The sequence below is a fragment of the Carassius auratus genome, unplaced genomic scaffold (assembly GCF_003368295.1).
Source record: "Carassius auratus strain Wakin unplaced genomic scaffold, ASM336829v1 scaf_tig00002576, whole genome shotgun sequence".
NCBI lineage: Eukaryota > Metazoa > Chordata > Actinopteri > Cypriniformes > Cyprinidae > Carassius > Carassius auratus.
The window spans coordinates 435,258-915,706 of record NW_020523459.1 but is presented as its reverse complement, the minus strand read 5'-3'; the positions used below and the strand labels follow the sequence as shown (position 1 = coordinate 915,706).

Genomic DNA, 480,449 nt, shown 5'->3' with positions numbered 1-480,449 from the left:
ATAACTTTATCCGGTCTAACTTCATACACCCACTCTAGTGCCATTAAAATAGCTATCATCTCTGCTGTATATACTGATGCACCATCTGTTATCCTTCCAGCCTTCCTCAACTCAAACTCTGGAACATAGAGAATGCAACCCCTGTCCTTCCAGTCTCTGTACTCTTTGACCCATCTGTATAAATTTGAAGAAACGTGTAGTATGATTTTTTTATATACTCATACACATATGTATTTAACCTAACTGCTTCATTCATTTCCCTTCTGTTTTCATGTAATTTTATGTCTATTTCCGGTTGATCTATCTTTCTCTTCCTCTGTCGTTCTGGTTGAAGGTTTTGATAATTGATAAATCATTAGTAACCAATACAGTCTATACACAGCAGTTTTTTTTAATTCCATCCATCCATCCATCATCTTCCGCTTATCCGGGGCCGGGTCGCGGGGGCAACAGTCTAAGCAGAGACGCCCAGACTTCCCTCTCCCTAGCCACTTCTTCCGGGGGGACCCCGAGGCGTTCCCAGGCCAGCCGGGAGACATAGTCCCTCCAGCGTGTCCTAGGTCTTCCCCGGGGCCTCCTCCCGGTGAGACGTGCCTGGAACACCTCCCTGGGAAGGCGTCCAGGAGGCATCCGAAATAGATGCCCGAGCCACCTCAGCTGGCTCCTCTCGATGTGGAGGAGCAACGGCTCTACTCTGAGCTCCTCCCGAGTGACCGAGCTTCTCACCCTATCTCTAAGGGAGCGCCCAGCCACCCGACGGAGAAAGCTCATTTCGGCCGCCTGTATCCGGGATCTTGTCCTTTCGGTCATGACCCACAGCTCATGACCATAGGTGAGAGTAGGAACGTAGATTGACCGGTAAATCGAGAGCTTTGCCTTACAGCTCAGCTCCTTCTTCACCACGACAGACCGGTACAGCGACCGCATTACTGCAGAAGCTGCACCGATCCGTCTGTCAATCTCACATTCCATCCTTCCCTCACTCGTGAACAAGACTCCAAGATACCTGAACTCCTCCACTTGAGGCAGGAACTCTCCACCAACCTGAAGTGGGCAATCCACCCTTTTCCGACTGAGAACCATGGCCTCGGACTTGGAGGTGCTGATTCTCATCCCAGCCAATTCACACTCGGCTGCAAACCGTCCCAATGCACACTGAAGGTCCTGGTCTGAGGATGCCAACACGACAACATCATCCGCAAAAAGCAGCGACGAAATCGTATGGTCCCCAAACCGGACACTCTCCGGCCCTTGGCTGCGCCTAGAAATTCTGTCCATAAAAATTATGAACAGAACCGGTGACAAAGGTTTTTTTTTAATTTTTTTAATTAATTAAATTTATGGCTAAAATGTAAGATTGAATTCTGATAGCATGTAATATATATCACTGAGATATTCTATAATTTTTTTTTTTTAAATCAAGTCGCTTCAGTTCAATAAGTGTTCAACCTGAAATATTATTCACAATATACAAACTATTCTTGTTCACATGTACCAAATTATACAGATTTTTACTTGCTAAAAACTTTTAACTCAGACCACAGAAGGCATGTGTATAAACCAAGATTTTCATCAAAGTTTTGATCATGTGGATAATTTAAAAGCCTTAAAACACACTTTTTTAGGGTTAATAAATACATTTCCACTACCTCTAATATGTTAAATGTGTATATATATAAACATACACACACACACACACATTCCCAAAGCATCAAGAGTTGGGCTCAATTTACAATGCATTTAAATGTTTTTAGAGTTCACCAGATGTGGGAGTCATTTACTGCAGCTCAGCTACAGATATTAAATCTAGCATCATAATAACAAACAGCTTTGAAACCCTCCCTCTGGATATTTCTATGAACACAACTAATTTATGAACTGATAACTTTTAACTGATAAATAGTCCTTCATGACATTTGAGAATTACATTGAACAGTAACACTTTAGAATAAGGTGCAATTAGTTATGGTTATTAATGCATTATTTAATATTAAATAAGAAGCAAAAAAAAAAAAAGTTACAGCACTTATTAATCATTTTTAAGATTAGTTAACCAAAATGGAGACCAATTCATTTACAGCGATATCGTTGACTTGATTGCAAATGATTGCACAGACACTATTTAAACTGAACAGATATACGACATCACTGAATTCAATGATGAACTGCCTTTAACTGTAATTTTGCTTTACTGACACACTGTTTTCCTAATGAATGTTGTTCAGTTGCTTTGACGCAATGTATTTTGTTTAAATACAGGTGTAAATAAAGGTGACTTGACTTGACTATGCAGCATGGGCACATTATGACTCAATGCTGCTCAATAGTGCCACACAGAAGTGATTTTTTAGCAGGCTAGCTGTCTATATAGCTCTGATCTCTGCCCACAGGTGGGGTGCTATTTCAGGCTCTGATTGTTGTCCCCATTGGTCTTCCAGAGTGGAGCTTTTAGCATAGCACTTAAACCTCTGAACTGAAGAAAATTCATTTTTAGAGCAACTTTCAGAGGTTGAAACAGTATTCATACATATTCATAAAATGCAGTCAGAATTGTACAGTAACTATGACATTTCTTATTTTTTATTTCCTGGTAAGAAATGCAATCCCTTGCATGACACAACAAACATCTCATGCAAGCATCTTCCTTCTAATGGTTCTGAATGCTTCTCAAAGCTGCTGGTTAAACCCCTTTAACATGAGTCTTCCAGTACTGAAGGTGTCACAGTCTGAAGGGTGCGAGAAATGCATGCTGGGTCTGAGCTCAAGTTACAGATGACAGTGCTGTCCTTCAGGCTGAGGAGGTTTCCAGCTCATCTTGGTGAACACTTGCTGAACTAATTATTTGAAAACATGAAAATGGACAATAATTATCTAAAAGTTCACAGAAATCTCCCCCAAAATGAAAATAATATGTTTATTGGCACTGCTGGCTGGTGAGGTAGAGAGATGCAATCAGTTCTGTTGCATCCTGTTCATAATGCGCCTGTGTTCTCAGTATTAATAGTCATTTTTAATTAAATGCATGAATGCTCTGGAGGGAGGCATCAAAACTGTTCATTTCAAAAGCATGCTGTTGTGTCAGAGAGCAATGAGCAAATAAACTTGTTTCCACTGACAGGTCTGTCACCACAGCAACAAGAACTGCCTTTATATATACATATATATGCTGTAATATTGTTATAGAATGACCCAATGAGGTATCTGGGTTATCACACGTCTCTATATGTGACCGTGATAAGTGGGTCAGAACTGACTGGACAAGCCACAGACTCTCAAGATAAAGCCATACTGCCTCCAACAGCCAACGGACAGCTTTCCATGTAAACAAGCTGATGTTTGTGTGAAAAATATGAATGAAAACAAACAAACCTGATGCAAGCGTCTATATACTGTATACAATGTGGATGACTGGAATACACTGTAATGGGAGAAGAATTCTAAATGCTGAAAAAAATTGATTTAATGGAAAGGTAAATACTGTAAAATTGTGTTTTTTGGCTTGCCAATGGAAAAAGTACATGATTTACAGTAAATATCTTTCTATAAAGCAATACCTGTATTTTTACTGTAGGTTATTGCATTATATCTATCTATATATATATATATATATATATATATATATATATATATATATATATATATATATATATATATATATATATAAATTCCTGCATGGTGCATAACATTCATTAAAAAAAATCTTTCTCGAGATTCTGCAATCAGGGCAGTTATCTGTTATATTTGATTTATAAAATAACTTTAACGCTGTGTTATTGTCTATGTTTATTTACTTATTATTATTAATTCATCAAGTGACTTAATTTAACACCTGTATTATTATGGTATCTGTGAATGGTGCAATGTTTAGTATAGCTCAAATAAAAGATGCAAATAATACTATTAGACATAACATTAGTAAAAACTAAAGACACAAATGTCGCCAGTAATGCATTAAAGATTGATTTAAACGTACATTTAACATGATATTTTAGAGTGCATGCAGGCTGCCATTAAAAATACATAAACGAATGAATAAGCACATTACTAAATAATAACTTACAGGTCATTCGTGTCGTTGACAGCTTGAAAATAACAATTATAGTGTTGAAATAATTTGGTGTAAAACCGCCTCAGACTCGGAGATAAGAAGACATATGTGGTGCAACAGCTGAGGCCGCAAGCCGGTGGCGCGTGTGGAATGCGGGAGATGGAGAGGGGCACGGATATTTTTAAGGGTAGCGCCCACTGACAACGAATGCGCTCATTGGACTTTCTGTCGCACGGGAAGACAGGACTAAACCTGTGCTTGTGGATTTATACTTGATTCTGGCATTATCAAAGTCACCGTGAACTGAGAACAAATCTTATGATTGAAGACAAAGGAAGAATTTCACTCTTAAGAAGGTAGGATATTTTTACGTTATCGTTTATGAAGTGTGAAGAATTTAATTAAGTCTCTGGGAGCAAAAATAAAAAAATAAAAAAAGGGCATGTCGACATGGATGAGGGCCTACCTCATGTCTTTACTTAACTCACTGAGAATACACTTTTATTTCATATTTTCATTAATGTTTATTTCATTAGATTACACTAATGTTGAAAGGGAAAATAAGCTAATAAATAGAAAAAAACAAGATTGAAAAACCTTAAGATCTTTATAAAAACTAGTGGAGAACATCATGAGAAATTGTAATAAATTATTGTTTAGCCCCAGGATAAAGAGATATATATTTATTTGTTGAATACATTATTAAATGACAACTCAAATAAATATTTGTGACACCTTTAGGGTGCCATTATTTTGAATGTTAGGGTTTCGCTAAATGTTTTTAAACATATATACTAAACATTTATCTTCAATGTCCAACAAAACTCTGAAATCAACCTTAAATGTGAAGATGAAGTTTAACTAATCAAGATAGTAAACATTGTGTCTACATGGATGGTTGTCTATGGAAAATGCTTAGTGTACATATTGCTAAAAATAAATACATCAATTGGAATGTGGTGGGAAACAATGCTGAAAAATGGCGACATTGTTTGCGGGGGCCATATTGTTTTCGTCATCTTCTAAAAGTGAAGTGTGAACAGTTGTGAGTTCTAGTCATCAGAGGAGCTCCAGTTGTGTGAGAGATATGTATGAATAGTAAAGAAGAGTGACTGTGCATTGAAATTTAGATGATTACAGATCACACATGTAGTGAGTCATGCCTAAAATCGTGTTTTCCTGTTCTGCATGGGTAAATGCTGCTGTTCTTCTGGGATTATTTTAGAAAAGATGTTAGATGTAGAATCTTTGAAATACAAAGAACTGCACATAGTGTACAACACATATTGTCACAAAAAATAAAATTTTTGCTAACTTTAGCTAAATTGATTGTACATTTGCACTGTAGAGACACAACACATGTAGTCATTTAGTCTGGGGTCTAATGTGTGCCATCTGGGTGATGACCTCTTCTTAGACTCATATCTCCAGGTAAAAATAGCCCCAATCACATGGCTGGACCCAGACTGGGAGTTAAAATTAGGGCCTGTATGTCCCACAAGGCTCCTGTTGGAGGTTCCCCACACATCTGTTCCTTTGTAGACCACCAACTAACAATATCAAGACTCATAGCTGACTTTAGTACCATTTATTTACCTTTTAGAGAAAACAAGTAACAGTCTTAGAGTCTTAGCTCTGTAACATAATAAACATTACAGTAGGTCAAAAGCAGTTCCTTTGCAATGGAATCTTGTGATCATGTCTTTTTCCCAATGTCAGTTTCATCTGATGTGTCTCGCAACAGGCTCTGTTACGGTGTATCTTAGAAACAACACCATGACTGATGTGATAATCATGGCGGACATGTCAACAGACATGACGCATATAAACAACACAAAAAACATGGACGAGATAGCTAATGATAATGATACAGAGAATACAATCAATGATGAAGACCATAAAGAAGAAACATGTGATGTGAGTATGTCTGAAGAAGTGGAGATGAAGAGGGTTGCAGATGAACCAAAGATAACCAAGTTACCTGAAAACAAAGAGCCCAAACAGGAGACAAAGACCACCGGCAGGACGAGAAAACGAGAGAGGGTTTCCAAAATGAATGAGGAAAACATCACCCAAGTGGAGAAAGATGAAGAGGTCGATGCATCACATGATATGACAAATATGTCAGATGTGGCACTAAAACAAGAGGTATGATTAGGCTACAACAATATTAAATACATAATAAAAAATATGTAAATTCCAAAAAATTACAATTAAATAAAAATTAATAAAAAATATAAATAACACACACACAAACACAAACACACACACACATATATAATTTATTCATGCTTTTAATTGTTATATATTTTCAATACATTTTACTAACAATCTCTCATACCTCTTATTCTCTTTGTTTTGAAGAAACTGCTTAAAACATCTAAGCCTGTACAGAGAAGTTATGTTCCCAAGTTGGGAAAAGAAGATGTGAAGAATAAGTTTGAGGCCATGCAGAAAGCTAGAGAAGAAAGAAGCCAAAAGAGAAGTCAGGAGGAGCAAAAGAAACGCAGAGAGCAGTACATTAAAGAGAGAGAGTATGTTCGCAGGAAGCAAATGGTCAGTAGAGAAACGTGCCTATCATCATCTTGTTTTGTTACTTCATCCACCGACTGCCCTGCCTCATCTCTCTGACACTAACAATGCATGGTAGGAGATTTTGAATTGAGGTTAATGAAGATACGGATTGCTGGTTCTGCAGAGTTTGCATAGGGTTTGGCATGCATCAATACCTGATTTCAGGATGTACACAAACCTTCTTATAAAAAGCCTTTAATCAGTAAAACACCCCAGTATCTGTAATGCCTGCTTGCTGCTTGGACACTCTACTTATCCCCTGCCTATGTCACGACTGATGGACCAATCAGCATCCGCCCCTGTAGGTCATATGTGCCTGTCTTAAAAGGATTAAGGTCTGCTTGGCTTGCTACGACCAGCATGGTTTCTGATCCTGGATAAAACAGCTAACCCCACAACAACTGTTGTATCCTCTTCAGATAAAGGAACTCCTCACCTCTAGTGATGAAGAGGAAGAGGTGAAGCCGACGAAGATAGAAAAAACATATGTTCCCAAAATTACAGGTAGGGTGAAATGAGAAAAACGGAGGGATATGGAATATTTGGTTTTAGGACTGATCCAATGTAATCGTTGTAACAGCATTTTAATCCCATTATAGATGCCAACTGTCAGCTTTCTGTCCATTCACAGGCAGTGTGAAGGGGAAGTTTGCAGAGATGGAGAAACAAAGGCAGGAGGAGGAGCGGAAAAGAACAGAAGAGGAGAGAAAGAAGCGCTCCGCACAGGAGGCCATAGAGAAGGCCAAGATTCAGAAAGAGCTGGCCAAGAAAGCCCAGGAGGTAAGTCAGTGTGTCATGATAACAGACTGTGGATACAGCAGGATGCTTTTAATGCGACTTTGGCAGGCGGCTGCTTTATCAGGTCTACTATTAGAAAATCTCCACCCAAAGTATCTGTAATCACTCAGGTAATCCTCTGATGCAATGTAAAGTACTATTTTAAAACCTAGCAATATATGGAAGTGTAATCAAATCAAGCAATCGATTTACAGTATAGAGCAATGCCACATCACAATAAAAAATTGCAGTGACAGGAAAGGTAAGACTCATAACCAACCAGTTAACATCAATTATTCATAAACTCAATTAAATATTTTTTATAATTTAATTATGTTTCTTTATTTTTATTGTTGAAATACTGTATATAAATATAAAATAAATTTGGATTCATAAAATGGCCGCTGTTCAAAATCACACAGATTTAAGATTTAAAGAAAAATACTTAACTTTACAAGAAGTTCTCATTTGTAGATTTTAACCAAGTGTTAATTTACATGAATTAGCAATGAGCAATGTCTTTTAACAGCATTTATTAATAAAGTTCATAAACTAATGTTACAGTACAAAGATCTTAAATATGTATTAATAAATGTTGAGATTAACATGAATTAATACTGTAGAAGTATTGTCCGTTGTTAGCTCATGTTAACTAATGTATTTATCTAATGTTAACATATGAAACCTTACTGTAAAGTGTTGTCATAATAAGTTTGTTCAGCAAGGCCAACTGATCAAAAGTGACAGCAAGTGGTAAGCAGAAGAGACATTTCAAAAATATATACAGTACAGACCAAAAGTTTGGAGACACCTTCTCATTCAAAGAGTTTTCTTTATTTTCATGACTATGAAAATTGTAGATTCACACTGAAGGCATCAAAACTATGAATTAACACATGTGGAATTATATACATAACAAAAAAGTGTGAAACAACTGAAAATATGTCATATTCTAGGTTCTTCAAAGTAGCCCCCTTTTGCTTTGATTACTGCTTTGCAAACTCTTGGCATTCTCTTGATGAGCTTCAAGAGGTAGTCACCTGAAATGGTCTTCCAACAGTCTTGAAGGAGTTCCCCGAGAGATGTTTAGCACTTGTTGGCCCTTTTGCCTTCTGTCTGCGCTCCAGCTCACCCCTAAACCATCTGGATTGGGTTCAGGTCCGGTGACTGTGGAGGCGCAGCACCCCATCACTCTCCTTCTTGGTCAAATAGCCCTTGATGCCTTCAGTGTGACTCTAACATTTTTATAGTCATGAAAATAAAGAAAACTCTTTGAATGAGAAGGTGTGTACAAACTTTTGGTCTGTACTGTATATTTTTCAAAATCCTACCAAAATTTAAAAGGTAGTGTACAGTATATTATACACTATTGTATATATAGAAATGTGTGCATTGATGCTCAAATAACCCACCGTCCACACTTACAGGAGCCAGAATTAACAAACATTTGTCATCCAACTGTTTCTCACACCACTTGTAGTCCATGCTCTATGACTGCATTAGCAATCCCATATCTCTGTCTAGTATGACACATATGAACGCAACTGTGTCAGAAGAATGTCCTCTGCTGTCAGGCCTTATCTGAAACCTGTCTGGATGCTTGTCCATGACTGCAGAAATGTTACACGTCAAAGCAGTAGAAATGAAAAAATTATTTGTTATGGCTTCAGGTTAGACCTAACATATGTGTCTGATTTTCAAAAATCTTAACAAAACAGGAAGACATTTGATAACACCTTTTGTAAGTCCAGTGATAAAACTGCTGTTTTATCTGTTTGGGTTACTTCCCCACATCTTCTTCATGACAGGAAGGTGATGACAGTCTGCTGGTACGAGTAGTGCCTGCAAAATCTCAAAAACAACCGGGAAAGATCAAGATGAACTTTGAGGACTTGGAGAAGAGCAGAGAAGAGGAACTAAAGAAGCGAACCGAGGAGGAAAAGAAGAAGAGATATGATGAAAACCGCCGGTCTTTCCGAGAGGCCAAGCGTTGTTCCATGACTGAACAGGTGAACAATCGGTTTTTAAAGATGAATGCTATCTGTACTAGAAAGAGTTTTGTTAACTTTGAAAAAAAATGTAACTAAAAAAGTTTCCTTCTTCAAAAAAGCTGGATGATAGAGAGTCTCCTCCCAAGCAGAAGGAGCAGGTGACCCCTGGTAAACTGCATCTGACCTTTGAAGAACAGGAGAAGGAGCGACAGGATCAGCAGAGAAAGCAGGCAGAGGAGGAGGCCCGACGCAGACTGGAGGAGGAAAGGAAAGCTTTCGAAGAGGCCAAGCTGGACATGGTGAGTATATTTTCCACAACCAGTAGATATATTGGTTTACACATACAAAATATAGAGTTTTTTTTTTACTATTCAGACACTTATAGTTTATCCAAAACTGAAAAGTTGCTGAAGATTTACTCACCTTCAGGTCATCCAACAAGTACTGTAAAAGTGTTTGTTCCTTTATCGTAAGAGATTTGGAGAAACCAATGGATCCTCTACATTGAATGGTGCCGTCAGAATGAGAGTCCAAACAGCTGATAAAAACATTACAATAATACATAAGTAATCCACATTACTTCATTACTTAAAGAGTTTTTACACTGGGGCCACTGTATATGTGTAACATGAATAATGATAAACTGTTTATCACAGGCCCAGGATGATGAGGATACTCAGGATGCAAAGGGAGAAAAGGAAGAATTCAGACCTGGTAAACTTCGACTCAGCTTTGAGGAGCTGGAAAGACAGAGGCTGGAAGAGGAACATAAGCGAGTGGAAGAAGAAAGGAAAAGACGTATCGAAGAAGAGAGAAAGGCCTTTGCTGAGGCCAGAAAAAGCATGGTCAGTTTGTGTGCTTGTGAAACAGCACCATGGTAATATATCATGTTTTTTATTTTTTATTTTATGCATACTATTGTAAGCATGATATTTTGACCGCATTTATCAGTGTTATTTTCTGATCAGGTCTACATAATATTTAATAGACACAAATTGCTCACTCTATTATTACAACAGATTATAGAAAACATGTACAGCATGTCTGGCTTGAAATATAACAGTTACAATCTAAAATCAGACAGTGATAAGGGTTTGCTGACTTGGCACATTTGGACATGTAAGTTGGAAACCAGATAAAACACTTTTTTCAGGCACTATTTTTCCCCAAACCTAATATATTGATTTGCAGGTTGTAAATAGTGATGATGACATCCTGCTGGCCATGATGAACTCAGATGCGGGCAAACCCGGGAAGTTGGCCATCAGCTTTGAGGATTTGGAAAGACAAAGACGAGAAGAAGAGCAGAAAAGGAAAGAGGAGGAAGCAAAGCGACGCCTGGAAGAGGAGAAAATGCTTTTTGCAGAAGCTCGCAAAATTTTGGTAGGACCATGGATGAGATAAAGCATAATGTAGTTGCACATGAACAGTCCGTTTGCATGCACTAATTTATGTTATATGTACCAAACAAATCAAAAGCAAAAGTCCATTAATGGGCTTCTATTTAACACTATATTCAGGAAACGATACAATCACTGCTTTGCTTACTAATAATGTATCTTAAATATACATTATGCTGCATGTTTATTATAATGCATTCTGCTAAATAAATGTATATCATCTGGGCCCAGCTGTTAAGTGGTGTCAATTTCAATACACCCACTTACTTATGGTCTCTAATTCAATTTAATTCAGTTTCAAATATGAACAAACCATAAGTGCAAATCTCCAGTGTGCTCAAATGATAAACCTGCTGCAATGCTCGTCTGTTTTGCTTTCCAAATTGTGTCTTTAAGAGCCCTGGACTGGATCAGGATAATTTAAATGGATATGGAGATAAGGAAGAACAAGACGAAATAAAATTTGCAGTAAACATAGTATATTGAGAATACTAAACATTCTTCGAAAACATGCATCAAAGGGAGATATGATGCATATCATTTATTTCAGTTTAGGTAATATTTCCCACTGAGTTCCACTTATAATATTGTATGTTTTTATAGTACAATAAACTAATTTTAATAAAAATAAAAATGTCAAAGAAAATTCCCTCTGATATGAACCTTTTAAATATCATAAATATTTTTGCTTCTTATTTCTGTGTCTTGTTTTTTATTTTTAGATTTTGTTTTTTACTGGTAAATAAAACAAGATTCAAATACTGTATGATCCTTTGCATTGTAGAAAATAGGAATATTCAGTTTTGAGTATTAGTACAGAACTGAATTAGGGGTATATGAGTTTTTTTTATTTTTACAGTATCAAATCACAAACTGTGTGATAATGTATAGTATTTTGCTTTTGGCAATAAGGGGTTTCACTGTTCTGTTGTTTTAACGGATGTTCTTCTATTAAAGGGTTGTGTCATTCAGAATTTAATTAAAACCAGACAGACATATCAGGGTTGAAAGATACTTAATTTTATTGAATGCACTATACTTATTAAAATTAATTTAGCTTCCTGTGGGACATGGATTAAATTCAAGTTCCAACTCATGAACAGAATTCAATTCTTGAGTTCTGAATTTTGCACAACCTTGTAGAGTAATATATAATTGTAGAGTAAATACATTTTATATACCTACAATTTAGAAATATATTCATAATATTTGATTACCTGTGAATTTACTTGTTTTGATTATCAATTCAGCATGTTCAGTTTTCATCTGCCGAACATAAGAAAATGAATAACAGCAAGTAACATGGAAAAACACTCTGTACCTACGTAAAATGTATAAAAGATATGTTCATATGTATTTAAATATCAGTCTCTGATGAGATGTCGGTCCCTTTCTTGTGACAGGTGCAGGATGATGAAAAAACTCTGGCGAGGACAGAGTCACAGGAAGCAATGCACCCAGGGAAACTAGAAATCAACTTTGAAGAGATGCTGAGAATGAAAGAGGAGGCAGAACGAAAGCGCAAGGAGGAGGCCAAACGTCTAAAAATGGAGATGGAGAAGAAAGAGTTTGAACAGTTGCGACAAGAGATGGGCGAGGTATGCAATGCCAATAAAATGATCATTTCATTCAAAATTTCAATACACTTCAATTATTTACATATGTTTTGTGTGTTTGATTCAGGATAAGATCAATGAAAGTTCTGAGGTGGTGAGCACTGAGTATGAGGAACTAACAAATCTGAAGCGAACCGGCTCCATCCAGGCCAAAACCCTAAAATCTAAGTTTGAGAAGATCAAGCAGCTCACAGAGGAAGAGATCCAGAAGAAGATCGATGAGGAACGAGCAAGAAGGAAAGAAATTGACGAGAAAATCAAGGAGAGAGAGGCAGAGCGCTGTCAGGAGGTAAAAGCTCGAGGGAATTTCTAATATTTTCATTCCAGCTAAAGAACTTTGAAATGAGGAATTTTGCTCATTTCTTACACACAGGATGAAGATGAGAACAATACAACTCCAGCTAAAGCAGAAGACGTCCCGTTCAGACAGAAAGTGGACATGCGTGCACGATTCGAACAAATGGCCAAGGCCAGAGAAGAGCAGCAGAAGAGGAAGATCGAAGAGCAGAAATTACAGAGGATGCAATTTGAACAACAGGAAATTGACGCTGCTCTCCAAAAAGTAAACCTCTCCTGGGCTGCTTTGTTTAAGAGCTAAAGGGTGGACCGTGCTCAACACTAATGCATGATAGAGCTGCATGGATGCGATTTCTGTTGTTTTGCTGATTTATCTGAGTGTGAAACACTTCATGTCTTGTTAGAAAAAGGAAGAAGAGGAAGAAGAAGAGGGTAGCATCATTAACGGCTCAGCCGCCTATGAGGATGAAGAGGACCACGCCAGGTCGGGCGCTCCATGGTTTAAAAAGCCCCTGAAGAACCAGTCGGTGGTTGACGCAGAGCCCGTGCGGTTCACTGTGAAGATAACAGGAGAACCCAAACCAGAGGTCACCTGGTGGTTTGAGGGTGAGCTGCTGCCGGACTCTGAAGATTACCAGTACATTGAGAGAGGCGAGACCTACTGCTTGTACTTGCCAGAAACGTTCCCTGAGGATGAAGGAGAGTACATGTGCAAAGCCGTTAACAGCCGAGGAACTGCTGCCAGCACCTGCATTCTCACCATTGAAAGTAAGCCGCCTTGCGTCTCCACTAACCACCCGCATGCTGAGATTTCTTATGGCGTCACTAACCTCAAACGGACTGCACGCTCTGCTTCCACACGGTTCTTCTTCTTGTTAATCTGTGTCTCTCTGTCTCCTTGTCTTTCTCTTTCCAGCTGAGGACTACTGATGCTCTCCTTCTCTGGAACTTTCCCAGACTTTTCTTTTTTTCTTTTATAAAAGTTCCATTCTGAAGGTAGGGCCAAAAACCGAGGAGGAAGGAGCGATGTTTATCTCTCTCTTTTTTTTTATTTTTCACCCTTCCTCCTGAAGATATGCTCAGTGATGAAGTACAGTCTGTTGTTTACATTAGATGCTGCACTCACGGTTAACAAAACAACAAACATAAATCCATATTTGGGATGAATTTGTGCCAAAACACAGATACTGTTCCCATGATCTTCTAGCATAAACACATAGCGTAGCTGAAAAGAAATCCAGTTTATTAAATACAGTTGAGTATGTTCAAAATATACCCACTATGTCACTGAGGAAGGATTTCATACTCATGTAATTGAATGAATGAGACGTTACTTGAGAGTTTGATTCACTATCTTTAAAGGGGCTGTGGTTGCATTTCCTTTTGTTAAATTCCAAAAAGCACCTCTGTTCAGACTCAGATTGTTTCCCCACATTGTGATCTGAGTATTTAAAGTTTTGAATAAAAATGTACACATAGAGCTTTAATAAGCCCAGATGTTTCTATGTTAAAGTGTAGAGAGGAAGTAAAATGTATGGACAGTGTATGTAGAGGTTAGCGAGGTGATTTTAGGTTTTTAGGCAGAATATTTATGTAATGTACAAAATTATAATAAAATTCATGAAAATGAATTGATGTTGTCTGTTTCATGAACTAACACCCTTATCTATATAATATAAATGGTACATGATTTTAATAAAAATAATAATATTAATTATATATGATTTCAAATAGAACAAAATTCATGACTGTTTGTAAATATGCTATTTTGTTTTTAGTTATTAGTTATTGCTGATTTAAATTTGAATGTTAGTATACTGAAAATGAATTCAAATTCAACAAACAACATGTAACATTTATAACTAGAAAAGCAATGTTTCTTAAGACATGTTAGCTTGAAAAAAAAAAAAGAATTATCAAAAATCTTTTTAAAAGCTTGAAGACACCAAATGACAGAACAGTAGACAAACCATAAAATAAAACCTTATGAAATGTGCTTGGCAAATAATTGTTTCTTTCTTATAACAGACCACTCTTATCAACCAGCTCAAATTGACATATTTGACTTTAAGTGAACAAACAAGACTTGTTTACTCATTGGAGACTTTTCTGCTAGACACTTTCAGTGTATTTTCATAAATTTGACCATATCTGACACAACTTTCCTTTTCAGAATACTACATCTTCTGATTAAGTAGATCACTTAGTAGACAGAGGCGTCTTAATGGTTTATAATTTTAAACTATTAATATAAAAGGCAGTCCTCTCCATACCTGCCACCTAAACAGAATACTCTCCTACCAGAATGCTGCAAAAGTGTATTTTGTACTTGTTTGTGCCAACACAAAGACGTCAAAACAATTTATTTATTTTTAAACTGTGACAGATAAAAGCGTCTGCTAAATGTAATGTAAATGTAAATGTAAATGTAATACATGTTGCATTCGCGGGGAGGCGCAGCTGTGTCATTAATCCACGCACAGCGCACGCTGTCAACAGCCGTCGGCTTGTAACTATAGCAACAAGGCAAAACACTAGACCACTAGTTAGCAAGCCTCACAGCAGCTGTTCTTACCTCATTTATCCCGCGGTTAACTCACAATACTTTTAAATACCGTGCTGAATATGCAGTAACTGCTTGTAGAGGAACAAATGACCTTCTGTTTATTTTATTTGGAAAACTTGTAAACATGGTTGGAAACCCATGCTAAATATCCTATAATTTACTAACGTTACCACTCAAAGCAGCTTTTTAAATTGATCTTTTAACATATTTACCTAGTAGGGTATGCATATAGTGTGTTTTAAAGGTAGATTTGTTCTGTAAATTTCCCTGTTCTCTTAGAAATTGCTCTGGTTGGATGATGAAATGTAACTTGCAGGGGCTGAAGAAACAAACCATAGCTTGCATGGATGAAGAGCTTCCCCGAACTAATTCAAGCATTAATAACAGATCAGATCTGCGCAGAATACTTCAACTTGAGGACCTTTACAAAAGGAATAACGTATCAAAGCGATCAACGTCTGTATTTAAAATATAAAGAATGTTGGAAAAAGTAGAGAGGTCATCAAAATGCATTTGCACTTAGGCTGAACATCCTTTGAAGTCAATGTTGGGGATGGTCGTTACGGACAGAATGAGAAGTGGCAAAACCAAAGGATGCCAACATGGTGACAATCAAACACATCCATTGGAACAAACCATATCCAGTTCTTCTATAAACATGACTGGGAATGTTAAGAGAGAGGAAGACGGTATGGATAATCTGTTGGGTGACAGTCCAAAGTATTTATTTATTTACAAAAATCCAGTGTATTTTTCTGTTTAAGACGTTTGAGATCTATTGACAGAAATAAACATTAAGCTTTTACATAGGTCATCTGAAATAAGTGTGTCACAACAAGTTATTGTGCCCTCCCAAACATCTTCTGAAATCATGCGCAAGAGCTTTGCTGTTCACCCTGAGAGTGAGAGAAGTGTGTACTGTTCCTTGTCTAGCAAGGATAGTCTCTTAACAGTGTCGAAAGAGGGATTTCCCTCTGAGAAAATGGTCCTTGACACTGACAGCCAGAAGAACAGAAGAAGCAAGATAAGACAAGGCATTATGGCAAATCCCATTGCCAGCTCCTCACAAGTGATGAATGTTGTTAATGAGCTTAAAATAAATACAATAAACATTTAAATACAGCATTAAGTGATTAATAACTTCAGCTATGCATTTAATTTATATACTTAGATTTTATTCTATTCCTTTTTGGCAGCATTGCATTGCATTTTCAAGGATATAATTTTCTTTAGGAAAGTAACAGGAGATGTCCAGCTCGAAAAGCACCTTCATCTGTTATAGCAACATTGGAGGATTGTAGAGAAGCAGCAAACTGGACAAATGGTGTCAGTACAACAAATACAAAGTCTATCCCATCAGCCCCTGTTGAATGGTAGACCAGCATGTTTTTGGGAAGTCGTGGCCTAATGGTTAGAGGGTTGGACTCCCAATCGAAGGGTTGTGGGTTCTAGTCTCGGGCTGGGCGGAATTGTGGGTGGGGGGGAGTGCATGTACAGTTCTCTCTCCACCTTCAATACCACGACTTAGGTGCCCTTGAGCAAGGCATCAAACCCCCAACTGCTCCCCGGGCGCCGCAGCAAAAATGGCTGCCCACTGCTCCGGGTGTGTGCTCACAGTGTGTGTGTGTGTGTGTGTGTTCACTGCTCTGTGTGTGTGCATTTCGGATGGGTTAAATGCAGAGCACAAATTCTGAGTGTGGGTCACCATACTTGGCTGAATGTCACTTCACTTTTTCACTTTCACTTCTAATTTCCATACAGGATTCATAGACTGTAGAGGACATGAGAGGACGTCAGACATCAAACATTGCCTGTAAGTTTGTTTGAATACATCCAGTACTTTACCTGTGTCTGGGAAACCTACTTTATTAAGTATAGACCTTCACTTGAAAAATGTATTTTCAAATATGTCAAAAGCTTTTTATTTATTCGGGAATAAAGCAGTTTATGTCAGTTCAAACTCGACAGGTGAAAGGTGGGAATCATTCTAGGGGCTCACAGGACCAGGGGAAATTACAGCAGTTTCTGAATTTTGCATTTAAATAGGTAAGGGTCCCAAACTGTTTACAAGTAGGGGGCCCAGAATTCCTATCCACAACCTTGAATTAAAGCATGAATTTAATATGAGTAAAATCCCTTAAACATAAAACAGTATGGCTCTTAGACTATGAAATTTGGGATGGTAAAAAGAGCCTGTTGATATTCTTTTCTCAGCTGCAATATGTCAAGTGTGTGACTATTAACTCTTATTGTTTCCTCGCCAGACAGAATTCGGCACCCGGCCCAAAGCTGGATGGACTCCATGTGTTGGAAATGGTTTTGGGTAGTGTACCTAAAATCTTCAACAGATTACATTTTGTATCCTAGCCAGTTCAGCTGCAGAATATGCTAGCAGCTGTTGTATTGCTTTAAAATAAATGAAGTGCTGTTCTTTCCTCATTCAATTTTGTGCATCTGTCCATTTCTAATATTTATTTTTTTAATCCTATCATTTTGAAATCAATTTTACTAAAACATGCTTTAAAACAATCTTTTATTTAAAATTATATTGTTTTTAAATGCCTCCAATGCTTTTTCAAATGTTACAGATGACAGAGAATGAGGTTTTAAAAGAATTATTCCCTGCAAAAGTACTGTTAAAACATCTGACTCTGATCATGACACTAACTCATTCACTTTGAAATGTTTTTTCCATCCTCACGGCTAAATTGCATCACTCCACACCAACATATCGCTCTGGAACTTACAATTTGATTCCATACTGCATACTGCATATACTGCAGCTAAAATTGCTAATATTTTTTCGTCTTACAAATAAAACTCATAAATGGTCATGTCTGAAGGTCCAGTGTAGTGTCCTTACTACTGACAAATGTATATCATTGATTGTGTTCTGTGTGTGTGTGTGTGTGTGTGTGTGTGTGTGTGTGTGTGTATCACAGTACTCAAACTATCCTCAGGGTGCCTCTGTTGTGTCATGAATACAATTTCAGTCAGCAAATGAAAGTAAAAGCGCATTGAAAATAATTGTAATCAGAATTGATTTGTTTGACAATGACAGTTACTCCACCCCAGGATACTCGACCCCAAAATTACAATTTTGTCATTAATCACTAACCCCCATGTTGTTCCAAACCCTTAAAAGCTTTGTTCATCTTCGTAACACAATTTAAGATATTTTGAATGAAAACCAGTAGGCTTGTGACTGTCCCATAGACTGCCAAGTAAATTACACTGTCAAGGTCCAGAAAAGTATGGAAGACATCGTCAGAATAGTACGCTCTTCTGTGTCAGCTGTGCTGCAGGGATGTGCTGTCTTCATTCAAATAAAAGCGTAAATACATGTAGAAAACGTATCTTTGTGGCTGACACTGAAGAGCGTATGCTGCTTGCGTTCAGCATATTTTCTCCAAAATAGTACTACGGTGATGCAGAGAGGAATTGTTGAATCAAGTCCTTATTTTTGTTTTCTTTGCGTACAAAAACTATTCTCGTCACTTCATAACATTACGGTTGAACCACCCCAGACTCCAACATAGTGTTGGCCCAGATCTGGTGCACATCTGGCCCATGTGAAATCCATGCGGGCCACATGTGTGCTGGATCTGGGCCAAACTGCTTGCTGTCTGGGACTGATGGCAGATGGACTATTCTGACGATGCATACTTTTCTGGACCTTAACAGTGCAATTTACTTGGCAGTCAATGGGACAGACACAAGTCTCCCAGTGTTCATCAAAAATATCTTAAATTGTGTGGTACGTGATTAATGAAAAAATTTCATCTTGGGGTGGAGTATCCCTTTAATGTTCACTTTCTTTTCTCTTCACTTTTTGATTTTTTTTGTGCTCAACTGCAACATAGCAGTGTTAATTATCTGTACAGACTGACATCTCAGACAACGGCCCTGATGTTATCATACGTCTCCTATCCGAGGCTCCCATTTTATAAGGGCCATCTGGTGTTTTATTTTTAGGGCCCTGATAATGGAACTATTTCCACCCACACATGGCGATGTCATAAATACGGAAAGTATTGGTCATTAACCCATCATGGGGATATATTACTTGATTGACATCATTTGAAAGCTGCAAGGAATCTAGTTAGCTGCTGTGCTGCTCTAACGTTGCTTCCTGTGGAGGACTTCATGAAAAATAGCTTACTTCCGTGTTGCAAAATAATATATCTTTAGTGTTAAGAGTTTGCTCCAATACTTGCTTTGTTGCCATTATGTCTTCATGGATGTAGAATACTGACGTCACCTGTCTCTTTTCATTCGTGCTTGAGTATCACAAGCCAACAGGCAGAAAGGAGTGGAGTGATGAAAGATTCCCGTGTGACGTGTCAGGCAGGATAAGACAGATTTGGAAACCTGACAAATAACACATGTCCTGAGGAGAAAAGCTTTTTTTCTGTTGTCATGTGCATACACTCTGGAATCAATAAAACCTGAGGCATCAAAAATAGTTTACATGCTAAGACCACTGAATAGCAACTAAGTGCTGAATTAATTAAGAGACAACATGTTTGTAAGATCTTCCACTTCACATGTCATGTCTGGGTGATATTGATTTGAATGTCCGCTAATTCATATTCATGTTTTGTATTTTTTCACAAATTGGTGTTAGTCATAAACTGGCAAACACAAAGCTTGGCCCTGCCCCCTCTGTGATGTATGAACCATAAATCATAAGACCACACAAACGATCAAGGGTTTTTCAGAAGGAGATGTGTGGGGTTTAAAAATATGGAATCTGCTATAAATAACAGCACAGGGCCCCTCTGGATCCTCTAATGGGATTAAAATGTTTACTTTGCAGAATGTTGCCTCAAAGGCAAAATTATGGAGTACGTCAAGTTTCATTTCAGTACAAGCATCCTTTCCTCATCCTTTTCCTAAAGAGATTAATTTTTATGTCAGACTGGTTTCTGTTATCATTATTAAGAGAGCAATAGTTATTAGACCACAAGAGTTAAGGCATACCTGTCAAGTATCCCGTTTTGGCCGGGAAAGTCACGTATTTTACCCTTCTTTCCCGCCGTCCTCCCGTATTAGTATTTTCCCGTAAGTCTCCCGTATTTTTTATTTTTTTTACCTGCGTTATTAATAAAATAATAATAATAAAAACATTCCCAATCTGAGCTCTGTCACTAGTCTCGCGATAACTCCCACCTGTAGTAGCCTGTCGCGAGGGGTGTGTGAGGTCAGATGACATGAGTTATAACGTGGGAAAAACAACAACAACAAAAGAAAAAACAGAGACGGATGATGGATGCTACAATAGAGAGTGAAGGCACACCTGCCAAAGAACCAAAACCCATGTGTAAATACCGTGATAAATGGGACAGCGAATTTACTTTTTTAAAGAATGCAAAGTCTGCAACAAATTGGTACAACAACTCACTAAAAGAGTAAAAGAAAAGTTATGTGAAATGAAAAGAAAAACTGTTAAAGAAAAGCAATATGAAATTAAAAGAATGTGTGGAATTAAAATAAAATGTAAATGTAAAGACAAGCAATGTTAAATTAACAGAAAATATGCAAATAAGCCTTTAAATAAATGCTCTTCATATATACCCTTTTGTGTTTTAATTTGGGCTATAACACCTGTCTTAAAATGTAAGGGATACTGGAGCTTTGTTGGGGTGGTGGGACTGCTCGCAATGGGCGCTGGAAAATTTCCCTTATTTTCAAATCCAAAACTTGACAGGTATGAGTTAAGGTGAGTTTTTGTTTTCTTTTTTTTCTTTTTTTCTTTTTGTATGTGTAACTGGCACAGAGATCTGTATATATTTCTGTTATAAATTCATGCCAGTTTGGGTTCATTCATAGTTTAAAAATATTTTAATAAAATGTATAAATGTGATATTCTAGAGAATGCGCTCCCTTGAAAATGTTTAAAGTTAGGGGTTTTTAAAGAAAGATTTACAACTGAAGTGTAAAAGGTCACATATCGAGGTTGAGTTGAGTGTAGGATCATGGCTTGGGTCTACTAACATGGATGCAGAGAAACAACAATACACTGTCTGAGCAGAATACCTTTACCTGCAGGGTCTAAGAGGGCACACATAGTAGTTTATCTTTAAATTTGTTGCATTTTGTGTATAATGTTGTTTTATATCACTTTACAAAATGTGATTTGTTAATAGTGATGTCATTGGATTTGTCGCAAATGTTCACTTGCATATCAGCAGATATTTGCATGAGAGACAAACAAAAAAAGGATTCTAAGGAATGCACATTTTGAATATTATGTGTTTTTATTTCTTGTAGTTTTATGGTGTCTGCTGAAAAGAGAGAGACAAATAAACATTGAAAAGACTGATACGTTGGAAAGATTTTTTTAATCCTTCTGTGCTAACTAAGGCTGGATTTATTTGATCAAATATATACAGTAAAAACAGTAGCTATTGTGAAATTGCATTACAATTTAAAATAAATGTTATATAAACTGTAAGTTATTTTTGTGATGGCAAAGCTGAATTTGCAGCAGTCATTACTCAACTGTCACAGGATCTTTCAGAAATGAATGAATTAATTCATTTATAATTTTTAAGAAACTGTGATGCACTTTTTTCAGGAGCCTTTAATGAATAGAGCACTTTATTAAGTACATATTGCTAGTTCAGGGTTGGACCCCCTTTTGCCTTCAGAACTGCCTTAATTCTTCGTGGCTTAGATTCAACAAGGTGTTGGAAACATTCCTCAGGGATTTTGGTCCATATTGAAATGATAGCATCACGCAGTTCCTGCAGATTTGTCAGCTGCACATCCATGATGCGAATCTTCTGTTCCACCACATCCCAAAGCTGCTCTGCTGGATTGAGATCTGGTGAATGTGGAGGCCATTTGAGTAAAGTGAACTCATTGTTACGTTCAAGAAACCAGTCTGAGATGATTTGAGCTTTGTGACATGGTGCATTATCTTGCTGGAAATTAGCCATTAGAAGATGGGTACACTGTAGTCATAAAGGGATGGACATGGTGAGCAACAATACTGGATATTTTCTCTTTTTGGACCATTCTCTGTAAACCCTATGCTGTGCGTGAAAATCCCAGTAGATCAGCAATTTTTGAAATCCTCAGACCAACCCATCTGGCAACAACAACCACTTAAATTCCCTTTCTTCCCCATTCTGAATCTCGGATTGAACTTAAGCAAGTCGTCTTCACCACATTCTAGATGCCTAGATGCGTTGAGTTGCTTCCTAGTGGTTGGCTGATTAGCAACTTGTGTTACCAAGCAACTGAACCGGTGCACCTAATAAAGTGGCCATTGAGTATACAGATCACCTATAAATCAACATTTCCTCTCAAACTAGCTTGCCCCAGCTAACTTTGTAAAAAACAATTGGGTCTGTTTTTCTATATAGATGTTGAATTTGAATACCAATGTAAAATAGAAAGTAGGCTAGTGACAGAAAATAAACACTAAAAATAAACATATTTAGTTTGACCTCCTGAACTTAATACTCAACATTTTCTGAAGGTTAAGCATAATTTTTCACTGACCATTTGCTGGAAAAGATAAAGGTACTTTTTTCATTTTAGGTCATATGTCGTTCATATGTCACACATTGAAAGAATGCGTGATTTAGAAGTATAGATTTAGGCTACTTTTACACCAAAACAAATCTGTGAAGTCAACAGGGCTGGGTCTGGCTTTTAATAGACACGTCCACATCATTCTCTGGTGAGTCACTGAGGAAGCGGTCAAGAATCATGACCCGGGAAACCATTGGACAAAGTCTCACCAATTCATCACTTCACAAATGGAGCCGGGGCTCTTCGGTTCAGTGATGAAGAATAAGGGAAAGACCTGCCTTTGTTAGAGTTATCTCTGGACAGCTTGCCGGCCGGTAACTGGAGGATTGTGTGTTTAGGTGTAATTGAGTTAAAACCCTCCCACATATCCTCCCTTGTGCATCTTCTGTCTCGTCCTTTAATCTCTGCTGTTTGTCTTTGTGATAACTGATATCCCGTTTCGATCACGATAGACTGTGTATGCCCACCCGATGAGAAGAAGGCTCTAATATAACGGCCCTGGTGGATACACATTATTTATAGCGTCAGAATCAAATTAGACTGTTTGTGAAAGCCCAATATACGTACCATTTTGACTCCACAATAATTTCAGTCTGAAGTGATGTATTGATGCTTACAGACAGAGTCTTAATTACAAAGCAAACCATCAATTAGCAGCTTATTTATTTATTATTTTTATAGTGGATGAATTGTTTGTTGCCAGACATTTAAAGTAACTATTTACAGACATTTAATAAGTAACTAGTCTGAGGATTTATATTCCTTATAAACCAGTAAAGCCAAGAACTATTTCATAGAAGGCTCTAAAAACCAGTCAAACCATGTCACACGTGATAACAATAATGAACTGTGAAGGAAAATGATTTCCTGGTATTACTTTCCTAGATTTTCACAGTGGAGCGAGAATCCCATTTTAATAGAAAGATGGTGGCCACAGCGACGTAAAATACATTCAAAATGGGTTTTGGTTTATTAAGAACACTTAAAAGGGGTCATATCATGAAGAATCAAACTAATCTTTTGAGATGTTTTGATCGCAGTTTGAAAACTTTCTTCTGAAATGAAAAAGACAATTTAATGATACTAATCTGCAAAAAAAAAAAAAAAAAAAGCAAAAAAGAAAAGAAAAAAGAAACTTTCTGGTGTCATATGAATTTGAACAATCACACTACATGTCAATCTGCTTTTAGATTGCACATGCAAAGCAGTGTTTACATACAGTAGGAGTCTTAAAGGCACAGCAACTAAAAAAAAGTAATATACAAATGTATCTGTTTACATCATTCTAGCGTCTGTGGATTTTTTTATTTATTAAAAACTCACAAAAATTTAAAATACATTATAAATTAACATTATGAATGGACCTCGAGGGACAGAAATAAGGCATGATATGACCATTTCAAACAAGCTTGGGGCTATATGAATGACAAATAATAAGCAAGATCCTATCATGGATTACCATACTAATTATTGTGATAAGTTTTCAGAGACATTCTGGCGTGAGAACTTGTAGCACTGTGAGTTCTGGCAAAGCTTTCAAGTGGCTGCTTTAATATGTTTATGTCACACTCCAAACAACAAACACAGCTCAGTTAAACAAGCTCATATTTCATGTTAGTGATCATCCATATCAAATCAGGTAAATATTTATTACAATGGAGATAAAGCCACAGTTTTAGTTGATCTCAAATCTATCTAATTTGCATTGTTTTAGCAAAACCAATAGAAGGGGAAGATAAAATGTTTGTCATTCCTATTACGAGAACAGGATCTCAGAGGATGAATAGTCTGTGTTTATTGGCTCAATTGAAAGGATCCACTCTTGTTTGTGTGCTTTTCTCTTAAGAATTTCTCAGACGTAATCTTTCTCCAGTGCTAAAAGACACACTGTAGTGATGATGTATCTGCAAAGTTGTCGAAACAAACAGATAAGTTACTCTAATCCAAGACAAAGTCAAGATAAGCAGCTTTCGAAATCCTGATAAACAATTACAGAAACTTATCTTTACTCTAAATAATAATAATAACAAACGTTAAAATAAAAATAAAGGTGCAAATCAAAACGCATGACAGCACATATAAATAAACATGTAAGCAATTAACAAGCATGTAAGCAATTAAGTCAAACAAGACATTTAAGGGTGACAGAGACTTGGTGCCAACCGTTGGGATATATGAATGTAATACTGTGAGAGATTTATGATCTTATGTTTTTCCCCTGATACAGAAGAAATGGCTTGTCAGCTGTTATGAGATTTGCTCAATTACTGGAATGGAGCATATTTCATAATAGCTGACGACCCATATTCCAATCAATCATCCAACAAAATCAGCTAAAGGGGGCCCAAATATGATGTTTTCATGCTCACATTATTTATTATCAGCCACAGCTATTATCAAACAGTTTTTTAGTTCACAAAAAGGAAAAACAAAAAACAGGAAATCAAATATTGTGCTTGAATGTTTTTATTCTTTCAAAGCATCAGTGCAATATTACCATTGTTGTCAAACAATGTGGTTTTGCAATTTGAAATAATTCTAAGTGCCAATGGTAGATATCATGGAAACGACAGCATGGTAAGAAACTTTCATATACACAATCTTTTTTCTTTCTTTTTTCTTTTTTAACTGTAAGGAATTAAATAAAGAATTTTGATTTGAAATAAAATATTTGGAAAAAATATATATTTAGGAGTTATTGTGGCTTAATGAGATATATTCAAATGTAATCAGGACAGAATATTTACATAGCATTTAAATAAATAATTGGCTGCAGATAATACTTTCTTTAAAACTCATATAAAAAGAACATTTTAAAACAAACATAAATTATGATAAAAAGCAACCTTTTTATTATTATTAAAGAAGATTTTGGATATGGAAATGACATAAATGGAACAATATCAGTTAATTGCAGTGATCTGAAGGCACTTCCTTGGAAATAATAATTTACTCCAGCATCTCCGGTGTTTTTCTTTTATATCCTCAGGACCTGTGACACATAGAGAATTTAACAGAAATGTGTTAATATTTAATCATATTAAATCTTCCTTTATATTTTAAATCAACACTTTAAGGAATTGGTTAAAGTTAGAAAAAAGGGAAGAGGACGACAGCATACGAAATTAAGTTCAAGCAACTCTGCCTGTCATACACAGAAACAATGAACTTCAGACTTGAATGACTTTCTCTCCACTTTAATGGAAATCACTTATTCACATCATAAAAGACAATTTAACCATTTCTAATTGATTCAAAGGAAAACCAGTCTGAGCAAGAGTAATCATAACCTAATAAAGCCACCATAATTCACCAGCCCCATCATTTGACATTCAGATTGGTAATGGATTCTTTCACCTTTCACTAACAGGTTCTTTCAATGTCTCATTCCAGCGTCACAGTTTGGTGGTGAACTATTTTGAACATGTTTCTCGGAATTAAATGAATAATGTTTGATTCTTTAACTCTGACTGAGCTCTGATTAGTTTAAAATATAACTATTTAGTCATTTTATTACACAATCTAATTTACAATTATTCAATTATCAGAAAATATTGCATTAAGCAATAGCAACTTGGCAAAATGGAAAAATAACGCAAGACAATAAAAGACTGCTACTGTAGATACAAGCTTGTGCACTTATTTTTATCAATTATACAGACATTATTTTACATCAATTACAGGCATTATTCCAATTTTAATTGCGAGAACATGGACTCTTGGAAGAGTCTGTTACATCACTTTGTGTATAATTACTTCAAAAGTGATTGGTTCCTAGTTGCATGTGTGTTCCAATGCAAATTTAGAAATGGAATTTAAATGTTACTATGTGGAAATTCTTTTCCACCGTGCATTAACTGCATGCCTCAGAATGTACCAGATGGCCATGATTAAACTGACATTATATCTTACTCAATATTTCTTCTAAGATTTCAGTTAAAGAAACATGCAAAACTTTCCCAAAAGTAACCAAGAGCAGGCTTGGCTATCGTGTTACAAATCTGGCAGTTGTCTTGTTTCAGATCATTATAATAAATACACACATACACATAAAAAAATATACACATAATAACAATATAACTACTCATATTTAAATGTGTTCATATATATGCACAAATATTATTATACAGTATACTATATAATTTTTTTATGATATTTTCTATTACTTTATTTATATATTTACTTTCATGGAAATTAAAGGTTTTAATGTTTAGAACAAAAGGTATTCCACATAAAAAGAATACAATTTCGCACAAATTGCGAAATAGTTAAAAACAGCTTTGTACTTACATGCGGTTTCTATGACTGTGTGCAAAGGGGACTCATAGCTAGTCTGGTTAGCAATCGTGCACATCTTTTATAATCTGTCGGGGACAAGAAAAAGAAAACAAAGGAATTTTCACTTTTTAGAACAGACACTGACACTCTCGCTTGAGTTGTGACATGAAGCAAACATCACCACTTTAAATGCACTGATGAAATTCAGTTTTAAGTGCAGCTCTCATGCCATCACGGGATGATGTATAGAGTATGAACATGGCTAAGGGTTAGATGGATCCCTGTAAATAGCTTAATCTCGGCCCCAGTAATGTACTTGATGGCCTAAAATGACTGTGTGGGTTCAAGCACCACATGCTTCCACCCTTAATGGTGTTTGTAAAGTCTGAACATCCCATTGCTGTCCTGTTCCAAGCACTGTTGCTGTCATTTTCTCTCAAGGTACTACCACGTTTCTCTCCCTCCAATTTAAAAGTCACAATGTCAAAGCAGAACTTAAACACTACAGAGTACCTTGAAAGTATAGCATGAAACAGCTTTGGATTCGCTTTTACCATACATGAAACCTTATCATGTTTACTGCAGTTTAGGGAGCATTTAAGTTATAAAAATGCTCTGGAAGACTGAAATTCTGATTTAGGTATGAAATATTATGCTTTTGCCATTCCCAGTGTACTCAAATACAACTGTCAGTTTAGCATGAACTTATTTACAAAGCTCAGTATATAAAAATAATATCTCATGCACTTTCTATAACTCTACTTGCAATAAGTCATAGACCTGCTTTGCTTCAGAAAATAAACATCCACACTATCTGAATTTCACAACTCTTCTTTCTCTACGGAAAACCACAGAAGAGGGTCGTGGAGCAAGCACACAAAACATCGCTGACCACTAACACACAAGTGTTTTTACTCAAGAAAAATTAAACAAAACACTTAAACGGCCAATGTCTAGAGGAAATAGGCATCAGTTGTGACCCAAAATATAAATCTGATCATCACTTTGGGAAACTATTGTCTTTTATTTTGTGAAATATCAAATGCAGTTCAGTTGAAGAAAAGGAGACTTGATTCGTTTCAACGTTTATGCTCTCTATACAGAGTAACATTCTAGCTAGGCCATTAGATAAGTGTTCTCCTGAACACTATGAAGTCCATGAGGACTAAGGGTGGAGAAGCATTTTTGTGGTGTAACGCTCTGTCAAAACTGTGTTGCTGTTTTTTTTTTAATTCAGAAAAATAGAAACATAGGCATCCTGTCTAAAGTCTCTACAAAATAAACAAGTACACACATAATATCATAATAACATTAATCTAATTTGAATCCGCAGGTAAACATTTTACGCCCAACCCTGTCACCTCTAAATGAAGATTCTGTCATCATTCTGTCATCTGTCAAGATATAAAAACTACAAATATTTAAAGAACATTGGGGTACAAACATGGACCCCATTTACTTTCATTGTATGAACAAAGAAACATGGACACATTTTTCAAAATATCTTCTTTTGTGTTCCACAGAAGAATTTGACATGACATGAGGGTAAATGAGTAAATGATGAACATTTTCATTTTTTGGTGAAATATTTCTTAGTTAAAGATATATGAATACGTACATGTTGGTCTGGAACAATCCTTTGTATTGTGGTAAATTCTATGGAAATGTGTCCTACATTCAGATGGAAACTTGACTGGTCCTGCTTGAAAAAAAAAGTTTCAATTGTGATACGGTTATAGGTTATACTGTAGATTCATTACTCTGGTGAATTAAATAGTTTAGCTTTTAATTTCAAAATGTCTGCTAAAGCATTATGCCTAATCTTACAACTGGGTACAAAGAAGATGGTAAAGTTAGCTGATTCACTTTTTTACTTGTGCAGAAACCCAGAAGAAAAATTAGCGCATGCTAACGCTTGACATACCATCAGGGCAGAGACTTAATGATTCGGATTCTGGCAAAGCTCTTAAAAAGTTGCATTGTTTGAGCTTCAGGATAACTAATCTTCACACTAATTATCGACGGATTCTGCAATGAATAATCATCTTAAATACACTTTTCCAACATTTGGCTGGAGAACAAAGTGTATTTCACAACCCAGAGGCGTCAACTACTACAGGCTTAACTTATTTGACTGGCTTTATGTTTTACAGGATGAAAACTACTATAATTAGAATGAAAACAGCGGATGTATGCAGAGTTGATACTGAATACTGCAAATAATATATGGCATACTACTTTTTAAAAATAGCAAGTGAAACATCATTTTAAACAGATTGCTACTTTTTGTCACATGAGCAGGCTACAATTGTCACATTACCTCATTAAATTACATGTTGCATGCGGGTCAATGAATGATGTCTGGTTATAATCTTGGATTTTTTGTAATCCAGTTTTGTCTAAAAATTGATTTTATTTTTGGCAGTCAAAATCAAGTCAATAAAGAGATATTACTTCTGTTTCATTCCTGACACCGTAAATGGAGGGTCATATTGAATGCCCTGTATTGTGGGATGCAATATTCAACGAAGTAAACATGGCAAATGTAGCAAGTCATAAGAAAAAGAAAGTCCATGCACTGTATACATATACTAGACCTCAACTGGAGAGCTGCTTGAAATATTTAATAAAGGTGAAACATATTGAAATTGGTTTTTGTTTACCTGTCAAATGTTCTATAAATTTGTCTTTCACGTTTATGTCTCTTGGGACAATCTCTGAAACAGACAAACAAAAAAAAAAAAAAAAAAACTGTGTTAATGTTTTTGCCTTATGTACCACACCAGCCTAATCAATAAAACGATTAAATATACCCTTTCATCGATACCAAACCAGAAATGTGTTCTTTTTAATTCATTTAATCTTAGATATTATTTCACAATTTTTAATTAAACCAAATTAAAATGTATACTGTGGGAAAACAAAGCAGACTAACCATAGCTTCCTCTCAAACTGAAGCAGTTTGAAACATAGAAGCTGTTATTGCATTTAGGTTGGTAGGATCGGAGACGTTTCATGGATGAAAACAGGAAAGAGAACTGTATTATTATAGAGAAATATGTCTCTGTCTGCATATATTATCAGATATTCCACTAATTTGTGACATCCAAATTAAAATGTTTTTCTTTTCATAAAAAATACGGAACTGTGTTACATTAATATAATGTACTGTGTATATATATGTACAAGTTCTTGTCATATAATTAGAATATCATCAAAAAGTTGATTTATTTCATATATATATATATATATATATATATATATATATATATATATATATAATTTTGATGTTTATAACTGACAACTAAGGAAAATCCCAAAATCAGTATCTCAGAAAATTAGAATATTGTGAAAAGGTTCAATATTGAAGACACCGGGTGCCACACTCTAATCAGCTAATTAACTCAAAACACCTGCAAAGCTAGTTCTGTAGGCTACACAATCATGGGGAAGACTGCTGACTTGACAGTTGTCCAAAAGACGACCTTTGACACCTTGCACAAGGAGGGCAAAACACAAAAGGTCATTGCAAAATAGGCTGGCTGTTCACAGAGCTCTGTGTCCAAGCACATTAATAGAGAGGTGAAGGGAAGGAAAAGATGTGATAGAAAATAGTGTACAAGCAATAGGGATAACCGCACCCTGGAGAGGATTGTGAAACAAAACCCATTCAAAAATGTGGGGGAGATTCACAAAGAGTGGACTGCAGCTGGAGTCAGTGCTTCAAGAACCTCTACGCACAGACGTATGCATGGGTTTCAGCTGAAAAAGTGACATGACATTCAGCCAAGTATGGTGACCCATATTCAGAATTCGTACTCTGCATTTAACCCATCCGAAGTTCACACACACAGCAGTGAACACACACACACACACTGGGCAGCCATTTAAGCTGCGGCGGCCGGGAAACAGTTGGGGGTTCAGTGCTTTGCTCAAGGGCACCTCAGTCATGGTATTGCTGGCCCAAGACTTGAACCCACAACCTTAGGGTTAGGAGTCTATACTCTCCAACCACTAGGCCACGACTAACCAGGCATTCCTTGTGTCAAGCCACTCTTGAACAACAGACAGCGTCAGAAGCATCTCACTTCAAAAAGGACTGGACTGCTGCTAAGTGGTCCAAAGTTATTTTAATTTAGCATTTCCTTTGGATATCAGGGTCCCAGAGTCTGGAAGAAGAGATGACACACAATCCACGTTGCTTGAGGTGCAGTGTAAAGTTTCCACAGTCAGTGATGGTTTGCGGTGCCATGTAATCTGCTGGTGTTGGTCCACTGTGTTTTCTGAGGTCCAAGGTCAACACAGCAGTATACCAGGAAGTTTTTGAGCAATTCATGCTTCCTGCTGCTGACCAACTTTATTAAGGAGATGCAGATTTCCTTTTCCAACAGGACTGCACCTGTATAAGTGTATATATATATATATATATATATATATATATATATATATATATATATATATATATATTTATTTATTTAATTAAATTTTTTTTTTTTGACAGCCTATTGCAATTTTAAAATCTGTTTTATACATATAACAAAACAAAACTTAAACTATTCAAGTATCCCCTTGGGTAAGTGTTTAAGAAGTAAAAAAAAAAACACAAAGTCTCTGCCAAGTGGCAACTATAAAATATGTTTGATATTCATCACAACTTCAACAGAAAATTATTGGCAGCATAAAACACTGAGATTTCTCTTTTGAGTTAATGGTGAGTATTAAAAAAAAAGAAACAAAGAGACAACTTCATAAAACTATTTAGTCTGGGAATGTTGATGTCATCAGCTTGCGTCCGGCATAGTCACTGAATGCACTGTCTAACACATGGCCTGAATCACTGTACAAGTCAGCTTACTTAGCTATCTATATAGAGACGTACCACTAACAACTTCTTGTAAATACTGTTAACAGTCTGTCAGATCTTAAACTCATAAATGCCTGCAGTGTACAAACATGCAACAACTTCTTGGGAAACTTCCCCTCGATGATGATATAACTGATTACAGTCATATGTGCCATATGTTTGACTGTGGTGACTACATGATTGACGTAAGAAAGACAGACAGCCATTTACAGCATAGATGTAAAATGCAATCCCAGAGTGATAATCCAGCACGCAGTAAATCTGCTAGAGGCTTGGGGTCCTTGCTAATTATGTACAATCTGTGGCCCGCCCGACCCTGGGACACCGTCCCCACGTGTAGACCATATCAGTTCCAGCCTATTGGAGTAAGGAGATTATTGCATGCAAAGTTGTAATGCCTATCAATGTCAGGTCCACAAATCCATGCAGCAGCTAATTTTAACCTGCCTCAGAATGAAGGATGACCAGGAATATTTTATGAATGATTTGCTCATTCATTCAGAAATGCTAAATTTCTGATGCCTACACTGATCCTTCAGCTGTGGGCAAATCTTTTCCATTTTTAATAAGAGAATCGAAGAGTTGATGCACAATCAACACCTATCAATTTAATTCCGGGTCTATATGCATGTCGTCACACCTGAGTCTTATATAAGATGACTAAATGCCTATACTAATGGGCTGTTCCATTCAGTAGGGTACAGTACAGTGTGTTGATTGTTTTGATTATATAAAGGTCCACGATCAACTCAGTTTTCAAAACATGCATGTTTAAACTGGATTATCTCTTTCATTGCAAAACTTTAAATGCATTAAACTCAGTCCAAGGTCATCCAGATCAGGAATAGCAGATGTTTATGGGTGTATTTTTTTCTTTTTTGGCACATGATTTCCATGTAACAACACACATCAATCCGTGTTTTTTTATTTTGTTATGGCTAAGACATTTAAATAGCAAATTTTGAATCAGCCCAACCAGAAAACTGTCAATGGCAGTAATGGGGGTTTCACAGCAGCAGTGAAGAAACCACGCAATAGCACAACAACTTTTTGTCAGTATTTGAGTATAATGAACTATCCCCAGTAGTAACAGAAATGCTAAACTACCTCTGAACACATCAAAACATTGGTCAGATTCTAGACAAGGAACATTCAGTAGTTGCTGTTAAAGAACACATATCTAGTTCAGCACAAATGTTAACATTAGGAAAATTACATTATTTATATGCACAAGTAATTTTCATTGGGTTCAGCGAAAGATATTTCAATGAAATGTATTTATACGTAAATATTCATATTCACATAATTCAGCTCTATTTGCTGTATTAACGTGACTCAGATTGACTCAAGACTCAATAACCATGTTAACCAGTACAGATGTAGATGTCTTGTCTATTAATGGTGTCTCAGAAAAGCAAGAAAGTAATGGACAATGGACTTTTGTTTAAAACAATCCATTCTTTTTAGAATATGAGAGGTAGAATATGACTGCACAACAAGTTTTAAGGTTCAACATATGCTAGGGGGCTAAGGAATATAGCATTATAACAGCAATTATAAATAATTAGAATTAAAAAGTACTAAAAATCATATTTCAAGTGTCACATGGACAAGTCTGCCTACCCTGTATATATAATGTGCAATTGGGAATCATTTCTACCCAGTGCTGGTTGTGTGTGTGTGTGTGTGTGTGTGTGGTCAGGTTTATTGACTTATTAATAAACCTGTTAAACAAGTTGTTACTCACAAAGTGCAGATCACCAGCACATACCATTACATGACAACCAGCGTCACGATTTCTCAAGCTTTTAAACTTGTCTATGAACAGTCCTTAGATCTCCACAGATGATTTCAGCATTATGTGATATGCCTAAGTATTAATTTCACTACCATTTGCAGATCAAAAGAGTCTCCCTTAATCCAATTTCATGTTTTTTTTTTTTTTTTACTTAACTTTTCAAAATTATCCAAAGGATACAGGTTACATTACTGTCTTTGCAAAGTGTATGTAAGAAAAAATATGAAAAGATATTCATGCAATAAGTGATTTAAACATTAAAAGTGCGGTTGATATGCAGGAAAAAAAAAATCCCACTACCATAACTACCATTGTATCATCACCTGATCTCAAATCAGCTTACCTATTGGTCTGCTGTTGTCCGACTTGGACAATTCTGCAGTCTTTTCACGAGAGGAAAACTTCACATTTTGAGATACAGAGAAGAGGCCACTGGTGACGCGCCTGGACGCGGGTTTGTCCCCGATCACTTGCATGATTAGATTAAGCAGAGTTTTCCTTTCCGACTCCTTTACCTCCATGCTGTCCATGCACTGGCTGGAGGTGATGAGCAGAAGAATCATACTCAACAACAAGTGCCATCTCTTCTCAGCTCGCATGGCTTTCCAGCCTGATACACGAACAAAACAAGCAAACACACTCATTACATCCTCGGACTAAAAGTTGACCGCGCGTAAATACGCAGATGTCAGAGCAGTGGCGCAGTTGTCCTGTGTTTATGCAGAACATATTACATCCAGATTCGAGTACGACCTAAAAGTCTCGACCTGTCTAAACTCCATACTTACTACAAATAAGGTAAAACTACATAAATAAATAAAAAAATTTGAATGAAATGACCTAAATCCAACTATCCTGCACTGTCTACATGTTTAAACTTTTCGAAATCATACAAATAATCAATTCACTTTACTGTAATGATTAAGTAGCTATGTACTCACATAAGCATGGCATAAATAGAAACTTACTAGATTATATATTGGTAGGTGTTTCTACCTCTAATGATGTGCACGCAAAGTTGTCAGAGAAAAATATATCTTCCAACAGTTCCTGCTTGTCTCGTGTCTTTCTTGAGAACATGAGTCTTGTTTTTATACGTCAAGTGCGGAGCTTCTTAAATGTAATACAATCGATTTCGGGTGGGTGGTAGACATCTTTCCCCTAGGGGTCCCCCCCCCCAACTCGTGGTCAGTTCCTTTGACATGCGCCCCTCCTTTCGTTTCAAATTCATCACAGAAGTTCAGATAAAAAGTGTCTCAAAAACTCCTCTCTGCGGTTTATTAAAAGACTCGTAGCTTGTAGAGGGCTGGACGCGTAAATGTTCTTGGAGATATCCATCGCGCCATGTCCCCCCCAAGGAAATGATGGGGAACCTCAAGTATCCATATATCCAAATATACCTGCTTAAACGTAGCTGAGCTGTGAAATGAACGCCTGGATGTTTTTGTTCATGACGGTCGGGTCTTGTGACTGCACTAAGCGCGCTATCCTGGTAAGCCCCGCTTGTTTCCACCTCCCAACTCAAGTTTGCACTTGGCTTTGTGCTGGTGTTACACGCTTAACGCACAAATTCCAGCAAAATTTGTTTTTTTATGTCATAACAAGCAAACACAGATCAATGGTCTGATTGGAATGTTATTGAGCATTTTAATATTTTATGAATTATCACATTATTTCAACCTTTTTTCATGCCTTGGGTAAAGCACTTGAACCTTGATTATTTCTTTAAGCTTCTTAATTTTTCTCTGCAGCAGGGTTTCCCCCCATGGGTCATGTCCTGGAAATCTGGCCTTCAAGTCCTTTTTTTTTTCTGGGGGGAAGCAAAATACTACATTAATTAAAACTTGTTATGAATTTAAATTCTGAAAATCTCTAAGAATAAAATTCTTTAAAACATTGATGGCAATATTTATATGATAATAATATTAATAGTAGTTATTTATTCTTAAACACAAATAAAAAAGTCGCCTACACATGAATACCAAACTTCACTTAAAAATAAATTAATAAATAATTGTAAGTTATAAAAAATAATTAGAAAATATTATGAATTTAAATTCTGAAATGGCAAAAAGAAAAAAAAGTACCCACACTGTAAAAAATTATTTAGCAGTTTAGTTGTTTCAATGAATTTTTTTATGTTGACACAACTTGCAGTTACTGAATTTGTTCATTCAACTAAAAATTTTAAGTTTTCAGTGTCTCAACTAGTTTAAAAGTTGACTGAACTAGGTTATTTGTCTTCATAACTTAAAAAAATTAGTTGACTCAATTCAATAGCAATATCACGTTCACAACATCACTAATCGCGAGATCTCGTCATTCTCGTGAATGCTGTTGAAGAGAGAAGAAGGTCGTCAGCCATTCTAGTCAGTTTCTCCTCAAAGTTTGGACATTTGACTAGAATACAACTTTGGTAAGTAAAATATTCGTATTTATTGGCTTAATGTGTAAAATTACATTTGTTGTCTCAGAAGAGTAAGTTGTTTAAAGAGTCGTATATTCTGTATGTAAGTTACTGTATGTAAATGTTCGTTTCGCGGCACTCTGAAGCCTCAGAATACAGGCGGTTCCACAGTATTCTCCTTATAAATATTAAAACAGATATTCTCCCATGCGGGACAGCGGAGCTGAACTTATGTGGAGAACGATAAAAAATACAGTCTGTATGTATTATTTGAGCCCAGGGCTGCGTTAGAGACCGTTCAAACAGAGCGCGAGAGCTCAACAGATCACTGTATGGATTAAGAACGGCGGGGAATTAAAAAAAAGGAACTGCTCTAAACCTGACAGCGTAAGACATCCGTCAGAATATACATCGATGAAAAATGAGGGGGAAAAAAGACGATTACTACTCGAACTGTGTCTTTTCTGCATGTTATAAGGGAAACGAATGAGCAGCACAGATGAGCACCTCCCTCAGAGTTCTTCTGGAGCGCGTAACTTAACTTAACGTTACATTTGATATCGCTGACATAAGCTTAGTTCTAATGATTTTTTTACAGTCTACGGTTCAGATGAAGTTCTGAAGGTAGCGTTACAAACTCTTCTTTCAGTTTTCTGAAGTAACTTTAGCCATTCAAGTGCCTCACCAGAACCTAGAACCCAGTGTAATGCTGCGTGAATATCTGTTTTTATACAGTCTATGGTGAGTAAATTGCATACGTTCAAATCTATATATTTTAGAATAAAAGTAATAATAGCATATCTTGTATAAATAGAGATACAATAACGATCGACACAAATGTGTTAAATTTCCTTTTATTGTGTTATAATTATGTGTTGTGTCATTTAAAAGCATCGTCTGGATGGTATAGTTTGTCTTTGGCATTTAATACAAACTTGTCAATACATTTGACTTTCTCTGTAAAGATTTATTTATATGTATGTTTATTATTTTACAGTGTTTTAACATGTTTTTGTATTTTTTATATTTATGATATTTTGGGATGACTGAAGATTCAGAGCAGAATTCAATAATCCTGTAGATGGACCGCAGCGAGTCCTTTTGCAGTTATCCATCAAAATGATATGCAGACATAATGGAAATGGCATTTACATTGTAGAGCTTGGACGAAGTTGTAAGTAAATGTATTTATTTATTTATAAATGCACATTTATCGGAGTCTATATGCTTTACGATTGTAAGGCCCTGTTTAATGCATCCCTTTGTTTTTATTAAAGCACACGGGCTCTGCGCAGGAATTCATCAAGGACATGACTGTTGGGATTACGCTTGTGGATGACCAATCTGAGCACCATTAGTCTGCAGTGATATGGTCCAGGTAATAGAAGAAGAAGAAACTGGGACTGGGACTAACAGAAATAAACTAATTCAGGTTCAAAACAACTTGAGGTTTAGTAAATGACAACTTTCTTTCTTTTTCTTTTTTGGGTGAACCCTTTACGAAAATGTAGATTGGAAAACAGCATTGGAAAACAGCTTCAAAATTTAGAGAACATAATTTGACATTATTTTCCCTTCAGTTTTATTCTGTGAATTTTCTATAATTGGTATTTAAAATGTCTTTATAAAGTGTTGAATTTATCTTCATAAAACCACCAGAAACCCTGTTTATGTTTTACTCATTCAAAGGCACCCTATGTGTATATGATTTTCTTCTTTCAGACGAATCTGATCTGAGTTGAATTGAAAATTGTCCTGGCTCTTCCAAGTTATTTAATGGCAGCAGACAGGTGTGTTTTTTTCTCAGCAGTTCAAAAATAGTCAAATAAAATGCACCCATCCATCAATAAAACGTGTCTCACATGGCTCTGGGGGGTGAATAAAGGCTTCCTGTAGCAAATCGATGCACTTTTTGTAAGAAAAATATCCATATTTTGTAAACTTTCTTTCTCTTCCACTGACTATCATACGTGCAAGCCTAATTTTGTGATTCTACTTTGTGATTGGCGTATTGTTGTCTCTCCTCCGCTCTTCCTGTTCGTCACTAATCATCGGTGCATGCATGACCCCTATGTCCTATTTTCATCCACCCGGAATGGCTCTCACAAAAGTGAGAGAAAAGTGTTTAAATATGTTTCGAATAACATTTTAAATATGTATATTTAAAAAAAAAAAAAACACATGGATTCGCTACAGGAGCCATCTCAGAGCCATCTGAGGTACTTTTTATTATGAATTGATGCACATTATTTGACTACTTTTGGACTGTTGAAAAAAACACCAGGGTGTCCGCGGGGTTTTAAAAAGTATTAAAAAGTGATAAATCAAAATAGTCAAATTTAAGGCCATTAAAAGTGTTAAATGTGGTCTCAGAGGTATTATTTTTTTCCAAATTAGGTATTATTCTTTCCAGACTATCAGGTGTCCTATTCTGATTGAAATTCTATCTGTGTTCGCGTTAGTTCGTTTATATGGGCTTTAGCATATCTGGGCACATAATCAAAGATCTTCCGTCTCCGTCTCAACGTATGTTTGATGCTGACGTCATATTCAGTGGTCGTTCGGCATCATCTCAGAACACTGCGAGCTCAACAGAAGTGGCTGGCTTACGTTTTATTTTAGACTTGCTTCAAGGCATATCTTCAACGACTGGACAACCATCGTCATCTTCATGGACAAATGCAAGTTTTCTAATAGCTGGGTTAACGACCCAGCGTTTAAGGACTGGCTCAGGCCTGTACAGGGAATAAAAGGCAGTAGTGTTGTCAAAAGACCCGGTACCTCGGTACCAAGTCGGTACTAAAAAAATTTAAATGTGACGGTACCAGGTTTCTTTAAGGACCGGTAGTACCGAGGTCCCGTTCAAACCCGGTTCTTGACGCATACAGCGCTATGATTTCCGCGAAGCAGAAAACGATCCAGTCATGACGCTTGCATTAATTTCAGCATCTGTTGTCTTCTCCTGTCAAAATAATGGAGTTCATTTAGAATTATTCATATTCATTCTAGAAAAAGCAGAAGACATACCGGTTTCTCCGGTAGTGGGCGGAGCTAATGCGCAAATAGCAATTTCAAAATGACAAATATGCATTCATTAGGCCTAAAAGAAAATTTTTACATAACGGCATTGTGCTAGAAATATTACTATTATTTAGTAAAACATATGTGATACTGCTACCACTGTTGAAAAAAATAAAAAACTTTATTTAAAAAAAAAAATAAATCTCAATATTTCTTCCATGTTTTAATTTTAATAGCAAATCTCCTTTATTTACCAAAAATAAAATGTGTTTAAATTTGATAAATTAAAAGACAAATTAAATTTGGGTGAAACTTGTTTACTGTTTTTCATAATTATATAACTTGTAGAAAAACTTTAAACACAATTCTAAATAAGTATAAAGAATGGCATTGGTTTTATTTTTAGTGCTAAAAAGTTATTTTTTTTTTTTTTTATTAGCAAATTTTTGTGTTTTGCTTTGGTACCGAAATTGGTACAGAGAACCGTGGATTTTCACTGGTATCGGTACCGAATACTGAAATTTTGGTACCGTGACAACACTAACAGGCAGGCTTATTCTTTGGTGTGTAAAAAAACATCAATGTCAACTGGATGGGAGCTAACGCACTTCGGTCGCATATGCAATCCACTAAACATAAAAATGGAATGTGTGCTCGGAGAGAGCAGTTAATTCTACCAATCTCAGCTGTCTGCGCGGCTGCACCTCCACCACCACCGCCACAAATTTGTGGCGCAGTTTGTGAATCCGCAACAGTTCTTAGAATCTGCAACAGTTCATAGAAGATGCCTGTTTGTAATGCATCAACTTGCAATGAATACCAGCCAATGTGCTGGAACTATCCATTTTCTCCATTGCACATTTTATGGTATTTGTTTTATTTTTATTTACTAAGTGAAATAAATGTGCAATATGCTGTCAACATCAGTCTCTAAATCTATTATTTTTTGTATGTTATATATGTCAAAATCTGTGTAAATAATAGAAAGGTCGCTGATTAACACTTGCAATTCAGTGTCGTGATGGTTTAAAAAAATATTCTGAAGGTAGTAAAAAAGGTATTAAAAAGTAGTAAATTTAACTTAAGGATTGCTGTATATACCCTGAACACCCACCTATTGCCATAAATATTTTTTTATATAATCCGACTGGATTTGTCTGAAAGAAGAAAGTCATACACACTTACGATGCCATGAGGGTGAGTAAAACATACATAGGTTAACCACCCCTTTCAGAGTCATGCTTTACTCTGAACATGCAGTGCAACAGACTATTATTTAAAAGGAATACATATTTACACCAATATATTTTCTGATCATTGTATAAATGGTGTGACAGATTAGACACTTAGAATTGGATTAAGAAAAAAACCTGAATGTTGTATTGGTTTGTCACATTTTATCTCATTCAGAAATCATGCAGAATACCAGTGAAGAAAATAATTTCCCCCCATTTTTAGCAAAGTTGGTTATGGGGGGTATTTTACACTTATCTTCCCATGGGATTTTAAACTTTTTGTGTTCAGCAGAACAAAGAAATTTGTGCAGGCTTTTTACAGTTTAATACAGGAAGTTATTTTGAATGTTTCTAAACGAAACCGTTGAGGAGCACCATTTACAGTTGACCTTTTTATTTTTGGTTAAATGTTTCAAAATATCTTCCACTTGAAGGTGAATTACACTTTGCATTAATTGGTAGCTGTGCTTTTAACAAAACACACAACTTTAATAGTGTATGTACATATGTGTGTTCATTTGTTTATAAATTTATTAAGTAATGTAATATTTTTTTCTTTTCCCAGCCATCCAGTGACATTTAAGGATGTTGAGAAAGAAATTGAAGAGGGCACTCTGATTGTAACTGAAGAACAGCAATGTGATGTGCTTCCCAAGGAATAACCAACATTGGTCTCACTTGGACATCCTGTCATCACTGACATCTCCCATGTCCCCATGGCATTTGGACTCCTAATGGGTCTGTATGCAGTGAACATCCACTACCTCCAGCGCATTAAATACTCCATTGAGGCTCTGCAAAGACTTGTGAAGATCAGCTGCTCCCACCATTTGTTCGCTACAGCGGCAGGAACCTGTAGGTGTGTGGGAGTGAATGTTCAGCGCTCTCTCCACCCTCAACACCACAAATAAGGTGTCCTTGAGCAAGGCACAACTTCTCCCCGGGCGCTGCAGCATAAATGGCTGCCCACAGCTCTGGGTGTGTGTTCACTGCTGTGTGTGTGCACTTTGGATGGGTTAAATGAAGAGCACAAATGTATGTCATGTCACTTTCACTTTTCAGTGTTCATGATGTGTCCATCGGCTCCACAGCACTCTTTCTTAAAAATAAAATTTATAAGGAAATTTAGGTTCTTTTGTGCCTTTCACTACATTTTAGAATGTACATTAAAGTTTATCATGTCATGACTTGGAATATGCATGTTCGCATGTAAACAAATGTTGTTTCACGTCTCATTTTCTTAAACAGTATGTACACATTTTCAGTATGTAGCATTATGATGGGGGACGAGTTTGGAAACTTTCAAGATCCTTCTGATTATTACACCTCTGTCTGGTCATGTTGTGCTATGAAATTTAGAATCTGACTGTTTAGATCTTTGTGCTTCCATGTGCATTCATTCCATTTATATCTTATTATACAGAAGTACAGTACACTCATTTTTTGTAACTAATTGTGATATTATATACATATATCTTGGTTTCTCATTTTGACCATGACTTGCATTATGGTGGGGGGAGTGCATGTGAACTTGTACAGGGTTAATATGCAGAGTTCAACCTTCTGATTTTCATATTGAGTTATGAAATTAAAAACAATCCCTGTGGTTTTGATCTGATGAATTGAAATGCAACTATTTGTTTCTCAATCCCATGCCAATGTTATTTATTATACATCACACTTTCAAGTGTTGGTTCAGATCTTTAGACATGTGTTTGTATTTTGCATTTTTTTGTTTTGTTTATCAATTATCAGTTGATGTGTTGACGGCAAATTGCTTGTTCAATTTAAATGTGAATGAAAGTGTTGCCTCTATCATTAAATAAATTACATAAAAAAAGTGTTTTGTCATCTTTATTTAAACATTTAAGGCAGTGGGGTAACATTTGTTTATGATTATTGATCGAAATAATAAAAAAAAAATTCCCTGTTGACACAACATGATTTAGTTGACTGGACTAGAAAATATTAGTCAAGTCAACTTAAAGAAATTTGTTACCTGGACTAACTCCACTCTAATTTGAAGTTGTTTCAACAAGTTTTTTTTTGTCAAGATAACAAAAAATTTTTAGGCAGCGGGGTAACAAAATATTTTTAGTTGACTCAACAAATTCTTTTTTACAGTGCACCTCTTAGAAGAAATAAAAAAGTCTGGGTGATGGACAATCTTAAATCGTTAAATTATAGTGGAGATAATTAAAGTGACAATAGTTTAAAGCTGTGATCTATCCATTCACCCTAGACTGATGGCATTAACAGTCTATCCATGGAATTCCCCTTCTCTGTTGAATCCATGTAAAAGTACAACGTGAAAGACAAAACAGTTTCACACAGCTCTTGTTGCTCACACTGAAACCTGCTTTTCATATGGGAATTTGAAGGACAACGCCTTTTTCCCTCTTAACAGCAAAATGCACTCTGGGTTCATACTGACATTAGAAACAGAAAAATAATCTTCAGATACTTAAAGGTCACATTTGCATGAGGACATTTAAAAGTATAGGCTACTTTACTTTTTAACTTTATATGGTCATGAGTCATGACATTGGAATACTGCATTTTCGACATTGCAAAGCTTAATCTCAGTATAGATATAGGCTAGGTTAAGTGTTCGCTGTCCTGATATGGACTTTAACCCATTACCTATGATTTATGATTATTGAAATTCTGTGATCTACTTACCACCATTGGATTGGTAAAAAAAGCCTCATTTGAACAGTTACAGACAAGCAATAAAGATGTTGTAGATGGCGACATCAAGCGGTCTGTTCTCAAACTACAAGTAGCCTATTGCCTTAACCCCACACATCTCCCGTACTAAACGTGCATAAAAAGCATTTTTACAGTTGTTAGAAGAAGCTACAGGCATTTCGGTTTTATCTTGTTACGGTTAATGTTTCAAACTTTTGTCTTACGTAACTGTCAACGGTAAAAAAATTACATTTACAATATATATATATATATTTTTACTTAACGAGTATAAATGTCCTCAGCATCATGTATACAGGAATGACGTCTGTCAGGTAAAACGTCTATGTAATTTAATCACCGGTCCCTAATTGCCTAATTTCTCTTCGACAGTGGATCTTATTCCGTCCTGCGTGTCCGTTACCGTTGAGACAAGTTGACAACAACTTTCAAGCAAGTTAGTAAGCCATGTAGGCTATCCCACTTTTTTGCGTCTCTGAGCAATGGACTGTGTTTACTTATTGAATGAATCACCTTTAATTTATTTATTGAATTAAATCAGTCGTTTGAATGAATCGGTTTAATCTCAGTGACTCACTCATTAACAGTCATTTGCTGTCATCTACTGGCGGTTTTAATTTCACATTTCGACTAATTTTTTTTCACGTTTTAAATTGTTTCAAATATCAGTATTTAACGTTTTATGTCCGAAACAAAACATTAGGCCTTTTTATGCATCTGTAACTGCAGTTTATGCATCCATGCCCCATCTGAGATAGCTACATAAACTGTGTAAATATGTCTAAATGATATTTCAGATGCAGATTCCAGAAATGTTTTCTTATGATTTTCTTAAAGACACTAACGGAAACGGATGAAGTGCTTCTTATTCTTATCCAAAAATATATGTACCCATATATGACTTTGGCAGACTTGCATGACTTTTGGCTTTTTTTCTGGTATGACTTTCAGACCACTGACTGAAGTAATTATGTGGACAAAGGCATGTATTTGATGGATGAGAGGTCAAGCAAGACCACATCCCCACAAAAATTAAACTGCCCTTTCCATAGTTCAAGGGACAGGACATATTTGGAGGCTGAAAGTTATGTGTGAAACTGCGAAATGCTTTTTTTTTTTTTTTTTTTTTTAAGATGAGAAATTATTATGATGTAAGTTTTAGCTGTAATGATAATTAATTAAATTTATTTAGATATAAAAAAAAATTTCAACAGATTTAATCAGGCAATCTGCCTGACATGGCTTCAATTATTGTTTTGTAATCATTCAAACAGTGACACATTATTTACATAAACACTATTTTACAGCAGTGTAATATATGGATAATATGGCTTTTGGAATGCAAACCTATCTGTCTATATCATTGTTAATGTAAGATGTAGAACAGGTTATAACAGCATTATATATATATATATATATATATTATATACATTATATATATATATATATATATATATATATATATATATATATATATATATATATATATATATATATATATATATAAATATTTTTTTTTGTGTGTGTTTGTTTGTTTTTTGCCCTGTGTTATTAAATTTGTATGGCACTGCTCTATTATGGACAACTTTATTGTACTATTTACATGATGGTTAAATGCAGTATTTTATTAATCAGTAATCTGAATTTAATGCAACTTTTACTTTTAATGTGTAAGCATTTTACTGGTTTTGGATTGTAGAGTTTATAAGAGGGGTACGGTAAATTTAGGGATTACTGTTGTGACTATAGTTTCACACAATGCATGTATGTTTTTTTTTTGTTTTTTTTTTGTCTGCAAACTGCCATGTATATTGATTTGTAAAACTTGTTGTTTTGTAGTTTAGCTCTATACAGAGATATTTGCTATTTTTAAACACAAATAAACCCAAGCAATGCGTTTTATGAACACTGTTTGAGGACCATAAAGACCGTCGAGGACAGTATGGTAGATGCACTTCTTCCTTTTGATCGATAGGTGGCGATCGTTTGCCCAAATGTGTCAAGATGCACGGAGGAATACAACCATCGAAGAGGAGATCAGCATCTGCCGTTGAATGTAGCATTCAGCTAACACTGTCCTGTAAATAAAGACCAGCGTATATATTTTATACACACAGACTGCCTGTATTTTTGTCAGGTAAGATTAAATGTTTCCTTTAATACACTTACAGTTCATTAGTGCAGTTCTAGAAGTACTATATGAGCTCAATACGACCCCGTCTCTCTTGTAACGTGTAAGCTCATTGATTCAAAGATTCGTGTTTATTAGCGCTTCGTTTATTAGCTAAGTTATTGATTATTAATTTATCTTCTAACGTTACTTGCGTTAACAGACCCAGAAGACAATTTTGAACATTTATCCCTGATTTATTGTCTGTGTTAGGGGGTTCTCAGATTTACTGTAGCAAGTAATTCATTCAGCATTTGTATAAGAGAGACTAACCTTATTTTCAAAAGCAAATCAACCACTTAATAATACATTTATATGAAAATGCACCTCTTTGCTTATCATTTTGTCTTAACTATAATTAGTCCCTCACCATGGCGACCGGTGCTGATGTGAGGGATATTCTGGAGCTGACAGGAGGAGACAATGATTCAGGACACATCAGCAAGAAGGACTTCATCAACTCAGACAAGGTGACCTGTCACAGATGAGAACCAACACCATTAGACTTTCTGTGACACGTGTTTTATCTTTGTATAATTGAGACAATTCTCATTCTGTTTGTTGTTGTAGAAAAAAGCCAAGAAAGCGACAGAGACACTAACCTTCAAAAGACCAGAAGGAATGCACAGAGAAGTTTATGCATTGCTATATTCAGATAAAAAGTAAGTTGGCAGTCTCTGTTCAGCCTTTTCACCTCACTGTTTTATTGTCCATATTATTACATTGTATTCGCATTGCCTTCTAAAAACTGATTCCCATGACTAATGACAGATTGTTTGAATGTATCATTTGTTGTTCTGTCAAAATTACAAAATTTATTAGAAAAAGTTGTACAACAAATACGTTTGTATGAGTTTATTATGAGATATTGTTATAGATGTTTAAATCCCAGCACTTATAAAAAAATATATATATATATATATATATATATATATATATATATATATATATATATATTATATATATACACTGATATTGTTAAACTGAAAATGACTGCACATCATTAAGTTTTAAATGGTTTTTCTTTTTGCAGTCGGGATGCCCCTCCCCTGTTACCGAGCGATACTACGCAAGGCTACCGGACAGTGAAAGCGAAACTGGGCTGTAAGAAAGTGAGACCCTGGAAGTGGATGCCATTTTCTAATCCAGCCAGAAAAGATGGAGCCGTCTTCCATCACTGGAGACGTGCAGCCGAGGAGGGAAAGGACTACCCATTTGCTCGCTTCAACAAGGTAGGAAAGAGAGGATGATATTGAAGAAAAGAGAAAAATTGCTTGTTATTGAAAAATTATTCCTGTTTCAAGACTGTGCAGGTGCCTGTGTACTCAGAGCAGGAGTATCAGATGTATCTTCATGACGATGGTTGGACGAAAGCTGAAACGGATCACCTGTTCGACTTGAGCAAACGTTTTGACCTGCGCTTTATTGTTGTGCACGATCGTTATGATCACCAACAGTACAGAGTAAATTCCTCTTTCATGATTCAGTTTTGTACTGAACATAAATAAAAAAATCCTCACTGATTTAATTGTTATTACTGTAGAAGCGCTCTGTGGAGGATCTTAAGGAGCGTTATTACAACATTTGTGGAAAACTGTCAAAAGTTCGGGCAGGAACAGGGCCAGAGCCGAAGATCTACATATTTGATGCTGGTCATGAGAGACGCAGGAAAGAGCAGCTCGAGAGACTTTTCAGCCGCACTCCAGAGCAGGTGAGATCTTTATCAGTCTGCATAATTATTGCAACAGTGATGCAGAAATGTAAAAATATTTTCCGTTGATTATGAAACTGTGGTGGGATTAGACTGTGGCGGGTGCCAGAGATTTGGTAATTAATGGGACACACTGCTAACTGCTTGATCCCATTTAGACAATGTTCTTCGTTTTCTTTTCTGCAGGTGGCTGAAGAGGAATACCTGATCCAGGAGCTGAGGAAGATTGAGACACGCAAGAAGGAGCGTGAAAAGAAGTCCCAGGACCTCCAGAAGCTTATTACAGCCGCTGACACAACGACAGAGATGCGCAGAGCTGAACGCAAAGCCACCAAGAAGAAGCTGCCGCAGAGACGAGAGACAGAAAGAACTGTAATTATCTCTTTATTTTCCCCTCAAACTGTCTAAATTAATTTTTTTACCTGTCTGTAAAAGTAATATTGGTTTGATGGGGGTGGGGGGGTTCGGCAGGCAACTATTTTCAATAGCAATCATCCTAGTTTTTTTTCACTTTCTTAAAAATCTGTAAACTTTTATACTTTCTACCACTTGCTCTTCTAATACCTACTCTTCTGTCCAATGGCAGGTTGTTCCTGAAACTGCAGGCATCAAATTCCCAGACTTCAAATCTGCTGGTGTTTCACTACGGAGTCAGAGAGTAAGATCAGCTTAACACGTTTCGACAAAACTGACCCCTGATTCATTTCTTAATATATGATCTCTGCAGAATATTATGATGCATCCTTCTTCACAGCAGGAGCCTGTGGCGTTTAACTTCTCTCTCATTAGCCAGGAGTTGATTGATTCACACAGTCATAGGTAGAGAAATCTACCCACAGGAAAGCATTCCTCTTAAAGAGTAATGAATGAAGGTTGCTCTATATAAAACACATTAAGCATGGTACTGTGGTAGTGTATGACTCAGATGTGGCTGGTCATCTGTTAGTCAGACTTGGGTGCATAAACATGTTTTGATCTGCCCTCTCTGAAGTGCATTTCAGGGGTATTATGAATGAAAGATGACCCCATTTTTAATCCATTGCTTCCCCTTTTCCCTACCATGTAGCCATCTGAGATTAAAGGTGTTAATGTTCCAGCTAGAGTTCCAACACCTCATAGATTAAGACACGAGTACACAAGTGCAACTTAAGTTTACTGAAAGTTTATTTGTACTTATAGATTTAGCTAACTAATGAATTTGTGTGTTTAGATGAAGCTGCCCAGCTCAGTTGGACAGAAGAAAATAAAAGCAATTGAACAGATCCTGACGGAGCAAGGAGTGGGTGAGTAGCATATTATAAGCATTCCTTCTCTCCTCTGACTTCCTACCTATCATATGATTCTGTAGCCATTTCTACTGAACAGTGATTTAGTGGTTCAATCTAAAAATGGTATTCATTCTAAATCACAAGCTCTTCATTTCAATTCTAATTGAAAATTCTAATGAAATTGATTAATTTAGGAACGTTTCAGTTATGTTATTTTCTTGTTTCTATGTGCATTTCTTGTATAAAAAGACAAGTTATTGTATTATAAAGTTATTTAAAAATTATAAATCACATTGAGTAGAGATATTGAGACTTTTAATGGGGTTTATTAATTATTATTTTTAATAAACATTAATTAAATTAAAAATGAAATATTTTTAAGAATAATGAATATTTTATGGACCGGCTCAAAACAGTTGTTCACTTGGGAAATGGATTGCTATGTTTGACCTTTGTTTGACTAAAAAGCACTTTTAAAAAAATAATAATTTGTGACTTCGATTACAGTGCTCATGATGTGCGCTATTGAATGCAGCCTTTTAGGACAAATCAATAGAAGCATACATTCATATAATATATATGTATATATTTGTAGTTTTATTTATATTTTTATTCCATTATTTTGAGTACAGTTCCTTTTTAGGGTTTAGTTCAGATTTTAAACTGTGACCTCTTTTGCCATGGTGTGAAAAACACTGGCATATAGAATAAAATAAATGATTGATCATGGAATTTTTAGAATCAGTATTGGGATTGTTGAAAGGACAACTTTTTTACCCAGCTATAGTGTTCTTCACATTAACTTTCTAAAATCGACAGAGTTCTTAACAAAAATTTAGCTTTGAACCATCTCATAATGTATCCCTTATCCTTTCCTTAGACCTCAACCCCATGCCCACAGAGGAGATTGTGCAGATGTTTAATGAACTCCGCAGCGATCTAGTCCTGGTTTATGAGTTGAAGCAGGCCTACAGTAACTGTGAGTACGAACAGCAGATGTTGCGCCACCGCTATGATGCTCTGCTAAGAGCAGGGGGCGCCGTCACACCACTGAGTGAGAGCAGTGGAGCGCCTGACAGTCAATCCTGGCCCAGCGTTGATGACATCAAAACCGAAGCCAAAGAGCAGATTATTGATGTGGTGGGAGCTCCACTCACTCCTAATTCGGTGAGTTTTCAGAGGGAAGTACCAAGCACCATCTGTAAATTGCAATGAATTAATAAATTATTGGCTTGATAATTTATATGATAGACCTGCTTTAGTGATAGACCTCAACAAGCATCATCATGCTATTTGATCTACTTTTAAACATTAAAAATATTTATTCAAATATTTGAAATTCAAATTCAGTTGTTTTCATATTTTTTTCATATGTATTTATTTTTTGGATTATACGTCATCTACTGATGTATTGATTCAAAGCGTAAATTATTGTACAAAATTATAAGTGTTTGTTTTTAAATGCCTGATGAATGTGATTTCTGGCATTTAAAACTCAAATCTTTCATGCAATTCCACTGGCATTAATATTTCAACATTGTTTCTTTTCTTTGCACAGCGCAAGCGTAGAGAATCTGCCTCAAGTTCCTCATCTATTAAGAAGGTGAAGAAACTGTGACATGAATGACTTTGTTAACTCAATTGGAAATTTTTTGGAAGAGGATAAGAGAGGTTTGTGGAGCTCTCTTAAGTGATTGCCTGCTTCAGGGTCAGACGGTGAGGTTGTGGTTGCAGGTCCTCTGTTATCTGCTCTTTTGATGACCGCTCTCTCTGTTAATGTGTTCAACACAATGACTACCCTCTCCATCCACCACCCTTCAATCCCACATGCTTCCCTCCTCTATAACCATTCTCAAGACCAAACCTGTACCATGACACAGACCACCCTTGACAACCTATTCCATTATTCCACCTCTTCTGTCCAGCCAGGCAGCCCAAACCCAGATAAAATGTAAATTGGCAGAAAGCTAATCAGCACATGGCAAGACAGAAGGAAGTAGACAGAAAAAAAGAAAAGTCTGCTTGTCTGTCTGAAATGAACGTATGCTGGACAGATGGTTTGAGTGAATCTGGATCTTGTTTGCTGAATTTATTAAAAAGTACGTTTGCTTTTTGGCTGCATCTCGAAACAGAAGGCTCTGGAAAAACGTTTAATTTTTTGTAGGTGTCCCTATCTAACTAGTGTCTTTAAATCTGCCATTCTGATTTGCTTGTTTTCAATTACAGTCCTGCATTTTCTCAGAAGAGCCGTGAACGGGGTGTCATGAATCTCAAATAGATGCTCTTCTATATTGAGTTCATTACCTGTAAAATGTCATTGTTTAATAAATGTTTTTTTTTCTCTCCCTAAATGTTTCCCTTTTAATTTGTGAAAGTGTAATGAAATTAAAACAATGAAAAAGAATATTCATATATTGTGACCTTGATTCTGTGTATAATATTACTGCTCTTTAGGTTATGGACTGGTTTAGATTAAATTTGAAAACACGTGTAGTAGTAAAAACTCTAAAAGCTAGTGTTAAAATGTTCTCCATCATCTGGCGGTGAAGCTGAAAGCGTTAACTAAACACACCCATGCGTTGATTTGCTCCGTCAGATTCGTGTATTACGCTCCGCATTTGTGAGTCGCTCTCATACAGTAGACTGTCGCTCTGCGCGTTTTAAATTAGCTGTCAAGTGCGTGAATCAAAAACGTGAACCGTGCGAGCTTTCCCGCCACTTCATGAATTCGGTGCGATAAAGACATCTCTAGTAAATCCATTACAGTATTGAACGTGACAGGAAACATTTATAATTTGCATGTCAACTCCGTAAACCCGTGATAAATTTAATTTATTCGAGACAGCAAACGCTGAGTCGATAGCATAACAGACCTTCTGAATGAAATGTTTCTTAAAGGTTTGCAATTAAAATTTATTTTATATGACAAATATATTTTAATTTAAAAGTTGTTTAACTTTAGTTCAAATGTATTTTATTAAAATAGATAAAAGTGAGTTAACAGGCCATCAACACCAAAGACTAAGTCTAACTTTTAAAGTTGTAACTTTTGTTTCAATTATTAAAATGGGTAAAAGTCCAAACCACAGCTATAACCATAACTTCAACTAAACATTTTATGGAATATGGAATATGGAAGTCCTCCGGTATTCCTATTATGCCAGAGAGGAACTTGCCTATGATTTTGACTTTGAAAAAGCCCCTCTCACCAAGAATGGTAAGCATAAATAACTATAAAGTCCCATATTGTAATATTTCCCTTTGAAAACAATATTAGTGTTCACACCACTGATGATAACTTTCTGTTTATCGTAAGTGTGTGCACTGCAGCAGTTCTGTCTTTTGACTGATGGCCGATCAGTGTTTATGTCTTTAATCACCTGGGAAAAAGTGTTCTGAACTAGATTCCAACTATGTCATTCCTTTTGTCATCATCTTAATACTTGTGGTGTGGACTGATTTATTCTCATAAAGTTTTCGTTGGGAGACACAATATAAATGTATACGCAATATCACACTGTTATTTTTAATGCACTAATTCTATACAGGGGAAGTCATTATAGACTTAAATTACTGACAAAATTCAGACAGTATATTTTCTTCAATAAATGAAAATAGCTTCTAAAGAAACCAAAGCATCAGGCTTTGTGGTTTACCAAGCAATGCACAGAAACAGAGTAAGTAATTTGATTCTGTAAGTTTTAACTATTTTGTAAGCTCTCTTAACATTGTTTTAAATATGAGGTAAGTGGTAGTGTCCACAAGAAAATAATCCTCTTTATATTTCTTGCCTGACTTTAGATAAACCAGCTTCCATGGTACCCGAGGAAAGCTAGCAGATGTGATCTGTTGAGAGGAAGGAAAGTGAAAAACAGTGGTAAAGTTGATTCTTGGTGTCTATATTTCATTTTGGGAATTGGCTCGTAAATCCCAACGTATGATCTATGGTGGCCATCCTTGGGGGGATCAGTAAGTGTGTAATTTCTCCCTTGACAGAACACAACCGAAAGATGATCCTTCTTTTCCCCTTTTTCTTCTTCTTCAATGTTTTTTTCATCACTTTGTGATGGCTCCATCTCATTACAGCAAATCCATTTATCAAACATGTTACTAAGCAAATCTCATTCCAAAATTTTGAATGGGCATTTGTATAATTCTCAGATGAGGATGAACTTCATGTGAACAGTCTAATTTCTTTCCTGTCATGCATTTCATGTTTTTTTTCTTTTCTTGAATGTGGGGTGAATGGCTTGCGTTCATGTTAATGTATCTTTGGGAGCCCAAACAGGGTCATTGCATTGCTACCCATGTGAAAATGTAAATGGCTGAGCATTCCTCGATCAGTGGGACACCAGATGTAAGGGGATGGAGAGGTAAAAGGCATCGAGCAGAACCCTGGTGGAGTGGTTTATTATCCCGACGAAGAAGTGATGGTGTGAAACGAGAGCTCTTTATCAGAGGCACTGAAGTAGAGAAAATCTTTTAAATCATGGCCTAAGAGGGGTGAAGGTTTTTTTTATCATAATTGAAGTCTTTCCAGGGCTAATTGTGGCTATACGTCATTGTCTGAGAGCACGAAGCAGATGGCGGTAGGGATATGATTGAGAAGAGTTAGTCAGGAAAAGACGACTTGAGATCTGTCATCGAGGGAGCAAGGCTTCTTACAGTTTTCATCACTATCAAAATGCATAGATCTTCATCACAGTCAGATGATGATAATGATCTGTAGTTGAACTTCATACATGTTCTGAAAGGGTAAAACTCACTAAAAAATCTTACATAAGTCAGACATAGGTGAGTTTTTCTCCAAGAAAGACAATGTAAATCTTTATTCAAGTCACAGTGGACTTTGCTGACTTTAGATTTGAGAAGCAATAGTGGACGTCTGCAAGGAAAGGTCAGTGTAGCACATTTCAGCTTCCTTTTACCTGTTAGATGAAGTTACTGTCCCAGTCGCCTGCTAGTAGTTACTGTGTGCTTATGGCCAGTTTTAACCACCCCAGTCTGCTTTGGAGCATCAATATCCATGCCCTTAAGACAGAAAAAAGTGTTATTAAATGGGGAGAGACTCTCTGGAGAAAACTTGTTATTCACTCAGTAGGACACCTTGGTAAGTATAGGGGAAACACAATTGGAGAACGACATTAAGTGTTTAGATAAGTTGATTTGTGGTTAGAGTTTTTGCAGCCCAACTGTTTTCAACATTGATTTGTTTCTTAAGCACCAAATCAGCATATTAGAATCATTTCTGAAGGATCATCTGACCCTGAAGGCTGGAGTAATGAATGCTGAAAATTCAGCTTTTCTATCACGGGAATAAATATATATATATTTGTTAAATATATTGAAACAGACAAAAAAATTGACACTGTAATATTTCACAGTATTACTGTTTTTAATGTATTTTTCAAATAAATTCAGCCTAATATTCATCAGATGTATTTAAATTGGCCATTTTCTCTATATACAATATTTAAAGGCTATTTAATTGTTTATGCTCAGTTAATCTTTAAAAACAGTAATTTTGTAACAGTTACTTTACATATAAACAAAATGAATATTTTTTTATGCTAAACATTATAACTTCTAAATTGTCTCATAGCACTGAAGACTCAGTTTAGGTTTTTTGCTTACAAAAATATTTTATCTGTAATTTTAATATTTGCCATTTATCAGTGATGGGTCATAAAAAAATAATTATCATTACATCCTTAACAAACATATGTAAACTAGAATCTTACCCTTTGGAAAGCATTAACAGGATAAAGGAAATGCTTTTGAAGTGACACTGAAAAGCTTTTACTCACACTGTTAAGTAAAACATTAAGTTCATTTAGAGAAAGCTGTTTCTGTCCCATCTAGCAGCCAAACCAAAGAAGCAGATGGCTGTAAGCAAGACGGAGAGTAGTTGACCAGCACTGCCTCAATTTTCAGACTGATGTTTTATTAGCTCCAGCAGCAGATGTCACAGTGGAGGAGCACTGAAGTGTGGTGAGAAGAAGTAAAGGTAATAATGACTCATGCTAGTTGCTATAACCTAGGCTGCTAATTTTAGGAACCATTATATTAATCCTAAAAATGCCTGAGGCAGGGTTACATATGCTATCAAAGCCTGTGGAAATTTAGTTGGTGGTAAAAACAGACTTTGCGTGTGTACTCTGAAAGAGGTTATCGCAGGGCTAAGCCCAGGGAAAGTGGCAGATTTAAAGGATTCAACCCCAAGATGCTGTTGATCGATCACGGATGACAGGCCTCTTCCTCTGCTGTCAATTTCAGCAAGAGATTAAACCCAAGAATAAACCTTGGACCATAAAATATACAAAAGACTTTGTTACCTCTTGTCAATACTTTGTCATATCTTTGAACCATCATTTGAATTTCACTTTTGAGTCCAGAGATATTAATAATTGCTTTTATATCTACAAACAGATTGTTGTTTACATGGCCTCGGGTGAGCGAGGCGGACTTATCAATTCACTAAAGGCACTAAAGTGTAATCTTCAGTCCTTCCCAGTGTAAATCAATACGTTCAGCTGGAATCCCGAGCAGAGGGGTTAATTACAACATAACAGATTATGTTTTGGAGAAACAAAACAAAACAAAAATATGAGACAAAAGTCAAAATTATGACATCATAATTATGAGATGAAACCATGACACAAAAATAAGGCAATTAAATGAAACACATTTTTAAATTATGGCTTTTTATCTCAAATGTCTTAATGGTAGCCTTTATATGTAATAATTATGATGTTTTATTTTGTAATGTCAATCTTAATCGTAATATTTTGACTGACTTTGAGGTATAATTAAAAAAAAAAACTCGTAACAGGGTTTCTACACATTTTCCATTTCAAAATTGCATACTTTTCCAGACTTTTCTGTAGAGTTTTCAGACCCTATTTCATAGTGAAAAACTCTCTGCTTTTATGATACATTTATTTTTTAGAAATTCTAAATTTTATGCTTTAGAAAACAGAATACAGCAATAGAAAACAATAGTTTTTCTTTTTTCCATGCTTTTCTAGACCTGGAAAATACTAAAATAAAATTGCATATTTTTTCAAGCTGTGTAGGAGCCCTGACATAATTATGACTTCTCTAATAATTTAGACTTATGACTTATGAATTTTTCTTATGTGGCATAAATGGGTTTCCATAGAAACCGCATTAGCAAGTCATCATCTTTATATTTTACCATTCACAGTCCATTATTAAGCTATTACAAAATAAACACAAAATAAGGATATCATTTGCAATTTTCAGATGTTTGAATATTTGACTTGGAGAGGAGAATTAATCTTTAAGAAATACTCATAAAGTCTTATTAAGACTGATACGGAATTAGTTTAATGATGTCTAATTGAGGGTGCAATCACTCATTTAATGCAAAAATCTCTTGTGGCACAGTGCATAGAAATGAGTCAATTACATATTCATTAGAGGTGCAGACTGACTGTAGGTGCAGCGTAAATTGCATGCCGTTTGTCTTGATAGCAATGTTAAAAAAGCTACTAATAAAAACTCTAAACTGCCTAAATACACAGATCTGAAAGCTGGGCATTTAGGATAGTTAACCTATATTTCTTCTGCAAAACATAATAATAATTAAAAAAAAACTTTTGTTGGACCCCATTGACTTTCATTGTATGGCAAAAAAAGTATGTTATTTTGTGTTTCACAGAAAAAAAATGGCTAAACGTTTGTAATGACATGAGAATGAGTAAATAACAGAATTGAAATTTTTTAATGAAATTTATTTCTAAAGGTACAATGTAAAACAAAATATTAATAATAATAAAATAATTAACAATAATAATGAATAAAGCAACTTTAATCTTCACATTATTGATTATGAAGAAGCCATTTCTTAAAATTTTACTTAAATTAATTGAACAATATGCATTCTTTAACTGATTGTGGTCTAGAAATCCACTGATGTGATGCTCTGAATTAAAAAAAACAACTTGACCAAATGAAGATTTCCTACGTGGAAGTATGCAGTCAGATCTGGCTGAACCTCTAGTTACTCTGATTTCAATAGATTTAAATTGAATAAAATCAGCCAGAGGAGGAGGTAAGCCATATACAGTATAATCTTATTAACTGCTTTAAGAAAGAAATTCTGCTTTATGTCAACACTATGTCCTTTAAAAAATAAAATAATAATAATAATAATTTGACATTTAATTTCAGATGACACTGATTGAGCCAGGATATGTCTTTTGCCATGACGTGTCAATTTATTTGCAACCTCTTCTGCATTTTTACCATGTGTGAAAATTATTGTATCATCAACATACACTATGATATTACATTGTTGACACACCACGGGTAAATCATTAATATACATGCTAAAGAGAATTGGGCCCAATATGGACCTTTGCGGAACGCCAGTTTAGACATAGAGAATTAAATGTATAATTATCAGTGTTTACTAATTGAGAACAGGAAGAAAGATAAGTTGTTTGTTCATAAATAAGGTTGTTGAATTAACCCTTTAATACACTTATAATTCTCTGGTGGGCAACAGGAGCTACAATACAAAATACTGTTTTGAAGAGTGTGATGTTTTGTGTGAGTTTAAAAGAGCTTTTAGGTCTCTTTCCCTTTCTCATTCTTTGTCACTTTTTTCTGTTTCTTTCTCACCGCCCCTCCCCTGCCTTTTCGCGCTGTCACCCTTTACGTTGTCCATCAGCAGCGCACACAATTACAGGCTCTGATTGCTATCAGCCAAGGTTGGGGGGCTTACAAATTAGGGGATAAATAGGATTTCCAACATGCTGGATGGCAAAGGCCAGGGAATGGTAATGAAAAACTATACATCACAATCAGCGTGACAATCCTATTCATACAACCAGGCATTACATTCCCTCTTCATAATAATAGCCAAATGACAGTCACGGCTGTAAGGCAGCAGCGAGACGCTCCCCATAAGCATCTCCCATCTGAGCAACATCTATGCCCAGGCTTTATTGTTATGCTGCGGTGTGATGCCATTTGCATGCTTTTTGAAAGAACTTGATTTATTTTTTCATTGTCATATCCCGTGAGTTTATGGTAGGGCTTCTTCTATGGTTTTGTGAACCCGGCTTCTGGCTTATTGAAATATAGCTGGATTTGAGCTGGATTTTTATGATTTAGAACTGGTAAAAAAAATCCTCTGTCACCTCAGGGGAGGAATATTGCCGTGTGGCCATTTTAAGTTAAAGTCTGTTGCATCTATAAACAATTTGAGTGCTTGTTTGTCTCAGAGGTGCATGTTTGCTTATGCTCTGAAACACACAAAGTATGACAAAACATAGGAAAAGTTTTTACACTGTTCTACACATCTCCTATGGTTTATTTTAAGCTTCAATTTGCATCGCAGAGTCCTAAAACTTGACCCACAGTGAGAGGAAAGTTAACCACTCTTGTTTCTCAGTCACTCAGGTTGAGGGACAAACATTCTCAAGTAGATGAAGACTCATTTACTTCCAAAATCAGTCACAGAGGATCCAATCTGTACAAAACATACGCACACAATCATTCTCGCACACAAAGGTTGTCAGACTGCTGTAGGACTGAATCCACAGACCCACTCAGACCACAATTACTTGTGCTATAATGAGAAACTCGAGTCTGCCCACTTCAGTATCAGACTGCCACTAGGAGGAGTTGGAGTCAATTAGAATGCATTGCACTGACAATGCAAACTCATTCACTTACAGTAGTCTGCCTATTGACAACCTATCATGGCATCCCTCAGAGAGGATGTTGCAGTAATTGGCTCTATTTTTATTTTTGGTAGTCAGTGGTCTATCACAAAATGTTTTCTGCTTAGGACATCTCTTCAGACTTGTGTAGTTTCTTTCAACTTGTGATTTGGTGAGGTTTTCTAGCCACTCTGAATCTGTTTAAATTGACTGCTTTACAGTTACATTAAAGTAACCTATGATGTATTACTACTGACTGTACTGTAGCTAGTTTTGACGAATACTGTTTTAATGGCATTCCAATTGTGTTTAGACCAGTGGTTCTTATCCTTTTTGTTTTCAAGACACCTCATTATATTTCTGGTACCTCTGCTGTTTTAAGAAATCTGCTGAAAAAAAAAGTAAGCGTTTACACTTTTTATTGCTAATTAATTCACTTGACAGTCATGTGAGTAATTATGGAGTCATTTGAGTCATTTTTTAATGATATTTTTACCATGTGAAAAGTTTTAGCTTGACATAACTAGAAAAATATACATGAGAACCCTGGTTCATAACTAAAAATGACAGTTTAGAGAACGAATAAAAATATGAGGCAGCTTGCATCTTGATTTGTGTCTGTTCTAGTTTATTTAAAAGCTTTTTGTCCTATTTTCAATCATTTTAAGCCATCTTTTGACCTTGGAAGTGTGCAGAGTTCCTCTTGGGTTCTGGTTCACCATTTTGAGAATTTAGGTTTATACTGGTTTATACAGCTGAATGTATGGTTTTCCTCTCTTGTTCTCCCTAACTAACCAAGTTTTCTACTTGAGTGATAAAAGATTTTCTGATTAGCTTTTTTTTTTTTTTGGAATCATCTGATTATAAGATGATAAAACAAATGCTCCTCTGGCTTCTTTAGCTTCTGGCAGCCTCAGGAGAGATCACTCACATTTAATCAAATTCTCAGAGAGATAAAGGGCACGTACACAAACAGCACAAATACCCACACGCTTATAATTTATCACCAAGGTGACAAGCAACCCGACAGCATCTTGATCAATACTGCCAAGAGTAATCGGTGATAGAACGACATAGGACAATGCTGCACTTCCCCTTGTGAGGCCATAATAGATTGGCTGAAGAATCTGATGCCACCAAGACACTGAAGAATCTGATGGCATGAGACACAGCGAGGTGACTGAGATAAAGGGAAGGTAGCAAACATGTCTCCAGCCTAGGTTTTTAATCTAAAAGCAGAGGGATTTCTTAAAAGCCATTATCACCACAATACATAAAACTGCTCATCTGACTATTTGGATGGTGTGTGTGTGTAAAATAGATTTGTTGTACTTATAAAAGCAATTCAAATTCTCATATTCAGATCAAAAATCCTATACATGTGTGTGTGTGTGTGTGTGTGTGTATTATATACAGTAGTCAACATTTGAAGTGGATCAAAAAAGTTAATGTTGTCCTAAGACAAGAAAGCTTTTTTGTTTTAGGGCAACTTTGACGAAAGGTATAGGTCCCCGACTAATTAATATCAATTTTAATGATTGTTTGGGTATTTTTAATACAAGAGTACAGTTGTCAGTCTTTTTTTTTTTACCGGTTCAGACCAGCATACTGTCAGTACATCTCAGCAAATCATTAATCTATCACCAGTGGGCAGAAAGAGTGCATGCCTGTGTGTAATGGACTGTGGGAAGGGCCAGAGATGTTGGCTTATAGTCTTCATCATATTGTCCCAACAGAGAACTGACTCATCCATCAGATCCCTTCCTGCTCATCTATCAAAAACCACCAACTTGCAACCACAAACACACACACCTGGCTTGTTTTAGACCACAGGAACCACTGAAGAACAGTGGGGATTGCTTAATGTCACGCTTGCTTTCACGCTCTCATTCATGTGTGGTGACATGGATTCAGTCGTTATAACTTGTTCAGCTCAAAACTGAAATTGGATGTAAACATACTCCCCCTAACTTGTGAGTTCAGGATGCAGCCAGTGGGATGTTCAAGGAAGTTTTACAGTGCTTTTGGACAGCATCACCTCGGCTGCCCTATGCAGCCAGAAATCGATCCACCAAAACAGTCCACTGAAGAGATGAGCGAACTGGCTAATTCACTATCGATCTGGACATGGGGCAATAATTCTCTCTCTTCAGTCGTTATGGAGTATCCGTTATGGTTCATTTCTCAAACCAGTTCAGAAAAAAAGACGTGTTGTATTCCACAAAGCAGCTCCTGCTCTTAAAGTGTCTTTTGCAATCCACTCTTCGATTCATAGCTGAGCTTTAGTAGTTATATGTACACTAAGATCAGTTTTTTCATTAAGAAATTAGTATTTTTATTTAGCATGGATGCATTATATAGATCAAAAGGGACAGTAATGACAATTATAATGTCACAAAATATATATATTTTTAATAAATGCTGTTCTTTTGAACTTTGATTTTGAAGAATTCTTTACAAAATATTGAAAAACACGTATTATGGTTTCCGTCAGATTTTAAGCAGCACAACTGTTCTCAACTATGATAATAATAATAATAACAAATGTTTCTTAAGCACTAAATCAGCATTAGAATAATATCTGAAGGATCATGTGACACTGAAGACAAGAGTGATGAAATGAAAATTCAACTTTGCTTTTTTTTTCTTTTTTATAGTGTGTGTGTGTATGTGCTTTAATACTTTATTCTTCATTTAAATAAGAGTTAACATACTGATAAACTTCTTTCTTTTAAGTTCCACTGAAGAAAGACTTTGGAATGACTTGAGGGTGAGTAAATAATGACAGTATTTTTTGTGTGAGCGATTTCTTTAGATACTTGTCTGTTCATGCTTGCCCTTTTCCACAATATGGATCAACAGAATCCTGTCATGGTAATATATGTTTTGCAGTTATAACAACATATGATCCACCCCAATGACCCTAACTGTGTGAGGTGATGACATCCTGTTTAAAGTAATTAGAACTGTGTCATGAATAAATGTGCAGTCATCCACAACACAGAGGTACACTCACCTCTGACACTTTACTGGCAGATGATTTCCGGACAGACCTCAACACATTGCTTAACATTCTAGAAGTGAGCATCAACATCATCTGCTGCTGGAGGCCCATTAAATGTGAAGGTAACATTTTCAGGGATTGTCTCCCTTGCCTCCTTTGGTCACAAAGGATTATTTAATCTCTCTGTCAACAGTGGTTTTACTACAGTACAGCTTATGATATTTGCTTTAGTCCTTTGAAAGTTTATGTTGGTGAAACAGGTAACGTGTAATATTCATTCTCAGCCTGTAAATATAAGCTCTCTCTTTCCTTCATCCCTCAGTCTGTGCCTGCATTCGTCTTTGCATCTCACCTCCGCCCTTCTTTCTCCAGTGTCACCTATATCAAAGTCTAATTGGATTTCTGTCACTAGGTAAATGCTTTGTGACCAGTTAGTGACAGGTGAGTCATCCCGCCGCGAGAATCCTGGAGACAATCACCGTCACCTGGACAGCACATAGCGGGACAGAGGCGTTAGAGCCAGAGGGAGGCCATGCTTGGAACTGACCTGACACCTCCATCAGGACAGTAAGAAACAGTTTGGAATGCCAGCGTGCCTGTAATAGACTATGTGGCTGACTGACTGGATTCATACTAACCACATCCCTACTCTTTTCCGTTGCCAATTAAATGGAGAAGATGTGATGCCTCGCTACCTCTCACAGCCCTCCCCCTCAACCGCCACCTAACTTGGGAACAGGATAACAAGAGGCACTGTGGTTCTCTCTGTTCTGGATTTCTTTCTGCCCGTTATGACTTGCATTACATCCACAGGGCAGAGGAACCATTTATTTTCCTTTTTCAACAAAAGCAGGAAAAAGGTGCCGAGGGGTTTAAATACAGTTCCTGTCAAATGTTAATATTTAAACAAATGGTTTAAATTAGATTTATTAGATTAGATTTAGTATGCTAAACTTAGCTGGATATAACATTTGTTTCATTAATGGCAAATCCAAAACAGCTGATATGCAATTTCACAGTATTGTTTAAAAGTAAAACTTTTAAAAGTTCATATTTGTAATTTTTTTTTATTAAATACTTCAATTTTTTTCAGAATTTATGTTACTTAGTAAAAAAAACACTACATGCTAAACCATATTTTTTCATGTACTGGTCCATTTAGAGATTTTGGGGTATAAGCTATGATTAAAAGAAATCTGCTTCTAAAAAACAAAGTGCACTTTACGTGCAGTTTTGTGTCTTCACAAAAATAACAGTTACAAATCATTAATTTAGAGAGAAAAGTCATATAATTTTATTTTATTAATACTATATGCTATATATTACTATAATTTTTAAATACATTATATATATATATATATATATATATATATATATTATTGTATTAGACTACTATACTAATAATGATTACTATACTGCAATACCACTGTACTTCTGGCCAAGCTAAACACAGCACAGTTCTAATAGTGCTGAAAAACATAACAACAATTTGGTAAGTGTGATTTCTTTAACTTTTTAATATGTAATATTAGTTGTGCAATGTTGCGTATTAATGAAGGTTTAAATGTCAGAATTATATTTGATGTTCTAAATTGAAATAAACTATTTTTTATTTGCTTCTACATGTATGCAGAGGATGAGCAGTTTGAAATATGGATACATGAATGTGTGCTTTTCAAGCCCTGGTTGTCTTGATACCTACTTCAAAGCCAAGGATTTTCATGATTTTCCCTCAAGAACAGCAGTATTACAGGTCAGTAAGGTTCCTGACAGTTCTCAGTTTTAACCCCCTCCCATCTCTGACTTTGCCTTAAGGCTTAGAGATTGCCTCCACTAATTCTTAGTGACGTGGGATGAGGCCACCCTTGCCAGGCATTGGCAAAGGCCGAGGGCCTCATCATGACAATGAAGTGATGTGTCACAGCAGCTTGTATGTGCTAACATGCAGATATCCTTAGTTCTGCGGTAATTAGGCAGGAATAGCTTTCCCTTTGGTGGTGCTGCTCCCACTCCCACTTAACATTTTACACAAGCCTGAAAAGAGCAGCAGACTGATGTCTGCTAAATTAGTCAAACAACAAAGAGAGGAAAGGTTAAAAATGGCTGTGCTGCATCGCATCATCAAGCTTTCTATGCATTCTATGGTTTCACTTATCAGAGTTGCCTGTCAAAGCTATTTGCACGCTGAGGAGATAATGCACACTGCATCGTTTTGTTCATGGCTGATGTAATCATATAATTTGCCTTGCCTTGTCATGTAATTCAGATATGTTGTGTCTGTTGGATTCAGATAATTTAGATCACCTCCTCTTTGCATAACCCATCTGATCTTCCTGCCTGCTGCAATACTGCTGGCCACCACTGACTCTCCTCTTTCCTTGTTTTGCTGATTACCTGCCACCTCTTGTCTGTAACAATATTGTCAGTAAAAAACAGGTGCGACACCAGGCAGGAAATCAAAGCTGAGAGGTCGCAAGCTGCAGTTCAGAGGCCTTTTCCACTTTGACACTTTTTCTCCTCAGAGCAGTGAGGAATTTAGGCAGAATGTAATTTAACACAGGCATTTGTGCTGTATAGATTACATATGACTGTAACTGGATACAATCTATAAAGTGATGATACAGATAATCCCTCTACTGTGCATTCGAGTATGTGTGTTTGCACTTGTAATTTAAGACAGTAGACTGGTTTTAAATTGTAGATTAGACCATGTTTTTTAAACTGGATTGTGAGAAAGGTTGTTTGGGGGTCAACAAAAAATGTGAAAAAACAAAAAACGCCAAATATAAAGCAACCTTTTGGCACTCTAGCAGTTAATAAACAGAACTGCATGCATCCCGTGGAAGAACATTCTAACCGGATCTACTTCTTCAAGTTTATGTCTATATGGTGATTCACGCAGGTATGTGTTACTCTGCAGCGGTGACGACCCAAACAGGCTGCAATAGTCCAAAAATAATCACTTATTGTAAATGTACCATAGTGATTTGAGATAAGACGAAAAGGTGGTTTGGTAGATGAATTTATGATGTACTCACTCATTATATACATTGCAAATTTTGAACACAGAAAGCGTTGCTTTAACATATTAAAGGATTTATTCACCCGAGAATTCGTCCATCTTAAACTCATCCTCGAAGCATCCTAGCCTATGTGTATATGACTTTCTACTAGAATAATCGAATCTGAGTTATATTTAAAATTGTCCATGTTCTTTCAAGGCTTTCAATAGGGGTAAGCGGGTGTTTGTTGTCAACAGACGTGAAAATAAAGTGCGAGCATCTGTAATAAAACGTCCCTCACACTGCTCTGGGGGTGAATAAAGCGAATCCATGCATTTTTGTAAGATAAATATCTAGATTTCAAATGTAATAATTTTTTTTCTAATATCTGCTGACTGTGGGATTTAGAAGACATGCAGGCGGAAGACGGAAGACAAAAGACGTGCAGGCAGATGACTTAGTACCATAGACAGTAAAAGAAATGGACACAGCGACCCCATTGGAACTCAATTGAGACAAATGAAGCCCAGTTTTAGTGTTTTTTAGCACTTCCGTTTCTGACGCGCAGACTCAAACGAAGCTTGACGACGTCAGCAACCTGTCTGACAGATGTAAATCTTCTAGTAGCTGTGCATGCAAACTGCCATCGTTAATCTTGCAGAGACGGCGAGCTTGAGCGGGGAGTTCTTTGGCGTGAGTGAGCAGGAGTAATTATTCTGATTAATTATTTTGTATAGTATTTTAAAATGTAACGCCAGTATGCCATATTAAGTTAATTGCCTGTGAGCTTCTCCTCCTGTCTGTACGGTAATGCGACAGAGAGCCGAGTGGTTATGACGCAATCGTTAGCCTATTTTTTACAAAAACTGTTTATACGGGGCCATAATGTAACATAGAAGGTAATGGAGCCCTTTATACATTGTCGTGTATCTTTAGAAATAAATAATGGACAAACAGAGTCTTTAAACGCCTCAGATGTAAAGTTATTCGCTGTCAAAGTGACGCCAAAATGAATGGGAGTCAATGGGAATGCTAACGCAAGTGAAGTTCTGCTACAAGATGGCAGCCCCCACCCGACTTCAACTTCCGGTCGAGTTCCTTGCCCCTTGCTTAGTACATCAGCGTTGTATGGTTAGTGACGAGCACTTTATTTCACATCTTTTTAACTGTTGACAACAAGCCCGCTTACTCCCACTGAAAGGCTTGGAAGAGCAAGGACAATATTTAATATTACTCCAATTGATTATTCTGAAAGAAGAAAGTCACATACATCTAGGATGCCTCGAGGGTGAGTAGAACATGGACAAATTTAATTTTTTGGGTGAACTAACCATTTAAAAATTCAACATATTACTTTTATTTTGTTTAATGTGAAAAGGTTAAGGTGATTTCATTTAAATTTAAAATGGATTGGAAATCACTGATGGAATTAATAAAGATTATTTTACCCTTTTAACATAAAAAATAATTTTTGTGGCAAATTACTAATAAATTAGCATTTCATTGTTTTTTTTTTGTTTTGTTTTTTTTTTTTACATATATACATCTAACAACTCTCTAATAGTAGAAAAAGATATGCTGTCAACTTAACTCAGTTAAATATTTTGGCTTGTCTTTGTTATCAAAATTACTATTTGTTTTTACATTCTAAATTAGTCTGCTTATGTGAAAATCTATTAAACCTTTATAATTTAGGAAGGGGGTTATTGCAAGGGGAGTATCTTATTTGGGGTCCTTGGCACCCCTGAGGTAAGAGGAAGAGGGGGCAAATTAAACTCCTTCATATGGAAGGTTAAGGAGACATGCATATTAATGACAGTGATGTGGCACATGATCAATGGCTTTTAATTGCTTTTCCTGGTTTGTGGAACAAAGTGCCATTAACTATTGATCTGCTAAAGAAAAGGCAACTCACGCGCCAGCACTGGGTGAAGCCTGCCATAATGGCCATCAGGAAGGTTACAATAAAGTGGCAGTGTTAACAAGCCATACATCAGTGTCAGTCCTGGAGGATGCTGTTGTCTTTTTATGCACACCTGGTAGACTGCCTGACTGCACACCGACTGCCACAGCAGGTGCTGCTGGGTGATAGAGAGAAATCCAAAATGATGTTTATTGCAGCAGCTTGGTATAGTGCACAACCGCTCACAACACCAGAGATTCACAATATGAAGATCCTGTATGATTATGAATATTATAAATCAAATACACCAAACAGCTTCTGTTTTTTGGAGGTAAAATTTTAGGAGGTTTGGAGGTTTTAGCCATAAGACTAATAATTTGATGTGAGCAAATAAACCAATTTTTTTTATAAACTTCTCACCCAGACTGCATTTATTTAATCAACAGTACAGTATGTATATATAAATATTACAATTTCAAATGAAGGTTTTTTATTTTAATAATTTATTCCTTTGATGGAAATCATGGCCATTACTCAGAAATCATTCTAATGTGCTAATTTGCTGCTCAAGAATAATTTCTTACCATTATCAGTATTGTGGACAGCACTTGTGCTGCCTAATATTTTTGTGGAAACCATGATATATATTTTTAAGGATTGAATAGAAAGTTAAAAAGAACAGAATTATTTTGTCACATTTTAAATTTTTACTGTCACTTACTGTCAATTTAATGTCTTTGCTGAATAAAAACATCAATATCTTTCAATCAAAAAAATGACTGACCTTAAACATTTGAATGGTAGTGTGTGATTCATGCTTTTAAATGGTAGTCTTCACGCTTAATTATTTGTTCCTGTTGTCCCATAGATATGATCACCAGTGCACTGCAGATAAGATCTGTTGTGGAGAAAAAATATAATACCACTACAAAATACAAATGTCTGCCCGTCTGTATGATTGAATCAGTAAACGCATTCACCCCCCCCCCCTGCTTTTTCTTTTTCCCTTCCTTGAAATAGGCTGTAATCAGAAGTAAGTCAAGCACGACAGAGAAACATTTAAGAGGAGTAATGAAAGGAGATTGGGGAGCCATTGAAGAATAACACCCAGGCTGCTTTGCTACTGTCAAATTGCATCAGACTCTTGGTAATAGATTCTCCAGCAGACACTCAATTTCATTCAAAGGGGAGCCCTCTTTATCCCGGTGCATCAAATATTTAAACACTTGTATTAGAAACCGTGTCAGTTCCTCAACTCTGAGCCTATAGGCCACTGATCCCCCCGCCACATCAGTTCTTTTTCACTTGATGTCACCTATTCATAAGGAGTTATCTCTTGCTCTGAAGCTGCATATATAGGCTTTCATTTCATTCCAAACACTTAAAATGGTATTAGCTCTTTTTTTTCTTCTCCTCGATATTAGTCTTTGTTGCTGCCTTGACTCTTCGATTTCTTGGTGAACGGCTTAAGGATCTCTGGAGAAAAGAAGATTGAGGAGTCAGGGTAGAAGAGAGAGAGATTGACTGTTTGACTGACGCTGTTCAGACTCAGTCTAGCTTGTCAAATCTTTGGACACAAAATGAATTGGCATATCTGCACCCTGAATAAAGATATCTTTCACAGAAGCCGATGCCACCGAATTGTGTCATGTGAACTTTTAGGGCAAGTGCTGGATGTTCTAAAGTGTCTTCGACCGAACATTTACAATTTCATGGATTCGAGTCTCAAGAAAGTTATTCATTGACTCTTAAATCACATCAGATTGAATCTCTTAACACCTGGAGCTTTCCCCCTCTCCTATTCATTAGATCCTACAAATTAGGAGAAGCTGCTAGCAGACCTTCGCCTCCTTTCCATCTGACTCTCTTTTGCCACTCCCTGTTCTCATTTCCTCTCCTCCTCCCCCATACCTCTCCATCTCATCTCCATCTCTCCCAGCTCTGTCTCCTCCACTGAGGCTCCCATTAGTTTAGTGACCAATGTTGTATGAAAGCCAGCAGTAATACTGTCCCAGTCCTCAGTCGACTGTGACAGCCGCGGTAATGCCGTCCCCTGGCTGAGTAGATGGAGCTCTTCCATTAATGCCTCTAACATGGTGACACCTAACCCAGCCTAATATTATGCTGACACATTGATTAGGGGCCGGTAATAGAGCCGGCGGAGGTCCTGGGCGACGGTAGACTAGCCGAGTGTGGCTTTAACAGAGCTAGAGCTTTCTCCACTGCCCCCGCACTCACACAGCCGGAATTGTTTAATTGGGACAGTGAGCGTAGCAGAGTAGAGAGAGGGCTTTCGAGTTTTAAAGGGAGGTAAACAGTTTTTGATATGACTTGACAGAGAGTGAATAAATAGGTAAAATTTGTCTTTTCATCACACAAAATGATCATGTCATCGAGTTTGGAACAACACGAGGATGAGTAAATGATGTATTTATTTTATTTTATTGTTTATTTGTTTGAGTGATTAAAAGAAATCTGATGTGCATTTTTTTATCATGCATAGTACATCTATAAACATCGTTCTCACTTTGTCAAAACATTAAAAGTGAAAGAGTTTTACGTATTTTTAAGTACTTTTGTCATGTTATTAGGTTTATTTTTTTATATATTTCAATTTTGCTTGCATTTATTTCAAGTAATTTAGTATTTCATTTCATTTCATTTGTTTGCCATGGGAACAGTTATTTTTATTTTTGTTTGTTTTGGTTGTTCTTCTAATATTTATATTTTATTTCGGCTTTATTTCAATGAAGAAAAAAACACACTTGAATACTTTGTTAACAGGATCATCACAGAATGGAACTTAAAAAATAATATGTTTTCAAACATGTTTTCCCTGCCTTTCACTGTCTTCAAATTCACTCTATTGTTTGAGCAAATGCTGCTACAGAATGTGAGACTGATCAGAATGCTCAAACAAGTATTTAACATTAAAATATTACATCACCTTTAAACTTTTATTTATTTATTTATTAGCTCTTCAATGACAAACTGTCCGTTCAAGTCACAGACAGAATTTTACACCGCACTAAAAATCTAAAAATAAAGCCCCAGGACACATCCACAAAAAACCTAAGGGATATTTGCATGTGATAAAAATCATTTGTATTCGATTTAAGAGTGCCGTCCTCGGGCGAGACAGTAAGGTGTTTCCATCACACAGGCTACACCTCATTGCCTGTGATTATTCAACTCTCGAAGAGCCCCCTCTGCCCCAACACTTTCAGCCCTAAAATATAATATCTCATATATGCATTATCCAGCCCCCACGGCAGCACGCTCATTACTAAGGATCATTCCAGAATTAGATTCTGTCCTTCCAATATTGGTTCCAAGAGCTGGTTCCATTGTACTGTAGTCAAAGGTTAAAATACCAATCACGATTGCTTCTCAACTGATGGAGTCAGACATTTTAATATTTCGCTTAGCTTGGTAATTGTGGAGGGACGTAATATCATTCTTTCTTCTTCTCTGTGTCCTAAAGGTAACATGTAGGAACGTCAGAGAACAGAAGTTCGGCCTGGTATGTCTGTAGGCCTTTTGAAGACATGAATACGGGTGAGGATAATGACTTTTCCTACACATTTCCCCCTACACTTTTGTTATAAAGCAATATTTGGTATGTATTTTTCCTTCCGGTAACAGTATCAACACAGTAGCCCAGTATAAGAAAGTTGGTAATGTTGTGTTCGGTGTTTCCACCTTGCATTGTTAGGTGTTTCTGTCTGTAGTGATGCAGGGGAGTTTGTTAGTCACTGCTAACACTGTGAGGAAGGGAGAAGACCGTTTGGAGTGTTTGTTGATTATTTTGGGAGTGTCATGTCAATGTCAGCCCTGTGGCGAGGAGAGACAGAGCTTACAGAGGGAGGCGGGGAGGAGGCGGCAGTGGGTTTAGGGGTCTCAGCCTGTCGTTGCCTTTCACTGTTACACACTTCACAGACTATACAGTCCTGTTAAGCCCCTTAAGCTCTGATTTGCTGCATGTCCTTGTCCATTTTAGAAACCTTTATGCATGTGAAATTATTTTAGCACAGAAAGAAAATAAACAGTTTTTCTGTTGCAATTCTTGTTTAGAAAATACTCTGATGTCAGATTTTACAACCATATTGTTTCCTTTCTGTTGTGGAGATGTGGTTGTGGGATACTCTGAGAGAAAGAGAATGCAATGTGAATTCGTAAACAGAGGTGCTGCTGGGACATCGAGGGGGCGAGAAAAGGGGAGTATCATATTTTAACCTTTTGTTTCCTGGTAGCAGGCGCCAAGACTCATGGGAGGAAGCAATCAATGATGGACATTATAATGCGTTTCGCTGTATTCCTTGTGACACTCAAGCCTTCTGCCTGTGCTGGGAGTTTTTTGGTTCACACGCTCTCAGATGGTGAGCAGCGCTAATCACTTTAACACTTACTACAGTTATTTATCCTGAGTCTGCCAACAATATCTTCCTTCTTTCTATCTTTCTTTCTCTCTTTCTCTCTCTCTCTATTTCTCTCTCTCTCTCTCTGTCTATATATATATATATATATATATATATATATATATATATATATATATATATATATATATATATATATATATGTAGAGAGAGAGAGAGAGAGAGAGAGAGAGAGAAAGAAAATAACATTTTATTTGCAACTCCTCCAAAACTAAATATATGCAAATTATATAAAGCTTTCTGCCAGTGCATGACAGTATATAATGCATCTATAGGCCACACGACAAAAGACGCTGCTCTCTTGCTTGTCCCGCAAACTTAAACAGCAATTAAACTCCAATTAGGTCAAATTAACTGATGTAATTTGATTCACCACTGAATAAATGAATCCCAAGAAGAAGAGTAAGACTCAATATTCAAAAATATGCCTTCTAGCATGCAAATGTATTCGTTTATTTTCATTTAAGGACTTGGATTATGAAGCAAGAGACTTAAAAGACTTTGATAATGATCTTGGAAGTCATTATTAGCGGGTCTGAAACCTCTATTAAACTGTGATTTAATTTATTCAAGCTAAAACCTTAGTTCTCTAGGAGAAAGTAACTTTATTTTATTTTCCTTCACTCTATACAAAGTTTGTCATTATGAGATACAATGGCCAAAGTAAATGTATGGGTTTATTTGTTTTATTTATGCTGCCCAAGTCAAACATGTTTACATTACCAATTTTCTTTTTTCATTATATTAATATTGGCCAGCTGACTGTAAGACTTCATTCAAATGATAAATTATTACATTGATCTTTTAACAAATTATTCAAAACAGATGTTGAAAAATTCTCAATTTATCATTCAACTGAACATTTAGGCTATTACAAGAGAAAAAAAGAAGCATTTATGCTGTCTTACATTCAATAAACCAAGTTTTGTGACGGTTTTATATCTGTGAAAGATGGCAGATGAAGTCAATTGAATGCCCTGCTAAAGGTGCTATATGGCGTTTAACCAGCAGATGGATACCAGTGGTAGTGTATTGAGTTCCTAATACACGTAAAAAAGGTAGGCCTATGTTTGAGGCATTGGAATTTTTTTTTATGTTCATTTATAAGACTCCGATAACTAGTCATTCACTAGAGAGGCGCCGGATGGATATTTACATTTGAGAAAATATCCAAGTTGGTCAGGGAGGTGAAAGATGATAAATTTAAAGTTAACAGTGCGGGACGGACTGAGAGGAGAGAGAGAGAGAGAGAGAGATAGAGAGAAGGAGCGCGCGCGTGGCGGTACAGTGAGCTACTCGCCAGCCTTAACAGAAGTGCGCGCGGATCGGATGTTGACACAACACGCGCATCTGTAATCTATATCACTAAACAGCTCAACTACTAAACCTCCGAGATTCTTTTCAAAACTATAAAAAAAATAAAATAAAACAATCTTCTAACGCGTCTTTTCGCGCTTTTTCTTTCAGTCATTGGCGAACTCCTCTGACTGGCATCAACCTGCGTTCGAGCTTGGATAAAACAACAGTTTGATTTCCGACTGAGATGATAAAGATGTTTGACTACTTTATTGTGAGTATTACAATGAGTCTTTGTTTTACTAGGCTATATATATATTACTAATATGGTATTTGCTGGAAAGTATGTTTTCGCAAGTCTTTCTTGTCGAGTTATGCGAGATTTTTAGTTTTATAAGGATCAGTTTCATTTTGTTGTCGTATGCTAAGCATTATGAGTTAACTTTTCTGGAATGCACTAAAACTTTGAGCGCAAGATGCATCACATGTATTACATATATATATGTAATATATAATATATATATATATTATATATAATAATAATAATAATATATATATATATATATATATATATATATATATATATATATATATATATATATATATATATATATATATATAGCAGCAACCGAATGGTAATATTTAGATCGAATTTAGTCTAAAGCAGATTTCAGATCCAGTAGATTCAGTAAGGCAGTATTTAGAAACTTTGTTCACCGTCTCACACCGCTATATTATAAAAACATTGACAGGCACAAATAATAAATTACTCCATATGTATAATTAATTAGTATTTGAATTAAGTTTCAAAGTTTTTTTTTATTATTTAGAATTTATTTATTATCATTGTTCAAATTATTACAAATAATAATAATTATGATGGGCTGTTGTTGGGCTTTTGTTGTTGTCTTTTATTATTTCCAAATTACCGAGACTGTATAAAAAATAGCTCGTTATTTAAATCAGTATATTCGATTTTAATATTCGATATTTAAATTATTATAAAAATGTCGAGTTACAGTTGTTATGGATTTAAAATTCTTAAGCTATTTAAAGTGGGATTTCCAAACACAAAATTAAGAGTAATATTAAACATACAGGCAGAGCTATTTAGAACAGCAGCTCCAGCACCATCCATGAGACAAGTAGTCTAAACAAGAATACATGAAACTTATCATTTTATGTAGAGATTTTTTATTTATTTATGAAAATGCATTTAACCAAGATAATTTATTTTGCATTAATTAGCTCAGCCTCAACCTTTTTTTTTCTTTAACATTAGGGCTATGTGCTTTTAAAGGATGGACTACTTCTGTTAATATCATAAACTCACACAAAATTATTCATCCTGCATGCACTGTTAGGCATTTCTTTAAGGACTTATTTGTGGTCTAATTAATAAATGTTTCTGTCTCAGTCATGTCTCATTTTTTTTTTTAATTTATGTATTTTTTTAAAGAAAGAAAATGACTGCAGGAACTATAGACTTTAAGGATGCCTGTTTACTTAAATAACTAATTTTCTTTTTCTTTTCTTTTCATTATTATTATAATTATTTATTTTTTATTTTTGCAAACAGGTATCAGTCAGGGTATGACTGATCTGTAAGGCTCAAGTCTATAAGCATTGAGTCAAGTGCTCTTCAGGCCTCTTCATCACATTAAATTGAATTTGAGTGGACACTTTATTTCTCAAATGGATCTCCATCGGACAGCCTTTAAGATGGAGAACTCCTCCTACATGCCCAGCCCGCTGACCTCCCCTGCCCTCATGGTCCTGGCATCAACAGCCGAGGCTGGACGAGATGCCTCTGTACCCTGCCAGCCCGGTCGACCGTTTGGAGTGCCAGTCACTTTGGAAAAGGACATGCACCTCCCGTTCCCCAGTGGCTCATACACCTTTGCCTCCATGTATCATCGACAAGGAGGATTTCCTTCTCAAGACTTTCCTACCCCTCTGCTCCACCTTCACCAACAGTTTGCTCCACCCAATCTGGACTGTTCACCTCTGGGTATGTTCAACCACAGAGCAGTGGGGGTCTTCCGGCCGTTCTCCTCCCCACCTGAGGAGTGTGATGCAGGGTCTTACCAGTCTGCCTTCTTCCCTGCAAAGCGCTTGAAGGGCTGTATGGAACCAGAAACATCACCCCACCTCCGCTATACAGATGTGGAGGGAAAAGATTTTGACTTTGGTGGTGCTCATGTCCCTACTGGTTCACCAAACACCCTGAAGGTAGCTGAGGATGATGGGAAGAAGCTCTTTGGTTTGTCTGGACTGTTGGCAGAGGGTTCATCTGGCCCAGAGGAGCACAAAGAACCAAGTAAGTATCTCAGATCACATCTTAGATTCTTTGCCAGTGGCTGATAATTAAAAACTGTAAATAGCTTTTGTTGGCCATTACCAATTATTGGCTGATACAATGCATGTGTGTGTATATATATATATATATAGAGAGAGAGAGAGAGAGAGAGAGAGAGAGTGAGAGAGAGATCAAAAACTCCCCCAAAACATTGGAAAAATATTCAATTATGAAAAATAATAAGTATTTAATATATAGATACAATATACAATACATTTTATATAATATGTAATAATTTTATATGATATATATATATATATATATATATATATATATATATATATATATATATATATATATATATATATATATATATATATATAAAATTAAATATTAACATTTTTAAATATAATTTTGTAGGATACTTTTGACTTTTTTATAGGACAGTAGTGCAGACAGGAAAGCAGACATGAGAGAGGAAAAGGGAGAATGGGATTGGGACTGCAGCCTAGAGCCCTTATATATCCTGAGAATGTGTAAAGCCCACTGCTTCACATCTCTAACATGTCTACTCTATTTTTTTTTAAATAGCCAAAGAGGAGACTAAGATCTATAACTATTTTACGCGTGACTTTCTGAAAACTAAGTTTTGTTTGTATGAGTTAAGTGTAACTTACAGCTCCTGATTTCCTTATATGAGTCCCATGGCACAGATAAATGCCAAAAGTAGGCCTAGTCCACCCAAGTAGCTATAACCGGAATAAGTACTGAATCACGAACAAATGATCTTGAGATGACAAAGGCGAAGGATTTGCAAATCTCGCAGCTCCAGACAACTTGTCAATGATAACGAGCAGGAGATGCTGCTCGGCAACCGCGTCTCTGAGTGCGACACCTCCAGCTCAATATCGCCCCCACGCCATCCATCCTGATTTGTTGACAAATGAGTGGGAGAGAGTGTCAGTCTGGGCTGTAAGGAGAACGTGGCTCCTTATTACCTTGCTCTATAATTGGCCACCGAGGCGAAGGACCCCATGTTCATGCAGCGTGGCGGGACGGGGAAAAGAGACGCTCAAGCTTAAATTGGTAGGACATAAGAACTTCACGTGGGGGCGGAGGGGTAGAACCTACAACATGAAAGACACGACAGAGGGGGCCGATGAACCTCGCTATATCAGAGATGAATGTCAATAGGAAAAATAATGACTGACTTTGACAGGTAGAAGAGATATTGTAGGGAAAAAGAGTCTTACATCAAGGTTCTTTTAGAAAAGTTTTCACCTCATCTAGAAGTGGGATACCAACATGCTCCTTTTTGAATGCAAGGATAGAGCACATATCCGTACTCCTCAGTACACCAAATTATACTTGGTTGTGTGTGTGAGAGAACTGTATATGTATGCATATTGGGTCATGTTGTCCTTTCAAAAAAATGTGTTATTAAAAATGTGCAGAGTTTAGATTTACTTGGTCTGATAACCGATATGCAACCTCTCACACATGCTGTTGTGTCATCAGAAAGAGATCTGTCATTTGTCTAATATCTGACCCTTTGGCCGTGACTCTAAGAACTGTGTTATTTCAGTGCTTGTCTCTCAAAAATGTTCAAAAGGACAGCGTATCCTCACAGCTGTTTAAACAGTTAGATCTTTTATATTCTTTTCCAAGGACAGATGTATTCACTGGGCCGAATCATGTTTATTTTCCTTAGGGAGGCATTTTATTTAATACTTTTTGTTAGGAGCTGATGAGAAAGAAAGAACAACAGTAAGTGTGGGTAAATGCCTGCCGCTGTCTGGGTCTAGGCAGTGTGTGCTTGGCATAAACTTTCTCAGACAGTGTACTTGTGAAATTTGCCAGTTCATAGAGCATTGTAAGACTCCCAATGCAAGTGACTTGCTTTTCGCTATGTCCCTATGCATATACTTCAGTGCATATAACTATATTCAGTGAAATATGTATATATGTATGTGTGTGTGTGTTTGTGATATACAGTACTGTATAAAGGTCATATAGGCACATTAGATGCTTTCCAAAAATCTTCAGTGTTGGTGGCAAACATCAGGTTTGCAGTATGGTGGTATGTTTAGGTTTAGTTTGGGATCATATATTGTATCAGTCAACAGCAGACTCTCAGCAGAAACCCTTAGCTTGACAGTGAGTTTGACGTTTATGCTATCAATTACAGGTACCAAGTTGAACATGTGTTGAAGTTATGTGTTAATCGGGTCCAGTGCCCTTTCTGCTAGACGTGTGATCAGAGAATGTGTAGAAATAGAAATTTTAATAGAGAAAATGGTCTTAATAAGTTGAGTGTTCCATTGTAATACAGGAGTGCCATTCCATAATATGTTCCGCTTTGGAGGGTTTTCCGTGGAAACGAAGCTGTCAGTGTTTGGAATTCTGATTCCAATTGGTTATTTGGACCATCCTGCCAGTTCATCTGGAGGGATTCAGTGATTCGCAGGCAGAATGACAGTTTTATCATTTAAGCTATTTGTTGTGTTTTCTCTCTGTGCCAGAGACCGCTGTAAGATGTCTGGTTTTTATTGATGTTGGAAATTACATAGATCACCTCATTCACAGAGAAAGACAGAGGCAAACAAAAGTCAGAAGATATAAAGCTTATCAGTGGGACAGTAACAGCTCCACTGACTGGTGCTTATTTATAATCCAAAAAACGCCTCTGTTTAGTGATGCTTATTAGTACAGATGAACCGGAATAATCAGCCAGCTAATCTACAGCCAAGGTGAAGGTGCACATCAGCTTACCCTGTTGGGTTTGACTTTATTGCCTTGGAGTGGTGAATTGTGGCGCTGAATTCTTTTGTTTTTGTATCATAGTAGATAAAGGAGGGTCAAATTATAAATCTACCGAGTCCCTAAAAATTGTTATCACTACTTTGCCTGCTATTCCCTGTATGTATGCCAAGAGAAGTTGATTTTTATCTCTATGGCAGTACAGCCCTTATGGAGCATAGTGATTGGGCAGCCTAATTAAGGGTGCCTGTAAGGGACAAAAAGAGCATACGTATGAGCTACAGCTGGCAGATGCTGTAAAATGTTGTTCATTGTGAGAGACGCAGATGGACTGTATTCAGCTGGCTGCCATAGAGATCATAAATCTGATTGTCCAGCAGCCTTAGTGTTGTATTTTTTTTTTAGTGTTGTAGGTTTGCAATGGTCATTTTGATATTTAGTTGTTAAATATAATATATGTGTAACATATATGATGATCTAAGTTCTGAAGTGGGGCAAAGTAAGTGACAAATTTATGGACAAGCAGGTTTAGCAAGAAAGTCAGATTTTGTATTAAGTTGTTTTTTGTATATAATATAATTTAATGTAATACATATGATGTATATAAGTGTGGAATTTATATATTTTTGCAGGTAAAAACATAAAAAAAAAAAAATCGTATTCTGTTTGATGTTGAATGAGGAAATTTGATATTTTGTCTCCCACTGCTGAAGCAGTTTACTCTCCTAATATTCTCTTAAGAAGGAGAGCTTTCATCCTGATCAGGGGTTTGATGTTCTTTTCTTGTTTTCTTCCTAATTCATCTTTTCAGGATGGAAGGAATGTGTATTAAGGGGTCTGTGTACCAACCATACTGTCTTCAAGCAAACTCCAGTCAGCCCGGCTCAGTTATTTCTTTGACTGTGTTTACTTTGTTTTCTGCTTAATTTGATAATTAAAATATTTAACACTATGGTTGTAACATACAGTTCAGTTTCAGAGTTTATGAATGCCTAATAGGTTTCAATTGCAATATTTTGAATATCAAACAGTAACCGGATTTTGTGCTGGTGTACAGTAATTCTGCTATGCTACTTAATTACATCAAAACTTTTGCTTTAGAATGGCGACTTAATAATGTGCTCCAGAAGCGTCTTAGACAGACAACTTAAAGCAAACCCTTTTAACCCTTTAGCATAAACCTTTTAACCCTTTAGCATTTTTGTTTTTGCTGTTGACTGCAGATCAGATGCATTAACATGCCTAACAAGGGGCCTATAGGCCCATTACTGGCAGGATCAGCATGCTTGTCGTCTGAGGGTTCACAGACTCTGGGGGCTCTCGTTAAAGCAGCGCTACTCCACCCAGGGCTTTTATGTGTTATTGGGAACGTGAGACAAATAAAATAAGCGCTTTAGCCCCAGGAGCTCAGTTGGAACTACAATAACAATTTCTCGCACCACATTAACAGATTTCTGCACCTTTCTGCTTTATTGAAGTAATCTTTTGCAGATCAATTACAGAATCTTCTTGAATTTTGATTTGGATTGTTTTTCTTTTTATTATTACATAATACGATTATTCATTGATACATTTTTAGAACTGCATATGTCATTATTCACTCAGAAAATCCCAGTTGAAGTTATTCAAGGACATTTTATAATTGTGGCCTTGGAAGTCGACATATCTTGTTTTATTTCCATCCATCTGTTTTTGAATGCAATGACATGACTAAATTAAAGTGTTAAAAAAACTGAAGAATAGAAAATCTTAATTAAATGCTGTTTAAGAGAAGTTTTGACTTATTTAGGCAATAGACGGCTCTGAAGAACATTGAAACCTGATTGACCAGCATTGTGTGTGCCAAAGCGGCCCTCTCTGATCTCACATCAAAGAGCGGCAGCAAGAAGACTGGAAGCACGTGGGGCATGCCAAGGTGGAGAGGGAGGGCGGCAAATGATTGCTGGCTCAGTACAAAACAGCACATCTCGAGTCCCATGAGCCCACAAATCAGTCAAGCAAATGCAGAGGGCAGAAAAGGCAGAACGTGGGTTTAAATACCATCACAGAGGGCCAACAGAGTCAAAGACAACAGACTGATGATGGCTTGAAATTTACTGCTCTGTCTACCTGTCTCACTCTTACTTACTGTCTCTACTTCTGCCTCATTCTGTGACTCTGTGCATATCTTAAATGTACAGTTTGTGTGCAGCCTTGCATTAAAGCAGAAAAACATGATTGTTTAAAAATGGCTATCAGATTTTAGATTTGTTAATGATTGTTTCGGTGTACAAAAGTCTTTAGAGAGCACCGATTTGGGCACAGTGTTGTTTCTGTGAATGACCCTTGAAACTCAGTCCACCTGTAGGGCCTCTGACATCTGGGGCTGTCATTAGTGACTGATGCTTGGCTGATGTTTGTAATAGTATCCAAATGGCTATTCAACCTTTTTACACAAGTCACACCAAACACACAGCTGGCTCAGCACAAACCACACTTAAACTGCATTTAAGAGGTTTTTCTACACAATATTGAAAAAACACGTGGCACTTTTTTGTATGTGTAATGAAGTAAATTGGTTTCACTAACTCCTGAGCTTTAAATTAAAAACATTATAAAATAATGCTGTTTTAATACAAAGTACTGAGGAGCTTCGTTTCTCATACAATAGAAGAAGGCACTTTTACAGTTCATATGGCTTGTGTTTTTCCAATTACTGTAATTGATCCCCCAAAAAGTAAAGATGATTTATTGGTACAACAATGGCTATTTGCTGCTCGATTGTTTTTCATATATATATATATATATATATATATATATATATATATATATATATATATATATATATATATATATATATATATATATATATATATATAATCAATTTTTTCTTTTTTTTAAATTTCTTTTTTCTTTTTTCTTTTTGTGAAACATGGGGAATTAGCATGCACAATTAAATATCAAGTACTTGTTAATATTCACTGTTAGATATATTTAATTGTGAATGCTACTTTTCCTTATTACCTTGTCCATTATAAAAGGCTCTCTTATACTGGAGTCTCAAAAAAATAAAAAATAAACAATTAATAACACTTAATTGTAGTCTTTAGCAAAGCTCAAAATGAATATCCATTTTTATGATGATGTGATACCTAAATTCACTTTTAACTTTTAAAACCTCTTTATTTATATTTTTACATCAGTGCCTTTCACAATTCAGTATTATCAATTGTCGGCTATGATTTCAAAGTCTTCCTTACATTAAATTTCATTGTTGACCCTTTTGCATCTTGAGATATGTGTGTATTTGCATGGAAGCATGAAAGACCCTGGGGAAAAGTAGTTTAAAAACTATTGGGGATTTGTGTCATAACCATAAATCAGTCCTTTGCTAATTGGTAAGAAAACAAGAGTCAAGCAGTATATAATGTTTTATGTGCCTCTTATGTTTTTTTTTTTTTTTTTTTTTTTACTACAGTACTAATGAGGGTTTGTGTCACAGAGTGGACATGTTCTTCTTCAGCTTCTGTTGTTAGAAATGCTCCTGATTTGCATGTGGCAATTAGTATGCTAATTAGCCCATGGGACCACACAAGTACTGTGTCATTAAAAGGTTCAATCTCATTATGACTCAACAATTCCCACGAGTTAGCGCATTCAAAAGGCCACGCATCACATCCTCTAGAGCATATCTGGTTTTTCCCGGCAAACTTTTCTTGCTTAAACATGTATTGTGTTGTGTTGATTTCTCTTAATCTGAAATGTATTTGAAAGTGTTGTTATGCTTTGTAGGCATTAGGGCAAGACCTTGTCCAAAACGAGGAGACTTTAACTTCATTAGCGGAAACTAAGCGGGCATTCGATAGTTGCATCCTGAGCAGATGACATGGAAGATGAAGTGAAGTGAAGTGACATTCAGCCAAGTATGGTGACTCATACTCAGAATTCATGCTCTGCATTTAACCCATCCGAAGTGCACACACAGAGCAGTGAACACACACGCACTCACACACACTTTGAACACACACCCGGAGCAGTGGGCATCCATTTATGCTGCGGCGCCCGGGGAGCAGTTGGGAGTTTGATGCCTTGCTCAAGGGCACCTCAGTCATGGTATTGAGGATGGAGAGAGCACTGTACATGCTCTCCCCCCACCCACAATTCCTGCCGGCCCGAGACTGGAACTCACAACCTTTCGATTGTGAGTCCGACTCTCTTACTATTAGGCCACGACTTCCCCAGATTGAACATTTAGCTGCTGATTTGATTGAACAAGAACAGAGACCTGTGGATCTATATCAGCTCAGCTGGCAGTGTCTGGTTGTTGCTTTGTGCAGACACAAGGTATTGGTTTGTGGGATTGCTGGGGTATTGATGGGGAAGGATGAGGTGAGCACACACATACACACCCAAAGAATGACTGGCTGGGCAAACGAGGAGCATCAGCTATTGTGTGTTAATTAAGGGCTGTGTGAAGGCTCTGTATGTTAGGTCATCGTTGGCTAGGTGAACAAGGCCATGACCTTAAATAGTGATATTCGTTGACTACTATTTAAAAAGGTAGACAGACAGCACACATTGTAAGTTGGAATTTGAATACATTACCTAAGATTAAAAGTACAATATAATGACACTTTCAAAGAATAAAGCACAACATAGGGCATGAATACCTTGAAAAATTAAGTCATTTTCATCAAAAGATCATTTATTCTTGAGAAAAGTTTGATTATCAAATTAAATATTACATGAGGTTATCTACATTAATCAACAAACATAATCTAAACTATATGCACAAAGTATGTAATATTAAAAATTAATAAAAAATACCATTATTTGAAGTTAATATATATATATATATATATATATATATATATATATATATATATATATATATATTACATTTGTTTCTCATTATAACTTATAATAATTCTTATAATCGCTTAAGCTTGATCAATTTAGTAGTAAAATCTAAAAAATTATTTTATTTGTTTTACTTCCTGTAATGCTATAGAAAATAGTGCTATAATAATTTGAATGAATGTTACTTTTTTTTGTAATGGGGAAAATAATGCAGTAACAAGCAAAATATGGAGCCAAAACTAAATATTATGCTTTTGATATTTATTTTATCAGAAATTATATTTCTGTTTTATTATGTTTATTCTTAGATACAGTAAAATATTTTTGTTAATAGCTTATAAGTAATATTTAATAATATATAAACTTTTAATATCTAATGACATAAGTATATATAAGATCTAGATATGTGTAGGATTTGAGCCTCTAATGTTTTAAAGTTGTGGCAAGCAAAACATTTACTGTCATCAGTAAAATGTGCCATAAAAATTACTTTATATTCTTTTTCACCATTGCTGCATATGTGACTTGTCAGTCTCTTGCATCTCTTGCATTTCAAACTTCATGATTTTACTGCCTCCAAGACAATGCAGTTTGGCAAAAAACCCTGATTTTGTCATGCCCCCCTCCTCGCACAGCATTACTACCCTCCACTCGTAAGCTGTCTAATTAGCCTTTAGCTACTTAATGAGCTGAACAATGCAGCGTTAGTGGAGCAACAAGCTCAGGGCATGGCAGTGGGTTGGGGTTAAGGATGTTTGGATGTTGTGCTGTCCTGGCTGCCTGGTGGCTGTGTTCCCATTGGTTGTTTGAATTATGCCTTGCTCTATGGCCTTTCTCAGAGTGAAGTTTTATAGGGTGACGGTTAGTTACTCTTGTTTGGGTTAAAATGGCAAAAGGAAGATTTGAACTGGCTTCCTATACAAACCACAAACATGTTTCAGTAAGGTCAAATTATTGCTATGACAAAAGTTTGTTAACCATTTTGTTTAGCAAAGCAGTTTCACATATCCAGACTTTTAAGAATTAGGTTTATTACACTTATCAGGTTATTCTGGCCATGTAAAGCGACCAACCACCACCATTAAAAATATATATGGTTCTGCTCATGATGCAATTGGTTGCAACTAACCCAGATGTTGCATATTAATTTATGCAATCTGATTGGAGCTTGTTGAAGAAGAGAGTGGGAGAGGAATGGATGGGTTTGTTGCATGTTGTTGCATCCGCAATGTATGTTATGTATATAATATTGCATTTGTCAGTCAATGTGCCTCTAGGATTAAAAACCCACCAAAGCCGTGATGACTTATAATGTATTTAGTAAACTGTCTGTTTGAGTTAAGAACCAAATTCCCAAGCATACATGGACGAATGCCGATTAAAACACAGATGCTGTTTCAGCCCATAATGGGCTTCTAGACTTTCAAGATGATGTCATGTTTTTCTGTGCTGCAGGAGCTTGTCTGTGTTAAACTCTCTTCAGACTGGGTGGCCTAGTCCTCCCACAGCTCCCACAGCAGGTGGAAACCAAGAATTGCTATTAAACGAAGGTCGGAAGACTGTCATTAATAACAAAGTGTTTGTGTTTTTTTCCCTATGTCATGAAAAAAGCTACATTTGATGGAATTATCCAATGTGAGGTTCTGGGAAGTTCAACACAGCAGTTGAAATGCTGTTAAAGGGATATTTCACCCAAAAAAGGAAATTCTGTATTTATTTACTCACCCTTCACGTTGTTCCAAACCTGTATGACTTTATTTCTTCTGTGGAACATGTAAGAAGTTATTTTGAGACATTTTTTCTTCCATACAATGTAAGTCAACAATTGGCTACCAACATTCTTCAAATATCTTCTTTTGTGTTCTGCAAAAGAAAGAAAGTCATACAGTTTTGGAACAGCATGAGGGTGAGTATGAGTTGTAAACAGTATTTCCAGAATTTCTCAAACATCCATTCTTAGTCTTATAAGCATAAATTGCTTTTCAGATTTATTTTGATCACATAATTTGTATTCCATTTACAATGAAGACTGCTTTGCTTCTTTCACATACTGTATGTTTGTTTTCAAATTTGTAAACATTTTTGCACCTTTGAAGGTTCAAAAAGTTGTTCCTTTGCAAATTTTCACCTCTGTGAAATGCAACCATACAACCATCATGTCCAATGTTAGATCTTCTCCCTGTCTGTGTGTGTTTGGCACTGGTAGAGACTCCATTTAGGCAGTTGTGTGCTTAGGCTGACTGTGTCTCGCTGGCTGACTCTGAACAAGCACAGGCCTGTTCTACCCTGGTGGCCAATAAAATGAGAAAATCAACCACTGTGCCACCATCCACAGACCAGCCAGATAGATACACTTGTCTCAGTTTGAGTGTGTGTCAACATGACTGTGTCGATCTAGAGATTTCATCCAACTGTTCAAAGAGTGATACAGGAAACCATTAAAGGGATAGTTCAAGCAAAATGAAAATTCCATCATCATTTACTCATCATGACTTTTGTCTTTTATGCAAGCTGCTCTTTTCCGTATAAAAAATGAATGGTGGATTGTTTTCAGGGCAAGATTTTCAGTGAATAACTTTAATTTCAAATCATCACATGACTTCAGAAAACTTTGAATATAGCAATTAAATATTTTTATGATGGTTTTTGGAGCTTGAAAGCCCCTGGTCACCAATCCACTTTTCATTTGATAAAAAAAGAGCAGTGTGAAGATCAACCATAAACGTAGGTCATACGGTTGTGGAATGACATGAGGGTTAGTAAATGATGACAAAATTTTCATTTTTCAGTGAACTATCCCTTTCATCAATTCCTAAATCCACTAATGGTGTTTGTTTTTTTTTAAGTTCTGCCATGCAGATAACTTGCAGGTGTGCTTAATCAGGGTAATCAATTTTGCTCTTTCATCATTGGGTTATTATTAATTTTCAGAGTGCTTCCGACAGCTTGCGAAAGCCCTGTTACTCTCTTTGAGGATCCTCTGATCACATCTTCCAAAAGCTGTCACAAAATCTGTATTATTCCAAAACAAGATCATCTTCAAAGCATCCCATGCTTTCTTTACCTTGTCAGGGTATCTGTATTTGACACAGCGAGAGCAAGGCTGTCTGATCTTATCAGCATGTATGTGGGAGTTGGTTGCGTTAGATTGAAATGGATTATTATGGTTTAATGGCCTCATTAGTTTGAGATGCTCACACCTGCTCCATAAGAATGTATTGAATGTGGGTGGGTGAGACTTATATTGAGGCAAAATAATGACAATCATATAGTTATTCTGTATTTTAAATAATAAGAGCATAGCTTAGGACTGTAGATATGAGATTGGTGACCAAACCATGGACAGCAGCAATACTCAAAAATGCTTAAAAATGGTTATTGAAGTCCTGTGTTAATATGGGTTTGTGTGGATTTAAGAATATTTGTGTATTTGGTTGTGTGTGTGTTTTACAGTGAGGCTTAGTGCAGTGTAGCCCCTCAAGCTCAAGGTTTATGAGGTGTTAGCTGCCACTTCATTGACTCCCGACTGGCCCATTACGCTTTGTGCAGACAGAACGTTATTCTCATGTGGAGAGTTGGGGTTTGGTCCCACACAAACACACACTTAAATATACACACATATATATACACAGTCAGAAGCATTCAGATTGAGTGTGTAAACATGAAATTTTGAAATACTGAGAAAGTATTTTATTTACAGACTAACAATGAATGAGTAATTTTATTTTATTGATCTAGGTTAGTGTTCATTTATAAGTATGCTTTTAAATAACTTTTTAAGTATGCTATAGTTTATTGTTAATTAATGTTTGTTTATAATCATGATACATTGTTCATTTATACCATTTGACGTAAAAATTCATAAGGAAACATATCTCTATATTTTCTGGGATTTTATCGATAACTCAGCAAAACTATATTTTGCTGAGTGTGTTGCACTGGAGGACTGCCATGGAAAGCTGACTATGTGTGATGGTCAATTCACAGCAGTGATATAAATGATTATTTTTCAACAAGTTTAAAATTATTTTTACCATTTCTGGGTATTTGTACCTTTTGTAAAGCCATTTATTCTAGAAGTGTTTCAAATTCTTACATTTAATTAATAAAGTCAATTAAAATAATAAGATATTTGGGGCTGTTAATAAACAAATAAAATTATCAACAAAATTCATGCAATGCAGAAGAAACACAGAAGCTGCAATTGAAGTGGCATTTAGATGCATAGACACACTGTTTAATGTACACTGTAAAAAAATGTCCTGTAAAATAACAGTAAAGAGCTGGCAGCAGAGACGCCAGCAGTATACCGTTATTTTTACGGTATTCATACGTAAAATTACTTTACGGTATTAGTCTGTAAACCAGAAAAACGGTATGTTTCTGTATTTCTATAATTTACAGTAAAGAGCTGGCAGCAAAGACGCCAGCAATATACCGTTATTTTTACGGTATTCATACGTAAAATTACTTTACGGTATTAGTCTGTAAACCAGAAAAACGGTATGTTTCTGTATTTCTATAATTTACAGTAAAGAGCTGGCAGCAAAGACGCCAGCAATATACCGTTATTTTTACGGTATTCATACGTAAAATTACTTTACGGTGGTAGTCTGTAAACCAGAAATACAGTATATTTCTGTAGTCACACTGTTAAATGATTTCACAGTCTAATAAAGTTAAAAAAAATGCAGTACATTTGTGTGATTTATTTGGAAACTAAAATAATATTGTTTAGATTGTTACTTTAACTTATCACAGTTTACTTTAGACAGGCACGTCTACTGGGCCTGTCTACAGTAAACTGTGAGAAGTTAAAGTAACAACCTAAACACTATTATTGTCATTTCCAAATAATCACAAAGATATGCTGAATTACATTAACTGTATTATAAATAACATAAATTTAGAAGTTTCCTAAAATATCAGTCTTCATTGATATTTAAAATATCAGTCTCCCAATGAACTCCAGGACTAAAGACAATTGCTTAAGAATTATTGTGAATATAATGCAAAATAAGCAATAAAACTTCTAAATCAAATACCTTTATTTAAAAGAGCAATGTCAATGTCAACATGAATACAAAAAAAAGTTTGTCAATTTAAAAGATTTATATTTGTAATCTGCAATATATACTTCCATAATAACATCTGAACATGTGCAGAATTGACAACATTTTGAAAACATACCTAAGAACATTTTGAAAATGCGCATTAAGGCCATTTTGAAACTATAACATTTTAGCAAGATGAATCAATAACAGCATCAATAAAAACATTTAGGGATGAAACCGTAAGGTAGGCAACTGTGTCACTGCAAGCTAGACTTGCAGGTTACCTCTTAAAATTGTCCTGTGAGGTAGGCTTGTGTTTTTACATCTCAGTTGTTGATCAAGGAGAGATGAACATCACTTTGGTAGTAGCTGTTCCTCTGTGCAGCATTATTCCAGTACTTCCACTGTCAAAAAACAACAAATATTCATAATAATAAATAAACTATACAATCAGGAATGTACAGCATACACTCCAAGCTAATGCTTATAAATTTAATAATACCAGTTCTCTTGTGGCTTAATGTGACAATGCCAGAGTGTCAAAACAAAGAGAGAAAGATTATAGAGCTCACCAATCTATATGAAGTTCCATTCAAAGTCAAGGAGATTCTTCAGTAGCGTGGCGACGTGTGTATTGACTGCAGAAGACTTCTTCTGGACGATTACACCTTTCTTCTTAGAGACAACCTTGCCCCTTTTGGCCTTTGTCCCTCTCTCTGGATTTATACCAATGAAGCGTCTGAAATCAAAATAGTCTAAGATCACAGTGCGGTTGCAACAAAATAATGTTTTTTGTACATGCAATTAAATGCAATAAATTGCATTGCATTGCACAAATAGAGTGGATTGAATGACATCAAATGGAACTATAATGAAGCCTATACCCTCTGTTTGTGTGAGTGTGTGTAGATGTGTGTGTGTGTGTGTGAAGATGTGTGTGTGTGTGTGTGTGTGTGTGTAGGTGTGTACTGAGACTTGAAATGTACAGTACTAATAACCATTTTATGCAAAAAAATACAAACACATTGATTTAATTGTATATATCCATATAATGATGACAGGGAATGAAGGGGGTTTACCTCTGAATGAATTCCAGAGTGCAGGCTGCCTCTTCTTGATACTGAAGGTTCAATATGTAGTAGATTGCAAAAATAGCAGCAAGTCCTGTTGCAAATGTTGGTGTGATGCCCTCAGAGATTACACGGCCCTCAAAGGTGATCATCCAACCCTTAATTGTGACTTGCCCTGTTGCACCTGAAACTTCAAGTCATAGCAACATGGGAATAATTGTTACCATGTGTAAGCATTTGTAAACTCAAGATGAATAGTCGATATGATATACAATGTGTCTATCAATTAATATAAATTAAATGTATATTACCAGGCAGTATCAGGCGAGGACTTGCAGGAAGACTGAGAGTTGTCTCAACGTCAGCTGCAGTGGCAGACACCTGAAGGGAACAAATACATTATCCTTACCATAATAAGATTTTGAAGAAGAATATTTAGCTAAAGAATAATAATTTGTAAACACTAGGATAGAGTAACCAAGAGGTGAATGAGGTAGGCTTCTGAAGTACCTACAATCAAACTGCTAAATAAATTTGGCATTCAAAATTTAAAGGGTAACAATTTAATTTTTACAGGTCTTGGGGAGTTCTACTGCAGACGTCTAAAACGTAGTATGAACCCTTTTGGGACTCTAGGGGGAACTGCACATTATATGATAAATTGCCTCCAGGGATGTCACTCAGTGGTCAGGTTGCATTGTGGATAATGTAGGCACCAGGTTATGAAAAGGAAGAAGAATGTGGAATAAAAAAGTTAATACTTGTGTTTCTGCTGTATTGATTTGATTATTTGCTTTTAAAACATTCAACAGTGTCATAGTAGGGCAAAGAAGACAAGTTAAATACTTGTTAAAACCTTGCACCTACTTTACCCATAATGCAATTTAGCAACTGTGTGACAACATGGAGGTAAATTATCAGCTTACACGCAGCTTGCTCTAAGCTACAAAATAATTTACACTTCTGTTTTCACATATGTAGTAGTACTCCCCAAAACTAGTACACACATTAGGCGTCTGGACACTGAAGACTGGTGGAGTCACCCTTTAAAACACAGGGTAAGAGAGAAAAAATAAAACTTACATCTGTAAGAAGGATCAGCCCAGTTATGTCCTCTCCAAAGTGTGCCATGAGCAGCTGAACAACACGAAGTGCCATCTCATTATCTTCACCATTAGAGAGGATATCTTTGACATTTTTGTTGGTAGGTTTTCCCCTGAAGTATTCTGTGATGGCTCTTCCACATTCCTGCATGCTGAGTTCCAAGCTACGAAGCACATTGATGTCTGTGAGCAACTCAAAATGGCCGTATATATACCTTGGCGTGAAAAGAAAAGGCCATTTGCTTTTCACATCTTCAATGTCAGGTGGTGGAATTGTATTTATATGGCGACGTTGTAGAGAGAATGTGAGCTCCATTAGATTTTTTACTTCTGCTCTTTCTGCTCCACCTGCTCCCTCCTGTTTATAAATCTCCTCCAGTCTCTGGCGGTGCTGTTCCACAGTTTCATCAGTTTCTTCTGGGGGCAGCTCTGGCTGAAATCGTGTACATCCGTATGTGTCAGTTGGACCCCTCTTGGCTGTAGAGGATCGGTGGAATGAGAAGCTTCCATCACGGTTCAAATTCTCAATGCGGTTTTTCAATTGAATCAAAAGTGATGTGTAACCTCCACACAGAAGTGACCCATCTGGTGCAATATCAGCAAAACTCTTTGGGTACTGCCTGATGATATTTCGAACCACAGTTAGGCATTGTGCGCGAGTGGGGTTAGCCTCATACCTTCTCATTTCATCTGCGAGTACTCGTACCATCTGACGTCGCTCCATTGGTTTAGGTCTCTTGCCATCTGCAATTGCAGAACGAATTTCCTGTGGCATTTGTTCCCAAGGGACCTGGAAAGTTTCTGGCCATGTTTTCAGTATCTGAGATGTGGAAGGTCTGTTGCTTGGTTCACTGTTTCTTGACTGGCTTGAACATGAAGAAATGGCTGATAGCTGTGATGAGCTAGAATTAGGCGGAGTGCATAATGTTGGTGATGACGACCCCGACACCGACCAATCACTACTCATTGGTGACGAAGTTGGAATGACTTGTAAATCCAATGTAACTTTCTCGGTTTCTAAAAAAAATATATTTATATTTAGGGCACATAACTAATAAGCTATCTCAGAGTCACTGCAGACATTTGGCCAAAAGTCTTCTAAACTCTCGTTATATATCTCGGCATATTTGAAAAGTTCAAAGGTGCATTATATAGTTTCAGAAAAAGAAATTCCACAACTGAATAAACAAGAGAATATAACAAGAAAATGTCACACTAGATTAACCATATATTACCTAATTTGAATGCATCCAGGAGTTTTCTGCACTGGATAACAGGTAACAGATCAGCAATGTCTTCCTGTTGTACATATTTTAAGTCTTCTTTTGATTCCAAGCCGGAGCTCTGAAGTTTCGATATTATTTGCCACTGAGTCTCTTCAGACAGGTTTGGCAAGGTCTTGCAGATTATCTCTTTGATTTCTTCACTCATGTTCGCCATCATTCTGGACTAGAGGGAAATAATGGTGAAAAATTATCAGTGGTGTGCCATGCACAGTGTACTCAGGCAAGGGATAGTAATCAAGCAGATTCTCCTGATTAATACAACAGTAGTTTCTCTGCATCAGTGTGAGGCTGTAAACACCCATGTCAGGAATACGCAGGGCATGATACTTTTCAGCTATAAAATATACTGTTGAATCCTTATGAACGAGAACCACTTTGATTTTTCCAGTAACAAGCCCCTCATCATCATGATCAATCACAATGATCATGTTCTTTCTGTATTTTGTCCCCTTCACAGTCACTTCATTGGCTATCAGAGTGTTTGTGGACTCAAAATTGTGATTTGCAACTGCTTCTATGATTACATCATTGTAGTCATCTGAGAAAAACTGTGTGCCCCTGTCTACTGAAACATCTGGAGGGAAGAAGGCACCTGCACTCAGAAAGGCCTGCAGAAGCTGATGTCTCTCTGCAAGAGTAGAACATGGATTCTTAAAGTTGCGCAATTTTCTCAAACACTGCTTAAAATATGTGTGTTTGCTCTCGAATCTTAAAGTCCATAGGCGAATAAGTGGCCCAAACTGGATAATGAGCTCAGGATAATGACTGACATAATGATGTTTGGGCTTAAGTGGTTTGTCAGGAAAGGTTTGAATTCGGCAAAGTAAATATTCATCAATCAGAACTCTTAGGTAGGCTATCTGGCCATTTGAAATTGCAGGTGCACAACTGAGATCCACGACTTCTCTAAGTTGCAAAACCAACTGCCAAACTTGGTTGTCACTTGGATTTTTTACTTTGTCTCCGATCAAAATAGGCAACATTCTTAGCAAACACCAATTCTGCACAGCATGTCCCCCAAGTTTTCCACCGTCTGGATTAACCTCACACGGTTTGTCATTAGCATCCCTACCGAGATACTTGAACTGATTTATTCGTTGATTCAACTCAAGATAGCTAAACATTTTATCCACCTTAACAAGATGGTTAATGTACAGTGCCAGATCAGAGGATACAATACCTTCAAAAAGATCATGGCCAAGACATGGAGGCAACCCTGGCTGACATACATGGAAGTATTTGAGTGTATTAAACGCGGAGTCAAATTTAACACCTCCACTAGATGTAGACTGTCCTTCACTGCTCTGAACATGACCACTATATGACTGCACTGTACGTTTTGTGCTCTGGATAAGAGGATCTGCATGGAATGCGTCTCTGCTGATATCACAATATCTGCAGAAGTGCAAACTCTTGCTGAAGTTCTCCACAAAGCCTCCTATGTTATGTGAGCCTAGGTTGTCACCTGCAATGGCACACAAAGTTCCCTTGTAAACATTTCCATCAGACAGGGTAACACCATTGAGCTCAAGATCTTTAAGGTCATTAACAAGAGTGCCCATAACCAAGTCTTGACCAAAATACTTAAAATCGTGTTCTTTACAGAGAAGAACAAGTTGCATTTGATCAGTGCTGGATCTGTTGTGTGGCATTAAATCTGCTAGAGTTAGATACACTGCAAGTATCTTATGTTTTTTCTTTCCAGATCCCAGTGGGTTTACCACTTCAAATGCATCCTGATAAAGGATCAAGCTCAGTGATGAACTCTCCGTCTGGAAGAGCACATTCTCAGACATATTTTTGCCATCCCACACATCCTTAAGAATATCCTTCAAACCAGTACTGGAGTGTACTTGCTTATATTGTTCCTGCACTGATTGGCAATGGAATAGAGAATCAATTGTCTGTTTAATAGGAACATACTGGACAAAACACTCTTTGCCTGCCTCATTCTGACCTAGACAGATCTGAACTGGCTCAACATAGTTGAAGCTGTTCTTGAAAACATTTTTTCTTTTCTGATCAGTTTTCAGTGGCCGAGTGTTGCAGGTCCTAAAAAGATCCTCAGTTTTCATGACTTCAATCACATTGTTTGTGTCTGCTTCAGAAATGCCAAGTGTAATCAACTTCTCGTTGAGTTTAAAAAGCAAATGTGACTGGCTTATATCATGTATTTCCTGAAAATCATCAATAATTGTTTGGATGACAGAGGATGGAAGCAAACACTTTGCTTGCAATTTCAAATAAAAAAGGGCTAAATTTTTAAAGAACTGTGATTCATCAGCAATTTCTGGGTAAATCTCTTGTTCATCAACTGCATCACCGGGAGGATCAATCTGCATATCAGACTGATCTTGTTCACTCACATAGGAAACACCAGGATTCACAATGGATTCAGCCAAATTTTCCTCAGCAACATTTTTATGTTTCCGACTCATGTGTGATGTGAATGTGGATAAAACTGTAAAGCTCTTGCTACAGTGTCTGTAAGGACACGCAACTTTTTTCCCCTCTCTAATGTGTGTTTTCAAATGAGAGTAAAATGCAGTCAAAGTCTCACACCTTGCACTGCAGATATCAACATGACATGTTAGTTCAACACCAGACAAAGTAGGCCTAACTACACGTTTATTATGTCTGTAAATGTGACACTTAAATGTTGAAAATTTTTGAAAAGTCTGACTGCAATCTGGCAAAACACACTTAAAGGTTAAATTAGGTGTATTTTTATGAATTCTCATGTGCCTTATGTATGTCACTATTGTAGCACAATTATGACAACATATCTGACAGGGGAACATTTTGTTATTGCCCGATGGTAATTTCTTATGGAAAATTTTCATCAACAAACATGCATTAGTATTGATTACGGCTGCTGGCTAATTTTTTGTGAAACCGTATCAGTCTTCATTCAGAAATGTTTAACCTTTACCGAGTTTCAATGTTAATATTGTGAAAAAAAACCCCACAGATGATGCAAAACGCTTTGACAAAGCCTATAGCCTACTCTAAAACAGTTGAGAAGTTGGCTGTGTGAGACACGCAGCGACAGATAAAAAAAAAAAAAAAAAAAAAAAATACATTCACAAAGAGTCCAGAAAGACAATATTTTCACACCAATTTGGCATTTAAATAAAAAAATTCAAATCCTTGACGATTCAACTGTCTTTAACCGATCTACAATTAGCTTAATTTTCTTGTTAACTGTTTGAAAAAACACCTTTAAAACCAAATAAAACTCACCAAAACCATCTTGGTTAGACGATGTACAAATAATCCTATGGTTTGGTTAAAATAATTCCTTAATCACTGGGCAAAATGTACCATTTGGCTAATTATTCCAGTATCCTAACGCTATTTTCCTGCTGCCTTCATCTGTCGATTAGCCGCTCTCTCGCTTGCCGGTTAACAAGTGTTGTTCCTCGGAAGCTTAAGTTCGGCTAACGTTAATGAAATTAAATAAAATACCACCCAAAAGTAATATTGTTTTGGCTTTTCAAATCTAAGCCCCACTGTCAAATGACGTTCAAATCCCTACCAATACAAGCTCCTATCAGTTTTATATCAAGCATTCTTGGCAATAAGAATAAAAATTGAATTACCGTTTAATTTGTAGATGTTTGATGTTTGTAGACGTTTAATTTGTAGATGAAAGACCGATGGATGTTGATGAAAAACACTCGACGATGTGTGCAGCGCGTCATCTAAATTGTGCGTCCTCTTCTGGAAAATCTCCTATCCAAATGATGGTTCCCATCCAGGAGTAAATGGCAAATTATTTCTGTATTTGTAAAGAAAATTTACCAAAAGCAGTAGCCTCAATTTAAAAAGATTAATGTTGAATCAAGCTTTTGACAGCGTGCTCCAAATTCCCCAGTCAACAGGCAGTTTCCAAAAAATACTGTATTGTCCTGTAATTTAAAACATCATCATACTGTTTTGGGCCTCTGTCTTGTTGCTCCAATTTAAGCAGCCCAGAATGCATTGTGAACTACAGTACTAAACTGTTTAACATGAAAACAGTATTTTATTGTTGAAAATCGGCTGTAAATTTACAGCAATTGCTTACAGTGTAAGGCATGAATGATTTAACCTGCAGTTACAAATGCATATAATGTTTTGATATTTTAATCTTAAAACGTTGAATACTGATATTTGGAATGATTTAAAATATAAAAAGTTACTTTAAAATGTGAAATTAATTAAATTTAATCAAATTAAATTTATTTGTAAAGTGCTTTTTACGATACAAATTATTACAAAGCAACTTTATTTAAAATTATGTTTCTACAATATTTAGTAGTAGCTTATAAGTGTCGACTGTCAGTTTATGTGCATATAACAGGATTTAAAAAAAAAAAATTTATAGGGGGAAAAATTAATGACGTAGTCAGTCAGACGAACATTATTAACAGCAAGTATTATTGGATGCAATCGCACTTGTAGCAATATTTGTTAGTTCTGTTTGTTGATTTGGGTTAGCATCATCTAGGGTCCTCTGAGGGGGTCAGCATCATCTCTTCTCAGGTGTTCTGGATCCAGACTGGAGCTTGTGTTAATCCTAGTTATGGGATGTAAATCCCGTGGCAAAGCAGAGAAACAAATAGAGACATCATAAGCGTAGCTGCTGTTCCAACAAAGTAAAATTAATTAGTTTAACCCAAGCTAAAGAATAAGAATGTGCATTTGATCAGATGCAACTGCAGTTACAATTTATGAGATGCATTTTTTGAATGCTTGGCGAAAGAGATGTGTTTTTAATCTAGATTTAAACAGAGAGAGTGTGTCTGAACCCTGAACATATTCAGGAAGGCTATTCCAGAGTTTGGGAGCCAAATGTGAAAGAGCTCTACCTCCTTTAGTGGACTTTGCTAACTTCCAAAAGGCCAGCGTTTTGTGACCTTAGGGAGCGTGATGAATTATAGTGTGGTATAATTATTGGTCATCAAATCTTTTACATTTTTAACACACTCTGTTAGCTTAGATAATTTAGAAGTTTCATCTGGTCTCGTTGGGATATATAGCTGAGTATCATCAGCATAACAGTGGAAACTAATCACGTATTTTCTAATAATATTACCAAATGGCAACATGTATATTGAAAATAGAAGGGGACCTAGGACGGATCATTGTGGCACTCCATATTTTACTGGTGATAAATGACTCCCCATTTAAATAAACAAAATGGTAGCGATCGGACAGGTAGGAGCTAAACCATCTCAAAACCTGCCCTTGAATTCCTGTATAGTTTTGTAATCGATCTATGAGTATGTCATGATCTATGGTGTTGAACGCAGCACTAAGATCAAGTAAGAAACTAGCAAATTAAAACTGCCAATAGGTGGCAGCACGTCACTGTTAATAAGTGAGTCATTGTGACTGAACTGAATCATTTAAATGGTTGATACATTCAGGAAGTAATTCATAAGTTCAATGAAGCACTGTCATATTTTTGCTGTGACTTTGTTCAAAATAATTTTTTTGTTTTGTTTTCTCATAAGTCCTCTTATAATCAATTAAGCTGTACATACGCTATATGAAAAGTAAATCTCTTAATTCGTACGTAAATCTGTTTGTTGCTCATGATAAGGGAATTCGTGAGTTTCAGTCTAATGTAGATTAATCTGAATGCCTCTGATTGGCTAGTGCATTCCTACACTCAACATAATCATGTGTGATTGATTATAATCAAAGCAACACTGCAAAAGCGTGTAAAAATAAAATGTGATGTTACATAAGCAGGTCTAACTTAAATACATCAAGTATTACATTTTTCTTGAAAAACCAGGGGGACACCTCAAATATATTTTCTTTGGGTGTTATGGGGGTCCCTTAATGCCCCCACCACCCAATTTGAACACTAAGTAAAAAAGTTTAACCTGTTAACCTCCACCCTGATGCTCGCGTCCTCAAAACCCCTCCACTCGCACTTGTCAATGTTTACAAATAGATTAAATGAAACGGGACAAATTTTATCTTGACAAACTAAATATCATTTTAAAGATCTAAGCCTCAAGCATCAACGACAGATCGCTGTTTTTCAATGGAAAGCTTATAAAGACTGTATGTGCTACATTTGTGTAAGCAGTACACATTAAAACATGAACAATGAAAACAAGCTACATACCAGATTCATCTTAATAACGAGTCATAAACACATCCACATCTGTAAATCCCAGTTTAGTTAGGAAGATAAGGGTCCACTGAACGACATCTGATGGAGCATGTTTAGTCCAATGAAGCAATAACGTTGTAATGTGGATCATAATTCCTTTGTTTACCCGTCAGCTAATGGAGGTGGAACTTATCGATCACCTTTTTTCTTTATTTGTTTTATATTTCAACTTTTTTCACATATGTGTGACTATGTTTTAGGTTGAATGTGAATGTATCTGCATGATAACCATCTGTCTGAGTGCAAATCAGTGCAAATCAGCTTGCTATTACTGTGTATTCACAGCTCTCACAGCTATAGATGAATGCCATCTATATGAATAGAGAGAGTGGATTATTGACTTTATGGTGCATTGGTATTATTACCATCTCTATAACTGGCCATCAGCACATCCGCACTTATTTGCATTGTAATTCACTTAATGTTTTTTTAGATCAAATAAATAAATAGAAATTCAGTGTAGTAAAAAAATTTCAAGGCACTTCAGTGTCTATAACTTTTAATATTTTTGAGGATTATCAAATCTGGTTGATAAAAAGTAAAGCCCAAAGGGTCTTCTTTCCAAAGACACCAAAAGTATGTGTGTAACAAACATAAGTAAGGAACTGTTACAATTTTAAGTTAGGTTGGGCACTTTCACCTGTAAATCCCATAATAGGGGTGCTGGCTAATAGGTTTTAAAGGAACACTCCACCGTTTTTTGAAATAGGGCTTATTCACATTATTTCCTACATTTAGATAGGTGGGCAAATGCATTTTTGTGTCAGTGCATGCATTGTTTTGGTTTGACTGGGTCGGCGTTAGCTTAGCTTAGCACAATGAATGGAATCCTTTGTTGCCAGCTAGCATGGCCTGAGTAAAAGTGATCAAAAAAATAAAAAAAAAACACCTAATTACTTCTTGTGGCCTGCGTATTCACAACGAGTACAAATAGCGATCCAGATTAACACTAGGCGATTTCCTAGGCAGATATTGACTTGGGACTATATTGTGGGGAAGCACAGAAGAAAGCACTGCTACTTCGGTGCAGAGATATCACGCAACACATGAAAACATCAACTCTATGTGAATACAGGTATAATATGGGTCGATCTATACATGCGTCATGATTAAAATAATCACTTACTCTGTGGACAGCTGTCCATTTGGTCTATTCGGCGTGGGGCGTTTTTTCCAGTTCACTTTGTCACACCGGAAAAAAAAATCGAGTACTGCAGAATGGATCAGCGCCGTGAAATCCTCTGTAGATGTGACACAACTTCGGGCATGCTCATCTTGATCTGACGTGTTGAGCCTGGTCATCAATGGCAAAAACATGTCCCACTCTCTACAGCAAAGACACTCTATTTCCGTCGGCATAGATTGGCATATTCCCCCACATTCACACCACCAGTTCATGTTGGCTCACGTCCTCAGGCTGTTGAGCGATCGCAACTAATACACGCGCATTTAAATTTCACTCACGGCTGGCTTGACGGTGTTTTTCTGAAGTGCGGCTGGCTTGACCGCAGTCTCCTACTGTCGTTCTATTTCCAAAGCACGCAGCTCGTCTTCTGTAAACTCTGGTTCAAATAGGTATGGTTCTGGTTCTTGACTGTCTGAGAAGTCACCCTCTTCGTCTCTCTCAAAATCAGCCATGTTCATCGCCATTCGTGTACTGTAAGGAAAATAGCCAGGCAGGCAGCTACTATTCACGCCGGTATGTTGACGGAAGTCGTGGGATTTCATGTGTTGCGTGATTCTCTGCCCCGAAGTAGCAGTGCTTCGCCTAAGCAGCAGTGCTTCGCCTGTGCTTCCCCATAATATAGTCCCAAGCCAATATCTGCCTAGGAAATCGCCTAGTGTTAATCTGGATCGCTATTCGTACTCGTTGTGAATACGCAGTCCACAAGAAGTAATTAGGTGGGTTTTTTTTATTTTTTTGATCACTTTTACTCAGGCCATGCTAGCTGGCAACAAAGGATTCCATTCATTGTGCTAAGCTAAGCTAACGCCGACCCAGTCAAACTAAAACAATGCATGCACTGACACAAAAATGCATTTGCCCACCTATCTAAATGTAGGAAATAATGTGAATAAGCCCTATTTCAAAAAACGGTGGAGTGTTCCTTTAACAACTTAAGAGCTTTAAAAACTTATGGCATTTCTAACTAGCACGGTAATAACGGCGTTGTTCTTGAAGCAGGTGAACTAGAGTTTCGCTATTAGTAGAGATGCTGCTGCCAAACTCTGCTGAGAGATGCACAGATCTCTCTCTCTCTCTCTCTCTCTCTCTCTCTCTCTCTCTCTCTCTCTCTCATAACTTCAGTAATAATTGCATTAGTCTGACGCTTTATGTTGTGGCCGCATCACCACCTTGAATAATTATTGTATAATAATTCAACGGCCCATTGTCAGTTTTTTCTTACTTAAATTAAATTGTTGTCCTGACAGTATTCCCTTTTTACAAAATGTAATTGTAATCTGATTACTTTCCTTTTAGATGTATTACGAATTAAAGTTCTTTGTAACCTTCTGATTATGTAACACCATTACATGTGTTCTGTAACTCTCCAACCATGTGCACAAAGAAGGTATGTGTATGTGTATACATAGACACTCATTCATTCACATTTCCACATTTGTTTACACACACACACACACAGGTGTAGTACAAATACTTTGTCTGTGTGGACCTCAGACAGGAGAGTCTCTCTTGTCCTCTGGTTTGCAGGTGTGCGTCTTCATTTTGGCCAGTTTCTCAGACTTGGTTTATTTGAAGTGTCTGCCTTCACAGCCATGTAACTCCTGCTGATGAGTTCTTGGGGAAACCATAAAAGCAGCATCCACCCATCAAATAATGGGAGTTTATCTCTGAGGGGAATGATGGTCTATGACCATCACACCACAGTTCGAGTCATGACACAGGGATGGGTGAGGGTTAATGGGTATCATTAGAATATCATGCTGACTGCATCACATTGTTGTGATGTGTACTGCATAACTGTTCCTCCAAAGGCTTGACCTTACACAATCTTGTTCATTTTCCCTGGTGTTAGTTTTTTTCACACTCTCTCACATAGCTCGTCACTACTATTGATCTCTGTTATTTAAGATTCCCTGAGTGCTCATCATTTAAGTCTGTTGAGAAGATCTAGAGAATAATTCCCACCCTTAATATCAGTTACTATCTCTTTTGAAGAGACACACTGAAGCCCAGTTTTCTGCTGACAACCTGGCCAAATCTACAGCATATTGCTTCAGATATATTGTGTTTATTTACAAGTAGATGCTCATTTTAAAATAAACATAAAAAAATCAAATATTTAAATTTAGCACTGCTTTGGGTGTCCGTAGTCCGCTCTCTTTCTCTTAAAGGATTGCATGCTTAAATCTACTTTTCTTGACGATTTAAATGCATTTTATTGATTTGCTGGAGAACGGTGGTTGCAGAGGTTTGTTAAAAGATCCTATCTATTTTCTATATGCATGTTATTGATTTTATTGTGAAAGATTCATACATGCCAGGGTTACAATATTACACTAAGACTAAAACAAACAAACAATAAATAAAAATAAAAATGTTCATTACTTGAAATAAAATAAATGCTAACTGAAGTAAAATAAAATAAAAACCTTAAACCTTATTAATTATATGTAATTGGCAAGTCAAATTGCCAAAAATAACTGAGAACACACCCTATGTTTTTTACCATATATTTTATATATTCTATACATTTTTTCTTATATAAAAAAGGTTTAATTTGGATGTCCTTCACAATATGGAGGAAAAGAGAAGACTTTAATTTCATTGCAAAAATGTTAAATTTGACGATATTTCATAAGAGATACACTTGAGTCTAAGTTCAATGAATCATTTGTATTTGTTGTCTTCCTGTAGAACTGAACCTGCTCTTCAATGTTTCTCCAGGGCTGAACTCTTTGACACTACACACAGTTAAAAGCAGCAATCGGCTCTCTGGAGTGATGAGTGCCACAGTTTTATCGGGTAGCTGTATACATGTCTATCCTTCATCTTTATGGGGACATTTATGATGGAGGGATTTCAAAGACATCGATCACTCTCCTTTGGATCTGAGACCATGATTTTTTTTCATGCTTTTTGCATGCCTTGTTGTTGTTTTACTAAAAGAATATGCATTGTTAGTAATATACTGGAGAAGATTTATATCGAAATCAAATATTCCCAGGTTCATTGTAGTATTTTCTAGCTTTTTTAGTGTAGCATAATTTTTTTTGGCGGGAGTTGTTTAAAAATATTCATTAACAAGACACTGATTGTCAAGTATGTGGAGGCGGGAACAGAAAAGAGTTCATTGACTTGACATTGACTTGACAGTAAGGATTTTAATGGAAGATATTTTCACTGTAATCTAATAGATCGCTTTATAATATCGAACATGCAAGTGCATGCCCCTTCACGTCTCTCATTCTCTCGCAATTTTAGCTGAGCTCTAGGACTTATCACAGTAATATTTCCACCCTGCCTCCCATTTCAGACATTGATTACACTCAATAACAGAAAATTTTGACTTTTTCCCACATGTACATGGTCCAGTGCCTGAGTGATTAAGTTGTTTCTAAGCCGATTAATGAAAGAAGGTCTGAATAAAAAAAATTCCTTTGAAAATGAAATAAATTACTTTCCACAGCAGATGTGTTGCTACATTGCCTATTAAGTTGCCTATTAAATAGCTTTTTTCAATGGCCCATTATTTTCCTCAATAAAAACACTCACTGGAGCTTGCATACTCCCTGCACTTCAGAAAGCATATTGAAGGAATGATGAAATCCCCTGTATAAAATGAAACATTTGATGTCTTAAACGCAAACCAGACGGGTTCAGGCTACTTGACAGGCTTCATGGCAGGTATGGAGTGGCCCAATTCTGTTTTATAACTGCCACTCTCCTCAGAAAGTCTGCCAGGGAACAAGCCCCCTGCCAATCGCCTGCCTCTCGCATGCCCTCGGATTACTGAAAGATCTGCCCATTGTGGAGTTATTGAAAATCATGGCAGAAACCATTAAGGGACCTCCCTTTACTTGATTTCAAATGTCACACTATTCTATTCTATTCTATTCTAGTTTTCAGTTTAAAATGCTTTACATGGATTACTGAACATTAGAAACTGATAAGTCTGCCTGAAATCTAAATTGTGACCTTTTGAAAAAGCCTTTGCAACCAGTACAGTTCACGTCAATCAATAACTGAGAGAGCAAGGTTCATCTGACCTCCAGTAATATGACTATTTACCCCTTTGCATGTGGCTGTGAAATACAAGCTTTTAGTATTGTATTTTTCAGGCTTGTGACATATTGTCGTAATGTGACAGAAAGCCAGGATGAAATGTGGCATTTTGGAAAGGTCAGTTCATGGCCCGTCTCACGATTCGTCTCCCATCATGACGTGGCAGTTGTCATATGTCATTCCCTTTATTTAAGCAGTTGAGTTTAACTAAATCTTGGTTTTAGGTTTTTTATGTATATTAATTAAGGCAGTGTATCCATGTTAAGGTTTAAAATAACCTTCTTCTTCTTTTTCACTATTTCTCATTAATTCCCCCGATGAGAGTCCCTTCAGCAAGAGAAGGGAAAAAAGACATGCTCGTGTCAGAATCAAATCAAATTGCTTTTATCATCTTGTTATTTGCTGATGTTATCAGTGGAGGTAATGTGGTTATAAATTCAATTTCCTCCATGGAATTTCATTGTTTACTGATGTTGGTTGCCTTTAGGCAGAGATGCAAGCAGTTAGTACTTGTCAGTGATTTTATTTGAGATGAACCGTAGATGAAATTTTAAAAAGAGGGGACTCAAAGTGGGGCCGACTGTCACTTTCTCAAGGGCGTGGCTCCAGTTGACGTTTACATGCAGGTCCATTATTCAGATCTATTTGTTTTCATCTGGCCACTTGTTAGCCTGTGATGGCCTCGCTATGAGACCGGTATTGCTACTCGATGTCTCGCTGTTGATGAGCTTCATTTATGAGACACATCTGCCTGGACTAGATGATTTTTATCATTGTAAAGAATTCTCTTTATTGCTCATTGAAGGTTTATAATAATAAAGAATGTCTTTTTTGTTTGTCCCTCTGTCACCTGTCTCTCCAGGTAAAGTGAAGGCCCTGTACGACACTCAGACGCCCACGTGTCCAATCTGTCATGCTGTGCTGCGGCCAGGAGAGCTGCAAGAACACATGGAGCAGGAAATGGAGCGTCTAATGCAGCTGCACAATAGGTACATGGTCCGAATCATTCTCAACACACATTTGAAGCAGCCTTTTAATTTTCATTCATTCATTCATTCATTCATTCATTCATTCATTCATTCATTCATTCATTCAAACCATATAGAAGTAAATGTATGTATTATATTTACAATAAAATGTTAAACATTTATTTATTTAATCTTGAGTACTTAAATTGAGAGTATCCCAATGATGACCCAATTTTTGTGGTTCTTGAATGTATTTTGTGGCCATAATCAAAAATCCTAATAAAAATCCAACAAAAACATTTATTTATTCATAAATAAATATTTCCAGTTATTATTTCTTCAAACTGCTGGGTTGAGGGCATGCTGGAGCATAATATATGCAAATACAATATATATTTATTGCATATATACACTGTTTTATTTACATGGTATTTATTTAAGTAAATAAATAAGTATTAGAGTATCATAATGCTGTCTTCTGTGAAAGTCTTTTACAGAGGAAATCTGTCTTGTTGCTGTAATGAACATAATACAATCCTTATAATGACTGAGACAATCAGTCCATCAACCTGCCTTAGTCTCTTTGCCTCGGCCGGAGCATGTAGACCGTAAAGTGCCACTGACAGTTAGCATGCTCTTCTGTCACTCTTACTTAAATCACATCTAGGCTCATGAAAATGCATCGCCGCCCATAGTAAAGACATCAAAACTGGAGACAAGAACAGGAGAGATGGAGGAAGGGCAGAATTAAAGCAGATTGATACTCTGAACACACATTTACACACACACACACGCGCGCACACACAAGTTCCCAGACACCTCCTCCCTGTATCCTGTCCTTTCCAAAGGCATATTAAATGCTTCCAGGTCTTGATGGCATATTTATCTACAGCCTCTGGGTATGTGCACCATGCCTCCACCCTTCTCCTTGTCATCATTGCAACATCACAAATTACAAGCTGTTATATTGTTCCTGACGTTTCACATCCAGTCAGGCTCAAGGCAGTCCCTGTGAATCTCACAGCAAGCTAATAACGCATTTCCCCAACGTTTGCTATCAGCTTCAGACGAGGCAGGGTTGCACATTAGCCACTTTGAACACATGAAAGATTTCTCCAATAAAGAAATTATAGCCATAATCTGCTTAGTGACAGAGCTGTGGACAGTAATTGTGTCAAATTGAACTCGGCCCCGGGGTGTGTTAGATCCTTCCTGCTTTACAGGACCTGAGTGGAGACAGCTTTTTATACATTATATTTATTTGACTGTGAAGAAAATGTAGTTTGAGAACATTATGTAACCTTATCCCTTGTTTCCAAGCATATTCTGGTTCAAGCTTTGTGTTTAAAATGAGGCTGAGGTTTATTGGTAATGGGATTGTGGTGATGAAATATGTGTTAATAACACTCTCTTCTGTTTACAGTCAGGTTCCCGCTCAAAAGGAGTGTCTTTCTGTTGGTGTGCCTAAGGTACATACTATCCACTATCCACACTTGTTATATACAATTTATCTATGTCTACAGGCAATAATAACCACTCTACCTCTCTCAGTCTCTGTTCTCATTGCATATAAAGAGAGAGGGTTCCTCCTCTGCCTCCTCTCCACGTCCCGGAGATGAGGCTGTGCACTCGGACAGGTACCAGGTGAGCACAAAATACATATTATATACATCTAGCTGCATTAGCTTGCATGTCTCTTGTGGAGCATATTAAACTTTTAACAATTACAGGTGGAATCACACAGAATTTGTGAATCCTCTCCTAAACTACATATCTCAGTATAGTGCTGCCATCTACTGGACGTTAATGTAATTAAAATATGTGTATTTATGTTCTTAAAGGCAGTGTGTGCTAAATATTAACATTGCAATTTCATTCTGATTTCTAATTATTGACAAATGTATTATTTAGTTTATAAGAAATAAAATAAAAAATATACATATTTATATATAATTTAAAATGTTTCTAAAAAAAAACCCCATAATTTTAACAATTTAATAGCGAGTGGAATAATAAAAACTAATAAAGTATATGTTGATCACATAATAGTTTTATAATTTATTTATAAAAATCACTTATTATTTTACAGATAATTCTGTCCTTAGAATATCACACTTTATATATATATATATATAAATATATATATATATATATATATATATATATATATATATATATATATATATATATATATATATATATTCCATAGTATAAATTGGTCTTTATATTTTATGTTTGCAGTGTATAGTCCCACCGATTTGCAAGTCATTAGCATCAAAACATTTCAACTGTGAAATAAAAATGTCAACATTCTAAGAACGAAAGGCCCATTCAAAAAAAAAAAAAAAAAATTGAAAAAGTGTAATAATGGGTTTTGAAGAGTCCCTTTTGTTCTTCTCTTTTTCATTTCAGACATTTTTGCGAGTACGAGCAAACAGGCAAACAAGACTCAGTGGTATGTTGTCAATGACTTTCAGTATCTCAAAATATTCTCCATGTACTGTATTTCTCAGTTTTTTCATTCAGTCATTTCCTATGGAGGGTCATAAGCATTCATTGAGAGCTTGGATCTGACCAAATTAACGAATCTCCTAATGATTAAAACAAACATGTGTTTTATTCCTTAAGACATTATTTGATCTTTGAAACTGATATTTAGTCATTATTATAAATAAGACAGTACTGGTATACTTTCCCTTACAGTTTGAACAGTCCCAGTTAAAGCCCCACCCTTGCCATTTGACCTAGCACCCTCACGAGCAGAGCAGATTATTAACCTTTAACCTTTTGATATGTTAACAGTTAAGGAGCTCTGCTGGTGCAGGTGCTACGCCAAACAGAAAGTGAAATCTGTTCATGATTGGCCTGACTGTGGATTCCCACATGTTTCCTCTTGCCCACTGTCTGGTAAGCTGTTCTCCACACATGGCACATAACAACCAACACTTAATTTTATTTAGTAAAATTAGGTATTTAAAGAGGATTTATCTAGAATACCTATCAGCAGTTACTTAAAATAATCTAAAAGGAGAAAATGACTCTAGAATCATTTTCTGCAGATGTAAGTGTTAAAAAAATAGTGAAAATATAGAATGAGAGAGTGAATTTTCTATAGTGTTTAATGTAATATTATGCCCTTGGCACAGAAATACACAGAGTATTGAATCTCCGTACTGTGAAATATTGGTACTCTATCATGTAACAGCTTCATCTCTGTTTTTATAGTCTAATTTGACTATATTATGAACTGATGCTCCTAAAGATTAATGTCCCGTAACATCATTAGGAGCTAAACTATGCTAAATTTTACTTCTTCTGTGTGTGTGTTCAAGAGAAGGAGATGCAGAGAATTCTGGAAATCTTTTATTTGTCTTAATTTTATAATACGATAAACATATCAGGCAAATTCCCATGCCATTTATTTATATTTTGCAGGACACAGAGGCCTTTCTGTCTTATCAGTTTATGTAAGCTTGAGATTGTATATATTTCCATCATTAAACTTCCACTGGAGAAAAATCGAATGCATTTATGCTGCATATGAATGAAATGTGAAAAGTTTTCAAACTTTTCAGCTGTTTTGTTTCATTGTTTCGTTGTTTTTCTTCTTTTTTATTTTTACAGCACGAACTGGGAAACTGAAAAGACGGAAAGCAGAGGAAGATCAGGTATGATGAAAATGCAGCTAATTTCTAATTGTGCATATGTTTAAAGGTTTCATTCAAAACAATGAACCGTCCTTCCCCTTTAGACTGTATCTTCTCTGGATCTGCTTTCACTGACAGATCACAGACCGTTTGAGATGTCTGTACTGACAAGCAGTATGAGATATGATGTATAAGACAGATAGATGTGGCAAGAAGGATCAGACAAACTATAAACCTGCATGTGAAATATTTGTTTCTTTTTATTTTCTGATCCTTTCAGCTGTGGGAAGGTAGCAAATTAAATTGTTGTCTTGAGGCGGATGCAGACATTTTCACCAGAGATACTGATATGTGTGTGTTTTCTACAGAGAGACAGTGTGTGTGTTGTTGATGATGGCTCTGTGCTGACAGCCGGGAGGGATTTCGAATGGGCCGAACAGAGAAGAGTACAGATGGTTTCTGTTCTCAGAGGCTTCAGCGGTACAAAACACAAACACTTCACATTAATTTAACTACACACCAAATACATCCATATAAATCAATCCATATTTACAGTATAAATTGTCAGATTGGACTCAGGTATCAGATTAAAAAAACAAATATCTTAAGAAATCGTAATGTGTAACAAAAAAGACATTTGAAAACAGTTGTTGTGTCCAAAAACCTACAAAACTGTCTACAGACAAATTCAGTGAAAAAAAAAGAAATGTTGAAAAATAAATAATTAATTGCAATACTGAAATGTATCTATGAACAGTAAGTTCAGCTAAAAACTGATTATTTAATCAAACTTCTAAGTATGCTACACTGAAAAAAGTGTAGTATTTACTTCAAAACTATTTTTATTCAGAAATTGCTAGTAAATTCCACAAAGAAATTAGTCAAGTAAAACATTTATTAAATTAAATTTGAAATTTGAAGTAGAAAGACTGAAACAAGACTATATATATTTATTATTTATATATATATATATATATATATATATAGCACGTCCTGATTTTGCCAAGTCCGATGTGTTCCTAGGTCAACATATTTTGTTGACCCTGGAACAACATTTTACTCCAAAAATATATTCTTAACCATATCCCTACACCTAAACCTAACCTTAACCATGAGTAATCCCTAAAATCAGAGGAAATGATAGATGAATGACACTGATGTACAAGCAACAAACACTGATTTTAAGCATAAACTTCACAAAATCTATAAACTGGTTCTTCAAATCTGATTGGTTAATCACAATGTTGTTCCAGGGTCAACAACGATGTTGTCCCAGGAACATGTCTCACTTGGTAAAATCAGGTTAGGCATATATGCATATATACATACTGTATACTGTATACTGTATACTGTATATATATATATATATATATATATATATATATATATATATATATACATACTGTATACTGTATATATATATATATATATATATATATATATATATATATATATATATATATATATATATATATATATATATATATACTGTGTATATATATATATATATATATATATATATATATATATATAGTTATATGTATAAATAATACATTTAACTATGTATTAGTTTTTATGTAAGCTTATAGCATTATGCTAAATATATTAATAGTCTATTAAAATCAAATGCAAAAGCCAAGTCTATTTGTAGAGTTAATGCCAATGCACACTGTTCCCAAATCAGTTGCTTATGAGCTTAACTGAATGCCTATGTATTATCTAAACAGCAAGCTCACTTAGTTTTGCAACAGAGCTTGTGTGTGTGTGTGTGTGTGTGTGTTTAAGAGAGAGAGAAAGAGAGTGATTAGTTCACAACAGACACGTGAGATAATGGTAATGATGTTAACCTCATGAGAAGGAGATTACTGTAAAAGCACAGGGGTCAAAAACAGAGACGGAGCCGATCACAAAGGACTCAGAGGTCATCCAGACCCCGTGTCCTTAAAAGCACTTTGATTTTATTAGCACTTTGCAGTTCATCAGTAGAGTGCATTTGTATCTCAACCTATTTTTTGAATTTCACACTCTCTATTCCTTTGGCACTCTTGTTCTGTAAAGCTTTTTTTCTTTTTGTCATTGAATGAATCCTCATGTCAAATGTCTTAAGGTTTGGTGAGCAGCACATTGAAAGAACATCAGGACAGTGATGCAGATCTGGATGTGGACGGTGATGATACTTTGGAATATGGAAAAGCACAGTATCCTTGTTTTTGCTGTCAGTCAGCACAGTTTATGGCATAGCAAGTATGTGCACTGATCTTTTGTTCTTTCATGAAAGCATTATTGATAGTAAGAAATGTTTCCTCAGCAAATGATCTCAGATACACAGAGGCAGATGTGATTCCCTGTTCAGGAAATGAACCCAGAGATGCAGAGGAGAGGCCGGCGTTAAGAGGAGCTGTTTTAAAGTATGCACACACAAAGCATATAAGTTTTATTATTAGGGCTAATACGCTACTTTATTAATACTGTTATTTTGTTTTGCTTTAAAAGTGATGACACAACTAGCAGGTTATCTCCAAACCAAACCAAGTTGGCAAACTCAGGTGAGCAAAAAGATTTTTAGAGATGTTAGTTTAGTAAATGTTTAATGTAGTTAGTTTATACACACACACACACACACACACAAACATCTACCAGTACAACAGTACACATATATGCTATACTGTGTATATTGTATGTATATACATACATAGTGCATGTGCTCTTTTGCATAAATCAAATTATTCATAATGCTGTACTATGTCTGCAGAAACTCCTACGACAAGCAATGGAGAGTTTGACAACAATAGAAGCACAACATCTCCTACAACCTGTAAGAACAGCGAGTTAGAGATGTAAGTATACCTTAATAGGATAAGTTACCCAAAAATCACCCTATAATTTACTCACCCTCAAGCCATTGTATGGGTATATGACTTTCTTCTTTCAGACAAATCAAATCGGAGTTATATAAAAAATGTCAGGGCTCTTTCAAGCTTTTTTATGGAAGTGAATGGGTGTTATTTTTCAATAGTCCAAAATACGTCAAATAAAGAGCAACCATCCATAATAAAAAGTGTCCCATTTTGTAATTTTTAAAATCAGAATACAAAGAAAGGATTTGTCCCTACTTCTGTTTGATTGTGACGTTAATGCACAATTTTTAATACATTAATACGTCATAAAACTTTTGCTCATTACAAAACTGACATTACAAAGCTATTGAAATGGCAATTTTTTAAATCAATCCTAATTGATATTTATTATATCCTAATCGAGCAGTGGTTTGTGATTTGTGCATGTATTCCAGACACTATTAGCTGTGATGCTCATATGTGAGATACATGTAGGTTAAGATTCAAGTGCCTCCACCCAATCTCCTTCGTCCTTCTCCTCTCCAACATCCATGTCATTTTCTTGGAAGAGATCTCTTCATGATCATGATACAGCTCTTCTTAAATCTTGTTGGGAAGTTTTAACCTTTTTTGTGCACTGGGAGATAGTTTAATGCATTACTAATCGTGCAACTGAGATCAAGTTTGCAGGGACACATGAGGAATTATATATGGCTGACCCATTCAATAAAAGTCACACAAATCAGTTCTTTCTCAGCGGGGCTACATTTTGGCAGGTCCACTGGAGTGTGTTTGACTTATGTTTTGGAATGAATCATTAATACGCATGATTGATCCATTTTTCAGTCAAGGAGTGTCCGACTGCAGAGAAACAATGAAATACTTTTTCTAAATGTAATTATTCTAAATGTATTATGTGATTTGTAGGTATTTACATGTCCACCCACAGATTAGGGAAGTTGCATCATCACTATCAAAATAACAAGCCTTCTCTCTCTCTCTCTATCACACACAAACAAAAATGTAAATGTTATTATGGGGCGGCAGTGGCTCAGTGGTTCATGTAGGTTGTCTACAAACCGGAAGGTTGGTGGTTCGATCCCCGGCTCCACCTGACCAAGTGTCGAGGTGTCCTTGAGCAAGACACCTAACCCCAGCTGCTCCCGACGAGCTGGATGGCGCCTTGTATGGCAGACACCGCCGTCGGTGTGTGAATGAGTGAGTGGATGGGTGAATGTGAGGCAAATTGTAAAGCGCTTTGGATGGCCATGTGGTCTGTTGAAAGCGCTATATAAATGCAGTCCATTTACCATTATATTATATTATATTATATTATATTATATTATATTATATTATATTATATTATATATTATATTATATAGATGATTGGCTAGCAAATTCTAACATTTCATATCATTTTAATATATTACTACTATATACTATATATATATCTATATATATCTATATGTGTGTGTGTGTGTGTGTTAAATATATCATACTATTATAATGAATATTTAAACATATAAGGTATGCACTTGTGTAGGATTTCTATTTTTCTGCGTATTTTTGTACCGGATCCGTCACCACTCTCCAATAGGTATTAAGCCTGAGGACAAGGGCAGTTATTTCATATTTCCATTAGACAGCTACAAAAGAAAACCCAGCATTCATTATTCTTATATTTGGAGGCTATTACATGAGGCATTTTTGATGGATCACTTAAACACCCCTGCTTTCATAGTTCAATTCCTGAGAGCTGATTAAATGGGGATGCCTTGGCCAGGATGTTCCTACCAGGGATTAGGGTGCTCTGAGCGAGTGTTATTTAATTGTGGTGAAGTGGAAACACTTGAGAGAGGAAGGGTTAGCGAGGCGAGAAGGAGGACTGTTCCTGACAAATGACAGTATGCTGTGGGGCTTGCCGCCCAGCCCTGTGTGGAGACACTACATTTACATTAACATTTAATCAATTTGCAGACGCTTTTATTCAAAGCGACTCACAAATGAAAACAATAGAAGCAATCAGACCAGCGAGAGAACAACAACAGTATGCAAGTGCCATGACTCAGTCTCAGTTAGTCTAGCGCAGTACACAGCTGTTTTTTTTTAATTAAGAATAGAAAAGAAAAGGTAAGTGCTAGTTTTAGTTGGTCAAGTGCTTAGCGAGAAAGATGCGTCTTTAGATGTTTTTTGAAATTGACTAAAGACTCAGCTGTTTGAATTGAGATTGGGACGTCATTCCACCGGCTGGGCACAGTCCAGGAAAACATCCGTGAGAGTAAAAGTAATAAAGCAATCACACTGATGCAATGTTTGCACACTGCAGTGACATGACTGTCGCTCACCTGCTGTAGGAAGGGCTGATACAAGGGGCCATCCTAGCTGTTTTTACCCACACTAAAAGTTTTTGGAATTGTATAATTACTACAAATGTCTTTTATTTTTGTCTTTTCTTTGATTATTTCTTGTGGCTACCCAAAAACATTTCACATCCATTTACTTGAACATAGATATATGCAGTCAGTGTATGCTCTTTGTTTTTAGTGTTCATTATGGCATCACAATAGCAATGCAGACTCTCATGTATTACAGTGTTGAATTTGCTTCTGAATCCACCTCAATTAATGATGCAATCTGTCTGATAACCATTCATGTGTAATTTAGAATTCATAACATGGTCTTCAGCGACAAACCCCTCAGTATGCAGTTACTCTCTAATCAATCTCTGATGGATTTGTTCTTTGTTTCATTTAGCTTATCGGAGGACCCCTCCCTCAGTACGCTGGAGGTCCTGAAAACACGGATCAGAGATCTGGAGAAGCAGCTCACACGAGGGGACAGGTTCAAGTGTCTTATCTGCATGGTAAGCTTGACCATGCATATTTATTCAAAAATGATTTTTAAAAACACAATGACACAATGCTGAATTTAAGCAGCATTTACTCTAGTCTTCGGTGTCACATGCTTCTTCAGAAATCATTACAATATGCTCATTTGGTGCTAAATAAGGGTGTCTTATTATTATCAATGATGAAAACAGAAAAATAAGTTTTTCTTATGCATGTAATTTTATTGTGTAAATATACTTTTTCAGGACTCCTACACAGTACCTCTGACCTCCATCCAGTGCTGGCATGTCCACTGTGAGGAATGCTGGCTTCGCACCTTGGTGAGATGAACATGTATCATACTGTACTTAACAAAAGTGACTTCAACAAGTGTAATCTTTATGTTATTTTTGACTGTTAAATGATCTTGATTGGTCCCTCATTCCTGCAGGGAGCTAAGAAACTGTGTCCACAGTGCAACACTATCACCTCACCCGGGGACCTGAGACGAGTGTATTTGTGAAGAGTTACAGCTGTGCTGTCATCTGCCTGTTTGCACTCTACACAAACGGATCACTTCTACTGAGGGGAACCTTTCTGGGCTGATGCAAAACTTAGAGGACGTCTTGCCTAACAGAGTCATTGCCCAAAAGGTTCTTTCAGAATGCAACCCAGTTACATGAAGACCACTGTGTTCATTTCTTAATGAGATGGTAAATTTTTAAAGTACAAATCTGCCGTAACAATATTGTAAGGACAGTAAAACTGATCACAAAATGCTTCTATGTATAAAATCTTGTTTTATAAAATATTAAGTTATTCTCATTGAGAAAGTTCTAAAGCAATCTGTCAAACAGTTTTGTGAATGTTTACACTGAAGAGTTCTTTTCTCATTTGGATCTAGCAGTGCTGATATCTGAAATGGCAACTTCTAAATCATTCATAAACTGTTTTGTGTAGAATGTGAAAATTTCATCCTTATGAAACTGTAATTTAATATTGAATGGGATTCTTTAAATATGGTTTAAGATAAATGATCATTTCAGCTGTTACACAGGTGGTATACCGTAGTGTAATTGTTTATATCATGATTTTTTTTTTTTGTTTCATTATCCCCTTATGCTTACCATGCGTAAAATCTCAAAGACAGGAGACTGAATATGATGCAAAATTACAAAGCCATTCTCACAAGGTTTGTAGATTCAAAAAAGTGATAATTTTATCAAACAGTTCACGCATAAATAAAAATAGGTTCATCAACAGATATTCTGAGTTGAAGTAGTTCCCTGTATATTTTGGACTTTTTTTTGCTCTTCTACTTCAACTTTTAAGATTCTGTGCAGATGTAATTGTCTACTTTCCTGTAATGAATGAATGAATGATTGACAGGTTATTGTATTGATATGTACTGTACAGCAGAGCTGCATCGAAGAACACGTGCTTCCCCTTCCTTAGCAGGTGGAATTGAATCTAAATGCAGGATATGGACGCTGAGGTTGATCTCTGCTTAGCCTTTACTCCTCTCCACTGCCAAGCAGAATAAAGGTCTGTTAACACTGAGTCACTCTATGACATTATGACTCAAGGAACTAAGCTCAGAACTAACAGAAAAGGAATTCAATTTCCTTTGTGGTATTTTAGCAATAGTTTTGTTACTCTAGTCAAGATCGTGAAGCACTTTTGATAGAACTAAAATAGAAAGAAACACAAAACCAGCTTTGTTTTATGATGATGCATTTTGTACAGACCCATCTGTTTTTCTTTGCTAAAAAAAAAATAAAAAAATCTAAAGTTGTTGTCTATCAAATGTCATTGTCAGCCTTAAAATAGTTTTCAGCACCAAGGCACCATCACCATGCTCCTAATGTGAAGCTGGACCCATTTGGAAGTGCATTTATGCATTTTACTGACATTTTATCTAAAGCTACAATACTTACATTGCATATATTTCATCAGTTAATGTACTGTATTCCCTGGGTATCAAACCTATGTCGCTGACATTACCTGTACCTCTATTGTTTGAGCTGAGAAAGTAGCAGGTACAGTACAATAAATAATCAGAATTTCCTCTTTCTTTTCAGTTTGTTTATTGCATCACAAGTATCTTTTAACACCACAGTTTGTTTCAGCCATTCTAACAGATGACTGTAATGAATGACCTGATAAAAGGATGTCTGAGGCTGATGTCCTGACATATCTCTAATTAGCAGCGCTATACAGACACTCGTCTGTGTGAATTTAGGTTAGCTTTGGATTAGCCTCGCCTTGTGTCTAATGTAAAAGGAAGGAACTGCTGTACTACTCTCAGTGTATTTTACTCCTAAATGTGACCAAAATTTTCATTTAGACTTCCAGCCCCAGCAACCCTAATTAAATAAAAAAATTTGGACAATTTGCAGGGGATATCTTAGCAGACCAAACTTTTTGGACACTCTATCGAGATTTTTAGAGACAAATTTGAAACTTTATTTGACAAAATTATTATTGTTTGATTCGGATCTGTGAATCTATTTGTTAATTTCTCAGAGCCTTTAAATAATTTTTTTTAAATAACATTTGTCTCCCAAATACATTTTTAAATAACATTTTTATCTGACTATGAATTGTATGATATTGTATGATAATTTAATATCAATAATATCATGTTAATAATTATTATTTAGCACATTGTATCTAAGTATTTTATATAGGTATCAGTACTCAATTTTGATAGTGAATTTTAGTTTAGTAAAACTCCATATTGCTTGAAAATATATGCATATACAGTTTTGTAGCATAGTTTGAGCGTTATTTATAATTGACAAAAAATATTATATTGTTAGAGTTTTGCCCTATTTAGATGATTTACAATGCATTTCAGGATAGACTGGGGCTAGTTGTCTCACATTTGAGTTATATGCTGTAGGTATATATATATAAACAGTATATAGTTATAGATATTTAGCTTATAGATATATATTTAGTTATATATTGAATTTTTTCAGGCTGGCAGTTAATATAGACACACAAGTCTAGACTACAAAAAGCCTTTGAACATTTTCACCAATATTTCTCAAGAAAAACAATTGATTATGGCTTTTCAAAATTTGATTATGATTAGTAACTACTTATCTCTGTCATAACAACAGATACACGCAGCCAGCAATTTGATTGGCTGAGTAAACGGAGGAGGTGGTAATTGTCACTGGCAGTAAGCTGTGTCATTGAGTTAGAAACACACACACACACACACACACACACACTCACTTCGCCATCTAACCTGCACAGACAAGGTAAGAGCCGTCTTTGATTTTTTTCTGGTGTTCAAAAATTATAGGTCAAATTTATGGCTTATTGTCATGTTGGAACTAGGCAAGACTGTCTCATGATAAGAAGGGTCTGTCATTAAACATAGATGAAATGTGATCAATCTAAAAAGAATAATGGACACATATCTGCACACATTACATTTTTTCCCTGATCAGATTGTTGGTCAAGTTGGTTGGTCTTGTCTCCAGCAGAGTCCCTAAAAATTAACCAAACATGATTCCAGAGAGACGTTGTAGAAAACATTAAGATAGGCATCAGGTCACTGGGCCTCTGTCATTTGGCTTACATGCTGGGTAATCCTCTTCACCGTCCTCACCTGACTTCATTAAGATATTTCCATGGCACTTTACATGAACACGTAAATCCTTAGCTGTCATGTAAATCATGTAAATGCTTTGCTAAATTGCATTAGTGAAAGAGACAGACTCTTCAATAAATTTAATTTATAAAACTTCACAGAATATTTTTTTTATATGTTCTGAGCCATTTAGATCAACACATTAAAGTTACTTTGACAAAAATAAATTTATAATAATAATAAAAAATAAATACAGTTTCTTAGTCAGGAAATAGGTGCCCTGTTCATTATTACAAGACCCGGTCCACAGACCTCAAAACAAAATCACTAATCACCCGGATCAGTGGATTAGTTCCTGAGCTTCTCTATTGGAGAGACGCAGGCATGCAACGGGCTCAAGTGTCTGTCCATGTCAGCTCCTCTATAGCTCTCTCTCTCTCTCTCTCTCTCTCTCTTTCAGCTGGACACCAAGACCAAAGCTTCCTACTTGACCTAATCCATGTTCAATATGGAAGGTTTATCAAGCTCTAAATCTCTCTTGAATTGTTATGGTTTTATGGTCTCGTCCTCATTGCAAGCAAACCTATATTTAATGTGTAGTCTAAAGATATGGGAAGCATTCCACCTGCTTTCTAAAAGTTGAAATGTTTTTTTATTTAGCTGTCCTAGCTGCATTTAATTACACTACCTTTTATTCAGAAAGGATGTATTAAATTGAACAAATGTGACATATTACAATTAATTAAGTACTGTTCTTGTGAACTTTTATTTATCAAAGAATCCTGAAAAAAAATCCATACAAATATTAATCAGCATAATTTATATTAAATTGTCAAAATATTTCAAAATATTACTGTTTTTACTGTACATGTAAAACATTTCCCAGCTACCTACAACCCTATTAGAACAGACCTGCAACTCATTAAAAAAAGGTGTTGCATTGGTTTGTGGATTTATTCACCAATAAACCTTAAACATCTCACATACACTTTAACAAAACAAATGCACCTGTTTTGATTGTCTCAGGGTAATGTCAGGACCCAGGCCTGTAGTTCTGAGTGGCCCATCAGGAGCTGGGAAAAGTACCCTGTTGAAGAGACTCATGAAAGAATATGAAGGGGTTTTTGGATTCAGCGTCTCCCGTATGTAGCATTCCAGACAAATACAAGACACAAGACAAGCAACCAAATGCCAGGAATGCTGTATGAATAGTTTGATCTCTTTCCTTCTGCAGACACCACCAGAAATCCTCGGCCAGGAGAGGAAAATGGAAAAGGTAGGGCAGAATGTCCCACTTCACAATAATTAAGAGGCTTGCTTTATCAGCAAAGCAAATGATCTTAGATATGAGTTTAGAAATATACTAAAAAACTAAGGTAAAAAAAAAGAAAACAAAACAAGCCATCTGAGCATTGAAAAAAGGTTTTTCCACCTCCTCCCATTATGTTTGAAAGCCCCTCCACCATACCTGTCCATAACTTTCTTCTTTGCTGCTTCTTACTCCCAAGTGAACTGTTTAGATTCATTTCAACACATTTCATAGGGGTAAATTTCTCTTTTTATTCCCCAATGTGCCTTTGTTGTTTTCTCTATAGGGCTGAATTGTCTCCCAATGCTTCTGGGGGCTACATTACTTCCTGTAGCAGACGTCCTGTCCTCTGAGACATCTAAAGGTGTAGATTTGGTTTCCATTATTGATGGTTGTTACTGATTATTGGCATATCTAATGTGACGAGAGAGTAATGGGGGTTACTTTCATCTTTCTAAAATGTAAAACATTGTACACAAATTAAATTTCAGGCCAAAATGATAAAGATATGATTGTGGACATCACATGTCCTCTCTGACATGAATGCCAGTGTGCACTTTGGAGTAAAAAGCCTTTGAAAATAGCCCCCCTGTGATCCCTAGGTTTTCCATGTGATGTGAACTCTTGCCATTACGTCCCCACCACAGCACAGATACTCAGAGAAGAAATCATTAATATCACAATTTATTTTGATGAACAATCTTATATAGCAGTTTCCTAAACAAGGGTCAAAATAAGCTTTAGGATGTCTGCACATTTTTACACAAATTCAAAACTAAAAACCAACAGTTGAAACAAACAAAAAAATAATCTATGGGAAAGAAATACAGGTTTATTTGAGACATTTAAGGTGGAACGGGAAATACTGCATCTAAACCAGCTTATTTAATTGCTTATTTAATTGTTTTGTAATCCTTATGATGTTTTCCCACAGACAAATGTTGTTATGCTAATGGGAGTCTCCATTGCAGTGCTGACATGGATGATGTCAGTGTTTGTCCTCCTGTAGTTGTAAATTGTTTGTCTTGTGTTGCCTGCAGAACCATTCCGTCCCTCTTTAGATCCCTTCTGATGTGCTGTTTGTGGAGTTAAACCGTCAGAATGGTATGAATCCAGCAACGCGCAGTGCCTTTACGAAAATGACTCTTTTTTTGTGAGATTATTAAAGTATTTTATGCGTGAACGCCGCTATTTTTGTATTTTAGAAGTTTAGAGTTTAGTTCACATATTTCGTATAATTTAGTTAGATCAACAATTTTAATTTCGTGCAGAGTTTCTGAAATAAACATTTGGCGCCCCCTGCTGAGCAGAAAGAATTTTGAAATGTCACAAAGTTAATAAAAAAATACAAATAAAAATGTAATAATAATTTAGTCATTCCTTAGTCATTGTCTTTCCTTTCCCTTTCTTTTTTTTTCTTTTTTAACAGATCTTGCTTTTGATATTTTCAAAATAATTCAACCCTTTCAAATAAACACCCTTTCAGGCCAATTGATGACAATAGCTTACAATGTTTCCTTGTTAACAGTCACAATTTGCTTGGTTTTATGATTCATTTTCATTTATTTCTGTCCCCAATCCAGATTACCACTTTGTCACCAGAGAGAAGATGCAAGATGGAATCGATAAGGGTGAATTCATTGAGAATGCAGAGTTTTCTGGGAACATGTATGGAACCAGGTACATTTTATTTGTAAATTGACATCTGGTTTCTGATTATCCCCTTAATTCAGCAGAGAGGTACTTCAATGCTATTTCTTTGTCTTCATGCCAATGCCCAACAGTAATCATTTTGAAATGGCTGAGATTGTCCATAAGTGTATAGCCTAGTCAATAACCAAAAAAAATATTAAATGTTATTGCTCATTAAATTCACTGTCACTTGCAGCAAATCATCCATAGAAGACGTTCAGGCACAAAATCTCATCTGCATCTTGGATGTTGACATACAAGGAGTGAAAAACATTAAAAAGACAGATCTGAACCCCATATATATCTCCATCCAACCTCCTTCAATGGAGTTACTGGTAAGTTAATAGAAACATTTTCAGTTTCATAGTTATATAGCTTTTAAATTGTGATAAAATACAGGAAGGTGGTTTATTTTCCTACAGGAAAAGCGTCTGAGAGACAGACAAACAGAGACCGAGGACAGTCTACAGAAGCGTCTGGAGGCAGCGAGGATTGACATGGAACTCAGTAAGTGATATTTACAGTAAATTGGTTGTGCTTGGGAGAAAACCTTTATTCCCTTGCCATTTTCTCCTCTGTAGGTAAGGAACCTGGGGTTTTTGATATGGTAATCATTAATGATGACCTGGAAGAAGCCTATGAGAAACTCAAAAGTGTTCTTATTGAGGTAAAACTATTTTATCTCTGTAAAAAGATTGCATAATTTTTATTAATTTCATAAATAAATAAATAATTTATTGTTATTGTAAATAAGTTATTGGGGTTTTTTTTTCAACAGGAAATTGAGAAAGTGCAAGATGCCAAGAATTAGGAAAGGATAAACAGCACTTTTGACCTTTTTGCCCGACAACACAAGACATGAAGCCTTTTTTCCCGCCTTGTACGGTGCAATCATGATGTTGGTTCTCATGTCAGACTCTATTCACTTAAATGGGTAATCAAGACGGGTGTTATGTTCAAAAGAGTGTGATATAGAGCTTTTCTCTGTGGGTGAGAGAAAATCTATGCATTTATGTAAAAAATATCTCAATCTCAGTTGAAGACTTATCTCTATTAACCCTTTCCAGCATGTTTGCACCTTGAATTATGAAGGGAGAAAACTGTAACAAAAACGCATTCAGTTAGCTATTATTGATGACAATAGCTTATCATCAGCATATTAGTTGAGAAATTATTGTTTTTAACATGTATGATCTTTGTAGAGAACTAAGCTATAGCCTAGGCTACAGCTCGTTTGATTCTCAGGTAGCCAGGTTTAAATGTATCCACCTGAATGGGATGCACCTTCATGTTGCTAAATTTGTGTCAAATATAAAATTGTCATTTTGGGTTAGCTTAAATAAAATAAAATGAAACTACAGCAACACAACAGTCATGCTTTTCTTCATTATCTTTTTTTTCTATATCTGTTTACTCTTTTAATGTTAAAGTGAAGTGAAATAAAGTTAATAATCTCCTAACTGATTCACACCAAACGCACACTGTAAGCGTCAGTAAAATGGCAACAAACCTGCGGAAGTGAGGATGAGAATCTTGCCTGTAAACAGTTTATTTAGAAACCAAAGCATATACATGATATATCATGTGTGATATGCCTTGAACATATCAAATATGATATAGATTGTAAAACTGTTAATGTTAAGTCAATAGGTTTCAGTTTTGAGTGAGCATTATAAAACAAATGGGAAACAACCACACAATTCGAGGAAAACAACACTTTGATACTGGCAAAGTAAGTCTACGTTCTCTCTAACGTTAATTTGAAAAACAGACAATATGAGATAAATGAGGTTTTTGTTGAAAATCTTCATTTATTGTCCGTTTTTATGTAAAAAAAAAAAAGTAACCAAGCTTATCTAAATAAACATTTAGAAATAATGTACATTTGTCTCTTTATGACACATTTTGATTGACAAAATGTTTTATATGTTGTGATTTCATACTGAATCTATTAAATATATCTAAAATCTTTGCTCTGGATCTATTAAGGACAGTCTCTGCTGGACAACACTAATATATTAGTACATTTAGTAACACACTATAGCTGATATTGTTAATTGTTTCCCACAGTCTGTGAAGTGCTTGAGTCTAGCAGTAAGGAGCAGGTGAATATCATTCAGGTGATGTGTTTCCTCCATGAGTGGGATCGGGGCAATAAGACAAGCACAGTCAAATGCTAAGTGACTTTCTGGCCATGAACACAGGAAAGAAATGTCCTGAACTGGAGCTTGAGTTTGCTCAAGTTACCAGCCTGTTTCTTGCTCGGCTCACTGCTTGGATAAGACTAATGTATTCACACATATGGTCATGCTTTATCTGTGCTCTAAAAAAAATTGATTCCTTCTAAATATCTGACTAAAACTTACAAAACTTAACTGAGAGATATCAGTCATGCCATGTATGCCTCCTTGCATGTTTTGGAACATGTCTAGACTTTCATCTGAGAGCAGTGGTGGTTTTCCTCTCTGCCAACAGCAGGTAAAATACCAAATGAATGCTGTGAATTAATGTTAGTACTAGATGTCAAGCACGCAAGGTCCTTGTGCAAATTAAACACTAGAAAATTCCGTAACAGAAACACTATCTATCCTAACATGGTTTCATTTTATTAATTTGTATGATCAGTCACCAGTACATGATTGAGCTTCTGGTGACGGGTGGAGTGCTTACACTGCTTGAGATTCTAGGACAAGACAAACTCAAAGATGGGGATAAAACTGAGGCTCTTTGTCTGCTCCAGATCATCGCCAATGCTAGCCAAAAATATAAAGAGCTTATCTGTGAAAGCTACGGTACTTACACAGCAAACTACCAATCAAGAAGTGAAACAGCTCCAGCTCATTTTTCAGTGATGTATTATGGAATGACAGTTTGCAACATTTCCATGAAATATTGTGAGGTTAAAACCTTGCATGATCTAACCTGGATCCATTTTGAAGGTTGGGAATTTTGACAGGCAAGCTCTGACAACTTTATATACACACATACAGTATATACTGGCTCATGAACTGATTTCAGCTCTCCCATCTGTTCTTTTCTGATTGACATGTGTGAAGGCCGTAGCTGAATGTTTGGCCAAATCTGAGACAGAGGGGACTCAGGAGACCGCCGCCGCCCTGCTACAATCTTTAGCCCATGAAAACCCCAAATACAAGAATCAGGTGTACAAGGGTCTTTTCGCCCTGCTGACCTGCACTTCACCAAGAGCACAGCAGCTTGTTTTACATATCCTAGTTATACTGTTTTGCTGGATGACAATAAGCATCAGAGGAATATTTAATTGTTTTAAAAAAATCTGTACCATTGTATATGAATTTAAGTTTGCATTAAAGTTACTTTTTTGTATCAAACATCAAGATTTTAAATTAATTTGTATGGGAAAAGTATATATTGTATGTGCCTGGTCAACATTTTATGTTTTGGCTGTTTTGCAGCTCACTTTAATTATCTTGTGATATGACAAATAGATTTAAAAAAAAGTACAAAATATTCCAGATAGTATCTCTAATAATATGAGCTCATGAAAACTGCATTCATAATAAATAATTATTTGAGGACTAGAAAAATGGTTTTTAAATAATTTTAAATAATATGTATGGGATGTCACACTGCATCAAATCTTTTTATAATTTGTATACATTTGTATAAATTCTACAAAGTATATAATTTTGTTTTGTCCAGCCCATCATAGCATATTGTAACCCTTATTGAATCTGCTGAGGTCCTGCATTTAGAAGTACAATAAGACGGCAAGTGTACATTTTGTTTACCCTACTGTGAATCCCACCGTTTCATTTCTACTTTTATTTTCACTTCCAGCCATAGAACTGATAACAGAGCTCATGCAATCAGAGGTTAGACTGGCTCTGCTCAGGGGTCTGGTGGCTTTTCTCAAACCAACTAAAGAGAAAAACACCAAACAAAAAATCCTGGAGGGTATGATCTTCTGCTCATCTTTTTTCAATTAAAACATGGCACAAAACTTGTGTAACATGCAAGGTATTTGTTGTTTGCAACTGAAACAGTGGTTCTCCAATAACAATACTGCTTTGCATTATGATCACGTTGCAGCGTGGAGACAACCTCCCAATTGTTACCTTTTGGGCTTTGTAATATAATTTAAAGCAGATGCAGATGAGATGAGAAACAAACATGGATTGTGGCTTGAATTTGCATCTTTCTCAGTTATTGATTTATCTGACATAAAAGTTATAAATAGTCCTGTGTTGTATTTCAAATTCAGCTGAAACAGTTTGATTGTTTTGTTAGATCCAAAATGACTGATTAACTTCCTGTGCTTCTCCAGCAAGCAGCTTCTGCAAAAACCATCAGGTACGTCAAACAATGGATACATTCAAGACATACAGCATGGAAAATATTATATAAGACATGCTGATCTGTGTGTTTATTATGTACGATATATTGACATGATGTTACAGCATTCTGGCACAGACAAGTGAGGAGATATCCAAAGAGCTGCTCTCTCTCAGAGTGATCCATCACTTACTTTATGCAATGGGGAACCAGGAACATGTAGATGCCCAGAGACAAGCCAGCCTGGCTTTGGAGGTACAATTAAAACCACCTCATACCCACACTCACTCGCTTATTCTTACATACTCTGATTCTGAATCATCCATAAATAAATGCAATACTGGGCAAGCAATAGACCAATGATAATCTGATATTAATGTATAATGTCTGTTTAGCATTTTGTGCGCATGTATCCAGTGGTGGAAGAGCATGTATGCAGAGCTATAGGCACCAGACTGTTTGAGTCTTTTATGGTAAGGTCTACTGTATATATACACATACATACTCTTGTGGGAAACATGGAAATAAAATGTTTCAAAAAGTGTATAAGATGAACATTTATCTTCTATGGTTGTCAAAGAATAATAAATAAATAAATAAATAAATAAAAAGTGGGGACTGTCATATTTTTTATTTCATTTATTTATTTTTCATGCCATTCTCAGTGTGGGTCTCATGTTACAGCAGAATCAAATTGCCACAGTGATAGACTACTAGATGGATGAAGGTAGGCGAGCTGTCTGACTCCTCACAGTACCTCTGGAATGCCACGTTTTATGCTGTTTCTGTGTCTTTATTTTTAGAGATGGCCGACTGTGGTAAAACTTGCTGCAGCGACACTGGAGGTGATAGTTAAAGCCATAGAAATAAACAGACAGAGACATAGTGAGCATCTGACAGCGGTGCATTATTGTCTCCCTGCAGGAAGTGAACCAAATGTGGCTGGGTCGTGGATCTGTAAGGTAGGTTTAAATAGACTGTTGTAATGCAGAAATAATTTAAGATTTATCCAAATTCTGCATTACTTAATATTTGCTTTCATATATTTATGTAATCTGCACATGCCTGCATAACATACATGTTGATTCCTGCATTAGGTGGTATCAGAACTGGATGGACAAATGCCAAAGACCACAGCAGGACTAATGAAACAGCTGCCTGGGGTTGGACATTACATCGCCAGGGTGATCAGTTCTATAGTTCTATAGGTAACTTTGTTTTGCTAAAACATTTGATTTGATGAGACATTTAGCATTACATTACTTGCTCACCAACGGCTCCTCTACAGTGAATGGGTGCAAACAGATGATAAAAACATCACAACAATCCACAAGTGATTCACACAACTCCATTCAAACTTGTGTCTTGTGAAGTGAAAAGCTGCTTTTTGCAACAACAACAACAAAAAAAATCCATCATGAATGCATTTTTAACTTCAAACTGTTGTCCATCCCCTGTTGTCCTCTCACATGTTAAACCATATATTTATTTAGAACTGGTGTGGACTTGTAAACAGTGCTTTATTTTCACATATTTTTCTCCTGATTCAGTCAAGATTGTTTTTTTTTTTTGTTTTTTTTTTTACTTGCAGCATACTTTAAATTTAAAAGCATTTAGCCAACCAGATACATTTAATTACATGGTCATATCAATTTAATTGTCGGTGCCCAGAATACCCTTCCATCTCTGATAGGAAGTCAAAATATATTTTTTAACAAACCTGGAATTTTTGCTAATACAACACGCATGTAGATAAAAATAATCTATAGCTTCGAAACATGAAGGTAAATTTATCCTTTGGTCTGTTTGTTTATATTTCAGATTAAAGTGTGTTGTAAAGTGTGTCGCAGTGGGACTGGGACTAGGTGCAGTCCAAAGTCTTTCTTCCAATAGACATGTGCACTTCTGCATAACAGCTGATAACATCCTATTTCCCAATTTACTCAAATAATTCAGAGTGAAGTTCAAAGTTCCTATGTGACTGACTGAACTCTTCCACACAGTGCACACTTCCACACTTTTCCTCAGGTAAGTTCACTGGTAAATTTATGTTGATTGCAAACATTTGTGAAAATGAAATAATGCCTATACGGATAATGGTATATGATATAAGGATAAGGTAATTGCAGTCAGCTAATAAAAACATCACATGCTTGTTAAATAATTTAGTGGGATGTCTTTTCATTCAAATTAAGTTGCATTAATTACAAGAAGAGTCTGTAGGGAGAAGGTATCACTCAAGGACAAGCTGATAATCTTCCTTAACAAGGTGCAACTCTTCGCATTTTCTGAATATAAGATCTTATGAACTTAAGAACACACAAACAAGGGATGTATTATTCTACCATAGAAAGGATACAAACACACACACACACACACACATATACAGAGAGAAAGAGAGAGAGAGTAATAACTTATTTGTACGTGTTTTCCCCTCTGTGCTTTCCTCTGAATGCTAGTCTAGTCTGTTTAATTATAAAGCATAGTCCTCAATGGAATCAGCATGGCAGAGAGTGGAATCACTGCACCACTGGATTCTGGAGAATGGGGGTATGATCCCTCACCCCCCAATATTTTATAAACTTGATTTATTTTACACCTTGTATTTTACTGTACTATCTACATGGGGTAGTATTTGAATGATATCAGTAAATAAAAATGTTACATTATAAAGTAATAATATAAGTGCACAGTTATGCAACCCCCTTGTGTTTTCTGTCATGGTATTTCAGATAAGCGGACGGACCCATGGCTTCTAATCTACTCTCCTGTACCGATCATCTGCATATTTTTGTGCTATCTTGGTATTATTTGGATTGGACCCAAGCTTATGAAACACAAGGAACCAATGAACATAAAAGCAGTGCTTATTGTGTACAACTTTGCCAGTGTCGGTTTGTCCATTTACATGTTCCATGAGGTACATTACGTATTTCATACATACATACACTAGTTAAGGGCAAATTATTTCAAGGTCTTTCATTAAAATATCCTAGTCATCAAATCTGAAATATAATTTTCTTTCCACAGTTCTTGGTCACATCTTGGCTGGCAAACTACAGTTATCTGTGTCAACCTGTGGACTACAGCCCCAGTCCACTAGGAATGAGGGTGATTACATCTTTCTCACTTTCTGTTTTGCTGCCTAGTGTGCTTTACTAATAATCAGTAATTCCTGTTTTCTAAATCACAATCAAATTACCTATTTTTACATTCCAATAAAGATGCATTTGTTTCCTAAATGTTACTGTACCTTTTTAGATGGCCAGTGTATGCTGGTGGTTCTTTTTCTCTAAAGTCATTGAGCTTTGTGATACAGTAAGTTTAACTCATTTAACAAACATGATTATTGCAGATATTTACACCCATTGTAGATATGCAGTTCAAATAAAGATGCCTTTTCAAATTCCTCATTAAGGTCTTTTTTATCCTAAGAAAAAAGAACAGCCAGCTCACTTTTCTACATGTGTATCATCATGGAACTATGATCTTCAACTGGTGGGCAGGAGTTAAATTTGTGGCGGGAGGTCAATGTAAGATAGAAACATTAAATAATTAATAATAGTAATATAAATTCATGCAAAAAAACACTGAACAAATAAACTTAAGAACTAAACTTTTTACCATTGTAGTCAGTTACTAATTCGTTTAGTAATTTAAAACCATAATACCCTCCAATGACTACAGTTAATATGCAGTTTCCTAGCCCTTTTTGATTTTTTTTATATTCTTTGATTTTTTTATACCCATTAAATTTAACTATTATTTATGCTTTTTTTTTTTTACTGAATATCACCTATTCCATTATTTTGTCTCTTTTTACCTGTTCATTCAGCATTTTTCATTGGGCTGCTGAACACCTTTGTTCATATAGTGATGTATTCTTACTATGGTTTGGCGGCCCTGGGGCCTCACATGCAGAAATATCTGTGGTGGAAGCGCTATCTCACCTCACTGCAGCTGGTAAGATGGCCAGTTGATACTTTGTAAAATATTTTTAAAAGGAATTTAAAAATGTAAACACAGAAGCATAACACATCAATGGGACTGTTGAAAAACTTGTCCTTACAGGTCCAGTTTGTCTTGATGACTATTCACACTGGATACAACCTCTTCACCGAGTGTGATTTTCCCGATTCCATGAATGCAGTTGTGTTCGCATACTGTGTCAGCCTCATTATACTTTTCAGCAACTTTTACTACCAGAGCTACATAACCAGGAAGAGCAAGAAGTCTTAACAGCATTGATCCACATGATGAGCAGGAGGACTTAACTGATAGACTAATAGCCTATGTCCATTCCTGTTCTCAATGTAGTCCTGCCTCAACTATATTTAGTCATCAAGACTGAAATTTTACCTCCTATCTAATTTGGTTTGTAAATGACTTATCCAATAAATATGTAACTTTTCTAATTATGAATTTTTGCATTTTGGAACATCAGCCGAAATAAATTGAACTATGAATAAAGTGTAATTTCATTTAAAGTAACTCTAAGATTGGACATTATCGTTTTGCATGGTTTAATAAAGCTTTGTACTGTCTTGTAAATTGTGTGTTTCTATTTACAATAGTGAAGTGCACTAGATGGCACTCTTTACGTATCTTGACTTCAGCTGCCTCAGAAGCAAATTCTCGCTATAATGAGGCGAAGGCACCCAGGAATGGGTAAGTATTTCGTAATAAACGCAATAACGCAGGCCTCTCTACAACATTTGCAATACTTTATTAACCCTATCGCAGTATGAACATAATACATAGCCTATTAAGTGTTTGATATGCGAATAAACAGGTTAGGACTGCAATGATTGCGTTACGTAGGTTACTGCTCATGTTTGAAAAAAGCTGTATTTAGTCTAGACCTGTTCAGGTTTTAGGTTTGTACTACAGACACAGGTGTCAAAATCACATATTAATTAACTGAACCATATATTCAAATCAAGCTGCGCAATATCAGCGACAGGTGCATTGCAGTTACTGTTCGTGCTCAGTTTATTTCCTGTTAATACAGCAGATATATATTTTTTACGTATTAAAAGTAATTACATTTGATGTAGGTGCATGTAATTTACCATTTCCGGTGAAATGTTAGTTCATTTGTTTGTGTGTTTCATATCTGTGATCTTAATGTAGGCTATGGATCACTGGCACTTAGGCTATGAGTAGAAACACAGGAGAGAAAGTATGAACTGGGACGCCCTTCTGCTAACATAAAGTTGCGAGTCTTTGGTTGACCAGCGTCTAAAAATAATCATCAGGATATGTACTAAGAGACGCAGGATACATTGCAAGTGGTTTAATATAATATGTTGTCAATTAAACTACATAAAGAATACACAGACATTTATAGAAATTAACATAAAATAAACCATTTATTTATTTATTTTACTTTTTATATCAGTTTTATACACGTGTGGGGAGGCAATAAGAAACGCCGCGCGCTGAGACTGGAAGGCGGGAACTTCGCCTGGGGCTGTGAGTGCACATCTCTGCTCATAATAACTCTTTTCTTCCTTTCTTTTTCTTTCTTTTGCTTCTTCTTCTGATCCTCCTCTTATTCCAGCTCCAAGAGCAATTTATTACATTTCTCACTGACCTAACACTTACACAATCTTATGCACGCGAGTCATTGCTATATCTGCATACTAAATTATTGACTTTTTAAACATGCAGACGTCCATTTAAATGCTAATCATTGTGGTCTACTGAAGGACTATCTGAGCAGTCAGTCAAAATTATTGTTGCAAACTTACAAATCAGTGAGTTTTGGTGCAATTTCAACTGCTCTAGCTTCCAAATTTCTTGCCAGCTAATATTTTTATTGGTTGTCAGGACACTGAGTCTGTGTGTCAGTGCATTTAGAAGTATTAAAACCATGAAATGCCTTTAGACTGCGATCATGGAAGTGGTGCCTGGAAATTTTCTCATAAATTTTGCGTGAAGTCTCTGATGTAACACATCACTGTAAAACAAAACAATTTGCTTGAACAGGGAAAACTCTTGAGCTGACCTGCTCTTAATTGTCTGTCTCATGGGTTGCAATGGACATATTTCAGTATTTATGCATGGCATACATCATGCATGTGAATTATTTCTTCTCTGTGAGCAAATCTAAACATGACACTGGTGAAATCCTACTCTGCATGTTCTCTGGGGCTTTTCTTTCATTTTTTTGGAAATAATTATAAGTACATGTCATTTTTCACTGTAACTCACTGGGTGCACTCGCAAAACCAGGATCATTGTTGTTGTGTACAATCCCTCCAACAATGAGCTTGTGAGAACCAAGACCCTGTTGAAGAACTGCATTGTTCTGGTGGACAGCTCACCATTCAGGCATTATGTCTATTATTAGAAATTGAGCCATCTCAGCCTCAGACTGTTCATGGACCCTTTGCTTACACATTGCGCACAAAATATAAAAGCTTTTCCAAAGCCAGAAGTTCCAATGTATCATCTTTACTTGGTTGCTACAAATGTAAGTTTTCTCAGAAGTATGTAATGGCATTTGGTGATTTATGTTGACATAAGTGACAGAAACACTGGCAATGCAACACAGTTGAGCAGTTCAGAATAAATCAAAATACTGCAGACGCCTGCAGCGATTTAATTGATGACAATGCAAACGCAGCTTTTGACTTCAAATTGTCAACATTAGATGTGTAGCAAGTTGGGAAGAGAAAAGTATTGATTGTGTCTTGGGTTTGTATGATGAACTTCCCAAAACTATTTTTCTTTGTGGTTGGGAACTATCGGTTGGGGTGTTTGTTGTGTGCATGGGACATTTATCAGTGTTGTGCGCTATGCGTTTGGAGTGCGTGAGTTACATCATCCTCAGTTTGTGGATGGACGCTGGCGAGGAAAGACGCACTTATTTTCTCTCGCTCTTTCTTAATGTTGTGTGTGATGTGGGAAGAGGTTGGCACAGCGAAAAATATTGATCAAATTGTCCCATATGTTTCCAGGGCGGGTCAATAAATTCAGCTGTTCTGAAGCCATCCTGTTGTCTACTGTGTGAAATTCGTTATGTGCAGAAAGGGATCTGCTACAGATGCACTTTGGGTTTGACATCTTAAGCAAGAATAAACCAATATTGTTTTCTAATTAAACTCTATTATTCAGTTTAGTTATTCAGTATCTGTGAGTTTTCCACACTTTGAGCCATTCACAATCATCTCCATTTTCCTAAACTTATCATTGGCAAGAGGTTGTTTTTTAACAGCATAAGTTAGAGGTGACACATTCCCATTAGTACATTCAATCCATGGTCCAAAGCAAATAAACTTATGTCTAAGTTTGTTTTTTTTTACTGAAAATGATAATTCAATAATTCAACTGAAATTGTGAAACTTGTGTATTAAATAAATTCAGTGCACACAGACTGAAGTAGTTTAAGGCCCAATCCCAATTCTACCCCTTAGCCCTTCCCCTTTCCCCTACCCCTCCGTTTCGCGGGTTCACATGAATGGGTAGGGGTGTCTCGATTCTCATTTGGTTGGAGGGGTAGGGGTAAGGGGAAGGGCCAGATAGCCCTTCAAAAGAAGATTTTTCAGGACCACACTTCAAACGAAGGGGGTATGAATTATCTCGGCAACAATGGCTGCTACAGTGAACAAAAATACTTTTTTTGGCATAAATAAACATTTTGATGAAAAGTAATCATTTGCTTTATGTTACATTCAATTGTGAGTTCATATTAACGGTCATGTTACTCAAAGAAATGTTTGCAAAAAATCGCTAATTTTTGTTAACGTCATATTATTACAGACTGCATGATAGTGCCACAGCATATGTCTGATCAGGGTGATAACTGCCATAGACTAATCCCGCCAATAATTAGAAATCGCTAAACCATTTTCTCAAATATTGCCTATTCGAGAGAGAGAGAGAGAGAGAAATGGAGGTTTTGTATATTTGCGTCTGTTCGTTTATCTTTTTAGAGTGACTTTACTTAAAAACAGCAATTGTGTCCTCTCGTCGCTGGAAAAATATAATGTAGCGATTCAGTATTTAAACTGTATTTAATAAAAGTCATGGGGCAGCATTGACAAGTTTATTTTCTCCTGGATGTGTGAGCTGCGTGATTTCCAATATGTGTGCGTGTCAGTAAGCAGCTCTTTAATACAGAACGAAAATTAATGGCTCTAATGCACACCAGTATATGTGTGTATTGTAAGAGCTAGACGACAAACTCTGATGACGTGTGACGTCATGGTAGTGGTGTCACAATCCTTAGGGGAATATCTTCTCCCCTAACCCTTGACACTCTGTTTTAAGGGAGAAGGGGAAGGGGTAGGCGGAGGGTTAGGGGAAGGGGAAGGGGTAAAAAATAGAATTGGGATTGGGCCTAAGTCTTTGGTTCTTTCAATTGTGATGATTTTGGCTCACAATCTTAACAAAAAACCACCTATTCACTATCTCAACAAATTAGAATGCTTCATAAGACCAATAAAAAAATAAAATAATTAAAAAACTGTTGGCATTCTGGAAAGTATGTTCATTTACTGTATATGTGCTCAATACATGGTAGGGACTCCTTTTGCTTTAATTACTGCCTCAATTCGGTGTGGCATGGAGGTGATCAGTTTGTGGCACTGCTGAGGTGGTATGGAAGCCCAGGTTTCTTTGACAATGGCCTTTAGCTCATCTGCATTGTTTGGTCTCTTGTTTCTCATTTTCCTCTTGACAATACCCTCTGGTGAGATTGCTGGCCAGTCAAGCACACCAACACCATGGTCATTTAACCAACTTTTAGTGCTTTTGGCAGTGTGGGCAGGTGCTAAATCCTGTTGGAAAATAAAATCAGCATCTTCCAAAAGCTGGTCAGCAGAAGGAAGCATGAAGTGCTCCAAAATTTCTTGGTAAACGGGTGCAGTGACTTTGGTTTGCAAAAAACACAATGGACCAATACCAGCAGATGACACTGCACCCCAAATCATCACAGACTGTGGAAACTTAACACTGGACTTCAAGCAACTTGGGCTATGAGCTTCTCCACCCTTCCTCCAGACTCTAGGACCTTGGATTTCAAATGAAATACAAAACTTGCTCTCATCTGAAAAGAGAACTTTGGAACACTGGGTAACAGTCCATTTCTTCTTCTCCTTAGCCCAGGTAAGATGCATCAGAAGGGGCTTAACAAGAGTAATACGACAACTGTAGCCAAATTCCTTGACACGTCTGTGTGTGATGGCTCTTTGATGGCTTGACCCCAGCCTCAGTCCATTCCTTGTGAAGTTCACTCAAATTCTTGAATCAATTTGGCTTGACAATCTTCATAAGGCTGCGGTTCTCTCGGTTGGTTGTGTATATTTTTCTTCCACACTTTTTCCTTCCACTCAGCTTTCTGTTAACATGCTAGGATAAAGCACTCAGTGAACAGCCAGCTTCTGTTGCAATGAATGTTTGTGGCTTACCCTCCTTGTGAAGGGTGTCAATGATTGTCTTCTGGACAACTGTCAGATCAGCAGTCTTTCCCCGTGATTGTGTAGCCTAGTGAACCAAATTGAGAGACCATTTTGAAGTCTCAGGAAACCTTGAATTATTCAAAGTTGAATTATAGAAATAAATGAACCTTTCCATGACATTCTAAATGATTGAGAAGCACCTGTATACCCCAGTAATATAAGACTGGATTTGTGTTTCAAGGTCACATATGTTATGACAGATTTTCTGAGATTAATGATCCTCATCCTCTCCAAAAGGGGGCAGACTCCCCTAACAATAGTCTACAAAAGTGTATTAAATTTAAGTTCCCTTTTGAACAGTCTCTCCCATTGCATTGCTGATGCTTATGTGTAAACTCCTGTTTACTCTGATACTGATGCCTAATTTGTTCATGTTCTTGTACCTTCCCCCCATTTAAGAGCACATTTTTGAGCAAATTTCCAGCAATGATTCAAATGTCATGCCGCAAGTGTGACTTGTGCAGGGAACCCCTGCATAATGTAAATGGGCAAGGTGAGTTTGTCGCCTGTCTGCGCAGTGTAAATGCAGATGGAATACGCTCACTGGGAGAGCATTAATCGCCCTTCTCCGCTTGCGGATCACCTTCTTTAATGAAGGAGGTCCTCCACGCTCTTCTCTCCCATTGACAAGGTCATGGCTAACATAGTGGTGCTGGAGTGCCACCTTTGGCAAAATCTGTCAGAGATCAGGGATGCTGATAAACTAAAACCACTTGCCATCCGGCTTCAGACTAGGAAAACTAGCCCCGGATCTGTAAAGTTAGTTTCTAAAAATCATAGAATAAGGCTACTCGCTTCAGTTCGTTGCAGACTGACTTGGTTCAGAGGTATCATTCAAACTTCGGTATGGGACAATGATGCACAAGTTCTCCGGTCCGAAGTTCAAAGCAAACAGTTGCTAGCAAACAGTGAGTTGGGCTTTTACAGCTGTTACTTCCTTAAGATGTCGGGCTCAGAATCATTCTTGGTCACAGGCATCTGATCCACTCCCTAATGAGACGGCTGTTCAGGATGTTGAGTTTGAAACATCCTTGTGCAAATATGCCCTGAGGACTGGTTTCTATCAGTGGATCTGAAAGACATTTATGTTTATATCCAGATAGCTCCCCATCACAGGACTGTTCAAAGGATTCATATTCAAGAGAGTGACCTATCAGTATACAGTCCTGCCATTCAGACTGTTTCTGACTCCACACACTTTTACAAGGTGAATAGACAAAGTTCTTTCCCCACTGAGATGGATGTAAATCAGCATTCTAAATTACCTTGACGATTGGCTGGTCTTAGCCAGATCAGAATGGGAACTCATCGCTCATGGGACAGTGCAGCTCAGTCACCTGGAGCAGATTGGGTTGAGAATCAATTGAGCCTAGAGCTCTTTGTCTCCCATGTGCTGTCTCACACTTGGCACATGGGATGTTTTTACCCTAGTTCCAATCAGCATCCCTTGGGGCTGACCTCCAGAAGGAAGATGGTATTAACAAATACCTCCAGCTCAGGTTGGGGAGCTCTGTATGAGTCCATGGAGATAATGGCTAAAAACCTTCCTATCAGCCTTGATAGGACCACATCCCGGTCCGTTAAGGCCACGTGACAGTGGTCTCAGGTCTCAGGTCATGCTCCCTTCACAGGTTGGCTCGACACCTCCTTTTATGGGCACAAGGCAAACACCTCTTGCTGAGAACAGGTCATGTGCCAGGCAGACTGAACCAAGGGGCTCCAGTAAAATAAAGACTATATCTCCAATGGTTCAAATGATCTGGTGTGTCTTTGGCCGGGCAGAGGAGGACCTCTTCGCCTTAGAAGAAAACTTTCAGTGCCCAATTTATTTTTGAAGGCCACAATTGACCCAACGCTCATCTGTTCGCCCCAGTTGCTCAGTAGTCTTGGTGGCCCCACTCTGGAGGAATCAAATGTGGCTCCTGAGTTGATCTAGCTGCTAATGGCAGCCCCTTGTCAGATACCACTAACCACTGAGGAAGAACTCCTGCAAGCGAAGGGCATGATTTGGCATCCCTGGCCAGAGCTGTGGAGCCTTCATATTTGGCCCCTCTATAGGAGCCTTGTAGCTCCCGCTAATACAATTTTAGAGGCTAGAGCTCAATCTACAAGACATCTTTACGCCCTTAAATGGTTAGTCTTCTCTTACTAGTGTGCAGCATGGAACCAGGACCCGTCATCATGCAATGTTTCTGAATCAGAGATTCTATAGCCCTCTGGGCTCTGTTAGATCCTCCCTTTGAGCAGCTGCAGTCCGCTGACTTGCAGCCCCTGTCGCTTAAGAGTGCCCTCCTCCTGGCTTTAGCATCAGTCAAGGGAGCGGGTGACCTGCAAGCACTGTCAGTCAGTGCTTCCTGTCCTGAGTCACAGCTTTGTACTAAAAGTGCTTTCCACTCCATTCAGAGCACAAGTCATCACCCACTTGTGGTCTTAGACTTTGTATGCTTCAGAGGCCTCTTTAAAGGTCTGCCGGTTTAGAAGTATCTCACTGGATAGTCAGTGCTATAGCCCTGGCTTACCCCTCAGCAGGCTTGCAGTGTTCTGCTGTAGGTGTGAGGAAAAAACTCCACCAGAGGAACAACTTCCTCCTGGGTTTGGTCCAGAGGGGTTTTTATTGGTGATATTTGTGCAGCCACTGGCTGGTCAACGCCGTCTACCTTCACTAGATTTTTTAAAACTAGAATGTCCCTTCCTTGCAGGTACGGATCTTGTAAACTTAATTTTACCTAATCTCCTTTGTAAGTGGAGAGGGTTATGTAATTTAGTCCTCAGCCTAAGTGGCTTGGGTATCATTATTGGCTCAGACCAACTGGAGCCCTCGGTACAGGGTGCTCTTCATTACAGTACAGAGCGTCTTCATTCTGCACTTGCTTATAGCATGGCACTATTGGATGCATTCCCCACTGGCGCAATGGGTGCTCCAGTTACTAACGTAACCTCGGTTCCCTGAGACAAGGGAGCGAGTTTTGCATATGCTGCTGTGCTATAAGGCCTCATGTAGATGACTGTCACTTCAGTCGAGAGATTCTGACACAGTGGGGCTCAGAGCCGACTTATATAGTTTTTTTTCCTGCTCAGTCAATTATATGGCTGAGATCAGTTCTAATAAACTTAAAAAAAGTAAAGTGAACATATGCAAATAATTAGCAAAATATCTAGCGATTTGATTCCCCAGTATAATTCAATGTGTTCAAACCAAATTTAATTATATTTGATTCTGAGTAACACCATATTTATTTAGTTAAACAGTCAACATATTTACCACATCTAAAATGCACAATGATGAGCATTAGACTGCAATATTCAAGACTCATTTATTTTCAGAGATTCAGAGATTGACATAATTATTAAAATTAAACAAACTGTACATTTTATACATACGATGAAAGTGTGGTAGATATTAAAGCCATCAACCATTACAAAATAAAGAACTATGTTTATCTGGGATGATGACAACCAAATTAAAAGCAATACAAACATTTGCAAACATTCACTGACAAAACACAGCAACACTAAATAATTGTTTCCAACACAACAGCCAACAAATCAGAAAAAGACCTCTGAGAGGGAAATGTGGAACTCATCACTGATGAGTTGTGGTGGTTATGAAGTTTCTATCAAACTGTTCCAAAGTCACAATTGGATCTGAGCTGACCAGCTGGATTTATTAAGACTAGTGATGTAGCGAAGACGACAAGGGAGTATCTCATGATACTTTGAACATATCTTTCAAAATACTGAGAAAAAACGCCACAATTTCATAACATCCCACAAATAAACACTCCACAACACAAACCCCTCATTATTTAACCTTGGTTGTCATGGAAAAGCAGCTTTTGGGCTAGTCAAGCAGATATTTCAGTCCAATGAAGTGATCCAACCATGCATTTTAGGGAAATAAAAAAAGGTGAATTTTGAGAAAAACTGTAAACTCTTTGACAGGCTAAAACTGCATAGATTAAAGAAAATAATTTAAGAAAGTGTTTGATCTGAAAGAAGACAATTGTGTTGATGGCCGACAAGGTAAGCTGGTCCTATGTCTCTGTGTACACTGATGACATTTGGCTCAAGCCGCGATCAAAGCCTCCCACCTGAAAGAAAACACTCTCCTCTGTGCCCGGTGAGAACTGGCAACCTGATCCTATGATGTCCGACACCAAGCTGAAACCTTTGCATTATGGAGAAAAGGAACATATGGAACAATACGTTACTTGTATTAATCTCTCAGAAAACATGGAAAAAAAATGTCCTGTTAGGCCACAAGTACCTTCAGGTAATAATTATGCTACTAATGTACCCCCTTTGGTGGGTAGATAAGGTGGTTGTCTCTTTAACGGTACTACCCAATTTTTGCTGATTTAAAATAAACTTATTTATTAACAAAAATAATGTGTAGGGTACTGAAACTGAAGACAAACTTGATGTGTAATATGGGATAGAAAAAAACTGACAAGATGACTACCAGCTAAATCAGCTTGCCTGTTTCTAACCATGTTGCTTATTACTGGTGATGTTGTCCTAAAATAAAGCTGACAATATCACTTGAACTTAATTTATATAGATTTAGATATTACTTGATAATTATTGGTTTTGTGTAGCTAAAGGTGTAGTAACATTTTCCGTTGTTCTTTGAATTTTCAAAGCTGAAATACATTCATTTTAAGTCTCACAATTTTGCGTGGGGCAAAAGTTGAAACAATGCTTTCTGAAGTCAGTTTATTTATTGGTTCTGCAGCTGATTCATTATTTAATTTTTTTTTATTTTTATAATAGACACTGTAAACATCATTTTAGTTATTTTCTTTTTTAGTGGCAATACACAAATTACATTTATTTTGGAAAAACGAATCAAGTCCTTATACAATGCTTTAGTCTTGCATAGCCAGACTTTCAAACTGACAGCAGAAGGTCTGTGAACCTTGGCTGCTTTGAATGGCAAGGACTACCCAAGAGGCCATATGACTGACAGATAAAGTGACCAATCACGTTTCGTCTTGTGCCACTTCAGGTTTAGGGGCGTGGAAATGTCCCCACAATAACAGATGTGTGTAAAACTCTTGGATGCATTCCAGATTCTATGCCGCAAACTTATTTCACATACTTTTGAAAATCCAGCATTTATTTTATCCTGATAAGCACTCATAATCACAGCTGTAAAGACGACGGCTTTCTTCTTACATGAGGGGTTTTGGTGTCGCGGCATATTTGTTTCAAGGTGGAACTTTAAATATCACGACAAATACATCTCCCAGAAATCCTGTAGAATTCAACCAATCTGAATGACAACTTTGAAACTCCCGAAGTGTTTCCAATTTTGTGTGCAGTATGCATCAGATCTTCAGCCAACGGTCCATGGGCATGACATCTGAGGCTGAGACTAACAATGCTTTTATGTCAAAAGCAGAGCTTTGCACCATCACCAGGACAAAGATTTCCCCATGCAGATTTCCCAAAGGTTTTAAGCTGGTCATACAAATTTGCAGTGTTGACCACCAGAAAGCTGCTCGGTTTGAAATTAACTTTTTGTGAGCTACATTACTAACAACCAACTGCCCAAGTTCATCAAAATCCATCAAAATTTCATTAATGTGACTGCAGTTTAAAGGTGTATATGTGTACCTGTGGAAGGGGTGCTGGTGGAACAGCTCATGTGGAAGCCGTTGTGTGGGTTTGTGTTGAAGCTGTGGGACTCTGCAGGTTGATGGCCTCCACTGATGGACTGGTCCATTCTGTAGCCGTCGCCAAAATGGAAACAGCTCTGAAAGTTGCCACGGTAATCTGTGCACACATACCCATACAAAGTAAAAACAACAGAACTCAAATGTCATTTAAATGTGGCTTTTTCCTATACGTTCAAAACTTAAAATAGCTCTTAAGCAAATCCTGTATTCCTGTATGCATTTCTATTTTTTTATTATTCCTTTGTTATCCCCTTGTTTGCTTCCAGGAGTGTTCAACAGGTAGTCTCTCTCAGATGGGGGTCTTAGATTTGAGGTGGTACACAGATATATCTGTGTCCTGACAAGGAAGTTCACAGCAGTTCTTTTGACAGACAGCTTAGCTGTTTTGGATTGGGGGATTTTAAAAGAAAAAAGTTTCCTCTTGTGGTTCCAGGCATCCCCTTCAGCCCACATGTTCTGGCTAATGCACAGAGCACTGCAGAGACTACACCAGTTTTCTCAATACTATCTGAATCTCTCTGACATGAAATTCTCATGTGCTGACATTAAACATATGTGTCATATGTGATATGGAAATTTCTAATAATAGTTAATAAATGTTAATAAAAATTAAATTAAAGTTAATAAAATTATTCATGGTCAAAAGTTTGCAGAAAAACCTGTAAAAAAAACAACAACTTCATCTACTTGTATATTCGAATAAAGTAAACATAAAAATCAAATTATATTGTTAGAAACATTTGGAGATGAACTCTTACTGGACTGAAGCAACTTAGCTTTACTTGATTATCCATACATCAGTTGTTTCAATTTAAAATGTGACTATCAAATATGATACATCAGAGGGACATTCATTGGTTCATCTCAATAGTCTGCTATATTTTTAAAGATCTAATTAATTTTTCTGCAACTTCAACAAATTGCAAATCTTTGCTCATTTTGGGCGTCTCAATATAACTGAAGTGTTTTTTCCCTCCTTGAGTTTGAGCTCCACATATCCTATATATCATAAATATGAACCATGAAACCTGATGTATCAAATATGATACTTTAGATTTTTTTTATAAACCTTTAATAAAATGTTCAATTAAATTTCACAAATAATTACAAAGAAATGGAAATTAACACACCGAATTAAGATTTTAAATGTAGAAAGACTGAAATAGTATTTTCTTGTAAAATGTAATCCAATATACGTCTATATTTACAGTGCCGTTATAAATCATTTTAAAGGAAGTGCTGGACTTTTAATGTGTGTTAAGACTGCCACACAATAAAATCAGAGCAAACAAACGCAGTTCTCATACCCTCACTTGAAGGCAGGCTGTGGAAGGTGGTGTAGGGTTTATGGTGAGTGTGAAGGTGTTGCTGGCTCGAAGAGGAGTTCTGTTGCTTCTCTAGTGTTGGTGGAGGAGACGTAGCGGCCTTCAGCAGATTGATCCCTGGAGACAGCAAAGCTCCAAACAACCTACAAGAGAGAAAGTAAGCATTAACTATTAAGATTAATGGGTGAAAGACAAACAAACAAAAAAACAAAAAACAATACAATTTCACATATATAATGTTTAGTCCTGTGAATATTACTTTATAGTAATTTTATTGACTTTACCCATTTTACCTTTAACCCTGAGAAAGATCTAGGTGGATTACCTCAGAAAAGGAGTCAACATTATTTATTTATGTTTTCATTTATTCTTTTATTTACTCTAACATGCTTTATCCTTTTCCAATTCTTGTTTTAATGGAAAACCATGAGCCTGGTTTTGATTGAGTACAAGCCCATTCTTCACTCCAGATGCCACTTATACATAACATGCCCCTGACTTACTGTACACTGTGATGGCTTTGGGGAAGTTATGATAGCTTGCTCATGCTTGCACACAATGGAACAAATAAAGGCTCTGTTAGTGCCATTAGATGCAGCTGTCACAAGCAAGTCTTCAAATATGAGACGTGGAGTGCCAACCCAATGGCCCTGTGAAGTCGTTCCTGCCCCCTAAGTCAAGTCTCTCTGCCTTTAGTGCACACATCAAAGAATCATATTCTAAATTTCAGAAATGAACAGAGAACAAAAACAAACTCAAAGAAATCGCCTGTTTAAACAGAAGTATGACAAACAGATGCTCATCATGATGTTGTTATGGAAAGAATATTGAGGACATACAGTATAATGTAATATATGAAGGGTCTGAGAAAAAATTAAATTAATGCACTTTACTGCCTGTTTGTTCTCCCTAATAATATATGAGAACAGTATTTATAAATATGTTCTTTTCTTACCTAAATACTAAAGTCCTTACAGAATAAATATTAGAGTTTTGTGGCTTTTTCCATGGCCCTTAAAGTTAAAACCCATTCACTGTATATGCTAGTCTACTCCTACTATACCGTCTTTTTATACGTTGCATTGCATATCACAGGGCGTAAACATAAAACCATGTCTGCATTTGTGATAAGAGAGTATGATACCTGATCCTAAAATTGTGGGTTTGAGTCTCGGGCTGGCAATTTTTGGGGAAATTACAAATAACAAGTGCTAGTCTACACTGCTCAAACCTCGTGTTTAAATCATCAGTGGCAAATCCTTTACATATGTAAACCTACTTACATATCATGAGTCAGAAGCGCCAGACTGTCCTTGCAAAGAGTGAGCAATGGCCAGCGGCTTGAGTGAGGAACAGCCGGCAACTAGAGCGATGAACAACCGGGGGCTTGATTGAGGAATGGGTGGCTACTAAAGCGAAGAACAACCGGGGGCTAGATTTAGGAACGGCCTGCGGCTTACGTGAGCAGCAGCTGGCGGCTAGAGTGAAGAACGGCCAGTGGATTTGACAAAGGAGCGGCCAGGGGTTGCGGCAACCACATGTGATGACCCTTGGCTCGACTCCAATTTGTCCACAGTGAAACCTGCTGTCAGACGATCCACAGCGCGAAGTTGATGTATTTCCTCAGCGACCAGCACAAATCAGTTCTAGGCATGACAAAGTAGATATCGTGCTCTTTTGGCGGCGGAAACAGAGAGAATAAAAGGTACGCCTTCTTTCTTTGCGTGAACATCTGGGCAGCGTTTTACAAATCTTCCCACATACAGTAATGACATAGAGATGTGGGGGAGTGTTTAAATGAGCCGTTTTTAGGGGGGTGTGGACAAGTCTTAACTTTTATAAAGAATCTCTCTCTGGATTTGAGACTTTAGTCTTTGCAGCTTTACAGATCTTCTTTATGCACCAAGAGCTTGTAACACTCCAAAGTGAAAGGAAAAATTTAAATCGCATCATATGACCCCTTTAACTAATAATGGCTATGTTAAAAGGAAATGCACAGACCTTTCGATTTGTCCCAGACAAACATAAAAAAATAACAATAATAAATAAATCAGTGATTATTAGGCCAGTGATATGGTCTCATGTGAGTGATTTTAAACATTTTATAAAAACACTGTTGCTATAATGAATAACACTTTAAACAAAGGAAAATGACTGAACTGAACAGACCTTTAACATTTAAACAGACACATTATAAATTTCATTTAAATTGCCTTTTGTACTATCATCCACAGAGTTAAGCCTAGCTAAGACATAATGTAAAATTTGGATTCCAATGAGCTCATAATTCTGTTTTATTAATGTTTCAGGCCTTGTGTGGGAGTGATATTTCCCATCATTCATTTGCGCAGAATCTGATAAGGACTTCCTTGGCTGTTACATCTGTTAGACCATTATGTCGTTTTCACTGTTAGCCAAATTCACATTCCAAGGAAAAGATATCTTTTTTTTTTTTTTTACTGTTCTCAGATGTAATCCCAATGAGTCATGGGGCTTTTCTCAGACAGCCATGTTTCACAAGGCATGCAGCATATACGTTTAGGAGTTTGAGTTAGCGGGCTAACTTGTGTTCGTATGCAGGAAAGCTGTTCGGATCTAGTCGCTGGCTGTGATCTGACGTGCGGCCATGTGTTTCTGGGGAGAGCTCGGCGGTTACAATCGCCCTGGGAGCTGCTGTCAGCACAAGCTCAGGAAACTCAGGAAGTTATACTGTTCATATTTTTACAAGCAGCATCTATGTGCAACTAAAGTGAATCACGCAATAATCATTAACAGCTGCAGCTCACTAAGGCTCTTGGAATGAGGGGAATCTGTCATATGAAAGATCAATCTCTCCCTTCAGTATTTACCTTCACTCATCATCTGCTTTTACCTTCTCAGGCTCTTTTTGTGACTATACAGCCTATCCTGTCATAAGAGCTTATTTGCCTACTAACCAATGGATCATCCAAAAGTTCATGTTCATCTAATCATCAAAAGTGATAGAAAAGCATTTGGTTAGCTCGAGTATGACACTTATGTCGAACTCAAGAGTGCCTCCCTGGATCTAAATAAGGAAGAAAATAAAATAAATACGATTGATTCTGGAAGACCTTTACATTGTTATTTAACATTAATGTTTTAAATAAATGCTGTTCTTTTGTACCTTTTAGTCATCAAAGAAACCTGAAAAAAGTATCAAGGTTTCCATAAAAAATATTAAGCAGCACAACTGTTTGATAATAAGAAAACAATGTAAATGAGCACAAAATCTGCATATTAGAATGATTTTTATAAGATCACATGACACAAATTCAGCTTTGCCATCACAGGAATAAATAACAAAGAAAATATTATATATTAATAATAACTGCCATTATTGGGTTAAATGAGAAAATATCAAGTAGATATTACAAAAAGTAGCTTTAGAAAGAAATATTTTATTTGATACAACATAAAATGTACTACACATAAACGTTTAGGCTACAATGGCCTAACATTAACTATGAAACATAAACAAAGATAATCGGAGGAATGATGTTCATATGATGAAAGTCATAACCAAATCAGCTTGGTTACCAACAGTCTTCTTTTTCTTAGTTACCAACATTCTTCATTATTTTCTTTTATGTTCCATAACAGAATCTAAGTTATGCAGGACTGAAATAACACGAGGGAGTAAATTATCACAGAACTTTTCTTATTGGGTGAACTATCACTTTATTATTATTATTATTATAAATTTGTATTATTTTTTCAATGAATAATTTTGTTGGCTAAATTTATCAAAAACAGAAGAAGCCTATTTAAAATACAACACAATACTGACTTCTTATTTACTGAACTGTTGTTTAAAATCACATTTGCACTCGTACTATTCGGATATAAATAGCCCTCGTGCGTTATCGTAGTTTTTCATATGATATAAATATAAGACAAAAAAATCTTACAGGGCCTTTTTTATTTTGCCCCAATATTTTACATTTTAAGGGCATATAAATGCATTTTATATCACACAGTGAATTTGTTACCCTGCATAATTTGTCAACAGTCAACTGTATAAAAATGTAAGATGATATATATATATATATATATATATATATATATATATGTATATGTGACGTGACATACAGCTAAGTATGGTGACCCATACTCAGAATTCTTGTTCTGCATTTAAGTGTACACACACTAGGCCACTAGGCCTATAGCTACCACTTTTTATGCATCAGTTTAGTGTACATAGCTTATTTAAAATTTTAATTATTTTCAGCACAAACATGCCAATTTCCTTGCAATTGAGATTTAAAATAAATTCCATAAATTTTAATTAAATACATTTTAAAGTAGATGTTTATTTGCATTTTTCATTGATTGCAGAGGCATTAATTCAACAAATTATAACTATATCCATTCAGAACCAACAAAATGGGGAATTATGTAATGCAAAACTTGTATTTAATGACCTAACCCTTAATAGTTTGCTTGTGAACAAAGTGTTTACAAATGGTATTTCTTCAAAGTAGCAGAATTAGTAATAAAGGCAAAGTGCTGAATGTGACTCCATGGGAACTTGTAATGAATATCCCAGAGCAGAGCATCGCTTAGTTGACATGAGTAAGTCCTTAGCACATCAGACATGATTCAGTGAATGTGACTCTTCTGTACATGATTCACTGTTCCATGTTAAAGAACATCTACGTCTGGCTCAGAAAGTCACCACCAAAAGGTTCAAAGAACTATGGTCTAAATGGGACAAACTGTAGCAACTTTGATCTAAAATAAATAAATGAAATAAATCACATTAATGTAAACAAACCAGCACTGGGGGTTTTAAGTTAGCTTTACACTCCTGACACACATTGAAAAGTTACATTTAGGATGATGGAATAAACTGTTATTTAATGCAGTCTGTGAGGTTCATGAAAAGCTCTGTCGTTTTCATACCCCTTAGTGTCACGTTCCAGTTTAATCCCTGTTGGAGGGGTCAAAGACCTTACAAATCATGCAAAAGAGGTGCCGTTTTCAGAAGTGAGGCAATCCTTATGCTCAAACAGACACAAATCCCCCAGGGGTTGGATGGAGACAAAATAGATCAAGATGGAGCTTTCCCCCCACATCCTTTTTTGAATGAAGATTCATGAAGATGAGTGCTCTGTTCCCTGTTTGTCTTGTTTAACCTATCAGGTTGTGCTCCTATGGGAGACAGTGTGTATGAGAGAGTGTGGAAATATGCCTGACACCTCACGATAAGCTCTTCTGATTGTAGAATGAAGTGACCACTGCCTTGCTATGGGTCAGTAGGAACCTTTCTAGTTCTGGTTAGCAAACTAAAGCCACTCGTGAGAGATCAGGCCCTTACTGATCTGAGCCTATTGCTTGTTTCTAAACACTCAAAGGCTAAAGTGCTCAAATGCTCATGTGCAGTCAAGCAGGGAAATTAGCTTAAGATACAATGTTTCACTGCAGCTACTGTTTAGATCAGGGAGTGATACTGAAACCTGCTGTCTACTCAGGGAACCATGGTTACATAGGTAACCTGAGACGTTCACTTTCAAAGGAACTTTGAACTGCATCCTCTAGGGGTCACTATGGGGCACATTATACCCATGCCACCATGCTAAGGTGAATGCATGTCGAAAACCATGGCGAGTACTAAGTACCAACTCTACCAAAGCTTTAAGGGAGTTGCCCCTGGGATGTTAGATGGCTGTCTGTGACATTTTCCTCTGTGGCTAAAGGCTACAGGCCTAGGTTACATACCCCAAAAACTTACCTGTTAGGGCCAGACTCCTGGGCCTGGGGTAGAGCTCAAGGCTTGGAATCAGGAATAGATTCCTTTAAGTGGATATGACCAAGAGCCTAGCATCATACAAAGTCTGCATGAGCTTGCTGAAGGAACTGTCTCAACAGATCCCTGGAAGCAACACCCTGTCAAGGTAGGTATCAAAAGGATACATAGGTTGTGCCGAAGGTGGAACTGGGGTTTTAACCAACCCTAGATAGGGCACGAAGCACGTAGCCCTCACCATATAGGATTTAAGAAAGAATGCAAAGTACTATCGTGCGAACTTACCACAGTGTGGATTTTAGAAAGTGTGAAGACTACATGTGCACACTTACCATAACAAGAATTTTAGAGATACCGTTCTAAATGTAAATGGTGTATCCCAAGAACAATTTATTTGAGAAGTCATCAACTCTATCTATTGTATAATGCTGGAATGGCTAGCAGTAAAATACCTAGCTGAGGTTGCAACACTCCCAGCACTCAGTAGAGGAGAGGGGCTCATCCTACAGCATGATTGTTAGAAATTTGAAGTTAAGCGTACTTCAAGCTTAGGGCCTATGAAGGGCCCGGTTCACCTGATGCTGCCGGTTCCAGATGCTCTGGGAAAACAGACAACTTAACTCTTATGTGAGAGGAGAACTTTAAATTCAGAAAATGAGTAGCATGCTCATAGGCAAGCCTTTGATAAAGGGAGGCACTGCTACTACCACGACCACAAAACTACCACGAGAACAGCCCACGGAGCGAGGAATCCAACTCCTCAGAAAGGGAGAGAATTCAAACACTCGAAAGAAGCACCATGCTCACAATAACCCTCAATGGTGAGGGGAGCGATGCTTCAAAAGTGTGTCAACAAAGACACACTGGTTAAGTGGAGCCCAAGGCAAGTACCAGGGTCTAAGCCAACTTCAACAGAGAAAAGGAACAAGGCTAATAATGCGTAACCCTTACCATACAGGATTTCAGAAAGTGCGCAAAGTGCTCAGCGTGGAGACTTACCACCATGTGGATTTCAGAAAGTGCACAAAGCTTAGCGTGTGCACTTACCATAGCATGGATTTAAGAGCTTCCCAGGCATCTGCTCACAGATGCCTGGAAGTACTGGGCCAAACTGGAGCGGCAGGCTCAAAAAATAACCCTCTGAGATGAGGGGAGGACTGCCTGAGACAGCATTCACAAGAAGTTTCTCGCAAATGCCACCTGAACTTCCCGCACGATGCCTCAGCAAGAGGGTATATCCTGGTGACCAGGAAGCCCCTCAGGGCAACCTAGCTATGGCGTACATGAACTCCTAAACGCTGTATACTTCAAACAAAACAGTCAATGAAGATGAAGAAGAGAATGACCTGTTCTCTCAGCACCTACTTATACTATAGTCAGACCGGTAGTGACATCAGGAGCTGTCACCGGCCAACATGTTTTTGGTGTTTTTTGAATGTATGCTTCAGACACAGGTCACAACGAGGCATTCCACACAGCGACCCCTAGAGGACGCAGTTTGAAGTTCAACTTGAAAGGGAACTGTAGTATTGTGTGATATTATAATTAACAGTTATATATTCTCAAATGTAATTTATAAGTCATGACAAAGCTGAATTTTCAGCCTCATTACTGCAGTCTTCAGTGTCACATGATCCTTCAGAAATCATTCTAATATGCTGATCTGATACTCAGTAATTAGCAAATATTAGTGGTGCTCAATTATTAATAATTGTTCTTATTATCAGTGTTGAAAACATGTTTATGCTGCCAATTTGCGTATTATATATTTTTTAAAGGATTCTTTGATGAATCGAAGTGGAAAAAAACATTTATTTGAAATAACATAAATTATTAGTAACATTATAAATGTATTTGGTGTCACTAATTAAATTTCGTTGTTTCTTTCTTTTTTTCTTTTTTTACCTAAAACTTACCTCAAACATTTGAATGGTAGTGTATCATGTTTTCACAAATACATTAAGCAGAAAAAATATATTTAACATTGATAATAATAAGAAATGTTAACGAAGCATAATAGAAGGATTTATAAAGGATCACGTAACACTGAAGAACAGAGTAATTCAGCTTGACAAAAAGTACTACTGTTTTTACTGTATTTTTTTCAAAAATAAATGCAGCTTTGCCGAACACAAAAGACATCTTACAAAACATGAAAAAAATTTGGGTGGGCCTAGGCTAACGAAAACGTCATTTTGATTCAAATTTCAGGCTAAAGAAATATTTACACACATTAACAATGCATTCTAAGTAGCCCTACATGTTTTTTCCCCCCTGGGAATCAGACCCACAACCTTGGTGCAATGCTCTACCAGTTGAGCAAACAGGAAGAGAAAAAGAACAAGAGAACTAGAAAGAGTTGCACAGCTCATTATTGTTTCGCTCATTGTTTACAAGCTCTTGAATTAGTTTCCATTCTCAAGATGTGGGTTAAATTGGTTAATTTACTTAACACTGCACATTTGCTTTCATTTAACTGTGATAAAGAACAGGAAAATCCCATTAAAATCTGATGCTTTAAAAGTACAGATCTATTTTCTCTCCTTTCCTCTTTCTCATTTCCAGCATCTCTGTTTGTCATACACACTTTGCGTCTTGATGACACATTGGATTTGCAGCTCTGGACTTGGCTGGTCCAAAGGGAAATCATGGTTTTTAATGGGTAACATGCTTATATTAGTCTTCATTGTATTCCTCCTCTGAGCATTCCAGAACGCTAAACGCAACTTGAAGACAGAGAGGAACAGAGGTGCACTTTTTGGGAACGCGGTCTTGCTTTAATTACACAGCACTGACACCTCAAAACTGAAACCAAGAGCATAGAGTTTGTTTATGTTGTGTTAGGGGGACAGTGGTTTAATCTAGATTTGCTGAATAAATACACACTGAAGCCAGAGCAAGAGAAGAGCGCAGCCACAAGCATCAAATACATCGTAGGGTGTGTGTTTTAGGAGCGTGTTACAATGCAAACAAACGTTCTGTGTGGACAAGGGAAAAATCTGCCGGTGGTGCTTTGCATGGGAAATAAATCCAGGCCCCTAAATCAATATGGTTCTTACATACAGTGAAAAACACATTAGACGAAACACATTACCAAAGAAACTCTCCTATTATAAGAAAAACCTGGAGCAATGCAATAGTAACAAGATCCTGGATGTGACTAGTTATTCTGAAGCATTTTGATGACATCAAGTCATGGGTAGGTGCTTTTCATAGTTATTAGGTTTTAAAATAAAAAAGGTCATTATTATTCAGGTGTATTTTTAGTGACCGTTTCTGCTGGTAACATAGTACCAGTAGGTGGCGACAAATAAGTGAGTCAATGAATTAATTCAGAAACACTGATTCAGAAATTAAACAAGTAACTGTCTTTATGAGTCAATAAATAATTCCCTCAAGCAATTAGTTAAAAATTTTAATTAAACATTTACTCAATGATTCATTCAAAATACAGATTTATTCAGAAATTGATCAAAACAGTGTCTGAATTCAGAAAAATAAAACATACTAGCATACTACTTACTATTTGTACTACATCTTCATATTGCATTAAATACTTATAGTATGCTAGTACACTATTCTGAATTCAGCCACTGATTCATTCCAGAAAGAAAAAAGTGTCCCAGTCTTTAAGAGCAAATCAATTGATTCACTCAAAAACACAGATTTATTCTTATTATTTATTTATTAAGTGAGTCAATTAATAATGTACTCTGTGATTAGTACTCAGATAGACTGAAACAAATAACAGTCTTTAAGAGTGAATCAATGAATCATTAACTTAACCGATTCCTACAAAAACAGTGGATGAATTCAGTATACTGCTTAGTATTTGTACTTTAAAAACAGTAGGAGTAGTATGCTGCCCTCAATTCTTTTCTTAAAGTCTTTATGAGTGAGTCAAATTCACTCAATTCAAAAGCAATGATTCATTCAGGATGAAAAAGTGACTACTGAGTGAATCATTAAAGACTTTTTAATTAGACTAAAATATAAGATTACATCATAATTTTTTTCTCACTTCGTCAGACATCTCAGATTGTTCACAGAGCATATTGCAGGATTGCCTTTTCCTCAAAGGATCCATGCAGTGTCAACTTGGGCAACTATATCTTTCAGAGATATACTGTAACAGCCTTTCTGTCACAGCTCACTCAGTGGAACAGATCCAATGTGTGTAACTATGACTACAGTGCTATCTGTTACTGTGATGGACTTCATCCATTCTTCATCCATTCTAAGATCATCTACATTGATCTTATCCAACTTGTGTGTATGTTAGAGCAACTGGGAGTAAATGTGACGCTTAGTGCGTTAGGAACTCACCCTTCTCGGGCGTTCTCGAGGACAGACAACGGGGAGAGATGGTGGGGGCTGCTGATGTCGTGGTCCAGGCGGGGCTGCCTGGGGGCCAGGTCAGGTCCAGAAGAGAGCAACTCAAGTGGGGCTCCATTGTGTGTTGTGCTGGAGCCGGCGTACAGGCCTGGAAGACAAACAAAACTAATGTGCAAAACATGCCTGATAAACCTCAAGGAGCCCTCAAGAACAGCACATTGACCAAATTAAATCCCCACAAAACAGCCCTTAATGGCAACAAGCGCTTGTTATGACAACACAAACTCACCAAGGCCCTTTTGGATGAAATTAAATGTTCCTGTTAGTTGCTGTTAGCAATTTACCGTAAGTGATTTATGTTGCTATGCTGAATGGATTTGATTGACTGTTGCAGTTTTGAATGTAACATCTTTGAAAGATCAGTTCAATTTTAAGGGAATGGCAGAACTGGTAAGTATAGACAGATCTACTTGAAGCTACTTGTATTGAAATGAAAGGAACAGTATCTTTAGCCAGGGACACATAACTTTGAAGCAAAAATCAGCAGATGTATCAACTTCATCCACAGTTTATAATGGAAATAACAGGGTAGATCAGCTCCAACTGCTCCAAATGTCATCCCACCATTAAAGCAAACCAGGCCAGAAGAAATTGATAGCTGCTTGTTCCGTAAAGGGGCTTCTACCGTCCCCAGGCTTCTTGTGCAGCCTGAGAGACTGACAGGCGGACACTCTTCCTGGTTGCTCCGGCTGTTAATGTGTTCCTCTGAATTTGCCCAGTAATTGTTTTCCCAGAAGCCCTCTGTAGGGACGACTGTGCACTGACAGTCGTCAGCGGTCCGTCCCAGCACCCCTCTTGTTTGTGCTCCTCTTCATCGGCTTTATGGTGAAAGTGGGGCCCATCTGACAGTTTTCTGAACTGGTTACAAACTTGATTCATTACCCGAAATCATCAATCAAAGTCTTTAAATGCTTTCTCCTTTAGCCCTAACATCTGCTACCAGACTGGGAAGCATTCAACATGTAATGGCCATGATTGCTTTAGTTGTTATCTGCTGGAGAGAGGGGAGGGGGTGCACCAGGAGGCAGAATCAGACTCTAAAGGCTGAGAGTGACTGTGTGAATTTCTAAATAATCAGTACATTAATTAATGCACACGTTTAATAATTAGTACAAGATTGAATTCAAATTATAAGCAACTTGTAAAAATGCTTTAAGCATTTTTTTTTCTGTCACGCAAATGCATTTATATTTCTGAAAAAGTTATATAGATAAATAGATGATAAGAAATTACTGTTGAAGAATCCATAACTAACCATATTACAATAAATAATTATGACATGATCAGCATATGTTCAAGCAGCCACAGAGACTGCACAGCATTGTATGGAGCAGCCAAATGCAAACGTCCACAAAGGCAGAACACAGGACTAGAATGCACTTTATACGTGCAAATTACACAGTGATAGAGGTACCCACTCTCCACTTTGCTTTTCTTTTTCTACTGGCCACAGAACAAAGCATAGGGAGAGGCAGAAACATCAGGAACATTAAATGCAGGCATCTTGGCCAGACCCAACCACTACTTCTCCTCTAAACAAGAACAAACAGCCACAGTAACATAACAGGTCCTTCAGGCTAAAGACATTTGCACACTGAAGCAACAACTTATCCTCTTTGAACCGAGCAAATGAGCGAGACCGTGTAAGCCAGGACATCTATTTTTCCATGGCACACGTTGGAGGCGATTTAGGCTGTTGCAGTGCGAAGTGTGTTTTGTACAAGGATGCTTTAATGATGGGGAGTTCTGCAACTGCCCTTCAAATTACTCTCACGCGGTCATTTAGAGTCTGTTCTACCTCTCTCCTGCCTGAATATTTGCTCTTAAAAGAATAGTTCAATTTCTGTCATCATTTAGGGCATTCACATTTGTGGTTCACTTCTCTTTGTTCCTTTGGTAGAGAACAAAAAATAAAATTATACATTTAGTTCTGGTTCGAATAGTGTTCATACGGTCATTTTTAGGATCGATCCTAAAGTTACAAAACTAAAACAAGGTGCTTTTTATATTTTCCAACATAACTTGCTGAACATTCAAAACAATCCTGTGTATAGGGTCAAATGCACTCATTGTATGTGCGTACATATGATGATACTTTTACCGGCTGAGAAATTGTGAAGAGCTTATGAAATGTGTCAAAACATGGAAGCATTCAAACTTATTCAAATAACCCGTAATAACAGAGCAATCGCACCAGGATTTGTTTTAAAGGAACCAAAGTTTCCAAGTGTGAACACATTACTCTCATATCATTCAAGACCTGTATAACTTATTTTCTTCCACAGTTAACTTTATTTTTAATTTTTTTGTGGAGATGAAAAATTTAGATTTTTCTGACATGAATTGCAATTTAAAATGTGATTTAAAATAAATAAATAAATAAATAAATAAATACATACATACATACATACATACATACATTATATATATATATATATATATATATATATATATATATATATATATATATATATATATATATATATATATATATATTGTGCTGTGAATGTTTGTAGATATGCAAAGCTTGTGATATAACAAAATGACAATACAAATTATTTAATATATTAACTTTGATATTTGATTTAGTAGCGATAATAATCATAATAACAATAATTATTGTTGTGGTTATTATTATTAAATAAAAATATTAAACAAAATAATATATATAAAAATAAATAATATAAAATAATAAATAATATAATGATATAAAAACAATATTTCACTGTAAAATGTAAATTATATTAAAGGAAATAATAAATGATAATAATAATAATAATATTAATGATGATTATTTTTATTTTTATTTATTTAATAATTTATTTGTATCATTTATTATTATACGTTTATGAAGATGGTTGATGGATGATTTATCAGTAAATAACGATTATCAGTAAATAAAAACTTACATTCCGTCTGTTGCTCGTATAAAATCTGGTTTCAGAAGACCAGAATGTAGTCACATGGATCACATTTATGATACTTTAATGATATCTTTTTTGAAGCCTGAATGCGTCAGTCCCCATTCATTTTAATTGCACAGATGAGAGAAAGCAACACAGTTTTCATAAAGTTTCCTTTTGCTTTCCATTAAAGAGATAAGGTTTGGGATGACATAAATGTTTGTAAATGATAACAGAATTTTCATTTTTCTAGGAATTCTAGGTTTTGCCTTTTCATGTAATCTCCTCTTCTGACAGTGTGTTCAGCATTATGATGAACAAGCAAAAGAGCAAGAAAAATTACTTACATGGAGTACCAAAATACTGTGGTTAAACTTATGCATAACAAACAAAATACAAAACATGCAAAACCTTAACCTCCCTCTCTAAATCAAAGACTTATGAGTCATAGCTGGGTATTTTAAGGTAAGGGTCCTCTAGCTCCAATTTACCGTGAATTGCATAACATTGGAAGTAGCATGGGAAAATTCACATCTAACGCAAATCGTGCACTGCAGCTGTTTGTGATATTATCATACCATATGGTCTTCATAACATTACAATCCCCTTTATTCTGTCATGTCCATTTGAGCTGTTAAATCGTAGCTTATTGGTTTTGGATCACATAAATGGTTCTGCAAGTGAACATACACTTCAACACATCTGGGTTTTGGTACATTCTAGGGTGGAGGGAACAATCCTCTACTCATCTCTACAAAACATCCCAGGATACATAAATTAGACAGCACATATACTCCTACAAAAACAAGCAGAAATGGATTCTATACACCAAGATCTATAGTCTCAGAATCATTTCTCTCAAGGTTTGGAAAACACCAGTTAATCACACAAGTTAAAGTATAAAATTACAGTCAACATAATCTTTGGAATCATTTATGCAATTATTTAAAAATTTCAGATAGTATTATTAGGATTATTTCAGTAATCCTGCATACTATACATACTTGCAAATGTATCAAAAACAGGTTTATTCACAGGCATATGTGATGAAGGTCATAGGACTGAAACATTGTGAGTGAATAAATCTGTTGAAAAAAAACAAAAAATTCAATTACCTATAGTGTGCGGGATTGATTCTTTTTGGTTTTGATGTTGGACCTGTTTTTGTTGATTGATATCTCCAATACGGTAGGAAATGAAATTAAGCAAAACAAAACCAGGCAGTTTAAACCGTGACAGAATGCACAAAATTAAGTGATAGAATGGTTTGTTAAAGACACAACTGTTCAATTAGTGTGTCCCAAAGCTTGCATTCTTTTCTTTTAAACAATGTACCTTTTCTTCACTAAAAGAGTACATACATTTCTTCACTAAAAGAGTACAGGGCATAGAATAAGTAGGTAAATTGGGAAGCAGCATTATACTGTAGTAACAAGCCACTTGACACATCATTGTGTTCATAGTACAAACAGAGCTTCACCCAAGTTTAATAATCATGGTAAGAGCAAAAATAAAAGTGAAGCTTGTTTAAGCGAGCGCCACAAATTACAATTATAATCCATGATTGAAACTAATCCATTCCTCTATTCCGTCCGATTACTTTTTATACCTCATCCACTTCACATTACTGTCAAAAGAAAGTGAATACAAAGGATAAATTAGCCGTACCTGTGAATATCTCCTGCCCAAGTGCTGGGGAACGGCCTTCCTTCCCATTCAGAGAGTGCTGAGAGGTGGCAGGGCAGTGGGGATGCTGGGAAGGGGCAGAGTCATGCAGATGCTGGATTGACAGACATTCGCTCAGAGCATCTGATTCTAAATGGGGGCAGGCCCTTAGCTGTCAATCAAAAAGATAACCAATAAAAAAACTATATATATATCTATTAGGGCTTTCAAATGATTAATTTTTTTTATCAAATTAATCAGTATTTTCAGTGGATTAATCCTAACCATTTTTTAGATAAATAAATATAGATAAATAACAGGACACAGATACATAATTTTCATGTATTGATTCATCAATATGTGGTTCTTTTTTTCTGAATTTCAAAAGTTTAACATTTACTTAGATCAAATTTACCTGAGCACTATATCAAACCATGCCATTTAAATACAGATAGTGTAAGAGTTTTAGGTGAACCAGTGGTTAAATATAGCCACATATCTATGAAATTATGCATAGAGAAACTCAAAAGAATGAACTCAGAAACAAAAACATGCGCCACCATCACATAAGCAGCACTCTGGGCACTCTTGTTTTTGGGAGGTGTTCATTTGCTCTGCCACAATACTTTAGGATCGATATTTTCACGTTCTGAAGGCTTCAAGTGCCAGTAAAACCAGCTGTAATTTTCGCTGCATTGCATGTAGGCGTCATGCGCATGCGCAGTGTGAAACACAGGACACTATAACAGGAAGAAGCTCCAGCGTATCAACTACCAAAGTCGTCTCTGTTTATCGAGCTTGGCATGAATGTATTTGAGAGTAACTGGGGTAAAACCTTAAGCTTCTTCGGTGTTTTCGTCGCTGTGCTCGCCACTGTTTTTTTACTATCTTAAGAAATCAGAGATCGACGAGACTTTCCTGACCTGAATAATTTGTCACACTGCGCATGCGTGAAATGCGTTAAATTTGACGTAATTAACAACAAACAACTAATTAGCGTCGTTAACGCGCTATTTTTTGACAGCCCCAATATATATATATATATATATATATATATATATATATATATATATATATATATTATATATATAGTTCTATGTTGAAAGAAGGAATGCACATAAAAGAAGAAATAAATAAAAACCTCTGTTACAGAGAGTTATGGCGTAAAAAAAAATAAAAATAAATGAGGGGAGTCAAAATGGGCTGGGCCCAAACAAAAGTCTTAAATAATAATAGAAAAAAAAAACATAAGTCTGTGGTGACATCCCACATCAGCCAGCAAAGGAAATGACAAGCTTGGAGAGGAACAATTTTTCACTGCAAACAGGAACCCTTGATTGGAAACATGAGTAGATGAGGGGAAAGACATACCCCACATACACATCCATCGCCCTGAGTACAGGTTGGGATGTCACGTTACCGGCTACAGAGATGTGAAGGGGTCTCTTTTGCGGGTGAGCATGCACGGCTGATTTTTCCCTTCATAAGGCAACAAAATCTGAGTTCTGGCAGTAATCATGCATTATATGCGTCATTTGTTTAGAGTTAGGGGAGTCATATGTGTTTTATGCCTGACTTTGAAAACTCAGATTGTAGCATGGAATTATGTTTAACTGGAAAATGATCTTCGGTCACATGAATTTGTGATGAGTGGACTGAATCTGGAGACGATTCATCACAATAAAAAATAGCCGAAATGAGCCATGACATGCAACTTGAATGTGTTATGTCATTTTAATTCCACTGCAATTAAGATTTTCATAAATAAAGCTCACAAACATGTGAATTAGATATAAAACAAACACGTTTTAACTACACGCAAACCGGCTGCAGTTCTGGGATATTACAAAAGAGCACAAACCGCACGTTTTTGAGTTGAGATCTTTGTGCAAAACTCCCAGCCATTCGTCAAAGGTTTTGGTGCTTTGCCGCAGCGTGCTATAACAGGCGTCGCTCGCGATAGATGGTGTGGGAGTGTTTGTTTGACATCGGCCCCCAACATCTGGCCACTGGGGTATAGCGCTGCACAGCTTATTAACAATAGTACACGCTCACATGTGTTTCTGCTTACAACGGCAAGCAAGAAGAACGCATCAGTCAGCTGTCATTTAGACTAGTGCAACAATGAGGCCATTCTGCTTATAATTACCCACTTTAATGAGGAATGCTCTCTTCACCATGTAGATGCTGAAATGTGGTCAGACTTGATCTATTGTTGGGGAAATGATTTTCAAAGAACCCTAAGTAGAACCAACTGCACCAAGCCATGAAAAAGACAAAACTGACCATGAAAAATATAGACTACAAATGTTTCTAAAGGCCAATGGCAAGACCCAAAGATCTAATTGTACTCTGATGTGTTGATGAGATGATTTGTAAAGATAATTTAAAAAAAGAGAGAGATTGATAGATATTATGTTTTTATCCTTACCTTCCTACGCACCTGCTGCTCTTTGGCGGAGTGGATCTTCACATGTTTGCGCAGGGAACTGGGGTCTGTGTAGCGTTTAGTGCAGCCTGGGATCTGACATGCATATGGTTTCTGAAATGGAAAATACACAATGAGTCTGAGAATCAAAATTATATGCAGTTCAGCCACAATGAGGACACAGAAACACACTTCTATGGACACAAAAACATGAATACATTACAACGACATTTATAATTGAGTGGCTATAATTATAGTTTATAAGAGACGTTAAATATGGTGCACAACATTTATGAACAGACATGGAAACTAAAAATACATCACATTTTAGACAAGCAACTATTTGGAACTACCAAATTAAATATTGTGTTAAAAAAAAAAAAGTCTATATATATATATATATATATATATATATATATATATATATATATATATATATATAGTCATTATTTCTGCTTCAAATTTCTAAATAGAAAACATAAAAATGTATTAAATGTCTACATTTCAAATCTGGGATTGAAAATTGTATATAAATCTTAAATCTTAAATCAAAAATTTACAAATAAATTGAATTTGAAAAGCTGAAAATAAACAAATTAATTAATTAAAAACAATTAAAAATCATTAAAATTTGTTATTTCTAGGTTACTAGCACAGGTGTCAAATATGCTAATTTGTTCTTTATTTAGATTTGTGTTAAATCAGACAACAACAACAACAAACTGTAATCATCCTTAAAATGTACACTTTCAAACTGCGTGTAAATGGACAAACACAAGTGCGATAACTGTTTATTTTGAGTGTTTATAAATATTCAAAGTTCAAGAGGAAAGACAGTATCCTACCTTTAAGCTGAGAGGACATAGGAAGAAGAAAAGAAGAATATAGATCATTTGGTAAATGTCAGACAGACATACAAGTACCGTACAAAAACTTCATGTACAGGTATTACAAACTACTGTGACAGTTTTATATTACTTTGTTTTTAATTTTTTTAAGTTACATTAAATTAAGTGTGGCCAAGTACGGTAACCTGTACACGGAATTTGTGCTCTGCATTTAATCCATCCAATTGCACACAATGCTTGAACCCACAACCTTCGGGCTACAAGTTTGATTCTCTAACCATTAGGCCCACGACTGCCCCACATTTTATAAGCGTTGAAGTGTTTAAATGTACATTTTAAGATATATATCAGTGTACCCATGATTCTCATTGGTAAACTTTACTGAAACATTCTCTCTGTCCAAAACATGTAGTGGTGATTTTCTCCCATGCATTTTACACTACTGTTTTTTTGTTTTTTTTTTTTTTTTAAAAAGAGGCAGTCATTAAAGTGAAAGTGGATAGGCTTCCTTTATTAGCTCTCTTTTCCTACCTTCCCTCACTCTCGAAATAACGCTGTTTTTACAACCCTCGGGCAACTCATCTCTGCGCATTTATTTGTTTTCACTGTGCAATTCCATATAATCCCCCTGCCATGTATACACACTGAAAACAGAAAACTAGAAAGCTTAAGAATGGCAAAAAGAAAAAAGGCAGTCAAGAATAAATATCATTACAGTCGGAGTGATTTTTTCACTGTATATGAGGCATGTGGGAAGGCTGTGACAGGACGCATAGGCAAGTAAATGTGCAACGCTGGGCATCTGGAGACGGGGGGTTAATTGGCCATGGCAGTGTGGAGGTAGCACAGCGCTGGAGCTGTACTGTGAGGTGATACAGCATGAGGTTCTGCCAGTTAGTGAGGAATTACTAACTCAAGTTTTCCCTGACTTTTATTTTTCCTCACATTGTTGGAGTGGGATGCAAGATGTGCCTGCCTCTCTCTCTATTTCTTTTTCTATCTCTCTCTGCCATGTGTCGTTGCTATCACAAACGGAGCATGGTGTTAAACAGCGTATGATATAATGAGTTTTCCCTCTTCAAACCATAGAGACATAACCTTATGCCTGTTTTGTGCGCGCAAAATTAACTTGGGTCAAAGAAAGTTAGCGAACAGCACATTTATGGGTTTGTTTGTAAGGTCCATTTGGTTGGGGACTTAAGTGATTCACTGTACTTGGGACTTTTGCTCTGAACTTGAAGGCCCTTTAATCACCCATGGTTTTAATTTTGTTAAAGGGAGGGAACAAAAGTTAAAATGTAGCCTGGAAAATCTTTAGAATAATAGTTGGCAACACTAAAAGCTACTAACTACCTATGTAAAGGGGCAATATCTTTTAAAAATACTAATTTTGAAATATCAAATTAGCAATACTATCTCTGCCAAAAAAAAGGAAATGAACAAAAATATACATATAATAATCCATAAATTATATATTTTTTAAATCCTGAAGAACAGCAGCATTTAACAAAAAAATCCGCTAAAACATATGTAAAATGCTATGCACAGACTCAGATTGTTTTATTATTATTTTTTGTTAATATAACTTGTCTAAAACTGATTCACTAGAATGAAATATTAACCATTAAGGATAACAAACCATTTGAACAAAAAAAAAAAATCGAAAACCTCTTAATATAAAAATGAAGACCTTTTAGGATTTAGGAACGCTATATATGAAGGCAATTTTTACTTTTCAATATGAAAGTGAGGACCTTTTCGGATTAACCGATTCACTAGAATGAATCAGAGTTTCCAATGCATATACAAGAAACCAATTGAGATGAACCAAATCACTAGAATAAACTTTTAATTATCAATAACTTTCAACACAACATATGAAAGTGAGAACCCTTTAAGATGAACTCATATATCATAAGAAAAACTCATAGATTATAATGTGTCAACTTTTCAATGCTACATAGAGAGAGAATGATTTAGGCAGATTAGAATGAATCAGACTACATAGTAGGACTGTTTAAGAGAAAAAGTCTCCCTAAAATGATTCACAGTTTTCCAATGAAAACTACTGCCACACTTAAATGTATCAAGCATTTAGTGAAACTAGACTATTAGTTTGTGTTTCCCCAACACTGCTAATTTCTATATTTAGTATGATGTTAGTAAAGAGCAATGTTTATTTTCAATGTGTGTTTTGAGGCACTTCCTTTGAGTTTCATGTAAGACATACATGTTAGGGTGGGCTGTATTAATGTACTCACAGTGTCCAGATGTGTGCGCTGGTGCTTTGCCCTGTCACTGGAGTTGCTGAATGCTTTCTGACAGCCCGGATGCTGGCACAGGTACGGTTTCTCTCCTGTGTGACTCCGCAGGTGAATCTTCAGATTCTCCAGCCGTGAGAACGCTTTGTCACACCCTTCAAACTGAGGGAAAGAGATGACAGCAGTAAACATCAACAAGTGCTTTACAGAAATGCCAGCTTTTTTGAAGGATGATGGTTTACTAGGCCTTGCCTTTGTTGATGAATGTGTACAAAGCTACCAGGTTAACATATGAATGTGGAAAAGCAATTCAGATTAGCTCTTCATGTCATTTTTCATGTCATCACTGGTCTGGCCAATCAGAATCAACAAGAAGTGCGGACCATAGACAGTCATTACAGGATGATCCTCTGCAATCTATCTCCAAGGCATCTGGGTAATGAGGCCCTGGATGTACTGATAATACATGCTGTCTTGTAATTTAAGGCCCTCATACATCCTATACAATCTCTTAGCTCCACCCCCAAAATGTCAACAGCCCTCCAATCAGGAGTCACGGATAGTACAGGGTGGCAGATTATGGAGATGTCAGAGAGCGTGAAACCTGACATGGCAGCTTTGCTCTCTATTGTCCACTGACCTCTAACTGAGGCCCCCTTCTATCACAGCTCCAGTTTCACTGAAGGAAAGAGCTTTCCATTCTTCTAATGGGCCCTCAGGACAACATTCGGGCTCTGGCCTCCTTCAATCACTCGCAAAAGGCTTTCTATTGAGGCTAGGCCATTTAATACGGGGCGAAACCTTAGACTGCCACAGTTGGGTTATATTGAGTGACCTGGAATATACAGTGTGTGTGTATTTGTGTGTGCAAAATTCTTATATGGTATATTAAAATAATGTGGAAACAAGAAAAAAACATCAGCCAGTTACACTTTTACAAACATTTATACACACAGACAAAACTTTGCATTTGCATCTTTGGTAGAAAAAGTCAACTTTGGTTCTGCATAAATAAAATATTGCACCATGCTTTGCTATGAGGCCCAGCTATTAATGCTATTAATATTAAAATAATAATAATAATAATAATTAAAATCCATAAATAAAAAATAATAATGTGTAAAACTATGATAACAGTTAAATAATCATAAACAATTAAAATATTTAGCGTTTGAAAGTTATAGTCTTTGTGAAAGTGAAAGTAAAAGTTTTAACGATAACACATAGTTTGCATCAAGGTTTTGTTTGTTTTTTCAAAAAGTTAATTTTCCCAAGGAGCTTTAATTTTGTCAAATTAGGTGTCAAATTAAGTGTGTAAATGTTATTTAATTGTTTGTATTTAGGATAAACATATTTAAAAATGAACTGTATTCTTATGATGGCAAAGCTGAATTTTCATCATTTATTACTCCAGTATTTAGTGTCACATGATCCTAATGATAAAGATACTAATATGGTGCTCAGGATTTCTTATTATGCTAAAATGCTGTTTAATATTTCTATGGAAACTGTGATAAATTTTTTAGGAGTCTTTGATGAACAGAAAGTTCAAAATGACATTTTTTTTAGCAGCATTATGAATTGAAAAATAATTGCATTCACTTTTGATTCATTTAATGTGTCCAAACTCAAAAGTGCCAAAAGTTCTTTAGTAAGAACATCCATAAATCAAACTTCTATAAACTTTTCTACTCAAACTTTTATAAAAGCAAATAAAAGTTATATATTACATAAAATAGAATTTATCTACAAAACAAAGTTTTATTGGAGTTCTTATGTCAAGTAGTTGAAGTTGAATTAACTGCATATTTTTCTGGGGAATATCAATCCAAATAGTAACTGGCCATGCACTTCTACACATTAATTTCATCAGCTCACACAATGAAGCAAAACAGTGGTTGAGACACATTTGCTTGGGGCTTTTGGACGTTCAAACCTCACAATGTCAATGTGCGCTTGTATTATTTCACAGCATGAAAACTGTCATGAACATACCCACAACACAGAATTTAATAAAGTCTCTGAAATCCAGACAAGCTTGAGATATATGCCCCATACTGACACCTAAAATATGTCTAGAAAAAAAGTTTTCAAAACAAACACTGCGATTATGTATGTCCTAAAATGTGTGTATTTATGTACAGGGGAAATAATCATTCTTTCACTGCTTTCTTTTACGCAAGACAAATTTCAGGCTAAATTGAATTTATGGGTCTGCAGAGAGAATCCTGCTAATCGTGTAAAGCCCGCCATTAAAATGAGGATCGGCTGCCAATGGAGCGAAGTGCAAAGCATTCTGGGATACCTTACAAACATAGCTATGCATTCTGTGATGCCATACAAACACAGCAATATGCCAGAGTTTAATCCACATGAATGGGAAGAATTTCTTTCTCACTTCTCATGTCTTTCATTGTCTCGCTGCTTTTGCATATCTCTGGCATTCTTTTCTAATTTTTCTAGAACACAACATTCTCTTGATAGCACAAAAATGCATGTATGTATGCCTGTATGTGCCAAGCACAGAACATTATTTTCCAAATAATTCTAATGCATCTGGTTTTACAGCTGACATCAACATCTATCAAACCATCCCCAAATGTTAACCAGAGAATTTATAGTTTCTGAGATACACACAGACATTTATCATAAAAAATCAAAGAGAAGAGTGAGACTCCAAACACAATGAATATACTGTACGTTGCATTTTTAAACCAACTGCTATAAACCAACCATAACAGCTCCCAAGTCTCCACTACCCTTTGGTTTTATTTGTAAAATCAGTTTAGCCCGCTAATCACATTAATTGCCATAAACTTGTTTAGCTTTGCCCTCTGAAGGCCTGTTTGAGGGTAAACAGAGTGATAACCATCGAAAGTGGATGATGGTTAGTCATTTGATGCCATCTTTCCGAAGCGGGCCTCTAGATCTGCTGTATACACACAGAGTGACAGTTCGGCTGATATTTTTGTCAGGGGCGCACAGCCAATCATGGATGATTGTGGGCCACGCAGACTGGTGAAGGCACCTCGACCCTAACCTGATGACTATATGGGAAATGAAGCATGATTGAGGCCAAAAATGTCCAACGAGGCATCAGGCAGCTAAAAGCTCTTAGTATACACAAGAACTCTGAAGGAAAAATAGTTCATTAATGCCTATAGAACACAATCCAGCCATTATGGCACATTTTCAAGTAAAAATAAAGCTACGTCTTATCGCTTGATGACGTCACCCTGAGCTCTGATAGAGAAAAAAGGATTGAGAGGAAGAGAAAATATGCTTATTATGGGAATTGCATTCGGGCCACATCCTTTCCCAAGGAGTCAAAGGTCTACTGCTGTTCCCTTTAACATTCAGAGGTGCTCCGAAACAAAAAAACATATTTCCCCATTACACTGTAACCACCAATCTCACCTTCCCTCAGGCATGCATTTTTTCTGGCAGTCAAATCTTTGAGCAACTAACAAGCATTAAATACATTATTACTCGTAATTAGTGGGCAGTAAGGCAAATTTTAATAAGCACCATAACATTTCTAACACCCTGACACGTTTTCTGTAATTTCTTTGTGACATCCAAATTGCCTCAGCAGTCAGCGCTCTCAGATATGCAGTACGGGGTCTGTCTGCAGGTTATGCCGATGTTCTGCGATCAGAACTTGTACAAAATCATTCTGGTTCCTGTTGGAGAATGAGAGGTGTTACGAGGTTTACCGCTGAGCGCCTGGAGTGACGGTGACCTGTAAAAGAGAAACCGCCGACACGTCTTTCAGCACGGAGAACAGCGGAGCTCAGATGGAGTGGCTAAAAACTACAGGCGAAAGCGAACATGTGCCTTTAATCTGCCTGTTTCCAAATGCCCCCTGGCAACCACAGCAAAGAGCAGAAAAACGCAAATGGATGAAATTATATCCATATGATTCAATGAGACAGCTAAGGGGAGACAGCTTTCTCATGCACTTCATCAGCGTACAAAATTAAACACAGCTTAGCTAAAACATTCGCATTACATAGTTTACACATATCATTTCCACATCCAAACGCCACTCGTTTTAGCAGTCAACTTCATCTGTTACTAATAGGAGGCCTAATATGAATCAAAGATCTGGTTAATTTTACTCTCTCGCTTTATTTATTTATTTATTTTTTAGAAAAACGTCGGAATGAAGCTGATGTGAATGCACATTCAATTATTCTCACGGATCTTTCATTTTTCTTTGTTGCTCTTTCGTCCATTACTTTCGAATTTCAAAACATTTGATTTATACCTGATGGGATGTCTACACAAATCCTCAGCTGACAAATGTTGTCCAGATGGGATCGAAGGCTTGGCCAATAAACCAGTGGAGGAAGTAGTCATGTAAATGACTGGCAAAATTGCTCCGAACAGCCTTTTTTGTTCTCATGCAACACTGGTTTAACCAGATTGAAACCCATGTAGACTGTAGATGGGACCTTCACAGGAAGCAACCTATGATGACTAAATTGGGCCTCTTGCATAGTCATTATGCACCCCCCACCCCACTCTGAGCAACGTTTTTGAGGGAAATTGAATTGAAGGTGTATTATGGATTCTGACCCCGTCTCTATGGAAGTCGGGCATTAGCAGTTTATGCTACATGTGGGAATCCTGAACAAGAACAAGCAGGAAACATATGGGTCTTCATGGGAGCACTTAACCCAGTGTCGTTCTGGGGCGCACCGTCAAAGTGTTACCAGCCAGGAGACATACTGTCCACCAAAACTAGCTCTTCTTTTGACCCAGGAATAGTTTCAGATTAAGACAGGTGAAGGTCCTCTTCCAGGAAAACTGTTGCTTCTACATGTTCCCTTCCTTTCTAAAAGCCTTTAACCTGTAACTCCAGCATGAACTTTCTCTGCTGCAGTAATCTGAATTTATGATTAGGTGGCATGCTTACTTAAACATCCTGAAAACAGATTAGTGTAGTAAAAGTAATCTATATACCTCTAAGCACCCTTCTGAAATGCATGGCCATGTTTCAGGCTTCATACCAAGACAATCCATTCTGATTTTGAAATAGTTGACATTGTACGGAATGGATTTTTTTTATTTTATGCCAGATTCTATTGAAACAATGTGAAGATGCTGGACCTTCTCTATGAGTGAACCTCATTTCAAACAAAACAGTTGAGCTAAAATGTCCCCCTCAGAACTGAGGCAGAACGTCACCTGTGACATGTTGCTGGTATATTAATTCAGTTTTAAATAATCACTGTAATTCATGAAATTACCATTTAAAAATTCAATGAATCAGATACAGGTCATCGTTCTGTTCATCAAAGAATCAAGAAAAAAAAACACTTTACATTAAGCAGCACCTGTGAGTTTCAACGGTGATAATAAGAAAGGTAAATCGATATATTAGAAACATTCTGAAAGATCGTGTGACACGGATAGCTGGAGTAAAGGATGCTGAAAAATCTACTTTCTCATCACAGATATAAATTACATTTTTTAAAATAATAATATAAAAAAGCTATTATACATTTAAATAATATTTTACATTGTACTGTTTTCATTGTAATTGTGTAAAAAGCATAAGTATCTTCTTTTGAAAACATTACAATTATTACTCACCCTAACATTTTGAACAATAGCTATATCTAATTGGATTCTGTTATTCAATTCGAATTGAACTAAATAGCCAAAATGCATAAATGTACACAGCATATTTGCTTTAGTGAAAATTATAATTTACAAAAACAGGCACACATTTTTACAATACATATTCATCAAATTCGGGGTAAGTTTGTCCTATTATAGTTGCAAGATGGGATCTTTTCAAATTTGTGCTATAAAAACTAAATTAGCAAAGGCTTCCATCTATTTCTCTTAATAATATATGCACATGCTATAGTCATAAATAGTATATACCACTGATCTATATCATAGACTTTAACTTAGTGTAAAATGTATTTAATCTGTGTATTTATTTTGTTAAAGCGAACACAGAGAAGCCAAACAGTGTTTTCGGTTTCTCTGTCCATACTGAGGAAGCTCTCGAAGCGCTGATAGACACCAAGCACAATCTATCACTCCATTAACCGGCCTCTCACTCTCTCTGTTCTAAGTATCTCTAATGGCTAATTAAAGAGTATCACAGTCACCCTTATGCCTTTACAATACCACGAGCCATCAATTATCTCACCGTTTCGTGCAACATGAACCAGGACACCGATATCAACATGATATATGCAGTCGGTTCATGCCTGCAGAAGGGCAAATCCAGCGTTTGACGCAGAGCGATCTCAGCGTCCATTAACGGCCATCAGTCCCCATCTACTCTCTGACACCTGCTAGTGTTCAGTTCCCAGCAGCGGTGGCACAACAAAGGGGGACCAAGACAGATACTTAGACTTTAATTGCTCAGAGACTTCCTCCTTAACTGGTCAGCGCGAGAAACCTGTCGCTTTTAATATAATGGAGTGTGAGTTTTCTTTTACATTCGATTTATGGATTGGAATTATGCTTGCAGAACTTTCTAAGTGACACAAATTCACACATGAGCTCTTTATATATATAAAAAAAAAAAAAAACTGTCTGTCAGGGTCATGCCATACTTCATCAGGTTCTGACATCATCTGAATTCTAGGCTAGATACCAAAAAAGCCCAAATTTCACAGCATGCCTCATTATATGACTATAGGACTATAAACTTTTCTGACCAACTGTCTTTCTCTTGCCTTTTCTTTCCACCCTCCACCCTGTTGGCATAACATAGAGTTGACACAGCTGGCTCTGTCTCATTCCCCTCTGTCTAAGCTACTCTATATCTCAACCTGACAACAAGAAAACATCCCAGAGTGGCTTGCACCTGCCAAATGAAACGCCTCTGTGTCAAAGGCTTCGTCAGATTCATGAACCAAACAAAACTATTCAACTAGACAGTAGGTGCACACGGCATGATAAGTGTTAAAAGTGTTTGGTTGATGCTGTAGAAGAGTCGAGTGACATCTAGCACAGTTGGATTGAGAAACAGAGCAATTACACTATCCAGAAATGTGATGAAATTCAACTACAGTAGAGAGAGCTTGCGTTGTTGCCTTTTGGGAGACTGACTGTTGCGTTTTCCCCTTCGAGGACTCTCTTGTTTTGTTATTTTCTGCTCAAAGGTGCAGCGAAAGGGCAATTTATCAGGTGTTATTTCAGCACGGAACACATTATTGATATTGATACGTCACTCCACATTAAATCTCATTGAATCACAGTGGAATATGAGACAGAGATTTTGCACTGAAAATAAATAATGAGTAATACGTACAAAGGCTAAGTCATTATGAAATGAAAATTTAACAGTGCAACAAAGGGGAAAAGAGGTTAAGAATATAAACTATTCTGAAATCACTAAAATAAAATATATATCCAATTGTCATTCAAACAACTCAAAATCAATAACTCAAATCAGGGGCAGTAATAAATTAATATTTATTAATCATACAGACCAAGTTATTATAAAAAAGAAAAAAGAAAAAAAAAAGATTAATTATTACAAACTTGTGAAAATAAAATATCTAAAATTCTATTTTACTTAAAATACCTCGCACAAAACCAAAAACTAGAAAAATTGAAATAGACCCGAATAACAAAGCCTCACTGTTCTGTGATATTCCACAGTAAACGTTTTCATATTTATGGAGTATTTGACTTGAAATTTCTCATTACACACTTGTTTACCTTAGCAGTAATATGAGTCTGGGGCTGGCACTCAATCCCCTCTTGGTATTTCCAAGTGAGACGGTATTACAGAGCAGTGTTTTTTCAATGTTAATATCCATTTTCCATCTTTGCATCAAATTGTGCATGCCCTAATCTAATTCTTGGTTTTTCTATGCTGAAATATGAATTTGGCTCATCCGTGTCACTTGTTCTGGTTGTATTTAAGCTTTGAAGAGGTTAATATCCAGTCTTCAGGGAGCCATAGAACGTGCTATTTTCGTAATTTTTCACTACTGTGGAAACATTATACATTATACAGAGATTTGGAGCATTTCTTTATGGTCACATTCAAGTCCATTAAGAAACTGAATCCTTTCTAGCTTCACAATACTGTCATTTTAAATTTCTAATTTAAGGGGTGAACAGATGAGACATGAGAATTGAGGTCCGATAGAATTTATCAGAAGGTAACATGATACCTTTAGTGAAGGAATGAAATCATTGTTTAAAAAAAAAAGTATTTGGCTGTTTTTCACTAAAATGAACAAAACAAGAGTTATATGTCTGTGCTATTGATCTTTGGGAATCCACATCAGTGATCTGCAGATAATAACAAGCAACATGTTATCTCGATGAAACTCTCAAGCACAAAGGAAGAAGGCACTTTCATATGGAAAGATTTCTGTCGGAGCAACGATTTTATATATATATATATTAGTGCTGTCAATCGATTAAAAAAAATAACTAATTAATCGCATATTTTTTTTAAATTAATCGCGATTAATCGCGATTAATCGCAATTAAAAGACTGAAACTTTTTGGATATGTAAATGTAAAATGTATATAATTAATGTAAACTCAAGACAAAGAAACTATTTAAATTCAAAATATGATTGTTTATTGGAATTTTTGTTTAACTTGTAACACAGATTTTCTCATGTAAACAACATACCTGCAATAAACCATCAATATCCTCCAAATTAACTGTTGGCTTGAAAGCCATATTTATTACAGAAATAAAAGCACAGGCATGTAAGTACCATTTGAATTTCAAAACAATCAATGCCAATAAAAAACAAAAATGATTTCTGTTATGTTGAATTCTAAGTGGACTGCAAAAAAATTCCAAAGTATAGTCATTGCCAGTGCTTTAAGTGGGCTGGTATGCACTCAGTACCGCCACTTCCAAATATAGCTCTTGAGCGTACCGTCACCTCTCCGTGCGCCCAGAACGTGCTTGTAGCGTACCGGTACGCTCATTTGGACATCTGTTTTAATAGAGGTTTTAATCTTTTACCTGCACTGCCGATTTTCAGAGCGCCCTTCACAATGCAAGCTTCCTAATTCATCCCACCCAGAGCAGAAACTACATTACCCATTCACCCTTAAGTTACACAAGTGAATAGCGCATGTGTCGCTTTTCCTACTGTTAAGTGTCAACAACTCAACGTGGCCGGAGAAGGTGTGTGAAACTCGTTGTGAGTTATACTAAAGCAAAATCTTGAGTATTTATTGTCTGATAAACATTAAAAACTGTCTGCGGAGGTTGAGTCGTCCTGCAGCCCCCGCTGGCTGTTCATTGGCTGCAGCATCTTTTTTCTAAGTTCTAAAAAAAATCCCGTAGACGGCAAGGCACAAATTTAGATATTCATTTATCTAATTAATCTATAGCCTATGCACAAAGACAATATGATCGTTTTGTCCCCTTTTTGTTTTAAAGCTTGATGAAGAGAGAGAGCGCAAGTTGCTGCAGCTGCAAGTGATGCACGCGTACAGGAGTGATTGACAGTTCGCGGCACTGTGTACAAAAAATACTCCGCTACACAATTATTTCCTTATTTTCGTTTAAGCTTATTAACGTTAGCGTTACAGAAAGGTCTGATTTACGCACTGTTACAGTCATTGTTTTTTTTTTTTTTTTTTTTTTTTTAAGCAATGACATTTGAGTTCATGATTTTAATGTTGCTGTTTCTTGTGGCAGATTGAAGAGTAATCCGGCAGAGTTTTATACTGAAACTTTCCGTCTAAAAGTCCTTCCTTGGTCTTATCCATATTTCTTTGCACGTTGAACACACATAGGCCACAACTGGAAATAAAAAAAACTGCAACCGCGTTAATTGCGTTATTTTTTTTTAACGCGTTAAATATTTCAAATTAATCGAATGCGTTAACGCGCTAATTTTGACAGCACTAATATATATATATATATATATATATATATATATATATATATATATATATATATATATATATATATATATATATATATATATTTATATAATTTCGAGTTTAATCTTCTAAAATGTAATGTATTTATTTGATGTTAAAGCTGAATATTCAGCAGTCATTACTCCAGTCTTCAGTGTCGCAAAATCATTCTAATATGCTGATTAGATGCTCAAGAAACATTTATTCCCTTGTTTTTATAGTTTTTAATGCTGAAAGCAGTAGTATTACTGCATAAATTATTATTATTATTATTTTTTTGGTTATTATAAATGTCTTTACTTTCATTTTTGAGCATGCCTGTGTCTGAGCCATACTTCCATACCAAAAGCTGACATAAATCTAGGGACAAGTGCTTTGAGGGAGCGTGGACAGCTCTTCTGGCGGGGAATAAATCGTTTCATGGGGAGAGCTCTACTGGCCAGTTGAATCCAGCTGTGAGTCAGCAGTAAGTGCACCACGTCCTGCCAGATCTCTATATTACACCCCACTTGAGAAACAGTGTCTTTCCAGAGCTCCACATTTTTACTGCACCCCCAAATCCACACACATAACCGAGGCTGTGGTTAAAGGTTTACGGGAACAGGTTTTTGGTGAAGATGTTGCTCAAGTTACATCAATCTGTGACAGCAGATGACAAATGAGACAGAACGCTATCACAGCCCATAAGTTTGTAAGAGAGAAGCTGTCACAAGCCTCCCACACTTAGTTTTGGGCTCTGTACAGACCACAGATGAGACGTGGTTTTGGGCTAAAGGGGCACCATGAAGTCTCCAGTTATGTGGCTGTGTATTAACTGGGTTGGTTTGGTTTTAAGAGATCCTTGGGATCCTAACCTGGCTCTCTGTGCTGCTAAGTCCCATGGCTCATCTGTCTCTCAACAAACCCATTCTGCAAACACTAGGATATTCAGTCTTAACTCAAAACTGTCCATGCTCTGTTTACATGCTGAGGTTTATGGTGAATGTTTGTGGAAAGGCTTGGTGCGTTGTAAATAGCGCCTTGACTACTGTTATTTATTCTAAGGAGAGTTTGGCAGATGGCACTTGGCATAAGCTCCGTGTCAACATGCTCTCTATAGTGACAATGAAGAAGATACTCTAAATTAAACTCATTTATGACTAGTCCTGTGTACATTAAGGCCATAAAGGGCCCACACTGAGACATTAAATCACAGCTATACAAATTTATTACCATATTTCTAATATGTAAATAGTGAAATAAAAGTGCTATAAAAACACTTTTAGCACTAAAAAATTCATAGTAAATTAATAAAACACATTTATTACCATACATGTGACCAAAATGTCCTTTTGAAAGGGATTTTCTGGATTCTAAGTTAAGCTCAGTTAGCAGCACTTGGGTGCTTTTAAATTTGGGCCTCGATTTTTTTAAAACTAGGCTCATTTACTTACATTGTATGTGCCTAAACTTTTTCTTTTTTGTTAATTTCTTTTTTCTTTTTCTTAAGGAAATTATACGTAGAAATGATTTGCTGTAACAAACATTATGCCACAAATGCTGAGTGAGCTTAAATTGTAAAATGGGAACCCATCAGTCAATGCATATCAATTTTAAAGAAAAATGTATGACCGAGGAGCATAAATCATTTGGCTAGCACTACTGAATGCCAAATATCTGAATTTAACTAGCAACACTTCACTTTACAACAGCTTAACATTTTCTTGGCACACTCTGCACCAGATTTTTTTAACGCCATCTGGCTGGATCATGTTAAACCAACTGATTTCCCACATGTTTGTGCTGCAGTGCTTATAAACAATTACAGAAAATACACAAAGAGGTTATAAGGGAATAATAAAAAAAAAATAGTGAAATCGAATAATAAAAGCAATATGGCACTACTATAAATTTATACTACTATACTGGAAAAAAGGACAATAGTACTAAATAACTTGAGTGTTTCCACAACTTTGTGCAGTAAATAAAACCAAAAAGTGCAATACATTTTCTTATGTATCTTATAAGCTAGAATCAGAGAATAATAAATTAAAGATCAGTCAACAATCCACCTTTTTATCTAGATACTAACAGGAGCAATTCTCACTCAGTCATTATTTGTGCATATATTATGTTAATGGAGAATGTTTCAAATTACCTTTCACAAATCTGCTGGAAAGTCCATTATAAGATGCCCAAGAAAGACAAACTTCTTTTTTCATAGTTAGGATGATGGGACTAAATTAAGCCCATTCACCCATGTCGAAAGCCATGCTTGTATGTAGTATAAGTACTGCATCAAGCAGGGTCTAATGCTCAGAAAGCCTAAGGAAGTTTTGACCATTAGCTGTATTTAGTCCCCTCTGTGTATTAGCAGATGATATGCCCCACTTACAGGGTCAATCTGATTAAGCACTTGGGTTCGGGACAGATGACACAATGTGGCCATCAGCCTCTTCTCACATTTCAGGTATACAATTAAATGTCAGGAAATTACTTGCTCAAAATATAGCATTTCAGACAAATCTAATTAGCACAAAACATGTATGGATATATCATCCTGGTAATGCACAGTTAAAGCCCTACAGCCATCAGGTGAATTGGAAGAAGTGAATGCATCCCATAAAAATAAAGTGTTTAGCAGGAAAAAAAAGAGCTACCAGATATTTGACAATGATTATAGGTTAAGTAGCTATTAAGAATGCTTAAGTGGCAGAATGTCAGACAGGAATAGAGAGAGGAGGAGGAGTGACTGGATTGCATTACTATACAGAATGACTGGAAACCTTTTATGGCTCGACAAGAACTTGGCCTGGTGTATTTGACAAGGAAAACAAGCACGATCCATCAATTCCCAGGCCTTTCATTCCATTGCCAAAACACTAGTCTCCTAACAAACCTCAGACATTTCATGCCAGCAGTTTCATCATGCTAATATATGTATCACATATGGTCTCCGTTGCTAGCTATTAGCATGACGGAGAGACAAACGAGTTGCAGATTGGATCTGACAGGAAGCAAAAAAAAAAGAACATTTGTTGATCGTGAAATTAAAGATATAATTCAACCTAAACTTTGATTCAATGAAACATTGAGAGTTGAAGGTTGCAAATTATGAGCCGTAATTGTAAAAACTATTTTGAACATTTGCATTCATCAGCAGTACCGTCTGGAAACTTGGATTCAAGTGAGATTTACGACATTCCCGAAAACTCATATGAAAAATGATCATGCTGGAATCATTCACTCCACCTTCTCATTAAATATCCCAAACAGAACAATCTCCCCGAGCCACTGTTTAAACCCAATTCACCCTGAAGGCAAAGCTTTGGCAAATGGAGTGGAAACAGAGAGTAAACGGTCCTTGAGTCCTACTGCTTCAGTGCAGGTAACTGTCGCTACCTGCTAGCATAATGGGGCTTAGAGAGCTGGCAGTTGCTAAGTGAAGTCGACAGGGCAGTAATGTCAGCAGCTCGTTCTAGTACATCCACATTAGTATCAATGCCACTTTCTGCCTTTACTGGGGCAGAACTCAGATGGCTCGGGTTTCGGCGCTGCATTCAAAGTAAAAAGTCAGCTCATGCACACGCCATGCGTTTTAATTAGCTAATGGCACTAGCCGTTTCATCTCCAGCATCTGTGTTGATTATTTACAAAAGCCTCCATTTACTCCAAAACAGGCCATTTTGTCAAAGGAGTTCTGAATGCCTGTCCAAAAATCTGCCTAATAAACCTTTATTTGCCGGTTTCACACTAGCAAAAAGGAAAAAGGAAATTCCCCGATCTCTGTTTTTTTCCAGCAGGTTGTGTAAGCTAATTGTTCTTCAAGTAAAGCTCTGTATGCTCAAACTTTAAAACGAATGCGTCCTAAGGGATTGCTCCGCATTTAAGTATGATAAAAAAATGGTGTGGTTTAGGAAGTAAATCCTAATATCTGTTAATAGTACAACATGTAATTTAAAAATTAAAATTAAAAGTTGTGTGGCAAATGTTTAATGACCATTTATCTGGTGATGGTGACGACGACAAAGATGAGAAATGCAAGCAAATGGGTGTGTACTGCTCAGAAACATTTACTGCTCCATTAAAAATCAAGTCACATATTCAAACTGCACTCTCTACAAATGCAATCTTGTAAACGGAATATTTCATAAATGAGAAATGTTAAAAAGTGGTATAAATTTATTAACAATAATAAATGAAAATATAAAAAATATGGCATGACATGTTGAAAAGGCTTCCAATACCTGATGAAATAAAACCATAGGTGAGGAAAATTGTTTATTTAATATTTTACGATTTACACAGACATTTTTGCATCAGACATATGTCTGAATGAATGTCAGCACAGTTGACTCAGGAAAAGCCAAAGTAGTAAAAATCTAAAAGGTCAGAGGAATTAATACAGAGCGTTATTAGGACTATGAGAACTCAGTGACCGTTTAGTACAGTAGTAAGCACACACTAACCACATAAAATACAGAACAGCACAGCCCATATTCTTAACCTGTCACAGCAGGCACCAAATCGACTGCTAGCACGCTAAACCAAAGCCAAGATATTAACGAAATAAGATTAAACCAATACATTCCAGAGGAAATTCAATAAAGAAACAAATCAGTAATGCTCATCAAACATGATCAGCTGGATAAGTAACAGGAGTATTATCAACAGATACGCTTTGATGAATATTTACATGAATTTCATGAGTTCTTGGGATAGGTGATCTGAAATACAAATCCAGAGTTGAAACCAGTACAGCATTGACGTACAAGAGCCCTGGGACAGTGTCGGGGCAGCAGTCGCTGGATAAATTTTTAATATTAATGCAGACAAGAAGGGCAAAAAAGCAATAAACTTAACCAACACTTGAATTAGGCATGAAACACAACAGGATATTGCAGTGAGATTATGTTGTTTCCCTTTAGATGCCTTCTCCCTCTGCTGTCCGACTACCACAAAACAGCCTGCGGCACTTTTTAATTGGAGAGGGTGAACCGAAAAGAGGCTCTCAAACTCCGCAAAGCAGTTTTAAGAGGCCTGCCCAGCTCAGTGATTGCAGATGTAGCTGTGTTTTTACGTGCCGGGGCATAAAACCATGTCTAGGTATGGACGGTGACAAAGCAGAGAGTCAGTACCCCAACCTACGTTTATGATAATGACTTTTTCCTGCCAAGGCACTGCATGATACAAATGAAATGCAGCACAGCTGGGAGAGAACACAAAGCAAGGGAGTGAGAGACAGAGAGTGGAATGAGAGAGTGTTATGTTTGGATGCAGGGGAATTGTGCCTCGTGCACTCTTTGAGGAATCTGCAGTTGGAAAGATAATAAAGGGATTAGCTGGGTTTTCTGAAGCATTTGCTTCTAAATCAAAACGTCTCATCGGTTTCCTCTGCACAAATAGCTTGAATACCACAATGTCTTTGTATATTGTGCAAAGGCCACATGCAACATGTTTCAGAAAAAAGCTCCTTCTTGCGGAGGTCACAGGAAGGCACTGATTCGGAGGAAAAAAATGAAAACACATCAGAACCTGAGCATACCGTACATTCTTTTTATTTCCTAAAAAAAATTATTTAAATGACAGTAATTAATATTTGAAGGCACTAGGGCTGTTACTTTTGTGAAAAAATCTTTTTTCGATTTTTAAGACATAAGTGTTCACTGAATCGATTGTAAAATCGATTTTCCATGTCTAAAAAAAATAGACGTTTCCTTTTTCAACGTGAAATAACGGACGAACGTAAAGAGAGTGCTGGAAACGCACAAGTCAGCAATATTTCTTATTTATTGGCCTGAAGTTTCGTGCAGAATAACAAACAGCAACAGGAGTGCAACATTCTCGAAAAAAAAAAAAAAAAAAAAAAAATATATATATATATATATATATATATATATATATATATATATATATATATATATATATGCAGAGGTGATGGCTGCCATAACAAAAGAAAAACATCACTGCAGGCTTCAACCCGGCTGCATTTATGATTTAGGCAATTCAAAAATCCCCAAGATTATTTTAAATAATGATTCAATCCATTTCAAACAACTGTTCAAAAAGAAGATGCGCTCCGACCGTGCTGATGTCCCAGGGACACTCAGGTACAGCTGCGCAAGGTGGGGGTATTACTGCCAATTTTCCACCACAAAAGCTGGTCGCTGTCAGCTTGGAATTGTCCTTTTCATAACTCAGAATCTACTGTAACTAGATGCGCGAATGAGGCGTCTACCGCACCGCGAGACCTCCAGACGCGCGTAAACGCATCTTTAAATTGACTTAACATTGAAATCATTCGCGCCAGATGCTATATTCGCGTTTGGTGTGAACGCAGAGAGGTCACTTTCGACGTCACTGGGTCTTATAGGCGTGTAAATTGCTGGTATTTTCTGTCTAGCTTTTGCAAGGCTTTCTGCACTACTGCATACTGCACTTTCAGAATTCTTTATTTTCTTTTTCTGCTTGTTTGTGAGTTTTGTTACATCTATATTTTTTATTGTTTAATTATTTTAAAATAAATAGTGTACATATTTGGTTAAAATCGATTCCCTATTTTAATTTTCAAAACTTTTTTGGGTTGGTCCGATCGATTGTGCAATCGATTTTCAAACTAAAATTGACAGCCCTAGAAGGCACTAAGTTGCAATTACTGAAACACAAAACACAAAAAATTATAATGTTAATGCAATTCTAGCCCAGGCCAATGGACTGCCTGAAAACAGAGACCGAACAGGAACATAGTTGACTCAGTGAGAGGCACTCACTACATCCAGAGACAATGTTCAGCTATTTACAACAATACATGGGTTTGTTCCGGTCTTAGCATCTGCTTAGCATCGTCACGAATAAAAATGAGTGTTTGTTTGTTCTGACAGGTTGTGACACCAGGGCTCTTGCAACATAGCTACTCTGGGCAGAGTTTTGAGAGTAAGAACAGAACTGTTGTACAAGTACAAGCAAGTGAGAAAAAGAGAGATTATGCTATTTAAAAACAAACGAAAAAACGATAATATTCAAATGCTTATATACAACAACAAAAATAATGAGTCACGAGAATTATTTCTAGAACAACTAAGTTTATGCTGCAGAGTGCGCAGCAATGCTGGAAATGAATGGATTTGAAGGAATTTACATGATCTAATTACATCTGTCAGTCCAGCTGCTGTCAGATCAGAGTAAACCAACATTTTCTCGAGAATAAACATAACTTGTCATTAATAACCTCAACCGAATTAATGCTACCCTTGTAACATACTCCCCATATTAGTGTGCAGCTGTCTCCTATTGACACGACTAAACAGATAATTTGGATACAAAAAGGTATCCCGAGATTTAGAGGAATAGGCTGACTTCAAAACAAGCTATTAAAGCATCTGTAAAATAAAAGGATTTTTGGACAGAATATTGTATGTGAAATTGAATATATTGGACAAGAAATACAACATTCTCGTGTTGAGCAATATTGGGGAATTTTGCTGATCATCTCCTCTGCGGCTCCATTCTTACAGACTACAACACTTTTTTCAAGTGTTTGCTTTGGATAAAGAGCCAATTCGCTTGATACTTGTGGGATGGCTAAATGTTTAAACCTCCTATTTAAAGGGATCAAGTGCACGAATTGTTTGGTTATGTTAAACAGATGTGTAGAGGGATTTTTTTTAGAACTCAATCATTTCATTTTTTTTTAAAAGGAAAAGACAGAAAGACAGACAGAGCGAAAGAGATCTTAAGAAAATAAACAGAGTTTGACCCTACACAAATTGTGGACTAATTGTGTATTTGGACTTACGCATTGGTGGGGCTGGGGCCATTTTTCCACTTGAGCTGTTAGAAAAGGCACTTTGACATTGATTAGTGTGTTGACTTGTGGAATCTGAGAGTTTTACCTGGATTTCTTGGGTTTCACCAAAACACTATTTGTACAGCTAGACTACAGGTCCAATTAAATACCCAAACCATCAGTGGAAAAGCAAGCAGTACTTTCAGTTTAAATCATAGTTTCTCATGCCATGTGATAGGGTTGTGGGAAAAAAAAATGCTGAGGAAAATAGGCATACATGTAGGTGGTTCCATGAAAGCGGTAAAAAAAAAAAAATGAAGCTTGGGGAGAACATCCAAATATATTCCTTGAATAAAACCGACATACAAGTTAAAAAATAATGGATTTGTAAAAAAAAACTTTTATGGGGCATTTTGAAAGATATTTGGTTTAATAAAGCCTAATGAAAGAGTTATTTTTTCCTCTGTTGATAATACATACTTAAAAATTGATTTTAAAACTGACCTGCTTAATTAAAAATAATTATACCGGCATTTGGTTTCTCACACTTTCCACTCAAATTAAAGTCAACAAGGATTCCAACAAAAACAATTCACTCCGAAATACTGCTTCTGCATTTTCAAGGCCATTTCAGCTGCCAGCTATAATCACCGCTATGAATTTCATTATGGGGAACCGCTGGAAACTGTGCACTTTTGACAGACAGCTAAAAAGGGTAGATACTCACCATGCATTTGTTAGGTTTCTCTCCAGAGTGAACCCTCATGTGGATGAGCAACTTGTAGCGAGCGTTGAAGGGTTTGTAGCGCCGGACACATCCAGCCCAAAAGCAGGTGAAGTCCTCGCCCTTGCGCTGGTCGATGTGGACCTTCTCAATATGCCTAACAAGCTCCTCCTGCTGCTCATATGCCGCGCTGCAATCAATCCATCGGCATACCTGCTTATCGCTAAATACATCCTCCCTATCACCCACCTGCTGTTCGACCAGGCCTGTGGGTTTGGGTTGTGCCAGCAGAGCTGAGGGTGGAGACTGCTGCTGGCTTTGAGGATTCAGTAGAGCTCCTGGTCCGGAGCCCATGTACTGGTGCAGGTGGTAGGGAGGGGGCATGGGTGGCCGTGGGGGGCCTGTTTGGTGATGATGATGGTGGTGGTGCTGGTGGGAATGCCCACCGCAGTGGCTTCCGCGGCTGGTCAGATGGTGATAGTGATGCTGAAAGAGCTCCTCCTCATTTGGAGAGAACTCATCCACCGGTTCCTGTTTCAGTGTTGGCGTACAGCTGTCCAGCACCATGCCAGGCTGTATGAGAAGTCCAAGCCTGTCGCAGCTACCCACGCCGGGCCCCAACTGCATGGAGCCTAAGTCCTCACAATGCTCCACCGACGACACCGTGGAGGAAGAGGATGAAGAGGAGAGAGGTAGGAGGCAGGACGAGGTGGAAGGTGAAGGCAGCTGAGGGCTGGGTGTGGGGAGAGGCTTGTGGGAGAACGTGGTGGAGGCAGGCGACGACGAATTGGTGCACAGGCCGATAACGCAGGACATCTGGGAGGAGCAGATGTTTGTGGCAATATCGATTCCCTCTGAGACTGACTGGGAGGCCACCGAGAGACAGCGTCTCTTCAGTCCGCTCGCATTCGGCCTTGCTGAGTGACGTGAGCTCGGGGACAAAGCCAGCGGGGAGGAGCCATCTTCATTATTAAATGGATATACAGTCACCGCCATTGCCGACAACGACAGAACTGTTGCTAAGTTACCTTCGCCACCGCCACTGCTGTCGCCACCACCACTGCTTGGACGGTCCAGTTCCCTGCGACCTGCACCCATCCCTCCTGAAAAGTCACCCAGGACTGAACCCAGCTTGTAGCCCTCCTGTTTGATGGGGTAAGACAGCAACGCATGACACCCATTGATGCCACCGGACAGAGACGACGAGCTGACATCCGTCTGAAAGCCAGCAGACCTGTGGGAGAATGAAACACACCCAGAGGAATATGAGGAGCATTTGGGCAGAATGGAGCAGAAAGAATATCTACGCTATTAGCAGCCTGGCCTGTTGAAAGATAAAGGCCAGGGCTTCTCAAAGTGCTGCCAATTCTGCACTGTCAGACACAACTGGAACAAACAAGCTCTGTGTTCTAGTTCTGGCAAACCTGTACTCTCAAACGTCTCTCTTAACACTGACAATGTTTGACCAGAAGCGGGCACGATTGGAAATTCATTTTTGCAAACCCTTACAGAATCTTATTTGGTTCTAATGTTTGGTTTGTGCTAATCCGAAGCTACTTGTTAAGTTCCACTCTCTCTCTCTCAGGAAACAGCCATTGGATGGGTTTCCACTATGGTCTATTTTAAACGCTGGTTATATCCACCACAAACGCTCCCAAGCAATTCAATGAATAAATGATGCAGGAAATTTGGCCTGAACTATAGTTATGAATGGGTATTTAAAAATAAGAAGAGAGAGAGATGAATACAGGCAGGCTGTCATACTCGACGTATGACAGGCTTTGATGACACAATAGGAGTTAACCGAAGCCTACATGTGAGCTAAATAGAAGTCACCTGGTGGTTGGTGAAATAATGGTGGGCCTCTAAACGCTCTGTTTACAATACTCCCCATTATAGTAGGAATATTTCCCCCCCTTGAATGGGATCATATTTCCCAGTGCGTCGCTGTGATCTTCCACATAATAATTCCTGTCAGTTTGCTCATTATGGATTTGAGCGCAAAGCTCCGGAATGATGTGAAAAGGGCCCTCTCTCCCAGCAGTCTATGAATGATTTTGTCTCAGTCCCCTTTTCACTTGGTGCGGGAAACCACTAATGCTAGTGCACTGGCTGAGCTGAAGCCTCAAGTTTGTCATGAGTCGCTCCATTCAGGCTCACCACTTCCTGTTTGGCTGAAGAAGTGACATTCAGCGACAGTATTAGGAGAGTTGGATGGCATGTTTGAGTGAAAGCACTTTGGATAGCATCCCTTGCTGAAACGATGGGTTTCAACTGTACTGTGGCTACACAGAAGCCAAAAGAAACCGACGGTAGTGTCTCTTCCTAGCTGTTTAAGAAACAAACACAGCCAAGAAGCGCCATCAGTACTGCAGTGTTTGACTAGCTTGGTTGACTTGTTCTGCACTACATTGAGCTATAAAACAACCAACATTATTTTCTTTGTAGATATGTGTTTAAATTCTTTATGTGATTAGCAGGACTAAAATTGCAATCTTAAATGCTTTACATGCATTTTACTAGATCCTAGAATTAAATTTTATATTTTGAACAATATGTTTAATAGGTATCCTTTTCTGTCATACACATGAACTGCTAATCTTGGACATCTCAGAGGACAAAAAGCAAAAATCAAAAGCAAATACTTGTTTGACTTTTCATTAATAATGGTACTAATCTACAATTTAGAAGGTAAGTATCGGAAAGATTCCGTTGCCTTTATTTGATCAAAAATAATTAAATATTTGAAAATGTGAAATACTTAAAAATAACTATTTTCTATTTTAATGTATTTTTAAATGTATTTTATTACAGTAATGGCAAAGCTGAATCTTCAGCAGCCATTAGTCTTCAGTATCACATGATCCTTCTGAAATCATTTTAATATGCTAAAACTATGATATTGGCCCTTTTTTCAGGATCCTTTGATGAAAAAAAAAGTTCAAAAGAACAGCATTTATTTGAAATAGAAATCTGTATCTTTACTGTCACTTTTGATCAATTTAATGCAGACTCACTTAATAAAAGTACTTATTTATTTAAATAAATAAATCTTACTGATCCCAAACTTTTGAACAATAGTGTACGTAAGTAGAAGGAAGTTGCTGGTTGTGATGTCACAAAATAAGAATGCTTCACTCATGCATGTTAATTAGACTATGCACAAGTTATAATAATTATTTAATAATAAATTATAATATATTAATAATATATTTAGTAATAATTAAAGATCTTTCACAGTTTTGTTTAGATCAGATTTGTAGTAGATTATTTGCTTATTTCCAAGTCAAAATATATTTAAACAACATTTTAAATAGCACATTCAGTTACTTTTTCAGACATAAAAGTAAGTTCTCAGGGAGCAACTCTTCTTGATCAGTCCAAGGGTTGTGCTGGGAGTCTTACCTGGCGTCTCGGTGGGGGCTTTCCTGCAGGTGAAGGTTCTTTGTGGGGTCTTCACAATGGCTATTGTGGTGGTACTGGGCTCCAGGCTGAACTGGCAGGTTCTGTCCACAGCGGAGCAAGGTTCCTTCTTCTGCTGTCAGCTCAGGAGTGCTCTCCTTCTCTGAACAGAATGAGATACATCCTCCATTCACTAAAACAGGTGGAAAATACAATAGATATATATTAGCATTTAAAGATTTTTAAACCATCTTTTAAACTAATTGCAGAACTTTCTGGAATACTATACTATACTATACTTGGCCAATATTTCTGACTCAAATCAATATTTCATGTTTATTTGGTAAGTGAGACACAGTCTCAGGAGAACTTTTAAACTAAGTGTAGCATATGTAATAAAAATAAAGATAAATATGGTTTCATAGTGTTTGAAAATATTTCCAGAAGGAAAGCGGACACTCTTTTTGAGTCCAGTGTGGGTGACCGCATCTTTCAAGTTTTTTACTAACTCGATTTCTGAAATGTAATTTGCTCACAATGATGACATTAATAATGCAACACCCAATGGAGTCGGCATCAAAACATGTGGTTAAAGCCAAACCAGAGACAAAGGATATTCTGTAAGATATTGTTTCCAAGTACACAAAATGAGAAGGTGACAAGTAATTGCGTTAAAGCAAAAAATAAATAAAAGAAAAAATTGTGAGGGAAACAAAGGGAATAGAGCGTTGAGAGGCAAGAAGAAATGAGGGAAAGAGAAAAAAACCATGGAGGAGAAGGCCACAAGACACGCAGGTCCTGTAAAGTACATGCTGGATCCACTCAACTCAATAAACAGAAGAAACATACTTTTTCACATACGTTCTAGTTTTCAAAAAACAATAATGGCTGTTTATTAAATCTTGGATCATTTTTTCTTGGCTTGGAAATATCACAGTTGGAATGTCAATCTGTGTTTGTGTATCAGTGCTCGCTGAGCTAAAGCCAGGGTTTTCTTGCTTCAAGATCTGAAAGGTTTGTCAATTACTTTGGAATACTTTGTTTCACACTAAAAATAATATTCTTTTAATTACTTCCTCCTTTCCTTGTGTCCCTTAGCATGTGTCCCTACTATGCTTTGAGCTAATTTTAAATAGAAATGATATGTATTAAACTTATTTTAGGCTTGTTTCCGTTGTATGACACTGATAATCGGTTTCACAAGACGTCTTCAAATGCCACAAAGTCAAGTAAACTATACTGCTGATGTGAGGTGCAGAGAGAATATAGACAGAAGCCACAGGAATTTTTGATACAAATCTGTTTTACAGATTTTCAGAAATTGCTTAATATCATATCTGGGATGCGATTCTTGCCATGAGAGGCAGCTTGTGAAAACAGATTTTCTGTTAGCCCTTTAGCTAAGACCCTTTAACCTACCCAAAGAGCTATTTAAGCAACTGTGAGGAACAGAAGACACAAATACACTTTTTCAAAATAACAATAGAACCTTCGATGCACTTTTGATTAAAGTGTAAGATTCAGATTTGAGTTTGTGTTAAAAGCTTTGTTCTATACAGAGAGAATTATGGGAGACATTTAAAGGTATGATCCTTTGCTACATTAAGAGAATTAGTTATGGCAAGGCTACATAAGAGAAGCTCCTCCATGTTTGGAAACTTGGACAGAATGTTAGATTGGATTTATATTGAATTTGCAATGGTTTTTCACTTTTGGGTATTGCACTTGGTTTTGGTCAGAAGGTAGGCGTCTGTGAAAGAACCAGTTGTGAAAGCTGGGACAAAGAGAAAAGGAGAGAAAAAAAGAAATAGAGAGATTTGATTGCTTAGGCAGTAATGGAACCCACAGCCTACTATCATCAGATGCATGACTGAATTTATATTTTCTTGTATTCTGAAGTATCGTTTAAGGGGTTTAATACACTTTTCTTTGATAAAGACAGTAGAAAGGAAATTATTGGGAGACCAGATTCAAAACTGCATCTGCCACAATAATAAATGTCCTTTTTCAAAAATGTTATACACACACACACACACACACACAGGTGCTTGTCATATAATTAGAATATCATTAAATGTTTATTTTTTCACTAATTCCATTCAAAAAGTGAAACTTGTATATTATATTCATTCATTACACACAGACAGATATATTTCAAATGTTTATTTTTTCTAATTTTCTGATGTTTATAACTGTCAAATATGGAAAATCCCAAATTCAGTATCTCAGAAAATTAGTATATTGTGAAAAGGTTCAATGTTGAAGACACCTGGTGCCACACTCTCATCAGCTAATTAACTCAAAACACCTGCAAAGCCTTTAAATGGTCTCTCAGTCTAGTTCTGTATAGGCTACACAATCATGGGGAAGACTGCTGACTTGACAGTTGTCCAAAAGACGACCATTGACACCTTGCACAAGGAGGGCAAGACACAAAAGGTCATGGCAAAAGAGGCTGGCTGTTCACAGAGCTCTGTGTCCAAGCACATTAATAGAGAGGTGAAGGGAAGGAAAAGATGTGGTAGAAAATAGTGTGCAAGCAATAGGGTTAACCGCACTCTGGAGAGGATTGTGAAACAAAACCTATTAAAAAATGTGGGGGAGATTCAGAAAGAGTGGACTGCAGCCGGAGTCAGTGCTTCAAGAACCACTACGCACAGATGTATGCAAGACATGGGTTTCAGCTGTCGCATTCCTTGTGTCAAGCCACTCTTGAACAACAGGCAGCATCAGAAGCGTCTTGCTTAAAAAAGAAGTGGAGAGATGCTGAGTGGTCCAAAGTTATGTTCTCTGATGAAAGTAAATGTTGCATTTCCTTTGGATATCAGGGTCCCAGAGTCTGAAGGAAGAGGGGAGAGGCACACAATATACGTTGCTTGATCTGTTGGTGTTGGTCCACTGCGTTTTCTGAGGTCCAAGGTCAACGCAGCTGTATACCAGGAAGTTTTAGAGCACTTCATGCTTCCTGCTGGTGACCAACTTTATGGAGATGCAGATTTCATTTTCCAACAGGACTTGGCACCTGCACACAGCATGAGAGGCTTATAGACAACTCTGTGAACGTCCTTGAGTTGCCCAGCCACAGCCTGAGTTTGAGCCCAATCAAATATTTCTGGAGAAACCTGAAAATGTCTGCCAACCCCCATCAAAACTTACAGAGCTTGAGAGATGAAGAGAATAATGGCAGATAATTGCCAAATGCAGATTTGCAAAGCTTGTCGCATCATGCCAAAGTATGAACACTTATGCAATGTACTAATTTCAGTTTTTGAATTATCATAAATTTACAGTTGTCAAAAATCTGCACTTTGTCATTATGGTGTATGGAGTGTAGATTGATGTGGAGGAAAAAAATGAAGGGGTATGAATATTTTTTATAGGCACTGTATATATATATATATATATATATATATATATATATATATATATATATATATATATATATATATATATATATATATATATATATATATATATTCACTAAGTAATAGTGCAAGAATAATCAAATATTCAAACTAAATAATCAAACTGAAAAGGTTGAGGAACGAAGAACACGTATGCCTGGAGGACAGACAGTTTCTCCATCGCTCTTAAAAGATCTCTGATCCTTGACCAAATGTATGTGAGGGGCAAAAGAGGGAGCAGGTTTGCAAGCATTCAGAAGCTATTAAGGAATGACAATCTTTGGTGTGAGATCACTGCTGTGTGGAGCCAATAACACCTGAGGGCAACGCAGAGCTCTGTGATGGAGACCAGACTGATATTCTGGCTTCATTCACAAAAACACTAGAATACAATCACAGAGAAGAACCGAACTGTGGTGAGAAAAACAAGTCTTTTCGACTCTGAGCAAATAACAAAGCTGTTTTATATGGCAAATGCTTCCATGCTATATCTAATACAGACTTATAAACTTATAAAAAGAACACATTTCCCATATATTTTGTTGTTAAGTCAAAGTCTCTGCTTCTAATCAAGCTCCACATTATTTGGTGCAAATTTACCGGTCATTTGGTTATATACTAATACAGTATGGGCACAATAAAAATGCAACTGGGGAAATTAATAACTTAATACATTTATTAAATTGTCACTTTGTCATGTTGATTATTTAGCATATTTTAAACACCTCAAACCGTGTTGTTTTATCAAGTAAAGGTAATAGAATATGATTGTCACACCTATAATGTCACAGGGCACCCAGCTGAAAAATAAATGTGCTAAATGTGTACTAAAATTTAGCATACTTTTGTGTACTTGTGGACACACTAATCATCATTATACTTCAAGTGTGTTCATGATTAGTTAACTTGAAGCATGCTATTTTGGAACAACTAATTTTGTACTAATTATATTTTAATTGTAATTAAATTGTAGAAAAGCTCAACATGAAGTGTATTTAGTGTACTTTTATGTGCTAAAGTGGAACAACTTAAAGTATATTTTGTATACTTTAAGCACTTGGCTGTATATACTTAATTGGTACCATTATAGTATACTTTGTCTTATTTAAAATTAATTGTTAGTGTTTTATAAATGTGAAAGTAAAGACATGTATAATGTCTGTTTTAAAACATTACTATTTCAAATAAATTCTGTTCTTTTAAACTCCTATTCATCAAATAATCCTGAACAAATGTATAATGGTTTCCAAATTAATTTTGTTTTCAGTAATATGATTGATAATAATAAGAAATGTTTCTTGAGCACCAAATCAGCATATTAGAATTTCTGAAGGCTCAATTGACACTGAAGACTGGAGTGCTTCAGATTTGCCATCACAGGAACAAATTACATTTTAAAATACATAAAAATAAAATATATATATTAAAATTATTGTTAAATTGTAATAACATTTCACAATATTACTGTTTTTAGTGTTTGTGTTTTTTTTGTTGTTGTTGATATTTTGTTTGATTAACAGTTTCATTACTAGCCCTCACATAATGTCAACAAGTTTGAATCATCAAGCTAAACCAGTTAAGAATCACTGTTTTACAGTAACATACAGAAGGAGACAACCCCCCTACCCCATAACCCCACCGCTGGACCATGGGGACTCCCTGCATCTGATCAGCAGATGGGCAGGCCATTATTAAATGTAATTGGTGGTAATCTTAGGTGATTTTTTTTTATTTCTTTCGGTGACACTTCATTTTCTACAATTCTCGCCTCCTGCCTTTCAAGTCACCTAAGTGCAGCATTAAGTGCTGGAGTGAGACCGAGCTTGTGCCAGCATTTAATGTTTTCAAGTCTTCGGAGATGCTGACAATGGAAAGCAGATGTCTGAAGATGCAGGAATACAACAGAACAAGACGGGGCTTCAGAGAGAGGATGGGAGAGAGCTGTGCATATGCGCATGTGTGCCAGTGCACATATGTGTGTATCAACTTTAATATACATCAAACATGTAAACCTAAAGAACAACAAGCTGCCAAAACCACAAGATATATGCGTCTGGAAATGTGCTGTGACATTTCTACTCAGGCCACTTTAGCACCATAAATCATAGCGTCCACACTTAAACAGTTAATAATGATCAGAACTCACTGACGCACAGTTCCTCTTACATTCACTGATCTTTTTCTGCCTTATTAACTCCTTATGGGACTAGCTAAGGTGGGCATAACTATTACTAGTGCTAATGCTTAAACATTGACATCTGTGATACCGCAAATCATGGAAAAGAAGATCTACTACTTTTCTAAGGAATCTAACAAAGTTTTACCTGGAGGACCATAAAAAAAAAAAAATAGACTTACATCTTATAACATAACGGCTAAGGGAACAACCCACATTGCAACCTCCAAAAACAATCTTTGAAAAATCAGTAAAAAAAAATCAGTAAAAAAAAAAAAAAAAAAAAAAAAAAAACAATAATACAATAAAATTGTCCATTTCAAAGCTAAATTTGACTTCCAAATGAAAAAAAAAAAAAAAACATTATTTAAATCAAAATAAATATTTTAGTTAACATTATTGCACCTTGACTTTCTATGTAGCTCCATGACTTCCATTCGATGTTCGTGCATGAACATGTTATCATGAACATGAAACATGGACAGATGAATTTTTCACAACAAAATTTATAATAAACATTTAGAAAATAGACAGGCTAGCTTTGTGTGTAAAATTTAACTGCAACTTGCGTGCTGTCAGAATGAGCATTTATATGACATATACGTAAATATTGACATATATGTATATACAGTATATGTGAATACAAGACACGAAACAGCTTTTCAAAAAAGCCTGGATCATGCTTTTTTTCTGTGTTTTCTATAAAAGTGTGTTTTGTAAATAGATGTAAATTAATCAACTATTACATTTGTTTTTTATTATTGATCTAATCGATTACTTGATTCCACCCTACCTAGAACATAGCAACACCCTACAACCACCTACAAATATATATTATAATGCCAAAGATCTTAACAAAGGCGTTCACATTTTCTTCAGAAATATTTAAAAATCTAGTTTCTGTTTGAGATTGTATTTCTCTGCTTCTCTTACTATCTTTTTGTTTTCCCTCAATGCTCGCCTCCATTTCTCTTTTTTTCTTTCAGATACTAGGTCAGCAGACTCCTGAGCAGTGGGCTTATACTGGATTCTCTTGCGCTCTTTAACACGACTGCAGTGTCCTGTGCAGATGTTGCATATTATGGATGAGGGCCTTTTCCATGTTAAAATCTCATATCTCATGTCTTTACTTGTGTCTCCACACAGACCCGGAACTTATGTGTTTGCTTAGTTATGAAGGTTTGATTGAAAACCTGAGGGTACAACAAAATGAAAAATAACAAAGTCTGGGGAAAGGTTCCCTAAAACAGGTGCCTGGCCAAGAAACGGCAGGGGGAAAAAAACTCGATTAAATTATGGAAAACTACTAAAAGTACATTTACTTGAAATACTGAAATAATTACTCATGTCATAATTCTCTGTGTAATAATGACATCTATAAAGTTACAATAAAATAAATCAGTAAAAACTATAAAACACTTACGGTTTTGGAACAACATGGACGTTGAGTAAATGATAAAAGTATTTTCATTTGTGGGTGAGTTAATCCTTTAAGGAACTTTACAGCACAGCAAAGATTTTCTCTTTTGCAATCACGTGAAGGGTTTTGATTTCAGTGCACAGACAAAATTAAGTTATAAATAATAAGCTCAAAGATCTGCTCTAACATTATATCTACACAGAGTTCATCAAACAAAAGAAGTAGAGCGTTTGCTCATGAGAAGGACAGATGCAGCTGGCCGCTGATTTCGTAATAACTTCGGCTTCTAAAACAGTCCGAACTGAGTGCAGACAACTGAACACAAACAAACACAAAACACTGCCTGCAATACTCCTACAGTTCAGCGACTAAACCACACACTTGGACAAGAAAACCTGATCAATCAAGGCTCACAGTGATTAAAGCATTACATGGCCATTTCTAAACTGTATCAACCATGCACAAACACACCTAGGCAAAAAAGTAAAATAAATAATGCTAATGACAATCTGTCCTGACTGTGATCAGACCAGTGACAAAATATTTGACATGCTTCCAGACATCATGATCGGTTGTTGATCTTCTTCCGTACCTTTACTGTAATTACTGGGTTCCACTTGGGCATGTCACCACCTGCTGGTGACTGGCTGTCACTGGAGGAGCCTCTGAGTCTGTCCTCTGTGGACTGACGTGGGTGGATCTGGACCACCATCGCTTCGGTTTCCAGTAAGCCGCGGGTGAGGCTGGTTCAGGGTGGTGCTGGAGAACCTGGCAGCTCTTTGGCCATACCCATTGTGCCAGGGATGGGGTTCATGTCTCCAGCTTTTGAGTTTGTACTGGATACACTCTCATCAGATCAAATAAAATACAACGCAGCTTCCTGCCACCTAACTGACTTTTAAAACTTTCCAAAGCACAAACATTCAGGTCACCTTTTTCGAAATCAATGTTTAATGAATCTGAAAATCAACAGTCATCTTCAATGCTGTCGTTATGATCATCAACAGTAAATTAACTAGTGGTTAACTTTGAAATGTGGGCTTGTTTTCAGAGCTAAAGACCTGTGGAAGAGGTTTAGAGTATGTTGAGACATTAGCTTCAATATGGAAGCTTGTTTCAGAGATAAAGAAATTTATTTTTAAATTTTTACTTTTTATCTCCTAATTCTGACTTTTTTCTTGCAACTCAGACTTGTGAGATATAAAGTCAGAATTGAGAGATATAAAGTCAGAATTGAGAGATATAAACTTGACTTTCTGAGAGAAAAACTCAAAATTCTGAGATATAGACTTGGAGTTGTGAAAAAAAAAGCCAGAATTGTAAGATAAAAAGTGCAGGTTACCTTTTCATTTTTTATTCTGTGGCATTTAAAAACAATTAATTGCAAGATGTAAACTCAGAATTCAAAAGCTCATAATTATGTAGATTCAGACTTCTGAGAAAAAAGTAAAATTTCAAGACATAAACTCATATTCACAAGAAAAAAGTCAGAAATCTCAGTGTATATCTTCTAATTATGTATTTATTTCTCAGAATTGTGAGATAAAAGTTTAAAACTTTTTTATGACATTTTCCGTAGAAGGAATAGGCTTCCATAATTCAAAGAGCAATCAGTCAACTAAAATGTTCTTCTATTGTTCTATTAAATTCTATTGCCTTAGAAGAATTAAATCATGTCATGTCCCCTTAAAAATAATGCACTGTGTGTAAAAACAGAACAAGAACAAACTTGTTTTACCAAAAACATCAGTAAGAAACGGGTTCACAAATAAAGTTCTTGTTTTACTGTCTACATACAGGATGAGGTTACCGGAAAGGATTTTACATCAGTGTGAAATACTGGGACTGATTACAAAGTATGTCAGTAGCACGGGGCTGTAGTACATTCCTGTGTCTTGTGCTGTAAAAACGAACAGCTTTAACATTAAGTCTCCAGGTTCCTCATCACAGACTGCTGTTCTGGCTTTTATGGGATTTTGACGGCTCTTTGGGGCTCTGTAAAAACACAAGAACTTTGGGACCTCGGAGGTCCTGCAATACTGCTGCAGTGAAACTCCACAGGTCGCATTACGTCATTTCTGTTTTGTGTGTGTGTGCATGTGTGCAACTTATGTTGAAATAAGTGTGCATGCGAATATTTAGTTATTCTAAGCTTTGAGACAACACAAACAGGCATGTTCGAACAGAAACAAGGCTTTTCTTCTCAACCAAAATGCTTTGGTTTCTCTTTTTCCACTGTGAAGTCATATTTAAATACTCTTGTATTCCTTGCAAAGATTATGTGAAATTAATTCCATTTGCAAAATATCTTTTCCCACTAAATCAGGCTGTCAAGGTTGTGACCTAATAAAAGTTCTCGCATAATCCTTATTATGAAAAGTGGGCCTTGTAATTAAAAGTGAAATGCAGTCTTGTACAGTATCCAACATTCTAAGCTCAAATTTCTGGACTGTATGAGTCAAGGCTAATATTTTCATTTGGAGCATTCCTAAAGTCTGACAGCTAATGGTCAGCACAGCATTTCCAATGAATACATGAGAAAGTGAGTTTTACTGTACACTCCCAGCCATCCTATTAGCTTGATTCATTTTAGCTGACCAGAAATAAAAGGCAAATTGTCAAAATCAACCAATAACAAATCAAACAATACAATGTAAATGGCTGTCCCGTCACTGTCTGGGGCCAAAAAGACACGCTCTGAACACAACTGTATTGGCCCACATTACCGAATATGGCGTTCACTTTAGGCTGCTTCCAATATTTACAAGCAAGCCTGAAACTGTGAGAGAATTCGATTGAATGCAGATGGCAGGAAGTTCCACTCGAATGACAGTGGCCAAATTCAACCGCAAAACATGAGAGGAACCTCACAAGCAAACATTGCACGTCCTCTTTCCAAATGCTAGTACACTTGTCTGAAGCTAAAAAAAGACTATTTTCATACATCGTTACATTCAAAAGAAACTCATAATTTTACTAAATAATTCTATTTCTAATAAATAATGTTCTTCCGAAATTTTTTAGCATGGTTTACAAGAATGATTACGAGTGGTAAGAATTGTTTGGGGAACCTCTTGACAGTTGCAGTTTAATGACAGAAGTGCTTGTTTATAAATCAAATACTGTTTGACAATGATTATATTGTTTCCTACGCAGCGTAGCCCTGCCCGAAATACTCGAAGGGATTCTTTCTTTATAGATTGTAAAACCAGATGGTTACGTGAGGAGCACAACAGCGAATCGCATTTCATTTCCTATTTTTTTTGTTATGGTTGTTTTAGTGGAGGAAGAAATAATGGAAGCTTTCTTTCAGAATAAGACGTTCAAAGCGGTCGGTGTAATTGGTCTGGCTTTGAAGTCTCTGGCAGGGATCAGGATCAAATCTTACTACCAGACTCACTCACCTAGTAGTCTTATTGATTAAGAAATCACTTGACCACTTCCACCATTTTTCTTTTTTTTGAGGAGTTTTGTTTTTAGGAACCATGAATTGCTTTGACAATGGAGGCAGAAAAGGAAAAGCTTTTATTTTTATTTGATTATTCACAATGTTTCATGTTTCCCGTTTCAAGATGAGATGACCAGTCCAAGCCGAAACAAGAACATAATCCCACTGATATCCCCAAACAAATATTATCTGCAAATTCACAGCAGATGACAGAGCTGGCTGTGCCCAGCAATGGTAAACTAACTTAGTCACTATTAAAGCTTTCGGTCTCAGTTAAGCATCATGGCCATGGCTAAGACTGTTTTGGGCTTTGAAGAACACAATAGAGTAATTCAACCCAGGGCGACTTCGCAAATAAATATAACTGTCAAAATTGAGTCCATGCTGACTTTTGATTCTTTCTAATATGAATATTGCATCAGAGAGAGCTCAAAATCAATAACCATGATTAAAAGAACCATAATTTTCCAGTTAAGGTCCATTTTGGTCAAAGGAATATTTAACTAACAAATGAAAATTCCGTCATCATTTTCTCACCCTTATGGCATTCTAAATCCACATGAATTTCTCTCATGGCTCACACAAGGAGAAAAATTTCGATACTTTTCTCTATGCAATTACAATGAAGTTTCAAGCTTCAAAAGTATGAAAGAAGCACTATTAAGGCATTCTAAAAGTGGTCTACTCTAGATGACTCTTGTGAAGCCAAACAGTAGCATGGGTGCATTTATTGGAGAAGTAGCAATGTCTGATTCCAGAAAGAATCATTCTAGAAAGCTGGGTCTTTTCGATGAATCAGTTGATTTGGTTCACAAAACAGGTCTGAATGATATGTTCATGAATCAGTTTTGAAGACTTCCCACTCAATGATTAAATAATCTGATCACATATTATCAATGAATAACAACTTACATTTATGTCACACAAAGTTATTATATACAGTATATACACAACCGTAACACTAAAAGTTGAAACACACAAAAAGATTGGGGTATGTAAGACTTTTTTTTATTATTAATACTTAAATTCAGAAAATGTAAATATATCAAATTAGATTTTTACATTGTAATGAAAAAAATGCTGCTCTTTTGAACTTTCTATTTATCAAAGAATCCTGACAGTTCACGGTTTCCACAAATATATTAATCAGCACAATATTGATAATAATAAGAAATATTTATTGAGCACCAGAACAGCATTTTAGAGTGATTGCTGAAGTATCATGTGACACTGAAGACTGGAATAAATTAAATATATATTTAAATAAAATAATAATAAAAAAAACACTTAATTTAAATTGTAAAAATATATCCAAACTTTATATATTTACTTTATTTTTCATCAAATAAATGATTATAAAAAATGGTTACAAAAAAACTTAAACAGTACTGTAAATGTACGAATATGGTGTTTAAATTATGCAGACAAATTCATATAGTATAATTAAACAGCTCAATGTTTAATATGTAAAAGAACTTAATAAATAAGAATGGTTTGGTTTGGGAGTTCAACATTAAAAATAAAAGCTCAAATAAATAACCTGGTGAGAGTGGCAGGATAAATTATGGGGATACAGGCACTCAGTTCTTTCCAAGACATTTCTGAGCAGTGTCCGATCCAGCAGGCCGCTGGACTCACATGTGTTGTACCCTGAGTATGTGCTGATGAACTCTGGCAGGGGATACATGGTTCAATTATATGCAGGCATAATCGATACAAATACTCATTTGTTACATTATCTGTTAAAATGTATTAATGAGCAATTATAGCAAAATGTAAAAAAAAAAAAAACTGCAATAATTGGTATAACAGGCAAAGGAGGGTTGTTTTGTGTTTGTGTGCTTTTTAAGTAATTGATCATTTAAATGGTATTGTTTTTATGATGTAGGATTATAGGATTAGGACGGCTGTAAATGTTTGCATATGTTGTGTGGTGATGTTGCAGTAGTTCTCTAATCCAAAACTAATCTCTCCTAAGGCAGACAATAAATACTACTATGACTTTGACTCAGGGGACCTAACACACACACACACACACACACACACACACATTTCATATTCTCAGAATACACAGGAATGTCTATGTTTTTCCATCACCCTCAATCTGCAGAGAGTTTCAAACCACACATATACCAGAACGAAAAACAATGCAACTCATTTTTGTTTTAGGGGGAAATCATCCTAAAAAACAAAACAAAGGATCACTCTAAACGAACCCTCTTTTATAGCTCCCCAACAACTCCTGTCCCGATCAGGCCCATGGTAACCCGAGAAGGGACAGATCAACAGACAATATACATCATCATACATCAAACAGGACCCTCACAATGCAGGAAAAGAGAAGGAAGGGCATCCGTCAGCAAAGGAGCCCCTGGTCAGGAATAACATGCCGACTGCTGGTTTGAGAAATGAGGACTGAAAAACCTAAAAAAAGGCAAAGCAGGAGCGCCATGCATAAAAAAAAAAAAAATCTGAGCACCATGGGGTGATTTTAATGGAAAAAAATGTAATCCAAGTCCAGCAATAGGGTTTTTAGGGGAACGTGGTAAAAAAGGTGGTACTTATGCATACAGCGTGTCATATCCAGCAGAGGACACAGGCCCACCGGCAGCCTGGTTCAAGAGCAAAACTATTCTCACGGTGCAAGCATTCAGTGGGTCACAGGCCCTGGTGTTTTTTCTGCTTGCGTGATAGCCATCTTTTACTTAACTACATGTTGTAAACAATGTAATTTCAACAAAACGTCTGAAGTTATGGCTCAACTAACAAGTTCTCGGTTCGATTCCTGATCCAGAGCTGCAGAGTTTGGCTAATGTATCATAAACAGCGCTTAAAAAGTCAGTCAGTTAGTGTTTTGGGGATCTAAGTTTCCTCTCAGGGCTGTAAGCATGACTAAACACCAGCATTTTCACACAACCTGGCATCAGCCATGCGTTTATGAACTATAAATCATATTCATTTTATCCCTGGACTTTTCCAAACCCATAAAGAGTTTGTTTGTCATTTCACTCTGAAAGAGTGTTGAAATGCAAATATTGGTTTCCGTTGCAAGTAAAAAAAAAACAGTTCGAAATTTGGGGCGAAATATGAATTCTTGCCATTTTACATCATCGCTTATACAAACATGTTAAAAATTGGTCCATGGTGGGTTCCTATGGTCTTTTTTTGTTTGTTCTAAAATGAGTGAGTTTTGGCTGGCAGAAGTGTACTTATCCTAATGATTTGCTAGACAATTATTGGACTTGGTTCCTGCTTTCAGAACTCTTGAGGCTTGTAGAAAGCTAGCATCTACAAACTGTACAAATGCAATTTGACGTGCAGCCAGCGTTCAACTCGCTATCGCCAGTCATTGGCAAGTCTAATAAGTCTTGATGACAGGCTACAAACCAAGATATTTTACAGTAGTTATTGTTGTTCATCCTATAGCTGACCACATATTGCCTTGGAGTGATTTGGTCTAGAAATATGTAATGTAGTGCCTTTATGTTCAGTCAATGTTGTGTACATAATTTGACTTTTAAAACTAACTTTTAAGGAATAAAAGAAAGCAAGCACTGAGATAATGATGAAAAAGGATGTAAAATGTCGAAGATGTACATTGAAAGCACACAAGTCTTTCTTTGCTGGCTGCCCTACATTTCTCTGCCATCAAATAATTGTCCAAGACAATCCTTCTATCTGTCACTGGAGTCACGTCAAAACTCTATGGAGTCAATTACACGACAAAGTGATCTGAAGATGTGGCTAACCCCATGTAAACAAAGAGAACATATGAAAATACAACTCAAAGTCCTTTTCAAGATGTGCGGTTGGCAGCGATCTGGTGAATTGGAATGAGAAACATGTTTAGAAATCTCAGTGTTTTCAAACGCAAAGGCGTTCAAGAAACAGAGGAGGAGGGCGTGGCAGAACCGAAAAAAAAAAGGCCTTCGAAATTAAGCCGCATTTCGCACTAACGTCATTTCTCTCCATATGCTTAACTAATAAGATGTTTGCAAAAACATGTTGTAACATTACAGAGATGGGATTTCTAGTTTAATGAGTGATTTGGTCTAAATACTAAAGTCAAGATCCACATGGACAAAAGTAATCAAGCTCTAATTGGTTAGTATGTCCATGTCATCCCCTTTAAATACACCATCTTTCTTCATTGACATACAATTAAAAGTAGTAGTTGAGTATAGCAACAGAAGATATTACATATAAAAATGCAATTTACAGAGCTACTAAAATGACATTCTGTAAATCTGAATTTTAGATTTCAATTCTAACATTTTTTACTGGTATATTTTACAGTTTTTAATTTAAATGTAGGTTAAATTTCATTGTTTTGTTTCATTGTTACCACATCACCATCATTTTATAATCTGAATATTTCACCTCTACAAAAAAAAAAAAAAAAAACAACTCCAGTTTAAAAATACAAACCAATAATATATGTCATAAAACTGTTTAAATCTGTTAAATACCACTTTACAATTCAAATTTCTAAAACTTAATTTTAAAACTATAATACAAGCCATAAATACGTTTTGTTAAAAGTCACATCACAAGAATTCAAATTACCAAAATTCATTAGCCATGATTGCTAATGGATAACTCTCTCCAGGTAATTCTCCTGGCATCATCTATTAACTTGGCTGAAAGGTCAATCACTGTAAAGGCTCACAGACTTGTTATGACAATACAATCCTCTAGGCAGTCCACTGTCTCCATTCAGTAACATCCTTGAAAATAAGTGTGCCGATTCTAAAGAGAAACCAGAGCCTCCAGATGAGCGCGAACATCTCCGGTAAGGCTCGTTCTCATTCGCAATGTAACCCTGCAGACAGAAGGTATGTGTTAGTCACTGTTTGATTCAGACATATTTTCAATGGAAGCTCATTGAGAAACAGGGGCTGTTTTGACTCGGGCATCTTTGAAAAAGCCTGGTCTTGGAGACTAGCAGCATTTGTAAAAGATTAGTGGGTTAGCTCTCATCTACTGTGCTCGGGTCAGGTAGAGTGCAGCAAGCAGACAGTTATAACGCGGATATCTCTCCATCTACAACAGGCAGGAACATTCCTTCAACATGAACGGCCCTGTAATCCAATTAAGCCCCAAAAAAGATGTGACCTTTGGGCTCGAAGGTTAGGTTTTCAGGTATCCCGAGGCAAGATTTTTGCAACGTAATGCAATTTCTTTATGTCGCAGATCTGAAAATCCCTTTTGATGAATCTTTCTGCCGCAAGTTCCTGAGCATTAAACTCACAAAATCGATCTTTCTGTCAGCGTACAGAGTGAATATGCTTCGTCATTGCGGCATCAAGCCCAGTTGGGGTGCGTTCGCAGTGTAACACAGCGAAAGCAGATCACTCTGCCTTAACCTATCGTTAGCCAAAAGAATAAATGCAAACCAACTGTGCGAGAACAATAAAATAATTTGTCAAGGGAAAAGGGTGAAGATAAATTCTGGGACTCATTTTCCAGCTGGCCTGAGAAGTAAAACTGCTGGCCAAGTCCACAGCACCTGGCTGTCAGGGCTTTCATAAGGCCTTACTTCATTTCAGTTTTTAAAAAGCAAAGCAGTTAGGTCATTCACAACACAAGCGCCTTTTACTGAGTTAGTCATCATTTGACTTTTTAGCGCAAGATTCAAGTAAACAGCAAAAAAAATAAAAAACAAGAAAGACTGGAAACACATAATGTGGCCCCAGCCAAAATTTCTCTCTCTCCATCCACTCTGAATATTCTTGTTGCAGACTGCAAGTGATCTATAACAACTGTTTCCTGTTGCCTCTGTCATCTTTTTTCTTTATATAGGAACCTTGTGAAGTCGGGCGTTGCTTTATGTGTAGATTTAGGAGAGCTAGCAAATCAGTTATATGGAGAAGCGTAGCTATGTGGACCGGCCCTGTTGTAAAGTGCGAACGTGGAGCCAAGAGAAGGCCGTAAATGTCAAGCGCTGCCTGGACAACCGAGTGACCTGGTTCTGATTAGGCTGAGATTGTTTTAGTTACCACTTTCTCCACGGAGATATTGAGCGCACAATCACATACACACACATCACATCCATTTCCATAAGTTCCAGCAATGTGTAACCTCCCACACATGTGTTAGTTCAATAAGAAACACACATGGATGAGACCTGAAGGTTACGTGGGACAGACACGCTCAAAACGCATTCCTCGCTCTGTCACTTACAAATGTGACCTGGAGGTCACCCGGCGTACTTCCCATTTTTCCAGTATTGGTGATGTTCCTGCCTTTGACAGCCAACGGTAGCGTCCCTTAGATATCTTAAAGTGTCTAACGTGATGATATAGTCAAGTTGATTAGCACCCAAATGCACGGAAGGGGTTTCTCATTCATTCTATAAGCACATGCCTGGTTGAAAGAAGAACCAGAGCAGTCTGCCATAATGGGATGTCTTATTTCTCATATTAATGGAACGTTTGACAGTGGAATTAATGCTATGTCAACACTAGAGAAGTATCTTAACATTTACGGGTACATTTGCTGCAGCATGATGAGTATGTTCTCTCTCTCACACACACACACACACGCACATAAAGGGGTGACTCTAGTGGGAAGTTTGGCACAAGCCAAATCCTGGAAAACTCATCTGTGAGACTGTGGTGAGGGCTTAAATGGTGAAATAGTGGGGGGAAATATTTGTGGTTGATGATAAGTCAGCAAACTCAGAGCAAATTGTAAAAAGCTGAAGTCAACATTCATTCTTCAAATTCCTCTCATCCTATTAAAGGGCCGGGACGCATTAGTCTTTCTCCTCTCATACTCTGCTTTCTCGTGAGCTATTAATTATCTATAACTCTTACAGTTTTTTTTTTGTTTTTTTTGTTTTTTTTGGGGGGGGGGGGTACTATTTGAGAAAAGGGAAGGGGATTTTAATAATAAGTTAATTAATTAAAAAAAGTTCTCCTGAAAGGTTTATCTACTTTTTAATGTCTTTTTAGAGGTATTTATCAAATGCAAGTCATAATAATGAAGATTTGCACGTACATATATGTATTAAATACATTAAGCAAAACAAAAACATTATAACAGTTTATTATTATTGATTATTATTATTATTATTATTATTAATAGTATCCTTAACAATACATTGTCAGCATATTTATCAGACTTATTATTTTCACAAAATCGGACTATTCTGGTTGCGCTGTATGTTTTTGAGCCATTAAAAACAAACACACATACTGTATGAGTTATTATTCTTGAATACACTGTGTAACCTTCCCCATGTATGGCTTTAAAAATTCAGACCTGGTGGTCACTGTAGTTATGTTGTGTTATTATTTATGAGCTGCAAGGCTTTCAGCTGTTCTAAGCTGTGGAACAACTGGGTACACTGTATGTTTTTGATCCAAGTGTAGGAACATACAAGTAAATATGGAAAATAATGCAAAATAAACTCCAGAGTATTTAAGCATCGATGTAACCATGCAGATGGTTAACAGAACCAAACCTTTTTCATTTACATCATTTTATCAATTTATTTATTTTAAAGTGAACGGTAATGAATAAGTTTGTAATAATTCTAAATGGTGTCTCCCAAATAACAGTTTTCTAAATTTATGAGTATTATTAAAATAAATACTCAATGAGGTGACCTCAAATTCACTTGCATAGATCCACAGCGCACACACTTGTCTGAGGATCAGAAAAAAAACTGCCTGTGTCGTGGGAAATTGTGTCCTCTTATCATATGCCGACATCTTTTTCTCCAAATATTAACCTGCCAAACTGCTGATTTCAATTTATGCTTTAAGTCTGAGTAAACACCCCAGAGCACTGCGTGGAGATGAGACGACAGAGTTTGTCTGACAGAGAAAAGTTTAATAATGTTCGGTGTTCTTTTAACCTTGCTCTGAGCATGTCTCCATCGGAGTAATCCAACAGCAGCTCGACGGAAACAGGAAGTAGGAATGCTCCAAGCTTACGGATTCGTGACTGTTCTAAAATGCTTGGAAAACAATTTTCAGCCCTGAAGGTCAGATGAATCCTATTGGACTGTCGCCAGGCGTGACAAAAATACAGTAAGTAACAGCACAAAATTATTACTTCCACTCCATTATGTCCATAATGTCTGGCATTCACAAAATACTAGCTTTGTTGAAGAAAATGAGGACATAAAGTGTATTTTAGTGGTATGTGCTCTCAGCATACTGTGCGTCTTGGAATATTTATTAATGTCTGCCAGTTCCTTTTTTTTTGGCCTTTGAACTACAAAAGGTCAAGTTTACTTGACACATGCTCAGCTGGGATGGTGGTGAAATGTTATTCCTGCAAGTTACTGTGGCTGTACGCAGAAGAACTTTACTAGACAAAAAGGCAATGAAAAACAATAAATACACAAAGGTTTTTTTTTTTATCATACTAGCATTCCTTTCTCAAACATCATTACACACAATTCACAAACAGTATAAATATCTAAAATTTACGGCCTTCAATGATTCTAAAGACGAATGGCTCCAACACATAATCCAGATATGTTCGTAAAAGTGAAGTGTTTTCATTCTAAACAATCTGTATTCAGGGGTCCATGTCAAGTTATTAGCCTACAGAAATCCCTGAGCGTACTGTATTATTACACTCGGTTAGTGCTGGATCACTAGAAGAACTCTTCCAGAACCCTGCGCTTTATTAACAACCAGCAATAAAGTGTATAAACTGCACTGTTAGACTTTATAATGTATTTCATAATCCTCAAGGGTAATTCCAGCCAATCAGATTGCAGACCGAATGGGCACTCCACCCCATGGCAGCTTTCTGGCACGATGACACCACTGAACAACAGAGAGGATATAACTGTGCCTACTGGAATGATTTCTGCTCTCCGCTAATGATGGAATAAATGTTTGTGCATTTTTTTTTTTGACCACATGGATGAAGCCAGCGCTCGATTAGACAGCTGATGTGCCCAGACTTGTAAATAAGAAAGTCTAAGGACTGGCAGAAAAGGCCTTATGAATCTGTCTACATTCAATTTGTCCGCTGTATAAATTAAAGGCGTTTTGTGGGACCATATTTAGTTTGTACCGAGAATCGGCTGTAATCTTTCTCGATTATAAAAGAATAATACTTATTCTAATAAAAGACCCACCAGGGAACTTGGCACTGGTTTGGGATCCATATTTATGTTCTATTAAACAGGCAAGTGAACTGGGAGGAGTTAAAAAAAACAGCTCTATTGGTACAAAGACCAGCGTGGTGTCGATCGCCATCCGTCACCTTTAACACTAAATCAACAGTGGATAGAAAGGGTCACGGACATCTAGTCATCTTGCAATGTCCCGCTTTGGGAAGCCAGGGCCCACGCATCCGCTTTAGGCCTTGCGATCAACACCGCCACAAAGAGGATTTTTCTTTGATGAAGCAAACGAGCACTGGGCCAAGAACAGCAAGTGCCACTGCTGAAATGTAAATCAAAAAACCACCCGCGTGCACGGTCACACGCGCTGAGAAGTCTGGAGACGCAGTTGCTGCCGTCTAAAAATGCATGAGTAATTCGGCCCATGTAGATGTGCGGTTAGCTGTGGCATGTCCCCCTGGCACAGGACTATAGCGAGTAGCCCCTTCATCTCAGTACGGAGTCAGGGAGACAGAGCGAGTAGGCAAAACAATCAGATCCATTTCGCATGAAGCAGGAATTCGACCCCTATATCAAAAAGCAAGAGGGAAAAAAGGCTGGAGAGTGTGGGCGCATTTTTATGAGTGATTCTCAAGACATGGTCCAAGCTAAAAATACATTTTATGATGACACATCGGAGCCAATTCTGTTTTTCCTCCGTTAAAGCCCAGGTCCAGAGCACATTTCCTCTTATATTCCAGCGATATTTCAACACTTATTCAATCCAGATCTTTTTTTTTTTTTTTACAGAATTATTGGTTTGAGGGTTGTATTGGCAGGGCGAGGTGACCTTCAAATGAAGGATGTTTCAGGCCGTTTCTTTTGCTGAGTATTACACATCCCACGAGCATAAATAAAACAAAACTGGACATGGCTATGACATCACAGGTGCCATAAATAGTCTAAATTGAAGTTATAATCCAACTAGCGATTAAGGTCGCCAACATCTGAATGTTGTACCTCAGGATTGATTAAGTATGTTGACATTTTATATATTATTTGAAAAACGACAATGGAATGATGCCTAACCATAATGATTGAACATCAGATGCTGTAATCTTCTAAAACCACAGGAGTATCCTTCATCAAACGCTACTCGATTATATTAGAAATGTTTTTCTGACTTTTTCCCGCAGATTATAAATAACTGACTGCATCGTTCTCTCAAAAATAAGCTTGTAAACTCCCAACCAAATTAAGCTGAATCAACAGTCAAGAAGGTCCTCTAGAGACCTGTTTGTGAGAAATGATTCAATGGCTTCCATTACAGCAAGCTGGCTCTCAAAGGCTTTGGTGACTGACACTGAAAAACGTTCACTTGTTAAAGGTTTGCTCAGTGATGTCATCGACCAGGATGAAATAGCACTGCAAATTGATCATGAGGACTTTGTGAATCAATGGAACAAGCTGCAAACATTACAGTTTCCCCACAACGTTAATTTATCCATGCCTTATTCTGATGTCATAGGAGTTCCCCAAAAGATGTGGGCCGCAGTTGAGGAGGATATGTGGGAGTAAGAGCACAACTGCATAGAGATCAAGTGTGTGTAAGTATGAGAGAGAAAGCCCAAAAACAAGGTAAAAAAAGAACAAGAAATGCTCAGGCGAGAGCAGATAATTATGCAGCCCACAACGGTTTACCAGTGATGCAACCACCGACGTAAACTTTTTTTTGTGCAATCAGCCACAGCAACTAAAACAAAGCAATCTTGTGGACAACACAAGTTTACAGGAAGCAATAAAGCTAGTTTTTGTATATAAAGCATCCACCGATAAATCACCTGAATGAGGGTTGTAATACTTTTTAACAGTCAATAATGGCAGCACCACACCACACATCCTGAGACATACTGTACTGTATATCAGCCAGGCAAGCACAGGAAACTTAATCAAGCTACAGGAATTCAACTTGTGAGTACAAATGCCACATTTAACAGAGTGACCAAATGGTGCTGAGTTTGTATATGTGTGTGGGGGTAGATGCATTGCCATAGAAACCTGAAACACTATACCAATGACTCCCTTAAGAGTCAATTACTCATTTTTTCATGAGCTGAATAAACACTTCGACGTGGGAGTTTGTCTGCCTATACTAAGAATTACCTTGTGTGTTTTTTTTAAAAAATAGTTCAGAATGTTTGATTAAATATCATTCAGCTCAGAAATTTGAAATCTGTTGATCCAGTTAAAAAGTATGTGACTATTTACCCATGCACTGCAAATCAGTGGTTGGCATCTCTAGGAGAAAGAAAGCCAAAGAACAATTTAATTAGGCCTGGTAGAGAGATTTTGTCCCATCGGTCAAGTGCTGAGTTCTTAGGATGTTCATCATGTACACATGTGATGCCTTGTCAACTCACTGGTTTGCATGGCCATAACGTTCTCCTGATCTTTCTGAATTGTACAGTACAATGTGAAACTTTATCTTGTATGATAACAAGGCAACAACACTTTGTCTAGATTAGTATATGTGGTCCGGGGGGGGGGGGGGGGGTGTACAGCTAATTAACCCTGTGACATCCCACCAAAACATTTAGCAAAAGCCCATTCCACTCCTTTCAAGTATGCAAATTAGGATGCTCAAATGAGCATATCCCAAACATCAGTGTTCCTTTCTGTCAAATGCATCTGAGAGACATTGAAATGATTCACTTTGGACAGGGGGCGAGTTGTGGACTCAATCTCATAAATGCTGAGACACATGCGAGAAACATTTGGTTTGAGTTTGTCAGGCAAATGTCATAATCAACCCTCTGACTCTCTTTTGTGACAAGGTATGATTACTAATACAAGTCAAATGTGTATAATCATAAACTGGAGTAAGCGGTTAGCTTTGCCAACCCCCACAATCCCACGCCGTTGTAGCATCATCTAAACAGGGTGACCACCCTAGTCCTATACCAGAGAGCCCTGTTTTTGAGGGATGCATGCTCAATTACAACTAACAGAACTTGCAATTAAGAGTGTCACATAAGCACGTACAGCCTATTGAAAAGCATAATCAATAGAGTGTGTTCCTTCCACAGTGGAAATAGCAATGGAAACTGCATTAGGATGCTTCTGTGACTAAATGGATGAGATTACTGAATCAATCTTTATGTTTTGCCTACAATGATCTCCCAATGAAATATCATGGCATTCTCCTTTACTCAGCCTCATGCTGTATGACTGTCGGTCTTTTATTATTAGAACACAGAGGAAGATGTTAGTAAGAATGACATTCTCAGTCACCATTCACTTTCAGGAAGCCTTTACGAAACAAAGATGCAATGACAGGCAACGGCGAGTGAAGCTCAATCCCTAACATATGTTTGTGTTCCACAGACGTAACAAAAAGTCAAGTTTGGAACAATATGAGGGTGAGAATGATAACAAAACATTTGTTTGTGGGTGAACTATACCATTAAGCAGGTAATAATGAATTAATGTAACCTACTTAACGCAATCAAGTATTTTGTCAAGACAAATCGTGCAAAATTAATGCAACTTTGATCAGAAAATTTACTTTTTATTTTTTCGCTTTTTTAAAGGTCTCATTATCCTCTACACATTTAGGCTAACTTAACTTTGCTAAAGACATGATAACTTATAACAATGAGAAGCTGTGTCGAACTGTCAAAATAATTCGGGACAGGACTTGCAGAGTTTTGCTGTTGGGCTTAGACGTTATTGTACTAAATCCATTATTATATGAATAATATTTCACCATATATTGATGTCAGTTTGAAACTGGCAGGCAAGGTTAAGAGCGTATAAACTTTCCCTGAAAGAACAAGATCAACTCTCTTACTAAATTTTCTTTGGCAAACGTAAAATTCTGTGTATGATTTTCAATGTATCTGGCTGCTATGCAAAAGATAATAATTAATAGCCCTACATCCATACAAATTGTATGTTATGTATAATAAATAGTATAATGTTATAATTATAGTATAATTTTAGTATAATGATATATATATATATTTTTTATTATTTATTATAAATTCTCATATATATATATATATATATATATATATATATATATATATATATATATATATATATATATATACCATTAAAGGTTTCCAAAAACTAATGGCTTTTGGCTCTGTTGTGCAGATTGACATTTAGCATCTGTGTTCAAGTAAAAGTTACAGAAACCGTTAGCAGGGATCATTTTAATCCATAAACCAGATTAAGACCTCAAAATCCCGAAAAAAATAAATAAATGTGAAAGTCATAAAATACACCTGTAATGACAAATGTCAGCAGCACATACCCTCTCCAGGTGACATGGTGAAACAGTGAAGTTTGGAGGTGTGATGCGCGTGGAGTTTGAGATCTTCAGATCCGCAGCGCATCTGTATCGAGGCGGGATTCGAGCCACAGCCGTCAGCAGGGACGCGTTTCGGGCAGATGTCTGTTTTACTGCTGAACATGGAGAGAGCGAGCTCGGTGAAATCTGTCTGATGACTGACCATCCCAATAAGCGCTGCAGATTTCTGCATCTGGACCTCTGACTTCCAAGTGTGCATGTCAGTCCCCATACAATAATAGTCCTTATCGTTTCTTGAACCTGTGGGATGAAGGATCACAGCATGAACTTGAACTTCATTTGAAGGAACAAACTCTTACAGCTCTCAGAGGACTCTGAAGCAGCATGGTAAACATATAACCCCAAAAAAAAAAAAAAAAATTATAAAACAGCAAAGCACACTGAACAATTGTTTTTAAATTTTGTAGATGTTTTATTTTTTAACAAAGCCTACCTATTTAAACCCTCCAAAGCAAGAAAGAGAGGAGATTTTGATTGAATGTTGATGACTCTCAACTTCTGCGTCCAACAAGCTGTTATATGTGTTCTTACCGACCGCATCCTCTCTCCTGTTTCAGCTGCAGTTTTATGAGTTTTCTATAACATCAATTCTGAAAACCAAAACACGCGTCCCTGCTTTGACTGACAGCTGAAAGTGCCAATCCATTGCTGAAAGGGGCGGGATCAATCGGGAACAAACTGGATGCATGTTTTGTGAATAGTGAAACTGATCTCGAGCCACTTCAAACTGGGAATGATAATTTGCATTCATACAACTAAAACAGTCCTGTACAACTTCCAAAGATAAAAAAGGTACATCAGAAATGAGATTCGTCATCACGCAGCACCAAATAATGACCTATAGTGCAACAGACAAAAACAAGATCATTAAGAGGACACAGATCAGTAATGAATATTTCATAGGCTAATTATCTGGGGGATGATGTAGCAGTGGCGTAAAAAATATAGCTTTTTTTTTTTTTTTTTATTACTTTCGGTTCAGATAATAAGACTCGCAACGGGAATTGAAATAAAAGTAGCGAGTAGTGAAAGGAAAAAAAATAGAAGAGGTTTGTTGTAAAACATATCAACAGTGACATCTTATGGACATCTTAAGAAACTAACATTAAAACGTCAGTCGAACTAATAATTATAAAGACCATTAATGGAACGTTTTGACATAGCCTAAAATATATATCAATAACAATATGTTATTTATTGGTTGGATTTTTATTTTTATTTTTTTGGTCCACTATGATCCGAATACAACAGCAATCCACCAATAAACAAGCACAGTTTGATTTCTACTATGGTGAATGTGTGCTCATGAATATTAATTAAGTTACGTGACGTTCCAGTAGAGCCAGCTGTTTTCGCTAGTCGCCTGGCGAATCAACAAATCCTTCTATGGTGAAAGCTTATGAATATTAATCATGAATATTAAGTTACAGGAAGGTTACCAAGCAACACCAACATGACCTAATTAATAATAATGAGCAAAACCTTTGCACTAGTTAGATTTGATCCTGGATTTTTGGCGTCATGTAATGTTGTCGAGGTTTGGAGGGCTGTTAGCTTTGCTACAACACAGGCAAAGTTTGATCTCGTTATCGTTCATGTAAGTTAACGTTACAGTTCGCACCACCACGTGTGAACTAATAAATTCTTCTCGCGATGGGGACCGCAGTGGGATATGCACTGAGAAAACTTTTTGTTTATCTATCAGCTGTTGCCATGATATTATTTGCGCTCGCGCAGATGACTCTTTTGAAACTATTGTCATTCGTTTCCCCGGGACTGATGAAGAAAATCCATCTTAAAATGGGAGAAAAGTTTACGATGACCCAAAATCCCAAATTCAAATACGAAGACTGGGGTCCGAGTTTCTTTTCTCTGGCGTTCATTAAAACCGTGCTCTCCGTGAATTGGTGCTCGCTGGGCCTGGAAGCGTTTGAGGGCCACGCGGCTCCAGACACAGCTGTATTCACCCTGGACGGACAGAAGTCGAGCATTCATCGTTTTCTTAAAGGTATTCGGTCTTTAAATAAGTAGTAGTAGTCGTTTTGTTGTTATTACTGGAACAATTAAACCAGTTGTACCAATCTCAAGGTTATATAATAATAAGGTATAATATTAATAATTGGAATAATTCGAGTGAATAGGGGTCCTAATAGTCTTTTCCAATAATATTTATTTTGTGTGTTTGTTTATACTATTAGATAAATTTTTTTTCTGATCAAGTATTGCATTAATAATTACTTTTTAAATCCAATATCAACTTTAACCAGTTAAACAATTCACTGATAGACATGAACCTGCTCTTTCAATTCCTTCACATAAATAGTATAAAACTGTATACATTATTCTTGAACTGACCAAAGTATTTAAAGCGAGGTTGCATTTAAAATCTGTCTTTATATTACATTAAAAGTAACTGTAATTAGATTACAGGAAAATTAAGAGTAATCTCTTACTTAAATTATATTTTATTACTTAATAATACTTTACATCCAACTCGGTTATTGATGCAGTCTTCTTCACAGGGAACCGTCCACTGGTTCTGAGTTTCGGAAGCTGCACATGACCTCCATTTCTCTACAAGCTTGATGAGTTCAAACAACTTGTCAAGGACTTCAGTGATGTGGCAGATTTCCTCGTGGTTTACCTTGCAGAGGCGCATGCGACTGGTAATGACAATTATATTTCAGTTAATTAGAAATTAAGGGCATCTGTGCTTTCAATATGGGTTGATGTTATCTGTGCTTTCAATATGGGTTGTTTTAGATGCTTGGGGCTTTGCAAACAACGTCGACATCAGAGTCCACAAAACTTTGGAGGAGAGACTGGCTGCAGCTCGGACCCTGGTCAAAGAAGATCCCCTCTGCCCTGTGGTAGTGGATGAGATGACCAACATCACTGCCAGCAAATACGGAGCCCTGCCTGAGCGCCTCTATGTCATTCAGACTGGGAAAGTTTTCTATCAGGTGAGCATTTTGCAATGTAGACAAACTGCACAGTGAACACTGTTCAGGAAATACTTCCAAAGTTTCATAACAGCTCTCGTGAGAGCAGTAGAGAGTTGCTAATGAAAGCTTTGGAGCATTTTAACCTTGGCCAGAGGCTTTTACACACACTCTTCCTCTTGCAGTAAGCAATTTCACATGTTTATAGAGGTGAAAGGTTTGGAACGAGTTGAACAGCATGAGGCAAAGAGTTTTATAGACACTTGGATCTGTTCTTTTACTTTTGTTGGAGTTTTGATTGACATTTTCTTGAATAGTCTAAATATATTCATCAGGAAGTCAACAGTATGGAAGGATTTTCACACACATTTTTATTCTTCCTAACAGGGTGGCATCGGACCTTGGGGGTACAACCCTGAAGAGGTTCGAAAAGTTCTGGAGAAAATTAAATAGAGAGAAAAATATATATATGTGTTCTATTCATGGTTGCATTTATATATTTGCACTTTTCTGAAATTCTAGAGCCTGAACAAATTTTATGAGTCCTTGTGTTTGCTTGTGACAGATACAGATGAAACCAGCTGGTCTCTGTACCTCGATGTTTTAAACACAAGGGGATGTAAAATAAGTAGGTGACAGTATCTTTAGCATACATTTTTTAATGGAATATATATGTACATTTTTTTTAATAAACATTTCATATATATTTTTTACTTCAATGTAAATGCATAATGATCATACAGTACCAGTGTTGTATTCAAAGACCGTATAAATATCCATCAGCAGAGATTGTGAAGGGCATCTGTGCTTTTAAGATTTCTTTCTGAACTTGTGACTGTAAATGATGTTACTAGGGTAAAACTATGTGAACTGTAAACTGATAATTCTGTCATTTGTTGAGCACAGATTTCACTAAATATACAGAGTTTTCAACAACTATTCAAATAAACAATAATATTTATCATATCTTATTCAGTGTGTGTCATTATATAAGTCATGGCAGCTTTACTTCATATTAATGGTGTGTGCTTGTCCTTCAGTGAAAAGCATATCTTGAACTGCTCTTTTGACCATGCTTGACCTGACAGATACTTCCAATAACCTCTGTTAAGCTGCACAGTTTGTATAACAAAGAAATGATAACAATGTAATTTTTTTGTCATTTTTAGTAACAATAAACCTGGTTCTCATTTGGACAATGCTAATCTAGACGCAAGTACAGAATCTGATGTCATCTACTATGGAATACACTTACATAATACATTACAAATGCATGTTTTTTTCATAACCCTTGCACATTATTTAAGAAAGAATTTGTTAAACTAGTAACAGATGGAGAGGTCAAATGAGAAGATGGGAGATCAAATCAAATGTAAAAGCAAAAGATGTGCTGGTTCTTGGACTTCTACCTGTTTTACCTTTAATTTACTTAGAATTTAATTGAAGTCTGAATTTAAGATATTCATGAATGATAAACAACTCAGTTTCTGTTCCTTAGCCTCAAGAACCTTAACCTTATGACTGCATTTGTACTTTGGACTCATGTTGTATTTGGCAGTGGGTTCCTCACAGAGTTGCAGACTCTATAGATTGATTCAAAGACATAGTCTTGACACCAGACTCTGCTTTCATTCATTTGAAAGAGCTGCTAGCTCTTAAACATTTTTCTTAAGGGTTTCTTAAAGGGTACAACTGGATTACTTAAGCAGCTAAATATGAATGTGAAGCATTTAATAGGCCTTAAAATGCCTTACAGGTGCTGGTCATACAATCAGAATATAATCAACAAGTTGATTTATTTCACTAATTCTATTCAAAAAGTAAAACTTGTATATTATATTCATTACACACAGACTGATATATTTCAAATGTTTATTTCTTTTAATTTTGATGTTTATAACTGACAGCTATGGAAAATCCCAAATTCAGTATCTCAGAAAATTAGAATATTGTGAAAAGGTTCAATATTGAAGACACCTGGTGCCACACTCTCATCAGCTAATTAACTCAAAACACCTGCAAAGCCTTTAAATGGTCTCTCAGTCTAGTTCTGTAGGCTACACAATCATGGGGAAAACTGCTGACTTGACAGTTGTCCAAAAGACGACCATTGACACCTTGCACAAGGAGGGCAAGACACAAAAGGTTATGGCAAAAGAGGCTGGCTGTTCAGAGCTCTGTGTCCAAGCAAATTCTAATTATATGACCAGCACCTGTAGTGTCACAGTTATATGCAGTGAATGATTTATTTACATCATTTTGTTATCATGACCTTTGATTTCCATCATAATTATGATGACAGTTCTGTCACAAGATCAAGCAGCCAAAAGAGTAGTCAACTTAAAACTTACCAAGTGTCCAGGAAATTACCGTATCACAAGTGGACAGAATTAGTTGTAGTTAGACTATAGCTAATAGTTAATCTTTCTGTAAATAAAAGATAGCAGAAAAAAAAAACAGCAAACCAGAGGAAACCCATTAGCCTAGATGGGGTGGGGGCTTCAAATATTTTTGGGGTCATTAGAGGGCCTTAGAGTCAAAACAGTTGAAAACATCTAGTCTAGTGCATTTACTTTGAAAAACAATGGAAAACATTTTCTGTGGGAACAGTCCCTAATACCACTTGAGAGTTTCTGAGAAAGAAAAAGACTCTTAAAGGGATAGTTCACCCAAAAATGAAAATTTGATTTTTTTTCTGCTTACCTCCAGGGCATCCGAGATGTAGGTGACTTTGTTTCTTCAGTAGAACACAAATTATGATTTTTAGCTTCAGCCGTTGCAGGCTCTCAGTCAAACAATGCATGGCAAATGGTAACAATCTATGACATAGAAAAAACATGCACAGACAAAACCAATTTAAACTCTGCGGCTCGTGATTATACATTGATGTGTAAAGACACAAAACGATCGGTCTGTGCAAGAAACTGTAAAAAAATTAAAATAAATCAAAAACTTTACATGAATTGTACCATGAGTAAAAACAGACAGAGGCTTGGGACAATTTGGGAACAACTTTATCTTACATCGAAACTGGTTCACTGATTTAAAGAGAATGATTTACATGGAATTCAAATGGCTGGATCTTGGCCCTCTGGAGAGATGCTACCCTAAAAGAAGTTGGGGAACATCAACAGCTTTACATCATTTTTCCAAAGTTAAAATCATTTCACATTGAGCTTTCCCTTTTCTCTTAAAAAGCGATTCACTGGAAACCAAAGGTAGGCTGAAACGCTGCTTTCCTGTTTGAATTGGTATGAATGACTGAAAAACAAGACGAAAATCCTCAAAGGAGCCAAATAATTTAGTAGTCAACATAGAAAAAAAGCCTATTCAGCCCACAGTTAAAAGTATGATGCACAAGCTAACAAGAGCAGTGCAAAACAGCTACTAAAATGTAAAACAATGACCAAATGTCTGTATAAATACAATAAGTTACCATTCTAACTGTAGAATGACTTTGATGTCGCTCAAATGAAACCAAATACAACAAATTCAAACACACTAGAGTCTGGCTTACAAAAGCAACATCCTTACAGGATGATACCTTTGAACCAACATCAAACCATTTCAGAGCTAAAACAAGTCACGTGGGAGGGAATTTTATATATATATATATATATATATATATATATATATAAAGAAAAACATGACATGGGAGTCTTTAACCATCACAAATTCATCATGTCAATGAAACCCAACAATGGCTGAACTTTTTGCAGGGAGACCCATCCAGACGTGTAATCCAGTCAGTCGCCTGAGGAGCTCTGAGAAGGTCTCATAGGTAGTATGTTTGTCAGGGTCAGCATCTGAGAGGATCAGCGAATCATTCAGTCTTTCACCAAAGATTGAGACAGCAGTTAAATTTCAGTAAAATAAGAGAACATGAAATCAGTGCAGAAAACAAACAAAGTCATCTTCATGACGGAACCCGTCAATGCAGTTATTCCTTAAAAGCAGCTGCTTATAATGCTTGAAGACAAAAATGACGGTGTACAAGTAAAATACAACTGCGAGTCTTTCCCCGTTCAGAAAAGACAGAATTCTCTCACCGCTTGACGCATTTCACTGGAGAAAAATAAAAACAGGTCATTGAAAGGCAATAAAATATTCACAGAATTCAAGGCCACGTATGAGAGTTCAGTGTCAAAAAGTCGGAGCAAGTTTCGTACGTGTAAACCATGCTGAAGTTTGACATGGATGTTGGATTTCGAGAAAGAGCGAACTGCGATTATTCCTCTTCGGCACAAAATGTACACACATCCAGCGATTAAGTCAGCAGTAATCATACTTTTCTTCTTGATGAGAGATGGCCTCTGAGGGGAGCAAGAAAACTAAAAATCCAGGAGCACTGAGTCACACGTAGATCTTCCGATCTGAGAGAGGAGAAAAGGTTTGCTAGCCATTAAAAACAAAACAAAAATAGAAAGTAACAACAAAAATCGTTCTGATATTGCATGAGACCACTTGTGAGGACGCAGGACAGTCCCACCCAATTCCATTTCCTGTACATGTACTCTGTCTATGTCATCGATGGCCAACTGTGAGTTTCCAGAATGGAGCAAACAGACTGGCATCAGACGCTCATGGTCATGGAAGGAGAATACTGCTGTAAAGACAGAAAGAAACAAACAAGTTAATACACTTGACAGGAAAAGCACAAACACACTTTACTCCAATTGAATGGTTGTGTTGCATTGTGCCATCACACCATTTTTACAGTAGGACAAAAAGAGAGCCGTGCATGGTAATGGCACATTGTTAAGCTACATAGCTCGCTAGCAGTTTCAAAACATCTCTTTGAAAAATTTTTTTGCTTAAAACTGAGATTTTAAGTGGATACATTTTAGTAGGCATTTTTTTATTTTGATTGAATAATTAAAAAAAAATAAAGTTTACCTTTCATGATTTAATTGTTCGCTCACAAACCCGTTTGGGAAACCCTGTTGTAATATATAACATAAATGGATGTAAAAGTTGATGAATCTTACATTCTCATTCTGGAAGGAGTGAAGGTAGCTGCCTCCTACATCTTCATCTCTAGGAGTCCCGGGAGGATTGCTCATGCCACTCATGTTGTTAGGAGAATTCTGATGATGAGATTTGAAAATTAGTTGGCAAGTTTTCATATAGGATGTGAAATAAGTAGTGGATAAGAGTGCTGCAGAGATGATGTATTTATTTATTGGCAACCTGTATGTTAGCGTCACCCTAGCCCCCCCCCCCCCCCCCCCCCCCCAAAAAAAATAATTTCAATAGCTTTTGGATTATTACAGAAAATAAGCTCTGTGTTTATATTCATGATTCTCTCTCTGATTCTTTTTTTTAATCTTTATTATGATAACCTTTACATATGAACACAACTTTGAAGCCTAAATACAATTGGCAATAGTAAAAAGCTAAAGTTAGGCTGTAAACAAACTATACCACAGCATGACTTCAAAGTAAATACCATAAGCTCTAAAATCTCTGTAGTACCATTTAGCCACTCATAAGCAACTGCTTTAAAATAAAAATAATAATAAGTGTGGTATTGCTGATGTGTTAATTGAATCAAACATGAAAATATCCTGTGTTTGTGTTATCCACAGATCTCATTTCAGGCATTTAACCAAAAACCCACTGACTTCAGGATGATGGAACCGGAAGTGCAAAAATGCTTACTCATTTCCATGTTTTTGGACCCATTCCTGCAGCACTGTATTAAATATTCTTGAAATACATCTAATTGTGACCACAACCAAATATAATGGTGGTGGTCTTGAAATACTATTAGAAAGATTATAATCACTTTTGGAAGTCCATCCAGGTCTCCTGAACCTATAAAGGCAGAAGATTAAAAAAATGTTTTCAAATAAATAGAAGTTTTTATTGTGTTAAATTTCAAATATAAATACATTAGCATTACCTCCGTTCATATGCATGGGGTCCATTCCTGCCATGGCCCCTAAGGGTCCCTCAGAACCTGGACCTATGGGAAACTGGACAAAATCAGCAGAATTAAAAAAAAAATGTTCTGACATCAGACAGTAATGATGAAAAAGGGTAACAAACACAGCCAAGGCCACTTCTGCTGCACTAATGTAATACACTAAGCACTTTCTGAATGGTGTGCCTCTGAGACATGAGTCAGCAGGCCTGTCTCTTACACTGTTGCGGCCTCCACCTCCTGAGTTGATCATGGTGTACAGGTTTTCACTGGAGTTGTTGGAGTCTGAGGGTGAGAGAGGTTTCATTAATGGGATGGAAATCTCTGCATGATCAGTTTAACAATCAATATTCTGCTTTAGGCAAAGCGTGGGGTAATTCTGACATCTATGGAAATCAGAGTTAAACCAAATCCAATAGAGAAGGTTCTGAAAGACTCTCAGCTGAATTACAGAGTGTTTTCCAAAGTGACTGTGGTAAACAGACCTGCTGGACTAGGAACAATTCCAGGTGTTCCTGGAGGCCCCCCTCCTTGTGGACCCTGGAGAAACCAATGGATTACAGCTTTAAAGTCATACTCCAAAGTCTTTATAAATTATTATTGTAATAAAATGTACAGTAGATTAGGAACTTTTTTCTTTTCTTTTTTTTTTTACCCCATAGGCACCAGGAGATGGTGATGAATATGGCATCTAAACCAAAACAAACGGAAATATGTTTGGGCATGTAGCATTTCATTATAGTAATGAATGTAATTATGGTTATAAAATACTTAAAATTAGTTAGAACAATTCAGTTAGACTCACATTGTTGGCATTTGGATTTGGCCATGGTGGTCTGCCATTTCCAGGGCCCCTATAAAACAAAATAATGTGTAAGAGAATTTAGTTTCCATGTAATCCGTCATTTACATCATTAACTACCGTTCCAAAATTTGGAGTTGGTAAGATTTTTTTTTTCTTTTTTGAAAGAAGTCTCTAATGCTCACAAGGGCTGCAATTATTGGACAATAATACAGTAAAAACAATAATATTATAAAATATTATTACAATTTAAAATATTACAACAGAAAAGGTGCTTTAAAGCATCATTACTCCAGTCTTCAGTGTCTCATGATCATTTGCTAATTTGGTGCTCAAGATACATTTTTTATTACTATCATCAATACAACAAAACAGTCATGCTGTTTATTATTTTGATAAATTTTTTAGGATTCTTTACTGAATAAAAAGTTCAAAAGAACAGCATTTATTGAAAAAAAAAAACTTCTGTAACATTATAAATGTCTTTACTGGCACTTCTGATCAATTTAGAGTGTCCTTGCTGATCAAAAATATGAATGTTATTGAAATATTACTGACCCCAAACATTTGAATGGTAATCTGTATTGCCACAAAAGGTCTTACATGTTCACTCCAGGCATGCCAGGACCCATTGAGTTGTGTGGTGGTCTCATCCCTCCTCCAAAACCCTGGGGGCCGGGGCCCATGGGACCCATTCCTCTAGGAACATTCATCCGCTGCATCGGTCCTTGAAATGGGGAAAGGAAAAGTCAAATCAGTTTAGGCTGTGTGCAGCTTTCTATTTGTTTGAAAACTTGATATATATACACTAATAACTCAGCTCACCCTGTAGTCTAGGATCCATGTTTGGTAGCATTGGCTGGGCGGCTGGAACACCACCGGGGGGCTGGAAAAGTGTCAAATTATTTATTTTATTATTATTATTATTATTATTTCATTGGACATTTTAATTAAAGCTATGAAGGCTGACATCAAGACCACGGTGATGAACTCACCTGATTTCCCATTCTGATGGGGGGTCGTGGTCCCCCACCAAAGCGAGGTGACATGAAAGGCTGCAACACAAATCAACCTGTCAGAAATCTGTAACACTCACATTATGTCTGAATCTAATGAAGTTGCAAAGAAGCCTGCAAGAACACGGGGGAACCACAGCTAAGCAGAGCAGGCTAACAGAAAGACAGCATGAGAAACAAAACACAGAGGGCAGAATCAGTCAAATGAAAGAGTCCGTGAATAGACAGGAGCCACTACCTGACCGTGGGGTCCCATCATGCTGTTAGGGGGAGGAGGAGCGTGAGGGGAGGCCTGGGAGCCGGGAGGGCCCTAAGAAAGTGAAGACACCACACGAGCGGAGAGCAGCAGTGAGGGAAAGGTAGCAAGTGATAAAGAGAGCAATGGAGAGACAAGAAAAAGAAAAAAGAGAGAGACGTTAGGCTATTTAAAGAGCTGGAAAGAGAACACCAGCACAGAACACACTGAGAATCAGAAGTGACTGGTGGTGAACAGCTAAACTCACACTGAAAGAGCAAAGCATTATGGGTAAATTAATCAAACAAATGAATCAACAGGTGAACAAAAAGGATCGGCAAGAGCACTATTTAACATTTATGAAGAATTCAAAGGAGCAACAGAATTTATATAGAGAAAGCCAACACTGGAGCCGACACGGAGTAGTGAAAGCGGTCCAATCATTTCCTGTTTTTAATTAAGGTTAGAAAAAAAAAACTAGGTATTGTAACGATTCACTCAACTTACGATGCAATATTTTATGATAATGGTTTCATGATACAATTTTTTATATATATACAAAATCACTTAGAAATAAGTAAGTGTCTTTACTATTTCTCAGACAAAAGGCTGCATCTTCTCTACGTGAGAATGCAACTGTACTGTCTGACAGTATAAAGTATGTTTTCCCAATATAATCATGTTGTATTAAATATTTATTTCTATACATTTAAAATATTAAAATGTAAAACTATATATACTAAACTAGCCAATAATAATAATAATAATAATAATAATAATAAATGTATAATACTGTCAAAAAATATAACGGTATATTACAAGTATAATAAATGCATTTCAATAAATTTAAATAGATGTAAATAAAAGAAAATCTATAAATAGAATGTTATATAAAATATGTAATTATCTCTAAATAGTAATATTTTTTAATAATAGCTATTTTTTTGTATGTATATATATATATATATATATATATTATTTTTTTTTATTTTTTTTTAGGGATAAAGCATGCATAAACTTAATATACACAAACTTAAAAGCAAAAACACAAAAACAATATTTAAAAAACATTTAAAAACTATATATACACATACATTTAATAATAATTGTTATAATAACAACAACAACAATAATAATAATAAATATTTATAACACTTAGTATAAAAATTAAAAAAATAAACAGCTTTTTTAAATCATGAGAAACATGTATTCAATGTGATTGGTAGTCTATCCAGTGTTTGGATCAGTGACATCTTAAAAATATCTCACAAGAGCTGAGGTTTAGAAAGGGGGTGATGATCTAACCTGGAAGAATCCAGGGGGCATGGGTCCACCAGGCATGCCATCTCCTGGTGGCATGTTCCCAAGAACAGGACTGGGGGCTGCTGCGGCACTCTGTGGGCACAGATCATTAAAAAAAAAAAACACACACATTAGATGGGGGAAAAACACTTGTATTTCTTAAGCACTGATTTTTCCCCCCCTAGGAAAACAGATTTATTCTGTAAGTACAAAATGCAGCTAAATGCATTCTAGCACTTATAAATATGTGCTCTAACAGCAAGCAATAAAGCCAACAGCATAGCCACAACTGACTGGTGTAAAATCCAATTTTAAGGTCTACAAAACCAAGAGGAAAAAAAATAGGTTTCAGAGTACAACTGGGATTTGATCATGCATATAATGGCAGTGGAAAAAAAACACAGTGTGGTCTGCTGCCTGTCACACTTCAGCCTGAGTTAACAGAGCAAGGCTTTTCAGAGAGCACTGTGAAATACCACAGGAAAGAGGTAAAAAAGAAAGAAGAGCAGCTGACCCTGATGAAGCAACACAGATCAGAACCAGCCAATGGGAATGGGAGTCGGACTGAGACTGATCCACAACAATGGAACAGCTACGCTTTTCATTCAGACTACTCAAGTTCCAAGGGCCAAGACGACTTTTTATTTTTTTAAATCAACACACACAAAAAAAAATCACATTCTTAATAATAGATATTTTCTGGACATATTCACATTCAGTGATGTTATACTTAACTAAAAAAAAAAGAAAGAAAAATAATTAAATAGTCTTCATTTATAAATTAAATATATTTATTACAAGAAAAAAAAAATATAAATGTATAAATAGAAGTTTAAGTGTCTAAATAGAAATATATATTTTAAAAAACTAAAAAAGTCAAACACACAAAAAAAATACTAAAACTTTTGCTAAAAGTAAAATAAAAACTGAAAATATTAAAGTAAAACCCAATTCAAAACATTAATAAATACTATAATAGTATATAATTGTAGTGCATGTTATTCTAAAGAAAACTAACGTTTGAAGTAAAAATCACTTGCTCCATTTCCAAAATGACTTTTCTGTTTTGGCTGATGTCACCAAGGCTGCCATTTCCTGTTTCAAAGGTTGGCAATCCAACAAAATGAAAGGACATTCTGAAACCGAACGCCTACTTTTCATGATCCAATCAACTCTCAATGTTTAAAATCAATTTTTGCTGAATGTCTTGTTTCACTCCGAAAATCATATTTTATCAGAAGTGAAATGGGTGGGAATATCATTTTATGTCGCCTTAGGATTAGCTCAAATAGTTAATATACCCAAGGAAAATCTTTTGAGGATGAGTTAAGCCTGCAGGGAAAACGTTCTGGTTGTGCTACCCTCATGACAGCCCTCCATCAGCAATCTAACAACATTATATCACTAAAATGAAATAACTAAACAGTCCTTCTCCGCACAGCTCCTCCATCCTGCACGCTCCAAGTTCGCTTCCATGCTCCTCGTTCCATCGGTCTCTTCCCTCCCTTTCAATCTGTCTACCGACAGACTCCATGACAGCCATCAATCACTCTCCATCCCCACCGCAGCCCGAGGGGGAGTGTTTCCCCTGACACAGCATGAAGACAACATGGCCACTGTTTAAAGAGGGCGCAGCCTCCTCCCCCACCCTCTGGAGAATAAAAGAGCACAGACCTGACGCCACGGTCCCGAACACAGCTGGGCACAAAAGGCAGGAGACTGCGGCGATCGCACAGTGACGTCAAAACATAATGCCCTGTAACACTCCTGAAGATCCAGCTACGCTGAACATGCAGCTAATATTCGAATGAAGGATAATGTTACATCTCTCCCCGTCCAGCAGCATCCTTTCAGATTAGGATGTCTAGACAGAGGAGCAAGGGTTTGATTTTTAGACTTGCTGCATATGACCTCCGACCTGTGGCCCCTTACTAAATCTTGCGGCTAGACAGCCATATATTATTGGTAGGAGGCTAAAGCTGGAGATTCTGGCCTAAGAGTCGCACATTCATTCCCATTTAAGTTGTTAGGAAAACTCATAAAACTGAGATTTAGAGATGCTACATTTGCGATTCAGTTTTAAAAAGTGCCACACAAAGATCAATAATAAGAGCTGTCCCGACTTCAATCTTTGGTCACGTAGACCTTGATTTCCAATCAGCCAGACATCACGTACATGACAAAGCCGATCATCCGAGACTCATACCATCTTTGACTAGAAGCGGTGAAGATTCCACGGAAAACCCTGCTGACATCATTGCTATTGTAGGGGTGATTACTACATCCTTCACATTTCCTTATTATAAAACACAGAGGCTCTTCTAGAGTCTGCAGGATTCTCAGGCACATGAATGCATTCGACATAGATTATGGAAACAGTCTGAGCTTTTCTGTACTCACATAGTCGTGGAAAGCCTTGGCCTCGCTTGAATGTTCGCACGTGTCTCTCCTCTCAGGAGCTGCACAGTAGAGGTCCCAAAAGACACTGGGGTAAAGAAAAAAGTGGTCAAATAAGCCCAATGCAGCCTAAAGTAATGGTTCTTGCAAAAATGATAGCATCATTTACTCATCCTCACATCATTTCAAACCACTACGACTTTTGCTTCAGTGGAATGAATAAAAGGAGATTTTGTTGGGAAGTTTTCGTGGCAACAACAATGAACCATATACAATGTGAGAGCTGTCTGTGGTTTCAGTCCGTTTCTTGCAACATATGGGTTCAAATAATCAAAAGAAAACAGTGCACAAATTTTATAATACTTTTGCATACTTTTTGAAGCATGAAAGCTTTAGTCCCCATTAACTGCATGTAAAAGAGTAAACAGTCATACAGGTTTGCAGTGACATGAAGCTGAGTAAATATTGACAGAATTTTCATTTATTCATCAACTACTCCTTTTAATATTATAAAAAGACTACCAGTAAATAAACTCAAAATACTCACCACCACCAGGAATGTAGGAACCCCGGAGGGTCTCCCAGTGTGATGTTCTTTTCCCATCGGATCTAAAATAAAACAGAAAATGATCAAATCTTTTTAAAAATACAGTCTATAGGTGCATAGGAAATACCTTTTCAGTTTTAATGTTTGCAACGGTCAAAAAATTGTGAAAGTATTCGGATTCTTACTTCTGACAGGAAAGTCTGTGCTGACTTCTGAGCACCAATGTGTAACAAATACTCATACACATACAAAGCTAACCTGCAATAAGACAGAGAGAATACAATATTAAGTTAATAAAGCAACAACTAATTACATAAAGGGCATAATATGATTGGGGAGGACAAATTCAAGAAATCAATATTGTGTCACACTCCTCTCTGATTTATCCTTAAACAGTATTTATAGTTCAAATGAATGCATTATCCAAAGAAAACAATCATTATATTAAACACAAAATTATTATAATTATCAATAATTTACATAATTAATTAATTCATTAATTTTTATTATTTATAAATCCCGCATTGAGCAAGGCTGCATCTCAAGAACATGCAAAATGCATAAAAACTAAACAAAAGACGGCACCCACTCCCCTCCAAGCCTGGCGTCTGAGGCGAAATGAAACAAGGAACACTGAAGCGCCCGTCCCGCATACAGAAACTATTTCAAATGGCTACATTGAATTTGGGTGATTTAAAAAGGCATGGTTTTTATTCTTGATCACATCATAATATACGGAGGCGAAAGCTCTGTGCCGTAGGGGGACCCCAGAATGGCGCACGGACGGGGACTTTCGATTCGGCGCTCTAATGAAGCCTATAGCAGCAGCATACGCTCCATATGCAGCCGTGCCTATACTGCCCTAACAATAGGCTACCTCCAACACAATAACACACGCACGACGGGCGATGTTCAAAAGACCTTACTTTTCCCGAGCTTGACCATCCGATGGCACGACGGAGCTTTTGCCTTTAGGAAACATGTTTTTATTTTGTGCACGGGAGAGTTGCCCGCGTTCGCTTTTCCTCTATTTTCGACAATTCATCTGTCACTGCTCCAGGTTCGACTGCACAAACTAAACACACTGACGCCTTCTCAACCAACCTTGACCACTGGGGCGTGAGGAGGGGGGGGTGGGTTGTTTTGTTTGATTGACAAGGCCAATTGACCAATGACAGGGCGCCATTTCTCTTGCGTGTGCATTGTAGTGACGTATGCCCGGTGACAAAATAGTTCCTTCCTCCAATTTCCTGTGATTCTTTAAAGATGGGTTGCATTAAGCGCTCCACATTAATTAGCCCTGTATTTGTTTACTGTGTTCCCTTTATGGGTTCCGTGCTATAATACAAAAACTTAATAAATTGCAACTCTTATATATTATTATGGTTTGGAAATGATTTAAATAGTCTTTATTAATTACAAATAATAATAATAATAATAATTGTAACTAAAACATACTATTAGGCATAGTTTCTTATTTATTTGCGTTTATATTTACCTCTAAAGTTATTTGTAAACAATGCACTTTTCATCAGCGAGAGTATCGCACTCTTTGCAATAAATTTAGAAATGGAATGAATTTAGATTTAGAAATGCTTTTAAAGTAATTACATAGGGTAAGAAAACATGTTTTTGCTATGGGTTGTTAAGGGTTTCTTAAGCAAATTCTTAAATTAACTAAAACCCTAAGCAGATTATTTTTTGTTACTTAATTATTATTATTTTTTCCACACTAATTCCATTAGCGCAGAGTTGACCTTGTGTAATGGAATCAGCCTACCTTAAAAAAAAACTTTCTGGGCGGCACTGGAAATTCATTGGGCTTATGGAAACAGTCGAGCGCAATGTGGACACTTTTGTTTGACTGGGAATATGAATTGTCTGTTTGTTTATTTATTTTCATATATCTTGCAAAGATACATCACGCAGACGTTGTTTCTTTCTTCGCACATCTATTCATGTAAGTTTGCTTATTACTTTCTTGCCTGCCCAAGCAGTATTTCAGTTCTGACGCACGTGACTCTTGGAATGTTACAGAATAACCTGCTGTGCAAACTTTAGAAACACCTCATCATCGGTTTTACATAAAAATCAGCAAAAAATCATAAACGTTATGTTCTTGTAAAATATCGTTGTACTGTCTTCTTTCCTTTATTAGAAAATATATATTAAGATGCATAACCAATAACTAACTTTTAACAACTTTACGTAGTCTTATAACTTCTTATAAAACCTGCACTGCAATTTATTACAATGAAAATTATATGAAGTAGAATGATGTCAGTCAACAACAAGTTACATTACTTCAACTCCTCGGGACAGGTCTGACACATGGCAGGGTTTTGAAGTGGAAATTAACAGGAGTTCAACAACACACTGATTATTTGATATGACTGGTTAAGCTTTTTATGCTTGTAAATTCAACCTGGAAACTAATGGAATGTGAACTGTAAATGTATTACTTTTTGTAGTTACTTGTCAATTAATAGGCAAATTGTTTGACTGAGCACAGGCTAATTTCATTTACAAACTGAAATTAATTAAGCGTTTTGATCGCAATGGCACGTCGTTTTTACAGACAAAAAAAGGCATTGTCTTGTATATAATCTGGCACCTAGAAAATAAACATTGCAAAACACACAGCTTGGGTGATCCATCCAGTAATTATTCTTGATGTTTTAAATGATCTCTCATAATTTTTTTTGATTTACATGAATTTTATCTCTTCTCATAGGCTGTGCAGCACAATTATTCCAAAATGGATTTTCTTAGATTATAAATCTGTTGCAAGCATTGCACTTTCAAGTAGACTTATTTTTGAAAACTGGATGTTTTTTAACTGAATTGGTGGATTAATCCCTTTTGAAAACAAGCAAAATGGACAGGCCATGTTTTGTCACTTTATAACATTCAATTGGAATCACATATGATAACATGTAAGGCTTAAAAAGCAATAAGATCATGACTTCATGTGCCATGACCTCACCATGAGTCTCTTGAAGATGACAGCGGTTACATGTCCTGATATGCACATTCGTATACAAGGCCACTTTATAAAAGAGGTTGTGACCTAAAAGCTACATTTCCTGACTTTTTGATTACCACCTTCTGATATATTTCAAGACTCCAATCCTAATCTTCACCAAATATGCACACAAATAAACATTTTAAAAAGTAGGTATGTTGCTCCAACAGAGCCCTAGTCATGGCGAATGAGCCGGGATCATGTGTCGCTGGAAGAGCCCTGCATGTTTATTCTGGAGAATGGAGAGATGTACAGGAACCCAACTGAAGTAAAGATGAGCCAGATAGTCCTTCCCTGCCATGCAAACTACTGTGGAGAACTAGTGCTGGGCAGCTCCTCAAGTGGACTGACTCCACCGCCTGCCTGTCTGGTCTATTTTGAATGAAACAAACATTTATTTATTTATTTATTCTCAAATTATCCATGCCAATGATCTAGTAAAAATATTTCAAGTTTAGTTAACACTATATAATAATCTTTCAAGGTGATTTAATTTCACTCTGAATCGTTGCTGTCACCTTCAGTATTCATGGAAACACCTCCATACCATATGCTTGTACTAAGTGTCATTAGACATCACAGATGGAGCAGTCTGTGCAGTTTGGGCTGTGATTTCCATCCTCTTACTGTGAATAAACAGAGTGACGGGCTGGTGAGAAAGTTAAATAGTTGGAATGATTGTTAATAGTATTTAACTGAAAAGAGGCAAAAGCATTTCAGCAGAGAATGTGGCTAAATCCACAACCAAAAAAATATCACATTTCTAAATTTTATGTCTGCTCTAGCTTGTGAGCTAATCTACTTTACCCCTACGAAACAAAAATATATGGGTATATAATAGAAAATATAATGCAATCTTTTCAATAATACATATATGGAATAATTACATATATGGAAAACTAGTACTTATATTTTTCATGTTTATTATTGACTTTCAAATTATATACATTGCAAAATTAAATTTTTTTTTTTTTTACATATTTTTCAATATATGAAAAGCAGCAAATATTCAATATATTTTAATACATTAAAAATAATGTATTATTTTGTATATTTTCAATATACATTAAATAATTTAATTTATTGACTGTTAATATTCAAGGAAACATATTTTCTGTGCATAAAGGTATACTGGAAACTTGGCATCGTGTACTGCAAATATTGGTGTCCCTTATGATAAATTGCTTGCAATCTTTCTCATTTGTAAGCTGCTTTGGATAAAACTTCTTCTAAATGAAATATGACTGATGATGTAACTCTTTGTCTCAGGTTGGGATTTTGGTGAGAGCTGTGAAGATCTCTTCAGCAACAGACAGTGGAAGGTCTGTCAAGGTTTTGCCACCTTTGTGGCCCGACGAATCAAAGCATGAAAGGCAAGAAATATCACTTCAAACTAAAAATTTTAGGCACAAGTTTTCTGTGAAATAGATCAAACATTCATCAGCACAGTGTCTGTTTGGGTTAGCACAGATACAGCTGAAGCAGGTGATTCCACGCATGCAGGCGGAGCAGATGGAGTACAGACTGATCCATGCAGAGATAATTAACGATCTTCTCAGCAGCTGCTCCTCTCAGATAGGTGAGCCGAAACACTGCTCACTCACTTTCTCCAGGTGTGCTTGTTTACTTGCAAGACTTTGAAGAGAGGTCTCAGGAACACTTGCCACATGAAACGAGTCATGAATCAGAAGCTGAGTTCTGATTAAAGGTGTCTTTCGGTTTGTTTGGTGTCTCTTCATAAACATGCCACCAACACTCATTTAAGAGTATATATGTATGTATGCAGCAAACCATCACCGTTCACAAAGGCTCACGTGGTTTGAAGTGTGTAGAATAAATAGACTAGAAAATATGCAGTAGCTCTGATAAGTGGTGCTCTATCAGTTTGTCAGTGAGTCAGAGTCTGGATTACCAGGATGTGGCGCCTGCGGAGCGGACTCGGGTAGAAAGTGTTGAGGTGGTGCTCCCGCCTCATGCCAATCACCAGGTCAGCACATTTGGTGGACAAATCATGGCCTGTTTGGAGAACGTAGCCACCATCACTGCCAGGTGTGCAGTCACTGTTCTATTACAGTCAAATCTTATGATAAAAAAAAGATATTTAAATAAATATGCAAGAAAATCATTGAAGTTTCGGTGCATTATACTCTATATGCTTTTTCTACTAGTCGTTTGTGTAATGCTCACCCAACTCTGCAGAGCATAGACATGTTCCACTTCACGGGCCGTCCCACATTGGAGAAAGGCTGGTGTTGAAGGCAATCTTAAACAATGCATTCAAGAAAAGGTACATCTACAGTATATCATGAAAAATTTGAGGACCACTGGGACAGCTATGGCTGTATATAGATTTACCATTCAAAATTTGGGGTCAAAAAATGTATCATATTCTCCACAAAAATTATAAGCTTTGATAATAACAACTGTTTCTTTAGCACCAATTCAGCATATTAGAATGATTTCTGAAGGATCATATGACACTAAAGACTGGAGTAATGGCTGAAAATTCAGCTTTGCAAAAAAAAAATATTCAAATAGATAAATGAGCATAAGATACCTCACCTACATTTTTTTTACAGTTATATATATTTACATTATAAAATCTATTTATTATATGTATTTTATTGTATTATAAAAGCTATGGATTAGTTCCACTATGTAGACTAAGGATTTAAAAACTACAATCTAGTATATACCTATATGATTACCAGTAAAAGCTATGGCTCCGTATCACTTACAACCATGAATCAAGGAAGCCTACCTTATCTTTGAACAACTTGAACAACTGTTATTTTATGTGTGCTATTCCAGCATGGAGGTGGGAGTGTGTGGAGAGCCCCTGCGACACATCACCACCGCCTTCATGACCTTTGAGGTCTTGAACAATGACAGGAAGCCATGCACGTCGCCAAGGATACGGCCTGAGCCTGGGGTGAGCGCTGTAAACTTCCTGCGGTCCCTCACATGGTGGAAGAGTTTAACTTGTTGATGGAGATGGTTAGAAGAGTTCCAGAGGGTGAAACAAAATGAATGCTGGAACTGAAGTGCTTGAGCTTTTAAAACTGTATCTTATTATTTAAATGAAAAATCTATCTTCTTTAGGATAGAAAAAGACACTTTCAGGAAGCCATAGCCAGAAAAGAAAATCCAACTTGACAGGTAGGATTCTGAAGATTTTGTCTATTATAACAGGTTATGTAATATTCTTATAATCATATGCCTAATTATAAGCTCTGGTTGTATGTCATATTCAAAGTTAACTTTACAACTATAAAAATTCCTGCATAGCAGAGCAGCATGGGACACTAGATCACACAATAATTAACACATGCCTTTGGTGTAAGAGACCCGGGTTCGAATCCACTGTGAGACACCAATGTGTCCCTGAGCAAGACACTTAACCCCTAGTTGCCCCAGAGGCGTGCAACCTCTGACATATATAACAATTGTAAGTTGCTTTTGAATAAATGTAAATGTACAGGAAGTACATAACATCCTGCAAACAAAGTGAAGTTCCTCTCTCGGTTCCCTGGGACCCCAGTAACCAGGTGTATTAACCTGTTCCAGTAGCTATAAATCTCATGAATTTGCTCAGCAACATGCCTTGTTGGATCATGTGAATATTCCATGTCTTGGCAGATGTTCCTCAGTTACAATAATGTTTCGGCACTGAAGATGTTGGCTGCCCGTAACAACTGGGTCTAAACCTTAGAGAAAAATAAGGTGGATAAGCTTGGCTAACTTAATTTTAAAGTTTCCATTTTGTTCTTTTGAGATTACATGGGTGACTTGAGTCAGAAATGCAGAAGCTTGAGAGAAATTTATGAGCTGAAACATTGTGCCCAGGTGAGTTTATACATACTTGAGGAGAACCAGATGTTGTGCTGTAAGGTGGAGACTCATGTGGCCGTGGCAGCCGAGCTGGTGTTTCTGTTACTGTCTGAGCTAAGACAAAGGAAGGCATGGAAGCAAAGGAAGCCACTACCAGTATGTCACATGCATTTTAAATAATAAAAAAGTAACTCTTGAATTTTATGAGTGACAGATGTTTAACAGTCATTTTTTCAATCATTTTTTTTCTATTTCAAATAAATGCTGTTCTTGTGAAATTTCTATTGATCAAAGAATAATAAAAAAAAATGTTTTAGAATTTCCACAAAAATATGAAAAAGTATATACAACTTTTTTCAACACTGATAATAACTGAAAAAGTTTCTTATGTTTCTTGAGCATGGCTGCTGGAAATGCAGTTTTACCATGACAATCACAATTAAAAAGAAAACTGTACTGAATTTATCAAATAAATGCAACCTTGGTGAACATATGGGACTTTTTTAAGAAAGCATTTTAAAAGTCCAATTACTATTTACAGACTTATTTTTAAATTAAAGTAATTTAATTAAAATCGATAAATGTAAATTTAACTGAAATGAAGTATCTTTTTAATTTATATCTTACAGGTTGTTTGTACATAAACTGAGTCACCACTGATATGCTACTTCTAAATATTATAGAAACATCAATTTTCTGTAAAGTTCCTTTGCAACAATTTGTATCGTAAAAATGTTATACAAATGAAATTGAACTGAATAAATTTAATTTAATTTAGTTTGCTACAATGGCTGTCAGATCAAAGTTATCAGCCATGTTTCAAATGACTTGATTTAACGTAGAGCACATTGATATTATACTTGACCGTAATAAATATGCCTTAATGCAGAGAGTGTGAAGTGATAACTGACTCAGATGAAGACTACGCCATCTACCATGTGTCACCCCCTCTGTGACTAAATGAGGCAAAGTCCAGGACTTTGTCCTCCTGGCCTCCAGGAGGCGCCCTTGTGATTCTGGGTAAACCTTAAACTCTTACAGAATCTCTATATTGTGTCTTTCCAAAGGGCAAAATAACAAGTTATTACATCTTTGTCACTTCTTGAGACCCTTATTTGATTGCCCTGCGTTCTGTGACCCTGCGAACCCTCCCACTGTAGACTACAACAGAGGAGAGGTGCTGTGTGCTGGGTTCAGTATCTGGGAGGAGGAAAACTCTTTCACTAAGGTAATAAATACACAGAGAGCCTAATGGACATTTATTCTGAATGAACAAATGAGTCAAAGTTCAAGAATTAACATAGCTTTAAACCTTGCAATCTCTTTAACTGAAATAATGTGTGGTACATTATAACTCATGTTTAGAAACTGCTTCGAGTGGTTCCTTGTGCTGTCAGGTGTTAAAGTACTGAAGGTTAAGTGTGTTGGCCTACATGCTTATGTATGCATTTCTCTCAGATTTCTTACTACAACCAGGCCACTCCTGGCATGCTACCCTAAATCTCCACTGACATCGCTGGGCTTTCCTCCAGTATTTAATGCACCTTCGGCTCATGTAGCACTTTCCTGAAGGAGAATAAAGACAGCCTGGCTTCCCTGCCCACCTCCGTATGAGAAAGCTGAATTCACCATTCTATGTTCTTCAGAAATTAATTTTGTTTCTAAAAAAAATTATTAGGGTCAAGATATATAGGGTTGAAACAGATATTCACATTTGAGTTTAGTATAAAAGATTTTAATTTTAGGTACGTAAAACTCTTCCATCTCAGAAAATAAAGGCACAAACCTGTCACTGCTAGCTGGAGATACAAAAGCTAAAAGGTACAGCTTTCTACCATATTTACCTCTAAATGGTACATATTAGTACCTTAAATGTAAATACCAGTACTTCAGAAGTACCGGTACATATTAGTACATAAAGTGTACATATTAGTCAATTTTGAAGGTCTATTGCCCCAGTGACAGTTTTATACTTTTTTGAATTTAGAAAAAGGCATTAGTATTGTTATCAGGGCAGTCTTTTTATTTACTTTAGTCTTTTTATGTAATATATAAATATATAGAGAACTGTTTTATGTAGCCTTGATTAATATTAATGTTATAATTTAATAAAGATAATACTTAAGATGCCACTCTACTGATGCCACTTCCAGAAGTCTAAGCTAGCATATTGCACTGTTGTCGTTCTCAGTGACTCAAAGTACAAAATAAAATGAATAAACTTCAAACAGGTGGCAAGGTCGATATGTGGTACTTCCTGGGACATACGCAATCATGTTTGCATAGATTTTCAGTCTAGTTAGTGACGAATGTTAAAGTCTACATTTTCATGTCAGGCCAGAAAAATGCATTGAATTTCACACTGCTGATTCGCAGAACAGGACTTTTTGAAATAAATACTGTTACATGCAGAAATTTAGTGTAGTTAATCTCTATTTATTGTCAAGCTAAATTTGCCTTGGCATTTAAACATCCTCCTGTTATACTAAGACTGTTGAGATGCAATGTCTCTGGCTTTCTCAAATGCTTGGTGGGCTCTTTCAATGACTTTGAAGGAAGTGAGGCTGATTTAGTCATGGCAACAACCAATCAGACACTGCCCTGAAGTAATAACAGGTGACTGCGAGTGTGAAAATGGCTGAGGGCCTCACTTTACAAGACCACAACATGTCACTCAGTGGCTCACTCTGGTGGACCAAAGCTTTTATTCCTAAAACATGAAAGGTTCCTTCTTCAGTTTCTTCATTACAGGGACCAACAGTCACAATGATATCTAGACACGCAAAACAGAAGCATTCAGTGAGTCAAATCAGTCTCTTAGAGAGCTAACTATAGATACAACTTCTTTTGTACCTTGGTCAAAAATTTGAAAATGGGCTTCAGATTTCAGACTGCAGTGAGGGGTGTATATATGCAGTGTTGGAATTAACAAAATTAAATAATCAAATTAATTTAACTAAACTTTTTAGATGAGTTTCGTTGACATAATAATGTTGATTATAACATTAACTGAATATTGTGTAGTAATAGTTAAATATTGTGTGTGTTCACTGCTGTGTGTGCACACATCACTTCACTTTCACTTTCACATCAGTCAAATATAGTACAGACTTGTTCAGGGTGGTCATCTGTGTCCTCTTTCATGGTTTTCTGAGACTGGGATTGTACCTGGTCGTCATTTTCTGTCCTCAAAGGCACGGAAATGAATGGTTTCCCAGATGCTATCTGTTTCTTTTTACTGCAAAGCCTGACAATGTAAAATTCCTCTGAAAACCAGTTTCTCAATCCACTGAACAAAATTCCCAAATAATATATTCATAATTTTTTTGTACTTTATAGTGAACAAAATAAGAATAAAAAAAAGTTGCATAGCAAATATCAAGATATAAAAAAATGCAGCATATTTACAGAAGATTTCTTCTACTAAAATGGCCTCGAATCCAGCACTGTATAATAAGTGTAGGGGAATAAAAGGCCTGAATCCTGTTTATTTTAGAGATTATTTTATATGTCACTTTCATCTCAGTCTTATGAATGCTGAAGATGAACATCAAAATAAAGGGTTTTTGTGCACTTAGACATGATAGTAAACACAACAAACAAAGTAGATCAGAATAAGTTATGAACACTAACCAACTTAGATGGGTTCACAAAAGTGTTGATTAATGGCTTTGAATCGAAAGGGAAGAGACAAGTGTTGTATGATTTTCTCATCAGAGATAACAAAGTTGTCCAAAGTCTTCAGTGACCATATGTTTGTTGACCATACAGTGTCTGTAGCTCTTCTTTAAACTGAGCGGGGTGTCATAGAGAGTTAAAGCAGTCAGGTTTAAACAGCCAGAAAGGCCTTTAATAGTGTTCCAGTTTGATGTGTTGTTGTCGTGTATAGTATTTTCTGTTCTTTCAGATGACTCCAACATGAACCATCAGGGAGCTGAACAATCTGAGCAGAAAGTGTCGGGTCTCGGGGCTAATCACCTGCCTTTTTTGTGTGTGTGTTTGGGTCTCTTGTCAGCTCACCGCGTCTACCTGTTCGAGTTTTCCCCGCCCTCCTTGTTTCAGTGTTGTGAACCCTAATTACTCACCACCTGTTTTCTATGTTCCTCTAATTGTATCCCCTTATCAGTCCCCGTGTTTCTCTGTCTATTGTCAGACTGTTGTTACTCGTACCAATAGCTCCGATCTTCTAGTTATTCTTGGCACTCACCTTTGTCGTGTCTTGTCCTCAGGCTCCAGTGTGTTTAGCTGTTTTCTCTGCCCCCTGTTCCCCAGCGCAGAGCTCTTGGAAGCTTCAGTGTCATCCCTCCGGTCTCAGTGGTCGTACAAATAACTGTGGAACGTTACTCATCGGTTTGATTCATCTGCTTCGACGATTCTCCCAGTCACTACGAGTAATCCTGTGAACGTGACTCATCTGATCTGCCTCCTCTGCTTTAAATAAAGCCTTGCGTAAACCCGCATCTGAATCCTGCCCATTTTCTCCTGACAGAACAGTCTGACCAGATCATGGATTCAGCGGGATCTGATCCACTCCGCTCGGCTCTCGTGCAGCAGGGAGTTTTGTTAGGACAGCATGCCACCCAGCTCAACACCACCGCGCAGGATGTGGACGCTCTCAGTGCCCGAGTCTCCGAGCTCCTCACACGGGTGGACGACCTTCAACGAGAGGCAACAAACCGGGGGTCCGTTCTTCACACCGGTATGGCCCACGAGTCCGAACCTCATGCCAACAATCCGCCGGTCTATGATGGCGATCCTAACGCCTGTCAAGCGTTTCTCTCCCAGTGCTCGCTGGTGTTTTCTCTGCAGCCCCGGCGTTACGCAAATGAGGAAGCCAAGGTAGCGTACGTCCTTACACTTCTTTCGGGCCGTGCCCGCGAATGGGGAATTGCCGTATGGAGATCGCGGGCTCCCTGTTGTGCTACCTTCACTGATTTTAGTCGAGAGATGGCAAAGTTATTTGATCGCTCAGCTCAGGGAGACGAGGCGGCGGCCCAGTTGTCGCGTTTGACTCAGGGGAGGAGCTCTGTCACGGATTACGCCATCCAGTTCCAGACTTTAGCGGCGGCGTGTGGCTGGAATGAGAGCGCGCTGCGCGCTCGTTTTCTTGAGGGGTTGGATTTTCAAATTTCTGATGAACTCGCGGCCATAGAGCTCCCGCGGGAATTGGATAATCTCATTAATCTCGCGCTCCGTATTGAGGGCCGTCTCAGCCGCCGCCGCAAACAACGGCAAGCGCCCGCCCCGTGGCGCCACCTAGAGTCCTCTTCAGCCAGTTCAGCCAGTTCTGCCGGCCGACAGCCCTCGGAGGAGGAGCCCATGCAGTTGGGTCGTTTACGGCTTACACCACAACAGAAGCAGGAGCGTCTGTCATCGGGGGCGTGTCTATACTGCGGCAGGGGAGGACACTTCGCCCTTCACTGTCCGTTAAAAGCCAGGGTCCACCAGTGAGGCGGAGAGTCCTGGTGGGCACGGTTCTTAATTCAAGCTCTCCCGCAGCACGGACTCAGCTGCCGTTCCAACTCTCTTTCCAGAGTCGGTCTCACACTGGGCTCGCCCTTGTGGATTCAGGGGCTGAGGGGAACTTCCTCGATGCTGCTTCTGCTCAACGTTGGAAAGTACCTCTTATTCCTCTGGTTAGTCCCGTATCAGCATGGTCTTTAGCTGGCCGTCCCCTCACCACCATCACTCACATCACCCCCAAGATAAGCCTTCATATTGCTGATAGCCATAGCGAGCTGATTGAACTGTTTATTATTGATTCCCCTAAGGCTCCTTTAATCCTGGGGCATCCGTGGTTACATAAACACAACCCACACATTGACTGGGTCAACAATGCCGTTTTAGCCTGGAGTCAGTCTTGTCACGTGTCATGTTTGGGTGCTGTTTTTCCTCCTGTCTCTGTGTCTTGTGTTCCTCAGGAGGATCCCTCTGACCTGTCCGGTGTCCCCGCGGAGTACCATGATCTTCGGGCGGTCTTCAGTAAGGCCCGGGCCACCTCGCTACCCCCGCATCGCCCCTACGACTGTGCCATTGATCTTCTCCCGGGCGCTTCTCCGCCTAAGGGTCGGTTATACTCCCTTTCGGGTCCTGAGAGAGAGGCCATGGACAAGTATATACGTGAGTCACTCCAAGCTGGGCTCATCCGCCATTCCTCCTCTCCCGCTGGTGCAGGTTTTTTCTTTGTTCAGAAGAAGGACGGCTCCCTGCGCCCCTGTATTGATTACAGAGGTTTGAATGACATTACTATTAAGAACAGGTACCCCCTACCTTTAATGTCTTCTGCTTTTGAATTATTACAGGGAGCTCGGGTCTTCACCAAGTTAGACCTGCGCAACGCCTACCACTTGGTGCGCATTCGGGAGGGGGATGAGTGGAAGACGGCATTTAACACCCCTTCGGGACACTACGAGTACTTGGTTCTTCCGTTTGGTCTTACCAATGCTCCAGCCGTTTTCCAGGGACTCGTCAATAGCGTGTTGGGTGACATGATCAATCAATTTGTCTTCGTGTATTTGGATGATATCTTGATTTTCTCCTCTTCTCTCCAATTACACACCCAGCATGTCAGACGGGTTCTCCAGCGGTTGTTAGAGAATCAGTTGTTTGTCAAGGCGGAGAAGTGCGAATTCCACGCTGAGTCTGTTACGTTCCTTGGCCACATTATTTCTACGGAGGGGATCAAGCCAGATCCCGCTAAGATTGAAGCTGTTGCCCAGTGGCCGGTTCCTGACTCCCGGAAGGCTCTGCAGCGATTCCTGGGTTTCGCCAACTTCTACCGGCGATTCATCAGAAATTTTGGTCAGATTGCTGCACCGCTCACAGCCCTAACTTCAACTAAGGTGTCCTTCAGATGGAACCGGGAAGCGCAGGTAGCCTTTGACATTTTAAAGTCCCGTTTTGTCTCTGCACCTGTTCTGTTGGTTCCAGATCCTGAGGCCCAGTTCATTGTTGAGGTTGATGCTTCGGACGTCGGGGTTGGCGCAGTTCTATCTCAGCGTTCCCTCCACGATGGGAAGCTCCACCCTTGTGCATTCTTCTCTCGTCGTCTCAGCCCTGCAGAACGTAACTATGACATCGGCAATAGAGAACTGTTGGCGGTACGATTGGCTTTGGGTGAGTGGCGTCACTGGTTGGAGGGGTCAGTGCAGCCCTTCTTGGTCTGGACGGATCACAAGAACCTGGAATACATCCGTTCAGCCAAGAGGCTGAGCTCGCGCCAGGCCCGTTGGGCACTCTTCTTTGCCAGGTTCAACTTCACCCTCTCGTACCGGCCGGGATCTAAGAACACCAAACCCGATGCCCTCTCTCGTCTGTTCGGTGCTCCGGGGGGGGAGGTTGCGGCCGAGGCCATCCTTCCTGAGGGGGTGGTGGTCGGGGCTCTTTCATGGGGTATCGAGCAGCGAGTTGAGGAGGCCGGTCGAGGGGTGCAAGTGCCAGGGGAGTGTCCGGCGGGCAGGTTGCCGGTGCCGGCTGCGCTGCGCTCTGAGGTCCTTGAGTGGGGTCACTCATCCAGGTTAGTCTGCCATCCAGGGATTCGGAGGACGTTGTCTGCCATCCGACAGCGTTTCTGGTGGCCTACTATGGCCGCAGATGTTAGACAGTTTGTGTTGGCCTGCCCCACATGTGCCCAAAGTAAGCCGGTCAATCGCCCTCCTGATGGTCTGCTAAACCCTCTCCCTATCCCTTCCCGCCCTTGGTCACACATTGCCCTTGATTTCGTCTCAGGGCTTCCTCCGTCGAAGGGTAACACTGTTGTTCTCACAGTGGTGGATCGCTTTTCCAAAGCGGTTCACTTCATCCCCCTGCCCAAGCTGCCCTCCGCCCGGGAGACCGCCCAACTGGTGGTGGACCACGTCTTCCGTCTCCATGGGTTTCCGGTGGATGTGGTTTCTGATAGGGGTCCCCAGTTTGTCTCCCGGTTCTGGAGGGAATTTTGTAGACAGATTGGGGCCTCTGCTAGTCTGTCTTCAGGTTTTCATCCCCAGACCAATGGGCAGTGTGAGCGGGCCAACCAGGATCTAGGAAGAATGCTCCGCTGTCTAGCGTCCAACAATCCGAGTTCCTGGTGCCAGCAGCTCTCCTGGGCAGAGTACGCTCATAACACGCTTCCGGTGGCCGCGTCAGGTATGTCCCCCTTTGAGTGTTCTGTTGGTTATAACCCACCTCTGTTCCCGTCACAGGAACCCGACGCAGCGGTTCCATCCGCCCTGGCTTTCGTCCAGCGCTGCCGTCGCACCTGGGAGAAAGTCAGGAGGATTCTGGTCCAAGCCTCTGGCCGAACCAAGACCGCAGCTGATCGTCGCCGGTCCTCTCCTCCTGCCTATGTGTGTGGTCAGCGGGTTTGGCTTTCTACCAAGGATCTGCCTCTCCGGGCGCCTTCTCGTAAGCTGGCACCCAGATTCATTGGGCCATTCCGCATCACCAAGGTGGTTAGTCCGGTGGCGATCAGGCTCAAGCTCCCTCCCACTTTTGGTCGGGTTCATCCGGTGTTTCATGTTTCCAGGGTCAAGCCGGTGTTCTCTTCCCCCCTTAATCCTGCTTGTAGTCGGCCCACCCCCCCGCCCCCTCGTCTTGTGGATGGATCTCCTACCTATACGGTTAAGAGATTACTCGATGAGCGGCGCCGCGGCAGGGGGTTTCAGTATCTTGTGGACTGGGAGGGGTATGGTCCAGAGGAGAGGTGCTGGGTGCCGTCCCGGGACATTCTGGACCGCTCGTTGATTGAGGACTTCCGGCGGCATCGAGGTAGGCCCCTTCCTAGAGCGTCAGGTGACGCTCCTGGGAGGGGGGGTACTGTCGGGTCTCGGGGCTAATCACCTGCCTTTTTTGTGTGTGTGTTTGGGTCTCTTGTCAGCTCACCGCGTCTACCTGTTCGAGTTTTCCCCGCCCTCCTTGTTTCAGTGTTGTGAACCCTAATTACTCACCACCTGTTTTCTATGTTCCTCTAATTGTATCCCCTTATCAGTCCCCGTGTTTCTCTGTCTATTGTCAGACTGTTGTTACTCGTACCAATAGCTCCGATCTTCTAGTTATTCTTGGCACTCACCTTTGTCGTGTCTTGTCCTCAGGCTCCAGTGTGTTTAGCTGTTTTCTCTGCCCCCTGTTCCCCAGCGCAGAGCTCTTGGAAGCTTCAGTGTCATCCCTCCGGTCTCAGTGGTCGTACAAATAACTGTGGAACGTTACTCATCGGTTTGATTCATCTGCTTCGACGATTCTCCCAGTCACTACGAGTAATCCTGTGAACGTGACTCATCTGATCTGCCTCCTCTGCTTTAAATAAAGCCTTGCGTAAACCCGCATCTGAATCCTGCCCATTTTCTCCTGACAGAAAGATGATTGTTATTGATTTGTTCTCCTTAAATAATCAGGGAAGCACATAAAAATAAAAAAATCCTGATTTCCTTTCAGCTCTAACTTCGCCAAGTGAGTACATTCTGTCAGATCTTCGTTCCTGTAATCTAATGGTAACGGCAAATAGCTGATCATTGTCGCACATAGTTCCGCACATGATGTCATTTGCAGATTCACTTTTTTGTTGCTGAGAATATTCACTGACATTGGTTGTTGCTCATGAGGGTTTCTATAATTATTACAAGAGAAACAGTTATTCATTTTCCATCCACAGGTAGAGAAGTTCAGTCTGATGAATTCTGGGATCTTGTGATCATTACTACAGTGGATGAGGACCAGAAGTATGTTTATGATCACTGAGAAACTGGAGAGGAAAGAACTGCCTCTTGGCATCAATTATAACATGTTTGCAGATCCTACAGGATGCAAGATTGGTGAGATATATATGTAAAAAAATATGTTGTAAAAACTATTTATTGTACGTTTTTAAGAACTGTTTCTTCATCTGACCATACAGGTAATGGTGGATCCACTTTATATTGACTACAGTGTCTACATGATAAATATGCCAAGTCACTGTCAGGATTCAAAGTCATCCTCATTCATGCAGCTACTATTTTATTCTATTTAATATTCATCAAACCTTGTTCATGCATTTGGTTGATTGTTAATAAGCCTTAATGTGCCATTCTAAAGTTTGGGGTCGGTAAGATTTTTACATGTTTTTTTTTAAAGAAATCTCATGCTTACCAAGATTGCATTTATTTGATTTCAAAATAATAATTATTTTGTTTGGATGTATTTTAGAATGTAATGTATATGTAATTTATTCCTGTGTTGTCAAAGATCAGTTTTCAGCATCATTACTCCAGTCTTCAGTGTCACACAATCCTTCAGAAATCACTTTGCCCCTGGGAAACCCTTTATATCAAAGGCTGGGTCATACTTGCAATCTATGTGGATTTCCTCTCACACACGAAGCCAGGAATGCTGGTTACCTGTGCTTGAGCTCTACAATGTTCCTGCCAAAGAGAAGCTGGTGTTTGATAAGTCAGGTTTAACTCCTCTCTCTCTGTTGGTTCTCTCTACGGATCTATCAGTGTGCAAAGTGACACCTCCATACACTCATTGGCTGTAAACCTGGATGGAAAAACAGGTTTTGTTACTGTGTTTTTTTAGTGTTCAAGATTATCCAAAGAAAAGTGTATCCAGTCCTGCTCATATTAAAGCATTGAGCTTGTTTGGGGTTAATCTGGAGGATTGTGTTGGACTGAAGGCACTGGATAGTGGAACCAATTTCACACTACTAAAAATGCCACACTAACCTCTTTACAAGAAACTCTGCAGAACAAGAACCCAGGGGAAATGTTGAAATTTAGGAAGAAACCGTATGAAGACATTCTCAGGGTGAAAAAGATAGAGACATACAGTTGAGTCTTGATGCAGCTGTTGTCTGAAGTGAGAAATCGACCGTGGCTTTACCCTGTAATAGGTACAGATCCTCAGAGAGGTCAGCTGTCATTGTTGTCACATGTTCCACACTGAAGCTGATGTATTTTTAGCAGTGGCTGTGATCCCTTATCGGACGGTTCCCTATTGTGCCAAAGCATTGTGTTACCACTTCGTGAGACTTTCCCTCCAGCTAACCGTGTACAAAAGTTTACACCAACCAGTCTGATGGGGAATTATAAATCAAGACCCACTCAAACATGTACAGGTAAACATTAAGCTTCTTCATTTGGCTGTTTGATTCATTCGGTTCATTGGTTCAGTTGATGTTGATAGAAATAGATTAAGACTTGTCCTAATCCTTGTTGACATATATACAGTATTTATTCACAGTGAGTAATGATTTTTCTCTATGTAAAATTGGATTGTTTGTGTCCACATTGTGGTCTTGATTCAATGTCGGTTTGCTTTAGATGAGTGGAAAAAGAAAGTAAGCGAGTCATATGCTGTTATAATTGAGAGACTGGAGGAAGACTTGAAAATTAAAGAGGAGGAGTTCAAGGAACTCAAGCATGTCTTCAGGTGAGACCGATTGAAACTAAGAGTTTTGTTAGCCTCTTTTGCAGTGTACTGTTATTGGTGTTTACAAATGTGGCCTAAGGTGGAGACTTTTGTGTTAATAACACTGCAGGAAAGAGTGAATGTGGAAATCTGTTTTATGTTGTCTTCTGCAGCTCAGATGAAGCATTTAATAAAGTGAATCTGAATTATCGTACAGAGGGTGGACTCTCCCTGCTGCATCTCTGCTGCATATGTGGAGGTAGAGCTAATGTTAAATGTTATTGACTATAATGCAATGATATGGTAATGACTCATTCCTATGTACTTATGTTGAATTATCATATCAATTTGTAATTATATTTACCTTACTTTGTAGGAACAAATTTCACACTGTTGATTTGCTTGATTCATTACCATCAGCTGTTATGGTACTTTAATTTAATTCAAGCTGATTTGCTTATTTTTTGTTTTAATTTTTTTTTGCTACCAGGGAATAAAGCTCACATCAGGACCCTCATGCTGAGAGGTCTGCGTCCATCCAGACTTACCCGGAATGGATTCACTGCACTGCACCTGGCTGCATTCAAGGTCAGTCAAGGGTTAATAATCCGAAATACTGTGTGCTATGAATTAATCATGATAAAAATGTTTAAACAACAAAATGTATGTAATAAGTGGTTCGTTTTGTTTTATGTGATATAGGGTAATGCTGAACTGGTCACTGCGCTGCTGCATGGTGGAGCAGATATCCAGCAGGTGGGGTACGGAGCCCTTACAGCATTACATATAGCTACAGTGGCCGCTCATCTTGAGGTGTGTGTTTGACCTGAAGATAAACTGTTTCAACCAGGTCATTCAGAAATTGTGATGGACTTCATATGAGCGCATTTTAAAGACATATTCAATAGGATTCCCCTACTTTTCTTCAAGGTTGTTGATATTCTCTTGCAACACGGGGCATATGTTAATGTTCAAGATGCAGTGTTCTTCACCCCTCTGCACATTGCAGCTTACTTTGGCCATGAGCAGGTCAGTCTTTTCTTCATATCATAAATGTCCAGGACTTCATGACAGCTACTTTTTTTGTGTGTGGAACAGGTCTGCAAGCTCCTGATGAAGTTTGAGGCTGATGTCAATGCAAGTGGAGAGGTGGGGGACAGACCGCTTCACCTGGCTGCAGCTAAAGGCTATCTGGGCATTGTCAAACTGCTGATGGGTGACGGCAGCAAAACTGACGGTGAGAGTTTTACTGAATCATCTAGTTGACATTTACTTGATTGTGAACGTTGATTATAATACTTTATAGGAATAGTTCATCCAAAAATGAAAATTTGCTGTGGATATATGCATCCTTAGGCCATCCAAGGTGTAGTGTGTGTTTTAATCTGAACAGATTTTGACAAATTTGCTTTGCATCCCATGCTCACCAATGGATCCTCTGCAGTGAATGGGTGCCATCAGAATGAGTCCAAACAGCTGATAAAAACATCACAGATAATCCACACAACTCCAGCCATTCAGTTAATTTCGTGTGAAGTTAAAAACTGCATGTTTGTAATAAACAAATCCATAATATGAATGTTTTTAACTTTAAACCATTGCTTCTAGTTTAAATATAAGTTCTCTATTGAAAGTATTTATACATTTCTTAAAAAGTAATGCTAAATCTGTTCTGATGTAGAAACAATCTTAACTACATCTCTGATGGCCTGAGGGTAAGTACATTTTCAGCAAGTTTACATTTTTGGGTGAACTATTCTTTTAAAGCTCTCCTAAATCTCTCCTGTTCAGTCAATGCTCAAGACAATGAGGACCATGTTCCCCTTCATTTCTGCTCTCGATTTGGACACCAAGAGGTTGTCCGTTTCCTTCTGCAGGGCACCTTCGACATACAGCCGCACTCTGTCAACATCTACGGTGACACACCTCTCCACCTGTGAGTTCACCTGAGAAGTTAATCACTCTCAACACAAGGTGGCAGTTAAACTCGGCAAATCACTAATGTGGAACTAAATGATCTGGAATCTGGAGAGCGGTTATAGTGATTGTGATTTGAGTCTCATATTCCCCATCAGAGCTTGCTACAATGGAAAGTTTGAAGTGGTGCAAGAGATTATTCAGTTGTCTGGCGCAGAGAGTCTGTCCAAGGAGAACATCTTCAGTGAGACAGCTTTTCACAGGTAACGTACCTCCTCACCACTTCCGTTTGTTACATTTATATTAATGTATGGGCATAAATAGAAATGTGTATTCTTCAATCAGATCGGGGTTAAGATACCTGCTGCTATTGTTATGCAGTAAATGAAGCTTTAATTGTATTCTGTAGTGCCTGCACCTACGGCAAGGACCTGGAAATGGTCAAGTATCTGCTCAGTCAGAATGCTGTGAGCATTAATCAGCAGGGGCGAGATGGACACACAGGTGAAAAAAAATGATGGCAAAAATTCTGAAATATTTCTGCTCTTATCATCTGTAACTTGACATTTCAATGTTCTAAGACAGACGTTATATGATTTATGATAGTCTGGTTGATTTTTGAAACAACAGGTCTGCATAGTGCCTGTTTCCATGGACACATCCGACTGGTTCAGTTTCTTTTGGACAACGGAGCAGATATGAATCTGGTGGCTTGTGACCCCAGCCGCTCCAGCGGGGAAAAGGATGAACAGACATGCTTAATGTGGGCCTATGAGAAAGGTTATCTTACAGTATATATCTATAGATCTATAAAGGTTATCCCTCTCATGTATTTAACACACACAGACACACACACACACACACACACACACATATATATATATATATATATATATATATATATATATACATATATTAATGTCTAAAATGACAGAAAAAAGGAATGTTATTCTTTACATTACATTTTCTAACTAAAAAAGTTAAACATAACTGAAAAAATGAGACTGACAAATATACATTTTACTACATACGTGTTATGATCATGTGTGGATGTTAATTTTAGGCCATGATGCCATTGTTACTCTGCTAAAACACTACAAGCGACCTCAGGATGATTCACCCTGCAATGAATACTCTCAACCAGGAGGGGGTATGACACACTCTCCACATGTAGCCTCACAGATTTGTGCTGTGTATGAGCTGGTTCGGTTGCTATTGTGAATTCTTGGAAAAGTTGATTTTGTTGTTGCGTGTGTTCCAGATGGATCCTATGTTTCTGTTCCTTCTCCCCTGGGAAAGATCAAAAGTATGACTAAAGGTAAAACACACACACATACACACAGTTAGCTGACTCCATGAATCACTCTTTTTATGTCCTGAAATACTGCTATCCACAGTCACCAAAAACTTCTGAGAGACAGTGAGTCAGAAACTGTCTCCAAACATCCTCCCACTGCGTCATTTCTATAGTTTAAGCCATTAAATTTGAATGGGTAAAGTTCGTAAACCATCTTTCGTGACTCATGGGCAAATGTCAACAACATAAGCTGAATGAAACATGATTAGAGTTTCATGCAATGATTGATGTGAAGGCATCAGACAACTCCTATTTACCCTCTTGTCTCCTTAGAGAAGGCCGACGTCCTTCTCCTGAGAGCAAGTCTTCCATCAAACTTCCATCTTCAACTTTCTGAACTGGAGTTTAATGAGATTATTGGATCAGGTATGTCAGTTTAATTATGAATATTAGCTCTCTCCCCGAGTCCCCATTAAATCCACTAAAGCACTGCAACCATAGGCTCCTTTGGAAAGGTCTACAAAGGAAGGTGCCGCAATAAAATAGTTGCTATTAAACGGTAAGAGCTTTTTTCTTGTTTTCCCTGATTGTCCACATCGTGTACTGTATACAAAGCAAACTGCCATGACTTTTTGTACTTTTCCACAGGTACCGCGCAAACACGTACTGCTCAAAGTCAGATACAGATATGTTCTGTCGGGAGGTGTCCATCCTGTGTCGTCTCAACCACCCTTGTGTGATCCAGTTCGTGGGGGCTTGTTTGGACGACCCCAGTCAGTTTGCCATAGTAACCCAATATGTGTCTGGAGGATCACTGTTCTCACTGTTGCACGAGCAGAAGAGGTGATTTTATAATACTATGTGTATGTATGGATACACTACTGTTCAAGAGAATATTTGAATCATTTTTCATTTATAATGTTACAAAAGATTTCTATTTCCAAAAAAATGATGTAATTTTGAAATGTATTCATCAAGCAGTCTTAAAAAAAATTCGGTTTTCACTAAAATATTAAGCAGCACAACTGTTTTCAACATTGATGATAAGAACCAAATGAGCATATTAGAATGATTTCTGAATGTAACTATAAGAGGAAGAAATCTGAAGCAATCTAGGATCTGTTTATAAGACCTGCATCAATACCATTAAGTGTTTGATTTCCACTTAGTGTTCTGTATGCAGTTTAAGGTGATCATCATCTCATTGATCTGTTTGATGATGGGTTTGTGCATTGATCGGTGGTGAGGAGGAGGCGTTCACTTAATGTTTTTACATCTAGAATCATCGATCTGCAGTCCAAGCTCATCATTGCCATCGATGTGGCCAAGGGCATGGAGTATCTGCACAATCTGACCCAACCAATCATTCATAGAGACCTCAACAGGTTAGTCCCCATCATCATCATCATCACACGATTCGTTCAATAATCATGGTGCTTCTCTGTCCGTTTGTTTAAACCATCCTATTCCATGATAATCAGTATATTTTTAGACTGTCAAGACTGGCAGCAGTGATTTTTAAACCTCATTTCAACGAATGATATCTTTTCAGTCATAATATTCTACTCTATGAAGATGGACACGCTGTGGTGGCTGATTTTGGAGGTAAAATATGTAACACACATACTAGGCACCTTGCACCAATTCTTACCTCACTCTTTCCTGCTTTATTTTGTTAGAGAAAAAAACAGTTATGTCTGGGGAAAAAAGCTGAAAGCTTTAGGCTTCAAGATGATCTTTGGATCATTGCAAACCTTGCTGATGTCAATCAACAGCTTCAGTGCTGTGATCATTAAAAGCAAAAGTGGGACAAACTAAATATTAAGACATTAAATTCATGTTTCAGATAGACTTTTCACCCAAATTATTGTGCTGATAATACAATTCGTTATAAAAAAAACTATTCGGTTCGTAAAAGTCACTTTTGATCTCCACAATTTATGTAATGAAAATGCTTCTGTATTGTTCTGCAGAATCTCGCTTCCTGTTGTCTGTGGATGAGGATAATATGACTAAACAACCTGGGGTAAATGCACTCTGTGTTCTTGATTAATTTATTTTGCATTAATAATCCTCAGCACATGCTGGCAGTTTTAATACTGCTTACACTGTGATTTTGGCTTTCTTGTACATCATGTTAAATACATCAGTTTGTGTCTTTGGGGGAGTATGTGTGCCTGTCCTTTGGGGTTAGTAGGCGTTTTGTAAGTCACACATTGTTTTGTGTTTGTCATTTTGTTCTCATAATGCCGTGCAGAACCTGCGTTGGATGGCCCCTGAGGTGTTTACCCAGTGTACACGCTATACGGTGAAAGCAGACATGTTCAGCTATGCTCTCTGCCTGTGGGAGCTACTCACGGGGGAGATTCCATTCGCACATCTCAAACCAGGTGCTGTACTGCTATACCTAATATTGACCCTTACTGCCTTTTAGACTGGGTTATAAGGTTTCATTTTCTCTGTATTTGGGACATTTTATGAGTTTTTCATCTTTATTTTCGAGTTGATTAACAAAATATTCATTATAAAATAAAATATTTGAAAGCATTTTAAAGTAGTTCACCTAAAATAACATTTACTTACCCTCAGGCCATCCAAGATATAGATGAGTTTGTTTTGTGATTCAAAGCATTACATCACTTGCTTACCAGTGGATCCTCTGCAGTGAATGGGTGCCGTCAGAATGAGAGTACAGACAGCTGACAAAAACATCACAATAATCCACACCGCTCCAGTCCATTAAATTAACTTTGTGTATCTAAAAGCTGTATGTTCATAAAAAACAAATTTAGCATTGAGAAGTTTTTAACTCGAAACCATTGCTTCAACTGGTGTTCACTGAAGCGTGACTAGATTATTGACTCGTATTTTGGCCAGAAGGGACGGTTTAGTTAAATCACCTTAATGATGGATGTTTATTATGAACATTCGAGTTTTCACTTCATAAGATTTTAATGGACTTTAGTCGGGTGGATTATTGTGATGCTTTTATCAGCTGTTTGGACTCTTATTCTGACGGCACCCATTCACTGCAGAGGATCCACTGGTGAGCAGTGCTGATGTAATGCAAAATTTCTCCAAATCTGTTCTGATGAAGAAATAAACTAATTTACATATTGGATAGCCTGAGGTTGAGTAAATTTTAGTTTTCTAGGTGAACTGCTCCATTAAAAAATATTAAAACAGATTAATATAAATATTAAAAATAAATGAAATTATTGTGCATAAGTGTATTCATATAATAATATATACATTTGAATGAACAAGGTCTCAATCTCAGCTCTGTGAACTCTTTACAGCTGCAGCTGCTGCAGATATGGCATATCATCATGTCCGCCCTCCTGTTGGATACTCCATTCCCAAACCCATCTCAGCGCTGCTGATGAGAGGCTGGAATGTGTGTCCAGAGGTGAGTGACCCACATCTAGCCAAAAACATGCTCCGAAAATAAGTCACACACAGTAGGTTTATCTTGAGATCAGCACATTTACTTTAAATTCATGTAAAATTGTTTTAAAAAAAGGACTAAGAAATTTAATTAGTTACTTTTTCACTGTTTATAACATTTAGTTAATATACCGTAACATTTAGTTTATTGCTTTCTAGGTAAAGAGGGGATAGAAAGCATTCTTTGTGGCCCTATTAAATCAATTCATGAACTACTTCTCTGTGCCACTGATAATCAGTCAGATTACCCAGAATGCCTTATCTCTGTAGCTCAGGACAATTTGTATTTTTGTTGATGAGCATCCAGTTGCTAGCCTACCGTGTCTCTCTACAACAAACCTATGCCAGGTGTTTTCTCATGTATAGCGTCTTTGTAATGTTCTCAGCGCTGGTCCCTCAGGTGCGGGGCTGAAACTGTGTCAAGCGTGCTTATTAGGAATCTGCCCTGGTACCAAGTGCAGCTTGACACTATTCTCTAGAACACAAAGCTTTTTGCTGAGAAACACATGAAAAGAGCCAGTATGCTAACAGCTTCTAGAGTGCGTTCATTTAGTGTTGCTTAAAAGAGATGAATAACATATTGTCAAACACTGTATTCAGTGATAATTTTCAGTTTCAAATAACTGCTTTATATTTAAATACTGTAGTCTATTCCTGTAATTTTAGCAGCCATTACTCCAGTCTTCAATGTCGAATGATCCTTCAGGAATCATTCCGATATGCTGATTTGATGCTCAAGAAACATTTCTTATTATCAACGTTGAAAACAGTTGTGCTGCTTAATATCTTTGTGGAAACGTTTATGTACATTTATTAGGATTCTTTTTAGAAAACACCAAAGAACAGCATTTCATTGTAGCACTTCACTTTTAATGAATTAAATATATGCTTGCTAAATATATATATTTATCATTTCAAAGGTGTATATATGGTCTTTGTAATTAAACTTTGTGTCTTTTTTTTGTCTCTTCTCTGATGAAGTACTGTGTTCTGGTCTTTTGACGTCCTTTACTCTAAATGATGCTTGGGCAGCAATCAGAGAGTCCTCTTCAGAGTAGCGGCTGATTGGAGCCAGAGATTATTTCCTCTACTTTAACCAAACCCCTCTGATGAAAATACCCTGTTTTTGACTCTCTCTGACAGGAAAGACCTGAGTTTTCGGAAGTGGTTGCCAAACTAGAGGAATGCCTGTGTAACGTGGAGGTAGGTTACATGCACATAAATTATATATCTACTATACATTTTATTCTATTGGTCCAGTACTTCATATTTCTATGTGTGTCCAGCTTATGTCGCCAGCCTCCAGTAACAGCAGTGGTTCTCTTTCACCCTCGTCCTCCACGGACTGCCTGGTAGCACGTGGCAGCCCTGGAAGAAGTCACGTAGCTGCCCTTCGCTCGCGCTTCGAGTTGGAATACGCCCTCAATGCCCGTGCCTATGCATTTTGGACCCAAAAGTACACACAAACACAAATCTATCACAAATCTATTCAAGAATGAGCCTATAATTTTGTTGGTGACTATGAGTTGTATTTGCTAAGAAGAGACCGCAACCAACTTATTGCCAAACTGCATTAGTTTGAAAACAAATATGAATTTAAATAGAAGCTAATACGTCATGCTCATGTTTTAATGGAGGAGTCAGGTCCCCTAGCTCTTTTGTTTGGTCAGTGCCATGCAGTCCAAACACAACACTTCTGTACAGTCTGAAGTGCTGTTGCTTGGAAACCGAGGCATGAAAACAAAAGAGAGACTGCAATGAAACTTGCATGACATTCACACTGAGAACCTTTGCTGGTGGTCACCTCTTAATTCTTTATGGGTGATGATGAATGCGTGTGTGTGGGGGAACATGGCAACTGTCAACATAAAAGTCAAAAAATTACTAGAAGGGACTCCTACTTTGGAGCCTTAGTTATAATCATTGCAATATGATGTTTTATGTAACCTAAACTAGCATTGTACACAGTTTGGTGGTATGAGCAATAAATCAGGCTAAAGTGACACTGTGAATAACTAAATAGAAAACGAATTCAATAGAGGATCATCGGAGCAGGACAAACCCAGCAAGGCCTCATTGAGCTGATATGACAACAACAAAGCAACAGAAGTGTATCCTATTTAGCATCATTAAAATTTCATATCGCAGAAGAATCGTGCTTGTTCTGTGGTCTTTAGTGTAAACCAATACTAATTGCATTACCGATTCAATCCTCTCTTTTATTTCAACAGCTCTGCTCGGAGGTCTTCACAGGGCTTGTCCCTGGATGAGCTGAGGAGGAACATGCAGTTCCCACCCATTGACAGAAATGGTTTGTGTCCAACTGGAAATTATTATCAAACATGTGATTCATCTGTTTATGTAACAGCTTCATGGGGGGCAACATTGTTTTTCAGTTTAATTGACATAAAATATGGCAACAATCATGTTGATATAATCCATGCAAATTTGGTTTGAAGTTAACATGACATTTTCCCAAACACGAGAGCACTGTGTGCGTGTAAGCATATGGTGCAACAAGTGGGTGGTTGTATTAAAGTGCGTGTCGGTTACTGTTTTCCTTGCTGTTCCCGCAGGGTATGTGTCAGATCCCATGAGCACCATGCGTTTCCATTCATGCAGCAGCAATGGAAGTTTTGAGGACAGCAACTAGAAGCAGAAGCTCTTTGAAGAACTTCGCACACAAACACACTTGCATACGTGACATATTCGAATTACCATAATTATGAGCTTTCGAATTTCAAACACTGTTCACATTGTTGTCAAAGTTATAATGTTTAAAGAGCTCTGGCTTCTTCCAACCTCACAATAAGTCATTTGGGAAACGAATGTTGTCATTGAAACAAATAATTTGGAGTCAGTGGGTGTGAATTTCTCCGAGTACAATATCAGGATAGTCAACTATGATAATTATAACATTAATAATAATAATAATAATAAAAATAATTATGATTATTAAGGTGAATGCACCATAAGTAGATCCATTAAGTGTAAAGACACATAAAACTCTATTTGGATGCGTTTTTCAGCCATTTTGTGTTGTTGTTTTTTTGTGTGTGTGTAACAATGAATAGTGTTACATTCATTATGCATACTACTTACTTTTATTGTTGTACAAGGTTTTTTATATTGTTTTGGTGTTTCAATTTCAAGTAAATATCTGGTAGATCAGAACAAAGAGTCTATTTCAATATTTTATTCTAATTTCTTTTTTTAGACAAATAAGCCAGCGAGTGAAAAAGGAACTTGTCAGGATCATGAATGATGTCACCTGACAAAACAGGCACTCTTAGAGGAATTTGGCTTTGCTTAGGGAATCGAAACAGTTCAAGTTTGATTTAACTCCCATGATCTGCATGATTATGACAAGGAAAAAGAAAGTGTCGGCAATGTATGTGAACTAATCCAGTGTAAGGTTGCCATTAAACTAGTGCTAAAAATCTGAGAGGGTTGTTCACGTCATTCATATCACACTGCATCTGCATATTAAAGTGTTCTGAATACTAATTAGGAACACAGAGGAAAGTGCAATCATTGAGGTTTTAGGTAAATTCTCTTAAGTCTGTAATGCACCACATAATTCTTTACAGTCTGGAGAAGCTGATGCTAGTAGCCAAAAGTCAGAGCCAGTCAGCAGATTTGAGTAGTCAGATTCCATAGAAAATCGTGTAGTGCATGATGTTCACAGACTCCAATTTTTTTGCTTCAGTCTATAATTCCATCCAGTTATAGGATATAAAGCATGTTTGATATTTTGAGCTGATTTTAGAACGCATATTGTTTTCATTTGTCATGCGTATCTTAGCAACAGCTTGCAAGTTTCTGTGTGAATTTGTTGTGATCAGAACAACTTTAAAGTCAGGGAGTGTACGATCCTCAGTTTTTCCTCAGTGACTATCACAAACTCAGTAAGTGTATGATGCCCAGTGTTTTAAAATCTGTTCACATTTTAAAAGTCAAATGTATTCCAGCCTTTAGTTTCTACTGCTATAGTGCAGCCTGACCAAGAGGAGGGCTCTGGATCATGAATAATTAAATTATTTGTGCCACGTGTCTCCTACGGTGTCTATTTTCAGTGGGCTGTTGATAGCTTCCCTACCAAGCACACAGGACTCACTATGAATCTCTGATGAGGAAAAGCAAGTGCCATTATTTTAAACCCATTAACATGAGCTAAGGCAGGGGTGTCCAATCCTGCATCTGGAAGGCCGATGTCTTACAGATTTTAGTTCAAACGTGCCCAAACACACCTGTCTGGAAGTTCTAGTAATCCTGAAGACCTTGATTAACTGGTTCAGATATGTTTAATAGGGGTAGGACCTAAACTCGGCAGGACAGGAGAAGGATTGGACACCCCTGGGTTAGCTGAAGGATTTACCATTGTATTAATAACTGTTCTCCGTGTGAGCAGTCGTTAAAATGGGATATCCTGTGGGCCCAAAAAGCCTTGAGTCGTCCAATGAGAAAGTGCTTAAAGTGTCTCTGCTGGTGAGAGTCTGTGTTAAATGGCCATCAATAACTTTTGTTTTCCTGTTTCCGTCCACGTTCCTGCTTCCATCTGACTGTCCAGAATGGAAGTCTACACTTGCAGTGTCGTCTTGGATCCTGTTTTCTGATTTATTGATGATTGTGAGGTCTGTAATTACTGTGAGTGTCGGACTCTGAGGCTCGATATATTCCGAACTTTCTAGGGTCTCTTTGTTACTTGCTTCTTCTGTTTGGAATAAATGTGTGGTTTCATCAGTCACTTCTTGTTGATTACTTCTTTCTGACTCTTTTGCATTCAGGTCGACATCTGTAGATACATCCTTCTGTTCAGATTCAGATGGTGTTTGCTCTTGATTGTCTTCAGATGTTGCTGATGTCTCAAGGTTTATGGCTTCATCTTTCATTGAAGTTTCCTGTCCAGAAGTGTCTTTTTGATTGGTGTGTTCATCATTACTCTGTCTTGACCAAGTAGTGACCAAGGAACCTCTAGTATCTCCAGCCTCCTGGACTATTTCATCTTTAGTTGAGGTATGTGTACTGTCTTTAGAGAAATCACTGTGAGCATCTGTTTCTATGGCCTCAACTTTAGTCTCTGTTTTCAAGCTTTCAACTACAGACTCTGCATTTTCATTGAGAATTTTCCTTACAGGAGTTGCAGTTTCGTCTCTACTCTTGAGTGTTTCATCAAGGCTCTCAATATCAGTACCATTTAGCCTCTCCTCTGTTTCTTCCACGATGAGACCCTCTTCATCAAGCGGCTCGATGAATGTCTGAAAATACCTTGATTCCTGGTGTATGTTAATCCAATTACTTACTAGATCCACCCCAACTGCTTTAGTTAAAGCTGTTGAATGATTGGCAAGATCCTCTGAATCAATGCTCAGAACTGGACCTTTAACCCCTTTTTTAACCTTATCTACAGGCTGTGATTTTAGTGAATGGGAAACAGATGAACCACCATCATTATTTTCAGAATTCCCTTTCTTTTCCTGAGGTTCCACTGGATCAGGATCCATTACTTTAGAAGCATCTCTACTTCTCAGTTCAGTGTCAGTACCTTTAAGTTCTGACTCACTTGGTTCTTGTGCTGTGGCATCTGCAGAGACAATGTAATTTTGTGTATCCTTATTGACCATCTCCTGGGTTATCTGAGAGCTTACATTTTCAATCAATGTTGTTGCAGATGTTTCCAATTCTTTATCAGCCTTTTCTTGGTCATCCTGTTTGTCTGCTTTTTGATTGTCACTGGTCTGGTCCTCATGTTCATTGCTCAATTTAGACTCTCTTTCTGAGGGAACAAGTTCAGTATCTGACTTGTTTTCAATCTCTTGCTCTTGGTCAACATCTTTTTCTATTTCTTTCATATTTTTATCAGTTTCTGGCATTTCATTATCATCTAAAACATCTTGAGCCCTATCGCCAGTTGTCTCACTCTCTGATTTTCCTTGCAATTCCTCTTGGAGATATTCTTCTACCTTCTCAGCCTCCTCATGACTGACATCTTGTCTTTCTCCTTTTTCAGTATCTATGTTACCATCCAGCAGGTCATTATTCACACCAGTAGGTTCATCTACTTCTTCCTTGGCACTGGCCTCTATGTCATCATTGGATGCCCCCCTTGAACCAATTTCATTTTGTTCTTCCCGTGAAACAGATTCCTCATTTTGTACCTCAAAGTTGAGTTCTAGTTCTTGGGCTGTATTTTCATCAGAAACTGCCTCTTCTTTCCCATTACCTGTATCTAATGTATTCTCACAAATTTTGTTCATATCTGTCACCTCTTTTTCTGGCTCTTCTACCAACTTTTCACCTGTTTCTAACTCATTCTCAACACAATTTTCATCTGTTCCCTCTACCATATCATCTATCTTCTTGTCCTCCACTTTTGCCTCTTCTTCCTCTATCTGAACCCCATTTTCCATTGTTTCATCTTTCACTTTTTTAGTTTCTCCTCCAATACCCTCCTCACTGTTTGGTTTCTCTTGCCCTTCTTCCTCTGCCTCAACAGTAAGTTTATTTATAATCTGTTCTCCATCTTCTGTTTTATTCTGTTCATCAGTCAGTCCATCATCCTCTATTTCATTACCCTGTGTCCTCACATATTGACCACCCTCTGAATCATTTTGTCTAATCCCAGCCTCACTAGACAGTTCTTCAGCTTCTCCTTCATTATGTTCATCATTCACACCATCTTTACCTTTTTCTGTACTGTCCTCATTTTCATCTTCTGCATTTAAATCATGGCCACCCTTATTTTCTTCCTCACTATCTTGGGTCTCTTCTTCCCCAGGTTTCATTGCCTCTTCTGTTCCCAGAGATTCAATTCTATCCTCAACCTCTAGCTTTTCAGTTGGTTCCTCCTCTGCCTTATCTTCACTAGATTTTTCTCCCTCTTCCACCTTACCAACAGAGCCCCCAACATCCACCTTGCCATCTGTCTCCTGTACCATTTCCCCAGTTGACCTATCATCCCCAGCTTCATCTACTAGGTCTTCTCTTTCATCTCTGTCCGTCTGTCCATCGCTCCTCCTCTCAATGTTCTGATCTGCGTCATCAGTGTCTCGCTGCCTCTCAGTGTCATCTGCACCTGTTTCTGTACCATTCTCTGTCTTAGACGCTGAACCCTCTCCCTCCATCTCTGGAATCTCAGTGTCCAGCGTTTCAGCATGTGTCTCTGTTTTTTGTACTAATGAATCTTGTACCTCTGCAATTGAATTGTCATCATCCGTAACTTTCTCCTGTGTCTCCTCCATTTCAGTTATCACTTCCTCTCTTTTATCTGGTTGTTCAACCTCATTTGTACTCTCACTATGTTCTTCCACCTGCTTTTCTTCCATGTCTAAACTTTCCGCTCCTTCCTTAGTTTCATCTATTTCTTGTTCATCTTCTGTGTGGAAATGAGGTTCCTGTGTATTTGTCTCTTCTGTAAGCTGACCCATCTCAACATGCACCCTTTCCTCACATGCAGCCTCCTGTGAGTTGGCTCCACTTTCATCTGGAATATCATCTTGTGTTTTTGATGGTTGAGGTAAAGTGATTTCAGCCATTTTGCCTACTGTAAAAGTGAGCATTTATAATTAAACCATTTCAGATTTATACATTTCTACATACATTTTTGTTTGAGCACTGCAGAAACTAATCTATTGTGTAAAAAAATGATCTTTACTACTGATATTTTAGAAACAATTGACAACAAGACAACAACGTTTTTTACCTTGGCCATCCTTTAGGGTCTTCACTGAAGCCCCTTCATCTTCTTCTGTGCTTGTATCACTAAACTCTGGCTCTGAACTACATTGAGATTGCTTCAAAATGGCCTCAGCCAACTTCTCCTGCATTGACTTGGCTGTTTATAGTCACAGGGAATGAGACATATGACATCCATAACAAAATGTTAATGTTATCTTGAAAGTGGATAAGCTAAATGAATAACAGTCACATAATTAATTTAATATTAAAAACATTTAGAATTGATTGAATCTAGAAGCATTGAAACAAAAATAATAGTGTAAATAAAACAGTTGCTCAAAAGTTTATTACCACAAGCACCGCAAACACTTTGACTGTGAACACCGCATGCAGCCAACAATCACTTTAATGTTTTCACACTGCACAGTTGCCAAAAAAGGATCCATAACCATATCTGATGAGAATACACATGAATTTCACACAACAACCAATTAAGCCAAACAGTGTGTTTAATTATGTGTAACAGAAAACAAATCAAAAATGGTTAGATGCACATTATGAATCATACACTGAAACCAGAAACATAACACAAAATCACAAATAGAAAACACTGCTCTCTATTCCCAACAATTAAATTATCAAATCCAACATGTAATGCATAATACATTTTATAGATTGTTTTGCAGTGCACTTGTCATATTTCAAAAATGTAACTCAAAAATGAGTCTAAACCTTGATTGGATTGTAAGAGTCAAGACAGTTGGGTTTATACTGAGCAGTATGCTTACGGAAACAAATAACATGCAATTAAAAACACATTTGATAGCACAAACCAATCAATACAAGGATGTTTGCAAGACCACCTAGAGTTAAATAAACTGCGCTCTCAGTGGCCTTGAAAATTACATAGAGAAGTGCGTAACATATGTTCTGCTTTTAACACAATCAGAACTCGAGTTATTATTGAAGTCTTGTACTTGCAAAAAAACATGTCATCATGCTCTCCTCGGGTACAGGTAAGAAAAATAATTAAGGTAGTAACAGGGTAATAAAAGATGCTTATTATTAAAGCTGAAATGTGCCATTTTTGTGCCAACACTAAAACATTTTTTAAAAACAGACGTCTCTGCTTATTAAGCTGGAATAGGAGAAAGTATCTTAACATCCAACAAAAGACACTTAAGCTTTAATTATAAATGCTGTGTGAAGTAACTAAACACTCTGTTTATCGTGCAGCAATCAAAGCTGAAAGTTTAAAATCAAATAGCAAAAAAAAATAAAGACCCTCCAGTTCTGATGTTGTAAAAGCCAACATGAGTAAACACATAAGGTTCGATCATGACAGGCACACAACACTAGTTTTCATGCAGACACTCACCTCTCTCTGGTTGATTTTCTTGTGGCTTATCTTCAGGTTTGGCATGCTCCCCAGATTGCTCATCTTCAGTTCCCTCTTTCTTGTCTGTGTCTTCTGACATTTCCAGGTCGCTCTTCTCCATGCCATCCCCTGGACTATCCTGTGTGCCAGAATCTTCCACTGCAGCTCGAGGTAATGTAACATCGCTGGACTCTGTGGCCTCTGTCTCCTCCGGCTGGTTCTCAGCTGTGGTGAGAACTTCCTCTGCATGTAAACTCTCCTCTGGAACATCCGCAGTGGAGATTTCTTTGGTGTCCTCCACAATTTCTCTTTCACTGTTGTCATTGTCACTGCTGGACAAACTGGATGTTCGACCAGATGAGACAGATGATGACCTTTTGACCTCTGAAAGAAGAAGACAATTAATCTGTAGGTGTTAGGTGTTTAACAATCTTGACATGTTGCTGAAAAGTGCGAAAAAGTAACACTTACTGGACATACTGGTGTCATCGCTGTCAGAGTTGCTTTTCTCTTCATTTATGTAATTTTCATCCCTGGTCTCAGTTTCTTTTTCTTCCCCAGTGGCAGCAGAAACTAGATTTTCCTCTGCTTCATCCCCATCTTCAACTGGTCCTTCATCATCTGCCTCAAAGTCTTCCTCATAGTCTATATGAGAGCATGATTAAGGTCAAAGCAATTAATCTAAAGATGCAATAGAAATGACTAAAATGACTTCTGTGTATTTAACATACACATCTTATCAGTATGTGTGCTATGGGATTCAAACCCATGACCTTGGTGCTGCTAGTGTCATACTCTACTAGTCAAACAACAGGAACACACAATTTCTAAAGTTACGTACAACAGCTGTTTTTTTTTATCTTGCATGTAATCACAAGTTCATTTTTTGTTGTGCTACGTTCTAATAGCCCTGCAGAAGCATCCTCTAGAGGTTGTGTTTTTGAAAACGGAAAACTGTTTGTACCATCTTTGGTCTTTTTCTGTCCTGTTGTTTCTCGATTAGGTTCTGTGTCCATTTCCTGAGGTGTGTCAAGCTCTGCATTAGACTGTGTCTCTATGTCCTCATCTACATCTGTGGCCTCCTTAGCAATAGGGGATTTAAAGGTTGGCAGCTCCTCTTTCACTCTTTTTTGAGGAGGGGTGGGTTTTTTGTCCAAGCCCATGGCAATAATACACCTGAAGAATTACATCATACAAAACCATAATGCATTTTGATTAGTGCTGGACCAGTTTGGGTTTTTTTCAATGGCCAAAGCCAATAATGATAAATAGGCAGTGTGGTGGTTTATATAATACTACCATCTGATCAGTAAGATTTGTAAAACGTTATCCTCGACAAGGCTGCATTTGGTCAAAAATAGAGTGAAAAACCATAATACTCTGAAATATTGGACATTTTTTTTTATATTTTAATACATTTTAAAATTAATTGTATTCCTTTTATATATATATATATATATACACACACATATATATATATATATATATATATATATATATATGATAATTATTTAAGAGGGTTAAAGTTGGAAAACCAAAATATTTATATAGCTGGGATATTTGTAGCTAGGTTTCTTTCTCTACAAAACTGCAAATATTTTGTTCATGGTTTTTACAATGTGCACAAAAATTTAATTGAAATGTACTGAATATATATTGAAATAGTTTTCATTACTTGTAGCATGGAGAGGCTCCCTCCACACCGCAAAATCCGAAGTGTCCGTGTCTGCCCCCCAGCCGAGAGCCTCTCCTGTGTTTAAACTCGCAGCAGGAGCTGAGCCGTTCCACTTGCAGGCCATTCAGGAAGAAAGTAAGACTGAAGGGAAATCCTTGGTGACGTCTTGACACAAATTGGAACATTTCTGCAAGTAAGGGTAAGCAAAGAAAGTTCGTTTTCAATTGCTTTGGATGAACGTGTCTTATAATCAACAAGGAGAATCACATAATATAATATATGCAGCACTGCCAGATAAGAGCCACTTATTATCAAAAAGCCCACGGATCAATAGTGTATCTCAATCCATGGTGTTCTTAAGATATGAATCACAAAGCACAGGTGTACAGAGACCTACACTGACCTCCCTCTCTCAGCTTCCCTTTGTAGACACACAGGTTCTCTCCGCCACAGTGCTGCTGAAAAACCTTCACTTCATCTCTAAGGTCCATCAGATCATGGGACAGGTGAACACTCTTCCCAAAGTACACCATGCTTACTAACACTTTACTCTGAGCTGATGTCCTCTGGAGAGAAGATGGCTACAGACACAGGAATAGCAGAATATATGTGAGTGAAGATTTATTTTAATGGCTTCCTCAACCTTCACATCCCTGATTACTCAGTAAATAACTTCAACATATACTGACCTCTGTAGCAGCTGTTGGTGCGGTAGTGGGTCTTAACGTTCGACCCCTGAGTGTGCCGTTCACTCTCGGCCCTCTTTCTTTCTTCTTTGTGAGGGGCGGCACGGGGGTCACGTAGTTGTTGATGACAGGAAGACGGTAGGGCGAGACAGTGCTAGAGAAGTCTGTCGTGGTCAAATGTTTCTTGGCGTCTCTGTCCAGCTTTAAAACAACCCAGATAGATAACATTTTTATTGCTGCAAGGCAATTATAGTTCATTAAAATGTAAAACTGAACTGAAATAAAATGTTACATTTAAAAAAAAAATAGTATTCCAGCTAGTTGCCACTTTAGCTTCAGGAACACACAAAAATATTAAATATTACTAGTAATATTTAAGTACAAATCTTAGTAATATTAGATATTTGAGTGTGATTTGTGCTTGGTCAGTGACCCGTGTCGAGGTGTTAGTATTAGGTGTAAGTATTAGGACCTCAGGATGGTCTCACTGTATAACTGAGGGGCTGATCGGTGTCATTGGAGGAGTCCTGGTCCCGGAGTCTGTGTCGAGGGGAGGTTCTCTTCAGAGAGGCCGTGGCACTATTGCTGTTCAGGGGCTTGAGTCGAACAGGCCTCTGCATCTTCCCTGGAGCCGTGTTTGGCCTGGAGGAACTCGGCTACAGCAGTAAGAGAATAACTCACTTACCAAATTTTAAATATAATGAATATGCATGCTTAAGACATGTCCTACTGATGTTACACTTGTGCATTATCGGAAAAGAGTTATATATAAACTATCTTTCATTGTATTGTTAATTGTTGTGTAATAAATGTAAATCTCCAGTAAATAAAAGTATTGTTGAAATAAATTACTAATCATTAAATTGAGAAATTCCAATTGCATTTATTATACAATATTAAAGTCAAGTCAAATCATCTTTAAAAAAAGTCAAAACTACTTACATTTTTAAGGAGATTTAAAAAAAGATATAGAGTAACCAAAGCAAACAATAAATCTCATGTGTCATCAATTTGCTGGAGCAGTAACTCTCCAGGCACCGTCAACAGGCAAACATCCATGATTGGAACAACCATAACACTTCATATCACCTTCTGCTAAACATGTCAGAGCCTGATGAGCAAACAATGATCTGAGTCTGCGATTTAGCAACCATTAAGACTAGCTGGGTAACTATCACATCACATCATTAGGAAAACAGTCATTTATAATACAGCACTGAAGGACATTTATTACGGAGGAGGTACCCACTAATTGTAATGTACAGTATGTAAACTGAAAGGAAATGGTTAGATCATAAAGCGATTTTACCCATTATACACTCACAGATTCTGTTGACTCAGAATGCTCTCCCTCCGGCCCAGAATGCCGTGCATGTGAGACCTTTGGCCTTGTGGGTGGCCGAGGTGACAGCATTAGCATTGGTTCGTCTTCATATCTCTTGGTCCGCTCAGCCTAACATAAAAAGCAAAACGTTGAATCACAAAATTACATTTATTATCATGTCAACAAGGCCAGTTTGAGTCTGAAAGGAGTTCTGTAAAAATGACAAACCTTCATTTTGTGGATTCGTTCCCTCCGTGCAAATTCCTCAAGTTTTCTCTTGATCTCAGTGTGATGAAGGCGCTGAATAAACAGTGGAAAAGTAAAATATCTCGATTTTTTTTTTCTTGCTTTAATTTAGTTTAGTATATATTAGGATAAATACATAGTATACAGACTAAAAATTACAAAATTATAATAATAAAATAAATACAAACTATATTGATATTAATTATTAATATTACTTTTGTTACCTTAAATATATTACACAAATTATATATATTTATGATATGTATGTATATGAAAAATATAAAACATTGCATAGATTATATATATTAGGGGTGGGAAGGTTCACTGAAAAACATTGTGCTGGGGCCGCGGTTCAATCTGACAGAGCATCTGTAATACAGGTGCATCTCAGTAAATTAGAGTGTCATGGAAAAGTTAATTTTAGAAATTCAACTAAAATTCTGAAACTTGTGTATTAAATATATTCAATGAACACAGACTGAAGTACTTGAAGTATTTGGTTCTTTTAATTGTGATGATTTTGGCTCACGTTTAACAAAAAACCCACCAATTTATTCAACAAATTATCTCAACAAATTAGAAAACTTCATGAGACCAATAAAAAAAAAAAAAAAAAAACATTTATAGTGAATTGATGGCCTTCTGGAAAGTATGTTCATTTACTGTACATGTACTTAATACTTGGTAGGGGCTCCTTTTGCTTTAATTACTGCCTCAATTAATCGTGGCATATATGTTGATCAGTTTGTGGCACTGCTGAGGTGGTATAGAAGTCCAGGTTTCTTTGACTGTGGCCTTCAGCTCATCTGCATTTTTTGGTCTCTTGTTTCTCATTTTCCTCTTGACACTAAGAGAATCGATGGGGTTCAGGTCTGGTAAGATTGCTGGCCAGTCGAGCACACCAACACAGCCTCAGTCCATTCCTTGTGAAGTTCACTCAAATTCTTGAATCAATTTTGCTTTACAATCCTCATAAGGCTGCGGTTCTCTCAGTTGGTTGTGCATCTTTTTCTTTCACACTTTTTCCTTCCACTCAACTTTCTGTTGACATGCTTGGATACAGCACTCTGTGAACAGCCAGCTTCTTTGGTAATGAATGTTTGTGGCTTACTCTCCTTGTGAAGGGTGTCAGTGATTGTCTTCTGGACAACTGTCAGATCAGCAGTCTTCCCCATGATTGTGTAGCCTAGTGAACCAAACTGAGAGACCATTTTGAAGTCTCCGGAAACCTTTGCAGGTGTTTCGAGTTGATTAGCTGACTGGCATGACACCATATTCTAATTTGTTGAGATCGTGAATTGGTGGGTTTTTGTTAAATGAGAGCCAAAATCATTACAATTAGCAGGACCAAAGACTTAAACTACTTTAGACTTGTGTGTAATGAATTTATTTAATACACAAGTTTAGGTTAGATTTACAAAAGGTTAGATTACTGATTGATTTAAACTAATTGTGATTATTTAAAGTTGTTATACATACTGCCTTTTATACTGTAAAGATCTGATTATGTGAGCAGAATATCTCATATCAGTGCGTTACTTTTTGACACTACAGTCTAGGATAATAGAGCTTCTACTAAAGCACATGTGTACTGTATAATGCTCTCACCTCCATGTCTAAGACCTTGTGAAAAATGGCCTGAGCTAGACACTCCCTCACATGTTTCTGATGCGCTCGCTGGATCAGCTTGTGCTTGTACTCCTTATCTGGAACAATCCGGCCGCTCCGAGTGATCTGAAGCACATGCACCTGCATTTAATGAACGATGCGTCTGATCTTGTATGACATAAAGTGTCTTTCCTTTTATCTTTAAACAAGTTATCTTAAGTGATATTTATGAGAATGCTAATTACATTCTATAACTTTTGATATAGCATTCATTGAGATTAACGTATGTTAGTTTGTCAATACTGAAACTTTTTAGAATGATCTAAACTCATAAGATCATTTTACAATCTAAAATGTGCACATACCAACCCAACTTTCTTTAGATGTCTTCGTATTCTTGCATTGTTGAAGTATCCAGTCAGGTGTTTGTCAGCTAAGCTATTGTAAGCTGAAATAAGACTACATGGACACAAATATTATCAACACTGTATTCCTAAACATTGATAATATCAATATGTTACACTGTTTGGAAAATCTGTCAGTATCTGTAATCCCGGTAGAAACCGGCCTGCTGTCAGGCACATTAAAACATTCATATATCTCATCCCAGGATTTATAATGTAAAGATGGGCAGAACAAGCTGATGGAATGATTCAGTGATCCTCAAGGCCACCAGTGCCAAGGATTTCAGCTTGAGGTGAACACTCTACATCTGTGTCAAGTGTAGTCTTGGAAAAGCTCGACTGTTTGTCTGCCTGGCTTTTTCCGATACAGATTTGATTTCCCTCAGCATTTGTAAAGAAGACAACACAACCTGTACACCAATCCTCAGGCCAAGTAGATACCATTACCGGTGTCTGGTTTCTATTAGAATTGAGTGTGAATGGATAGCACACTTAACCCACGGCCCCCCTTTGAATTCATGTCTCTCTCTAAAATTGCTCAAAAATAAAACCGCACATCTGTTTAAAACAGTCCAAACATATAGATGAATTCTAATTACACTTAAATATAATTCATTTTTGTCTTAATTATCAATTCAGAGTCAGACATATATTTAATATGTAATATAAGCATGGTCAACAAATAAACAACATTCCCTTTAAGTCATGCCTGAACAATATACTGTAGCTTGTCCATTAAGGAGTGGTTAATTTCTTCTGTTGTTTCATCTCCACAGTAACAAGAGCCTTTGGTCATATAGTGTAATGTCATATAAATAAAGCTGAAAAATATATAATTACTATGCATGTAGTTATTAATAAAATTATGTATAATGCAGCTAGCAGTCTAACACAGGACAATAGTTAGAGAGCATTTTACAGTTCATTTCAGTCAACACTGCAACTTGGTCTAGCTCAGTTACTCACCCTTGGTTCAGATGACTCATTTTGTCGCTGCGCAGTGATCTTTGATATGAATCAAGCAATCAAGCAATAACAGGAGAGCTTTCTTTAATCCAGAGGACATTAATACTAAGAGTGCATCTGTCTGCCCGGTTCTGAACACTCAACACCTTTGCTCGCGCGGAACTGATGACAGCCAGTGTTGCCATGGTGAATCACGTGACTATACCCTTAAAGAATCCGCATTCTTTGTGCTTTATTTAAAAGCTGCATTATAGCTCATATTAGTAAGTCTTAAAGTCAAATTTTTACATATACGTGATGTAAAAAAAAAAAAAAACAGGACTTATTTAAATGGAAAAGTTGAAAAAGTGAAAAAAATAATGTAATGTATTGTCTAACATATAATTTTTGCCAAATGTTATGGTTGTGAAGATTTATAAGGCCCAAAAATGAATTCGGTTTATTTCGTGAAGATTATTGTAGGTAAGGTTAAACTAAGCCATAAAGCTGTACATTAACGCCCTCTAGTGTTTTCACTGGGGATTATGTCCTAAAGGTGATGAAGGAATCATTTTTTTGTTGTTGTTTTTGTTTTGAAGGAACTTAAAAATAAAGTAGAGTATCTTGAGAAAAGATTAAGTAAATTAAGCTTTGAGCTTTTTCATGTGTTCCTTTTATTCATGTGTTCTTTTTATTTGCATGTTCTTTCTTATGTTCGTTTTTCGACTTGATTACACAAATACAATTTAAACTGAACTGAGCTGGATGATAAACTGCCTGCTTGCATTAATGACACACTATTATAATATTTAATGCCGTTCAGTTGTTTTGGTCACAATTGTATTGTTGTAATGTTTCCTTGTGGGGATATTTTTGATCCCCATATTTATAGATATAACCTTATAAATAGTTTGTACAGTATAAAAACCATTACCCGCTTATGTCCCCATAAGATCTGGAAACCCAACACGTGTACTCGTCTATCCCACATTAGGGGATATTCCACAAGGACAGTATGTCCCAACAAGAATGGTAAAAGCTGATTTTTTTGACATTGTGGAGACTAGATTGAGGTCCACAAGGGGGGAAAAAAATATAAAAAATACCAATTGATGTTTATCTGAAAGTTTAACAATGCAAAACTAAATTCTGTTAGGGTTTAGGGTTGGGTTAGGAGAGAGAAAATATTATTTGGTCTGTTTGTTTGTGTGTGTCTTTATTTTGACTATACTTGTGAGGACCAAATTTCATCACTTGTGAAATACTTTGACAACCCATGAGGCCATTTGACTGCTCCTCACTAATTAAAAAGGCTTATAAATTTGCCAAAACAAACGCTATGTCCTCACTTAGCGAAACGTATGTGTGTGTGATGCAACAGTGGGATTGTTGTGGTGTTTGGTTGTGCTGTGGGTGGCAGCAAGTGCAATCAGTGTAAAACTGAACATTTGTGCTGTGATTGTAGAGACCATCATTCCCCTGATTAGGGCATTTTTACAAAGCTCTCTGATTGGCCACACAGAGATCACAGCAGTCCTAAAGTGACCACAACACCCTTGACTCAAACATACGGTCTAAAGAAGGCCTCATCGGCACGAACAACGAGTATTTCCACTGGCACACTTTGTTCATAATATTAGTTAAACAATACTAACAAATAATACAAGTTAAACAAATATGTAAAAAAAAAAAAATCATAACAAACAGATAATCCTTAGCTAGTCCTACAAAATTAAATAAATAAATCAATATTGATGATAATAATAAAAAGATGCTTACTACTAATATTACTGTTGTTAGCTTAAAGCATTAACATAAAGAACATTCAAACAAAAGTTCGTCCTCTGTCCTATAAACTGAGTAGGTTTTGTGGCATGTAATTCAGAGGTTTTGACTCGCGTGCGTAATTATAGGGGGGCTACAATGGTCTTTCATGTATTCAGAGTTGTTCACAGTGTTAAAGAGATGGATTCTCATGCTAAACATGGCCAAAGTAAAATAAATAAATAAATAAATAAATAAGTAAATAAATAAATAAAATGGACGAATGACAGAAATTCTGTGCTGAAAATCTTACTTCCGGGATGGTACAAGTTTTGGCTTTTTTTTTTTTTTCAATCGTGGATCTAATGAGTAGACGATGGTGGAACTCCTTATATGAGCATTTCTCTCTGAAAAGCGCGCACACGTTGACCAGAGGAGAGCGAGCCCGCGCACATCAACGAGCTTCATCGGGAAATCGTCGGCAGCTCTGCATAGGATTTGTTCGAGGTCACAAATGTCCAACTTCAGGTTGAGGTAACATTAATTCTTAAATTATTATTATTTTTAATTAAACATAAGAAAAACAGTATTGTTAATAATATGTCAAAGTGAACTCTTGTTGCACTGAAGCAACTTGGGTTGCTTATCCATACGGTTTAAAAAAAAAAAAAATTTTAAAATGCATCAAAAATGATACATCAGTCTTTTGAGGAACGTTTCTTCTTACATCTCTCAATCATAGTTGAATTGCATTACATTATATGTTTTGCCCCCATAAAAACTGATTAAATATCATTTTACTAAGACATGATTGTGAGATATAGAGTGACTGATATTTTTGTGTTATATGTAAGTCCACTAAAAATATTTCACTGATTTTAATTACAAGTTATCAGTATGTCTTAATTTTGGGCCATACACATATCAGCAACTTCATTAACTGCATATTTTTTACTTAGTTTGGGGCCTCTGAATAAAATCTTTTTTTTATTATAATTTTTCTTTTTATTATGTGCTCCATATTCTGTATATCATACTATATCAGCCATAAAAGACTAATTTATTAATGATACTCCACAACAAACCCTACCTTTTGTATTGAGGAAAACAGTTCTGATAGAGCCATTTGTCCCACAAATCAACACATCGACCAATCAGCAGCAGCTAAACAATTTATAATTCAGTTGTACATGTGGTACCAGTGGTCATAACTTCATTTAAGATACCTAAATGTATTAATTTATGTTTCTATTTATTATGTGTTTTGTTCCCATCCCATGCGGTTTAACTAAAAATAAAATACTTCTTGTCACGCATCTATAAGAAATATTTTATTTCCGAATTTATCCTTGCATGCACTTAGATTACATCATAGTGTTATTAAGCTTTGCAAAATAGCACAATATATGTTTACAAAAATAATACAAATGTTTACCACACTGTTACATGCCGATGTTTAGACCGGTGTTAAACTCAAAATACAATTTAGATGAATTATGAATACTGAATAACAATCCAGCACATGCACTCACTGTATCAAGGTTCACATTCAAGTGTTCTTAACATAAAACAACACAAAAATGGAAATACACTCTTAATACGTAATAAAAGAAAAAGTAAATAATAAAGGCACATTTTTATAAAAATAATTACAACAACAACCGAATACTTCAAATTGATGCCAATGACATAACCATCAAAATATGAATCGAAATTAGTTCAGATAAAATAACTACCACTACTCTGTAGACATATTCATATCAAGGTGTTATTAAGATAAATTCAAGTCCATCCTTGGCAAAAATGAAGTGTGAATGGACACAAAGAAATCAAACTCTGAAGGAGTGCTAGAGAGCAACTGGCCTGATGAGAAATGCAGCTGGATGGATGAATAAGAGCAGTAATGAAAGAATAAATAGAGTTATAAGCTCTGCACAACAGAAAATGGTTCATATCAACATGCAGTTGAAGTTAAAAGAGCTGTCAAGCTGAAGTGCAATTACAAACAGCAACTTAGAAAAGTTGAGACAAATTCATTTAGTGAAAAACGAATAAATGTTACCGGTCATGTTCTCAATATGAGAGAAGTGGCAGTTTCACCCCAAATGGGTGTTAACAGAATGCAATGGTCATATAAAAGACAAGAATCAGTAAAAAAAAAAAAAAAAAAAGACTAAAATCTATAAAAAGCCATACAAAAGTAAGACATTTCCACACATCCATAAAGAGGAAATAACCTCAATTAATTTAGTTGCTTACTGTCAATTATATTTACCTGCATAATAAACAGAAAGCTGCAGATCAGTTTTGCTTAAATCAGTCATTTTGGAAGTCTCACCGATGTTAATGATCAGGAAACAGAATAACAAGAATCTGTTTTTAACTTGTCAGTGTCGTTTGTTTGGTTGTTACTTCTTCTGTTTTCTGCCTTTCTTTTTCTCATCTGGTCTCTTGCGGTTCCTCTTGTTTAGGATGTCACGCAGGCTGCTGGCCATGTAATACGGACGGGACACTGAGCCGTCATTCTTCTCCAGATCAAGCACTGGGAACAGGAGCACAATTTTTATTTACCTTTATTTAACCAAGAAATTAAGAACTCTTGAGATTTTAAAATCTCATTTACAAAAGGGTCCTGGCCAAGATAGGCAGCACAATTAGTTACACATAAAACAAAATACATTTGTTTACACACACTTTTTTTTTTTTACATTAATAATAAAGTTTTTTTTTAGCACCAAATCATGAATTCTGAAGGATTGTGTGAAAATTCAGCTTTGTCATCACAAGAATACATTTTAAAATCTATTAAAATAGAAAACAAATATTTTAAATTCTAATATTTCATAATTTTTTTTTTACAAAATAATGTTACATTTTGAATGGTATATGTATAATTTTAAGCTGAGAATGTGACAAACAATATTGATTAAATTTGTTAGCATTTAAAAAAAAAAAATCTGGAAAGAATCAAACCATTCATAATAGTTTGTTAAACTTTATTCTAGTGGAGAAAAAAAAACACTTATTTTTACAAAACTTTCCCCCATTAAAAGACAACTTTTACTGAACTTCACAGAGTAGACGCAGCATCAAACCGGTCTACAAAATTACAAAAATGGCTTTTATGTTCCTTTTAGAAACTGATCTTGAAAAACTTTCAGATTGATTGCAAAAAAACTAAACAAATGAGAGCAGCACTCTTCCTTTTAAACCAGGCACAGCTACTAAATAACTGCCATACGAACACCTGAAATTCATAGATTCTATCAAAACATGATTATAAGAGAATACACACTGTATCTATTAAGATTCCCCCATTACAATAGCATTTGCTATGACAAAGTTAATATTAAAATCATGTGGACTAAGAAATCAGTCAATCCTTCCACGTGCACATCAATGTACTTCATGAACCCATAAACCAAAAATGACATGAAAACAAAGGCTTGTATAGAAAGAGGAGGAGGATACTGCAAGATAAAGAGTAAATATCGAAAATAACTTGTTTTTATCAGTGTATTATCGTCAGAGTATTATCAGACCTTAATTCAATGACTTTACTCCAGAAGACAAAAAATGGTAAAGGCAAGGATGAACAGAATTATCAGCAAAAAGAAAAAGGAAAAAAAGCATAGGGAAAGAAATAGAGCAGGAGTCAGTCGGTATTAGCAGACAGTGCAGAGAGAAGATTGCTTCTATAAATGCTATCTGATTCCCAGAAGGCCTTGCTGTGCTGCCGGAGGGATGCAGCGAGCTACAGTACTAGTGCTGTTCTTCACATCCCACTGAGGTGACAGCTTCAGGACACAGCACACTTTTTTCCTGCATGACCAGTTTTGTCAAGTATCCTGTGTAGGCCTGGAGGCATGTAATAGGGTTTGGAAGGACTGCCATCGTTCCTTTCAAGATCTTCACCTGAAGGGTGTCCCGTCAAACCGGATGACGCAAGAATGGAAGAGAAGGAGGAAAGACAGAGTGTTGCCAGGAAAAGGGAACAAAGAAATAAGAAAGCAGAGTTAGTCAGCAGTCGAGAAGAGGCGAAAAGAATAAATATATAAAGATCACATCAGTATTTTAATTAGAGAACAGAAGTGATCAAAGTCATGTGCAGAAAAGAAGAGGAAAGGTAAAGACCAGTGGGTGTTTACAGTATTCACCAAGAACAAAATCAGCTGTTTCAGTAGAAAACATCGTCATGTTCAGTATTTATTACCAAACACACATATGCGAATAATGCAGATTTAAGAAGGAGTACTTACAGAAGCAGAGGAACAATGTATCTACACACATGGCATAGACGTTAAAGAACCCATGTGCAATCATATAGGATCCAAATATCACAGTCTGTGAATGGAAAAGAGATTAAAAGAGAAATTAAATTAGAATAAATAAGCTTTCCAACATACAAAAATCGATAAACAAACAAGCATAATTTCTAGAACATGAGGAAGCTGTAATGCTTGCACTCACCAGTAGAGGGACCCAATAATAATTTAAGGATGGCACCTCTTCCTGGATTACTGGTATTTGGCGGGTGAAGAAAAAGAAGGCAAGGACACCTGCAGAGACATATTCACAACATCAGCAAACAAAAAGAGCCAGGATGGCGAACAATGTGACATCGATCATTTTTGTGTTTAGAATTTGTGTGCATGTAGGCAGGTCTATGTGATGTCCTGTGTGTGTGGTTAAAGCACCCCGGACTCTATTAGTCTTAATGTTGCCCTGTCTGTATGTCACAGATGAAACGGTCGACTCACCCACGCTCCCTGAGATCAGCAGTTTCCCTAAGAACAGCAGGAAGTCAGTCACCTTGTCCAGAACAGCAACTCTAAAGAGAGAAAAATACACACAGAATACTAAATAGATGCTATATATAGTCATATTCCGTCTTGGAGCTGTTACATAAACTAGACGTTTTTATTATTTGTCCAAATATGAGTTGTGCTCAGAACACAAAAGAAAAACATCGAGACAACAAAATGTTTCTTTTATGGCATGGAGGAAACATCTGATGAAATTTGACGGTGATAAACCTAATAAAATGCACGATAAAAAAAAGTCACAATAACTGGAACAAATTCTTGAACAAGTGTGTGTGTGTGAGAGAGAGAGTCCTTGCAGTTCACACCTTGACAATGACATTATAAATGTGGCAGCTGTGCAGACTCTTACCTCATAACGTTCCTCATTAACAGGAAGAAAGCGTCTCGCGCTGAGGCACAGAAATTCTTCCCATATATTGAAATCTGAGGACGAGAATCAAAACGAATAATAAATCTCAATGCACTCCTCTTTTCTGTCAGTCCCTGTCTTGACAACTCAAGTCCCACTTTGGTTTTCATATTTAAACCAATGAAACAATTTAGCATCCACATTGAAAATGCATGTTGTTATATAACGGTTATGTTCATAATATAAAGTTATGAAATGCTTATACCTTGAAAAAGTGGAGTGACTCACCATAATGTAAGCATTCCTGTTCATAAACCTGATGAAGTGCTCTAGGCACCAGAAACAGCATTTTAGGCAGCACAGCAGGAAGCGGGTACATGCATTATGAGCACCTGCGACAAAGACCGATGGAAAAGCGACCATTCAAAACACAACCATTCAAAAGTTTGGGTCACTGTGACCATCACTGATAAGGAAACTTTGTAAAAGGCAAATGTGATTTATACCTTTCAGTTTGTGGTCGAGATACTCAAGAATAATCCGGATAAACTGTACAATGGACAGAATCAAAGCTCCAAACGCAAGAGAGCCTGTGTGATACCTACACATGAAACATAACATTGTAAAGTGATTACAGTGAACATTTAATTCCACTCACAGATGTAATCAATCATCTACAAGCTCCTAAGATCAGAAATGGCAACATACCTTAAAGCCCTGCCAAATGATGAACCCAGCGGGTAAGCTGGGATGTCTGCCGGCTTCCTCAAGGCCCAGTAATACGAGGCAAAAGCCCCGGCGAGGGTGCACTGACCAAGAGCGATGGTGAAATTCACCAGCCAGAGGAAGACCAGCAAATTGCAGAGCTGAAGAACAAAGATATAACGGTGGTACAAACTCTCCCCGCCGTAAAAAGCAAAGGTGCACTGGGAGCCCGGACACAGTGTAGTGACATTGGACTGACTGAAGGTCTGAAACACATCAAAGAGACACCAACATGACACAATTACTAAACTCAGAATGGACTTAATATTCAAATGTAGTACAATGAAAACCTGTACACTGTGTAAACAGGTTCCTGTATCTCGGATGATCACAGTTTACAGTAGGGTAAGTTCTTACCTCTGGGTCACAGGTGAGGTTGGTATACTTGCAGTTGGGTAGCGTTGACATTACTTTATATACTGCATCACCAGATGATGCCAGGAATCTGAAAGAAGTTGTGGTTAAGGAAAATACAATACAAGCTAGTGAAGTAAAGCTAAAGTGTGTCATTTCTGTGCTACCAAATGTAACTGTTAAAATAAAGACTGCTCCTCTTATGTGGAAGCTTGTTTCTAACCACAGAATGAAAAAAATGATTAATTGTGACTTAAGTCATTCAGACTTTTTACATTTTCACAAGTCAGAGTTTACATCTCTCAATTCAGTTTTTTTTTCTACCTCAGAATGAAAATTGCTATTTTTATCTCACAACTTTTCTCCTCAGAATTGCTCAAAATTCTGTTTAAAGATCTCACAATTCTGAGTTTGTATCTCGTAAATCACAGAACTGCAAGAAAAAAAGTCTTTGAGATATAAAGTCGGAATTGCATGCTAATCAAAATCTGAATTGTGAGATAGAAAGTCACAATTACCTACCTGTGGCAGAAACAAACTTCCATAAATTTAAAAGAATTCAACTTCATTCAGCATTCAAATTAAATTGAAATTTGGATACACAGCTGTAACAGCCCAGTATGCAATACAGAGAGCCAGAAGCAGGAAGGTGATGATGGGATAGAAAAGTGTTGTCATGATGCAGCCAATCGCCCTGTAAGGAAGAGAGAGAGAGATCACATTTAGAATACCACTTAACAGCTTTGGTCCAGGCGTTTTTCTATTATTTTCAAGCACTATCATTACAAAGAAAAAAACTGTGAAAAAGAAACTTACTTGCTGCCCTCCTTTAGCAGAGCGATGGCAATACGAACTCTGTTCCGCAGGAATATCAGCACTAAGATGACGATAGCTTCAATGACGGCCAAGGAGATCACTGCGGTAAAATATCAAGCTGTCAGTCACTTCCATCAAACCAAACTTTTCATATCCTTCATCAGTTTGACAGTGCAGGTGCATTACTTGGTTTGAGGAGTATTGTTTGATTTAAACGTCACTACAAACACTCATGTTCTGGAATAACCAAAGAAATCTCACTGAATATAAACCAGGTCTGTCTCAGCTGCAAATAAACCCGGAAGTCAGTCTGGAATCCAATGTCTGAGATGGTGATGTCAGAGTCTGGCTTCCCCTGGAGTGAACTGTACTCCCAGTAACAATGCCATATTCCTGTAAGTGACAGTCAGGACACAGAGGATGAACCCATAGTGCAGGGACATTCACAAACTCACTTAGCAGACACATCATTTAGTGTTAAAGCCATTTATGAGGTCAGGGTTGTATTTAAGTGAATATATACAGCCTGAGAGTTCATGAGAGAACCAGATTCTGCTGCTTTCTGACAATTAAAAGCAGGTTTTGCTAAAAAAATAAAATTACAGCTTAAGGATAGATCAGTATCCACTCTTTGTGATCCAGCTGCACCTAGTAGTAAGTAGTTGTGATTATTTGCAAATCGCCTTCACTCTTCCACAGGAGAGAGGGGTGGGGTGAGCAGAGCTCATTATCATTTAAAGAGACATGCACTGAAACGAGTCGCTGTGAACAGAGATGTCATTACCAACCATAGCCCACAGCTGCGATGACCCCGAAGATGACCATCCAGAAGAGAACGCCTGCAGTGAACCTCAGCAGCAAAATGAAGATCAGACTGACCAGCATACTAATCACCAGACCACTGAAAACAACCATAAACAACAGATCAGCCACACCATATCAATATGCTGCATTTCTTCAAGGTCAATAATTATGTTATACATACATTAGGATCCAAAACCATGAGCTGGCGTAATCCTCAAAGATCTTAATGCCCACTTCCTTTGCATCCAAAAGACTGGTGATGCCACTGTAAAAGAGTCAAAAAATTATACCGCTGATCAACTTTACTGACTGTACAGAGCAATTTATGGGGAGGTTTATCTCTTTCTCTAATAAACGTGCCACATACAGTGAGTCTATTCTTCATTCATCTAAGTAGCACACTACAGATGGTTATTAGGGGATCTACAGAGGTCAAGTCGATGTTTCACACAGGTGTTACCAGATGTTTAACACAAGTGTTAGAAAACATCAGATTTGCTCTATGGTCTTCCATTCATGAAAAAGCCATGTTTTCCAATCAGAGTGAATGTGAAGGGTTAAAGAACTTCAAGTTATTAAATCTACCACAACTGAAAATGATGCTGTGAGGGACAGAAGTGCAGTTAGTGTAATGTCGTTCTATCTAAAAGATCATTTTTTTCATGTAATTTTCATAATGTTTAAAAAAAATATTTAGTCCAGGAGAAATGTTTTGGAAAAACGGCTCCAGAATTTATTTCTATCCCACACTGTCTCGCTTTAATCAGGTCAAACTAAAAATTATTAGATTGTGAATTTTTAAATCTGAGGTAAGAGAAGTGATTGTATATACACTACCCTTTGATTAAATTTTTATTCAGCAAGGATGCATTAAATTTGTTTAGATATGACAGTAAAGACATTTATGTTACAAAATGTTACTATTTCAAATAAATGCTGTTCTTTTACACTTAAAAAAAATAAATAAAAAAACAAATAAATTAAGCGGCACAACTGTTTTCAATACTAATAATCAGAAATGTTTCTTGAGCAGATCTTTAGATCTTTAGAATGATTTCTGAAGGATCATGTGACACTGAAGACTGGGGTACTGAAAATTCTGATTTACAATTACAGGAATAAATACATTTGACTGTTTTTACTGTATTTTTGATCAATTAAATGCAGCCTAAGTGAGCATCAGAGACTTTCTTTAAAAAAAAAAAAGAAACACCTACAAAAGCATTTCAATGATGGTGTATTTAACAATTTATTTTATTACTTTAAGCTAGGTACATGAATATGTTATATAGTTGTGTGATTTTCTGTGATCTGTATGGATGTGAGGTAGTTTTGAAAAGGATAACAACAGTGTTGAGGAAGCTCTTTTGAAACTCAAAATTGTCAGGATATAAGATACTCAATTTACTAATTAGTAACTACAGTGAAGCAACTTTTTTAATTATACAAAATTATATACTAGCTATACTTTTGTATAATTGTAGTAAAGAGAAAAAAGTAAAACAGATGAATATTGCTACAAAGAAAAAAAGACCTTACGATGACATTACATCACATCTTCCTCACTTATGTTTGGCATTAAATTCTTAAAAAGCTCTTCTTTCAGCAGAGAGACATCTGAAAGGCAGAAGGATTTTGTCAATGACCTCAGTTCTGAAAAGTGGGAAAAAATATCCAAAGATGTGTTTTTTTCTGTTCTACAGAATGCAGGTGCAGAATGTGTGGTGAGGGAGGTTAGTTTGTAGATGAGCGAAGGACAAGGTCAAATTTCAAAGCTGACAAGAAATGGAGACCTTTTTGTTCCTTGCTGCATAGCTGTAACTTTGCTACGAAAAAAGAAGCATTGAAAATGTCACAAAAGACACACTTGAAACAAAAACCTTGGCTTTCTGCAATCAGGTAAACAGTTGCAAAAAGCATCTTGAGATTACAGCATAAAAGTGCCTGTTTTGTGAGTGAAACTCCAACAGTACAATTGGTTGGGTCCTGTTCATACAGGACACATTCATGCATTCAATAACAGCTAGATGGAAAAAGCCAAACTCATTTTAACTCATTTTAGCCTGCCAAAATAAGAAAATACCCAATGCGTCTAGATCAGTGCTTTTATTGGCAGCAGCAAACTCGCGCAAACATGCAGAGTTTGACTTATTTGCTTGAAAGACCAGATTCTCGCTGACCTTTTGAAAGACCAAATGTCATACCCAGATAAAACAGTCCTCTCTTGCCTGGATGGGAAGACAGTATATTTAAGAAGAAATGTTGGAAATAACTGTATTTTTTGTTTACCTGCTGTATTTATTAGGGTCAAATGCACATATTTTAATATCAAGATGCAAGACATTTCCATTCAAAAGTCAAAGGTCGGGCTTTTTTTTGGAAAGGAATTCATAGTTTTATTCAGCAAGGATACATGAAATTGATATATATATATATATATATATATAAATAGTTTCAAATAAATTCTGTTCCTTTGAACTTTCTATTCATCAAAGAATCCTTTTGAAAACATAAAATAAAATCTAACCAAGCCCTAACTTTTGAATGGTAGTGTACACCCCCTTCAAATCTGACTCATACAACTAAAACGGAAACCGAGAGCTCCGGCAGAAGAGCATTCATTAATTATTAATCATCTAATTAGGAAGAGCTGAGTGATTTTATGCAGAGCGAAATATATTTTTAGACCCGTATAGATGGGATAATGTTTATTCAGCTAGTTATTTGCTGCAAAATAAGCACTGACAAGGTGATCAGGACCCTGATGTAAAGCAAAAGGAGTTTATATTCCACGAGTAACCATCTGACTGTATATTATCCCACTTAAAACACCGCTACTTAACCAAATAAATATTTAATTAGACATGAAATATTAATTTAAGATCAAATTATGGAAGAAGACGAGACTGCAGAGTGATACGAGTGAAACTAACACGGATTAAATATTATATGCTGTATAATTATGTAGTAAATTATATAATTAAGGCCATTATATAATAATATTTGTCCACAGCGTGTGAAATTAAAGTTGATATTTATGAAACACTGCCGTATCTAAATTAATGTGTCAAACTCCATGGCTGTTTTGGCTTCCCTAACTAGTCTCCCTATTCATGTTACACTGAATGAAAGCAATTTTGAAGCCAAACAGACAGTGCAGCATCAATATAACATACTAAACTGGCTGGTAGAACACTTTTTTTAAGCTGTAGTGTTGTATGGGTGCTTAGTGCTAAGCCCTACTAAAAAGTGAACTTACTTTGCTGCATCTCTCAGATCCACGACACTTCTGATTTCACCGTGTCCATCTTTGAAGCTTGTTTGGTTGGCAACGGTTAATGTCCCATTTCTAGTGATGAAATCAGGAAAGCACCTCTGGAGAACTGATGGAATAGTAAAGAATAAAGATGTTTTTTTTTTAAAGTATTTATAAGCTGCTGAGGACATGGTTTGTCTCGTTTATTTCCAAAGCCTGAATTTTCTGAGGTGATAAGCAGCAGCTATCCAAGGGTTTCGTATCATTCTGTGCCTCCTCTGCAGATATGGAAAGGATGTAGTGACCTTCTCAGCCTTGGAAGAGACATTTTCTCTCTTTCATTATTCACAATGTTAACATCAAAACAGATATTCTGGCTTCAAAAAGACACAGTGGCATGAACTGAGAATCCCGATCTCTTGTTATACAGGTTTCATTTCATGTTTACATTCATTCATGTAATCTTTCATTCGTATTTTAATTTTAATGACAAATGGTTCTACTGTGAATTAATTTAGCCCACTTATACCCATATATGATTGGTTTTCTTTGTTTGGGAACAAGTTTAGAGATTCTTCTGAAATGGTGTAGATTTCTGAAATGTTTTGAACTGAAATGTGGCACCAATACATGCAATTGTAACGAACAATACAAGCAAAGAAAGCATCCATTTGACTACCTAGTCCTCACAAACTGATTCTCTAAAAAAAATAACTTACATGGTCTGCTTGGCACAATCATTGAGGGACAATCTTCATCCCGAAGGACCTGAGAAAATGCCTGCCAAATGAGAAAGAAGAAGAAAAAAAGATTCTCCAGCATGTCAGGCCTGGCTCAAACACAGTCATTTTGTGTGCTTCCAAATGTGCATGTGTAAAAATGACTGAAAATCCATAGACCATTGATGGTTTGCATTGGAACATTTACGTATTGAAGAAATGTAAGTGCCTATTGGAGCATACATGTGTGATGTATCAGCCTGCTAAGATGAACCATCGTCATTAAAAGTGCTGATGTAGTTGCACATAACAGCTAGAATAATCCTCTTGATATAAAACTTTCAACAGGGTTCCAACGCTCTTTTTAACTAATTAATTGATATGGATTTTTAAGTAGTTTATGATAGCTGGATACGGATTATTCAATTAATTATTAATATATGAATTCCTATCTAATTAATTATTAAATCAATTCAAACCTATTTATAAATAATTTATACTTATTTATGAGTCAGTTTGATAATGCATTGAAAACAACCATCTTAAAAAGATTTGCTTGCAAATAAGACATTCATTTATGACTTAAAAGTACAATTTCACATCGGTTTCAAGAATGCAGTGTGCATATGATCACTGAATTTAAACCGTTTTGGTTCTTGCTGATAGTCTTCAGTCTCCACACTGTACCTTATCAGGATTTTTGAAGTCCGGCTTGCAGAATTGCTTGTAGTATTCCCAGTAGCTTTTATTGCGTCTGTAGTGGAGTTGCATGTCGATGTAAGTGGCAAATCTGTCTGGGCACTTGGATACACACAGCTGGGGTGAACAAGAGAGAAAGAGAAGCATCAGTTGGGAAACAAGCCAGTGCTTAATACAAAGCGATGCAGCTTAGACAAAATGACAGATGGTTTGCAAATAGTGTCTGTATTACCTGAGTTGTAGGGCACTGAAGGTTGATGAGGACTGTAGGATTGGCACATTGCAGAATATTGAAGTAAAATAATATGGCTTTTTTTCTGTGGAGGAGAAAGAAGGCTTTTCAACCCATCTTTTAAATATCTTATACAATTATTAAAGTATAACAGCAGTAACACCTCAATTACTCTCGAGCACATACTCACGCATTAGGAGTACCCTGCTGTCCACAGAACTGCCCATGGCTATCTGTCGGGTAGACAACTTTCCGGGGATCCCCATGCATCCAAGCTTAAAAAACATAACAAACCATTCCATCTGAATCATCTATCTCAAATAAGTTTACCACAGTTGCAATTCAAGCGTCATGCATTTCAAATAGAATTTTTTATTTTTATTTTGCACCAGCAACCTCAGTATTTATGGCAATACTAAAACTACACCCAGACAGAAGCAAAGAGGACAAACACAAACAGATGCATGAAAAAACTAACTAAAAATGAAGTGAAACCTCTTTATTTATTTCTGAGCATTAGAGGCTCTTTGTGTAAGTGAATATTAGTGATTTGAGTCCACAGTGAATGGAACCCACTACAACTCTGTGGAGAAGGATTCTTCCCGGTGATTTTCGCCACTTAAGTCTGCATGGAAAAGTGAATTTGAGCTTCAGGGGTCACGGAATGTCACCTCAAGCCTAAATCGGTCACATGAGCTATCAGTGCACTTCAGAGGGCAACAGAAAAGCCAGTCGTATTAATTTAGCTTAGTTGGGATTAAAGCGATAAGAGCAGAGTGGAGTGAGATCAGCTTGACAAAGAAAAAGCACTGTGGAAGAAACAGCGAATGTTACACTTCACAGACCCAATATGTACAGTTTATATAATTACCATTTACTGTAAAGTAAAATGAAACGTTTTAAGCTGTACAATTTATTTCTGTCATGGCAAAGCTGAATTTTCAGCAGCCATTTCTCCGATCTTAGGTATAATATTATCTTCCAGAAATAATAAAAAAAAAAAAACTACATTTTGTTTTAAAATTAGATTTTGCATCACAAACTTTTGGGCGCCATATTGTGCTACCTATGATTGTTTTATATATATATATATATATATATATAAAAAACAATCATAGGCAGCACATTTCGAGCAAAGACAGATCCAACTGTTGGTAAGCTGCGAGTCTCCCAGAAATAGCACAAGAGAAGAGCCTGTGACAGTTTTAACCACAAATGATGCAACCGATCAAATGTCACAGTGAATGAATGGGTTTGTGTGAGTCCTCCTGCTTTTTTGAGAATGAATTAAATGACTGTCCTTATAAAAACAGCCGAATACGGTGAGAAAAGTGTAACTGAACATAACGACTGATGCTCCCCTACCGCTGCTATTTGGTTTAACAGCACTGGATTCATGAGCCGCATTATGCAACCCTCTCTGCTGAGGCACACATTAATGAGTGCAACTCACCCACTGTTCCCAGAACGATGTAACCGAGGATGATGATGACAAAGATCACACAGCAGAGCACATCTGTGCAGCCCCTGCAGTGGGAATGGGAGAAAACAGAATGGGAGTACCGGAATGAATAAATAACACTTTATTCAGATTCATAATAGCATTTCAGTTAAGTATATGAATAAGTAAACTAATGATACATTCTTAATCAAATGTTGTAATACATATTTTATAACCATTGTAATCTCTCAGTCTATAAACAAAATAACATTATTCACTAGTGTGTTAAAACAACACATGCATCTATACACAGAGCACATATAATGTATTTGTGATTGTTTTTCCCCTGCTGACTGTAACCCCATCAGAACTGACTTGTGACCCATTTTTGAGTGTCAACCTACTAGTTGAAAACAACTAAATAGCAGCTTTGCAAACAGAGAGAAGGAGGCTGAGGTCACAGCAGGGGCAACACAAAAGATTAACTGATGTGCTGCATCCTCATTCACACATTATCCATCCTAAATAGTATGCAAGTAATCAAGTAGTGCACAGGGTGGTTTTTGTTAACTAAATTAACAGGTTTTAATGGTAATTTAACCATTAAAACCTGTAATACACAAATGAAAATGAGAAACATTGCCTTGACAACTACCTGAAATAAAAGAGTTCAAGTAAAAAATGATAAAAACTGAAATAAGAAGAAGAATAAAAAGACAAACGATCAAATTTATTGAAACTAAAAATTAATTTATAATGAAACTATATAAAATGAAAATACAACAATAAAATCTAATTCAAAACATTAATAAATGCTATAATAGTATATAAATAATACTGGTAGTGCAACCTAAATTTTAATACACTAAACATAACAAAGATAGAAATTCCCAGATAATACACTCTATTAAAAAGTACCTGAATGCAAGGACAAATATACGAAAGTAGTTTTCAAAAAGAACTCGAAAGTTATGCAAGAGTGAACTTTAAACTAATGAGTTAGCTAGATGGTAACAATATGCTGGAAGGAGGTCTGACACTCCTCATACTACACATTCAAACACACACCTGCAGTGCAGAGTATATGCAATGCTAATTTGGACATAGCCATACAGTTGTTTTCAGTAGGGCAGTAAACCTCAGTTTTGTGTAGTTCTGTCTGCACTAATCCAAATCTGACAAACTCGCAGCATACAGCAGCTTTGAGTGGACAGCTAATGTGGATGACAGTAGAAATGAGTGACGTGTCTGATGTGTAAACTACAAACTCAAGAGCTACAAAGTCACAGTGTCATCTGTGACAGCGTTCCCTGAGCTATATTTAAATTCGGCTCAATGCAGACGGGGAGTGGGTGGTTGATTTGGGCCACTTTCACACAAAGGTGTGGATTTGATGTGATTCTGGGAGTCGGTGACATTTAATGCAATACAGCTTGGGTGATATTTTAGGAGATATAGTGTTAACTGAACAAATGGAGTGGCCAACTATGAATACAACCCCCCCATTTACATTTTATCATATAATTACTGAGCCACTAAGATAAAAAACTAGGTCAGCTTTGACACGGATTGTACCACACCTCATCACAGAAAACATAGCACAGTAAAGTACTGCATGCTGTGCTAACCCACCAGAGCTTAAGCCTTTTACATCAGTCAACCCTAATCAGCAGAAGCTGGGCCTTATAACTAAGCAGAGAAAACCCCCATTAGAAACACACTGGGTTGCACACTGTAATTGCCACTTTATATTAAGAGCAACAAAAATACATTGAATCCCATGGCTTGATGGCCAGCAATAGCAAAATTAGGATACCTCACAATTTGCTGAATCCTATTGAGTTTGACTGTTAATGAAGCAAAGCAACCCTAGAAATGTGAGCAACAGTTATTGATTTCCCTGCTCCTGTGAAAGCCGTGCTGTCCGCTAACACTGCTGAACTAACCACTCATCCACCAGCAGCTCCGGATCAGAGTGAGAAAAAGGCCAGCGGAGCGACAGGTCCATGAATTAAGTCAATGTTTTTATCAATAACAGACACATTCAAATTGGGACGAATCAAAAGACAATGCTTTGAAAGTGTGCATGTGTGTTTGTTTCTGACCTAGCTGTATTTGGGAGGCATTATTACCACTAAATATTGTCAGAAGTACACACACACACACACACACACACACACAAACACACACACACACACATACACACACACATACACACACAGTAGAAATTAACTGTAAAAAAAAAAAAAAGTTGCATTTTAGGGTTAGATGTGATGTTCGGTTGTAAGCTTAGTCTATTTTTGTAAGAACTGGCTTAATTTAAAACAAAAGGAAGTTCCCTTTTAGATATGCATGCATTTGCCATGTATAAAAATGTTAGCTGTTCTTATTTTTATATTTCTATTTCTTTGCCCATTGGAAAACAAATGTATAAATGTAATGTAAATGTTCATACAAATTATTCTTATAATTTACAATAATTAACAGAATTATACATTTTATAATTTATTTAATAATATTCATATGTATTTAAATAAATTCCAATATAAATGTATTTAAAATCAATTATTTATTATACATCTAGTTAAACACACAAGTATGTGTATGTACATATATATATATATATATATATAATTTTGTTTTTTTACATACACACACACGGAAGTAAAACAATCAAACAAAATACCAATAATAATAAAAATATATGAAAATGTGTACATAATGTGACATACGTGGCTTCAAATCAAATCCAAAAAGCATCAAAATGAAGCAAGATTTACTCTACCTATGGCGAACTGGTCCTCTGAATGTGGGGTCAAATTTGTGTGGCTCCCCTGTAATGCAAGAACAAAGTGTCAAAATCACATTTAAAAAGTGGAAAAATGCATATTGCAAAAATTCAAGACAAATCCCGCAAAATAATTTTAATATATTCTTGTAAGGAGCTATGCTGGGAGCAGATCCTCATAAACTGCTATGACCAGGTCAAAGAGCAAAAAAACCTAACTGATTTCAGAACAAGCTCAATATAAAACAATGGACAACAATGTCACCACCATGTTCATGTAAACAAAGCATTCGCTCAAGTAGGTCCAAACTGCCCAAACAATGCCTAAGGAGTGCAACTGAGCCATAAAGCAATGTACCTGCCCCAGTTCTAAACACATTGAATGATTTTGACATAAATATCACAGTGATATTTTAGATAAGTGATATTTCTCCTCGCCAAAGTATTTACAGTAAGTTCCTACCCAGTTCTGATTTGTAGTATCCTCCTTTTGGTCTGGTCATGTTCACTGTTCGTTATTAATCCATATCAATTAATAACGAAGACACTATGTGTTTATATAATGTTGCTGTGCGTGTCACTTCCTATGAGGGCTGAGGCGGTTTCTTCTTGCTGTTCTCCAATCAGTTAATCATTACACACAGAGCTGTGTTTGCGAGAGGAGGTGGAAGAGATATCAGGCTGGTGGGTGTTTGTGTCGCTTCCATCTGCCTCTCTCTCTCACTCACTATCCACTCTCTACTCCTCCTTCACTCATTCCTTATCCTCTTTCTCTCTCTTGCTCACTCACAGAGGAAACAGAACTGGTGTCTCGCGGCTCAGACTGGTAGCATCCACTTACACAGCAGACAAAATGAGACAACAGCACGGCGGCCACCTGCTCAAAGCAGACTCAGAAAGTGCGGTTTGTAAATCGCCAAACATACCATCACTTCTCATCTCAGTGGAATTCACATTCTGATGTTTTGCAAAGACAATTAATAGATAAAACCCTTACATTTAAATGGACAGACTCACTGTCCTGACAGAACAACTAGTTTTTCTTTCTAAAAACCACCAAATTGACTAGTTCTTCATTCAAAAATTCAATATTTCTGTTCATTTTCCTTATAGACTCTGGTGGGAGGAGGAGTCGACAGACACAGTGGGTGTGGTGTCAGGCCTCGGGTTAGCTTTCATTTAACAGAAAATAAAACATGAAATGTTAAAAATGTGAACAGAATGTTCGATGAAAAGTGTTCAAAATGAAGAGGGGATCTGGTGCCCTCATTGTGCAGAGGAATCGTGAAGGAAGGGTCCAGGGAGGGGGGGCAGAGTCCAGTGGCAGCACACACTCCCCTCTCAGGTCAGGGGAGCGAGGGGCGGCAGCTTCGGAATCATCACAGTGACCTATCTTTCCCTGGTCTGCAGCACTCAGGGGATTGATGGCCCGGCATCCTGGCATTCCATTCTGGATAGCAGGTGCCGTATGGACCTACACGCACAAGGGAAGAGTCCGGTCTCTCGAGGAGACTGGCGGTGACGAGGCTGCACTCACTTCAGGTGTGCCGCATCACCCACACAGACACTCCTGTCGGGAGCCTGGTGAAGGGTGGTGATGATAATTGGGGGGAGGCAGCTGATCCGTCATAAGACATAAACTAGTAATTATGATAACCAAGATCTGTTCTCCACCCAAGTGGGTGGGGCTTCACGCTCACTGTATTCCTTATCACTAAATAAACATTTCACAGTAATCAAACCACAGAAGCTCCTTCACATTCATACAACCATTTGCAAAAACATTCTGAACCCCTTGAACTTGGCTAAAGAGAATAAAGGAGGACTGCACAAAAGATTTTGAATGAGCTACAAAAAGCAGAAGTTAACGCTGTTCCTCCGTCTCTAGTATCATGATGATAAATAGCCATAAAAAATACAGGCAGGCATGAGAGAGAGAGATCCAAGAATAAGACACTGTGGCTATGTGAAAGAGGACAAACAGGTCAGGACATCTGGAAAATGCCCCTGAGGTATTATGGTAGAAACAACATCAGCATTGCCAGCTCGGTCCCATCTGAGTATTCATTTCAGAAAGCTGCTCATGAACACACTCTTTGTGGCCACTACATGCGTTTGATATATCTGTAAACTCCAAAACAACAAAGTGTCACTTAATTCACTCAAAAATGAACATTTGCTCAAATGTACTCACCCATAGCCATCCAAACAAACTCATCAACATCTTGAATGGCTTTTCTGGGTGAAACTATTCTTTTAAGAAGGGATAAATAAAGCTAATTTTAGATAAAGAGCTATCTTGTAATCATCCTCAGTAGTTATGAGAAGTGTTTGATTATTTTAACAAGAGAATAAGTGAAACTTTCTATGAAATGACAGCTCAAGCAGGGGGGTATTCCAGAAAGCAGGTTATGTGACATACCCGGGTATGTTTAAGAGTAAGTAAGCGGATAACCTCAACTTTCGGTTCCAAGTGAACATTACCAATCATTCCCAGGTAAACTAAATTATCACCACGGGCACAGACTCCTCAATGACACTCATTTCAACGCTGACACCTTCTTCAATCACAAACATCCTGCCTGATTTAGCATTCTTAGTGATTAAGATTGACATATGTAATCTTTACACTTTCAGTTTACACAGTGGAAATTCATACACAGTATGTTATACATACACACAAAGAAATTAATACTTTTTCTCAGCAAGGATGCATTCAACTGATCAAAAGTAATAGTAAGAATTTTTTTGTAACATTGTAAATGTCTTATTTCAATTAAATACTGTTATTTTGAAGGAACAAACAGCATTTTACAGGAACAAACAGTTATTTTACATTGCATTTCACAAGATTGAGTTTTTGATTAAATAAAGACAGCCTTGGTGAGCATAAAAAAACTCATTTCAAAAACATTAAAAAAATGACACTGAACTTTTAGAGTTGAGTATAAATACAGTACAAAAAAAAAATAACCCTTACTACCTCACGCTATTCAGGATATTTCTCCACAGCAAGTGCTGTTGAGTTCCAGTCAAAATCCTGTGAGATCCTCTTTTTGTAATCACATTTCCCAAAACATTAACTCTGAAAAGAGATTTATTCTGTTTTCCCCCTTATTTATTGCTGATATGAATGCATTAGAATTAATTGGCACAGAATGTGACTGTTATTCTTAAGAAAGCTCAAGCCAAATGTGTCAGCTTTTGGCTTCAGATATCAGGGTACAGTAATTCCTTCCTTGAGCTGCCTCTGGAAATCTCTTTTCCCTCTCTTTACCTCTTCTTCTCATCCTCTGCTTCCACTAAGGTGTTTTTTTTTATGCACACAAGAGTTCACACACTGAGAGCAGTGCGCTGCAGGCAAGCCTCTTTCATGGTTTCTCCATAAAGAACAGCCTGGGAAGGCGTGCAGGTGCAGACAGCATGGGTTTGGTCGAATGGAAAATGTGTGTGGTTACTTTTTCCTCTTCCTACCAGACCATGGAGTTCCCACCCCATGGTTTTAAGTCACAAACAAGTCCCTGACATATGCTGCATCTCAATCACGACCTCAAGAGAACTGGCTGGAAATCATTTCTTTTCACTGTCAGTTTTAAATTAATTAACAAAGCTTTCCGATCAATACACAAACAGATACATAAATATCCAAATAGACAGCTGTCTTGTGTAAAGATGAAAACAGAAATCTAGAAGAAACAGATGAGTGATTTTTTTTTTAGCAAATGTCATCAAATATGCAAAATTATATCACTGTATAATTTCAGCATTTGTATGTGATTTTATTAAATTTGTCAAATTAAACTAAATATAATATACATTGTTTATGACTTTCTTGCTGCCGCTGTACTTGGAAGTCAACAGAGATACTAAAGTGACTGAGTGACAGACAGCGAGACAAGCACGTAAACCGTCAGGGACCGATGGACAGACGGAGTGAAGAGAGTGAGAGACAGGCAGGAAACTCTCGCTCCCTTTAGACTTGTGTTTTGCTGACTCAAGCCAAAAAAGCTGTTAGAACTGGAATATGCTCAAATAAGAAGCTTGGAGTTTAAACTCTTGAGATTCACGTGGCTGCTTCATTACTTTGTCTAAGGAGCTGGTCTTCATTTATCACCACACTGGTCATTTAAATGACACCTGTTCCTTAATGACAACATAGACACTTTAGCTGTTTCTATCGTGCTAACTTATTGTGTGATAATAGTCACTTGATTCAGAAAAATTACACTTTACGTTTATTAGAGGCATTTCTGACACCACTATAAGTACTAAAGAGAAGGTGGAAGTTACATGGCCATTTGTTAACAAGGCAAAACGCAAAAAGTATATCAAAATCTGTCACACATTTAGACACCTTTATGTTGCTCAGGCCCTATCTCAATATATAAAACCCTGCCAGTGTCTGTTCAAATTGCATATCTCTCAAGGACACCAGGGGGACAGCACAGACATTGTCAGTGTGAGAGTGAATATGACTCCTGGATACTGTCTGAAAAGTGATTTGCATCAAGCTGTTTTTTTTTTAGGTGGCACCAATTGCAGTCCTGGCTCATTTCACTCCCAAGGCAAAAATGTAATTAATTAACAGAGCCATCACAAAAAATACACAAACTGATAAAAAGATTATCTAAAATAAATCAATTTTTGTCAAGCAAAAGTCAACTCACATTTATAAAATGCTTTATACATTGCAGATTGTTTCAAAGCAGCTTCACATTAATAAACAGGAATATGTTAATGTTGTAATATTCATTACAACAAGCGACTTCAATTTCAGATGTAAAGCAGACAATAGTGTCATTATTCAGCTCAATTTAGTTCAATGTTTTTTTCATTTCTGTTCAGTAACTGTGACTGTGTTGCAAAATTCATCAGTTATAAAATGAGTTCACAGTAACGAGATGAAACAGAACTGGAAAGCAGAAGTCCAGAACCAGACAAGGGGTTGATCTATATGCACCTTTGTAATATTAAATCTGTAAAATGATAATATAATTTCATAATGCTAACATTTTTGTGTAGTCTACTGTGTTTTCTGTATGATTATTATATAATTAATGATGATATTATTATTAGTTTATTTATGAGTTTATGTACGTGTTGCATTATATTTTATGCAACACTGCAGGCACTATGCAACTTTTTATGTATATATTTATTTATTTATTTTTGTATCCAATAAGCAGTCCTGGCTCATTTATGTTCCTGAGATAAAACATGACAAAAAAAGAAAGAAAAAAAAATTAACACAATTCCATTTGCTCTTACTCTCAAGTTGTTCTAATCCTGTGTGACTTTCTATCTTCTATAGAAAAAAAATAAATAAAAAATTCTGAAGACTGTGGTCATTCTTTCCATGCAATTACAATGAATGGGGACAGAAGCTTTCAAGGTTCAAAAAGGAAGCTTGATGATTTCACAAAATCACTATAAAATTATCAAAGAAGTGGTCTATTTATTAACACTATATTTCAAGTGTAACAAACTGAAATGAAAGTCAAATCGTAAAGCAAAAGATCTGCTGAAAGTGCGACTCAATTTGACTGACATGAACGATTTCTGCAACAACATTTTACCTACAATCAAAGACACACAAAGTTTTTTCTTTCCAAATCAGCTTGAATCAAAACCAGACAAGACACTCTGTGAAAGTTATTCATCAAGGGCCAGTGATGCTGTCCATTAGCTGAACCTATACAGCTTCCAAGTCGTTTACAAAGGCACTGGAAAAAAGAGATGACGCCCATTATGAGCCATTCATCCCATAGTGTGGCATTTGAGTAGAATCTGTCATTGTTAAAGTCCCAGGCGCACAGTAGAGAGCTCATTGTGAACTCTATGGTGGACTATAGTATGTGCCACTGAGAGCTGCTTTATACCACAGGCAATGGACATGAAAGAGAATCTTCTGTGTCAAACTCGTAAGAGATAAAGAGAGACTATCTGGTCCCCTAATGCACTGGTTGTTCTCTCTATTAGATACATCATTCCAGGCATCTTTAATGTACCTCCTGCAGCAAGCTCTGAAGCAGGAGTATAAATTGCTTTCTTTTCCTAAGGGAAGATCGTCCTGTTGGGGAACTGTTAATAAGATCCTTCCACGTCTGGAGGAAGGCTTTGTAAAATTTACATCCGCATCGCTTGAGAAGGATTTGTCATTTTGTTTTTAGACAACAAAATCAACAGCCACCAAAGAAGTGTGTTTTTGTGTGTCAGGGAGAGATAACCTTGTTCAACTTCCTAAAGAACCCATGCAGCATTAAGGGAACAGTGGATGCTGTTTGTTTCTCCGGGGCAGCTACGGAGTTGTGCAATTGTGTTTGTTTCCGGCATTTTTGTGACTAATGTTTTATAAACAAATTTTTTTTTTTAAGTTTTTGATCTTGTTTTATTTACGTCACGGCTTGCAGACAATTTCTACGCAAACGTTTTACGTGCTTGTGACTTTTTAGCTCCACCCACGGCATGCCTCAGAAAGAAGCATAAAGCTGTATCTTTTTTTCATGAATCTGATAAAACTAATGACTCTTCGAAGATATGAAATATAGGTACTCAAGATTAACTTGGCTGTACTGTGTAACTTGGCTTGCCTGTGTGTTATGCCCCCTTTAAATTTTAAGTGCATTTCTCACACAAAGCTATTGTACCACTTCAGAAGTCTTGGAAAATAATGTACAAGTCATGTGGATATATAAGATGACTTGTTATTTTTTTATTTCTACAAACTACATTTAACATTTTTACTGTAGCCTAACATTACATGAAATGTAAGGTTAAATCTATTACAGTTTTCCTTGTATATAGAACGGAGACACTGTTAAGCAAAGTTACCATTAACTACAGTCTTTACAGTAGCATTTTTACAGTTAAAATATTTGTTTACTGTTTTTCATCATTTTTGATAAATAACTGTATTTCAAGAAGAAAAAAGTCATACTAGTTTGGAACAACATGAGGGTGAGTAAACGACAGAATTTTTGGATGAACTATCCCTTTAAGAGAAAGGGATATAGTATTGGCACAGTGTTGTAGACAGATCCTAGTCTCTTTAATTTATTCTATTGAGTCTAGATCTCTTACTTTAATATTCCTTCTCTCTCAGCAGCAGTTCTGGATTGCATTTGAGATGCTAAATCTGACAGAACAGCCGACCCAAACATAGGCCAGGAACAGTTTCACCCCCATTCAGATGCACCACTCTCCCAGACATTTGAAACCTCACAGTTACACTTCAAATGAACTGCAATGACAGACAGCTTCCTTTGTAAATCATCTCAGTAAAGTACTCCCACTGCCAAGATAGCATCCAGACAAGAACAACAACAAAAACATAACAGAATGTTTCAAATCTGGAAAGGAACCAAATGCCAGATTGATGCTCTGACAAAAAAAAAAAAAAAACACAAGCTACTTCGAAACAACCATATGCTTCCACTTCATTTCCAACAGTTTTTTTCCCTTTGATTTGGGTATCGCTCCACAGACTATTTCCCAATTCCAGCTGACAATAGTTGTGGTTGACAAGTGGCTCATGGGAACTTAACAACACATGAGGCAAAGGCCAAAGAGCTTGACCCTGCCCGAGCGAGACAGAGAAACAGCTGCTCCCTGCACTATTTATTTGACAAAGAAAACTTTCTTTGACACTCGCAACAACACTGCCATGGTGAGCCATCTAGGCTGTAAAAATAGAGATTCAGATGCAGTGTATGACATGATAATAATTACAACTCTATTTAGATGGTTATGCTGAATGGCTGTGGGTGCGTAGGCGTACCAGATGCATCCCTTTGGCAGGATTTTGTGTTATAATTAGACAGATTGCCCCTGAAAAATATTGAGAGTAGTTGTGTTAAATGGCTAGAGGGGTCTGCTCCAGATCATAGGGGATTGTGAAAGACTGGTTTCCACTTTCTAGATCAATGTAAAAGGTCTCTGATGACTACGGAGGAATGTGAAGTAGACTGACTACAGACTGACTGCATTCCCAATGTTTGAAAAAGTTATCAACTTTCTGTTTCAGACTTACTTTTTAAAAAAAGATTTTACATTTGGTTTACATTTAACTGGCTTTTAATGATCTGTAATGTACAGTGGTTCTGGACTGTATACTTGACACTAGCCTATATCAATAATAACACATTTTTTATGAATATTTCTAATTCTATGATAAATAATTCAAGCATTTAAAGCAGCACAACAAGTGGTCATGTGATGGCAAAATGTCTGCTGTCATGAAGAAGAGTTGTATAAAACATTGTTCACACCAAGAACTATAACTATATCAATAAAGATTGAATAATTGTTTCAACAATATCATTGCAATCATTTTGAGAACTTTATCAGCTGATAAACGATAAAACATTGTCAACCAATCAGAATCTACATACCAACTATGTTTAAACTATTAAGACGCCAAAATAGAAAACAGTTATTCTAAGGTCTGTCTTCATAGGCTGGTCATGTACTGTAACGTTAACCTTTAACTGAGGACTTTACACAAGGCAAGCACACAAAAAAACCTCTCAGTATGAAACAGCTTGCGCAATAATCACCATTTATGATTTCGATTACTTCAATACGTGCACATAAATTGGACGCTTTACAATTAACTTCTAAGACGTAACAATTAAATAATGTAATAATGTAAATAATAATATAAATAATGTAATGTTAAGTAATGTTTTCCGAATTACAAAGACACATAATCCGAATCTGCGCCTAGTGTGCACTTAATCCAGTTTCGCAAAAACAAAGTAACTCAAATCAGGATGAAAACACATCAGTGGTGCTATCGTTTTGCATAGAGATGTATTAAATATTTACTGCGCGAGAAAACAGCCAAACACTTAATAATGAATCGAATTGACACCAGCAGCACCGCTGGGTCAGTTCCCTTTGTCAGTGGTCTTACTCCAAAAACTTGATTTTACGCGATTCACAAGCTGCTTACCATAGTATGAAGGGGGAATTGCACTTTTCCTTGCCATTGCACCTCCGACGAGCGGTCCTCGTGTGTCTTTTGTTTATATGATTGCATATGAAGCTGTGGACGTGAATAGTCTCTCGCGCTCATCCACATATACAACGCGAATCTGTGATTTGCTGGGCTCTGTGTTTGTTTACAGCGCCATCAGCAGTGAGATGCTGCGCACAAAGAGGGCGGTCTATTCTATGAGTGACGTCTCAAGTATCCAATCGCTGACTGCCATCAGTTCTCAAAAGCCAATCCAACTTCTGGAGGCGGGGCTTATCGTAGTACTTGTGGGAACAATAAAACAAATCTCACAGGAAGGCACAGGAAAAACACTTCAGTGAACACGAGAACCATGGAAATCAACCAAATACAGTCTGCCAGTGTTTTGAAATTCCATTGTGCTTCGACATTAAAATAGACTGTGAGTTTTTATACACAATGTGGCCTCGTGGAGACCACAATGATTGGCGACAATAGTACAATATTTTTATGTTAGCGATGAAGTTCAATGCAAGTATTTCAGTTTCTTTCTTACATTTTTTTTCTCCCTCAAGCCAACTCACCATCACGGAATGGGGAAGTTAAGCAACTGAAGTAATAAAACAGTATTAGTGTGCTGTAAATAGTTACATGACATTTATATTATACTTTCCACTATTCAAAAAAGTACATGTTTTTGTACAGTAAAAAAAAATACCATGGTATCGAAATGAATGTAATTAATTTACTGTTACTGCCAATGTTTGCATTTCACCACCTGATGGCAGCAATGTGTTGTTCTAGATGCCAATGTAAATTGACGAACGTGCCAGTGGTCTTCAATCCTCATGATCTGAAACAGGTGTTAAATAAGGAATACATAGGCTACAATATGCATAAAAAATAAATAAATAAACTGCATACATTTATTACAGATTTAGTATTTATATATTATTATTGTTATTATTTTAATTATTATTAGATTTATTGAAAAAATACAGTTCTCATCAAAATCCAGAATCTTTGTCTCATATCTGCAGGGGCGCCAGCATGTTCTCTGGGCCTCCTGAACAGCATCTTAATTCGGGCCCCTTCTGCACGTACCCCACAGTAAAAATCATGTTCCGAGCCCCATCTCCCTCATCAGGCCATTGGAATCATTCTAACCTTCCCCCGTTATGGCTCCCCTGCATCTCTGTCCCATGCTTAATAATGCAGAGTTCTCAAGTAAAATCCAACACATGCAAATGCAATGCATTCTTCCAAAAAAACTTTAGACCAGGCAATCAAAAACCTATTAAGACTGCAGTAACTGGTCTAATCAGCAATAATGATTCATTCAATTCCTTGCAAAATTAGGGGGCAGCTGCAACTTCTTGGTCCTGACATGATTCACTAATCAGGAACTATAATGGATATGGTCTCTCTCTCTCTCTCCCTCTCTCTCTCCCCCTCTCTCTCTCTCTTTGTAATCTGTAATATACCGTAATTGAGATATTTAGTATAAACTGTCTTTTATTTTGACCTTTTTTTGTGTTTTTAATGGGTCAGACAGTCTGACAGGTACAATTTATAATATATATGATGCATCAGGGTAAACATTTTATAGGTGAAGAGTAGTGTCCTGTCTGTTTCAAGTATCTTTTTTATGCTATTTTCTCAGATGTTTTAAGATTTTTCTCACAATTGTTCACATAGTATATCAAGTCACTCATTAAATTCTTTGCGCAATGGTTTTAAGTACAAATAAATCTGCTAATACATTACTATACACTAATCCCGAGTTGGTGTATGAATAGCTGAGGGAATTGTGTTGGAGTAACGGTGGCACTGCATCTCAGATTGTTGGCTAACTTTAAGCTTCTTAGCACGAGCTGCAGTAAAATGTGTATATACCAAAAAGCTCATGCTTCTGCACAGGCATTGCATGCTCACCTATGTTTTGATATTAAATGACTTGTGGTGGGACTCACTAGTTATTTTAACAGAAGGAATAAGATATCCCACTTGTTCTGGCTAATCAGGTAGTATACATGTTGTGCTGTGGGCTCATCTTCCTCAGTGATATTTTCATGAGCCATCAAACATCAAAAAACAAAAAGCAAGAACTTCTGAGCAGTGAACTCTAAGAATAAACACAGAGTGTTTTATGTTGACAGGCTTGAATAACTGGACGGAAGAAGCTTGGGATATCAGTGCCACTGCAGGCATAGCTTGCTCAAAGAAGAGCCAAATCTAAAACAACATTTCTTTACTTACCAAATTAAATATCCAAAAACCATTCGAATAAGCTTTGGTTATTTTGACACAAAATTGTATAAATATCAGCTTAGCCAGATAATATGTCTCTTAACAAGTTATGTAATGTTTTTGTAAGTGTTTTTGTTTTTTAAGATAAAAATAACAATGCTAAAATGCATTGTAACGTTGGAGCAGCTTTCTGTTGCTATTCCTTAAGTGAATGTGACAGGTGTTTGTGAGTGTGTTTTGCTTGCTATGACTGAATAATGTCACATGGTCCTTTAGAAAACATTCTATCAATTGCTGAACATACAGTAAAAAAATAAATAAAAAATAAAGTATTTATTTGAAATATATTTTTTATTTTATAAATGTCTTTCCTGTCACTGTTAATTGAAAAAAACAAAACAATTCTGGAATAAATAAATATAATTTGCTTATGCAAAAAAAGTATTACATAAAATTAGAGCCTCAGCCCTCTTGTTGTGATTCCCATTGGTTTGGAGAAGGCTTTTTTATTTCTTAAATGTTCAATTGCATTAAATCTCATTGTATTCCAGGCTAGTTTCGTAACCTAAAACATTAATCCCTTTTGAACAACAGTGAGATACTATAAAGACTAACCTGTGGGCAAATGAGTCAGATAAAATGACTGCTGTAATTTCATAATCCATAGAACGTAATTTAGTAATGGGCCATCTGGAATATTCCCATGTCTCTTTCATTCAGATTGATCTGAGAGCCTGATTACAAGTGAAGTAATTTTCCCCCCCAGAAGCTATTTTCAGGCCCACAGTATTACATGGTTTGGATAAACTTAGAGACATTTAAGCTTGGCTTCAAAACTTTGAGTCAATTCCTCAGGTAGGACAGACACCTGCTCCATGCTTTCTTTTTATTCTGTGTAATTTTAGGATTGCTCCATGTTAGAGACACTTCAGGCACCTGTGATGAATATATTAACATTCAGAAAGTGTGTCCCCTGCTTCTCCGTGTAATCAACACTGTCTTATGAGGAGACAGCTCATCTGTTCAGGGTCCCATGTAAAAGGTCAGACTCTTGTTGGGTTTTGGTTGGCTCCATCTACTTCAGGATCTTAAAATAGCTTGTTCACGGATATTCATAGGGACATTCCTGAACGTTTCTGGCTAGCTGTTGCGTAGTGCAGTGGAGTCAATGAAAGGTTGCAGATTTGAATCCATGAAATCAAAGGCCATGAACTGTCTACGCTGTGCTTAATATGATAGCATCACGCAGTTCCTGCAGGTTTGTCAGCTGCACATCCATGATGCTAATCTCCTGTTCCACCACATCCCAAAGATACTCCACTGAATTGAGATCTGGTGATTGTGGAGGCCATTTGAGTACAGTGAACTCAATGTTATGTTCAAGAATCCAATTTGAGATTATTTGAGCTTTGTTTTCCTGTGGAAGTAACCATCATAAGATATGTATACTGTGATCATAAATGGTTGGACATAGTCACTAAACAATACTACGAAGGCTGTGGCGTTTAAAAAATGCTCATCTGGCACTAAGAGGCCCAAAGTGTTCCAATTTTTGTGAGCCTCAGTTTCCTGGTCTTAGCTGATAGGAGAGGCGTCCTTTTATTGTGCTGTAAACCATCGGCTTTTAAAGTTTGTTGTGCTCTTCTGCATACCTCTGTTGTAACAAGTGGTCATTTGTGTTACTGCCTTTCTATCAGCTTGAACTAGTTTGGTTATTCTCCTCTGACCTCTGACATCAACAAGATATTTTCACCTAAAGAACTGGGGTGAAAATATCACTATTTTATTATTTGCTCTTTTTTGGACCATTCTCTGTAAACTCTAGAGATGATTGTGTGTGAAAATCCCAAAAGATCATCTATTTCTGAAATACTCAGACAAACCCGTATGGTGCCAGACAGCATACCACGTCCAAAGTCACTTACATCACCTTTGTTCCACATTCTGTTGCTTGGTTTGAACTTCAGCAGATCATCTTGACCATATCTACATGCCTAAATGCATTGAATTGCCGCCCTGTGTTTGGCTGATTAGATATTTGAGCTACACACACAATGGTTTCCATGTTTACGGGGAAATTCAATAGGTGTTATGGTTTTAATACTGTAGAAACTGTATTTTCTATCACTTTACCCTAACCCTACCCCTAAACCTGCCCTTCACACAAAACATTCAGCATTTTTAGATTTTCAAAAAAATGCAGAAAACAAAAAACTGTTTCCTTATGGGGACCAAAAAATGTCCCCACAAGTTCAGAATGTACTTGTATAACTTTATTTGTGGGGATGTTTGGTCTAAGGAATACCAGATACACACTCACACACACAACACATACAAATTATCAGTCAAAAGTTTTGAATACTTTGATTTAAAAAAAACAAAAGTATTGATAATTTATATTAATAATTTTGTTTGTATTATATATTTAACAATAATATACTTGGTACACATTTCTTGCTGTTTCTTTGCCTTCAGTGTCTACAGCTGTTTGGGATTTCAGATTATTAAATAAACTTCTGAACTACTTGTGATGTATTTTAAATGTGGTGAGAAGAGATAGTTAGATAGATGAGGGAGACGCTGTATATATATAAGCAGAGAGGCAGAAGATTTGATTTCTGCTATTTCAAGGCAGTAATGCCACCACTGTAATCTTTCTGCAAATTGATCTGTCCATCCACTGGAAGAGCAGCAGTTTGTGACTTCATCAGAGAAGAAGTACTATTTAATTCAAATAAGATTTAATTTAATGCCAAACGCATCACCAACTATCTTCCTGTCTCCACTGTCCCCAATACACACAGATTAGAATAAATCTCAGCCTCAAGGAGTGATTTAATCAAATATCCTGATGAGGCAGACAGGAGGGCAACTACAATCTAATTCCCATGTGTCTCCCATGACAACAAACACTGAATCAATTCCCAGATGCCTTCACCCTTTTCTAGTTTTCACACACGCTCAATGAAGGAAATTAGCGAGTTTCATCCTGGCTGCTTCAGATCATTGGCTTCTTTGGATTAATTTGTTTTCACAGACAAACAACCATACACAAGTCATTGTAAAATGATTCCTAGATGAAGTAAATAATGCGGAAAAATGACCAAATACTTGTTTGATTGAGTTGGATTCATGAGTTTATTTCCGCATTGATTTAAACACAGCTATTAATGAGAAAGTGAATTGTAAAATATCATTCTGTAACATAACTATCCTTCTTCAATCATCATGTGCACAGACGTGTAATTAATAATTATTTGGAATATATATATTTAACAAATCACACAGCAAGCACAAAGCAAGACATCCATAAATCATGAATGATTTCCCGGGAGAAGCTCTGCCACATTGCGTGCCATTTTTAGACGAGAAGATGGTATCTTTTACACCCTGCCATATGCTGGTGGATTGGGATATAGGCTTTGATTTCTAAGCTGAAGTCACTTCACATTACCAGACTGTCATTCTAAGTCACCTGCGTCACCCCTCATAAACCATGAAAATAATGGTGTCAGTGACCTCTGTGGCAGCAAATGAAGATCCATTAAGATGCATGTGGAATATCACAGTGACAGTGCATGATGGACTGAGAACTGACTGTTAGATTATCAAAATAATAATTCTGTTTTGGCATTTGGCACGGTACACTTTTATAAATCACAATCATTGTTTAATATGTCAATTACTGTGCCCCATAATAAGAAAAAACTGATGGATTATAATGGTTCCTCAAGTGACATCTCACTGTGGACCGAAGGGAAATGAATGTGAGTTTGATATATTGCATCCCAGAATTTCTCATCGATTAATGCACTGTAATACGTTCCTGAGGTTGAGTTTAAAAGCACATGCATCAAAAATATCTCTTTGAATACAGTTAATGAAAACTGACTGTGGGCGTTTTTTGAATGCTCCTGACCTTCAGGACAAAAGGTTTTAGTGTCAAGGTTTGCGATGACTATTACATACTCAGGATAGTACTTTAATTTATTATTTTATACCATTTTATTTGGTGAAAAAATACATATCTGAACTTAATGCTGTATGTTGCTTTATGATTTATGAGTCATATTAAAAATCATTCATGATCTGTCAGCCTGAACTCAATCAGAAATATCAAATGACTACTTATAAAATTATCAAATATAATCCGCTGCATACTGCTGATCATGAACATATATCATATATCAAGCGTACATCGTGGAGAATGGAAAACTGAATTACAATAATATCTTTACAGCACACATACAAATCATTAATTACTCTAGAAAAGTATTTTATTTATTTTCCTCTAAGTTCCTCTAAAAAGACAATTACATTTTGGCTGGAAATCCAAAATGAAATTAATTTAAATCAATGCCTTACAAAAATATACTGTAACGAGTTTGCAGTTAACAAGAAGATCCTATTTTGATATTGTTTTACATGGGAAACAATCAAGGGAGAGCTGTTATTTTATGTTAGCCAGCTGTCAAAATCAAATTTATATACACTGTAAATATACAAAGGAGGAAAATAACATTAGTAACTTGTGTAGGCGACAGCACTAAGCACATTCCCTTCAGACTCACACACACAACATCTATCAATCTCACATGTTGTACTACAACAACTCAAAATTCAACCCGCCCATTTTAATGAAAGTGACCTAACTCACATTTAGAGCTTTATAGCTACCGTTTTTGACTACCTAAACATTTTATAAATATAGCCAACTCCCATCTCGGGTTACAATATTTTCAAAAGATGTTAAATGATATGAATTAAATGTAAGGTGTTGAGAGTCGGCGTTCTTTAAGACCTCGCGCACGCGCAGCCGCGTCACCCGCGTGAGGACGGATGTCTGTAGACCTGACAGAGTTCAGTAGAGCTTCGGTGTGACTGTGAAGATGTGTGAGCGGATGTGCTGGGTTGAAGATGGGAAGAGTGAATTTGTAAAGTTGCTGTCGTTGAGGCTAAAGAACACGTCTGGACTAAACGGACAGACTTAAACTTCACAATATGAAGACGCGAACGGTAACGCTAACTCTCTGACATTATAGAGTAACTTTACAGACATTTACCATGGTACGTAGCTTCCGACACAGTGTCCGATTACTCCAGTTATTGTTTCTACAGCAAAACACGTAATCAGTGATGAAAACGAAATTTTCTGCAGACTTTCAGAATCTGTCTGCCTTTTTGTTGTTATTTTCTTTCTGATGACAGTTTTGTCAATGGCAAGTAGTACTAAGTATTAGCCTGATACCGATTTGTTTGAAACTGCAGTTGCCATGGTGTGATTCCAATCAAGACTATTTACTACAGATGTCTGCATGATTAATATATCAAATTTGGAGACATTTTTTTTCATGGATATGTTACCAAATTTAATATTGCTATGTATATAAATGAAATTCTATAATTCAATGCAATTTAATTTGAATACAAATTATATATATATTAATGTAAATTCCTGTTTGGGATGTAGGCTAATTTTATTTATTATTTTATAATTTTGTTTAATTTCATTTAAAATTAAAATTTAATTTAAAATTTTTTTTAAAAAAAATAAAATTTTTGATGCTACGGGTAATGGAAAACATATAATTTAACTTACTAAAATCTTGCAATAAAACTACACTTAAAAAAAAAAAGATTCTTGAAGCTAACACAACTTACCCTAACATTAGGCTTGCAAATTTCATGCATGTTTTTATTTTAAACATATATATTTTTTATTCACACTAGCTGCTCATTCAGTTCATTGAACGTATTTCATTGTGAAGCTATGTACTGTATCAACTCTTTTGTCCTATACTGTTGTACATTTTAATTCTCATTCATGCCTCAATGAGGCTTAATTTACTGATGCATCTGTCAGCGGAAGCATTGATAAAGGATAATCTGAGCATCCTCAATACAAGTTTCTTGTTCCTCTTGTTGCAGCGTCATGGGATCATATTGATTGGTGTTGTGAGCGTGCTTACAAGCTTATTGTTCCTGTACAACAGTAGTTTTACCGACACACCAGAAGACCAGATGCAGTCAGATGGACACCAGATTGATGTTCGACAACAGCAAACATCCCACTTAGAAGGTTACAGCAGCATCATTGATCATAAGGTGACTTAATTTCATTAGGTCTGTAAAATCCAATGAAGCACTAAAATTATTAATAATGATTAACAATGTTAAAATGTATTTTTACAACAAGTTTCCAGACATTCCTCTCATTAGGGCTTTTACATTTCATTTTTTTTGTGTGTGTGAAAGTTGAATGCTGAGCACCTTTGTCTGTTTGTATATATATATAATAAATGTTTCACAGACATCTGGAAAACACAGTAAATGTTTAAATGTTTACCTTAAAATCTGCCTTCTCAGACTGTATCTGACCAGTCTTGGGTCTCCTATAATGCTCACTCATGCATAAGTCTTATCAACTCCTCTTTGGTTGACTCAAGACATTTGGATCATTTTCCAATCCATGTATAACTTATAAATTAAGATCTCCTACATTTTTCATTAAACAGTTTTGATGCAGTTGTTCTTCTTAGTCATCAAATAATATCCTCAGCCAGATAAGCATTATTATATTGGCACTGGCATTATATGATATGCATTGCACTATGCATAATATTCAGGAGACTTGGCCATTTTTCTTTCTTTCTGTCATTATTTTTTTCTCTGTGTGTGTCTCCTGTCTCTCTGCAGTTTTTCATGATAAATCAGGTGCAGGCATTTTAAAGTCTTCCAGTGATGCCATAATTTGTTCCTTCACTCCTGATCAGATAAAGCTGGAAGCTGCAAGCATGTGTTGTCAAGCTTTGGCCTCATCTTGAGGCATTGTAATCACCAGAACTATCAAGGATGTAAATCTGTCTCTCGGTTCTCTCTGTTTTCTCTTTCCCTCCTTCACCTGTGCTCTATAATGTCACCAAAGATTTGGTTTAAAACTACAACTGTGCAGACATGTTGTTTACTCTCCATGGGTTGTTAAAAACTCACATATACTTATATGTATATACTAGTGTGCATAATGAGAGAATGCACACTGATTACCATAAGTACAGTATGTCAGGTAAACATGGATGATATATTTTTTGTCATTAAAGGGCTAGTTCACCTGAAAATGAAAGCTCTGCATTATTGTCTAACCCCAACAACAGGTATGGCTGTGGAATTTTGTTTGGCTGAGGAACAATTTTCAGTCAAAAGATTTTTTTTTTTGCTTTAACCCCTCCAAAGAAGAAGCACCTAAAAGCAGCGTTATTCATTATATTCAAAGGCGTCTTTTTTTTACGTCAACAGTAGTGCATATTGTAACAGTACATTTTGTAAAGAAAATCCTTGCTCTACAGACACTGTCACCATTCAGTTTCATTTCCTGGAAAAGAGCAGCTTGGACATTCTGCTATAACTAACCGTTTTTGTTTTCCACAATATATAAAAAATCACAATTGTTTTGAAAGAACCGATGGTCAGTAAATGATGATAGAACTCATATTTTTGGGTGAACTATACCTATATTATGGGTATGATAAAATATAAAGCATCTAAATATAAAACATCTAAGAGAGCTGTGTTCTTGTCAGTGAAAACTTTATCTATTTTTGACATCTTTGTCATATTTACATTTGACCCTGACAATACCTGTGCTCAAAAAAGCCTCTAGTATTCTTCTGAGTCGATCTCATTGTCATAAGGCATCTCTATCATACTTCTCACTGACAGAAACGGCTCTTAAGTCTACCAGTTCTCATTAGTCAAAAGAGCACTCCTTTCCGAGCTAATAAGAGCTCCAGGATTCAGAGCCAGATTTTAATGGATACTCTGTGGAAGTAATTTTGTAACAGTCATAAACTGAAGATTAGCTTGTATTAGTGCAAATGAACAGCCAGCGTGGAAGACTGCTAAATGAATTATGGCCTACAAGTCTTCATCAAAAATCACATCCATTTTCTAACCATCAGTGGAAGGAAATAGTTTTCCAATTTCATTTCACCCTGAAGAGTAGCTTGAAAACATTCAGAGGATATGTCCGATGCCAAAAGCTCATTATGAATGGTATGATGGCTATGATCCATTGTCAACCTACTTTTAGCAATGTAGTGTATGAATGAAGTCACCTTAAAATATATATATTTTTTAATATTTGTTTATATTGGTGGTTGTTGGGTATTACTGAGCTTTGTAAAATATTTAATTGCCATGCTCATATTACCTTTGCCGTCATCTAATGCTCAATTACATCTTTAAAAACTCTTCATAATTTAATATCGCAAAAAGTATTAGAAAAATATATGTTGTGAGACCCAAATTCACTTGTAGCATTTTTGATATTTTTATTTCATTTAAATTTAAGTAATTACTTTTATCTTGAATTTATATATATATATAAAAAAGTATAGAATTTATTACTGACTTTCGGTTATCAGCCACAGCATGAAAATAATTATAGGTTTATCTGTGTGGTCCAGAATTTAAAAAAATGGTGGTTCCTTATTAATGAAATATTTTCATATTGCTGCATCCTTGCTAAAGAAATAATGATGCAAACTTTCTAAAAATGCAGTTTAACCTCCATCAACTTCATATGCTCAATCAAATTTCCAAACTTTTTTTACAGGGAGCATGTTTTTCCATAAAGGATAATGGCCCAAATCTGTTTTTTACCCAGACATGTTCTCAGAAATAGAGAGGGACATTGCTTACAAAGCTCATCGGTCTGAAAAGCGAGGTGTGCTCTGATTGGCCGGCTATCTAGTGCATTGTGATTGGCTGAATACCTCAAATGTGTGAAAGAAAATGTATGCCCCTTATCATACTGTGATGCATGTCCCGGTCAGAAAACCAGCGTCACAAGACACAAAAAAACCCCATAAAAACCTCATGTAGACCCCCTTTAGACTCTTTTGAGGTCTATAGTTAAAATCAAAATGCAAGGGAAGTATTATAGTAACTTTTAATTAACCACTACTTATCTCTAGTTTTTAGTTAATAAATCATACTATTTGTAGAATTTTTTTTACAAAAATTCAGAAGCATATGAAACTAACTTGAATGAATTATAAACATGTACATGAAGTCTAAAACATCTCATCATCTCCATCCTCAGCCTCTTAGGATGCGTTGCAAAAGTTGTGCCTTAGTGACCAGCTCTGGTCACATGACCGGAAGTGGTCGAGGTGTGGAGATTGATAGCAGGGAGTGCGTCATCCGTATGAACGATGCCCCAACACGAGGCTACAAGAGTGACGTGGGCCGGCGAACCAGTCTGCGTGTGGTCGCACATTCCAGCATGCAACGTGTGCTGCGAAACCGACACGAGCTACTCGACTCCAGCCAGAACACCTTCTTTATCTTCTGGGGGCCAGGAAACTACATGCGACAAGACGGTAAAGGCCTTGTCTACAACAACCTGCGTCTGTTGAAGCAGATGATGCCTAAACTACAGGTGTACGTCATCTCAGGGTTAAAGATGCTGCATTTTGATGAGCTCTTTAAGAAGGAGACAGGGAAAGATAGGTAAGGATGGTAATGTTTCTTTGTGTTAGCTTACCTAATCTTTGTAACTGTAAGTTGGCTTTACTAATGTGCAGAGCACCAGAGCCTGCTGCAGGGCTGGTATCACAGGCCCACAGGGCATACGGCTTGGCATCAGTGTAGATTAAGGGTTAGTAGAGGATCAGTTCCAGCTGGGATGTACCCAATCATACACAAACTGCTTAGGGCAAAATGCTCACATGTTCTTAAACTTTTGAGTTTTTTTCTGTCTGTTTGAGGATCTTTTATCTCCTTTATCTCCTTGTATCGATTTTATCTCTATCCGTTTCCTGTTGCGAGTCATCTGAGCCATCCATTCGAACTAAAAACATTGTACATGAGATGCTGAAAATGTTTTTGTAAAAATCTTAACATGTATCCAAAGAGACTGCATGCATTGCATTTTATTTTTGTCTTAGGTAAGCCTTAATATATATCTTACTCCCACCATGCATTTATTTGATCAACGTTAATATCATGAAATATTATTACAATGTAAAGAAACCGTTTTCTATTGTAATTTATTTTTTAAATGTACAGGTTCAGATCATATAATTAGAATATCATCAAAAAGTTTATTTATTTCACTAATCCTATTCAAAAAGTGAAATTTTGTATTTCTTTTAATATTGATTATAATAACTGACAACTAAGGAAAATCCCAAATTCAGTATCTCAGAAAATTAGAATATTACTTAAGACCAATACAAAAAAAAATGATTTTTAGAAATCTTGGCCAACTGAAAAGTATGAACATGAGTTGGGGCTTAGTTGGGGGTCCTTTTGTCTGAATTACTGCAGTAATGTGGCGTGGCATGGAGTCGATCAGTCTGTGGCACTGCTCAGGTGTTATGAAAGCCCAGGTTGCTCTTATAGCAGTCTTCAGCTCTTCTGCATTCTTGGGTCTGGCATTTCCCATCTTCCTCTTCACAATACCCCATTTTCTATGTTGGTCAGCAGCAGGAAGCATGAAGTGCTCTAAAACTTCCTGGTATACAGCTGTGTTGACCTCAGAAAACACAGCGGACCAACACCAGCAGATGACATGGCACCTAGGGCTGTGCAAAAACTCAAATGCGATTTTCATGCGCATCTCGTCAGTAAAGGCGCTCCTGTGATTAGAAGTATATCTCCAGCACGTGCGTTCAGATCAGGGTTGCCAGTTTCAATTTTGAATGGAATTAGTGAAATCAACTTTTTGATGATATTCTAATTATATGACCAGCACCTGTAATTTATTCCTTTGATGGAAAGCTAGGGCAAAGAAGGGGAACCTTTGATCATCACAGCTACATGTCCTCTTTCTCTTCTGTGTTATTCAGAAAAAGATCCAATTCATGGCTCAGCACGGGTTGGTTTACCATGGCAATCGCTATGGAGATTTGTGACAGAATTGATGTCTATGGCATGATTCCTCCTGACTTCTGCAAGTGAGGCTTTCATTTCCATATTCACCATAATGCTTACATTATGCTGGTTTTTATACAATTTCAATTAGACATGTGATTGTTCTTCTCAGGTCTCCCAGCCCTGAGCCCTCAGTGCCATATCACTACTATGAGCCTGCGGGGCTGGATGAATGCAAAATGTATCTCTCCCACGAGCAGGGCCGGCATGGCAGCCATCATCGTTTCATTACAGAGAAACATGTCTTTGCCAACTGGGCACGTATGTTCAACATACACTTCTATCAACCTGACTGGAGACCAGCACTTGTTACAAAGAACAGCACAGACTCCTGAGGTTCAAACTTTGGGATGTTACCTGACTCAGAACTCAATGTCCTTTTGAGGACAAACGAACATTTTAACGGGAACACATTATGAATTAAAGTTTATGATGATGTTCTTTCTAGTGGCTTGAAACAGCAAGAACAGCATTCTACAACTTTCCAAAATCTTTACATGGAGAGTGTCAAACACGTTATGTTACAAATTTTCTTCTCTCAGTTTTATTTAAAGAGAACTATTTGCAATTTGTGCATTTTATTTTTCAAATTACACTTTTATAATAGGGCCTCATTAGATTTGTCCTAAGTATGTGTAAAAAGATGTTTATCTTTTAAATTAAGCTGTAAATATAGCTATATGCTAGTACTGTAAAGTTCTCAGTAGTTCTAGTCTTTACTCTAAATCAGAGGTTTCCAGACCATTTCAATAATTTATTTGTGAATCAAACACTGTTTGTTGTCCACTGCTATGGTCTAAGATACACTTGTGGTGCGCCATGTGAAACAAATATATACAAGTTATGTCCACCAACAAACTTTTTAATTACAGAACAAATATTTTTCATATCTGACCTAGTATGATGCTTCACCATTCTCACACTTTACCTGACCCACTTCTTTCCACTATTTGAAAAAATGCTGCAATGTTCAATGATGGCGTAGAAAAACCTTCTGAATATTAAATTATATCATAGACGTACTGTATGAAGCACTTAAAAGGGCATGGGAATGGAAAAAATAGATGTTCACTTGCAAAAGTTGTGTTAGTAAAATTTTTAAGATCAGATTCCCTGCAAATCCCAGCTAAGGGTATATAACTAGAGAAAATTAGAGTTCAGTTTTACAATTAAAGTGATATATTGTAGTAAATTCAAATTATTCAATAACAAATACCAGTTTACAATATCAAGCAGCATAGTGAACTGTTTTTGTACAGATAAAATAACTTAAAGTAGATGTTAGACATTCAAGTTACAAGGCCGCCATTGCTTTTACATAAAAAATAAGGAACATACAGATCTTAAAAGTATATCTTTCTAATTGTATTAACTCTTATAAGTCACAAAATGTTTCACAAACCATTTATACTGAAGGATCCCACCATATTTTTACTTTCTGAACATCAGGCACAATGCTGAAACATTCCCACATACCTAACTGCCAACTCAGACCATGACAGCATGACCTTTAGAGAGAGAGAGAGCTGTCTTTGTTTTTCTGCAATTCCACACGCCTCTTCCTTCAATTTCCATTACTAAGTTTGTGTGAGAGCATATCGACTTGCTGCCTGCAACAGCGCTGTTCATTTTAACTTTACAGCCAGAGGTTGGGACCAGTGTGGAATGTTAATGCTGTGTGACATTCTTTGTTCTTGCTCATGCTTATGGGAGCTGCTCTGGTCTAATAGGATATCATCATAGACTGTAGAAAAACAGTTTATCATGTTATGAGTTCTGCTTATTCTCAAGTGGCCGGGGAATGTGCCTAGCACTACAACAATGGTCCCTCAGGAAGTCTAGGGATATTAGAGGGCGATTGGAAATGAGACTGGCCTTTGATTCAGCTCTGATGGCTGATGCTGTATTCAGTCACTCGAGGCAACACCGTGATAATGGAAGACCTTGGATCAGACAGGAGGCCTGAATAAAATAAATGTGTGATTGTCGTTTTGTTTCAAATATAAAACCGGCCAAGTTTACTAATAAATGTCCTCTGTTTTACACAATATCTCAATACGTAAAGTATGCCGTATAATGTTTCAACAAAACATTACCACGGCTAAAATCAGTATGTCATAAGTATTTGAGTAAATTTCTGATATTTCTTGAATAAATTGTTGACTCAAGGTCACTTCTGCCATCTACTGGCACTGTTACTCCACCTTCCTTATTCAATTCTAGTTGTAACACATTTCTTGTCTATTAGGGCTGCAGTAACTTACAGCAGTTTCATTGCTGTTATATGGACTGTAATAATTTGATATTTACACGTCACTAATGCATTTAAATGCCACATATTTTGTTGTACCATCATAATTATTTTTGTACAGGAAATATTATAAGGGTTCGCGGTTGAGAAACTACCTATGACTGTAATCTTATTTACACTCTCTATTTTTTTTAATGATTTTTAAATTATGTGTCTTCTTGTTGTTCTTATTTTATGCATACAAACTTATATGATAGCCAGATAAATGTTCATTCAGAGTCCTAGTATAACTGGTTGAAATATGCATAAGTAAAATAAGGGTACGATAAATAATTTAGTGAATAAAAAGTAAATAAATCATTGTCGTTCAATGAGAGTAAACAAACGAACAACAAAAAACTTATAAATCGCAATAAACTCACTTAATTGGTTGCCTTGCGGAAGTGCGTCACATTGTTTACAACTCAAACGGATACGGTTTATATATGTAGGCGACAGCGTAGGAAGCCACAAATTCATCAGCGTGATAAAGAGATTTATAATCACAGTCACAGTGTATGGTTTACCTGCTTATGTTTTGTATTAATTCGTCGCGTGAGCAGCAACAAGGTATCTATTCATAACTGCAAATTCACATCACTGCAAAGTGCCAGCGCACCCTCTAGATAGGAAACATAGGTTAAGACATTTATTACAAAAAAAGTCTGATTTTGACGTATAAAGATCATAGTTGATCTTTGGTTACGGCAGAATTTCTAAACAAATGTAAAATACCACAGACCTTACGTATTTACAGCACAATAGATGCAATACCTATTGTGGACATTTAATACATAATTATTTTAATATTTATGCAAGCATTTTGCTAGACAATGTTTAAATGCAATATCAAATATAAGATAAAAATTTCACAAATCTAGTTAGTCAAGATAATGTATCTTAGAAAGGTTTCGTTGGCACTCTTGATGAAGTAACACTGTGTTCTGTGTCACAGGTTCATAGATTTAATTTTCAGTTTCATAGACAAGTATTTCATACAGAAACTGAGGCGCTGTCGTTCAGTTAGGTTATGACAATGTTGAGCAGTAAATCCAATGACGAGATTAAATGGTTGCTGGATGATTACGGAATAAAACACGGTCCTGTGGTCGGTAAGTTAACTTCTATGTGAATTAAAAGACACTGTAATGTGAATGCGATTTCTACAGCGTCACTTGGATAATATAGTTTTTTTTTTTTATACTTTAAATTAGTTTTTCATTTTGTATTTTTTCATATTCATTTAAATTTTATTTGACTTTTTTTGTATTTTTGTCATTTTTAATAGTTTTTTATTTGTTATATAGTTGCCTATATAGGCTTTATTAATTTTAGTTTTAGCTGTTTAGTAAATCAAGTTAAAATAAATGAAAATGAGAATTATTGCTTTGGCAACTACCTAAAATGTTTAAATAATTTATTTTAGTTAACATTTTATTTCAAGTAAGCTTTAGTTAATTATAATAACCCTGGATTGTTGCTTTTCTTTGTCTTTTTTTCTTCAGGATGTCTTTTTATGGTCTTGCATGTGATCTGTGTATATTCATTTCACCAGATTCCACTAGAGCCCTTTATGAGAAGAAGCTGAGAGAAGCCATGTCTAAGCACAGAAGATCCCAAGCTCAATCCGACAGGACATATTACAGTGAAGAGGGTAATGCTTACATGACGATCAACACAAAACACGAGCATCTGTCACAAATCACACCAGTGATCTGAATTGGTTACATCTTTGCTTTACAGAAGACGTCACTTATGTTCAGCATCACAGACCTGTGAGTACTAACAACACTTATTAAAATGAGTTTCAGACTTGTTTATATGCTGACTAATGATTAATTTGTGTTGCTTTAGCAACTATATGATGATGTGAGCAACAGGTAAGACATCCTGAATATTAAAGCAGTTTAAATCATGTTATGATAAAACAGTGAAACTAACAAGCTTTTTTTGGGGTTTATTAGAACGTGGTCTGATTATAGAGGGGTGGCCTACACAGATGAGTATGACAGCTTTTTTGTATACAATTCTACTGAAAGTGTGTCACCGTTAGGGGAATTATTTTTTATTATTAAATGTATTACTTTTTTCTTTTTTTGAAGGCCTGCTATATATAGGACTCAAGCTCCTTACCGTAATATGTCACAAGCAAGAAACCTGCCGCCAGAGCCTCATATCCAGAAAACACCTGAGAAGAGTTCAACGCGCCTGGTCCCAGTCTGGCTACAGATATTAGTGTTTCTCATCGTATCTGGTCTTCTGTACTTGGTTTATATAAATATTGAATCAGCAGAGCCTGTGAAAAGACTGACATAGCTCTTCCTTTAGTGATTAAACTGAATGTTACATTTCTAAAACAAGCAAATATTCAGCACAATAGATGTGATTTTTACATATCGCAGTGTATTTTAACTTCTTGAATCTTGGGTTATTTTGTGTGTGATGTTTTATCAAAGTAATAGCCCAAGACTAACTCTTCTGTGAATATAAAGGAAGTGGGTGCTACAGGATGCACCTGCTGGAAGATTATTTTTAAGATCAAGATACAACAATTGTCCATTGTTATGCTGCAGTACATTTTACAGTGCTGTATTTTTAGTAATTTCTTGAGCTCATAAAAGTTTGATATTACAACTTCCACTACCTACTAGAAAACTTTCAAGCCTTTTTGTATGAATTATATAAGCATATTTTAAAGGTTACAGTTACTGAATTTGGTCCCTTTCATCATTTTACAGTAGGTAATGATATCTCCATTTGTCTGGAAGTATCGCTCTTGGATTTGGGTCATCCTCAGAATTATGTTTGGATATTCTGGAGCCAGATTATATGAATGTCAGAATCAATTGTTTCTGGCGTTTTGTGATTTAAAAAAAACTATTTAGGTATACCTGAAAATGTCTTTTTTAATAACAATCAGTAAAAACACCATATGCATGTTAAAATTGTGATTTTTGTTTTAAATGGCAAAATAAAAGTCTACAAATTTTATTCCATGTAACAAAAACTGCAGTAAACACCCATTAATTCTCCACATTGCAAAACATGGAAGTGACAGTTGTTTTTCACACACCTTTTTTTTATTACAATTTGAGCATTTTGCTCATTTACTGTTGTTTTTATGGGTACAAAACATGTATAAATGTTTAAAACTAAACAAGCCTATATTGATTGCAAATCTGTCAGTCTCTACCTGAGACTCAGATTTAGAAACAAAACATTTAGCTTTTCCTTGTTAAAAATGGAGTGTACATACTGTACTGTCGTGTTTTCTTGACTAGACAATAGTTGTGCTGCTTATAATGTTCAGTGTATGCCTATAATCCACACTTGTATTACTATAACTGTCGTTGTTCCTGTTTGTAAATACAGTGATTATTATTTCCTGTGCTGTTTTAGAAAGGTTTTGGAGGATTTGTTCATTTTCTGCTTAAGCATCACATTAGATCTACTGTATTATGAGTTCAGAGAGCCCACTTTCATTTCAAACAGAACACAGAACAAACCATGTAAAAACAATGAAATAATACATTTATATTTATGTAGTGACCGATAGAGGTTGTTCTTACGTCGTCTCTCCCTTTTCCCACCTTTAACTAACCAAACATTATACACATACGATTTTTAAACAACTGCAGTAGAAAATAACAATAATAAACAAAACAATAAATGTTTCATTTTAAATTATAAAGCCCCTTACAGAATGCAAAGAAACAAGAAAAAAGCCCAAAACATTTCACAGTTTTACAGTCTATACCTGCAATGATATGATGGGTCAGACAAAGTACCTCTAAAAACTAAAAAGCCCTTTTGAACCCTGTTAGTGCAACAACTTGTGTTGTAATGCTACCTCTTCAAGTCTAGTGATTTCAGCATTTACTTAAAAAGAAAAAAAAATCTCCCCCAACCAATGACAATTCAAATGTGTTTCTCTGTAACTGACAGGGAACAGCAGAAAAGGTGGTTCTTCTGTGGTTCTTCAAACTTAGACGTTCCCTTTGGTCTGGACAGGCCACTGAAACCCCAACCTCAGGTGGACCAAGTGACTAGTTTCTAGTTTGCTGAAACAAAAACAAAAAAAAACACACAAAAATCCACACGCATGTTACTTTCTGATTGAGTGTCTGTGCTTTTTCTTCTCCTCAAGTAATGAGGAATAAAAACTAAAGTTTAAACTAGAGTTTTAATGCCTTTACACAAGCACTCGTCAACATCTGTGTCTACTGCGTCATTTCAGACTGTCAAACACTAGCATGGACTAGAATTGTCATCTTTTAGACAAAGAAATGTCTGCCAAAAAAATTAAAAGCGCAAGAGTAAGCTGTACATTGTATGTGCGTGTACAGTATATACAGTAATGTACTGTACTGCTGACAAAATTTGTGTCATGCGTGTAAGCATAAAACTGTTATACTTTGGGCTTTGTTCACGTGCTTGTTGGCACGACAGATACACAATGTATCACACCTTGTTGTGTTGTGCTAGATTATGAAAAGAAAAGAACAGTTCACATTACCTTCTTTTTGAACTCCCATTATTTGATTGTCAAGGCAATGTATGTGTTGTCAACACCTGTAATAAAAATATAACTTGTCAGAAAAAGAAAGACAAATACTTAAATATTTTTTGAAATCACATAGCTATACTTACAGGTCCTGCTCTCTCGCTCCAGTCCAGTGGGTTTACTCACTCTGTTGCAGTAAACTTTGGCAACAATCAGAATAGCACATGTCGCCAACACAAACGTCAAACCGGATACCAGTAAACTGATGACCACCGGGCTCATCACCGGATCCACTTCTACTTAGAAAAAAAAACAGCAAACCAAATTAAGGTCAAGTGCATAAATGTCCTTAAAGTTAAGTAAAACTGAAAAAGCGACAGGTCACAGATCTGCCACAGGATAAAAAAGGAAAATGTGACTTTTTAATCCCACAATGTTTTTTACCTTATCTCTCATAATTAGAACTTTTTACCCCTCATAAATCTGTTTGCATCTTGCAATCCTGACTTTTTTTTCAGAACTCTAAAATGTAATTGGGAATTTTATGTATTATGATTTGTGCCATAAAAAGTTTCTCTCCTCTTTTTTTTTATTCTGTGGTGTAAACAAGCTTCCATATGAGTGTAATGCATTATCAGTGAAAACAAAATACATTGATGAATATGAATCATTTAGAAAGTAGATGTAATAGAAAATAGAGGGCAAGCCGAGGCTGGCAGCACACAACTCACCTCGAATAGAGATGGGTAAAGGCTGACTCTCCCTCGAGGTAAATGTGCGTTCTCCAGTCTGGACCTTGTAAAGACAGCAGTAGTAGCCCTCATTATTGGACTGGGCATTGGGGAAGGTAAAAGTAACGGAGGGAGCGAGGGCTGGCAGAGAGTGCCGGACAGTCCCGTTGGGCCTGATGAGCCGCAGCTGAAAGGATCCTCCTGGATACTGAGGCTCAGTGAAGCAGGTGACGTTAAAACTGTGGCTCCGGGTGACCCATCCTAGCCCGGCCTCAGGAGACGTGTTGTACCAGATTTGGGGAGTGTGAATCTCCACTGAGAACAAGTAATAAAAGTTAGACTTGGACTTTAAGCTCTCGATTACCACTTTAGCACAAGATGTGACTTACAGACGGTGATGTTAATGAAGTTGCTGTGTGAAGAATATCCTGAGGGAGTGTTTCCCAGTTTGTTGCGTGTCCTGTAGAGACAGCTGTAGCTGCCCTGGTGAGTGATTTCCAGGTCTGACAGGACCAGATCCACCGTCATTTGCCTGGGATCAACTCTCTTGGTCACTAGCGGAATGTCCACACCTCTTTTGTACAGTTGGAAGTCAACGACGGACTGCCAGTATGGGGCAGTGCATTTAAAGTGAACGGACTCTCCGGCTGAGAAGGTGTAGAGGTGAGACTGAATTGACAAGGTTGGTGTTAGAAGTTTTCCTGGATGGAGAACAAAAATGATGAACAACTACAAACAAACACAGGTTACGTAAAACAAAATATAAATCTTTCAAACGCTCTCATACCTGTGCACTCCACTCCAGCATCTTCATTGTGTGTACACACGTCATCATTGGGGAAGCGTTCACACAGATCCAGGGCAAACTCGTCACCCGTGCATTTCACATTCCTCCACAGCACCTCTCCACCGGGCCGTCCGAAACGAGCGCCACCTGGAATGTCCAACACAAAGCCGCAGTCGAGCTCTCTACAAACCACTGCGGCATCCTCCAGATCCCAACCACGCCGGCACACAGTGCCCCACTGATGCCCATGCCGCACCTCCACTCTACCCGAGCACCGCTCACCCGGTTTCTCATTCACAAGTCTGGTGATCGGGTCGTCTGTGGAAATAATGGGAATAAACCAGTGTTGTTATCCTTAGCTGAAACAAAAAACAAAACAAAGACAAGTAATAATAATACAATTAAGAGAAATACTACAATTATTGAAGATGAAACTTAAAATACAAATTGAAATAATGAAAGAAAGCTAAATAGTAATATAAAACTAATAAAGCACATAAAAAAATGAAATTAAAACGTATGATTAAAAGTAAAACCAACTTCTAAATATCAATAAGAATGATCAATAGCTTAGAATAAAGCTTTTAAGACTTCCATCCACAGAATGTTTTGACAAAAAAAAGTACGTATTAGAGAAGTTGTTGCCTAGTGGTTAGCGAGTTTGACTCCTAACCCTAGGGTTGTGGGTTCGAGTCTCGGGCCAGCAGTACCACAACCTAGGTGCCCTCGAGCAAGGCACCGGACCCCCACTGCTCTGTGTGTGTGTTCACTGCTGTGTGTGTGCACTTTGAATGGGTTAAATGCAGAGCACAAATTCTTAGTATGGGTCACCATACTTGGCTGTTTGTCATGACACTTTCATATACATATGTGTTATATACGTTGTGTATTTCTTGAAGGGGACCATCACATTTGGGAATCCTTGAAATATAATAGTAGCCTTTGAAAACCCCAACTGTAGACAACAACATAGTCAAGTCAATAACTCACCAAAGGCATGAACATCTTCAACAGAAACAGTGCATCCTGTTAAAAATGACAATAGTTAAGGGTATGTTAAAATATTTACATATTCATTCCAAAATTAAGAAACATTTTGCATGTTTTTGGGCTTTTGATTATCTGTAATTATACATGTTTCAAATGTACTATGGTTGCAGTTTCTGACAATGTTCAGGTATCGCTTATATATTTTATAAGAGAAATATAGGAAAATTAATATACATATTACATTTCACTAACCAAGCATTACCAGGCCCAGAAGAATCCTCGACATTGTAGATTTCCCGTGTAAGGCCAGGGCTTTAGGATCATTTAATAACTAAATGTCAGCAATCCAAAAGCTGACGGTTCCAGTGAGAGGAGGACCAGGGGCAAGTTGATGCATATCACTTCAGTCTACTTGCTTACTAGCACTTCTGAATGCCTAAACTGTTCCTGTTCACGTCCATTTGATTTATACAAATACATTATCTATCATAACTCATGCTTAAAAGCATAATATTCGATAAATGCAAATAGCACATAACAATGTAGATACAATGTAGATAAAACTGTAGAATCGAACGGCTACTATGCTAGCATTGTTGTCCTAAGGTAAAGCCAGTTATTCGCAGAGCGAGAAATAACGTTGTATTTACAAAGCATTATCGAATAAATCTGTAGTTAGTAACGCTCTGTGAGCGGATGTTCCTCAACGTCATAATGCAGACTAGCGACGTCCGATTCGTGAATGAGTCAATCTTTTGAATCGGATCTTTTCATTAAAAAACTTTCCAAACAAACTGAAACAGAACGAAACAACTCACAAGGGCATTTGCAGTGAAAAGTAACTTTTTATTGTACGTCAAAAAAAATTACAAATACACACACGAGTTTGTTTTTAATAAATTATTACATTACAGATAACGTTTGAAAAAACTAAAAATAAAGTTATTCAGACTAGACTTAAATGAATGTTAAATGCAGATTCTATCTCGTTTCTACATGACTTATTCTCATGAGCTGAAACATGGCTAATGACACATTAAATTACATAAACAGCCTTATTAATAAACGTAATAAACAGCATGTATTGTAATGTAACTGGGACTACGTGATGACGTATACATCGGACGCACAAGACGTCTTTTTAACTGATTCTTTGAAATGAACTGTTCATATGAGTCGATTCGAAGAAATGAGTCAGACGTCCCATTACTCACATAAGAGGAAAAAAAGGCTTAGACATGGAAAAATAACACACATAGATACAATTTACTGACAATATAAATTTTTATATCACCCAGCTATGAGATCTACAGTATTACAATTTTATGAATCAAACTGACAGTTAAAATATAATAAATTAGTATTAGTTGGAACATTAGAACCCTAACGTTTACATAAGAAGGGTGGTGAACCGTTTTGATTAACGATACAGTGGTAAGAATTTAAGTGAATAAGCTTGTAGCGACATCATGCGAATCAACTGAGAATTACAACACTTACAGTTTTACCTTTAACTTTATTCTCCAAAACACTAAACCTCTGAAGGGTCGCGTCGAGTCTACATTTGACTAATAATATATTTTGTTACAGTATTTATTAAAATACTGTAATAAATATTTGTTCAAATTAGTTATTAAAAAATACAACTGTTTGTTCATTGTTTTCAGGTCCAGTTTTACAACAGATAGGCTACAATTTTTTTTACTTTGATAAATTATTAATAAATACTTGAAATTAACATGAAATAAGATGAATAAATGCTTAAGAAGTATATTTCATTATTAGTTCATGTTAACTACAGTACTTAACTAATGTTAACAAATTCAAACTTATTGTAAAGTGCACCTGATATTAAGACATTGACTTTTACATACAATACAGTGTTATAGAAAGCTACAGCATAAAGATTTACGAAAAATAAATAAATAAATAAACAGACATTCATAAATAAATAAAACCCCGCGCAATTATTTAATTGACACTTGCTTTAAGGTGGGAGTCAAACAAGACATGTTACTAGAGACTTTAACCCGAAAAGCAAGAGTTCAACAGCTCAAACAAGCTTGTTCCTTGTTGAGTTCACGTTCCCTATTCAAATCATGCAACTTCTAAATATTTTTCTTAATTTTAATTACATTAGATCCCAAATTCACATAGTTTAGACAATGAGGGGGTGACCCCACTATTGAAGCAGGTCATCACTAAGGATATTTCTCGTTTAATAATATTATTAACAATAAAATTAAATAATAAATATTAAAAATTAACTTTCTTAAGAAGTGCAGGAGTTCAGGAGTAGTTTTCAGCCCGGCCACGTGCATCATTCCGAGCACAACTGTTTCTTCCCTCACCGACCTACTTCAGATTAATTGGATAAGCATTCAGTCTCTACCGAGAGAGAAAACGAGAGCGAGACCTGCTGGACCCACACAATGCAAACCGTTATCCACCTGCAAACAACCCGTGCACGTTCTTCGCTGACGTCACGGCGGATGGACTAATACTATTATAATAGAACAACCGTCGCGCTGTTCTATCATGACGTTGTAAAGCGTACTTTGGAAAATGTCCTCGCGACAGCGCCTCATAAAATGCATGGAGTGTCCCACGGCAGCGTAGTCGAACAACAGGTGGATTCTGAGGCCAGTCCAGACCTGGAAGTAGCCATACTTCTGTGTCTCTCCGCCCCTATGAGTAACCACAGCAAAGACGCCGAAAAAGCCAGAGTACCGGAAAGAAGCTGAACGAAACGCTATCGATATGGATCATTTCAACGGTGACGTGACATTAGGAGCATTGCGGACAAGATGGGCCACTTACACGGTTCATTCGGAATTATGTCTCTGTACATCTGATATATTCTAACACACAGAGGCTGTTTATTTGTAGACTTTTGTAGTCATGCCTGTCAGTAACGGATCGATGATGGAGTTGCGCTCGGGATATGTGAAAGTAAAGGCGCATTACGGAGGGTGAGTGTTGGAAACTTTCACAGGGTTAATGTTTAAAGTTGGCCTGCTTTGCTGTGACGTCAAAGGTCGGAATATGCCTGGCGTTTGGCAGTTTAATGCAAACGCACTCCCACACCTGACAAACTTTGACATCTTGACTGTTTTAATACTTCTTCAACATAAGATCGATTTTTAAACAAGCATATTTTACATCTTAGAGACGTTGTCAGGTGAGGCAGTTTAAAACAATGCGGTTCACAATATCAGGCAAGCCGTAAAACATCCAGGCCTTTTTTTTGCCAATATGAAGTAATGAGTTAAATCCACTGATCTATTATAGAGATGTTTCATATATAGATCAGTGGTTAAATCTAAATTATTATATTCTTAATCTCTTAAATATTAGCTATTGAAAAATATTTTTAAAGGCAAGATCAGTTATAAAAATGTAAACGTTTTACATATAAAGAAATTATAAATATTCTTGAAAATAATAATAATAATTAAAAAAAGACTCCAAAGCTGTTTTATTTTGCTAGGAGCAGGTTGGCATTTCATGGGTGCCTCCATATTGACATCACATGACCAGCCATGAAATGCATTTGACCAAGATGCTGGTATGTTTTGATCAGCTAAAAGTAAACAATAACTTGCTGAGTGCTTCTTTAAATCTGAAATGTTGTAGGCTGAAGGTTGTGCTATTATTGCCATTTGTTGCTTAACACATCTCTCCTTTTTTATTGCATATAGTTGGCTGTAGCATATTTTTTTTTAAGGGGATTTTTATTAGTATTATAAAAGGCAAGTTTCAGTCTTCATAATTCATAAAAATAATCTAGTAGATTACTTATAATAATACCATAAACTTTGTTTTATTTTCCGATGCTACACATGACTTGAGTTGACTGGACTGGTTTGGACCTCTACTGTGTCTTCTGTCATTATGCATTTTAACAAAAACATTGAATTGTTTCCAATTGATGATCCTCTTCTGGCTTTAAAATCTAGGCTTTATATTTTGTTTAGACGTCCTTGGCTGAAAGTGGCCATGATGTAAGCAAGATAACACAAACATGCACCGTCTGCATACATCACCATGAGTCATTGTTATTAATCAAATCATCACTCAAAGACGAACAGCTTCAGTGCACAGCGGGTGATAAATAACGCCATACGCCCACCCTTTAGTCAACAATGTGAATGATATAGGTTCATTTCGAAACCTCTTTGTCTAAGTCGTAATAGCATTCATAAGGGGAAAGTTCACCCCAAAAATGAACATTTTGTCTTGATTTACTCACCCTCATGTTGTTCCAAACCTGTATGAATTTCTTACTTCTGCTGAAAGAAGATATTTTAAAGAATGTTGGTAACTTAATAGTTGCTGGCAGCCATTGAAAAAAAATACTGTGGTGGCTACCAGCAACTTTTTGGTTACCAACATTCTTCAAAATATCTTCTTTTGCCTTCAACAGATGAAAGATATTCATAAAGGTGAGTAAATTATGATATTATTTTTTTTGTTGGTGCATTTTTGGGTGAACTTTCCCTTTAAGGAATTCATTCAAAAATTACAAATCTTTCATTATTTATAAAAAATTCTATGACCCAAAAATATCAATTACCCACCCTCATTCATTTTTGGGTGAACTATCCCTTTAACCCTTATCTTGGTGACAACTGGTAGTAATATTAACTTTCACAAAATAAATTAAAGGAGAAGGTACCGAACAAATTTGGTCGTTTAGGTAATATTTATGCTATTTTACGTGGAGAAAAATGAAATCAGCTGCGTATGATTGTATTTTACTCTTTTGTTTGAAATATAGTATTTAACTTCATGACTTATTTGGGTGATCAAACAACAAGGAACATAGTTTCTTCACTTTATGTTATATTAATACTCATCTCTAGACTGGTTGTTTCAGGAAATTAATATTGTATAAGCATTTTGTAGATAGAAGCATGAGATAATGCACCATAACTAAATGTTTAACTGCTTAGATGTGCTTTACATATTACAGTATGTCCTGCATTTTCAGTGGGTGGAGATACAGTAGACTTTTGATTCAAGAGCACAATTATCTGATGGCATGCCAGTAAACCTGCTGTAGGAAGTGAAGAGTTCCTCAGTGTCTGTGGAAGTGTGAATTTCTCTCTTACATTAGTGTGTAAATGGTTCTCTGAATTTGGGTCAGGCTTTTCGGAGCGTTTTTTGAAAGCCTTGGTGATTCCCACTTCTAAAAATGTTTTAGAGGAAGTTAACACCAGGCGGGACAGAAATTTTGATGACAGGCTGCGAACCTGAGCCAAGTTATAAGCTACAACAATCGCACTTCTTCACAGAATCCAGGCATTGTTTATTTGAGCATAGGCCTCTAGGTTTCAGCCCAAGATGATTCTTTGTTGAGCAATCAAGAGATAGATTAGACTGTTTTAAATAGCTCATCTTAGAAGGAGGAATTACTGGATACCCAACATTGTTGACACTGTTAGTCACTGGAAGTGTCACATTTGGTAGCTTTGTACATTTTTAATTAGACAGATGTTTGTAATGCTGGTAAAAAGTGCTTTGAGGCTGTTTTACCATGCATAAAATGCCCCTATGGTGACTCACTGACAGCCCTATGCTATGCAAATGATAAAAAAGTGTCAGGGGAGAGGCTTGGACTGTTTTTGTTTTTAGCTGATCAGAAATACTTTTTGCTTGTCAATAATTGTGCATATGTGACCCTGGACCACAAAACCAGTTTTAAGTGTCATTTTTTTCAAAATTAAGATTTATGCGTCATCTGAAAGATGAACAAATAAGGTTTCCATTGATGTATGGTTTGTTAGGATAGGACAACATTTGGCAGAGATAAACTACTTTAATATCTGGAATCTGAGGGTGCAAAAAAATATAAATACTGAGAAAATCGCCTTTAAATGTGTCCAAATTAATTACTAGCAATGTTTAACTAATCAAACTAATCAAAAATTATATTTTGATATATTTACTGTAAATAGACGTAACTGGAAATTTACTAAATATCTTCATGGAACGTGATCTTTACTAAATATCCTAATAATTTTTAGCTTAAAAGAAAAATTTATAATTTTGACCCATACAATGTTTTTTTGGCCCTTGCTAAAAACATACCCCACAACTTAAGATTTTATGGTATTTTTACATAATTAACCATAAACAAACCATCAGTTTAATATCTTAGTAATACACTGAATCGTTAACTTTGAACAATGTCAGAAAAACTGTGTAAACACTTTACTCAACCATCAGCAGCCTGCCGTGCCAAGTGGGAATTGAACTTGGCAAGTATTTCTTATTTCCATTTCCACATCTGAACTATAGTCCAGGACTATAGATTTGATTTGATATAGCAACCACACAGACAGCACTGTAGATAAGGCTCACTGGTCATAAAACCACAAGTGAAACTTTATAATATTATCACAGTTCTCATGTTACCAATGACATTGTTTTTTTAATGCATTTAAGTGAGACGTCTGAATGCACTGAATGTTGTCTGAATTTGCTGGGAAGAAACATTAAATTCCTTGAATTCTGTGAATTTGAATTCTAAAATTTCAGTGCTAAGTTTAAACGACAGTAACATCATAACACAGGCTTAACATTATAAGCTTTTCTCTTCATGCAAATCTAGTCTGTGTGAATTTGAATATACTGTGTATCCAGTTCTGAACCTAATGACACCATTCCCTGTAGACAGGGCATTGTTTAAAATCTCTTGTGTGGGCTTTCTCAGGGGCTAGTTGTACTGTTTCAGGTGTCTTTTATGGTTGAGTCTGGTTACTCAATCAGAAATTAACAGGGTGTGTTCACGATAATTCAGCTTATGCATATGAGCTACAGCTGTTAAAAACCCAAAACTACCCCCCCCCCCCCAAAAAAAAAGGGTCAGGCCACATACTGTATGCACTGTAGTATCTGTTTACTGTGCAATTTATTTGATTAAACATAAACTACAAAACAATAATCTTGTGAAATATTATACAAATTTGAATGTTTTTTTTAATTGCCTTTTAAAATGAATGTTTTTTTTTTTTTTTTTATTAATAACCGTTACTCACGTCACATGCTTCTTTAGAAATTATTCTAATTTGGTGATACTCAGGAAATATTTCTTATTATTATGAAGATGTGCAGCTTAATATTTTTGTGTGAACCATGACGCGTTTTATTTAGGGACACATGATATTGGATTTTTGCCAATATCTGATATGCGAGTAATTTTCAACAAATTTTGGCCGATAGACGATGCCGATACAATATATAATTATTTTTAATTTTGGATAGTCTGTGGCAACAGCTAGAATCAAAGTTACTCCTCTTTTGTTTGCGTGAACATTTGGGCGGCGTTATGCAAGTTATCCCACATTGTGACATAGACATGTCGGGCGTGTTTAAACGAGGTATTTTAGGAAGGCGTGGATGAGTCTAAACTTTTTATAAAGAATATCACTATGGGTTTGTGACTTTAGTCTTCGCAACTATAGGGATCTTATCTATTCACAAACAGCTTGTAACACTCCAAAAATAATGGAAAATTACCCCTTTAATTAAAAGTAGGCCAACAGCGCCCCCTACGGAATTAAAGCTCCTTACTGAGCGGGCATTAGGACCCGGGGAGGCTGCTACTGTGCCCTATTACGGTTTACTCTATCATACACCAAAGGCTCACTTTGTGCTTTCACAGATTAAATGCAGCGAATCTAATCACCATTCAGGCAAAACTTTGCTTCAAGAATGACCCACAATGCTGATGTAATCTAATCGCTAACACACCTTGAGCACATGTGAGTTAATATATTCCTCTTATCGGCAAGACATATCGGCATAATTTTTCATTACAATGCCGATATTTACATTTAAAGTCATTATCATCAGCCAATTCCCATATTGGTCAGATAATATCATGAATCCCTAATTATATTCATTTTTTGGTGAATGAAAAGTTCAAAAGAACAACGTATATTTAAAATAGAAATCATCTTGTTACATTTATTTATCTTTAATGTCACTATTTGATTAATTTAATAAATAGTGTTAATTTCCAACTTCGTATTTTACGTTCATCATTATATTTGACATTCCTGTGTTTAGAAATGGCTGAATGTGGGGGTCTGTTGAGTACTATTAATTGTAACTTTTTGGATAGGGATGGGTCACAAAGGTCAATGTTTCATCCAAAAACAAACTTTCCAACAATTATTCTTATCCAATACACCATGATAGAACCATGCAGTACTATTTCTAAATGTTTCTTGCATAAATTATTATTATGCATCGTAAAAAGGTTTCGCTGCCTTTGTTAAATCAATACATTTGTTAAATTCCCTGATTATAATCTCCATTGCAAATTTTTTTCAGTATTTGGTTTGCTGAATCTCAGTATTTTCCTCAGAGGAGTTTATGTTGAAGTTGTGATGGCTGCAGGCTCACACCTTTGTCAAACGTTTAAGTTGCGATTTTTATGCTGTGACAAAGCAAAATGCCTAATGCATGTGCGATGACTGTGATCATTCACAAATCTAGACATATGATTAACTCTGAAATTCTTTATTTATCACCCCCCGCTCCTCTTTTATTCAGTGCAAATAACAGTATTTCCACACTTATGTTTTTTCTGTTTGTCTGGTATATTTCAGAACCACCCCTCTCTGCTTTAAAATGGAGTGAGAAATTAACACCTCTGAAATTACTTTATTTAACTGTTGGCATCCTCTGGGATGGTTAGCACTTATTAAAGGCAATCAGAAATGTTTCACATGGCTCGCTCTGGAATTTAATTTCCCTCCCTGCCTCTTCAGTTGCGTCAGTGCCGAGAGAGGCGCCATCCAAATGGCATCTGCTCAAGGGACTCCTAACATTTATCAGTTGATCAGGCTTTCAAGAGTAGTGCTGTAGGAGATCCTTTCACTTTCATATGGGCGCTGAGGATGGTGGGGGTCGGATGGAGCCATAAGGGCAGGGTGGCAGATGATGGACTCATGATGAAGATTCACCCGCTGAGGGGCAAGCTGCTACAGAGCTCATCTCCACAGAAAACACACACACAGTATATCTGACTTGTCATACATCACATTTTCCATATACAAAAGAACTGCGGGAGGTCTGTAGACAGATTTGATTTGTAAAACAGAAATTGTCTAAATGCTCTAAATAGTCAATGGTTTTAGATGACAGTACATTTTTCTTTAGCTTTTTATTAAGAAAAGTGTAAAAAGAAACATTGCAACTTAAAGCTCTTTGTATGATATATATATATATATATATATATATATATATATATATATATATATATATATAATTTGTGTACACACAGTTTTATTAGCATTTACTAAGGATGTAAAATGAAAGTAATAATACTAATATATATATATATATATATATATATATATATATATATATATAATTTGTGTACACACAGTTTTATTAGCATTTACTAAGGATGTAAAATGAAAGTAATAATACTAATAATAATAATATAATAATATATATATATATATATATATATATATATATATATATATATATAATTTGTGTACACACAGTTTTATTAGCATTTACTAAGGATGTAAAATGAAAGTAATAATACTAATAATAATAATATAATAATATATATATATATATATATATATATATATATATATATAATTTGTGTACACACAGTATTATTAGCATTTACTAAGGATGTAATACGACAGTAAGAATAATAAAATATTGTCTAAATTCTTTAAATAATCAACATTTCTTTTCATTTTCTTTTTCTTTAATAGGGTCAAAAAAGGTCAAAAGAAAAGAAATTGCACTTGAACCAAGATGTTTGTATAATTAGATAATGTAATATAGAAATATAAAGAAATAATATAATTTATAATAACTGATGACAGTTTATATAATTCATGATAAATCTGTTCGTTGTCACCGTAATTTAGCATTTAAAATAAAAGTAACAATAATGAAGATTAAAAAAATTAAGGTTATAGAGATATTTATGCGTTGTATTCACTGGCTTATTTTTTTTCTAAATGTGTTTTTTTTTTTCTTTAGCTTTTCAAAACAAAAAAACAATGCAATTGAGACGAGCTCTTTGTATGATTAGGTAAAAATGATTTATAACTGATGATAATCAATGTTGTTTTATGACTTTTTATAGAGGGTACTGTATATTCACTGGTTTATAGAACATTTTTGTAAATGTGAAGATTTTCTATAGGTTTTTATACTTTATTTATTTATTTATTTTAAATGTAGGCTTTAAAATATTTGTATGCTTGAAACAAACAGCGTTAAATGGTTTGATTGAGTGTAAAACATGAAACAACATTAAACAAATGTAGCCGCCTCTCTGTAATAGAGTATTTCAATCAAATCCAGGACAGGCCAAAGGCTGTTAACTGAGAAACTAGGTTAAGACTGGTTTATACTAATGTAATAATGTTTATAGTGTTATGAATGAAAGTTATCCTACTGTATTATTCAGGAGACAGTAGTTTTATTAGGGATGCACAATATACTGACAGATTATTAACATATATTTCCATTACAAAATGGTGTGGTTCCAGGATCAAGTCCTGATGCCCATGATGGCACTTTGAGGTCAGTGATGATTTAATCGTTTCTTAGTAATATGGTTGAACTTCTGTACACTGAAATACCCTTTCTGAACTGAACTGGACTGTGAGCACAGCACCCAAATCATGTTTTCTTCTACTTGGCTCTCTCTGAGGCAACACTTTTCTTGATGGAGTGTGAAATTGGGGCAGGGGCCAGACTAGGCAGCTGTGTGCTAGAGGTTTGAAAGAAAAGTCTCTTGTGTATCCAAACAGATGTGGCTTGTTTGGCTGTGGTGGGACTGTTTCAGGCCAGTGTTGCAAATTAAAGCTACAGAGCTCTTACATTTTGAATAAGAGATGCCTTCGCCATTCTTTTATTACGTTTTTGAGTTTTAGTATTTCAACCTAAATTTATTTATTTATTTTTGGTAGTTGCCAAGTCAACATTTCTCGTTTTCGTTTAACTTGTTATTTTATGTCAACTTTAATTCAATTACCGACAATTATTATTAAAATAGCAGCTCTGTTTCACTGATGGTAGGGATGGTCAAAACTAAATATTTTCCCCCCAAAATTTCCGACTAGTTAATGGCACTGCTGCTAAAAATACGTAAATCAAAAAAAGAAAAAATTTAGTTGACTTAACTAACTGACTAGTCAAGAATGTGTCTAAAATTTAGGCCTTGGTCTTTTATACTATAAAAGCATAAATCTGGTATCATTTGCCTGTAACCAAATTCATTCCAGTAAACAGAAAATAATTTTTAATTGTTCTCAGATCTGCATGAAGGTGCTTTTTTTGTTGTTGTTTTTGTAGGGACATGCTGATCTCTGACTTGGATTTGACTATGACATACACAGAGGTGTGTGAGGAGGTGAGAACGATGTGTGGGGTCCGAAAGGAGATGCCAATTACACTCAAGTGGATTGACGATGAAGGTAAATGACCTTTGAACTTTGGCTGCATTGAAGTCAGCAGAAAAGAGCAAGTTACAATGAATCGTTCACAGTAAGACCAGGAACCTGCATAAACAAGATTACATTTGATTTCAAAATATTTTAGTCACTTTTGGATATGAACGTCAGCTAAATCAGACACTTTAAAAAGTTTTGATAGCAGGGACCCCTAAATATGATGATTTCTCTTCAGCAAATGTAAAGAATTTATATTTGTATTATATTAGATTTATGATGTATATTTAAATTTAATAAATCTAAATTATTTATATTTAAACTTTTTTTTTTTAATCCTGGAGGTCTCCAACACAGTGTTGTTATTTTTAAGTAAAACTAAAACTGTTAAATTTAGTATTTATTTAGTATGTATTTATTTTCTTCATTTAAAATAAATATAAAATGAAAAACTTATTAGAAACTTAGAAAAGTTGCCTTTGCAAGTAACTGAAATAAGTTAAAGAGGTTTTAAAATTACTAAGACTAAAAGAGAAATAATCAATTATAAAATAAAAAAAATAATTAAATATAATACAAATTTTAACTTAACTTTTAAAAAAGAAAACTGAATATATAAAAAACTAATAAATTATATAGTATTTAAATAATACTAAAATAAATACTTTAGAATATAAATAATACTAAAAAACACTACCCAGGTCCCAGTTTGAATACTCCTGGGATAATGTCAACTATAAATGTTGAGTATATTTGTAATTTAGAGAGTAAAACTTTACTTTAACAGATGCAATATTGCCACCTATTTCCCCTTGATATTTTACAGTTTTTTTTTTTTTACGTTGCTGTTTCCCTTATCTTGTTTTTAGGTGACCCGTGTACCATCTCATCCCAGATGGAGCTGGAGGAAGCATTTCGGATCTACAACCGGAACGGATGCTCTGGACTCCTATTGCATGGTACTCATTCACTCAAAACATCTGAATCAACCTATTTCCCTCTTGTTTATTACATTTACAATTGTTCTAGTAGTAGAATGACTCTGTCTGTATTTTTATCCATCTATTTATAAATAACTGAATGCAGATTTAAACTACACAGCGGAAATCCACCAAACCACTCAAATTATCATGTGGTCACTACACAACTAAAGCACTTGATAAAAGTCAATTTTCTTTAGAAAATGGAGTATTTGCAATTAAGTGTATTTGCTGACCCTGACTACAGTAGATGAAACCACTGGACCGAGTCACACTCATTTCTCTTTGCCTTTCTTTCTTGGTCTAGTGTTCCCAAGCATTCCTGAAAAGCCTGGTATGCCGTGCCCAGGAGAGGACAGTGAGTCGAAAGTCTTCAAAGTCTTGCCATTTTCAACATTTTCATGTGCTCCTTGTTTAAAGTGGTCATTCAGTCTGCTACAGTCGCTCAATACAAGAAGCCGATTTAAAGTGATCTCTTACAAAAGTCTATCCCAGCAATAGTTTTGGTCTGTGCATTAACTTTTTACAGTTCACTGTTAAACAACTGTTTAACAATCTATATCAATACTGCGACTTTGTGATGTCATTTTGTACAAAATTAAGCTGGTCTCACTTTATATATGAGTTTGAAATAACATGAGCAACATTTTTTTTTGATGAGTTATTCCTTCAAGGTCTTGTAAAAGGGAAATAGATTCCATTTCATTGTTCTTAAGGTGAGATTTTATGGTGAAAAACAAGGCATCTCTCAGTGGGACTGTATAGCGCTCTGGTAACTGCACAGTAATCCTGTGTTAATGTGCACTTTTACTGCCCTGAAGGCCATACGGGACTAAACTGCTTAGTCAGGACCTTGTGCACAGTACGGCCGCTCCTTTCTGAAAGCCTTATGAATTCACGATCATGCTTGCCTATGGCACAGGCATGATAGATGCCGCCTGCATCATTCGTGTGTGTGAGACAGAGCTGTGTATTAATGGTTCCCTGGTGCATCTTGCATGTGTTTATATGCGTGTATGAGGAATGCTCCTAATATTTTGTGTAGTTATGGGTGTGTGTGATTTGCTTTGCATTACATACAGATGAAAGTACCTGGCATTTCTGTTCTTTGTCTGAATGATGCCTTCAGTACACTGTGAACATGTTCTTGTGTGGTTTGTACATGAGAAGTGTTGGTCTGACCCCTTTGATTGCTGTTCTGTAGGTACATAATGACTTGTAGCAGGCTGTTAACTTTTCTGTCTGCGTTTGTTTCTGTTCTGGTCCACCTTTTTTCTCTCCTTGTCAGCAGTCTGTGGGTGTTCTCTCAGAGGACGCAAGAGAGACCCTGAGACAGTGCCTATTTATAGAAGAACATAATTGACAGTATAAATAAAACAATGTATTGTGAGATAAAACTGTGTTTAAAGAACCTTTTTTCTAAAGTGACCAATTATCGCAATAAAACCAAAATCTCGATATGGTTTAATGTGATTATGAAGTCTCATAGGCTGCGATTTGATTGAATAAATATATGCACTGTGTTTCAGAGTGAAGCATGACGCTGTATTCTTTTCGCTCATGTTCCAGTATTTATTAGTGCGACTCGGTTTGCAGTAAATGCTGCTCTACATGGACTCATATCTGCAGGTGCTGCATGACTTCGTTTATAATGTTCATTTGGGAACATAACATGCACCAAAATGAGAAGCACTTATAAACCAGCTGTTGTCAGCATATTTACAAATGATAAAAATTAATTGAGTTTTAAAATATATATATGTATAATTATTTTTAGTCATATTGATATCCCAAGATCACAATTTTAAGGGCCCTACAAACAAGCACAGCAAACCTGGATCCTTTTTTAATTGCATTTATTATTATTATTATTATTATTATTATTATTATTATTATTATTATTATTATTGCAATTAGACTTTTCCCCCAAGAAAGTGGCTTTTAATAATGATGACCCACAGTTAGTAGTAACAAATAAAAATGACATTTTACTGTATTTGTATAGTTGTTATTTTTGAAACGATATAATAAAAAAAAAAGGAAAAAAAAAACACATCAACCTGATGTCTTGGTTTAAATAAGTAGTATGCTAATTTATACATACAACATGTTTTAGTAGTGGTTTCTTGTTGATGTAAGGTGTTTAACCCAGATGAACATCAAAAGGAACATGTATTTTTCAGACGTCCAGCACACACCACTGATGCGTGATGCAGCAGCGCTGGACAGGGATTGAAAGTGACTTTGTGATTTGACAGTGTAAAGACCTCAGGTTCAGCTGCCTACTGTTGTGTGGAATTGGTCTGGGCTTATTACTATGTAAGGTTAGTTATTCACATCATGCATGAAAGCTCAGTAACCTAGAGCTGCTATTGTACAGTGTTGAAGGGACAAAGAATTATAACCTTTTATTCAGCTATAATTTGCTTCACTGATCATGACTGCTTCCACAGAATCCAACTAAATCTTTTTAGGGCTTGTGACTGGGCATTTCAGTTACTATATATTCCAAGTCTTTTGAAGCCATATAGTAACCCCATTGACTTTAATTGTATGGACATAAAAAAAACATGAAAACATCAAAACAGTGTATGACTAAAAGAATGTGAAGTTTAAAAATGATGAGATGTAATTTTTGGGTGAACTGTTGTTTTAAAGTAGCAATTAATATTGCTCTGCAGCATTCCTTGTGTGCTGGTGGTTGTTGACAGTGTGAGAAAGACATATTTTCAGATAACTGAGCTCGATCTCTCTCTGCTGAGGTGTGTGGGAAGGGTCCCTGTCAGTTTAATCACTGATCTCAAAGTCTTCTCAGGGTTTTGGCAGCTGTCTCTTGAGTCCTTTGATTCTGTCAGTGGTTGCAAACACTCACTGTTTGTTTAACATCAAAAACTGGATTATTTCAGAGAGGTATAACTTACACTTTACATTTACTGACTAATCTACAAGTAACTGCACATTTATCCACACATTTTTTATTTATTTAAATAAGACCGTGAATAATATAATGAATAAAAAAAATTGAAAGGGCATATATTCTTTACTTTTGTAATTATTATTATTTATTAATTTCCTTGATTTTATATGCAAATGATCTCTGTTATGAGTGGCTAACTTCATCAGGACAGTGGAAATGACTGAATACATATATTCAAAAAATATCAAACTGATATTAGACATTTTCAATATTGTATATTGGCGGACACTGGACAGTTTTACATGTAGATTCCCTTATTTCTTTGTAAACTAGTGCTATTTTAATGTCAAAAATATCTTTAATCAAAAAATCTAAATTTTATAATATCTCAAAATGAATATCTATTTTTTTCCTACTGCACATTAAAAGGTTTTAATCCCTAACATTTTATTTTTAATTTATTTATATATGTGAGGTTTTTTTTTTATTTCAAGGAGACTTATATTTTTCAGTTTGCCAAATATATATAATTTGCCATTTTCTGAAGAAAGTGTTTGTTTGTCAAGTGGTTGCTAGGGTGTTGCTATGGTTGCTGAAGTGTTTTGGCTCATCACTGTGCTGTTGCTAGGGTGTTCTAGGTGGTTGCTTACGAAAACCCACTTCCAAGCCTTTATGTGACCACTGATAAGCAAACAGTCCCTGCCATTATCAGACACTCCATCCCCCGTTCTCCTCTTCCCCTCCTCCTCATTCACCACACACTAAGCTCTTTCACCATCCATGCCAATGCTTCGCTCCAGTCACCCTCTCGCTCCGCACCATGTTTTCCACAAAGCCCCTCAACTGTTTGCCACCGGCTCTCTGGGGACCCAGCTACACCCTGGCAAAAAGATGAGAGAGAGAGAGAGAGAGAGAGAGAGAGAGAGAGAGAACAGGCTGAGAGTGTGAAATAATTGAGAGGCGAAGAGTGCAGAGCAGAGCCAGGCACCAGAGCAAAATATCCGTCTGTGTTACAAGAACTTCCTCCTTTTGTCTGTGCCGCCCATTTCAATTAAGGCTTCCAGCAGAGTCGCCCGGTCCTGATAGAAACATCCCTCCATCCATCCGTTCATCATCGAGGACGCAGCCTATACAAGGACAGCCAGCTGTAACGACTGCACGCAGGGAGCGACAGAACTGCAGGGAGGGGGAGAAATAATTAAATAAGTCACAAGGAGAAGGAGAGATTGAGCGAACAGAGGAGACCGCGAGGGAGGAGGGGATGTAGCCAGAGCGTTGTTGGAGGCTGCCAGGGGAAATGTGCTGAAACGAGCAGAAAACAGGAAGATACCGGTGAGCACCGCACCATCGAGATCTCATCCATTTGTCCTCCCCATCTGACCGCCGCTGTCTTTGTGTGCAGATGTGATTGGCATTGAGCTTGCGGCATATGCCCTTGTGCATGCATATGTGTTTGATGCGTTCTGTTTATTTTCATCACACCTGCAGTGATTTGACGGCCAGTCTTCAATGCCATATTCGGGGTTTGAACCCGTTTGGCGAGTGCAGCAGCGTTGCGTGCGTGTGTGTGTGTGTGTGTGTGTGTGTGTGTGTGTGTGCGTTCTGCCTACCTGGCATGCTTTAGTCAAAGTTCCAGAGCGCAGCTAGAATCCTTTCATTTAGCTTTCACACACAAAAGAAGACACACACTCCCATACCTCTTGGTGCCGGAGACCCGATGCATCCTAAGAAGGCTGACGGTATGTGAACGGTATTGGAACATCTCAAGATCTCTGCTCATTGTGTGCATATTTTCTTGTCAGATATGTCACAAGAAATGGAGTTAGTTTTTGTGGCCACTAATGAAAGGAAATGTGCTGTTTTGACTGTTGACTCGGAACGGGTGGTAGTTATGTCATTATGAACGATCTCAGGCTGTCCCTCGTTTTCCGAAGAGGGTGGTTAAAATAGATGCTCATGCATTATTTAAGTCTGACTGAAATAATTAGTGGATTGTCAGTTATCCACCACCTCTTGGTCGCGGTGCACCCAAACACGAGGCTCTGCATGATCCTTCCCATGACTCCAGACACAAGGAGTCACATTCAAGGCTCTCGCGTTAGTTTGTTTCTGGGTAAATAACAAAGGGGATTTGTGCTATGCTGCAACGCCAAGATCCTGATACTTCTGCTTTATGACGTTAAAAGTTGATTTTCTACCTTAAGTTCCTGCAGACAAATCAGGGGTTGGATTGAGCCTGCTGTCAGATGCATAGTGGGCCCGTTTTGGGATCTTTGGCTCATTGGTCACTGTTTGGCGTGTTTTCAACCTGTCCTTGGTGTTTCAGACCATCAAATAAAGTAGCTGAAAGCAGTAGTTTAAGAGTCATTTGTGTGTAGAACATTGCCCGATGCTGCTGTTTTTAGCTGCAGTGTCTGTGTTGGGATGTCATATAATCCACCTGTTCCGGTATTGATTGGCAATAAATCTAAATATGGCCACTGCTGCACACCAGCGGCTGCTCGGGAGAGCCCTGATGTGATGTTAATACTTCTAGCAAATCTATGACGGATTACTGATAAGTTTAGTGACCTTTGTAGATGGTGGTTCAGTTCTGAGAAGGGATGTCAATAGTTCTGCAGAAGCCAGTCAGTTCAGATATGAAGCTGGCTGCATGTGTATTTAAGGTATTTGGCAAATTATTATGCATGTAACAAATGCGTGATGATTTGTTCTATGAATACTGATGCAGTTCTCCTTCACATTGCACAATTACAATTTTGACTTTCAGTCCCATTAGCTAGTTGCTGTGATATGTCATGTTTTTCAATGCTTGGCCTTGAATTTTTGGCTTTTAACTAGTAGCTCATTGGGGCTCAACCAGGGGGCCTCTGCTAAGGTTGAGTTTATTTAAAATGATTTAAATAATAATTAAATAAAAAAGACAAAACAAGCATTACAATAAAAATACAAAAATCCATATCCTTAATAATTATTCAGTGAATTATGAAAAGCTGGAAAAATCATGGGTGCCTTTGAACATTGTTTTGGACATTTGGGGGGCCATGGACTCAAAAAGGTTGAGAGCCAATGATATAGTTAGTTGACAGTAGACAGGAATAAAAAAAAGCTGGAATGGGATCATATGGGGGCTAAAGCCAGATATGAACTAGAGTCCCCTTGAACACATCAGCAGAAGTCCCTTTCCACACCCTTAGCTTTTCTCACTAGCTTAACCAAACTTCACCAGGAAGAACTTCATTCAGTCAGCAGTCTAAGCATCTATCTGGTCCCCTAGCAAGATCAGCAGCGAGCTAGCACTAACCAGCAGAAGCCAGTCTTGGAATTCATGCTGGCCTAAGGTGCTTGTCAGCGATGATGTATGCTTCCCAGATATATCTGGTTCTTCACCATATTTGTAAAGTCACTCTGGAGACCATCTTGAAGAGAGAAAGTCACTTCAATAGTGTAGGTGGATCCAGGCAGCTATAGGAAAGTGTCTAACAACTCCAAAAAAAGTTTCATTCTTTGCAAATGATCAGCAACGACAAATAGGAGCAAAGACAGCAGAGCTCACGTGATCCGTCTCCGTTGAGACCGTGTAGGCAAGACGGAGGAGATGTTCATGTGACTGTGAGCGATTTCACAGCCATAAAGGTTTTGTCTCAACCCACATATAGCAATAAATAAAAAATGATGTGTGGAAAACCGCATCAGAATCCGTGGGTATTGATCATGATTCATATGATGCATTATTTTCCACGCAGAATAAACTTTTTACCAGCAAGAAGCTGTTTCCCTGTCTAAATAAAAGACATTTTGCGTTCAGATTTTTTAAAGCTAGTATATGGCTAGTTTGGCAGGCCACTTGTAATCCGCCTACAGTACAAAGACCTCCAGCACTTGTTCATATAACAAGCAATGAATCAATAAATCCAAATGTGTGCTTTGTTGTCTGCCATTGCATGTGATGTATCACCGGTCACTGTCAAGTCTGCAGTTCTCAGTTTAACCTTCTCCTCAGAGTTTAATCGAGGGTAACTGCATTGGAGGTTTCTCACTTCATTCTGCTCTGTTGCGCTCGTGTTTTGTGGCTATTTTAGGAATTAGGTGTAAGAAGGTGCTAGCTTGTTATATTAGCTGTTGCCGGGTAAGGTTTATTGTCATGGTAATGGCTGTTATGAGGTAATAAACATGGTGGATCTTCTCAGGAAGATAGATTGCTGTAAAATGGAGAATGTAATGAAGTGTTGAAGACCCCTCCTCATCATTATTTCTCTCCCACACTTGTCATTCTTTCCTGCTCATTAACTGACTTTCTGACTTCACCCTCCTCTGGGCTGTTTTTATCCCCTCTTCTTCGTTCTGTCTAGCCTACTCTAACCATCTTACCAACTCAGCTCTTTCTGGTTTTTGCTCTTCTCTTCCTTCGCAATTATCGTTCCCTTTCTCCCACACTGGTCACTCTCTTCCGTTCATTATCTGTGCTGCTGTTCTCTACTCCTCCTTTTCACTCCTCCATCAGCCAGGATTGATTCCATCAGATGTCCTCTGCAGCGAGAAACCTTCCGTACTAAAACATCCATCCTGGAAATCTACACCGGATGTTCATAATTCAGCGATTAGTCATTTCTTGTAGATGCTCTTACAAAGTACACTTTTTTTGGGGATTGGTTTATGTTTAGGCTACTTCACTTTTTGTTAAGATTATTTTCCTTTTTAAAAGAATAATTACAATAAAAGTTAATTGTTCATTGAAAATGTATGTCATATTTTCAGAGTTTAACATTGATAATCTACATCAGGCATCTAAAAAATATGCAATGTGACCCTTATATAAGAAGAAGAAAAGCCTGAAAAAATGTATGCTTTAAAGAAAAAAATCTTTATTTTATTTTGCTGTTATTGGTTGTGTTCTTGTAATACTTAAAAAAAAAAAAAAAAAAAAAAAAAAAAAAAAAAAAAACATGATCAACCCCATACTTGAAGAAACATCCTTATTTAAACTCATATATTTGTTTCAACACAGTGCCAGAATTTCTCAATCCATTCGTTTATGCTTTACTTTTTTATATTTTTATGGTGTATATGTCTTAGGATGATGATGTCCCTGCTATTTAAAAAAAAAAAAAAAAAAAACCTTGCTTTAAAGATCATTACAAGGCGGATAAGCGAAATCCCAGATCTACACATGAAATCACCACCAGAAGCAGTCACGATAAGAAAACAGCTTTATCTGAGTTTACAAAGAGTCCAGTTCCCCTCTTTCCTCTCTCATGTGATTCTGCTCCTACAGTGAAGGACTGAAATGTGGATCATGCATCAGCAGTGCCCAGGGCCCTGAGCCTAGCTCAAACTCCCATCTTAAAATAGACATGCAGACATGTATTCATCCTATTAGTACTTCTCTTTGTGTATCCTCCTGTCCTCTGCTTCTTTCTATCTTCTCTCCCTCTTTTGTGGTCCAGAACAATGTTTGCTGGAGTCTTAAGTGGGTGCCAGTGCTTAGTGTTTTGTCCACACAATGACTGGCTCAGACCTCAGCCTTATCTACTGTCACTGAATCCAGGGACTTTATTTCTCTGTGCTGTATTTCCACTTTGATGCCATATTATGATACAGAAGTTATTAGACCATTTTGAATTCAAACATTCCCCAAGAACCACTGTACTTTAGAATTTGCATATACAAGGATGAATTGTGTATGTTTTGTTGCCTAAATTATATATCAAACATATAAGTATACATTAATTCATCACATATCAACAGTCTGTCAGACTTGCTAATAAATAGTTATAGTATCTGTTTAGTAAATAGCTCCATTTGGAAAGATTTTCTTTTTTCTCTGTGGCTATAATGATTTGCTTTCTCTGGTTTGTTTTGTGTTTTACAGCTCTCTGGAAATTGTTGCCATCCTTTATATATGCTTATTTTTGCATTCTGCCCGTCATTAAGAGCCATTTTCATTCAGTAAATCAATAATTCTGTCTGTTTAGGCAAAACATTGAATGGCTTCTGCTTGGTCTTAATGTCTTCATTTTGCAGGGCCAGCAAAACGAAATTCTAATACAATATAATGGTTATTTCTATAAAAACAAAAAATGGATGATGAACACAGGAACGTTTAAATATATATATATTCAATGTATTTTTTTTAAAATAACTCTTAACAAAAGTTATATAAAAAAGATTATAAATGATAGAAAATGTTAATTAATATTAAAAATTATAAATATAAGTTATAAATAAAAATACTCAAGATATATTCTCTAATAATCAATTTCTCAAACACATTTGTGAAATTTTAAAGATATTTTAAAAATCATATCTTTACTGGAAAACAGACAAAAAAATACTGATTAAGAATATGTTTCATGCAGTTATTGCACTTCATTATGTCCTTCATTTCACTGGGTTTGGAAGTGAGAAAAGAAAAGCTCTATGAATAAAAATAAAAATGTGTCTTGTTGTCTTTCTGATAAGCATATGCATCCAGCTGGTAAATGGAATGATTAGATCTGAGTGGTTTTGTAGCAGAGTAATCAGTCAAATATTATTTGCGTCTTTCTCCCAATCAATGAGATTTTCTCGTCACTCAACAGTTTATCAAGCTTTGCTTCCCTCACATCCATTTACAAATCATTGAGTTTTACTTTCACAGTCTAAAACCTAATCAGAACCACCTGAAGAGTTTGATGAGCACAGTTTGATGCTGTTATTTATCCTCAACTCTTTATTATACAGCAACAAAATCACAGTCTGATCCAGGGTGAGAGGATGCTCTAGCCAATTAATTACTCTATAATAAGCTCAATTATCCTATTCTGAGGTAGAGCTCTCATTAGCATGTCGTTTCTGTGCTTCCTTGACAAGTATTTAGGTTCTGTATAAGATGATGTCCTTCATCAGTATTTTTAGTTTGTTCTCTCTCTCTCTCTCTCTCTCTCTCATTCTCAATAGTCCAGTTTTTTGACAAAGGCTTCAGTTTTGACTTGAAGTTGGTATTGTATGCTGGCCGGGTACAAACTTTTTCTCAAGTAACTCTTAAAGGTAGTCTAGCTGATTTCGGAGAGGCTAGCATAAGCTTCCACCTTCCCTGGAAACCCCACTCCAAAGCCTTACCTCCTCCAAAATGCATTAACATGACAGGCAGACCAGATTCCAGACAAATTCCACAGATGATATAAATACATTTAGACCACTAAACTTAGTGATTGCCATAGGGATGTGAAAAGATTTCCAAGCAGCATAACAAAAAATGTGTTGGAACCAAATCACCTAGTGCATGATTATTATTTCCCTTTTAAATTTTGAGTTTGAATTACATAAACCTTACTGGCTGTCTCGGTTTGATTTAAGGCCCTTCAATACAATAAACGTGGATGAGATGTGGATGGTGGAAGATTCTTTTACTGTGTGGATTAAGTATCGCTCTTTCTCACTCTCAGGGTCCACAGCCCTCACTCTTTTCTCACATCCTCACTTCCTTCACTTTGCCTTCTTTTTTTTTTGTCTTACCCCTCCTTTACAATTTCACAGCCTGAGCAGAGACTGTCAGAGTGAAAGACAGCAGGTATTTATACCCCCCCCCCTCTCTGTGTGTATGTATGTGTATATATATATATATATATATATATATATATATAGCCAATGTGTGTATGTGTGTGTGTGTGTGTGTATATACATACAGCATAAAATATTGGACAGTTGTGGATTTTAGTTTAGTAGGTCATTGGAGTCATTGAAATTAAACAAAATCTTTCACCATCAAAAGTGACAGTACAGACATTTATAACGTTACAATAGATTTATATATAAAGAAATGCTATTCTGTTCAGATTTTGTTAGCTTCTGTTTTAATAAAAGCAGAATGAGATAAAAATGTACCCTATACAAACAAAAGAGAGGCACTTTGCAGATGAAATGTCTTGTTTGAACAAACAAAACCAAATTAAACCCTGCGGCTCGTGATGATACATCGATGTGTTAAGACACAGAACGATCAGTCTGTGCAAGAAACTGAACAGTATTTATATAGTTTTTTACCTCTGATTCATGCAATGTCCGAACTGTTCGAACTCTCCTTAACGCATCCTCCTGTGTGCGTTCTCAAGCAGGCGCGTGAAGCATCTTCTTCTTGCTTTATGGCGGATCGCAGACTTATAAGTGCATTACCGCCACCTATCTCTCAAGTGGTCAATTGACATTCCTAATTGAGATTCTAGATTGTCAATGGTCCTTTGGAGAGATAGGTGGTGGTAATGCAGTTATAAGTCTGCGATCTGCCATAAAGCAAGAAGAAGAAGCCACGATTCCTATCCACTTACTGTACATTATAACTTCAACTTCAACTTTGCTTAATTGTCATTCTTCCACATACACAGTATACAGAAGAACAAAATGTTTTTTTTCTGACAGACCAAGGAGCAAAGACACTGAAAAAACAATAGAATGCAACGGTTTAAGCTAAAATTCTTGGTTTGTGTTTTACTGAAGAAACAAAGTCACCTACATCTTGGATGCCCTCTGGGTAAACAGATAGACATACAATTTTCATTTTTGGGTGAGCTATCCCTTTAATTCATAAACCAGTCCATATAAGATTATTTGTAAGTAGCTTGAGTCAGCGTTCAGTGCGGCAATTTGTGTGTGTGCATGAAAGAGAAAGATAAAATGAATCTTCTTTATTAATAAGCACAGTTGTATTGTTTTAGATCGAATGAGTCATATTTATCAAACCCCATGCACATCAATTAGGCGATCTGTAAGTCTTAATGGCCCTCAGAGTAAGTTTTTTGATTCAGTTATTAAAGGATGGCACTAATCTCCCAGTGCACCATTGTGTTGGCTAAGCAGAAGCTGAGAGCTGCACTGTCATTCCAATGCATTACATGTGGGTGATTATGATATAATATGCCCCAAATAGATAGTGGAAAACTTGGGGTTAGTTTCAGGAAAGCTGGAGGCTTATTGTGTGGGAGGATTTGGACTCATATAGAAGTTTGAAAATGTTATCAAAATTGCTTATCACTTCTTTCCTCAAACATTTGTAAACCAAAGACAGGCGGCTCCTAGCATTTTGTTGATTTTGCAGTGAAGGGCACAGAGGTACGTTTTAGGGATCTGAATATCGGGTGTCGGAATCTGAATGCCTCGAACTGCCAGTCTTGTGACAATGCTTGAAAAATCAACAAGTGTTTTGCCACTTTTTTCTCCTTCACCCACCAGAGAGAAAAGGAGAGAAAGAGGTGACTTCACTTTTCCACCCACATCACACTCTCAGTGGTGCTCAGCTGTGAGGTTTGTTAACATGCGTCTTTCCTCATGCTCTGTTAAATGCCTGGAGCTCTTCTAAACCCAACACTCATTTCTCTAGAATGGGGCTTGTTTATATCTTGTTTTAGTTATTCATTTGAATGTTCTTGCAAGCTATTTTTATATACACTGTCGTTTTTAAGAAGTGTTAGATTAAAGTAGTGAAATCTTTCATTGATTGATTGAATGGCATTCAGTATCGGACTGCCAGCAATTATTAAAAAGGGAAGTGACATTCAGCCAAGTATGGTGACCCATACTCAGAATTTGTGCTCTGCATTTAACCCATCCGAAATGCACACACACAGAGCAGTGAACACACACACACACACTGTGAGCACACACCCGGAGCAGTGGGCAGCCATTTATGCTGCGGCGCCCGGGGAGCAGTTGGGGGTTCGATGCCTTGCTCAAGGGCACCTAAGTCATGGTATTGAAGGTGGAGAGAGAGCTATTCATGCACTATCCCCACCCACAATTCCGTCCGGCCCGAGACTAGAACTCACAACTCTTCGATTGGGAGTCCTACCCTCTAACCATTAGGCCACGACTTCCCCAAAAATAAAATTTTATGTTTCCTCATAAAATGTGCATATTGAATTGTAATTGGTCTCTATCAAAAATTGGGGAGTCTCTCTCTGTCAATGTCAATGAATGTCTCTCCAGCTCTTTTTATTTGAGTTTTCAACTTGCAAGCAGCAGAATTGTGCATTTAAAAATAATAAATTAATTTAGTGATCGTTATTCTAACAACAAGACATAAGATGCATTGATGAGAATGAGATTTCTTAAGAGTCAAGTTAGCTTTTTGAAAACATTTAAAAGGATTTTGTTTCAAAGATGTTTAGATGTTTGTCCTAGAAAACTAGACAATGTGCAGTGATCATTTTTGTTGTAATTAGTTTATGCAGCGATTATGATGATTCAGGGATTTTCAGCTACAGCCTACCGAGTGTCACACCCAAACTAATTCACCAGGGACTTTCAGCTTATTCTCCTCAGGCACAGCTTAACACTTCCTGTTGATGTCTGCTGGACTTAAAGGTACATTTTGTAAGATATTTGCAGTAAAATATCCCAAAACCACTAGGCTGGTGTTATATATTTTGTCCAGCTGATTACTAACAATATCTCTAATGCTTTCAACTACTTGTAAATCATGACAAAATTTTCATTCTAAACAGTGACACGGGGCAGTGCAGTAGACTGTCAATGACGTCAGTTACCCTTTGTGACCGCCTTTACTGATGTAGGAACCACATGACAACAGTGTTGTGGACAAATTGCGGACGTAGCTTCGTGACAAACTTCAACTAGAAAGAGATGCCGATCTCGCTTACAAACGTGGGGCATCACGTCTCTAGACCCGCAGGAGGATGCTTCCGATCCATAGTCTGATCCCGTCTTTACATTGACTTTGTATGTAATCTACTCTCGCAAATCGTTGAACTCGCGTTAAATCCATGATTTATCTTTCCGTCTGATTGATAGACGTCAGCGGTTGGGTAGAAGACAACAAATCCCATCATTCCACGCTCCTTCTTTGCGTCATCAAACCACGCGATTGTTATTGTTTTTGTAGTGCGCCCTCTGGTCCTACAACCTGCCACCTTTAAAATGATAGATAATCCTAAACTAATCATTATTTAAATAAAATCATAAAAATAGAATCGAGATGTGATTATACTGTAAAAAAGTCAAAGAAAAGATGATGGATGACGGTGCAATCTGTCTTTGTTTCCACTCTAGTGTCAACTTATGATTTGTTCAGTATAATAAAATCAGCTCCGTCTTCCAACCACTGGCAACACGCATCACTGCAGCCAATGATGTTTCTCCCTATGACACCTCTCAGCCAATAAGATTCCTGAGCTCATCAGCTCAGTCTAATGTGAAAGCTTTTATTCACTCATGTATTCATTTATTATTTAACACAAATCTGTCCTGAAAGTTCTACTGACCTCCTTTCTGGAGAATGCATTATTATTTCATTCCACATTGGTCGTCTGTTGACCTTTGTTGCAGAGTTTATTTGATCATAATCAGTTTATGAGCCTATAAATGAAAATGGACTGGATTGGGGGATAACTTTGCTCAGCTAGTATACTGCTAGATAATTTTAACTGCATGTATTTGTAAGACATTTATAGTTTTGCATGAACTGTGCCTACCATTTATAAATAATTCATTACTACACAGTTCAGCAGACTATGTGTACCAAGAACAAACCATGTCAACCTTGTTTAAGCTTAAGAAAGGCTATATGAGAAAGTAAACTTGTTAAGAAGCTCACACCTTCTAATGAGATTTATGATCTTCTATAAAGGTGTCTCTGTCATATAGTGTAGGTGGGTCATTGCTAATAAGCACAGCATGTACTGTCTGTGTGCCATATGTATGCTGTTGATGTATAGCATCTGTGTTTGCCATGTGTTTTCATGGTCTGGATAAGGTCATCAGGCTTAGAGCTGAAGCTTAGATCTTGGTTTTCCTGTAAGTTCCCAGAAACCTATCTTGGGTGCATCAAAGTAATTTATTTATAAAAAAATGTTTTTTTTTTCAGAAAGAAAAGCAATCAGAAAGAGCAAATAAAATATATAATAGTAATGTATTGTAATTATTAGTGCAAATACTTATTTTAAATAAGTATTATATTCAATACTTTTTCTAATTAATTGAATTCAGAGCCTGCTGTTTGTGCCCCTTCGTGTTTATGAACTAAACATTGACAGTTTTGATCTGCTTTCCACTATAGAGAAGATTTCCTATGGGGGAAGCTACTAGACTTCTGATTATTTGCCGTTGATTAATTTTTTGCCTTCATATTGATGTGGATGTCTTGGGATTGGTTCTGTAAGTGAATCTATTAGTCCCTTGTCCCTTTACACCACTGCTGACCTTGACTACACAATGTCTTATAGAGATGCTCTACAGCAAGCACACACACACACACACACACAGAGACATACAGTACAGTACACATACACCGGATTTTCATGTTTATTGGCTGTAAGGATTTTCAGACAAAGCTCTGTTGGTGAGTTGACCCTGAGGGGCTTAAAAGAGAAAAATAAGAGGCTCTGTGTGCTCTGGGTAAAGATAGAGAAAATGGAGGAAGGGTGTTTGTATATATGTGTTCATGTGATTGGATCTAGGGCTCTGATTGGCTGTCTCCAAACTGAGCTGCTTCATGCATGAAGGAGCCAGCTGTCATTGTCGTGAAATCTCTGATGGTTGGAGTATGCCGGCAGGAATGGGTGGAAAGGGATGCCTGGCGGGGGGTGTTCTGACTGATGCCGGGAGGAAGCCATCCATCCATCCATCCATCCATCCATCCATAATTTACTTATTTACAAAAGTATTGGATTTTTCTTGATAATAAAAGGTAATTATTGCTCAATATGACTTGGAACCCAAAATGTAACTCGGAAGAGCATGGATTTATGTTTTTTTTTTCTTTTGCCTCCATGTTCTTGAATTCCACCCACTCTCTGAAATGATGCATGGCATTATATATTGTGTGTAACTGGAAGACACTATGTTGTTATCAGAATGATGGGCAGCCCACTTTAGTTTTGGATAGGAAGGAGGAAAGAGTGTAAGGATTCTGAGAAGGGCGGTGAAATTGGCATGAGTGGAGGGTAACGGGGTAAATATGAGAGGGAAGTGGAGAATGTTTAGTAAAAGGGCAGAGCGCCTCAGTTATGATGTTGTCATTGTCTGAGTGTGTAAATGTGGATCGTTCGCCTGAAGAGCAGACGGTGCATTCATCACCGCTCAGAGCTACACACCACCATGAGCTCACGATCCATATTCAGTAGCTCTCAATGGAAATGTGCACATAAACAAAAGACTGATGAGCAATCATAGCAATATTTGACCCCCCCATGAGAAAGGAATGAATTGAATAGAATACATTTCCATTTAGTCAATTAGCAGACGCTTTTATACAAAGCAACAAATGAACAAGGAAAATCACTTGGGTCAGTTATAGATGTTTACTTTCCCTCTTAACGTTTTCTTTAGCCCCACCACTATGTAAATATGATAAATAGGAATTAACTTTTGTTTATATTTCATTAAATTCTTCACTGGAACCTCAAATCATTCTAGCAAATTTGACAACCTCGTATGTGTTAGCAAGACAGCTAATTAATAATGAAGAGAATAAAACAAATAGAATTGAGATGTGGTTTCAGGGGTAATGGATGTGGTCTAAAACATATCCAGGAGTAAATGCCCTGAGTCTGAATCCCAGCTTCTTTCTGCTCATTCTTTAGTCTCATGTGTGAGCAGGTTTATGTATTCCAGCATGTACACAAGAGAGGAATCGTGTTTATTGTGAAGTTTCAAGGACCCATGAGAAATGGGATTTTATATGACAATTCTGTGTCGTGTTGTAGGATTAGTATTGGATTTTTGTAGTTAAATGTTGTACAGCAAGAGCAACGACCCCACAACCTTCTGATCTTCCAGGAAAGGTTAGTAATTGTGGTGTTTTTAATCAGCTTACAGAATCTAGTGCGACATGCAGTACTTTAATTATTTTATGTTTATTTAAAATATTTTATCTGACTTTGTAAATCACAATTAAGACATTCGATCTCTTTACTGATGCAGAGAAATGTGATGTGAAGTTTTATCATCTAAAAGCAGTGATTTCTGATACAGCAGCATCCACAGAGAAACAAAAAGCCCTTTATCACATGATGAAATCCACAATCGTGATAGAAGCCATTGTTTATTCACATGACGATGCGCTGTATCTCTAGTCAAATTACAAATAAAGTATTCACAGCAGATGTTACCACACACCCTAGATAGGCTTTTTGCTCATTTAAATGTTGGACTTGAACACGTGTTTGAGAATCTATAAAACAGTTTGATCGATAATAATATTTGTGATTGCATACTGCTCTTTAAAGATCAGCATCAGTTAGCCCATAGATTAGTGTCCGCGGTTGGATTCGAAGGGGTTGCATAATATCTGTAGGATTACTGAATGGCTGACATTATCTTTCTCTACTTTATGTTGTGTTGAAATCTTAAATAAAAGTTAAGTGAGTGTGCAATGTGTTCGTAATATCTCATAATGCATTCCTTCATATTTTATAGTGCCCCAGTCTCTGGTGGGTGTTGCCCCTCAGTTAATCCTCTTTTTTTAAAGCACTGACACAAACTGTTCCACCACCCTTCCTCTTCACGTCCAGTCCCTCTCGTTAAATCAGTCTTTTAAAAGTGTGTCATCTTTCTCTCTTTGCCACAGATAAAAGCTCTTTTCTGTCAAAATCCAGTTCCTATATGATGATGTCATAACAGAAGTTGTTTAAAAACTCAGACAGTCAGGCTTTTCCCTGTTCTGTGACATCATCGCATCATTCCATTCCTCCTTTTTCCTCTGAGCTTATGCTCACTTACATAACCATTGATCCACAGATGGTACATCTGACCTGCTCCCTGTTAATGTGTTTGTGTGACCCTCTGAAACTGAATGGCTGGAAAACAGTTTTTTCTGAAGTACTCTGTAACATACAAAGGATGAAAGGCGAATGGTCATTGATGCACAGACCCAGACTAAGACCAAACATAGACCCCCTAAAAACAGTACCAGACCCACTAAGGCGTAATACCACAAACTAGATAAGACTAGGCCCTTTAAGACCCAGACCAAGATTAATGTTCCCTTGAGGCTTAGATCCCGACCAATATCTAACCTCAAGACCATGTTGAACAACTGTTAATTAAGGTTTTGTAGCCACCGCCATTTTTGATTTTATTTTTTTTAATAAAAATGATAATTTATTATATAATTTTATAATGTATAATAATTCATACTTTTAATATATTTTATAATTAAAATATATAAAAAAATAAATTGTATAAATTAGGTATAATTTTAAATAATTTTAAAATGTACATGTATAACTTTTTTTCATTTTAAATTTAAAACAGAATAATTTTACATTTATTATTTGATATTTATTAAAATTGTTTGTTTATTATGCACTTTCACAAACATATTTACTTTTTTATTTTTATTAATTTATTTTAGAGATAAATATTAAATGACCTTTATTAAGATGTCAAATATGCAGTTAATATAAATTACAGAAATACATTTATTTTGTATATATTATTATAACATATATTTTATTTGAAAGTTTCTTAGATGTACATTTTTTTACGCCTTTTTTCATTTATGAAAAGGTCTCTCTCCAATTTAACACAAGTTACCACATGTACATTTCTTTCTTTTTGCTTTCACGTTGAATCCGGCTGACTAGAATGAACCTAAATTGCTTCAGTAAGTTGTGTAAGATAACATAGTGTGGAATTCTTTCCTTCTGAGTGGTTGTTAGGCTGATTGGCTTGTTGTATGAGGATGGATGTCTTAGCAAAAGCTTTTAAAGTGACCACCTCCCCCCTCTTCAAACTGTTTAATTTGGTGGAGTGCCTAGGATAAAAGGAGAATATTTCAGTCATCTTGTATATGTGTGCATTTGTAAAAGGGTAGTTTGACCATCTGCTCATCTGCATCAAACATATTGAACACACACGTAATGTTTTCCTCATTTCCCCTGATGAATATTAATCTAAGGCTAAATATGCACAACACTACAAATGAACCAACTCATTTCTCATTTCTCAAATGAGAATCAGAGCTTGATTATTTGGAAAGCTACAAAGAAACAAAGTCCTGTTGTCTCTGGTTCTTAAATACTCATTAAAAATGGCCTGTTGAGTATAGTTCTCTTTCTTGTGTTAATGTATTTCCTATTGAAACTGGTTTGAGCCGGTCATATTGAGGGGTTTGTTCCACTTAAAAAAAAAAGCTAATAGGAATGAATCACGGTTTTCTATTTAAAAGTTAGTTTAAAAAAGGTGATTTTGGTTAACATTTAGTAGTACACTAGCATATAAGATGACCCCCAAAATAATAGCAATTGACTAGAAGTAAATAATTTGAATTTGGAATTTGAGTTTTTTATGTATTCTGCCTTGTGAATGATGTGAATGGCATTTTGCTTCACATTTTCTTCAATGCCAGCTCTGTCTAATTCGCTTCATTTTTACCAGCATGAAGCATTTGTCAAATGTCACGATTGGATTATGCAGACACATGTGTTTGATAAATACATCTGACAAGCTGCTCAGAATGATTGTGGTATCAGGATTCAGTGTGTGGTTGTACTCAGACAGGAAGTGTGGCTGTGAGAGAGAAAACATGGAAGACAGTGACACCATCATCATCTTTTGGAGTATTTGGACCATTTTGGATTCTTGATTGGATCTGTTCTAAATCTTACAGTATTAAAAGTACTAAAAGATGTTTCCATCCATGTGTTAATTTGTACAGCTCTTTTGGGCAGCATCTTACTGAAAAAATATTTGTAAACCAATTGTTATTATTTTATGTGATTACATTTTAAAATATATATTTTTTAAATGTTAAAGTTTTATTAATGCATATCATTAGACAACTTTGTGAAAGATAAACTTGTAACAAATCATAAAACACAGAACCTACAGAATTTTGAAAAAAAAAAAAATTACTAGAATTTGTTTTTTTTTTACCACTAGAGCACAGAATTTAGAAAAAAATGTAAAGGATTTTATGGAGCCCTAAATTAAAAGTTAGCTTAATCTGTAGAGTTTGATCATGAACAGACTAGGGCTGGCAATTGCTTAATTAATTTAATTAATCACATATTAATCACACATTAAATTTTGGCTGAGAAATTTCCCACAAAAGATAATTTAAAGATATTATTATGTCACATGAGAAATGCATTAAACACATATTATAGAAAGTAGATTTAGAAAGAATTTTTTCTTTTTAATTTGTTTTAATTATATTAATTTTGTTTAATCTGTTTTAATTAAAAAAAATGTTTTTTAATTTTTGGGTGAACTATCCCTATAATTAGTTTTTTTAAAAACAAATGTTCAGTTTTTTATTAGTATATAAATATAAAATCATTTTTAATGAAATTATACTCCAAATGAGAAACTAAAACTGCCTGTAGGTGGCAGTAAATGTCTTAATGAGTAAGTCATTGAGTCTTTCATTCATTTATTCATTTAATTCATTCAAATGGCTGATTCATTCAGGAATTAAGTTAATGGCTTTGTACCGAAAGGCACACTTCATGTTTACTTGCGGTCTTGTGGACTTGAAATGCCCATCACGAGACCGTAGACCATTCATCATTTTAGAGCTCGTACTGAGCTTGCACATTTTAGAGCTTGCATTCAAGCTCACACTGAGGCGGACTTCTACCTGACTGTCAAACCGCCATTACATCACAGAAGTGTGGACTCCGAGGAAGACCGTGAGGGTTTAGGGTGCGATTGTTGACAGGACCAATGGCTCTCTTTATGAGATTGAATCATTGGTTCATGTGATTTGTTCAAAATGTGTATTTATTTAGAAGTCTTGTGATAAATATCAGTATCATATGACTAGGAAAATATATTGTGAAAATTATTTTGCCCTTATCGCCCAGCCCTAACATATATGTTAAGTATGTATATGTATACATTTTAAATATGAATGTATTATATGTATATATTAAATTATATATAAAATATATTAATTTTATGTATTGTAATTGAAACACTTTTTTGAATTTATTGATTCAGCAGATATGCAAATCTAGTTTTTTTACATTTTAAAATGTTTTTATTTGTGGTGCCATATATTGTTTTGACATCTTACTGAATCTTTAAGAAACATTAGAGAAGGGATTTTGACTTGAATTGGTGCATAAATAAATTGCCAATTATTATATCTGATGTGCTGAGTAATTAATTATTCATTAGGCCACATGTTTGTACTGTGTTTTTTCCCTGGCCTTATTTTAAATGAGAGAAAAACATATTTGTAATAGCTGAGCTATTCAAACATGTTTGAATAGCTCAAATGCAAGTTTGTTTTAACCACAAGATTATGTTTGAGCTCATCTGGTCAGTGACTGATCCACACAGATGCAATTTAATTTTGGTGATGCATCACTGAGCCATAATGGAAAACCATTAGAGTTGTACAAACCTCCAGCTTCTGTCTGTCTACACACCAGTCACAGGACATTCCATTAACCCCTTTATTTACATGAAAACATGCATGCACGCTCACTCAGCACACACTGCTAAACCAAACTAGACAGACCGGAGAGGGTGATTCCATGTGGTGAAGCACATAATCAGAACTGAATTAGGGCCTAATGGCTGTGTATCGAGTTTGCCTTTAGGTTAAAGTTTATATTGTCCAGTTCTGCAGAGTTTTTTTTCCTAAGCCCTGCTAAGCTGGCAAATAATTTTGCTGTCAAATGGCAACACTGAAATGAATTGGCTCCAGCACATGAAGTACAGCTAGTGGCACTGGACATAATGTGCTCTTTCTCATTGCAGAAATTCCGGGCATAATTTTTAAATCTGCGTCAAACTCTTTCCATTTCTGTTTGTCATATTAAGTGTCTGACTCATACTAAAGGGCACGTCTTTTATAGATACTGTGCAATGCAATAATTGCTTCATTGAGCTGACATTGAAATGACAGGAAGTGGATGCAGGAATGTCGTGTGGTGAAGCTGAAGTCGGCTGTTTGAGTTGGAGCAGCGGTGGAGGTGAAAGTCCTCAGATAAGACGAGTTTCCTGAGTGAGGCTGGACTCTGATAAAGCCACCCATCCTGAGGAGAGAGAGATGGAGGATGGGAGGGATATTCTCATTGTTGTGGTATTTGGGAAATGCTTTCACAACATAACGTTCAAAGTATTGCTACATCAGCCAGTCAAGGAAAGAAACCAAGGCTTTGCGGGGGAAAGAAAGGACAGGTGAAAGATCGAGTTGTCAAATATTCAAGATTTATGGTTCCAAAGGTATCATCAGTGGAGAAAGTATGTTGAACTCTGATCTCTCATATGTGCATATGTGTGTATATGAGTATGCAAGGTAATAATATGTATTTGATGAAGCAAGGCCATATTTTATCATATTTGTTTTGTTTTTTAACCCCTAAAATTTGTTTCTTGCACCAAAAACAATAGGGATTTATTTGATAAAAATACAGTAAATAGCAATAAACTGTAACATTTTTAATGAGTGGTCTTGTTTTTTGTCTGCTGAATTTTCAGCAGCCATTAATCTAGTGTCACATGATCCTTCAAAAATCATTCTAATATGCTGATTTGATTTAATGCATCCTTGCATTCTGAATATAATTTCTTTAAAAAAAAAAAAAACTGACAGATTCCAAAGATTTGAAAGGTAAAGTGTATGTGTTCTTATCCTAATGTGCAAATTTAGCTGTTTTTATCATTATTATTATTATTATATATCCCTTTTAAATACATAAAATAGTCAACTAGTCACTGTTAAAGTTTCCAATTCCTATCAAAAGAATAAACTCTATTTGTAAATCTCTGAATCCTACATACAACTTCACCTGCATGATTTTCCATTCCTGACTCTCCTTGCTGCACAGGGTTTAATAATAGCACCAAGTCCCCTCAAGAGTCAGAGAACCAGGCCAATGCAGTCTGAAGAGTCAGCTCCGCCCTCTTGTGGCAGTTTTGTGATATAAAAAGTGTCTACAAGTGAGGGCATCAACCTGCAGGGGTCCTTGTGAAATAAACAGAGATAGAAAACAAGTGGCTCACTCCCCCCCGATTCATTTGAACAGCCAGTAGAGATAATCTGAGCACGCTCAGTGCCACTGTGCTTTTCTGATGTGTGCATGCAGGCAGAGGGAGACAGAGAGGTGTGTGATCGTCTTTTACTGAGCAGGAGTGGGAATGAGTCAGTGGGGACCAGAAACACGGGCTGAGCTCCAGTGACATGGCAGGAAGGATGGAAGAGGGACAGTGAAGAGGATCCAGGCATCACCAGCCCGTATAGGGATGCTGCTTACACTACTGTTCTATCTGCGAGTGAAAGGTACCGTTGTACGCCATATGCAGAGGCAGAGAGAGAAAAATAGGATGAGAAGATCAAATGGAAATAAGACCGAATGGCTGAAGAAAAGGGAAATAATTGCACTTCTGTTTTGTTTTATGTGATGGATTTTGTTCCTTAAAGGGATGGTTCACAGAAATATTGTATTTCTACCTTAAGTCATTTCTGTCAAACACAAAAGGAGATATTTAGCAGAATGTCCAAGCTGCTCCTTTGTCTTCAATGAAGTGATTGGTGACCATAACAGTTAATGGTCTCTATCCACTTTTATTGTACTGACATTCAAGTAAAAATCTTTCAGGATTGCAATGACATGAGGGTGAGTAAATGGACAGAAAATGCCATTTTTGTAAACTCTCCCTTTAATGGTTCTGTAATGGTTGTGTATATTGGATGAATGTTTTTTTTTTTTTTTATCTTGCCATCTCAGTCCTCTTTCCATGTCTCTCTCTCATTTGGCCCTTTATTTAACTGTCCTCTTTGCAGAGAGTTTTCAGTTAGCTCATAGTCTGCTCTCACTGATGTAACAGACCTTTAACAGCGACACGGTTTCTACATGACTGCAATATCACGTCTTTGTAATTTCAGGTCTTGGATCTTTCACTCAGGTTGACAGGATCTATTTAAGTTCAGTAGACTGTAGGTTTCCAGTTGAGTTTGCTTTTATTTATCACCAAATGTAATCTGAAAGCTGTATTGACATATAGTGACTTGTATCGTATTATGTGTCCTCCTTTGCACCATTTGGGAGTGAGTTCCTTTGCATTAAAATGTCTATTTATGGATTTGGTGTCTATTTTTAGTACATAGCTCAATAATAGTTCCTCACGGCACTGTGCACTGTCCGTTTTTGTTTCAAAGCAAAATGACACTGACAGATTGTTAGCGTGTACTGAACATGCATATTGTTTAGCATAGATTGCTAAGGGTTGTCTGCTCTAGTGGTTAAAGCTCATGGTTAGTAATTAGAAAACCATAAGCCATCACTTCTGGACTATTGACTACAGCACTTAGCCACAGTTTACTTGCCCATACAAATGGTGATGATGCAATGTTTGGGTGGTTGCCAGAGTTCTGCTTTGCTAAGGTGTTCAAGTGCTTGTGGTTTTAGTGTGTTTAGTTGGTAGGTATAGAGGTATAAAAAAAGATCTGAAAAGTAGGTGTTCTGTCTGTCAATGCACACGGTTGACGGAGGCACTCCTGTCTGCCGTTTTGTTCTTCATACAATGTACAAGAAAAAGAAAGCTCTTCAAATGTAATGATTGGCCTCTTTCCCCCAAATAATTGATTTTTGTGAACACAAAAGAAGATATTTTGATGAATGTTGGTAACCAACCAGTTTTGTGGGTAGCCATTGACTTCTATAGTATTTTTCCCTACTGTGAACCTCACATTTATACTCATTATGTAATACTAGACTTATGCCGTGCAATACAAGTACTAATGCAGTGCACGTGGCCACAGGCACATTTCTGGTGTCAAGGCCATATCTACAGTGATGACACAAAAGACTCACATTGAAAAAGACTCACTGACATTATAAATCTTTGAAGCTCTAAATGTATATATTTAAAAGTTTTAAAAACATCCAGAGGAGCCAAAAGCTCATTATTGATGAATAATATGTTTTTTGGTTTTTATACGTAAGGGAACAAGAAAGATTGGCTGGCCAGTGAAAGAAAGGCTCGAAATGAGGCGACTAAAATCAAAAGAGTTACCCGCAAGCTCTGCTCTTTCATCCTGGATAACTCTGATGAGCTTGAAGCAAAGGCTGCCACTCTGATGTCAATTTTTTAGGCTTCTTTATCATTAGAAATTTCACAAAGATTGTCTCCTAAGTTTGATATCCCCCCATAAGTTGAAATATAAGATAGGCAGTTATGAAGACTTTCTAGCCTGCATATCTTGGACTCCTGGCCGGTCTAACACACAAGATAACAGGCTACATATCTCCTACAGCGTTTCATAATGCATCACAAAAGTTCAAAGCAGTTTCAGGGAAAGAAAAGGACGAAAGATGAAGTTTCGTAGAAAGACAAGGTTGACAGATGAAAGGTGATATGATAGATAGAACTATGAGTGTGTCTTTGTGTTATACAGTATGTGCTTGCTTGAGGCTTTGCAGACACATTGTGACCTTAAATAGCTCAGAAACTGTGATTCATTCTTGACTGCTGAGTTTATTTGCACTGTGTGATTCAGTTGAAATATCAGCCTGAGACTAGAAGACCCATGAAATTGCTTGATGGGCACAGTTTGCTTTGTCATTTCCCGTTGAAATAGCAAGTTTGGGAGGGAAATATTGTCCCTTTTTAAAAATTGCTAATGGTATTTAGTTTATGCCACACCTATGATCCATTGCTTATTTTCTATCTGCTTGTTTTCTGTATTTATTCTATAATGTGTTGGTTGCTCACAGAGTTATATATGCTGTATTATGTTTATGCTAAAATGTTGTGTAGGTGCCAGTTGTCACAGTGTTCTTTAAGGTTTGACTCACTGATTGTCTACATTGAAGCTGTGTGTGTGTGTGTGTGTGTGTGTTCGGCTTTGGTCCAGCTAAACCCACAGACTCCATGTGAAATGTACAGATACGCTCCCATCCCACGCGAGAGCAGATCAGAAGGGGTTTACATCACAGCGAAATGTGGCAGCAGTCAAGGAGGAAGTGTATGAGTGAATATGTGTTGTGATCCGATTGTTGTGACGTTGTGGGAGACTTCAAAATGGCGTTAAAACAATACAGTGCTCTACAGGGATTAGAGGTGTGTGTGTGTGTGTGTGTATGTGCATTTGGGGTGCCACACACCAACTCCCAAAGTTATAAAATGTTGTTTAATCATGTAAATCTTTTGTATTAAAACATGGCTGATAAATTAACTTCCATTTAATATAAGAACAAGCTTCAAAGCAGCCCGTTCACAGTAATGTAATTTGCCTGGCAGCGGTTTATAAAACTCCACCCTGTCAATTAACACAATAACTTAATGTCAACTGCTTTATTTAGCATGTCCTCTCGGTAGGCTGCTGCTAACATACTCATTGTCATTTTCTCAGCAGCTATTGTCCCCCTTATATGCTAAAATATTATTTTTAAGGGCCGTGTCCTACGCTTTTAGCAATGTTTTCAGATTTTAATGGTACTGTAGCAAAATGTGTCTGTTCTCAAGTTATGGAAATTACCTCTGCCTTGAGTCGATAAATGGTTTGCATGTGAAATTAATAACAACTCTTAGTTATACAAGTCTGACAAACTGTGTTTGTCTTCCAAAGAGCAAGAAAACCCTGTTTTTCATGGTATGGCCACATTAGATTGTTTTTGTTCAGTCAAGTAAAGGTCATCTTAGGTCCTGATCTTTTCAGGAAGCTCTGAAGTGGTGGGTGTAACTGTTGCCAGATTTTGTTAAAAACTGACTTTACACGGTTGTTAGTGATTTAAAATTTGCTTCTGAATTTATTTGTCCATGGCATTTTTATGCAGAGGCCTGCCTCCAGGGTTGCAAACATTTTGTATTTGTTAAAAAAAATTAATGATGCCCTTATCACTGCAAAAATTACTTTTCTTTTGGTCTTGATTTTCAGTCAAAATCTAAAGATTCTAAAATCATGATGTTTATTAATTAATCAACTTTTATTCTTTTTTTTTTTTTTTACATTGGGAAATAGTTTTGAAATAGTTTTAAATCTGCATGACTTTATCTACTCAACACACACACGTAAATGTAAAAGTGTCTTTCAAATGCAACAAAAGTAAATGGAAAATATAAATGTGTATTAAAAAGATAGTTCACCCAAAAATGAAAATGCTGGCAACCAAACAGTTAGGGTTCCCAATGACTTTTGTATTTTTGTATTAAGTCAATAGAAATCAAAACTATTTGGTTACCAGCGTTTCCATTTTTAAGTGAACTATTGGTTGAATATACATTTATAATTTCCATTTACTTTTATTGCATTTGACAGACACTTGTACATTGCATGATTTACAATAATAGACAGCGGTTTACATTGCATTTGAAGTACACATTTACATTTGCTCGATTCTTCTTTCCAGTTCCAGTTTAACAGTTAACAGTTGATTAATTTATAATTTTACAGTAAATGTTTTATTCATTTATTTTGTTTTAAGGATGTTTCAATATTTTTAGTGGGAAAAAAAAAAAAATACTGCTGATTTGTACACTAAAGCCTCTCTGAGAAGAGTGATTCTGAATTGCTCAAGAACAGAAGAGTCAGTGTTTAGTGTTCATGTTCAGGTCTCAGTGGCCGAATATAAGGGGCCTTATAGAGAGAGCGCTGAAGTGTTCTGCTCCTGCTGCGTTCCATCCGTGCACTTCTGTCCCGGTCGTTCATTCTGCTCAAATCCCACTGCATGCTTTGATCCTACACACCCTCAGCACAGCAAAGGAAAGCCCCCTTTATCATCTTCCTGCCAGCCCAACCAACAATGCGTGGAAGTGAGTCAAACCTATTTTAACTGGTCCTGGTCTCTGAGCCTCCTGCCATTACATGCTCACCAGAAAAAGATCCTCGCAGAAGACGTTCAGTCCTGGCTGGTGCTTTCTGGGGTCAGGTGGCATGCCATGGCGGGCTTCTGCGTGTCTATCCAAGACTCGCACGGTGCAACTCTACCTCTCGTGCCGCTGTGTTCCATCGTTGTGGTTCCTCTGACCGGAGGAGGAGGCGGAGGAAGAATGCGGGGTGATGCAACACTGGTGTGCTCTGCGACTGTCGCAGGAGGTATTCACAGCGCTAATGTTAGCAGGGGGGGAAAGGGACATGAATTTAAAAAATTTGAAAACTGTTTTTAAAGGCTTTTTCCCTCTGTTGCAAAACTTAGTAAACTGTATGGCTGTCTAACTGAAATGAAACCTCAAGATTGTTTGATTTGAAATGATTTGGAATGTGCTACATATGCAGCAACTCTGAGCTAATCACATGGGAGATGATGTGATATAGTCTAATTTGGAACATCGTAAAATAATCTGCAGTAATTTGTTTTATTTTTCAGTTGAAATATCTTAAAATCTTTGAAACAAAATAAATTGACTTTAGAAGCAACAATGGGTAAGATATTAAAACTTGTTTGCAGAGAATATATCTTTAGTATGTGTGTTGTTTTTTTGTGTTCATGCACTGGCAGATTATTTCCTTTTATTTTTAACTTATCTCTGCTTCAGACAAGTTGCCACTGACAAAAATTGGCAGTGCAGTATGACTAAATGTATTTACAGGCAAGATGCAATTTTTTTTGCAAGTCTTAATATCTAATGCAGCATGCACAATGGTCTTCTTTAAAGGATTTTTACATATTTATGCTGAAGAAACTAATTAGATATACTAATTAAAAACTCTTGTTTTATATCACAAAATATGTGTATAATATTATATATATAAATATATGTCTAAACACAGGCACGCACACACACACACTCATCTCTATATACATATATACATGTGGTATATAAGTTGGTGACATTAAGAACAGCTTTTGCAACAGAAAAACATTTCCTCATTGTGGATTCAGCAGAGATCAACTTAAGAAAACAATCAATTAGATTTAGGTAATGTATTTAGCCACAAATGAAATGTTATTCTGTCTTCTTTTCATGTTGTTTATCTATGAACGTGAGATGGGTTCTGATGTGTAGATGAAGTTTGATTATTTCATAACTTCAGTTCTTAATCTCTTTTCATCGCCAGTAGCAGATATTCAATGCAATCCAGTTCAGACTTTCGGGCTCCAAAGCCATTGTTCAATTTAAGGTCAGCGTCCTGGATCACTGCCATGATACCTGCAGTCTTTTTATCTTAGCCTACCATTAATGCCACATTTGTCTCATATTTCATCAAGTGAAGTGTCTTGGAAAGTTCTCTGATGCATTATTGTCATTAGTGTTAAAGATGAACAGAAGAATTGTTAAGTTTGTTTTATTGCCCAATACAACAGTGGCATAATACTTTATTCTGAGATTTCTGCAAAAAAAAAAAAAAAAAAAAAAAAGCATAGTTGTATGCAAAAGTTTTCAGTGTTGAAAAAAGTTGTGTTTCTTAATATTTCGGTGTGCAAACCATGATAGTTTTTTTCTGGATTTTTTTTATTTTTTAATTAAGATTTAACAAAAAATTCAGAACAGCTTTTATTTAAACGGGTCACGGATGGTAATTTCACTTTTATATGTTGTTTGAACATAAATGTGTTGGCAGTGTGTGTACACATTTAACACATTGATGTAGACAAGAATGTGAAGTGAATGCGCCCCTGATCTGCCTAAATGCGCTTATGTTCGCGCAAATCATTCGTAATCCGTCTTCACTTACAGCAGAAGTGTATAAGGGTTTTTAATTAATCTTTACAATGGCTGTTCCTAATAATGTGCTAGTTAACAAGTTTCGCGGCTAAAGTAAACAATCTCTCAGAGCGTGCCTCGTCTCCCCACAGAAGAGAGGGGCGGAGTCAGCAGAGCTACAGTAATTAACATTTAAAGCAATATGCGAAAATCGGATTGATTTCTTTAGAGCTGTTTTTTACAAGGTAAAAATGGTGTTTTGCACTTCCATTAAGAAATTTTAAACAAAGTGTGTTATGGCCTTTTCATTAAGTCCCTAAAAAATCATATCAACTTGTGGAATCTGATGACCCCTTTAAAATAGATTTTTTGGTAATGCTGTTTGTAACACCTGTTCTACTCATACAGTCATAACTAGAGAACATACGATCTGTACAGCAGTCAGAGGATGCCTGTCATCTGTCTTCTGACATCACAAATGAAAGATGAATTTGTGTGATTGAGATAAAGGATGATCTGGCATGATTCCAGCTCTGATTAACAAGGTCAAATGAATATGTTAAGTGCACTGCGTGTGTGTCTGCGTTCACGGTGATTGATAACAACTGACTTCACGAGGTAGCGTTGTGTGATCACATCTCAGCTGTGCTAATTCAGTTCAGTGTGGAGAATGCCAGCCGTTGACTCTATTCCAGTCCTGCTTATACCCTCAGGTGCAGCATCGCCCTCCATCCACTGGAGCAAGGGCAGATTTATAATGACGGGTGTAGGTTCATGAGCGTGCTCTGACTGAGTCGCTGGTGTCAGCGGTTAAGTGTAGACGTTAAAGAGGATGGGGCAATTAAGGACAGCAGGGATGGCGAATGAGGGCACAGTTATGATGAGAGTTATATAGAAGTGTAATAGATCATATTGTATGTACAGTAAGTGCTGATGACTGTGATGAATGTTTTCACAGTGATGAGTTTTTCATACATTTAACTTCTGTAGTGTGTTGCATTTCTAGGTGAAATAGAATTTCAGTGGGAAATAATAATTTTATAAAGAGTATGCATATTCAATCCCTGGCCTTAAGTAAATTAAGTGATTCTAGAATAGATTTTTTATTTACTATTAATTAGCTACAAGCATAGGCTACAAAATATTTCATTCATGTTATATCATGTGAATAAATATGTGCATGGTAACTACAGGACTATGTCAAATCTATTTGTAGTTTTTTTCTCGATATTGGCTATTATCTTTTGTAACTGACTTTTATAATCGACATATCGATACTTGCAAGACATCATCGATATTCGACAATATTGTCATATCGCCCAGAAATAATGCTTGGATATATCTTAGTTTTACCCATCAGGGTTTGATTAGATTATGATATGTAGGCCAAGATGTTATTGGTCAATATTATTTGTCCTCACCAGTGTGATATTGTTTTCGTCTTTAGAAAATAAAAGCCATTTCCAAGGAGGAGGAATTTATAAATGTTACTGAACCCATCTCCCCCCCCCCCCCCAGTTTCCCATCACAAATGCCAAGCCAAATAAATAAGTCATCGTGCTATATGATCTGAACTTATGCACCTCTTTGCAAAAACTATTCACAAATAATGTTTTGTTCTGTGCCAATTCAACAAAACAAGATGACTTGGAAATCTTGGAATATCAAATTCAATATTTGTGGATAATATAGCATAATGTGAGATTTGCAAGCAATTTTTAAAAGGCTGGTCATTCTTGACCTAACTTAACAGAAATTTTCTTTGGCAAGCTGTTTTGAACTGCTGAAATGAACTCCAGAAAAACTTTTATGGCCTGCTTTTCTTCAAAAGGATGAATTTTCAATTTCACTGTAAGTGTATTGGCACCTTTAAAGTGGTCCATACGACTTGTGCACTATATTTATTTATAAGTTATCAGAAGTCATGCAATAGCTTGAGAAACTGAAACATTTGTGAAATATTATTTTCATGGCTGTTTTTCAAGCCAGGTAGAAGTGGTAAATGCACAGCTGAAGTGCTCATGTGATGTTGCTGGTTGTGGACATATACACAACAACATATTGTGGAGTACTCTTTCTCTCTGTGGTCAAATGTTAGGAATAATGACAAAAAAAAAAAAAGGTGCAGGGTAACTATGGCGACAGCACAGTGTGATTTCTGTAGGTCTCTCCATGTAGGGGTGAAGTTAATAAGATTAGAGATAGATCTTAACGATGATAACTCTAAAGACCATGGCTCTCTCTTTTTAATTAGTCCTTCACGTTCTCTCTCTTTCTCTCTCTCTCTCTCTATCTCTCTCTCTCTCTGTCATGCACACACACACACACACACACACACACACACGTTTGTTTTTGTGAAAAGTGGGGACATCCCATAGGCGTAATGGTTTTCATACTGTAGAAACTGTTTATTCTATGGCCCTACACCAACCCTACACCTAACCCTAACCCTAACAGGAAACTTTGTGCATTTTTACTTTCTCAAAAAAACTAATTCTGTATGATTTATAAGCGTTTTGAAAAATGGGGACATGGGTTATGTCCTCATAAGTCACCCTCTCCTTGTAATACCTGTGTCATACCCATGTCATTATACAGAGTTGTGTCCTGATATGTCACAAAACAAGAGCATGCATGCACTCACGCACGCACGCATGCACGCACGCGCACACACACACACACACACACACACACACACACACACACACACACACACACACACACACACACACTTACACACACACACACACACATTTAAAGCAAAGATATTGCTGTGTAATTGTGTGTTGTGACATCAACATAATCTGGTGTTCTGGCAAATAAATAAATACATGCAGAAAAACAACAGCTCTCCAGATTTGATAGTTTCATTACTCTGAAATAAAAAAATCAGTTCTTGTTGTCGTCCATATCACATGACACAAACACGTGTTAGCGCACACACACACATACACCTTTAAATGAATCTGTTACTTTCTAATCTGGCTAATACTAATACATTATTTAGTGTTTGTGTTATGCTGGAAAAACTCACTTCTGAAATTATGCATTTACAAAATTTTCTGTTTTGTTATATCAATAATTGAGCATATTGCAGAAAGCAGTTAATTATATATATATATATATATATATATATATATATATATATATATTAATATAAATAAAAATATTTGATTTTGATGACTTCTTTCCACTTTTGGTCAGTAAACTGTTTTGGTTCTGTACTGTTTTCCGTCGGCAATGCAGTCTATTCAGAAGAGTCGCCTAGTGTTTGTTTTTAATTATTTGATGCTCTCTTAAAGCCTGTGAAAGTTTAGCACAATCAAACACTTTCAGATTTGAGGAGATGTGCATAGATCCAACTTCTTTTTTTTTCTCTTGCAGATTGAGAAGAGAGAAAGAGCAGATATCCTTTGTGTTTTCTTCCCATCACATTCTACTGAGGAATTATTTTTGTATCTGGCTCTAGATGCTTTGCAAGTGACTTTCAAGGCAAACCTAGTTGATTTATGTGTTCCCTGAAACTGGAACGATGACCATGGTGTTGTTAGTGGCCAGTGTTAGTGGCCATGGGGAATTAAAAAAATGTGCAATATCTACAAACCAACCAAATTATAAGAGGCTGCTCCGATTTAATGGAGCTCAGAGCAGCATCTAGATTTAAAAGTAGAGCTTCTAGTTCTTATTTATGATGTTCCTCCTTTGATGCCTGTTTTTGCACTACACAGTGTTGTCAGTGATGCATTTTGTTGCACACCATTTGGCAAATCACTTTGTTGTTGTTGTAGATGTTGCTGGATGTTCAGTTTATTTTTGCATGTAGAGTGTTTGAGTGTCAACTCTCACGGCCGGATGTCTCGTCCACCAGAGCTGCTGGCATCTGCCACGCGTGACACAGGAAGCGAGTGTGTGTTGCCATGGTGATGATGGAAAAATTAAATTTGTGCCTGCCGCACCCTCAGCTAGACGATTGGTATCAGCTCCACTCAAGCAGGAAAAGAATTTAAAAGCAGTTCCTTCATGAGTGAATCACTCGAATGCATCATTGTGACTCAAAATCACTAACATGTCATGAAAGACGTTGCCAAATTTTCCAGTGCACGTCAGAGCCAAGCTTGCTTTTACAGTTGCTTTAGTTTTACAGGACATTATGAGGCAGTTTCTGACTCTGACAGTTGTGGGATTGAGAGGAGAGACTTCTGTGAGGTAGATTATAACAAATACACGTTTCATTTCAATCATTCAGTTTCTGAGCCAAGATGTTGGCTGGGCTTCAGACATAAACAGGTCGAAGAACAGGTGTTTCAGTGGCCATCTGGATGATTATGATTATGAGCTGTTTCCTGAGCAGCTGTTCTTGGGCTGCAGCAGCGCCGTGCTCTGTGAGGGGGATGATCGTGTGTAGTTCTGCTGAGGTCTGTCGCTGCTTTGTTGAAGGAGAGGAACATGGTGAATTATTTTGTTTGCTGCCAGAAGATAGAGTGTAAGGTAGAGACTGGCTGTTTTAAACATTTGTTGGAGAAAATCAGCAAAGACGTGTAAATTTAAATATGACATGTTATATATGTATGTGGCATTTTGTTTTACACTAATTAAGTCTATACTTATAATGGATTTCAGGAGAAAAAGTCATAATGTCTTCACACTATCAGTTAACTGGGGTTTTATTACGATGTACTGTACCATACAAAAAAATGGTCTCAGAAATTGAAATTAATTAAACTGATCATAAGTGATGTTAAAGACATAGTAGCCTATATAAAATATTGTTACATTTCAGTATTGTATTCGAAATAAATCCTGTTCTTTTGAAGATTCTGTTCAGCAAAGTATCCTGGAAAAATGGGTTATGGTTGTATGACATATATGAAGCAGTACAACTTCATTCAGTACCAAAAAAAAAAAACCTTAATAGATCACGTTTAGGGTTACTGTTATTTTGTTTCACAATATTACTGTATTTTTTGATCAAATAAATGCGAGTTATAGAAAATCTTACCAACCCCCAAATTATGAATGGTAATGATCATTGTTATGATTGAATGAATTTAGGCATATGAAAAGCAAATATGCTAAATATGAATTGATATATAGATACAGATAGACATTTTATTTTTTTTATTGCACCTATTACTAGGCATGTCAGTTCTTTATCCAATCTAGCTTAATATGCAGACAAATCTATAATTAAGTTATTAATTATAGGTTGATGTAGGTGTCAAAACTGTGGCTCTGTGACACTATCAAAAGTAACTCCAGTTGTTTAACCAGCCCGACAGACTCATTTTAATTCAACCAGTGATGTGATTTTTAGATGGGGCCATCTGTTTTAATGAGCAATGACAAGAATATAGTTCTTTAGGAAGAAGGTTCTGATTTTTCATCATCCTATGTTTCCATGTGTTCCACGACATGATCAGTAAGAAATAGTCAATTCGGAAAAATACTTCAATTTATCATATAATTTTAACAAGATTATAAAACCATGACAGTGGCTGTTTTCCCCCAGTTTGGTTTGATGTTAAAGTTTAAAACTCAGCTCCTCTCCTCATGCTGAACTGCTCTGTTGGGGCATCAGTTATTCCTCTGGAAGACCGTGAGTTTCAGCTTTATCATGTTCTGTTAATAAATCATTCATGTTGTGTAAGTTTGATGTTCGTGACAGTCTGAATGTGTGTATATGTGATGAGTATACTCCAAAGCTGCAAGTATATTGTTACTGGAATTAAATATTCAAGCTCTACTTTGTGCCACACATGAGTTTCTGAAGGCTTAATGCAGACTTTCATTTACTCTTTGCTTCGATCTCTCTCTTGTACACACAAGCCTTTGAATCTCCTCCTTTGCTCATTAGTGGCTGACACTTGAAAGTTTTGACAATATTTCAATATTTTATTGGTTTTACGTAACTGAGCTGCAGTTGAGGGAAGAAACATGAAACGGCAGCAGACACAGCAAATCTCCAGGGCTTGAGGATTATTCTCAGCCTCTCCCTTACGCTCGAAAAATATGATGGTCTGCCAACTTAACTGGAAGATAGTAACAGAGAGAGATAGGGGTATCTGACGAACCTGTGGGTCATCACCGAGGACAAAACGTGTTTTTCTTTCAAAGAATTTAAATATCATTGTTTCTTTAGTGATAAATACCATTGATTATTTGGTTCTTGTCCACATTATTGTCATTTGCAATAAGTTAATTTAGCTACTTTATGGGGTGATTCTATTCAGAAGTTGCAGTAGAAACTCACAATCGTTGTGTAGAATTGGTGCTACGCAACTAGAAAACAGAGAAAAAGTGCTGTGGTGGGAAAACTTCAAAACCCATATTGCACTACGCTCAATCAGAATAGAATATTTTAGATGAAAAGTGCAATCTGTAGCCGTGTAGCTGTCCAAAAAGATGATTTCATGGACTTCATCATCTGGAAGTGTAGCAACAAAACATCATTTACTCTCACAGTGTTCTGAAGCTGTATGACTTTTGTCTGTCAGGGTGGAGATTGTCTTGACTTCCATTGTGAAAAAAACATTATTCCTAATATCTATTTGGTTTTCTGCAGAAAGTCATACAGGTTTGGACCAACATGAGAAACTCTAGCACACTCTTTTGGACACCTGCCTAATTTTCAGATGCAGGCAGTATTTTGGTCAATCAGGTCAGCTCAGAAACCTCCCAAAAAGGTCATTTTTCATGTTTTCAAGGTGGTGAGACATAAAGATAAAACCTCAGTCAGCAGATCAAATTAGGTCAATGTATATGCTTGTCACTTCTTAAATGAGCCTGTATACATTTGACCGAAATAATGCTGTAGGGAATAACAGAACGATAAGAGAAAAGAAACAAGAGAGTGAGAAGCGGAGGGTGGGTCAGATGGAGACAGGGGAAGAGAGCAACAGAGAGGGAGGGATTGATACAGTAGCTTTCTTCTGTGGGACAGGTTTTCATCCAGAAAATCTGTCTACATTCAGGGTCAAGACCAGCCACACCTCTGTCCATCCCCCTTATTCGATCACTCGTCTTTGAATCCGCTTCCCTCTTTCCGTGTTGGGATTGATTTTTTTAATTCCTCGAGTCCTCATGCTGCTCCTATACAACTGTTTCCTCTCTCTCCTAGAATCAATCTACCGCCGTGGAGCTAGACGATGGAGGAAGCTGTACCGGGTGAACGGGCACCTCTTCCAGGCCAAGCGCTTTAACAGGGTGAGTTAAAGTCCTCTGGTCCTCTCCATCTTGAATGATGATATCTGACTGATATACTACATGTACTTAACCCACTTTGTTCAGTTGTATGGCTTGTTTACTGTATGTTGTGTATGGCAAAAAGCAGCCTTACGGGAAGTGTCCTAGTAAAGCAGACAAATGTATGCTGTCCTTTTGAACTTTATTCAAAATTGATAATAATAAGAAATGTTTCTTGAGCAGCGAATCAGCATACTAGAATGATTTCTGGAGGATATATATTGAAAATATACTGTATAAAAATATACAAGAACATTTATTTAAAAAAACAAGTTGTTTTAAATGTTAATATTTGCCAATTTAGCTTTATTTTTGATCAAATAAATTCAGCCTTGGTGAGCAAAAGAGACTTACTTAATACTTAATATATGGTAAATGTATTTCTATAGTCTAACCCTTCTCTTTAAATGAAATTTTTTGATAATGAATAAATGAGTGAGTGATTAAGTTGCTGTAGTAGCGGCTATTATTAGCTACATCATTAGCTGTTGTAGTGACTATTTTGATAAATATCTGCACATGTATGGTTGTTTTGTTTTATAGACTATTTTTAAGCAGCTGTAGTAGTAACTGTTAGCACGTTTAGTTGTAGTAGTGAATACCTATGTCTGTTACAGTAAATATACAGTATGTAACTGTTAGCATATTTAGCTTTAGTAGCAAGTGTTAGCATATTTAGCTGTAGTAATGACTGTTACAAAGACAGTGGTATGCTTGACCATTGGCTTTAGCCTCAGTTCTCCAACTTCAACCCAATCTAATGCTTGAATGAAAAACATCATTCTGACTATTAGAAAACTTGTAGACAGTCAAGGGAGAGATAGTTATGCAGTGATGCCCTGAACTTTAATCAGATCTCATCCCTGGAGGGATTATGTTAATGCAAACCTCTTCCTGCAGCAGTCTTCATTGTTTAACTGAGCAGAACATGTGCCAAGACAAAGAAGAACACCAAAACAACATAAGTGAGAGTGATAGAAGAGAGACAGGGTGGAACGGAGATAGCTGAGAGAGACGGAGAGGTACATTGTTCTTTTTGCCAGTGCTATTCTTGCAAAAGCTGAAAGTCTCTTTTCTTGGAGAAGTTTCTGTGCTTCTCAGCAGAGATAGAGGATAAGAAGAAAACAGAGAGGCATATGCTGAGCACAGTGCCCTCAGACAGCTCCCACTCACAGCAGGTGTGTGACACGTTAATGAGCGTAAATTAAATCTTCTCGCTTTATCAAGGTGATCGATGTACTGTATGACCACATTATGACCAACAGGGTAGAGATGCAGGATGACATCATCAAGCTAAGCAGAAACATGGCTCCAAAATCATATGAAATTATGTCTAGAGAGTCTCTTTGTTAAGATCAGATTTCTTGAATAGCTCTAATGCTCATGTCAGACTGCTGAGAGTGCAAAACTCTGCTTACCCCAGAAACCCATTTGAGTTTGGGATCGTAAAACACATTTAACCAAGCTAAAGGTGGCTTTTTAAAGACGCAGCGTGTAATTTCTGCACCATTAGTGGCATCAAACAGAATTACAAAAATATTGTACACAACAGCATACTAACATTTCACAACCCTCTGGCTGCATTATACTGTGCACAATGTGCACATTTTCTGTATGAACCGAATATATGGGAGATCTACACTACTGCATTTGTTAAAATACACATTGTACAGAATACTGTATCCCACAATGCAGTTCTGTCAGACCTTCCAGTGAGGTGCATCAATGTTTAATATCTGTTATTTAATATAATAATTTTACGGATTATTAGATTATTCAATTTAGGATTTTTTAAAATTTATATTTCAGGATATTATATATTATTTTTATAGTTATTGTGTGTTATTTATTAAATTTTTTGTTTTGTTTTTAAATATTTTAGTGTTATTTTTGATTATTCTTAAAGGGACACTAAGTAGGAATTACTCCCATCTAGTGGTGAAATTGTATTTTGCATTCAAACTAATTTTGCTCTCCAGCGCCTCGCTTTTTCAAATGCGCGTTGCATCTACGGTAGGCGATATGTACCAAAAAGCTTTGACGGGATGTCTTCTAATAGCACTTCGTCGAGTTTTCCTTCAGGTGAACAGGTGTGTTATTTCAAACAAACAGCAACATGACCATAAACAAACGAATGTTACAGTATGAATTACTGACTGTGGAAAACATGAAATATTGTAATTAGTAGTTATGTCTTCTTTATTCGTTATATTTTCTGAATAACGTGCATTGTTAGATATAAAAAAAATATTGTAATATAGATTGTAACACTGACTTACCTGTCGAGAAGAAAACTGGCCACTTCAGCGTCTCTTTTGAAATCTTTATCAAGCATTAGCTCTTTCCACCTAGAAAAAGCTTCCCCGACATTAACTCTTGTTTTCTGTAATCTATGGTCACGTTTCCTTTTACGTTCTATTTTTGACTGTTTTGGCGACGATGTTTTCTTGTCCTGTGGCGCGGCATATGTATGGTCCATAATAAGAATGCAATCCAGACTTTTAAACTTGCCGGTGCAGTTTCAAGCACCTCTCACTGCTCTGCACCTGCGTTTCTGGCTCTGACCGAAAACGCACTGTGGAAACGCGTTGGCTTAGTACTTTTTGTCCCTCTCTGCTATTATAGTTTTGCAAGATGGCGGAACTACATGGAAGCCTCCGTTGACCTACCCGTCCCATGTATATAAAGATAATAAATTCTTCATTTACAAGGATTAGTTTAAACATTGGCATAGGTATTTGTACACCATTGTGGGCATATTTATGAATAAAAATATTGATTTTAGATAATAAAATACCTAAAAAGTTACTTATTGTCCCTTTAATATTTGATAACTTATTTGATTGTTTGATATAGACATTTTTATAAATCTATCCATCCATCCATCTATCTATCTAAAGATAATTAGATGCCACTCACACATTGTATATTGAGCTGACAATAATGTAGCATACTACATTTTTATAAACTTTAATTTAGCATAAAACCTACTTGTTCACTTAAAATAAGTTAGTTATTTAGTACTTCCTGTGGCCACATCTCTCTTTCTGGGAACACATTCTGCCCTCCTGCTGCTTTTCCACTTTTCTCCTCTCGTTCTCCATAGAAACAAGGGATGGAACAGAAGTAGGTCATGTTTTTTCCTCCCTCTGTCCTTCCTTTAAGGATCTGACTCGTTCCCTCCCTCCCATCAGCACCTCTGGATCTGTTTCTCTCTGTGTTCTCAGCGCTCTGAGACAGACTGGGCATATACAATCACTGTAACAAAGCAATTTAAAGACAAAAAAATAATGCATCTGTACCTTTCAGGTCCCTTACTCACTGTTTCCATGGGATTTTCATCCATCATATGTGTGACATCCTTTCTGCTCTATTGAATCATCATGACATCAATCTAACAAACAAAACAAATGCATTTCAAAGCCTCTTGAGACGTCTAGAAATGTATTTTTCCTCTAATGTGGCAGAACGACACAAGGCGTGCTGTTAACTGAGAGTATTTCCGCCTGTCTGTGTTGTTTTTGATCACGTTTTGTGTCTGAAACTGAAAAGAGGAGCAGATTTTCTTTACATTTGAGTTCACAGAGATTAATTTATGATGTCATAAATAAGGAAATTGGCATCTGTTGCGGAGGCGATAGGTAGCAGGTGTGGCATCTGTGGTGTATCAGACAGACCGTTGGAGATTTAGAGTGTAATTAAACATCAGGCACCTGTAATATAAGATACAGCTGCTAAAACACAGAAAACTGCAATTCAGTGCTTACAGAAATGGAGATGTTTGATTGGGTTAGTTGTAAATCTGGGTAACTCTTGTAATTTATCTGCAGTGCTTTCTTGTGGTTTATCAGAGGAATTCACCTGATGTGTTCATTTCTGGATATTTAATGAAAGATGGATATCTAAAAGATTTGCTCAGGCTGTGAAGGACTGACCTGGTCTAAACTCTGAACTCTGAAAATGCTCACTCAAGAAATCAAAGTGGGGGTTTCATATGACTTACATTAAGTGATGGATATTGACATGCGCAAACTCTAGACAGTCATATCACTGTTTTAATGGTTAGTGTTTTAATAGTGTGTGTATGTGTGTGTGTCTGGTAATGCGCTGAGATCATTTCCAGGCACTTGAATCATCTCGGCTGTTCTGCGGACGCGGTCAATAAAAACCGAGCCCAGGTTTCTTTCATCTCTTAGCCGACTGACCTGTATTTTCAACACCACTGATAAAGATGATGAACATTTAACACAAAACCTTCATCTTCAGACACCAATGATGACAATTTAAAGGTGTCATAATCTAAATTTTTATGTAATTTTATTTTTATTCTCAATGATTTCTTGTTATTTATTATATTGTTAATATATGAAATTTAGTTTTACATGACAATTTTCTGCAATATATAAGTACATACAGTATCTATACTGCTGTAGCATACCAATATTAAATATTAATGTATACATTAATATATATCATAGATTAAAATACTGCTGTAGCATATATAAATAAATGTATAAATGTAAAAAATTGTGTACGCTTATTATTATAATTATTATATTACACAGTACAGCTGTTTTCAACATTGATAATAATTATAAATGTTTCTTGAGCACCAAATCAGCCTTTAACAATGATTTCTGAAGTATCGTGCAACACTGAAGATTAGTGTAATGGCTGCAGAATATGCATCTTTGCCATCACAGAAATACAAAATGTTTTTATTGCCTTTTTGCTCATATGAGACTCATTTTTTCTTTTTTAAACTTTTGCATTATCATAACAGTATCAAATGAATAGAAGACACAACATGCCTTTTGCAGCAGCAATGAAGATGCACGGCATTCTGGTGTTGCATGATAAATTGCAGTTTCACAAATTTCAGAACACAAAACTACACAGAATCAAGCTTGCACAGGTTAAAGGTCCCGTTTTTCACACTTTTTTGAAGCTTTTATTGTGTTTATAGTGAGCAATATAACGTGTTCATGTTTCGCGTGTAAAATAACATTTATTTAAAACAGTATTTTTCACACAATTCATCTATCTGTATACCGCTGTTTTCACTGTCATAAAAACGGGCTGATGACTTCCTTGTTCTATGCAACCTCTCCTTCAGAAATACGTAACGAGTTCTGATTGGGCCAGCGGTTCCTGTGTGGTGATTCGATAGCAGCTTAGATCACGCGGCCCTCCTGCAAACGTGATTGGACTAGAACACACGTGCTGGAGATATACTTATAATCACAGGAGCGTTTTTACTGACGAGATGCGCATTAAAATCGTATTCGATTTTTTTGCACAGCCCTAACATCTATTTAACAAAGCTAAACAGCGTTGCCCTTTGTGTAATAAGTTACAGAAACTGTTAAACGCACCAACTTAATAAAATACACTTACCGTTTGTGGTCCATAAATAAAGCCTTCTCCAGACAAAGAGGGAACTGCTCCATCTTTCAAGAATAATCTTTGTGCGAATCCAGCATTAAACTGATTGAGATTGAGAAAGCTGTCCTCAGCAAAATTTGCTGCACATAGTTTTACATATGGATTATAATTTTAACCATTGATCTCTAAGTACAGCGTCCCTGGGAAGCCCAAACAAAGATGATTGGACTCCGAGATGAAAATAACAGCGTTTCGACAACATGGCGACAAACACAAACACAGCTCTTCCTTCTTCTCCGTCGGAGGGCAACAAGACCACGCCCTCTTTTTTGTGAATTCATGTGGGCGGAGGTTAGTCCAAAAACTGTTTTAGTGACGTCATTACTGCAGGAACTAGAGGGATGTAGTCCAAAGGGGTCGTTCGTTGTAGGCGAATTCTGTTGAATAAAATATCTTCGCTTGGCATTGAACTTTGAGCTTTAGAATTTTACAGATATTATTTATACTCTAACAACAACATTACACACTAACTAAAGTTTAAAACATGGGATCATGAAGAATGGGATCTTTTAAAGTGTCTGCATTCATGTCCTTTCTTAAAATATATTTTGGACCTAACTGTCAAAAATACAGACAGCTACAGTGTTCAGTCTCTTCATTAGTTTAAGGCATGTTCTGTTTCATAGGACAGATTGTACTTGTTGCCTCCATTGCATTCTGTGTGCAGTCGTTTAAAGTCTCCTGACCAAAGTCCCTATTAAATGAACATCATGGAGCACAGCGTAAATGGAAATTTATTTCATCCAGCACTCAGAAATCCATCCCAGCCATATCATTTGCAAGGGCGAATCCTCATGATGAGTCTGATCTAGCGCTGCAGTGCTATAAGGGTGTCGTGAGGTGTTTGCCAAATCGTGAGAGAACAGAATGAAATCACACCCTTTTTTGGCATGCTTTCTCTCTATCCATTTTTTTTTTTACATTATTCCTGTTAAAGCAGTAACATGGTGTTCTCCTGTGTGAGCAAAAAGACTATTTTTACTTGCTTGTGCTTGTTTTCTGTCACAGTTTTCCAATTAAAATGTCTTTCGCAGCATTTTTCCTTCAACAGCCTTTAAGTTCTGCCAAGCATGCTTTCCTTTTCTTTCAAAGTTGAACTCAGGTGAATGAACACTGTTTGTCTGAGATCTGAGAGATCATATATCTAAGAATGTGATTAGTGTGTGTGTGATCAGATGCACTCTGATGCGAACGATCACTTCACAGATGATGTCACACTGAAGGGCCTCAGGTCCTTGTAATTATCATCAATATCCCAGTTATGGCTCAGGAGTGTGTGACTTTTAGAAGATGCTGAAGGAGATGGATGCCTTTGAATTAGACATCTTTTATTCTCTCTTTACAAAAAAGGCAGATTAGGAGGAGAGAAAGTGAAAAATACAGAGGCAGGCAAGGAAGTGTGTGTGTGTGTGTGTGGGTGAGTGGGTTTGCATGTGAAAGTGTCTGACCTAATCGTTTGATCCTCTTTTGCTGCTTTTCCCTGCTCTTCATAAAAAAGTGAGTTGCAAAAAGGAAACAGATTCTCTTTTGCCGGGTTAAAAGTTTTGCATGAGCTTTTTAAGTCTTGTCTCTGGTCATTTTCAACCACTGCCTGTTATAAATATGAAAGCAATATAATGATCACTTTTTGTGTTTTGAATTGTATTATGTATTTATTTTTGGATACATAGATATATGGATATTTGTGATTAAATTTAAATTCACTATTCTGCACATCATGTTTTTAATTTATTAATTGATCTGTCAATTTAACATGTTGTTTTAGTATAATTGATAAATGAATACAGACCACTTTTTGTCCATTCTCTCATTTATGCTTTACCGATCTGCCACAATAAGGTATTTAAATGATCTTCATTTGGAAATGTATTTATTTAGGGAATGTTTATATCTGTGATTAAATGCAGTTAATTCACTAAATTAGCCTGCACATCAAAAAAAAAAAAAAAATAATAATAATTTAATGCATCAGTTGAGCATATAGTGTAATGTGTCATTTTAGTATAATTAATTAATTAATTAATTAATAGGAAACAATACATTGACCACATTGTCTATTCACTCATATGCTTTACTCATCTATCACAACAATGCCTCTTGAGCAAATATTGATATTTGTGATTTAATTGCAATTAATTCACTAAATTAATCTGTCTATAATGATAAATGAATGTCGATACAGCCTTAATTCAAAACCAGCTTTATTGAAGGTAAAATTAAAAATGGTTAAAGGCTAGAAAAGATTGGTTCTCTTGTCTGAATTTGGGACATCACTCTATCCCACCCACTGATACTTCAGAAATTATGAGGTAAAATTAATAACAATCTTCTTTCTCTCTCTCTCTTTGAAGTCCAATTATAATTGTAGGCAAGGGCTTTTGTACCATCAGTCATAGTTTGTTTGGAAAGACTATTTTCCACCCTTTCTCTGACATTAGGATTTAAACAGGCTATTTTTCCTTCCTAATACATGTAAATCACTTCTGTTTTGATTTGCTAACCTCTTTGCATATTAAAGAGATTAAACAGTAACAACACCCACACAAAGGCACTCATTACCATATAAGCTGGATATGTTGATCATAAGTTAATGGTCTTATGGTTGTGGCATTATGATGAATTCTAAATATGTTTGTGCCGCTTAGTTTCCAATACAGATGCCCAGAAAGGCAAGATAGCAAAAGGTATCTTTCTGAGTCTTGATTTTACATTGTTTTTTCCACCTGCAACAATTACAACAACACAGACAAAGGCTTATTTAGATGTTTCTACGGTGGCCGAGAGAGGTCAATGCGCTAAAAAACCCCCACAAAAAAACAAAAAACAACTTTAAATAGATTTAAAAAAAACACACGTTCTAATTAAGGAAACATCTTCATCAATTTGACAACACAGGTGCTGTAAATTCTCACAACACAACCAAATACAGAAATGCGCTGAAAAGAAAGAAACGCACTACAAATTCTCACAACACAAACAAAAAGACACGTGCTTCCCTTAAACATTTCTGATGTGGTCTTTGCATATTTGCATTTGTGTTGTCAAATTGATGAAGATGTTTTCTTAATTTGTGGGTGTTTTTCATTTGCAGCTTGTTGAGTCCTCTCGGCCACTGTATGTTTCAGTTGCTGCACTGATGTATCAGGGGCAGTAGGACTCAATGTTTTTAGAGAATAGAGGGTCTTGATTTACTTTTCCATGTTATTGCTGCTGTATCTGGGATACATGGGGCACACGCTTGGCCCGAAGGCCGCATTCGCTCAGCTGTGCATAATGTTTGCTATTTGTTGGGGACAATTGGTTGAGTTTAAAGTTTAATCCACTCTCTTGAATGGAAGCCTGATATGTGTAGACTTGATGTGTTTTAAATGGGTGCAGAAACACATTGTTTCTCTGGCATTACATTTGCCTAGCAGCGCTGGCTCAATATGTAAAAAAAAAAAAAGACCAGGGGGTGGAAGCTGTGCTGGGATTCAGATGCGAGAGTGGGAGAGATGAAGAAAAGGACCGTTTATGTATGAAAGATTGAACACATTTCTAAGAATAATCATTGCATATCTTCAGGTGTCTCCATGATGTGTTTCTTTGATCATTTCCTGTTGATGGATGATCTAATAATCGTCCTTGAGTAGGTTTTTGAGATTTGTTGGTTGGACATTTTCACTTCCTAAAGAAACACACGATGATTTTAGTACTAGTTCAACAAAATAAATTCTAAAATAATTATTAATGTAGCCATTAAGGAACCAGAATTTTTTTTATTCTTCACTATTTACATCACTAGTCATAAGGAACATGTTTATTTCTTTTCCAGCTTCAGGCTTTAGATAATATGTGTGCTACTTAGGAGCCCTGATTTCTCGGTGTTTAACCCCAGTTACATAAATTGAGCACCTGATGGAAAGCGGTGAGAAAATGTAGGTCATTCATCAGGGCTGAAGGCTTCAGCGATACAGAGAAATCACTGCAGCAGGTGAACATCTCCTTAGATGGTGAGAAAGTGCTGTCTAAAAACTCACCAGCAGCACAGGGATCATGACATGCTCACAGAGCTGTGAAATAGAGTCAGGGAACACGGAGGAAATGTCTAGCACTGACAAGAAGAGCACCTTGTATCCAGAAAGGCCTTCTCTGAGGGTTTGTTGAAGGTCTGTTAAACAGATGATGCTTAGCTATCTGCTATGGCAGAGAGGGGAAGCTGTCAGAGGAAGTGCATGTCTCTAATGAAAGGTTTGCATGTTTTAATAGGATTATGCTACATGATGCACTGAAGTCCTGCTGTTAGAGAGCCCCCTGGTGGACAGCTTGACAGAAGACTTTTGCTTGGTTTGTAATGTGATCATTTTGCATCTTTCTTGGTCTTGCCAATGTCCTCCTGTGCTGTGTTTATTGTGTTGATGATCCCACAGTTCTGAATAGTATTCTTTTCTATATTTCTATCATGCATTCATGTAGTCCTTTTTGCTGTGAACAGATGGAGAACCTCACAGCAAACTGAGCTAAAGATATTTTCATTTGTTTATGACTCACAGGGCGTGTGTGTGAGCAGGTGTGTGTCTGTTTGTTTGAAACCTTAATGCTGGTTACAGAAGAGTCTTCTGATTATGCATGGATTTTAAACAACATTTAGCATTAGCTAGGCCTTAAGTATGCACAGGTGCAAAGTGTGTGTTAGTTGTACAAGGACAGCTTGCAATTTTAGCAATACATGTAATTTAAATATAATATAGTACAGAATTATGCATGATACTTATCCTGCCAATGAGATGGAAAAAAGTCAATATTTTATTTACAGTTAAGTGCTTTATTCATTCAAAAGTTGGTAAGACTTTTCAAATGTTTTTGAAATGTTAATGTTTAAGTGTCTTATGCTCACCAAGGCTGCATTTATTTTATATATATATATATATATATATATATATATATATATATATAATTTTTTTTGATTATTTAATGTGTTTAATTAGAAGTTTTATACTGGTGTGAGAATGCATTACCCAGCCGATGTGTGCTATCTGCTCATGTGATATCTGTAGGACATCCCTTTTTTCTTTCTTTCATAGTTTGCTTAAGTTTATTGATTTACTCATTCATTGTAAAATGTTTCATATATAAAGCTAGTCTTACTTCAGTAATCATGTCTGTGTGTGTCTCTCAGAAAGCGTACTGTGGCCACTGCAGCGAGAGGATATGGGGACTGGGGCGTCAGGGCTACAAGTGTATCAACTGCAAGCTACTGGTCCATAAACGCTGTCACAAGCTCGTCCCACTGACCTGTCAAAGGCATATGGTGAGTCTTTCAGTCAGCTCTAAAAAGATTCATTTTCTGTCTGATGGGACTGAGAGTCTTAATTCAGTCAGGAAAACATGCAAAAACTGAAAAGTGAATTATTTATATATATATATATATATATATATATATATATATATATATATATATATATATATATATATATATATATATATATATATATATATATATAAAGCATAATTTATTTTGTATTTGCCATTTCTTTCAGATAAACACACCCACTGCTATTAAAAACCTCATTGGAGTTGTAATATTTTTTGTTGTTGTTGTTTTTGTAGCTGTTGTAATCCTCTTCTCACTTCTCAAGAGTGTTGTTGGAGTTTCTAAGTGTTTCAAAGATCGACGTTGTGGAATTTGTCAGATGATAACACGGTCTTGTCAGTACTGAACTGAACTGATTCCAAACCTACACACAATGTTGAAACCACAGACTGAAAACTGTCACATAGAACACTACCTTCTGCTAGAAACTGTTTCTCTAGTAGGTTCATATGTCAGAAATTCAATCTGAAACTCAGCAGTGCACTTCTGGTTTATTTAAATGACAGAAGACATCAGACCTCAGATTTCCTACGTCAGGTTTTCTTCTAATAGATTCCAAAGCTGTTGAGCTTTATTCACTCATTATCCAGTCATTCGCCTGACTACCTCCTTTCATTGTTTCATCTCACTTTCTCACAAGTGTTTGTCTTCATTTTGTAGTTACACATTTGTGGTCTTGACTAAGAATACTTCGATATTACTGAGTCCCATGTCTTCAGAGAGGCACACATTATACACATTAAATAAAAGTTTAGTATTATGATATTAAAAGTAAAATATTGTTGAATAAAAAAATCATTTAAATAAATAATAAGAAAATATAAAATACAGTTTTTTTGTGTGGTGCTTGAGGAGATTGCCCAGAAAAGCGCTATATAAATGTAAAGAATTATTATTAATAATTCTTATTGTTAAATTAATATATTAATATTCTGTTAATAGAAATTGTAATTTTATTGTACTTAACTATATATTATATTAATTTATAACTATAATAATGATTAAATATTTTCATAATGTGTTTGTTAAAATGTATCATACTATTATTATTTTTAATAATAACTAATAATTATTATAGGTAATTATTATTATTATACATCTGTTTCTGGTCAAGAAAGTTTGAAAAGCATCATAAATATTTTAAAATAGGACATTTTGTAAGATGGTGTATTCAGTGTAAAATACTGTAGATTAGAACATTAAAACATTTTAACCATTGAGATGTAACTGGATTGTGTAAAGCAAACAGTGATATCGTTGGTTAACAAACATGTCCCCTGTGGTGTTAGTTATGTTAACAGATAAGAACAGTCATTTTAAAGGTAGAGAAAGTTATTACATTTAGATTTTTGAAAATTGATCCTGCACAATGGACCTTTATTAAGAAAGTAAATCGGGTCAGTTTTGATATCATGTTTGGATAAGTGAAAATTTCATTTAGGGCCCCCGAAGAGGAGAAGGGAAAAAACCATTGAAAAATAGCCTGCCTGTATCCATGATCTGTGTTTTTCTGCAGGATCCAGTCATGCCATCGCAGGAGCCGTTGGTAGACGATGATAAAAGTGGAGAGGAAGTGGAGCTCCCCCCTGAGGACCCTGAGGAAACAGACGCAAGTAGGTCTCCATCCTCGCTGTGTGTGTTTAAATGCTGTTTTTGTATATGTATTGGGGTCATTCTGTCCTCTGTTTGTCAGAGGGCACTGCTGACTGTGGTAGGATACTGTAGTACGTCAGGTGTGAGTAATGTCCCAGCCGAGAGAGAAAGAGAGCGAAAGACATGCTTATCCTTCTTCGACAGTGCCGTCTGTGGCGCCCCCTACTGAGATCTGATAGCATTACACGTTATACACACTGATTTGCTAAAGCGTCTTGTTCTTTGAATAGATTATTTTTAATGATCAAGTTGAACCAGTTTCAAAGTGTTTATAAATCACTCGATTGTAAGGGAAAACTAAGAACTTAGATGGTTAAACTGTGGTTGGTGACATTCCAGAACAATACACAACAAAATTTTGGATTGTATATTGTTTAAACATTTTAACTACATAAATAAAGTGTTAAATTACTTCTGGGAATATTTCTTAGTGATGCTCCAAACTAATTAATGTATTGAATGTTTTTCAATGCTATCCTCGTCTAATATACAAATAAATATATTAGCAATAATGAAATTATTAAAAATAATAATAGTATGATTGCTGGACAATCAAATACATTGTCATAATCTGCAGTAGTGCAGTTATTCACTCACAGGTTGATATATCCTATGTGACTTTACTGGTGCTTGTTTGATGTTGACTGTGTCTATGTAATCTGTTTATGTTTTTAATGTGTATGTATGCAATGTTTTTTACAGTTTTATAATAACAACCTGCCAGGGACTCCAGATGAAAATTAGTCTGTACGGCTATATCTGGCTCATTTACATTTGGACATTGTCCTTATGTTTATTAATGTGCATTGTCCCTTTTAAATAAATAAACAAACAAACAAACAAATAATAATATAAAGTAATATAATTCTATAATAATAATAATAATAGTATTACTGCTGTAAATTATAATTTCTCTGTCATGCATATAATATATATATATATATATATATATATATATATATATATATATATATATATATATATATATATATATATTTTTTTTTTTTTTTTTGTTTACTGTTGGATTAAAATGAGCCATCTAAATTGAGGAATATTTTTTTGTTAATGTTAAAATACTTTTTCTTATCCACTTCTAATATATATATATATATATATATATATATATATATATATATATATATATATATATATATATATATATATGCTATATTTAATATTATTGCTATATATTGCATAATTATTTCTAGGTGATTATCAGTTTTTTTTTTTTTTTTTGACTTAAATTGAAATAAAGCACCTAAATAAACCAGTTCACTACAATCAATTAGACAATCCAACTACTGTTACACGTGACAGGAAATAATTTTTTCAGTGTTAAAATACTTTCTCCTATGCTCTCTCCTAATATGTAGATAATACATATTATTAATAATAATAAAAAACTCTCTTTCTCTGTCTCTCAGTTCCAGTCCCTTTTTTAGCACACAACCGGAAAGTAGAGAAAGCTGAAGATGACGCAGAGGTAAGATGCAGATCATAACAGGTATATAACGTTTACGGGCGTCTCATTCAATAATAATAGAGTACAAATGCTCTCATTCACATTCTTCATTTCCATATAGTTTGTACTGAAAGTCAGGAACACATCTTTTTGAGTGTGTTTGATAGAAATTGTGTAATAGTTATATAATATTGTGTAATATTTTTCCACTGTGTGCACACAGGACCTGAAGGCAGTGGTGGATGGTATCGAGGGGATTCAGATCTCTCAGGGTCTCGGCCTGGGGGACTTTGACCTGATCCGGGTGATTGGGAGGGGCAGTTACGCCAAGGTGCTGCTGGTCCGACTCAAGAAGAACGAACAGATTTACGCCATGAAGGTGGTGAAGAAAGAGCTGGTCCATGATGATGAGGTAACAGACTGTTGTCATGGTGATGATACCTGAGGGTGGGGCTGCTTCAGTATCATCACAATTATGCTTCATAGGTTTAACTGAATCCTGTCTAGGCAATTTTTTCTTTTTGTCGAATTGCAAAAAGGAGATTACATTTTTTTTCCATTTTTTTGTTTGTGTGGCCTGTGTTGCACCTCACACTGATCTGTGAAAATACAGAAAGTGCACTATAGTCACCTGTAGATGGTGCTGTGGGATTGTGCTCCGTTTAAACGGCCAAGTCCTCCCACCATCACTAGCTTTCAGTTCATCTTCAGGAGTTTCACAAGCTCATTCATACTAAAGATTAAGACACTGGTCAATGTTTAGAAAACTGTTATAATACCTGTGCATTACATATTTTCTAATTTCTCTTGTGTCCCCATAACATTTTTAGGAGCCAGATGAACCTTATGATCATTTGTATTAATGTTATCCTGAGCATGGGATCAAAGAAAAACAACAACCATCAGGAAAAGAAAAACAGCTACAGATAATAGTAGAAATAAATGTATACTTTTCATTTTGGAATAATAGATCATTGAAAGATGGAGTTTAAAGCAGAGTGCACAACTAGTTTTCAGGGAGCCTTTTTAAAAATCGTCATAAGAGATAAATTACTCACTTTATTTTAAAAACCATCCACATTCAAACAGTCAGAGAAAAGATATGTCTTTTTTGTATATTTAGGTTGTTGCTAATTAATTTCACCTGGAAAAAAAACCCTGAAAGAACTAAACGTTTTATATTGTTGTAATATTTTACAAACTTTATATTTATCAAAGAATCCTGAAATCCTTTGTGGATACTGTGCTATGATATACACCATAACTATTGGTCAAAAAAAGTTTTATTTATTTATTTTAAATAGGATTATAATAAGCAATTATGCACCTCATATGCATCGAGAGAGAGATTCGAGCATGAATAATCTGCAGACTATTAAAGTGGATAAAAATTAAAATGTTGGAAAACTAAAAAATGCTGACTAGTCACAGCACCTAAAATTTACATCATCCGTTTATAGATTCATATTAATTTTAGCTTTAAATCCTGATGATGATAAAAAAAATGCCCATGTTATTTGACTACTAAAGTCAGGTTTATTCTAAAATAAAAATAACCATAAAAACACTTTAGTTTTTTTTTTAAGGAAAAGAAACTTTAAATTAAACAAAATAACATATAAAAGAAATGTAATTTTATTTCAATTAATTATTTATTTAGTTTAACTTGATGCACTAAAATAACTACAACTAAAATGACATTAAAAATAAAAATATATAAACATTTTAAAATAAATAAAAAATACAAAAACTTTTAAATGAGTAAACTGGATAGTATAAAAGTAAAAATGTATTATAATTAATAATAGTATCTCAACAATAGTAAAATGAAACATTCTGTTTTATTACAAATACTAGAAACATACTAATTTAGAAGTTACAGGTCAGCAGGTTACTGTTTTTAGACAAATCGTTCAGATATTCTATTTGGGGGGAGGGCAACTAGGAAAGAAAAAAAACAGAGAAAAATGAAAGAAAAAAGAAAATTATATACATACATACATGCATACATACCCGTATTTTCCGGACTATAAATCGCACTTTTTTTCATAGTTTGGCTGGTCCTGCGACTTATAGTCAGGTGCGACTTATTTATCAAAATTAATTTGACATGAACCGAGAGAAATGAACTAAGAGACATGAACCAGTAGAAAACATTACCATCTCCAGTTGCGATAGGGTGCTCTATGCTGCTCAGTGCTCCTGTAGTCTACACTGAAGACATAGAGCGCCCTCTCGCGGCTGGAGATGGTAATGTTTTCTCTTGCTTCTAAATAAATGCAACTTATAGTCCAGTGTGACTTATATATGTTTTTTTCCTTGTCATGACGTATTTTTGGACTGATGGGACTTATACTCAGGTGTATATCATCCTATTCTCTTCATGTCCTTATGCTGAGACTGCTTGTCTGTAATGTGCTTTCCAGGAAATTAAATTGCTCTAAATTTGGAAATCAGGCTTTGTGTGTGTGGGCCAGGTTTTGCAAGCATCATGGAGTTGAATGTCTCATGAGGAAAACAGCTCAGTAAACATGCTAATTAATATCTAAAAATCTATAAAGGTTTCTGTAAGTGTCAAGTTTAAGGTCAGGCGACAGCAAACATCATTAGCTGGGTTTAAAAACAATATTCGCCGAAGAAAAGCTTCCAGACATGACAGAAAAACAAATGTGTTTGTTTGGGCTCAGATCTCTCATTTCACCCTTAGCCTCTAAAAAGATGTTCACTGTCATTTTTCAGCATGTAGGGGTTGTTGGGTAACAGACGTTCTCTAGAATTCTTTGATCTGATTATAAGAGTTGCTTAATGTTAAAGTGTTGAAAGAACAAAAAAGTACTTGACTTTATCAACACATCTCCGGGCCGTGTCTTCACACCCAGAGACATTCTCAATACAGATGTTTTGTAACATCCTGTCTGGACGGTTTTGTGAAATTATAGAGTCAGCTTGCTTCTGACAAATAAAAAATGGGTGTTGGGTGTTTATTTGAAAGATACCGTACATTCTATACATTTATTGACTGATCTTGTGATTCATTTACATGTCTGTTTCTCTTTTTCCTGTTTCTTTCTGCACTGTTCATGAAGAAGAGAAAGGTGCTTTTCTTATTTAAAAAAAAAAATTCTGAGATTTGACTCCTTAAAGTGACAGCATGCAATAGTGCCAAGTGTTTTCCACTGTTAAATGATCAATAGATCAGGGTTTTCTCAGAAAACACAGGCTTGTTTTTTTCTTTGTCCTACAGTAGTCCCCCAGTAGAGGCGATGAACATCATTTCCTCTCCTCTAGTTCTTAGAAAGCAGTGAAACATCTTGCTGTCATGATCCTTTGCAGTTCTTTATTCATAAGTCAAACATGTCTCTCTCTGTCTTTTTTACTGTAGGATATTGACTGGGTCCAGACAGAAAAACACGTGTTTGAACAAGCATCAACCAATCCATTCTTGGTGGGACTTCACTCTTGCTTCCAGACAGAGAGCCGGTGAGAGGAGAATGTATTTGATTTTGCAAACCACCCTTCTGTTGTACAGTCAAGATAAGAAACCTCAGACACAAGAAAACAACCATAGAAGTCTGATTTAGCTGAAACTCTAGCTCTTCATATGCACAATATCACTATTTTCTGCTGTTTTTCTTAACCAAAGATGTTATCAGTTCTTAAAGGGACAGTTCACCCAAAAATGAAAATTACCCTATGGTGCTATCTGGCACTCAAGCCATCCTAGGTGTATATGACTTTCCAATTTCAGATTAATACAATCGGAGTTATATAAAAAAATGTCCTGGCTCTTCCAAGCTTTATTACGGCAGTTAATGCAGGGGTGGCGGGGGTTGGGCAGATTTTGCGCCGAAATAAAGTGAACTATCAATTTAACATTAGTGATGAATAGCTTGCAACATGCAACTAGTTGTATAACTACTGGAAATTTAAGAGAGCCACTTTGAGTTATGGAACAGGATTTTCAATATCTTTCATGAATTAATGAAATCTGATCGAATTTAATGAATGTCTCCTGCTCTACGTTCAGGCTGTTTCTAGTGATCGAGTATGTGAATGGAGGAGATCTCATGTTCCATATGCAGAGGCAGCGGAAGCTTCCGGAAGAACATGCCAGGTATTTGATTATTTGTTTGTTATTTTTAATATAGTGGGTTGTTTAGATTAGACATCATTTTTTTGTGAGCTAGGTTGGATTACTGCGTAACCAATAGATGGATTAAATGTGTGAAAAAAAGAGAAAAGGAACAAAGAGAAGTTGTTTTTTGGTCAAAATTGATTCGACAATACAGTAGTATATTTAATATATTTAACATGTATTTTATTCCAGTGAATTCCATTTATTTTATTATTATCAGTGTTGAAAATATTTATGTTAAATATAACATAAATATAACATAAATTGTTCACTGCCACTTTTTTGAATTACTACATCCTTCCTGAATAAAAGTATACATTTCTTTCAATTAAGGTAGTGTATAGTGAAGTGAAGTGATGTGTGGGCAAATACGCCCATACTCGAAATTTGTGCTCTGCATTTAACCCATCCAAGTGCACACACACAGCAGTGAACACACACCATGAACACACACCCGGAGCAGTGGTTAGCCATATTGCTGCGCTGCCTACCGACAATTCCTTCCAGACCTGAGACTTGAACAAACAACCTTCAGGTTACTAGTCCGACTCTCTAACCATTAGGCCATGACTGCCATTTATTTAATTTGTTTTCATGTGCTTCATATAATTCTGTTTACTTGAATTTCTAATATATTTTCTTAAGCCTTATTTAAAGCTAATGGCATTTGCTCTGCCAGCATCGCAGATATCAGTCTTCAAAAAACACGACTCATCTGTGTAGTTTTATTAACTTGAAATTGTCCATCGTAATGTTTAAATCAAACCCAGGCCTTTGGTTTGAATGCAGTTTCTATTAGGCTATAAAAATGTGTCGATGAGGCAGACTGGTCTGTTAGATGTTGAATCCTGTTACAATGACTGATCATAGCACTGCTGTAATGCCCCTTTCACACGTCTGATAAACTGAGATCAAACAAGGTCTAATTAGGTGAGTCAAGCACACTCCGACAAGCCCTATCAATATGCGTCCTGCACACCACACATATGCAAATGCACATGCTAATTATGGGTAATGTGCCTAAATATTCATGAGTTGCTCCAAAAGGTCTCATGAGCCCTTGCTGCGCACCGACATCAGGTGAACACTGCCAGACGTGAAACCTGATCGGAAATGTCATAGCTCATTTTTCCTACTTTGAACACCTTCTTTCTTTTCATCTTTGTTTTTTCTAACTTTAGACAGGCAAGCGCTGACAGTTAGTGGCACAGTACCTGCTTTTCAGCTTTTCAGCATATTGACAATTGCTTGGTTTCCTTGTTTGTTGCACTGTGCCATTGTGAAATATCATTGGTGGACACACTTAATTTACTGGGTGTTATTGGGTTTGTCACGCCATTCCACTGTTTTTGCTAATGCACAATGCCAAATTGAAACAAATTGCTTGTAACTAGACACGTCACATCGCTATTGGTTAGGCAGGTTATTATAGAGTAACTGTTATACAGTTAAATGCTTGATTCTGATTGGTCGATGCATGGTTTCAGGTGTCTTGAGATAAACTACAGTTTTGTTTATTTTTTATTCTGCAAGCGTATACACTATTAAACTGATAAAAGGTGACATTAAAGACATTAATAATGTTATAAAAAGTTTTCAGATATTCTGTTTAGCAAAAAATCTTGAAAAAAAAACTAACTGAGTAATTTTCACAAAAACAAAGCAGCACAACTGTTTGTAAAATTAAGCATTTCTTGAGCACCAATTCAGCAAATTAGAATGATTTCTGAAAGATCATGTGACACTGAAGACTGAAGTAATGGCTTGCTATCAATTCAGCTTTGACATCACAAGAATAAACTGAAATATATTACAATATTAAAAAGTTGTTTCACAATATTACAGTGTGAATATTATATGTGTTTTTTTAATCATATAAATAGAGGCCTGTGGTGTTATATTTCATATGTATTCCTGTTTCTTGCAGATTTTATGCTGCTGAAATTTGCATCGCTCTTAATTTTCTGCATGAGAAGGGAATTATTTACCGGGATTTAAAACTGGACAATGTACTATTGGACCAGGATGGCCATATCAAAATTACAGACTATGGCATGTGCAAGGTAAAACCTAATTGCTAATCACTAAGTGCATAACTATGTTATAAAAATAGTGATAGAAGTTAATATCTCTGAATATGTAAAAACATACTGTAAACGGTAGTTTTTTATTTGTTTCAGGAGGGAATCAGACCAGGTGACACCACCAGCACATTCTGTGGGACACCCAACTACATCGCCCCAGAGATCCTGAGGGGAGAGGATTACGGTGAGTGTGACTGCATGAATCCATTCATGTACTTGCTATCAGTACTGCATAATCCTGAGTAACACAGAGCCCACTGTTTAATAGAATTATCTTTTAGTAACTAAAGTAAAAACAAGTTATTTAAAATTATTTAAAACTATTAATTAAAAATTAAATGTATTTTATTGTGTTTTTTTAAGAACTGTCGAGTGGATCACACTGATACAGATTGGACTCACTATTTTTTCTGCATCTTTTGCTCTCTCTCTCTCTCTCTCTCGCTCAGGCTTCAGTGTAGACTGGTGGGCCCTGGGCGTGCTTATGTTTGAAATGATGGCAGGCCGATCTCCTTTCGACATCATCACTGACAATCCTGATATGAACACAGAGGAATATCTCTTCCAGGGTGAGTTCCTGTGAATTCAACTTAAACTATGTATTATGTATTAAGTTCCTAATGAAGTTACTGTCCACTTAAGGGTTATACTCAGTTGCCAAAGCCAATTTTGACTTGCTATTGCCACTTGTCCGGTGTTTATTTTTAACCTACTCAAAGTTTTTATTGTGATGCAGTCCTGGCTGCTTTATATTAATATCTTCATCTTTTTCTACTGTGTCAGCTTCAACTTTTAGATTATAGTATGTTTAATTGTGGTTGGTGGTTATTATTCTGGTCAATTTTACCTTGTGATGGCATACCATATCACTTATCAAAAGCTTTATGTTTACGAAATTATGTACTTGGCACAATTTTATTACCAGTGTATTTTGATTTCTATCGTTTAATTTAAAATCTTTTTTCATCTCTTGACAAAATTCTGTCAAGAATTCTCGCAATATACAAGCCTAATATTTTCCACCCCTTCTCTTACATGTCTTTCTTAAATACTCTTCACAAATGAAAACTTTTCAGCTTTACCTCTTATTTGTTGGCTCAAGGTTAAAAAACACGAATGCAATTTGTTATCCATTTTTCTGTGCAGTCATGCAAGTTTGATTTCATTCTATGACTGAACTGAAAAACTGAATATATTGAACATGATTTCATTAGAATAATGTTTATCTCTGTATATTTAATGAAAACTGACAGATGATTTTAAATAATTAGGACATGCTTGCATTATAATTATTTAAAATGAATGAAACGTTTCCTTAAAATTAAATTTATTCATTATTCACTTGACTATTCGTGGTTTTAAAGCAGTGACATTATCGCTTAGATATGTGCTCTTATTTGAGGTACAGTGGGTTAATATGATCTGTTGTGGCTGTATCACTCTTGATATGGTGTATGAAATTTGATTTTATGATCTAGACTGGTTATGGTCCCCAGTTACTTTTATTACTTTTCACACACGTTTCTTATACCAAAACATGACAGGTACACAATCATTCAAAAGTTTGGGGAAAGAAGTCCCTTTTGTTTTCCCAGGATGCTTTTATTTGATCAAAAGTACAGTAAACGCTACTGTATATTTGTGGAGTATATATATATATATATGTGTGTGTATTTAAGGTTGTGAGCCCTTCTTGGCATTTGTGTCATTCCTTTATGAGACATTCTTTCATCCCCTCTTTCCTCACCACCCATCCCTCTCCAGAGCAGAGACTGTGTGGTCATCTGCTTCTCTGTCTGTTCTGTGGTGCTCCAGCCGAGAGGCCAGCGTGCTCCTGGATCACTCTCATTCATACAGACACACATGACATGAACCTGGATCTCTCTCTTTAACCGGAACTCCGTTCCCCCCATCCAAACCTCAGTTCGTCCATATGCTGCAGTGCCATTCCGGTCCAACCTCCCCCCGGCCCTACATGGCCTCCCCCTGCCGGCGCTCCGCCGCCCACCCAGGAGCAGGGCAGATGCTGCCACCGCCGAGCCAACGCTTTAGCCGCTTTCGGGCCGCCATCCAAACCGCGTCACAGCAGCAGGACAGAGCCCCAGCAAGACCTAAATCCCCTTAGCTTTTCATTGGAAAAAGAAAACGAACAGGGGGATGTGGCATTCAGAAAGGGGAAAGATAAATGCTCGTCAGCACTTCATCTTTGAGAGAGATGAAATTTAACAGGCTTTACTTCTGGACGGTTGCCCGAGATACGCAGCTGTAAAAGAAATCCAAAAATGCATGGATGAGACATATTAAAAAGACACGCTTTTTACATTTTGGGGTGTGCTTAAATCCACTTAACGCCGCAACAGAATGTTATGAATTTACAGAAATAAACGCGGAGTGGGGAGGAATCTTTTGAGTCTTTGATTGAATTCTAAAGGGTTTATTCAGGCGTCTGTAGTGTGTGGGTGTACGAGCAAGAGATTTTGTGCTTGCGGGTTAAAGTCTGTCTCTCTCTAACACCGTCGCTCAATACGACGGCCAAACTCTGCAAGAATGACTCACACACTTTTATCTTCTACCTTTCTCTTTCAGTAATTTTGGAGAAGCCGATACGGATTCCCAGGTCACTGTCTGTTAAGGCTGCGAGTGTTTTGAAAGGCTTTCTGAATAAGGTGAGAACAAAGTGGACGTGGTATGTGAACGAAGAGTGCCATACAGCTGTCATGTTTTTGCAAAACACAAGGACAGAAGAAAAAGAGGGAAAAACTCTAGGCAAAAAAGAAAACTTAGGAAACAAAGAGTTAAATAGTAAAAAAAATATTGTATAAACTAGTATTGCTGTATTTCAAGTAGGATTTAATGTAGCAACCCCAAGGTTAAGGTACTTTATGGTGCATATTAAAAGATTTCTGGAAATATATTTCAAAACAGTTCTACTATCTTGAAGGTCATGCTTCTGTTGAAGCCATACTGTAAGTCAGTTTGGTTTCTTAAAAAAAAAAAGAAAAACTTTTTTTTTACATGCAGAATTCGATAAATGACTACCCACAACCCTGAAATGAAATGCAACTATCAAATTAGTCAATGTTACCATGGAAACATTACTGTTATTTTCACAGCAGTGAGTATTTGGAGGCTAGTGGCAGGTGAAATTAATTTTCTTTGTATTTTTGTATTTTTAGTTAAAAATGTAACATTATTTTTTAAAGCAAAAATGAATTTTATATATATATATATATTATTGCCATATAATAAAATCAGTAGTTGTATATTTTGATAAGCAAACCCAGACTGATTCAATTACAACATACATAATACTTAATGAGTAGTTCATTCTTTTTCCTCTGAAACTTTGATCACTGTTGCGCTCCATTACACAAAAAAGATGGATGAGAAACAAATATGCTCTGAGGAAGGAAAAAATGTCATAATACATGCACATTGCACACTGGTTTATGAATGAGGGTCTTAACTCTACACAAATGTGCACACAGTTTGCCTCTGACTGAACAAATACATGTGCTATAATAAGGAGGGTCATCATCTTCCAGATGAAACCAATATCTTGAGGGTGTGCATGCTTCTTTGAGGGCCCGTCTGCGTGTTGTCTTGATTAAATCGGTGAATAATGAAGTGTATTCCTTTAATCGTCTAGATAAATTGCTTTTATTGAAGCTCTGGTGTTCCTCAGACTCAACAGCAGGCTGTAATCAGTGTTATCAGCCGTCTTAGCCTGATTCATTGGGATTAAATGAGCGTAGATCTGCTCAGCCAGTCGCTCTCGGACCCCTGAATCCTCGTCTAATGTCTCAGAGCACAAGAGAACATCAACAACACATGCAATAGTGAATGTGTTTTGGGTTAAGCTCCATTCTCGAGAAATAAAGAGTACATGAATTGAAGTAGTTTCAGGTTTTTGAAGTTCTCTACACCAGATCTGGCTTTTGTTAGGAGTGTTATTAATAGAGTATGTGTTCTCTTCAGGACCCCAAAGAGAGGCTGGGATGCCAAGTTCAGACCGGATTCACAGACATCAAGTCTCATACGTTCTTCAGAAGCATAGACTGGGACCAGGTAGGCAAAAATGGTTTTCTGACAAACATGGCACTTTTTAATATATGGAAACCAAGAAGGTCTATAACACAGCCCTGAACCTTGAAAACTAATATTATCTTATTATTTAAATATCAATAAAAACTTTCCATCAGATAGTTGTTGTTTTTTTTTTTTTTTTTTACAAAATAAGAATAACGATTTTTCAAATGATTTATGTATCAGCTGTAGAGCACCTATCCAAATAAATCAGTGGAATGTTTTGGTTTTCATGTCAATTCTAAGAATACAAAATGTCTTCAGAATTATCTATACATTCGAAAATCGGTTGTTAATCGAACAAATGGTCTGGCTCAAAGGAGATAATCATGTTTTGTGGCAGTTTTTCTGGCGATTAAAGTATAATATCTAATAAATGGTTCACAGAAGCAAAATAATATTTAGTTGCTTGGCTGAATCTGATACATTTAAACTTATTTCTTTTTTTTTTTCAAATGTAGGATCAGTCTTTTCATGGCAAGGCATTTTTTCTTTAAAATAAAAGTCATTTTTAAAGAGATTCAAGATTATCTGGTCTAAAGTATTGACCCAAACCCAGCTTTTAAGAGAAGTTACTCTGAACAAGAGGAGAAAATACCATTGACTATTTTAGTCAAGTTTAGCAAGGATTGTCTAAGCAGCTCTTTCAAAGTTTATGAAGTACACTTTGGGTAGAGTGAATGTAGTGTGTGGCTATTGATAGTAGGGTGTTATCCTTTGTACCAGCAGCAGAAATGAAAGAGAATATCAAATGAGATTCAGCCTTTGCTGAAGCGGCACAAGGTTTAAGGGGGGATGTTAATTGGTCTGGTATAAATGATGCACACAATGCTGAAACATGAAAATCAGTGAGTGAGCATACAATATTCAGGAGCTGCAGAAATGTGTGTGTGTGTAATGGATGTATTAGTCTGTTTAAGAGAACTTTGGATGCAGAGTAGAGAGAGACAGACACGTAGAGAGAGTGATAAAGAGAGAATGATGAAAATGGGAATAAGTTTAGTAAATGGACAGGTGGTCAGGTTGTCAGTTATAGTCTCGCACAGAATCTGCACCTTTTGAATTCTGAAGAGATGTTTGGAGATTTCCATAGAATTGAAACTCGTATCATTCATAGAAATATTATGTTATTTAAAAATTAAGGTAAAATTTTAATTTAGTAATTATTTAATATAGGCAGAATTTATTTAATGTGTGTGTGTGTGTGTGTGTGTGTGTGTGTGTGTATATATATATATATATATATATATATATATATATATATATATATATATATATATATATATATATATATATATATTTATTTAAAAATAATTTGTTTATTTATTTTCTCATCAACATGATGTTAAAATTGCTTCATTTTCTTAATGCATGTGCATGTTATTCAAAAAAAAAAAATTCTCAGAAATGTCAGGTTACAGAAGTACAATGGGAACACTGTTTCATGTTGATTTTCAGGTTGTTGAGGATGTAAAATAGGGGATTTGGGGATTTTAACTTCCTAAACAAGACTTGGACCCTTGAATATGCATCAACAGTGGTTTCAAGTAGTTCAGATGCCACAAAAGTTGATCAAACAAAAACACTTATCACTTTATTATAGATTATAGTTTATTTTTAGATTATATATCAGATGTTTCACAAAATCTTTCGTTTTTGTTTAAAAAAACCTATAACAATTGGCCTGAAATGGAAATGAACCATATCTATTTTCTAAATGCAGATTATTGACGAATGATTCAACGATTCATACATATACTGTATATAACGTGAAAGAAAATTTCTGACATACTATACAATATGCAAGAAAAGTTATGTCCCAAAAAAATTTTTGATTTTGAAAACAGCATGCAGATTCAAAACTGCAGAGACAGCAAATTAGCTCTTTTTTCATGATGTCATCTCATACTTGCCTCTGAGGCTCTATAATTTTACTGTACATCTTCACATAACTAAGCCAGGCGCTGTGCTGTGATCTGTCACGTTTAATTAGCTGTAATTGCAGTTAGCTTTGGTTTGTTGTGTCCACTGTGTATTTCCTGATGTGCATTCAGAAGGTCAGCATGGTGTAAAGGAAATTAAATGCTCAAGAGTTCTGTCACTAATGCACTATGCTTCAGTTGCTGGGATTTTCCGCCACTTTACTAGCTCAGTGGATGAGTTTGGACACACAGACTTTCTCTCTCTCTCACACACATACACACGTAGCGTTGTATATGTTGAATCAACCCCCTGAGCGCTTCTAATGAATGGCGTTGTGCTACACTTGTTGGTAATAGCTCATGAATGAATGAAGACATTGATTTGATGCTCAACTGAAATCACGTCTAAACTATTACTGCGTCTACCCTGCTATGTTTCAAGTAGATATTTTCACTGCAGGTCTTCTGTAAGAGTTTCTTTGCAGCATTTTATTTCTTTCAGCTTGATCTTTTCAGTATAAGCTATAATTGCATTTCAAAAATATTTATTACGATGATTGATTGTAAAAGTGTGTCTGGCACCTGCCTGTGATGAGTGAACATTTGTCTTTCAGCTTTACCAGATGTCGAAGGAGTTTCTTTAACACAGCAATACACATATACGGGTGTTTCTTTTACTATACTTTAAAAACAAACAAACAAACAAAACACACATGCAGTTTGTCCACTTGCAATGTTCTGCAGTGGATGCATGTATATCACAGGAAAATTAATGTCAGTTTTCAAGTTTGTTTTATTTGTAAAGCACATTTAAAAACAGCAAGCATGGCTGACCGAAGTGCTGAATAAACAAAGACATAGAACACATGGCAACCCACAGATTCATATCATAAACTCACAATAAATTAAAAGCCAAAGAAGAGAAATAGGTTTTAAGAGATAATTTAAAAACATTTAAAGAATGTGGCGATCTGATATAGGCTGGAAGGCTGTTCCACAGCTTAGGGCCAGCAACCGCAAAGGCTCTAATCCCCCGTATGTTTTAACCGTGATCTGGGGACAGAGGGAGTGTTTGATCACCAGACCTCAGATTTCATGTAGGATTGTATGGATAAATTTGATCAGATAGATTACTTATAGATTTAAAAACATAGAGAAGAATTTTGAACTCAATTCTAAGATGCACAGGTAACCAATGCAACAATATCAAAATTGGAATAACATGATCAAATTTACGTTGTCTTTTGAGGAATTTAGCAGCGGCATTTTGTACGAATTGGAGACGAGCGATGGAGGATTTTGAAATGCCAAGATAAAGAGAGTTGCAGTAGTCCAAGCGCGATGTAATGAGCCGAATGGAGAGCTATCTCTAAAGTTTTAACAGAGAGAAAATATAAAATTTTGGAGAGAAGGTGTGGCTGAAAATAAAACAAACAGGAACTAATAACCACATTATTTGTTTATCAAATTTGAGACTCTGATCCCAGAAAACACCTAGGTTCTTAATACATTTTCAGAGAACCACGTTTTCACTTCATCCGGTCATTCAAATGAGATTCCAGAGCAGCACGTTTATTTTGTTTCAAAGGTTTATACATTTGGGTATCATCTGCATAGCAGTGAAATGATACTCCATGCTTTCTGAAAATAGAGAAGGAAGCAAATACAAGGAAAAAATTATGGGTGCGAGAATAGAACCCTGCGGCACTCCACAGTAAAGTTTAGCAGCCAATGAAGAAAAATTACCTAATCTGACAATGACAACTTCTATTTGTTAAATATGATTAGAACCAGCTAAGAACAGTTCCTTGGATGCCCACAAAGTATTCTAGTCGAGATAAAATAATTTTATGATCAACTGTATCAAAAGCTGAGGTTAAGTCTTACAGAATTAGGATAACAGAGTCACCAGAGTCAGTCGCCAACAAAGTGTCATTAAGGACCTGTAATAAAGCAGACTTTGTGCTATGCAGAGGCTTAAAATCAGACTGAAAATATTCAAAAATATGATTTGCACTAAGGAAAGACTGTAGCTGAATAAACACCGTTTTCTCCAGTGCTTTAGTAATAAATGGAAGATTTGAGATAATTATTTAAATTATTAGAATCAAGAGAAGGTTTCTTAAGAAGAGGTGTAACAATAGCTTCTTTGAGGCTATCAGGTATAGTTCCTGAAACTAAACATTCAGATTTAGTTTCAGATTCAGAATTATTCAGAAAAGACACCAAACTAGGCCCAACTGAGTCAAAAATTTGTTTTAAAATAAGTGGAAGTGGATATCACTATTTTATTTTAATAACATAGCTAATTAATTTGTCTTGCTAAGGATAATAATAGCTAACAAAACTTGAGTAGAACTATTAATGCTATTGAATATAGAATATAGAATATATATATTTTTATGATTTTCATATTTTAAGATTAAAAGATTGTTAATAAATCATATACAAATAATTTTATATTTATTATAAATTTCAAACTATTTTTATATACAACTATATATATATATATATATATATATACACACACAAAAAAGGTATTTAAGCTACTTTTCAAAGGATAATGGAAAGTTTCCAATGTGGAAATAAGAAGAACATAAAAAAGCCATAGATTTAAGATTAGTGCAGTGAGAGAAACTTTAGTGCTCCTTTAGGGACTGAGATTTAGACAAGTGAGAGACAGAGGGGGTGAAAGAGTGGGAGAGCGACGCTGATTTTGACAGTGCAAGGCAGATTGCAAAAGATAGAGTGAGAACGGCTTGAATGAGGAGCGGAAAATGATTTTAGACAGTGAAAGACAAAGTGGGAGAGAGTGAGAAAAGGAGAGATAAATGAATGAGAAGAGTAAGGTGCACTGAGATGGTGAGAGACAAAGTGATAGAGAGCGAGCTGAATGAGAAAGCAGGAGGTAAACTGAGCGAGTGGGAGAGAGACAGAATGGTGCGGCTGGTGTAAAAGCTTTACTCTGCTCAGACAGATCCTCTTCCCACCGTCTGCAGTGTGGGCCCTGGAGGGGAGACGCAGCACAACTCTCTCTGTGACGGCAGCATGTAAAGACAGATTTAGCAGGGGAGGCTGCACAGAAGTCCACCTCTGAGACCAGTATTAAGACACAAAAGCCTAGTTTTGGACCTGGTGTATGTAGATCCTCAAGTGGTGAGAAATTGGTAACAATGTTCTCTGTAATTTTTATTCAAATTAAGTTGGCTTGAAAAAGAAATCCTATTTAACTGAATACTATTTAAACTTCTTCTTGAATCTTATGGTGTATTTAAGCTGTCTATTGCTATAGAAAACAACTCCCTCCTGAAAGAAAGTGCTAAAATCAGCCTAAGCTGATTGGCTGCTTTGGCTGGTCTCCCAAGCTGGTTTTAAAGTGGTTTTGGACACTTTTTTTAGCAGGTCAGGCTGTTCTTTGCTGGTTTTCAGCCTTTTTTTTTTTTTTGTTAATCAAATCAACTGGTTTAAACTGGATTAGCATAGAAGCATGCTAAAAAAATGCTAGTAACTTGTTAATCATGTTAACAACATGTAAACACCGTGATAATAACATGCTAATCATGCTAGAAGTATTTTAGCAACTTGCTAAACATGTTAGAAACATGCTAGTAACATGCTTACAACATGCTTACTTACAGCATGATTGTAATTTGCTAATCATGTTAGTAACATGCTAACAACTTGCTAATAATGTTAACATCCAGTAACATGCTAATCATTCTAGAATTATCATAACAGCATGTTTGTAACTTACTAATCATGCTAGAAACATGCTGGTAACTTGTTAATAATGTTAACATGCTAGTAACTTGCTTATCATGCTAGAATCATCATAACAGTACTCATTTCATAATCATGCTAGAAACGTTAGCAATTTGTTAAACATGTTAGAAACTTGCTATCAAAATGTTAGTTACATGCTAATCATGCTAGCAACATGCTAGTAACTGGATAATCATGTTAACACCATGATAGTAGCATGGTAATCATGCTAGTAACATTCTAGCAATTTGTTAAACATGTTCGCATCATGCTAGTAACTTGCTAATTATGCTAGAAACATGCTAACAACTTGCTTATAATGTTAACATGCTAGGAACATGCTAATCATTCTAGAATAATGCTTACAAATTGCTAATAATGTTAACATGCTAGTAACTTGCTAGTCATGCTAGGAACAGCTTAGCAACCACCCCAGTTACGCTAGCAATGTTTTATACCTATCTGTTTTTCTGATAGACTGTATTGCCTGGAAGAAACATTTCACAAAGATTTCAGATTATTATACAGTACTAAAAATATAATTTGTTATTAAAAATGTTTGAAATTAGAAAAATGTTAAATGTTCTCAGAATTTTGGACTTGCAAAAACTAGTTTATCAAACAACACAGCTGCATTGGAATGCTTTTCGTAACCAGATGTTGTAGTTACAACATCTGCCAGTCTGGCAAACTGGACTTTGCTAACTTTCTGAATTGTGAGCACTTGAAAACACTTCACTCAGGCATCATAAGTCAAGTTTACAACTGTCCTGAAATAAGTTTCACTCCTCACAGTGGGAATCGGTGGGTCCTCAGCTCACGTCCACATGCAGAGTACAGTTAGCTTGTGTCTTAATCAAGTGGAAAAAAGAAAATACTAAAGACGTCATGGGCTATTTGAGATTGCGTGAGAATATGCTTTAGACCTCATAGAATCTGGATCAGTGTGTGCAATGGAGCAATTGTGATTATATAAGCAGAGAATTACTGCATCTAGATCCTCTTGTGATTGTTTATGTACATACTTTTTCTTACACAAAATTGTGTATATATATATATATATATATATATATATATATATATATATATATATATATATATATATATATATATATATATAATTATTATTATTAATTTAAAACATAATTTCAGATTCCACATTATAATTCATAAATTCAATGTAATGCATAAAGTCATAAATTATGGATTAAATCACTTGTAACATTAATACTATATATATATATATATATATATATATATATATATATATATATATATATAAAACAATTAATTTCTAACATTTTAGAAAATGTTATAGATTTATACAGTATTAAGAAATGAAAAGTAGCACATTAAACGTACAATTTTGAAGTAGAGAAACTGAAATCATATTGTCTTGTCAAACATATTGCAGAAATGTTTGTTTTATTTACAACTTAAACAAAAATTACAGTGTAGCTAATCCCATTGTTTGTGGATTTCCTGTTTTTTAGCCATAACTGCAGTGAAAAATCAATGTTTTTTCTCATGTTTTTGGAAAGAGGCAATTGTAAATCAGAGTCATTGTTTAATCTTAAAAGCATTTTATTCAAACAGGTTCAATTAAATCAATCATTGTAATTCAAATCTGGTTTTCTTTTTTAAGTGGAGAATAAAAAGAAACAAGCTTTTCTCTTTCATTCTAGAACACAGTCAGAACAGCCATGACACACTGTCATGGGGATCAGAAAATGAATGTGCATGCGTGTGGGATTTTTATTTCAGCCAGCTTTGCCACCGCTGTTGTTTGAATGTATTAATAATAATTATCCAATTCTGTGACAGTAGATATCTGTGGTTAAGTTTTCTTTGGCTCTCCACTGGAAACACTCTTGTTCTGAAAGGGATAGTTCACCCAGAAATGTAATTTGTAATTACTATATAACCTCATATTGTTCCAAACATGCTTTTTTGTTGTTTTTTGTCTTCTACTAACACAATTGTTTGTATGTATGTATGCAGTTTTGAATGAATGAAATGGTCAAATATATTATTTTGCGTTTCTGTAAAAAAAAAAAAAAAAAAAGAATCTCCGTACAGATCACAGATACATAAACATAGATCTGGAAAAAGATGAACGTGACACAATTGAAATGACAAAATTACAATTTTTAGGTGAATTATGCCTTTTTAGAGACATTGGCCTTGTTATTGAATGGTTATTAATATTTGAGTCTGTTGTCCTGATCCAGAATCAGGACAGATTAGCATTTACATTACAAATCCAATATGGTCACATGCAAAATGTGTCTGCAATCAGATCACAGTGCATCCTGGGTGCATTTCCTGTGATAATTTTCTGTCCGATTATGATGCAATCACCAATAACACATTAATGCCAGGTGTAAAGGGAGTCATAGCGTCCCATTGCAATCAGCACTGTGACATCCTAGTGGATTACCAGTGAGTTTACAATCATTTTGTCACAGAGAGGATGATGCCGGACCCTGACAGAGAGACTGAGAGAACGTTAGGAAGCGAGAACTAGTGAAGGAGCTATGTGGGAATAATCCACTCCAACAAATCAGTGGGAAGAGCCTCTGTGCATCTGCATGGCTGTGCATGTTTAATTGGTTTTCTGCTACAGAGACGAACGTTAGCATGTTCCGTCAGGCAGGTTGCAGCCAACTGCACCACGCCTGACTCTCTGGAGTCAATGGCCTCGGGAATAATAAACACACACACGGCAGCTGGGTTTTCCCTTGTATGCCATCTTTACCTCTCTATTATGTCTCTCTCCACTATGCTTATGTGTGGATTGCAGAGAAATGGCAAAACCAAAGGCAGGGCGTTTTGCTCCTAAGCTGATTTGGTGCTCACTGAACATTTCTTATTGTTATCGAAAACAATTAAGTTTTGCACAATAACCACTCTTTTCTTTAATAAATTTAAACTCTATTTCCTGCGTTTTGAGAGAACAACACGAGACATTAAGCTGGACTCATGAATTCAACTAAATAGAGAGAGTGAGTAGTGAAAGGAGAGATGAGAGGCCATCTGTTCCAGTTTGTGCAGATCGGCGTGGAGTGGAACACAGCAGGATCATGTCCTCGAAAAACAGAGAGAATATCAGAGAGGCAAAAAGAGTCCAAATATGAAAACAAACCTTAACTGACCCACAGTGTTGACATCCACAGAATATGTCCATTCTAACAAGTGCTTATAATCAAACCTTCATAATCTCTTTCTTTCTTCTTTCTGCCCTCCATTAATTCTCTTCTTGTCCCTCTCTAGTTTAGTGTCTTATTCTCTGTTATTAAAAACACTTCAGAACTCACACAAATGGAAGTGTCCCTCACACAAGGGCCATTCACCCTCTTTCAGTTCATAATAGAATATTATTAGTGGCCTTGAGTGAAAATCAAAAATGCCTTGCGGTTTTTGTCTGTTTTTTTTTTTTTTTTTCTTTACTTGAAAGTGGATGTCACACTGACTCAAGCATTTATGAAATTTCATAAACATTGGTACGTATGATTTGGTCCATTTATGGAATTTATGTCATATGAACTTCCTACCTAGATTTTATCAAAATTATGCTTCCTTCCAAGATGGAATCAAAACAAATGTTGACTAAAAATTGTTGACAAATGTTGACTAAAAAAGCTGGTGTTTCATTCCATACCAAAAGTATCAGTAAAAACTTTAAATGTGCTCGTTTACCCAGTATTTTTGAATAAAATATTTTTTTGCTTATGAACCACTACTTTTCCACTAGGAAACTTCCTCAATTCATTTTGTGCTACACAGGAAGTTGCAGTGACATTCGTAAATGGTCATGCTTCGAGTTCACTGGGGTAGAATCTGTTGAAATCCATTGTATTTTAATCACCTGCATGGACTGCTGTTTGTGTTGCTGCCTATAGAGTGGCCCAAATCAGTCACTTCTGAGGTTTTAGTTTGGGTAGAACACTGACTTCAAAGGTTCTTGCTCTAGTACCTTGAGCAAATTTTGGTAACACTATTCCAATTTTCTCTAAAAACAGAGGTCCTAAAAGATGTTTTCACAGTGATGCTATGGAAAAAACATTATTGGTTCCCCTGAGAACTTTTCAGTGAATGGTTCAGGTTTTTTCTCTTAATGTGAAGAACATTTTAATAATCTAAAGAGAGTTTCTCCACTTTTTGTGGAATGGAAAGGTTCCACGGATGTTTAAGGTTCTTCATAGAGCCATAGTAAAGCTAACTAAAGCCACTAAAGAATCTTTGCTTCTAATGCGACTTTCACACTAGCACTTTTGGAGTGCACCTAGATTTATCTGACATTACAGTTTGTTTCATTTTGAGAATATGAATGCTGTTTTCTGAATTTGGATGCACATCCGTAAACTTTACCTGAGTCTTTACCTGAGAATTTAAATCTCATTTCTGCTGGGAAAGATTGACTGCCGCGTTCTTTTGATCCTTCGAATTACAGTCGTGACAGATAAATGTTTTGTTCTGTGTTGGTACTTTGGATTTTCAAAATCTGAAGTACAAAAAATGAAGCAAGAAAGCATCCATTCATTTCTGCACTGTAGTTACCTAGCAACAGGAGTAAACAGCTGCCACTCTGATCGAATGTACTGTGGTGTGTTTGGAACCAAAGACTATCGTGTGAACACAATCCAGCAGGGGCAGGGAAGGGGGGTTCATTCCAATGTGAGTTCGGACCGAGCAATCGAACCAAGTGTAAAAGCACCCTTAAACTTGGAGACGCACTACATGACTAGCTGAAACATTCTTAGACTGAACTCAACACACTTAAAGACCGTTTCCATCAGCTAGAGCAGATTCTAGTCTTTGACAGACAGAGAGGAGCACAGACCTAATAACTGACTCAGTCCACTACATGACATTAAATGACTGCTGGACAAATTCTGCCGAACCAAAAAAAAAAAAAAAAACTGAAAAAACAAATCTAATGATAGTTGACCTGTGCTAGATCTTGTACCAAAACGAACAGGGCTGGCAGTATTTTTTCATATATTTATAAGCATACAGCTAGCAGTATTTATTTGTGCAATTTGTGTAGAAAAACAAAAACAAAACAAAATGCAGTATCCAATTATATTATCTACCCGTGCTTCTGCAGCCGTTCCCGCCCCATCAAAGACAACACTGAGGACAGTAGTGCGAGTATTGAAACATTAAAGGTTTGTTTTACTCTTCTTAGTTTGTGCTTAACATAACAGCAAACATTAGCTTTCCTGAGATGTTGGTGTTTCTAATAAATGTAACAGCATGTCTTACAGTAAATATATATTTTTTTTCATGAAGTCTGTTTTTGTTCTCTTTGGGATTATTGTCCGAGTAGACACATTTCTTTTCAGATATGATTATTTTCCTTAATTATAACATTTCTAGCGCTGTTTTTAAACTTTTAGTCAAGCAATAATATATAGGCTATTTGTTATCTCATGTATGTCTAAAATCAGGGATTAAAAATGAATTGGTTCTGAGTAAAAACGGTTGGCTATTATTTTGTTGTTACAATTCCCAACACACCAGTTAGAATGACATAAAAAATGACTTTTGCCATTTGTGTATTTCAATTACATTAAGTGTTCGTGCTCCCATTGTTATTTAATGACGCTGTCAACAAAAGAGCTGCATAGAAATTCAAGGCAACGTAATTTCCTTATCCATCTGACACAAAACTAGTATAAATAATTAAACTTTATATATAAAACAATTACATTTTGTGTCATATTTGTGATTTTTTTTTAAAGAAAAGAAAAAAAAAGAAAATATAATTTAAAAAATGAAAAAAATTAAAAAGCTATTTGTTATGTTTGTATATTCATTATGAAGAAAGGCCTATTTGTTATGAAGTTGATTTAAATATTCTTCAAAACTAATTTTAAGAAAACGTTAAAAGTTACCTATAGACAGGCCTAGTCCTATAGGGTATATCAGTTTTCAGTGTATCAGTATATCAGTGAGCGCATCTCCACTGCTCAGCCACATATGCAATCGCTGGCGTCAGCCGCAAATATTAAACATGTTTAAACAAAAAATATTTGTGAAAATGACAAATTTCTTGAAATTCTATGATTATAATCTTTATTTAGACATCACACACTATGCAAGTTTTTCTACCGATTGCAAACAGTGACTGAGCCCAACTGGAACAGACCTGGTCCAACTGAGCACAAATTGCATTCATAATCATCCAGACAGTCGTGTAGTGTGTTCTCAGCTTAACACTGTTGTTGAACTCTGCAATATAGACAATATAGCCAACAAGGTTTTGGGAAAAAAGCTTTAAAAAGAACATAGAAGGTAATCAAAGTAGGCTTTTCTGATCAGGAGCCTTGATATTGTAATGTTGAAGTGGATTTTGTTTGTAATCAATCATTTTCTCCCTTTTCTCCTCTAGCTGGAACAGAAGCAGGTGACGCCACCGTTCAAACCTCAGATCACAGACGACTACGGTTTAGACAACTTTGACACGCAGTTCACCAACGAACCCGTGCAGCTAACACCAGACGATGAGTAAGTATAGAATGAATGTTATGCTTGGCCGAAGGGCGTTTCATTACCACAAATGATCATTAAAGGTCTCTGACAGAAGAATCCCTCCACCTGTTTTCCAATGACATGTCCAGTTGCTAAAAAAACTGCTTATAATACTCGTGTTTGGTCAGATGTGTCTAGACCTGAATTATAACAAATAAAAAAGGCCTCTCCTAGACCGTAACATCTTCCAAATGTTTAAATGAAAATTAAAGTCAGTCGTCACTTCTGAGGAATCCATCTTGAGAGCGGTTATGTAATAATTTAACAACTTCAAAGTTACATGACTGCACCAGCAGAAGATTTTGCTATTTAATAAACAGGGTTTCCACTCAGTTTGATTCTCCTGGTCAGGATGGTGAAGTTTATGTCTAAGATTCCCCTTCAGAAGTGAGGGCGAGGTGAAGTGAAATGGTTTACCCATCTGGAGGCTATCGAGAGGTAGTGATGTCATATGGAAACATCCCCTCTGGAGTTTCTGATTGCTTTACAGTATGAGGTGCACAGAAAAGGGCCACATTGAAAAGGAGGACAAAGAATAGCTCTTAAACGGCTAAAACCTGATGCCAAGAGGCATTAAAAACCAGAGATTCATGTGGAAACTGGCTTTAATCAGTATGAAGTGAGTTTCTAGAGGGGCTTTTATGCTTTCAAGTCTTTTCTTCAGTCACTCATTCATAAACTCAGTCCTTTTGAATACTGCGGTGATTAAAACAAGTGCTAAAATAAGAGAAAGGCTAGTCAACTCAATGCAAAAAATGTGCATTTATTCGATGGTGGAGGATTGTAGGTTGACTTATGGAATGTCGAAGTACATTTGAGCCAGTTGTTGAGGTCTCACCCCATTATTCTCAAGAGATTCTTCAGACATTCCTGCCATTCTCCATGGAGGACAATCACACCAGGCTTTGAGACACATTGTTCTGTAGAGGTGTATTTCTCTCGAGAGGGACTCCAGTCTTCACAATGACTTTTATATCTGGCTGAATTTGTTATTCTGATTTAATCCATAGAGACAGGCAGTCCTTAAGCTTCTAAAAGGGATTCCTGATTTCAGTCTACATTTAAATGGAGCTCGAAAAATGCATCTCCGAAAGAGGGCGGGATCTTTGATTAACAATGTGATTTGGTACCATGACTGAAATGCACCCTGTTATCGCCGAAATCTGAGGGCTGTGCATTCAAAATGTGCAATGCTTAGTAGGGTTATGCAAAAGTTAGCAGAAATAGATACCTTTCAATTCTTGAGTGTGAGCTGAATTGCTCACAACACGGGCAATTCAATCGAGTTTGGAAAGACAGATTGGATTGGAGAAACCATCCATAATTTTATGATTCTATCCATCCATCCATCCATCCATCCATCATTCTATCATTTCATCTATCCGTCATATTCATCTATCATTCTATCATTTCATCCATCCATCCATCCATCCATCCATCCATCCATCCATCCATCCATCCATCCATCCATCTATCTATCTATCTATCTATCTATCTATCTATCTATCTATCTATCTATCTATCTATCTATCTATCTATCTATCTATCTATCTATCTATCTATCTATCCAGCCATCATTCTATCATTCCATCTGTCCATCTAGCCATCCATCCATCCATCTATCGTTCTGTCATTGCATTTATCCATCCATCCATCCATCCATCCATCCATCCATCATTTTTTCATTTCATCTATCCATCCATCCATTGTTCTATCTATCTATCTATCTATCTATCTATCTATCTATCTATCTATCTATCTATCTATCTATCTATCTATCTATCTATCTATCTATCTATCAGCCATCCATAATTCTATCATTCCAATTATCCATCTAGACATCCATCCATCCACCATCCATCGTTCTGTCATTGCATTCATCCATCCATTTATCCATCCATCCATCCCTCCATCCATCATTCTGTCATTGCATTTATCCATCCATCCATTAATTTATCCATCCATTCAACCAATTCATTTCAATTCTTCCTTGGATTCAAATTCAAATTTGATGCAGTTCTCAATCTCATCCTGTTTACTACCTCAATTTGAATCAGGCATTCAGTTCCGAATGAAGTCCTTCTGTATCTTGAAGTGATTTGATATTTTAACTCTCCATGAGAAGCCCAAGATGCACTTCATTGAACTGTTGAGTATACAATCAATTGCAGAATACAAGTTGATTGAAGTCAATTTGTCGGTAAACCTGTCACTCATAATTAGCAGAACGCATGTGGCCCGCAGTCAGATGAACTGACAGACAGTAATCTATAGAGCCACGGCGGGTTTTTAGCTCAATACAACATTTTCCAAGCAGGCTTCAAAGGAACGCAGCAGCCAGACACTTCAAAAGCAGAGCAAGCTCTGGAAAAGCCTGACGTCCCACACGGTGGAGGAGAGGAGGAGGGGGAGGAAGTGATGGAAGCCTTTTTTGTTTGATGGATCTGGCAGACGAAAAAAGAGGGTGGGGGGTGAAATCCTTCCTTGTAAGAGATTTAGTCTTCTGGATTAAAGGAAAGCGCGTCCAGAGTGGGATGTGTCTCAGAGCGAAGCGGACAAAGGATGAACTGAAATCCATTGCGACTAGAGACACGATTCCCTTTAACATGCTGACACAAACGGCTTATAAAGGAACTTGGATTCCCAATGCACTATTATCTAGCTACCAAAATTTACACAAAGTACACTAATGTTTAACAGTTTGAGTTCAGTAAGGTCATTCAAAAACATTTTTAATGTCACAAAATATTTCAGTTTCAAATAATTCTACTGTTTTTAACTGTACATTTCTTCTAAGAATCCTAAAAAAGCACTGATATTTTCAACATTGATATATATATATATATATATATATATATATATAGGAATAAATTACATTTTAAAATATATTCAAATAAATAAGTAATTTTAAATTGTAGTAATATTTCAGAATATTACTGTTTTTGATCAATCTTACCAACCCCAAAATTTTCCTAGTGTGTATTTTTAATTGCCCCTAATAAGTGATTTATCTACTCATGCCTTTCATTTAAAGTCATTTCCTTTCATACATATTTGCATATATCAGAATAATCATATGTTTTTAGACAGGTTGTGTGAAAGCAAATGTCGCTAGTGTCATGGAGTATGGAGTTCGAAGTCTTGAAAATGAAACAATAGTACCAAAGCTTGCGTGCTTTCTTTCAAACAAGTTCCACCTTGAAATTCTTTTCTAAAGAAACATTTGTGCAGTAAAGAAGCTTGTTTATTTTGGTCAGTGCCCAGGATGTCCATCTTTCTGTGTTTCTTCCTCTTTGGCATCACACATTTCCCCCCTGCACTCCCTTTGAAACCTGAGCCTGATATTACGGCATACAGGTGTCATTCATGTTATTTTAGGTTTCACTCTTGCTGGGGGCATTTCAACCTCACACACACCCTCATAGAGTCAAGTGGCCCTCTGGGGACTTAATTCAAACAGACACAGCTCAAACACAATTCGGCACTGATCCCGGATCTGGTGAAATATCAGTTCTTACAGAGCATGTTATAGAGGAGAATTGTCCTCCACGGACCGTGTTTGACAGTATGTGATAAACGAGTTTTGAATCGGTTCAACATTACGCCATAGAGGAGGAGGACCATTACAGCAGTGTGGTATCCTCAACAGGCTGGTAAAATAGATCAATGGATTCCTGAGGTTCTGAAGAGCAACAGGTCTGATTTCAGCAAGAATATTACTATCTCTTTAGACATGTAAAGGATCACTGCCGTTGTGAGAAAAAATAAAAATTATTAAAAAAAGCCAAGAGAAGAAAAACGCCACTGATTCTGTCTGCCCACTGCTGTTGTTAGAGCCCTTTTTGTGTTTATCCAGCCCCCCGATGCAGATGAGGAAAGGTTGTTGTTTCTGATGAGCCGGCTGCATTTACAGATGTGCTCATAAGTTTGCATATTCCCCTGCAGAACAAAAAAAGTTCAGCACTTCCCTGAAGAAGTAACATACCTGATATGTTCAAACGTTTATTGTTCAAAAGTTTGGAGACCGTACGATTTGTTTAATGTTTCTGTTCACCAATGCTGCATGTATTTAATCAAACAGTAATATTGTGAAATATTATTACAGTTTAAAATAACTGTTTTCTATTTTAATACATTTTAGCCATTACTTCAGTCTTCACTGTCACATGATCTTTCAGAAATCATTCTAATACGATGATTTAGTGCTTAAGAAACATTTCTTATTATCAGTGTTGAAAACAGTTGTGCTGCTTAATATTGTTGGGGAAACTGTGATGCCTTTTTTTCAGGATTCCTTGATTCTATTTTGAAACGGAAATATGTTGTAACATTATAAATATCATTACTGTCACTTTAAAATCTCTCTGGGACTGACTCCAAATTTTCAAATGTTATCATATATTTCCCAAGAAAACACGTATTCTGCATATTTACTTTTGTAGACAAATGTCTGAATTATCCCTAGTCTGCAAAGTACTAAATGAAAATCTGTATTTAATTACTCTGGAAATAGGTCAAATTGAGCACATATTCAAGATACTCTCCTTGACCATGTTTGAAACTTTCTGTTCTTGTGTTATTGCCTCCTTAGGTTAAATTTCTATATTCCGCACTTGAATAAAAGTGTCAGCTAAATATACATGTAAAAGATGTGATGCCACTAGCAATGCCTATTAGAAACTGCAAACTACATTCACTTTTCCCTTAATTTCTGCTTTAAGCCATATTGCGGGACATGCCATGTACAGTTGAATTGTAGCTCTTCCATTAATAATGTTGGTTTCTCTCCTCAGGGATGTGATAAAGAGAATAGACCAGTCTGAGTTTGAGGGATTCGAGTACATTAATCCTCTGCTGCTCTCCACTGAAGAAACCGTATGAGGGAAGAACAATACGGCTGATGTTTCTCTGCCTGCGGCTCCACAAGACTACTACAGCTGAGTTTAGCTCAGACTGTGTTCACAGATTTGATCTTCTCCTTAAAACTGTGTTCAAGACAAAAAGCAACACTAAGACTTCACGTTTCAGGCCCTCCTTAAGTTATTTTGGGGTTACACTGGAAGAAGAAATAACTGGGGAAACGATTCTCTTAAATTTCAACTGTTGATTGTCTTCCTGCTTCCCAGCATCCTCTTTAATTTTCACGCCCATGCGTCCGTGTGCACTGTTAACTTGGACTCAAGTTAGTTCCTTCAATGTGTGCCTGCATCCATCAGAGACTACATTTCCCACCAACCCTTGCTAAATATGACAGTTCTAACTTAATGTGCACTTTTATTTTGTTTTGAGTTTTATTTTTATTTTTTGATTCTCTTAAATCTTGTATGAGGCTTGTCCTCAAGCGAAACAAGAATGTATAATTTTTAAAGGTAAAAAAGAAAAAGAAAAAAAAGGTTGTATTATAGTGTAGGTAGCCAAACAAAGAATTTATGATGCCTTCTATGATGCAATGTGGCACATTTTAATTCATGATCATGATGGTTTCATCCACAGTGGGTAGCTGTGCTTCAAGCCACAGGCTTTTAACCACCCATGTTGGTTTTAAATGGGAGATAAAATGTGTTTTTTGAAGAAGTGCCTCAAAGATCCGAAATTCACCATGCTCCAAACTGCTCTGAACTCCACATTAGATTGGAGTTGATTCCCAATGCACCATCCACTGAGAAAGTGGGCTACAGGTGTTATTATATATATATAACACAGACACACTAATACAAATGTTGAAAACAAAACATGAAGATTGGACACTGAATGATCACAAAGCCCAAATACATTTGAAAAGCAGTAATATTACCAAACTCGGCTCATTGGGAAAAAAATATTCAAAAATGTATCTACATTTTACTGCAGTTTCCAGCTGAAATGAACACTACTGGCACTAAGATCTTTTATTTCTTTTTACACAAATTATTAGGGGGCCGATTATTGATTAATAAATGCTTATTTTTGCACAGTTCCTTATGACCTCAAAACCCTTTGATAGAGCATGATTTGTAATACATTTTGATATTTGCATCACATCACCGACATGTATTTTTTCCCTTATAGTAAACTTGCTCTGTAGCTCACCCGGTACAGCACTCCACTTGCGATTGGAAGCACTCGGGTTTGAGTCCCGCAAAACCAAAGTTAGGATAAAAGACCTCAAAGACTTGTAGAAGCAAGCTAAAATCGTTCATGTTTGCGTTTGTTAACACTTCAATTAAGATTAACATCGGTATATTGTTTTCAAAAGCGATAGAGCATTAACATCACTGGAAATTTCATTTCTGAACTGCCGCAGCATGCACACAGCAATCATCAACATGATAAAACATTGCCAGATTCATGTCCATCCGTCTCCGATAAAACAGAATGTGGCTTAAATGCCACTTACTGGACATTTCAAATTTAAAGTGAAACAATAAAACATTCAAAAAACAATGAAATTTTGCATAAATATCGCCACAGGCGTGTTTATTTCCCATTGAGCCTGGGTTTAATATTACAGTTGAGTTCATTACAGCCATACTATATTACTCAAACGGCTGCTTCTCATGCTGATAAGAGTTTTTTTTTTCTTGTTGTACTCATGTGATCTGTCAATAACGTGCTGTTGAGATGTTGTGAGAGAACGTGAGAGAACACAAACAAGGGGTTTGTACATCATGTCGCTGGTGTTATTTGGTGGTAAAATTGTGCAACAGTGTTGTGACTGAATCTCAGATGACCTAAACACATGGTAGAACTGTCTTTGCAGTACTCAAACCAAATACTCAAATTCAACCCATTTTACCCACCTATTTTATCATTCAGTGACAGGCTGTGTTCGGAATGGAGTTTTAACATACTATAGTAGTAGTATATACTGTATTCTATCTACTATTTTATTAATAGGAGGAGAAATGATAATCAATATTCCACAAGAAACACTTTTCAGACATTAATAAGCTGCACTGTCACGTTAACTTGTGATGTTGCATACAAGCAACTGATAATAATGACTATTTTGCATTTTAAAATCAATCAGTCAGGCAAGATAATGAGCCAAAAAAAAAAAAAGATGGAAATGAAAGGTCAGATTGTGTGTAATGCATTATGGGATATGTTATTCTGCACTGTGTGTGTCTTGGCAAATGTAGTAAGTCATCTGGGTATCCCATGCATACTGTGCACAGAATACATTCTCCAGAGATCGTGAGAGAAGCTTGTTAGTATTCTATTACAAACATAGCCGTACACTCCTACACACTTTAAAACACAACTAGACGATTATGTCCATTTAGATTCCAGGCCACACAAAAAAGCTCTTAAAAATGAATTTCAATTGCCATTAAAGAATAAAAACAGCCAATCACAGGCTAGCTTGACTGATTAATCCCCCACAGTGATAAGGTATTGTGTTATTGAGCAACTAGATATGTTGTTTATCTTCCATTGCATTTAATCTCCCAGGTTTTTTTTATTTTTATGATTTTTGTTATAACCCTCCCTTCCTGCAGCCTGAAGACGACACACTCGGGAACGCTTTGATGAAATCAGACCTGTATGAAGAATTGCTGCCATGTTAACAGGATTAATTAGCTGCTTTTGTGTCAGACTGTAGTGAGATTAGCAGACAGACTAAGAACAAAGAATGGCCTGGGAGATAACAAGCATGACAAACTAATGATACCGAGGCAGAGAGTAAAGCCAGATTTCCCCTCCATGTTTTCAGCTCTCTAATGAAAAGATGGTGCAAAAAACAGGCACACAATTTGTTTGAACACTACAATTTATGAATGATATTGGATTGTTTGTAATGGGAATTTTATTTGAATGCAACCTGCCAATCAAGCGGCATTCCAGTATAGTTTGACAAGACCATTGCTTGTGCAAATTTTCAGGTTTTTAACATAAATATGGTCCTACATGATATTATTTAGCTCTAAATTTGCATAATTTTTTTTATTACCGTAAACCAATGATTATTTTTACAAAAACAGGTACTATGGTATATTACAAGTGACAAAGTAATAAACCATCTTCACCCAACCAACAACTTAATCTTCCACCAGCTTGACCTAATGTACAGAATCCACACAAAACGGTGTCAGATTTATTGTTGTCCTTTGTTTGGGTTTTATTCATGTTTATATTTTAACTGAAATGAGTTTGGCATAATTGCAATTATATATGATATAATTTAACCCTTAAAATGTTCTCTCTCACACACAAATACACACAAAAAAGAAATAAATCTGTTTCTGCATCATTAAAAGAGATATCTAAATCCGGTGTCCCAACCTTAGAGGCCAAGACTGCAATAAAATACAAGTTCCTGTCCCTGAAAACATTTTAAGCAAGACATTTCCATGATTTATCAACTTGCCAAATACAAATTCTGTCACAAGTTTTTTTTTTCTGCTTTTTTTTTTCTCCGGTTCTTTCCTTAAGCAAATGAGGCTCTACAGGGGAATACTTTTATATTTGAAGTGTTTGTTTTATAAATTTCTGTAAATGAAAGCTCTAGCAGAGTTCCTGTCGACTGAGGGTGGGAGAGAGAGATGTGAACATGTCTTTGGTTTTACGAAGTTAAGTCTTAAGCATCTTAGATAACAGCTGTAAATCAGTAAATGTTCATTGTAATGACTCCACATTTCCTGTCTCATGATTTCTGGCAATGAAAAAAAAAAAAAAAAAAAACACTGGTCTTTGAGAGAGCATGTCCAATGCTGTCTTTATTGCACAATGTATATTTATCAATTACATTTAATAAGAAATACTTAAAGAATAGTTCACCCAAAAATGAAAATTTGCTGAAACTGTACTTAACTTCAGGCCATCCAAGATTTAGATGAGTTTGTTTCTTCATCTCAACAGGTTTGGAGAAATTTAGCATTACATCACTTGCTTACCAATGGAGTGAATGGGTGCCGTCAGGATTAGAGTCCAAACAGCTGATAAAAACATCAAAATAATCCACAAGTAATGGGAGTAATCCATAAATTGTGTTTGTAATAAAAAAAATGTTTTTAATTTAAAACGGCTGCTTCTTTTCACTAGAGGAAGTGTTATTGTGGATTATGGACTGGTATTTTGGCCAGAAGTGATGGTTTAAAGTTAAAAATAGTGTTGATTTTGGTGGCCTGTTTTGATTTTAGTTTTAGTCTAGTCTTTGTGTGAAGCTGTCATTTTAGCTTTTATTGGTTTTAGTCACGTTCATACTCTTTTTAGTCTAGTGAAGTTTGTCAACTAAAAGTCGTCGTTTTAGTCGACGAAAACTGATTACATTTAGTCAATGAAAATTTTATTTTAGTCTCTTTTTAGTAATGCAATTTTATTTATAACACAGTCAATATAGTATAAGTACCTAGTAGTATAGATTTAAAAAAAAAACTATTCGCCAAACGCATTTCAAATAAGCTTATTTTATTATAATATTGTTACCTTATAGACTCAAGAAAACATCCATTCCAGACACAAAAGATGCTCTGATTTGAATTTACAACATTTATTTTACCAACCAAACATGTTAGAAGTACACATCTTGTCCCGTTTTCGCCACGTGATAAAGGTTAGATATTTAGTCATAATTTTCAACACTGTAATGATGGTTTTGTTCCTTACAAACACACAGCTTTTCACTTTACAAGACATAAATTGATGGACTGGAGTTTTGTGGATTACATGTGGTTTATTGTGATGTTTTAATCAGCTGTTTGGACTCTCATTCTGACGGCACCCATTCACTGTAGAGGATCCATTGGTGAGCTAGAGATGTAATGCTAAATTTCTCCAAATCTGTTCTGATGAAGAAAAAAACTTGGGCCTGGGAGTGAGTAAAATTTCAGCAAATCGTTGATTTTGGGGAAACTATTCCTTTAGCAGGTTTTCTGGTTGCAGTAATCAAAACGCTAAGGTAATACTTTGCAAGCACAGGAAAACACAGGTACCTAACAGAATTTCCCTCTAATCACCAAATAATATCCTTATGAATCTCTGATTAACATTGTGCAAGATGTCCATCGCAATCCATTTGGGTAAACCTGAAAAAACAACCAAACTCATAAATGTTTTTAACAATAGTGAACAGTACAAACACACACACATAATCCAACACACAATAACAGAAGAAAAATCATCGCTGGCTCCAGTAATATGTGGTTTGTGCATGCAAACACAAGGGTGCTACAGCAAGGCCATTTCTCTCTTGCACAATGAGCAGTTTTGGAAACAAAATCAGATTTTTGAGTCATGATAATTGATCCCTCACCGTCTCTCAAAAAACAATTTGGGAATAATGGATGTTGATGTAAGTTTTGGACTGTAGAGAAGCTGTTTACAATGTAGCTGATCCCCTGATATCATTCAAAAAGAAACACTTTAATAATTTATGCTTCTCCTATCAGATTTTCTCTCGGTATCCAACAATTCTTCCCATGTATTGCCTAAAAACATCACTGTTAGGATTCATGCGCTTTTTTTCCTAAGACTGAAGATCTTTTCACTAATGTCACTAATGAATAGTTGATTGCTTTTTGTAGTGTTTTGTAGTCATGTATAAAGCAAACTACTAATGAATAACTCCATTATAGTAATTGACTTATGTATGCAGACAAGAAAAAAAAACCCCACTGAGGAACAGTTTGTTGCAAAAAGCTGCTGGCTAACAAGCACACATAAACTGCGAGGTCACCATGTCTCGAATTTGACATTCCAGTGACCGTTTACAGTACGACTCCACATGACAGATCCTTCCTCCTCACCAAACGCCACTCATTTCCAGTCGCATTCTTTTGTTTGTATTCCCTTTCCTCTTTAATCCTTTTTCCAACCCAGGCGGCTTGATGCTTCCCAGCAGCAAACCTCAAAACCATTCCGCGAATCTCTGCGTGCCAACCCACCCCGATCCCCTTCATCAAGATTTCCATCGCTTCATCACCAGTCTCGCCCTCGGCTCATATCGACGCCCTCAGAAACCCGTTCTCTATATCTGCCTCTTTCTCTATCTGTCCTATCCTAGACAAGAGTGTTCATTGTGTCTCTCTCACGAGGCCGTCTGTGTTCTGCTGTGCTCTGCAGTCTGGCCAATGTACACATGGCGGGCAGAGAGCGGGCAGCGGCGCACGCCAGCCCTGCACTCGCAACAAAGTGCTGCCTTGTTCTGCGAGGTTCAGTGCTGCCCACCACGCCGAAGGAGTGCTGCTCTCAGACCTCGCAAGAATCTGGTGACTTTTTGACCCGTTCTGATGAATAACTGTCCTTCTTAGTGTTTCTCTTCCTACTCTTTAAGTATACTCACAGTATGCCATGTTTTAACATAGTGTTTCCTCTTTCTGAGAAGTGCTCCAAAGTCCACAGGCAGAAAAGTTCATAAACAGCCTTTTTGGAGAGCTGGCATTGGTTAAAGGTGACAGCAAGGTCAAAATGACACATATAAAAGCCTGTAAAGCAGTGCTATGTGAATATATAACAGTTACATTGACTTTAAGATAAAAATTCTTGCTTAAAAATTATTTTAATCTACAAGCAAACTTCAAAAACACTTTACAATCAAATACAATTAAATTTACAAACTTAAAATGTATTCATTTAATTTTTACAGCAATTATTAATATAGGTCCATATATTATTAATAAATGTTTACTTCTGCATATACTAACTAATACATTTTTAAAAATTCGGGTTGTATAAATTAACACTCGACAATAAGTTTTCAGCTTTAAAATAAAAATATGTATTTTTATATATATGAACACTGACAAAGACTATTAAATGTTTAAAAATATTGCTGACTGTTATTTCATGTTACCAAATTAACATTAACCTGTTAACTGTCACTCACATTTTTGAAGATAGACTTGAATGTGCATGATACAAACCTACATTTTTATAATTCATGACTGAAAACATTTTGTAACATGATTTTGATGTGCCATTTACATGGTAATGCAATGTCTGATTTTAAAATGGGTTTTAAAGGATGAATTTTGAGATTTTATGTTTTCAAGTGATATATAACTTCTGATGATTTCTAAAATGTGATAGAGAAAAGGCAACGAGGAAGTATTTTTTTTTTAAACAAAGGTCAAAACTCCCTTTGTAATGTAGATTTCTGAGGGTGCACTCTTGTCATAAATTAATCTATTACTTTTCCTACATAATTTCTAACAACGGGACGGGGTGACATTTAACAGGTTAATGTATTATGAATAAACATGAATTAACAATGAACATTCAAAAAATAATTACTGGAATTTGTACATTTATAAAATAACATGATACTAGATTATACTGTGAATGGAGATTATCTGCAGAGTGTGAACAATGATTTCTGTGTACATTATATTCGGATTATATGAATAAATCAACAATACAAATATTCCATGTAGTCTCTCAATTAAAAAGAGCTATACAGCATGTGTTATGCATGTCACATTGCAAGACGTCAACTTTGCCTGATTTGGATCAAAAGTAATTCCACTTACAATGGGAATATTCTTAAAAAAACTCGTAATTCTCAAAACACAGATTCATCTGTAGATAACGTCTGTACATCCAAAGACTGGTTTGTCAAAGTATCAGGGAATTTCCATCAGAAGCAATCACTTGTACTACCACTTATTGCTCAAGTCCCAGAATTCAGTGTTATTTGTGTTGTGTAATACTTTGCATACTTCAGACTACAGTACAACAACAATAACAGCTGCTAAACGTTGCTATGTTCATCAATCAAAATGAAGAATCAAGTGTTCATAAAGCATCACATAAATATAAATCCCGTCTGAACTGGATCCTCTGCTCTACATCTGCAGGGATGACATCACATCCAGGGGTGAATGTTATATAACCGTGGCTGTGATATCCATCTCGCAGCGCTCCACCAGCACCCAAGGCGCAAACACTCAAATCCACTTCATTTAGGGAAAACAAAATGTATTTCTCCATCAAATGACTAATTTGATTTTGGACATTTGAAAGAGGTGATAGAATACATGATACTGTCCACCAACACTTCATCTCACAGCTTAGTGAACCTGTTTTGCCAAGATGTTCATGAGAGTGAGCGCATGTATGTTCTGGCTTCACCTAAAGAGCCAGCTTAACATCTCTAGTGCCAAAGCTGATCTCAGTCTTCTAGTCTCTGGTGTTCCAGAACATGCAACTACTCTACAGTGAGAGCAAATCTCATTCCTTGCATCCTCTAGAGTAGCTGTTCTGCAAAACACCCGAATTCTGAGACTTTTTAATGGGCCATCTGAGAAATGAGAACTCTAGCGTAGAAGAACATTGAACTTCAGGTTTTGCATTCTGATTATGATTAAGATTAGTTGCTAAAACTTCTCTGCCATTCCGCTGCCAAAAATGGCAAACTGGGGAATGTTGGGATGTGTTGGGGTAGGATTTATGCATTGCATATTTTGTGGCAGTCACCCAGTGGGTGTAGTAAGATTACATGCAATTGTCATCTTATGTTCTGCATTGTGAAATTAATCAATTTTGTGGAATTTTTGAAACTCACTCACCTGCAGGAAATGGCATCAGACACATCGGGCCGCACTCCAGTCCTGATCCAGATGCTGCTCTAGATCCTTCTGCTACAGATTTTCTTCCCAGTCCTGATCCAGATGCTGCTACAGATCCATCTGCTACAGATTTTATTCTAAAGTCCAATCCAGATCCTTCTGACCTTGATTTTGTTCTCTGCCCCAATCCAGATCCACTTGCTCTTGAATTTGTACCCATCCCTTATTCAAATTCTCCTTTCCCTGATTTTGCTCTCTGCCGTGATCAGGATCCACCTGCTCCATGTTTTGTCCCCAGGCCTGATGCTTCAGATATTGTTCTTAGCCATGAACTAGATCCTCCTGCACCTGTTTTTACTTCCTTTCATCCCAGATTTTGCTCCCAGGGCCAATCCAAATCCTCTTGATCCTGATTTTGCCTGCTGACCTACTCCAGACCCTCCTGCTCCAGATTTTGTTATCTGCCCTGATCCAGATCCACCTGCCCTTAGTTTTATTCCCATGCCTGATACTGATCCATCTGCTCCAGATATTGTTCTTGACCATGAACCAGATCCTCCTGCACCTGTTTTTGCTGGCTTCGCTGCTCCAGATTCCACATCCGAAGTTCTAGATCTTCCTGTAACTTCTTGCATTCTTGAGGCTTTCCCTACTTGGGCAAATTTTTCACTCTGTTTGTCTGACAATTAACGACCAATTGACTTTGTTTTCTAGGTGGTGCTGCTGAGCAGTTGGTGCGTCACATACTGACACATTATATATATATATATATATATATATATATATATATATATATATATATATATATATATATATAGTCAAGTAAATGGATGTCTAAATTCTGATATTGCTTTATGATTTTACCTGTTTGGGATTTGCGCCTCTGGGTGTCTGTTCACTGCTGTGTGTGCACTTTAGATGGGATAAATGCAGAGCACTAATTATGAGTATGGGTCACCATACTTGGCCACGTCACGTCACTTAGACCTTACAGTGTCGATTTGTATCTTACATTAATTCAGGACAAAATGTAGGAATTATTCATACTATATGAAATAGGGTCATACAATAGTATGAGAGTGAATAAACACTACAATGTATATTGAATAAATATTGCATGTTGAACCATTTATTATTCTCCAACCTACTCCAGACAGATCTACAAACACAGAGCCCCTCCCTCTTCCATGATAACCACTGATGTATTACTGTGGATGAAGGTGTGGGGAGCTGTGGAAGACATTTTCCTTGATCTAAGAGCAAAATGCTCTCATGCTAAGAGCCCAGAGTCTCTCCACATCACTTAATTCAGAACTCTGCCACCATTTCTCCCAGTAGCATTAAATATAAAATAGTATTAAGTAAAATTTCATTGAAAAATATTACAGATGATTATATTATATTATAGTTATTATAAATAGATATTCGCTTGCTTGTGTATCAAATGCAGTGCCATTAGACTTCCTACCTGCCTGTACGGTCACAAAAGTTTACAGTTTTTTTAAACTGCACACTGATTGAGCAGTTCGAATGGATTTGAGTTTATATTGTTTATTTGATTTCAAAATAAAATGTGCAAAAATCAGTTCAATTCAAAATCATAATTAATTACTTCACTATTATTCACTATTATTGTTGATAACATTTTATTTTTAAAGCAACAATACACATTCATAAATACATTTTTTATTTTATTTAAAAATTAATACCTAAATGCATTGTTGCTAGTCAGTTGCATACAAACGTATAAATATAAATGATTAGCAGGCCTATTACATGTGAATTGTTATTTGTTACAATTTAATATATTAAACACTCATGCCAATAAACTGACAAAAATGAAATAGTGTGCTTGCAAAACGGTGGCACTTACTCAACAGTTATACTAACTTTGGGTTTTCTTTTGGTTTTTGTTTTTAATTGTTTGCTCTAGGGTACTGAGAGATGCTTTCTGGTGGCCATCACCAAAATAAATGATCCATATAAGGTGCCGCAGCTCTGCGCTCTGGAGAGGCTGAGGCAAGGTTTGGAACCATCTCTCTCCTCTGGATGAGAATTCCAGAAGGTTCTAATGCTGACACTGATGGTTCCATAGCCACACAGTGAGAGAGTACAATAGCAGATGAGTTTCGAGTAAGTCTGTTCAGGGATGGAGCCGGGGAGACGGCATCCAGGAAAGAGCGCTTATGTCATTAGGACTTGTGTGAGGCAATGTTGTGAGCCGTCGCCATGGTTTCTTGATGAATGACGAAAAATGTAAAAATAGCGGGCGCTACCCAAGTCCTTCCAAAAGCAAGCTTTCTTAATGCACCGTGGAAGAAGTGTGAGGTGGCAAAAGGAGAATAGGAAAGAGATTGAGGAGATTAAAGAATGGCTAATGTGCTTGAGAAGATGTCAGAATAAGTATTACATTTATTGGCAAGTGTGTTTACACATATAAGGAACTTGTCTAAACACAGTTTTGAAAGTTGTGTTGTCCAAAGTATGTGATCTATGACATTTATACAGTGGATACAGTCTATAACTCTCAGCCTCATTTTCATCTATGTTATATTCAATATGTCATCTATCGATAGCTCCGCCATTGTTTGCGCCATGTTGCTGGGGCACGCAGATGGCTCCAAATAGCAATGAGAAATCTGAATCATTGACATGAATTGGCTGTTTTGACTGATTTGTTTCAGTGAATCATTCTCATTGGTTCTTTGTACGTCATCACTGATGGTGACGTCATTACGTGATTTTTCACACCAAACTCAGCATTGGTGCCATTAGCAATTTCAGCAATGTTTTGAAACCACCACAAAGCCACATAATTTGCTTATCTAAAGTCGCATATTAAGCTGAGCTAGTAGGAAGCATTATCTACATTTGACAAAAAAGAAACCTTTAAGACACTGTTGACAAAATGAGTCTGACAGGGATCTTCTCAGCCAGTATCTGTTACCAAACCTCTGCCCCTGCCAAGTTTCCAGCATGTAACTGGAGGAATTGTGTCGCCTACAAGGAGAAATGTGGGCCCTACCTCTCACTAGAATTATTAAGCCACAGGTCTGCCCTTTCTCAAAAAGGTCACAGCTCTGACGGCTCTTTGACTTGTCAGACAGCTGGCACATGTTGTACTGACAGAAGCGAGGAAGAGAGATATATGCCCGCCACCACTAATGTGTGTGTTTACAAATCATCAGCATGTTTCACTGCATATAATTCTGCTTCTTAAATGCTGAATAAACTGCAGTAATGCAGCACATGTCTTTGGTTTCTTCTTATCTGAGCCTAGCAGATATATTTCGATCCTGTTTGTTAAGAGGATGGTGGTGTGTAGCTTGGGCAGAGAAAACTGGCTGTCAGCAACAACAACCACACACCAAATCTGTCTTAAACCGCTCTCAGTGCAGTTCATAACCTTTTTATTGCAACCTACCAAATCAAATATTATTATTCACACCTTTTTGTTCCATTTTTGTCCAACTCTTTCAGAGTAAATAAGTGTGTTGGCTGTTTTGTTTCTATATAAAATAAATGAATTAGCAAGTCTGACTCACTGATTCCCACACTGTTACCAGTGCATGAAAGCAAACATTCGTAATGTGTCTGCCATTTAATTTGTCACTGCATAAATTTTAATAGGTAATTGACTCTTCTGCAATGTAATTACTTCAGACATGTCATGACGCCTACACAAAAGACAACCAATCCCAATGCATTTGCATTTTAGGGGTCTGGCTTATACAAACCTGTCTCTATAGTAACAAAATGGATTTCTCTCTCAGGATCATAAATAGTTGGTTGTTGTTGTTGTTTTCTACTCATCTGTTATTTACGGCTGTCTAAATAAAGCTTGTATGTGCTGCTCTGACTCTAACTAATGTTGGTAGCCAACAAAAAAGGAATATTATTCAAATACTGAAATTTCTAAAGTGAGTAGCCTTAATGGGATGAAAAAAATGGATAATGGATTGTGCATCCATTATGATGGATGAGTAATATTTGCCATTAAAAAAAAAAAAAAAAACTCATCCAAAAAGAGTTTAGGTCAGCAGTTCGTGTTCACACCACCCATTTGAATATATTTCCATATGTGTGCAAAAATGTGAGAGACAGCCGAGACTTAATGATCATATTTTGGTCCATCTTGCAGGGCTTTTGCTAAATCCATGACACAAAAAAAGAGAACGTTTTAGAAGGAATATAAGGCACTGTTAAAAAGAAATTCCCTTCTCTCATCACATTATCATGAAGATGTAAGATCAGATATAGTCTTCTGTGGAAAAACTATAGCTAGTGTAAAAAGAAAAAAAATATATATCTTTTGAAGTTGTAAATAAAACATCTAACATTAACATAAAAGATTACTGGAGTGTGTTTTACAAGAAAATACTATCTGAGTGCTGTTTTTGTAATTAATTGTGAATTTTCTTACTTTCTGAGAGAAAATTGTTTCAATGCAATTTTTTTCAGTGTATCTGAATTAAGAACTGGTAACACATTTAGTTCAAAGTAAATGCAGATAAAACATAATTTATGCACGTTATACAGTTTATACAATTGTCCTATTGTGGTCTACTTGCAGTAACATCCTCTTGGAGCTAGAGGGTGCTACTGCAACAGATTACATTGACCTCATGCTTGCCGTTGGACTCGATATAGAATTAGTAATAAATCATTGGCATATGTACGGTACTGTAGTGTGACAGGAAATGTGAATGAAATATTCCCATTACCATATACAGACATAACATCCATAGATATACATACATTAAAATAAGAGGTAAATATATAGGTCACAGTAGGCTATTATTCACAGAAAGGAAGTGGATTAATATTTTTGAATGTCTGTGTGACATAAACCCAAAATGTTGTAATAGTGGCATTGAATATTATTGTATATAATTAACATCCATTTACTATAAAAACATGATAATTATGAGGAGAATGGTGATGTTGTGAGTAATATTATCATTGCTTGATGTGCTTGACCCAGTTGTTTGACATTAGTGACAAAACATCACAGTTGGTTTATCATATCATACAAATATTGTGAAACAACATATTTGTGTTTATTAGTCATGTAGTCGCAGTATTTTCCAAGTTCTGCTGTACTCATTTCAGTGTAAAACTCTCAGGAAAACCAAATCTTACAAACTCAGACCGCAGTCAGTCTCAATTAGAGCGTCTGTTTCAGACTCCACCCATCAACCCACTGATTCAACGTACTGCCCAGCCTGCCTACAAAATGTTCTTACTTCCTCCCCCTGTGACTTTCATTTAAAATGTTCATTGCACAAATGTACAGTTTTATAAGCTATTTAAGGTTTAATTGCAGGAGCTTTCTTTTTTAGGTAAAATAAAAGAGGTGCCACAGTGAAAACCTGCGATGTGTTTTATATTTATTTATGATGAAGAAAAATGAGCTGAAATGCAAGAATTGAAATACAAAATGGATGGAAACAAGGATGCTGATATATACCATAATGATGGATAATTTAATATAGGCTACCTATGGCAAAACTAATACGTATGCATTACATATATATATATATATATATATATATATATATATATATATATATATATATATAATGTTTTATTCAATATTATTACCTTTTTTTTAAATTTTGAGACAGTATTCTAAATGATGGCAATCATGCTGTTATTTAATTTAAATCAGTAACATTTAATAAATCAGTTAATAAATTAAAATCAATAGAGTAATGTGATACATTTCTATGAATGAAGTTTAAAAATAAGACATCATTAAACAAAAAGTAATAATAATAATAAAAATGTTCAAGCAAATATAAATAGTGATATTTTAAATACAGCATCGGGGGGTGAAGGCTGTTTCTTGGAAGAGCCACAGCCTGCGGAGTCAGTCACATTCTTGGCTGGGATTCAGTGACTGAGCCAGACACACACAAACACTGAGAGAGAGAGAGAGAGAGAGAGAGAGAGAGAGAGAGAGAGAGAGAGAGAGAGAGAGAGACTCAGTCATACTGAACTGCAGGGGCAGAGGAGCGGAGGAGACGCGCCGTCCGGCTGCAGCGATCTCTACTCAAAGGGAAAATACGGATTTAAAGTTGGCGGGTTGTCTATTTGATTCCTGAATTTGACGTGGGACAAGTTCGGCTCCCCCGTGGGATAGTTTTACTGCATATTGCTGGCTTTTGCTTGTGTTAAACTTGAGTTTTTTTCTGTACGCGTCTGTCCGTGGATATGGACAGGAGAAAGCCCGCTGCAGGGGAAGAAGACACGCCGGTGGAAACCTTCGTCTGAGTGGGGATTTGATGAAGCCCTATCTGCCTTCTTGTGCTTGTTTTTTCACATACTTGGATTTAGAGACGCGGAACCCTTTGAGTCGTATTTCTCTCCAGACGCTCGGTTTCAACGACAACGCGATTCTTGAAACATGGAAACAGTAGCGCGACAGAGTTTCCAGCCTCACCCGGGACTGCAACAAACTCTCAAACAGTTTCACCTGAGCTCCATGAGCTCTCTCGGAGGACCGGCCGCTTTCTCGGCCAGATGGCAACACGACCTGCTCTTCAAAAAAGACGGCAAAGACGTCCCGGAGCCTGTGCTGCACCTCCCCCCCATGCAGCCTCCTCCCGTGATGCCCGGGCCGCTCTTCATCCCGTCCGACCGCTCCACCGAGAGGTGCGAGACGGTCCTGGAGGGCGAGACTATCTCGTGCTTCGTAGTGGGCGGCGAGAAGCGCCTGTGCCTGCCGCAGATCCTTAACACGGTGCTGCGGGATTTCTCGCTCCAGCAGATCAACTCGGTGTGCGATGACCTGCACATCTACTGCTCGCGCTGCACCGCCGACCAGCTGGAGATCCTGAAGGTGATGGGCATCCTGCCGTTCTCCGCGCCCTCCTGCGGACTCATCACCAAGACAGACTCGGAGCGCCTGTGCAACGCGCTCATCTACGGGGGGACGTACCCGCCGCACTCCAAGAAGGAGCTGTACGGCTCCATCGAGCTGGAACTCACCGAGAAGAGCTTCAAGATCTATCACGAGTGCTTCGGGAAGTGTAAGGGGCTGCTGGTCCCGGAGCTCTACACGAGTCCCAACGCTCCCTGCATCCAGTGCATGGACTGCAGACTTATGTACCCGACCCAGAAATTCGTGGTTCACAGTCACAAATCGCTGGAGAACAGGACTTGCCATTGGGGCTTTGACTCGGCCAACTGGAGGGCGTATGTCCTCCTGAGTCCGGATTACACGGGGAAAGAGGAGAAAGCGCGTCTGGAGCAGCTCCTGGATGACATGAAGGAGAAATTTGACTTCGCCAATAAATACAAGCGGAAAGCATCACGGGTGAGCTAGTTCTTTTTTTTTTAAATACATTTTGCGCTGCATCAGGATAAACGGTTTAAGTTTTGTTCTGGTGTACGTTAAGTGTTATATGTCCATGACAAGTCGTTTAATCTCTTAGCACTAATTAGTTTCGGTGTTGCTAGTTGCTGCCTAGTATAGCCAATAACCATGTTTTCCAATTTCATTTATAACTTTTCATTACAAAAATATTCTGTAATTAGGCTATGTTAATCCCAAGTATTAAGTATAATTGCAATATAATACTTCTAGGTAGTGGCAAACAATTTTGCATCTTTCCTTCAGATACAAACTTATGTTTTCCCATTACTGGCACCAATTTCAGATTTACTAACTATTCATGATGTATTCATATCAATTTTGGCTTTCTAGAAATAGTTAGCTATCTGTGACTTTTCATAGAATTAGTTGTAACATCCTATTTTAGCCTACACTAGTGTGTTGTAGACATTCTGACTAATTGCATCTTGCAAGTAAAAAAGCAACTGAAACTAGTGATGTAAGGAACTAGTGAAATTGAAAATATTCCACTCACTTAAAGTAATCCAAATATAAGTATCAGAAGCATAAAAATAGATATCGTTAAAGTTGTCTTCAGAATCTGGAGTTCAGATCAATGCTTGGAGATAGGCCAAGGGGTGTCAGTTCTTTGGTGACACAAACTTCAGACTAAACAGTAAGTAGGTATTTGGCAGACGTACAGTGCACGTCTTATAGAGACAGCCCCCTTGGCACAACCTGAGGTTAAGTGCTCTGGGGCACTGTGGCGATGTCCATGAATCACCTCTACTGGTATTGAAGCAACAGTCTTAAAGTTGGCAGACGAGATGTTTAAAGCCACACCACCAGGGTGACATTTGTATGTCTTAGGTTTTGCGCTGGCATATTCCAAGTAGCATCAGCTTCCCTCTTTAGATGAGTGCTTGGAAAAGGGCCAAGAGTGTCAGTTCTTGGGTGACCCAGTCTTCAGACTCCAGAAGCTATCATGATATTGGTTTCCCAGTCCAAATGTTACAACCTGATATCCGGGAGAGGGGTGAGTTGTAGAATCTGTGGGCGGACGTTGAGATAGAGTAGCCGTCACAGTGGCCTAAATTTAATGCCATGAAATATTTAATTCGAGACTAGTAGACCCATGCAAAAAATCACAGATAGCATTTCTAAGTGACTTTTGCTTGTGCACATGCTGCATTTAATTGACCATTAACTAACCCTCAGTGCCATGACCTCTGTCCTATTGGCCTTTACTGTAGATACAGTGCTTAGTGTGTAAACAAACAATCATTTAGAGCCATTAAAGGCCAGGGCACTTAGTCCTCATCTCTCTCTTGCTCTCTCTCTCTGTCTATCTCTCTGTCTGTCTAGTTCTTGTTTTTTTATCATCTCTTTCCTCCATCTGTCTCTCTCAAGCCCAGCAATGACTTCCACATGTCCCACGGCAATGGTGTCGTGTTATGGTAATTCCAAAATGGGTCATTTAGCTATCACAGGTACTTGACAGTGGATGTGTTTTTAATGATCGGGCCATTCAGGGTTTAATCACAATACTGCTGAGGGAAAAACGAGTTCTCCGAGCTGCACTCCAACCAAGTTTACTGCTTAAATATGCATCATAAAGTTCATTTCGGGATATTTTTAGAAGGGATAATCCGATAAAGCAGTCTCAGGCTGATTGTTTTATATGTTTATCTGCTTTGGATTGTCTCCAGTCTCGGGTTACTCACATGTGTGGCGGCTCTTCTTACCCTTGGGGCGCTAATGATTGACTCTTGCTCCAGACAGGGTCCTGTTTGTGAGGTAGAGGATTAGAGGAAAAGTTTTTTAGTAGTGTGCCCCCCTCCAATACACACACACATAAACATTCAGTGAAGAGCAGGCCTGGTCATTTGCATTAACTGTTTTCCCTGAATGGACCTGATGATGCAGGGATTGGAGTATTGTGGTGGAAACGGAATATGAACCAACAAAGAGGTGCATTCACCAACATCTCCTCCCTCCCATCTCTCTGTGATCAGCCCTCCACCACCTCCTCCAAACACCAGCTCTCACCCACTTACTTTCCTTGTATGAATAAATCGAGAGAATGTAAACTTAGTCGTGCGCTTCAGTGTGTTTACACACATTTGCAGTTTTCCGTCTCTTTTGCACCGATGATGTGTGTCATAAGTGGTTTGTCGACTGAATGGGCCCTTATGGTGAATGACGTCGCCTCGTTAACATCGAGCTGTTTCCCTCTGTCTCAAGTGAGACCAAAATGTCCCGGAGCTCTCTGCATTATCACATTATCAGACCCCCCAAAGGGAGGCTTTTATTCCTCTCAAGAGCTTTCCTGCCTCTCACCAGACACAAGAGGGAACACTCTCAAACCGTCTGGAAACGGAAGTGGTATACATCTGTACATCCATCTAGAGAGAGGGAGATACTGTGTATTTTTACATTCGCCCGCCTGGTCACTCCTTCGCCAGGAAGAGTTGGCGATTTGATATTAATGACTGCATAATGGCTTCCACACAATTTAATTTGCCTGAAATTGTCAGTGGGGTGAGAAATTTTTATTTTTTAGATGTCTCTCATGCTAATTATTATTATTATTTTTAATCAGGTAATATAGTGAAATATTTTTACAATTTCAAATAACTTTTTTCTATTTTAATATATTGTAAAATGCTATTTATTCCTGTGATGGCATTGTTAAATATTTAGCAGCCATTACTCCAGTCTGCAGTGTCACATAATCATTCAGAAATTATTTTAAATGCTGATTAGGTGCATTAGAAATATTTCTTATTATTATACATTTAAAAGATATTATTGTGCAGCTTAACCTTTTTTTGGAAACCGTGATAATTTTTTTTAATTTGCATTTGATGTGACAGTGACAGTTTACTCACATTTCACTGCTGGTTATATATGCTATATATAATTTTGTATGTGACGAATAAAAATCTTGAATCTTGACAGAATGTTTTGCCTATATATGCTGTGTTGCTGTCTGGGAGGCATATTCTGTGTGATTGTGACGACGCTGTTTTATTTTTTGCTGAGTTATTTACAGATCTTATTGTTCCTCATCAGTGAAAAGTAGTCTGGCAGTCTCTCTCTCACTCTCTCTGTCTTTGGGTGGGGTGAAGGAACTTCCTCTTTCTCTGCTGCTTGCTGAGGGAAGGTCACAGACTGTGTAGTTGCTCAACCTCCCTCGACATGTGTGTGTGTGTAAGTGTTTGTAAGTGTGTGTCTGTCTGGTGCTTTCAGTCAGCAGCCGGAAGACACAGAAATACAGGATGTTCTGTGTCCCTCGCTCAGACACGCACTCATAATTAAGCGTAAAATGTACCTAGCCATTATGTTCTGTCAAGCTGTCTCAGGTCTTTTAATATTCTGTGGGGGGAAAAAATAGTGTCTCGTTCAGAGTGTTCAAAAGAGTTTCGCCGCTTGGTAAACAAGACTCGAGTTCGCTGAACTGTAGTGTACGGGTTCAAAGTGTAAGCTTAGGTGTTGAGTTGGCTTCATCATGATTACTTATATACTGATAAAAATGTCTGGACGTAATTGTCAGGGGTGGAGCTGAATGATTGAGTGGAATAAAGACGAAATAACGTAAGAAATTGTAAAAGAAGTGTAGAAAGTGAGTAAATTCCTTTAACTAGACTCAACATTTTGAGTCTTCAACAGATTAAAAATGATTTTTTACATGACACACTGATGAATAAAGTTATTCCTGTTGCTCAGTGGTAGAGCATTGCATTAGCAGCGCAAAAGGTTGTCTGTTTAATTCCCAGAGAATACACATACTGGTAAAAAAAAAAGTATAGCCTGAATGCACTGTAAGTCACTTTTATCCAAAGCATCTGCTAAATGCATAAATGTAAATCAAATTAATCACAAATTATCAATATTTAATAAGAAAACGCCAAAATTAAGGTCACTTTTAATACGTTGTTTGTTTTATTTCCGTTATATTGAACATAAGCCTATTGTTGACATATAAACCACAAAAATCTATTTTACAATCAGCCTTTTCTATCTTCCTAAAATAGACTTCACACAGAATGCGTTTTTGCATTTCGTCTCCGCTATTTTTAAATTGCTGGTCAATGTAAATATGTGCTAGATATTTTAATTATTGGTTCTAAATTAATTTCAAATGTATAACCCTATAATAATTGTGTTTTCACAGTGAAAGATTTGCTTGACAGAATAGTTAGCATTTTCATTTTTTCAGGACCGTAAGCACGAGAAAGCCCATATCATGAGCATTTCCCACTTAGTCATGCATTTGATTTCCCCCTCTGAGTTTCCTGTTAAATGTGGAGGCGTTTTATCAGGGGTTATTCAGAGAGTTTTGGCAAACGGGGCGTTCTTGCCGCCAGTGCAGGAAAACCGCAGCTCAGTGACGGGAAGGGAGAGTTGCGACAGCCACATTCCAGGACCACCACTCCCAAAGTGCGGTGAGAGACTGATTATGCAAATGGGAGTATGAATGGGCATGAATGAAGCATGCCCTCTCACTCTCTCTTTCGCTTTCGCTGCGTGTCTGTCGGCACACCCACTCTGTATCAGAACTCCTTCCCTGCTGACTTATCGTCTCTTCCACAATCAAGTGTTTTTTCTCTCTCTCGCTCTCTCTCGATCTTTAATTCCCCCCAGGTGCTGGAAGTGGGTAGTAAACCTCTCTAATCATGCAGTCATTAAAGCCGAATTTAACCGCACTCAGCCTTTGATTTAGTTTTCTCAGTTAATTGTTCGTTCTTTAGAAACATAGCTAAGTAATTTAGTCTTAATCACGCCCTTGAAAGCGCTTTTGATGAACACCTTGCGTGTTCATTCTCTTTCTTCCGTCCTCCACATTCGGTTCGGCTGACTTGTGATTTTTATTTCGGAGAGAGAACGCGTGGCATCTTTCCAACTGCACCCCCCCACCTCCAAGTGCCTCTAAGAATTCTGGGATATCTGATGGAGAACTGAGAGGGTGCAAGAGCTTTGGGAGAGGAAGTCAGTTCCCTAAGGGGATATTAGGTATGTCCCGTCTCATTCGCCAGGCATATCGCTCTTAAACCACACACACATACACACAGAGGATGGCTCAACTGGACACAGCTCAGCAGCAGCTGGCCCCTGGTATGCATATCAATGGGCGCAGCACAAAAAGCTGCATTTGCGCATTTCTCTGCCTCCCCTTCAGAATGCGAGGAGCTCCACAGGCATGGATAGTCCTGCAGCTGCCGACGATATAAACCAGAGGATCCGTCTGAGAACTGAGCCAAACGGCTGTTCTGAGACCTCACAGGTTAAAGTCTTCATAAGTATGTTCCAGAACTTGGACTGGTGAGGTCAAAGACCTGCAAGGCAGAGAAACGGACCCTGTGTTGTTCAGCCGGTTACTGATATGAACAGGCTTTTGTTTGGATATCTGCAAGGGTCATTTTTATTGTTGCGCAAGAGTGCCAGGCGAGAAACCCGAACAGTTTTACTCAGTATGAAACTCGGCGAAAAAAACACAGTAATCTGTTGCTTTCATAACAAAACTTATTCTTCCCACTGATCCTGCAACCTCTCATGTGTAGTCCTGGGTGGTTATTAAATTCGACAGGATTTTTTTTTCAGGAGTGAGCAGCAGCTGAGTGTTCTAAAGAGACTGCTTTAGGTGCTAATTAAGATTTTTCAAATAGTCCGTCACTGACAAGCCCAGAACTGATGGATCATAACTGTGATTAGCCAAGCAAAGAGAGAAAATATGTGACTTTGTTTTAGAGATAAGACACAAAAATCTCCCTGGAACAATTCAAACCTTAATTGCTTTTGTGGCTCTAACAGAATGCAAATTCAAGTCAATTCATTATATATATATATTTTAACATTAACAGTTCAGTTCATGTTTAAAAATTTACACTTTGCTTATTTGCCACATTGCTAATTTTATCAGTTTTCCACCTCTCGAGCCGGATTTTCAAATCACAATGGCTCTTATTCAGCTTTGCCGTTCAATGCTATTTAGCAACCTCAGCTGGAAGTATGACTTTCACTGTTTTTCCATCAATGACTCCAAAATATGCCTGAGAGATCAAATGTACTTATGTAATAGACTTCATTCACACTAGGTGCTCTGTTGCAAACGAATCAGTTTGAGGCTGTAAAGGGACGGTAGGTACACTTCGTTCAGAATGTTTTCACATTTCACAACCCATTCTTTTCCACTGGAAATGTTTTATATTGGCAAGCTCCAATGTTTTGTCATTTGATTCATTGACGTCCCTGTACTTAGTAGTTGAACACTGTGACCAGTCTGTACTTCGATCCCAAAAAGCCTCATTTTAATTCACATCGAATTAAATATTAAATATGTTCTGCTATACTCTTTCACTTTGTTCCAGAACGCAGCTGTCTTTGTAAATAGCATAATAATAATAATAATAATAATTTTTAATAAATACCCTAATATAGTCTAATAATTTAGATTCCTTTCATTATTAACTCATTTTAGTAAAATCCAGCTTTAAATAAAACTTAAAAATATGTTTTTTATATATATATATCAAAATGTCAGTACAACATCTGTGTTTCCTATTATATATAGCCTTCCAAGTCTATTACATTCCAAATTAGTCAGTTATGAAGTATTAATGTAGTTAGTATGTTGTAACTGAAGAGAGCCAACCTCACTGCCTTTACTGCCCACACAGTTACAGAGCTTCTTAGTGAATGTAGAAATGTTTGGATTTCAGTTATATAGCAATCAAAAACAAGACTGTACATATTGGATAATTGTTTCCTCTTACATAATTTCCCCTCGTCATAGCTTAAGCTGTGTTGTGACATTATATCACACTCTCTCTCTCTCACACATATGCCATAAGCCTCCTAGGCTATCCCCCCCTCCTCCCCCGCCCCGGGATGCAGTAGCTAAAATCTCATTAATGTCAGATGGAGATAAACACAGATAAAAGAGAGAGGTTCATCACGGGGCATCCTCTCTTTTCACACTCCTTCCACCCAGCCCCCGCACATCAGTCAGTCCTGTCTTTCTCTCCGTGTGTTTGTATTGGCTGGCCTTTTAGGAAAGCATTCTTATACCTGCCTGATAGAAGCAGTCGGGGGAGGTGGAGGGAGATGTGATGGGGGTTTGGCAGACGGATGAGTGTGGGATGGAGGAGGGAGCTTTTTCTGTGTCTGGCATTAACGAGGAGGAGGGGTGGGAAAATAGATGCGTTTCGGGGGTTTCCTCGGATACTGTGATTGTCAATAATGCGAGATTGGATGTGCTAGTGCGTAAGGTGTGAGGTAAATGGTTGATTTATTGAAAGACATTGTGAACATTTAATGTCAGACAGACGGTTATGAGCTGCTCCTGTGTCCTAGTCACACCAGAATAACAAGTCCAAGTCATGGAATTAACTAAACAAGTAGGAAAGAAAAGGAACTGGATCCAGTGTTCTCTCTGGCAGTTTATTTCTGCGTCATGCACTCTGTTTTAAATAAATAAAACCTCTTTCATTCCCACTTACATTTTTTTGCATTCATTCATTCATGGAGCTGTAGATATTCATTATTAATGACAGTTAAGCACGAATAGAACAAAACACATTTTCCTGAATGAGTTTAGCTTTGAAAAATTAATCGCCGCAATGGATCACCTTCCATTTGTAATTTAACATTACAATTTTTTAAGCACAATATTTTTTTAAAGTCAACATGACATCAAATTTGACATTTATCTTGATTTTATTCTTTATGAGTCTGAAATTATTTTAGTTTTCTGCTGATGTAGCCAATCCCGTGTGGGTGGGGACAAATGATATTAACCAATAATAACTCAACTCAAATTTATGTGGGATTTCCAGCTGTATAGTTGGAATACTCTATTCTGATTGGCTACTTCTTTTCACGCATAATGCATCCTATATGAAATTTCTGTCTGAAATTTGTAGCACAGTTCTTTTGACTGCCACTGTGATTGAAAATCGCTGAGCAAAACAGGTGTTTTTTGGCGTGTGCAAGGGGATTTTCTGCTATGTCAGCTGAGCCCTATTGTCTTTATGGGAAAGAGTGAGTCAGCCTTTAGCTGGCAGTGTGTGTTTGTGTGTCTAAGAGCAGTGCGATTCATGACCCTTCCCATCAAACCCCTCTCTATTCATACACACTGACCAATCGGATGCCTCCATTTAGCTCCCATCGGACAGATGGCTGTCTGACAGAGGCAGCGTGACTTACACGCGCACACTGAGAGACAGCGACACTTCCTCAAACTGAATGACTATGAAAAAAATAAGATATTTTTGGAGTCACACTGCCCCATAGCAGCTATCTAAAATTCTGCATCCAATAGCTAAAGTACTTTTGTAAAATACAGCTGTAGCATGTATTATTTGGTAGTATTTTGTAACATGGTATTATGTGGTGTGTATAGAATTTTATTCATTCATTTATTATAATTTTTTTTAATATTCATTCTTTACTTTGACTGTCTGTCATTTAGCATATGCACGTGTACCATGCAATTTCTCAAAGACTTTTTACAGGCATGTAAAGCCTTGTAGGCTCAGCATCTGAAAGAAAGAAATAGACATACGACATCCTTCCTCACCCCGTTCTAAATGAAGCACTTGTCTGGACCCAGTGGCACTGGTTTGAGATGCACCATAATTTGGTTTGGTTAGTCAGACTTGTATAACTGCCGTTCTTTGAAGTGTGCCCCTCACAGAAGGAACCTACTTCATAATGTGTAATTTTGACATTGAAATGAGTAGACAGACATACTATTACAGAACACGGCTAGAAAAATGCAACTCAAACCCTCTAGTTATGCTTGCTGAAAATGAAATCGCAGGGTAGCATGAAACGCTGCTGTCTGGGCTCTTGGCTACATCTACAGAGTAGAGAGAAGGAGAGACAGATGATGGGTTTGCTATCGTGACTGCTGTTCTGATGTCTGTTCCAGACCAGCAGCAGGGTATGGATTACATCAACCGTACAGTTCTGCATCAATGTGCGTAAAGAGGTAAATACATTCATAACTCCATCTGTCTGACACCCACCAAATGCTTCATCATTGAATCAGAACTTTTACACATTCACCCTTTTCTATCTAAATGGTGATGGTGGCACAGCCAGTGTTTCCATTGACTTGCAAGCAGAACAATGACAAATCACTAGCCTACATAACCTGCCTGCAAAAACATGGCACATTTTTATATTCAAGCGTCTTTATATAACCATGAATAAGAAGTGATAAGAAATATAACTCGGCAATCAATTAACACACTATATTTGTAGATAACATGAAAATAACGCATTGAAAACATTGAGTGTTTCAAATGTAGCTTTGTTGGTTGTAATACAAGGAACGTTTCACAATTTGGTACCTCCTCATTTAATTTCACGTCAGCCCAAAACCACTTTTTCCTTTGTTAGAAACATATCAGAGAGGTCTGGCATTGGCAGCCTTGTTTTGCAATTATTGCACAGTTTTGTACCATCTTGCTTTGTTTCACTTCACTTTTTTTTTGATCGAGTTGTTCTTGTTTGGAAAACTTTGTGATAAAGTGCAGTTTTTAAACCCCAATCCACATTTTCTTTGTTGGAAACACGGTGTGTAGCATCTAAGTTAGGTTCCACTAAGACATCACTCAGGTGAAACCCTGACCACAGAACACACAGTAATCATGTTGCAAAGTTGACCTTTTACAGGCCACAGGCCAAGAAATAAAAGATTAAAGGCCATACAACTGGGGCAGAGGGCAAGTGTGTGCTTATGTGTGCGTTGCTGGTGTGTCATTCTAACCACACAAAGGTCTGCGCTCACACCTCATCTAAATGAACAACCACAGAGCTGCGGTCTGAAACACAGCAAGGCACCACCATTAAGGTCTCCTGCGTGTTTGAATTTCATCAGGAGGAAAATCAGGACCTTTTTGTCTCATTTTGTGCATGTGTGAGTGTGTCATGGTGAATGTTAAATAAAGGGAAGGTGCAGAATGTCAAGGGACACTCGTTGTCACAAGAGGGGTTTTGTGTTTGGGGTGATGGAGAGCCACCTTTCATCCCGAGGTTCGACTGGGCTCCTTTTGTCCTGCAAACATTTAAAAAGAATCAGCCAGGGCTCAGGAACAGGACTAAGACTAGAACACAAAGCCCAGGCCTGAGACTATTGTCTTGGATGTGGTCTTCACAAGCCATGCTTCATTTTCCGATTTTCTCCAACCTGAAGGAAGATTCACATTAAGATTGATAACTATAACGATAACTGTAATGTTTTAATAATCCATTGAAATTGTAATTGCGATTATTAATTATGATTATCACAATTTACATTGAATGATGTTTATATCATTGTTTGATGCAACTGCATGCCATATTTTTATATGAAAATAAACAAGCTGAAAACACTCTAAATGAAAAGCCTTTAGTGCCTTTTCTATAGTATTAAGCCTCAAATGTCAAATAAACATCTGATTGGTTTCTTCTTTAAATTATAAAAAAGTAAAAAATATGAATTTATGGTGTTATAATGTTATAATAAAACTAAAACTATGGAAAAACATTTAAGATAACGTAGAAAAACAGTTTTAAACAATTACGCAATTGTGGCATCCATAATAGTAATCTTGATTAGAAATTTGATTAATTGTGCAACCCTAGTGGCAGATGATGTAACTGCAGTGTGTGCTTATCGTGTGCTGGTGTCAATACTAGAACAAACCGTAAGGCTAGAATTGTTTAATGTGTTAAGATGTAGCATCTAGTGTAGGGAGAGAAACGCAACGTAAAGAACCAGTAGACACGCATACGTCGGCAAGATGTCTGTGAAATTATTCATTTAGACAATATTGCACAGTGTTTTAAGCATCATATTTACATAAAAACATAAAAAGAGCAGCTGTATTTATATTTTGAATCATATCAATGTTGCGTAAACATTCACGTAACATCTCCACAGGAAGGTTTTCGCTCGAAAATTGACTTCATTCATATGTCTTGTGGACTTATGTGTGCTGTCAGGAGAATATCAGGTGTAGTTCAGTACTTTGGCTAATGCAAACATTTATTTTTTTATTCATCTGTACAGATTTTCCAGTTATACTTTTGTTTGAAAAATTGAGCCCTTTGCGGTTTCACCAGACAAAACAATTTAATCACTTCATCACTTCCTGGTTTGCTGTTGATAAAGATGGCTGTCAGTTAAAGCCCTGCGGCTGAAGTGGAGTGGCAGCACTAGGTGTGACACAAAAAGCTTGTCATTTTGTTCTTTGATTAAGGGATGCAGTGTATCAGTTCCAGCCTTAAAACCCACGGGCTATTTTGGTTTTGCTGAACAGGTAACAAAAGAATGTCTGTCTCTGTACAACAGCACCCTTCCCCCGTGCTTTCTCTAACCAGAGCCTCTGCTGTCAAATGCTAACAATGGCCTGCTAGTCGGTGGCCCACATGAATCATGTTGTGGTTCTCAAATCATTTCACATTGTGGTTAGCAAATTACTTCTCATTTTCAAATTCATAATTGGCTGAATTGATTTGTGAGATGGATGCGTGTGGGACGCAGGACCAATCCGATGCGATGTAAATTAAATTAGCATTAAAGTACAGGAGCACAATCTTGCTTATGTTATTAGAAACACATTCATGCTAATATTTAAGCTATTTTAGACTTTAGTTTGGCAAATGTGTTACTTAAATGTGTCAGTTTTTGGATGCAACTTTGTCAGTCCAACACATTGAGTGTCAGTATATTTTTATTTGTTTGGTTGGGCGGGTTAATTTGACAGAATATTGCCGGTTATTTAAATTTACAGACTTTTAAGGCAGCATGATGTAAAATTTTATAACCTTTATAATGTACGTTGCTGCCTTTTTGCGAACAACTGTTTGTGTGTAAAATAAAAATCTTGAATAATAAGCATTTGATGAAATGTCTATTTCATCAAAATATCTATTTAGTATAGAATATCATATTACATCATTGAGTCATATTACAGATATAAAAGAAGTTTAACTGTAATTTTATTTTAGTTTTATTAGAGGAATCCCTGATAAAAGACTGGATAAATGCAGGTCTGGTCACACCTTTTAACCAATCAGAAGTAGTTCAGAAAGGCCATGAGGTTTATGGGTGTATGTGTATAGGCGAATGTGTGTGCGTTCTCGGCTTACTCAAGTGAATTAAAAGTGTTGGAAACAATGGCATTTAATACCATTAGCATCCGGGCTAGTGTGGCGCCTCAGGTTAGCGATCGTAGGTCATAGATCCCTTGCAGTTAATACTATTCCAACCTGGTACCACTCCTCCAAATGAGCTGACAGCGGACATGCTAAATAAAACAATGTGTTTGAAACCAGAGCTGTGTGTGTGTGTGTGCCCGAGACAGGAGGTAAAGGCTCAGGTTAAAGCTGCACGACTCCCCCTGCACTCGGCGCTAACCTGTAGACGTCCTACACCACCACTACAGTGGAATCCATTGATTTACTGTCTGAAACCACTCCTCGCCTGCCCACGCATGTAATCTCGCACTGAAAAAGACTGTCACACACGCTCACATGCAAACACAAGCACACACAGACATGGAATCGGAGAGAAAGCCGAACACAATCTCTCCCATCTCTTTTTTTTTTCTCCAAGAGGAAATTGAAGATAATTGTACCCTCCATCTAGCCTGCCCGGTTTTAAAGGGGCTTCTTATATCTGACAATACTTCATTGTTTGCCCTCTATAAGGATGTCTCAGTGAAGTACAACATCTGACATAAATCACACAAGTAGAGGGATTTTTAATTACAGGTTACTACTATTTACATTTGCGCAGACTTTTCGTAGTGCTAGTCTGATGGATCATCCCCCTCTCTTTTTCTCCCTCTCTCTCTTTCTCTAATAGTGAGATAAAGGTAAATCAGTCTGTTTTATCTCTTTACCTTGGCTTCTAACAATTTGTCCTATCAGTAGGTCAAGGTTTTCCCTGTTTTTTGCAGCTCTGTACCAAAAACATTGTGCTTTTAAGTGCTGAGGTCAAAACTATATACTATTAATCTGCACTCACACTGAATTAATTGGACGTATTTGCATAGAAGGACCCAAATATACATGCTTTTTCCACAAGTAGTAACATGACCTCAAAGAGCTTTAGTTTTAAGAAAATGCTGACATTGTGTAAGTTTCCCTTGTCTTTTAACTGTTGTCACTACGTTGTTGAGCCATTATGTTTTTTTTTTAATTGTCACACAACTCCGAAATTCAGGAGTTGAATTCATATTTGAATTGAATAAATCGTAGTCTATATTATTAAAATATTCTAGATATATAACTGGAAATGTGAAATCAGATGAATCAGCTAAAGCTAAAAACAAATAACTTAACCACACCATAGTCTAAAAGTTAGCACATGCTCTTTTTAAATATTTATTCCATACAAAACTGTCCAGAACTGCTGGATACGGTAAATGGTGTCTCCTGGTCTCATACATCTTGCTCATTCGCCTTTCCATATCATCAACCATTGCTCCATATATCTCTTCGCGGACGCAAATGGAAACATTAGCTTGTGTTAGCTTCAAGCAAGCTTATTATGCAGCCCAGGCCTTATCAATTTACTTCTGTCTAAATTAGCATCAACTTCACACTGCCTCTCTTCGGCCGCAAGGAGCTTCATCGATCTACGACTCAATGGATCTCCTGAACGATTTCTCACAGACCATGCCAACACTTCAAAAGTATTCATATTCAATGTACGGGCATATTTAAACACTTTATATTTATAATGACCATGAATATGATGGCTATCAAAGATATATAGATGAGGTGTCTATTAGAGCTGGTAATATTTCAGTTTGACTGCAATTTGGCTTGGGCTTAGTTTAAGTGGTTCAGTTCGATTGCAGAGTGGCTTTTAAAGCAAAACTAGAATGAAATAGCGAAGCTGTTCATCAAGCAATGTTAACATAAAATTGTTGTTTCCCTCGTAGTCTGATTAAAGTGCAAGGGCAATTTGTTTATCTCCTCACGCCCTTGTTAAAGTCTTTGCATGTGTGGGGGAGTATGGCCCTGGGATCTATTGATTGCTGCAGGAAGCACATTCTGATGTTACACTGGGCTTCCTGAATTTGATGCCATCTCCTTAGACATCGTATTAAGGCATTTTGACAGTGTGTGTGTGTGTGTGTGTGAGCATGTATTCTTACCTCCCCTCAGACACACAGACCAAACAGCTCAACCTCTGTCCATCCTTAAAGATACAACAGCTCTCCAATGATAGACTTCTGTCTCGTCTGCCCACAATAATAGCCTACAGCTTGATGCTTTTCTGAATAACAGCCACAAAGCTGCCACATTCTCCTTCTTATAAAACTGGTTTTCCACATCTTGGACTTTTGTTTTCAAAGCAGGCAGTGCACCATTCAAAAATGAATTGAGAAAATGTAAACATTTCAATTTAATTCCTGAATTTTCATTGAACTGAGGCAGCAAATGGAGGATGCAGAACTATAATTCAATTCTGGATGTTAGAAAGTAGAATTAAAGTAAATTAAAATCAAACAAATTCACATAAGCAATTTTTTTATAGAATAGAAAAGTCTGTCAATAAAAAGTCTGACTAGATAGATAAATAGATAGAAAGAAACAGGGAGAAGGAAAGTAAAGAAGATATTCTAAGCCAGCAGGTTCTTTTCTTGAGTGTGTAGTTTTTGGCAGCAATGACAAAAGAACACACACTCTTTATGTCCCCTGTGCAGGGACCTTATTCCAACTCTGCCTGCTTATCAGATGAAATCGGACCCGTATCTTTTCTGCTGCTCAAACTGTCTCCTGAGGAGGCCCAGATCACTCCTCTGCCTGGGTGTAGTCACTCTCTCTGGGCCTCAGCCAGTTCTTCCACTTCCTGGGGCTCTCCGTTTACCTAAGGTCTATTCAGTTTGTCAGACCTGCTCTAGATGAACTGCACAGTGACCTGAAACAGGGATCTTGAATGTTGTCATTGCAAGCTAATTTGGCTCTAGCTCAAGCCAATGGTTTTTACAGCAATGTGATGTTTCTAGTGGTCTAAAATTTGATTACAGAGTTGAACTCACACAAATTATTGTTTTAAAGCTTTGAAAACTATTTAAAACGCCTTCAAATTTAAAGGTTTATAGGTGTTAAAAACCTGGGTGGGTTGGTATATTGGAAAATGGGTAGCCAGATGGTAGATAGATGGATGGTAGGTTGGTTTGTGGCTGGTTAGATAAATTACTAGGTGGGTAGTTAGGTAGTTAGGTGGGCAGATAGGTAGAGAGGTGGGTAGGTAGGTTGGTATATGGATAGGTCGGTAATTTAGGTAAATAGGTATATTGATGACTGGGTGAGTTGGTACGTAAATAGATAGATTGGTGAATAGGTAAAAAATGGATAGATGAGTGGGTCTATAGATGGTAAGGTAGTATGGTCGATAGGTAGATAGATGGATAGATAGGTAAGAATATAAGAAATATATTTCCCAGAATGTATCACCTGTGTTGAATTACAGTTGAGTCAATTCCTTCTTGACATTTTTAATCCTTTGGACAGTTCAATTCATATTCACACTCATGAATTTAAAGGGAGTCCATTCTTACATTTTGCTTCTCATAGTCCCATATTGCCTTCTCAAGCAAAACCTCAGAACAGATGCAGTGATGTTAAATGTTACAAAATATCATCACTCGCTTCCTCTTTGCCTCTCATTTCCTAATTCTCATTCTGGATGGATCTCTCCTGTCCTCATTTACAGGTCCCATCCCCCTTGCCCCTCTTTTATGCCTGTAACAGTAAGCCTTGTGATTGTGCCCCAGAGCGAAGGCTTCTCCCCGAGCTGAACTCATTTGGAACAGAATGCTGGCGGCTTCGAGGGAAATCGCCAGCATGTTCTAGTCAACCTGCTGAGCGTTCAGCGAAGGCCAACACCACTCTGAGACTCATGGGCTCACACATACACACACAGATACACAGATGTCAGCAAAACTCGAACAAACACACACTCCAATCAAAGCTCCTTTGTACTGTCCTCTCCCAAAGACAAGGGCTGCCAAACAACATCAGCAGCACCAACAAGCACAACAGTTCGCCATCCACAAAAGCCCTCACCAAGCAGGAACTGTTGAATTTGCTCAGGAGCCAGTTGTTGGAACATTTCGACACTGTTAACCAACTTGAAAGGAATCAAAAGAGCAGATTGTAAAGCAAACTCATTCAGTAAAAGGCGTGAACTTGTGTTTTTCTTCTCCATTTTCGTTTCAAAAGCCCCGGCGAAGAAAAAGCCCGCATGAAAAGTGTTTTATTTCACTTTGACGCTTGTGTAAACAAGCGATCCTCTCAGCCAAAGTTCGTTGCCCTTGTGAAGCCATTGTGTGAAAATTGACAAATGATAGCGACCAAACCCCACCGGGTACAGGCGCATTGACCGAGGACGATCACGGCCATTCACTCGCACTCTTATTTAATAGCAACCGAGTTCAGGATTTGTTTGGTGAGTAAATTGTGCGGCTGAACTTTGAAACCTGAGTTGGGGCCCCAGACGCGGAGACGGGGAAGTGATTGGGCCGAGCAGAGCATGCATGCTGATAAATGTTTATTTAGTTTTCGATAACATATCGGCCGGCCTCTTCAGCTTCTGTTGAGTGGAACTGGCTCGACTTCCTGTCTCTCTTTCGTTAGTCTCCTCTGGCCCATGATAGAAACAATTTATCACAGTCAAGCTATCAGTCGATCGCAGTCAAAGACCCCAAAGATTGGTTGTGGGAGCTACAGAGCAATGTTCTCATGGCTGAGTGCCTTCAAAATGGGTTCAGTCTGAGCTTTTATTGGCCATTTGTGTATATGTAAATAAAAATACAGTCTTGAATGGCACATAGAGGAATTTACTGAAGCGCTCAGACTTTTTCCTGCTGAGCATCTCAGGAGTGGTATTTCCTCTGTGAGCTCAAATATCAGGAAAATGTACGTGTGTATGTGCCTGTCTGTGCATGCCTGGCTGTCACTAAATAGGTTTAATTCCAAATACCTTAGTGACAGGAGAGTTAATGTGGTTGCTAAGCAAGTCTGTACTTCCTGTGTTAAAAAAGAGTTCCACTGACTGCTTCCTGGCTGGTGGGCTGGAAACAGACACTCAAACACACACACTCCTAGCTTCCTGCAGACATGGAGCAGTAACTGGGGCTTTGCTAGTGTGCCTATGTAGAGAATAATTGCATTACTGAGGGGGGTTGCCCAACGCATTGTTTTCACGCTGTGTCCATTCGACAGGAAATTAGCATTTTGCCCATTAAATGATCACTTTAATGATATAAGATGGGGTTGTATGTCAATCCACTTCTGTTCTGATAGATTTATATATAAATTTGGATCCTTTGAGCGTTGTACTACTCTAGCCAATGCTAAAAATGACACTAGCCATTACAGCATGGGATTACGTAGTCATGTGTAACCCTGTAAGGTAACATTACAGTTCTACCGTGCAGCCATGCAGACATGTAAACCACATGTGTGTAACAGTCTCAAACACTCAAGTCGGCTAGCCAGTCGTTCCGTGAAAGCCAATCCTGATCGCATGGTTCAACTGTCCATCCTGCTGGAGTGAGATTTCATAGCATCCAGCTTTAATTACAGAAGTGAAGCAGTGGAGCCAGACCAAAGATCAGGGTGTAGTATGCTGCAGGGTATTAGCATTTTGTCAGCTGATCTGAGCTAGCTAGTAATAAAAGTCATAATTTAGTCTTATTTTATTTATTTATTGCAATGGACATGTCGTTGATACTTGATCTTCTTTTTTATATTTTGTTCTAATAGATTTTTTATCATTTTTCAACCCTAACCAAAAAATTTTTTTTAATAAAAATGAAAACCAATAAATGTTTTTGAACAATTTTAATGACCATGTGTGTGTGTGTGTGTGTCTAGAGTGAAATATTACTCAGACAGATTCACCCATGTTTCTTATCTTTTTAAAAAGTGTTTTGTTTTATTCAGTTATGGCATCATATTTGAGAAAAAGAACACATAACCAAACATAACATCTGACATATTCTCCAAGGGTTTGAAGTTTGAATATTCAGATTTTTTTTTAAGGTTAGTTAGAGTTTAAAGCAAGTGAAAGTGTCATTAATTAATGAATGTGTGTGTTTTTGCGTAGGTGGAGTTTTGAGTCTGCATCTGTGTGTTTGCTAGTGTATGACCTGATTCAGCTGAGTGTGGCGAACTCTCTCTCGCTCTACTGTGGATCAGACTGCATTACGGTGCGCCTGACAGGCTCTGCAGTGCCATGCAGAGTAGCTGTGCCTAGTTTAGCGTGATGCTTTTACGCATGGCTGCTTTACTTTTCCCTCCTCCCGGAAGGGTGGCCCCATAGAGGGCAGATCGTGGACCTTTTAAAAAACTGATATAATCTGTGATATTTACGGGCAGTTGTGGTAAGATTACAATGGATCCAAGGAGGAGCAAAAAAGAGAGGTAGGTTATGCCCAACAGGAGGGATCCACAATGCACTGGTGGCTTTGATCACAGGTCACCTCTCTTGGCAACCCAAGAAGATGTTCCCCCCCTTTTTTACTGAATATCGTAGATTTGAAAAGTAAAGCTCAACCCCCTTTCTTTTGTCTCTTTCTCTATCTTATTTCTTTCCATCTATTACTCACTCAACCCTGTTGTTTGAAGGCCTGACACACCACCACAGGCTTGTCACTCCCAATTACTCAACCCTCTTTCTTTTAATCCCTCCATTCTTTGTCTCTCTCATTTTTTTTCTCTCTCTCCCTCTTGCTCTTTTAGCCTTTTAGTCTCTTTTTCTCTGCCCAAAGATATAGCCCTTGTTCCTTTGCTCTTCAAAACTGGCATGACTCGTTTCTAAGCTTCCAAGTACCTCCACTAGTGTGACATTAGCCTGAATCGTTCAGTGTGCCTCGTCGTATCAGAGATCTCTTCTGGGAAGAGGATGACATGAGAGGTGGAGGGCTGGGAGGGGGAAGAGGAGAGGCCTCTGTGGTCATTGAGATAGGGCCAAAACTGTTTTCCTCAGCTTCAAAAAGAGGCCCTGGCTGCTAGTCTTAGCTTATCGCTCCACTAGCAAAGCACCTTTGGCCTCTTTGGTGCTGTTTGTGCCTGTGTGGCTGCTGGTGTCGTGGAAAGGGGTAGTTAAGGAAGTCTGGCACTATTTTTAAAGCTGCCACTTTATGCTTTTCAATCCCTGATTTGGAATAATAGAAAATTGTTGTATTTAATCATGCAAATAGATATTTTAAATTAAACCTAAACTCACTGGAAAACATTTTTGAAACAAACATTTAGCAAAAACGCATCAAAATCTACATTCAAAACATTGAAGTTTCTAGCTGTAATCAACTCAAGTGGTGGTAAAGCACCAAAAACATTTATTCCTTTTCACATTAAGATTACAAGGGCAGATTGCTGATTAATAAAGATGTATTCTCACTCAGTTCATTGCACAGTTCTTTATCATTACTATGGTGAACAATGTTGCCACAGACACACACTTTCAGTAAGTCTGGGTTGTTTAACCCTTGTGAAAATTAAAAATGGTTTTATTATAGTAAAAGAGTAGTGTTTTTTTTTGTTTTTTGGTGGCTTGATTACCATTTGTATAACCACAGTTTTACCACAATTACCATGGTTAAACTATGGTTAGTGTAGCAAAATTCTGGTTACTTTGTGGTTACCATGGTTTATTTACAATAACCATGTTTTTTTTAATTATTTGTATTTAAAACATGGATAATTTTTATAAGGGAAATTACATATCACTTTGTTACCAGAGCTTAAACATTTCTTTGTCTTTGTGTTTTGTATTATATAAGCCTTCTGTTAGCAAGCTACCAGCTCTGTTTAAATGTTTAAGAAAAGCTAATTTAATTAAGTAGAACAAGATGCACAACAGCAGCATCAAATTTAGTCTTAACCTCACCAACCCATTTGTATTTGATGCGTTAGCACCTAACTAAAGTCAAGATGTGTTTAAAACTGCTGTGGCAGCTTCCGCTTCACATTCCTTGCCATTTTTTTAACCACAGATAAGTTGAACGCTCACAAACCACTTCTCTTCCACAGCACAAAAGGGTTTTGGGTAATATCAACCTAATGCATGCATTCACTCTTTAGCCTCTTTCACACAGAAATTATATGCAAAATGTGTCCCGGGATTGGTCCTGGGATTGTTAGATTGTGGTTCATTTACACTGCCAGTGATTTTCCAGAATCTGTGTGTGCGTTCACACAAATCCCGTAAAGATCCAGTAAAGACACGTGACATTACTATGTGACATACTTCTGTTTCACTTAAGCTTGTGAACGATCTCAGCTTCAGCGCAGGTAGTGAGGAACTACCTGATCTCTGCTTCATTACAGTTTGCACATATTTTTTCATTGCACGACACACCCTTTATGGCATTGGTTCTGGCTTTTGTTCACACAGAGCTCATTCCGGATCTGAACCCGGCAATGTTACTGTTATCCCCAATCCGGGATCGATCCCGGAATCAATCCCAGGACGTGTTTGCGTTCACACAGAAGGCATTTCAGCAATTTTCCAGGACCAACGTGCAGTGTGAGAGGGGCTTTTGAAACCCACTCTAAATAACACACAATCTGGGCACCTTTAGTAGAGGCTAGTGATTTTAACCTAGTGTGCTTTGGGAACACCAGTCATAATTTGCATAAATTTTAGGACGGATAGTATGCAAATCGAGGTGTAGCCAGGCTCTGCAAAACACCATGATCGTCACATAGAGGGAGTTTGTTTTCGGAGGACGAGAGTTAAAATTACATTCAGAATAGCATTAGATAATCAATAGGTTTAATCAATCCTCCTGTCTAATCCATCTCAGTTGTGGCCTACCCGTGATATCACCTCCAGACAGAGAGACCTTTCTCCAGGTCATGGCAGCAGCTGGTTCTCCGCATCTCTAAACCCCCATAAAGCCGATTTTCAGATTATCGTCAACAACAGGTAATCAGCACCTCGTCTTGGCACGAAAGGCTTATCAACTGCAAAGTGCACACTATTCACTTTAACTACCTGCTCTATAGAAACTTTAATCTCTCATGCACTGAAAGAGCGTCCGTCTTAACATCCAACCACAGCCCCCTGAGGCTCCTTATAGCATTATTGTTTTATTTCTCTTCTCTCATACAAATGACATCAAAATTTTGTTTCGGCGACTCAGTCTGCATTTGATGGGTTAAACACACTGGCCGGGGTTTGCAGACCACAGGGATGTTTTTGTGTTTCATTATGCAGGCTTATCTGACTAGCGTGTAATGATTTCATGCCCCCACCTTAATATCCTAAACTAATAGTATTAGCCAGCTGTTACATGCATCTAAGGATCCGACAAAGAGATTGAGAAGGGTCCTCAGACAATACACAGCAAATACTTTTGCTACAAAAAATATGGATTGCTTGTCCATTTAGAACATCCACAATCATTGATTTGAGAGAAAAAGATCCCACCGTCTGAGTTGACTGTAATATAACCATGCACACTGAACTATAACAATGTAAAGCTGAGATTATAGTTTTGGGTATGGATGGTAGGAACAAAGTTAAGAGACGATTTTGCTTTGCAGTTGTCATGTAATATAATATAAATATTGTAGATTCCTGTGTCATGTTTTCATTGGTAAAATGAAGCATTTTATAGCCATTTAGTTGATGCTTTATTTATTCTTGCTTTTACTAAGCCTTCTGTTTATGTGTGCTACATCTGTTATAGTCCAATATGTCATGCAAACCTCTCAATGGTGATATTGTCCGAAAGTTTTTTTTATTAGTAATATAATGGTTTAATAATATGAATAATCTTCTTTAAAAATTAAAATGGATTAAAACATATTAATGTACATGCACATATTTTATCAATAAATAATTAGTAAATGATTGTATTAAGTGTACAAAAGGCAGATAATATAACTAAAAACTATTTTGAAACAAAAACAACTGATTAAGCTGTAATAGGGTATTTCAGTTTGTAGAAGAAAACATAATGTAGCTATATAGTTTGTTTTTAAAAAGTTTGTGTAAATGTACAAACTACATATAAGTTAACTTGGAGTCACATTGAAAGTTAAAGGTAAGATGGAGGAGCATCTTTAGCCCACAATGGCTAAACCTCAGGGCTGAGTTTGTTTTTCCTCATAACAAAACCATCAGCTCACTCTCAGAAGTTCTCTTAATTATGTATGCCCTAAAATGCCCCCCAACACTTTATCTCTTTCTTTCTCCTTTTCTCAACTTACTTTAAACATGAAATCCTGACTCATATTCCTTTGTGATGAACGGCATAAGGACACGGTGGTAAAGAAGTCTTCCTCAGGCAGGTGTGTGCATGGGTCTGTGTGCAAAGGGAGGGAAGGAGAGGAGAAGAGCTATCCCACAAAAATGAGGACAGACACTGTAATTGGTGATAATGGCTGAGGTAGAGAGAGTGATTCTCGCTTGGGGACAAAGCAGCCTTTATTGCCTGTGTGCATCTGACCCTTTCACACGCTGCAGAAACTAGAGCTGGAAACTGCAGTTCTTTCCAGACATTCTAGTCAAATGTCATTTTGTTTTATAAAGATATCAAGGGTTATGTAGGCTATAAGTGATTCAGTTTAAGAGTATATTTTATAGCTTTTTTAAATATTCAAATGTTTTGTTTTATTTATTTAAATGTCAATATATTTAGAGCAATATATTTAGTATTACATTTGAACTTTTAACTGAAATTATAAGGACTGAGACCTGCAGAAAAGTTGTCGGCTGTAGTGTGCTTTGTGGTCCATCAACTGAACCCTCATGTGCTATGAATCAGCCCAGAGAACGAAGGTGACGTCAGTCGAGAGTGAGAGAAACAGAGATGGAGGGGGTGGCTTCCCTGTTCTCCAGATGTGTAATAGAACTAGAGAGGGGAATAAAACCATGCAGTAAAAAGGACCTTGTTAAACAAAACGGACGCCTCTTTCCTTTCCCGTTCTTAACAATCTCAAATTCCCCTTTTCTCTTTATCGGAGGAGAGGCCTCCTTATCAGGAGTGTGAAAATGCTTACGGTTGCAATTTCTCTGAATGCCCTGCTTTTGTCATGATGAATTACGAGATTTCAAACAGCTTACCACAATTTTTACCACATCTTTCCATATTTTATTTTGATATTTTATACATATGGAAGCTTAGCAGACTTATCTTTATGTCTTGGCTTTTGTAATATCATATTGGATATTTGTCCAGTATTATAGATTTTAGCATTTTATTATCTACCATTCACTTAAAAGTATAATACGATGTAAAATTGGAATCTTTAGCACATCTCATCTAAAAATAAGTATAATTTTTTTTGTGTTCTTCAAACAACCTTTGCCCCATTATGGTCTAGAAAACCTCTAAAGAAGACACTCTTATTTTCTGGTTCTCCTTCATTCTTCTTTCAAATCATCCATGCACTATTTCCACTTTACCTTTGTAGTTCCTGTTGTCAAAAAGTTCTAACTGTGTTTCAACCTGACCTGAGACTGACCTGGGCTCAGAGCCGTTAGCAAGCCTGCACTCATTAGGCCACATTTGGTGTCATTAAGCTGATTTGTCTTTGCTGATCACTTTTCAAGATAGCACTTAAAGTGCCTGGCTGTTATTCTTAAAAGGGCTCCAGACTGCCCCTCCTAAACTTTACAGTTTGAAGGGTTGTAAACCCAAATGGGTGTGAGCCATTACGTGGAGCGCTCGTGGGTTCACGACCTCACCAAAACAAGCACAGGTCTGTCTCAGCTGCACTGGTTGGATGATAGCTTCTTTAATGAAGAAATGAAGAACTTACATCACCTTTAGTTCATGAGTACTTCAACTCTCCCGAAGACTAAGCTCAAAGTGCAAGAATTCAATCAAATGGAAATGCAACCAAAAACATCCTCAGTTTTTACGTTAACACTCTTTCATAATACTGTGCCACTGGTCTTTTATCTACCGGTGCCTTGAGGTCTTGAACGCCAGGTTTATGCGACCAGGGTCAAGCGGTCACTCTTAACAGAGGCTTAGGCTAGTTCACAGGCTTAATGTGGCTTCCATAACATCTGGCAACCATAAAGTGGCATGGCCACCTAACCTTTGGTCCTCTTAATAGGGGTGAGGGGGGTCCTTCTACATGTATGACCATCATCTCAAGGTCACATGTCCATTGTGTGTAATACAATTCAACATTGTGGTATTTATATCTGAGTTTAGATATGCAAGGGGTTGTCAAAGGCAGAGCTCACAAGGGGAGCCCAAAGAAAATTTGAGTGAAAATCAGAAGTAAAAAAATAATTAACTGAAAACTAAATAGAAATTAAGAGAATTAGAACTTGAAGATGAGTTGTCTCATATAGGGGATAAAAATATTAATGAATACTTATTTATTTATCTTTTTGAAACCTTGGCTGTTTTTGATAAAAGTGTGAAAAATGACAGCAAAAATTGTTAATCACAAATAAAACACTTCCTCCAAAGGCCTTGAATGCTTCAGAGGGAGGCTGAATGTTCTCAGTTCTAATGAGACTTTTATTGGTTGACGCGTTCAACAGATGCTTCACAAAAACAGTATTATTTTTTGGCACTCGCATCTTCCTCTTTAAATTCTCAGTTCTTAATCGTCTCAATTTTTTTTTTTTTTTTACTTTTTCTCCCCTGAACATCATGCTTGAACAGAACTAGAGTCAGATCAGGCTTTCAGATGCGGCCCGGCCCGGCCGATAAGGTAGTGAGAAAGGAAATGTGCTCACTTTCACAGACAGGCTCTATCTTAGCCGGGTGTTCACAGTTAGCGACTGGGTTTAAAGGTTACAGAAAGATAAACACAATAGAGCCCCCTAACACCACTCATTTATGTGGGCAACGTGTTCCACCACGCATAGTGAGACTTGATTTTATACAGTGACAAGGTATTGGAGCTATGAGGGGGGAATAAACTTGGGAAGTTTACACATAAAGAAAGCACGTGTAGCCCCTGCTAGCAACAAGACCTCTTGGCGGCGACTTAGCCTGCTGAGAAACAGAAAGAAGAACACAGGAAAAAGAGGGGGAGAGAAAGTAAAAGAGAAAGAAGTCAAGAACTAACATCTCTCACTCTTTGTCTCTTGGGTTGATCCCTTTTTAGATGAAAACCTGCCACTTTTCAGTCAGTCTGGGATATGTTAAATAAGGAACATTAGCCAAAGCAATCCTGTTAACAGCGTCAGTATTAAAAAGGGGGGGAAGACAATCTTCTTAAGTGATTAATCTCCATGTGAAAAATGGCGTCTTTGAAGAGAGTCATCCACCTTAAAATTTCAGCTGATCTGTCTGCTACTCATCCATCTGCAGATATTCGCTGTTTATCCCTCAAAGAGGATAAAGCTTTTCTTTTCTGGCTATCGAAGCAAACATCTCTGTCAAGTGAGGATGTGTAATAAAAACGGATAAACTAGAATTATTTCATGACACAAATTAAATTTTTAGGGATTTAGTTTCCATCCAGTGAGTGAAATACAATTTTATAATATAATAACATAATAATTGCTCGTGTGACACAAACGGTCTCTGAAAGAATGTTTTTTTTTCATACATTTCTTTTTTTTGCAGAAAGTCATACAAAAGAAACTCTTTCAGGATTTAGGAACTAACCCACTTTTCTCTCTCTCTCCCTTTTCCCATTTCTCCTTTTTCTCTTTCTGTTGAATAACGGTGAATGATGATCATTTGTGGGTGTCTGAAGTAGGACGTAATGAGGGGGTGAGAAAAGCAAACAGATTTGCTTAGTCTTCACCTCATTAGTTGAACAAGTGTGTGTGTGCATGCATTTCTTATGTGAGCTCGCAAGTGTGTCTGTTTGTAAAGCAAAAGGTTACACTTGAGTTCCACTCAAGCTACGAGGTTCTCGTTAGCTTAGCGTTAGTGTTAACGCAGTGTTTGCCTTAAGCACAAATAAAACGTGCACAGTCACTCAAAGAACAGCTTAGTTAGGCAAGGTTTGGTTTTGCACTTCGAAGATTAGTAAAGCGGTTTTGCTATCAGTACTATTTTTGGCTCTTATCTGACCACACTTAATACATATCAGAAATGTGTCTAACTAGCTTAGCCTTTTAGAACTATTCAATTGTGGTCTTCTGTGGATTTATAAAACTCCAAATTAGATACTGAGACAGAAAATTCCTAATAAAAAATGGGGATGTCTTTCAAAAAAAATCTCTAGAAGACAAACTGTGCCGCTTTGTGTCTTTGTGTGCAACGAGTCTTCAAATAAACGTTTGTCTGTGTGTAATTGGCGGTTTTCTGAGGCAGAGGGGGGAACAGACGGCGGGTTTTATGGGCTGAAATTCTCTCAGCTATAACTACTTCTAATGAGCTCCACTGCATCGCTCTCCGCCACTTGTATTGAGGTTAGAGAAAACGGGAGAGCGCAACAAAGAGAGAGACAGAAAGAAAGATCGAGCGAGATCAGCAAATAGGTGCAGAAAAGACTTGCAGAGGTCTTCCTTTTCACAAGCTCTGTGTGTGTTTATGTGGCGGTACACAGCCTTGTGGTTTTGTGTGGGTGGAATTTATTTTCTTTTTTTGTTGCAAACTAAAATGTACATGCTTAACAGAGTCAGGCTTTAGGCTGTCTTCCTTCCCTTGAACTTCAGAGATACTGTTTTTTTCTCTCCATAAAACATGGACCAAATAAGTGAAAATGTATGTGTTTTCAATTTTAGTGGGTTGTGCTTTCTTGAACTTACTAACTTTCTGTTTTTTCTTTTCTTTTTCATGTTTCTGGACCTTCTTTCTACCATTTCTAGGTAAGTGTCACTCGTTTTTTTCCCCCCTGATATACACTGATATACATCTGGTAAGTTGTGAATATGGAGATGCATGTGGGTGTTTGTTAGACCCAGGCAATGGAGGATCTGGGTAAAATGGTTTTGCGGTAGCGGCTTTTGCAGTGCACATACACGTGCACACATGAACACACATATGAACTTAGGAAACATTGTGAAACTGCAGCATAGGCCAGCGTGGCTTTTAAATAGACTCAGACACATACCACACTGATTGCTAAAGCGGCCGAGACGGTTTACCACTCAACTCTAGCAACACAATACACTTCTTATTGGAAACATACACAGCAGTACACCTCTCTATGGTTTGGTTTTTGAAGTCTTTGTGGGGGAAACCAAACCAAGTAACGTTTTTTTTTTTTGGCAATTAATTTGGTGACTGTTCTGAGTTAAAGTAATATAGTAATATAAGTAGTAATAAAAGCATCTTAATGCAAAATTACCACAGAAACTGACTTGTGCTTACTCACCTTGACTGAATATTATATGCATAGTCCTTCAACTTTGTTATTCCACCAACAATTAATTAATTGCGAAATGTAAAAAGATGTGCTAAACGCATAAGAATTGCATTGGTAAATGCAATAAATAAATAGATAATAATTAATTACGATTATGAATATTATTAAAATGAATGCAATAACTTATATTATTTAAATATTAAATGCTATACTATTATTAAATAATCTAAATATAGCAATTAAAGGAAATAATATATATATATTATAAAGGGGATCTCTTGCAAAGAAATCACTATATTTGGAGGTCTGTGGCATCAAAAAAGCCTGTTTTTGACAACTTTTAATAAAAGGCCACTGAACATTATTTTAAAGGTCAAATTGCTAAGGTTCACGATTCTAAGGTTCAAAAAAGATGTAACAGAAAGGGAAGTGAGCATGTTCAGTTGCAGTATCACACTATAGCTTTATTGCTTTCAGAAATCATCCCGCTGAGCATTTTCATAGAAAAGCAGGGCTAAAACATGAATGATGGAAAAGAGAGAGAGAGAGAGAGAGAGAGAGAGAGAGAGAGAGAGAGGGGAGCGCAACCAGTACTAAGTGGTCATCTGATAAGGCCATTCTTCCTTTGGTAAATCTGTTTCCCCTTGAAAGCTGCTGGGCTTAATGTTTAGGGCTGAATCATCATCATCGTATGTAGGTCAGGAAGAGCCAGGCACACAACTTTCTTACTACAACATCACACAGCCACTTTCTCTCTATCCTTGACTTCTTCTCCTTCATCACCATTCAGCAAGTGTACAGACGAGCTGACTTCTGTTGTGATGGTGATGTGAGGTATCTCAAGGAATAAAAAAAGAGCTGAAGTGTTTGTGTGTGTGTGAGTTTGTGTGTGTGTGCATGTGTCTGTGTGAAGGAGGTAGGCACACCCTTGCGGGTTTCTGTATCTCTCAGCTCTCATTAAACTTTAATGGCTTCCTCTCCTGGCTGGCACGAGGCTCCACTTTTCACTCAGTGAGCAGGAAAAAAGGCTGAAAGAGCGAGCGAGTGAGAGTGTGCATACTGAGCAGGTAGATCAGAGCGAAGGACAGGAAGAACTAATGCTGACAGTCTCAGCAAAGCTCAGCGAGATGCATGCTAGCGTCTGGCTGCAGAGAGCAGCGTCTGCTTCTGCAGAGCGAGACACCGCCAGTTCAGCTGTGGTGACAGTTTTCAGCAGACACCTCATATAGTTTTGCACTTTCAGCAGGGATGTATGCAGCTATGCTCAATTCATAGATCTCATTCAAGTCTTCACTGGTTCGTGTAAATGCTTTAAACCAAGTTGATCATTTCAGAATTAGAGGTCATCTTGAAATAGGTATGCAATCATCAGCGACAAAAATTAAAATTACAAAAATAGTGACTGTTTTCAGACAGGTTTATGAACACTCACCCTATTGGTCAGACAAACAAACAGTCACCGCCCCCAAAATCACACAATTGGTTGATCCATTATTGCTGTTTTGGTCTAGTTGGGTGATCAGACCAGTGTTGTTATTTTAACCATAACTATAAAATCTTAAACTCAAAAAGTTATCAATTATTTCTTGACCACAAACCGAAATAAAAACCACATAACAAAATTAATAAAAATGAAAACTGGAAATATAAAAATAAAAGCTAATTAATAACATTAATAAATACTATACTAGTCTATAAATAATTCTATAATATATAAATAAATGTTTTAATATTATTTACTTATAATTTATTTTATTTAGTTTTTTGGTAAGTGATATTAATTTAATTTTATATTCATATTGGATCATATTTAGTATTGAAGAAAGTAAGTAAGTAAATGTTGTGGAAAAATTACACTTCACCTTTAAGAAAAGAAGACACTGTCCTTTTTTTCTCATAAAGAAAACCATGCTGCTGTGATTCCGTTTTTATAGCAGAACTTTACAAGCCGTCTTGGTTTCTGTGATAGCGTCACCTGAAAAACCCACAGTTTTTCTGCCCGGCTCTCGGCAGCCTTATATCCTGTCTGGCCAGTCATTCTGTTTAAAGAGAGAGAGGAATGAGGGGAAACCGAGGAGAAAAAGAGGGAGAGAAGAATGGTGCTCTGTGTTCCTGGTTAGCGACGATTATAACTGTAGTGAACTGAGACCAGAAAAACTGTGCCTGTCACTTTAAGAGCCAAAACAGGCTAGCCTGCAGTAACTCTGCAGAGAGAGAAAGAGAAGATGGAACATCTGTAGTCTGGGCCTGTAGCCTTCTGGCTAGACTGCTGAAACTTATTGACTTCCTGTAAGAGAGAGAGACAGTAAGGTAATGTTGGCTTAATTCCATGCCCTTTTTTTTCAATGACCTTGCTTGCAAATTGCATAGAGACCTTCGAAGTGAACATTTGACAGGAAAGAGACAATTGTACATTGTTAGAAACACTTTATTTTAATATACTACTATATATATATATATATATATATATATATATATATATATATATATATATATATATATATATATATATATATATATTTTTTTATTAGTATTTTTTATTTTATTTTGATATTGATATTGAGGATATTTTTGCAAACTCATACACACTAGCTTATGTACATTTAATTAATCTTTGTATTAAAATTAATTATTTCCCTGTTATACAATATCCAATATACCGTATATATATATATATATATATATATATATATATACCGTATATATATATATATATACGTATATATATATATATATATATATATATATATATATATATATATATATATATATATATATATATATATATTACTGTTTTGACCTTTTTATTTTGTTTAATTATTTAATTATTCAATTTTCATTTTATTTTAATTCTAATTTTATATCATTTTTTTTTTTCTAAAAATCTTTATTATTAATAATAATAATAATTTGTTTATTATTAATTCTAAAAAATGTTTTACCTTAGATGGCATTCTCAACATGTCTGAAGACATTTTTGTAAACACAAATGCATAAACTTACATCCACCCTTGTAAACAGTGTCAGGACTTTAGGCCTCGTTTAAAAATATTGCATCATTGTGATTTCTTACACATCTTTGTTATCTTTGGATTAATCCACTATGGCATCCTTCACTGAATAAACAACCTCAATTAAGTAACTCGTTGTCTGATCAGCGCTCTCATCATTCTCAAGTGTGCATTGACTGCCGTGAGTTGTTGTCTTGAGCATGTGTCCAGTGAGATAATTAGACCTGATTGCTCAGTGTTTATTCAGGGACTCCACAGAGAGAATGACTATGTTGTCAGGAGATGTTTTGCCATGCATGTGTACACACATACACAACGATTAAGTCATACTCACCCTGCTGACTGCTAAACAGATCTAATAGCATGTGAGGGGCCATTCATACACCAGCTGAGCCTGTTCATTTGCACAAAGCATCAATGGTGCATTATTACTGCTTATTATTGCTCAACCCAACTCAAACTATAGAATGTATATTAAAAAGACTATGTGCTTTTCGAAAACACACATTACATGTTCTGTAAGCTCACAAAAACACAGTAACTGGCGAAGGGATTTGCTTGTTTGAAGCATGAGCAGTATGAAGGCATGTGGAGCGTAAAGGGCAGATAAGTCTGGCATTACCCACAATCCCCCACACCCCCACCTGAGCACCACCTGCTCATCTGTCTGTCCTTGCACTGCAGTCAAAATGCGCAGAGACCCCCCGCTGCATGGCTGGCATTTGCTCTCTCCCACACACAAATGCACTTTCCTCCTCCTCTGCAGTCACAACACATTGTGACCCCCCTGCACTTCCCTTGGCATAGACACACACACACATACACTCATACACTGACGAAGTGAGAAAAGCACATATTCAACCTTTGCTGTCTCTGACACAAATTAACTAAAATGAAAGCCAGATGAACAGTCAGTCATTATTTATTCAATGTAACTTCATATAAGATTAAAGTCAGATTGGATATTTTCCTTAGCATGAAGCCCATGCCTTAATGGAACACCCACATTTATATTTTAGAAATTGTGAGTAAGTTATAAAAGTACAAACATGTCTAGACAGCCCAAATGGGAATGAACTAAGACTACAACTGAAAATATTTAAGAAAATTTCATAAATTGTTAAATTTTTTGTTATTTTTTGAGAGGTGCACATCAGGCTACGCCGTGCTACACATAGCTATGGCGTAGGTTCGACGCAGAAGTATAAATTGGGCTTTAACTGTGGCCCATTTTCCATTGCTACATAACTCGTTTGTTTCCAGTATTAAAGTAGCAAAGTCAGAAAACATCCCTTTAAAATGAAGGCCTAGTTAATTGATATGGTGTTTACTGAGAGAAAACTTGTAAAAAATAAAAAAAAATCCACTGTTAAAGAGTAAAGAACCCATCAGGAAAGCTTTACAGGCTTTTATCCTGCTTCAGTCAGGAAATGGCTCAAACAAAATGGCTTGATGTTTCTTTCGCTGCCATATTGGGTGTTGATATATGTTTCCCTTTTTCTATATGTTTTCCCAGAAGAAGGCTTAATGTGATGTGCTGTACATGAATGGATGGAAAAATACAAACAGGGCCGAGTGCACAAAAAAAAAAAAAGCTGTTACATTGCAGGGCAATTTTACACACATCAAATCATTATTCCAATGCTTACGTATGATTGAAAGGTGTTCAATTATGTACAATATCAAAACAAAGCTTTAAATTGAGAATGGCTTTGTTTCGTAGAGCTCTAGCACGAGTTCAGGCTGAATGAGTACCGTCTTTGGGAGCAGATGCAAAAGAATGAGCTCATTGTTTATGGTTGAAACCTGGTGCAAATCTTCCCCCTAAAACACTCACAGCTGCCCAACTGCTGTTTAGAGGAGTGCTGGCACGAGAACGCTCCAGCCAATGCCCCGAGAGATTAAGATGAATGCCATCAGGGCACAAGCAATCTCCTGCGCTATAGCATGTGTTCATGTAGGGCACAGCTTTGGCTGGTTGACTTCAGCAGCGATGTGCTCATGTGTTTGCTTTTGTTGGGTTAGACTCTAGAGCTTTGTTCACACTGCACATAAATCAGAGTTGGGTTTCAAATGCGATCTTTAGCGCTGACTGTTCGCTTATATTGGAAGGGAAAAAATCGGATCAGTTTTTTTCTGTGTGCTCAATATATATCTACACTGGTCGCTCTTAAAGCAAGTTTCAAACTACACATGAATGTGATTTCTCAACTAGTTTGTTTTGTCAATATATATATATATATATATATATATACACACACACAATTTTATGTATAGAGCAAGAGAGAGAGAATTCAGTTAGAATTTCTTTGGCCATTTTTATTTGTTTTTGTTTAAACATTTTAGCGTTTAACTTATTTGTATTTTGGTTTTAGATTAATTTAAGTACTTCAATTAAACAGATTTTTTTTTCTTCAGTTGGTTGCCAAATCTCTTCATTTTCACTTAAGATTTTTAAGTTTTATCTTACTTCATGTTTATATTAATACTGAAAAAAAAAGAAATAGTTTTAGTCACGGTTAATTATAACCCTGTTTTGTTGCAGTTCAGATGTCAAACAACAAAACAGATTTGAGTCAAAAACTTTGAGCAAAGCCTAAACATACTAGTCCATGCCTGTGTGAAGACAAAGGTGTTGTGGTAACTGGATGAGCCTGTGCATACTCTGTGTTACCAAGACACACACCACAGAGACCAAAACATCCTGTCGAACAAGGTTATTAGAATGCAACCCTGCAGGTGATAATGCACACATTTGAATGCTTGAAATAGCAAAATCACTGTGTCTGATGAAGGAAGAAAATACGGTGGTGTTTTCTACTCTGAAATGCCATTGACACTGTGGCTATACTAACTTTTATTGAAAGAAAATTCAACCATGTTTGAATCTGAAAATTTTCAATTCGGCAGGATCTGGTTAGTTTCTGGTTAGTATGGTCTTTTCTTAAACCTCCCAACCTCTTCTGTTCCTTTCCACCTTCTCTTTTTTTGGCGTGCAAAACACACTCCTGCATTGGCGAGGCATGATACAGGCGATGAGAACAGCAGGAAACACGCCCCTCTCCCTTGCTCGGAGACCGTGAACAGCGTCCCACGCAGAGGAAGGGAGAGAGTGAGGGAGTCCGAGAGTGGAAGTGATGGGGGAACTTTAGGGGAGGCATGTCAGTGGAAAATCCTTGGTCTTGCCAACTCAACAATGTTGGTACATCCTACTGCTCATCCACACACACCCACAAAGACTGTAACTTCCCCTTCTCTCGCTCTTTTTCTTCTCTGAGAAGCAGCTGCCTTCTTCCGCTATTTTCTCGCTCAGGATTTTACTGAGGACAAACTGCATCACAGGCTGACTGGGGAAATATAAAAGAGGAAGCCTCAGCAGCCAAGCCAAGGAACACACTCTTGAGTCAATGTGGAAAATTATGCGAAGCTTCTAATCCCCCCCAGCCCCCCACCCGCCCAAATGCTTTCCTTATGTATGATTGTGAATGCCAGTTTTTATTGCAGTAAGCCTTTCTGTCATTGAAAGGTTGTGATTGTGTTGTTTTGAGAAGCACTTCTGAATCAGAACGAGTGGCATCTTTACTGATACCGCCTTGTCTATCATTTCCATACATTTCCTGTTGAAATGGAAAAGAATTAGGAAATGAACTAAATATGTTCCTCTCTCTTTTGCATCTATAAACACATAGTAGTATCGCCACAGACAAAACAAGATGGCACAGAGCATAATTTGTGGTAGGAAAAGTAATACCATTTACAAAATGTTTTATAATGTAGCTGTAGACTTGGATCAGTAATAGTAAGGTTAGAAATCTCAAACACACGCCTGCAAATCTCTTTGCATGCGGTAGTTAATTTGAAGAAGCCAGTGAGTCAAGTGCCTGTATTGGTATTTTTAAGCGTCTTAACGGTGTGTGACCTTTCACCTTGTAGTCTATGGATTTAATTTAGCCACAAACACTAGTTGACGTATTCTGTTAAGCATGGATAAATTCACTCTACCCTGATATAGGCAAAGTCTTACGTTTTTTTCCCCTTCAACTTCAAAATACATCTGTCAAATCCAGAAAGAACAATGTGTTTCACTGGGAAAGCCTTTGGAAACTTAGCACCTCTTGACATCCATCATCTTTTCCATCTATGGGCTAAACGCTTATGTAACCAAGACAGATATCCATTTTGGGGATGTTTTTTTTTTGTCATTAATGTGGTTTTGAAACAGAAAGGCCAGTTTTCTGGTTGAATGCATGCTTAAAATTGTGTTAGCATTCAGGAAGGTTAACCACACTGTTCGAACTGAATTTACACCCTCGCGTGGCTTCAATGATTTCATCTTTTATATTCCTTATATTTCTTGCGCACGCTCTCATTCCATGCGCAACCTCATCATACAAATATTAACGATCCCCAGGAGTTTGGGAATGACGTCTGTGTTCGGAACTGCATCCTTCAGAGCTGACTGAGCTGAACGAGAGTGAAAAACAGAGAGAGAGCGAGAGAGAGAGAGAGAGAGAGAGAGTGCACGGAATAACAGGACTGGATGATAGATTTGATTTGGTTCTGTTTGTAGAGCTGGAGTTTGGCTTAGGCAGACTGTTATGTCGGTTTCCATGGAGAAAAACACTTGCTCTGCCAGACACTGAAGAGTACAAGAACGAAAGAAGGAAACCGAGAGAGAAGGGGAGCGAAAGAAAAACGTAAGTCGGAAAAAAAGACGAAAGCTTATCCAAGAATTTCTAGGGTGTGGAGACGGACAGCGTATCTCGCAGTACTGAATGTTGAATAATGTACAGACGCATGGTCTCACACACATTCTTTTCTTTTTTTTTCTTTTTTTTTTATGACGCCCCAAAAATATTCTAACATGAAATGATAATGAAACAAGATAAAAGGATAGGAAAACTTATTTTCTTCCTTTTCTCTTCTGCCCCTCTTTCATGATGCATATGCTCTACGTACGACACGCTATCTGTCTCTTTTATGAGCTGGGTTACAACTCGCTCCTGTCTGTCTTCATGAATGAGGGATGAGACCCATTAGCAGAGGGAAAAAGAGAGAGAAAAGAAGAGATAGAGCTCTGAGAGGGATGATTGATGCTTTGAGGTTTATTCGACAGATTGAACTGAGGCAAAGGTCAACTTTTAAAGAGAGCCCGGCTCTAGAACCCAAGGCACTTTCATAATGACTGTGTGTTTTAGTGTCAGTATGTGTGTGTGTGTGTGTGTGTGTGAGAGAGTCACTCATCTCCTAGTGTAGGAAATTAGTTTTAGTGTAGGTTTTTTAATTTAAGGGGGATCTGGGAGGGTGGTTGTGAAGTCTGGATGGAAGAGCTTTGTTATATGTCAAATATTCATGCTATATATGTTTCCCTTGCGATCTAAAATCAAGCAGTGGATATTTTAATGCATATTTATTACGCATTCTTACAGGCTGTTCTAATAACTGTTGAGTTCAAAAGAGTTGGAAATAGATGTTTTAATGGTGTCTCTGAGTTTAGGGACTCCGGGGAACATTTTAGTAGTGGCGCAAATGAATCGTTGAATCCTAGTTCTGAATCAGTCCATTAAAAAAGACAGTTTGAACAGATTCCATAAATCAATTCAAATTGTTCAGTGAATTGATTCGTAACCAGTGAACAATGGAATTGGAATCACTGAAATGAATCAATTCAAATCATCCATTTTAGTTAATCGTTTTGGAACTTTGATTGTGTTTTCACTTAAATAGTTCATGGCATTTTTTCATGTATTAAATGTTTTATTAGAGAACAAATTTAGGTTAATATTACAGTTCATTACATTTAGATTAAAAAACTACAAATTGCATTTAGGTTTTTAGGACTGAAAATGAATTTGAGAGCAGTGAATATCAATATCCATTTTTTATTTATTTATTTTCGTGCAGGGTGGGTGTGGATTAGTGATTTTGTAAGGGTGTCTTTTTTCTTTCTCAGTCACAGTCTAAGCTTTCGTTCTGCCTCACTGAAGACTTTCGAAAGGCAGATTTACATTAAACAAATACGCAGACACGCAGATGTACAGTTGGACACGCCTCGCTACTTCAGAGAGAGACTGAGAAAGAAAGGCCTGTCTGTTTTTTTTTCTCAGCTCGGGGTTGTGAATGAGGGAAAGGAATTTCCAGCTTCGTGTCTGTACGTGCACGTCCGCTATCAGATTATCGTCTCAGAGTTCAGGTGTGCTCAGGTATGCAGCGGCCCTGCTTAGGACTTGAGCAATGCCAACACGGTCATGCCCACCTTTAGAGGTGCACACAAACACACACACACAAACCAGACAAGCTCACACACATTTATGTGGCTGGCACTCCCTAGCAAATAGGGTACATGCTCCTTGCTTGGCACTGTGTCCTAAAAGAATGTCAGTGGCACAGTAGAGCTGGCAAGATTTTGTTTGCTCGGATGCATCAGAGAATCGCTCTCATCTGGACCCTTATATTTCGGTCAGTGGATTAAGATCACATCTGGCATAACATTGCCAATTTTGGCTCTGCTTGAAAGTTTTGACTAGTGCATGTTTGTGTGTGCATGATAGTTTAGTCTGCAAAAGAGGAATGAAAAATATCTTCTTAAGATCAACGAGGAGCCTTTGTTCTGCTTTTTTAAAATAACATCCCTGAAATCTAGGTTACCTTTTTTAGTAAAACTGCTCTCTTTAACATTTATCGACAAATGCATTTCCAGTAGTTCGTCTGTGCACACTAAATGCTAAAATGCAAATGTAACACAATCACAGCTATTCAGAACATATATAGTTATGCAGAGCGGTAGACTGGACCAATTAGATTTTGCTGTGGGCGGGGCTAATTTGCAGAACATGTCCGACAAAACATTCTATTGCTTGTTGAAGTCACAGTTTGTTAGTACAATTTTTTTTTTGCCTTTTTACTGTCTCTTCTAATCAGGACGCAGTGTAATATGCATCACATACAGTACATTTGAATACAGCCAGTGGATATTAAAGTGTTTCATACCTTTCAGCTCATTCTTTTGTGCAGATCTTCCTTATTTCAACTGTAGAATTTTTCACGTGTGAATAACAATTTCTGCAGCTTCAAACAAATGAAGCGATAAAAGATTACTGCGCTTTTTAAGTGGACTCGTTCTATGTTTGAGGAATGTGAGTATGGATGGAGTGAATGAATAACTGAAATGTGTTTTCTGATAGGGGTGAGAACGAGGTCAGTGCTTTCCTATTCTGTGCCATTATAGTGTCAGACAGACTTTTCCTGCACTGACACATTCTTCGACTAAATTGCTCTTTCTGCCACCGCTGTTGGCACACACACACACCCAAATACACTCACATACGCACAATGAGGAAATCGAGCTTGTTCTCCCTTAGGAAATAGTCATCTTCCTGTCTGCGTGCTAAACAGTTAGTGAGAAACTTGTGTGTTTAGAATGACAGTTCAGTTGCAGGTTTGATTGACCCGTTCAGAGTTTGTCCTAGACATCATTTAACCAGGTTAGACTTGGGTGTGAAATGATTAGACGTGAGTAATCGTTACCAATCCAATAATGTCACCCTTATTCATGATGACTTATTGTCATTGTGTACGCGGCACTTGATTGTTGGTGTCATACTAGTCTAAGACTAGTGCTAGTTATAAAACCCCAATCCTGTCAAACCTGAAATATAATGATAACTGCTGAAAAGGGATTTTTGGCCACACTTTGTGGCTTGCCTCACGTTTGCCTACACAAAACAAGTACATTCAGTGTCTATAACCCGCATGTAACATAAGGTTAAACAGAACCACCCAAACCAAGATATTTTCTCTCTCTGTCTTTCAGTCTGTCTGAACATGTTTGCAGTAAATTGTCTCTCCCCTCCGGCAGTCACATAAAACCAATCCTTTTTAATTAAGATAAACTCCAGTGAGAAAAGTACCAAACTTTTTTCCCTTTCCTATTTTTTTCTTTTTTTTCAACCACAACATCCTGTCTTTTTACCCCTCTCTTTTTCTCCTCCTCCTTCTCCCACGTCTTCTTTTTTCATTGCTGTTATTTCTTTGACACCTCCCTTCATCCAGGAGGAGAACATTAGTGTCTGTCTCTCACTCTTCATGTTTGTTTTGATACAAACCAGATGGAATCAAGATCCGCTATGACCCCCCCTACCACTCAACACTTTCTTTTTCTTTACATCTCTTCCTTTTTTGCCCTTCTTCTCTAAGCCAAGTCATCAAACCATGAGTGTAGATTTTGAGTATGAATGTTTTCACCACCAAAGTTAAAGCAATCCTTAAACATATCTGCCAGTATTTCTAGTGATCACAGTTGTGACTGACAATTTACATTTTATTTTATTTTATTGTATTTATTTTTACCTTTCTTTTCATTCAAAATATTCCCATTTATTTGCTTTTTTTTTTTGAACAGGGCATCAAATCATAAAAGATATTCTAAAAATCCAGGGTGGACAGTTGAACTCCACATGCCCCCTCTCGCTTGCCCTGACCTGGCTTTGGCGAGCAGTTGTCCCCCTCTCCGCGTGAAGTTTATAACAGCCTTGGTTTCTTCAGCCTGATAAGGGGTGGGGGAACAACAACCGGAATGATGGCTGTAAACTTCAGACTGTTTACGACTCAGGACTGGTCACTCACCTCTGAATGAACCCACCTAAACACAGAGTGAGCGCTCGAACCCAACTTCACCCCCAGTTTTTTACAGCCCCCCCCCCCCCTCTTTTTTTTTTACAGCCCTCTTAGGGCCTTTGCACTCATCCCTCACACCCCTCAGTTGTTCTTCTCCCTCTCCTTTTACCACATTATTTCAGTTTTCACTGTTTATCAGTTTAACACCTGGTCCTTCCATCAGCGCTGTGGTCACTGTGTTTTTAAAGAGATGCCATCAGTAAATGGTCTGTTTCCCATGAATGCTCTAAAGGCACCATCATAAAAAGAGCGTTACATGATCTGAATGTTTTTTATTGTTTTTCTATTTACTCGTGTCAGAAGGATGCCTTTTGCACACATTTGTGCCTTTTTTGTTGATATAAATACTACTTACATTGTAATGTTAATCTATCAATATAATTTAATAAAATGTAATTTAATTTCATAATAATTTGACCTAAAAAAAGAGAAAAATAAAATATCATATATCATCCAATATTATGAATGATAAAAATCACTAATTGGTTGATAGTTGAAATGGTACCTACATTGTAAAAAATTATTTTCAAAGCTGTAAATACAACAAAACTAAATTTTATGTTTAATTTAATGTCTTTTAATGCAATTTCTTAGTAAATCCTAAATTTTTTAGGGCACGCATCATGCACCCTACAAAATATCTTGTTGCAGTCAGTTAAAGTGTGAAAATGGGTCTTTGGAGCACGTGTGCCCATGTAAAGTTTCGAGTTGCAGGACTGTAATGTGCTATCTTAAGAGCAGCAGGTGCTGGTTTTGACTTTAACCCCATGACTCTAGCAGACCCACACACACATATGCACACGCTTAGAGTTGCCTGAGCTGCAATGGACACCAGCCAAGACACACACCGCCACCCAGGTCTCATGTGTCCTGCCCTTGCTCTGGCTAGACTGATAATTGATTGCTGGTTTGAAGAGGGCCAAAGTGTGAACTCAGCAGTGCAGGGCAGTGTGTTAAAGTCACAGTCCATGTACAGTATGTATGTGTTGACCGCTGTTAACCAGCACTAACCAAATCTATAAAACACAAGTGCATTGCGGCATGGACTAAACTGCATTTTCTGACTATCAGTAATGTCTGATTACTTGTACTGTGATGAATATGGTGTAGTGATATGTAGTAGAATAAAACATGAAAATATACTTTTTTAAGGCGTTTAACCATCATCCTGCAGCACTCTATGAGTTTAGTGCAAGATTTGCTTTTCCCGCCAACAGCTTCTGTTGGTCTGTTAGGTTTGAAAAACAAAGAAAACTGTTTTTAACATAAACTTAATTCTCTCGATCTGCACTGGGCCAAAGATGGCCGTTCGATCTACATAGAAACAGCACAGTCAGAATATAGAAACGCATATGACTTATGCAAGACAGGCATTAGAGTTGCTTGACAGAAGTAGGACAGGGCATTTGGGCACAGAGTCATTTTTTCCCATGCCCCCTTTTTGTCACCCTCCTCTGTCTCTCTTTCTGGCACACTTTCCAATCCTGCGTTGAGAGGAGAAAAACCTCCTGCTCTGGGATGCTAATACCACGTGGGCCACCAGCAGTTCTTTGTATTTCTGTGTGTGTGGTCGACAGCAGAAATTCAGATGTGACTAAGCCGATCAGTCTTCCATCAAAACAGGCCCTGGTAGCAATTTGTGCGTGCTTGTTTAAAAAGTGGTTAACTATAATGACAGCAGTCATTATATTTCTACACAACAATTTTTTTTATCTTTCATGCTAAGATTTGAATTATGTTTTAGTCCTTTGGGTATTGGGAAGGGTCTGGATTATGGTTTTAAGGTACTCAGTCTGTTTGGGTTGGGACGACTAATACGAGTGGATTATAATCCCATCTGCCCGTCGATGGATAACGTACCTTGCGGATTAAGAGCCGAGCCACCAATGCACATGCAATCAACCCAGCGCAGTGCATCTGTCGGTTTCCATCCAGGAAATCAGTGGGAATCTTTGGATTGGCCTGGTTTATATCACTTCTTCTAACCCACACATCAACATAAAGATAGAATCAATGCCAATGACTTCTCTCCGATCAATTACGACCGGTTTGTTTGTGGGCAGAGACATTCTTTATTGATTCATCAACTGCAAGCGCACCTCTACAAAATGCTTCATTTGAAGGGAAGAAAGGGGGCGGGAAAGAAGGTTTTCATTCTTGTATCACAGAATGACATTCTCCAAAATACTATAATAAATACAGTGGAGAATAACACTTTTATTTTTATTTATTTTTTGGCTTAAGCAATGCATTTTCTCCAAGACCACCCAAAGGCCATGTGCTCTGATTTTTTGTTGTTGTTTATTTTTTATTTTTTATTTTTGTCTCTAGGAATTTCCATGCTCTTGTCTGAATTAGGCACAGCACACTGCACTGTGTTACAGAAATTCTGTTAATTGTGATTTCACAGTCTGGATTAAATATATAATCAAAAAATGTGATATGTTTATCAAAAAACTGTACCACAAACATTGTTCAGTTTGCAAATGATTCGAATGAGCTGATTCTTTTAATGAAAGACTCACCAGTTAGAATTGGTCTGATAGAAGTTAGATCTTTTATTGAATTAACTCATTGAATTAAATAAGTTGAAACTTTAAAACATGAATATATGTTTTATATAGATAGATAGATAGATAGATAGATAGATAGATAGATAGATAGATAGATAGATAGATAGATAATTTGCATTGAAACGATAAGCTTTCTTTTTTACTCTCCATCTATGGGAGGCCATTTTCCCATTTCCATCTATGATGAAAATGACCCATTTCCTCTCAGATTGGAAAGCGTTTTGTCCGGTCTGTCTGGACCGCCTGTGTATGTGTGTGGATTGCTTTCTAGCAGCCACCACCAGACTTTGGTGATCTGAAGCCATGCTGTGAAAAATCCCTTTAGCGTGGCTCTTTTACAGAGGATTTGTCTGTCTTTTGGAGAGAGGAACATGCCATGATTGTTAGTTAGGGATTTAGAGTTGTAATTTAAGCGCTTACTTCCTTGAAATGGTGATTTTGGTGAAAGGAGAGGTGTGGAGGCTTAGCTCTGCTAATGCTTGTGTTAGCATGAAGATATAACACATTACTGCTAACTAAATGTTAACAGGCAGAAACCAAAAGCGTGCGTGCATGAGTGTGTGCGTGCATGCAAGGAATGTGTGTGAGGCACAAAGCCAGAGAGCCAGGTCTGCATTAGTGGAGCACTGTCTGGGTCAGCTGTGATTGTGTTAGACTGAGGCCATCTACCATTCATTTGCCACAGACTGGAGCCTGGCTGTAAATGAACATGGCATTAACATGCTAAATTGCACTGGCCTGGTGGTGCTGTCTGATTGGTCGTCATCTCCGTCCCCACGTCCCAGTCAGTGTCCTGTGTTCACATCACCTTGCGACCTCAATCCAGTGCTGGCACCTGTTGACTTCTCAGAAAGTTGGTGTCCGTGCTGTTTTCCATGTGCAGATACTTATTCATCCATCCATATAGAGCATATAAACTAATAATATGTAGGTATTGTACTTGAAGGAACAGTTCACCCAAACATGAACATTCTGTTTTTATGTATTATAATTAAACTGTACATATGCTGTACATTTGCTGAATTGGTGCTTAATTATCACAGTAAAAAAAAAAAAATGTTTTTATTTTTTTTTGCGAAAACCCTGATACATTTTTTTCCCAGGATTCTTTGATGAATAGAAAGTTCAAAATAACTGCATTTATTTGAAAAAGAAATCGGTTTCTGCTGATCAATTTAATGCATCCAAGAATGATTAATTTCAAAAAAAGAAAAGAAAAAAAGGCCCCAAATATATATATAGATAATCATATGTTTACTATGAACGGTCATTTTAAATAGCAAAAGCCTTCTAATGATTCTTGAAAAACTTTTGTTTCATGAAAAAGAAAAGAAAGCATACAGGATTGAAACAAGAGAAGGGTGAGAAAAAAATTGCATTTATCTTGGTTGACCTATTCCTATAAAGTTCTTCACTGCATCTGAATCTCTAGCCTTAACTAAGAGTTGCGAAAGAAGGACAAAGGGCGGGAGAAAAGAAAGGAAAGAAGTCTTTGTTCTGTTATTTAGATACAGCTTTGCAGTTGCTATGGGAGACAGTGGAAAAATAAGGACATGATTTTCTAGTGGAAAGCGCAGCTGCTAAAGGGAGAGAGTTAAGGTTGTAATGGTCAGGAATGGTCATCTCACCCTCTCTCTCTCTCTCTCTCTCAGCTGTTCTTTCCACCAGGATAGTCGGCTCTGCTTTTTCAACCCTGTTCAGGAGACTGCTGGGTGCTGGGCAGTTGTGTGGCGGCTCAACGCTGCTATATTTATATATATATATATATATATATATATCTCTATTTTAGTCTCTCCTTCCTGCCGCTGCGGAAGGAGAGTCCTCGGGCTAATTAAAATCGGCTCATACCCCCGAGCCGAATCCCATATGTGTGGTGCACAGGTCCGGGTGGGTCAGCGTCAGGAACAGAGGCCATGCATTGTCCCCAGCATTCCCCAGTGGTCTCCTACTTTCCATAATAGTCCCGGGTTTCCATCACACTTCCGAATACTTTCATGACTCTCAGCTGGTTCTGACCGACATGCACATGGGAAGGACTCCGCATCCACAAAAAAACAAATTGCCACGGGAGATGGGGTCATTTAAGTTCGTCCTGTTGTGTGTCATCCCCTATTTCTGCTATTTTTAACGGCCTCCTTCCGAATGATTTCTTTATTAATAACGCAATTGTTTCTTCGGGCCACAGACGGGAAACATGGAGCCATTTATTTGTTTTATTTGATTTGGTGTTTAATCAAATCGGATGTAAACGGACCATTGATTTCTCAATTCACGTTGACTGCAAGACTTATAGAGTTAAAAACGGACAACAGGGAAAATGGTACATTGCGAAACAGATGGAAAGAGAAGAGAGAGACGGCCACTCAGCCGCTGTTTGTCATATTTCTTGTACTTCCTGCATATAGGAAATGACTAATCACAAATGAGAGTTTCACAAAAGATTGCTTGTCTCTCAGAGTAGTCTAAAATGAACAAATATTGAAGGGAGAAGATTGAAAAATGGATTGCAGTACTATTCAGTAGTTTAGAGTCAGTAAGATTTTATGTTTTTAAAAGGAGTCTCTTATGCTCACCATTTGATCAAAAATCTGTAAAAACTGTCATTATATGAAATTTGATCACAATTAAAAAATATTAAAATAATAAAAAAGTTTAAACGTGTATCTTACTTACACCAAACTTCCATTAGTGTTACATCAGCGTTGCATTAGCATTGTTGCTAAATGTTTGTTTTGAAATACCTCTTATAAAATGTCCAGAGAAATGAAACAAGTGTCCTGAGAAAGCTTCTCAGAAGGCCTCTCATCCAAAAAAAAAATAAATAAATATAAAAGTGATAGAGGAGAGAAAGTGATAGAGAATAGTAGGGTTAGCTACAATAATAACTGGATTACCAAGTAAAAAGACAACCCACACACATTCTTGTCTGAACTGGCTAGTTCAGCATTAGTCAGTGCCACACACACTCGTCCTCCTGAATCAATCACTTTTTTAATTTCCCTTCCCCTTCCATTTCTTTCAAGAGTTTGTGACCTCTGAATCTCCCTGAATGAGTGTGTGTGTAGGCCATGTTTCCTATTGTGTGCGAGTGTGTGTTTGCTTTGGCGCTTCTCTCGATCCGTCACATGTACAGACATGTGCGTTTGACTCTGCAGAGACTACCGAAATACCTCGCAGTGTTCCACTGCCCCGAAGTAGCACTGAGCACCAATGCGAGTGTGAGACCCCCATCCCAGGGCCAGCTGTCTGGAACGGGACATGCCTGCACACACATACAGATTCACACACATTCATCCACAGTTATTAAAATGTGTCCATGCTGGAACTGAAAAGCGATGAGTTGTCCAACAACTGACTAGTTATTTTCTAGATCTAGATTTTTTTTTCTTCTAAATTTATCCACTTTAAAAATATGTCACTATGCACATCCTTGAATTCGGACAGCCTGTCACCAAGACTAACCTGCTCCCTCTCTCTTTCATTCAGTCTGTCTTTCCTCTTCTTCTTAATATGAAGAATGGGAGAAATCTCTCTCTCCGACTCTTTCGGTCTCGCTATGGTTAACTTTATGATGTCATAAATGCTGGAATTTTTCGGTGAGGCTCTCTGAATATTTTTATGAGCACGCTCACGATGGCGGCTCCTTTGACAGCACCGAAAGGCAGTCATTAAAAAGAGAGCGAGAAAAGAAGGCAGAAGGGAAAAAAACGAGCCCTGGCTGAAAGAGGCTTCTCTCCCGAGGGGGTTTAAACTGTCATTGCGTTTGAACTTTGCTAGAACGACTGCCATCTGCAAAGCTGGAAAGCAAGTTCACCACTGTCTCACACTCTAAGGAAATGTTATAATCAGTAACAAAATCAGAATTGTCAAATAGATGCATTTTATTTGAATTATTATTAGTAGGATTGATATGTGCAATTTAATTTAATTTAATAAAAAAAAAAAAATATTTTAATCATATAATATTTACTAATTTAAATTATTATATATCATATAATTTAAATGATTAATAATGATAAAAATACAAAAATAATAGTCTGTAATGTAATGTGATAGAATATAATATTTCAAATTATTATCCAAAGATAAAGCAATTTATCTTTGTTTTTTTGTTTAGTTTATCCATCATAAAAAATAATTGACACTTGTTAAAAAAATATTTGTAGATTTATTTGTATGACCAAAAAAACTGGTTGTTCAAAAAACAACAACAGACAAATATGTTTATGATATGGTTATGATATGACTATATATGTTTATGATATTGGTTATTATATTGATTATCGACTATCAATCAAAAAGCTGATTCTAAACAGAGATTAGAGATCTAGCTATTAGTAGACACGAGGTAAGACATGGTAGAAGAAAGCAACATACACTCATAGATCAATAAGCGTCCATTAGGATCCAGCCTCAGCAGTTTCAACAACTTTTGAAAAACATTGAAATGTGATTATCCTGCTCTTAGATGCTTTTAACTTTGAGAGTAAATGAGTCATAGATTCATGCTTCTCTCTGGATTCCTCTCTTCCTTGCCCACGTCTGCATGCACCCGAGGGCTCTCTCTTGCTCTCTTTCTGTCGTCCTTTATCTATATACATCTCCCTCTCTTTCTACTGCTCTACATTGTCAGTTGACTTTGCAGCTTCTAATTTTGAATAAAGTTTGTTTTGCAGATTGGAACGTTGAATGCGTTTTTGACTACACCGAGGTGTGTGATGACAGTTGTGAAAAAAGCAGGACGTGTACCGTCTTTCCTGTACGGATTTGCCCCCAATGTGTCCAAAGGGAACAGGATCTACTGCGTTCCCACACAAGCTGTTGCCAAAGCAAATTTGGAGAGGAAGTGGAACCCTATCCCTCCTCTCTGGTGTGACCAAGTTTAGAAAACACTAGGCTTATGTGTGTGTGTGATTCTAGTTGAATATACAAGCAAGCAGCTGCACAGACTGTCTCACTTTAGATGTGGTCTTGTGTGTGCGGCGGCGTTTGTGTCCTGCTCTGTGGTTTTTAGTCTGGAAATGAAGTCCGTGCTGGACTGTGTGTGCATGTGCGATTGCAGGAGATGGTCTTATATAGTTGCTTAGCCTTATTGTGGTGCACTTGTGAGTGTTGTGCGGCCTTGTTATGTCTGGAGTCACTGGACTCTTCCTGGAAGTCCAACCTCAAAACACACACACCACAGACACTAATGACAGGCTTAAGTTCTCTGCAGAGACCTTTGTTCGACAATGTACAGCAAAATATTTCTACCCACCATGCAATCTGAGTCCTAAAAATAGGCCAAATTTTTGAATTTTGGATACAGTGTAAAATTATTTTTATCACATATTCATTTATTATATTTTTTATAACAGTATTAAAAAATAATAACACTTATTAAACATTTAAATTAGATTTAATTTTTCATGGTTTTGATATTTTGATATTATTATATTATTATTTTATTACATTTCTGCATAGCTTTCATTGTAGTACTTCAGCTTAAACCTATTTCAGTTAGGTGCCAACATTTCAAATTTTCATTACATTTTTAATAATTAAATTTTTGTCATTTTTATTAGTTTTATTTTCTCTTAGTTCTCAAATTTTTGTTCATTTTAGTACTTTAGCTTAAAGGGATAATCCACCCCAAAATGAAAATGTTTCATTCCTAACCCGTAAAAGCTTTGTTCGTCTTCAGAACACAATATTAGATATTTTGGATGAAAACTGGGAGGCTTGTGACTGTCCCATAGACTGCAAAGTAAATTGCAATGTCAAGGTCCAGAAAATTATAAAAGACATTTTTTTTCAGAATAGTCCATCTGCCATCAGTGGTTAACTGTAATGTTATGAAGTGACGAAAATCCTTTTTGTACACAAAGTTATGATGACATTATTCAACAATTCGTCTCCTCTGTGTCTCTCCGCATCACAATTTTGGAGATCATCTGCTGAACACAGTTTATTTACTTGGCAGTTAATGGGACAGTCACAACACTCCTGGTTTTCATCCAAAATATATTCAATTGTGTTCGTTTTTTTCATTTTCATTTTGGGGTGGAGTAACCCTTTAAACTTTCACATTTTATTTTTGTTTATTGCTAACAATGTGCTATAAGCAGCAAAAACTAATTGAAAAAAAAAAAAGAATGATGATGAATGATGAAACTATTTGAAACCGTATTCGGTGTGAATGCTCTGTAGATCAAATCTACAGGTAAACAAACGCGATTAAACACAAAAGTGTCACAAGAGTCTTGCAAACATCTGAGGAAGTGAGAAAAACAGCAAACATCTGTATGTGTTCACTGGCATATTTAGGGAGGTGTTTTGTCTAGCAGTACAGACACCACGTTCCTAATGAGCTGGGTACTCGCCCAGAGAGCAAACGCATGAGAGAGAAAACCACTCGTACACTTTACACCTCTACCTCCCCAAAACCCAGTTTTCTCAGAGAACAACACGTTTACCACCAATCGAACCGTATTCCTTTGGGAAGAAAGGACTTTTCTTTGAAGCCGAATGCTTTTGCGTATGTCTTTGAGATGCTTGACGCAAAGAAAGTTCATACCTAGAATTGACAGTCTTTCTAATCGAAGTTAAACGAGAGATTTCACTTTTGATCACCTCAACGTATGGACAAAGACTCTTTCAAATGCAACATTGTGGACCATATAGATCATGTTTAGTCTGACACCTGCACGGTTAAGGTTTTTGTGGTCACTGCCTGGTGAGAAATATGACAACCCATTTGAAGGCTGCAAGAGACAGAGGGAGAGAGGGAGAGCTGCGCTCTGCTAGTTTTACAGGAAGTTCCTCCCTTCCGGTTGAGGCCTGTAGTTCAGCTCAAGGGGGAGGCCATGTTCAGGTCAGAGAGAGGGTGGAGTATCGCTTACACACACTGACGCTCACACAAAACAAAAAAACTGGTTTACTCTTTTGGCATTCACACTTGCGTGGATATATAAGCTTGTTTCAGAAACACCTGTCTCATAGTCTTAACCTGTCTCACAGTTAAATAGCAACATTCATCAATCAAACCTGTCTGTGGAGAACTTCACAGATGGGAACCAGCCATGCTTGTCAAGCTAGTCACAACTTTTCCGATAACCAGATTTGAATTTGAGTAACTATAAAAAAGTCTAAAGCAGATATTTATGAATCTAATCGTCTGATTAGAAGAGCAATGTTAAAACATTTTGTGTTAAGATTGTGTTCATTTTTTTTATAATGCACTATATTACTTGGAGAGTTTTAAATATTCATACTAATATTAATATGAATTATAATAATGGTATTTTATAATCATACTAATAGTATTTTATTCATTCTTAGTCAGAGCATGAGGTAAAATAGTAATGTACAAAATATTAATTAATTATTTAAAATTCATATTTAATGTTTGGCTTCACATTGTGCCTTTCCTGTAGTATAATCACTTACATTCTTATTGGCTTAATGCTTTTTTAAGCAGCAACACAGCGAGACCATAGGAAGATGTTTACATTGCTAGCGTCACATCAGGAAGTTTCTGTCAGTCATGTTTGTTTGGAATGCAATTGCTTGTTTAGGAGGGAAATCCTGCAATCTGTGCTACAGGAAACACAGGACTAGACTGGGAGGGGTGGCATTATGAGGATGTCGAGACAGGAGACGCGATTTAGCAACCCCATTAGCTTGTTTAGTAGGTTAATTGTGTGTAATGTGGCACGAAGAGAACGTTCATGTGGGTGTTCAGCCCTTCGAAACACATTTCCTCTGTCATCCCTCAAGCGGGCAACATAAAAGTCTTCTAGCAAAAGTATTTCTTTCCATTCTCACACCAACGTGCAAGGCAGAATGTGTGTGTGTGTGTGTGTGTGTGTGTGTGTTTGTGTGTGTCACTCCGCCCTTCCTCAGACACCTGCAGTTTTAAACCGCTCTGCAGAAACTTGTCCATCCTGTGAACTCCTGTTTTTAGTGTGCGATTATCTTATTTAGTCAGTTTAAAGACATCTATGCACTGTCTTCTAACAGAATGAACATGACGAAAGCAAGGTCAGAAAGACAAAAGGGAGATTATGCTTAGTGCTTTATTCGGGGCTGAGCTCATATCTAAGTATGTCTCTCGCATGCTGCTGCGTCCTGCTTCATATCAAAAGGTGTGATTTCCTGTCTACATGTTTCACAGTGCTTTGGATGCCAGTCTACAGCATGCTCTCTGTCACATACAACACAAACACACACACACACACACACACACACACACACACATACACACACACACACACTAAGATGCAGCATGGGTTGGTGCCATTTTCACACCAGTAAGCACATTGTTTGATGTGAGAAGTTTAAAAGGGGGTATTGAAACGAGACCCCTTTGCTGCCCATCAGATGAAAGAAAGAAAAGAGGAAGCAATGACTGTGAAAACGACAGTCTGGTAGATAGAGAGTCTAATATACAAAGTAGAAGATAAAAACAGTAGCAATATTGAAAGATCTCTGGCTTTCTCTGGCCCTGTCTCAACTGCACACATTAGTGGCTGTCAGGTAGTAGTCCACTATTAAATCCTAAATCTCTATTTTGTCTGTTTGACTTGTCTTTTGTACGGTATATACTTATATATTTATCTGAGTGACTGTCCAGTCAGTGTCAGAGTTCTGGTTTGGGCTGATGTGTTGTAGGGGGACCTCAAAGAGTCCAGCTGGAAGACCCAGACGAAGCTACAAGGATGTTATTTATAGGTCACTTCCTCTCTCCTGCAGTGTGGCCCGACTGAAGTCATCTGACTGTCTGCAGTTAGCATGGTCTTATAAGGATGCTTACTAGAGTCTAGAATTCTGCCATTGCATTCATTACAATTATATAATGTTGTGATGCCTAAATTCACTTGTTTGTCCATTCAGTTGCATTTAAAACAATTCAGTTTAATTTTTAGTTTTTATATTATTATATATTTATATTATTATATTAAATTTAGTTTTTTACACTACAGTAAACAGTTTGTGTGTGTGTGTGTGTGTGTGTGTGTGTGTGTGTGTGTGTCTATATTTTATTTAATTTTATATATAAAATGTAAATCTTATTTATAAAAAAAAATTATATATATATATATATATATATATATATTATTAAATAATTAAAAAATATATATAAAAAATAAACTGAACTGTTTTAATATACTACAAGTTATTTTATTATTTTAGAATATATAACTTCCATTCTGTGTGTGTGCGTTTGTGTGAAAAAAGTTAAGTTATAGTCCAAAAACTAGAGTCTAGAATTCTGCCATTGCGTTCATTACAATTATATAATGTTGTGATGCCTAAATTCACTTGTTTGTCCATTCAGTTGCATTTAAAACAATTCAGTTTAGTTTTTAGTTTTTATATTTTTAAATATAGTTTTTTACACTACAGTAAACAGTTTGTGTGTGTCTATATTTTATTTAATTTTATATATAAAATGTAAATCTTATTTATAATAAAAAAAGGAATTATATATATATATATATATATATATATATATATATTATATTATATTATATATATATATTATTAAATAATTAAAAAATATATATTAAAAAATAAACTGAACTGTTTTAATATACTACAAGTTATTTTATTATTTTAGAATATATCATTTCCATTCTGTGTGTGTGCGTGTGTGAAAAAAGTTAAGTTATAGTCCAAAAAAGTTAATAATAGTTTAATATACATTTATAGTCTGAATTAGTTAAGTATTCTTTCCTTTGACTAATGAAAATTGGGTCTATTTGCTCTTATGCTTTTCTGCTTGGATCTCATTCTCCATATTTTCTTGTGTGTAAGCACCCTATCTAATTGATGTACTAGGATGTAGAAACCTCTGGCCTTTTCTAGCCCAGGGAAGATCTCCCAGATTTGGTGCCATTATGTCAGAGGTCTAATCCATGAATAAACACAGGCACGTGGCAAGTGGCTGTGTTCGGGGTCATATAATCCCGCTGTGCTGCTGAAAATTTGCCACGCCCAAGCAGACCGGTCTGCTGCTAAATGAGGTCATATGTGACGCAATCATTCATTTATGCAAACAGCACCAGCCCATAAGTGTGTTCTTTTGCATGAATGACCCTCTTTTCACTCTGACAGTAATTGACTCCCCCACTGCGTTTATTCAAAAACTAAATATTTTGCATCTCTGACTGGAAATAAAAGAGACCTTCCAGACACCGTGCAACCCAGTTGGAAGCATCTTACCCAGAAGCCCCTGCTGCCGGGCCAGTTAGGGCACTAGGCCGGGATGCTGCAGTTTGTCAGCTGGGTTCCTCTCACATTCCCACGAGAAGCCCTGCTCGAAAATAGCTCTCACAGGCTCTCAAAGTCCACCAGACAAAGCTGGTGCAGATTTATAGCCGGAGGCTGATACAGCTTGTCCAGTCGTTGTGCATTATTTGAGCATTTAAATGTCTGCGGCATGTGTTAATTAGTGAGAAAGGTGTGAGTGGCACACACCGCAGGTTTTCTAGAGTAAATGAGAGTGTAGAAAAGGAAGGACAGTGTATTTTAAGGATTATACTGCAGTCAGTGAGGAATCCAGCAGGAGTGAGGTCATCTCACAACCATTAGTGACAGAATTAAACAAATACTGGCTTGGCGTATATTTGCACTCGCGTGTTCACGTGGCAACATGAAAGCAGATGGTTCTTTCAACCTATTAAGCATCCGAACAATACAGCCGACCTTTTCCTTCCGGCATACATACACGCAGTCTCACATAGTGTCAACACTCGTACTAAATTTAACATTCACAGTTTTACTCCTCGGAAACGTTCCCTTTGCACCTGTCTCCTGCAGTTCACAGCCCCGTCTGAAGTGATAGGCACCCTCTGGCGCGGCTCTCATTTAATGTGACCGACTGCATGCATCGATCCTGCTATTACTGTTCTCTAGTTTACAGAGGGCCGTAGGGCATCTGAATGCCTGACTAGACAGTACCAAAGTGCACTGATCCGAAAGCGTATGCATGAAATGTAACAAATCAGAACGACGATGACTTCATTGTTCTTCATATTGAGCAACACTCATCGTTTCTCTCTCTTTTTGGCTTTCTTTTCTTCCCTCTCTAGGCGTCTGATCCCATTCCTGCCAAGAAGTCTAAACATGATGACTTTCCAGCACAGTCGCCCTCAGGAGACAAAGACAAGCAACCTGATTGGCTACGATCCCTCTCTGCATCAGCCAATAAGGTTACAAAGCTTTTTAGTTGTTGTTGTTGTTGTAGTAGGATACATAGTTGTATGGAGTTCAGATAATTATATATTTATCTATATATTAATATTATACGAGTCTGTGTACAAAACCTGGCCATTCCTAAGATTTTTGGAGCCAAGCAAATGTTTGTTTGTTTTTTTGCCACAAAGAATCAAATTCTTCTGAAACATGATCTCAACCCCAAATAACTGATGATGTTCTTTTGAAAAAAGAAAAAAAAAAATCAATTCTCCTAAATGAAGAGAGCCTGCAAATAGGCTTGCATAGTTCTCCGATTTCAAGCAGACACAGTGACCTCACTGTACTTGTACTGCTGGTCATTCTTCAAGCTTGTTTTATCTGTCTCTCTCATTTTGTCTGTTAAATTCCAGAGACTTTCGGCAAATAAAAAATATTTTTCATGCTCTCTGCGCAGATGGTCTCTGTTCTCTGTGTTCATGTTAGAATGCATTTTGATTGTGTTCTCTACTGTGAAAAACACAGTATGCAACACAATAGACAACTGTTAACAGCTTTCTGTCTTGCTGCAGGGGCTCAACTGCATCCAGCCCAGACAGAGACCGTCTGCCTTCAGGCCATGGTCTCCAAACATCTCTGTTGGCGATAAGGAGGGAGGCAGCAGACCTACTAGCATGTTACGCGACAGGTAAACAATAAGAATAAATATTACATGGCACTCGAAAAAAAAATCTTAATTCTGATTGGTCAATACTTGCATCATATTAGTTCAGTTCTTTTGAAAACAAAAAAAAGTGTGGTTTTTTTTTAGAAAATTTGTTTGTTCAGTTGGTTCATGCAAGTGATTCTATCCAACAACAAAATGATTCACCAAACTGATTTGTTAATTTTGTGATGACCACTTAACCACCAAATCAACCAGTGAAATCATTTTATGTAAGATTTTATATAGTACACAAAGTTTGTAACTGGAACATTGAGAAAGGGTGTTTATATGTTCACTTGTGTGAAACCAGTGTAAACTAGCTTGTTAGTCATGCTCACTTGCGGTTCAGCATAAGGTTCAGATCTTCTGTCCAGAGGTGGATGATGCAAGCCCGTTGGCCAATGTTTGCTTAGATATATGTGGTTTTGACTTTACCATCGTAAACTAGAGAGGGTTAGGGTGAGTCACTGCTTTGAGCCCAGATCGGTTTCTGTGAAACTGTTTGCAATAGTCATTGTTCTCTCCCCACCCTTCGTTTGTGGGTTGCAGAGATGCTTTTTTCCTGTCAATCTGCCATTTGGTTTGGATTATTCACTTCTAAATAACCCATACTTTAAGATGATGTTAGATAATGCCATTACGCAAGCACAGCATACAGCAACCTGTAGTGCATCATCTGTGTACTGTTACCAAAAAAATAGCATCACTGCATATGTGATCTGCTCACTCACTCCAAATCCTCTTCTGCAGCTTCTACAACTACAAGAGCCTGGAGAGCGCCGTGGCCCCCAACGTAGCTCTGACACCCCTCCAGAAAGGAGGGCAAGCCTCACCTACCGCACCCAGCAGCTCACACCCACATGGGGGGGAAAGCGAAGGTGCCAGCAGGGGGAGGAAGAGAAGGTTGACATGTGAGACCCACCCTAGCCCACAGCCCTGCCCCTCGGCCACTGCCAGCAAACCCCTGCCACCCTCTCAGGAGGAGCGAGACTCAGATGTGGAGGTGGAAGTGGAGAGCCGTGAGGAATGTGAGTGCACGACGCACCTTTTCACTGTCATCCCATTTCATTAAAAGAATGTTCCAGCCTCAAAGCATGTTAAGCATTACTGACAGCAGAAAATAAATTAATTATTTATGCTGTACATTATATTGTTGTGAAACCTACCTTTGATCAAAAGTAACAGTTACTACAGTTGCTATTTTTATTTAGCTGATCAAAAGTGTATTTTACGTATGTCTGTTTTCAAGATTAATCAATAATAAGATTATTGTTTCTTAAGCAACAAATCAGCCTATTAGAAGGATTTCTGAAGGATCATGTGACACTAAAGACTGAACTAATGACTAATGAAAATTCACCTTTGCCATCAGATGAATAAATTACATTTGAAAATAGTTATATTAAACGTTTTCATATATAAATAACAGTACAATACAATTAAAAACAATATGTAATATCACAGACAAAATTATTTTGACTTTGGAAAATGATGAATGCAATCACATTGGACATGTGTGGCGCAAAATACACACTGTTTAGACAGTAAAACCACAAGTATTAACGCTGTACATGTTACTTTGTATCTAAAATGCCTTACTCAAGTTTTTTTACAAAATAAGAGGCGAATCACAATTATTTCCTTTTATATAAATAAAGGAATGCTACATAATGTTAATGTATTTAAGGAGCAATTTTAGGATAATTGATCTTGTTTTAGAGTGTTTTAACAGCTACCCTTGATTTTGTCACTGCGTTGTGAAACAAAAGTGCTCCTTTAAATACATTAAGATTTTGTTCACACTTCATTTCCACACAGTTCATTTTCAGTCGACCTTGAGCGCTCTGGAGAGAGGTGGATTAGAACAGTAACAGCTCTTGTGTGAATGTGGCAGAAAATCGATAAGGGTTCTTTCGTTCCTCATCTTTTACAGCTCATTTCAAAGCGCATCTTGTGTGTTTGACAGGTGCTTGAAAAAACTGGCAGATATGAGAACCAATGAAGCCCACGTAGTCTGATCCACCACTAAATTATGTCTCTTCTCGATCTCGTTTTTTCTTTTTCTTTCAGTCAACTCATCGCTTTCCTCACTCTCCTCCCCATCTTTTACATCCTCGAGCTCTGCTAAGGACTTGAGTTCTCCCTCTGGCCCCGGAGCCACCTTACCAGCAGTTCTGACGCCAGCCGGCGGGCCCCCAGAAGGTCCTCTGGTGTCTGGGGGGGAGGGACATGCCATGACGAACCTGGAGTCAGAGCTGGAGACTCTGAGGCAGGCTCTTGACAATGGCCTGGACTCAAAAGAGTCGAAGGAAAAGTTTCTACACGAGATAGTAAAGATGAGGGTAAAACAGGAAGAGAAGCTGGGATCTGCCTTACAGGCCAAACGGAACCTCCAGCAGGTACACAAACACACACACACACACATTTACAGAGACATTGATTCATGAAACATGTTTTTTTTTTTTTTTAATCCATTGTTATGAAAATTGTAATATTGAATATAATGCAGAAATGTATGTAAGAATGAATTCACACAACAGCACACTGGAGGAAATATTTCATCTTTGCAATGATGAGTCATACATGTGATTTTGAACTTTCACTTTCTATATTCATAAAGCAATATATGTTAATTATATATAATTTTCACTAATATTCTGTTTAAATATAATCATTTATAATATCTTTAATATGATATATTATATAATTATCTATCAACAGCACCATTATTTTATTAATATAATTAAGGTTATATTTAATATAATTATTATAATTATGTATGCATATATATTTTGCCATATATGTATGGCCATCTTTCTGAAAATAACAACACTGCATTGTTTTAGCAGTAGTATACTAAACAGAAACTAAACTGAATAGGGTGCAACCCCTTTTTTAACTATGTAGTGCAACTTCATTCATGAAAAATCCAGACCAACTCTGTGTTCAAGTATGGGCTAAAACATAGCAGTTTTCATTAAAACAGGACTTGTGTTTTTGTATTCATTATATTAATGTTTCCATAAGTCACATTATTTCTCTTCTCTCAATATCTCTCTCACACACACACACACACACACACACGTTTGTTTTTGTGAAAAGTGGGGACATCCCATAGGCGTAATGGTTTTTATACTGTAGAAATTGTGTATTCTATGGCTCTACACCAACCCTAACCCTAACAGGAAACGTTGTGCATTTTTACTTTCTCAAAAAAACTCATTCTGTATGATTTATAAGCGTTTTGAAAAATGGGGACATGGGTTATGTCCTCATAAGTCACCCTCTCCTTGTAATACCTGTGTCATACCCATGTCATTATACAAAAACATGCCCACACACACACACACATATTTCAGAATGAGTAATCATCAGTTTATTCCCATGCCTTCCACAGGAGTTGGAGTTTCTCCGTGTTGCTAAGAAGGAGAAGCTCCGCGAAGCAACCGAGGCGAAGAGGAACCTGCGCAAGGAAATTGAGCGTCTGCGTGCTGAAAGCGAGAGGAAAATGAGAGAGGCCAACGAGTCACGCATTCGGCTAAAGAGAGAGCTGGAGCAGGCCAGACAGCTACGAGTGTGTGACAAGGGCTGTGAGGCCGGCCGTCTGCGAGCCAAGTACTCCGCACAGGTTAGTTCAATCACATTCATACACACGCTGTTACCGAGATAAGCGTTTAAAGATCTGGGCTAGTAACCGAAAGGTCATGGGTTCAAAGGTGTGATTTAGAGCTGTTATGCCTTTGAGAAAGACACTAAACCACAGATTGTTCCCAGAGGGACTGTCCCGGTGCTATAAATGTACTGGAAGTGGCTCAGGATAAACAAGTGTCTGTTTAATGAAGAGTAATCGAAGGTATGCTTAGATTGATGTAATGACACCCCACCCACACACACTTTCAAATGAACTCTCAGACTGGGTTTGGCCTCGCAAATCTGACAAGACACGTTTCATTTCTCAGAAGGAAACGGGGTTACTTCCTGTCAGGGTTGTGTGTTTCAGACTCACACATTGAAAATTAGAATACATTGTAAGCTACATGTGGAATACAGTGCAACTATAGGCAGCGCTGTAGCATTTGATTTGCTTCTAATTTGTGGCCTCTTTATTCATCTTTCATCATCTTTATATGGTACGTTTCCAGATTGAAGACCTGCAAGTAAAGTTGCAGCACGCCGAGGCAGACCGAGAGCAGCTGAGAGCCGATCTGATGCAAGAGCGGGATGCAAGGGAGCACCTGGAGAGAGTGGTCAAGGAGCTACAGGAACAGCTGTGGCCCAAAAGCCCCAGCAAGAATGGCACAGATGCACCATCCCCACCCGCCAAAGACTCCAACTAATCCTCTATTTCTTGACTCCGCCCAATCACACATCAACACCGTCCTGATTGACAGCACCAACCGCCCAATCATGTCAACTAGCACGCGGGTGAACTCCCACCCACCTGCCTCTTAGCCAGCGCAAATCCGGAGGTATCCTGAACAGTTTTTGATGAAATTTAGAGACATTTTTGAAAAAGGTTTACTTTGAGAGCACTGAAATGCACCTCGCCTCCAACCAGATGTAAAAAAGAAGAGAAAAAAATGCAAGTCCATTCGGAAAGAAGCCGATAGCACAACAGCTAACTGTGCCTGAAACTGAACACATTTTGAAACTAAGACTTTTCTACGACAAAACAATTGGTAATAATGATGAAAAATTTTACACAGCAATTTTTAAGCATGCTGTCCGGTCCACGTTGTTATTGAAGAGACAAGGACTCATCATCATCCCATCAGAAATTCCTGTCATTTCCTATCTCGTTTTAAGGAACTAAGACGAAAATCACTTTGTAATAAGCTATTTAAGAGACTTGTTAGTGAGCGTGTATGAGATAAAAACTTCAGTGACTTATCAAAGCCTCAGATTTACCCCCTTTTACTTGTACATACATGTTATGCTAGTTAAAAGAAGCCATGGAGACAAATGGTTACACACACTTGTATCTTTAACAATGGGAAAGAGATACTGGTCAGGAGAGCGTTGAAGGGCTTTGGAGAGCTAGAGGTGGAGAAGTTCAGCGCTGTTGAAAGGGAGAGATATTTGTATTCAAGTAAGTGTTATGATCAAGCCAGAGCACTTTCTTTTAATGGCAAACAAATGCTCCCCTCGCAAGCTGTGGTGTGAAACGCCACGAGTGCGTTTGAGGGTCAAAACCTTAAGATCGTGGTCAGTGTGGTATCGGGGGTTTGTGGCTCCTACGGTCTGCGAGGGTTTGGATTTCTTCTCATCACACACGCGTACAGAGCTTCTCCGTGGGCTGAGATGCTGACAACCGGCCCGGCTCACGAACGTGGGCGGCCGTTTTTGAGAATAAACGAAAAGCATAAAAAATGCATCTTCTAGGGCAGGAGGTGGCATGTGATCAAGAACCACAAATTGTTCTTTTTAAGTAAATTATAATATGTAAATATAAAAATGTTTCTTTTTTCTTTAAGCTTTGTTTTTTTACTTTACAATAATGAATCGCACTTTGTCATTACAAAATACTGTTTAAATGCATTACGCTCCCACACATTTATCTCAGAGAGTTTTTAGTATTCCTAAATATAAAATTTAAATAAACATTTTGTTAATTATATGCCGTTTTAATAAATGCAATGTAATTATGTGTTTAAGACAAAATATTGTATATAAAACCGCAAGAATGAGAAGAAAAAAAAAGGTTCTACATGCTTGCTTGCTGAAGTGTGAACGGCTCAAACATCCATTCCCTCAATCGAACTTTAATTCAACATTTATCATAGTTATCTATATATGATTATAATCGTTGCTAAAGTGTTACTGTTACTGTCCTGAATTCCTACAGGTTTTGAACAGTTCCCAATCAGATTTAAAACCGTTTGGAATGAAAAGGGCACACAAACTGTCATGCATTGGTAAAAGGGAGTCTAAAAATCAATGCAGGTGCTCCTCTCGGCTGTGAGCAAGAGTGTATTACAGTGTACAAAAGGAGAAGAGGATGGCTGACGAACGAAAGAACGTCTAGATGGTTTAATAAATACATCTTTAAATGCTCACACAATTAGCTGAAAAAGATTTTGTTGAAAATACATATATTTTATAAGTGATTTATATACATTGGGTACAATGCAATCAGAATGTATGTTACGTTTTGGCTCTTTTCATTTTGTTGTTGTTGTTATAGCGGATGTTTTTTCAGATTATGTGAATATTTTATTGCTTATGTTCCTTCTTTTAATAGCAAGCTTATGTCATTTCTTTAATATGCATGGAATTTAAAAGAAAAAGATAAAAGTCTGCCATTCGTATATTCATTATGGGGCATTAAAACTATATGTAAGTTGTTTTATTGTTATGCAATATAAAGCAATTTTAATCTTGTTTTTAACTACAAAGGAAAACAAAACCTCTTAACAATATATTTCAGCTCCTAACAATCATAAACGCAACATTAACGGCATTACTCTTGGGCTAAATACAAATCTTATGTGCATATGCAATGCTGGAGACCCTCAAGTGCCTGTGTTTGGGCCCTTGGGGTTCCAGAAGAGGAACAATTATTGAGCCCGTTTCCACGGTGGCCGACTGTAAGGTGCATTGAACTGCTCCAGACAGCGGTCAGATGGTGAGAGCGGGACGTCCCATTTGCACTGTCATTTGGGGGAGCCTCTTTGGCTCGCCCCATTTTGCCAGAATGAACTTGACTATCATTGCTTAAGAGCAAGCCACAGCTTATTTGATAGGGTTTAATGCCAGTCTTTCAGTATTCCTTTGTTTGTTTTTTGTTTTCTATAATTAAATACAGGAAAAATGCATAGCAGAGTTTAATGCTCCAATTGCCACCGTTAAAGAAAAAATTTAAATCTTATACTAAGATAGCTTTTAAATGTACATCGGAAATAAATAAACTCTTTTCTTTCTTCTTTTTTTAAGGATTCAAACATATATTTAAGAGGTTACTTTTGCTATAAATGTAAAAAGAGCCTTTGAAATGATATGATATGCTCTGACCTGACCATTGCAGGCTACAGCGAAGATACTAAACGGGGGTCTATAGGAAGCTCAGTGTCTTAACAGTAGCAAGGGGCTGTGCGTTTTTACAGACCAAAAAATAAAAAGAAATAATAATATTTCCGATGAGTTTTGTAGTTGTTTTTACACGCAAATTGATATGTGTAGTTGACTTTGTTTGCGATTTTCTATAAAAAGGGAGAAATTGATCACAGAGGTTCCTTTGCTCCCAATATAAAACTAAAAATGCAGACTTTTTTCTAAAAGGAGCCATTTTTTTGCTAATAAAAAAAGATCTAAAATACAGCAATAATAACATAACATCACACTCTAAAAAAATGCTGGGTTAAATATGGACAAACCTAGTGGCTGGGTTGTTTTCAACCAACAGCTGGGTTAAATGTTTAACCCAAACTTCTGGGCAGTAACCCAACCGCTGAGTCAAAAACAAAACCAATCACTGGGTTTGTCCATATATTACCCAGCGCTGGGTTGTATTTAACCCAGCATTTTTTTAGAGTGCACTGATAAATGAACAGGATTAGCCAGTCCGATGATGAAAGTACAAATTCACCATGTATATAGCCGTTTTCTTTTCATTTTACAAAAAAAAGTGTATCATAAATGTATATTGTTTATTTGTTTCTTTTTTTTTTGTCAGAATGAGAAAAAAAACCTTGCATAATGTTGATATACTTTATGTCGTGTTTTTAAAAACAAAAATGTAAGAGAATGTTTTAAAAAACAATTATTTCAAAAGTTGTATTCCCAGTGCAAGCATATTCAGTCCTTTAATCTGTTTATTTCCTTTTTTTTTGCTTATTAATGTTTTGTTACGTTCAAGTAAATATCAAAAACATCAGTTTTGGTTGAATCAGGCATTCAGAATCTTATTTTAACAATCTGTTTTTTTTTTTTGTTTTTTTTTTATGCTGATATATCATCTTAGCCCTTCACTGCTGCTATAACAATATACTATAAACTTTGCAACTATTTTTATGTAAGAGATTATGCTTTCTTCTACTACTGATGCCGCTTATACACTTGCATCTGGCCGATTGTTCCCTTTTAGACGTCAACCCCCCCACATGGACTATAATGTAAGATAGAGAGCTCTATGAGATTAGAGTTGAAAGTAGTTCGGCTTATATACTGCAGTGTCAGGATGTACAGTGTATAGACCCATAATAAAAAATAAAGTTGTTTGTCCAGAAACCTTTTGTTCTGTTTGTTATTTCAGTTTCAGTGGAACATCATCCTTCCTTCTTTTCTTTGGAAATAACCAACCTTTTCACTGCACCTTCACTTAGAAGTGTCCCTAGACATATCTTAATTATATATGATAAATTCACTAGAAAAATTCTTTCTGTTGATCCTTCAAAGAAAATGTGTTTGCTTGTTGCTCCTGCTTAACAGGTGAAATGAAGGTATAATTTAGAGCTCTTTTCATTGATGGTATTAGTGGCTCACATGAGCCAATGAATCAGATCTATGAAGCTTGCTGATTAATTATTCAGGAAGTACCTTTGCAGGGCCATTGTCTACGTTTAAGATGAGGAACTGCATGTGAATAAAGGAATAAAAAATGCATTTCATCTAAATAATCACAATCCAAATTATATATTTTGATTGACATCACAACAACAATGATAATGAATTACACACAAAAAAAAGTTAACACTGAATATGGCTGTCCACTGCTCTGGTGTGTGTGTGTGTGTGTGTGTGTGTGCACTTGGATGGGTTAAATGCAGAGCACAGATTCCGAGTATGTATGGGTCATCATATCTGGCCACATGTCAATTCACTTGAAAAATAAATAAATAAAAAATTAGTAATATTTCATTTGGCTTATGTAAATTAGCTAATACAATTTGTCTTCAATTGTAATTGACTAAACAGATATCTCATGTTGAAATGAAAAACTATGCTCTCAGAAAGCTGGGAGAAGTGCTCCGTTTTGAATGTGACATTGAACAGTGATGGCATTATTGAATCAGTGGACCTAAGGAGATGGACATCAGTCAATTCAAATTGACCCTGTGTGACTGCACGTCTGGCCCGGCAGACTTGAGTATGATGAAGACTTGAGTAATGTTACGGGAAATGTAGTTCTTTTAATCTCCCAGGGGAATGACTACAAACATAAAGTTGGATTTCTTCTGTCTCTCTGGATGCTCCTGTGCCAAAAGACAGATAAATGACTACCATAACCTCACATATGAAAACAATTAGCTCGCTGTATTTGTTTTACACACAGGTTAGCCTCGTCTGTTGTCTATTCAGATTAAAGCCTAAAATGACATGCCCCTTTTTTTTATTATTATTCATT

General features: G+C 36.9%; 16 protein-coding genes, 2 long non-coding RNA genes and 3 pseudogenes across 44 annotated transcripts; 14 read left to right on the top strand and 7 right to left on the bottom strand.

The window, feature by feature from the left end:
- Positions 1-4,263: 4,263 nt before the first annotated feature.
- Positions 4,264-14,332, top strand: LOC113069879 (nexilin-like). Of its 2 annotated transcripts, none has more exons than XM_026242978.1 (14): positions 4,264-4,404; positions 5,793-6,196; positions 6,413-6,604; positions 7,042-7,126; positions 7,254-7,402; positions 9,208-9,408; positions 9,510-9,689; positions 10,047-10,235; positions 10,582-10,773; positions 12,194-12,388; positions 12,474-12,695; positions 12,780-12,968; positions 13,108-13,471; positions 13,620-14,332. In XM_026242978.1, the coding sequence occupies exons 2-14, from the start codon at positions 5,825-5,827 to the stop codon at positions 13,631-13,633; spliced, it is 2,544 nt and encodes an 847-aa protein (XP_026098763.1). In that variant the 5' UTR covers positions 4,264-4,404; positions 5,793-5,824; the 3' UTR covers positions 13,634-14,332. The 2 variants fall into 2 exon arrangements, with proteins under 2 accessions (XP_026098763.1, XP_026098762.1); XM_026242977.1 differs by having other exon boundaries at positions 4,270-4,404; positions 5,768-6,196.
- A 937-nt stretch (positions 14,333-15,269) lies between these two features.
- LOC113069826 (uncharacterized) lies at positions 15,270-17,699 on the top strand. Its single transcript, XR_003279814.1, has 4 exons — positions 15,270-16,338; positions 16,466-16,595; positions 17,031-17,082; positions 17,534-17,699. It is a non-coding gene; the product is annotated as an uncharacterized LOC113069826 (long non-coding RNA).
- A 7,597-nt stretch (positions 17,700-25,296) lies between these two features.
- LOC113069877 (protein ALKAL-like) lies at positions 25,297-34,941 on the bottom strand. 3 transcript variants are annotated; one of them, XM_026242974.1, is made up of 6 exons: positions 34,723-34,941; positions 34,098-34,364; positions 29,756-29,809; positions 28,711-28,794; positions 27,105-27,178; positions 25,297-25,806 (listed from the first exon to the last, which is right to left on the bottom strand). In XM_026242974.1, exons 2-5 carry the CDS (start codon positions 34,351-34,353, stop codon positions 27,114-27,116), a joined length of 459 nt encoding a protein of 152 aa, XP_026098759.1. In that variant the 5' UTR covers positions 34,354-34,364; positions 34,723-34,941; the 3' UTR covers positions 25,297-25,806; positions 27,105-27,113. The 3 variants fall into 3 exon arrangements, with proteins under 3 accessions (XP_026098759.1, XP_026098761.1, XP_026098760.1); XM_026242976.1 differs by having other exon boundaries at positions 28,711-28,791; XM_026242975.1 differs by having other exon boundaries at positions 34,751-34,941.
- Positions 34,942-35,025: 84 nt separating this feature from the next.
- Positions 35,026-50,626, top strand: LOC113069876 (DNA methyltransferase 1-associated protein 1-like). Of its 2 annotated transcripts, none has more exons than XM_026242972.1 (11): positions 35,026-35,246; positions 45,659-45,766; positions 45,867-45,958; positions 46,330-46,528; positions 46,601-46,759; positions 46,840-47,007; positions 47,194-47,379; positions 47,594-47,665; positions 48,218-48,290; positions 49,156-49,442; positions 49,834-50,626. In XM_026242972.1, exons 1-11 carry the CDS (start codon positions 35,181-35,183, stop codon positions 49,891-49,893), a joined length of 1,470 nt encoding a protein of 489 aa, XP_026098757.1. In that variant the 5' UTR covers positions 35,026-35,180; the 3' UTR covers positions 49,894-50,626. The 2 variants fall into 2 exon arrangements, with proteins under 2 accessions (XP_026098757.1, XP_026098758.1); XM_026242973.1 differs by lacking the exon at positions 35,026-35,246 and adding an exon at positions 45,089-45,263.
- On the top strand, positions 37,280-41,422 carry LOC113069878 (uncharacterized). The gene is made up of 3 exons (XR_003279819.1): positions 37,280-37,335; positions 37,439-37,539; positions 40,983-41,422. It is a non-coding gene; the product is annotated as an uncharacterized LOC113069878 (long non-coding RNA).
- A 22,392-nt stretch (positions 50,627-73,018) lies between the features above and the next one.
- Positions 73,019-113,460, top strand: LOC113069874 (E3 ubiquitin-protein ligase RNF220-like). The gene is made up of 15 exons (XM_026242969.1): positions 73,019-73,931; positions 102,308-102,434; positions 103,837-103,882; positions 103,965-104,057; positions 104,826-104,868; positions 105,216-105,320; positions 106,038-106,081; positions 106,429-106,540; positions 108,168-108,258; positions 108,382-108,468; positions 108,554-108,606; positions 108,813-108,897; positions 111,652-111,760; positions 111,992-112,066; positions 112,177-113,460. The coding sequence occupies exons 1-15, from the start codon at positions 73,307-73,309 to the stop codon at positions 112,246-112,248; spliced, it is 1,767 nt and encodes a 588-aa protein (XP_026098754.1). The 5' UTR covers positions 73,019-73,306; the 3' UTR covers positions 112,249-113,460.
- Positions 86,626-94,032, bottom strand: LOC113069875 (uncharacterized). Its single transcript, XM_026242971.1, has 7 exons — positions 93,625-94,032; positions 89,972-90,185; positions 88,717-89,753; positions 87,945-88,014; positions 87,643-87,823; positions 87,136-87,302; positions 86,626-86,967 (listed from the first exon to the last, which is right to left on the bottom strand). Exons 2-6 carry the CDS (start codon positions 90,177-90,179, stop codon positions 87,140-87,142), a joined length of 1,659 nt encoding a protein of 552 aa, XP_026098756.1. The 5' UTR covers positions 90,180-90,185; positions 93,625-94,032; the 3' UTR covers positions 86,626-86,967; positions 87,136-87,139.
- A 1,476-nt stretch (positions 113,461-114,936) lies between the features above and the next one.
- On the top strand, positions 114,937-119,693 carry LOC113069825 (guanylate kinase-like). 2 transcript variants are annotated; one of them, XM_026242879.1, is made up of 9 exons: positions 114,937-114,997; positions 116,359-116,474; positions 116,567-116,608; positions 116,928-117,005; positions 118,225-118,321; positions 118,530-118,668; positions 118,756-118,840; positions 118,915-119,000; positions 119,112-119,693. In XM_026242879.1, exons 2-9 carry the CDS (start codon positions 116,363-116,365, stop codon positions 119,142-119,144), a joined length of 672 nt encoding a protein of 223 aa, XP_026098664.1. In that variant the 5' UTR covers positions 114,937-114,997; positions 116,359-116,362; the 3' UTR covers positions 119,145-119,693. The 2 variants fall into 2 exon arrangements, with proteins under 2 accessions (XP_026098664.1, XP_026098665.1); XM_026242880.1 differs by lacking the exon at positions 116,928-117,005.
- Positions 119,192-123,793, top strand: LOC113069833 (armadillo-like helical domain containing protein 1; annotated as a pseudogene).
- A 780-nt stretch (positions 123,794-124,573) lies between these two features.
- On the top strand, positions 124,574-127,198 carry LOC113069873 (elongation of very long chain fatty acids protein 4-like). Of its 2 annotated transcripts, none has more exons than XM_026242967.1 (8): positions 124,574-124,675; positions 125,107-125,197; positions 125,380-125,567; positions 125,678-125,758; positions 125,909-125,965; positions 126,066-126,180; positions 126,483-126,610; positions 126,719-127,198. In XM_026242967.1, the coding sequence occupies exons 2-8, from the start codon at positions 125,140-125,142 to the stop codon at positions 126,884-126,886; spliced, it is 795 nt and encodes a 264-aa protein (XP_026098752.1). In that variant the 5' UTR covers positions 124,574-124,675; positions 125,107-125,139; the 3' UTR covers positions 126,887-127,198. The 2 variants fall into 2 exon arrangements, with proteins under 2 accessions (XP_026098752.1, XP_026098753.1); XM_026242968.1 differs by having other exon boundaries at positions 124,603-124,675; positions 125,129-125,197.
- An 8,211-nt stretch (positions 127,199-135,409) lies between these two features.
- Positions 135,410-205,669, bottom strand: glis1b (GLIS family zinc finger 1b). Of its 3 annotated transcripts, none has more exons than XM_026242965.1 (11): positions 205,496-205,669; positions 205,006-205,302; positions 181,170-181,359; positions 177,768-178,998; positions 159,388-159,549; positions 156,294-156,392; positions 153,854-154,022; positions 149,214-149,370; positions 139,103-139,263; positions 137,734-137,892; positions 135,410-136,282 (listed from the first exon to the last, which is right to left on the bottom strand). In XM_026242965.1, exons 2-11 carry the CDS (start codon positions 205,271-205,273, stop codon positions 136,149-136,151), a joined length of 2,730 nt encoding a protein of 909 aa, XP_026098750.1. In that variant the 5' UTR covers positions 205,274-205,302; positions 205,496-205,669; the 3' UTR covers positions 135,410-136,148. The 3 variants fall into 3 exon arrangements, with proteins under 3 accessions (XP_026098750.1, XP_026098749.1, XP_026098751.1); XM_026242964.1 differs by having other exon boundaries at positions 156,282-156,392; positions 205,496-205,667; XM_026242966.1 differs by having other exon boundaries at positions 156,282-156,392; positions 181,170-181,329; positions 205,496-205,667.
- An 874-nt stretch (positions 205,670-206,543) lies between these two features.
- On the top strand, positions 206,544-208,973 carry LOC113069871 (type I iodothyronine deiodinase-like; annotated as a pseudogene).
- Positions 208,974-211,001: 2,028 nt separating this feature from the next.
- Positions 211,002-221,352, bottom strand: ssbp3b (single stranded DNA binding protein 3b). 4 transcript variants are annotated; one of them, XM_026242960.1, is made up of 17 exons: positions 221,156-221,351; positions 220,415-220,487; positions 220,230-220,291; positions 219,686-219,770; positions 217,289-217,378; positions 215,987-216,058; positions 215,728-215,787; positions 215,558-215,618; positions 215,336-215,459; positions 214,736-214,784; positions 214,586-214,621; positions 214,416-214,470; positions 214,151-214,215; positions 213,910-213,982; positions 213,793-213,821; positions 212,993-213,091; positions 211,002-212,607 (listed from the first exon to the last, which is right to left on the bottom strand). In XM_026242960.1, the coding sequence occupies exons 1-17, from the start codon at positions 221,209-221,211 to the stop codon at positions 212,578-212,580; spliced, it is 1,119 nt and encodes a 372-aa protein (XP_026098745.1). In that variant the 5' UTR covers positions 221,212-221,351; the 3' UTR covers positions 211,002-212,577. The 4 variants fall into 4 exon arrangements, with proteins under 4 accessions (XP_026098745.1, XP_026098744.1, XP_026098747.1 ...); XM_026242959.1 differs by having other exon boundaries at positions 211,002-212,610; positions 221,156-221,350; XM_026242962.1 differs by lacking the exon at positions 215,987-216,058 and having other exon boundaries at positions 221,156-221,352.
- A 3,283-nt stretch (positions 221,353-224,635) lies between these two features.
- LOC113069870 (acyl-coenzyme A thioesterase 11-like) lies at positions 224,636-231,334 on the top strand (annotated as a pseudogene).
- A 5,323-nt stretch (positions 231,335-236,657) lies between these two features.
- Positions 236,658-248,492, top strand: tnni3k (TNNI3 interacting kinase). 2 transcript variants are annotated; one of them, XM_026242957.1, is made up of 26 exons: positions 236,658-236,873; positions 238,002-238,156; positions 238,362-238,470; positions 238,623-238,708; positions 238,940-239,037; positions 239,152-239,262; positions 239,380-239,478; positions 239,548-239,686; positions 240,241-240,385; positions 240,525-240,629; positions 240,776-240,870; positions 240,997-241,146; positions 241,430-241,516; positions 241,628-241,684; positions 241,997-242,089; positions 242,165-242,222; positions 242,312-242,506; positions 242,944-243,048; positions 243,216-243,268; positions 243,637-243,689; positions 243,921-244,053; positions 244,963-245,072; positions 246,254-246,313; positions 246,397-246,566; positions 247,342-247,421; positions 247,687-248,492. In XM_026242957.1, the coding sequence occupies exons 1-26, from the start codon at positions 236,863-236,865 to the stop codon at positions 247,761-247,763; spliced, it is 2,634 nt and encodes an 877-aa protein (XP_026098742.1). In that variant the 5' UTR covers positions 236,658-236,862; the 3' UTR covers positions 247,764-248,492. The 2 variants fall into 2 exon arrangements, with proteins under 2 accessions (XP_026098742.1, XP_026098743.1); XM_026242958.1 differs by lacking the exon at positions 236,658-236,873 and adding an exon at positions 237,296-237,931.
- A 197-nt stretch (positions 248,493-248,689) lies between these two features.
- LOC113069866 (glutamate-rich protein 3) lies at positions 248,690-261,660 on the bottom strand. Of its 2 annotated transcripts, XM_026242955.1 has the most exons (14): positions 261,075-261,660; positions 260,070-260,163; positions 259,705-259,830; positions 258,079-258,150; positions 257,851-257,979; positions 257,015-257,182; positions 256,530-256,727; positions 256,244-256,421; positions 255,841-256,027; positions 255,130-255,341; positions 254,637-254,810; positions 254,166-254,549; positions 252,813-252,944; positions 248,690-252,653 (listed from the first exon to the last, which is right to left on the bottom strand). In XM_026242955.1, exons 1-14 carry the CDS (start codon positions 261,092-261,094, stop codon positions 249,496-249,498), a joined length of 5,232 nt encoding a protein of 1,743 aa, XP_026098740.1. In that variant the 5' UTR covers positions 261,095-261,660; the 3' UTR covers positions 248,690-249,495. The 2 variants fall into 2 exon arrangements, with proteins under 2 accessions (XP_026098740.1, XP_026098741.1); XM_026242956.1 differs by lacking the exons at positions 248,690-252,653; positions 252,813-252,944 and having other exon boundaries at positions 253,108-254,549; positions 261,075-261,635.
- A 2,475-nt stretch (positions 261,661-264,135) lies between these two features.
- On the bottom strand, positions 264,136-289,020 carry LOC113069865 (choline transporter-like protein 5-B). 5 transcript variants are annotated; one of them, XM_026242951.1, is made up of 23 exons: positions 288,820-289,020; positions 279,864-279,912; positions 277,091-277,164; positions 275,828-275,912; positions 275,638-275,722; positions 275,394-275,522; positions 274,707-274,767; positions 273,991-274,114; positions 272,525-272,557; positions 270,913-270,996; positions 270,716-270,828; positions 270,189-270,320; positions 269,928-270,027; positions 269,713-269,805; positions 269,115-269,202; positions 268,701-268,963; positions 268,499-268,593; positions 268,281-268,384; positions 267,993-268,066; positions 267,578-267,648; positions 267,288-267,376; positions 267,077-267,161; positions 264,136-265,359 (listed from the first exon to the last, which is right to left on the bottom strand). In XM_026242951.1, the coding sequence occupies exons 1-23, from the start codon at positions 288,854-288,856 to the stop codon at positions 265,226-265,228; spliced, it is 2,202 nt and encodes a 733-aa protein (XP_026098736.1). In that variant the 5' UTR covers positions 288,857-289,020; the 3' UTR covers positions 264,136-265,225. The 5 variants fall into 5 exon arrangements, with proteins under 5 accessions (XP_026098736.1, XP_026098734.1, XP_026098738.1 ...); XM_026242949.1 differs by lacking the exon at positions 288,820-289,020 and adding an exon at positions 280,330-280,369; XM_026242952.1 differs by lacking the exons at positions 264,136-265,359; positions 288,820-289,020 and adding exons at positions 265,756-266,732; positions 280,330-280,392.
- A 6,896-nt stretch (positions 289,021-295,916) lies between these two features.
- LOC113069864 (alpha-N-acetylgalactosaminide alpha-2,6-sialyltransferase 5-like) lies at positions 295,917-307,331 on the top strand. 3 transcript variants are annotated; one of them, XM_026242947.1, is made up of 11 exons: positions 295,917-296,088; positions 297,001-297,177; positions 300,173-300,582; positions 301,923-302,030; positions 302,120-304,867; positions 305,321-305,409; positions 305,853-305,951; positions 306,041-306,072; positions 306,152-306,177; positions 306,262-306,300; positions 306,400-307,331. In XM_026242947.1, the coding sequence occupies exons 1-5, from the start codon at positions 296,074-296,076 to the stop codon at positions 302,340-302,342; spliced, it is 933 nt and encodes a 310-aa protein (XP_026098732.1). In that variant the 5' UTR covers positions 295,917-296,073; the 3' UTR covers positions 302,343-304,867; positions 305,321-305,409; positions 305,853-305,951; positions 306,041-306,072; positions 306,152-306,177; positions 306,262-306,300; positions 306,400-307,331. The 3 variants fall into 3 exon arrangements, with proteins under 3 accessions (XP_026098732.1, XP_026098731.1, XP_026098733.1); XM_026242946.1 differs by having other exon boundaries at positions 305,253-305,409; XM_026242948.1 differs by lacking the exon at positions 305,321-305,409.
- Positions 307,332-307,581: 250 nt separating this feature from the next.
- Positions 307,582-312,039, bottom strand: LOC113069863 (deleted in malignant brain tumors 1 protein-like). Of its 3 annotated transcripts, none has more exons than XM_026242943.1 (8): positions 311,562-312,039; positions 311,310-311,345; positions 310,320-310,637; positions 309,922-310,233; positions 309,533-309,847; positions 308,948-309,097; positions 308,814-308,869; positions 307,582-308,358 (listed from the first exon to the last, which is right to left on the bottom strand). In XM_026242943.1, the coding sequence occupies exons 1-7, from the start codon at positions 311,593-311,595 to the stop codon at positions 308,832-308,834; spliced, it is 1,203 nt and encodes a 400-aa protein (XP_026098728.1). In that variant the 5' UTR covers positions 311,596-312,039; the 3' UTR covers positions 307,582-308,358; positions 308,814-308,831. The 3 variants fall into 3 exon arrangements, with proteins under 3 accessions (XP_026098728.1, XP_026098729.1, XP_026098730.1); XM_026242944.1 differs by having other exon boundaries at positions 307,582-308,350; XM_026242945.1 differs by lacking the exon at positions 311,310-311,345.
- Positions 312,040-313,707: 1,668 nt separating this feature from the next.
- LOC113069862 (protein kinase C zeta type-like) lies at positions 313,708-405,480 on the top strand. 6 transcript variants are annotated; one of them, XM_026242936.1, is made up of 18 exons: positions 313,708-314,281; positions 322,659-322,780; positions 323,623-323,712; positions 324,041-324,091; positions 360,306-360,391; positions 371,034-371,165; positions 372,745-372,841; positions 374,306-374,364; positions 374,567-374,755; positions 377,726-377,823; positions 378,371-378,457; positions 380,406-380,541; positions 380,659-380,746; positions 381,012-381,131; positions 383,149-383,228; positions 384,541-384,630; positions 396,730-396,845; positions 401,663-405,480. In XM_026242936.1, exons 1-18 carry the CDS (start codon positions 314,211-314,213, stop codon positions 401,748-401,750), a joined length of 1,800 nt encoding a protein of 599 aa, XP_026098721.1. In that variant the 5' UTR covers positions 313,708-314,210; the 3' UTR covers positions 401,751-405,480. The 6 variants fall into 6 exon arrangements, with proteins under 6 accessions (XP_026098721.1, XP_026098722.1, XP_026098727.1 ...); XM_026242937.1 differs by lacking the exon at positions 313,708-314,281 and adding an exon at positions 321,055-321,884; XM_026242942.1 differs by lacking the exons at positions 313,708-314,281; positions 322,659-322,780; positions 323,623-323,712; positions 324,041-324,091 and adding an exon at positions 327,572-327,982.
- Positions 405,481-416,337: 10,857 nt separating this feature from the next.
- LOC113069860 (ski oncogene-like) lies at positions 416,338-478,299 on the top strand. The gene is made up of 7 exons (XM_026242935.1): positions 416,338-417,677; positions 470,298-470,417; positions 470,973-471,088; positions 471,857-472,134; positions 473,177-473,505; positions 474,504-474,734; positions 475,249-478,299. The coding sequence occupies exons 1-7, from the start codon at positions 416,766-416,768 to the stop codon at positions 475,441-475,443; spliced, it is 2,181 nt and encodes a 726-aa protein (XP_026098720.1). The 5' UTR covers positions 416,338-416,765; the 3' UTR covers positions 475,444-478,299.
- The last annotated feature ends 2,150 nt before the right edge of the window (positions 478,300-480,449 follow it).

Bases quoted from the DNA above. Each gene is read 5' to 3' on its own strand.
- LOC113069879 (XM_026242977.1), top strand. From the start codon at position 5,777: ATGTGTCTCGCAACAGGCTCTGTTACGGTGTATCTTAGAAACAACACC. The intron at 6,605-7,041 runs GTCAGTAGAGAA...TATCCTCTTCAG, and splicing joins ATGTTCGCAGGAAGCAAATG to ATAAAGGAACTCCTCACCTC. The intron at 9,409-9,509 runs GTGAACAATCGG...TCTTCAAAAAAG, and splicing joins GTTGTTCCATGACTGAACAG to CTGGATGATAGAGAGTCTCC.
- LOC113069877 (XM_026242974.1), bottom strand. From the start codon at position 34,353: ATGCGAGCTGAGAAGAGATGGCACTTGTTGTTGAGTATGATTCTTCTG. The intron at 29,810-34,097 runs GTAAGCTGATTT...TGTCTGTTTCAG, and splicing joins GGACAACAGCAGACCAATAG to AGATTGTCCCAAGAGACATA. The intron at 28,795-29,755 runs GTAAACAAAAAC...TTTTTTTTCAAG, and splicing joins ATTTATAGAACATTTGACAG to CAGGACCAGTCAAGTTTCCA.
- LOC113069876 (XM_026242972.1), top strand. From the start codon at position 35,181: ATGAACGCCTGGATGTTTTTGTTCATGACGGTCGGGTCTTGTGACTGC. The intron at 47,666-48,217 runs GTAAGATCAGCT...TTGTGTGTTTAG, and splicing joins TTTCACTACGGAGTCAGAGA to ATGAAGCTGCCCAGCTCAGT. The intron at 49,443-49,833 runs GTGAGTTTTCAG...TTCTTTGCACAG, and splicing joins CTCCACTCACTCCTAATTCG to CGCAAGCGTAGAGAATCTGC.
- LOC113069874 (XM_026242969.1), top strand. From the start codon at position 73,307: ATGGATCTCCATCGGACAGCCTTTAAGATGGAGAACTCCTCCTACATG. The intron at 104,058-104,825 runs GTGAGCACAAAA...TTTTCATTTCAG, and splicing joins TGCACTCGGACAGGTACCAG to ACATTTTTGCGAGTACGAGC. The intron at 106,082-106,428 runs GTATGATGAAAA...TGTTTTCTACAG, and splicing joins GGAAAGCAGAGGAAGATCAG to AGAGACAGTGTGTGTGTTGT.
- LOC113069875 (XM_026242971.1), bottom strand. From the start codon at position 90,179: ATGATGGCGAACATGAGTGAAGAAATCAAAGAGATAATCTGCAAGACC. The intron at 89,754-89,971 runs GTAATATATGGT...TATTTTTTTTAG, and splicing joins CCTGGATGCATTCAAATTAG to AAACCGAGAAAGTTACATTG. The intron at 87,303-87,642 runs GTAAACCCCCTT...TTTTGATTTCAG, and splicing joins ACTCTGGAATTCATTCAGAG to ACGCTTCATTGGTATAAATC.
- LOC113069825 (XM_026242879.1), top strand. From the start codon at position 116,363: ATGTCAGGACCCAGGCCTGTAGTTCTGAGTGGCCCATCAGGAGCTGGG. The intron at 118,322-118,529 runs GTACATTTTATT...TGTCACTTGCAG, and splicing joins GGGAACATGTATGGAACCAG to CAAATCATCCATAGAAGACG. The intron at 118,841-118,914 runs GTAAGTGATATT...TCTCCTCTGTAG, and splicing joins GAGGATTGACATGGAACTCA to GTAAGGAACCTGGGGTTTTT.
- LOC113069873 (XM_026242967.1), top strand. From the start codon at position 125,140: ATGGAATCAGCATGGCAGAGAGTGGAATCACTGCACCACTGGATTCTG. The intron at 125,198-125,379 runs GTATGATCCCTC...ATGGTATTTCAG, and splicing joins CTGGATTCTGGAGAATGGGG to ATAAGCGGACGGACCCATGG. The intron at 126,181-126,482 runs GTAAGATAGAAA...CTGTTCATTCAG, and splicing joins ATTTGTGGCGGGAGGTCAAT to CATTTTTCATTGGGCTGCTG.
- glis1b (XM_026242964.1), bottom strand. From the start codon at position 205,273: ATGGGGACTGACATGCACACTTGGAAGTCAGAGGTCCAGATGCAGAAA. The intron at 159,550-177,767 runs GTGAGTATCTAC...TCTTTCCCTCAG, and splicing joins AGAAACCTAACAAATGCATG to TTTGAAGGGTGTGACAAAGC. The intron at 156,393-159,387 runs GTGAGTACATTA...TTTCCATTTCAG, and splicing joins AGCGCACACATCTGGACACT to AAACCATATGCATGTCAGAT.
- ssbp3b (XM_026242959.1), bottom strand. From the start codon at position 221,211: ATGTTTCCTAAAGGCAAAAGCTCCGTCGTGCCATCGGATGGTCAAGCT. The intron at 213,822-213,909 runs GTAATGCTAATG...CTGCCTTTATAG, and splicing joins CCCCATGCATATGAACGGAG to GTTCAGGAGACCTGGATGGA. The intron at 213,092-213,792 runs GTGATTATAATC...TCTCATCATCAG, and splicing joins ACCTGGATGGACTTCCAAAA to AATTCTCCTAACAACATGAG.
- tnni3k (XM_026242957.1), top strand. The intron at 243,269-243,636 runs GTAAAATATGTA...ATTGTTCTGCAG, and splicing joins TGTGGTGGCTGATTTTGGAG to AATCTCGCTTCCTGTTGTCT. The intron at 246,314-246,396 runs GTAGGTTACATG...ATGTGTGTCCAG, and splicing joins AATGCCTGTGTAACGTGGAG to CTTATGTCGCCAGCCTCCAG.
- LOC113069866 (XM_026242955.1), bottom strand. From the start codon at position 261,094: ATGAGTCATCTGAACCAAGG. The intron at 257,980-258,078 runs GTTTGTCATTTT...TTTTTATGTTAG, and splicing joins AACGAATCCACAAAATGAAG to GCTGAGCGGACCAAGAGATA. The intron at 252,654-252,812 runs GTAAAAAACGTT...TCACTTTTACAG, and splicing joins GACCCTAAAGGATGGCCAAG to TAGGCAAAATGGCTGAAATC.
- LOC113069865 (XM_026242949.1), bottom strand. From the start codon at position 280,369: ATGACCAGACCAAAAGGAGGATACTACAAATCAGAACTGG. The intron at 277,165-279,863 runs GTAGAGTAAATC...TTCCCACTGCAG, and splicing joins AGAGGACCAGTTCGCCATAG to GGGCTGCACAGATGTGCTCT. The intron at 269,806-269,927 runs GTAAGTTTCTTT...TCTTCCTTACAG, and splicing joins CTGCTAAAGGAGGGCAGCAA to GGCGATTGGCTGCATCATGA.
- LOC113069864 (XM_026242948.1), top strand. The intron at 297,178-300,172 runs GTGACTTAATTT...CTCCATCCTCAG, and splicing joins GCAGCATCATTGATCATAAG to CCTCTTAGGATGCGTTGCAA. The intron at 300,583-301,922 runs GTAAGGATGGTA...TGTGTTATTCAG, and splicing joins AAGGAGACAGGGAAAGATAG to AAAAAGATCCAATTCATGGC.
- LOC113069863 (XM_026242943.1), bottom strand. From the start codon at position 311,595: ATGTCGAGGATTCTTCTGGGCCTGGTAATGCTTG. The intron at 309,098-309,532 runs GTGAGTTGTGTG...TTTTCTAAGTAG, and splicing joins TTTACCCATCTCTATTCGAG to AAGTGGATCCGGTGATGAGC. The intron at 308,870-308,947 runs GTAAGTATAGCT...TTTTTATTACAG, and splicing joins GGAGCGAGAGAGCAGGACCT to GTGTTGACAACACATACATT.
- LOC113069862 (XM_026242936.1), top strand. From the start codon at position 314,211: ATGCCTGTCAGTAACGGATCGATGATGGAGTTGCGCTCGGGATATGTG. The intron at 378,458-380,405 runs GTATTTGATTAT...TGTTTCTTGCAG, and splicing joins CTTCCGGAAGAACATGCCAG to ATTTTATGCTGCTGAAATTT. The intron at 384,631-396,729 runs GTAGGCAAAAAT...TTTCTCCTCTAG, and splicing joins GAAGCATAGACTGGGACCAG to CTGGAACAGAAGCAGGTGAC.
- LOC113069860 (XM_026242935.1), top strand. From the start codon at position 416,766: ATGGAAACAGTAGCGCGACAGAGTTTCCAGCCTCACCCGGGACTGCAA. The intron at 472,135-473,176 runs GTGAGTGCACGA...TTTTTCTTTCAG, and splicing joins AGTGGAGAGCCGTGAGGAAT to TCAACTCATCGCTTTCCTCA. The intron at 473,506-474,503 runs GTACACAAACAC...TGCCTTCCACAG, and splicing joins CCAAACGGAACCTCCAGCAG to GAGTTGGAGTTTCTCCGTGT.